The sequence below is a fragment of the Chiloscyllium plagiosum genome, unplaced genomic scaffold (genome assembly GCF_037043375.1).
Source record: "Chiloscyllium plagiosum isolate Xiang-an unplaced genomic scaffold, Cpla_swu_hap1 HiC_scaffold_13, whole genome shotgun sequence".
Classification (NCBI taxonomy): domain Eukaryota; kingdom Metazoa; phylum Chordata; class Chondrichthyes; order Orectolobiformes; family Hemiscylliidae; genus Chiloscyllium; species Chiloscyllium plagiosum.
In genome coordinates, this window is record NW_028270151.1 from 54045435 (window position 1) to 54509800 (window position 464366).

A 464366-nucleotide genomic window follows, 5' to 3' on the forward strand; every position below is an offset into this window, starting at 1 on the left:
CGAGAGAATGTTGTCTCAGGGCTCTGTCTTTCAGGATAGAGTGTTAAATTGAGTGTCTCTCTGCCATATTACATTGCTTCAAAAAGTAACTCGTTGTTGTAACATGTTTTGGGACAGCCTGAAGTCACAAAAGGCAAGAGATAAAAACAAGTATTTGCTTTAAGCACGTTTCACACCCAAATCATTAACTTATTCTGGTGGGTCTCCTGCACATCTTGTAGTGCACAATGATGTTAATGCGATACCAGTTAATTTAACTTTGTGAGAATGTCTTGAATGTATGGGGCTATGCTGCAGTTGTTTGAAATGTAGTCAAAATTAAAACATTCTTCTATTTGGTTTTGTAAACTGATGAATGTGACCAGACGGAATACAATCATAGGCCTAGATTTTCCAATAGCCAGATTACTGTTCCCACAGCAAAACTGGAAGTTACACAGAGACCTATCAGCCTAACCACTTGGCAGCTAATTCCCTCTATCCACTTAGAGTCCTAGCCACCTGGCATTCTACTTTCCTGGCATCGTCTCCCTATCCATCTGGATCTTTATCCACCTGGCATCCTATATGCCACCTACCTGGCATACTACCCACCTGGTACCTATCACACTGGCATCCTACCCTTTTGGAACCCTACCTAATAGGTACCCTACTTACCTGGCAAGCTATCCAATACCTATTTGGCACCTTATCTACCTGGCATCCTGCCCCTACTTACCTGGTATTCTTCTCTCCCAGCATCCAGATCTTATACTTTCCTATATGTACATAGTCTTTCACAGGAGCTGTCAAAGTGGCTGTATGTGATTGTCAAACTGATAAATCACAGAATGCAATAACTGGCTGCTATGAAAAAGGAGCAGTTTGCCTTCCCCTGACTGCTCTGCATTGTGAGGGAACTGTCAAAATGGAAATACAGCACTATGTTTCTGAAGGAACCCTATCAGAATCTCCTGTCAGAAATGCAGATGTTTTATGTTATGTAAATGAAAATGGTGTGGCAATCTATGCGAATATGCCACTTCTTGGAAAATCTGGCCCATAGATTGATTTTTAGCACTGATGAAGGCTACTCAGCCATTGTGTTCATACTGGTACACTGGAAGAGTAACTCATCTAGTCACATATATGGAATTGCTAGTGTAACAATATCAGATTTTTTTTCATTTATAGGCTATGGATATCAGTAGATAAGCCAGCATTTATTTCCCATCCCAAATTGGCCTTGATAAGATAATTTTGAAATGCCTTCTTGAACTGCTGTAGTTCTTGGGGTGTAGGGACATCCACAATGTTTTTAGGGAGGGAGCACCAAGATTCTAACCTAGCAACATTAAGGCCATGATGGTATTGTTTCAAGTCAAGTTGATGTGTGGTTTCAAGAGTTACTTGCAGGTGATGGTATTTCCATGCATCTGTTGCCCATGTCTATGTCTTAGGGGGTAGAGGTCACAGGTTTGGAAGGTGCTATCAAAGGAACTTTGGTGGGTTGCTTCAATGGTGTCTAGTAGATTGTACTCACTGCTGACAGAGTGCACTGATGATGGAGAAGGTGAATGTAGAAGATGGTGAATGGGATGTGAAACAAGCAGGCATTTTTGACTTGGATTGTATTGAGCTTCTTGAATGTTGTTGGAGCTGCACTCATCTAGGCAAGGGAGAAGTATTCCATCACAATCCTGACTTGTGTCTTGTAGATGGGTACACAGGAGGTGAGTTGAATTCCTAGACTCTGACCTACTCTTGGAGCTAAGTATTTATTTGGCTGGTCCAATTCTGGTTCTCATCAATGATAACCCCTAGCAAGTTGATAGTGGGGGAATTCAGTGATGGTAATTTCATTGGTTGTTAAGGGGCAACGGTTAGATTTTTTTTTTGTTTATGAAAGGGTTCAAAAAAGATTTACAAAGATGTTGCCAGGGTTGGAGGATTTGAGCTATTGGTAGAGGCTGAACAGGCTGGGGCTATTTTCCCTGGAGCGTCAGAGGCTAAGGGGTGACCTTATAGAGGTTCACAAAATTATGAGGGACATGGATCAGGTAAATAGACAAAGTCTTTTTCTCAGGGTCGAGGAGTCCAGAACTAGAAGGCACAGGTTTAGGGTGAGAGGGGAAAGATATAAAAGAGACCTATGGGGCAACTTTTCCACACTGAGGGTGGTACGAGTATGGAATGAGATACCAGAGGAAGTGGTGGAGGCTGATAGAATTGCAATATTTAAAAGGCATTTGGATGGGTACAGGAATAGGAAGGGTTTGGAGGCATATGGGCCGGGTGCTGGCAGGTGGGACTAGATTGGGTTGGGATATCTGGTCGGCATGGACGGGTTGGACCGAAGGGTCTGTTTCGATGCTGTACATCTCTATGACTCTATGGTCGTCGCCTGCCATTTGTGTGGCATGAATGTTATTTGCCGCTTTTCAGCCCTAAAGCTGGATGTTAGAATAGTTCTGTGTATAATAAAAATCTTGTGGAAAATGAAAACTCACATTTACAAATATTTACTTTTTATTTTGGAAAGCCACAAGTTAAATGATGCTTTTACAAATTACACATTTTCTTCACTCAAATCTGCTATATGTACAGAACCTGAGTAGGAATGAATTAAAATATGGACTTTATGGTTTAATCTCAAAACCAGTATTTGGAAGCCATAGTGTTAAATTATTTATCCTTCCTTAAATCATTTTCCAATTTCTCAATTATTAATCATATGCTGTCCAAAATCCAGCAAGTAAGTAATTTTAGATTACCTCTTGCTATCACTGCTACTTATAAAATATCAGGTAAATCATGATTAGGCATTTATGACCTGCATTTTGGAAAGTGAAATTGTTAAAGTCAATAGGACACATTAGATTCAAAAATAAAAACTGTATAACCAATAATAAAATATTAATGATGCAGAAATAACAGACTTGCCATTTGATCTCTAAGCTACTATAAGCTCCTAATGTAATTAATTGATCCAGTGAAGATATGACATGGAAGGAAAGGCCTTGCTAAATTATATAATATGAGACTCAAATCTTCCAGTTTGGAGCATTATAAATTTTATTAAGAAGAATTATGAAAAAAGACTTCAACATGTATTTTTAAATTTAAACTGTTGTAAGTCACTGACCTTTGTACATCGATTGTGATCTTAGCCCCAAGGGAAGAATGTAGGCTGACTTTTACAGTACTGTAGAATTGAAGAAATTTTTTAACAGTTTAGGCTTTTCCACATATTTTTGGGAGTGGTTGTCCCTCCAATGTAAAATGAATACTTACATAAATGATATATTATCAATGATGTGAAATTTGCTGCAAAGCTGATAATACATTTAATAGATGCATCTGTTCTATTTTTAAGTGAAAACAGCTTTCAAGTACTGAAGATAGAGGCCACTTTCCAATTTTTTTCATATATAACTAAAATTATGAAATGTTGCTGCCTATGTGTTTAGTTCTTTTGTATGCCATGTGTTGCTGGGATTCAGTTCTGTTTTATCAACAACATTTTTTGAATATGCTTGGCTCTTATATTGATTCATTTCCAGAAATTAAAATACTCTTGTACAAGTGTTTCTTTTTTCCAGCACTCCTGGTGAACACATTTTTCTTTCAGCATATCCTATGTTAAAGATGAGGTTTTACATTGTGTGACATGATCTTTAAATTGAATTAGTGATTACAATACCATTGCAGGTGGTTAAAGCAGTAGTCTTTCAGAATGGATGACAATGTAATTTGATGCTAAAATGTCCAGGGTGATTTGCTACTGGTAAACAATAATGTGCCCCTGTGACGACAGCCTGTACTTGTGGGTGATCATATCAACATAGCAATTTGCGCTGAACAATTTGGTCCAAAATATCAAATTCATGTTTCCAGTAACTGCACACAAAAGACATACAATGTGAAGTTATGGGATACTGACATCACTGTAACATTAATACAACTATTTTTGTAATGTACATTTCTTTGTAGACATTCCACATAGAACAGTTGTAATCTCAGCTCATGAAATGATGTTTTACACTTCCTTACAAAAAAAAAATCAGGAAAGTTATTTAAACATATTGCAGATATAGATATTAGTTAAATGGATTTAAGATTTTCTGCAACTGTACGCATCCTAAACTTCTTTGGATTAGAACATATCTTAAATATTTAACATTTAAAATTCTGTTTATGTTTCAAGACTAACACATTATCAACATTTTTGAAATGTCAAAAATGTGTCTGAATGTTAGAAAAGGAATTTAACTGGATATTTCAGATATTTATCATTAATACTGACCTTTAAGAAAAGTACAAAATGACTCAGCAGCTTTTGATAAGACGTGAAGAATTAAATCTGGTCACACCTCTAGCACAAACCAGTGTCAATATTCAGCATCCTATTTTCTAAAAATGGACTAGGTACTGTATGCTTGAAAAAGGTGGGTCCACATTCCCAATAAAGATTTATTTATCCTTCTTCATTATTTCTCTAACTGAACTAACTTCTGAACACTTCCCTTATCCTTTTTGTGTTAATGGTTCTTCCTTAAATAAACACCTTAACTTCAAACAGTACTCACAGAACCAGTCTGTAACAGAATTCGCTCTGAACTCCAATCCTAAGCTTGTGCATGACGTCAGCTAGACTGAGAACCTATACAGGGGAACTCTTTAAGATTAAGAGTACAACTTCAGTTCCAATCTGGTATGAGAAGCATCTAGTTCAGTTACCACAAACTGTAGTAAAAGGGATAGCTTCAGCAGAGTTGCTAATAGGGAGAAGACTCCGCATCAAGTTAAATCTGATTTTCCTGGATCTGGGGCAGATGGTGAAAAGGCATCAGGAACACTCATGTCTAAAGCAAAACTCCGGGTCAAGAGTGAGGCCCTGGAAAAGCACAGCAGGTCAGGTAGCATCCGGGTAGCAGGAGAATTGATGTTTCGGGTATAAGTCCTTCATCAGGAATGAGGTTTTTGGGCCGGGGCCTCAAGAGATAAATGGGAGGATGTGGGGCTGGGGGGAGGTAGCAGGGAATGTGATAGGTAGATGAAGGTTTGAGTGGAAGTGATAGGTCAGAGAGGAGGTTGGAATAGATAGGTGGGAAGGAAGATGGACAGGTAGGACCAGTCAAGTGAGTCGTGCCGAGTTGGAGGTTTGGGCCTGGGATAAGGTTGGGGAAGGGGAAATGAGGAAACTGGTGAAATCCACATTGATTCTTCGTGGTTGAGGCGTTCTTCCTCCAGGCGTCGGGTAGTAAGAGTTTGGTGATGGAGGAGGCCCAGGACTTGTATGTCCTTGGTGGAGTGGGAGGGGGAGTTAAAGTGTTCAGATGGTGGGGTTGGATGTTCTCTGAAATGGTCCACAACTCTTCCCAATGTAGAGGAGACTACATTGGATGCATTGGATCCAGGAGATCATCTTTTGGATGTGGAAGGATTCTTCAGGGTCTTGGATGGAGGTGAGGGTGGAATTCAGGTCTGAATTGTGCTGGTCTGAATGTAGTCCAGAGTCCATGCAGGATTAGTTGGTTCCGTCAGCAGGCACTGAGGAAGGAGATGTGGCTGTGGTAGTGAGTCTGCTTCAGGACGTGGCTGAAAAGCTTCAGACAGAAGAGATGCCTTGAGGGGGTTCAGTGAGAGAGAGAGACTCAGTGAGATCCCATAAACAGAGGAGGAGAACTTCTTCAAGGTAGGCATCCTTGCAGAGGTTTTGCAGTAGGTTTGAAATCAACTAGGAGAAAGTGAGGACTGCAGACGCTGGAGATCAGAGTCGAGAAAGTGGTGCTGGAAAAGCACAACAGGTCAAGCAGAATCCAAGGAGCAGGAGAATCAACATTTTGGGCATAAGACCTTCATCAGGAATGAGGCTTGTGGGCAGGGGGCTGAGAGATAAATGGAAGGGGTGTGGGGTTGGGAGGAAGGTAGTTAGCTCCAAATTGCGCTGGTGTGAATGTAGTCCAGAGTCCACACGGGATCAGTTGGTTCCATAGATAGGCACTGAGGATGGAGATGTGGCTCTGGTCGTGAATCTGCTTCAGCTCTGGTCCAAATTGTGCTAGTCTGAATGCCGTCCCGAATCCATGAGGGATCAGTTGGTTCCATAGGCACTCCACCCTCCCCTCTGACCTATCACTCCCCCCCCACCTTCATCTACCTGTCACAATCCCAGCTGCCTTACCTCCAGCCCCCCCCCCCCCCCCCCCCCCACCCACCCCCCTCCCATTTAATTCTCAAACTCCTGGCCCACAAACCTCATTCCTGATGAAGGGCTTATGCCCAAAACGTCGATTCTCCTGCTCCTCGGATACTGCCTGACCGGCTGTGCTTTTCCAGCACCTCACTCTTGACTCTAATCTCCAGCAACTGCAGTCCTCACTTTCTCCTCCTGACACAAAACCCTGCCAAATGAGTGAGACAGATTACATCAGGGGATGAAGTTTAGTGTCGGAACCACGGAAACGACACTACCTGGGTAAGAGGCATGGTTGACGTGTGGTCAGGTCCAGTGATGTATAAAGTTCGGGTGGGTGCAACAGTCCTGAACAAGCACGTGGACTATATGAAAGCTGCAAACTTGCAAATGGTGCAAGAACTACACAAGCCCAGCTCCTCGCTATTTTTCATACTGTTTTGAAACCTATGGGTTCTCCTTCCCTGTCAAGCATTGAAGATGCCTTGGAATCTGAGATGTATACTGAGAATGTCACCATCTCAACACCTTCACCACCTGAAGTTGAGAATGAATTTCTTCTGAAGTGCTCCGGGACCAGAGGTGAGCTGCTGTGGGTTACACGCCATCTGTATTAGAGGTAGAGTTGGAGGAACCTGACCCAGTGCTAAAATGCCCCAGGAGGGGCTAATATAAAAGTTCAAGCCAATGTCCTTGAACTCAGAGAAGGAGGGGTATCGTGTTTGTAATGAGGTCACCTGGGTGGTTTGGGGCTATTCATCAGGTCTAATCAGGAAGCCCTGGCTAACAGATATAAACAGGAGTGTCAGGCATCCTGTTCACTCTGAGAACTGGTTCTGATGGAGCCGGATCAATGTCAAGTACTCTTCACGTGTATGTAATGGGATGGTGCTGAGATGTCAATCTCTGCAGAGTTATTTCACTGACATCTCACATCCGCTGAATACCAGTAGTTGCCTGTAGCCAATATTTACTCAAATTGGCTGATTCATGCAATTGTAATCTAATGTAAACTCAAAAATCAGGCTTTGATTTCAGTGATCTACAGAACAAATTGCATTTACTGCTATTTTGCAAGGTTCTGGTATTTATAAATATTTATTTTTACAACTGGCCCTGCACTGGGCAACGTGTACTGCTGATTTATTCCCTGATAGAGAGAGAGTTAGGGTCAGCAAATAAAAGGGTCATAACGGACTGTTCATGATTTCTGTATTATTGCATGAAGGCAACTTGTATTAATTTAAATTAATTGAACATGATATCACTACATATTAATTTGCTGTGAAATAAAGCCACTTGTTTTTACTGTTCTTGCCTTGCTAAATTCTTTTCTGCTTTTGAAAAGTTTGAGGAGGTGGACATAGATGCAATTATGAAAGACACTGATATATAGTTACATTTACAAAGAGTTATCATTGTTTCACCAGGACAACACTATTATGCATTTATGGAGCAATATCGGAACATTCCCTCTGTAAGATGCTAAAACCACTAAAAGGAGTGACTAACAGCCCCGAAAGAATAGCTCAATTTTGACCCAAACATGCAACAATAATCGAGCTCTTCCTTAATGTTTCTTCAAAATCATGTGATCATTTGCATTTAAATTCTCCATGAGAAGAGAGATACTCTGTCCATATCATATTACTAATGCTGATTCTCACACGGGATTCATACATTAACCTAGTTTTCAACTGTTCTACTAATGTATACTGCAAACATCCGTTTTGACTGTAGACAAGAATCCTCATATTCTGTTTCTCTCTTTCTCTTAATTAATGATTCTCTTTTTCATTAATCCCTCTTACACCTGACCATTATAAATCACCATATCAATTACCTTCATGCTGATCTATGCAAAACAATCTTAGTTTGGAACGTTGCATTGACATTAAGCAACTAATTTCATTGTTTTAGTAGACTGCTTCATAATTTTGGCCAAATGTAAAACATACTGCCAAGTTTCCCATTGTATTACAAGATTACGTTCACCTAACATAGGGATAATTCTCACTCAATCCTACTTGGCTTTTCTCCTGCTAAGCTATTGGTAAGTTTTGTTCTTTCATCTGAACCTTTCCCTGAAACTAACTTTAGGTTCATCTTTTATAGTCCAACTTCATATTCTAGTCATAGAAATTTACAAGATTTACAGGTATTCAACCTAGCATATCTTGTACCAGCTCTCTGATGTCTTAGTCACTTTCCATTCCCGTTATCCTTTTGCCTAAAGTATTTATCAAACTTCCTTTTGGAATTCAGCTTTCACTATTGTCTCGGTAGGGCACCCAACAACCTCATAACATTCCCAGTACGAAGGAAATCCAGACAAATGCGAGGTGATGAATTTTGGAAAATGCAATTCCAGGGCAAACTATACAGTGAATTGAAAAGTCCTTGGGAAACTCGATGTACAGAGAGATCTGGGTGTTCAGGTCCATTGTTCCCTGAAGGTGGCAACGCAGGTCAGTAGAGTGGTCAAGACAGCATATGGCATGCTTTCCTTCATTAGATGGGGTATTGAGTACAAGAGTTGGCAGGTCATGTTTCAATTGTATAAGACTTTGGTTGAGCCACATTTGGAATTCTGCGTACAGTTCGGGTCACCACATTGCTAAAAGAATGTGGATGCTTTGGAGAGGGTGCAGAGGAGGTTCACCAGGATGTTGCCTGGAATGGAGGGTGTTAGCTATGAGGAGAGGTTACTAGATTAGGATTATTTTCAGTGGAAAGAAGGCGGTTGAGGGGAGAGCTGATTGAGGCCTACAAAATCGTGAGAGGTGTTGACAGGGTGGCTAGCAAGAAGCTTTTTCCCAGGGTGGATGCCTCAGTTACTAGGGGTCATAAGTTCATAGTGAGAGGGGAAAAGTTTAGGGAAGATATACGGGGCATGTTCTTTACGCAGAGGGTGGTGGGTGCCTGGAATGCGTTGCCAGCGGAGGTTGTAGGGGCAGGAATAATAGAGTCATTTAAGATGTATCTAGACAGATACATGAATGGGCAGGGAGCAAAGGGATACAGATCCTCCGAAAATATTCAGCAGGTTGAGATAGAGGATATGGATCAGTGCAGGCTTGGAGGGCTGAAGGGCCTGTTGCTTCACTGTAATGTTCTTTGTTCTTTACTCTTTCAATGATCTAACTTTAAGTCCTTGGAATTACCAACTGATCAACTTGGAAATAGTTTGTTTTCAGAAAAATTGTTTGTAACAATTCAAGAAGATTTTCATTAGAAGAAAGACATTAAAAAAAGATTAAAAAGAGACTCAGTTCCTCCAGCTTTGCCAAATTAAAGGCTCTCATGCCTGATATCTCTTCTGCATTCTTCCTCTGGCCTTATCATCATTCCTGAAGTAAGGTGCCAGAACTAAATGCAATACTTTAACTTGTCTCCCTAATGACTTACATCTGTTTCGTGTTAACCTTTTGCTATGTCCTTCATATCCAATTTATAAAACATAAGACTTTGTATCAAAAACAGAAGTTGTTGGAAAAGTTCAGCAGCTCTGGCAGCATCTGTGAAGGGAAATTAGAGTTAATGTTTCTGGCTTCTTCAGAACTGATGGTAGCTCGGAAAATGTTGGTTATATGCAGAAGATAGGGTTGCAGGGGCGGGGGTAAGGAGTAAACAATACGTGGGGCTAGAGCTCAAAGAGAGAGAAGAACAGTTGGACAGACAAAGGAGTGGATAGCGATCTGGCTAGGTGAGTGAATAGCTGTTAATGGAGACTGTTACTGGCTAGGAGACAGTGAGCACTTCAGATGTTGGAGAGTCAGAATAGATACAGTGTAGCGCTGGAAAAGCACTGCAGGTCAGGCAACATCTGAGGAGCACCACCCCACGCCATCACAGATCCAACCCTCCAACTCAGCACCGCCCTCTTGACCTGTCCATTTTCCTTTCCACCCATCCGCTCCACCCTTCCCACCGATCTATCACATCCACCTATTGCAATCCTATCCACCTTTCCCCCCATTCTCACTTCTCTCCCCCATTTATTTCTCAGCCCCTTTCCTCCTCCCTGATGAAGAGTCCTGTCTGTCAATTCTCCTGCTCCTCAGATGCTGTCTGACCAGCTGTGCTTTTTCCAGCACCATACTCTATCTTGACTGTCAGTGGCTAACAATAGGTAGTATGTAATAGTAGACTTTGTGATGACAAGGCCTGGTGTATGGGATAGGGAGCTAGGACAAGGGGGAGTACTGGCCCTAGAATTTATTGAACTCGATATTGGGTCCAGAGGGCTGCAGGGTCCCCAAGCAGAAAATGAGGTGTTGTTCTACCAGCTTCCCTGGAACACTGCCGCAAGCCTGAGACAGGGAATAGGGTGGTGTGTTAAAGTGGCATGCAACTGGAAACTCAGGGTCTTTTTTGAAACGCATAAAAGTGGATAAATCCCCAGGACCTGATCAGGTGTACCCTAGAACTCTGTGGAAAGCTAGAGAAGTGATTGCTGGGCCTCTTGCTGAGATATTTGTATCATCGATAGTCAAAGGTGAGGTGCCGGCAGACTGGAGGTTGGCTAATGTGGTGCCACTGTTTAAGAAGGGTGGTAAGGACAAACCAGGGAACTATAGACTAGTGAGTCTGACCTTGGTGGTGGGCAAGTTGTTGGAGGGAATCCTGAGGGACAGCATGTACATGTATTTGGAAAGGCAAGGACTGATTAGGGATAGTCAACATGGTTTTGTGAGTGGGAAATCATAGCTGAAAAATGTGTTGCTGGAAATGCGCAGCAGGTCAGGCAGCACCCAAGGAGAAGGAGAATCGATGTTTTGGACATAAGCCCTTCTTCAGGAATTGGGCTTATGCCCGAAACATCAATTCTCCTGCTCCTTGGATGCTGCCTGACCAGCTGTGCTTTTCCAGCAACACATTTTTCAGCTCTGATCTCCAGCATCTGCAGTCCTCACTTTCTCCGCGTGGGAAATCATGTTTCACAAACTTGATTGAGTTTTTTGAGGAAGTAACAAAGAGGATTGATAAGGGCAGAGCGGTAGATGTGATCTATATGGGCTTCAATAAGGCGTTCGACAAGGTTCCCCATGGGAAACTGATTAGCAAGGTTAGATCTTACGGAATACAGGGAATAGCCATTTGAATACAGAACTGGCTCAAAGGTAGAAGACAGAGGGTGGTGATGGAGGGTTGTTTTTCAGACTGGAGGCCTGTGACCAGTGGAGTGCCACAAGGATCGGTGCTGGGTCCTCTACTTTTTGTCATTTACATAAATGATTTGGATGCGAGCATAAGAGGTAAGTTAGTAAGTTTGCAGATGACACCAAAATTGGAGGTGTAGTGGACAGCGAAGAGGGTTACCTCAGATTACAACAGGATATTGATAAGATGGGCCAATGGGCTGAGAAGTGGCAGATGGAATTTAATTCAGATAAATGCGAGGTGCTGCATTTTGGGAAAGCAAATCTTAGCAGGACTTAAACACTTAATGGTAAGGTCCTAGGGAGTGTTGCTGAACAAAGAGACCTTGGAGTGCAGGTTCATAGCTCCTTGAAAGTGGAGTCACAGGTAGATAAGATAGTGAAGAAGATGTTTGGTATGCTTTCCTTTATTGGTCAGATTATTGAGTACAGGAGTTGGGAGGTCATGTTGCGGCTGTACAGGACACTGGTTAGGCCACTGTTGGAATATTGCATGCAATTCTAGTCTCCTTCCTATCAGAAAGATGTTATGAAACTTGAAAGGGTTCAGAAAAGATTTACAAGGACGTTGCCAGGGTTGGAGGATTTGAGCTATAGGGAGAGGCTGAACAAGCTGGGGCTGTTTTCCCTGGAGCGTCAGAGGCTGAGGGGTGACCTTATAGAGGTTTACAAAATTATGAGGGGCATGGATAGGATAAATAGACACGAAGTCTTTTCCCTGGGGTCAGGGAGTCCAGAACTAAAGGGCATAGGTTTAGGATGAGAGGGGAAAGTTATAAAAGAGACCTACGGGGCAACTTTTCACGCAGAGGGTGGTACGTGTATGGAATGAGCTGCCAGAGGAAGTGGTGGAGGCTAGTACAATTGCAACATTTAAGAGGCAATTGGATGGGTATTTGAATAGGAAGGGTTTGGAGGGGTATGGGCTCGGTGCTGGCAGGTGGGACAAAATTGGGTTGGGATATCTGGTTCGCATGGTCCCTGCAGAAGGTGGACAAAGGGAGGAGAATATGTGTCTGGTGAAGGCATTCGGCTGGAGGTGGTGGAAATAAACTTTTGGATGTGGATGGTAGGTAAGTACATGGGGAACTCTATCACTGCTGCGGGTGGGAAGAGAGGGTTGAGGGTAGAATTGTGGGAGATGGGTCAGTTCCAGTTGAGACGCCTGTCAACAATAGTTGAGGAAGGAGGTTCCCTTGTCGAAGTTTGCCCTATCAGAATATATGTGATGGAGACAGAGGAACTCGGAGAATGGAATTGAATCTTTTTAGGAAGCATGGTATGAAGATGTATAGTTCAGGTATCTGTGGGACTTGGTGGGTTTATAGTGGATATTAGTGGCCAGTTTATCCTTAGAAATGGAAACAGAGTTGTCAGAGTTGTCAAGGAAAGGAAGGGAAGAGTCAGAGATAGACCATGGTGGGATGGAAATTGGAAGCGAAATTGATTAACTTTTCAATTCCAGAAGAGAGAGGGAAACAGCACTGATAATATCATCAATTTATTGGAAAGAGAGTTGTAGGTGGGGCTCAGAATAGGGCTGGAACAAGGAATGCTCCACATACCCCAGGCAGGCCTACTTGGGGTCCATGCAGTTACCCATGGCCATCCCTCTGACCTACAGAAAATGATAGGAATTAAAAGAGAATTAAAAGTTCTTGAGGGTGAGAATGAGCTCGGCCAAGCAATGGCGGTGAGTGGAGATGGTTCAGACCTATGTTCCAGGAAGAAGTGAAGTCTCCTGAGACCATCCTGCTGAGGGATGGACATGTGAAAGGAGCTGGACCTGCAAATTAGAAATTCCAAAACTGACGTAAAGTGCCAGAGGAATTGCAGATGTAAGTGGCAGGGACTGGACCAGGGAGGAAAGACTGAGTCAAGGGTAGGAAGCGATGAATTCTGTGGGGCAGGAGCAGGGTCTGCCTGGGCAGTCCTGTTTGTGGATTTTCAGAAGAAAGTAGAAGTGAATTGTATGGGGGCTGGGGGACTGTCAGCTTGGAGGCAGTTGGGGGAGATCACCAGATGAAATGAGCTCAGTGACCATAGTTGATAGAATGCCCTAATATTCCATGATGGAGTCATTGTCCAGGGGGAGATAGGAGAGGTATCCGAGAGCTGGCAATGCAATGCACAGATCTGTACCTCAGACTTATTGGCAAGCTTAGTAACAAAGTCAAGGTCGGATCCAGGTGCACAGAGTGTAGTCAGTTCAAAGGGAGACAGGTTGCAGTAGATGAGGGAAGCAAATAAATTGAGGTGACCAATGTCACATTGACATTGTTTGTTTCTGATTTACAGCATCAGCAGTTCTTTCGGTGTTTATATAGGACTTTGTATGCCTTTTTACAGTTTTATCAACTTGTCTCCCCATTTTAAAGATTTATCTTTCTGAATCGCTAAGTCTGTATTGTGCTCCTCAACTCCTTTTCATGTTGTACCATTATTTGCTCTTTATTTGTTCTTCCTCTCAAAATGTATCACTTTATATTTGTCTGCATTAAATTTAGTCTTAAGTCTGTCTTCCCAAACTCATCTTCCTGCAAGAAGTTTGTTTACAATTCTCTTGCCAATTAATCACATTTTGAATCGTGTTACAGGTATTTACAAATTCTCAAATTTGCCATTTCAGACCTTTTATTCCTGCATTGGTTGAGGTCACATGCGGACCCAGCCTTTGCACCCATGTCCCTCACTTGAGGCGTGGTGACCCAGGTTAAACAACCACACTTGACTCTCTGTTAAGAGAGTTAAACCATATGGTCCCCTGGGACGATGGCAACTTTACCTTATATGCCATGAGTTAGTCTGGCATGCAACCTTTCACCTGAATGGTGATTTCACTTATTTTGAGTGTACAGCAACAAATCAGAGTTACTGGAGTTGATGGTCATCCTGTTTTTAAAGATGCCTTTGTTCTTACTTTCAACATGTGCCCACAGTAGTCGTTCCTTCCCTTCATCTTTGATACATGTGACATGCTAAAAATACCAATTCCTTTGCTTCATTTTTTACATTTCATCAAGAAATGTAAAATATATGAAAAATGCAGCCATATATGTTCCATTGCTACTGATAAAGTAAACTCACTTGCATTTGCTTCTCATATTCAGTATTTTATATATTTTTTTAAATCTGCAAAATAGATTGTAATAAAGTACAGTAGACATAAAATGATTACTTTGGTCGAAATTTACAGTAAAAAGGCAGATTAAGTTTAAACACATTCATTTTATTAGTTGGCCAATGGAAGTTTGTAAAGTGTGGCGTAGAGGTTAGCACTGCTACCTCACAGGGTACCTCACTGGGTTTGATTCCATACTCAGGTAACTGAATGTGTGGAGTTTGTACATTATCCCTGAGTCTGCATGGGTTTCTGCCAGTTTCCATCTACAGTCCAAACATGTGCAGGCTAGATTAGATTCCCTACAGTATGGAAACAGGCCATTTGGCCCAACAAGTCCACACCAACTCTCTAGAGACTAACCCACCCAGACTCCTTCCCCATATTTACCCCTGACTAATGCACCTAATACTATGGGCAATCTTGCACGGCCAATTCACCCTGACCCACACATCTTTGGAATGTGGGAGGAAACCAGAGCACCTGGAGGAAACCCATGCAAACACAGGGAGAACATACAAACTCCACACAGGTAGTTGCCCAAGGCAGGAATCGAATCCAGGGCCCAGGTGCTGTGAGGCAGCAGTGTAAACCACTAGTCCACCATGCCATCCATATGGTAGGTGGATTGGCTTTGCTAAATTGCCAATAGTATCCAAGGATATGCAAGCTAGATGGATTAGTTAATTAGAATTGCAGGATTACAGATACAGGGTGGGGGGAGGTGGGTCTGGGTGGGATGCTTTCTGGAGGTTCAGCGTGGACTCAATGGGCTAAATGGCCCGCTTCCAAACTGTAGGGATTCTAAGATTTATGTGGCCACAGTAACAGTGAGAAATTCTTTCAGCAGTTTCAAAGACCTGTAAAGATTGTGCATGTTTTTTTCCAATCAAGCCTTGTAAGGAAGTATCAAAAGCTGGAAATGCACTGTTATCGACCCTTAAAACAAATCAGGGTCATCGTCAAATCAACATTTCCACACAACTCGGAACACAGGGAGGCCTGTGTGAGAAATTCTTCCATGCACAAAAATGGCATTCTCTTTCTGAGCCTCAGTCAAATATTGAGCTTTCCATTCTGGATATTTACTTATCCTGGCATCATATCCTGGCCATTCACAGATGTTGATATATGAAGATTTCCAACAAGGTTGGAAAAATCAGCCCGAGAACTTGGCACTGGTGCTCTTTCAACTTCTCAACCTTGCAATGTAGCATATAATAGGAAGGAGAATTTCCGAGTTTGGACTTCGGCCTTTGTACGTTGGCAAATATATCTTTGGCCGGCTCCCTTCATCCTGACAACGTTTATTCAAAAATACTGCAGCAGTTATCACATTTCCGTGAAAGCAAAATCAATTTTAAACCGTCCTCTTACAAGAAAGACGAAATCAGAACACTATTGCTCCCACCAACATCAACAGTTTGACCTGGTTTGATCGCGACAAGACGTTGCAACACTGTCGTGATGATCAAGTCGCAGACGCCTTCCCTCTGCCTCTCTCCATACAGATGTTTGCAGACCAACTTGAAGTATTTCCATCATCTTCTGCTTTCTTTTTCATTAAAGCAGCATTAAGTCCTTTCGTTCTGCCCTCTTTAGGAATGAAAATTCTGTAACCTACGGCACTGCCAACACGGATTCTGTCCGTCAATAAGATCTATGGAACGAGTGGGTTTCGCCATCCTTGCAATCTTTCGCAAATTTTAGAAATAAATCTTATCTTCCAACTTTCCAAGTGTAAACCAGAAGGGAACTTTCCTTTTGCACACATATGGGATTACTTTCAGGTTCGACATGAAAATATAAGATGTTTTATGACAACTTCTGACGTTTTGGGATTTTTTTTATTGGGATCGAGCTTTCGACATCACACCACTGTCACTGTGAGATGGTCACTTGGTGCTAACTGTTTACCCAGGAGAGGGCTCCGATCCGGGAATCCTCCAATAGTAACGGTGAGGGTGGGAATGCTACCAATCGGTATGGGAGTGGGTGGGATTTCCTGTCTGATGGGAGGCTGTAGCGGAGTGGAGGTGACACGTAAGACGGGAGATTGGGGAAAAGGCCTGGAAGTTTTCATTGCTGTGAGGTTAAAAGACAAACAGTACTTTATTGTTGCAGAGCTGTCTTCCAGAATAGGGCTCGCTGCAACTTGACAGACCAGAAAGCGGTTCACGGTCTCTGCCTATTCCTAAAATTGGATCGGAGACTTTTAAAAAAAAAATTGAACTTTGTAACTTGTAACCTGGAAAGGATTTTGAGCGAGAAAAGCAGTTAAAGTTGCAGGCACGCCTGTGCCCAACTGAGTGCCGCAGGCTGTTGTGCCCCGATTCATTAAACATTGAATCGGGAAAGGGGGTACCTCCCTCCCCCCTCCCCCGAATTCTTCGCTTTGGAGCCGTCGAGAAGGCGTCCAGCTAGAAACGGGAGGAATATGGGGAACAGTATGTGTTCCAGGCGACAGAAAAAGATTTTTCAAACTTTGTTCTTCCTTACAATAGTTTTTGGGTTTCTTTATGGTTTGTTGTTATACTACGAGATGCATAATCAGTTAAGGAAGGCGGAAACACTGGCGTCGAAGTACCAACAGCATCAAGAGGCTTTATCTGCACAGTTGCAAGGTACACTTAAAAATTCCGGGGTCTCTCCTGTCTGTTGATGTCTGCATGCGATCAGACCTCTCGAGAGTTTCTTTGTTGCTTAATCACTTTAGCTCCGATTAATGCATATTAAAGCCCAAGCCCAGAGCGTCTATAAATTCTACAAACTTTATTTAAGAAGAGAATTAAAGAACATGTTGTGCAATCTGTGTTAACACTTTGTTAGGATTTGTGTGGGAGATCTCAAACTGGATGTGGGACTGGTATTCCTCAGATTCCGGCAGTTTTTTTTAAAAAATGTACTGCATGGGGAAGCCATTGTGTGAAATTTAATTGCAGTTTCATATGGATCGACGGAGTGACCCTGCACCTACTGTTTTATTAAAAGCTACGTTTATGAGCAGTAACTACAAAGGAGGGAGCACACAGCTTGAGTCGCTACAAGAGTAAATATTTGGCAGTGGCGAAAGGCGTGTCTCAGCAGATGGGTAAAAACTGTACATTTCTGTTTCCCAAATGTGATCCTGATTGTAAATAAGAGCCAGGTGGCATGACCAGCCGGGGATACAATCTCAGGAATTGTTTTCTCTGTTTCTGTCCCCCGCCACAAGTTGGTTCAGCTTTCGGCCCTCTGATCTCACTGTTTTGAAAATGATCGGGGCACATGGAGTTGCAGTCACTCTCAGAGTGAGCCAATCCCCAGCGGCGGCTGCCGCTTAAGAAAGGAAGATCAGGACCCTCTCCTTAAGCTCTCCTTCATGTCTTTCACTGTAATTGAAGCCCACAGCAGCCTGACTGTGCTATTTCCCCCCCTGCACCATCACAAACCGTTCCGGGACTGCTGCAGACTTTTCACATTCAGGTACATGAGGGGCTCCGACTTCAAAAGGATCATGTAACTCGCGGCCCTCCCTCTCCCCCGAATTGCGAGGCCCTCAACCGGGAGGCTGTTCCTCACTGGCTCGGATTGGTTTTAAATTTACCGTAATTTAAAAAAAAAATCTGTAGCCACGTGATTCATAAAATCCGTTCACATTGGAGATCTCCAAATTTAGTGTGGTTTACCGCAAGAGCCCCATGCTTCGAAGTAGGACTCTCTTTTGATGCTCCGCCCATTGAGAGGAAAATGTGTAATTCTCTTGATAATGAACTGTAATATCCTGTTTGGGCTCTGTTGGTTCACTTTATTGTCCCGCTTTCGCTTCTGGCTTTCCAAACTACAAAACGTATAGTGTATTTTCCATCTGTGACCGTGTTCGCCTTTTCACCCAGTGTTATTTCACACCCAGAAAAACATTTACAGAAAATAAAACGCATTTGCTTAAATCACTTAACTTGAAAATAGCCCAGCAGTGAAGGACCTGTACTAATACTCCAAAGACGTAACTTTAAATTCCGTCGTGAATATTTGGAATTGGAGTTAGTTGTTAAGAAAGTACAATTAAAATGTATCAGTTATAATGAAACTCTTGGAATGTCATAGAAAGCAACTGGTTCATTGTTATCCTTCGCGAAGGGAAACCCTTGATGGTCTGACCTAATGGTGACTGCAGGAGAAAGTGAGGACTGCAGATGGTGGAGATCAGAGTGGTGCTGGAAAAGCACACCCGGTCAGACAGCATCCGAGGAGCAGGAAAGTCGACGTTTCAGGCATAAACCCCATAACGTCGATTCTGCTGCTCCTCGGACGCTGCCTGCCCTGCTTTCCAGCACCACACTCTCTAATCGCGAATGCGGTCGCACACAAACGTGGGTGAATTTTAACTGTCCTCTCAGAGTTACGCTAGTTACTTGCAGCAAACCAGAAGATAAAAAGACAAAGTTTTAGGGCATTAATTTTAGGTTGTCAATAGAGTCTTGAGAATTTAAGTAATTTTTTTTCCTCTTGAAAGTGAGCATTAGACCTATTGAGTTTCAAATAGTTTATATTTCTTTGAGGGGACGGTGATGTGTTTCAATGCATATTTTAGTAGAGCTCATTGGTAACAGATTTCGCATGTTTTAAAAACAACAGATGAAAAGATTCTAGTTTTCACCGACAATTTACAAAACAATCTGCTTTTTTTAGCCGGTTCAAAAACATTTTACAAGTTCTGATACATTCTATCTTTTGATCTCAAAAATGAAAAGCTCGTCTACAAAAACAATACCTGGCTGGATGATGCCATTGACCTTTGCTCCTTCAAAAACGGAAGAACACCAGGTGATTGATATTTACAATTTAGTGAAAGTCAGTGATTGGTCATTGGAATTTGAATGCTGCTCGATTACAACTGGAAACGAAAACAATGTCATTTTATCTGGGGGAAATATAATTGATGATAACTAAGTAATATAACAAAGACTTTGAATAAATAGTTTGCAAATTATATCGTTGCCTTTGTTTAGATTAGATTAGATTACTTACAGTGTGGAAACAGGCCCTTCGGCCCAACAAGTCCACACCGACCCGCCGAAGCGTAACCTACCCATTCCCGTACATTTACCCCTTTACCTAACACTACAGGCAATTTAGCATGGCCAATTCACCTGACCTGCACATCTTTGGACTGTGGGAGGAAACCGGAGCACCCGGAGGAAACCCACGCAGACACGGGGAGAATGTGCAAACTCCACACAGTCAGTCGCCTGATTCGGGAATTGAACCCGGGTCTCTGGCGCTGTGAGGCAGCAGTGCTAACCACTGTGCCACCGTTTAATGAACATAGATCTCAAAATTGGGCTTTGAACTGATCGTAATGTTCAACAAATGTCTTCACTGATTTGCTGCATGACTTGCAAACTTGAACTTACAGATCAAGTGCTAACTATCCACAACTGAACAAACCTTCACCTGCATGAGGGATTCCTTCATCTGCAGCGATGCTGTTTAAAAGGCCAGCTATCCAACTTACAGATGACATGATTTTGAATTCTGCTAAATTTACAGAAGTAACATTGAGTAATTTTAGAAATATTGTAGTGAGTCACTTATTTTGCAGTGAATGTTGCTGCATTCGGCCTTGGAGAGGAGAGGGGGACTGAAGCTATGATGCTGGCCATCATAAGCTACATCATCGCTGGGTAAGTGCTAAATGTCATTGGCTTTCACTACTACAGTGTTCAGGCTGGGCTGCATGCAACATTAAGTTGAAGTTTGACAAGAGGGACAAGAGGCTAACTGACAGGTGTTAACGCACCAAAAATCTTGGTGTGAAACACTCATCAGCGATCGCCTGCATGTTGTTCCATCAAAATCCTCATCTGAGAACTTTGTCTAGAATTCTTCTAAAAACTTGCCCTTTGTGGATCTTTTACAGGAACTATCCTTTCTCCTGGTCTAGTAGCATTGCATTCCTTTTCTGTGATTCAACATGAGGAGATCCCCAACTCTGCCACTTTCTAAGCTTCGTACATTGATAGCATCTGCTCTGTTTACTTCTTGTATTTGAACACAGTACTGCTGCTTCATTGGATGTTCTCACTCCTCCTCTTGAAGCTGCTATTCATGTCCAAGCTGCAGTACTTGAGTAGCAGAAAATCAGAAGAGGAGGTCTTGGGTAAGTGAATGGAGGAGGAATGGAAAATAGGAGGCTCATGGTCACGTCATCTGGCGTTTGCACTTCATGTCCAATAGAAGGATGGAGGAGAGCTTGAATTTGAGAAGTGCCATAGCCTAGATACATCTCTCATCCTAACTGTTCTTCCTTGCTCTGTATGAACCACTTTTGACCAATGAGGTTCCATGGATGTGGAGCATCATATCCTCCACTGAGTTTTGGGCAATCTGTACTTTCTTATACTCTGTTCTTCTCTCTGTGGCTATTGGCCACCTTGTTCTGACAGAAAGAGGAAGAATGTCAGTGATTGTGTCGCACTATGCTTCTATGAAGTGACTGTCCACCTGAACAGCTGCAACTTTGTGGAAACAGTATGAGGCTGGTGTATTTGGAAAGTTTGTGAGGGTGAGATAAAGTATTTGAATACTACCCCTGAGGCCTGACTGATAAAGAATACTGATGAGTGATTATTGGGGAAGAATTTTATGTTGCATTGGGTAGACAATGTAATATGAAGAAACATTCACTGACTTTGATCACTCATTGACAATATTGTACTACTGACAGACCCTTGGGGTAAGACTCCATGAATTGACTTCTTTGATTACTGATCCATTTCCTTTGGAGAGTGTTCCTTTGAGGTTATTCTTGCCCTATTCAGAAAAATAACCTGTCTCTCTCTTGATCTCATGGACTATTGCCTCTTGTACCTGTTGTTCCATCTGGTATGCTTTACTTTCCATTCAGTTCCAGCTGAATACCAAAGCAACAGCTTTCTTCTAATGAATGGAGCACATCCTCAAGACAGGCACGCTACTTTTAAGGGAACATGTGTTAGTCATACTGCTGGACTCACTCTTGAGCATTCAACTGGACAACAGCACAGAGCACCTTTGTTTGAATGTCACAATGACACAAATGTCAAGGCAGCAACAAGTTTGTACGTTACCTATCTCTGTAGGACCAGGCATGAGATTTGCACTAGCAAATGAATTAAATTAATTTTTGGTTGGAAAGGCCTAGGTCAGATAATCCCTATTCATGACGTCTGAGACAGCAAACAGATTTAAATGCATTCGCTGACTATCCTTGTAATATATGGTTGTCATTGTTGTCACTTAATATAGACTGTAAAATTATTTTGAAAGTATTCCTTTATTGTTTAAAAGTTGGAAGCAAACATTGACAACTTCTTTCATTTTAATATGATAGGTTAACAGTGCCAAGTATTAGAAGCATTGAGGTTTTGGAATACCGTGAATTTGATGTGCTTTATTTTCCTCGGAGGTAGAGGTTAATACAATATCATCTCTGTTCTAAACAGTTGGAGAATTGTTCTTTGGCAATTCATTTTTTAAAAATTTGTGATAATTTAGATATATTAGTGTACCATTAAATATTACTGTTTCAGAAAGCTTTACATATCCCCTTACATCTACATCTGATTAATTTAACATCTGCTGTAGATTGTCTATACTTTGCCAGTTTTTAAAATAACTGTCAAATTGCAGTTGATTTTGCAAACTCATCATGCTGCCACAACAGACACATTGGCTTGACTGAAGGCCAAATGTATCTCATCTAATGAACTAAGCTATGGGAATGTGAAGACCTGTGTTTAGTTTGGATAAAGTTTGTTTACTCACTAGCTGAGACCAAGTAACTTGTGATTTTTGGGAGATGGAAACAAAGCGTCTCATTATATTGTCATTTACAATATTCTGCTTATCTCTGTCCTTTGGTGGATAAATAACTGTTTAATTTGCACCCTGTTATCAGTGTGTTAAACATCCCAGCTTGTGCCAAATAAGTGATACTCTGTGAATTGTGAATCACTACAAAGCCTTGGATGATTTGTGCTGCTCCATCACCATTGTCTCTCAAACTTGCTGCCAGTCATCCAGGAGTCACAAAGCATTCTTCGATTTGAGCATTAGGCTTAAACTAAACTGGCTGCAGAAATACAGAAGTGATATTGAACACTGTCAGAAGCCTTTTAAAGGTGAGATTTATAATTCTTCAGTGCCACTGAACCTCTCCATCCCAGAATGTAGCAGTTGAAATTGTGAGTGACATTCATGCAGCTAGTAAATTGTTTGTGAAGATATTTAAAACATTAATTTTAATTTTCTTATGTTTCTGGGTTTTTTCACACTCTTTTAATCCAATCATCCTTTCTGTCTTTCATACTCTATATCAATTTGACTTTAATTAATCTTACTTCTTTCTCAGCTCGGTTTCCTTCTCAATTCTTGTTGGTTCCATCCTTCACCAGATGTCCATTGCCCTCAACACACCATTATCAGCTCTTACTTCCAGCAGCTTGTGACTCGAAGATGTTGGTGCTTAAGTGTCGGGAAAATAAATCAATTGGGGCACACAATCTGGTTCCTCCATCAGCAAATTCTCGACAATGTTTTTCCAGCAGTTAGACTGTGATGTTGTGTTACTGTTTTCCAAATCCCCCTCACCCAGTGTGTGGAAATAAAAGATAGTGGCCTAAAGGTTTTACAGAAACTTACTTTGGGCGAATATTCATTCGAGTAATACTTTAACTTGTCACAAAGCGGTGTTTATAATTTCATTCTAACCTACAGTTTAGAGGCTCCCACCCCCCACCCATAGCAGTGAGTGCACTCGGAGTAAGGTTAGTGCTTAGTTCTGTTAATCTTTTTGTTGATGTTTGTCACATTGAGCTGCTAATAAAACTGGCAGGGTTTGTGTGACAATTTAAAACTGCCTCCTGTGGTTTCTAGCATCTACCACTCAAACACAGACTGTGTAAATACTTGTAATGATTAAAAATGAAAAGGGCATCCTCCACCTGCATTCCAGCCTGGGAAGCTTGGAACCATTGAGCATTAATTGGCATTCAGTTATTCTAAGATGCAAATGACAGAAAATTCAAATTTCAAACTTTGACCTGTTAAATAATTTTGACCAGGATAGAGTCATAGAGATATACAGCATGGAAACAGACCCTTCGGTCCAACTCGTCATTGCCCACCAGATATCCTACTCTAATCTAATATCCTAAATTACCATTTGCCAGCACTTGGCCCATATCCCACCAAACCCTTCCTATTCATATACCCATCCAGATGCTGCTTAAATGTTGTAATTGTACCAGCCTCCACCACTTCCTCTGGCAGCTCATTCCATGCACGCACTATCCTTTGTGTGAAAAACTTGTCCCTTAGGTCCCTTTTAAATCTTTTCCCTCTCACCCTAAATTTATGCCCTCTAGTTCTGGACTCCCCCAACCCAGGGAAAATACCTTATCTATTTACCCTATCCATGCCCCTCATAATTTTATAAACCTTTATAAGGTAACCCTCAGGCTCCAATGCTCCAGGGAGAACAGCTCCAGCCTATTCAGCCTCTCCCTATAGCTCAAACCCTCCAACCCTGGCAACATCCTTGTAAATCTTTTCTAAACCCATTGAAGTTTCACAACATCCTTTCTATAAGAAGGAGACGAGAATTGCACATAGTATTCCAAAAGTGGCCTAACCAATGTCCTGTACTGTTGCAACATGACCTCCCAACTGCTATACTCAATGCTCTGATGAATAAAAGAAAGCATACTAAATGCCTTCTTCACTATCAGATGTACCTGAGGCTCCACTTTCAAGGAACTATGAACCTGCACTCCAAGGTCTCTTTGTTCAGCAACCCACCCCAGGACATTACCATTAACTGCATAAGTCCTGCCCTGATTTACCTTCCCAAAATGTAGCACATCACATTTATCTAAATTAATTCCAGCAGTTTATCTAAGTTAATTCATTGCTACTGATGTAGCATTGGCATTAAGACACATTGCACATGTTCTTATTACATAAACCAGATTCAGATTATAGGCTCGAAGGCAGAATGGCCTACTCCTGCACCTATTGTCTATTGTCTAATCTTTTATAGTCATGTCCCAGAAGCTTGGTACAGGCTAAGGTCTTCAAGTATAACAATAATCAAAGCATTCTAAAATCTAAGGGATAATTCTATAAATATAACCACGAATGTTGATGAGCAAATGTGTATAAGGTAATTGTGGTTAGGCAAGATTATGAAGTAATCAGATCAGCTGCGATCTTATTGAATGGCGAAGGGCTGTTATGTTTGTATCTTTACATGTAATGCAATTGGGAAATGCATACTTCTTGTTTTTTTTAAACATTGTCTCTAAGCTCTGATTTTAGACATTTGAAATGTCAATTAGTAAGAAAAATCTTGGATACAAAAAAATGCCAAGAAAGCATGTTGAATGACTTGTCAGGACTTGGTAGTCATATGAGTCCTGGTCACTTGCAGAAAATCTGTACCAAGTCTATGTCTGAGAAGGACTTTAACACAGAGAAAATTGTGTATTGCATGAAGTGAGAGGAGTGCATGTGCAATGCTAACTTCCTTTATATTCCCTAAAAGAGAGGTAAGCAGTAAGAGAAATTTAAAAGAAAGTTTGTAGTGTCTTATATTCCCTCCTCACTTCAAATAAAATCAATCTGTACATTGGAATGTACGATAGTAAATGTACATAAGTTCCCAGATAAAATATGATTTTTGGTACTGGGCCTAGACTCAACGTTTATTCACTTACTACAGTTATCAAGCAGGACAAGGTACTCTTCCTGGGTAAAATCAATGACTGCAGATGCTGGAAACCAGATTCTGGATTAGTGGTGCTGGAAGAGCACAGCAGTTCAGGCAGCATCCGAGGAGCAGTGAAATCGACGTTTTGGGCAAAATCCCTTTATCAGGAATAAAGGCAGAGAGCCTGAAGCATGGAGAGATAAGCTAGAGGAGGGTGACTCTTCCTGTTTTATCTCAAAGTCATTTTTTGTGTCTGATAATACTGTAAGAAACATTGGTTTGATCATTTCTTACTTTGAGACGCACCCAATAACATTTCACCAACCATTCAATATTTCAGTCTAACTTTGGCTATCAAAAATAACTTGTTGTCACTGTTTTCATGCAGGGTATCCCTGTGTGCTTTTATTGAACCTCCTCTAACAAGCTCTCTCTACCTTTACTGGAATAATAACTGTCAAACCCCATAAGAGACTGCCTTGATTAACACACATTCCATTTCTGTGTGTGAAATACTCGCGCAATTTCTCAGTAGCACAATGTTTAAGCCAGTCATTCATTACATAACTGAACCTTTATTGAGCATTACATGCTTTTTCTTCACAAGTTTTACTGAGCACTGGTATGTCACTTGTGGATGTAAAGTAATTCACAGGTACCTTAGTGGGTGGAAATAATTTGTCTGTGCAGATAATTGGAAATGGATGTGTACATTGGTATGATCTGCTGATTTATATTTAATACTGTACTGATGGGCTATCCATACCAAAGCCCATCCCTGAAGCTTATAGCTACATGGGATAGTGCTTCCTTCTGTGAACCAAATATCATTATAAATGCTTGTTTGCCAGCTAACAAAATAAGCACCTGACTGTACAAATGCTTGTGGAACTTAGTAACATCACATATGATCATTAATGCTTCTTTCTCAAGATGTGAATAATTTTGCTCTGACTATATTAAAATATATGAAGCATATAATATAGTCCTGTAAATACCATCTTTCATTATGTGAAATAACACCACACCAAATCCCTGTCACAAGGCAGTGCAGACTAAAGCCACTTTTTTCACAAAGATCATAATGGATCAAGTAGCAGCAGTAGTCATTATTTTCGCATTTCATCAAATACTTTCTGATACTCCTCAGACCATTCAATTAATTCCATCTTTGAACAGTAGATACTGTGGACAGATGTATTAGCTAAGTCAGGATGATCTTACAACAGAACATAACAGTCTCTATGGATATTTTAAGTTTGTCTTTGTTCACTGGTCTCTTTCATTTCAAATTCCTCTCATTCTTCGCTTATATCCTTCTCCTACTTTCAACCATCTATTTGGTGAACTCGGTATGTTATACTCCAATCCATAAAAAAGCTTATTAGCTTTGATGCTATGCTCTTGGAGTCAATCTAGGTCTTTGTTATAGAGTCACTGCTAATCAGAATGTCACCAAAGAAACACAAAAAAACCTTTCATCCCATTTAGTACCTGATTCATGATGCCTTGCAACATTGCCGGAACAGTGGACACCCCAAATGGTAATCTTTCATATGAATAAAATCCTTTGTGTGCAAATAGTAAGCAAGTTCCTTGTCCTTGATAATTAATCCCAACTGCAAACATGAGGGACATGGATAGGGTAAATAGACAAGGACTTTTCCCTGGGGTGGGGAAGTCCAAAATTAGAGGGCATAGGTTTAAGGGGAAAGATTTAAGAGATCTGAGGGGCAGCTTTTTCATGCAGAGGATGGCGTGTGTATAAAATGAGTTGGCAGTGGAAAGCTGGTGCAATACAACATTTAGAAGGCATTTGGATGGCTATATGAATAGGAAAGGTTTAAAGGGATATGGACCAAATAATGGCAAATGGGGCTAAATTTATTCAGGATATCTGGTTGGCATGGACGAGTTGGACCAAATGGTATGTTTCCATGCTATACATCTCACGACTCTATGCATTTGACAAATCTATTTCACTGAGCATCTCACTGATTGCTAACTTAGAAAACAGATCTTCACTGGTATAGCCATAGAGATGTATAGGACAGAAACAGACCCTTTGGTCCAACTCATCCATGCTGACCAGATACCCTAACCTAATCTAGTCCCATTGTACCAGCCTCCGCTGGCAGCTCATTCCATTCACACACCACCCTCTGCACAAAAAAGTAGCTTCTGAGGTCCCTTTCAAATCTTTCCCCTCTCACCTTAAACCTACGCTCTCTGCCCCTGGGAAAAGACCTTGACTATTCACCCTATCCATGTCCCTTATGATTTTATAAACTTCAGTAAGGTCACTCCTCAGTCTCTGCTCCGGGTAGAATAGCTCCATCCTGTTCAGCCTCTCCCAGTAGCTCAAACCCTCCCACCCTGCCAACATTCGTGTAAATGTTTTCTGAACACTTTCAAGTTTAAACAACAGCTTTGTGGGTGGCATAGTGGTTAAGTAGTTAGCATTGCTGCCTCACAGTAACAGGGACCCGAGTTCGATTCCAGCCTCGGGTGACTGTGTGAAATTTGTACATTCTCCCTGTGCCTGCGTGGGCTTCTTCTGGGTGCTGCGGTTTTCTTCCACAGTCTAAGGATGTGCAGGTTAGGTGAATTGGCCATGCTAAATTGCCCATAGTGTTCAGGGATGTGTAGGTAAGGTACATTACTCAGGGGAAATGTAGGGTGATAGGGTAGAGGAATGGGTCTGGGTGGAATAGTTCGGGGGTGTCAGTGTGGATATGTTGGGCTAAATGGCCTGCTTCCACACTATAGGGATTCTGTGGTCTAAGATTCTATGGTCTTTCTTATAGCAGAGAAACCAGAATTGAATGCAGTATTCCAAAAGTAGCTTAACCAATATCCTGTACAGACACAACAAGACCACCCAACTCCTCTATTCAATATGTTGACCAATAAAGGCAAGTGAACCAAACGCTTCCTTCACTATCCTGTCTGCATGCCACTGTACTTTCAAGGAACTATGAAGCTGCACCCCGAGTCTCTTTGTTCAGCAACACTCCCTAGGTCCTTACCAGTAAATGTATAACTCCTGTCCTGATTTGCCCTAACACAATGTAGCACCTCACACTTATCTAGATAAACCTCCATATGCCACTCCTTGGCCCATCAGTCTATCTGATTGAGGTCCTGTTATACTTAGAGGTAATGTTCTTTGCTGTCCATTACATCTCCAATTTTGGTGTTATCTGCAAACTTACTAACCATACCTGCTATATTCATATCCAAATCGTTTATATAAATGACAAAACACAGTGTGCCCAGCACCAATCTTTGCGACACATCACTGGTCACAGGCCTCCAGTAAGCAATGGTTAAGTATCACTTTCAATTACCTATTTACCATTTGTTTATAGTCTTCAAAATCTAACCCCATGTGCTTTTTAAATGGCAGTAGTGGATGTGACCTATTTACTTTCTTCACCTTCTGAACTGCCCTTTGTCTTTCTAATTTATTATTATTGTTTTTAACTATGCATAAGACACTGACCCAGCTTTACAAAATGCTGGCTATACATTGTCCTTTATCTTGACTTCAGCCTTGTGATGCTTAATTTTATTTATTTGGTTCTCTTTGCTAAAAAGACCACTATGCTCACATTGGAATATTGTTACTGGAATTGAAATAAGTCAGTTTCAATCTACTTTTATGACAGTGAATGTCACTTAGAGATTTCTTGGAGTCTCCTCCAAGAAAGATAGATAGTAGACACTGCTGCAGCTGTATTGATGATTAAATTAAGGTGTAAATCTCTTAAGTTTTAGCATGGGCACTGAAATTATATCTTCGGCCCATTAATCTCATTTCCCATGTGCTATTTTTCTTGCTCTTTGAATACAACTTTCGATCTTTCAGCACAATAACATTAACTTCTATTTCCACATCTATCATTTGTGCATTTGAGGATTTCCAGTCCGGATCAACCATTTGATCTATTACAGTGTCAATCAGGTACGTGGTTGTGACTTGGAACTTTATCGTGATTGTTCCCTCTCCTCCTTTGTGCTATCTGGATTTGACTGCTTTTCTCATAGTCATGAAACTTTGACAATGAGGACATTGTAATTATTGGTTTCTACCATGGCAATGTAATTTCTAAACTTTTGGCTCAGAGACTGTGGCAGCTGTGGCTTGGATTTGTTGAAATCTGGTGGACCTTGGTACAATTTTCAACCATCCCTTTCTGCCATGTGTATGGTTCTGGCATAATTATAGGACTCCTTCCACATCAGCTTTTGCCTTTTCTCAAAAGTTTATCTGAGATTTTGATGGTTCTTTTGGCTCCTACGAAAGGTTGCTTCTGAGTTTGCATCATACCCACGTTGGCATGAGAATCCCTTCAATTTAAGAGTGTAATCTGTAACAGTTTCACTTTGGAAGTGCTCTGTTTTTGGCAGAACACAACACCAAGTGCAATTTCATTCTTAGCCATTCAGTTAAGAGTCCAGAATTTCATTAATTACAGCGTATTCTGTGGTACTATGGTCTTGTGGACAACATTGTTTTCACATAACATCAAAAGAATCTTGCCTTATCATGTTGAAGAAATCACTTACTTTGTCTTCACTTATTTTGATCAGTATGAACTAAATGTTTAATGTTTTATCCTAACTACATCGGTCCCATTTGTCCTCAGTTGTCCTCAAATATGTCTTTAGTGCTATTTTTGAGTAATTTACTTTGGTAACTCACTGTGTACATCAAACGAACTTACTTAAACTTTACACATTTCAAGATGGGTGTCACTATATTCTTCAATCATTACTTTCTCAGAAGAAATATAAAAAGAATTGCATCTCATTCCAGTTGCCATCTTTTCTTTGGTTTTGGACTGAGTTGGAAAAAGCTCAACTGCAATCAGTAATTGTTGAACTACCTTATTTCAACTTACAAGAAATAAGAGAACTTATTTCAATTCTGAGATTGAGGGTAGGGTAGAAGGCAACATAACTAAATGGTCAAATCTTGCAATATATGAGCATATGAATTAGGAGCAAAGATAGGCCATCCGACCTCTCAAACCTGCTTCACCAGTCGAACAAATCATAGCTGATGTCAACACCTTATCGTACCTACCCTCATGACTGCCTTCTTATTATCTAATATGGTTCCACTGACTGAAGTAGCAGCAATGTCTGGTTATTAAAAGTAATTTTCTGTGATACATGTGTCTGTGCATTGAATGTAAGAAATGTTCAACACTGCAGGAATGTAAGGTGTTTCCCTTCTCCTAATTCCAGACTGTCCTTCTCCCAAAAAATCAAGTTTTATTGGCAACTGGTCTGTTTTAGATATTCAAAATGAGTAACATCGACAAAATGACAATTGTGAGGATTGTTCATTGCTTATACATCATTAACAATCACACTCAAGCCTGGGCTATTTTTAACTTAAACTTCTTGCAAATGTCAATGAATGCAATTCTCGAACAAAGCACTGTCTAATCATTTTACAGAGTTGTGATTTATAGAAGCTGCATGTCTTTATATACCATCGGTTGCGGATCACAGCTGTTATCATCTTCTGCCAACAACCTAAAAGAAACAACTTGTGCTTCTGCAGTACCATCCATATTCTCAGAATGTCACAAATATTTTAAAGCTAATGAAGTACTTTTGTGATGTTGTCATGGTAACCTTCGAGGTCACTGCAAGTCTGTTTGCAAGATTGCATTAACAGCTATGAGATAAATGACCAGATAAATTTTTATTAGTTCCATTAGTTTCAGGACAAATGTTACCCAGAAGGACTCTTGCATGCTTTGAATAGTGCTATAGGCTAGCTTTCATTTCCATCTAAGAGGATGAGAGAACACAGTCGAAGTTGTCAACTGAACAATTACACTTTTGGTAGTACAGCACTTCCTTAGCCCAGCACTAAGGTTTAAATGAGATTATGAACTTGGATCTTTGAAGTAGGTTTCAGACTTAGACCTTTCTGATTTTGTGGAGAGTGATTTTGATGAGTCACAGCTGATACTTTATAACAGAAATTTATATCAATCTAATTACATACCTAGATGAGCAATGGTACATAGGCCTTAATTTGATTCTTGTATATTAAATCAATGGGGATCAGAGAAAAATTCTCTACTGGTTGGAGCAATACCTAACACAAAAGATGCTGACATTGTTAGAGATTAATTATTTTAGTTCCCGGATATTGTTTCAGGAGTTCCTTGGAGTATTGTCCAAAGTTAAGTCATTTAAGCTGATTTATTGAGGTTGACCCCTCCATCATAATATTAGAAGTTTGCCGATGACTTCACAGTGTTCAGTTCCACTAATAACACTGCAGATACTTACGCAGTTTGTGTTCATACTCAGCAAGACCAGGACCACATCCAGGCTTATATTGACAAGTGGCAAGTTGCACTCGCACCACACAAGGTGATGACCATCTGCAACAAGAGAGAATCTCACATATTGGCCAGTGATGTTCAATAGCATCACCATCGACATCTTGGGGGTTGCCATTGACCTAAACGTAACTGCACCAGTTGTATAAATATTGCGCCTACAAGAGCCAGTCAGAACCTGAGAATTCAGTGATGACTAACTTATCTTCTGACTTCTCAAAATCTGTCCACTATCTAAGGCAAAGTGGCAGCACTGTATTATTTACCAGAAACAGGCTGAGAGAACCAGTAAACCCCCCTGGATTTACATTCTCACAGGCACCTCTGTCATCCACACAAAGGTGTGGCTGCACACTCTCCTATGGAGAGGTTCTCCTCTACAACAATACTCTGGAGTTGTGGCCCCAAATAATTTTAAGTGACATGCAGTTTCTCAGAGTGTGTTTTCCTCTTATGATATCTCCTTCGTCTGCTTGCCATCCCGATTTCCAAATTCCCTCCACTGGGAGGCTCAGCATGTACTTCTCCCACCCATTAACCTTTAATGGATGTAGCTCCTGGAGTCAGTTGATTAGTTTTCCTCTTCTGTTAGGAAGTTGTAGGAAGTTGATCATACGTATCACCATCAGGGACAAGGCACACATATGATCCAAAACTCTGGAAATCTTCAAAAGCAAGAAACATCTGCCCCAGGTACCATTTGTGAAAATCTGTGTTGCAATCCCTTCATGACCCTTCTGAGGTCTGTACCGCACAGGGCTACTCAGCTCTTTACTACATCAGTATTTTGCCAAGAGACTTGGCGCTAAACCATAAGAAGGGTGTGAATTTGCTACATTTACCTCGTAGACACCCACTGAACATGTCAGATAATATTATAGCAAGTTCATTCATGTTAAGTAAATTTTTGTGGCATAACAGTGAACATTTGCTGTCAATTTGCAAAATTCAAAATTTATGAGTATGAATCCCATTTTTCAGAATTTAAAGGTTGTTGAAAATTTAAAGAAAAGAACATTTTGTTATTTTTGCAAAGGATATTGTGATTTAAGAAGTATGCTATAGTGTAATGTACTCATTAAAGATTGAACACATTGTAAAAATAATAGAATAAGAAAGAAAAGTGCTGGACAACTTAATAAAAAAAGTCATCAGCCTGAAACATTGAGCTTAATGTTACTTCTATTTGCCTCAGTGTCAGTTGTGTTAAGTCTCATGGAGGTTTTTTTTGCTGTGAGATTGAGTTAGATCGCTTGTTGTATCTTACCAAACCCATTGCTCTCACTGCCTGCTCCCCCTCCCCCTGCAACAAATTACCACTGCTGGGATATTCCAGAAATGACTGGCATTCCTGGTGCTTGTGCCATCTTTAACATACTGCTAGATGAGCACTGTTAGTCTGGAGCCGACCTGCTAAGTTTCTCACATTGGGCTGGACAAGGCAACAATGGGAAAATTGGTACTTCACTTCGCTTGGAGGGACCTGGAGCTCCTGCTAGATGGGGTGGTGCAGAGGAGTGACATCCTCTTTCCCCAGGGCAGGAGAGGAGGCCATCACACCAGACCTTGCCTGCTTGGCCTGAGGTTCCCACCCAGCTCAGAGCAGTCTCACCCACCTGGAAAAATGCACAACTATATAGGAAGGAGGACCTTTTCCAGCATAGGTGCCACCATACTGAACTCTCAACTGTATATTTGCTATACCAACGTCCCACCAAGACTCAAACTCCACCCCTCTCAATATTGCCTGTAATATCTTCCTTCACTTGCACCCACCCCAACTCATGCTACCAATAACTCTGCATGCCCACTGTGCTGTCAACTCACTTGCTCAGTACCCTCCCTGTTTGCCCTAAAACTCTTAGCTGTGCCACCCATTTTCAACTCCTTTAATATCTGCTTCTCTTACAGCCCAGAAGGAAAACAACCCAAATAGAGCAGAAAGAGTAAATTTAGATGGTGGGCGTCTTCTCATTCAATTCTTCATCTTTGATGTGGAGAGTATCTTGACAGAGTAAAACAATTGAGCACCAAAACAGTGGAGGGCAAGTTTCAGAAATGTCTTTGAGATGATTTTCTAGAGCAGCATGTTGAAGAGCCTCGTCAAGGATGTAGTCATTAACATTGATAAAGGGGAGTTGATGGCTGTCGTATATTTGGATATTCTGAAAAGGCTTTTGATAAGGTCTGCTATACGAAGCTGGTTGGCAAGTTGGTTAACATATGGTATAGAAGATACTGGTATGGATTAATGATTGACTAACAAACAATAAAATGGACAGTAGGAATAAATGAGTCATTTTTCCATTGGCCAGCATTAGTGGGATAGCACAAGGATCAGTACTTCCAGCTGTTCACAGTATATGTTAATGATTTGGAATTTGGGGACCAAATATATTATATCCAAATTTGTGAATGATAAAAATGTGTTGTGAGGAAGATATAAAACATTTTTAGGAGGATTTGGACAGGTTTAGTGATTGGACAAGAACATGGCAAATGTAAGGCTGTCCACTTTTGCAGAAAGAACAACTGTGAAGAGTATTTCTTAAATAGTGAGAAGTTGGAAAGTGTCAATGTACAAAGGAACTTTTGTTCTGTTGATAAGTTACTGAAGGTTAAAATGCAGATGTGGCAAGCTACCAGGAAGGATAACAATGTTAGCCTTTACCGAAAAAGACTTTGAGTACAGAAGTAGTGAAGCCATGTTTCATTTGTATGGGAGCTTGGTTAGATCAAATCCTGAATACTCCATGCAATTATTGTTTCCTTCTCTCAGGAAAGGCATTATTACTGAAGAGAGAATGTAATGAAGGTTCACCAGACTTGTTCCCAGGGTGGTGGGACTGTCCTATAAAGAGAAACTAGGTAAACTGGAGCTGTATTCTCTAGAATCTCAAAGAATGAGATGTGATCTTACAAAATAATTGCATGGAATGACAGGATACCTGCATGTAAGGTGTTCCCACTGACTCAGGAATCTTGAACCAGGGAGCACAATTTGGAATTGCGGTCAGGAGCAATATTTGTATTCAGAATTATTTGGAATTCTCTACTCCGGAGGGCTGTGGAAAATGTTGACAAATGTTTAATTATCATTATGGGTTTGAGTAAAAGTCGTTTAAATTTTCGATCAGCTGTGCTTGTGTTGAAAAGAGGCACCTAGAGTGAGTTAAAGGTCCTCTGTCCTCCTGTTGCTTTACTGTTTTGTACTGAGTATCAATGGCTCTAGCAATGGAGTGCAGGCCTGTGCCCATACCCAGCAGACTCTGATACTACTGGACTTGGCAATCCATGGTAGTCACCAACCCTGTGTTCTTAAGCTTACTGCATGTGAATTAGAAATGTGCAATAAGGGTTCTTAGAGGCTGGCTCTTGGCAGATGCCAGTTTCTGAACATGGAGTGTGTGTTGCCTGTACAATGGAATGTTCCCTTAGACATTGGTCCCTAGTGTTCAATATGGTGGTCCTTTGGAGCAAGTGGTGAGCTGAAGTCTCCAGGTACCCATTCTAACTTGCAAATTGTGAATTCTTGGCATCTAGTTTGCTATTTGGTAAAATAGATAAGATAATAAGATAAGATTTGATTTGCTTTATTGTCGTGTGTACCTAAATACAGTGAAAAGCTTTGTTCATGAGCAGTACAGGCAAATCATAGTAAGCAAGTACATAAAGATCATAGGGTGAAAAGAAACTTGGACAGAGTGAGGCATACAGGTTACATGACACAGGACATGCCCGAAGCAAAAACAACATCAACAAGATCAATATTATTTGAAGTTAGACAGACTGTTCAGCAGTCTAATAACGGCCGGGAACAAGTTGCTCCTGAACCTGCTGGTGCATGTGTTCAAGCTTCTGTATCTTCTGCCTGACGGAAGAGGTTGTAGGAGAGCATTACCGGGTGGGAGGGGTCTTTGATGATGTTGGCAGCCTTTCTGCGGCAACGAGAGATGAAAGTGGAGTCCATGGATAGGAAATTGGCTTCCATGATGGTCTTGGCTGTGGACACAAATTTCTGTAGTTTCTTATGGTCCTGGGCAGAGCAGTTGCTGCACCAGACTGTTATGCACTTGGATAGAATGCTTTTTATGGTACATCTGTAAAAGTTGGTGAGGGTCCTTATGGACATGCTAAATGTCCTTAACCTCCTGAGGAAGAAGATGCATTGTTGTACCTTCTTGACCATCACATGTACATGGGTTGTCAGTTTGTCAGTTTTCGTCACTCCTTGGAACTTGATGTTGCCAAGCCTTTCAGCTTCTGCTCCATTGATGTAGATGGTGCATGTTCTCATCCTTTCTTCCTGAAGTCAATGATCAGTTCTTTAGTTTTGTCAGTATTGAGAGGAAGACTGTTATCATTGCACCACATCACCAAGCTCTCTATATCCTTTCTGTATTCTGACTCATTGTTGTTTGATATCTGTCCCACCACAGTGGTGTCATCAGCAAACTTGTAGATGGCATTCGTTCGGAATTTGGCCACACAGTCATGGGTATACAGGGAATAGAGTAGGGGTTGAGGATACATTCTTGGGGAGCGCCAATGTTGAGGGTTATTGTAGAGGAGGTACAGTTGCCTGTCTTCACTGATTGCCGTCTGTGGGTCAGAAAACTGAGGATGCAGTTGCAGAGGGCAGAGCCAAGACCTCGGTCTTGAAATTTTGAGATCAGTCTGGACGAACTAATTGTGGTGAAGGCAGAGTTGTAGTTGACGAGCAGGAGTCTGATGATTTTAATAAGAAAGTTAACAAGTAGTAATCCACACTAATAGATACCTCACTACTGCTGAGTGAGAAACCTGCCACATTGCCTGACAAAAACATAAAAGATGGTGTGAGTTGTTTCGTGTTGTGATGGGCCTGACTTGACTTCTCCCAAATTCTGCCAATTCTTGCCATAGCCCATGTTGTTCAGGCTCCTATAAGATTCCGCACATTAACTCTGTTCCTCTTTACAGATACTGACTGAGCTATTGAATTTTTCCAACACTTTTGCTCTTATTGCAGATTTCCTGCTACTTTTGTTATGAAGTATATAGTTTGTTTCTTGTTCTCGTTCATGTCAGTTGTTTATTTGAGTAAAGTGAAAGTAATTGTAATAAAAACAAAAATATTCCAAGTTATCTGTACAGTGTACATGAATGATACACATTGCAAATCCTTTCTTTCAACTTGGGTCTTTTCAATGAATGACAATATTTACAGCTAACCCCAAATACTCTTGACAATATCATATAACATCAGGAATCAATCCCACTCATGCAGTGAATTGTGGCCTGAAAGATCGACCCACATTGCCAATGTGGCAATTGCCTTCCACGTTCCCATAACCTGCACATAGTGCAGGGGCTGCTCACTTCACACCCTGCCCCATAAAACAGCTTTTAGTACTAAGTATGGCTAGGCTGTGGTGGGGAGGCAGACATTCATCCAAATGTGCTGACGTTGGCAGCCAGAGGGAAGATAGGAAACCTAGCCACCTCTGAATTGTGCTGAGCAGAACCTTTGAGACTTGTGTTTGTGGTTTCTCCTCGGGTTGCTTCCTGCTACTGAGCTGTCTCTTTTTTGAGGTGAGGTGCCTAGAGTGAGCTTAAGGTCTTCTGTCCTCCTATCACCTTGCTGTGTGTACTGAGTATCAATGGCTGTAGCAATGGAGTGCAAGTCTGTACCCATATTCAGCAGACTGATGCTGCTGGACCTGGCAATCCATGGCAGACACCAATCTGTCCATGGTGACAGGCAAACAGAAGCGTCAGACTTATAAAGTTGTTGCTGCAGTCGTTCAGTGCTTGCGTCAAGTTGCCCAGTGCCCCTGACAAAACCAGCTTGCTGCTCTTGTGTCTGTTTGGGCATATCAATGATATTGAAAGCACCATGGGCTCCCCTCCTGCCTGGGGCTGAGCAGGTGACTGGTATCTGGCAATCCTCTGAGTGCAGGTGACCTGGGATTTTCTTCCTCAGCCAGCTGTGGAGATGTGGCAGTAACAGCAGCAGGTGCTCCTGGCTCTAGTCTGGCTAACGCAGCTACTAATGCATCGGTATCTGAGCTAGTGGAGGGTGCAAGAGGCAGCCTTGTGGTAGACCTATGCTCTCCTCCTCAGAAGTGGAGGAGGGAATGTTAAACAGACATTCTTGACTGTCAGGATTATGGTAATGCCGATGGTACCTGCATGGAGACACAAAAGGGAATGTGTCATGGACAAGGAGTAGGTACTGTGGCATGTTAATAAGACATTCACAGTAGATGTAGTGGAGGAGCAGTTCAGCAGTGGACAATGGTTCTTTCTTGGTTGCTGAAATATGATCTTTCTATCCCTGCACAAGACCAGTCATGGCTCCTTGCCAGCAAGGGCCAAGATCCTTGGTTCATAGTGGGCAAGAAACTGAATGTTGGGCAACACCACAACCACCCCACCCACCCACCCAAATGGCACTGCAGGTTTCAATTGCTCGATCTTGAGTGGTTACATGACAGCCTTTTAAATATGCCACCAGCACCAGGGCTCCTAGGATATCCCAGCAGCAGTAAGTACGTTCACCGACAGCAAATTTGCAACTTGGATTAGCATCAGATGGGCAGGGTCCCATATGGGTATGGAATCTAATTAATGAGGTGAGTGTGGTATGATAGTGCGAGAGAACTCACTTGGTCTCACAGAGAGAAACCCTCTATGGACTTTGACAAAAATGACACTTAAGCCGATTTCTGGTTAGATTAAAATGATTACCATTATAAAGATAAAAGTGAACATTGGATCAGATTCTGCATTAAGTACTTAGAAATCAGGAAACACTTAATGTGAAATATTTACAGTTAGGTTTTAAATTACTTATTTAAACATTGAAATCTGATTGCTTCAGAACTTCAGGTTTTTTTGTTCCTTAGGATGGCCAAGTTTGATTGAAGAGACCTTGTGTTGCTGTTGACTAGATTAGAGAGTCAATCTTTTTAGTGTTATAATCTTCACAGTAAAAAATGTCCTTCACATATTTACTTTACATTTTGGATGTTAGCCAGTCATTTGCAGCACTTTTTATAATGTGCTGGGTTAATGCATCACCTGAGCAAACGACTAAATGAATATTGATGTGTTCGGGTACATGTCAAACAGAAGCACAGTCAATAGAGAAGGATGATTAGTCAGCAACTTTTTGTTCGGTAGACAATCAGTTGATGCACATATGGCAGTAAGGTGATATTAGTGCAAGACCTGCACATAAAACCCTTTTAGGTATAAGCAATTACTGTGTCATCACAGCATTCGAGTGGAGGACAATCATTTAGATAGATGCATAGATATGGGATATTGGCTAAGAGAATAATTTTTACAACCTGGTTATTTTGTTGCTGAAGCTCTGGAGAGATGGTTTTATTATGACTGATGTCTTTGTATGTAATAGCACCCCAAAGATTGATGGCAAGGATTGATTAGCAATCCTGATTCAGCTCTATGTGGTAAATTTACTTAGATAAATCATGCAGTAGAGAGTAGTGGATGCAGGTGCAGGAAGGATGCCATATCCAGTGGGATTAAATTTAATCATTATGGTGATCTTCTCCAAAGGTTATTTAATCTGGGCTTGTTGACCTGCTGCATTGATTACAGCAACTTACACAAACTATACTATGCTGACACACATAAGTATGCTGTATAAATTTATTGTCATAGAAAATATAAAGCAAGTATAATTACTTCAGAATCCCTGTGAAGGAGATTACTTTGCTAATACTTATTATTGTGTACCCCATGAAATATTTTATAGACTAATGAGGTGGAAGGTCAGAAAAATGTCTCTCACTGTGAAAATCAAAGGAACATCCTGTTTATCATAATTTGCTACAAATGACAATAAACCCTCTCATGTCATTTTTGTGCTTGAGATAAGAGACCAAATGTGACTCTAGAATGCCACGTATTATAAGCTGTAGTCTACAAATTGGATTTAACAAAAATTTAAATTACCCAGTAGCAATTACAGCACATTAGATGCTAATACACTATTATGTTGAACTAAATTCTTTGCAAAGTAGTAATATGTGACTTTTCTAATTTTACCGATAATTCTGAACTTGGATCAGATTCTGTGATGTAAGTAATCAATGCATATTTTTTAACCTCTCAATGAGTCCTTGCATGTTCAGCCTCATACAGTCATGTAAGAGACCACATATTTTCATTTTTGGAACTATAAACTGAAATGGAAGTTAGACTGCTGTAAATTAAATATTCTGATAAAGAGTCATTGGCTTGCAAGAGAAAGTTTTTCACTGTGCCTGGATACACGTGACAATAAATTCAGTTCAATTCAATTCCGTTCATGTGCAGGTCAGGTGAATTGGCCAAGCTAAATTGCCCATAGTGTTAGGTGCATTAGTCAGAGGGAAATGGGTCTGGGTGGGTTACTCTTCGGAGGGTCAGTGTGGACTTGTGGGGCCGAAGAGCCTCCCACTGTAGGGAATCTAATCTAATCAATAAGTTCATAGTGAGACAGAATGCTATGGTTGTGAGCAGTCCCGATCAGCTTCACTCCGCAACTGGAAAATGCATTGAAATATCACCTGAGGTTATTCCAAAGCACTCCACAGATGATTGCTGTAGCAATGTAAACACAATTTGAACCTCAGCAATCTATCACATACAGCAGCAAAATTGATGTCTGGATATGTTGCTTTAGTTAGTTAACAAGAGGTATGGTTTGACAGTGAGAGAACTCAAGTGCTTTGGAAACACAGCCATTTTTCTTTCATATTTACCCGAGGGACAAAGGGATTTCAGTTTAATGTCGTGTTCCAAAGTTGGCCCCCCCCAACATTACATTGCAGCATCCTTACATTGTACTGAAATGACAGCTCTGTTTTGTTCTTAAGTTTCTGGAGTGGATCTTGACCCACAATTTCCTGCCTCACAGATACAAGTACTGCTAAGTAACTAAGACTGACACATCTTTGTTACAAAGTAGCGGCTAAGTAGGATGCTCCACCCAGAGCTCATCTGCTCTGCCCGTTCTTTTCTTTTTGTTCTCTTTTCCTTCCTCTCAGTGTTTTTCATTTCTTTTTTCCCGCTTGGCCTCTGCTCATGATTCCCAGCCTCTGGCTCAGCGGCCTAACATCGTGGCCTTCTGGCCTGGTGCAGTGGCCTCCCCGCATGGTGTGGTGACCTCCCGCAGTGGCCTCCCAGTGTTGGTATGGAGCTGCCTCCTCCCTTAGGGGCCTCCCAGCATGGTGTGGTGATTGGTAATGTCCTGCAACGGACTCCTCCCGTAGGGGGCCTCCCAGTGTTGGTGTAGCAACCTCCCAGCTTGGCGCAGCAGCCTCTGGGTCTGGCAAGTTGCCGGTACGTTGTGGAGCCAGACCCCAGTGTGGATTGGAAGCTAGATGCCAGCATGGTCTGTTATACTGAACTTTTATTTCTGTAATCCTGGACGTTTTATTCTCTGTATTGTCTAAATCCTGCATCAAAAGAATCTGTACCGAGCTACTTTTGTATCTAAGTTGGTGTAATTGGCAACGTATAACCTTTTCATGTTACTCATTAAGCATATATGGCAATAAGCGCTATTCTATTCTACTGTATTCTATTTGCTCAGTGGTATAATGTACACCATTGAGATTGAAAATCATAGGTTACAGCATGATGTACAATCTCATTCCTAAATGTTATATTCTCATCCCTTGCCTTTGTTTAAAAGGTGATCCTGTGAAAGTGCAGCTCTGGTATGGTGAGCAACCTTATTTGGTACTTTCAGGATTTTCCTATTGTGGCAGTTTTCATTGGGAACCAAAGTAGTGGAGAATCCAGCAAGTTCCTTTCTCAGGGAGGATAATCTATTTGTTTTTTCTTATTTTGTTTGAAATTGTTCAGGCCGGCAATCAATTGACAAGATATTTTTAAATTAGAGGGAAGCATGTACTGAGACATGCATCAAGCACTTGTAGCGAATACAACACAGTTTCAACTGAGGATTAAATTTCTTTAATATCCCAGCAACTGACCATTTCTGAGTTAACAGTCAGAATCCTGTGTCTGCCAATGAGGCAAAAATTCAATAGCCTTATGACCTCGATTTTGGAAGCAAAATATATAAAAGGTGCAAAATAACAAAAGTTCATTTAGACGGTTGTCTGCTTCTTCCCTTTAACAGACACAATTTGCCTGATCTTAACTCTGTCTCATACATTTCTGAGCAAGATTCTGTGTGTAAATACTTCCCAGATCTTAAAATTAGTTGATCAAAATGCCAGTGCATTAATTCATTCTCAGATTTCCTTCATCAGCCTCCTCTTCACATCAAGTCCCACATCACAAGATTTGATCATGCCAGCTGATAACTCTCAAAAACCTCTATTTTCATTCTTACTTGGGTATTTGTGCAGCTGTGTTTTGACTGAGTTAAGCAATTTATTCTGAACTGGTTTATATGAAGGTCTTTCCCTGCCTCCACCACATTATCATACAAAGGATTATGTTAACAGATAGGATATACACCACAAGAACAGATCTTTCAGTCCAACTAGTCCATGCTTGTGTTTATGTTCTGCTTTTTACCTTTCCTCATCTAAATCTACCATGTTGGCCCTTTATTCCTTTTCCCTTCACATGATTGTTCAGCTACCCTTTACATGTATCAGCATGGATCTCTTCAATGACTCCTGTCATGTAGGAGCTAGCTATGTGTCAGGAAAACACTTATTTTAAATCTCCAGTGCATTTAAGGATTATTAATGTAAAGTCTCTGCTCAAGTGAATCTATTTAAATCTGTATCATTTAAATCTCACAGAATTATTAATACTTTGGATATGGTACCCTACATTTTTTATATCTTTCTATTTTTAAAAGTTGTACAGTTTTATGAGTCTCTAATTAGCACCGAAAGCCCTGCTTTCAGCTACTTGATATCTTCAGTGTCGGGGCTGTCCCACTAATGGTGTCAGCACAGTGATATATATTCAGGATAGATTATCTTTCGGAGAGTATCTTTGTGACGTCAGGACAAATCATAAGCAGGGAGCCCTCCTGCTGACTGCCCTCCACACCTGATGAAGCAGGGGTCCTCCAGGGTGAACGCGAATGGGACGAAGCAAGGTGGCAAGTAAACGGAATGCTCAGTAGATGGGATTCAATATCAATCAGCACGAGTGGCTTGGTAGTACCACTACTGACAGAGCTGGCCTTCTCCTGAAGGTGGCAAATAGAATTAAGGAGAATCCAAAGGGTTTTTACAAATACATTAAGGATAAAAGGGTAACTGGGAGAGAATAGGGCCCCTCAAAGATCAGTAAAGCGGCCTTTGTGTGGAGCCGCAGAAAATGGGGGAGATACTAAATGAGTATTTTGCATCAGTATTTACTCTGAAAAAGGATATGGAAGATATAGACTGTAGGGAAATAGATGGTGACACCTTGCAAAATGTCCATATTACAGAGCTGGATGTTTTGAAACGCATAAAGGTGGATAAATCCTGATCAGGTGTACCCTAGAACTCTGTGGGAAGCTAGAGAAGTGATTGCTGGGACTCTTGCTGAGGTATTTGTATCATTGATAGTCACAGGTAAGATGCCGGAAGACTGGAGGTTGACTAACATGTGCCACTGTTTCAGAAGGGTGGTAAGGACAAGCCAGGGAACTATAGACCAGTGATCTTGACGTTGGTGATGGGCCAGTTTTGGGAAGGAATCCTGAGGGACAGGATGTACATGTATTTGGAAAGGCAAGGACTGATTAGGGATAGTCAACATGGCTTTGTGCGTGGGAAATCATGTCTCACAAACTTGATTGCGTTTTTTGAAGAAGTAACAAAGATCATTGATGCAGGCAGAGTGGTAGATGTGATCTATATGGATTTCTGTAAGGCATTCGACAAGGTTCCCCATGGGAGACTGGTGAGCAAGGTTAGATCTCATGGAATACAGGGAGAACTAGCCATTTGGATACAGAACTGGCTGAAAGGTAAAAGACAGAGGGTGGTGGTGGAAGGTTGTTTTTCAGACTGGGGCCTGTGACCAGTTGAGTGCCACAAGGATCGGTGCTGGGTCCTCTACTTTTTGACATTTATATAAATGATTTGGATGCGAGCATAAGAGGTACAGTAAGTTTACAGATGACACCAAAATTGGAGGTGGAGTGGACAGTGAAGAGGGTTACCTCAGATTACAACAGGATCTGGACCAGTTGGGCCAATGGGCTGAGAAGTGGCAGATGGAGTTCAATTCAGATAAATGCGAGGTGCTGCATTTTGGGATAACAGATCTTAGCAGAACTTATATACTTAATGGTAAGGTCCTAGGGAGTGTTGCTGAACAAAGAGACCTTGGAGTGCAGTTTCATAGCTCCTTGAAAGTGGAGTTGCAGGTAGATAGGATAGTGAAGAAGGCGTTTGGTATGCTTTCTTTTATTGGTCAGAGTATTGAGTACAGGAGTTGGGAGGTCATGTTGCGGCTGTACAGGGCATTGATTAGAACACTGTCTCCTTCCTATCGGAAATATGTTGTGAAACTTGAAAGGGTTCAGAAAAGATTTACAAGGATGTTGCCACGGTTGGAGGATTTGAGCTACAGGGAGAGGCTGAACAGGCTGGGGCTGTTTTCCCTGGTGCATCGGAGATAGAGAGGTGACCTTATAGAGGTTTACAAAATCATGAGGGGCATGGAGAAAATAAATAGACAAAGTCTCTTCCCTGGAGTGGGGGAGTCCAGAACTAGAGGACATAGGTTTAGTGTGAGAGGGGAAAGGTATAAAAAAGACCTTAAGGGCAACCTTTTCACTCAAAGGGTGGTACTTGTATGGAATGAGCTGCCAGAGGAAGTGTTGGAGGCTGGTATAATTGCAACATTTAAGAGGCATTTGGATGGGTATACGAATAGGAAGGATTTGGAGGGATATGGGCTGGGTGCTGGCAGGTGTGACTAGGTTGGGTTGGGATATTTGGTTGGCATGAACGGGGTGGACCGAAGGGTCTGTTTCCGCATTGTACATCTCTATGACTCTATGATATTTCTTCCAGACTGGACGTGTGGCTGGTGCGACAACAAACAACTTCCTATTCGTGTCCTTTCTAGTCTGTCTATTACAGATATACCTGTCCTTGATAGTATTAGTAGAATGACTAATTTCACGAATGGTACTCCTGAGCTCTTGCATCAGTCACAATGAAATTATAGCCCTAGTTTGGTATGGAGACTTTGAAAGGTCAATGTGATGCCTCAGTAAGGAACACTGATATCAGTGCCTTATCAAAATGCAATTGTATAACCCAAGCATTCATGCTTGAGAGCGTTATGACTTTTAGACATGGCCAATTGGTTGAGGTGCTTGCAGTGTGTTCACCATGTAAGCCGTTGCTGTAGATATGACATTGACATTGAAGGTTACCATACATTGACATGTCCAATCTAAATGCCCCCCCCACCCCACACACACACACACACACACCCTTTGACTGTTCAGTGCACTGAACTGTGACACACTGCCTTCTGTACTAGAAACTGGTGAAAGTCACAGAGACTGGCAGTCTCCACGTATGATCTAAGCGAGTGAGCGTTAAGAAATAAAGCTAAGACCAATAAAATATATCCAGAGGATGCAACGTGACCTGACAGAAGTATGTAAGTTGGTTGTGACCCTCCACTCCAAGTCAAGGGTTGAATACTGAAATGGTATGGAGTTGGGCCAAGAACAGAATTGATGATGTGGTGAGGCAGAATTGATGTCAGGGTTTGCCAATGATGAGTTGCATGGATGAAAGGAGGAGGAGGATGGTGGCCATGGAGCATGCAGGGACTTTCAATCAAGGTAGGATTGATTGAAGGTTGGATGAATGTTGGCTGCTACCTGGTAGCTTCTCTGACTTTCATATTTGGAATTTATTCTGTCAATTTCTCAGGGAAGGGGAGGAGAATTGGAAGTTGTTGATAGGAAATCAACATAATAATGAGATTCAAATGTATGGAAGTAAGGAACTTGCTGCTTATTAGTGAGTTTCTGAAACTACACTCAAAATCGAAGGGAAAAATGTAGAGGAGACCGCATCGGGAGCAACGGATACAATAAATGACATTGATGGATGTGCAGGTGAAACTTTGATGGATGTGGAAGGCTCCTTTGGGTCCTTGGATGGAGGTGAGGCGTGAGGTTTGGCCGCAGGTTTTGCACATCATGCAGTAGCAGGGGAAGGTGCCAGGAGGGGAGGGTGGGTTATTGGGGGGCATCGACCTGACCACGTAGTCACGGATGGAATGGAAAGTGGATGGGGGAGGGGAGAGAAATATATCCCTGGTGGTGAGGTCTGTTTGTAGGTGGCGGAAATGTCAACGGATGATGCAGTTTATGTGGAAGTTGGTAGAGTGGAAAGTGAGGACCAGGGGGTTCTGTCCTTGTTGTGGTTGGAGGGGTGGGGTTTGAGGGCGGTGGTGCGAGACATGGATGAGATGCTTTGGAGGTGCCCTTTTAAATGTTGTAATTGTACCAGCCTCCACCATTTCCTCTGGCAGCTCATTCCATACACATGCCACCCTCTGAGTGAAAATGTTGCCCCTTAGGTTGCTTTAATATTTTTCTCCTCTCACCCTAAACCTATGCCCTCTAGATTAGATTAGATTACTTTACAGTGTGGAAACAGGCCCTTCGGCCCAACAAGTCCACACCGACCCGCCGAAGCGCAAACCACCCATACCCCTACATTTACCCCTTACCTAACACCACGGACAATTTAGCATGGCCAGTTCACCTGACCTGCACAACTTTAGAATGTGGGAGGAAACCGGAGCACCCGGAGGAAACCCACGCAGACACGGGGAGAATGTGCAAACTCCACACAGTCAGTCGCCTGAGGTGGGGATTGAACCCGGTCTCTGGCGCTGTGAGGCAGCAGTGCTAACCACTGATAGTTCTGGACTCTCCCACCCCAGGAAAGAGACTTTGTCTATTTATCCTATCCATGCCCCTCTTGATTTTATGAACCTCTATAAGGTCACCCCTCAGCCTATTCAATCTCTCCCTATAGGTCAAATCCTCCAACCCTGGCAACATCCTTGTAAATCTTACTGAACCCTTTCAAGTTTCACAACATCTTTCCGATAGGAAGGAGACCAGAATTGCAGACAATATTCCAAAAGTGGCCTAACCAATGGCCGTACAGCTGCAACATGACCTCCCAACTCTTGTACTCAATACTCTGACCAATAAAGGATAGCTTACAAATCACCTTCTTCACTATCCTATTGGGATTCCGATTTTTGTTGTTACTATAATTTCTCAATTTTCTCACCAACTCCTGTGCTGCTCAAGGGAGTAGAAAATTCTGCCCTTCGATTTAATTAAACACTTTTATGTATTGTTTAATTGTTTGATTTTATGAGTGGCAGTTGCTTTTCAATAATCCCTTAATGTGGTTGCTTTAATTATTTGTATTAAGCTCTATGGCAGTTCAGTAGTTTTATTCAGAAATTGTTGCACCTGCAAAAATGCATTCTGGGAAGGAAAAACAGATACTTACTAAAATAACTGAGTTAAAAATCACACAACACCAGGTTATAGTCCAACAGGTTTAGTTAGAGGCATTAGCTTTCGGAGCGCTGCTCCTTCATTAGGTGGTTGTGGAGTATAAGATCAAAAGACACAGAATTTATAGCAAAGTTTCCAGTGTGATGGAACTGAAATTATATATTGAAGAAGACCTGGATTGTTTGTTCAGTCTCTCATCTTTTAGAATGAACATGTTGGTTTTAGTTCTTTCATATGTAAATCCCAGAACTATTATAAAGTTACATTCTCAAGCGAACTTTAACGATAGATGCCTGCTGAGATAATGCATTGAAGGAGTGAGGTGCCCTGTGTGACACTGTCTGTGCCACAATGTTCAGACTGATTCTAATCTAAAAAGTGGATTTACCGAATCTTATATGAATTCATGTAGTTTATGAGCAAAATAAAGTCTAATTCTGAAGTACAAATTCACTCCACAAACTTATATGTGTGTGTGCATGTGGGTGTGTGTGGGGGGATGTTATGAGTGTCTGTGAGAGTGTGTATGTGTGTAAGTATGAGTGTGAAGGAGTATGAGTCTGAGAGGGTGTGTGTGTGCGTGTAAGTGTGGGAGTGAATGTGTATGTATGAGAGAGAGTCTGTGTGAGTATATGTGGGAGTGTGTGTGTAGGCATGTGAGTGTAGATGTGTGTCTGTATGTGTGTGTGTGTGTAGGCGTGTGAGTGTAGAAGTGTGTGTGTCTGTGTGTGTGTGTGTGTGTGTGTGTGTGTATGTCTGTGAGTGTGCGTCTGTATGTGTGTACAGGTACGTATCTCTCTATCCAAAATGCTTGGGACCAGCTGCTTTGCGGAAATCGGAATTTTGCGATTTTCGGAACTAATGTAGTGTCCCTGTAGGGTGCAGGGCAGCAACCCATAATCAAATGTAAACACTGTACTGCAGCAAAAATGTATGAATACTGACACTAAGCAGGATAAATGAAGATTAGAAGTACTACCACACTTTATTTATAGAGTAGTGTACTGATAAATGAAATACATCGACCATAAATATTCAACAACATTTTATTTCCATAAAAAACACCACAAGAAAAACATTCTGGAAAACAAACGTACAAAGCTTATTTATACAGTAATATATACAAATCCATGAAATACAATGACTATAAATATTCAACAACATTTTATTTCCATAAAAAATATTCAGTAAAACTCAAACATACACAGCTTCAGCACTATGGTATGCAGTGGTTTTAAAGGCTTCTTCAAGTGTCATCTGTCTCATTAACATAGGTTTCTGTCTAAGCAAGCTCTCTTTAATTGAGTAAATTGCCATAATCTCTTGCTCGCTGATAAATGAACGTTGTTCAAGGCCAGCAGTTACCTGATCGCACATTTTCACCATATTGTCAGTGGGGACTTTTTCAACTGTGTTCACTAACTCATCATCACCATCCTCATCATCATCACTACTATCCTCACCATTTTTAGCAATGTTCCCATCGCTCAAGGAATGCATGACAGGCACATCATTGTCAATGTTCAGCATTTCTTCGATGTCAGCTTCACATAATTTATTTACAGTTTTGTACGATAAATTTTGTGCGTAAGTAACGAGGCTTGCTATCATCTTTTTCTCTTCAGTGACATGAAGTCCTTCAAATTCTTCATCTGCAGGTTCATTTACAAGAAACATCATTGTAGGCCAGAGTCTGTGCCAAGCATTTGTTAATGTTGCTTTATCAACATCATTCCAAGCATTCGCAACTGCGTAAGTGGCATCCTTAAGACTAAACCCTTTCAGGAAGTCTTGAATTCCTGCCTCTCTGTTGGCTGCAGCAAGCATACTGTTTAAAAAATATACTTGCTTTTCATGGAGCAAATATTTCTTGGTCATAAGGCTGTAATACCGATATCACATTCGGGGACAAGTAAATGCCAAAAACATTGCTTTCACAAGCTGTTCGGCAGGGGGATGTGCAGAGCAGTTTTCCAGGAACAATAAAATTTTACACTTTTTCTCTGGTCAGCTTGTCTACAATGAGCTCGTGCCACTGGTACAAAGTGTTATTGAACCAGTCAGAAAAAATTTCTCTGGTTACCCATGCTTTCTTGTTTGCATTATAATGCAGAGGCAAATTGCATACATCTTTAAGACTGTTTGGATGTTTGCTTTTCCCAATCACTGCCAATTTCACCTTGTGTGTGCCTGCAGCATTGACAAACCCAAGAATAGTTAATCTGTCCTTAGTTTCCTGCTGGTGCTCTCTCATTAGCCGTTGCTAATGTTTTTCTCGGAACATAGCGCCAGTAGAGAGCTGTTTCATCAGCATTGTAAATTTGTTCAGGACTAAGGCTTTCATCAGACATCAGCTTGGCAAATTCACCAACATAATTTTCAGCTGCTTCATGGTCAGCGGAAGCCTTTTCGCCACAGATTTTCAGGTATTTCACACCATTACGCGTCTTGAATTTCTGCAGCCAACCTTCTGAATATTGACACTCACTTTCAATGCTCAGTTCTTTATGATATTTTCTAGCTTGTTTCACGACCATCAAACCAGTCAGTGGCATACGTTCACTTCTTCATTGTCTAACCCACTCCGTCAACACACGGTTAAGATCTTCATTTTTTTGCCCTATGCAGTGTTTTCCTATTTTTCATTAGTTGATGGTCATCACTGTCACCATAAAACTTCAGTAACTTGTCTTTCTGTTTCTTCAAATAATAGACAGTGGTAGTTCTGACACCATATTCTTCAGTAAGGCGCCGCACAGCCACACCACAGCCAAGTTTCTGCAATAACTCCACTTTCTGCATTACTGATAATGACAGATGCTTCCTTTTCTTTATATTATTGTTAGCCATAGATGTACCTGCACCTCCTTTCGACATTTTCACTCTAAAATTAAACAATTTCGCACAGTCAATACAATACACAACAGACGCCTCTGAGTGCTGGGCCACGCCGCCATGTGGGTCGAGTGGGTGCGGCCTTTGCCCGCCAAAAAAAACCCCGTTATGTTACACAGACACGACTGATGCTGCACGCTCCAGTTTTCGACGCTTTTCGGTTTTTGGATGCTTGGATAAAGGGATACATACCTGTATAGTGCAGTGGGGTCACCAAGGTCCCGGTTGAGGCCATCCTCATGGGTACCAAACTTGGCTATCAGCCTTTGCTCGGCCGCGTTGCATTGTTGCCTGTCCTGAAGTCCGCCTTGCAGGACGGTCACCCAAAGGTCTGAGGTTAAATGTCCTGGACCGCTGAAGTGTTCTCCAACTGGGAGAGAACACTCCTGTCTGTTGATTGTTGTGTGGTGTCCATTCATCCATTGCCATAGCCTCTGCATCGTCTCGCCAATGTACCTTGCCTCAGGACATCCTTGCCTGCAGTGTATGAGTTAGAAAATGTTGGCTGAGTCGCATGAGTATCTGCCTTGTAAATGATGGGAGGTGGCCCCACGCATAATGGTGGTATCCGTGTCGACACTCTGATACGTCTTGCAGCGTCTACCGTGACAAGGTTGTATGGTGTTGTCCTGAAAGCCGGGTAGTTTGCTACAAATCGATCTGTTTGAGGTTTGGCAGTTGTTTAAAGGCAAGAAGTAGAGGTGTGGGAAAGTTCTTGGCGAGGTGCTCATCCTCATTGATAATGTGTTGCAGGCTGTGAAGAACATGATATTGTTTTTCGACCCCTGAGAAGTACTGGACAACGAATGGTACCCTGACTGTTGCAGCTCATGTCTGTCTCCTGAGGAGTTCATTATGGTTTCTCGCTGTGGCACGTTGGAACTGGTGGTCGATGAGTTGAGCATCGTACCCCATTCTTATGAAGGCATCCTTGAGTACTTCCAGGTCCCACACTCACATGTACCCACGCACCCTCTCACAGACTTATACCCCTTTACACTCACATTTACACACATATGCACACTTTATTTTGCTCAAAAACTGCATGAATCAATGTAAGACTATGTAAATCCATTTTTTAGAAGCTCACACACCTTCAATGCATTATTTGGGCCGACATGACACCTATTGTTAAAGTTCACTTGAGAATGTAACTTTAAAAAAAGTTCTGCGATTTACAAATGAAAGAACTGAAACCAGCAGGTTCATTCTAAAAGATGAGAAACTTAACAAACAATCCAGGTCTTTTTCAATATATAATTTCAGTTCCATCACACTGTAAACTTTTGCTGTAAGTTCTGTGTCTTATGATCTTATACTCCACAACCAAGTGGTGAAGGAGCAGCACTCCAAAAGCTAGTGCCTCCAAATAATGCTGTTGGACTATAACCTGGTGTTGTGTGATTTTTAACTTCTCGCCCCCCCTAGTCCAACACTGGCATCTCCAAATCATAAAATAACTGAGCATGACTGAAATGTGTGTTGCTTTTGACTTGTATAAAGTAGCCTTTGTTAATAAATCCATTAGTCACTTCAACAGTAAATACAGGGATTAGATTTCCTATAATTGCTGTACAGTTCCACTAAATGTAATTGCTATCAATAGTGAAATAAACAAACAGTTAACTTGAATTAAGTTCCCTTTAAAGTGCATAAATGGGCAGTTTAAAGTTGTCATGTTTCTAATATTTTGCATGTGCAAAGGAATATGATCTTTCAAAATATTTGAACATTGATAATTCACAATTTATGCTTATTTTCACCTTTTTGCATATTGAATGATTTGTTCCAGAGAGAGAACTTTTGATCAACAATAATGTCTGAAATTCAAGTAAGAAATGAAATGACTTTCAACTTCTTTTTGTTGCAGTTGTTTATGAACATAGATCAAGATTAGAAAAATCACTACAAAAAGAAAGAAGTGAACATAAAAAAGCAAAAGAAGGTAAAGAAATATTCAGTCACACCGTAATGTTATAAATGTGTTCATTCTTTTTCACTCATTTACTTACCCTTCATATATAAGTGCTCTGGGCCATTGCCATAAACAAGTTCTATCTTTATGGTGCAGTCTTGCAAACATGTAACTTTCCTACTCTGACCATGGCATTTTGTACATTCCTCCTCCTTTAATCATATCGTTGGTGGCAGAGAAATGTTTACGTTTTTCTTACTTTAAGGAGATTAAGGTCGAAATTTAATTATGTAGTGGCGAAAAGCAGGCAGTCATTCCAGCTGTCCATTATACATACAGCCAGATATTCAGTTTCATTGTAGTCTATAAGGGATAGTCTATGCTATAGTATTGTTTTGCATCATCAGTTAAGACAAATTCTTATCCAATTATAAAAATCTAAGCTCTGTCATGACTGCAAGAGGCCAAGAATCAGGCATGGGATTTTAGGATTCCGCAATTCTTAAAATACAATGCAAAATTAATATTTTACAGAAATTAATTCCTGATCAGTGTGATACTGATTTAATTATAGTGTAGGCAAGGGAGGACAGAGATGAGTATGGGAATCTTCTGATCACAGGATTGTTCATAGTGGCACTGACTAGATGTCTAATGGTTCAGATCCATGGTGATAGCAGAGGAGGAGAAGTAAACTTGAGAATAAGAATGCAGCAGATCTACAAAGTTAGAACAGCATGGAAAGGATTAAGAAGATTTGAGGTTATCAAAATGGTTCTAACTTCTTTTGCTTCATATTGTTCCTATAGGGACAATGAAGCATCCTCAAAGGAATCATTGCAGTAAAGTCCAGAGATGGACCAATAATCAGGGGGAATACTTGCAGACTGAGCAGCTTTGGCATGTAATGTTCTGGTAATGAGGCTACTAAAACCCCTGTGATGCAACTCACCCAACTGCATGCCAGGTCCTAAGAGCCAGGGGAAGAAGTTGCACTGGGTGGGGAAATTGAAGCAAAAAACTCACAGCACTCAGTTTTCCACTCGATTCTGTAATTATCACAGTTTTCTTTTTGGACAGTTATTACCAAACTGGTATTTGCCAATCATGTTTTTTTTTGCTGTTTGCTGCCTATGCAATTTTGTATTCTAGAATCCAATCCTTGATTTTTCTTCTGGAATTAAAAAATGGATAGATTGTCTGCTTGATTATGTGTAGCATCTATGTGTGGTGTAGGTGCTTAATGTATTTTCAGGTTTCACTTGTTCCTGTCTGCTTGAACTGCAGTTGTGGATATGTCCTACTATCAGACACAGCTCAACAGTTTCAGCCAATGCAGGCAGCATTCCATAAGCATTGGTGCCTAACAAAATGTTCAATTTGTTAGGCATTCAAAACCAGTTCTGGTGAAAATGCTCAAAATTCTGATGTAACCGATTTGTTTGATATTTCAAGACAAGAAAAAAAAGATTTTTAACTGTTCAACCTAACATGCTGTTTTGACCTCTGAGTGTTATCATTAAATTCTGCATCCTCATTGTAATCAAGAACCTGCTTTTGAGAGTCATTTAAAGTGCTATATTTTGGGATTGCAATAGTGGTGCTGAAACTGTATTTTGGTGCATCAGTTTATTTGCAGAAAAGTTTGAAGTTCATTGCAATTGCAACCTCTCTAATGATTGTCAGAATGAATTCCATTTGCAACATAATATCAATTTTTTTTAATGAATAATATGACATAAATCTTCGAACTAATCAGTTCTTGCTATTCCTACTTGTACTAGAACAAACTCTTTGTTTGGCTAGGAAAGCTGCTTAATGTCTTTTGAACATTTCCTTACAGTTGTATCTGTGTGGTAACAGTGATATTCCATGCCCACAGTGGCTTTGGTACCACTCTTACTTCAATTTATTCTTTAAGAAGAAGTTGAATTGTCCTGCAACAGGAATTAAGTAATTGTAATGAAACAGCATCCTAAAATAATTAAATATTGTAATAAAGCAGCAAAACAATTATATTGCATGCATTGACAACTTGAGCACTATCTATCTGTGTAACATGTGGTAAGTAATTTGTTGAAATACTTGTAGCATTATGGCTTGCTTCCTGCTGACAGTACATTAATTCACAACATTCTTGATGACATGCAAGGTAGAGCAACTCCATCAGCAATCACACAAATTTAGGTGCCACGACTATGCTAGGGCTGGTTCTTCCACTGTATATAGTTGTTGTCTCTTCTCATTCTCATTGGCAGCAATATTTTCCCATGCACCAGCAACAGTTTTTATGTTCTGAATCTTATATTCTTTTGGCAAAGTGTCACTTTTGTTGAGGTTCATGAAAGGCTTCTCACCATGGTACCTCTTGAGATCTCGTGTCATATCTTACTAAACTCGACTCATTAATATCCAACCGTGCTTCTATGGTGCCTTGCTCACTCGAATTTAGCCCCATTCTACCACTCGCCATAGCTAGGATATCCAGAATGGACCGGCATCCCTGTCTGTAAGAGCTGCTTGTGGGCCTGGATAGCAGTATTAATCCAGAGCTTCCTTGTGCAGGTTGTGATATTCGCCCAGGGCATGAGAGAGAAGGGATAATTGGTGCCCTGCTTTAAGCAAGGGACTTGTAGGTTCTGCTACATGGGGTGGTGCAGGGGTGTGGTGTGTGTCATCCCCAGGACTGGCAGTGGAGGCTACAACACCAGATCATGCCATCCTGATTCATGGTCAGTGGAATTGCAGCTATCTGGCGGAGTGCACAGCAATGTAGGAAGAAGGTCAGTGACATTCTCCATTTTGTCAGCATAGGTTCCATCATCTTTCCTGTAGTGCCTCACACACACTCCATATCTACTGTTGGACACACCTTCCACCAAGTTTCACCCTCTATCTCTTTCAATATTCCTTGCAACAACTTCCCTCATTCACTGTCACAAACCCCAGTGTAGAGATCCTTTGGAGCAAACAGCGAGCTGAATTCAATAAGTACCCACTCAGATTTCCATGTTGGTAGTTCTTAGCATTGTGTTTGCTCATGGCAGCTGATGCAATAGGGAGCTGCATGTTAATAAGGTGAGGTGTGCAGTTATTAATGTCACCAGTGCCTGTAATTCGCCTTAATAGGTGAATCATCACTGCCTAACGTGTATCTCGATGCTAGTTAGTTTGTTAAAAAATGCAGTGATTGCATTGATATTGAGATTGGCCTTGCTGGACTTCTCACAATATTCAGTCCCATTTCTCAAAGTAGTTTCAAGACATATGTCTATGGCATCGAGGAGCTCATGCGATCATGTAGGTTTTCTGCTTCAGTGTTGGCTGTCAAAAGTTTCTGTGGGTTATTGACAGTTGGATTCAGCTGCTCCCTCTGCTTCTGTGATGAATTATCCTGCTGAAAGCAGTCAGCAATAGATTCAGCTTTCAGCACATTTCATATGAATGGATCATGTGGATTCCATCAGAACGTCAGATGAAAATGTCAGTGCCAGCTTCATGTGCAGCAGTTATTTTTCACTTGAAGCATTTCCTATAGCGCTGTTTCCAAATAAAAATTACATCAGCATTCTTTAGCTGCTTCATAAGTGTAATGGTTGCCAGGTATGAAAATGACCTTCTTCACTTTTAGACACAGGCACTCCATGAGCCTAATAGTTATTCACTATGAAGATGAACTTTCATGGACATACTTCATTCAATGTGAAGGCATTACTCCTGAAAAAGAGCATCTGTCATTCATGCCTTTACAGATGAAGTAACAGGAAGACAAAAACATTGGGTCGCTTTGCAATTTCCAGTCACCTACTGCTTTTTTTGAACCTATTTTGGTAATGTTGCTACTTAGTTTTTTTTCCCTCCTGAACATTTCTTGTCAATGGAAGTTAGCATTTTGCTTGCAAAGCCTGATGAAGTGGCCAGTTTAAGTAACATTACAGGTTTCTAAATTTAAGTTAAAAATGTCAAAAATTTTCTTATGTAGCCAGTGGTCAACAATATCTCGAAAGATGTTGTGTTTTGATCTGAACTTAATTGTGTGATTGTTTTTGAAGTGTGGATATACGATTTAAAATTGGCCCTTGCCAATGTGAGTTGGAATGGTTCAGAGTGAAGGGTTAGAAATTGCTTTGTGTAATGCCCACTTCAGGGCATTGACTAAGCACAGATTATCAGTTTACTAACAGTAGGGCCTGTGCTCATCTACAAAGGTGACACATTGTTAAATTTCTTTTTGAAGTTTGCCAAATAAAATTCTAAAAGGGCATATCGTGCACCCATTCCAACCCCAATCCAACTGGGTGACTATATGTGATGGTGAGATGAAACCCTAAGTAGGTATAAGCATCCCCAGGCCTTCCTGCCATGGACTTCATCAGTTCAAACTGGAAGTAGTCAGAAGCACCATTTGTCTTCCTCGTGTCTAACTAAATGCCCCCTCGCTCTTACCTTGCTGCGCTGTAGGGCATTAAATACATTTGCATTGATATGTGATTTTGAACTGGTGGTCATCAACTGGTGGTCAGAAATCAGACCGCCTGTATCTGAAATAAAAGCTGCCCAATTTGACTGAAGCAACTTGCTTTAATTCGAAGTAAGAGCCTTATTCTAGTTACAGGTTCGATACTACAATGTACACATAGAATATGTATTGTACAAGTAATATTGGTGTCACATAAGTGTCAGTTGATGACCATCTCCAAAATGTGGTTAAACTATCTGCAAGGCACCAGTCAGGAGTGGAACATTTTCCATTTTACTGGGTGAGTGCAGCCCCAACAAGACTCAAGAGGCCTGACATTATCCAGGTCAAAGCAGCCCCTTTGCTCACCTGATCTTGTCAAGGGCAATTTAGGAATTGGAAATAAATACTCACTGAGCCATCAATGTCGGCATCCTTGAAAGAATAAATTAAAATCAAGGCTCAAAGATATACAGTAGTAGATACACATATACTTGAGAAAGCTTAGGAACATAGAATATAGTAGCAGGATCAGGCCATTCACTCCTTTGAGCATGATCTGTCATTCAATATGATTATGGCTGATCATCCAACTCAGCACCCTGCTCCTGCTTTCTTCCCAAATCCAATAATCCCCTTATCCCTAACAACTACATTTACATCTTTCTTGAAAGTCATTCATGGTTTGCTCTCACAAGTTTCCTTTAGCAGTGAATTCCACAGGTTCACCACTCACTGGGTGAAGAAATTTCTCCCCATCCCTGTCCTAAACCACCTACTCCTTATTCTTAGGCTGTGATTCTGGTTCTGAACTCCCTGGTTATCAACAACATGATTCCTGTGTTTACCATGTCTAATCCTTTTAGAATTTTATAGGTTCCTGTCAGATTCTCCCCTCATTCTTCGAAACCCTCGTGAATATAGTCTTAACCAATCCAATCTCTCTCTGTTTGTCAGTGCGGCCATCCCAAAAATTATTCTGGTAAACCTGTGCTGTACTCCCTCAACATCCAGAACATGATGTGGAGGAGCCAGTGTTGGACTGGGGTGGACAAAGTTAAAAATCACAAAACACCAGGTTATATTCCAACAGGTTTATTTGGAAGCACGAGCTTTCAGAGCGTTGCTCCTTCACCAGGTAATTGCCTCACAACTGCCTGACAAAGGAGCAGTGCTCCGAAAGCTAGTGCTTCCAAATGATCCTGGTGGACAATAGCCTGGTGTTTTGATTTTTAACAATATCCAGAACATCCTTCCTCAGATACAATATTGCAGGTATGGTCTTTCTGATACTGTGTCCAGTTACAGCAAGCCATCTCTACTTCTATACTTGAATCCTCTGGCTATGAAGGCCACCTACTGCATCTGTATTCTTAGTTTCAGCACGAAGACTCCAAAGTCTCATTGCGACTCTCTCTTTCCTAATCTCTTCCCATTCAGGTTATAATCTTCTTGCCTGTCTTTGCCTCACACAACCTTACTTTTATCCACATTGTACTGCATCTTACCTAACATGTCCAAATTGCACTGAAGATTCCTTGCATCCTCCTTAGAACATACTCTGCTGCACAGCTTTGTGTCCATTGCAAAGCTGGAGATATGGCACATAGTTTACTCATTTAATTTATTAACATATATTGTGACTAGCTGGCATCCAAGCACAGATCTCTGCAGTGACCCACTAGTCACTACCTGCCAATTGGATAAGAGCCATTTATTCCTATACCTTTTTCCTGTGTGCCAACCAGTTCTTGATCCATTCCAAAATGTGACCTCCAATTCCATGGGCTTTCATGTTGCACGCCAGCTCTGACATGGGACCAAATCGAAAGTCTTCTGAAAATCCAAATAAACTGAGTCTACTATTCCATCCCTCTTTATCCAAGCACCTGGTTATATCCTCAAAAAAATTCCAGCAGATTTGTTGAGCCTTTTTGTAAATCCATGCTGACTCTGTCCTATCTTGTCACTATCTTCCAAGCGCTATGTTATTACATCTTTTATATGGAGTTTAGCAGTTTTCCCACTACTGATATCAAGTCAACAAGTCTACAACTGCTATACTGCAACACGTATGAACTGTTCCAGAGTCTGTAGAATTTTGGAAGATGATCACGAGTGCATCTGTTGTTTCGAGGGGCACTTTGGGATGAAGGTTATCAGGCCCTGGGGATTTATCTGCCTTTGATCCTGCTAGTTTCCCCAATATTTTTCTCTAATAATAAGAATTTCTTTTTATTTCCCCTTCCCTTTAGACTCTTGAGTTCCCCATATTTTTGGTATGTTATTTGTGTCTTCCTTTGTGAAGAAAGAACTAAAGTATGCTTGATTGGTCTGCCATCTCTTTGTTCCCCATTATGAATTCCCCTGTTTCTGTTTTTTGGGGACTATATTTGTCTGTACTAATCTTTTGCCCCTTACATATCTGTGGTAGCTTTGACTATCAGTTTGTATATTCCTGGAAGCTTACTCTCAATCTCTTTTTCCCCTCTTAACCAGTCTCTTTGTCTTCCTTTCCAGGAATCTAAACGGTTCCCAATCCTCCGGTCTGTTGTTTATTTCCTTGGATTTAATGCAACCCCAAATTTCTCTTGTTAGCTATGGTCTATACACATTTCTTGTTCTGTGCCAGACAGGAATGAATGAATAGCTTTTGCAGTTCATCCATGCACTGTTTAAATGTTTGCCATTGCCTATCTAAATCATCTCTTTAAATAATGATCCCCAATCTAACATGACCAGTTTATCGTTCATAATGTCATAATTTCCTTCACTTGAATACAGGACCCTAGTCTCAGAAGCAATTACGTCACTTTCCGCCACATTCCGCACCACCCTGAGGACTTTTACAGTTTTGGGCCTTGCTTTTTATTACTTATTCTGGATTTTTTAATGAATGCCTCCATTTTGAACCATTCCTTGATTTTCCTATTCTTCAGCAATGCTCATCTTTCCCAGGTCAGCACTGCTGTTGGGGCCACTAATTAACCCTTCCATGTATGTATGCCACTCACCATCTCTAAATTGGACATAAAGACTGAGGTTATTTACTAATTGGCCTCTTTTCTTAAGCTTGTACAGGCAAGCTGACCACTGGCATCAGCTGGAAAAGGACCTGGGATTGATCCCCACTTTGATAAACTTTATAAGACTTGAAAGGGAGGCAGTGGCAGAATATTAATTTTACTGGATCTGTAATCTAGAGGGCTAGACTGAAGCTTTGTGGACACAAATTAGTATCCCATCATGGCAGCAGTAGAATTTAACTTCAATTAATAAATCTAGAATTTTGCTCAGTAATGGTGACCACAAAAGCAATTGTCAGAAAAGCCCCATCCAGTTCACAAATGCTCTTTAGAGAAGAAAATCTGCCATTCCTACCTGTCCTGGGCTACATTGGACTCCAAATCCACAGTAATGTGATTGACTCTGAACTGCTTTGTGAAACAGCCTAGCAAACCACTCAGTTCAACGGCAGTTAAGGATGGGTAACAAATGATGTCCTTGCTAATGACGCACGCATACCAAGAAAGCGTAAGACAAAATCTGGCCTTTGTCTCCTTTTTAGCCAGGCATATCTCTTTCAGTTTATATAAATTATTTGAGTGACCAAAATGTTTACTGTAAAAATTATTCATATTGAATAACATTCTTCACAACATTGCAAATAATATAGCATTCCACTGTCTTTGTTCGTGGAATACATTCTCTGATTTACAATTCCCTAAAGGTTTGGTGCTGAACCAAATGAGTTCTTCTCCTAGTTTATGATTTTTATCCTATTTGCAGATGTAGCTGATCAAGTAATGGATGGTTTGACTTACAATCTTTTGCCAGTTCTCCTCACCTTCAAATTGACTGATTGAGTTGCCAATAGTATCTGCTACAGTCCTTCTTGGGATGGACTCTTGGCAGCTAATGCATTGAGCTCACATAAATGAAATAATTCTAACATATTGATGTGAATGTTTCTTGAAACATTTCAATGAATTCCCATTGGTTCATGTTAGTATTCAGGAAGCATAATTTTGCAGAAGAGCTGGTGAAACATGTTCAGTCAAAACTTTCCTGTTTACAGCAAAAACATGTTTGAGAAATATCCATTTCTAAGCCTCCTTATGTTCTCTTTGCGACTTACTTTTTGACCTATCTTTATGATATTAGCAAATTTAGGACTGAATATATGGTTACTTAATTTACTGATGAGAATGGTAGGAAAGTCAGTTATGAAGAGAACATGAGGTTACAAAAAGATGTAAATAAATTAAAGTACGTCAACAAAATCTAGCAAATGCAATAGAATGTGGAAAAATGTAAAATTGACCCATTTGAAGAACACAAATGAAGCATAATATCTAAAAGGTGAGGGATTGCGGAGCTGTGAGATGCAGAGGGATCTGAGTATCCTAGCGTATGAATCACAGAAGGTCAGTATGTACAAAGAACAGTTGCAGCACAGGCAGAGACCTTTCAGCCCACATGATGCCTTTCTAAGATAAAAACCTTTTGCCTTCACGTGGTCTGTATCCCTGTATTCCCTGCCCATTCATGTATCTTTCAAGGTGCCTCTTAAACATTGTTCTTGTATCTGATTCTGCCATCTTCTCTGGCTGTGCATTCCAGGCATCTATCACCCTCTGTGTAGAAAATCCTGTCTCTCACATCTCCTTTAAGCTTATCCCCTTTTACCTTAAAACCAGTAATTGACTTTTCTACCCTGGGAAAAAGACTCCAACTATTCATTCTATTCATGCTTCTCACAAATTTGTAAACTTTTATCAGATCACCCCTCAGCCTTGCTACATTCAAATGTAAATGAACCAACTTTGTCCAATCTCTCCTCATAGTTCATATTCTCCTGGACAGGCAACCTTCTGGTAAACTGTTTCTATATCCTCTCAGTAACCTCCACATCCTTCTAGTACTGTGGCGACCAGAACGATGCACAATATTTCAAGTGTGACCTAACTAAAATTCTATACAGCTGCCCTGTGAATTGCCAATTTTTATACTTTATGCCCTAACTGATGAAGGATAGTGTGCCATATGCCTTCTTGACCATCTTATCCACCTGTGATGCCACTTTCAAGGAACTGTGACCAGGTACACCTATATTCCTCTGTATGTTGATGCTTCCAAGGGTTCTGCCATTTACTTTACATTTCCCTCCTGGATTAAATATTCAAAATTATCCCTTCACATTTGTCTGGATTAAACTCCATCTGCCATTCCTCCACCCAAGTCTCCAGCCTATCTATACCCTGCAGTATCCTCTGACAATCCTCCTCACTATCTGCAGCTTTCCCAATCTTTGTCTTGTCCGCAAACTTACTCATCAGACCATTGACATTCTCCTCCAAATATTTTATTATATATAAAATATATTCAACAGGAATCCCAGCAATGATCTTTGCGGAACACTGCTGGTCACAGATTTCCAAGTCACTGCTTTTACTCTGTCTTCTATGATTAAGCTATTTCTGTACCAATCTTGCCAGCTCACATGGATCCCATGTGGCTTCACTTTCTGTATCAGCCTGTCATGAGCAACTTTCTCAAAGGCCTTGCTAAAGTCCACGTTTACAATTTCCATTGTCCTGCCCTCATTAATCATTTTTTTCACTTACTCAAAAACTCCATCAAGCTTGTGAAATATAACGTTCCCCGCACAACACCATACTTTTTTATGGCTAATAGTCCATATTTTTCTAAATGTGAGTAAATCCAATTTCTAAGAATCTTTTTCAATAATTTCCCCACCACTGACATAAGACTAACTGGCCTGTAATTTTTCAGATTATCTCTGTAGCCCTTCCTCAGCAAAGGAATAACATTGCTATTCTTTAGTCCTCTGGAACCACGCTTGTGACTAAAGAAGATAAAAAAGGTTTCATACAAAACCTGAGCAATTTCATCCTTCCCCTCCTTCAGTATTCTGTGATAGATCCCATCAGGTTTTTATGGCTTTTTATATTGATATGCCCATAATATCCCATCCATCATGTCCTTCTCCACTGTGAATACCAATACGAAGAATTTGGTTATATTTACTTTAGCGATGGAAAGGAAAAGCTATATACCATAGAGCAAGAGTTATAGCTGGGGGAAAGGCAATTATGATGTGATTAGGCAAGATTTAGAATGCATAGGGTAGAAAAGGAAACTTCAGGAGACAGGCACAATTGAAATGTGGAGCTTATTTAGGGACTAAAGAATAGCAATGTTATCCCTTTGTTTAAGAAGGGCAACAGAGATATTCTGAAAAATTACCATGAATAAGTATATACCGCAGGGCAAACGTTATAAGTTGGGGAAAGGCTATTATGATGCAATTAAGCAAAATTTAGGATGCACAGGTTGGGGAAGGAAACTGCAGGAGATGGCCACAATAGAAATGTATGTCCTTGATAAGTATGTACCTGTCAGGCAGGGAGGAAGTGGTCTAGCGAGGGAGGCGTGGTTTACTAAAGAAGTTGAATCTGTTGTCAAGAGGAAGAAGGCTTATGTTAGGATGAGACATGAAGGCTCAGTTAGGGGTTTGAGAGTTACAAGTTATCCAGGAAAGACCTAAAGAGAGAGCTGAGAAGAGCCAGGAGGGAACGTGAGAAGTTGTTGGCAGATAGGATCAAGGAAAACTCTAATGCTTTCTACAGGTATATCAGGAATAAAAGAATGACTAGAGTAAGATTAGGGCCAATCAAGAATAGTAATGGAAGGTTGTGCGTGGAGTCTAAGGAGATAGCGGAAGCACTAAATGAATATTTTTGTCAGTATTCACACTGGAAAAAGACAATGTGACCGAGGTCAATACTGAGATGCAGGCAACTAGACTAGATGGGATTGAGGTTCACAAGGAGGAGGTGGTAGCAATTCTGGAAAGTGTGAAAATAGATAAGATCCCTGGGCCAGATTGGATTTATCCTAGAATTCTCTGGGAAGCCAGGGACGAGATTGCCAAGCCTTTGGCTTTGATCTTTATATCGTCATTGTCTACAGGAATAGTGTCAGATGACTGGAGCAAATTTTGTTCCCTTGTTCAAGAAGGGGAGTAGAGACTTCCCTGGAAATATAGGCCTGTGAGTCTTAGTTCGGTTTTGGGTAAAGTGTTGGAAAGGGTTATAAGAGATAGGATTTATAATTATCTAGAGATGAATAAGTTGATTAAAATTGTCAACATGGTTTTGTGAAGGGTAGGTCATGCCTCACAAACCTTATTGAGTTATTTTTGAGAAGGTGACCAAACAGATGGATGAGGGAAAAGCGGTTGATGTGGTGTATATGGACTTCAGTAAAGTGTTTGATAAGGTTCCCCATGGGTGGCTATTGCACAAAATGCGGAGGCATGGGATTGAGGGTGAATTAGCATTTTGGATCAGAAATTGGCTAGTTGAAAGAAGACAGAGCATGGTGGTTGATGGGAAATATTCATCCTGGAGTTCAGTTACTAGTAGGGTACCACAAGTATCCATTTTGGGTCCAATGTTTGTCATTTATATAAATGACCTGGATGAGGATGTAGAAGGATGGGTTAGTAAATTTGCGGATGACACTAAGATCAATAGATTTGTGGATCATAATGAAGGATGTTGTAGATTAAAAAGAGACATGGATAACCTGCAGAGCTGGTCCGAGAGGTGGGAAATGGTGTTTAATGCAGAAAAGTGTGAGGTAATTTACTTTAGAAGAAGCAATAGGAAGAAAGAGTACTGGGCTAATGCTAAGATTCTTGGTAGTGTAGATGAGCAGAGAGATATCGGTGTCCACGTATATACATGCCCAGGTTGAGAAGGTTGTTAAAAAGGCATACAGTGTGTTAGCTTTTATTGGTAGAGGGATTGAGTTTCAGAGCCAAGAGGTCATGCTGCAGCTGTACAAAACTCTGGTGTGGCCCCATTCGGAGTATTGCATACAGTTCTGGTCACTGCATTGTAGGAAGAATGTGGAAGATTTGGAAAGAGTTCAGAGGAGATTTACTAGGATGTTGCCTGGTATGGAGGGAAGCTCTTATGAAGAAAGGCTGAGGAACTTGAGGCTGTTTTCGTTAGAAGGAGGTTGAGAGGTGACTTAATTGAGGCATATAAGATAATCAGAGGGTTAGATAAGATGGACAGTGAGAGCCTTTCTCCTCAGATGGTGATGGCTAGCACGAGGGTACATAGCTATAAATTGAGGGGTGACAGATATAGGATAGATGTCAGAGGTAGGTTCTTTACTCAGAGAGTAGTAGAGGCATGGAATGCACTGTCTGCAACCATAGTAGACTCACCAACTTTAAGGGCATTTAACTGGTCATTGGATAAACATATAGAAATGGAATAGTGTAGGATAGATAGGTTTCAGATTGGTTCCACAGGCCGGCACAACATCCAGGCCGAAGAGCCTGTATTGCGTTGTAACGTTCTATGTTTTGTGTTCTAATTGGTTAAGGACTTCACCCACTTCCTCTAACTCCATGCATAAATTCTCTCCTTTGTCCTTGAGTTGACCTATCCTTTCCAGAGCTATTTTCTTCCCCCTTATACACATACACACCACCTTGAGATTTTTCTTAATCGTTTTTTCCAGGGACATTCTTTGATCACTTTTGGCCCTCCTAACTCCTTGCCAGTTTTCTTTATATTCAGAGAATCCCTACAGTGTGGAAAGAGGCCATTTGGCTCACTAGTTCACATCAACCCTCGGAAGAGTAACCTACCGAGATCCATTACTCTACATTTCCTCTGACTAATGCACCTAACCTACATATCCCTGAACACTATGGGCACTTTAGCATGGTCAATTCACCTAACCCGCACATCTTTGGACTGTGGAAGGAAACCAGAGCACCGAGAGGAAATCCATGCAGACACGGGGAGAATATGCAAACTCCATACAGTCGCCTGAAGCTGTATTCAAATCGAGGTCCTTGGCGTTGTGAGGCAGCAGTGCTAACCATTGAGCCACCATGCTGTCCATATTATTCAAGGGCTGTGTCTGTCTCCAGTTTCCTAAACCTTATGTATGCCTCCATTTTCTTTAGCTAAGCTCCCAATTTCTGTTGTCATCCAAGATTCCCAAACCTTCCCATCGTTATCCTTCATTTTTATAGGAACATGCTGATCCTGAACTCTAATCTACTCACCATGAAAAGTTTCCCACATGACAGATATAGATTTACCTTCAAACAGCTACCCCCAGCGTACATTCTGCAGTTACTGCCTTATATTGCGGTAGTTAGCCTCCTCCCCAATTTAGTACTTCCAGCTGAGGACTACTCTTACCATTATCCATAAGTAACTTCAAACTTATGGAATTATGGTCGCTATGTTCTCCTCCCGAAATTGCAATCACCGGGCTGGACTCATTCCCCAACACCAGATCTAATACCACCCCTTCCCTTCTTAGACTATTTACATCTTGCTTCAAGAAACCCTTTAGGATGTACCTCATAGACTGGCCCCCATCCAAGCCCTTGGCACTAATTGACTCTTGTCAATATAGGGAAAGTTAACATCATCTACCACAACTACCCTGTTGTTTTTACATTTTTCCATAATCTGTCCATATATCTTTCCCTCTATCAACTATTATCTGCTGGGAGCCTGTAGTGCAATCCCATCAAAGTGTTTGCACCCTCTCTATTTCTGAGTTGTAACCATTTAACTCGCTGGATGAGCTCTCCATGGTGTACTCCCTCAGCTATTCTCCCTTATCAGTATTGGAACTTCCCCACCTCTTTTCCACCCCTCTTTATTTCAGCTGAAATATCTAAATCCTGGAAAGTTAAGTGGCTAGTCTTGTCCCTCTCTCAGCCAAGTCTCTGTAATAGCTATAACATTGTAGTTACATGCTAATCCAAGCTCTAATTTCATTTGCCTTACCTGTCATACTCTTCATGTTAAAACAGATAGTATTCAGACCGCCAGTCCTGCTGTGTAACCTTTCCCTGTCTGTTTTTCCTCTTAGCCCTACTGACCTTATTCACTTGCTCACCCACTGCTCTGGATCCCAGCTCCTGCCGGACTCGTTTCAATCCTCCCGAATGACACAAGGAAACCTCCCTGCCAGGATATTGGTGCACTTTAGGTGCAATGTGTTTTCCTTGTACATGTCCCACCTGCCCCAGAAGACATCCAACGATACCTGAAGCCCTCCCTCCTACACCAATTCTTTAGTCACCTATTTAACTGTATTGTCTTCCTATTCCTAACCACATTGGCACATGGATTAATCCTGAGATAACAACCCTTGAGATCCTGCTTTTTAACTTATTACTTAACTCTCTGAACTCCCTTTGTAGGACCTCATCACTCTTTCTGCCTATGTCTACCATGACCTCTGGCTACTGCCCCCTCATTTGTGAATGCCCCATGCTTGCTCAGAGACATCCTTGACCCTAGCACTGGGGAAAAAACACACCACCTTGGAGTCTTTTTTGCCGCTGCAGGAAGGCCTACCTGTGCTTCTGACTATAGAGTGCCCTATTACCACTGCTCTCTTGCACTTTGATCCTCCTTGCTGTAAAACAGAGCCAACTGTGATGCCACTGTTCTGGCGGCTGCTGTCACCATCCCTAATAGGTCAACCCTCACCGCACCACCGCCCCCCCCAAAAAAAGCATCCAAAATGGTATATTTGTTAGAGAGGGGAATATGTCTACACAGTCTACGTGCCCATCTAGCAGTCACCCATCTATCTGCTTAAACTTGGATGTGACATTGTCTCTAAAACTTCTGTCTATGATGCTTCTTGCCTTCTTCATCCTCCTAAGTGTGTCCAACTGTCACTCCAACCTATCCATGTGGCCTGACAGGAGCTGCAATTGGGCACATTTCATGTAGATGCGGCCGTGAGGGACATTCGAACTGTCTCTGATTTCCCACATACCACAGGAGAAGCATACTATCCTGCTGACTGCCATTTTTACCCTCTCGCAACTATTTTACTAAAAATAAATTTCTTTTAAATTAATTTACAGCTAACCAGATGATCCCTAATATTAGATTTTCACTAAAAAAATACAAAATACACTACTCTGTAAACAACAGACTAGATACTACTCCAAATCGCGGTACTGCACTATGCTGTCATTAACCTGAATGAATGGAAATCGAAGGTAAAAAAATGAATCACCTAACCAATATGTACCAATGAAGAGCACTTCTGTCCAGCACATCACATTTGAACTTGTGAAGCCACAAAGATACAGCAAATAATTAGGAAAGCTTATAGAATGTTAATGTTTATTATGAGAAGAATTAAACATGTAAGTAGAGAGGCTGTCTTTCAGTTATACACAGTATTGGTGAAACTACATCTGGAATACTTTGTACAGTATTGATCTCCTTATTTAAGGAAAGATGTATATGTGTTGGAAGCAGTACAGAGAGTAATACTTGCCATAAGATCCTGAGGGGTATTGATGGAATGGATAAGGAAAGCACATTTCGTCTTGTGGCAGAATCTAGATTTAAGAGTCACTGCTTAAAAAAAAAGGTTTGCACATTTAAGACAGATGAGAAGAAATGTTTTCTCATAGAGGATTGTGAGTCTTTGGAACCCGCTTCCTCAAAAGGCAATGGAAACAGAGCCTTTACATTTTTTTAGGACAGAAGTTTTAAAATTTTTGATAAGCAAGAAGTGAAAGAATTATCCGGAGACACGTGGACTAATCAGATCAGCCCTGCTGTTATTGAATGAAGGAGCAGGCTCAGGAGACTGAGTGGCTTCCTCCTACTCCCATCTCATATGTTTGTGTGGTTGCATTTTAATGGCAAGGGGGCGAAAGATTTCATAAGTGGCCAAAGGCTTCTGAAAACTGAAAATTCCCCAGCACTGTAATGGAAACATTGCATGTCCAGCTGATGTTCTTAAATTGGTTTCCAGTGTAACTCTTAGCACAACCTGGATTATTTATTAAATGCTTTATAATAGCAGAATCACATCTAATGTGGATGTATCTTTCTGAGGATTGCAAGGAGAGGTCAAACATGGTGGATGTAGGTCCTTTCATGAGCGATTGCACTGTGTAACAAATGATGATGAATTGGCTGAATAACTTTTATGAGTTGCTGCAGCCAGTTCTAAATGTATTTTTCTCATATACAGTTTCTTTATTGTTGCTAAGACCATACAAGGTCTTTGTATTGAGAGCAATAGCATATCCATGTGCTTTTCTGCCATCAGCAGCTTATTTACCAGCGCACCAGATAAAGAAGCTATTGACTCCTGCACTATGTGACTATCTCATGGCAATCTAGATATACGACTTATGTATGAATTTGTGTTCATTGAATTCATGAACTTAACAATTCATGAAGTTCATCACATCGTGTATGTCCAAATCAATGGCATTGCTGTGGGATCCTACTTGGGCCTAGCTCTTGCTAGCACCTTTATTGGTTACAATGAGAAGTGCACCTTTGATGGAATGACCACTAACTTCCTGCTCCTTGCATACTTCTGAAATGTAGATGACATGTTTGCAGTATTTCAGTCTGCAGGCACATCAAATAATTCCTTCATACAGCTTAATAAACTTCATCCTATGCTCAAATTTATCATATAAATTTAGTAATTTAATGAGTTCTCCTTCCTTGACATGTTAGTTGAGAAATCAGAAAATGGATTTTTAACTCTTACCTAACAAAAGCCATCGTTCACTGGTCATTGTACACATTGAGATTCCTACAGTCCCATGAGCTACAAGATCAATATTGTAGACAACCTCATGAATAGGGCCCTAGCCAACCATTCACCCTGTAAGTTTGACACTGAGATAGGGAACGTCAAAACTATTCTGTATGATAATGTGTATCCTGATTAAATCATCAAAGTTTTTTTTCCCCCGTTGATATTAGAGGTTCCTTACTGAATCAGTACTTCAATGAAGGAGCAAATCTTTCAACCGTTATTCTGTGTTAGTGTGTGTTGATTTACTAATGCTGACGGTTAGAATGTTTTTGTTTCAGCTCAATCTGAATATTAACTATCCTTTTTTTAATTCTACTTTAGATTACTTGGTTTATAAGTTAGAAGCGCAGGAAGCCTTAAACAAAGAAAAAGTGAGTAATTTATTGTTAAGGAATGCCAAACTATTGTTTAAGGGTCCTTTTCATTGGAGCAAAGAGCATGTGCTGTGAACACTTGATGAACATTTCAGTAGATACCTTGAGCTGTGGTTAATTGAATAACACTTCTTGGTATTATTTAAGGAATAATACAGTCTTAATGATGTTTAGTTTGTTGAACTAAGGAGAACTGTGTTAGATTGTATTTTGCCAATGGTGAGGTTTTTTGTTTGTACTAATTTCAACTATGAACATGTAAGGATGATGGACGTTAATAGTATCTCCAATCCAGCTATCTTGTCCTACACAGTTATGAAGCTTTGTACATACTATATGTTTACTCTGTCCCCCACCTAAATGCATAAAATCTTTTTGAAGAGATAGGGGAAAATGTTTAAAATCCAAGGCAATTGTGTTATTGGTAGAGAATTTCGTGTCATAGAGTCAGAGAGATGTACAGCATGGGAACAGACCTTTTGGTCTAACCCCTCCATACCGACTAGATATCGCAACCCAATCTAGTCCCACCCTCCAAGTCCTTCCTATTCATATACCCATCCAAATGCCTCTTTGATTTTGCAATTGTACCAGCCTCCACCACTTCCTCTGGCAGCTCATTCCATACACGTACCACCCTCTGTGTGAAAAAGTTGCCCCTTAGGTCTCTTTCACCCTAAACCTATGCCCTCTAGTTCTGGACTCCCCGACCCCACGGAAAAGACTTTGTCTATTTCTCCTATCCATGCCCCTCATAATTTTGTAAACCTCTATAAGGTCTCCCCTCAGCTTCCGACGCTCCAGGGAAAACAGCCCCAGCCTGTTCAGCCTCTCCCTGTAGCTCAAATCCTCCAACCTTGGCAACATCCTTGTAAATCTTTTCTGAACCCTTTCATGTTTCACAACATCTTTCCGATAGGAAGGAGACCGGAATTGCACGCAATATTCCAACAGTGGCCTAACCAATGTCCCGTACAGCCACAACATGACCTCCCAACTCCTATACTCAATACTCTGATCAATAAAGGAAAGCATACCAAACACCTTCTTCACTATCCTATCTACCTGTGACTACCCTTGAAGGAGCTATGAACCTGCACACCAAGGTCTCTTTGTTCAGCAACACTCCCTAGGACCTTACCATTAAGTATATAAGTCCTGCTAATATTTGCTTTCCCAAAATGCAGCACCACACATTTATCTGAATTAAACTCCATCTGCCACTTCTCAGCCCATTGGCCCATCTGGTCCAGATCCTGTTGTAATCTGCGGTAACCCTCTTCAGTGTCCACTACACCTCCAATTTTGATGTCATCTGCAAACTTACTAACTGTACCTCTTATACTTTCATCCAAATCATTTATGTAAATTACAAAAAGTAGAGGACCCAGCGCCGATCCTTGTGGCACTCCACTAGTCACAAGCTTCCAGTCTGAAAAACAACCCTCCACCACCACCCTCTGTCTTCTACCTGTGAGCTAGTTCTGTATCCAAATGGCTAGTTCTCCTTGTAGTCCATGAGATCTAACCTTGCTAATCAGTCTCCCATGGGGAACCTTGTCGAATGCCTTATTGAAGTCCATAAAGATCACCTCCACTGCTCTGCCCTCATCAATCCTCTTTGTTACTTCTTCAAAAAACTCAATCAAGTTTGTGAGACATGATTTCCTATGCACAAAACCATGTTGACTATCCCTAATCAATCCTTGCCTTTCCAAATACATGTACATCCTGTCCCTCAGAATTCCTTCCAACAACTTGCCCACCACCAACATCAGGCTCACTGGTCTATAGTTCCCTGGCTTGTCCTTACCACCCTTCTTAAACAGTGGCACCACATTTGCCAACCTCCAGTCTTCCAGCACCTCACCTGCCGGAATGTACCACTGTATCAATAATTATCTGAATTTGACTCACTTATTATAAATAAGCCTTGATTTGGCTTTTACTTGTTATGTCCCTTTTATTTTGTTACTTTGTTTGGTTTTGATAGTAATCTCATCAATAATATTTGTGTTAAAAATGCCAACAGCATGTCAAGGTAGGTTTCTCAGTTTTAATTTCTGTTTTACAGCAAGATTCCAGTAACCGATACAGTGCACTTAGTATCCAACACAAAATGATGAAGGTAGGTGCATTGATATTTGGTATCAAATCTTAGTTACAATATCTTTGAGCAAATGTTGCCAAATTATTTCACTTTTGCCAGTGAAAGATTCTGACGTAACAGTATATTACGCGTATGTTCAACATAAATTTGGTGCCTTAAATGCACACTGTTACATTGAATACACAGATTTTAAGAGTTCCTTTTATATCCTTGTAGTTTCACTGCAGACTTGAAAAACTATTCAAGATTACAACTTGGAATCTTCTGAATTATTATTCTACATAATGTATAATTGTGGCTTTCCTTGTGAATAACTAACAACTTTATATATTCAGTGCCATAAATACAGTAGATGTCATGATTAATGTTAATAATGGAAAGTAGAATTTTTCATGAAGGGAAAGACTTTTTTATATTAAAAGTCAAAACACTTCAGACGTCTGAAATAAATCAGAAAATATTGCCAGTGCTTTGCATTGCCCTTTCTGAGCTCCACAACAAATGTGGACAGAGATAGAGTTAACACTCCAAGTCAGTTACCATGAAGTAACTCACCGCATGTGGTACATATTATACTGAGATATATCAGCTTTCCAGCTTTTGAGAATGATATTTGTTAAAAATGTTGCATGCCCAGATTTACATAAAAGTAAAATGTTGCTGATGCTGTAATTCTGGGCATAAAAATAGAAAATGCTGGAGAAACTCAGCAGGTCTGGGAGCATCTTTGGAGAGATAAACACAGTCACATTTCAAGTTTTTCACTATCTGATGAAGTGTGCATTCACTCTGAGCACACTATTTGAGTTCAGCTCTATGATCCATGTTTGGACCAAAGCTATCATTAGGTCAGTATTTGTGTGTTCCTGGCAGAACCCAAACTGAACATAATTGAGTAGGTTGTTCTTTTGAAAGTTCTGCTTAATAATACTGTCAAAGACCCTTCCATCATTTTGCTCATTGTTGAGGGTAGGCTGATAGGGTAGTAATGGCTGAGTTGGATTGGTTCTGTTTTTTACGTAAGGACAAATGTGATCAATTTTTTGCATTTTTGGGTAGGTGGCAGTGTTGTAGCTATACTGCAACAATTTGACCAGGGCATGGCGTATTATGAAGTGCAAATGTTTACTACTGTTGTCTACATTACTACATCAGGGGATATGTGAGTGAAGTAGACACAATCAGGTTATAATCTTTCTCATTTAAATCTGAACATTATTTTCTCTACTTATTACAAAATGGCTCCTCGATCAATAGAAAAAATAGATTTGATTTGCATGATTAAATATTTTAAAATGTCCTTTCTCTGTTTAGTATCTGAAAATTGCTTACGCATAATCAACCTTTTCAGTAAAGTATTCATTGTCTCAAGTCTGATAAAACTGAAATGGAAGCAGGCTCATCTGATGTTAAAATTGGTACCTATATTCAACTCATTTAAAATTCAGATGGTTTTACTGTAAGGCAGAGTCTTTAGCAGGTTGCATTTTCATAGTAATGTTGGATGAAAGTTTTGAAATCTATTTTTTAAATGTAAACAATTTCTGCATGTTATATAGGTTTGTTATTTTGATTTAATTAGATAGATGTGCCTGGGTTTGTAGACCCTTAAGAAAGTTTTGTTTCTACAACTGTATTACATAATTATACAATCTCATTGATGATATTTTTGACATCTTAATGTCAATCTCCTAGCCTCAGCTCAGAAAGCAAAATATTGAGAGACCACTCATATCGATGATGCTGTTTTCATTCCAAATTCGTGTTGTACAATAAGAGGTGTTGCCTTCTTGCAGAAAGATGGATAATGTGATTCCAACATGCCAATTTCTGGCAGAAGCTCAACAGATGCATTAGTGAGGAGTTTTTTTGCCAACATCTCTCGAAATCCTGCTGTGTTCACTATGCCTTATGAACAGGCAACAAGAAGACCCTTGCAGAATTTAGTGGAAAACTTAGTTAAATTATGTAACTCAATACTTGAATAAGCTGTCAGACTCCCAACAGTGATTTTAACTGTGACTCAATCAAACAAGTTGTTCGGGATTTTCAATGTCAGGGAAGTCGATCCAAGATTAGAGCCTGCTATTTAAGGTAAGTTTCATTCTTTATTGGGCAAGGAGGAAGAGAACTGCTGTTCAGGGATTTGCAATGAAAGTTGAGCTGAGCTTCGTCACATTCAGGGCTGCAAAACTTTCCTGAAAACCTCTCTTTTAGTACAGACTTCCTTTGAGCTGAAGGTTTGCTCCTTCTTGTGATAACCACTGCTTTCTGATAGCTTCAGGTAGATTACTAACCACAGTATAATTGCCCTGGGGGCATACTGTTGAGGTTAAAGTGGTGTGCCTCACTTTCTGTTCATGCTCACCTGGATCCCAGGCAACTCACAAAAGGGACTTTGTTTATTTGCATATCATCAAAAATGGCTCAAAGGAATGTTAGATGGAATCAACCATTTTTCATCATGTTATTCTTAAAAACTACAGGTGGAATTTTTCCATCCCTGAATGATAAGGAGAGTGGCAAATCAGTTGGTAAAATCTGGTGATACCAGAAAGTTGAGATTCTCAATATCAAGAATAAAAGTCCCATTTTGCTCCAAAGGTTTCAATGAGGAGATGTGAATCTTGCTTGTAACCTTAGCAAGGCCAACTTGAATTGACATCTCATTGTTACCTAATCTCACCTCATTTATATACATGATTTGGAGATGCTGGTGTTGGACTGGGGTGTACAAAGTTAAAAATCACACAACACCAGGTTATAGTCCAACAGGTTTAATTGGAAGCACACTAGCTTTCGGAGCGACGCTCCTTCATCAGGTGATTGTGGAGGGCTCGATCGTAACACAGAATTTATAGCAAAAATTTGCAGTGTGATGTAACTGAAATTATATATTGAAGAATTGATTGTCTGTTAAGCCTTTCATCTGTTAGAATACAGTGATAGTTTCACTTCTTTCATGTGTAAATCACAAAACCCTTTTTTTTAAAGTTGCATTCTCGGGTTGCACAATAACTTTGAAGAGGGTTAACTCACTCTTTAGGAGTAGGAGACAGTAGAGCATGGGAGAACAGGGGTTACTGCAGGAGGAGACTCATCAATGGTTACCACTACAATGACAAGGGTGAATAGTGCCTGTGGCTCAAGGGATAAAGTGGGAAGATGAGCAGTTAAGTAAAAGGATTGGGTGGGAACATGGGAATTTCAATCTTGAAAGGGTTGACATGGAAGGCAAAGCAGAAAGGAACATGAGGTTTGAGGGGGCACCAGGATTACCAGGCTGAGCTTGTAACTTTCTCTCCAAAGTGTGACTTGTGTTTCCTTCATTCTCATCCAGATTGCAAATGCACAATCAAAATATTAAATGCCTGTCACTAGACCAGGAGTGAGTGGAGTAAGATTTTTTTTATATCTCTCGGGGAGCTGGCTCTACTTGGAGTGATGCAATGTCCTTTAAAGGCCTAAAGCATGATGAACAGATACTAACACAGATTAAAGTCATCTGTTGTAACAGAATCCTGGAAAGAAAACATCATGCATTAACCAATTACATTGACTAAAACTCCTGCTCACACGCAGTCTTCACCGTTTCATTGATCATTTCAAATTAATCCAAGTAAAAGTTGTGAAGCACTAGTAATGTCAGGTGAGCTGTAAAGATTCACCTAAGTTCCACAATTTAGAAACACATTTCAAGGTCTTATGGTCTGCACAGGTCCAGGAGCTGCTAAGCTCTCACCTTTCTTGGGAAAAGATGGGTATTAGGGCTGAGGGGAGAAGATCACATCTTCCCTATGACATTTACAATTGCCTACGTTTTGTGAGCCAAACGACTTAAGAAGCATATATCTGAACAGGTCTATGGCATAAATGGTAGAGACATTCAGTTACCTTTCTTGTTCGGGTCCTCCATGTCCCAGTGTTTAGAGGATTATATTTAAATGTAATTTCTGTGTACTGTGACTGCTGAAAGATCAAATTCCCGAGAACCTGCCTTGTTTCTGATGTGGCTCACATAGACTGTTTGGAACTGACCCCAGTGTATCCAGTTAGAGAAGCTGCAATCTCAGTAGCCACTGCATAAAGAGTGTTTCCATGAATGGATGATGAACACATGCCTCTGGAGGTGCAGGACGAGTATCAACCTCTAGTTGATGTGGAGAAGCCTCCAAGTTCAGAGCTTCAAGCAGACGATGCCCCTGTAATGCAGCAAAAGTACAGCAGGCCCTCAGTCACTAATCTTCCATGGAATGCTGTTGAAAGAGGGCCAGTGGTACTATACTCTGTTTAGAGTTTGCGCTCAGCTCACCATGTCCTGCTGCTCAGGTTACCTACCGTGGTATAGTTTCTTCCACAGGGCCATGAGATATCTCCTCAATATGAGGTTTCCATGTGGGTAATAACTGGGGGTTCATTGCAGTGCAGCACAGATGGAGGACACCACTACATCCGTGGATGGTCTGCTCCAGACAACTGAAGAATGCAATAAGGCGATATGATGGATGATGAGGATTCGTGAGATCTCCAGCCTTGCACTGAGTAAGAAACAAGAACTTTTTTCAGAAGGAAGCGTATCTCCAGCATCCAACAGCACAGCAGTGTCAGCCAAAGTAATCCAGGCAAGATTTCTTTGTAAACCTTATTCAATGGAACTGAGTTGCATGAGGTCATCTCTCATGAATTGTCAATATTTTGATGCTAAGCACTACTGGCCTTACTGATGGAGTTTAGATTGGTGTGACTATCTGGCAGACAGTGTGGGTGTCTGACCTGGATTTACATAGCAGCTGCCAGTCTGTCCTTGGAGCATGCTAAATCCAGCATGGGACAGATGGCGTTAGCAGACTCCTCCAACCTTTGATCCAGTTTCTCAAGTGTCTTTAACAAAACAGCCTGTTGCTCCTATGTCAGCTTGTGCATTTTAATGAAGTTGTTGATGGCTGACACCATGGGGTCCTCTTCTGCTGGCGGATGAACAAGTGCCTAGTCTCCAGCGGTGCTCAGTCCACTGGCGACCTGAGCCTTGAATCCTTGGACAGGATACGGGAGACAGCCTTATTGGTGCTCCGTTTGAGGGAGCTGTAACTTCTTCCTCAAAGGTGGAGAAGGAGATGTTGGCCAGAGAGGCAGCTCTCTTCAGGGTAGAGACTGTGTGGGTGCTGCTGGTGTGTGTAGATTATTAGACAGTGACTCTGATGAAACAGGGGTAGAATTCTGGTCATGACTGGGGAAGCATGTCACATGAGAATGGTTTTTACTTGTTTGCCCGGACATGGAGGTCTCAACATCACTATCTGATCAGTCGTAGTCTTCTCCTCCCAAACTTCTCTCTTTGTAGAGGGTGAGCAGAGGAATGCTAGGTACTTCATCACCTAATCTATCTCTTTCAGGCCTGTTGTGCATCCTTTTCTCCTGCAAAAAGACAAAGCGAGGGACTGAGTGAGGTGATAGTGGCATAGTACAAGCAGAGGTTGGTGAATCTATGGAATTCTCTGCCCCAGAGGGCTATGGAAGTTGACTAAGTTCAAGATAGAGTTGGATGGATTTCTAAATACTAATGACATCAAGGTAACTTTGAAACTAATGAGAGTGTGGAAATATGACATTGAGGGAGATGAGTAGCCAAGATCTAGAATGCTGGAGCTAGCTCAAGGGCTGAATGGCCTATTTCTGTTCCTACATTCCTAATTATACAGTCAGAGGGTCATAGAGATGTACAGCATGGAAACAGACTTTTCAATCCAACTCATCCATGCCGACTAGATATCCCAACCTAATCTAGTTCCATTTGCCAGCACTTGGTCCATATCCCTCTAAACCATTCCTATTCATATACCCATCCAGATGCCTTTTAAATGTTGCAATTGTACCAGCGTCCACCACTTCCTCTGGCAGCTCATTCCATACATGTACCACCCTCTGCGTGAAAAAGTTGCCCCTTAGGTCCATTTTTAACTTTCCCTCTCACCCTAAACCTATGCCCTCTAGTTCTGGACTCCCCCACCCCAGGAAAAGACCTTGTCTATTTACCCTATCCTTGCCCCTCATGATTTTATAAACCTCTATGAGGTCATCCCTCAGCCTTCAACGCTTCAGGGAAAACAGCCCCAGCCTGTTCAGCCTCTCCCTATTGCTCAAATTCTCCAACCCTGGCAACATCCTTGTAAATTCAAGGGCTTGATTTATTATTTTAAACTGTGTTTTCCATCTGCTAAAGCCTACAGTGGTTCTTGGATAAGCAAGATTTCAATTTTAAAGTTCCTGTCCTTGATTTTAAATCCCTCTGTGACTTTTTCCACACTAGGTCTATAATACTCCCTTGCCCAACGATCCTCTAAGTGAATTGCACACACCTAATTCTGGCCACTTGAACAGCCCCAATTTTGATTCTCTAATCATAGACTTTTCTACTTTGAGCTACAAGCCCTATACTCTGGAATTCCTTCCCTACGCCTCTCTACCTTTTGTCCTATCTTTCCTCTTTTCAGAAACTCTTTGGAACCTACATCTTTGACCAAGCATCTGCTCTTTTACCACATCTCTTGCAAGTTCTGCATTTTGTTTTGTAATGCTTCTGTGCAGTGCCTTTGGACATCTTATTTAGTTGAAGCTGCTTAAATATTGCAAGTTATTGCTTTTGTCAATCAACATTTTTACTTGAACAAGTCAGCTTTTAATTTTTATTTCATAAGCAATTGGTTTAAACAAGATCATATTATTGTTATAGCTTCTGTCTACACACTTGTTTAATTGACTCCTGTTCATATCATCATTTAAAATAATATAAACTATAAATTCATTACACTTTATGTGTGGGTTTATAATCAGATATGGTCAGGATTAACAATAACATGAAATTGTATAAGTTTCCATAGTGAGCCTTGAACCCACGCCATTCTGATATACTGGCAAGTTTAATATCCGTGGCCTGAGGCTAACAACAGAAATAGTTATTAGATTTTAATTCTATGTTTACAACATCTATTATAAGGAGAATAGCCTGCAGACAGATTAAAATTGTAGAGAATTGATATGAAGTATCAGGAAAGACCATGAAAAACAGCTAACATACAATCTGCTGATATTTATAGCAATTAACACATGAAGTTTGATTGTGAGATTGTATATAAATAATTTTACGTGGACGTAAAACAGCAAATGGAAGATGTTTACCATTGTAAAATATGATTCCAAGTAGAGGATTTAATCTGTCAATGCGAGTATCAAAGAAGCATACAAAATAGAAAAGGCCTTTCAGCCCATGAAATCTAGACTGACAATAACTACACTGAATCTACACTCATCCTACTTTCCAGCACTTCGCCCATGGCCTTGAATGTTATGAGATAATATATAATAAAGGAAATCTTCTGATACGTGTTGTACATCTCTATGACTCTATGACATTCATACCAAACATTGACTTTTCCCTCTTCCACTTTATTTACAAAATGTGTCTACATTCCAGTGCCTCCTTTTCAGCCAATGCTGTACTACCTTTTCAGATCCTGGCTTCACCCTTTCCACTAGTTGACGTTTCTCGCATTGACTAGAAACTCTAGCTGATCTACCTGACATAAACCTTGTCATGTACCAAAACATCTCATGCATGACTACATTAGTAGACAACCTAGCAAAAAGCATCGGTAGAGCTGTTTGAGGAATTATATTACAATAATTAGGGTAGCTACAAACTGCACTTATCAGAGAGTTTAGAGAGGAAGTACCTGAGCATGTAGTGAAATGTAGGAAAGAAAGGAAATGTGACATTTATATCAACATTATAAAATATACAGGAGCATCTTATTGCCAACAGTAATAGAGCGGACCATATCTGATCTGCTCGAGAATAGAATAGTCCTTCCATATGAGATAGAAGTTCATCTGCCTCTCCTCCAATCTAGTTTATTGTATCCAGTGCTCCCAATGTGGTCTTCTCTACAATGGGGAGACTAAACGTAAACTTAGGAAATGGCTAACCAAGCATCTCAGTCAGACCTGCAGGGGCCAACTAGACCTCCCAATCACCGTCCAATTTGATTCTCCTTCCCACTCCCTTTCTGACATGACCATCCTTGGCCTGCTCCATTGCCACAATGAATCAAACTACAGATTAGCGGAACAACACCTCATCTTCCGACTGGGCAGCCTACAGCCCAGAGGACTCAACATTGAGTTCTCCAATTTAAAATAACCTCCCTCCCCATCTCCCGACTCCCTTCCCAGCCACTCCCCTCACTTCCATTCCTCTCATTGATCTTTCCTTCCAGCTACCAACCGGATTCGTTCCTCCAATCGACCTCAACCTGTCTTCACCTATCTCTACTTCACCACCCTGCCCCTCCACCCCCTTTATGTGCAGCTCCCCCCACACCCACCCCCAGTCCTGAAGAAAGGTCACACCCGAATTGTTGATTTGTCCACCTCCTGGTGCTACTTGGCTTGCTGAGTTCTTCCAGCCTCCTGCTTGTATCATAAACTTCTTACATGCCCTTCAGCCCAATAAGTCCACACCGACACCTCTGAAGAATAACCCACCCAGACCCATTCACCTCCCTATTATCCTACATTTATCCCTGACTAAAGCACTTAACCTACATATCCCTGAGCACCAATGGCAATTTAGCATAGTCAATTCACCTAACCTACAAATCTTTGGACTGTGGGAGGAAACTGGAGCGCCCATAGGAAACCCACACAGGCAAGGGGAGAATGTGAAAACTCCACACAGACAGGTGCCCGAGGATGGAATCGAACCTGGTCCCTGGCGCTGTGAGGCAGCAGTACTGACCAATGAGCCACTGTGCCACCCCAATCTTGGAATCCAGCATCGACTGTTTTTTTGTCTTTGAGAATGGGAGTTGGCAGTAGTTGTTGTAGCTCAATACTAATTATAGAATCAGCAGGTACTTCGACTGCACCCAGAGTGGATCAGCTAAAATGCCCAAAAGAAGACTCACACAGCCCTTCTCAAATCTCTGGCACATAATATGTACAAGACCCAGGTTATTAGTGGAGAAAGTGAGGTCTGCAGATGCTGGAGATCAAAGTTGAAACTTTATTGCTGGAACAGCACAGCAGGTCAGGCAGCATCCAGGGAACAGGAGATTCGACGTTTCGGGCACAGGCCCTTCTTCAGGAATGAGCAGAGAGTGTTCAGCAGGAGAAGATAAAAGGTAGGGAGGAGGGACTTGGAGGAGGGGAGTTGGAAATGTGATAGGTGGAAAGAGGTCAAGGTGAGGGTGATAGGTCGGAGTAGGATGGAGGCGGAGAGGTCAAGAAGAAGACTGCAGGTCAGGAAGGCGGTGCCGGGCTGGAGGGATCCGGCTGAGACAAGGTGGGGGGAGGGGGGATGAAGAAACTGGTGAAGTCCAAGTTCATCCCCTGCGGTTGGAGGGTTCCCAGTCGGAAGATAAGACGCTCCTCCTCCGACCGTCGGGTTGTTGTGGTTTGGCGGTGGATGAGTCCAATGACCTGCATATCCTCGGTGGAGTGGGAGGGGGAGTTGAAATGCTGTGCCACAGGTTGGTTGGGTTGGTTCGTCCGGGTGGCCCAGAGGTGCTCTCTGAATCGCTCCGCAAGTAGGCGGCCTGTCTCCCCAATATAGAGGAGGCCACACCGGCTGCAGCGGATGCAGTAGATGATGTGGGTGGAGGTGCAGGTGAATCTGTGGCGGATATGGAAGTTTCCCTTGGGGCCTTGGAGAGAAGTGAGGGGGGAGGTGTGGGCGCAAGTGTTGCACCTCCTGCGGTTGCAAGGGAAGGTGCCGGGAGTGGTGGTTGGGTCGGTGGGGGGTGTGGATCTGACAAGGGAGTCGCGGAGGGAGTGGTCTCTACGGAAAGCTGATAGGGGAGGGGAGGGAAATATATCCTTGGTGCTGGGGTCTGTTTGGAGGTGGCGGAAGTGACGGCGGATGATGCGCTGTACATGGAGATTGGTGGGGTGGTAGGTGAGGACCAGTGGGGTTCTGTCCTGGTGGCGGTTGGAGGGGCGGGGCTCAAGGGCGGAGGAGCGGGAAGTGGAGGAGATGCGGTGGAGGGCACCGTCGACCACGTCGGGGGGGAAATTGCGGTCCTTGAAGAAGGAGGCCATCTGTGTTGTACGTATTTTGAACTGGTCCTCCTGGGAGCAGATGCGGCGGAGACGAAGGAATTGGGAGAATGGGATGGCGTTTTTACAGGGGGCAGGATGGGAGGAGGTGTAGTCCAGGTAGCTGTGGGAGTCGGTTGGTTTGTAGTAGATGTCCGTGTTGATTCGGTCGCCTGAGATAGAAACAGAAAGGTCTAGGAAGGGGAGGGAGGAGTCCGAGACTGTCCAGGTGAATTTGAGGTCAGGGTGGAAGGTGTTAGTGTAGTGGATGAACTGTTCAACCTCCTCGTGGGAGCACGAGGTAGCGCCGATACAGTCATCAATGTAGCGAAGAACATCTTTTTCTTCGCTACATTGATGACTGTATCGGCGCTACCTCGTGCTCCCACGAGGAGGTTGAACAGTTCATCCACTACACTAACACCTTCCACCCTGACCTCAAATTCACCTGGACAGTCTCGGACTCCTCCCTCCCCTTCCTAGACCTTTCTGTTTCTATCTCAGGCGACCGAATCAACACGGACATCTACTACAAACCAACCGACTCCCACAGCTACCTGGACTACACCTCCTCCCATCCTGCCCCCTGTAAAAACGCCATCCCATTCTCCCAATTCCTTCGTCTCCGCCGCATCTGCTCCCAGGAGGACCAGTTCAAAATACGTACAACACAGATGGCCTCCTTCTTCAAGGACCGCAATTTCCCCCCCGACGTGGTCGACGGTGCCCTCCACCGCATCTCCTCCACTTCCCGCTCCTCCGCCCTTGAGCCCCGCCCCTCCAACCGCCACCAGGACAGAACCCCACTGGTCCTCACCTACCACCCCACCAATCTCCATGTACAGCGCATCATCCGCCGTCACTTCCGCCACCTCCAAACAGACCCCAGCACCAAGGATATATTTCCCTCCCCTCCCCTATCAGCTTTCCGTAGAGACCACTCCCTCCGCGACTCCCTTGTCAGATCCACACCCCCCACCGACCCAACCACCACTCCCGGCACCTTCCCTTGCAACCGCAGGAGGTGCAACACTTGCGCCCACACCTCCCCCCTCACTTCTCTCCAAGGCCCCAAGGGAAACTTCCATATCCGCCACAGATTCACCTGCACCTCCACCCACATCATCTACTGCATCCGCTGCAGCCGGTGTGGCCTCCTCTATATTGGGGAGACAGGCCGCCTACTTGCGGAGCGATTCAGAGAGCACCTCTGGGCCACCCGGACGAACCAACCCAACCAACCTGTGGCACAGCATTTCAACTCCCCCTCCCACTCCACCGAGGATATGCAGGTCATTGGACTCATCCACCGCCAAACCACAACAACCCGACGGTCGGAGGAGGAGCGTCTTATCTTCCGACTGGGAACCCTCCAACCGCAGGGGATGAACTTGGACTTCACCAGTTTCTTCATCCCCCCTCCCCCCACCTTGTCTCAGCCGGATCCCTCCAGCCCGGCACCGCCTTCCTGACCTGCAGTCTTCTTCTTGACCTCTCCGCCTCCATCCTACTCCGACATATCACCCTCACCTTGACCTCTTTCCACCTATCACATTTCCAACTCCCCTCCTCCAAGTCCCTCCTCCCTACCTTTTATCTTCTCCTGCTGAACACTCTCTGCTCATTCCTGAAGAAGGGCCTGTGCCCGAAACGTCGAATCTCCTGTTCCCTGGATGCTGCCTGACCTGCTGTGCTGTTCCAGCAATAAAGTTCCAGGTTATTAGTCAAAAGGCACACCAAAATAAACACCCAGGTTACCATTGATCAAATTAATAAATAACAGGAAAAGGGGAAAGCAATTTATGCAATTAATTTAGCTACCAGCTGTAATTTCATTAACATCTCTGTACTATCTATTTTCACTCAGAGAAGTTTCAGCAAACCATATCAAAATCTGAAAAGCAATTTGAACATTTTGAGCTTTCAATTTGAGTTGGGATGTTAAGTGAGTGAAATCAGGTTGGCTGCCTGATTTATCATCCTATTGAGGTGTACCATTGGAGTTTAATTTGCCAGGATTGGAAGGTCCCACATTGCTGTGGCCTAGGCAAGTCCAAGTGCATCTTGAGTATTCTGCCAGCTGTGGGGATTGTGTCTGGCGTCCAAATTCATAGCCACCTCCCTCTTGCTCCCTGTGTGAAAATTTCCTTTAGGGGTGCTTGCCTGACTTATAGTAAAGCTTTGGAGTAATTATAGGAGAATGACTACATTTGGACAACTGGAAATAAGCCAAAAATATGGATTAAACTGTAAATTAGATACAGCATGTGTCTAAGCATGCCTTTACAGAATAAATTGCTTTAATAAGATAAATGCAGCTTTACAGTCACTATTTATTGCATTTCTGTAGATAAGAAACTCTGAGATGAAAATTAGCTTTGGAGTTTGTAAATTTAAAACACCTAAGCAGACTTGACATGGTCACAAAAGTAGTAATGATGATGCAAACAGAGCAGAAACATACTCTTGAATGACATCAGTTGGAAAAGAAACAAACTCAGTTGAATAATAAGTAAAATAATTTTGTCAAGCATAGATATGCAACTGGTCCAGTTGCAGTTGTGGTTTCTCATGGTAACTAAGAGGTCTGCCTCTTGACATGGATTGTTCACCAGTAACATGATAATGAGACTATATTGATATAGGAGGATAGCAACTTGAACTTCACGCACCAGTTGTTTATCAACAGATTGGTTGTTGTATGTAGTGATTGTAACAAGGTCAGCCAGGTGGTCCTCATGGAATATGAGTTCCCTGACTGGGGCTGTTAACTGGTCTAATGAGGGAGCCCTGGCTGGCAGATATAAACAGGAGTGTCAGGGGTTCTGCTCCCTCTGAGAGCTGGCTCTGAGGGAGCTGGATCAGTGCCAAAGACTTTCCATGTGTAAATAAAGAGTGATTTAGTGATGGGATACTGGCTTCTGTGGAGTTATATCATTTTATGTTACTGTGTATGTGTCGGATTTGTGAGTTTACTGTCATTTATGTGATAATATAAGGTAGAGGAAAAGACAGAAAATGGCCTACTTTTATGTTTCTTAATAAAATACTCTTCAAGCTTATTAATTTAGTCAGACATGAGTCACTAGATTCTTACAGATCTCTCTTCTGGTACGTTATGAATATTACTTATTTCATTTGGTGTACACACCTTCATTACTATGACATGTGGTGACTGAGCAAATAAAATGGTAACCATTCACATAGTGACCTTGCCTTATAAGCAAATTGCAGAGGTTTTGCCTTTTGCTAGGAATTCAGAAAATTTGAGAAATAGTAGAGACTCAGTGCAACCAAACTGATACCATTTTTCAGTGACTGGACACTGACAGAAACCTTATAAATTTTCCAGAGTCTTTGTACTTGCCTTTCCCAACTAAGCCTCTGCTTTCTCTGTACAGAATCAACATGAAGATCTGCGAAAACAATATAGTGACCTACATGAGGAACATCTAAGACTTGGAGAGGACCACAATAGAGCAATGAGTGAGCACAACCGGCGATACCTCAGCCTTCAACAAACTAAGGAGCAGGAGATTTCTAAACTGAAAGGTAATATGAGAATTCAATTACAGTGAGAAGGCATTTTGCCTCACAGTTGGAGCAACCAGCTGGTGGAAAAGAATTGTTTGGTCCATTCTGGAAGATATCAGTTTCCATTCCAGTAATGGCCAAATGCTCTGCTCCACTTGATTTCCACCCACGCAGTGACAGTGATAATTTACCTTTGGTACTATTAGAGAATTGTTTTAATTCTCATTTCTTGCATTTTGAATGCAGATTTCATTGAAAACAAATTCAAATGTGTAATGAAACTGTGTTGTTTGCTCATGCTTTCCTTCTTTCACTTTCTCCAGCCCATTTCTTTCTGACTCCATCAAAATGCTCATTCATCATTTTGTCTTCAAATCTAAAGAATGACACTGTCTTCAATGTTAGTCTGGCCTGCCGTTTTTGCAGATGCTGACACGACTAATAGGCCTTCCTAAAATTTTCTGTTATTGTTTCTGATGTCCAGATTTCTCAGGTTTTTCATTTAATTGTATTCCTTTAAAAGTTTGCAAATAGCTTATATGGGTAACCAACTTGGTGCAAATTTTACTGTTTTCAGTGGCCTTGTAAATCTCTCCTTAGCTCTTTTGCACACTATTAGTTTACTGATAAACTATCTTCAAGAGATTGAGATTTTAATAGTTGTCATGTTAGGTATGTTGTTTATATAACTTGTATTGCCTCAATCACAGTATTACGTACGAGGTCATTTGGAACTCACATCATTGATTTGCAAATGCCAATGCAAAATTGAACTTCCAAGATTCAAGTCACTGTTCTTCTATATTTTATGTATATTACTGAATTTTATACTTGAGCAGTTTTCAAATAGTGTCACTTGTTAAATTATCAGATTAAGAAACACATTAGATGATACTGCTAATCCCAAAGGTATTAAGTATTTTGAACTACCTCACTCCTTACTTGGATCATTTGGCATCCTTAAATATTTGACCTGGAGAACAAAATTTTAAAATATCAAGAGAGCTGAAATGGATAGTTCTTAAAAAGGTTGTGACACGTGATTATTCTCCGTTTATCAAGCTCAAATGAGTAGTCAGGATCATTGATTAGATCTTCAAATATCACATTCCACCAACTGAAATGCTAGTCAGCTCATTAGAAGGCCATCACTCACCTACCAATTATCTCTTTTACTTGGGGCATTTGCCTAATATTCATATTCTTCACTACACCCTCACACAGTTAACACCATTGTAAGCCTCACACCCTTGTCTCACAACGTACACAAACTGCCATCTATTCAGCTATTCAGCCATCATGGTCACATAAGCAAGAAGATCGTACAACAGTCACTGCTATACATTTCTGTCTTGTGGGATAAGGAGGCACACCTCCAGAGCCAGCAGCAGAGGGAGAACTACATTTGCATCATCTTACCCCTAAGCAAGGAGACAGTATTGGCCATTATTAAGGCGCCCAATGCTGAGGCAGTGAAGATGGCAATTACCTTAATCTTCCTTCTCAGATGCACTTCCATCATATCTACAAGCTGTAGATGGTATATGCATCTCTTACTTTTTCTCATTGCCTGCACTATGACCTTATCTTTAGCGACTTTTTCTTTCAGAAACCTAAAACATCCAACATGCTTAGGCAGTGAATAAACAGCAAGAATCCAGTGATAGCGAAGATGCATCGTCATTCATTTTCATGCTGTCTCCCACCAGCTCAGTATGTAATTTAGAGGATAGATCAGAGGTAGAATCTGCATGTGATGAGTCACTGGGTATAAAGGGGCTGCGGCTAGGACTAGGGACAAGGATAGAGGCCAAGATCGCAAATGTTCTGCTGGAGAGAACTCAGATGAGCACTTGGATGGAATCGCCCATAGAAGAAATGGGTGTACATGCATAAATACTTACCACATTGGTAGACCTGCTTGAAGCTTGTGATAACAGTCAAGGAATGTAGAAGTCTTGCGCCAACTCACAGGTGTTTGTGTAAAACTTGCAGTCTGTCCTTTTCAGACAGAAATTATGTCAAAATCAATTATCACATTTGTGGACTCAACTATGTACTGATTGATATTACAGCACAATCAACAGTCATCCAACATCTGAGTACAAAAGTGGAACTTCAAACTTGTGAAAGCTTAGTCCACTGCTGTCACGGCTGTAGTTTTCAGTGTGGAAAGAGAGTCACATAGTGCATTAATATTTCTTGAACACATTATAGGGTTGCAAAGATACCTAGCAATGACTGCATGGTGCATTTACTTGTTGTCCTCTTGTGTAGAGATGGCATTTGCCCTTTTACTCCTTGAATCTCACCAATGTCCTTGCTCCTACCTGATAGCTGCTTTGCTCTGACTCCTTCCTTCCATGACATGTTGCAGTCCACAGCCAGTGCATCTGGATCCAGTTTTGCTTCGGATCTTCAAGGTTATCTGCAGTCACCTTCATTGAGAGACATCGGTCTTTTAGCCAACTATTGAAATTCACTCTGTAGGAGCACTAGGGCAGGCAAAGCACACAGAAGACAAGCATCAAAGGTGTGTGCTGAATTGATTTATTGATTTTTTAAAAAATGAATGGCATGAATTAATTAATACATTTGATTATTGAATTTCTCAAAAGATTCTTGTGCTTTTTGGTGTTCCAAGCAGGATGCTACCTTGTGTTTCCATTTAAGGGAGTTGCTGCTAATGCATGATCTGACACACCACCCCCTGTGTCCTTTCCAACTTGGAAGAAATTATGGCAAGTGCAAAATAAAAGATAGAACATAAAATGTTCTCACGCTGTAAAAGCTCAAAAAAATTAATCAACAACTGATCTGAAAGTAGGGTTAATCACTTTATGTAGGGTAAGTTGGGGGAAACTAAATGAGTGTGTTGGCTGGAGCAGCTCATTCATCTCTTTCTTGTTGTCAAGTCAACATTGTGCGATGAGTGATGTTAGGACTTTATGATTGCCCTGCTTTGCATAATTCGAAGTTAATACCAGTTCCCTCATCTGTACAGCACCCAATGCAATTGACTTAGAGGATGCATGTCTGTTAATATCACACAGAAAAAAGTGCAAATGAACTCAATTTCTAGTCCACATTGCTTAAGAAAACAGAAGTAAATTTTAATTTTATCATATCTTCAAAGTTAATTTAATAAAGTGGAGCTGCAACTTACCTGAAGCATCTGTGTCCACAGAGAATATTTACAATCTACTTGAAGAGAACAAAAAGTTGAGGAAAGCTCATCAGGATGTCCATGTTCAACTCCAGGACGTGAGGGTAAAGTCAAGTTTGTACTTATCAGCTTCACTTGTATGATACTCACTGTTTTTGACATGATGTAGACAACAACATAATAAGTGAACTTCTAGATGATTAATACAGAGGATTGCCATTGTCAATGTTTGAATTGTCTTGTCTTGTAAAAAACTAGATTTGGTGAGTATGTTGTCATTTACACTTGGTGTATAATTGCTAAGGAAGGACTGCAATGTGCTATGTCCACAAAAACAGAATTTTTGGAGTTTAAGGGATTGGTTTGTCCAGTGAAAAAACCACCATCATCTCTGAAACTTGAGTTTGAATGCAGCTTAGACCAATGTGATGAAACAGATGTCTCTGCATTGGTTGTAAGGATTGTGCATGAATTGAATTTGAGCAATTTTGGCCAAGTCTGTTTGTTCACAAGCTCATAAAACAATTGTATATCTACTTTGTGACTAAACTGTCAGTTTTCTTCCTCTATCAGTTAGTTTGGTGTGATTTTTCTGCATTTCTGTATCAGATGGGAACAAGGTAAAATGGTTCAGTGAGAATGTAGGCATAGCGAGCACTGTAATATTCCTGCCACTATCTGCTATCAGTATTTATATTTTATTACAAATTACAAACAAACAGTTTACAAAAAACATTTACAGCTGTACATAAGAGACAGCAATGTTACAAGGGAGAGGAGCAGCAAAGCTAGGCCCCAAACCCTACCATTCAACCATTTTACAGGGAGATGAGGACAAACCTCAAATCCCAGTTCCACGTATGACAAGACAGTGACAATGACATTTGTACATTAGACAATACCGTTACATACAAAAGTGCAGACAATACAGACCCAGCAAGCCCCCGCCCCTCCCACCTTCCGACCTGCTATCAGTTTTTTTTTCCTGGTTATATTTTATTAAACAAATTACAAAACAGTTTACAAAAAACATTGACAGCTGTACACAAAAGACAGCAGTTTTACAAGGGAGAGGAGCAGCAAAGCTAGGCCCCGAACCCTACCATTCAACCATTTTACAGGGAGAGGAGGACAAACCTCAAATCCCAGTTCCACATGTGACAAGACAGTGACAATGACATTTATACATTAGACAATACCGTTACATACAAAAGTGCAGACAATACAGACCCAGCAAGCCCCCGCCCCTCCCACCTTCCGACCTGCTATCAGTATTTTTTTTTTTTTTATTTTATTAAACAAATTACAAAACAGTTTACAAAAAAAACATTGACAGCTGTACACAAAAGACAGCAATTTTACAAGGGAGAGGAGCAGCAAAGCTAGGCCCTGAACCCTACCGTTCAACCAATTTACAGGGAGAGGAGGACAAACCTCAAATCCCAGTTCGACATATGACAAGACAGTGACAATGACATTTGTACATTAGACAATACCGTTACATACAAAAGTGCAGACAATACAGACCCAGCAAGCCCCCGCCCCTCCCACCTTCTGACCTGCTATCAGTATTCTGGGATGAGTGTGAAATGGGATTGGTGGGGTGATGTTTGTATCTGAACAGCTCATGCAAATTTGCTTCATATAATGAGATAGCATCTGATGCTAATTTGAAAAGCAATGGGCAAGGCATGCCACCACTTACAACACATGCTATATGTCCACTAGTACTACTTTAAAATTAACCAATCAGATGAGGGTGCTATTGGCTGGACCAGTGTTTATTGTGCATTCCTAGTTAGCCTTGAGAAGGCCCTGGTGAGCTGTATTCTTGAACTATAACAGTCCATTTGCTGTAGATAGATGCTTTGGATATTGGGGGAGTCTGTTCCAAGATCTTGACACCAGAACATGAAGGAATAACAATAAATGGCAAGTCAGGAAGGCGAGTGACTTGGGGGGGAAGTTGAATTCTTGATAACTTGACAATGTTTTACTTATTAGTCAATGTAACCAAAAGTGTAATATTCTTTCTTTTTTTTCTTAGCAATTGCATAAAAACTTATTGTTGCAACATGACCAGCTACAAGTGACTTTAGAAGACCACAAGAACTCATTATCAGCTGCACAGGTGAGAACGGTAATGAAAAATTATAATTTTGGACAGAACAAAAATCTGAAGTGATACTGTCACTAGGCTATTAATCCAGAGACACAGTTAATGTTCTGGGCACCTGGATTCATGACGGATGTTGAAATTTGAATTCAATAACAATCTGGAATAAAGTGTAATGCTGATCATGAAACAGTCATCGATTTTGGGAAACAACAATCTGTCCTTTAGGCAAGGAAACTGCCTTTCTTACCTGGTCTGTCCTACACGTGACTCCAGAAACCCAGCAATATGATTGACTCTTAACTGGCCTCTGGGCAAGTTATGGATGAGCAATAAGTGCTAACCAAAGATACTCACATCCTGAGAATGAATTTCTAAACTTTGCAACTGAAATGTTGAATTCTGTCTAACCTCTGTGTGCTTTCTTGGCATTCTGGACAAGGGCATTTTGCAAAAAAAACCTTCACATTTACTTCCCTGTGTATAAACTGCTGAAATTACATGTGTTGATCTAAAAACATTTTTTAAATTGTTGGATCTGTTGCATGTTCTTTTGTTTACAGTTGCTTCTCCAAATTCATGCATGTTGAAGAATTAGTGCCACCTTGCCATGGCATATTTGATATAGAGGATTCTTGTATTCTCATATAGGGGATTTCTATATATTTAATATTTTATGTGTAGATCAGGAGGTTATTTCTATTTTGTTTCAATATTTCTTTCTAAAGCCTTCTGCCCCTGCTTTTGAACTATTGATGTAGTTGGTTGTTTTTTGAACTCTGCATATGGCTGGCAGCTAGTACTGTGTATAATTAAACCATTGCTCCTGGCCAGAATGGAAATGATTCAATAAATTCCACTTGTGATAGACCAACAGCTTAATCTGCAACTACTCAATTTATTACATAAAACAAATACTGTAATAGAAGTCTGGGAAATTGCTCAAGTCATGAGGGCAGCATTTCAGATAGTACAGGTTCAAGAGTGTGGAGCTGCAAAAGCACAGCCAGTCAGGAAGGGCTTATGTTCAAAACGTTGATTCGTGGGCGGCACGGTGGCACAGTGGTTAGCACTGCTGCCTCGCAGCGCCAGAGACCCGGGTTCAATTCCCGACTCAGGCGACTGACTGTGTGGAGTTTGCACGTTCTCCCCGTGTCTGCGTGGGTTTCCTCCGGGTGCTCCGGTTTCCTCCCACAGTCCAAAGATGTGCAGGTTAGGTTAATTGGCCATACTAAATTGCCCGTAGTGTTAGGTAAGGGGTAAATGTAGGGGTATGGGTGGGTTTCGCTTCGGCGGGTCGGTGTGGACTTGTTGGGCCGAAGGGCCTGTTTCCACACTCTAATCTAATCTAATCTAATCCTGCTCTTCGGATGTTGCCTGACTGGCTGTGCTTTTTCAGCACCACTCTCTCGACTCTGATCTCCAGCATCTGCAGCCCTTACTTTCTCCTTTCAGATAATACAGTTGATCTCAAGTTGGGACTGCTTCACCAGAGGCAATGCTTTTTGTTTAGATACCCATAGATCATATGGTCGACACAGCTCCTGTCTCATGACCCCAGTAAATGTCTCTCTTTTTTCATTGATCAATTTTCATTTCCGTAATTATGACAAATGCTGTAGACAGCTGTCCAAATGAGTTGGGAGTGTCAGAAACCCTTAAAGAAACAGCCACTGTGTGATTGGTAGAAGGTAGACAGGTGTTTGTGGGAAGGAGAGCCACAAAATCAGTTATACAGCTTTTTATGACTTTTTCTTCAGTTGCATGGAGTAATTCTGTTTAGGACTGTTGGCTCAGCTGCTCAATGCTCAGTTCCACAGATTCTCAGTGGAGGCAAAAGGAATGTATAACCATTGACTTCAATACCCATTGGCTACTCCAGGCCATGGATATCAAAGTTTGTGCTACTGATCACGATCTAGTGCCCTTTGTGAAGGATAGTATGGCCATCGCTGTGATGTACTGTGCCCTTCCATTCAATCTTCTCATGCTGTGGTCAGAGAGTCTGCCAACATTCACTGCCTATGTTTCTAGGAGTGTTTCTTTTACAAAATTACTGACATGTGTTGAGGCAGCATAAACATTATGAGTGCAATAACCTCCTTTGGGACATGATTCTATGAATATACTTTGATGTAATGTCATGTTCTGTAGATAAGAGCTGAAAATGTCTTGCTGGTAAAGCACAGCAGGTCAGGCAGCATCCAAGGAACAGGAGAATCAACGTTTCGGGCATAAGCTCTTCCTGATGAACACATTTTCAGGTCTGATCTCCAGCATCTGCAGACCTCACTTTCTCCTCCATGTTCTGTAGATAACCCTTACACTTGTTTTGAATTTGTTGCCCATGACATACATGACTTTATGGTTTAAATTACAGGCTCAGGTTGAAGAATATAAGCAACTAAGAGAAACCTTGAACAAAATGCCCAGCCTAAGACAAACTGAACAAAAGCCACCTTCCAATGCAGAGAAATCTCAGCAAGGTGTTGCTGAGCCTTTGCAATATCACAACAAGCTGGGAGCACGAGACCAGATTGCATATAGAAGTGAAGATAACCAGCATAATGAGGTATGTCAAAGTGTGACTGAAATAGAGAGCAAAATTGAATTACATTTCTTTTTTGAGTGAAATAGCAAGGTCTACAATTGAACTATGAATTTATAATCCTTGTAAGTGGTACCTCCAGCAGCAGGTGGCGATGGTGAGGGAAGACACTGAGCAGGGGAGTTTGAGCAGTTGTGCCAGGACCTGTAGAGCCAAGTGGCAATGGTGAGGGAGGGAAGCTGGAGCAGTTGAATGGATCCTATCTGAAAAGTGGGTGACTTAGGGGAAAGCAAGGCTCATAGTATGATGGAACAGATAATAAGTTCTTCAACCCAATGTAAACCATAGGCCTCTTTCCATGTAAATATTGTAAATACATCCTTGTTTAACCCTAATTTCCCTTAATAGTTATAATGACCTGATGTTTCATGGTCTTTGGGCCATCTGTGTTTTCAAATCTCACCTCCCTGATGAAAAGTTGTAAAAAAAAATAGACAACACTAAAAACAACCTTTCGGCATTGAGAGAAAAAAAAATTGGGGGTGATAGACTGGTGTGAACTCCATATGTTGTGCCAGTGTGTTTGCAGCTGATGACTGCTTAAAGGATTGTATTCCTTTTGGAATAACATCCATTTGTGGACAAACCAATCATTGAAGCAACTGTATCCGAAATGTCTTTTTAAAAGTACAATCTTAATATTTAATAGACTTTTTTTAGGTCTTAAAGGAATGAAGAACTGTGGATGGGCCAAGGGAGCGGAATCAAGGCACTAAATAAAATTACATGTTTCTGTCTGTTTAAGAATAAAGGTGTGCAGCTACATGGTAATCTCATGAAGAATGATGACACTAAAATAAGAGGAGATAATGAAGAAGTAGAAGAGAGACAATATACTCAGCATGAAAACTGGCAAAGGAATGATCATCAAGCACATTCAGATTTGCATAATCAAGAGTATGAATCACAGGAGCACCATCATGAATGGGAACAGGAAGGAAAAGAAGATCCGACAGTGGACCACACAGAGCTCCATCGGCAACATCGTGAGGAAGAAGAAACTGAACATCATTTGATTCAAAATCAGGACAATGAAAATTACCACACAGAGGAACAAGACCCAGCCAGAGGCAGTCCATCCGAGGTAATACATAATAACTCTGTAACTAATTGCTTATAAAACTGCAAAGATTGGCTTCAATTCTATCCTTCACCAACTGGCTTTCTGGAAGAGAACAATACATCTATAAATGATACAATTTACACTGCCTAGCCTTTGTGACATTTACTGTTATACTTTATAACAATTATATTTGTTAAATTATTTGAATTGTTTAAGAACATAAGAAATAGGAGTGGGATAGGCCATCTGGCCCTTGTCGATCCTGCTCTGCCATTTGATAAGGTCATGGCTGATCTTTTCATAGCCTCAGGTCCACTTATCCACCCTCTCACCATAACCCTTAATTCATTTACTATTCAAATAATTATCTATCTTAGCTTTAAAATCATTTATGGAGGAAGCTTCAACTACTTCATTGGGCAGGAAATTCTATAGATTCACAACCCTTTAGGTGAAGAAGTTTCTTCTCAATTCAGTCCTAAACCTGCTCCCCCTAATTTTGAGGCTATGTCCTCTTGTCCTAGTTTCACCTGCCAGTGGAAACATCCTCCCTACTTCTATCCTATCAATGCCCTTGATAATTTTACATATTTCTATAAGATCCCCCCCTCATTCTTCTAAATTCCAGTGCATATAATCCTTGTCTACTCGGTCTCTCCTCACAAGCCAGCCCCCTCAACTCTGGAATCAACCTAGTGAACCTCCTCTGTACCCCCTCTAGTGCCAGTACATCCTTTCTCAAGTAAGGAGAACTTGTAGAAAATAATTTTTGGAGCAGGTGGGTGAGTACAGTCGAAGCCCAAGACTAACCAGGCTCATATTGAGGCTCCCCTTTCTTATATCACTTGGAGGGAAATTTGCAATTGGTGGTGTTCTTTGCAGCTGCTGCCCTTGTCCTGCTTGCAAGTCACAGATTTCAAAGGTGTCGCTGCAGGAGTTTTTGTTGTCCATGTTGTATATAGTACACAATTCTGTCAATATGCATCAATCATGGAGTGATCAATTCTTAAGGTACCGGATGAAGTACCAGTCAAGGGAACTGCTTTATTCTGATGGCATTGAGCCTTTTGATTGTTATTTGCGGTGCATTCATCTGGGTAAGTGGAGAGTATTCCATCACACTCCTGACTTCTACCTTCAGATGGTAGACAGACACGAGGGAGTAAGATAGATGAGCTACTTGCTGAAAAATTCCCATCCTTTGACCTGTAATCACAATATATGGCTGGTCCACTTTGGTTTCTAGTCAGTGGTAACCCCAGGATAGTAAAACCACTGATCGCCAAGGTAGGTGGTTAAAGTCACGTTTGTTTGATCATAGCCTGGCATTTGAAGTGCAGAATTGATACTTTCTGTTGATTGGTTCAAGCCTGAATAGTGTCCAGATCTTGCTGCATATGAACCCAGATTGTTTCAGTGTCTGAGGAAATGCAAATGATGGTGAACATTGTGCAATTGTCAGTTAACATTGTCTCTTTTGTTCTTGTAATGGAAGTGAGGTCATTGATGAAGTTGGTTGTGTGTGGGACACTACCCTGCAGAACTTTAGTAGTGATGTTCTGGGAATTTAACATTAGAATTTTAGAATTAGGCTTTTTTATGACATGTACTCAACTACAGTGATACAAGAGTACAGTGAAAAGTATATAAAGGTACCGAGGTACAAAATCTTAGGTATAGAATGGAAAATAAAGAAATGCTTGCAACAACTGTGACCATCTCCTATTTCGTGAGGTGTAACTCTCAAAGTATAGGGGGTTCCCCCCCGATTCTTATTGATTCCAGTTTTGCTAGGACTGCTCGATGTCTCACACAGTCAGCTGCTTTTTTGATGTCAGGGATAGTCACTCTGACCTCAGCCATCCATTAGATTATAATAGGTCCCTTGTTTGTAGACAGGCTTTACCAGACTGATCTCTTTCCTCACTATATCCCTGGGTCCACCCCCTCACCTTACTCGTTTACATTCTCCCAAGCAGCTCTAGTAAATCTCCCTGCCAGTATATCCTGGTACAATCTAATCCAGGTACAATTCATCCTTCTTATGCAGGTCATTTCTACCCCAGAAGAGATTCCAATGATCCAAAAATGTGAACCCTTCTCCACGCACCAGCTCCTCAGGAACACATTCATCTGCTCTATCCTCCTATTCTTCTATCCTCCCCTACCCTCACAAGCTCGTAGCATTGGAGTAATCCAGATACTACTACCCTCAAGGACCTCCTTTTTAAAATCCTGCCTAACTTCCTATACTCTCCTTTCAGAATCTTATTTTTTTCCCTTCCTATGTCATTAGTTCCAATGTGTACAACAACATCCTGCTGGTCCCTCTCCCCTTCTCAGAATATTCTGCACTCTCTGTATGATATCCTTGATCCTAACACCAGCGAGGCAACATACTATTCTGATTCCTCGCTATTGGCTGCAGAAACATCAGTCTGTGCTTCTGACTAGAGAGTCCTCTATCACAATCGATCGCTTGGAACGTGAGGTATTCCTTGTCCCATTAGGCCCAGTCTCGATACCAGAAACTTGGCAGTTCATGCTACATTCTCCTGAGAGTCCATCACCTCCTATATTTTACAAAATAGCAGACTTGTTTGAAATAGGGATAACCACAAAAGACCACTCCACTACCTGCCTCGCTCCCTCTCCTATCTATCCTGGAGGTAACCCATCTACCAGACTGTATCTCCGGTTTCTCTCCCTTCCTACAACTACCACCCAAGATACCCCATAGCTCCTGTAAATTCCTCATGACCTCTAACTACTGCTCCAACTGATCCATGCGATTTGATAGGATTCACAACCAAACAACTTATTTCAGACATAATCCCCCACATCCGACAGGAAGAGCACATCATTCTATCAAAGGCCATCTTTGCACCTTAATAAACTGCAGACCTACAAAATAGCACAGTCTTACTGCTGTTAAAAAGAACAACTCTACTTATGTTTTACATTTTTAAAATTTCATCCAAGAGACAGATCTCAATAAAACATATAACCAAAAAGAACCCAGTCTACTCGCTATTGTAGATTTACAAAGTAAAAGAACAACAGGGTTACACTTAAAAAGATTAATTAATAGATTTCACTGTGCCATCACAAAATGTTTAACCAGTCACACTGAAAAATGACTTCATGTTTCTTTATTCTGGATTGACCAAACCCAATTGCATTAGAGGAGAAAGTGAGGACTGCAGATGCTGGAGATCAGAATCGAAGAGTGTGCTGCTGGAAAAGCACAACAGGTCAGGCAGGGTCTGAGGAGCAGGAGAAAGCCAATTTGACTGTACATCAACTTGGTTCTATATTCACTTTAACATCTTTTTAATTTTTAGGTACATCAATGATACATTTAACTGGAATAAATGGACACACCATGATTTTCTTGAAAGATCGTATTAATTAGAATGTTTTATAAAACATTTCTGAATGCCCAAGCAGTTCAGTAATTTATCATCACTCTGTATCTCTGCTTTGCTTGTAAGTGGCAGAGGAGGGCAGCAGAGTAGTAACACATTGTTTTATAACACAGTCCTGTTCTGATAAATGAGTGGAAGTATTATCCTTATTTGCTTTCTACGTTTATTTAATTTTGTGCTGTATGCATCCCTAAATTAGTGCTCTTTCTATGTAGCATACATTATGTGTGGATTGCTGACTGTCCTTTCAAAAACATTATCTTTTAAAAATGAACAGCATGTCAGGCAAGATATTTTTGCTTTACAGGCTATCCTGTTTAAAAGATACCATTGCAGAAGATTTATGTTATGCCATTAGGATTTTACAATAATCATTTTGAAGGGCTGCAGACGTTATGGAGGCAAGCACAGCAGGACTTCGTATAGAAAACCATACCAAACAATGGGATGATTTGTACATCAATCTGTTTTTGTTATTTATTGAGGAATAGGTAATAACAGGAGGACACTGCTTTTTAAATTGAACCTTGGGATGTGTAAAATTTCCTGATCAGAAAGGGCCTTGTTATGATGTCTTCTCAAACGTTTGCTGCCCCTTGCTATGCACAACTCTTAGTGCTGCACGAGTGTGTCGAGGCTATCTTCTTAAACCTTAGAATGGAATTTGAGCCCACAGCACTCTGTTGGAGTTGAGAGGGTTGTAAATTAGGCTTAATTGTCACAGGTATGTACATTCTTAACTACAGCTCAGAATGAGCTACAATGTACAGGTTAGAGGAAAAGTTCTAATTGAGTAACACCAATTTGTTATTAACAAAGATATGTTAAGAATGCTGTATAGTTTAATGTCCTGAGGTATGCTTTCAGGTCTAAGTTCATTTTCATCACCATATAAGGATATTTCTTCCAGTACATGCAGTGTGGAACACTTGTGTGTACTGTAGCTACATATATTCAGCCACAAGACACTGTTCTTTGCAATCAGAACAAATATGCACATGCATTTTGCCTGCTACAACTCAACAAAATAGGTGACAGCCATTCATTGATTCATTTCTCAGAGAAAGGTTTTGTCCTACCAGAGTCACCTGCTTGGTTTAATTTTTTACAAAAAATTAGCAATTAACTGTCAATCATCATTAATTAGTGCATTCTCCAGGGCAACACCGGTACCAATCAGAGTCCACTTGCCAGCATTTATTCCCGTCCCAAAAGAAGGTGGTGGTGAGCTGCTTTCTTGATCCACTGCAGTTCTACATGCTGTAGGTTGACCCCCAATGTCACTGGGGAGGGAATTCCAGAATTTTGATCTAGCGGCAGTTGATTTACCTAATGCCAAGCATAAGTGCATTTAAAACACGTTTTTGGAAGCTCATTAATCTGAATCGGATTGCTTTCACATGCCTTTTTAACTAACTATTATTTTGGAATAGATAACCATGAAGCACAAATCCCCTTATGAGGAACAGTTGGAACAGCAACGTTTAGCAGAGCTACGGGCAGAAGAATCACGCAAACTGAAAGAAAGACAAGATGCACTGCACGAACAGAGACTGAGGGAATACATGGATCGACAGGAACGCCTCCAGCAAGAAGCAGAACGGAAAGAAGAGTTGTTGCGAGAAGAACAATTAAGGTTAACCTTTATTTGCTGATGTATTTTTCTTATGTCTTTATTCTCATTGAATGCAACATTTAGGTTTTTTAAATTCATTTGTGGGATATTCACTGGCTGGACCAGCATTTATTGTCTGTCCCTAATTGCCCTTGAGAAGGTGGTGGTGAGCTGCCTTCTTGAACCACTGCAGTCTACATGCTGTAGGTTGACCCACAATGCCTTTAGAGAGGGAATTCAAGGATTTTGACCCAGTGACAGTGAAGGCACAGCAGTATATTTGCAAGTCAGGATAGTGAGTGGCTTGGAAGGGAGCTTTCAGGTGGTGGTGCTCCCATATATCTGCTGTCCATGTCATTCTAGGTAGAAGTGATGGATTTGGCAGGTGCTCTGTGAGGATGTGCACTGAATTTCTGCAGTGCATCTTGTAGATGGTTCACACTGCTGCTACTGAGCGTTGGTAGTAGAGGGAGTGGATGCATGTCGATGTGGTGCCAATCAAGCAAGCTGCTTTGTCCTGGATAGTGTCTGGCTTCTTGAGTGTTGTTGGGGCTGCACTAATCCAGACAAATGCGGAATATTCCATCACACTCCTGACTTGTGCCTTGTAGAAGGTGGAGACGGGCTTTGAGGATTCAGGAAATGAGTTACTGACTGCAGCATTCTTAGCCTCTGACCTTCTGTTGTCGCCAATGTGTTGAGGATTCCGAGGGCAATTCCCCCCTGACTGTATACCACTGAGCAACCAGTGTTGGTCCATCTCTCCTGGGATTGTGATAGTGATGTCTAGGACATTTAGTGCCTCTCTATTTCAGCCCCACTTTAATAGATAACAGGAGACCAGTACCATTTTGGAATGAAAGTCAGGGTGGCTTCTGCTGTTGCTGAATGAGACAAAGGAAGGAGCTTAGTCAGATCATTGAACTCCAGTGTGACAGCAGTACTATCCAATTAGCATTACATGCTGTTGACCTTGTGAACTTCTTGCTCTACATGCTTTGTTAACGCTCTCACAAAAAGGCCATCTGGTGTGATTTTCTCTGTAAGGATATAGGCTCATTGCTCACGCTACGTTAGTGTTTTATAGGCACTAGTAGTATCTAAAGAGCAAAGTTTCCTATGCAGGATTTTCAAAAGCTATGACAGACATTATACAATTTAACTGATGAGAAGCCATCCTGTAATTGATATAATATTCCTTTTCAATTATTAGGTTAATTCCACCTTTGATTTACAAGATGTTTTCTGGTCATACATTTTGTTTTTTCCTTAGAAGTAACATGATTGAGTTGTTCATAGTGCACTGTGAATGTAAATTTTGCTTACTCTGGCTTTTTAACATCACAGGAAGCAGTCAGTTTTTAATAACGAAGATACTGCTGAAGGTGGTGATGAAAGAGATGTACATGAAGAGGAGGAAGAGGGTAAGATTGGATCAGAAGACATTTAGGATGATTAACCTGCTTAGCAGTTTGTAAAAATGCATTTTTGAACTGACATGTTTGATCTGAATTTATATATGATTCACAATGTTTTGCAAAAGTGAACATACCCAAATATTGACGAATAAAGATTAACATTCTAAATGCTTCTAAAAAATGCATATGCAGGATTTATATCTAGAGAATCCTGTCATTGACAGTTTTGCTGGAGCCACAATTGAAGTGTAATTTCAGTGCAAAATGACAATTTTGTTTTCTTTTGGAAAGCAATAGGAATGGTTGCAATATTCGTATCTTAATTATCTAGAGGAGTATCCAAGGCATCACATAGATTTTGCTATCCAAAAGTGAAAAATTAATTGTACTGCATACCAAAGCTAGTCAACAAGTCTTTAAAAGAGCAGATATGTTTATGTGTTTTTCTCTGAAACTGTCCTTTTCTAAAACCTTGCATCATATGCAAACAAACATGTCAGAAGCTTCCTCCTAGTTTCACCTTGCTAAATAAAAATGTAACTGGATTCATAGACATTCAGTCTATAATTTTACTTTTTTGTGTGTTAGTCGAAAGTGTAACTATTTCTATTACTGTATTTTTTTAAAACCTCAATGTACGTACAATCTATGCATATATCACACATCATGAAACATGCAAAATAATATTTCTTTATTGGCAGGGTTACAGAGAGAAGGCAGGAGAATGGGGTTGAGAAATACTTCAGACATGATCAAATGATTTGAGCAGATTTCATGAGCTGAATGGCCTAATCCTGCTCGTATATCTTAGTGTCATGGTCTAAGTACTATATCCCAGAGTGATGTGTGTTCAAACCCTGCCCACATCTGCATGGTCTAATGCAATAATTGGCTGAGGCTTCTTTGACAGTACATTCTGTAACTTTTGTAGCATCTAAAAGAACAAAGGCAGTTGGTGGAAGAAAGACCACCACTTCCAAGTCATGCACAATCCTGGCCTGCACATATATTACTCTACCTCCATCAAATAGAGTCATTGAGTCATAGAGATGTACAGCATGGAAACTGACCCTTCGGTCCAACCAGACCAGATATCCCAACTCAATCTAGTCGCACCCACCAGCACCTGGCCCATATCCCTCCAAACCCTTCCTATTTACATACCCATCCAGATGCCTTTTTAAATGTTGAAATTGTACTAGCCTCCATCACTTCCTCTGGCAACCAATTCCACACACTCATCACCCTCTGCATGAAGAAGTTGCCCCTTCTTTATCTTTTTCTTATCACCCTAAACCTCTGCCCTCTAGTTCTAGGCTGCCCCACCCCAGGGAAAATACCTTGTCTATTTACCCGATCCATACCCCTCAAGATTTGACAAACCTCTATAAGGTCACCCTTCAGCCTCCGACGCTCCAGGGAAAGCAGTGCTAGCCTATTCGACTCTCCGTATAGCTCAAATGCTCCAACACTGTCAACATCCTTGTAAATCTTTTCTGAGCCTTTTCAAGTTTCACAACATCCTTCCAATGGGAAGGAGACCAGAATTGCACACAATATTCCAAAAGTGGCCTAACCAATGTCCTGTACAGGCGCAACATGACCTCCCAACTCCTGTACTCAATACTCTGACCAATAAAGGGAAGCATACCAAATGCCTTCTTCACTATCCCATCTACCTGCGACTCTACTTTCAAGGAGCTATGAACCTGCACTCCAAGGTCTCCTTGTTCAGCAAGGTCCTTACCATTAAGTGTATAAGTCCTGCTAAGATTTGCTTTCCCAAAATGCAGCACCTCGCATTTATCTGAATTAAACTCCATCTGCCATTCCTCAGCACATTGGCCCACCTGATCAAGATCTTGTTGTAATCTGAGGTAGCCTTCTTCACTGTCGACTGCACCTCCAATGTTAGTGTCATCTGCAAATTTACTAGCTATATCTCTTATGCTGACATCTAAATCACTTAGATGAATGATGAAAAGTAGTGGACCCAGCACCAATCTTAGTGGTCTGAAAAACAACCCTCCACCACCACCCGCTGTCTTCTACCTTTGAGGCAGTTCTGTATCTAAATGGCTAGTTCTACCTGTATTCCATGAGATCTAACCTTGCGAATCAGTCTCCCATGGGGAACTTTGTTGAACGCCTAACTGAAGTCCATATAAATATATCTACAGCTCTGCCCTCATCAGTCAGATTTAGATTAGATTTAGATTAGATTAGATTAGATTAGATTATCACCCTAAACCTCTGCCCTCTAGTTCTGGGCTGCCCCACCCCAGGGAAAATACCCAGTCTTCTTTGTTATTTCTTCAAAAAACTCAATCAAATTTGTAAGACATGATTTCCCATGCACAAGGCCTTGTTTATTATCCCTAATCAGTCCTAGCCTTTCCAAATACATGTACATCCTGTACCTCAGGATTCCCTCCAATAACTTGCCCACCACCAACGTCATGCTCACTGGTCTATAGTTTCCTTGCTTGTCCTTACCATCTTTCTTAAATAGTGGCACCACGTTAGCCAACCACCAGTATTCCAGAACCTCACGTGTGACTAACGATGATACAACTATCTCAGCAAGAAGCTCAACAATCGCTTCCCTAGCTTCCCACAGAGTTTTAGGGTACATCTGCTCAAGTCCTGGGGATTTATCCACTTTTATGCATTTCAAGACATCCAGCACTTCCTCCTCTGTAATATGGTCATTTTTCAAGCTGTCACCATGTATTTCCCTACATTCTGTATCTTCCATGTCCTTTTGCACAGTAAACACTGAAGCAAAATACTCATTTATTATCTCCCTCATCTCCTGTGACTCCACACAAAGGCTGCTTTGCTGATCTTTGAGGAGCCCTATTCTCCCCCTCGTCACCCTTTTGTCCTTAATGTATTTGTATAAACCCTTTGGATTCTCCTTAACTTTATTTGTCAAAGCTATCTCATGTCCCATTTTTTTGCCCTCCTGATTTCCCTCTTAAGTATACGCCTACTTCCTTTATACTGTTCTAAGGATTCACTCGATCTATCCTGTCTATACCTGACATATGTTCCCTTCTTGTCCTTAACCAAACCCTCAATTTCTTTCATCATTCAGCATTCTCTATCGCTACCAGCCTTTCCTTTCACCCTAACAGGAATATACTTTCTCTGGACTCTCATCTAATTTCTGAAGGCTTCCCATCTTCCAGCTGTCCTTTTACCTGCAAACACCTGTCCCCAATCAGCTTTTGAAAGTTCTTGCCGAATACTGTCAAAATTGACCTTCCTCCAATTTAGAACTTCAACTTTTAGATCTAGTCTATCTTTTTCCATCACTATTTTAAATCTAATAGAATTATGGTTGCTGACCCCAAAATGCTCCCCCATTGACACCTTAGTCACCTGCCCTGCCTTATTTCCCAAGAGTAAGTTAAGTTTTGCACCTTCTGTAGTAAGTAGATCCCCATACTGAATCAGAAAAGTTTCCTGTCGGTGCTTAACAACTTCCTCTCCATCTTAATCCTTAACACTATGGCAGTCCCAGTTTTTGTTTGGAAAGTTAAAATCCCCTACCATAACCACTCTATTATTCTTACAGGGGTAACTGAGATCTCCTTACAAATTTGTTTCTCAATTTCCCTCTGCCTATTGGGGAGTCTGTAATACAATCCCAATAAGGTGATCATCCCTTTTTATTCCCAGTTCCACCCAAATAACTTCCCTGGATGGATTTCCAGGAATATCCTCCCTCCACACAGCTGTTATGCTATCCCTTATCAAAAAGGCCACTCCACTTCCTCTCTTGCCTCCCTTTCTATCATTCCGGTAGCATTTGTATCCTGGGACGTTAAGCTGCCAGTCCTGTCCATCCCTGAGCCAGGTTTCTCTAATTGTTATGATATCCCAGTCCCATGTTCTGAACCTTGACCTGAGTTCATCTGCCTTCCCTGATAGGCCACTTGCATTGAAATAAATGCAGTTTAATTTATCAGTCATAACTTGTTGTCTGTTTTGTCCCTGCCTGGCCTGACTGTTTGACCTACCTCTTTTCTTAACTGTACCAGTTTCAGATTGACCTCTTTCCTCACTAACCCCCTGGGTCCCACCTTCCTACCTTAAATCCTCCCGAGCAGCTCTAGCAAACCTCCCTGTCAGTATATTAGTCCCCTTCCAATTCAGGTTAAATCTGTCCTTCTTGTACAGGTCTCTTCTACCCCAAAAGAGATCCCAATGATCCAAAAATCGGAATCCTTCTCCCAAAGGCCAGGTCCTCAGCCATACATTCTATCCTCCTATTCCTGCCCTGACTAGCTCATAGCACTGGGGGTAATCCAGATATTACTACTCTCAAGGACCTCCTTTTTAAATTTCTGCCTAACTCTCAATATTCTCTCTTCAGAATCTCAACCTTTTCCCTTCCTATGTCATTGGTTCCAATGTGTACAATGACCTTCTGATGGGCCCTCTCCCCCTTGAGAACATTCTGCACACTCTCTGAGACATCCTTCATCCTGGCACCGGGGAGGCAACACACCATTCTGATTTTTCGCTGCTGGCCACAAAAACATCTGTCTGTGCCTTGGACTAAAGAGTCCCCTAACACAGTGGTCTCTTGGAACCCGATGTACCCTCATTGTATTCGAGCCAGTCTTGATACCAGAAACTTGGCTGTTCGTGCTACATTCCCCTGAGAGTCCATCACTTCCTATATTTTCCAAAACAGCATACTTGTTTGAAATGGGGATAGCCACTCTGGGTCAAAAACCTACAACTCTGTACCTCAGTGTATCAAACAAATTTTTACCGTTGTTGATGGTGGCTCTTACCATTTTCTGAACACACTTATTAGTGTGCATCAGAAGTTAGCCTTATTGGCAGAGCACACTTGCTATAAATGGTAAGTGGAAGCACACTGTGTTTCACCAGCCATCCAATGGCTCTACATCTGATAATATCAAAAACAGTGATGGCTAAAAGCATCAATAAAGTGCAGCAGGTGGGCCAACTGCAGGACATTGTGTAATTCAGACTTGTATGAATCCTCATGATGCAAATAGATTACAGTAAAAAGGCAAAACCAAATTCTTTGTTGCAATTTTTTGTATATTTTAGTCAAACTTTTATTCAAACCAATTCAAAGATAAATGTTTAACACATATATATTACTGTAGCCTAACGTGACAATTAGTAAATATTGACCGAAAATTCCATCTAGATGGGGTTTCTTCAATATGGTCTGGCTGTAAGTATGTTTGGATAATTATCAGTAGAAACTGCATTGAGTAACAAGATTTTAAAAATAATTTTATGTCTTATTTGAAGATGAGAACAATCCACATGAGGAACCTGAAGATGAGGACCCAGAAATAGAAAATGAGGAGCAGCACACAGAACATGAGACTATGAACGAACAGGTGAAGTTTACTACATTGCTATTTACAAAGACCGGTTTTAAGGAGTTTGCATAAGTAAACTTGGTAAGAAATTAATACTGTCACAAATCTTACAGTTTGAACCTCTTCTGTCGAACTGACCATTGCACTTATGTGTCCTTTAGTGATGCCTGATCAATAATCTGTAACTAAGTTCACAATCTGTCACTTACAAGGGCTTTTGTACAAAAGGAAGTGATACATTTGCTGTAACATTAATATAACATCGGGTTAGCTGTGTTTTTCAACACCAGAATACAGAAAATTACTGTGATAATTTGAATAAAAAATAGGACTTATTATCAATTTGATTTTCTATTCTGATTTCTACATGGATTAGCAATTCTCCCTTTACGGCTTTGAGTTCACTGCATTCATCTTGGCTATAGCAACTTGCATTTTTATGTTGACTTTAATATACTCTCAGATTATTCATAGCTGATTTAATGTTGTGCATTGGGAAATTGAGGGGAAATGACTGACTACAGGAAGATAGAGAGAGGTGACTGACAGAAGAATTTAGGCAGAGAATTCAAATAATTTGACTAAAGCAGCTGAAGCTTCATTCCTGAGTAGTGCAAAGAAGGGAATGAGGCTGGCAGGGAAAGTGTTAGAGAAATTGAGTTTAGAGCTAGCAAAGCAGTGATTTTCATTGGTGTTGTGGTAAGGGCAGAAAGAAGTTACTGTTGTTAGGGAGTAACTAAGTGTTCTTTATGATGTGAAAGTGGGGTCTGCAGATGCTGGAGATCAGAGATGGAAATGTGTTGCTGGAAAAGCGCAGCAGGTCAGGCAGCATCTAGGGAACAGGAGAATCGACGTTTCGGGCATTAGCCCTTCTTCAGGAATGAGGAAAGTTGGTCCAGCAGGCTAAGATAAAAGATAGGGAGGAGGGACTTGGGGGAGGGGCGTCGGAAATGTGATAGGTGGAAAGAGGTCAAGGTGAGGGTGATAGGTCAGACTGGGGTGGGGGCGGAGAGGTCGGGAAGAAGATTGCAGGTTAGGAAGGCGGTGCTGAATTTGATGGATTTGACTGAGACAGGCTGGGAGGAGGGGGAATGAGGAAACTGGTGAAATCCGAGTTCATCCCTTGTGGTTGGAGGGTTCCTAGCCGGAAGATGAGGCGTTCTTCCTCCAATCGTCGTTTCGCTGTGGTCTGACGATGGAGGAGTCCAAAGACCTGCATATCCTTGGTGGAGTGGGAGGGGGAATTGAAATGTTGAGCTACAGGGTGGTTGGGTTGGTTGGTCCGGGTGTCCCAGAGGTGTTCCCTGAAACGCTCCGCAAGTAGGCGGCCTGTCTCCCCAATATAGAGGAGGCCACATCGGGTGCAAAGGATGCAATAGATGATATGTGTGGAGGTACAGGTGAATCTGTGGCGGATATGGAAGTTTCCTTTGGGTTTCCCAGAGGTGTTCTCTGAAACGCTCCGCAAGTAGGCGGCCTGTTTCCCAGAGGTGTTCTCTGAAACGCTTTCCCAGAGGTGTTCTCTGAAACGCTTTCCCAGAGGTGTTCTCTGAAACGCTTTCCCAGAGGTGTTCTCTGAAACGCTTTCCCAGAGGTGTTCTCTGAAACGCTTTCCCAGAGGTGTTCTCTGAAACGCTTTCCCAGAGGTGTTCTCTGAAACGCTTTCCCAGAGGTGTTCTCTGAAACGTTTTCCCAGAGGTGTTTTCTGAAACGTTTTCCCAGAGGTGTTTTCTGAAACGTTTTCCCAGAGGTGTTTTCTGAAACGTTTTCCCAGAGGTGTTTTCTGAAACGCTTTCCCAGAGGTGTTTTCTGAAACGCTTTCCCAGAGGTGTTTTCTGAAACGCTTTCCCAGAGGTGTTTTCTGAAACGCTTTCCCAGAGGTGTTTTCTGAAACGCTTTCCCAGAGGTGTTTTCTGAAACGCTTTCCCAGAGGTGTTTTCTGAAACGCTTTCCCAGAGGTGTTTTCTGAAACGCTTTCCCAGAGGTGTTTTCTGAAACGCTTTCCCAGAGGTGTTTTCTGAAACGCTTTCCCAGAGGTGTTTTCTGAAACGCTTTCCCAGAGGTGTTTTCTGAAACGCTTTCCCAGAGGTGTTTTCTGAAACGCTTTCCCAGAGGTGTTTTCTGAAACGCTTTCCCAGAGGTGTTCTCTGAAACGCTTTCCCAGAGGTGTTCTCTGAAACGCCAAAGGAAACTTCCATATCCGCCACAGATTCACCTGTACCTCCACACATATCATCTATTGCATCTTTTGCACCCGATGTGGCCTCCTCTATATTGGGGAGACAGGCCGCCTACTTGCGGAGTGTTTCAGAGAACACCTCTGGGACACCCGGACCAACCAACCCAACCACCCTGTAGCTCAACATTTCAATTCCCCCTCCCACTCCACCAAGGATATGCAGGTCTTTGGACTCCTCCATCGTCAGACCACAGCGAAACGACGATTGGAGGAAGAACGCCTCATCTTCCGGCTAGGAACCCTCCAACCACAAGGGATGAACTCGGATTTCACCAGTTTCCTCATTCCCCCTCCCCCCAGCCTGTCTCAGTTCTTTATGATGTATCTGGTATTAGTTTTGAAGCAGAGCTGAGGTTTCAACTGGATGCTGAAATTGGGCATCACCGGCATAGTTTGAGGAAACAGCTCTAAAAAGTAATTAAGTCACAGGATGTTGAAATACTGACAGGAGATGAACAAGATAGTCTTATCTTTAACATTGTTAAATTATGGATAGATCTTTGAATGATTGTTAGAAGGAAAGCATAAAACTTAACCAGCTTAATTTATCCACTCTCTAGTTTCTGAATTGTGGGACAGTGGCTCATTGGTTCGCGTTACTGCCTTGCAGTACCAGGGACCCAGGTTTTGATTCCATCCTTCGGTGGCTGTCTGTGTGAAGTTAGCACATTTTCCCCATGTCTGCGTGGGTTTCTTCCAGGTGCTGTGGTTTACTTCCACGGTCCAAAGAAGTGCATGTTAAATGGATTGGCCGTGGGAAATGCAGGGTTACGGAGATAGAGTGGGTCTGGCTGGGATGTTCGGAGGGGCAGTGTGGACTCGATTGTCTGAATGGACTAATTCTACACTGTCGGGATTCTAGAAACAAAATATAAAGAATGTATGCTTTATTAAAAATATTAAGTGCTTCTGTACTGCTTTCTTTTTGTTTTAATTCTGAGCTGCAAAGCAGTGGGCAGAATTTTCTGCTCCCAGATGTGGTGAGCCTGTCAGTGGGAAAGGCATTTAATCAGGTCAGGTGGTGGCATTGCCAGAGTTCATTGCCTTCTCACCTTCAGCAGAACTAAATCCATGTTTGACCTTCCAGTCCTATTGGTACTTGAAGCCTTTAAGTTGGCAATTAAGGTTCTTAACCTGCAAAGTCTGTGATTGACCTGGTTGAGGTTTCCTAGATTAACACTATGTTTAGCTTTGCTGCAACCCTGTGGACAGCTCGCAGGAGTGTAGGGCTCTTGAGCAAAGACAATCAGTACATGTCGTGAGACTGAATAATGGGCAAAGGGTGCCTACTGCAACCACCGCCTGCTTTTGCCTCCAAACCCCCATGTTCCCCAAACACCCAACCCACAAATTACTCGCATTCCTTCTGGGTTTTCCCTGACTCTCAGACTCCGGGGGGTTTAGTATCTGTAGCTGCCACAGCCTCGTCCATGGCACTGCTGAGTACAAGAGGTGTTAGTGTCTGATGGTTTTAAAAATACAAACGTCTTATTGTGTAAGCGAGTTTTGAGAAGATTTGCAGCTCAGATTGAGGTTCTGGATGTAGGTTTTCTAGCTGAGCTGGAAGGTTCATTTTCAGACATTCCATCACCATACTAGGTAACATCTTCAGTATGCTTCCGAATGAGTCTTATAGTGTACCAACATCTTTACAAAACGGCAAAGTTCCAAAACATTTGGTTTGATGCATCATCACAAAAAGTGATGAATTGCTGCCACTATAAATGATGCAAACGTAGCAGAAGTTTGATCATGTAGTTTGCTTCTGACATCAATGAAGGATGTCTTGCCTAGCTCCATAAATCAAAATAAATCTGTTATGTCAACAGAACTGATTCTTTGTGAGCAATGTTTTCTCAAGTGTGTTGAATACTGGTGAACTACTTGTACCCTACTTTTCCTCTGTATTCAGTTTAGATATTTAGGGCAAGATTTTCAATCAAGTTTGCAGGAGAAGAGAGGGAGGTAGGCTGCTAATTTTGCATTACCAACCAGCAGCAGATTTATTGGCACCACCGAGCCACCTTGCAAACCACATTTAGCAAATGAGGTCAGAAGTCAGAAACCAATTGGAGGATTCATATTTGCTGGCTTGTGGGGGAGTAGGTCACAGCATGTCAGAGGGACTTCGGAAGGGTTTCCCTTAGCACTGACAGCTGTGAAGATGTTCAGTTTAAATATTTGAAGCTGCTGAGAAGGTGTTCAAGACCCACCTGCTCCAGAGATGTGTAATATCTGAGCTGGTTGATTAGAAAAAAATCTAGAACACCAACTAGTGCATTTAAAAGGTACTTCATTGATTCAAGAGCATTTTGGATGTCCTGAAGAAAGGAAAATATCAAATGTGTAAATACCGAATTGTTCTTGCTTTCAAAATATAGCCTTGAGTCAATAATTAGTTTATTGTCAACATTTATATTATTTTCCCAGTATTTGTGAGAAGAGGGGAAGGTTTGTGACTATGAATAGTTTTGTTGGGACGTAACTGTTGTTCCAAATTAGCTAAGTAAATGTAGAGTACTTAAGGTTGGGCTGTGGAGGGGCCATCTCTGCCAATTGTTTGCCTCTCTTCTGCGATTATATTTGTACCAGGTTGTCCTTGGACAGGGGCATGCAATGTCCATCAGTGCTGTCAATGTCTGCCATATCCCATTCCAAAGTTGAAAGGGTACTTTTGCATCTGTGTTATTACAGATCTGCATACCCTGCTATTAAATCAATTATTAAATTTGTGAAGGCAGCCCAGAAAAATGTGCTCTAAACTCCATTTCTTCTCCCCACTCTACTCACTTTACAGTGACACTTCTGTAGTCCCATCCCTCAATGGCAAACTAGGTATGATGCTTGCGTGAAGTGTATTTTATTCCTCTGGCAGCAAGTGATGATGTTTTTAAAGACTGAGCCACTGGAGTTTAATTATTGTGAGATCCCAACTGTAGTTTATGCTTGTAAAGTTGAAGTTAGTTGAGGTCAACAAGATTCATTCTGATTTAGCTTGTAACAGTGATTAAGTTCAACTCACGCATGAATTAAAATGCATTTTCTGACAGAAAATGGTTACTAGATTAGGACGTTATTTTGAACTGATGGATTCAGATATCTTGTATGTTTTATGAATATTTGAATGTAGGATTTTGTTCTGTTTGGTTGCGACATTTTAGATTCTTCCTACTCAGTTTGCTTCCTCTGTGGTACTTTTTTTACAAATTGTTCGTTTTGTGGAGTGTGTTGATATAATCACTATATGTTGATATTTTCAGCTTGGTGGAAATCCTGATCAACAGGAAGATAATCTAGATGAACAATACCAGGATGAGGGAGAGGACGAGGTAAGGAGATACACAATGGTAAACTGGTGGAATGGCACTTTAATTCTACCGACATCTTGGAATATAGCCAGCACCAATGTTGCCTTCAGTAATTGCTTTTTTCTCTCAAAAAGCTTTGAGACAAAAAATATGTGTTCATTTCTAAAATGTGCATTGAGAGTATCTGTTATGAGCACAGGAAAATGAAATTCACTTGTTCATATTTAAACACAGGCATTCATTGATCAAATTATCAGGTCAGGCAGCATCTGTGAATCAAGGAACATAGGTGAAGTAATTGCTATATGGACCATTTGTAACACCCTCCAGCTCTGACTAAAGTCTTAAACAATGACCCCACCTTCCTTACTGCACAAATTTTGCCTGAGTTGAATGTTTTCAGCATTTTCTATTTTCATTTCATATTTCCAATACCAGCAGTAATTGCTTTCAAAATAAATAGTGTCATTTTCTTGATTTAGAATGGTGGGGACAGGAATTTCATACTAAACTTCTATAGCATGACTTAACTTTTCGTATGATTATTGTATGGTTTAACTCCGCTGAATTGGATATTTATAATTTGGTAACATAAGCTGTTGGTATGATACCATATGAATTAAATTCTTGTGTGATGTAAATGTTTGATTGCATTATCTGAGTTTTTATTGATCATGAACTTGCTTTATCCATCTGTCTATTTTGATAGCAAAGGTTGTTGGGACACGATTAAATGTTAAAGGTACAGGTATAAATCAACATCCTACTTATAGGAACATAACTGTTCCTGTATTTCTGTGTGTAAGAATCTTGTTTGTGGAAGACAGAAATCTAGCATATAAATTATGAAAAATTTTCTAAGAAAATTCAAATGTCAGCCACTTGGGGGCCAGTAATTCCATATATTTGGGGTGCAACTGAGCATCGCGCTCTCCATTGCACTCTGCCCAGTTATAGCTGTGTAATCCTTTGTATTAAGATAGCATTAACGTCAGAGAAAAAAATTAAATGGCTTGGAATGTGGGAAGAGAGTGGGGCTATTTGTGAAGGAATTGGGCCATGCATGGATGGAATACTCTACCAATATCTGGAATTTTGCATGATAACCTGTGGAATAAGTTTGTTTCATTTGAGTAGAATTTCCCTCAAGATATTCATTAGAAAACTCAAGATCCACGGCTTAATGGAGAGAAAAAGCTTTTAATGTTATCATATGTTCCGAGACTTTTACAATCCAAAAAAAAAGTAAATTTTCAGTTAGTTATTATCTTTAAAATAATAAATCCTGCTCGGAATTTACATTAAGCAGTGTCTGTGTTTTTGTTATAATGTCAGATGTCAACTTAATAAAAGATCAGCGGTGATGTGGTATTGCTGGTATCCATATCCATAATGTATCAACATCATATCAGAACAGGTAAAAGGAATTAGAACTGCAGTTTAAAAAGTTCCATTCTCAATATAGGAAACCCTGCTAGTAATTATAATTAGTACTGTTTATCTTCACATGTAATTGCAACACAGCTTCTCCAATCCTAACACATGTTCATTATCTGATCATGATTTAAACATTTATTTCTATAACTTGTATGATTGAAAAACAGTGCATAACATGCTGCTATAAGTGCACTACTCTTTCTTTTAATCAGTTCTTATATTACATTAGCTTTTCTCACTCTAAATATTACTTCACAACTTTATTTCAGCTATCTTCTCTTCTTGTTTCTCTTTCTTATTTGAATGTGAATATCCCACACTTATCCATTTCACTCCTTTATTGTCTTTACCTGTTTTGAAATGCACAGGGAATGTTCCAAATAGCGCCAGGTAGCTCAGTTAATTAGTGGGTGGTGCTTAATAATGCTGACGCTTTAGGTCAGTCCCTGTATCAACTGAGATAGTTGTGATGGTCTCTTCTACCTGGTCCCATTGTGATACCATGACAATGTTAAGCCAGGATTAGCAGTCCTCAGATAATAGAGGCACCATACAAAGAAAGAGAGAGATGATCTGAACTGTCAGTTGAAGCCCATTTCATTAGGATGGGTTTGATCAGCACCCACCGCCAAAGCTCTGTCCAGTACTGTTGAAGACTGCAGTCCTGTTCTTCTGGGGAACAGGATTCCTTCACCCAAGGCCTCATCAGTTCCTGATTTCAGGGGAGGAACGGTAGTTTGAAGGGGTGCAGAGCTGATCTGGAATTTTTCAGAATTCTTTCCATTTATTAGAAGCAAGGTTCAATTCTAGTCCACTGACACTCTGTTGCAATCTGATATTCTAACAAGCTGATGCATCTCATCTCGCTGGATGATCCTTCAGTATAAGTGTCCATTGAAAGGGATGACCAGAGTCACTGACTCTTCAAAGGTTAAACAGCAAATTCCAATGAAGGTAAGAGTAATGGCAGGTGGTATGTGAAATGACCAAAATATTTGGCTATTTCGTTCTCATTCATCCAGCAGTTCAAGATTAAGTATTTACTGCTTCTTTCTGAATACAATCTTACACTTTCCTGGATTTATGATCTTCCCTGGGCTCCTGTTCTAATTCTTCCTTTGAGATCAATAATTAGCCCTGGCCACCTGTATTGTACTGAAATCTCAATAGTAATTGTATGGACACGCTCATATTGACTGTAGCTGGCTAGTGTAAGTCAATAGCACATTGTTGATGATGGTGTCAGTTTTGTCAATATGTCCTTGTTCTGTAACAGATGATGGCAGGAGCTGCCAATGGTTGTATTGGTCTTGTATAAAAAGGCATTTAGAGATATTTTTATCATAGAGTCTACAAGTTGTTCTGATCCTCATATTGGTTCTTCAATCCTTTATATGTGTTTTTAATTGAGCCACCACCACTTTAAATATGTTTCTGTGCCTTCTCAACTTTCTGCTTATCCCTTCACTCCTGGCTTCTGCATGTATTTGGAAGTGAATGTCCCAATCTTGTCCATTTCAAAAATCCCATTGCTCTCTAAATTTTACATTCTTCAAATTTATCCATTTCCTAAATGTATTAGAGTTTTGGCTTGCCTGTTTCCTGGTGTTGTTTTCCTCAAAGCTCTGTTTTATTCTATTTTAAAATTCCTTATCTTTTTATGTCAATGGTTTTGGCTGCATCATTTGTGTTGATATTCACAAAAGGAGAAAAGAGACACTGAATCAAATTTTGATTTTGATAACATTAGTTAATTTTGTCATCATCTTTTGCCAAAGGAATTGTTAACTAGCATTAGTTATAAATTCATCATTCATTCATTATTTTCCACTTTTCCCAATTCCATAAAATGTCTGTGTCCATCTTAATTTCATTGGGGTCACGTTTCATTGCCATGCAATAAATAGATTCTAAAATGTTCTCAGGTTCTGCTTCTGTCGATCTATTGCTGTTTTTCTTAAAGTTTACTGTCTTCCTGTCTCGTAATAGCACATTATTCTGTCAATGTGTCAAGTCAATGCTGCACATATTTAAATATAGCAATCATTTTGACTTCTAATGCAAAGTGAAAAGGTGATAGTGATTCAACCACAGCTGTTCTAAATTGTAGTTCTGTTAACTTCAGTGGGGATGAAAATAGACATAGATACATAATGGGATTTATTCTTGTAATGAAACCTGGAAAAAGCATTTTCAGATTACCATAATATTATTCTTTGTTCGCATATAGAACTATAGCTGGCCCTGATTTTACAGGTTGTAATTTGGTTAGGAGTTCTGTTGTCCATAATTGCGAAAGTAATGCTGAACTATTTTTGTAAACACTTTGAATTCTGCGGTTATATTACTGCTTTGTAAAACACTGCTGTATTCACCTGTCATGTTTTATTTATGGATCTAATATTTTGCCATTCAATTATGTTTTGCTGTTAATGCCATACTTTTGTCATTCCTTAACAGCTGTCGCAACTGTTTTGGCATAAGCATTCACAGTTGGGCAGCATCACCTAACAGAAGGGAAAGGTGAGCTAAGGTTTACTTTTCTGCATCTGAATCTGTGCATAATTATGATAATCAGATATCCAAATAAAACTGGTTGCAAATACTGCATTTACTGTACTTCAGTGTTACATCCAACTGCCTCTCAGCGTAGTCACACAAAGGTAAAGTTAGCAAATTAATTTTACACTATATCATTACTAACTTCACCTATTTTTCTGAGTTCTGACGCCTTTTAAAAAAACACCTTGTCTTACAGTAAATATTTAGGTTCAAGTTAAAAAGTGAGGTGCTGGAAAAGCACAGTTGATCAGGCAGCATCCGAGGAGCAAGAGTCCTGATGAAGAGCTTATACTAGAAGCTTTTCCAGCACCACATCTTTTGACTCTAATCTCCAGCGTCTGCAGTCCTCACTTTCTCCTCCTAAAACAGTCCAAGTCTTCTTGAAAGACACTGAACTAACATTCATTCATGGCATTCTCAAAAATCTTTTTTTTTTTAAGTGATAAGCCTCTTATTAAGTAATAGTATCTTACTCGTGGTCAATTTTTCAATTTCAAATTATTTTATTTGCTGTAATTTTTTTAATGCCTGGATGTAATCTCATCTGACATTTATTTTATTGCAAAATATCTTAAAGTTGTCTACCTTCATTAAAGACTCATGTCCAAGATAATTTTACAGCTGCTTGTACTTTTTGTGATTAAGCTTTGGAATGCTAATTGAAAGTTGATGAGAAAAAAGATGCTAGTTATTTCCTTTTCTTACAACTTAGTTCCATTCTTCTGTACATTCTAACATTGATTAACATATCAGTCATTTTTCACTGCTTCCAAAAGCATGTCCTCTCCTTGAAATTTGGAGACCTCTTAACAAGAAATGCTCAATACCCCTTTGTCTGCCTCAGTGGTGATCAAACATTGGAACAAGGCATGTTGTTCAAGGGTGTCTGTGTGTGCAGTGATAGAACATTCAGTAATTTTATAGCTAAAGTGATTAAACTTGCTGAATTTGCTTTTCAGTTTATTTGGTTCTGTTTCATATGCAAGTTAAAACATGTAGGGAAGGAGCTCCCAATTGTCCTGAAACACGTTTGCTGCCATCATGTATTGCTGTTTTTAAGATATGCTGGCCCAATCCAGTGAGCATCAAAGTGAGGTAGATACAGAAACTCTCATCAAATGTATCATGTTCTTTGATGTCAAATTCAAGAGATGTGACCTCCAGACCTATGGGTCAGTGTGGGAAGCTGGGATAAGGATGGGTATCTAGGGCATGATGGGCCAAAGTATGTGCCATAAATTTTCTTTGATTTTCCATTTGTAAATTCTAGTGAGGGGAAATGGAAGCCTTGCTATAAATTTAACTCTGGATGGATGGAAAATAGAGTGAGTTTCATGGCTAGACTTAACAGATTTAAGAGTATTTTAGCTCCCAGCCCTCATTACAATTGGATAAATAAATTTCCCATCCAGTAACGTATGACCAACTTCCAGAGTACTTCAGGTAGTCAGAGGTTTATCTAAAGTAGTTATCCATTTTGAAAAGCAAGGTTGCATTGCCTATCTAATGAATTGGCTGTAGAGTTGTGTGCGGAGGAAGCAACTTCAATTAACTCTTCAAAGTCTCCGTTGAGGTTGTGCTGGAAGAAGCCAGGGAGAAGAGAGGAAATTTCTTCTTACTAATATGAGGAGAAATGGAGGAACAAATGGAAACAGGTTTACAGGTTTGGAGACACACAACAGAAATTTATCAGTTCCAGAATTATCAACCCAGATCCTGGATGCATTATAGGAAACCCTTCGGTGACCTGAACAGTAGAAAAGGTAAGTAGGACTGTTAATTCTCACCATTTACAACAAAACTCTTCAACAGGGCTTTCAGCACTCTCAGCATGTGTTTCCCTCAATCACATTCCTCACAGCATAACACAAGGGGAGGTTATACCAGCTCTTATGCTCATTCCCAAAATCACTCAGTTTTTCCTTGTTCATTTCACAATGGCCACTAGCTGAATTCTTTTTCTAGTCTTTCCAGAGCATTTTTTTCTCATGACTAATGCTCACATATATTTAGCGTTCAACACTTTTTCACATCTTAAACCTTTCTTACTTTTTGTCCCACTCAGCATCTGCACAACAAGGAAAAGCTCCATATATCTGAACTGCCCTTGGTGGATGACGCTCACTACCTCTCACCACCTCTACCTCTCAGGTCAAGGCTGTGGCAGTGCACAGCACAGGGAAGAGAAGGCATGAGCTAGGGGGCATAGATAACATCATGAACCTCTCTGAACACAGAAGAACAATGGCCTCTCCGGAGCCATCAAGAGATTTTGAGCACTTAATTCTACTCTGTATAGGATCTATGACTCTTACTTGCACCTCTTCTTGAACCTCAAATGTAACATAGAGAATGAACCATGTAACACGTAAGTATCACAAAATCCACATTGATGGAGCACATAACTATAAAATACCTAATGTTAAAACTTAATTTGGGAATTCAGTGCAATGAAGGAAGTATTTTATTATTTTAAACACAAGGAAGTGTCAGAGATGGAGTGAGAGGCAGCAAGAATTGGGATCTAAGGGCATTAAACAGGCATTAAACAATTTTCCTTTGTCTAAATTAGGGCTATAGATTAATCTGGGACTGGGGAGATAAGCATATAACTCCCCTTTCAGAGCAAAAGCAGGGTCTGCAGGAAGGATGGGCAAATTATCCAGAGCACCATCATATACAGAGGGCATTAAAGTTGGAGAAGTAAAAAGGAATGTCATGATAGGGATTGGTGCAGTAGGTGGATAGATATGGTTCTCTGTGGCTGAAAGCTTTGGTTCCAAAGGCTATTATTTGCCTAGTTCTGGGGTTGAGGACATCACCTTTGGATCAGACATGAACTTGGAGGGGGAGGGGATCAATCCAGTTATCATGCTCCACATGGATTCCAACAATATAGGTAGCACTAGGAAAGAGTAAGTATAAGGGAATAATGGTAAATCGAGAAATAGAGGGCTATCTCCGCATGAATGCAACACTCTTAACAAGGTAGTTGAACTGTTGGCCAAAATAGAAATACATGAGGATCGTATGATAGCCACTTCAGGGACTTAGGGTGGAATTGTTCCTAACACAAAATAAGATTGGCATTGGTGTGGAAGTTAGAAGAAATGCATGAGATTGGCATTGAAGAGTTTAACACAAGAGCAAACCAATTGTTGAAAGGCAATATGTAATTCTTATTAGTGAGCAGGGGGCTGCATTAATGGCTTCATTATTGTCATCTTGTCTGTGAGATATGTAGTTTTCCATGTTCATTTTTAAAAGGGTAGGAAGAAAGGCAAAGAAGGTTGGGTATGGAAATGTGTTGCTGGAGAAGCGCAGCAGGTCAGGCAGCATCTAGGGAACAGGAGAATCGACGTTTCGGGCATTCCTGATAAATGGCTTATGCCCGAAAAAGTCAATTCTCTTGTCCTTGGATGCTGCCTGACGTGCTGTGCTTTTTCAGCACTACACTCTTGACTGAGTGAGGAAGGGAAGTGTTGAACGTGGTGAATCACACAGTACTAGTGAACAGCAGCTGGTACTGGTGGCAGTGAAAGCCAAGAGACAGCTCGCCGGAGGAAGAGGTCCTTTCCCAGTCCTGCTGAGGAGAACCACAGACACTTCATTGAGGAGATCAGTGCCGAGAAGAGTTTATTTCACAAAAGCATTTATTTCAAGTGTTGGAAGATGTGCCATGGAGATTCACCATTATAATTAAAAGTTCAGTAAAATCATTTTCTAGAATATGTGGTGTCATCCATCAAAGCATCATCACCCTGTAGTTTTGCCTGGAAGGTTGGATCACCTTCTGCGATTCGACAGCCAAACCCTCATAACTGAAATCTGTGCTCACAGAATTTGGGAGAAGGTTAATGGCTGCCATTCAGAGTGGGGCCTCTAATCTCTACCACGTCTTGGAGAGATAAATATTTGCTTTTCAGAAGCAGACTTGCAGTTTTTGAGAGGGTGATGGATTAAATAATTTGGGGATTTCTAAGCACCAAGACATCTACTGCAGTCTGGACTTCCATAAATTAGTGCAAGTGATAAGTCCCAGAGCATTGGAGGTAACAGCAATTTCCATTACATAGATGAGTTAATATTAGGGCCTATGAGCCACCTGGGAGACAGCTGGTAAGTTTTGACCATTTGTCACGAGGACAATATAATCTGTCTGCACTGTGGCATTTGCACTCTCAGTGACCGGACAATTTATTGTTGCACTCACATTTCTCAGCTCTGCCTTTGTTGGTCCAAACTAAGCATCTTCTGCATTGCCATCCAGAGAACAGATGACTGTTATGTTGTTCAAAATACCCGTTATTGCATCTTTTTTTTGTGGGAACCTAATAACTGAAATGTGACACAGCAATCAGTTAAACTTCAAAACTCAGTTTAAGGGTAGGCGGTTATGTAGTGGTAATGTTACAGGATTTGTAATCCAAAGCCCCAGGCTGATGTTCTGGGAAATACACACAAAATACTATGGATGCTGGAAATGTGGAATAAAAATCAAAAGTGCTGGTAAAACTCAGCTGGTCTGGCAATATCTGTGGGAAGAGAAATAAAGTTAACATTTCAAGTCTAACATAACCCTTCTTTGGAACACCGCAGACCTGCTGAGTTTCTCCAACACAGTTTTTACATCTTAATGTTCTGGGGACATGGTCTTTGGATGGCAGATGGTGAAATTTGAATTCCGTAAAAAAAAAATTTGAATGAGAAACCTAAGATATTGCCAACGTGTAACCTTTGTCAATTATCATGAAAATCCGGTTCACTAATATCTTTTAAGAAAGCTACCATTCTTACCTGGTCTGGCCTACATGTGACTCCAGAGGCACAGCAATGTGGTGACACTTAACTGGATGGGCAATGAGTGCAAAATACTTCCCTCAGTTACATCAGGCACAGTCAATGCTCCCTCTAAACTATGCAGTAACTCTGAAGTTCCCATGCAGGCTGTGCACAAGACTTCTCCTTAAAGTTACCAGGCGCATGCGGCCATGCAAGAAGTTTCACAAAATTAAGTTAAAACAATTGATTGCACAAACAAAAAGAAATTATAGACTGTGTTGAGTGCAATCTGGGACAAGAGCTTGTTGAAGTTTCTCAATGGAAGCTGATTCCAAAGGTTTCAGTTTAATGAGTCTGCTGCCAGTCAGTAAGTACAGATACCTTTGTCTTATGGGGTTTGCTGTATGATGTCTCTCAGCAAACAACCTATGGCACTTTCTGTGTATCAATATTGTACTATACAGACAGAAAAGCATAAAGTGTTGAAGCTACAATCCTAAAAAATAACATAGTCTTGATTTTTTGGCAAAATTGAAATAGTTCATGCACACTACTCACTAGATTAGTTAAGGATATGAAGATTAGTTCCATAGTTTTATACACCTATTGTGATATTGTGCTTGGAGGTAACATTGGTCATTGGGTCACAACGGCATTGTTGTAACCATGTCTCTATCCAAGTATGACTGGTAATGTGGAATCATCTGAATGGTGCTATCTTTCATCATTGGCCTCTGAATAATGGAATGTGTAATGACTGTCAAAGTGTCAGTGTTCGGATACACATCTGCTTGTCTTCCATCTGCAAGAAAGTACAAATGATACAAGACTGGCAAGGATTAAATATAGAGTCGAGAGTGTGGTGCTGGAAAAGTACAGCAGGCCAGGCAGAGTCTGAAGAGCAGGAGAGTCGATGTTTTGGACATGAGCTCTTCATCAGGAAAGTCCAACAGCTTAAATTTGAAACTGCCAAAGCTGTCAATAAAGGCTGCTTTATTCCGTCATATCTGCAGGATATCCGAATACAGTTTAAATCAATGTATTCCTTTTGAGTGAAATTATCATTATATGGGCAAACATGGCACCCTGTATAGTAGGACATAATAAAAGGTGATTTGCAATTGGAAACAAGCATGTTTACACTTGTATGGAATTGCTATGACTAAGGAATTTAGTTGGGTGTACTTAAAGAAGCTGGTTCACATTGGTACAGCCTGGACAACAACCTAATTTGGTGGTTTTTGTTCACCTGATCTTCAAAAGTTGTATTGCGCAAGTATTCATAAGAAGTCCATTTCAGTAAAGGAAGATCTCAGTTGGGATGAAATACTTCAACATCAGAATGGTTTAGCTTTATCAGACATAGATGTTCTGTTAGTTGTAAATTCCTGGTTATACCAAACATTTTTTTTTGATATTTGATCATAGGATGAGACATTGATAGTTAGACCAGTATTTATTGTCCATCCCTGACTACTGTAGACAAGGTGGTGATGAACTGCTTTCTTGAACTGAAGAATAGGGACACCCAAATGCAGTTAGGAAGCTGGCTCCAGGATTCTGACCCAGCGACAGTAAAGGGACAGTGATACAGTTGCACTTCAAGATGGTGTGTGACTTGGAGAGGAGGTTGTAAGTGGTAGGGGTATTTCCATATGTCTGTTGCCGTTGTCCTCCCAGATGGTAGAGGTCACGAGTTTGAAAGTGCTATTGAAAGAGTCTTAGTGAGTTACTGCAGTGCATCATTTGTGAAGGGTGTGAGTGTTGAGGGTCAATGTTATTCAAACAGGCTGATTTGTTTTGGATGGTGTCACTTGCCTTGAACAAGGTTGGACTTGCATCCATTCAGCCAAATGGAGAGTTTTGTATCACTCTCTTGACTTGTACCTTGTAGGTCATGAACTGAGGAAACAGAAGGTGCATTACTTGACACAGAATTATTCCTAGCCTCTGACCTGCAGTTGTAGCCACAGCATTTATATGGCTTTCAGTTCAGTTTCTGGTTAATGGTAAACCCCAGGATGTCAATAGTGGGATATTCAGCGGTGGTGATGCTATTGAAAGCCAATGGTTAGATTCTCTCTTGTTGGGGATGCTCCTTGCCTGCCACTTGTGTGGCTCAAATGTTACATGCCATGTAAGCCTGAATATTTTGCAGGTCTTGCTGCATTTGAACATGGACTTGTTCAGTATCTGAGGAGTCACAAATTGTGCAAGGCATTATGCAGTCATCTGTGAACATTCCCACTTCTGATCTTATCATGGGGTGAAGGTCATTGATGAAGCAGCTGAAAATGGTTGGCCCTAGGACAAATGGTTGATCCTGAGGAACTCCTGCTGAGATATCCTAGGATTGAAATGCTTGACCTCTAACTACCATTATCATCGTCTTTAGTGCTCTATTTGACACTTCCTTTTGATGTTTCCTTTTGATTCCCATTGATTCCAGTTCTGCTAGAGCTTCTTGACACCATGTTCAGTCAAATGATATCTTGATGTTAATGGCACCTCCTTTCATCTCACCTCTGGAGCTCAGAGTTTTGACCAAGCTGTAATCAAATCAGGAATGAGAGTACTAGAAGAAAGAGGTCTTGCTGCAGTTGTATAGAGCTTTGGTGAGTGCATATTGTGCAGAGTTTTGGGCTTTGTATTTAAGGAAGGATATACATGAATTGAAGGCTGTGTCGTGAAGCTTCACTCAACTCAGACTAGAATAAAAGTATTGCCCAATGATGAGAGATGCTGTATTGTCTGGATTTTAGTAGAATGAGAGGTGATCTCATTGACAGATGCAAGATCCTGCAGGGTTTTGACAGTAGATTTTGAGATGTTGTTTCCCCTGGCTGGGGAATCTAGAATACGACCGCACTATATCACCAGAGCACCAGATAAGGGGGTGATCATATAAGTCTGAAATGGGAAGAAATTTCTTCACTCAAATGGTTGCGGATTTTTTGGAGTTTTCTGTCTCAGTGGTTTGTAGATGAACCATCACTGAATATAGTTAAGGCTGAGATAGACACATTTTTGGTCTCAGCAAATCAAAGGAAATAGGATGTAGACAGGAAAGCAGAGTTGAAGCCTGATATCAGCCATAACCAACTTGACTGACACAGCAGACTTGAATGAAAGCAAAATACTGGAAATCTGAAAATTTCAAGTCTGGTATGATCTCTTCCGAACTGAAGAAGTCATACCACACTTGAAACATTAACTCTGTTTCTGTGTCCACAGACGCTGAAAGACCTGCTGAGTTGCTCTAGCATATCCTGTGTGTTTTTGTGATGGAGCAGACACAATGGGGGCTTGCTCAGGCTCCTATTTCTTATGTCTTAATTTTCTTTCAAGGGTTGAAAGTCCCTTTCTCACCTTTATCTTGGGAATAATAAGATTGGTAACTTTCATTTACAATCAGGGAATTTTTCTGACAAAGTAGATTCTTGAAAAAAACAAATGCAACTCTCATTCTAATAATCTTACAGGGTGCTACTGTTGCTTATTGCACCTCCAGAGGGAGCTTGCATATTGTGTGTGTTTCAGTTGTTTAGGTAGGAGCCAGGAGGAAAGTCTCTGCTCCTGTTTGCTCCACAGGTAAGTTCACTTGCTGTACTTTTCTGGTGATGACCTCAGTGGCTGTTGTAAAATCATGACTGATGCAGGTCTGAAACCTCCATTCACAAATTACTCATACAGTTTAAGAGTAGATATATTTAAGGAATGAATACCCATGCAAGCATGACAACAGCTAAACTGCTGGCATACATCATATAGCAGGCATTTTTCCCCCAAGTTGACACTCAGGCCCAGACACAGTCCACACAGAGGCCCAGTTTCAACCCACCTTCTCTTATTTGCTGCCTTGTGCACTTTTCAATGAGTTATCTTCAGGCCATTGGCAATCCTGAGTTTTGGGAAATTGTTGAAATGAAACCTTTAAATTCAGCCAATACATTTCAAATAAACTCTGTCCATTAATTCAATATTTGACAAAGAATACCTTACATGAAAACCCCAATGATTGTTGATGTGGCATGATCTGCTGTTTTTATTCCAAAATAGATCAACCTATGTTTTTGTTTAGGTCAAGTATAGGGAGACAACAACAACATGATTTGTATACAATATTGGTATCCTGTTATGAGGTATCTTAGTGTTTTACAATAGAGAGAAAATGGATTTAATAGACCAAGGGAAGGGGATTAGTAATTAGTTGAGATATTTTGTAATGAACCTGTTCAGGGATGCTCTTACACACTCGAGCAGGTTGAGACTTGAACCCACGCCTCTTGGCTCAGTGGCAGGGACACTATCACAGTACCCGAGCATCTTAGTAATGAGTTTATTATTTTCCAACAAACCCAGACCACCTAAATAACAGGGTGAGTGTTTGCCAACAATTTAAAAAAGAAAGGTTTGAATGTTACTACATCAGATAAATACATAGAAGTTGTGTACTTGGGCTGAAACATGCATGTTTCATTGTGAATGTATTTAATTAGGAAACCAGAGTCTTTAAAGTCGGCAATGTTGTCATTTCGCATGGTTATGTTTAGTCATGTCTGAGCTAGGTTTGTTTGTAGAAAAGAGAGTTAAGATTTTCAATGTGTCTGCATTAGGCATTCTGTCAAATTATATCATGTATTTAAAAAGTATGTTTTCTTAGTGGTTTGTCATTTTTACAATTTGTAGATCGATAAGAAAGAAGGGGATCCTAACAAACAAGAAGAAGAGGCAATAGCTGATGAAACCAATCAGGAAGGGGAGAAAGAAGATGAAAATTATGAAGAGGAGGAGGAGGAAGAAGAAGACAGAGAAGACCCTGCTGCAAGGACGAATCGGCGGGCAGAGATGTGACATTCTTACAGTTAGCTTTATAATGATTTTGTTTCATTATCCAATTTGATTTGTTTGACCCACAATATTTTAAAGGAACTTTCACATAAAGATATATAATGTATTTTTCAGGTTAATTTAAATTTGGACATATTTAAAGATAAAGTATTAAAACCCTTTAAATGCATCTGCTTCCTGATTGTAATTTGTAATATGTTCAACGTGAAAGAGTCCTCAAAAGTTCATAGAACACTTTTTTTGAATTGTAAAATGTTCAGTCATCTTTGTTTGAGGCATTTTGTAACTCCTATGAAAATATTTTTTCGATGCAAAGTCAATTATAACATAAGCAATTCTTGAACGTGTCTGAAGTTCATCAAAGCCTATTTTCAAATGAGTGATATTTATCATTATGATTAGATGTTAATTTGTAAACATAACTAATCATGTAAGAAGCACTGCTCTTAGGCACTGCACACAGCTCATGACTTTGTGCAATACTGTAAAATGTGTGAGAGCCAGTCACCGTACATTTTACACTCTTCCTGATTTTGGTTTCCATTAATTCAAATCATCCATTTTATACTTTTGCACAGTCAAAAATTAATTATCAAAGTTAGGTCAGAGCATTTAGCTTTGTTTTCAGCTTTGTAACGAAATGTACTTCATAGAGAACTGTACTTCATGCGGTAGTTTGTAATTCATCCAGTGTTACCAAACCCAACTTCATTGTGTTACTGAGTAATATTCTGTTCAAAGGATATTGATCAATTTTTTTTCTGTATAATAGGGAGACTCAATACAGATGTAATCCATTTATGCTCATGGATTTACTGTTGCTATTTTTGTCTGTTTTGTTTTCTGAAAGAAAATTATATTTAAAACTGCTTTAAAACATATTGCTTTGAAATGACAATCAAAGAAGTAAAAAAAACCATGAAGAGAGAAGCTGACAACAGTTTTTAGCTTGGTTATTCCATAAAGGTCCTTAACTTTCAATTTATTTCTGAGCAAGTAAATTGGTGCAATTTAAATGTAATCCTTCATTTGGAAGTTATGAGAATAAAAGGGTATGTGAAGAAGCATATAGTTCCTGATCCATGAGGCACACTAGTCTGCACAGTGCAGATATTTTAATAATTTTAATGCATAAAAATTTAAAGCTTAAAAATTTAATATGTAAGTCATTCTGTCTTCGTTAATGTCAAGGTGGCAGAAATTTCCACAAAAGTGAAAGGTTAGATTTTTCTGTCGGATTTTTAATTATGTGGTGCATATGATCAACTAATATTTGTTCAATTAAGCAAACAAGTGTTGATTTTTGGTATTGAATTTATACATAGAATGAAATAGTTATGAGTGCATTGTATTAATACACGTACAGAGCATTGGACCCAACATTTTCACATGTTTATGCCTCACACAAGTCTCCTCTCATTTTGATCTATTGCAATCAATAATAATTCCATTATTCTCCCTGACCTGTGTTTATCTAGTTGCTCTTAAATGCATCTATGCAATTCACCTCAACGACAGTTGTGACTACCACATTCTAATCACTCTCTCTGTAAAGAATTTCCTTGTGAATTCATACTGGACTTATTGTCTGTCATAAATTTATGGTTTCGATTTCTGGTTGGCCCCACAGTGGAGAAATCCATAAGTGTACCCTGTAAAATGAAAGACCTCTAACAGGTCTTAGGACTCCATTTTTTATAGAAAAAAATCTCCAACCTGTTCAACCTTTTCTTACTGGAATAAGCTCTGTCTTCTAATGTCTTCTAATAATTTGTTTTTTTTTTGAAATTGCTCCAGTGCCTTTGTTTTCCATATAATATTGAGACATGAGCAGCTTAGACTACCTTGTGTTATCTAATCGAGAATGTATGTAAGCATAACATAACTCGTGCTTTTAGTTCTGTTCTGCCAGAAAATTACCCAGGTGCTTGTTTAATTATTATGGCCTTGTTAACTGATATCGTTACACATAGTGATTTAAACATTCACACCCCAAACTCTTTGCTCTCCTTCCCCTTTAAACAGTTATTTATGAAATAGTATAAAACCTCTTTATTCTTCCTGTCAGAAAAAAAACCTTACATTTAGCTATATTGAAGTTCAATTGCCACTTGCACAGTGATTCATGGAGATTGTTAGTGCCTTTCTATATTTTGTTGTTGTCCCTCTTTGAATTTATTATGCATACCCATTTGATATCTTCCACTAGATTTTAAATTGGGTTTCCAATTTTCAAGCCCAGAGTAGTTCATTGCAAGTGTTGAATATCAGAGTCCCTGCACTGGTCCTCATGAAATACTATTTTCCACTTTTTGCTAGTCTGAATAATCATGTTGAACCCCTTTGCCTGCTTTGTCACCAGCATGCTATCCATTCTGATACTTGTCTTATGGCTTTATTTGTGAGCCAACTAAGTGGCATCTTATTGAAGGCCTTGTCTTCCTTTTTTGTTACTTTTTCAAAGAATTTTATGAAGTTGGTACTGTATGCTCATGCCTTAGGAAATCCAGGTTCCAGATGTCTTTCTGGTCCTTCTTTGAGTAAGGATTCCATCATCTTTCCTACCAATGAATTAAGCTAATATAGTCCTTTGGACATGTTTTATTGCCTTTTTTAAACAAAATTGATTTAAATCAATTCAAATTTGAAGTAAAATGGTACTGGCGTGTATTATAATCGATTTTCTTGGAGTTACTAAAGAGATTGGTTTTTTTGAGATGTTAATTTACTTTAAGAACACAATAGAGCAATTATTGTTCTGTTGTAGTATGCAGAAAGATTAAAATTTCTGACTGACTGGTATTCACATTTGTTTGGTTGGCTATATTATTTTTATAGTGCCTGAACACTTTTTAAATAATTGTAATACCAGCTTTTTAATACTTTACCAAAGTGAATAATGATGTTATATGAAACAACATGCAAAATTTTCTACTAAACACAAGCATAAATTACATTCATGTGTTCCTTTTACAGTTTTTATAATGGGGTCTAGGGTAATTATGCAAATACGCGGAATAGATTTTGCCTGGGTTTGTTGTCAGCAGTACTCATGTGGACAAGTATATTGTGAGAGTTTCTATTCACTTAGTGTAAAGTGTATATTATGTAAATAAAGTTGCTGATCAACAAAACTTAAACACTATATCACTAAGTACTATGATTTCCAAAGGACATTAAGTGATTATGTGAAATTATTGGCCATTATTAAACTGTGTGATTGTTCAATGCTTTGTATTATGTATATTTTGTTATTGACGCATAATGGCTTGAATTATCATTCTTTGTGGGATACATTTTCAGAAATGTTTTTCGACAGAAAATTTGAACAATAGGTATTTTTAGAAGATGATTATGAAATAGGCTTCTTTTTTCATATTATGAATATCCATACATTGAGTCACTTCCATTGCAGTACAGGTCACCCAAATCTGAGTCCTGCAGCTCAATCTCAGAATGGGGTCAAGAAATCTCAGTTTGTTGCTGTGCAAGTTCAGACTGTTGCCATTTTGGCTCAGAATGTCAGTTCTCAAAGGCGCTTTCAGGGTATCCCAGGACTTCCTTAATTTGTTCTCTATTCTGTACAAAGAAAGAAAATTTGACTAAGTGCCCTACTTTCCCTGCTGGATTAAACACCCAAAATCTCTGAAACTAATTTCTTTTAGTTAATGCAAAGCAAAATATCAACAGCCATAAATGTTCTTGTGTGAATGATTGAATGTAAAGTTTGTGGGAGTGCATCTTTTTGATATTCTGTTCTGTTTTGTGTGCAATTCACTTTTACCTTTAGTGAATTCAATTTAAATGCCAAGGAAATATTGTGATAAAGGTAGTTAAACTGGTGTGTCCTGTTAGTGACTGAAACGTTTCCCTAATACACAGAAACCATGGCAAGAAATTGGCCTGTGTGTTGTCAAAACAATTTGTCGCAGATAGTCTGTCCTCTAAGAACTAGTGTCAAAGCCACATTGTGCTGTGAGACCTATCGCCGAAATGATCAAAAAGAGAGTGTAAGGTAAGAAGATTAAACTTGTTTTTAGGCATAAAGTAACAAAATTATAATTAATGCTATAACAGTAGCTGTTACTAGAAATGCTCTTCCAGACTTTGTCACAGCTGGTGAATGGTATTATGTGTAAATACTGGCGTAAAGACTACTTATATTTGGAAAATAAAAATTAAATGTAAATGTTAAAACATACTATTCACTTAAAACAGTAAAAATATTATTTAAATATATGCTTAAAATTTTGGGGGAATAAGTAAGGAGAAACTAAATGGAACAATTTTAAAAATTATTTAGGAATAGTGAAACCTGGAGATTGTTAACTTTAAAAATTGAGGCAGAGAGTACAAAAACAAAGAAGTTTACTAAATCTTTATAAATCAATAGTTAGGCCTTACCTAGATTATTATTCCTGTTTTTGGCACTATACTTTAGAAATTTTTTATAAGTACTATTATTTGGAATGATGTCAAGACAATGGTGGGAATTCAGAAGAGATGTACCAGAGTGGCAGCATGAGTGAAGGACTTTGATTAGATTAGATTCCCTACAGCATGGAAACAGGCCCTTTGGCCCAACAAGTCCACACCGACCCTCCGAAGAGCAACCCACCCAGACCCATTCCCCTACATTTACCCCTGACTGATGCACCTCACACTACAGGCAATTTAGCATGGTCAATTCATCTAACCTGCACATCTTTGGATTGTGGGAGGAAACCCACGCAACCACGGGGAGAACGTGCAAACACCACACAGACAGTTGGGTGAGGCAGGAATTGAACCCGGGCCCCTGGTGCTGTGAGGCAGCAGTGCTAACCACTGAGCCACCGTGCTGCCCCGTATGGAAAACATAAAGAAGCTGGTGTTGTTCTCTTTAAATCACTGAAGGTTATGGAAGGGAAATTTAATCAAGGAGTTCAAAATTATGAGGGATATTGTTAGAGTAAATAAGGACAAAGTGTTTCCACTACAGGATTGTTGGTAACCAGAGGGCACAGACTTAAGATAATTCAAAAATGAATGAGAAAAATTACATTTTATGCAGTAGATTTTTATGATTTGGAAAGGGATGAATTAAACAGATTCAGCAGTAATTTCCGAAAGCAAATTTGATTTAGATTAGATTAGATTATGTTACAGTGTGGAAACAGGCCCTTCGGCCCAACAAGTCCACACTGACCTGCTGAAGCGCAACCCACCCATACCCTACATTTACCCCTTAACCTAACACTACAGGCAATTTAGCAAGGCCAATTCACCTGACCTGCACATCTTTGGACGGTGGGAGAAAACCGGAGCACCCGGAGGAAACCCACGCAGACACGGGGAGAACTTGCAAACTCCACACAGTCAGTCGCCTGAGGTGGGAATTGAACCCGGGTCTCAGGCACTGTGAGGCAGCAGTGCTAACCACTGTGCCACCGGGCCACCCACAAATTTATACTGGATTTGAAGGGCTGGAGGAAAGTACAAGGAGTGAAACTGATATTTGGGTTCAGGAATATTCTATCTGAAAAGCGAAATCCTCAACATTGACTTCAGACCCCATGAAGTCTGATAGCATCATGTGAAACATGGACAAGGAAAACATCTGCTTGTTGCAGCTCTTCCGCTGCAATTGAAGTAGTGTTTTTCCACATTAAATACCAGCATGGACTTGATGGGCAGAATGATCTCCTGTGCTATGATAGCTATGACTATAAACAAAAATACTGATGGTAGCAGTAGCTGCTTGGTCTTTTGGTGGGATATTTCAGCGTCCATCACAAGAAACGGCTCAGTAGCACCACTATTGACCAAACCGTTCGAATCTGAAATAACCAACAAGAAGGACAATTTTACTTGGCCTCACCTTCGCCAATCCACTTGTGACAAATGCATCTGCTCAAGACAGTATTAGTAGGAATATTCACTGCACAGTGGAGACAAAGTCCCATCTTCTCATTGACGATACCCTCCAAAATATGGTGTGGCACTGCAGCTTGCTACATTGGATAGATTTGGAAGAGATCGAGCAGCTCAAAAGTAGGCATCCATATGATACTGTGCACCATCAGCAACTACACAATTGTATTTCACATATCACTCAGTTTACTGTTACCATGATGTTTCGGGATCAGCCCAAGTTCAATGAGGAGTGTAGGAGAGCAAGCCAGAAACAGCACAAGTGTTATGATGATGTAGAGGGGTGAAACAACTCCCCTCTTTTTAAAGCTTTTTTTGGCTGCAACAAAGATGTTTACTTTGTTTTCCCATTAAATCACACTTCCATTAAAACATGGGACTGGTTAAAATTAAGTTCTAGTTAGAAGATTTTCTTGGATGACAGACAGAGGAATTTTTTTACTTAAACCCCAAGGTAAATTATGCAACATCAAACACACACTAACACAGATTTAAAGTTTAAAAAGGGAAATGCATGGTTTAATAAAAAGAAAGTCAAGAATATGTAATTTAAAGAAAAAGCCCTTAGAGTCTTCAGGGATTAGGTTTAAACCAGAAACACAGTTGATTAATTGATATCTTGTATCCTCAGCAGAGATAAGATTTGTAGATATCCTTGAGTCCTCAGTGAATGGGTGTTTCTTCAACTTGCATTACGACCAGATGCTGTTTTCCCAGTGACTGAGAGAAATATGAGCAAGAAAATGAGAACTCCAGCTCTGTATCACAAATTAATGTTCCTTCCTCTCTCTCTAAAAAACTATTGCCTGAAGTACAGCTCATTTATGTATTACTCTTTCTAGTTTTTTTGTTGTTCTTTTTCCAAGCTGGACAATCTGCAGGTGACTTTCATCTTAATATACAAAGCTTCCAGAAAGGTGGAAAACAAACAGGAAGTACAGACCTGAATGACTGATTTCAGACATCTTGCTGACATGTCAGTTACTGTTCAGACAAGTCTTGTTTCATGGTGGTTCAGTGAATTAGCTGAACTTGTGCTCCTGTGATCACTGGTCTTTCAAATCAGTGTTTTTCTTCATGAAAACAATGTTCCACAGTAATGAAGATGATGGAAATTGATTGTCCATTTGTACCATTATCATAACACCTCCCCACCACATGAAACAAAAACCCAGTAATATTTCTCCTTTTATTTACAGTGAGTGTTCTGTCATAAGATATGAGATAACAATATGAAATTTGGAATGCCAACACACACATTCTGCATTCTCTCTTTGTCATACTCTAGCTATAAACCTTGCTTTGGGAAAGTCAGATTTGTTTCCTCAATTGGGCCTAAATTTTAATCCTTCACCATCCAGTTCCATAATCCATGTACCAGAGTCAAACATTTTTATAAATTTGATTTCTATGATAGCGGTGGGTGGAGGTCTGATGTCTGCCTTCTGTAAGGTGTTGACTTGAATCCTGCATCATATTCTTATTGAACTTCACATCAATCCAGTTGAACTGGTTGAGGTTGAAACTTGGTTTTGTACGTTTGATGTCCAGTGGATAACTCTGTTTTTATCTCACTGTTGGGTGTGGAACAGGAATAAGGCCTTCAGCTTGTCAAGCCTGCTTTACCATTTAAGACGATCATGCTGATCAAATACTCTCAATGCCTTTTACCCACGTTATCCTCATAACCCACGTTATCCTCATAAAACAGTCAGAGGTGGGAATATAATTCCTGACCATTACCCTGGTCAGCACTCATGCCTGAACAGACATTGACCCCTTGTTTATTGATGGTTTTATGAACTAGCAAAACCTGTGGTCATGTAATTACATCAGCCATCTTCAGTCAGTGTTTTCCTTTTTAAAAAAACTATTTTAGTCCACATAGAGGCATAGGTTTAGGGTGAGAGGGGAAAGATTTAGAAGAGACCTACAGGGCTTCTTTTTCACACACAAGGTGATACGTGTATGGAATGAGCTGCCAGAGGAAGTGGTGGAGGTGGTCCAATTGCAACATTTAAGAGGCATTTGGATGGGTATATGAATAGGAAGAGTTTGGAGGGATATGGGCTGGGTGCTGGCAGGTGGGACTGGATTGGGTTGGGATAGCTGGTCGGCATGGACAGGTTGGACCGAAGGGTCTGTTTCCATGCTGTACATCTCTATGACTCTATTACTCTATAAGGTCCCAGGTATTAAAAATCAAATGATGGAAGTCAAAAATTGACAGCCGATTTCTATCACTATAATAACACAAGGTAACACACGACATATGTAAAAATTCAGTCTGAAGTTACAATGTGGAACTTCTCACTAAACAATGGATATAGCATACAATAAACAGTACAGAGCCCAAGTAGTTATGCAAATGCTATCATCCAAAAAATTCCAGATGTTAAGAATGGGACTAATCAGAGTAGCTTAAAGAACTTAAATTTACTCTTTGGATAAACTCAATTAAAATTTTCAAAATTAAAAATGAGATTAATCCAAACAATTTGAAAAGCATCATGTAAAAATTAATAGGTTCGGAGTATGGAGATTAGCTATTCTTATTAAATGAATGCAGCACAACTAATTTTCCATCTTCACTGAATTGTAATTTAAGGTATGCACTGACCTTCCTAATTACTAATTCTATGAGATTTTCAAGATGAACTTTGAATATTTAATTTCTAAAGCTGCCATCCTGTTGTAATCATCTTTTTTGAATATCCATACTAAAACACAAACATTCTACATTCACAATTTCAATATAAGTATAATTTGAATGAAGATATAGAGGTGGTTAATTCTTTCCTGGTTTTAACTGAAAACCGTGAATTCATCTAGTGAGTTAGAATTAATAAAAAGACCAAAATCAAATAGATTAATGTTCTGCACACAGAAAGGTATTCAAAGTTAAAAAAAATCATCCTGATTAAATGGTTGCGTGAGCATATTTTTCCACATTAAAATGGATTAAACCTTAAAATGAACCATTTAGTAATCTTAATGCAGAATACTTGATAATGCTGATAATTTGGGAGATTCAGAATAAGCATGAGCAAACTTTTTTTTAATTCTTAAAGCAAATGCTAACGTTTGTATTTTCATTTTAAAGGATTTCACTGTGACCTCGAACTGTCCAAATTATTTGACAAAGTCCACATGCATGTCACAATGGATATGAATGACACAACAAGGTAAATTGCGTAAATGCTTATAACTTGTCAAAAGTAATATTTCCTTTAAAATAGTGTTTCAGTGCTCTGTTAAACACAAAAGAAGCATAGAGTAGGATATGGGATAGAGAAGATCATTATGGGAGGTTAACTCTGAGTATGCAGTGTTCTGGGAAAAAAATGCACATTTTAATCGTCCTCAATTGGCTTTGCCTGTGAGAGCAGTGCTGCAGACCAAAAGCTTTTTTGTGCTATTGACATAATGGGACGTCGTTGCTGGTGTTGGTCAGTATTTCCAGCTGAGTTTGATGCATTTTTCTGAAATCCTGGACCACTCAGGTTCAGTGAATAGTCTGCTAATGACTCCAAACTGAATACGCATTCAACTGCACAAGGGACCCCCCATTGCTGCGATTTAAAGAATCAGTAAACCACTTTGCTGTTGGGTCACTTGTAATTTACTTTGCCTCTTTTTGCAGCAAAAGTGGTGTAAGGACTGGGGTTTTCGTTTGAAAGTCTGTTGGTGAGTTTTAAATCCATTCAGGGAGGTCAGAGAATTTGGCCACCCAAGTTGGAAAAATGTACAGGGGCTGTGCAAACTTCATCTGTGTCAGTAGCAGGATCAATAAATTGGAAACCTGCAGTGAAGGAAAGTTCTGCACAGAGGGAGGAAGGGGAGAACATTCCACAGAAGGCCCGATCCATCATGAGTTTCTGAAAGCACTTCTGATACCGCTGTCTGTATTATGAACAATACCAGGTTCAACTGGAAGCTGTTACAAAACTGTGCTACCTACCTCAGGCCACAACTTACAGCAGAGTGACAATGGTACTGTCAGTGACCAACAAGACCATAGAGGCTTAAACCTCTTATGATTGTTCTTTCTAGGCAGTAGCTAGCTACTTGGCCAACTTCTCAAGTATGCCATCCATTGATACATTAAGGTGGCGGTAGAAGTCCTATCTACTAAAAAAAAGTGATTACTTCATGCTGTCTTCAAAGAGGGAGAAGCAGGACTATATATATGATATATAGGGCATGTGGCTTTGCCAGGATTTATTAGATTTCTTGTCATTCCATCTACTTTTGGCATGTGATGTTATGAACTCTCAAAGTCAATAAATAGAGCTATAGAAGTCACAAGGCTATAATTCAAGCAACATTCAGTTTTTGTGCAACTATGCTTAATGCATCACATTTGTGAGTACAGGCCATCCAGCAACCATGATTATGTGGTGTGTTACTCCCAACATTTTCAGGCCTGCAAGAAGAACAAGAGGCTGCTGGGAGACAAGGCTATCCATTAAGCATGTTGCTGATTAACTATCCCAAGCCCTTACTGCCCTCCCAATCACCAGTCCCCAACTGCTATCATCAATGAGACACAAGACTATATATTGAAGATCCCAGAACCACAGAAAAGATTGAGGAGCAGAGCATCAGTTTGCCCAAGCAACACTTTCACTGACTGAGATATTTGGGATGTTAAGAAAACACATATATTTATGGATTATGACAAACTGTTATATGGGACTGTTTCACCTTTACTGGGTTGCAAATAAAACATTAAAATATCAAGGAGAAAATTGTTTATTAGTTGTTTACAAATATCAACTGACTTTGTAGAATGAGTGTCCAGCAGAGCCCTGTAAGAAGAAATTAGAGATGTTTTATGGCCTAATTGTTGGATAAATAGACTTGGGAAAAACTCTTGAAACTATTGTTCAGCAGCAAACTCTAAAGTTGCTTTATTAGTACACACCTAGGTCTGACAGTGCTACAGGGGCAGGGCCTTACAAGGAAAAGCCATGTTATCTCTCAGTCCATAAGAGGTAATTCTTTAAGGCAAAATCAACTAAAATGCTGTTTCTATCTCAGTGAAGAAGTTTGTAAAATTCTGATAAAGATTAAAAGTTTAGGACTCCTGACTATTTCCCATTTGAATGTGAAATCTGGTTTGAAGATCTTCCATCATTCCGTGACTGTCAGTAACAGATCTCAACAATGGATAAACAAAGAAACAATGAGAAATCAACCCATTATATTTTCTGCATTCGGGCCCTGCCTTCGAGAATGTTGTTCCTTTCAATGTCTATTATTTTCAAAACCACATTACGTTCACGGAGCTGTAACATTTCGTCTTCTCTGTATGAAAGTGTTTGTGAAGGACTATGGGTATGCAGTTTGTTTCTGCATCATATCTTAGTTAGTGACCTGTATTGCCAGTTGTTTAAAGAATAAATTCATTTCTAATAACCAAGTTGTTTGAATTTATTGAAGAAATCTGGCAAAGATCTCTTTTGTTCTGGATAACAGTAATAAAGAGAAACAATTTGACCATATTAATGATTAAGTAAAATGTTTAAACTTTTAATATGGCTCAGGGAGTAGTTGGGCTTACCAGCAGCTCCTCCTGTCAGAGTCGAAACAGAAAGAAGCTGCCCGTTCACTGTTTCTAAGTTTACATTGGCCTGCACCAAGTTGTATGCAATGCTTGATGTCACATTGGAGCCAGTTTCCTCTCTGCTCCTCTCTGTAAGTGACAAGGGGCTGTCTGGGATGCCTTCCAATTCATTTAGTAGCATGGTGCGTATCTTCAGCAGTGCTATCCTGGAAGTTGCCTGATCAAAGTCCTCGTCTAGGTGTCATAGTGGAATCTATTTCTGATATCACCCTGGTTGGCCTGGCCAGCTGCAGTCCACTTATACTCAGTAACTCGCCATATACATGATGAGGATGAAGAAGAAATGGTGACGTGCATAAGGGAATATCATACCATCCCCTTGCATGCTTTCAGTGATGCTGAATGTTATAGACTCTGTCACAGCCAGGCCCATGTTGCATACCACCATCAGGCTTGGGATGAGATGGTTTTATTTTGCCATCTTTTATAGTGGTCAAAGGGAGATGGCAGAATGTTGGTGATTCTATGGCTCTGTTCAGTTTTATGTTCCTGCCTTAGCTGAAGAGCTGGAAGCTGTGAGAGGTAGGTGCAGGGCTGTCATCAGGAGAACATGTACATGGCTGAAGTGAAGAATCTGAATGTTAGACATGAGTCTTTAGTCCTGAAGATTTCTGATATGTGAGTAATCTGGGCGGGGCATTCACTGGAGTGTAAGGTTGAAGGCACAGTGGATAGAAAATGTTCTTTGAATAAACATTCACTGATAATGCCCATCTTTATGAGGCAATTAAAATTTCTCAACATCATACTCCTGTCAAAACTCCTTGTTTTATTATGCCTGTCTTTTCCCTTAAAACTGTATACCTTGAGGGCTGCCTATCTCCCCACGACAATGTGACATCTCTCCTATGGTCCACCTCCATGATTGAGTCCTCCAGCAACACATCAGTGAATCTGGGAGCTTTCTCCCTGCCCTGTTGCTCTATTGAGAAGCAAGCCCCTTTTCATTAAATTCAGCATCTCTTTAAGAGGGCCAAATCATTTTTCAGAACAGCAGACTACATTCAACAAATTTCTTCTCATCCCCTTGATGAGGATTCAGGGTCTGTGCAGCTTCACGCTGAGACCATGGAAGTAAGAAGGCATCATAATGTTTTTTAGTGCTGCCTGCCTCACTGGAACTGGCCATAGACACATTGGGCCAGATTTTCTGCTCCCTGAAGTGGCATTGTCAATGGCAAAAAACATGTTGGGAAATATGGCACAATGGAAATCAGATTCTTGACCTCAAGGAAATAAGTTCAAATTTGTCTTTATGGTACCTCGTTTCCATGAAACTGCATTTTGTTATTTTTGTTCCTTCATTGGAATATGGGCATCGCTGGCTCCCTATCTCTGTTTGTCCTTCACAAAGTGTTGGTGATTTGCCTTCTTGAACTGTGTAAACCATTTGGTGTCGATACACCCAGAACATCATCGGGGGGAGTTCCCAGATATGACCCAGTGACATTGGACAAATGGCAATATGTTTCCAAGTCAGGATGGTGAATGATGGAGAGGGACTTGCAGGTGGTAGTGCTCCCATATATCTGCTGCCCTTGCCCTTATAGATGAAAATCATCTTGCATTGGAAGGTCCTATTTTAGGAGCTTTGGTGAGTTTCTACAGTGCATCCTGTAGATTGTACACACTGCTGCTAGTGGGTGTCAGTGGTGGAGGAAGTGAATGTTTGTGGATGTGGTGCCAATCAAGCAGGCTACTTTGCCCTGAATGGTGTCAAGATTCTTATGTGTTGTTGGAATCATATAGGCAAGTGGAGAGTATTCCATCATGCTCCTGGCTTACATGAAAGTCAGAGTTGGTATCTGGTGACTATAGCTCACCACTTTTTTCCCTGTGCCGTTATGTAATAACAGTGTCTTTACAAGGTCCCTGCATGCCCCATAGGCACATTTCTCTTCCATCCTTCAATCCCTGCAACTGGGCATGGCCAAACCGCCAGCTTTACCATATCGTCATGCCTACTTTCTGACCAACTTACACACCATATTTGGCACATCCAAAATGAAGTGAATACTAAATAAAGTGTCTGACAAGTATCAGTGGCAGTCATATAAAACATAAACCTGAACCCTGAGTTTAAACCGTTCTTACTCAGAAAGATCCTGTGGATGGAGCAGAACTGTAGATGAGTTGGAAATCAAGCACCCAATCTAAACCTGCCCAAAGTTATTGGGTTAGCTTAAAATTGGAAGCTATAACCCATCAGTTGGAAGAATTTAAAGAAGGTGTCTACCTTCAAGGAAGTGGAAAGTAAGCAAGGAGGATTGTCATCAATGATCACATGATACTTTCAATGATTTACATTCTAATCTGCCAAGAAATGGCGTGGGTGTGGACCTCAAATGAGTTATTTTATGGCTTTGGATTCATGGGCCATTGAGGATATCAAACTTCCCTGCAAGTGTGGAATGGTGAGTTAACCAGTTAAATCATTACACAAGGCATCACAAGCTAGTCTAGAGAGCCTGGCAGAATCTGCCACCACACCATGGTTTAAACATCACCATAGTGTTACCAGACTTTAGGGCTGTTCTCTCATGGGTGGTGGTTTAACCTGCGGGTCACCACACCTCAGGTATGGGTAGAGGTTGAAAAGGAGAGTCTTTCATGGTAACCTCAGTTGGTGCAGGAATTGAACCCATGTTGTTGGCATCACATTGCATTAGAAAACCAGCCCACTGAGCTAAACCAAACCCCAGCAGGCTGTCCTGCTCTTAAATTATCTATTGAACTTTTTCAATAGAGATAAGAATCAGAAATATTTAAGCCCTTCACATTCACCATCAGTCATTTTATACCATAATTTAAAGTCAAAATATGGCACATAATGTATAAATCCTGAATAATTTTAAATCTTTCAGCTGAAATAGTTATATCAAGCAAAAAAACATTAAAATGTGGTCAGTGTTCACCTGCACTACAGCTGTTGGACTTTTGACAGATAGTGGACAAATGGTGGTAGTTGCTCTGTTCGTGCTAACTAATAAAGTGATTATACCTTCAAATCAGTAACCAGTTCAAACATTCAGAGCAAACTAAACTAAAACCTTGATACCTGAGGGTTATCAGCACATTTTGATAAACGTGTGAGTAAAGTTTTAGTCAGATATTATCAGTTTTGAAATGTTGACCTTTGTCAGGCTAAAGTAAAACTTTTAAATCAGGTGGAAAGTATGAATATTTGAGTCACCCAGCGAGTCATGAATTTTATAGGTTTAAATGTTTGTTTTTCTTTGAATAAATGTAACAATGCTTTTTTTTTCTTCACAGACATGGCAGTGAGTTTTTTAAAGCAGCTCACACAAATGATACCATCAGTATGAAAGCCTTATTGACAAGTGAAGATTTTGACCCTTACGTTCGAGGTATGTCCTTTAGAATTAAAAGTTTATAAATTAAAAATTTACTCTTGACTTAGTAGCTTTTATTTTGCCTTTCTTTTCCTATAACTTACTAGTCAAGAAGCTGGTGACATATGCATTTGTAAATGTTGGCCAGTGACATTCCTTTGCTACCACTGAATAGATACATCAGTGTAGTCTAGATTAATGGATCTATGTATAGTCCTTCAATCCTGTCCTATATAAACTCATCTTGAATGATGTAGCTTGAAGTCTCAACTCAGATTACAATCTCACTTTATGGAGAATCATAGGAAATCTTTTTCATCACTTTGCCCCACAGGGTTTGACAGGGTCAGTTGTTGAGCTTTGGTCCTTATGTTTCCTTGCAACAATCACCAATCAAAGAGTGACCTCTTTCAGACAGATAATTCGATTTGTAGGCTACATTCTGCAGTTACACAATATATTTGCTTCTTTAGCATAAAATCCCGATTATCTGAGATATGTACCTCAAAAAATAAGATGAAAGATACACTTTTTGTTAATCTATTTTAAGCCTATAAAGTGGCAAATATCTAAATCTGTGACATTCTAAGAGGAAAAAACCATTAATGATGAAAATATACAGACAATACAATTTGTGGACATAGAATTAACTCACCTTGACTAATGCATCATAATTGAAAAGTGTGGTGCTGGAAAAGCACAGCAGGCCAGGCAGCATCAGAAGAGCAGGACAATCACCCTGATGCCTACCTTGAAGAAGCTCTCCTCCTCCCTCTACAAGGGATTTTCCTGCTCCTCGGATGCTGCCTGGCCTGCTGCGCTTTTCCAGCACCACATTTCAACTCTGGTCTCCAGCATCTGCAGTCCTCACTTTCTCCTAATGATTATAGAGAACCTTGCCCCTTTGCCATATGTTCTGTTTAGATCTGCACAGATCTCACCAACTATACTACAGAAGTTGGGATATCTATTTGGCAGTGACTGAGGTTTTCAGGTTAGGCTCAGCACAGTCACAGTGCTCTGCCATCTTCTGTAAGGAAACTTACAAACGGCAACATTAAAAACATTCAAACATTTGCAAATTTGTTCAGCAAGCTGATGTTTTCGGCCCTCTTCTTGATAAATAAATAAATCACTTCTCAACAGGAAAGACTCTAAAAATCCCCTGACAACCAATGGTGTTACTGTCATTGATACAGCCAGAATCCATTTCCTGGAGGTCAACATTGTCTAGAACTGAACAGTCACATTAATGCCACAGTAACGAGAAAAGGATAGAGACTGGGCATTTGGCAGTAAGTGGCTCACCTCCGGAGTCCTTAAAGCTCCTCTAACATCTGCAAAACAGTCAGGAATCTGAAAAAATATTCCTCACTTACTGAAATGAGTGCAGCTCCAACCATACACTCAGGAGGCTTGACACCATCCCTTAGGACAAATCAATCTGCTTGCTTAGCACCAATCCATCACCTTAAATACTCACTGTATCTACCGATGGTACGCTTTAGCTACAGCGGTTAACAAGACACGGTGCACTATATTAACATGCCAGGTCTTCTTTAAAGCACCTTCCAAAACCACAATGTTCATCACCTAGAAGGAGAAGAACTGCAGATGTAGGGAACATCTTCACCTCCAAGTTCCTCTCTAATCACCACTACCCACTTAGATATATATTGATATTGCTTGATCATTACTTGGTCAGAATACAGGAACAACATATTGATAGTCTCTTCACCACACTGCCACAGTTCCAAAAGAATGCTTGCCATCACTTTCTCAAGGGGTTGAGAGACAGATAATAATACATGCTGACCCTGTTAGAAGTACATAGTCCAAGAATTAATTTTTAAAATAAGTCTCAGTTGCTTAGCGCAACTGTGCAAATTTATTTCATTGCTGATTTCCCAAAACTCAAGGGATCTTTAAGTGCTTCTATGTATTTCTTCAGATTTAATTAAGTTTTAAATTCAGAAAGCTTTCCGTTAAGTGGATGCAGCCACATTGTTTTCCATAGTTGATGCATCAGTAATAGGAGATCATCAATTTGAAATTGACACTGAGAAGGAAAGAGATTAGGAAAAATATCTTTGCATCAAAAAGAGAGTTGTTAGAACACATTTATTTATGACATGGAGGAATTAAGGTGGAAGCTATTGTATCTTTAAAAGGACAAGAACTTAAATAAGGTGGAATGGAAGATGCAGTGCTATGGAGAAAATAGAACAGTGGAACAGTTAAGGATTACATCACCAAAAAGCTAGCAGAGACAGTGTGGGATGAATTATGTCCTGTGTGAAAAGTTCTTTAGCTCTAATTTTTTTTGATATTCTTATGCGCATTTGTTCAGAATCTAATTTTCAAATTTATCATTTAAAGGGAATTTAGAAGAAACAATACTGCATTCAGCTTTGTTCAATGGCAATAAGGAAATTGCAGAGTTAATTCTGGATAGGATCCCATCGCTCATCAATGAACCCATGACATCTGACATGTACAAAGGTAAAATATCTTGGATTTTAATACTTATTAGCATTAAGTGTAAGGAGCACAGAAATGTTAATTTCCTAATTCAAAAGTCCTGTAAGTACACTTACTTTATTTCAAAATTCATTTACAAAAAAATGTATGTTTATTATTAAATGTGCAAATAATTATCAGCATTGTGCAAACACCTTTATACAGAAATTGCTATCTGCCAATAAATTGCCCAAATTACAATGCTTGAAAGAACAAACAAGGGTTAATGGTAATGTGTAAATTTGCAACTTCAACTATTTTAAGCATAACAACAATTGGGACCAATGGGGAATATAGACTGGTCATTATAATCTGATCTTTAAATTCTCAACAAAAAAAAACACAATTTGTGTAACAGGTTCAGTAATAATTTCTTAGATTCACCTAGGAAGGAAACCAAGTGTTGATGAGCTGAGGAAAGGGAGGGGCTGTTGTTGCATTTCTATCCAGTAGAGACATGTTACTGATTTAGGGGAACTTGTCCAACACTGTTGTAAAATTACTGATAGATAATCCAAAAGGTAACATTAGCAATATCCAGTAAGTGATGTATGATGTAGATCTGAGCCACCTTTCTGAATGAGAAGATCATCGAGAAATACTACACAAAATAGAGGTCAGAAAATGTTCATGTAATATACAGAAGGCCCAGTTACTTTAATATATTGTACAGAGGTCTTTCTTATTCTGTTTGCATGAATGAACTATTTCTAGTATCACTTTTCAATTTTCCTTCACCCTCTAGGTGAGACCCCCATGCATATTGCTGTCCTGAAACAAGACGTGGAAATGGTTAAGGAACTGTTGAACCGAGGTGCAGATGTGGTAAATGCACGTGCAACCGGTTCCTGCTTTGTCCCTGGAGAGGAATGTCAGTGTTATTATGGTAAATTCACTTTTATTTTCTCAGAACTAAGATGAGATAAATTATTGAAGTATTATAGCAGATTTCTAGAGGGGTGCATAGTCTTACATAACTGTAACCTCTTCATCTGCCTATTAATGAGTGTAATGTTTCAGTGTATCCTCCGTAATTTGTTATTGTTCATTCTCACTCAAAGTTGTTTGAAAATGACATCTGCATTATGTATTCTAGTGAATTTCCCTAACCGGTTTAGAATTGCTGAATAAACAGGTAGTCATCTTCAATAACTTGTAGGGGAGTTACATTAGTTTTATGTAAGAACATAATCAACAGTGAATGCTTTTCTTTGAAATAATAGTAAAATCTAGGTGCCTTAACTTATCAAGAATGATGTGTGTAGTACATCTTAAACCAATGTTATCACTTTTGATTGGAAGCAATCTCAGGTCCATTAACAAAAAAGTGAACATGTGAGTCATAGAATCATTGTATAGCCACAGCATAATAGGATGCCATTTATCTTATTTTGCTCATGTTGCCTCTTTACAGGAGCAATGCCTCACACACTTTTGCAGTTTTCCGGCAATGCTTTTTTTTTCCATACAGGTGCTTATCCATTACCAATTTGAAAGCTCCATTGTATTTGTCACCAATGTACACTCGTACTGTGCATTCTATATCTTAAATGCAGACTGCATAAATAGTCCTCATGTCACCATTTATTCTTTTTCCAGTCATCTTAAATTGGTACCCAGATCACTAAGATATATTAAGAAAGCACTCATCCACATAATGGTCCCAGTTTACTTATCTCTAGTCCAAAATTGGTGTGATCCGTATTTTAGTCAATTAAGTTGGTAATTTGGGAGTATTGCTGAGGAAAAAACAAGAATACCAATGTAAAGGCAAAAACGTATTGATGAGAGGACAGTGTTGACTAGTTAGCAAGTGGACTCAGATTTATAGAAACATTGATGTGTAGATGCACCAGTTAATAAAAACTGACAGTTAACTGCCAAGAGTTTGTTTAAATTTTAAACCAAACAGGTTGGCGCTGATTGGTCAAGACATTGCCCTGGAAAATGAACCAGTGATTGGCTGTGACCTATTTTTAAACAGGCAGTGTATGTGTACATCTTTTTCCTAGGACATACAAGTGGCTGTACTGTGAGCCTGACTGACAAGCCTAAATTGATCGTCAGTGTAATTCGTTGCATACTTGGGATTATTTGGTGAATTTTGTCAAGTTGTGAATCATGTCTAATGTTGGATGCTGTGGTGTGAGATTTGCAAGGTCCTGGGTATGGATAAACCTTGCATTTGTGAACAGTGAAAGTGATTTTCTGTTTGATATGATCCAGTTATCTTGGGAAAAATGGGCTACATTCCTAGCTTCAGCCAAGTACTGAAATATCACACTGCCCATTTATGTGATAGAGAGTTTGCATGATATATAGTGACTAGGATAACTGATCTGATCAGAGTAAGCACCATCCCATAGGATGGCTTTGATATGCCCTATTTCAGCACTAAGTGAATAACTACCTCAGGTGCTATTTACAAGTTTGCTGATAAAGAAATCTTATAATACATGGAACTGTGGTGTTAGCCACTAACAGACCTGTTTCTAACATTAAGAATCAAACACCATGGGAGTGGACTCTGATATAAATGCATTAATTGGTACCTGACAACTCTCCGTGACATTGTAGATATATTGGTTTGAAGTCACTACATCTTATTTATCAATTGGCAACATTCTAGTTATGTTTATTAGTGTGTTCCCATTAGATATTATAAATGTATACTAACTTGTGTTAAATGCTTTATACACACTGCATAGAAATGTTCTTGATTTGCCATGGTTTTGATGACTAATATCTAGGAACATCCACAAGAAAAACAGAACAGCAGTAGAAACAATTTTACTGTCGAACCCTCCTCATATTGATGATAAGAGTTTTAATCACATTTTTTTTCTTGTCTACAGGTGAATATTTGTTGTCATTTGCAGCATGTATTGGCAATGAAGAAATTGTCAGAACTCTTATCAAGCATAGTGCGCCCTTAGAGGCACAGGATTCCTTAGGTAAGTATTCTACCATTCACAAACTACCAAACCTTTGAACTTCTTCATGTGTAATTATCATTGAGAACTTATATTGTTCCCCTCAACAGATCTGTAACCCTATGAATTACCATTGTGACTAATAAATAGATTTGAAGTATTTTGTTTGCTTAAAACCATTCTGAGCTCATCATAAAGACAACAACCTTGCACAAGTTTCATTTCATATAAAAGTTTGTACGTCTTTCACAACAATATTAGAAAGATTCGATTTGGTGAATGTCAACCTTTTATTACCTCTGGATTCATTGAAGGTTCCTCCCCAAAAATGGAATTTTGGGAATAATTACATACCACAATGTAAAGTTCACAGATGTGTTTTTAAAAATTGCTTTAAAAACAGAATGACTTTAGAAAAATCACATTTTATCAGAAGCTAACCACTATTCAGTCCTCATGCCAGACAGGTAAAAGAATTGAGAACCAAAAGAAACAGATTGAAAGGAATTTGCTAAACAAGCATATTTGAGGTGAGAAAAAATATTTTAACTTCGTGAGTAGTTAAGGTACAGAATGCATTGCTTGGAAGTGTGGTGGAGTTTGGTTCAACTGATGCATTGAACAGGGTATTGGATGATAAGTTGGATAGAAATAATGTGCAGAGGTATAGTGATAAAGCAGGAGGATTCAAAGTAGATATTGATGTTCATTTTAAGAGATGGTATGCTTACAATGGACTGTATGGCTTCCTTTGGTGCTGTAACACCTCTGTGATTCTGTGAAGTTAAAGGGAGCTAGACTATAACAGATAGCATGGTTTCCTGCCATGCCATTAAAAAATATAATGGGGCGCTCTCTGGACTGAAGCTTCTGCTCACTGATGATGACTTTTGAGGAGGATGGAATTCAATTAAGTGGATTGGTGACATATCTGAATCCCACTTCCTTCTGTTACATTATCAAGTGCATTGTTTAATGGAGTCATACACACATAACACTCCAAGTGGTTTGGATACCAAAGATTGGGCAATAGATTAAAGACTGATCTTTTACCTCTGGAATCTGCATTCAAATCTATTCCTAATTAACATGTTAAATTTATCCTTTTGAGCATAAGGAAATTCGCAGGTGTCATCTCAGTCCATTTCTTAGTAGATGTGGGTATCTCTACTCTTATAAAGCCAGCACTATTTGCCAATATGCCTTAACATAAGAGGTAACAGATTTATATAGGGAAAATTACAAAAAAGTACTACATGGCACTTGTATAAACTTGGGGTATGATTGTTAGAAGAAAGTGAGGACTGTGGATGCTGGAGATCAGAGTGGAGAGTATGGTGCTGGAAAAACACAGCCGGTCAGGCAGCATCCGGGAAGCAGGAGAATTGATGATTGTTAGAGCCTTATTTCCATTTTTTTCTTCATTTGTGGAATGTTTCTGGGCCAACATGTATTTCCTGTCCTTAGCTGCCCTTGAGAAGGTATTGTGAGCTGCCTTCTTGAACTGCTGCAGTCCATGTGGTGTAAGTTGACCCACAATGCTCTTGATGAGGGAATTCCAGGATTTTGATCAAACAACAGTGAAGCAAAAATGAAATATTTCCAAGTCAGGATGGTAGTAGCTTAGAGAGAATCTTGCAAGTGGTGTGGTTTCCATATATCTGCTGCCTTGTTTTTCTAGATGACAGTAATTGTAGTTTTGGAAGGTGCTGTCTAAGAAACCGTGGTGAACTTCATTAGTGCATCTTGTAGATAGTCTACATTGTTGCTAATGAGCGTATGTTGTGGAGGGATTGATGTGGATGTGGTGCTAATCAAGCAGACTGCTGTGTCCTGTATGGTGCTAAGTTTCTTGGGTGTTGTTGGAGCTGCACGCAATCAGGTCATTAGGGAATATTCCATCACATTCCTGACTTGTGCCTTTTGGATAGCGGACAAGCTTTGGGAAGTCAGCATTCCCAGCTCTTGAGCTACTCTTGTAAGCAGAAGTTTGAAACAGAACTTACAGAGTCATGGAAGCAGACACTACCATCCAACAAGTCTACATCGAACATGTTCCCAAACTAAACTAGTCCCACTTGCCTGCATTTGTCCTATATCGCTCCAAACCTTTCTTATTCATGTACTTATTCAAATGTCTTTTAAATGTTGTAACTGTGTCTGCATCTATCACTTGTTTTGGCAGTTCAGTGCACATTCTGTGTAAAAAACATTGCCCTTCATGTCCTTTTTAAATCTTTTCCTCCCACCATAAAAACATGCTCCCAAGTTTTGAACTCTACTACCTAAGGGAAAAGACTCTTGCTATTTACTTTATCTATGCCCCTCGTGATTTTATAAACCTCTATAAGGTCAACCCTCAACCTCCTACTCCTATAAAAATCTTCCAAGCCTATTTAGTAACTCAAATCCTCCATTCCTGGCAACATCAACTTGTGAGATTCTTTTTTACCTCTCAAAAAGGGACAGATACAAAATATTCTTCCCTCTATCCTGGTGAAAATATAATGATTACTATGCAGTACTTCCCTCTTTCTTTCTTTGGAACAGGAAATATTTCACTGCAACTTATCAAGTTGGAATGAAGAGTGATCATAATGTCCTATAATCTTATCCTCTTCTGATGTGTCAGAAATGGAAATTCAAAAATAGAAGCAGGATGAGGCATTTTTCCCTCTCAAGCCTGTTCCAACAGTAAATTAGATCATGTCTGAACTTCTAACTCATATGTATTTTTCCTAACTACCTGAGCTGTTTTCCTGAGCAGGTTTTGTGGTTTACCATTGTGTTCAGCTTTAGGGAAAGGGAAACCTCAGCCCAGACAGCAAGTGAACCCACCTGACATGACATTATTCCCAAACACACATTAGCCAACTGAGCTACCCAACTCATTACAATTCATTGAGTGAGGAAATTTCTCCTCACCTTAGCCCTTTTATGCTGACATAATGAACCCTAAATCTAGATTCCCTAGAAAGGAGTAAATCCCTGCCCTCTCAAGCGCTTAAGAATTTCAATGCAATCATGTTTCATCCTTCCAAACTCTGGGGAATGTGGGCCCTTATGTTCATTCATTCCTTACAGGACAGACAGCCATCTCATCCCAGCAGTCTCTTTGAAAAAAATGTAATGCTTTTTAAAGTTAAGCTTGACATCATTCGTGACAACATATTTATTTTATCTTTGTTTGTTCTTAATGGTATTCTAAACTATATGTTTTGCCCTTCATCTAAATTTTGCAGTCATTAATTATTTCAAGTAATTAGTTAATAAAAGCAAAAGTGACGTGAGATAAAACTCTTTCATTCATTGAGTAGTTAAGGCCTGAAATGTACAATGTGAAACTGGTAGAGGCAAGTTCAGTTGAAACATTCAAAAGTGACATAGGTTCCTTTCTGAAAATGAAAAATGTGCAGGGTCACAGTAGAGGAATGACACTGTGTGAATTACTTATTTGGAGGGCCACTGTAGACATGTTGGATTATAACAGTTCTGTGATTCCGTAAAAGCAAAATTTCATATCATGGTTTAAATTTAAATCTAAGTAAAATATCATCTGTGACAATAAACATAAACCTTCTTTGTATAATTGAAAGATCAGAATTCATATTTCTTTGCCTGTACACACATCGATTTCTAAAGTGAAAATCTAGCTACAATCCCACATGGGAATAATTGTGTCCGGTTAAACCATATTCAAGTTAACCTGAATTAACCATTAAACATATTAAGGTAGCTTTGGGTTTTCAGTTTGACAGAAGAGCTCACTAATTATCAAAAGTTCATATATACTGTGATAATTCAGATTATGCCCAACCTGTTTCAAAACGGAGGAAATGACTACATTTTAGTTTCTCAATTTCCCTTTCGAGAACAAACTACGTTTGTATAATAGAATTCTCTTGGACAGGTAATACAGTACTTCATGTGTTGGTTACACAATCAGAAAAAAAACAGAAGTATTCCATGTATGATCTCATCACATCGCTTGTGTCTGAGAAACAACAGCCAAGTCTTGAGAACATTGTGAATAATGATGGCTACACTCCATTAAAGCTTGCAGCAGCTGAGGGAGATTTGGAGGTCAGTACATTGTGACTTTTAAATGAAATATGAAGATATTATTTATTAAAGTGTACAAGAGGATGGACTATTTATTTAAAGAGTCAATAATTTTAAGTACAAATCATCTCAATGGATATTAGAGTTTCTTGTGAAGGTGGGCTAGTTCATAACACACACCTTTGTAAATATTCTAATATCCATGATTTGCCTCATTCATATGTGCCTTATCAGTAAAATTTCTATTTGTAGCTGCATTATTCAGCACAATTTGCCCTAAAATGTTTACAATAATTGTCTGCATTATCACAGCAGCTCTAGGTTTTACTTTTGTCCAACTTCTTCGTCATTAATATTAGTTTCATTACACCCCAGTCAATCACTTGGGAGATTTTAAAGACTAATTGTTTTGTTCATTCAGAAGATGTTTAATGGACTCTAATTGAAATCAAACCAGTTCAAACCTTTATTTAAAAATTGTATCAAATTTAATTGAATACTTTTTTTAATACTTTAATTTAACTTTATTTTGTAGATGTTCAACTTTTTGGTGCAGAAACAAAAGAAAATATATTGGACAATGGGGACAATTTCTTACTGTGTCTATGATCTCACCAACATTGATACATGGGGTGACCAAAAATCAGTTCTGGATATCATAACAACAAGCAGGAATAGAGAGGTAACCATATGGAATGAAGCTGCCTTTTTCCATTGTAATTATCAATTAAATTGCTCATTTTGCATGGGATTGTTTTCTATTATCTTTTCCACTGAAAAGTTACATAGATAAGTATTTATATTGTTAATGTATATGAATTTAATAGAGATTGTGGCTTTATATAATGCCCCTCCAATTGAAATCTGTATTCAGCATCTCAGCCAATTTAACATTGGTTGATTTTCTAAAAATATTTTCATCACAGAATTCACATGCAAATTTTATTTGTTTATTTTCGGTGCTCTGGCTGCCATTTCATCTCCAAAATGGCATGAAAATCACCCACACGTAATTCCAGTCAGTCCACACCAGATGTCTCCTTTGGTGGATGTTTTGTGGGTTGCTGGATGGGAACAAGCACCCAGCAAATCTTAATGTCAGTCAGTGTCAAGCTGATTAGACTCTGAAGGTGATATTTTTGACCTGAATGTTCCAGCAGATTCGTTGTTTCAGTCTTGCATATCTGAACATGCATTCAATAGCAGAAGAACCAACCCCCTTGCTATCTACATCCAGCACGACCATCAGAGGTATTGAGAGGACCATCAATAATTTACAGGCTTGTTCCAAGTTAAAATAAAGTGTATGGATGTTTGTCCTGTTCCCTAAAGTTGGTAAAGCCCACAAGAAGTAGTTTGACTCATCGGTGCAAACCTGGGTACTCACTTCAAGGGTTCTGCTCACACCACATGTGCCCAGTTATTGATATGATCATCTCTATCCCTCCAGCAATATCCATCCATGTTAGCTTCAATGAGAAATAAATTGTGCCTTGTTTCCGTTTCACTTGAAAATGCCCATTGAAATGTGCCACCCTTATTGAAGGCAGATGGGCAACCTCAGAGCCCAGTGAGGACTATCTGGCCGATTGTTGTCAAGATGACCATGTCCATTAACGTCCTTGTGTCAGGCTCTTTCCAGGCAACACCTCCAAGATCTTGTAGTTTGATAAGCAATGTTGTACATGGAGGTTGCTGATGCTCTGTAAGTGAAAAAGCAGGAATATTTTGCATTCCAGAGAAGCATATGGAGAAAGAATATGGCTTTACCAGGATACCATGTTTCTTCACATTTCAAGGTGCTATTGACTGTACAGCTTATGTTTTACACATGCCATATGTAAATGTATGGCAATCACAAAGATGGTGCAATGTCGAACTGTGTGTTTTCAGACTAACAATCACACAAATTAATACACATTACTTCTATTCTGCACCAGTTCTCTCTTATATCAGCATTTGAGCCACTACATGAATCTGTAGAGTGTCTAATATTCACCAGGTCCATGACACTGATACCCATTCCACACACAGATGAATAGAACCCAAGTAACCAGAGCCATGATATCATGCACAAAAATCACTGAGCTGACTCATGTGATGTTTAAATGATGGAAGCTGAGGCATTAGCATCATTAGATGCCACATCATGGATGGATCATGGTGATGTTTATTGATGAAGTTAAAAATCACACAGTACCAAGTTATAGCCCAACAGGTTTTACAAGCTTTCAGAGTGCTGCTAGTCAAGTAGCAAGTCAGGTGAAGGAGCAGCGCTTTTTAACTTTGTCCACCCCAATCCAACACCGGCACCTCCACAACATGTTTATTATGATGTTGGCAACCCATTTCATACTTGAAATGATGTGCTCCACATTTTGCAAAAACCGTGTGAAAAGTTAGTGCTAGGCATCATGACAATGAGGCATGGCAATACAAGAAATATTTCGGTATGTCCTGATTCTGATCATGCGCATGAATTTATTAAATTTTGTAGGGCAATGCATTCAGATCCTCAAAGGTAAACTGTTGGCATTGACCACATTTGTTACTTTCTTCTATCAACTTCATAGTGTCTGTTTGAAGGGTATACTGACACAATGTGAGCTGAGGACCCCTGTCTCTCTCTCTGTCTTTCTTTCCATGACCCCCCGCCCCGGCCGGCAACCCCCGGCCACCCCATGTGCCAAGGTTTTTAGTGCTGTGCCAGAGAAGATAGGGTATGTTTTCTCCTATGTTGTCCCATTCATGTCTCTCCCTGTTAAAACTCAATTATGGAATGACTTTTTAATATCTGGTCCAGTCAAATTCACCTTCCCTGTAGGAGATGGTGTTAAGTAATGCTGCTAGCATGAATTAATGTTAACCTCTCACAAATTTGCATCCCCTGCTGAGGTTTGGAGTCAGTCAAGAGATTGTTTGGAATTGCTTGTAGATTACACCCATGTTCATGGGAGATGGACTTCCTGCATTGGAAGCACTGGGCACAGGTTAATCACATATTACAATTCCCTGCCTGTTTTTCAACTTCATTGAATTTATTGACTTAAAAATTTAAATTGGTTTCCTGATACACAATGACTTGTGACAGTTCAAAAGTGGTTTTGCTGCTAGTTCTTTGTGCTCTGGGAATTTTTTAGAAAATGAGAAAAAAAAATCACCCCTGGAATGAGGTTACAGGCATTCAATATAATCCAATGCTGATTATGAAATGATCATTTTCTTGGTAATATTTATCCTGAAAGAAATGTACATAATAAATTCAACTTGATGTCCAAGAATGTGCCATAGCAGTTGAAACATGTGATTAAATCTTCGTTTATGTTGATTACACACTTATTTAATTGCTTTTGTCCATGACTCATGACTTTGAGTACACTGACAGGAAATCTTAAAATGTTTATCACTACTCTAAACTTAATTATGTAAGTTAGCTTGCTGAGCTTGAAGGTTTGTTTTCAGATGTTTCATCACCATACTAGGTCACATCATCACTGAGAGTCTCCGTAAAGCGCTGGTGGTGGTATGTCCCACCTCTCTATTTATAGGTCTTGGTTCCTTAAGGTGGGTGATGTCATTTCTGGTTCTCTTTTTCAAAGGGAGACAGATAGGATCTAAATTGATGTGTGCATTAATGGATTTCTGGTTAGAATGCCATGCCTCGTGCATGTCTTTGTTTCGCCTTTCCTAGGATGTGTGTGTTGCCCTAATCAATGTGGTGTTCTTGGGAACTATGTATTTTTCTCGCAAATATAATGAAGGGAACAGAGACCTTAAATTCCTTCAATCAGGATTAGTGACAAGAAAATTGATGGAGCATATATTCTGCTTGTTTTTTTGTAAGATCCTGCACAGCCAGTTGTATGTTGTAGGATTTAATCTGCAAATGAACCTGACTGGTTGATTGATAGGCAGTGGCAGTCCAAGTGGCTAGCTTGAGCTGTTTCCCATTTTTTAATGTAGCCTATCATTTGTTGCTGATCACAATGGCCTTTTGGTGCCTTCTGAAATTTTATGTTTTTGTATTCTCTGTAGAAATTATGAGATAGGAATTAAATTGTTTTCTTTGTAGGTTCATAAACTCATTGATGCTAAACCAGTGAAGGAATTATTGCATCAGAAGTGGATTTCATTTGCATACAAGTATTTTCTAATGTGGATGTTTTCCTATAGTATGTACATTACAATATTCACCATCTCAAGCTTGTACCGGCCCTTGAAACCAGTTCCACCTGGCCAATTTGGTGACTACATTGTTAAAACACAAAAGACTCTCGCAGTAAGTATAGTACAGCATGAAAATTTCAATGCTAGAGTTGTAAAGATAGTATTTCACAGTTTGTGAACTGGTAAACACTTTATCAAATACAGTAATAAATCACTTTTAATCTATATAGAAAGCTTGTATGGTTGCTGTATTAACTGCTAAACTGTTGAAATGTCCCAATCCAGTTTGGGAACGTCAGAATGAGACATTCCATCCCAGCTAAATATATTTGTTTTACACAATCCCTAATGTACTTTAAGATCAGGTAAGAAGGATTATCACTCAATAAATTTAATTCCAAGCAAATCAATTGATTTTAACAATAGACGCTGAGAGTTGTAGGTAGAAGCAGTTAACTGGGAAAGTAGATTGGAGGCTTACAGTATTCAATGACACCAGCAATGATGTACAGAACAACCTCGGTTATCCAAACATCAATTATCCAAATTTTGGATTGTCCGAACAAAATCTCAAGGTCCTGTAAAAACATTATCCATTATCCAAACAATCAGTAATCTGAACAATCAGTTATCCGAACAGAATACTCCCCGCTCGTCTTGGTCGGTTGTTTGAGATTGTTCTACATTCACATAGTTTTAGAAGATAATGACAGTCAAAGTTGTTAAAGGTATTGCATTGTGAATTAATTGTAGGATGTGGGTGCTAATAAATAAATATAACCCAAATTCAAACCAATGGTCATCCAGGTAAAATAAAATAAAAATAAAATTGAATGTAAAATCTTACATGTGTATTAGGGATTTATTGTAAACAGTGTAACAGTCAAACATTCAGTTAATTTTCTTCCTCATTGGCTAAATGTCAATTCTTTCTCTTTGGTTACTAGATCTCTTTTTATCTTTCCTGCTTGAACATTCTACTTTCATGTTGTCTGGAACAGTTCAACAACCAAATATGTAAATGGTGGGAACTTAAATGCAAAGAGATAAAGATTATTATCTACTGTTAATACCAAACCAAGAACAATTAAAGCCTGCTGGAATGAAGCTCAGAAGTTACAAACATAAATAGACTGAGTTAACTGACAAGAGGCAGATGCAGTTTAAAGCAGAATTGAAACATACATGAAATTTTTCAATGCAGTGTTGGAAACAAAGATACCTAGCATGTACATATATAAATCTTTAAACTTGAATGAGTAGGTTAAAACTCTCTGAATAAAATTAATTTTGAGTTGTACATTTTGCAATGAAGCTCTGGATATCCCATTTCCCAAATAATAAATGCAACCTTATGTCTCTTCAGTTGGATATAATAACTGTAGGAAAAGAGAAATGCAAGTTTAACAGGATGAAAACTCTGATATAAGCAAAGATTCAAACAAATAGGGCTGTATTCTCACAGGTAGTGATTGATGCCAAATCAATTTTCGCATTACATATTTTGAATTATTATAAAAAGTTATGAGACTAAGTAGGGAAATAGGAGGGGACATGCCTAATGTTGTGAGGGCCAGAAAAGTCAAATTAACTCCAGATTAGCTCTTAAGAAGTCTTAACAGTGTCAACCAAAAATGGAAGAGTTATGTAGTTAAATATTGTGCTAACTACATTGATTGTATTTCTAAATAATGTTCTTATACAATATTTTTACATAAAGCCAAACACTGTAGCTCCATTGCTAATTTGTCAATTAATAATTAGTCAATAAGTAGCAGTTTATATGACGCAAGTGAATTGTTACTTATAATGGACATTTTCACATAGTGTTTTTATAGTGCCTGTTTGTCACTTCCAGTAGCGGTTCATTGATATTTGTATATTATGCTATTAAGAATAATTATTTGCATATGCTACAATGATTTATTTAACAAAGTAAACATTTTAGGAATCCTATCAAACAAAGGAAGACTACTTGAGACTCCTGGGTGAGCTAATAACTATCGTAGGAGCACTGGTAATACTCATCAGTGAGGTAAGCTGAGAAACATTATTGAACTCAGTTATAAACCAGAAGTAGGAACTTGTGCATTACCTCCAGTAGTTACAAAAACATGTATATTGTATCATGTAACTATTACCTTTGTTTTAGATACTGTATTTATACAAGATTGGTCCAAAAAATTACTTTGGAAATACATCAATTGGAGGACCTTTCCCACTACTACTGTAAGTACATGATCATTCATTTTCACCCTTCTTGTTTGTAGCAATCTATTGGAATGCATGTCAAAAAATAATAATTGCTAATGTTCTGGTGTCCAACTGCCCAGACTACCTAACACAAATGTACGACACATTAAGCATGCAAATCAGGAGCTGAATGCTGATGTTTGGACCCCATTTAAGAATTTGGCAAAATTTAGACTTCAGTCAGTTTTACAAAATCTACACCTGTCTAATCAACGATCATTAAAGAGATTCAAATGAAGAACAGATGAAATTTTAATTTGTTGATTTGACTTAATGTGGTAACAAGAGAAGCAAGTATTTTTTATCTGGTAGTTCCACAGAAATTCTGTGAGAAGTTCTTCTCATTTTCCTCCATATCTTATTTGCTGTAGGTTGGATCAATGCTTGATTTTTGTACTGTAATACAGTGAAAAGTATTATTTTGCTTGCTATACAGGCAGATCGTACCATACAAAGTGCACCAGGGTAACAGAGCAGAGTGCAGAATACAGTATCACAGCCACAGAGAGAGACCAAAATTAACTTTTGAGAGGTCAATGTAAAAGTCTGATGACAGCACAGAAGAAGCTGTACTTGAATTTGTTCATACATTTACTCAAACCTTTGTATCTCCTGCCTGACGGAAGAGGGTAGAACAGAGTATAATTGGGGTGGGTGGGGTCTTTGATTTTGCTGGATGATCGATTATCTGAGAAAATTGAACTTGACCAGCTAGCTGCAACAGTGTACAGAATTGATTTATTAGCTTCTGTAACTGAGACCCAGGGCCTAATTTCTTTGTGTGCCTCAGCTCTTAATCATTGGGTGTGCATTGTTGTTGGTCAATTTTCCAGCCAGAAAATCCCAGTGTTGTCAGACTGGGTTCAGCAATTGATTAAAGTCTGACAAATCTTGTGTGCAGCTCTGTTTAGCATGCTATGGAATAGTGGTTGTTATGTATTGTAATTGTATATATTATGTTGGGACAGAATCCTTTTAAGAATTGAGTCATGTGAGCACTGGTGAGTCACACTGGATAGTCATTAGCCAGGTTTAGAGGTTTGTTCAGACTTTTATTGAACTTGTAAAGAGTGCACAGCTATGGAATAAAACCTCTCTGTTGCATTGCAATAAATGATGTGTTCCAATGTTCTTTAGTTCTGACTGAAGCCTAATAACTACTTAGTACAGAATACTTTGGAAGTTTGCAGAATAATTGGACAAGGATCATTCCAACTTTAGTAGCTTGAGCAAGGAGGAAAGCATTAAAACATTGCCATCACTTAAAAATGATTAATTATGCTTACAGCGTTATACATACTGTAACATAATAATAAATTGCCTTTGATAAATTTAATCAAGAATCCTACTTTACAATAAGGTAATATAGTAAGTTCAGAGGATCTGAGAACAAATTAGTGAAAAGGAAATCATTCTAAGATATTAGAGGGAATGTCTTCATTTAAAAGAAAGTAAATATTCAGAATAATCCATTAGGTAACACTGTGGGAAACTAACTTCAGGGATTTTGGAATTTAAAGGCTGAAAATATCAAGTACTCATGCTTTTTTGGGCCAAATGACTTTTTCTTGTTCTTTACTTTCATTATCTTCATATAATTTAAAAGTGTAGTGTATATTTTTCTTTACTATATTTTGTGCATAAATTGTTTGAGTCTTCCATGAAATTGATGGATGTTAGCAATTTGGATATTTGGAGATCAGATTTGGAGATCATTAATGGTGAACCCTTTACCCTGTCCTAACAAATCCCTTGATTCTAACTTTGCACATACATCGCTTTTTGTCCCAGCAGTGTGTTTCTACCTTCTTCAGAAGCCCCTCTGATTTGAGATATATTCCCAGTATAGGAACAGAAAAGAACGGTAAATTTTGATTACTGGCTCACAAGCTCAGGCCTTTTCAAAGCCATTCAAAGTCATTTGAAATACAGGCAGGTGTCACATATTTGTAATTGTATGGAATGTATACATTTCAAATTACAACTAAATTGAGATTGTCTATAACTCGACTGTCATAACTGGCTTTAAACCCAGAAACAACTAAATATCTTGTTAACCTAGTATACCACTTAATTCTTACCTTACATATGGCTTTAGTCAATTTTTAAATAGTGAAAGTTGAATTGTTAACAGATTAAAGTATTTTGCTGACTACTGCATGACTGATCAAGTTTTATTTGAATCCCCTATAGGTAGTCAGCGATTAGACATTAAATAAGTTTGAATAGCAAGAAAAAATAGCTTGCATTTATATAACAACTTTTTAGCTTCAACAAATCTCAAGGCATGTCACAGCTGGTTAATTATTTTAGAGGTGCAGAACTGGCCTTAAAACAGCATGTTATGGCAATAAACTTGGCAATCAGTCCACTTAATTGTGGAAAAGACCACTCATTAGTCTCTCGGCATGAATAAGCTTATGGCGGGTTGACATTTAGACTCCTTATTATCTCAGTTATGCCTGAGCCCACCAGAATTTGGTAGTGCCTTGTGATTTACATGAGAGACCCACAATTTCCCTCAACCTCGAAAAGACAGTAGGTCCATTTTGCAAGAAGCAATTAATGCCCAATTGGGGAACCTGGGTGAGCAGTGTTGTGGACATCGAAAACTATGCTCCTCACTTTATCTCCAAACTACCTAGATGCTACCCCTACAGCCATCTCACCCATGACTGTCATCCTGTCCTTACTCACCTTGTACCCTGTGTCCCTCAGTGATTCTAGGTCCCTCTCTGTGTGCGTTACCTGCAGTAACCACCATTTACTCAGGATCCTAACTCTTGGGGAAGGTTGGCCAGATAAGCACTTAATCTGGCTTAATTTGCCTTTCAGGTTTCCCACTGTTTGCTAATCAGTGGGCTTAAATCATGTCAATTACATTAGCTTTGTCTCAATTACATTAGCTTTGTCTCAATTACATTAGCTTTGCTGCAATGCAGGCAAGCACAGAAACCAATTTGCAAGAAAGGCACCATAAAGAGCAGAGCGACAAAATAGTTTAGTAATCAAATGAGCTATTTTAGTGTTGTTGATTCATGGGTAAGTGTTGGCAAGGACTTTAGAAATTACTTCCTCCTGGTTGTCCACTTGAGAGAGCAGATGGGATATAATTTTAATGTTTCACTGAAAGACGATGCCTCCACAGTGCAGGACTTCCTTCTACTGCACTGGGAGTGATGTTGTATCCATGACATGTATTCAGTGAAGAGCAACACTAATGAGCCAAGAGAGAATGCATATAATGTTGAATAGATATATATTTATATAATGTGTCATGATTTTTCATGATTTCTTTTGTTGCTCCAGCACATAAATGTTATATTTTTGGAAGAAGATATGGGAAGACTATAACTAATTTTTGCAAAATTATATCTATATAAAATATTAAAATTACTCACTCCAAGTTTAACTTTATGGTTGATCATGATGCACCTTTCTATTGCTCCAGGGTCTGTTACTCCCTTTTAATTGCTGTGGCAGTCATTATGAGAATCCATGCTGATGCTGGAGAAGCAGTTCCAATCTCCTTTGCTTTGATCATCGGGTGGTGCAACACCATCTATTTTGCCAGAGGTTTTAAAACATTTGGGAAATTTTCTATTATAATACAAAAGGTAAGAAAACAGGCTGAAGTCATTTAGTAAAGTCGGCCAAGAGCTATAACATAATAGGCCAGAGTTTGTGGTCAAAATTATGGTAACATTAACAACCCTCATCATTATTGATATTCAAAGCACATATCAACTTCAGGCGAGAGAAAGTAAATGTTTTAAAGGGTAAAAGCTGTCTAAGATGTGTCACTTTATTATTAGATTCTCAAAAACAGTATCTCCATGTTTAACATTCCATTAATACAAATTAAATAGTGTGTCATTCCGCCACCTCAGTAATAGTTATAAACTAAATTTGCCTGAAAGTAGGGGTTTGTCTATTTAAGCCTAAATACCCTTTAAATGGTGTAATAAATCTTAATTTTAGCTGACCAACCTCTTTGGCATTGCAACTTAATTATTACAAGTGTGGACTCTCATTCACTAAATTTTAATTACAGATGTTTATATTTACATATTATCTGTCATGTCTCCTTAATCCATTCTTTCTTTCTCTTCCATTGTTTTGTTCTTTACTTCATTTGATATTAAATTTAATGTTATTGTAACTTATTCTTACTGGTTCAAAGTCTACACTATCCAATAGTTAAAGATAGATACAGTTTTATAAAAAGAACTTGCATTTCTGTAACAATTTTCACAACTCCACTGTGTACTAAAACACTTGCCAGCAATCTTAATGTGGTTGAAGTGTGGTCACTGTTGTGATATAAGAAATATGGCAGCTAATTTATGCAGAAATCCTACAAACAGCAATGTAGTAAGGACCAGATAATCTGCTTTTTTAATCATTAAGGGACTAAAGTTGAATAGGACACCAGAGATAGCTTCTTTGCCCTTCTTTGAAATAGGGCTAGGGGATTTCTTTTACATTCACCTAAAAGCAGTTTAATAACAATTCATTCAAGTTAAGAGATAAATTGTCTTGGATTAATAACTGATCCAAAAGTCAGCACATTAGAGAATGTCACATGCCCTTATTAGCAAATACAGTAGTTTGGCTTGAATCCACAACCATGTAGTTCTTGAAAGATAAATTATATGAATGGAAGCAAGCTGACAGCGATTATTTAATACACTCTATTATTCCTTGAAATGAATTTTTCCTTTAATTTATCATGAAATCCCTCCTCTAAAAACGTTAACTAGAAAATTGATTGAAGCAATCATTTTTTATTTTCCTTGCAATTTTTCTCATGTCATGGGCCACTTGAAACATGGTACCAAGAGGTAGGAATCAATTTTTGGAAATTCATTCATTTAATCTTATCTAATGCAAATAAGAGACAATAAAAACTCAACTGACATCTTGTTCTGCAGAGGTCAGAGGCCATTTTGCATGATGTGACAAAATACCTAAAGATATTATGGTACTGAAATAAGTACATGGCAGCCTCTAATGAAGGAAACTGGAAAATGTCTTCAAAGGATATTTTCATTTAATTGGTTTTTTGAGTCCTCAAAATCATGCTTGACCACCATTTCTTTGGGGCAAGATGAGGAATGGGGGTCAATAAGAAACATGGAGACAGAAACATGTCTGTCAATTTGAAGCACAAATCACTGGTTGTGGAGTAATGTTCCTTTTATCACCAGTACTAAAATTAATTCCATAGATGTCATAAGATTTTGAAATGTTTCAAATTTAGGCAAAGATCAGATGTTATTTTTGTCTACTGGAAAAGTATCAAAAAACTACAATTAACAAACTTATTGTTGAAACAATATATTTCTAAGGGTATGTAGTGAAATCTAAGAATTCCATTCTGGATATTGCGTTGGTGTACTTTAATGTTCTTGTAGATTTGTTTACCTAATATTTTCATTGTTAATGAGAATAGGTAAATATGCCCTTTTTTGGTGATAAAGCAATTCATTTAGAATATCAAGTTACATATTTATCATTTATTTTTGCATTCTTTATCATTAATGATTTAAACTCATTCAGCTATCTTAGATGCTGAGAGAAATAGCAATTGTACCCAAATATCATACTTGTGTATCTCATTTCCTTACAGCTAATATTTGGAGATTTTATGCATTGGTGCTGTCTTGTATTTATCTGTATCATTGGATTTACCTTTGGTATGTGTTTCATCTGAATAAATATCCATTTGTAACTCTTTTTCTAACAAAAATAGAATGGCAGCTGGAAAATGTTTTGGTCTAATTTTATAAGTTAAACTCTTGCTGCTGATAAAGAAGTAATTTAGAATAGGAGAATGTGTGCTCCTCCCTACATCAAACCTCTGTTTTTAAAAAAGAACAGTAATTTTAATTGCAGGTCTAGATGTACATCACCAGTGCTTGCTCATTATAATGGTCTAACTGCCATATTGTTAGCTGGGAGAAATACTTGCTCTCCTCAACCAGTTTTGGTATCAAACCATTCTTCATTGTTTAATTTTAAGTTGCCACTTTTTTTTTCTCTATAATCTTTGCTCAAAATGTTAAAATGTAATGATGTGGTGTTAGTTACTAACATCAATACTTTGACTTTAGGTACATACGTAACTAGTTTTAAATATTGTTGATCTTGGTCTTACTGCAAATCAATAAATTGTAATAAAAGAATAAGTAAAATAACATTTAGGATACTGTAGTGATTGTGGAAGTTTTAATTGATAAAGTCTATGTTTTCTGAAATGACCTTGTATTTCATTTCTTTCCTCTAGCATTTTACCTTATGTTTCAGACTCTGAATTTGGCAGATTATCCGTATTTTAGGGATTTTTCAATGACATTGCGCACCACGTTTGAGTTGATGATGGGATTGATGGATATTCCTCTTCCTTATAACAAGCCAACTCCCAACAATATCTATATTGCTTATGTCATGTATATGCTGTTTGTATATCTCCTGCTGTTAAATTTGTTGATTGCAATGATGGATGACACATACTGGAGAATTGCACCAGAGACAGAGGAGCTATGGAAAGTACAGGTAAACTTTGCTTTCTTTTAATGTAGCTTGTTAGCCACAACAAATTAAATAAAGGACAGGCAGACATTATGATCAGGAGTGAGGCAATATAATTCATACTGAAACATGGCATCACTTATTTATGGAATATACTATTTTTGTATTTGGCACAATCATTTTGTGGCGATATAGCATGATATGATGAATCAATTTTCTTCAAGACTGCAGTAACTTGGCACACTCAATCCAATTATTTAAGCAGTAGGAGAAAAACTAGCTCATATTTTCTGCGAGGTTAATGATAAGTATATTTTTCCAGTCTCTGTGCCTGTGTATGTATAAATATCTTGACCAAACATTTGGATTAATTTACAACAGATTGTGCTTTCATGGTTACTACTTATTATTGTTCCTTCCCAGATTGCAGCCACCATACTGCTTCTAGAGCAACGAATGCCATCATTTCTGAAGATCCGCTCAGGAGTTCCAGGAAGATCTCTGGGTTTTGATGATGACAAGTGGTATATTGGGTATCTAGAAAATTATGTTTCATGATTTCTCATATTCATAACTAAGCCAAAAATGTGTTTTCCTTTATCTGAACTGTGTATTTTTATATAGGGTTGAGGAGATTCTCCCTGAGACAGAAGGAGGAGCTGGAATAAGCACACAGAGATATTCACAAAACATAAGATGGGACGTGGTTAGAAGAAATCTTGGAAAAATCATAAACATGAAAGATTCTTCTGAATCTACCATTTTATAAGAAGCAATAGTGAATTAATAATCTGTTTCTCAAATGAACTATGTTTAATTAAAATTGCTAAATTTTTGATGTTAGTTATTTCCCATATAAAGGCTGAAAAAAATCGAAAGCAGTTATTTCCCCTAAAAATATTATGTAGCTCCTATACTATGAATAACCTTAGTGGAGTTATTTTTCACGTTTTATTGTTCAAAGGTAAGGCCTGTTTTCCTGAAAATATTAAACTTTTTTAGCAAGCAATGTGTTGGAACCTTTGGTCCAGAAGACTCCATGCAGTTGGACCTCAAAGCTGTAAGTGGCCATTTACTTTGTTTTGGCATGAAGTTATTTTACACAGGAAGTGTTCTGAACATCTGGACAAGTAAGCCATTTGATAACTGGAATCTACACAGAAATGATCAGATGGCTGTAAAGAAAGCTTTTATTATAATATTAAGTAGTCTCTTGGGAAATCTAGGTCAAAAGGAGCAAAGGAGATAAGTTAAACTAGGAAATAGCGATTTCAAGTTGGACTTCCATGGAATCTCAATGATTTCCAAAGACAGACGGGACCGATTTCAGTATGCCAACCCCTATTCCCAGTGCACTCAATTTATGTCAAAATTGTATGAAGATGTGGTTATTGTAGATTGCAAATCAGTACCCCCATCCTGCCTGGCTCCACTTAAGAGTCCTAGTCCTCCACAGACCAGGTTTTCAAGGAGTTCTGAATCACTGAACCTTCAAGATATTGTGAACCATAGTCTGGATATTGAAACGGTTTGAAAGGTAAGTTCAAATGTTCTCACCTATACCCCCCCCCACCCAATCCCAATGTATGCCCCTTCATCCACTCATCATAGTCCCTCAGTAGCCCCCCGGTCTACCTATACCCCCTTATTCTTATGCCCATTGCACTTCATAAACTACAGACCAAACTGTGACCAAGCCCCCAATTGCCATGTACATTCTATGCAGAGCTATTAGTAATAATGTCATGCGTGAAAAAAGATCTTAAAATATTAGTCATTAATCCATTACTATCTGGAAATACTGTTTTTACCACTGGTTATAAAGATACCAATCACTCAGATTTTCAAAGTATAATGTGTGTGGTGGCAATCAGATGGGTTGCTTTGAGCTAGACGGTGTCATGCATTTTTGGTGCATTTGGAGCTGTACTCCTCCAGGCTAGTGGAGAATATTCCATCACACTCCTTATAGATTATAGGCTGTATGAATATGTTATTGCAAAATTTTCAGCCTTTAACCTGCTCTTGTCACCATACTTTGTCAAAGGCTGGTAAAGTTAAGTTTGTAGTCAATGGTAAGGCTCCTGTGAGGTTGATAATCGATATTCAGAGTTAGTAATGCCATTCAATATTAAGGGAGATGGTTAGATTCGTTGCTTAGCACTCTTGTGGTGTTAATATTACTTGTCACTTATCATATGAAGCCTGAATGTTGTCTAAGTCAATTGGCAAAAAGGTAACCGTTATCCATTCATAGTTATGCAGCAGAGCAATGTTATTATGAATACCAAATATCATATTTTTCTTTTCGGAAAGAAGTTTTGTGCCCTTTTCATTACTATTACAATCAACAAACAAAATTAGATAAATGTAATTTTGTTGTGGAAATGTTTCTTTAATTTAAATGATATTAATCATTATGGATCAAAATATGGACATAGTATGGCACATCATTTATTCTCTTGTACTGCAGTAAATTTCAGAGTATCTGTTGTTAGCAAGATAAGTTTAAGCTTGCTGTGTCAAGTAATGGACTATTTATAGAACAAACAGGATCAAAATAAAAGCAGTAATTAAATACATTTTCAGTTAATCTGTTTTTCTTTGCTTCTCACCTGCGTTCTTTGACTGAATGGATGCCTGATACTACTGAATCTGACTATGTATATTTGATCAAATATATCTGAAATTCAATGAAAGATCCTGGTCCCCGTCTCTCTGATATACCGAGTGTTGGTGTGTGTGTCTGTGGTGTGCGGGGTGGGGGGTTATGAGTGTCTATGAGACAGTGTGTACGCACACACATACACACACTTTCTCACAGACACTCATAATTCCCACACCCCCACACACATACACCCACATGCACCCATACACATATAAGTTTGTGGCGTGAATTTGTACTTGCAGAATTACATTTTATTTTGCTCAAAAACTGCATGAATCCTGTAAATCCATTTTTTAGATAAGAATCAGCCTGACCATTGTGACACAGACAGCCTCACAGGGAGTTAACACCTTCAATACCTTATCTGGGCCAAGATGACACCAATTGTTAAAGTGCACTTGAGAATGGTTTTGTGATTTACACATAAAAGAACTGAAACCAACATGGTCATTCTAAAAGATGAGAGACTTAACAAACAATCCAGGTCTTTTTCAACATATAATTTCAGTTACATCACACTGTTAACTTTTGCTATAAATTCTGTGTCTTACAATCTTATTCTCCATAATCACCTGATGAAGGAGCAGCGCTCCGAAAACTAGTGCTTCCAAATGAACCTGTTCTACTATAACCTGGTGTTGTGTGATTTTTAACTTTGTACACCCCAGTCCAACACTGGCATCTCCAAATCAGGTGTGCATTCAAGGTCCCCTTATTTAAGGAAGGAGATAAATGTTCAGCCAAATGGTTCAGAAAAGACGTATTGAATTATTTTCTGGAGTGAGTGGGTTTTCTAATGAGGATAGTTTAGGCAAACTAGACTTGTTTCCATTGGAATTTAGAAAAGTGATACATATACTTGATTGATGTATGGGGCCTTGACAAGGTGAATGTGGAAAGGATTTTTCCTCTTGTAGGTGCATCAGTACGAGGGGACACTTCTAAAATTAGGATTTTTCCTTTTAGGACAGAGATGAAGAGAATTTTTTTTCATAGGGCTGTGCATCTTTGAAACTATTCTTCAGAATGCAGTGAAAGTAGGGTCATTGAATGTTATTTAGGACAGGGATGAATAGATTCCTTTTATGCAAGAGAAGATTATCATGGGTAAATGGGAGTATAGAATTCAGAATACAAATATATCAACCATTGCCTTATTGAATGGTGAAGCAGGCTAAAGTGGTCAAATGGTCTACTTCTGCTCCTATTTCATATATTTATATCTGCTTGACGTACAACCATCAGCTGAGATTATAACAATATGTATTGCTCGTAAGTCAAACAGCAATACAGCATTATTCAAATTTTATTGCTTTTATATTAATGGAATCAGAAGAGAAAGCTCAAAAAGTACCAAACTTCGGGCAAATTATCTGGGGAGAAAATGGATTGATTTAATTTTGTATTAATACTGTACTGGTAAGTTTACATAAGAAACAGGAAAATTATGTCTCTTCAATAAATGTTGCTAAAAATGTTAGGACTCAAGTTGAGAGAAATGTGGAAGTCTAAATGGGCTTCACAATTCACTCTGAATTGCTGTCAAGGCTGGTACTATATTTATTTCCCATCCACAGGTGGCCAAAGAATAACATTGGAATTTTCAATTATTTTAACCCAAATTCAACATCTCAAATAGGTAGTGGATTTGGAATGACATTATTATGTTGTTGGTTGAGATATCAGGATGACTAGTCCAATAAAATATCTATTTCTATCACCTGTTTAATGATGCTACATATTTAATCAATGCAGAATACAATTAACAAAACAAGTAAATTATATGAACTGCACAACCTTCAGAGGAAGTCATGATTGGATTGAATGCTCTGGGCAGGTGCTGTATATAAATCTGATCACCAAGGACAGTTCCACAGTAGTTTAGATCAGAGTGGTGTTGGAAAAGCATAGCAGGTCAGGCAGCATCCAAGGAGTAGGAAAATTGACGTTTTGGGCAAAAACCTTTCATCAGGCAGGGCTTTCCAGCATCTGCAGTCCTCACTTTTGCCTAATTCCACAGTAGTGTCAAATGACCTGGAATCTCCTGAGAACCAATTTGACACTGTATTGGAGGGATTTGAGGTTCTTTCTGGATTATGATGCTTGGAATGTCACAACTATCTTGTAATCTGTGACAAGCATTTTCAAAGACTTTTTAGACAAAATCATATGTAAAATTGAATTGGATTTGTTTATTACACATCTGTAAAGCATTATTCTGTGAACATATTTATGCACCAATGTAATTCATCAGCACTTTTTAAACAATTTAAAACATTTTCAGAATAATTAAATTAAAAAGTAACATGTAATAAATATTCAACACTCATTACTTCTAAGTTATTTAACCATGATTAAAAATGGTTCAAAGTGATTTATGAAACTGTCTTGTAAAAGCAGCTCTTCATTAATAGTTAGGAAATAGTGCATGTTCTGGAGATTACAAGACGGTCCACTGGTGCACAGTCAACTAGCAACTTAGGAATTCCATCTAATATCTTCAGGTTTGGCAATGAAGAGAACACTCTGGAAATAATGAAACATTTATTCTTAAACTTTTAAAGTAAAATTATTTTTTTTCCTCATGGTTTAAATCAGTCAATCAGAAAACATCACAATTTTATTCCCTAAGTATTATGTTTTCTCAGTCTTGGATTTTGTAACAGTTAATTGGTTGTCATTATTGAAATGGAAAAAGAGTGAATATAAAATGATTAATTTCACTGCTTTAAGCCTGAGAAACTGACTCTAGCATGCCACAGCACTTGCTCAATTGCAGTCCAGTTACAAAATAGGTCCTCAATGGGTGTTAAACCTTCTAGCTTTATGTACAATTGACCTCACTCATTAAAGGGAGTACTGACAAAATGACAGTCATTATACTTCTGATATGTTTAATCATGTGCACTCTCTGACAAAAAAAAAGATAAATTATAGACATATCTTGTGCCCAAAAATAAAATCTAACTAAGTCCAATCCAGTTCCCTGCCTTTCTGTTCCTCTAAAAGCTGAACTGGAATAACATTATGCTGAACTGGAATAACATTATGTCAATACCAAATTTCAAATGTTTGGTGCCATTCCCAGTCAGCTTAATTTGCTTGGTCTTTTATCATTAGCAACTGGAGACTTCAGAGGAGAGCAGGGACCAGCAGGCCACTGTAGAATTTAAAGGGGGGGAAGCCACTTCTAAGTACTAACTCAGGTATAGATATTTTCTAAACAAACTGTTCTGTTAGTATACCCCTTTGGAGTAGGTGGGGCTTGGACTTGGGTCTATTGGCTCTTCCTTTGTACAAAGTACACTAACAATTTGATGTAGAGATTTCCAACTGTCTGCCCATTCACCTTTATTCCTGGCTTAAAAGATTACAGCCCCTGGCCAATCAAACTGGCTTTTCAAATTATTAACATACAAATATACAACAAATAAGTAGACAATCCACCCTGTTTTTTCAAGTGCTTAATTAATTTCTAATTTCAATTTGTAGCAGACTCAGAGCTGCTTCTTGTAATGACTAAATCCATGGGGGGAAGAAATTACTGCAAAATCTGAAAGTAGCAAAGTTGTGACTTAAAATAGGTGTTTAATTTGGAAAATATTGAGCAAACAGTTAAGCTCACATGAAGATATGAGAAGTGATTTCTGCTTGTCATTTCTGATGAAGAATGTAACATTTAGCCGAGAATCCAGGACTTTCCCATGGTTACCAGAACCTCCCTCTCCACTGTTCCTCAGATTCGGGAATTTACTCTGTGATGTCAGACACTGAAACTTACTTCAAAAAACTACAGTTCCTGTAGTATCATCACTGTACTGTCAGACCCCAGGCCACTTCCCCAAACTATGGATCCTGATGAAGGGCTTTTGCCCGAAATGTCAATTTTGCTGCTCATCGGATGCTGCCTGAATTGCTGTGCTCTTCCAGCACCACTGATCCAGAATCTGGTTTCCAGCATCTGCAGTCATTGTTTTTACCTATGGATCCCAGAGCACCACCCTCAATGATGATAATGCAGTGATCTAAAACCAAAGACCTTTCAGTGGAGCCTCTGGTGTCTCTGGTTGCTTTTGGGATGGTCCATGTGACACCCCATATTGGGAAGGAGACCTCATTTGTGTTTTCTATGCACCCCCTGAAAATATCCAAATTGATATCATTTTAACATCAAACTGCCATTTCATCTAATTTGAAGCACAATTCAGGCCCTCTCAATATACTCTCTTTTGTCACTCACCAAAGACTATACATTTCCTGCAAGATAGATCCATCGCCAATGTTAGTTAAAAGACAAGACATCCAACTTGCACGTAAGGTTATTTTGAATAATTTTCTTCTAGAGTTCATAGATTGTAGTTGGGGAAACTGTATTGAGTTGCTGAATTTGACAAAGTGTATGGCAGGAACATATCGTCATCGGCATCATTATCAGTGATGTCAGATGGCATGGGCTGTTACAGCCAATGCTTAGATTTGGAAAACCTTCTGTTAGGACTCAGGAGATGCAGCTGTCTGTGTTGCCTTTTATGCTGCCGTTGGTAGTTTAGGATTACCTTGACCTGGGAGCGAAATTACAGAATGCCTGTGATTATTTTGCAATGTTTGTCTGCATTGCCTACCACAGCTGAATAACTGCATTATGTGACAGTGTGTAAGCCTGGCATTCTTGGAAGGCATTTATGAGTGACATGTAATTATGTGCAAATCCTGAATGCCAGGAGCCACTAATGGCTGTGGAAGGAGGACTGATAAGAGTATCGGTAATTCTGCAGTGCTTGTTTCTCTGATATTGATGACAGCTATTTTCTCCATGTTGTACCAAAGGAGAACATTATTGGCATTCATTCATGTTTGTCCATCTCTGGATGCATTGTGAAGCATGAAATACTTGCACACTGTATCTGGATATGTTCATACAATAGATGATGCATATCATTGACTATTAATATAGTACATCCCAATGATCCATGCTGTGTTTTGATGACCATTGCATTCACAGAATTGTTTTCTCAATGAATTTCACCATCCACTGCTTATGTAAAAAGTCAGATGCATATTATATTGTTACCATACGTTGCCCATTCTTTTCCCTAATATTCATTGTCAGGCAAATAACACTCTGAATTATCAGTGGAGGTTGATATGCTAGCTTATAACGAATCAGTAATGACTGATTCATATCATTCTGATCAAAGCAAAGCACATGAAGAATAATTGCTTGGTAAAAGAAAAAAAAGTCGTTGCAGTTTCTGACAATTGTCAAAATTGCATTCAAATTGCAGAACTTTCTCCAAACATCCTCTCAGCTCCTCCTAGTGGCTAATCAAGGATCCTACTACTCCATCAAGTCAAAATTCTTGTAGAAAGATTACCCAGAAAGTGGTGTCATGATTCAGATGACAGTTCGGTTATCTGATTGTCAAAGCACTGGAAACCAAATGGTGAGAAATCACTTCCGTTAGGGATTTCACATCAGATGTGTGAGAAGTATAAGTTATATATGTTCAAGCTGAAATTCAAAAAGGTTCGGTCAGACAGTTCTCCATAGCTGTTTTCTGGAAGTGCTACAGAAAATCAGTGTCTGCTTGTAAAGGAGGTATCTCTCAACTTCTAACAAAATCATAATGATTGATAAAGAACAATTCCACAGATATTCCATTCTTAAATCTGAATATTTTATATATTGGTGGAGTGTAGATACCAATACCAAAATGTTAGCAACCTTCAAGTTTTCTGACAAAGACACAGAAATCTCTAATGGTGAGAAGTTGGGCAGCGCAGATGGTTGCGTAACTTGGATTTGCATCCTGACCGTTGGTAGCTAAAAATATTGACAATAAAATGATATCTGGTTTATATGGATCTGAAAGGGTTAATACTGAGAGTGCTGTTAACACTACCCACTGTGATAGTGTCGTATGAATTTATGGGAAGAATGGCTTTGGATCTTGAAGAAGTGAGACACAACATCTGGCATTCCTCAATGTCTAACATATAATAAATCATAACTTGTCAAACACAAGAGACTCTTGGAGACCAGGAACTGGTTCTCCTTTACCACACCTGACACAGTATCTCCTCTGATTTCCTAACTTAAAGAGAATGTTGGCAGCAACCCTCAGCATGAGTAGCAGTTCATAAAGCACAGATGATCTGCTACATCTTGCAATATGCTATGCAGTGTTTCGGATTTGATTTGACTGTTCACACAACACATGGTTAGCAGCGCTGTGAGATCTTCATCTCAGTTTAAAGTCACCTGCTCATACAGCACTTTGGCAAAAGTTACAGAAGTAATCCTCATAGCAATCCTCAACAAAGCAGAATACTCTAGGGAATGGCAAGATCATTTCACAGCTAGTGAGAGGTATGCTGCTGCAGGAGGATTAACTACTTTTCATAGAAGGAGGATTAATAAATCTGAGGAGGATACAGGCTCTGTCCTAATGCAAAGATCTGTGAGACCAGTCCTGAATTCGAGTTCAGCAGTGAGGCAACGGACAGTAGAGATTCCATCAGTAAAGCTTGAAAGCCCTGGTGGTCAGGGGAAGCTTTAAAATATGCATCAATTCAGACTACAAAAGTGAGAAGTAAAAACAATACTTAGAGCTCAGAATGAGCGTTGCTGTCATAGCAAGCAGGCATCACAAGGCACTTTGGCAAGAACAAGGCAGAGGAGGGCATGGTCAGTCATTCTCTAATCCCATTACTCCACTGGTCACAGCATAAATTTAATTGATTTAACCAGTTCTTGATATAGCAAATCATACATTTTCTCTGTATTAGACTTAAAATAAAAAGATCCATTACCCAGGTTCCTTTAATAAACACAAAATTGCTGAATTAGTTAACACACATTGGTTGTAATATGAAAGTAGAAATGGTTACACTTATAAATAATTCAAAACAAACATACAAACAACACACTAGGTTAGGTGGGGTGGGGGGTGAGGGGTTGGTGATGAGAGACAGATTTTTCACTTCCTTTGGAGAGATTCAATTAATATAAACCAAATGTTTTGCTTTGAAAATCTCAAGACATAATAGCCAGGAGGATAAGGTTTCAGGTCTTTATATTGCTCCCAGTAAATGATCTGCCACACAAAGATGAGTGCAGCTGAACACATACAGTCATTACTGGGGACCTATGAAATTGCAGTCAGTCGGGAAACAACAATGGACATAGTCAAAGGCTTCTCATATGGGAGTAGTTGGACCAGAGCTCCAGATATAACACTGAATCTACAAAGACTTTGCTGGAGACAAAACAGTTAAACTGTGCAGCTCCTTTCCTTCAAGGCTGGTCACCAACTATTCCATACAATATCCAAAGTAGATACTGCAACTTGACAAGCACATAGAGAGGACCTTCAGTGAAGAAGCAATTCCCACAAGGCAGGTGACTACCAAGTAATGCCTTGTTTAAAAATAAATGTTCCGATGTCTTTTCATTTGCCTCTTAAGAAATTTGAGCAATTGAGTTTTCATTAAGTAACACATCTTCATCATAAGGAAAGAACCACAAAACTGATATTAGTCAAAGGTTGCAGACCCAGGGATAGCGCAATACCAAGAATTAAAGTTATAAAATTGGTTAGATTAAAAGCCGAAGCAGAGTTGGTTTAAACAGGGAAAGAAAGGTTGAAAGACTTCATTCATGCCACAGAAAATCTGGGAGATCCTTCATAAGATCCACGGTGAAGGCAAGAATCGTTTAGTTAAAGTATACAGGTTAGGAATTATTCAATAAAACCACAAAAGGGTAACTAGGGAGAGAATAGGGCCCCTCAAAGATCAGCAAGGCAGCTTTTGTGTGGAGCCACAGAATAAATGAATATTTTGCATCAGTATTTACTGTGGAAAAGGATATGGAAGATATAGTCTGTAGGGAAATAGATGGTGACATCTTGCAAAATGTCCAGATTACAGAGGAGGAAGTGCGAGATGTCTGGAAACTCATAAAGGTGGATAAATCCCCAGGACCTGATCAGGTGTACACGAGAACTCTGTGGGAAGCTAGAGAAGTGGTTGCTGGGCCTCTTGCTGAGATATTTGTATCATCGATAGTCACAGCTGAGGTGCCAGAAGACTGGAGGTTGGCAAATGTGGTGCCACTGTTTAAGAAGGGCGGTAAAGACAAGCTAGGGATCTATAGACCAGTGAGCCTGACGCCGGTGGTGGGCAAGTTGTTGGAGGGAATCCTGAGGGACAGGATGTACATATATTTGGAAAGGCAAGGACTGATTCGGGATAGTCAACATGGCTTTGTGCGTGAGAAATCATGTCTCACAAACTTGACTGAGTTTTTTGAAGAAGTAATAAAGAATATTGATGAGGGCAGAGCATTATATGTGATCTATATGGACTTCAGTAAGGCGTTTGACAAGGTTCCCCATGGGAGACTGATTAGCAAGGTTAGATCTCATGGAATACAGGGAGAACATTTGGATACAGAACTGGCTCAAAGGTAGAAGACAGAGGGTGGTGGTGGAGGGTTGTTTTTCAGACTAGAGGTCTGTGACCAGTGGAGTACCACAAGGATCAGTGCTGGGCCCTCTACTTTTTATCATTTACATAAATGATTTGGATGCGAGCATAAGGGGTACAGTTCGTAAGTTTGCAGATGACACCAAAATTGGAGGTGTCGTGGAGAGCGAAGAGGGTTACCTCAGATTACAACAGGATCTGGACCAGATGAGCCAGTGGACTGAGAAGGGGCAGATGGAGTTTAATTCAGATAAATGCGAGGTGCTGCATTTTGGGAAAGTAAATCTTAGCAGGACTAATACACTTAATGGTAAGGTCCTAGGGAGTGTTGCTGAACAAAGAGACCTTGGAGTGCAGGTTCATAGCTCCTTGAAAGCATTTTAGTCATTAAAAGCATGTATCTTCCATCTTGGACATGAGAAAGTGACAATATATATTTTAGATGCAAAACATAAGAAACTCTTCAATACAGCAGCAGAATTGTAGTTACTCTGAAATAAAAGTCATCCGACATAGAACCACATTAGGAAGACATAGCACCAGACAAAATATCAGGAAGGTGTACTTTTAAAGGTGGGCCACATGTAAGTAGATATCTTGGAGAAAGAGAGACTCTGAGGCACAGAATAGCTTCCAAATTAGACAGTAAACCATGAATTATACAAGTCGATACACTTCTGGATCCAACTGACGATGTAGCTTGCCAAAAGGTGAAAGAAGCGACAGATTATTTTATAAGTCTTGAAAGCCTTTAACAATTATGCCAACCTCAGACTTCATAGAATCTTTGAAAGAGCTAGATTTAATCAGAGTTTAGCATCTAGATGAATCCATAGAAGATTTTATTAATGATAGCTACAGATTAATGGAGAAATGCGACTATATTGACTTCCAATCCGAATTCATGCAAGTCAGAAATGTTGTAGAGTTGCTGTTGAGTCAGAGTTTTATTACAGTCCAAAAGAGGCCTGACTATGTAGAGCAAGCTGAGTTAAACAGAAGTCCCAAAGACACAAAGATCAATTCTAAGAGGGGAATATCAACCTTACTATAGGAGATCAGCAGAGTCTATTCAATTCCAAAGGCACAAAATCACAAATGATGCATGTGAGAAATCAATATAGAGAGTAGGACAGGCACCAGACACCAAAAGTCCTTGTTCAACATTACGGAATCTTACAGGCACAGACATTGCTTGGCTATTAAAAGTGAATGCTTTAGCTGTCACCTCATGCAGTTGCAGTTAAAGAAAACGGTTCAAGCTTAGGACACAGTTTCAAGGGAGAAAAAAAAACCAAGAAATCAAAATCAAAAACCTGAACAGTCTTCAAAAGAAGAAAAAGCTAAAATCATAGAATCTCTACAGTGATTAAGGCATGGATTCAAACTTAGGAATGAGAATTCTTAATTGGGAAGTAGGCATAGGTTTTTCTACAATTCAGCATCCCCTTTATTAGAGAGGTTTTTTTTGTAGTATATCATTTATCTTAAGTATTTATGCCTCCAGCCCATGAAGTTCACATCAGTCTGCCAAAGAACATCCCACCAAGATTCCTGCTCCATACCCTATTCCTGTAATCTTGCAAGTCCCATGGCTAACCCACCTTTCCTGCATTTCCTTGGATGCTATGGGCAATTTAGCACGGCCAACCCAGCTAACCTGCCCAACTTTGAACTATGTCAGGAAGCTGGAGCAGCCAGAAGAAGCCCACACAGGTACAGGGAGAATTTGCAAACTCCACACAGGTGAAATCTAACCCAGGTTGCTGGTGCTGTGAGGCAGCGGTGCTAACCATTGAACCATTGTGCCTTCCTGCAAATTGTTCCTGGGAAAAATAAATGTTTCCAGACCATACATTTAGACACGCTAATATTTATGTCAATGGTCATCTCACAACTTTTAACTTAGGCAATGGGATAAGTGTCACAATATTATTATAAAGGTAACCATGGTTAAAGAAACGCTGTGCAGCTAACAGCATTGTAGCTACATGGTCTGGGAGGCATAAATACTTAAGATAAATGATATACTACAAAATAAACCTCTCTAATAAAGGGGATGCTGAATTGTAGAAAACCTATGCCTACTTCTCAATTAAGAATTCTCATTCCTGAGTTCGAATACATGCCTTAACCTCAAACTTATTCAAATTGTGGAAGAGGTTAAACAGCAAGAAATGTTTAAGAGTTTATTTAAAATGTTATGAAACCTGAATATGAATACAGCATTACTTTGAAGAAAGGCTCTAAATCCTTATTTTTTCAGTATACCCAGAAATATTCTGCATATCCTAATGAAGCAAGTTCAGAAATAGTTTGAAGAAATAACAAGAATGGGCATCATTTCCCTAGTCACAAGACCAAACTAATGGTGCTTGAGCATAGTTCCTGTTCCTAAGATCAATTGTACCATTTGAATTTGTGTTGTCCTTTCACAGCTCAACAAGATGATGATGAGAAAATCCACCCTATGTATATGGTTGATGAGAGTTTAGAAGATCTATCCAAAAGTAGAATTTTCACAAAGCTTCAAGAAAATAATTGATTCCACAAACGCCACTGGATGAGCAAACAAGTTGCTTACTATATTCTTAACTCCATTTGGGAGATTTTGTTGAACAGATTATGATGTGGGGTTGTCTTATTTCAGAGATTTATCAATGGACTTGGTAAAATATTTTTAAAAGATCTTTATGGAGCAATATGTCACATGGATGACATATTGATACATGGAGGTGCAGTTGAAGAGCATGATCTGAGAGTGTATGTTGTCTGAAATAGCTTCTAAAACAAAAGAAACTGCATTATAATCACACACCAACATTTTACTTGGCGTTTCAGAATACTTCAAATTCAAATGCAAACAAGTTTTCTGCTTTCTTTTTAACTTACTTCATAAGATGTGTAGATTTAGAAGACAGATTTATTGGTGATAATTTGTAATGTTTCCCCAGTCTTTGGCAATGATGTTGTTAAAGGTTTCTGTGCAATCATATTTAAAAATGATCCTCACATTTAAACAAGGAGTGATTTACATTTATAATTAATATTTTCCAAGAAAATTTACTTGGATCTGTACTTATCCTGGAATTCACAGGGGTTCCTTTTCAAAGTTAACGATTCGATTGGTGTTCCTCCCAGTTCATTAAGTCCTTTTAATGTCGCTATGTTGTTTTCATTTACTGATAAACGTTGAATTTGGGGAATTTTCGGCAGTTGTTCAAAAGTTGTTAAATGATTCTTATTGAGATTAAGTTCTTTACATCTGTAGAAACAGAATAAACATATTATTTCCAGTTTGAATCAAAAGACTACCAAACTGTAGATAAATTTGAGTAATCAAAGCAGTAAGTTGCTTACATTTCTCAATGATGAAAGATTGAGATAAATGCTGAAATAGAAAAATTATTAGTACAAGACACTAAGGTGAGGGAAGTTACACCTTTTGCTATTTTAACTGAAACCAGAATGTATAGAATTTCAGTAAAGAACATCAACACAATGAGTGACAGAAGTGAAATAAATAGGTTTGTAAAGAAGGTCTTCGAGGAGAAAGTGAGGACTGCAGATGCTGGAGATCAGAGCTGAAAATGTGTTGCTGGAAAAGCGCAGCAGGTCAGGCAGCATCCAAGGAACAGGAGAATCGACGTTTCGGGCATAAGCCCTTCTTCAGGAATGCCCGAAACGTCGATTCTCCTGTTCCTTGGATGCTGCCTGAACTGCTGCGCTTTTCCAGCAACACATTTTCAGTTGTAAAGAAGGTCTGTCCTGAATGTAGAAAAAGCAATTGGACTTACTTGAAATAATTGTGATAGAAGCTCATGTGGTTAACAATGCACACAATTTCTAAAGGATTAAGGATCACTGTCTAGTGGCCAGTAATATTCAAGATTTTTAAAAGTCAAAGCTAGTGATTAAAATGATTTAAATCCGAGGCCTGTACAAATTTATCCAGGCCAAGCCCAGGATAAACATAAACAATCCTCACCAGAAATAAACCACCACTTATAAATATCTGAAAGTGTATATAAGTTATGTTAAATTGCATTTTAGTTATCACTGCCAATTAGGCAGGGACGCACTGCCAAATAATCATTATCAGTGGACAGATGCAATCATGTTCCATGCTCACCCAGGGAACCACAAAGTATTACATCAATATTTTGTGGAGTAGTGATTGTTGGAGTTGGAATTGGAGATATCTAGCATATGATTCCATGCATTTGGAAATGGAGATGGTGGATTTCATCAAGTCAAGAAACAGACACCCTCAGCGCTCCTGTGACATTTCTGCCCTATAATTAAGTGATGAAAGGTAAACAACATAGCAAAAGGAAGGTGCCATACACAGAAAAAAAAGCCCTTCATATAATAATAACATGTAGAACAAGTAACAAAGACATTCAGATATTTCCATAAAATACTGGAGTTATTAGACAGGAAGGGTTTAAATCTGAATAAATGGAGTAGCTATGGATCAATAGTTAAATGAAGTATTCCCTACCTTGGCAACCTGACAGAACTAAGATCTGTCAGAAAATTGTCCACCAACTGTAGCTTTTCCACTCGAATCAACCTGCGAAGAATCTTATAAAAGTTCTCTAACTGATAGGAATCACCAAGACCTTGGTATGATAGGTTTACTTCCTGTAAGTTGGAAATGAACATTTTTGTGAATATTTGGCAAAAGATGCATATGTATATCACAAGCTTGGAAACTTGTAATTTTTACTTATAATTCATAAGGTTATACAGTGATCCTGGTCAATACTGAATAGGCTCATCTGAGATAGAATGCTAGAATTATTAACATTCAGTCCAGCAAAGCACAGGCCTGGAATTTTGTCTCCTGGATTGGGAGTGGAGCAACAGGGAATTTCCCAGTTCCAAAAGGCTGGCCCAGGTAAAAGAGGCCTGGAACTTTGGTGTCACTTTCCAAGGTGACAGGATTCCCTGAGAGTTGAGTCAGGTGACCTGGACAGAACCAGAGACTATTGGGTACGTATTCCAAATATCCCATCCAGATCAACTCAGGCCAACCTATATTCACTATCCGGACTTTATAAGCCTTCATACCCTTCAAGCCAACATTTGCCACTCTACCTAATCCTATAATCAACTAGGAGAAAGTGAGGACTGTAGATGCTGGAGATCAGAGTCAAAGGGTGTGGTGCCAGAAAAGCACAGCTGGTTAGGCAGCATCAGAGGAGCAGGAGAATCAATGTTTCATGCATAAGTTTTATGCAAAACCTCTTCCAAGGATGCCTACGTTGAAGATGTTCTCCTCCACCCTTTACACGGATCTCAGTGAGTCTCTCTCTCAGCAACTAACCTTATAAGCCTACTACCCTCCATGGCCTATGATTGTTCCCCCATAATCTTTTACAGCAGCTCTATCAACTTGTTTTCCCCACCTTACACCTAGAATGTCCACTCACCTAGTCCACTCACCTAGAGACCTCAAGATCTGTGCAAAGATGTAAAAACATAAGTTTCTACTGAATAAAACTCAGTGCATTTTTGACTTCACTAAATTGAAAATCCACTCTCATTCTTAAAACCCACGTATAACACTTATATCCTTTCATTTGAATAAACATTACGAAATATGCAGTTTACTCAAATGCAGTAAGCATTGTAATTCAAACTCCCACATCAAAGATTCCAAAATTATTTGTAGCTGTCAATAAAACTGCAAAATGGAAGGTACCTCACTGTGACAATGGATCCTTGTGAAATGAAACATGCTGCATTAGTCCAGTAATAAAACTCCTCAAACCAGTGCCAACAGATACACTGAACGAGAAAGCAATCTTGTATTTTTTTTTAACTCTCTTGGCTTTGTTTTCAAAGATTTAAAGGCCTAGAATTTTTAATGCCTGGCAGTCTTGATGTGGCAAAAATCTGGGCCATAGCAATGATCATAGAAGTTATTTATTGAAAAGATTTTAAAGTGTTGCATTATTGCCATCATATTTTCAAAATTTATAGGTACCAGTTTGGCTTTTGTTTCGAACCAATGTGAATCAAACAAGTGTATCGGCAGAAAGTAATAATAATTAAATAACTTTACAGCTTTGAAGACCATTTGGACCACTATGCCTGTGCTGGTGTTTTGAAAGTTATTGTCTCATACATTCTGATTAGGTTTCATAATCATTGTGTTTTAATGGTAAAGCTGTAAGATGCTGAGAGTATGAGTTGAGAGTGTGGTGGTTACAACAGGTTAGGCAGCATCCAAGGATCAGGCGAATCAATGTTTCGGGCAAGAGCACTTCATCAGGAAAAGTCGATTTTCCTGCACCTCGGATAATGCCTGATCTGCTGCGCTTTTCCACACCACATTCTCGACTCTGATCTCCAACATCTGCAGCCCTCAATTCCTCCCTAATGCTGAGAGTATGTTGAGTTTGGGGAGAAAGGGGGTTCGGGTTGGGTCCTGAGGAGTGTCAGGCCAGTGATCAGTGAGGAGAGGGAAGCTGGTGAGGGTGGGGGGTGGGGAGTCAGTCCAGTCTGGCACCAGAGGGATCAGGTTAGGTCTGGCAGCATGAAGGATCAGATCAGGTTGAGTCAGGTCTGGTGACAGGGATGATCTGGTTAGGACTAGTTTGGCCCAATAAAGATGGAAAGGGGGTTGGGTGCCGGGGTGTTGGGTCAGGGTCTGGAGAATGTAGGTCATCTGGGTGGATTTGGAGGTGTGTGAGGTAAATATTGGGACTGTTAAATAGTAACTCAGGAGTTAGAACATGTATTTTGTGCTCTGTCTTATCCTGAGGAAATATTTCCCTTAAGTTTATTGGAGCCCTCTGAAGTTTCTGATGCTTTTCCACAAACAAAAAAAAAGCTAACCCCTCACCAGGCAGTTCTCCCAGTTTTCCAATAATCTCTGATCCAGTGTAGCTTGGCTTTGGCTTTTCTTCCTCTCAGCTGAAATTCTTCTTCCATCTTTGAAAAACAGATGCTGTGATGGAGGGCCTTTCAACACACAAATTTCATGGAATTGACATGTTCTGTTGATCATTTTTAAAGGCTAACCTTTAAACCTCCCAAAAATATTTATTCATTTGCATAATTTATAGGGTAATTGTAGATGACTTATATCTTGGCATAAATACAATGATTTGGAATCCTCAAAAAATCCTTGATCTTTGCTCCATGCTGGGCTGATTCTGAGAACTGAATCAGTGGTGATTATGAAGCTAATTGCAGTGAGTACTTACATTTTATTAAAGAGAAGCTTAGAACTAGTTTTCTCTTAATTAGCATTCTAGTTCAGCAATGTTGACCTTCTTTAATTCATGTCCTTCTGAAATATCAAATATCCTCACATATTCAGATTCCAACCATTAACCATATCTCTATAACAGCAACTATATCATACTCAATTATTTATAGTTCTGCAATTAATTCTTCCATCATGTAATGAATATTGCATTAATTCAAATAAAGAGCTTTGAATTCTTCTCTTCTTGCCATTTTTCCTTCTCTGACCTTATCCACTGGCGTTTTCTTACAGTTGTATGCTCTGAGCCTTCTTGTCATACTCTGTATATTATCTAGATTATTGCCCATGTATTTAAAGTTCCTGAACCTATTGTAATTTGATAATATTATAATCAACTGAAGTTATTGGAGGTTAAGTTTGGAGCAGCCATTTCTGGGCATCTCCCAGGCACATCTTCATTTCTGCAGACAGAAATGGCGAGGTTTGAAGATGTCAAACTTTGAACTTCAATGTAATGAAGATGATGCTAAACAAGATGGAGATATTCCAATTTGGATTGCTGCGAGAGTGGAAGGGGACATGGGAAATGGCAAGATATCACTGGTAGAGCCTCATTTTGAAACTGGGGCCCAATAGGAGAGATCAGAGCCTCATAGAAGGAAACAAGGGATTGTGTTTGGGTATGTGGATGTAGCTTATGTTTGTCATTTCAGAGAGGAATAGGGGGCCTTGATCTTTGCTGGGAAGATTCTGAGACTTGAAGCAGTGGTGATTATGAAGCTAGTTGTAGTGGATACTTACATTTTATTAAGGAGAAGCTTCATACTAGTTTTCTCTGAGCCAATCCAGCACTGGAGCAAATACCTGATTCAGACATGGGTGAAGAATACCTCTTGCTTGTTCTTATCCAATGTAGCGAGTAATGCACTTCCAGTTGGTGCACATGCTTCCTAGCTACCGTTTGGGCTCTTAGGAAGCTGCATAGTGCCATAAAAACAGCTGCTACATGACCCAATGCAAGTCCATTGTCAATCTATATATTTTATGAAAGTAATTCATGGATTTTATACGGCCATACCAGCAGAAACTCATATGCCTCTTAAAATTTGTCTAATATAGTACAATTTGTTCTTTTTATCATCTTTAGAATTTGATTTTTATTATAATGGTGTTACCTGTTCTGATTCTTGGACAATGAAGTTGAGCACCTTTGATGTTATTTCCTTCCAGCTCATACCAAGTCCTGAACTTGAATTTATCAGATGGTAGCTTAGAAAAGAATGGCACACAAATTTAGAGATTTACATTTTATTGCATTTGAATATTAATCAACTACTCATTGAACTTTAGTAATTTGGCTCGAAAATCTACAGAATTAAAAAAAGATTCAAAGTGGATTCACAAAAAAGCTTTATTGACAATTAAAATGGAATATTACTTCAACTCAAAGTTTCTCATAGGTATAATTTTTCTGTAAAGAAAGTTGTAATTTATAAAATTGTAGCTGGTATGCTAATGATGAGATATTTCAAAAGAATTGCATTAGACTGAGATTAGAATCTCAAGATTAAACCTTTACTTTTGACTTTTGGAAAGAACTTTAATAAATTGGTTAATCAAGATTCCCCTTTCGCAAGACCATGTTGACTCTGTCTGATTGCATAAAGATTTTCTATCTGTTATGAAATAATCTCCTTCATAATAGATTTAAGCATTTTCTCTCTGCCACCTGTTACACTAATCAGCCTGCAGATTCTTGATCTCTTTCTCCTTTTTTAATAAATAAAGGAATCACCATTTCTATTTTTCCAATCTGACGAGACCTTTAAAGAACCTATGGAAATTTGGAAAATTAAAACCATTGCATTTCGTATGACAACAGCCACTCTTTTTTAACATCCAAGGATAAAGTCCATTAAGGTGAAGGGGATTGCCATATTTTAATTCTAAGTTTTTCTCAGTACCCTTTCTCTGGTGATTGTAATTGTTCTATGTCCCTTAAGGTCCTTTCACATTCTGATTCACAATTATTCCTGCGATATTATTTCTGTCCTTTAGCTTGAAGTCAGAGACAAAATTGAACTTTTTCCAAGGTGTCCATGAATTTTTAAAATCTGTGTCTCATCTCTTCCAGGAGATTACGTGCCAGTAGGTGGGAAGTATTTGGAGTCATGATGTTTAGTTGCAATGTACCTAAACAGGACAGACCTCTTTCTTTTCTTTTTCTTGTGTTTCTAAGTAGTTACATGTACATTTTTAAAACAAATCATCAACTAAATCTATGTGTAGCCATTATACCTAATTTAAACCTAAGTCATGTACTGCACAACTATGGCTGTGATTAATCATATAACATTTGAATGTCATGCATTTCGAAGTCTGTTATAGTTGAAGCTTGTCCAGGCATATTTAATTTGCATTCACCAGGAATTATTTAAAAGATTTAGACATGGTTTCCACTCAAAGCTTTGATTTTAATGAAAGATTCCCTGCATTAACATTATAAAAAGAAAGAAAAAAAATGGAATGGTGGGAAGTATGAAACAAACTAAAAGTTAAGGAAATTCTCTCCATTTCATGTCCCACTATGAAAGGTGCTTTTATTTAGCTTGACTTAAGTATGTATTCAAATAGTATTGGAACATACTTTGGAATTTGTTGCAAGTCAAAATGTTTCCAACACTAAGTTTAATTCCCTTTTGAGACAGTTAGATTACCATTTCTTGGGCTGTTCAGTACTGCATTTTCTGAAAAGTCACCTGATATGGTGAAACAAATAGAAAAAAAACTTCAGATGCTGGAACGATTTGGTACGTGGCAGAGAAAATGTTAACGTTTTCTTTTATAAGCTAAGTGTCGTTTGGACATTGTACAACACACCAAATGTAATTTCCAGTGATTTTGATAGGTATGATATGCAGGAAGATTTCACAACAAAACAGCAGTCTGCTCATGAAAGCGGCACTCTGAGACATGTTATAAGCTAAAAATATTTTGTTTACCTATATCTCCAATCTTTCTTTCACTGCAAATCTTTATGTCCTCTATTTTAATGATTCTAATGATCATTTTACATGGCCTTCTACTTGCTTACTTTTGCTTTGTTGAAATCAAGATCATTGCAATGGTCCCAGTTCTGAGTCAATCTTTCCTGTGAGAGGGAGGATATAAACTGTCACAATAATCTTGTTATTTCTATTGTACGCACATGGATGGCACAGAGATAAATCATGCTTCTAGATTTTTTCTGGATGTGCATGGGTACATGTGCCTTCATAGGTTGACAATATTTATCTAATAGGTCATCAAAGAGGTCAGTGCTGGAGCCCCAACTATTTAGTTCTGTACTGATGACTTGGATGAAGAGATGATGTGTATTGTAGCAAAATGTGCCGATGACATGAAGATAGATAGGAAAGCAAGTTGTGAGGTGGCACAAAGATACATGGACAGGTTAAGAGAGTCAGCAAAAATTTGAGAGATGGAGTATAATGTGGGAAAATGTGACCTTGTACACTTAGGTGGGAAGAATGGAAAACCTGAATATTATATAATTAGGGAGAGAGTACAGAATACTGCAGATGGTAGCATTTGGATTTCTTACTTCATGATACTTAAAAAGTTAGGAAACAGGTACAGCAAGAAATTTGGAAGGAAAATGGAATATTGCTTGTTATTGTAAGGGGATGAAATATAAAAGTAGCGGAGTGTTATTACAATGTTATAGGGCATTGGTGAACCAACACTTGAGTAAGTGGGCGGCACGGTGGCACAGTGGTTAGCACTGCTGCCTCCAGCGCCAGAGACCCGGGTTCAATTCCTGCCTCAGGCGACTCTCTGTGTGGAGTTTGCACATTCTCCCAGTGTCTGCGTGGGTTTCCTCCCAGTGCTCCGGTTTCCTCCCACAGTCCAAAAATGTGCAGGTTAGGTGAATTGTCCAAGTTAAATTGCCTGTAGTGTGTTAGGTGTAGAGGAATGGATCTGGGTGGGTTGCGCTTTGGCAGGTCAGTGTGGATTTGTTGGGCCGAAGGGCCGGTTTGCACATTGTAAGTAAGTAATCTAAGTATTCTAGTCTCCCAGTTTAAAAAAGTATATAATTACAGTGGAGGCAGTTTAGACAAGGAGTTGATTTCTGCAATGAAAGGATGGGAAACATTTGTGCAAGTTTGGATTTTAGAAGTTTGAGAGGTGATCTTATTGAAACATAAGATTCTGAGGGGGCTTGACATGGTAGATGCTGAGAGGCACAGTCTCAAAATAATAGATCTCCTATTTAAGATAGGAATAGATGGGATTTCTTCTCTCAGAGATTCATTAACCCAGACAGCAAAAAGATGAAGTGATTGAATATATTCCATGAAAGTCAAGGGTTAAAAGGACAGGCAGGAGGCTGATGTTAAGGCCACAATTAGATCAGTCGTGACCTCAGGAAATGATTGAGCAGGTTCAAGGGATCAAATGCCCTTCTCATGTTCTACTCCGTAAGTACTTATGCTCATCTATTTTAGCAAACCCAGAAACATTTATGATATTCATTTTAGGATGTTTATTGTTGCACTAAACGCCCCTGCTTCATTCCTCCAGATCTGCCTATAGAAGTTCCTGCTCAAGCTGGCAAATGTTACCAAATGAAATAAATTAGAGGAAACCTTCGAGACAATCAATAATCCCCTTACTGGCATAAAATTCACTAAAGAGGAGGAAAACAACAACAAACTGCCATTCCCAGATGTCACAGTGGAACGAACAGCCAATGGGGAACTTCAAACAACGTCTACAGGAGAACAACATATACGGATCAAATACTGAACTACAGAAACAATTGTCCCAACACCCACAAAAAAAGTTGCATTAGAACATTATTTCAATGAGCCACCACACACTGCAGCACAGAGGAACTACGCAGAGCAGAGGAAAATCACCTATACAGTTAATTCAAAAAGAACGGGTACCCAATGAATACAGTCCGCCGGTTTCTCAGCAACAAATCCAAACAAGCAGTCAAAACAAGTCCAGAAACCCTAGCCACTCTCCCCTATATCAAAGACATCTCAGAAATGACTGCCAGACTTCTCATACCTCTTGGCATCATGGGAATTCACAAACCGAACATCCCACTAAACCAGCAGCTAATGAACCTGAAAGACCCTATACAGACAACAAGCAAAACTAATGTCATTTACAATATACCTTGCAACAACTGTAACAAACACTACATTGGACAACAGGCAGAAAACTAGCCACCAGGAAACATGAACATCAACTAGCCACAAAAAGACATGACTCACTCTCACTAGTATCCTTATATATAGATGAGGAAGGACACCACTTCGACTGGGACAACACATCTATCCTAGGACAAGCCAAACAGAGATAACTGTGAGAATTCCTAGAAGCATGACATTCCAACCATAACTCTATCAACAAATACATTGACTTGGATCCCATTTACCACCCCCTGAGAAAAAGGACAGGAAATGACATCACCAACCCAAGGAAAACTAAACACATAAATAGAAAGTGGGCCATGCCACCAGTGCTGCATCTGGAGGCTCACTAAAGATGTTACCCAGTATGTGACAAAACGTCTGAAAACGAACCATCCAGCTCAGTGAGCAAACCTATACCCAGTTACTGAAATCATCAATTCCTAGAAACTCCTGAGAATCCTAGAACATTGACCACTGGAAATCCATCTACTAACTTTCTTCACAATGTATATCTTTTCTCTGGCTCTGTTTTTTTCACACTTCCAATGTTCTTTGACCCTTTAGGTTTCAGCGGCTTTATTGGTGCCTGCCACAGACAGATGGGATCTCATGTCTAAAATGTAAAAGTCAAATGATGTCATGCAAACACCACCTCAATTTTTACTGAGGATTCCTTAAAGACATGCATTCTTTCAAGCGTATAAGTACAGCTAGTACTGCTATAACGCGGTAGTTCCATTCTTGTGCAATGCCATGTTATACAAAAATTGCATAATAGCAGCACCATTTAAACTAATGCCACCCAAATCACATTATAACCAGTGCACACTTTAAAAGTTCATGCTTTAGAAACAGTCTCCCCAATTTGTCAATTTTGTTGGAGCAAATTCACATGAATGAAACCCGTGTTGTAGCAGTACCATCAGTAGTGGTGTGGCGAGAAGAAACCAAGATAAGCTGATGTTAAAATATGTTTTGAAGTCTGTCTTTTGGGTTAAGAGGAACAGGAGTGCTCCAAGATATAAAACAAGTCTTTCTGTGCTCTACCTTTATATAACACCCAGAAGGATTCCCTTATCCCACCATTCAACTTAATACCAGTACTGTTCTCTCGATTTTATGCAAGTTGTGCTGTGATGATGTATAACGATTCCAACTGGGTTTCAGCAGGAGTCTTTCTTACAGCATCATAATGAGGTCTAAGAAATAGAATTATCTGCCTCACATCATTATCATCATAAGTGAGTTCTCACTGGCTCCAGCCCCTGTGTATTGTAATTTATCATGAGCTAAAGTGGGGGCTCTAGGTGAAATCTTACCCTCATCATTCTCATTACAGGCATAGCCCTTCTTTTTGCTCTCCATTCTTTGTAGCAATATTCAATGTGACCTTATAATATAATTCCCTTTTTTTTAATGCAGTGCTAATTTCACCTGCATGTTTTATTATCAAATACAACCTTATTTCCGAAAGCAGATTTTAAAATCTCCGTAGGTAGCCTGTTTCCAAAATAAAGTCCAAGTCTTTAACGGAAAATACCATTTTGGTCTGACTTCCATATACAATATTATAATCACAACTATACTTTACTAATAAAATTGATAACCAGAAAATACAGCTGAAACTTCTTAAATATCCAAATGAAATTCAGAATCATGACAGAAAGCCTCAGTTAAGATGGGAACACCAAGTTTGGTTTCACAAGCTTTAAGTTTTCATAGGTTTTTCACGGTAAAATCTCATGAAAATGTTAGTAGGAGCATTGAGGAGATGAAGTCTCACCTTCATATTGAGGATTCCTCCATCAAGTTTTGCAGCATTACTGATGTGCTGAATGGGAAAGATTTTGAACAGATCTAGCAACTCCAGATTTAACATTCATGAGATGTTGTGCCATCAAAAGCAGAACTTTATTCAAGGATAATTTTTAACCTTGCTGTACCATTACCACTAAACCAGAAAGTCAACTCTAACCTACCATAACAGTAGGAGGACATGCCAGTAGCAGTATTATGCATATCTAAAAATGAGGTGTCAACATGATGAAGCTACAACATAGGACTAATTGCATTCTAAGGTTCATAAGCAGCCCGTGATTGATAGAGCTATCATTTCAACTAATATTTAAGATTTAAGCTCTACAGTTTTGCCTTATTGCCAACAAAGTCAATTAATATAACTCACCGATGGGAGAGATTTCACAAATATTTTCATCCTCAGTGAAAGATTTGCACAGTATTTCAGCGCAAAAGATGAGGCAAAAGCATTTTCAGATAACTTCACCAGATGTGCTGTGCAAATGATCCATCTTGGCCTCCTCTGGAGGTCCCCATCACTGCATGTGCCATTCTTCAACCAATTTGATCAACTCCACGTGATATCCAGAAATGGCTGAAGACACTGGATATTGAAAAGGCTAACTTGTCAACAGAACAGCAATATTACAGATGAATATGGTCCAGGACGAGCCATGCACTTAGTCAATTACAACACTAGAATCGATGTAACAATGTGGGAAAATGCCCAAGCGTGTCCTGTCCTCAAAAGCATGCCAAAAGCAGGTCGACCAATTACTCCAATCTCAATCACTAGCAAAGTAATTTAAAATGTTATTGACAGTGCTATTAAGCAACATTTACTCAACAATAACCTACTGATCAAAGCTCAATATGAATTCCTCTTCAATTACTGTACTTGTGATTGCAATACAGACTTGGTTCAAATATAGACAAAAGTATTAAATCAAGAAGGGAAGATTGACTGTCCTTAACATCAATGCAGTATTGACTGAGTGTAGAGGAACTGTAGGAAAATTGAAATCAATGAGAATGAGGAAAATCTCCACTGTTTGGAGTCATACCTAGCACTAAGAAAATGGTTGTGGTTATTGGAGGTCAAACATCTCAGTCAAAGGACATCACCTCAGGGTCATGACCTAAGCCCAGCTGTCTTCACCTGATTTATCAATGACTTTCCCTCCATCATAACGTCAGAGTTGGGGATATTCAATGATGATTGCACGATGTTCAGCATCATTCCTGACTCCTCATGCTGAAGCAGTCAATGTTCAATGCAGCAAGACCTGGACAAAGTTTTGGCTTGGGCTGATAAGTGGCAAGTAACATTGTGCTCCTCAAATGCTGGGCAAAGACAATCTCCAATAAGAGAGATCCCAATCATTGCCACATGAATCCCCCACTATTCACATGCTAGCAGTTACCACTGACCAGAAATTGAACTGGACCAACATATAAATACAATAGATACAAGAGCAGGTCAGGGTCTGGAAACTCTGTGGTGTATGTTTCATCTTCAGATTTCTCAAAGTGAGTCCACCATCTCCAAGGCACAAATTAAGATGGAATACACAATGCTTGCACGAATGCAGCTCCAACAACATTCAGGAAGCTTGACACCATCTAGGACAAAGCACTCCAACCATTCCCTTCAACATTCACTCACTCCACCAGCGTTACTTACTGGCAGCAGTGCGTACAATCTACAAGGGGCATTGCGCAACATCTTATAAATGCATACCTTCTACCTCCTTCAAGGACAAGGACAGTAGATACATGGGATCACATCATTTACAACTTCCCTTCCAGGACACACACCACCCTGAGTTGGAGCTATCACAATGTTACTTCATTGTTGCTTGGTCAAGATCCTGTGACTTCCTTCTTAACAGCATTATGGTTATTGTAATGTATCTTGTCAAGGGATTCAGCCTTTCAAGAAGGCAGCTTACCACTGCCATCTCGATTAGAATGCCTACATCACATCAATAAATAAAATATGATGTCCAGTGAATGAAATACTGCTATTAGAAAAAACAAATTTGCAACATGTTATTTGCCACGTAGTTTTTGAAAACAGCATTTCTTAAAGTATGGTGTCAATTGTATTTTTAAATCATGTTTGTGAACCAAGTTACCAATATCTGTTGAATATCTGATGTCCCAGTAGAAAGTGCACATTCCCATTCCTTAGAAGCCTGTTCTAAATAGGTTTAGGGAAATTCTTTGCGATCATTTGGAGAGCTGTTCAGAAACTGTTCAGAAACCAGGATAGTACATAAAGTGTATTGGCAGTTTGACCAGTTAGAAACATGCTGGATGCACCATTCTCTATATCCCAGCCATGTATGTGTACTACCACTGAATGGAAGTGAAGCATCTTGCTCAAGGAGAAAGGTAAATTTGGAGGAATTGTTATCGCTTCTATCTTGAATGGTCAGTTTCAATATGACATTGGCACAGGTCTAGAAACAGATTATTCATTCATTCCTTGGCTAAAAAATATGTGCAGCTTGAGAAAAAAACCTTAAAGAGAAACAATTGCCAACAAGAAATGCTAAACAGCTGATATGCATATTTTATTTCTATAAATTGTTTTAGAACATTATATTCTTTACTCTGTTCTATTACCCTAATGCATTTTGGATGGTATGATCTGCCTGTACTGTATATAAAACCAAACCTTTCACTGAAAATATGTGACAATAATAAATCAAATAAATTAAATTAAAAACAAATGTCGTTTTGGCCAGCCTATGATATTCAATCTGCCATTATATTAAATATACTTTTTGTATGATCACATTTACATTCAGATGTCAATCTTACATATAGAATATAGCTTGGCTGAGAACCCAGAACTCCATTCCATTGTTGAAACACCAGGGCCCCAACCTGATTAGAAGCTCCAGCTCCCTGATCTCTGCAGTCAGTTTCACTTTTTTATATCCACAAGATTAGGAGATTTTACCTTTAATTGGGCTGCATTAAATGAGTTTTTTTTAAAGAATGTAGAACACTGTCAAGGAATTATCTTTCTTTATAAGCTCTTTTGGTCATGTTCTACTTCAACAATGGAAGCTTGTCTGGTGAACAGGAGTGGGCATAAATGGGTCTTTTTCTGGCTGGTAGGATGAAGCAAGTGTTGTACCATACGGATAACACCTGAACTGTTCACAATTCACACAAATTACTCAGATGAAGGGACAGAAAGTATGGTTGCTAAATTTTGTTGAAGACACAAAGTTGGATAGGAAAGTTAGTTGTAAAAAGGACATAAAGAGGCTACAACAAGATATAAATAGTTTAAGCGAATGGCAAATGAAACATAAGATAGGAAATTGTAAAATTTTCTATGTTGGCTGGAAGAATAAAAAAGAAGCACATTATCTAATTGGTGATTGATTGCAGAGCTCTGAGATGCAGAGGGGTCCAGGTGTCCTTGTGAATGAATCTTATATGCAGGAAGCGTATTTGCAAGTACAGTGAGCAGATCCACTAGAATGTTATCACTATTGCAAAAGCAATAAATACAAAGGTGGGAATATTATGTTTCCATTATACAGACCACTGATGCAATTACATCTGGGAAACTGTGTTGACCATCTTATTAGAGGAAGGATGTAACTGCATTGGAAGTTGTCCAGAGAATATTTACCAAACTAATACCTGGAACGAACAGGTTATCTCATGAACAAAGGTTAAACAAGTTAATCTTGTATCTACTGGTTTAAAAGAGTAAGAGGTGACTTAATGAAACATATGAAGACCCTGAGAGATCTTGACAGAGAAGATGTGGAGACAATATCTCCTTTTCTAAGAGAATCCAGAACTTGCGTCACTGATTAAAATTCAGAGGTTGCCCATTTAAAAATACATGAGGCAAATTTATTTTTGGCAGTGGTCATGCATCTTTGGAACTGTCCCTGAAAAAGTGGTGGAAGCATATTCTTTGCATATTTTCAAGGCAGGGTAAAAGGTTATCAAGCAGAAGCAGAAGGTGAAAGTGAGGTTTCAATCAGATCAACCTTGATATTATTGGAAGTGGAATAGATTTGAGGGCTGAATGGGCTACTCCAACTCCTGTTTTATATGGTTACATATCATTCATCGCTTCTACACAGCGTATAGTGGTTGAATGAGCATGAGAGTGCCATAGCTTGTTATTGCAGGGTTCATATCATGGGATGGGGATGAGGAGGCATAAGGGTTGGGTGCAATTGACATGTGGGATATGAGAGGCCATAAGGACCATTTGTTAAGTCCATAGCCTGGCATAGAGCTATGAGGGAGGTATATATATTGGACATAAGGAGGATCTTTTGAACTTACATTGCAAAGGGTTTCCCCACATATGTATGGAATGAGCTGCCAGAGGAAGTGGTGGTGGCTGGTACAATTGCAGTATTTAAAAGGCATCTGGATGGATATATAAATTTGAAGGGTTTAGAGGGATATGGGCCAGGCGCTGGCAGATGGGACTAAGTTAAGTTGGGATATCTGGTCAGCATGGACATGCTGGACCGAAGGATCTGTTTCTGTACTGTACGTTTTCATGACTCTATCTGGACTATGGTTTCTGACACCTCTGAGATTCTGTGAACCATTCCGTTTTTTAAAAAAAGTAGTACAATCCCATGAAAATCATAGAGGACTAGTACATGCTTCTTCCTGCAGTTGAGCTATCCGGAACAGCATTGTCAGGTGTGGGCTTTAACCCACATCATCTTGCATCCTTAAAAAGGCAATTCCATAAATCGGAACTTCCAGGAATGGGATCAGGAATCCCAGATCTTTGATCTTGTCTGACATTTTTAAAGGGTTTCCAAGTCTTTCCAATTCTCTGAAAATCAAAGCCATTAATTAATATAGTCTTATTTGGAAGGAAATATTTTGCTGACCTGTAATACATAGGCCATTTATTCTTAGGCTGAAGAGGGAGAGTAAACCCCAAATTGTTCTTTGGTGACTAGTTAAACTGAGAGTCTGAGACTTTCACCTGTTCCCTTGTCATATATTTGTCAGGGCACCAAAAGCCAGTGTTCTTACATCAATATACAGCAATATCACTGCAGTGTTTACAAAGCAATACAGTATTTAGCCTTGATCATGTGCTGTTGCCTGAAATAAAGTGACTGTACAAAGTAACAACATTGGACTACTTGAAGTGAATCTCTGATCAACAGTACTTGCATTTCACTCAATTGACAGTTTTATGATCCATAGTGCTTTTAGTTGGCTTTTCCAAATTCAAAGAGTCAACTGTGCATTTACACTTAGTTACTACTTGCCTAATAATGTGGTCATATGGAATGCTGAACAGTTCTGCTTTGGGTTCAGATAGGACAAGCCCTGTTGCAAAGGCATTTCTAGAAGGTTACTTAATTTAGGCTGGGCATAAGATGCAACTCATCTGTTTGTTGTTAGCTTTGCCTTTAAAAACAAAGCAATGTTAGTGAAAATCCTCACTGGTATTCAATTACCCAATATGTGCTGCCTTAATTGACACGAGGAAGTTTCTTTTTTTCAGAAATTTGCCCTTCTCTATTTTCATAAATTGAAAACTAATTCGTACTACATTTGTCTTAATAAGTTCTAAGCTAAGTTGATCATGTAGAAAGAAGATTCATACATTTCCCTTGTGGAGAGAATTTATTGACTTGCTCAGTTTTAACCCTTTCATCTCATCACCAATGTCTGCTCCCTCTATATATGATAACTAATGTCCTCTGCCTGTTTACCTTAACCTTAACAAAGTTATTAAACACCTTTACAATATGATCAACCAGGCATTAACTATCTCAACTGAGCAATCTTTTCATGTGCTATCATTTCAATACGGTGGAATGACTGACATCAACCTTAAATTAGCTTTGTTTGTTTGTTTTCACTTGGAATATGACGTGTAAATGTTCAACAAAATTAGCAGTGCAAATTGTTAGCAGAAACTTTTTGAGAAAAGACTGTAATAGGTCAATTATTCTTTATAATTCTACCATTCTGTTAAGAAAGTTTCACAAAGCCTTATCTTCAGCAAACTGTTTCAATACTGGCATCATATGTTTCAAGATTTATGCTCGTTTGACCTTTCAACAGAAAAATACAACAATTGCACCACTAATTATAAACTACTGAATTCATGAGGTCAAGACATTTTTTTAAAAAGTCATTCACAGAATGAAGACACCTGACAAACATGTATTGCCCAGAGGGCAGTTAAAAGTCAACCACATTGCTGTGGGTCTGGAGTTACTTATAGGCCAGACCAGGTAAGGATGGCAGTTTTCTTCCCTGAAGGACATTAGTAAACCAGATGGGTTTTTCAGACAACTGGCAATGGATTCATAGTCATCATTAGATTATTTATTCCAGTTTTTTTTATTGATTTCAAATTCCAATGTTTGCTGTGGTGGGTTTTGAACCCAGGTCCTTAGAACATTATCTGGGTCTCTGGATTAACAGTTAAGTGGTTATACCACTAGATCATTAAACAAATTAACAAATTCCATTTATGTTTAGAATTCAGCAATGCCACTTGGATAAAAGTGCAAATTTCTTCAGTTTCAGACATCAAACTTCTTATATTACAGGTAGATCTTGCAAAGCATTGCTAATAATACTTGAAGAGTAGGGCTCAGATCAACATAATTATTCAAAACAAAATTAAAAGGGTGAAATGAAAGAAGGCAAAACTACATTTGAAAAATATTGTCATAAAATGTGTGGAGACAGTATCAATAATTCATCACTTACAGGAACTTTGAAAAGAAAAACAGCAGTAAAACTAAAGCACCTCACTGGCTGTTAGTAGTAAAACCTAACCTAAGCATTGGGATGTCAATTATGATGGCTCACTACAAACAAAAGGTAAATTTGGAATCCTGGTGTAAAAACTGAAATGCGGAATATGAAAATGTTATTTCAAATCTCTGAAAGTGGGTCGTTACATTCTTTGAGATAGGACTTATCAGGATTGTAATATAGACCCGCTAATAGCAGGAATTTGAGAAACAAATTTGTAAGAAGATTTCAATTACGTGTAAGAATAATAGGTTATAGTAGGGGATTTTAACTTTCCAAACAAAGACTGGGACTGCCATAGTGTTAAGGATTTAGAGAGGAATTTGTTGAGTGTGTACAAGAAAATTTTCTGATTCAGTATGTGGATGTACCTACTAGAGAAGGTGCAAAACTTGACCTACTCTTGGGAAATAAGGCAGGGCTGGTGACTGAGTAGTCGGGGGGGAGCACTTTGGGGCCAGCAACTATAATTCTATTAGTTTTAAAATAGTGCTGGAAAAGGATAGACCGGATCTAAAAGTTGAAGTTCTATATTGGAGGAAGGCTAATTTTGATGGCATTAGGCAAGAAATTTCAAAAGCTGATTGGAGGGCAGATGTTCACAGGTAAAGGGATGGCTGGAAAATGGGAAGTCTTCAGAAATGAGAGTCCAGAGAAAGTATATTCCTGAGGGTGAAAGGAAAGGCTGGTGGGTGTAGGGAATGCTGGATGACTCAAAAAATTGAGGGTTTGGTTAAGAAAAAGAAGGAAGCATATGTCAGGTATAGACAAGATCAAGTGAATCCTTGGAAGAGTATATAGGCAGTAAGTATACTGAAGACTTCCCATTTTCATCTGTCCCTTTACCTGTGAATATCTGCCCCCCCAATCAGCTTTTGAAATTTCTTGCCTAATGCCATCAAAATTAGCCTTCCTCCAATATAGAACTTCAACTTTTAGATCCGGTCTATCCTTGTCTGCCTGACCTGCTGCGCTTTTCCAGCAACACATTTTCAGCTCTGATCTCCAGCATCTGCAATCCTCACTTTCTCCTAGATGTATTTGGAAAAGCAAGGACTGATAAGTGATAGTCAGCATAGCTTTGTGTGTGGGAAATCATGTCTCACAAACTTGATTGAGTTTTTTGAAGAAGTATCAAAGAGGATTGATGAGGACAGAGCGGTAGATGTGATCTATTAACTTCAGTATGGTGTTCGACAAGGTTCCCCATGTAACTGGTTAGCAAGGTTAGATCACATGGAATATAGGGAGACTAGCCATTTGGATACAGAACTGGCTCGAAGGTAGAAGATGGAGGGTGGTGGTAGAGGGTTGCTTTTCAGACTGGAGGCCTGAGACCAGTAGAGTGCCACAAGGATCAGTACATTTTGTCATTTATCTAAATGATTTGGATGTGAACATAGGAGGTATAGTTAGTAAGTTTGCAGATGACACCAAAATTGGAGATGTAGTAGACAGTGAAGAAAGTTGCCTCAGATTACAACAGGATCGTGATCAGATGGGCCAATGTGCTAAGGAATGGCAATGGTGGTTAATTTAGATAAATGCGAGGTGCTGCATTTTGGGAAAGCAAATCAGAGCAAGACTTATACACTTAATGGTAAGGTCCTAGGGAGAGTTACTGTACAAAGAGACCTTGGAGTGCAGGTTCATAGCTCCTTGAAAGTGGAGTTGCTGGTAGATAGGATAGTGAAGAAGGCGTTTGGTATCCTTTCCTCTATCGGTCAGAGTACTGAGTATAAAAGTTGGGAGGTCATGTTGCAGGTGTACAGGACATTTGTTGGCCACTTTTGGAATATTGCGTGCAGTTCTGGTCTCCTTCCTATCAGAAGGTTATTGTGAAGCTTGAAAGGGTTTAGAAAAGATTCACAAAGATGTTGCCAGGGTTGGAGGATTTGAGCTATAGGGAGAGGCTTAATAGGCTGGGGCTGTTTTCCCTGGAGTGTTGGAGGCCGAGGGGTGATCTTGTAGAGGTTTATAAAATCAAGAGGGGCATGGTAAGGATAAAAAGTATTTTTCCTTGGGTGGGGGAGTCCAGAACTAGAGGACATAGGTTTAAGGTAAGAGGGGAAAGATATAAAAGGGACCTAAGGGTCAACTTTTTCAAGCAGAGGGTGGTGCATGTATGGGATGAGCTGCCAGAGGAAGTGGTAGAGGCTGCTACAATTATAGCACTGAAAAGGCATCTGGATGTGTATATGAATAGGAAGGGTTTGGAGGGATATAGGCCAAGTGCTGGCAAATGGGACTAGATTAGAGTCATAGAGATGTACAGCATGGAAACAGACCCTTTGGTCCAACCCGTCCATGCTGACCAGATATCCCAACCCAATCTAGTCCCACCTGCAAGCACCTGACCCATATCTGGTCTGCATGGATGAGTTGGACTGAAAGGTCTGCTTCTGTGCTGTATATCTCTATAACTCACTGATTAATGTGTATGTAAACTTTTATATACTAAAATATATTTACGTGTTTTGTTTTGAATGCATGCTAAAAGATATTTCAATCAAAACTTTTTTTTGCCTTTTTTAAGACTGAGAAGCAATTTGAATGTTAGATTTGAACAGTTTTCTGTTGTTTGGTCAGTAGAATGCATTTGTGCATGAGTTCTTGTGTGTCTGTGTGATACATATAAATTCATACATGGACGCCACTGTTACGGGTGTAGATGGACAGCAGATTTACCAAATATATTCCGGTAACATAGCAGTGGAGTAGAACGTCTGAGCCCAGATAGCGTCTGTTTTTCTTTTTTTTTCTCTCTTCTCTCATTTCCTTTTCTCTTTTATTTTATTTTACTTACCTCTTGGCGAAGAGCTCAATCATGGTGACAGCATCGATGGCTGTGGGTAGGCCCAGCAATGCAGACCTATGGAGGAGACATCAGAGCCAGTTTAGGTTCCTGGCATCGATGACTCACGACTGCTGCTGCGGCAGAGGCAGGTTTGGATTCCCAGCAGTGTCTGCATCCAGTATAGATTAATGGAGGCAGTGGCGGAGGCAGGTTTGGGCCCAGTATGAGACCTGGCCACATCAGCAGCTGCTGCATCGGTGAGGTGGGCCTGAAGCAGACCCGTGGCAACAATGGAGTTCTATTTGGGCCACTGGTGGCATTGGTGGCATCTGCATTGGCAAGGTCTATTGAAGACTCATAGTGGGAAGGGCAATGGGGTAGATGAGATGGTGCTGAAAAGTGGCTACTTTCATCCCAGTGGCTGTGACGCGGTGAAGGAGACTCACACCTGGCCACCAGGCCCATGGCCCATGGCCCATGGCAAAACACTTAACAAGAACTGTAAAGTTAAACACTTTTTCTTTATTTCTTCATTTTTCTGCCTTTGTATTCTATGTTTTGGTTTATTTTTCTGGTGTTTTAAGATGGTACTGGAAAATGACAACACTGTACAACAAATTTTACATTATTTGTTATTTTATGTTATATAAAATACAAGTGACAATAAATAAATAAAATAAATCAGCTTGCTCCAGTACATTAAGGATGATTCCTCGGAAGCTAGTCCTCCAGATGTACTCAGGATGCTCAGAGTTGTAAATCCGTGGGGAGAAAAAGGATTGGAAACTTGCATATAAGCCATTGACTTGGTTTGTTATGAATTTGGTGTTCATTAGGTCTTCAACCTATAATGCATGCCTTTAGTGCCCTCAGGATACTGTAAAACAAGTACTTGTAGCAATGATACAATTTGCCATAAAATCAAGCTCTCCTTATCAGCAAAGTCAGACAATTTTTTTAGGCAGACATGTGCAAGCTCTGCACCAGAGCAGGGATATGAGCTGCATGCCAGTATTTTTTTGCCTAATTTGAAATCCCAGCAATCTGAACTCTGTTTGCTTAAAGGATGCTTTAAAGAAAGTAGCCTTTTATTTTCTTTCACAAAAATAAGGTCTTAGTTATATTTTTATCCCCAAAGATTAGGCCATTTAGAACAACCAAAGTTTTATACTCATTCTCTTCACCTCCAGTAAGTGACTATATTTGTAAAACCATGACACCGTTCCTTACTTCCCTTAGCGTATGTATGTCTTCTTCATCATTTTCGTGCTGTCACTAACTCACCAAGACACATTCCCTAATCAATCCATTCTCCATTTAGACTTCTCAAATCTCCTTTACCCTGTTGTAATGATTTACAATGATTGGCCTCTCTAATTGTTACAATTCCTTTGCATGTTTTGGTTTGCATTAGCTTTACCTCCAATGTTTGCCAGATTTCATTAAAACAAACAAGGAAGGTAAGACTCAAATTGTTGAACCTCAATTTGCTGGCATATCTAACCCTCCCATGACTTCATGGAGATGCTGTATGATGGATAACTGATGTTTTTTCTTCTTAACCTGAAAGATCATACCAAACATCTGTTGCACTTTTACTGAAATATTTATCCTGGTACAGCACTAAATTTACACAAAATTTCATTTATGACATCTGGCTCTGATTAATTGTTTTGTAAAACAGCAAAATGAAACTCACAGATATAAGAAAGTGATTCAGCATCTTAGAGCTCATTTCTCAACCTTCATCATGGAACATCTCCCCTGACTGCCTACTGCAATGTTTGACTGATTCATAGATTTATTTTAGACATTTAGCTATCCATCACACAATTTTTTTTTAATTTAGCTAGGTTCGTGACCAGTGGAAGTACAATCAGTGAAACTTGAAGATCTGCAAAAGCTTGGATATCTGATTTCCTTGTTCACTATGATAATGATGCTTACATTAGATTCCTACAGTATGGAAATAGGCTCTTTGGCCCAACAAGTCCGCACCGACCCTCCGAAGTGTAACCCGCCCAGACCCATTCCCCTATCCTATATTTACCCCTGACCAATGCACCTAACAATATGGGCAATTTAGCATGTCCAATTCACCTGACCAGCACATCTTTGGACTGTGGGAGGAAACCGGAGCACCCGGACGAAACCCACGCAGACACAGGGAGAATGTGCAAACTCCACACAGACAGTCGCCCGAGGCTGGAATCAAACCCGGGTCTCTAGTGCTGTGAGGCAGCAGTGCTAACCACTGAGCCATCGTGCCACCCCTTTTTTTTGTCCCACTACCGATAGAATAGAATCCCTACAGTGTGGAAGCAGGCCCTTCAGCCCAACAAGTCCACACCAACCCTCTGAAGAGTAACCCCCCCCCCCTTCTACTCTACATTTACCCCAGACTAATGCAGCTAACTTACACATCCTTGAACACTATGGGCAATTTAGCATGGCCAATTCACCTAACCTGCACATCTTTGGATTGTGGGAGGAAACCGGAACTTCCAGAGGAAGCCCATGCTTACTTCTGACATTTGAATGTAGTTGTGAATCAATGGATTACAAAGCAGAATTTTAAGCAAGCAACTGTACAAAATGAATGAGTGATCATAAAACATAAATATACACATTAGATTAGATTACATTACATTACAGCATGGAAACAGTCCCTTCGGCCCAACAAGTCCACACCGACATGCCGAAGCACAACCCACCCATACCCTTACATTTACCCCTTACCTAACACTATGGGCCATTTAGCATGGCCAATTCACCTGACCTACACATCTTTGGACTGTGGGAGGAAACCCACGCAGACACGGGGAGAACATGCAAACTCCACACAGTCACCTGAGGCGGGAATTGAACCCGGGTCTCTGGCACTGTGAGGCAGCAGTGCTAACCACTGTGCCACCGTGCCACCCACATATATATCTATATATTTAATATTTACATATCTGTCCCATTTAGACTGAGTGGGCTCCATACAGAAGACTGAATGCACATTGAGTGTTTTTCTGGGTATCCTTTTATGCTACATTGATGATTGGAGTATTTAATGGGCAGAATTATAACTGGCAACAGGAGGGTGATGATCAGAAGTGTGGATCCACCCCAAACTATTGGTATGTCAGCCTTTATTGGGGTCTACACAGAGGCATGTAGGAACACTCTGAAGATATTGGAACTGAAATATAGAAGGAAGCAATCAATTCTGGCTTGAGTCCAGCATTCTAACTTTCACAGCTCGAGCTCAGATTTCCTAGGCTGACTTAAATTCATCAGCATCGATAAGGCAACAGCACAAGGATTCATTGCGATTTGAAACTGACAGGCTGGAAAGCCAGTAAGTTCTTAAAATGCACAGATGTTATTCTGAAATGCTTTTGGTTTTCAGGACTTGCTCTGAGTGTGTTTCCACTGCTCGACAGGAGTTTTCCAACATGTTGAAAATTACTTGTTAGCTTGTACAATATTTTGCTCACCATAAGCTGCAGCTCCCTGTTTTCAGCCTTTATTGCAGCATGGGAGTAGCTTATACAGAGCAACCTCGATTATCCGAAGGCTACGGGCGGAGAGTATTTCATTTGGTTAATCAAATTCCAGATAATCGAATGCCGGACAACAGTTTAGCCGAGCATCGGGACCTTGCGATCTTGCCAGATAATCTGATATGCAGATAATCGAATGCCAGATAATGAGTACAGCTCTACTCGCAACTTCTGAAGAGAAGCTACACTATCGGTGGCAAGAGCAAAACCATAAGTGCCAGCAGACTTGACCTGGCCACATTTGGCTGCACAGGACAGAAGGAATGGAAACCCAGCTCTACCTCAAAGGAAAACCTCAGTATAGTGCTACTAGGTGAAGGATCAACATTCTGAACAGAACTGAGCAACAGCACCTCATGAGACTCAGAATTTCATATCAGACCATGATGATGGTTGCTTCTCCTGGAACAAGACCTTCTTCCTTGTGGACCATGTGGGTTTTTTTTTAGATTAGATTTGATTCCCTATAGTGTGGAAGCAGGCCCTTCGGCCCAACAAGTCCACACCGACCATCCGAAGAGTAACCCACCCAGTTCCATTTCCCTGTGACTAATGCACCTAACACTATGGGCAATTTAGCACAGCCAATTCACCTGACCTGCACATCTTTGGACTGTGGGAGGAAACCGGAGTACTCGGAGGAAACCCACGCAGACACGGGGAGAAGGTGCAAACTCCACACAGACAGTTGCCCGAGGCTGGAATCGAACCTGGGACCCTGGTGCTGTGAGGCAGCAATGCTAACCACCGAGCCTTGACGTATTTTTAGTCCTATTTTTCATGGCAAAACCAATCAACAAATCTTACTTTTTACTATCATCATTTCCATTGTTGATCAAATAAACAGGAAGAAAGAACAACATATTTACATGAGAGGGCAGCTACTCACAGGTGACAATATTCCTGAATCTTGGCTCTGTTTGGAAGTTTCTTTGCTTCGACAGGCAACTGACAGTGAAATGCTTGTTTCATTCACATTTGACCACGGTGAAGATTCCTTTTTTGGAAAGCTACCAGAGCTTGTATTCACCCCTGAAGAACTTGAAATACAACAGCAATTTGTTAAACTGTTATAGTTGATAATTATTTTCTACGCATTTGATTTGACTTACATATCTGACAAAATTCAGAATTATTCAATTCACATTTCAAGAAACTGAATTCCAAGATAATCAGACTATAATAGGTGTGATTTTAACATTGTGTAAATGAATGATGAAACCTTAAGCTGTCTCATCCATTCACGTCAATGTTAAGAGAACTCACTGTACTAACATCTTGCCCTAAATATCCAAAGAGTTTGATATTGTGAACATTGTATTTTGTAAACTCATACAACAAAAGTTCACAATTTAGTTCAATTTAACTGTACTAAATATGATTTTGCAGATTTCATATATCCATTGTTCAGGAGTTTAAGCTTTGCACTTTAAGACCCAATTGCAGTGACATTGTTTTGTAATTCAAACACTAATGATCTCTGTTAAAAATGCTCATTATTTCTGAATCATCTTGGAATGCAAAAGAAATACTGTAAGCTTTGCTCAAATATCCCACAGCATCTTCAACCTCTCTTTCCCAGCCACTCCATCCCCATCTTCAGTGTATGTGAGGAGCTCATGGATTTCATTGTCATTCAGCTGGTTCTGCTGTATCCCACACATTTCTCTTGTTCGCTGAGCCAAACCTTCCCTGAGGATTCTCCCTACCATAGAATCCCTACAGTATGGAAACAGGCCCTTTGGCCCAACAAGTCCACAATGACTCTCCAAAGAGTAACCCACCCAGACCCATTCCCCTACATTTCCCCTGACTAATGCACTCAACCTACACATCCCTGAACACTATGGGAAATTTAGCATAGCCAGTTCACCTAACCTGCACATCTTTGGATTGTGGGAGGAAACCAGAGCACCCGGAAGAAACCCATGCAGACACGGGGAGAACGTACAGACTCCACACAGACAGTCGTCCGAGGCTGGAATCGATCCCAGGTCGCTGGTGCTAACCATTTCACTGTCAGTTGCCTCTTTTTTTAAAAATATAGAATCCCTACAATGCAGAAACAGGCTCTTTGGCCCAACAAGTCCACACTGGTCCTCCAAACAGTATCTGACCCAGACCCATTCCCCTACCCTATTACTCTACATTTACCCCTAATGAATTCACCTAACCTACACATTCCTCAACACTATGGGCAATTTGGAGGAAACCAGAGCACCTGAAGCAAACCCATGCCAACACGGGAGAATGTGCAAACTCCACGTAGACCAAGGTTGGAATCGAACCTGGGTCCTTGGCGCTATGAGGCAGCAGTGCTAACCACTGAGCCACCATGCCACCCCATCTTCTTCTAGTTTCTCTTCCCTCATCTCTTCTCAGCTTATTTTTCCATAAGACTCATTCTTTGCTCCCTCACTTCAATTCCCAGTAAACTCCCATCCCAGTATGCATGGTAGCAGACACTGTAAACATTCCCTTTTCTACTGGCACTATTTTTTAACCATTTCTGCCAACCTCCTTTTCTTCCTCACCAAACTTCTTTAGCATATTTTCTCTGAATGCCATGACAAAAAGAAATTTCCACAGCCTGAAATTAGCCTTAAGTAAAGCTACAAATGACACCGTATTTTAATGAGGTCATGATACACTACTCTTTTTATCTTTCTTGTCCTTCTTGATGTCTCTATACCCTGCTCTATTGCTTTTTTAAAAACTTGTTTTTGCCTTTCCATTGCACCTTGAAGAATAAAATAGATGCAGTAATGGCAAATTTGTAGGTACAAGATCTAAAATGATATTCCTGACATCACCATGGCAGTAGTTTGTGCACTGTAGGTTGGAAAAACATTTAGCAAAGTAGAAGTGTTAGTAAAGGGTAACATATCATCACTGGTGAGCATCAATGCGTTCAAGGAGCATTACTACAAACATACAGTCAACCTTCTTTAAAACAAATCTGCTTGACAAATATTTGTCCTCTAAAACTGGAAAAGTGTATTTAGGAAGAAAGTCATGGATATTATTTTTTAAAGATAAGGTTACAATTAATCCTCAATTCTGCTCTAGTGGCAACCTTAGTAACCAGATACATGAGCAGATGTAATTGAGCCATGAAGTAGTCATGCTTCTTTAATGAGAAACAAGTTCACATTTGTGAAACATAATGCCATTATAAACATAACTTACAAGCTGAATACAAGTTGACACTTCTACAAACTTACAACTTACAATTATTTCAACTAACTAATTAAGTGAAGTGTTAGTTTTACTTTTTTCAGTTTTATAGAAGGATATTTTTGTCTAACCCGATGTGGTCTGGCTGCAGGTTGTCTGTTAAACAAGCTATTTTAAAGTTCTTACCTTTCTGACATGTCGTGTCTGCCTTACTGTCTGCTTGTTAGCTGCATGTGCTTCAATACCTTGAGCAAAATCTTTAAATTGAGCTGAATCCATGAGAAAGATGAAGGGCTTGAGAACTGGCCAAACTGGTCCGTTACCTGGTAACATCCCAAAGCTAAAATGACAGACACGTGAGATAAGTATCAGGATGCGAGTTAGGTTGCATATCAGATGAAGGTGGTATTAAAAAAAAACTGCTAATGAAGAAAACCAGTACTTATAACAATAGATTGCTAAGGAGAGCATCAGTTTAAACATATGCACACTTTCAATCTTGTGAAAAAACTCACGTGAATGATATTCATAATTCATGTGTTCCTGTAATTCAATGAATGGACATCAATGGCAAGTCTGAAGGATTTCTGGTCCCCAGAATGATAATCCACATTCAAAGTAAGGTGGTATAGGTGATTGTGTATCGTGCACAAGGTAGATTAAAATGCCAAGCAATTAAATAGAAGATGCCTTCTAAAAGTTGCTCTTTCAGACAAATCAATAGTTTATATATTGATTGTGATTTTGTTTGATTAAAAAAGACCAAATTTCTTAAGTTTCCCAAAAATAGTACCAATAACTTTCGAGTTATAACATTGATGATTCAAATCTGCCATTTAAATTTTCAGTTCAATTTTGAGACAATTTACAAATGCTATTTCACTGGTGGGATGTGGATCTTATTGACAAGGCTGACATTTATTGCCTATCTCTAATGGCCCTGGAGAAGGTGACAGTGGACTGCCTTCATGAATTGCTGCATATACACTGGAAGTGTAATTGGGGAGTATCAGAATTTTGATCCAGTGAAGATGGAGAAACGGTGATATGGTTCCAGATCAGAATGAGGTGTGACGTGGGGCTGAATAGGATAATGGTTGAATCCCTATGTGCCTGCTGTCCTTGTTGTTTTAGGTGGCAGAACTCACAGGTCAGAAAAGTACCATTGATGAAGGCTTGGCAAGTTGCTGCAGTGCATCTACAGACTTTGCTGCCACTATTCGTTGATGGTGGAGAGAAATGGGCAAACAATTAACATGGCTGTTTCATCTTGGATGCTCGAATGGTGTTGGAGCTGTATTATTTAAGCAAGTAGAGGGTATTCCATCACTTTCCTGTCCCTTGTAGGTAGTGGAAAGACTATGGGGAATCAGGACGTGAGTTACTTGCCACAAAATGTAGACATGCTCATGTAGACATGGTATTTATGGTCCAGCTGAGTTCGATCTCTAATCAACATAACTGACCATTAAAAATAATTGCGCACACTTGTAAATTTGATGCAGGATGAGAACACCAGCCTAGATTGGAAATCAAGCAGATGTCGGCAACCTGAGAAAACATGAAGAGGATGTCAGGTACAGAGGTAGGTTAGTGAGAAAGCTTACTGCTGGGCTTTGTGACCATGCTTTAAACTTAAAAGTAAAAGACAATCACATAAAAAATCCTCCAGCACCATCCTCAACACCACACATTTTCCATGCCCATCCATGTCAACCAAATGCCTTATAACTGCCCCTAGAACCCCATACGTCATGTGCCAACCTATTCCCTAGTACCCACCGATCACCTTCATCAGAGTCTCCATGCAAAGCCATGCCTCTGTACTCAACTCCATACTTTTGATCAACTTCCATGCCAACCAAAGCCATGTACAAACCTTATGTCTCCCACATTCTCTGTGCTCCTGCACTCTCTTCCAATCCTTTATCACCCTGTGAAGACTTAATGCCAAATCAGGCCAAGCCATGTCAGATACTCATCATCCTTCACACTTTCACACATAATGCCACTTCTCAGAGTATCCATCAAGACTAGACCTCAGGATCCTTGCTATTGAGAAAAAAATCTTATTAAGTAATATAAGTCTCTTACTTATTTTCACTACCTTGTCTTATTACAGGATGTGCCAAGCTCTGTGTGAGTGCTACACCCCAGCGTTCCTCTGATAATACTCGTGCTGGCCCGATCTGTGAATGCCTCGCCATCTGGCAAAAACTACTGTGAGGATTTACATAATTTCTTGGGTGAAACACCATTGCCAAAATGGAGGTGGTCTGGGTGCTTCTCTAAATGTTAGCTCATCTAATGTATACCACAAGGGTTGAGTTCTTGTTGAGACACATGCCCTTAAGTTTAGTAACACTACATATAGTGAAATGATACCTCGGACTTACAAATAGTCAGGATTCTGTACTTAATGAGTATTACATGACATAAATAACTAACTGATTGAACATGATATACTGACTCCATTGCACTGATCAGGGGGTGATTGAAAGCAAGGATCTTTATACTAGAGCATCACATGTCTCATGACATCATGCATCTGATCTAACCATTTAAACCGCAATGACAAAAATAGAGTTTTCTTCCCTTGATGGTGAGAATCAGATTTGTTCCATTGTCACTGCATTTTCAAATTTATCACTATTGCCCTTGCTGTTCAAAAATTGTGAAAATTTCACACATGGTATCTTTTCACAAACCACGTGTTCAGACTTTAATATTTTGCCCTGGTTGAAGTTGGAATAACTGTCTGTACACTCATTGATCATGCACTTGTACCACTTTATCTTTCTTTTCAACATTGCAACACACATTGATGCTGTGCAAGGGAAGATCAGGATGGATCGGTCTTGTTGTTGAAGAGGATAACCATAGCCCTGAGAAGTAGCCTGTAGATTGAGTATAGCTACCTGAAATTCTTGGCAAGTTGCTTTATATTTGATTACTTTGGATTTTAATACATGAGCAGTGCATTTACAAGACTATTCAATAAAGGAGAGTTTAAATGCTCCTCAAACAAAAGGTCTATCTGACTCAATTAGATTAGATTAGATTAGATTACTTACAGCATTCAGTTTTGGATACTTCTTAATAAAGACCAACTGCACTTCCTTTGGGGAATTTGCTAAAACCATGGTTAGGCGCAGAGTTTTGTTAAGCTTTGCCCACAAACAACAAACAAAATTAGATTTTCTTTCCCAACAAACCATCCGGCTGAAGAGCATCCAAACCAGCCCTGCCCCCATTCTATCCCTGTAACCCTGTATTCCCATGGATAACCCACCTAGCCAGCACATCTCTGGACCCAATGGCAATGTAGCCTGGCCAATCCACCTAACCTGCACATCTTTTGACTGTGGGAGTAAACCAGAGCACCCAGAGAAAACCTGGACAGACACAGAGAATGTGCAAACTCCACACTCTCAGGTGACTATCTGTGTGGAGTTGGCCTTGGAGTACTTAACTTGAGACCCCAACCAAATTGAAACCAAGATGTATTACCCACTCAGCACATTTCAATGAAGAGAGTCACAAGAACTTCAGAAGTCATATTCACTAGTGTGTTATCTCATTAGTTATTCAATAGTTCACTGCTATTTATGACAGGATTTGGTAGGATTATAGAATTGAGATCTGATCTATTGTTAAGCGATCACTTAACTCTGTATGTAACAAGTCAGTTCCAAAGTTTAGCCTTCACATAGTCCTGTGTTGTACCTTCACTGAGTTTCACTCCATTTTTTGAGATGCCTGATGATAGTCCTGGAAGTCCCCAACTCTCCACGTTGAAGTAGGGATAGCCCCATGACTTGGTGTTAACACCAGCTTGAGGGAAACACTATTACATGAGGCTACAAGTGCATTCAAATACAGGATCAAATCGGGTTCAAGCTGCTGCTGATGGCCTACAGCCGACAGCATAACAGGTTGAGTTAGCAAATGTGTAGTATGGAAACAATATCAGACAACAAAGGTTTTCATCTTGCTAAAAGCAACACATGTGCAGGACCAAACATTCTTTATGAAAAAAAAAACTGTGCAAGCACAGCCTCATTGAAACGACTGTTGACATGTTTCCACGTTACCATTGACTTAAAATGAATATTTTTGGATTTTTTTTTAGTTACACCACTCATCTAAGTCTTAGATTCTAAGATGAGTATATGAGTTGATGAAACAAAGAATAAAAACCAAGAACTGCTCAGAGACACTATAATGAGAGCAATCTGGCCTTTGGATTACCTTGAACAGGAGATGCTATTTGTCCCTTTCCTGAATGCCTCATCTGCAGAGAGAAGTTGGCAAACACTACAATAGTACCAAGTGAGCTAAGACATCTAGCTCCATGAACAAACACATTCAGTACTTCAAGAGTTTGAGAGAACAAAATGTAAAATAGACTCTGATTCATCAGCTGAGACAGGGTAGTAGGTGGTAATCAGCAGAAGGTTTTCCTGCCAATGTTTGATCTGATGCAAGGGACCTCATCATCAATCTTGATAGCTACTAGAGGTATTCCTTCACTAATGTGTATAAACATTACTGTGCTAACATTTTTCATGGATCTGTTATGCTGACAGGACATACCCAGGAATGGCATAGGAGGAATTTGGAATGATTCTGTGAGTGGAACTTATCAGGCTGTTACTTGACCAGTCTGTGGAACAGATCTCCCTGTATTTACAAAGTTAATGGAATGTACTTTGCAGGGTTGTCTGAGCTGGGTATGCCTTTGTTGGATTTGGTGCATAGGGCAGTGGTGGAAGAGCCATCCAATTCCATTCTTTTCTAATTTAATTCTAGTAGCTTGATAGGACTGAGTGGCCTGCTTGACTTGATTTTAGAGGACAGCTGAAAATTAATAGGCCAAATTTAATAAGGATTAGAAGCTCAAAATCTTTATTCATCCATTCTTCCCTGCTCTTACCAGCCTTGTCTTTCATTCGAACAGGAACATCATGGCTCTGAACTCTTGTTATCACACTTTTGAAAGTCTCCCACTTGTCGGTCATGCCTTTACCTGTGAACAGTCTCTTCCAACCAACTTTTGAAAGTTCGTTTCTCATACCATTAAAATTTGCCTTACTCCAATTAAGAACTTTAACTTTTATGGAAGGTTTACCTTTTTCCATAACTATTTTAAAATGAATAGAATTATGATCACCAGTCCCAAAGTGTTGTCTCTACTACCACTTCAGTCACTTGCCCTGCCTTATTTCCCAAGACAGGAGATTTTCCGTATTTCCTCAAGTTTTGCTTCTTCTCTGGTGGGTACATTTACATATTGATAAAGAAAATTTTCTTGAACACATTTAATGAATTCCTCACCATCCAAACCTTTAACATTATGGCACTTCCAGTGAATGTTTGAAAAATTAAAATTCCCCACTACTACAGCCCTATTATTCTTACATATGTCTGAGATCGCTCCACATATTTGGTTCTCAGTTTCCCATTAATTATTGGGGGGCCTACAATGCAATCCCATCAAGGTGGGACTCCATCTGCTTTACCTATAAGAGGCCGTGCATTGAAATGAATGCAGTTTAATTCTTCAGAGTGACCTTATTCACTGACTTGCCCTTGTCTGCCTTTTCTAATTAACTATCTTTTTTCTGATTCAGATCCTCATCTGTCTTTCTATTTTACTCGCAGCATATTGTTCATATTAGATGCAAATCAGAGCAAAATATTTCATCATGATTAAAGGAAAGTGGAAAATTAGTAGTTCTGTTTCTCTAAGTCTTTGTTAGTGAAAACATTTCCAGGAACATAAGTATTTAAGGCTCGGATTAATTTGAATAAACATTCTAATATTTTCAAATGTTCTTCAGTTAGAATTCAATAAACTAGATGCTCTATATCAGAAATTATAGAATAATAAAATAGTTATAGCACAGAAGGATATGGTTTATTGTATCCATGGTAGCACTTCTAGCTCACTCCTCTGCATTTTCCTACAACATTGCATTTTTCCTATACATAATTATTCAATTTTCTTTTGAAAGACACAATTTAATCTGCCTTCACACATTCAGGCAATGCATTCCAAGTCAAAATAAATCACTGCAAAATAATATTTTTGTCACATTGTTCCTGTTCTTCTTGTTAATCATCTTAACTACTGCTTCTTGCTCTTCAACCAACAGGAAGAGTCTCTCCCTATCTACTCTATGAAACATCTCTATCAAAACTCCTCAATCTTTTCTTCTCCAGTGAGAAAAGCCTGTGCTTTTCCTATCAATCCATGTAACTGAAATTTCTGGAACATGAACACTTTCAGTACCTCTTCAACATCTTCATTTGTACCAATGTATCAATTGAGTCTGAGGCAGTGTTTCATCAAGATTTATCTTAACTTCCTTGGGCTTGTCTCTATGTCTCTATTTTGCAGCTAAACCCATCATAATACTAACATAATTTCTCCAACTACTGCATTTTTAAAAAAAATCTAGCTTAATAAAATTATCAAGAGTAAAGAGTTTTTCTTAACTATTTCTATCCTTTCATGGGACACAGCCATTATTGGCAAGACTATCATTTCCTGCCCATCTATAATTTATTCTTCAGAAGATAGTGCCAACTTATCCTCTTGAATTGTTGCAGTCAAACTGGTGCAGGTTCACCCATAGTGCTGTTAGTGAGGGAGTTCCAGAATCTAGACTAGTGACAATGAAAAATGGTGATACAGTTCTACGTCAGGACTTTGTACGATTTGGTTACGTAACATTATGCAAATGCTGTACTATATTAAAAATCTGTTTTTAAAGAGACATAGTATTTGGTCGCTGTCCTCATTTTGATAGCCATCAAGTTCTATCACATTTCCTCTGAATCATGATATGTTTTTGATTAAGATGTTCATTGGAAGTAAACTGAATAATTAGAAGTCTATTCAAGCATTCCTGCTGGAGATCATTCCTTCTGTTTATTGTTAGTTACTGAAACAATAAAATAGTCTTCCAAAATACAATGAAAACATGTCAAGAAGTTGGCCTGTGTATTTCCAAAACAATTAGCCAGGTAAAGTCACTCCTTTAAGGATTGTTTCTGTAGTCACACTGCACTGAAAGATTTTATACAAGCACGATTAAGAAGAGAATCCAAGGTAAGAATATTAAATCTGCCATTACACACTAAAACAACCTTTTCCAAATTCATAAACATAAGCACTTTTTAAGAAAAAATATTCTGAATTTGGTAGTTCTCAGGAAATTGTGCATTAAAGCTAGTGAAATTTTTGTTAAAAGTTCTATAAACATCTTAAGATAATATTTAAGATTTAGACATATGACTTAAGATGTGGTGCCTAATCCAGAATATTATTTTCATGTTAATTTGACAATAAATAATTCTCGGGAAGTTTTGATTCATATTGTAGTTCAGATATTGGCTTTTAATTGCGTTGAGGATAGACAAATAAATAACTTAAGTAAAATTGGAACTTTGTTTGCAGCTTCATTAGTCAGAAATGCTATGATGATTAAGCTCAGAATCTCAGGTTATAATTTTCAGTGATTCAAGTGGAGGCAGTTATTGATAAACTGAACACTCATCGCTGTAATTATATTTGATTCAAGGAGATATTTTTCTATATTAATCTAATGGGCACATTTGAATTATTATGCCACATTGTTCCGGCAACAATGTTTCAATTCTTAACACATTAACAAATATAATACCACTATTTAAATTTAAGGTGGCTTAGCCTAGCTCAAATTTATGTATGTACAATTTATAAGGATAAAACAAGTGACTCCTTGTAATTTTAATTGAATAAAATAGTAAAAGACAGTCTGTTGAAATAACTTGTAGATGAAGCTAATGCAAACTATAATCAATGGGTGATGCACAATAGTTGCATATAATTATTTTAAAATGATTTTAATTGTTTAAAAAGTAAAATTATAGCAATGTTATGTTTAGTATTTTTGAAGGAAGTTTTGAAGATACGCAGTTTGCATAAATTTCACAAGCTTACAAGTTGGTAAATTTTATTGAAACATTGAAAAAAGTAAAGTGAAGTTTGTTTAAAGCAGCTTGAATATTTTGCACTTCTCTTTTAAGTCATTTGTCTGAGACTGAGAAGATTTCAAAATTAAAAATGTTGACAGGAATATAATCTTTGCAATACATTTAAAGACAATATGGATTACAATGTTAAATGATTGTATAATTTTACTATATAATATTCAGCAATGAATATCACAATCACTTTTCTCCCATAGTATCTCACAGAAATCTGGAATATATTTAGTGAAGTATAGAATAATACGCAAAAAACATTAATGGACAAGGCTTTTGGAATGAAATTGCTGAAATGTGTATTCCTATTGTGGACTCTCACTCACTACTAATACCTCTATGGAATTATTAGTTTCAATTAATGTGATGGCTATTAATTTTGTAAGGATTATACCTGTAATTTCCAGTATTGAATTTGAAATTTTAAATCGAATGTTAGGTCCTTACCATAGGAGTCCACATTCAGAAAAGCAATTATAATATATATTTGTTCTTGAAGCAATGTTGATCAAATATAATCCCCTCTCTTTTTAAAGGATTCAATCAGGAGTTTAGCTGCTAGAAGTAACTTAAACAGTCGACATGTATATCACAGTGAACATGAACGATACGGCAAGGTAAGAAACAAAGAACATCTTAAGAGGAAATATGTAACAACACTGAGGGACAAAATAATCTGCAGAAGCATTAGTTTGAATTTTGGACAGCATATTATAGGGGAGGAATATTTGACTCAAAGAAATCAGCCGATTACAATGAAATCTCCAGCAAATGAAATAGTATTAATTTAAAGAATATGAATTTCCTTACTAACATTTTTGGTTATCCCATCTACATATGAAAAATTAATTTAAAATTTGGGCTATTTTTAATAGTGGGACAGGTTTTGTAAATCTGAGCTTCCAGCATGAACCTTGTTCATCAATTGAACCAAGCCATTATGTTTTATAGGAATAATTATGTTGAATATTGGAGATTTTATTGTTTTAATTTTGGTGGTGGGGGAGAAGACAAAATGGGAATACTCACTGATAAACCTGAGAAAGGAGTCACATTTAAATCTTTAAGCAAATTTGGACATTGAGTAAAATAAAAGTTCTGCTTATTGGCTACCATTTTGATACCACTTTTATTGTTATTTTTGGTCAGTCTTTCAAATTCCATCTGCTGCAAAGATCTGCAATGACATTGTTGAACAGGTTAATTAGAAAATACCTAAACTATAGCTCCGAAATTTACAAATCCTGGGTCTCATTCTTGAAATAAGTTACATATCAAAGAAGGGAAAATGGATCATTTTTATAACTACTTAAGATTATCTGATATCAAATAGATTTGGAATTACTTTAATCTTTCATTCTTTGAATAAATATGACAAAAGTGTGTTTTTTTTTCAGGCATGGAAGTGAGTTTTTTAAAGCAGCTCACATAAATGACACTGTCAGTATGAAGTCCTTATTGACAAGTAAAGATTTTGATCCTGCCATTCGAGGTGTGTTTATTATATCTTAATTAAATCTAGTCATTATTATCTGTAATTTAATTTTTCTTCACCCATTTTAATTGCCCTGTATTTCATCAGGTGGGAATGAAATTTCCTCTGCTAAAAGCAGTTGATAATTGAATGTTTGCACCAGTGTGAAAGGCATCTAGATTAATTTGTCCTTATTTTCCATCTGCCTTCTTGAACTGCCTCTGATTTGAACCTTTCAGTCAACTCCTGGCTGAAATCATGAACATTACCAAATGGAGACTGAGGGTTTTAAACCTCTGTTAATATGCTCTATCCATTAATCAGTTCTATTCTTAGAACATAGAACATAGAAACATAGAAAAATACAGCGCAGTACAGGCCCTATGGCCCTCGATGTTGCGCCGATCCAAGCCCACCTAACCTACACTAGCCCACTATCCTCCATATGCCTGTTTAAATGCCCATAAAGAGGGAGAGTCCACCACTGCTACTGGCAGGGCATTCCATGAACTCACGACTCGCTGAGTAAAGAACCTACCCCTAACATCTGTCCTATACCTACCACCCCTTAATTTAAAGCTATGCCCCCTCGTAATAGGTTCTCATGGTCAACCCTATTTAAATCCCTAATCATCTTGTACACCTCTATCAAGTCACCCCTAAACCTTCTTTTCTCCAGTGAAAACAGCCCCAAGTGCCTCAGCCTTTCCTCATACGATCTTCCTACCATACCAGGCAACATCCTGGTAAACCTCCTCTGCACCCGTTCCAGTGCCTCCAAATCCTTCCTATAGTATGGCAACCAAAACTGCACACAATACTCCAGATGCGGCTGCACCAGAGTCTTATACAACTGCAACATGACCTCAGGGCTCCGGAACTCAATTCCTCTACCAATAAAAGCCAGTACGCCATATGCCTTCTTCACCGCACTATTTACCTGGGTGACAACTTTCAGAGATCTGTGTACATGGACACCAAGATCCCTCTGCTCATCCATACTACTAAGTATCCAACCATTAGCCAGTACCCTGTCTTTTTGTTACTCTTACCAAAGTGAATCACCTCACACTTAGCTACATTGAACTCCATTTGCCACCTTTCTGCCCAGCTCTGCAACTTATCTATATCCCGCTGTAACCTGACACATCCTTCCTCACTGTCAACAACTCCACCGACTTTCGTATCATCCGCAAACTTGCTCACCCAACCTTCTGGCCCCTCCTCCAGGTCATTTATAAAAATGACAAACAGCAATGGTCCCAAAACAGATCCTTGCGGAACACCGCTAGTAACTGCACTCCAAGATGAACCTTTACCATCAACTACTACCCTCTGTCTTCTTCCAGCCAGCCAATTCCTAATCCAAACCTCCAACTCACCCTCAATGCCATACCTCCGTATTTTTTGCCTACCATGGGGAACCTTATCAAATGCCTTACTAAAATCCATATACACCACATCTACCGCTTTACCCTCGTCTACCTCCTTAGTCACCTTCTCAAAGAATTCAATAAGGTTTGTGCGGCACGATCTGCCCTTCACAAAACCATGCTGACTATCCTTGATCACATTATTCCTAGCCAGATGTTCATAAATCCTATCCCTTACAATTCTCTCTAAGACTTTGCCCACAACAGAAGTGAGACTCACCAGCCTATAGTTACTAGGGTTATCCCTACTCCCCTTCTTGAACAAGGGAACCACATTTGCTATCCTCCAGTCTACTGGCACTATTCCTGTAGACAACGAGGACATAAAAATCAAGGCCAATGGCTCTGCAATCTCCTCCCTTACTTTCCAGAGAATCCTAGGATAAATACCATCAGGCCCAGGGGACTTATCTATTTTCACCTTTTCCAGAATTTCCAACACCTCTTCCCTACATACCTCAAAGCCGTCCATTCTAATTAATTGTGACTCAATATTAACATCGGCAACAATGTCCTGTTTCTGAGTGAATACTGACGAAAAGTATTCATTCAGTGTCTCCCCAATCTCTTCAGCCTCCATACGCAAATTCCCACTACTATCCTTGACTGGACCTTAGCAGTAATTTATTGAAATCTAATGTCCTTCAACTGCAAAGACTTCTTCATTAGTGGCAAGCAGCTCAAACACTTGAATATATGAAAGTCAGTTTAGGACATTAATAGTCATCTATTGATAAGAGCCTACTAACAAAATATTTAGAAACCAAAATATCAGACATAGCATATCATGAGAAAAATTTCAAATTACAACTTACAAACATATCATAATACTTCAGTGTTGATACACTGATGTAGCTTAACATTCATATTATCGGGAACTCTAGGTACAAATTTTTTGGCGTACAAAACATATCTCATGAATAAGAGACTGCAAATTAAAGTTGCATAAAACCATAAAACACAAAAGTATTTGTCATTCAAATCTGCTCTGTCATTTGTGAGATTCACAGCTGATCATAGTTATAATTCATAATAACAAGATAATTCATAAGCACACCAGGAATTAGTTTTATCATTTAAGTAGCTTAATACTTAGCATTTTGAATTCCTGAAACAGTGATTTCAAGTCAAATATTTTTTAAAAAATTCTTACATTTAATTCTAAGCTGATGTTTTAAAAATCCTTCTTCTTTTCTGATTTCTTCCCATTTCCTGGAAGATACTGACTCGTATCACATATGGCTTGATGAACATCAACAACATGTTCAAGCGACAATCCACCAAGCTACCCGTCAATTGTTTTGGCTGAGCCATAAGGCATCACATTGTCATAAAATTGTCACCAGCTGCACATAAAACTACATACACTGTTTACTGCAGACCTCGCTACAGAAAATAGAATCAATAGCAGTCCTTCCCTTTTGTTGTCCTTTAAAATCTCAGCATGAGACTCTGGAATTTCCCCCTAAACCACCCTGCCTCTATCATTTAATTCACTTAAACACTTACCTTGATCTTATTCTGTCCTTTAGAGAGCAATTTTCTCAGCTCCTGAAAGATGTCTATCAATGATGATTCAATTGGAAAGATATGGTGAGATTGGGGAAACAAGGTTAGAACATAGAACATAGAACAGTACAGCACAGAACAGGCCCTTCAGCCCACGATGTTATGCCGACCACTGATCCTCATGTATGCACCCTCAAATTTCTGTGACCATATGCATGTCCAGTAGTCTGTTAAATGTCCCCAAGGACCTTGCTTCCACAACTGCTGCTGGCAATGCATTCCATGCTCTCACAACTCTCTGTGTAAAGAACCCGCCTCTGACATCCCCTCTATATTTTCCTCCAATCAGCTTAAAACCAAGACCTCTCGTGTTAGTCATTTCTGCCCTGGGAAATAGTCTCTAGCTATCGACTCTATCTATGCCTCTCATCATTTTGTATACCTCAATTAGGTCCCCTCTCCTCCTCCTTTTCTCCAATGAAAAAAGTCCGAGCTCAGTTAACCTCTCTTCACAAGATAAGCCCTCCAGTCCAGGCAGCATCCTGGTAAAGCTCCTCTGAACCCTCTCCAAAGCATCCACATCTTTCCTATAATAGGGTGACCAGAACTGGACGCAGTATTCCAAGTGCGATCTAACCAAAGTTTTATAGAGCTGCAACAAGATCTCACGACTCTTAAACTCAATCCCCCTGTTAATGAAAGCCAATACACCATATGCTTTCTTAACAACCCTATCCACTTGGGTGGCCATTTTAAGGGATCTATGTACCTGCACACCAAGATCCCTCTGTTCCTCCACACTGCCAAGAATCCTATCTTTAATCCTGCACTCAGCTTTCAAATTCGACCTTCCAAAATACATCACCTCACATTTATCCAGGTTGAACTCCATCTGCCACCTCTCAGCCCATCTCTGCATCTTGTCAATGTCCCACTGCAGCCTACAACAGCCCTCTATACTGTCAACAACACCTCCAACCTTTGTGTCGTCTGCAAACTTGCTGACCCATCCTTCAATCCCCTCATCCAAGTCATTAATAAAAATTACAAACAGTAGAGACCCAAGGACAGAGCCCTGTGGAACACCAATCATCACAGACTTCCAGGCAGAATATTGTCCTTCTACTACCACTCGCTGTCTTCTGTTGGCCAGCCAATTCTGTATCCAGACAGCTAAGTTCCCTGAATCCCATTCCTCCTGACCTTCTGAATGAGCTACCATGGGGAACCTTATCAAATGCCTTGATGAAGTCCATATACACCACATCCACAGCTCAACCCTCATCAACTTTTCTAGTCACATCCTCAAAGAACTCGATAAGGTTTGTGAGGCATGACCTGCCCCTCACAAAGCCATGTTGATTGCATTTAATCAAGCCATGCTCTTCCAGATGGTCATAAATCCTATCCCTCAAAATCCTTTCTAACACAATGCAGACGACAGACGTGAGACTTATTGGTCTGTAATTGCCGGGGATTTCCCTATTTCCTTTCTTGAAGAGAGGAATTACATTTGCCTCTCTCCAGTCCTAAGGTGCAACTCCAGTGGACAGCAAGGATGCAAAGATCCTCGCAAGTGGCGAAGCAATTGCATTTCTCATTTCCCAAAGCAGCCGAGGACAAATCTGGTCTGGGCCTGGCGACTTGTCAATCTTAATGTTTGACAAAATTTTCAGCACATCAGCTTCCATTCCATCCATTCCAGCATGCACACCTGCTCTTCAAAGGTTTCATTCACTACAAAGTTCGTTTCTTTCGTAAAGACAGAAGCAAAAAACTCATTTAGGGCTTTCCCTACCTCCTCAGACTCCACACACAAATTCCCTATGCTATCCCTGATCGGCCATACTCTTTCTTTGACCATTCTCTTATTCCTCACATAAGTGTAAAATGCCTTTGTGTTCTCCCTAATTCGTTCTGCCAAGCCTTTCTCGTGCCCCCTCCTGGCTCTCCTCAGACCATTTTAGAACTCCTTCCTCGCCTGCCTGTAATCCTCCAGAGCTGAGCTTGACCCTAGCTTCCTCCACCTTATGTAAGCTACCTTTTTCGTTTTGATGAGAAGCTCCACCGCTCTCGTCATCCAAGGCTCCTTTATCTTACCACTTCTTGCCTGTCTCAGAGGGACATATTTATTCATCACTTGCAACAACTGTTCCTTAAACAGTCTCCACATGTCTATAGTGCCTTTACCATGGAACAATTGCTCCCAATCCATGCTTCCTAACTCATGTCTAATCGCATCATAGTTTCCTCTTCCCCAATTAAATATCCTCCTATTTTGCCTAATCCTCTCCTTCTCCATAGCTATGTAGAAGGTGAGGCAGTTGTGACCACTATCACCAAAATGCTCTCCCACCACAAGATCTGATACCTGCTCCGGCTTGTTTCTGAGCACCAAGTCTAGAATGGCCTCTCCCCTCGTCAGCCTGTCAACGTACTGAGTTAGGAAACCCTCCTGAACACACCTTACAAAAATAGCTCCATTCAAATCTTCTGCTCGAAGGAGGTTCCAATCAATATTGGGAAAGTTAAAGTCACCAATTACAACAACCCTACTACGTCCAAACTTTTCCAAAATCTGCCGACCTATGCTTTCTTCCATCTCCCTGCTGCTATTGGGGGGCCTGTAGTAAACCCCTAATGAGGTGACTGCTCCCTTGCTGTTCCTGATTTCCACCCATACTGACTCGGTAGGCAGATCTTCCTCGACAATGGAAGCTTCTGTAGCTGTGATACCCTCTCTGATTAGCAGTGCTACACCCCCTCCTTTTTTCCCCCCTCCCTATTCTTTTTAAATGCTCTAAACCCTGGAACATCCAGCAACCATTCCTGCCCCTAAGAAACCTGTCTCTGTTATGGCCACAACATCATAGCACCAGGTACTGATCCATGCTCTAAGTTCATCACTTTTATTTCTGATACTCCTTAACTGATCCCTTGGTTCCTTCCCAGGAAAATCCTTTCCACTAGCTGGTCTACCTCTTGCTATTGCCTCATCTGCATCAACTCTCACCTCCGGTATATAGCTCAGGTTCCCACCCCCCTGCCATACTAGTTTAAACCCTCTCGAACTACTCGAGCAAACCTTCCACCCAGGACATTGGTCCCCTTCCAGTTCAGATGCAACCCGTCCTTTTTGTAACAGTCCCACCTTCCCCAGAAGGCATCCCAATTATCTACATATCTGAAGCCCTCCCTCCTACACCAGCTGCGCAGCTACGTGTTAAGCTGCACCTGCTCCGTGTTCCTCGCCTCACTATCTCATGGCACTGGTAGTAAACTAGAGAACACTACTCTGTTCGTCCTGCTTTGCAGCTTCCATCATGACTCCCTGAAATCACTTTTTATATCCTCGATCCTTTTCCTGGCTATATCATTAGTGCCAATATGTAACACGATTTCTGGCTGTTCGCCAAGGTTCTCAACGATGAAGGAAGAAGTCGGATTTACTGGCCAAGATTTTAATGGCACGATGAAAATCTCACTAGTAAGCAGCAAGGGGCCTATTTGCATGCATTAACATCTCATCATTACCTAATTGCACCTCTTTTATATGTAGTTAGCTATTTTTCCAGGTAGAGGAAATAAACTATGTGGTGACAGTTCCTGACATGAGTGGATATCTGGTGACTCCAGCTTGCCACTTGCTCCTTGGCTGACAGACCCAACATCTTACAGAACACTCCATGGAGACCAACCTTTACATCCTTCATCCACAGAGATTGACATCATCAAAGCAGCAGGTTCACCAGATCAGAGCACATCTTTGACTCACTTGGAAGAAAGTTCACCACTTTAATACTGCACTTGGAGTTCACTGACATGTTTCATTACAACGCTTTTGCCTCTTTGAATGCAGAAACAGACACCTATCACATGCATTGGAGCAGTTTGCATCTCAGAGCTCACATCTAATCTAATCTAATCTAATCTCAGAGTTCTTAGGTTGCTCTCTCAGCATGCACTGACTTTGCACATTCTTGCGTGCTCCCAACATCAATACCGCGCTTGCCTTTTAGTATATTGTCACATAATTTTGAACTTACAGTCTCACATTACTTCTGTCTTGCCTTTTAGCACAGACACAAAGCCAAGTAGCTTGAGGTAGTTGCCAGCAGTAATCAGTCAATGGGGTGGACATGTTGTTGCATGGCACCATGCTGTGTCATCACACTCACAAAGTGTGCCAGCAGCTTATGTGACAAACACACAGCACATATTTCCACTAAACGGCTGCATCTGAAAATGCCAGGAGATTAGTTCATGGTCAATTAAGGTAGATTGTATACAGTCAGGGATTGTTGCCACAGTCAGACAATGGCATTAACCAGTAGCAACAAAGAGAAATAAATAGGTGGTTAAAAAAAATAATTTTCCAGTGACTGACAGACTGAATCATATGATAAGATTTCACATTTTAACTGTTTTATTATAACAAACAAATTATATTCAACATTAACTCAACATTACTTCATAGTCAACTAGTACAGAAAACTATTGAAAAGACAATTTCACCAGGAATTAATTAATACAGTGGAAACTCCACTCAGTTTGCACATTGTGCCACACTTTTCACACATATGTAATGTTATAGATGAAGTTCCCAAGCTCCAAACAACTCGTCTTCCATCCCAACCAGAATGAGTCTTTCAGTGTCCACATAAAGTTCCTTTACTAAACCTCCTGAGCATCATGGAACTGACTTCCAGCAGCAAGGAACGTTCTCAACCCTGAGTTTCATCTCCTTGAACAGGGATTTTGTCCTCATCAGCAATCTCTTCTGTGGATACCACAAGGACAATTATTCCCTCTATTTGGCACAACAACAACCATTTCTCTCTCTCTCTGCTTTATCTATCTACCTGAGTTGAGAGTTAGTGTCTAGCAATACCTCCTGCCTGTCTTTTGAGTCAAGCTGTGAAAACTGGCTTTTAAATATCTATGATATTTTTATAGTTTTGACCTGGGCTTCTGTCTCTACATGATGAATTTTAGCTGTGGTCCCTACAGTCCCATCTTCCATTCAAAGGTTTTCTATTTTAACTTGAATTAAAAGAAACAATTTAAAATATAGCCACTTATAAAGTCTCACATTTGTCACATCACTAAACCCTTAATCTCATTATAGAGATAAAGTTATCTTTCACACAACACAGTGTCATGCAAGTGATACAATATATTAAACAAACTTAGATTGCTGCTAAATCTTTCATCTTTTAGAATGGACTGCAGGTATTAATTCATTAATATGTAAATCCCAGAATTTCTTACAAGTCACATTCCTGGGATAATTTAAGGTTTATTAAAAAAAGGTGACAACTCAGCTCAGACAATGCATTAAAAGTGTGAGGTTAGAGTCTGTCTGTATTCCAATCCTGCCCCCATTAGTTACCTGATAAAGGAGCAGTACTCTGAAAGCTAGTAGTTCCAAATAAACCTGTTGGATTATAACCTGGTGCTGTGTGATTTTTAACTTTGTCCACGCCAGTCCAACACCAGCACCTCCACATCATAGGTAGTTATAAACAGAGTGCTTAGCAAGAATATATGTGAAATAATCCTCAACTCTTGTGAATTTAACCTCAGACATAGAATTTATATTTAAAATAAAATTATCGGGCACTTCATTTACCTAAAATATTTTTTAAAAAGCCCGGTTAGTATCAGTAATACCAGGGAACTGACATAAGCTTATGGTGCCATGTTATTATTGGCATGTAAATGGTGGGTTAGATTTCATTGTAACAGCAATGATCCTGAGGATGGGAAAGAACGACTCGGACAATTGTGCCTCAGCTGTTATATGATCCCTGGTCCAATCGTCAGACTATCCGGCAGCTAATAAAGGACAGGGTCTTAAAGGCTACTTGAGAGTTGAGATCCTGCCTCTGGGAGTGTTGGTCAGTGCAGAGACTGTTTGACTGAACAATGATACCAAGTTTCAGAAAGTTAGATATAGTAATAAGAAACATTTGTTGTTATAAGTTAATATCATAAGTTTATTTGTTCAAATTACGAAATATTTTTTGTAAAATAATATCACCAGTGTTTTGACATTTCATTTTGATTTTGTTCTAAACTGAAATTCAACATTATTATTAAAAGGGAATTTGGAAGAAACAATCCTGCACACTGCCTTGTTAAATGGCAATAAGGAAATTGCAGAGTTTATTCTGGATATGATGCCATCTCTCATCAATGAACCAATGACATCTGATATGTACAGAGGTAAAAAATAATAGTAGTGTTCTCATCGTTTATCGAACCAGTTCTGACTATGTTAAAGACACTGTACAAAAGCAATCTGTTATTGTAGAACTTTAATCTCAGGCTCATTAAAAGAAGAACTAACTTTATATGCATTTGCCAAAATGAACATGTTTGGAAGACAAAATAAGTGCTCATTTTGATCTATTTAACTAATCATTATGTTTTGCAATATTAGCTCAATGTATTCCTCAGAAAATAGATTTTATTTAATTAAAAGACATGGTCTTGTACATTAATATTAATTGTTTCTGAACCTAATTTAAAGTCTAAATATTGATGCCTGAGGTAAAAGTGTCAGATATGTGACACTGAATCATGCGGTTGATCAAACTTTGGCCTTTCACCTTTAACATGTGGATCAAAACAAGTGGTGACTAGTGGGAGGAAATTCTCCTCTACCTATAATGGAGTTTGTGAGAGTGTTTGGACTGTTGCAATTTCTATCGAGAGCTTAATTCCAGCAGAGGTAGGGAGATGGCAGAGTTTGGGTATGCCATCACCCAGTGCCCTTCTTGCCACCAAGAGCAGGAGATTCAACCCAAAGAAACGCGGCGGCACGGTGGCACAGTGGTTAGCACTGCTGCCTCACAGCACCAAAGACCCGGGTTCAATTCCTGCCTCAGGCAACTGTCTGTGTGGAGTTTGCACATTCTCCCCGTGTCTGTGTGGGTTTCCTGTGGGTGCTCCGCTTTCCTCCCACAGTCCAAAAATGGGCAGGTTAGGTGAATTGGCTGTGCTAAATTGCCTGTAGTGTGTTGGTGAAGGGGTAAATGTAGGGGAATGGGTCTGGGTGGGTTGCTCTTCGGAGGGTTGGTGTGGACTTGTTGGGCCAAAAGGCCTGTTTCCACACTGTAAGTAATCTATTTTAATCAAACAATTACATACCAGTGTGCTGCTTGAATCCATGGTTCATGGAAGAATTTGCTTTCATTATTAACTTTAAATTAATTCAGTGCAATTGAATCTGTAACGCGACGAGCACAATTTCACAATCAAATCTGAAATTCTGCTCCTTAAGCTAATATGCAAGGCACAAAATAAACCATTGCTGACTAGCTATGCAGAGATAAAACTATTACTTAATAGTCACCAAGTCATCTTTCCTTTGTAACATTCAAAAACATTTAAACTCAGTAAAAAATCTGAACATTCTTTCCTGATTTGGTTGCCATTATCAGCCAATTGAGGAATGTTGGTCATCTAGAATTAAATATTTTTATTTCAGTTAGCCAATTTCAGCAGCAGATATTCTCAAGCTAAAATAAACCTTCCAGCTAACTGAAAAAAAAAACAAACTAGATTACTCACATCTTTAGTGTGATGCTATTTCTTATCCTGTTTCATTTCTGTTTCTTTTCATCCAATAGGTGAGACCCCCATGCACATTGCTGTTCTGAAACAAGATGTGGAAATGGTTAAGGAACTGTTGAAACGAGGTGCTGATGTGATGAATGCTCGTGCAACTGGCTCCTGTTTTGTCCCTGGGGAGGAATGTCAGTGTTACTATGGTAATCTCTCATTTATTCTCCAAATGTAGAATTGGTCTATTTTCTATTAAATTGACAGAGTAAGCAGAGTCAGAGTACATGTGAGCTTTATACCTATTGACTGTGTATCCTTCTTGGTCAGGTTTAACAATATGTACAATGTGTCAGTTGTTTATAAGGTAATGATTTTAAATGATTCTAATATTCAGATTACATTGGCTGTACATAATGTCAAACACAGCATGGATGAAGGCAAGGAATTCTACTCAAAATTTTGGAAGGAGCAGTTGTAGCTGTGCCAGTTCCTTAAGACCCTAATAATTATGTCCGAGTTGTATTAGTTGCTATCATGCAATAAACCTTCTTGTTATCTAAGTACAATCCCTCTTCTACAGACACTAATAGGTGGAGTATCCTCTATCACTGATTACTAGATAACCTGAAGACAAACAAGATTGGTGGCAGCAAACTATCTCAAACAACCTTTGCACAGCATCATATATTGGTAGAGGTGGCAAATACCAAGGTAAATGCCCAAGGTACCATCTGGGAAAATACCACATGAGGTTTGGGAGTGTGCCTTAGTGGGGGAGAAATGAGACAGCAGGACATATAGCACAAATACAGAAATATAACCATTACATTTGGTAATGCATTTTTGGAAGTGCTTCTATAAAGAAATGCAGCACAGGATGTTTCTCCAATGTATTATTGAAGTCATCATCCAAACAGGTGAGCTCTCACAGCAGAGAGAAGGAAGTGTAGGCCATCTCAATGTTATAGTTGTGAAGCAGAAATCTAGCTACAAATATTCTGAGGTAAGAGTACTCTTGTGAATCAATGAGACTGGCAAAATACATGCACCATCAATTTTTCTTCCTTTCTCAGACACTTTACTAACCCTTTGAATGTGTCCTTATAATTTTGTTCTATAACAGAGTACACTAATATATGTATAAATGTATATATGACATTTACAGCACTGATACCTTTAAGAGTCTTCATCTCAAACAAATTTCAAAAATCTAGCTACATAATGCATTTACCATCCTTCTCATTTTTGTTCTTCTCATTCTATTTGTTTACTCACTTCCCTCTATGCCAGCACTCAAACACCATAAAATGTGAAGTACTATAATTGTAGATTGAAGCATATTGGAGCCAGAAGTGAAATACATATTCCTTTTCTATTTCTATAGCTGTTAAAAATGAAGCAAAACCTCGTAGCATCATGCACCACTCAAATAACAAGTAACAGACCTGGATAAACTAACTTAGGCATTTAGATACTGATTTTCAAATAGAAGCATCAGGACAATCACAGGCTGTGGATCAAGAGGAGTGAGGGACAGAACCTACTCATTGAAGGATCAGATAAATTTTGTGATTTGGACATTCTTCCAGAAGAAAAGTGGATGATACCTCTGACCAAATATAAGGGATTCAGTAGGCCGACTGAAGGCATTTATTAGTATGGAGAATGTGTGTATGAATGGTAGTCAAATGATGTGGATACAGCAAACTCAAAAATAGTTAGGGAATTGCCAATTAGATTTACATTGGAATGGTTGTCATCCATTTTTCTGATCCTTTTGCTGTCCAAACAGTTAGTTGAATAAATATTTAATTACCAGAGAAGTGAGTGGATTGGTCCACTTTGACAAGTCTTGTGCTGATCAACAAAATTTGTGGAACACTTCATTTTGGTATAATAGTATATTTGATACATTGGCATTGGTAGAATGGTATATTTGATACATTGGCATTGGTATAATGGTATATTTGATTTTTTAAAAATAATTGTTCACTCATTTTCTTCTTACCTATTCATAACTCTGAAATGTTCAGAGTAATTTTTGTCAAAGCGTTTAGATGACATTGGACAATTGTTACAAATAATCTCAGAAAAATTACTGAATTACTTTCTTGTTATTTAAAAACAAGCTATCATTGAATGGTAAGTTTTACTAACATATCAAAATGTTTATGGATTTAATGGAACCCCAATAATTTCATGTCGGCTAAAGGATAAATAATATAATGAGCCAACTAAGAGAAACATACATTCAATAATATACAGGAAGTAACACAAAGTAATCTGAACTAGAATACAATGGGTCATAATTTTCTATAGCAGGTCACTCAACAAATTCCATCATTAGTTAGATTTTGGATTTATTGCCTGGCGAGTTAAAAACATCAGAACATAAGAAATAGGAGCAGGCAAAGACTGTATAGTCCATAGAGTCTGCTTTGCAATCGAGTATGATCAATACATAAGAAACAAACGAGAGGCAAAAGTAGAAATTGGGCTGCTCCAAATTGATGTAGGAAGACTAGTGATTGGCCATAAGGAAATAGCTGAAGAACTCAATAAATACTTTGTGTCAGTCTTCATACTGATTAGCAAGGTTAGATCTCATGGAATACAAGGAGAACTAGCCATTTGGTTACAGAACTGACTCAAAGGTAGAAGACAGAGGGTGGTGGTGGAGGGTTGTTTTTCAGACTGGAGGCCTGTGACCAGTGGAGTGCCCCAAGGATTGGTGCTGGGTCCTCTACTTTTTGTCATTTACATAAATGATTTGGATGCAAGCATAAGAGGTACAATTAGTAAGTTTGCAGATGACACCAAAGTTGGAGGTGTAGTGGACAGCGAAGAGGGTTATCTCAGATTACAACAGGATCTTGATCAGATGGGCCAATGGACTAAGAAGTGGAAAATGGATTTTAATTCAGATAAATGTGAGGTGCTGCATTTTGGGAAAGCAAATCTTAGCAGGACTTATACACTTAATGGTAAGGTCTGAGGGAGTGTTGCTGAACAAAGAGACCTTGGAGTGCAGGTTCATAGCTCCTTGAAAGTGGAGTCGCAGGTAGATAGAATAGTGAAGAAGGCTTTTGGGATGCGTTCCTTTATTGGTCAGAGTATTGATTACAGGAATTAGGAGGTCATGTTGTGGCTGTACAGGACATTGGTTGGGCCACTGTTGGAATATTGCGTGCAATTCTGGTCTCCTTCCTATTGGAAAGATGTTGTAAAACGTGAAAGGGTTCAGAAAAGATTTACAAGGATGTTGCCTGGGTTGGAGGATTTAGCTATAGGGAGAGGCTGAACAGACTGGGACTGTTTTCCCTGGAGTGTTGGAGGCTGAGGGGTGACCTTATAGAGGTTTACAAAATTATGAGGGGCATGGATACGGTAAATAGGCAAAGTCTTTTCCCTGGAGTCGGGGAGTTCAGAACTAGAGGGCATAGGTTTAGGGTGAGAGGAGAAACATGTAAAAGAGACCTAAGGGGCAACTTTTTCACACAGAGGGTGATACGTGTATGGAATGAGGTGCCAGAAGAAATGGTGGAGGCTGTTACAATTGCAACATTTAAGAGGCATTTGGATGGGTATATGAATAGGAAGAGTTTGGAGGGATATGGGCCGGGTTCTGGCAGGTGGGACTAGATTGGGTTGGGATATGTGGTCGGCATAGACAGGTTGGACCGAAGGGTCTGTTTCCATACTGTACATCTCTATGACTCTATGAGTAATATCCTAACAATTAAGGAGAGTCAAGGGGCAGAGTTGAGTATGGTAGCCATTACAAAAGAGAAAGTGCTAGAAAAGCTAAAATGTCTAAAAATTGATAAATTTCCTGGCCCCGATGGGTTACATCCTAGAGTTCTGAGGGAGGTGGCTGAAGAAATAGCAGAGACGTTTGTTGTGATCTTTCAAAAATCACTGGAGTCAAGGAAAGTCCCGGATGAATGGGAAATCACTGTTGTAACTCTCTTGTTCAGGAAAGGATCAAAACAAAAGATGGAAAATTATAGGTCAATTAGCCTAACCTCAGTTGTAGATAAAATTCTAGAGTCCATCGTTAAGGATGAGATTTCTAAAATCTTGGATGTGCAGGGTCGGATTTGAACAAGTCAGCATGGATTTAGTAAGGGGAAGTCATGCCTGACAAACCTGTTAGAATTCTTTGAAGAGGTGACAAGTAGGTTAGACCAGGGAAACCCAGTGGACGTTAGCTACCTATACTTCCAAAAGACATTTGATAAGGTGCCTCACAGGAGGCTGCTGAGTAAGGTGAGGGCCCATGGTGTTTGAGGTGAGCTACTGGCATGGATTGAGGATTGGCTGTCAGAAAGAAACCAGAGAGTTGGGATAAAAGGATCTTCTACGGAATGGCAGCTAGTGCAGGGTTCGGTGTTGGGACTGCAGCTGTTCACTTTATAATATAAATGATTTGGATGAAGGGACTGGGGGCATTCTGGTGAAATTTGCCAATGCTACAAAGTTAGGTGGACAGGCAGGTGGTTCTGAGGAGATGGGGAAGCTGCAGAAAGATTTAGACAGTTTAGGAGAGTGGTCCAAGAAATGGCTGAAGAAATTCAACATGAGGAAACGCGAGGTCTTGCACTTTGGAAAAAAGAATATAGATATGGACTATTTTCTAAATGGTGAGTGAATTCACAAAACCAAAGTACAAAAGGATCTGGGAGTGCTAGCCCAGGATTCTCTAAAGGTTGACTTGCAGGTTGAATCCGTGGTTAAGAAAGCAAATGTCATTTACCTCAAGAGGGTTGGAATATAAAGCCAGCAACGTGTTACTGAGACTTTATAAAGCTCTGGTTAGGCCCCATTTAAAATACTGTGTCCAGTTTTGGGCCCCACACCTTAGGAAGGACGTACTGGCACTGGAGCGTGTCCATTGGTAGGCTTAGCATACAATGAATGGCTAAGGATCCTGGGATTGTATTTGTTCGAGTTTAGAAGGTTGAGGGGAGATCTAATAGAAACTTACAAGATAATGCATGGTTTAGAAAGGGTGGACACTGGGAAAGTTGTTTCCATTAGCGGGGAGACTAGGACCCATGAGCACAGCCTTAGAGTTAGAGGGGGTCAATTTAGAATGGAAATGAGGAGATATATTTTCAGCCAGAGAGTGGTGGGCCTGTGGAATTCATTGCCACGGAGCGCAGTGGAGGCCGGGACTTTAAATGTCTTCAAGGCAGAGATTGATAAATTCTTAATCTCGCAAGGAATTAAGGGCTATGGGGAGAGTGCAGTAGGTGGCACTGAAATGCCAATCAGCCATCATTGAATGGTGGAGTGGACACAATGGGTCAAATGGCCTTACTTCCACTCTTGTGTCTTATGGTCTTATGGTCTTATGGCTGATCTTAGTCTTCACGTCCACTTTCCCACCTCTTCTTAGATCCCCTATTCCCTGAGAGCCCAAAAATTTGTCTACCTTTATCTTAAACATATCCTATCATGATGTATCCAAAGGAGGATTGTTGGACTGTATTCATAACAGGCTACTATTTGAAAATTAGTATTGCAACTGTCTGCTACTTGTCTGTTAAGCATTTCTGTTTCCATACTATCATATAATCTCAAAATCCTATTGGACTCCTTGTCTTACCCATTGCAGTCTGCAAACAGGAGGAAGATCTTACTTTGTGTTTGATTAAACCTGTCTCCAATGGGAACCTGACTGAGTCATCAAGTTTCCTGGGATACAGATATTTTCTTGCTTAATGAAAGATAAGGGCGACACAAATGGTTCAGACACCCAATGTGACTCTCACCAAGACAGCTGATGTCCTAAGTAAGTGTGTGAGAGAAATGGCACAGGGAAGATGGCATCTTGGCACCAATGAGGAAAGGGAAAGGAGGACCAAGGTTGGCATGAGGAAGCAACTTTATTGTGGAGCAGAGGCCTACATTTCTCAGGGCCATCTTCTGCTTAAGTACCTCTCAATAAAATTTACCCGTCCCAAGATCTGCTGAATCCCGACATTCAAGAACATTGCAGAAGTTGGACACAGAGTCAGGATGTCAGGCTCTGGAATGCCATCCCATTTTGCTTTTGTTGGTTAGCAATCCTTTCTAAACTAACAACATGGGAAAATTCTGGCCCAGGTTCTGGGTGAACATGGCAAATAATCGTGCGTCTTGTTGCGAAATCAAGACTGAAAAATTGTGAAATTGACAACGGAGGGACTAAGAAAAGATTGTAAATTTAATGTCAAAACAAGTACAGAAAGAGAAATGAAGCAAGGGAATGAAAGATTGCACCAAAAGAGAGTCATAGGGTCATACAGCACAGAAACAGACCTTTCGGTCCAACCAGTCCATGCCAACCATGTTCCCAAATTAAATAGTCCCACCTGCCTGCGCTTGGCCCATATCCCTCCAAACATTTCTTATTTATGTACTTGGAAAAAGTTACAGAAAGAAAAAATCAAATCTAAAGCTTCCCATTTTAAAATCTGCAACAATTGTAACTTGAAAGACTGTGATTTCATACTTTTGGTTACTCATTTTTAATGTCAGAGTGATGACTAGCAGTATTTCATACATATTACATGGTTAAAGGAGTATTTGGACTGAAATGGACAAGATTTTACTTTCTGTGGCGAGTTTGTTTTTTCGAGGGAGTCATAGAGACATACAGCATGGAAACAGACCCTTCGGTCCATCCCTTCCATGCCGACCAGATATCACAACCCAATCTAGTCCCACCTGCCAGCACCCGGCCCATATCTCTCCAAACCCTTCCTATTCATATATCCATCCAAATGCCTTTTAAATGTTGCAATTGTACTAGCCTCCACCACTTCCTCTGGCAGCTCATTCAATATACATATCACCTTCTGCATGAAAAAGTTGCCCTTTGGATCTCTTTTATATCTTTCCCCTCTCACCCTAAACCTATGGCCTCTAGTTCTGGACTCATCGACCCCAGGGAACTTTGTCTATTTATCCTATCCTTGCCCCTCATGATCTTATAAACCTCTTTAAAGTCACCCCTCATCCTCTGATGGTCCAGGGAAAACAGCCTGAGCCACCCAACCTCTCCCTATAGCTCAAATCCTCCAATGCTGGCAACATTCTTGTAAATCTTTATTGAACCCTTTCAAGTTTCATAATACTTTTGATAGGAAGGAGACCAGAATTGCACACAATATTCCAACAGTGGCCTAACCAATGTCCTGTACAACCGTAACATGACCTCCCAATCCTGTACTCAATACTCTGACTAATAAAGGAAAGCATACCAAACACTTTCGTCACTATCCTATCTACCTGTGACTCCACTTTCAACGAGATATGAACCTATACTCCAAGGTCTCTTTGTTCATGTGAAGTTGCTTTATTTGTGTATTATCTTTATTCAGATAATACACAAATAAAACAACTTCACATAGTTCAATTAATTTCCATGGCAGGGTGATGCTTTTGCAAAGCTAAAAGAGAACATAACAAGTTTTGGATATTTACAGCTTAACCATGCATCTGTCACCTTAAATTGCTGTAGAATTTGTGCATAAATGACAATGAATGCCATTAGGTGCAGCAAATTCTGACCCAATAAATACATGATGACAATTTATTTTAGAATTACTCATAAAAGGGAAATGGCTTTCTGCCATTTCAAATAGGTGGCCAGTTTATCACGAAAATATTAATGATTCTTAACAGCTGCAATGTCAAGAATTACTATAGAAGATAAAAGTGCGCAAACCTTCCCTAGCAACCACCGAAAAGCCATAAAGTGTTCTATTGTTGCTCATTAGGAAGATAGTAGGGCAACAACAAAAGTAATTAATCTTTAGAGGAATTGGAGCCTGGCTGCATAAATCCAGAATGGATATCATAAGATCAGAAAAGACACAGACTACAATAAATAAAATATCCCGTAATATATGCCCACTTAAGGAAACTGGACATAGACTATATTTATTATGGGAGTGAATTTCACATACTCAACAATCATAACTTTGGTATTGATTATATTGAGTACTTGGAGGATTTTCATTGAAGATATGTTAGCTGAACAGCAGAATTTCTGTGGAAAATCCCCACATATTTTGAAATTTTTATGTTGGATTAAATTGGGAATGCATTATATTGTAATATTGTGTTCTTAAAGTATACAGGAAGTGACCAATTATATTACCTGAACAAACTGTCTCGCTTGTCATTCTGACTCCTGATTTGTACTTCTCTTTGAAATTCTGATCTGAAATGTGGCCTTGCCTGATGGATTTCACAGCAATAGAGCACTATGCTTAAGTATAGACATTCAACATTCAAACAATATCAAGTGGGGAATAATCTTTTCACATATTTTTAAATTTCAAACCTTAACAGTAATCTATTCAAACTGTCTATCACAATGATTATCAATGGTAAACTGATGAACTAATATTGTTTATAGTTTTAATTCAATTTTACACATTGTAGAGTCTATTTTTGACCATATTGTCTTATCCACAGGTGAATATTTGTTGTCATTTGCAGCGTGCATTGGCAATGAAGAGATTGTCAGAACTCTTATTAAACACTGTGCTCCATTAGAGGCACAAGATTCCTTAGGTAAGTGTTCCATAATTGCTTCAAGAATTGTGCCTAAATTACCTAAGGAATGTATATTTTATTAGTTATACTGCATGGAAACAGACCTTGGCTCATCACGTCCTGATGTCTATACATCCCAATCTGACCTAATCCCATTTGCCAGCATTTGGACCATATCCCTCCAAACCCTTTCTATTTATGTACCCATCCAGATGACTTTTCAATGTTTTAATTGTACCTGCCACTACCACTTCCTCTAGCAAAATGACATCCCAATTCCCAATTTGTCTGACCTAAATGCAACATCTCGCATTTATTTAAATTAAACTCCATCTGGCGCTCCTTGGACAATTGGCCATCTGATCAAGGTCCCATTGTATTCTGAGATAACCTTCTTCACTGTCCACTACACCACCTACAGGTCGTTCTGGTATAGCATGCATTTCATCAGTGTGACTTGGCTATAATACAATTGTGATTGATGAATTGTGGACACTGTTTGAATAACACAAACCTTCTGCTGAATGGGTATAGCGATTTCCTATAGCAATCTTCTACAGTGTAATTTTGGTGTCATCTGCAAATTTACAAACCATACTTCCAAATTATTTATATAAGGGATGAAAAGCAGTAGACCCAGGACCGATCCTTACAGCACACCACTGGTCACAAGCCTCCAGTCCAAGAAGCAATCCTCTACCACCACCCTCAAGCCAATTTTATATTCAATTGGTTAGTCCCCCAGATCCCATGTGATCCAACCTTACTAACCAGTCTACAATGCAGAACCTTGTGAAACACTTTGCTGAAGTCCACATTGACAATTTCTACCAATCTGCTTTCATCAATCTTCTTTGTCATCTCTTCAAAATACTCAATCAAGTTAGTTAGAAATGATTTCCCACACACAAAGCTGCATTGACTATCCTTAATCAGACCTTGCCTTTCCAAATGCGTGTAAATCTTATCCCTCAGAATCACTTCCAACAACTTACCCATTACTAGATAAGGCTCACCAGTCTATGATTTCCATGCTTTTCCTTATAACTTTCGCTTACCTCTAATTGCACACATTTAGGAAAATCCATTCCTTTCACTGTTTGATGGTTTAGGCTGAATTTGAGTCTAGCTCAGCCAAGAACTGAACTTTGCAACCTGTATTGTTAGCAGCCTTGAAATGTTTCACTTCCAACTTTGTAGCATTAACAGCCTCTGTCTCTAGCTAGTCTTTATCTAGTCTTATCAGGGCTGATTGGGAATTATAATTTTCATATGTTTAATATGCAATCCTAAACAAGAGAAAAATATTTCACTATCAATAAAACAATAATACCAGTTTACAACATTAGCAAAATCAATCCCGGTCGTGAACAAACTGAAACAGAAATTACAGAAAACTTAGCAGGTCTTCAGGCATTCTGAAAAATAGTCCCAAGCATTAACTCTGCTTTCTTTTCATAGATGCTGAGTTTCTTCCCATCATTTTTTCCATTAGTTTCTATTTTTATTTCTGTTTTCCAGCATTCACGATTCTTTAACTTTTTTTTTGCCTGGTAGTTAAGATATTTGTATGCATTTGCTACTGACGGGTAGTGGAACACTTATCATGGTGAACTTGTTCTTGGTGCAAAATTACTGAATAGCTTCAGATAACTTTGCCAGAGACACAGTCCTCTAAGATGCCAGAAAAAGAAGTAAGTCTGAAGACTAGGAGCAACTGAAATCCTAACAAAGGACAACCAAGAAGCTGTTCAGGAAAGGAGGATATAAATGCAACTTATCGAGGAATGTAAAGACGGACAATGAAAGCTTCTTTACATGAGTGAAAAGGAAAAGCTTTACTGGGGTAGAAGTGGGCCCATTTAAGGTAGGGACAAGAGAATTTGTAGCAGAGATAGGAAATGATGCAGAATCTAAACAGTTAGTTGGTATCTGTCTTCACAAAAATCTCCCAGAAACATTCGGAAACCGAGTCACTTACAAAACTGAAAAACTAAAAAAATTTAATATCAATATATATACAAGTATAAGGTTAACTGGTTTGAAGATTGATAAACCATAAGACAAGTTATGCTTCATCCTAGGGTATTGAGGAGGTGGATAGTGTGATAATGGATGCATTAGTGGTTATCTTTCAAAATTCTATAGATTCCAGAGAGCTTCCTGCAGACTAGGAAGTAACAAATGTAACTTTGCTTTTTAAGAAGTGAGGAAAGGGAATCTGAAATACAGACCTATTAGGTTGACATCAGTAGAAGAGAAAATTTTAGATTCCATTATAAAGAACAAGGTAACTGGACATTTAGAAAATAATGGTAATATTGGGCAGAGTCCCATTGATTTATAAAAAAGAAAACATGCTTGCAAACTTGTTGGAGATTTAGAACATAGAACATTACACTGCAGTACTGCCTTTTGGCCCTCGATGTTGTGCCGACCTGCGGAACCAATCTGAAACCCATCTTACCTATACTATTCCATTCTCGTCTGTATGCCTATCCAATGATCATTTAAATGCCCTTAAAGTTGGCGATACTACTACCATTGAAGGGAGGGAGTTCCATGCCCGTACTACTCTCTGAGTAAAGAACCTACCTCTGACATCTGTCCTATATCTATCACCCCTTAATTTAAAGCTATGTCCACTAGTGCTATCCATTGCCATTCAAGGAAACCTGTCTAACCTTCTGATTATCTTATATGTCTCAAATAAGTCACCTCTCAACCTCCTTCTCTCTAATGAAAATAACCTCAAGTTCGTAAGCTTTTCCTCATAAGACCTTCCCTTCATACCAGGCAATATCCTAGTAAATTTCCTCTGAACCCTTTCCAAAGCTTCCATCCTTCCTACAATACAGTGACCAGAACGGTACGCAATACTCCAAATGTGACTGCATCAGAGTTTTGTACAGCTGCAACATGATCTCTTGGTTCTGAAACTCAATCCCTCTACCAATAAAAGCTAACATACCGTATACTTCTTAACAATCCAATAAACCTGGGTGGCATCTTTCAAGTATCTATGTACCTGGATACCGATATCTCTCTGCTCATCTACACTACCAAGAATCTTACCATTAGCCCAGTACTCAGCACTCCTGTTACTTCTTCGAAAATGAATCACCTCACACATTTCCACTCAGCCCAGCTCTGCAGCTTGTCTATGTCTCTCTGTAAGCTACAACATCCATCGTCACTATTCACAACTCTACTGACCTTAGTATCATCCACAAATTTACTTACCCATCCTTCTATGCTCACATTCAGGTCATTTATAAAAATGACAAACAACAGTGGACGCAAAACAGATCCTTGCGATACACCACTAATAATTGAACTCCACGATGAATATTTCCCATCAACTACCTCCCTCTGTCTTCTTTCATCTAGCCAATTTCTGATCCACACTGCTAAATCACCCTCATTCCCATGCCTCTGTATTTGTGTAATAGCCAACCGTGGGGAACCTTATCAATGCCTTATTGAAATCTCTATACACTACATCAACTATTTTACCCTCATCCACCTGTTTGGTCACCTTCTCAAAGAACTCAATAAGGTTTGTGAGGCACGACCTACCCTTCACAAAACCGTGTTGACTATCCCTAATCAACTTATTCCTTTCTAGATGATTATAAATCTTATCTCTTATGACCCTTTCCAACATTTTACCCACAACTGAAGTAAGGCCCACAGGTCTATAATTTCCAGGGTTGTCTCTACTCCCCTTCTTGAACAAGGGAACAATATTTGCTGTCCAGTCGTCTGTCACTATTCCTGTAGACAATAACGACATAAAGACATAAAGGCTCGGCAATCTCCTCTCCGGCTTCTCAGAGAATCCTAGGATAAATCCCATCAGTCCCAGGGTATTTATCTATTTTTACACTTTCCAGAATTGCTAAAACCTCCTCATTATGCACTTTAACCCCATCTAGTCTCATAGCCTGCATCGCAGTATTCTCCTCAACCACATTGTCTTTTTCTAGTGTGAAGACTGACGAAAAGTATTCATTTAGCACTTCCCCTATCTCCTCTGACTCCACACACAACTTCCCACTAGTATCCTTGATTGGCCCTAATCTTACTCTAGTCATTCTTTTATTCCTGATATACCTATTGAAAGCCTTAGGGTGAGTGTATTGCTTGTAGATTGATAAAGATGAATACGTGAATCTGATAAATCTTGATTTTTGGACAGCTTTTGGTAAGGTTTCACACAGAATGTTAGAAAATAAAATTAGGGCACATGAAATTGGAGGAAATAAGTAAAGTCACCAAAGTCACACTAGCCCATAGGGCTACTCTCTCATTAGAGGGAGATGATTGGTGGTGGTTTAACCTGAGGGTCACTACACCTAATGTAAGGGGAGAGGTTGAGAAGGAGAGTCCTTCATGGTAACCTCAGCCAGTGTGGGAGTTGAATTATGCTATTGGCATCATACTGCTTGCAAATCAATAGTCCAGCCAACTGAGCTAGGTGATCATTGGGGAGGCATGCAAATATGAATTGAGAATTGATTAATAAGTATAAAACAAAGAGTAGAAATAATCTTATCGTTCTCATGTTTTCAGCCATTCATAGTGGTGTCCTCCAAGGCCAGTTCTAGATCCACAACTGTTCACAACTTGTGCAAGTGTGGGCATATATTGCAATATTTCTAAATTTGCTAATGATACTGAAGTGGGTGAGAGTGTAACTTGTAAGGAGGATGCAAGGAGGCTTCAAGCAAACTTTGACAGGCCTACATGAATAAACTCAAACATTGCAGTTGGAAAATATGGGCATAGGTATGAAGTTAATCATCTTAGTTAGAAAAATAGAAAGGCAGAATGTTTCCTAAATGGTGAGAGGTTGGGAAGTGTCGGTGTCCAAAAAGACCTTAATGTTTTTGTTCAGGATTCACTGAACATTAAGTATACAGGTCCAGCAAACAATTATGAAGACATTAATCTCAATGAGATTTGAGAACAGGAGTTGGGATATCTTCCCTCAGTTAAAGAGAACCTTTGTAAGATCTCACCTGGAGTACTGTGTACAGTTTTGGTCCCTCCATCTCAGGAGGAATATATTTCTCATCAAGGGAATGCAACACAGATTAATCCTTGGAATGGCAGGATTGTGTTATAAGGCAAGATTGAGAAAACTTAGTCTGTACTCCTTAGACTTCTGAATAATGAGAGGCCATTTAAGACTGAGAGGAGGCAGTATTTCTTCACACAGAGGATGGTGTATTTTTAAAATTCTTTACCCCAGTGGGATGTGGAAGCTCAGTCATTGACCATGTTCAATACACAAATCAATAGGTTCCAGGAGACAACTTCCTTTAAGCGATTTTGAGGTAATGTGGGAAAATAGCATTGAGAAGATGATCAGCCAGGACCAAATCGATTAACAGAGCGGGCTCAAATATCTAAGTGGTCTATACCTCTTCCATTGAGTTAAGAATGTCAAAATTTTACACTGTCAGTTTTGGCTATGCTGTCAATTCCCTCATTTTTCAACCCACTCAAATCACTCTCTCTGTTAAGAATTTCCCTGCTGGCTATACATTTTATAAAAGTGCAAATAGATCATGCTTGAGAGATTCCACAAAACACAATTCTCCTGAACTTAATACAGATTTCAATAATTTACTTCTTATATTTTCAGACAACAGGCACTAATGCTAATTTTCCCATTGCTATTTACATATTCTTGAAGTTTATCTATTGTGACTTTTTTATTTCCTTCCACCAACATTTCTTTTGTTTCACTACTCCTGCCTTACCCCCATCACAGGTTTTGCCCTTTGATCTGTTATCACTACTTCCACTCTGTCTCTGTACTTGCTTAAAAGCTTTTGCATCTTTAATTCATTCCAGCTGTGATAAAAAGTCATTGAATCCCTTTTTCCAATACCTCCTGTGTTTATTTCAGAGTAAGAGTGTTGCTATATCGTTCTCCAAAATGTACTCTTCACTTTTTTTAATCTTGAATTTGAATTAGAATTAGCTTTATTGTCACGTACTGACATGAGTACAGTGATGAGTTTACAAGTCAGCAATTATAGTGCCATCTTAGATACAAAGGTAAAGTAGGCACAGATTCTGGAATACAAATTCTTAGAAAAAAAATAGAAAAATAAAGAAATAAAAAATCCAGCATTACAGATGTTCAAAAGTACAAAATCAGACATAAATTAGAAAAATAAAAAAATAAAAAGTTCAGAATAATAGTCCTTCCATGATAGTATAATAAAATAGGACAAGCCAAACAGAGACACAAGAAGCATTCCAACGGGAACTCTATCAACAAACACATTGATTTGGACCCCATCTCCCAACCCTCTGAGAAAAAAAATGGAAATGACATCACCAACCCAAGGAAACCCAAAACACATAAATAAAAAATAAGAAACGTATAAAAAAGAAAAATTAGGATTCAGTCCATCTTAATCCATTTTATAGCTCTGGGCTGTAATGCCACAAGGAGAGTCAAACCAATGCTAACAACAACAGCCACCAAATAAAAGAATACCAGGCCTAGACCCACCTCATCTTTAAAGCTGCCACCAAAGCAGCATAGTCAAAAGACACACCAGGATGCAGCCACAAGGAACCACCATTTGGCTGTCCACGTCATCATAGTCAGTATCACCTAAAATCTGCACATAAAATAATACCCATGACAATTACCATTTTTGTTTTCTGTATTAGTAGTGACAATATAAGGCTTCCTTGTACTAATTAAAAGAAATCATGTGAGAATTAATTCTAATACTGTACATGCAAATCACCTGTGAATTTATCCAGTTCATTTATTTTTAAGATTTTAGTTCGATTGACAAACTCACTGTAAGGAGAAAGTGAGGAACTGCAGATGCTGGAGAGTCAGAGTCAAAAAGTGTGGCATTGGAAAAGCACAGCAGGTCAGGCAGCATCTGAGGAGCAGGGGAATCGAAGTTTCGGGTATAAGCACTTTATCAGGAATGTCAAGGTGAAGGGCTTATGCCAGAAACGTTGACTCTACTGTTCATCAAATGCTGCCTGACCTGCTGTGCCTTTCCAGCACCGCACCTTTTGACTCTAAGCACAGGTATGCATACACATGTTTAAAATGCACATTCATACTGCTTAATCAGGCAGTTAAGCCATCAGAATCACTCTAAGCCAACTGAAATTATCTTCCTACACTTACTTCTGCATGTTGCCTTTATTCAGAAGACAAGCCGCTATGGTAGTGATTAATAATTTGCACCATTTTCTGTAGGTAATACAGTACTTCACGTGCTAGTTCTACAACCAGAAAAAGAGCAAGCATATTCCATGTATGATCTCATTACTTCACTTGTGTCTGAGAAACATCACCAGTTTGTTGAGAATATTGTGAACAATGATGGCTACACTCCATTGAAGCTTGCAGCAGCTGAGGGTGACTTTGTAGTAAGTAAGCTACTTTTCTGCAATAATATGAATCCAGCGTCTCAGCTTGGTATGGAAATAAAAGTAAGAGTTAAAGGTCCTTCTTCTTTTTCCCATAGACTGGTTTTGTCATGTCTCCATTGGCAGCAACCAGTCAGAAATTTTGGGGATTAGTCACATTTCAAGGACTTGAGCACAAAATCAAAGATGATACTGCAGTAGTGGTAGTAACTGGCAGTCTGTCAACTTTTGGATGAGACATTAAACTCCAGTTGTGCTTTCTGTTGGAGGTCAATGTCAAAGTTTTTGTGACACAACTTCAAAAAACTGAACAATAGCTACTAACATATTGTCTATGCCTTGTCACATTACTTTTCAGGAACTGTGCTATGCATAAGTTGGCTGCTGCAAGTGTGAAGAATTATGCAACAGTATCAGGGTGACCAATTCTTGGGGCTGCCAAACAGTTACTTCCACATAGGGATAGGGGTGCGATATTTGGTCATGGAAACTTTGGGGTGGAGTTGGATGCTGGATAGACCCTAGGAATGGGGGAAGAGGAGGCAGCTGAGAAGAGTGTGTGAGGGTATTAGGTGCTGTAAGTACCTTGTGTGCAGGGGGAGGAGTGGAGGTATTCTTGTTATTATTCCTCACTCCTCTCTTTCTCTATCCATCTCACTCTATCACCGTCTGCCTAACTATTATATTTCTATATTTCCATTTATGTTCCTTGCTGTATGTATGCAACATTGTGACTCTGCCTGGCAGTTATGTTGCTGTGTATCTACAAACTACAGGGCATAGAAATCATTTGGTTTGCCGTAATGTCTGCTTCATAACTTGTAATGTGTTTTACTGTTTTCAATAAACTAATTTGAGAAGTTAATCAATTCCTTATGAGTGGTTGATTATTCAGCCTTTATCATTAAGATAATGAGTTGGGGGTGAGTCAAGTAATCAGAGTCTGTAGTGTGGCCAGGGCTCTAGAGCCAAGACCAAGAAGAAGCCACATGTACGTACTGTGCCTGTGTGAAAATCAAACATCTTTGGACAGCTGAAAGAAGAGGATCATGAGCAGTCTCCAGTTCACTGTTTCAGAAATTCAGGACAAAGGGTGCCCCAGCTACAAACAATGAGGGAGATTGGACATCTGCTCCAATCGTGGGATGGCCCCATCATATTCAAGATGAGTCCCTTACCATAGTGTGCAATGTTTAATCAAACTATCAGTTAGGTTGAAAGATTACTTTAAGTATAAACCTTTCTTCTTTGAACAAAGTTTTAAAAATATCAGAGAGGTTAGGTTGAAACTGTGTGAAACACAGGTTTGAACACTAACAGAGTATTGTGTACAATTCTGGTCACCATTTTACATGAGGAATATGATCACACTCGAGAGACAAATAATATTACCAGAACTGAGGAATATTAGCTGTGAGAGAAGTTTGGATAGGCTGAGATTGTTTCCTTTGGAATAAAGGAGGCCTTCAAAGAGGTTTAGAAGAGCTACACACAATTATTATTGTGTTATTGTGTAAGAAAGAAACATTCCCCTTAACAAAGAGACTAATAAGCAGGAAAAAAAAATGAAACAATTAGGAAAAGGTTTTTCTTCCAGAGGATTGTGGCGATTTGAAACTTACTACCAAAAGGTGAGCAGTGGGGAAAACTTCTCATGCATTTTATAAATACTTTGATATCCAATGTGATGCTGTTATCTCCTGGTCTTTTGACCAAGATTTGGGGACTGCGCTTATAACTCTTTTTCAGCCAACACAAACAGAATGAATGGAATTAAACCCTTGCTGTGGCGAGAGAGCAAGCTAACATTTCGAGTCCAGATGACTCTTCATCAGAGTTGTGATCTCTAGCACTTGTTATTTTCAGTACAGATTCCAGCATCTGTCGCAATTTTCTCCTAATCTCCTACTGAATTGTAAATTCTCTAAATTTATAGTTTACTATGTTAAAAACATCTATAGTATTTGTATTTCATTAGTATTTGGATTATATTTTCCAAAACCTTCCATTACTAATCTGACTTGCAATCCTGGGGCAAGAGGCTGTTGTTTTGATTTTCAACTGGAGCAGATTGCAATATAATTTAGCCCATGAAAATGATTCGGGCCTCTTGCTGGTACTAATGGACTGACAACACAAGTCTAAACTTTTATTGATATGATTGTTCTGTTCATTGTTTGATGTGCATTAAAATTGAAAATTAGCACCAGAATATTTCATTCATGGATTGGTCTCTTAACTGAAAAAGCAAAATGGCAGGTTATGTCTGTTACATAGAATTGCATTTGTAGACTCAAATGGGGATGGGCATGGAGGTGGGTGGCTGCATAATTGCACACCACTGGTGATATGCTACCCCCCATGCTCCATGCTACTCTAAATCGCCAGAGGTAGAATGGAGAAGTTGAGTCCACAGGCTTCTGACAGCTAACTGAGCCTATTAAGGCCCCAGAGGTGGCAGGGAAGACAATTGCTCTGTGGAGTTGGCCTCCCAGCAGCAGTCTGAGTGTTTGTGCTCTAACTATACTCGGAGTCCCTCAGCACTTACCTAAATTGAGCAACAGCCTTAAGATGCTGTGTATAGAGGACCCCTGTTTGGGTGGCAAGCTAGCTACAACAGCATTTTTTGTAAACTTCACATTTCAGATATTTTATGAGATGGCATTCTTCACCAACCTGCCAAGTATTCTTTTTCTGCTTTCAAACTTTATCTTTAAATTTGATGCTATTGACGATGAACAATGCTCTGGCCAAGATTTATCTTGGCACTCCAATTTCAAGAACCTTCCTGCTCCTTGTATGCTGAGCCAACTCCCTGGCCGTTAATTAACCAGTTTGAGGAAAATCGTAAGTGAGTAGTCGTTTCCCACACAATGTGGGTTTCTGACCCACTATTGAACTGGACAGCAGGACCCTGAAGATTCCAGAAAACTATGCCTGTGATTTCTCTCTTTCTGTTCATTCCCACTTTCTTGCTCTCAGTTTGTGCTCTTCTGTATGCTCGCCTGCCTGCTCTTTTTCTCTTGCTTGTCATTTGTCTCCTTTCAGCTACTGATGCTATCCCCTTTACAACTTCCTCCTGGGATGATTCATGATGTCCTACGTGCAAACCAGCCTAACATGTATTAGTTATCAAAAACAGAGTTGCTGGAAAAGCTCAGCATATCTGGCAGCATCTGTGAAGAGAAATCAGAGTTAACTTTTCAGATCCAGTGACCCTTCCTCAGAAATGTATTCACTAAAACCACCCATCCTGCACTGCTGTCTTCCATAATATCCATAAGTCCTATCATTGTTTGAATTAAAAGATGGGTGCAGCTCTTGTTGCTTGTATGTAGTATTAAAATAAAAGAAACAATTACCTTTAACCTCTGAAATAAATTTGATGAGAGCTCTCAAAATGTTTCTTTCACTGTAGAAAAATAAAGAGTAGGTACAAAAAAAGTTTTTTTTAAAAATAATTAAATCTACAGGTAAGTCAACTAGGGAGAAAAGACATAATTTCAACTTCCAGAGTGTATTTTGTGACTTCAAAGTGTCCCAAAGTAGTACAGTTTTGAAATGCTTTTACTGCTTCATTGTAAGAAATGGGTCAGCACATTGTGCATTGCATTGAAATGACATAAAGGATCAGTTAATCTGTTTTATGCAACATTGATTCAGAGATAAATCTTGGCCAGAACATTGTTCATCTTCAATGGTATCAAATTTAAAGATAAGGTTTAATGAATATACAAATCAACCTCTGAGGTATGACGTAACGGAACTGCGACCTTAATATTATCAGTGAGAGAGACTCTGCTGGAATGATGGAACTGGATGAACGGAGGGCAGAGTTATCGGCTATATCTTCACAATGTATAAAATGTTGATAGATGCTGTTTGAGGTCAGGCCTGAAAATACCTGAACAAACTCACTAAAACACCAATGTACAACCATATCAGAGCACAGAAAGGGTCTCACTTTAAGCATCTATCCTCTAGTCTGCACTTGTGGTGTAGAGGCATGGGGTGTTAGCTGAAGTTATGTGCTCAAAACTCTGAACTGGGGTTTGAACAAATAAAACTTTGGCTCAATGGTAGTACTTTCACCTTTGAGACAGACAGATGGTCACTTTTACTGAAGACTGGACTTCTTTTGTGTTTAATATTTTTTCCAAAATCTGACTCATTGTTAAGTAAACAATTTTAATAACACTTGGTTTCTATATTCATGGAGACAATCAGATAGTGCTGTAGTAAGAAATAACAATCTCAGATTGATTTTAAATGTCTCTGTTTTCCCTCTGGGGAAATGAAATTTCTCCTCGCTTTTAAACGAACAATGGGCTGAAATGCTGAATTGATTCAAACTCAGCTTTGTAATCACAAAGTGAACAACATTAGGATATTCATAGCAATTTTCAGTGGATCAAGTGCTTTACAATTAAATTTGAAAAATATAAAATTGTTCTTTAAGTATGTACTTACATTTGATTAATACATTCATTATTTTTCTTTCTGTAGATGTTCAACTATTTGGTGCAGAAACAAAAGAAAATATATTGGACAATGGGGACAATTTCTTACTGTGTCTATGATCTCACCAACATTGATACATGGGGTGACCAAAAATCAGTTCTGGATATCATAACAACAAGCAGGAACAGTGAGGTAACCATGAGGAATGAGGTACTTTGTTGTAATTGTCCATTATACAATGCCTCTCCATGAGATGGCTCGACATATGTCATGAGTTTGAATTCTCTATTGTGAAAAGATACATTTACATTTTCAATGAGAAAAGAACTTAGTAACCATTGTGGCTTTGAACTCTTACACATAGCTTTGAACTCTTACATATAGCAGCTCAGGATCACAACTTCAAAGCCACAAACCACAAAGTTCAAACTTTGACTAATTTCTTAATTCTTTTAATTTCCATTCATGAAGCTAATTGAACTAGTTTCATTACATACAATAAAGTCTAACATTATATGCCTCTCCTTAGTGTTAATTTTGAACGACTCACCGCTCCTTAGAGCCACATTTTTAAAGGTAAACAAGAGCGAGGCTATTAAAATTATCCAATAATCAATATCAAAAGAATATATTTTCTTCATAATGATTACCAATAAAACTTTTAACAAAACTAAAATAATTTTAAACACTTAAGAGAGATATATCGTACAGCATACTATGGCAGGGGATTTCAATATTTCTGAAGGATCTTTATTTTATTCTTCATTCATGGGATGTGGGTGCTGTTGGCTGAGCCAGTATTTTTGTTCATCCCTATTAACCCTTGAGAAGGTTCTGGTGAGCTTCTTTCTTGAAGTGCAGCAGTCCATTTGGTTAGGGTAGATCCACAATGCCATTAGGGTGAGAGTTCCGGGATTTTGACCCAGCGACACTAGAAAAACAATGATATATTTCTAAGTCAGGTTACTGCGTGATTTGAATGGAAACCTGCAAGCGGTGTTGTTCTCATACCAGCTGTCCTTATCTTTCTAGAAAGTAGTAGTTATGGGTTTGGAAAGTGCTGCAGAAGGAACCTTGGGGGTATCTGTTAAGGCTATTTACATGTTTAAAGTGGCACCTTCCCATCTGTACTCATGTTTGGAAGTCTTACATTGTGGGGTTCAAGAAATGGTATCAAATATCTGCAGTACCCATAAAGGTAAAGGCCTCCATGCCAAAAATGTACTTACTGTTATCACCTCAGATCTATAAATACGATTTTGTAGATCGACAAGTTGCTCATCCCAGCTTGAATGTTCCGATTTGGTTTTAAAGTATTTCTTCCATTTCAGTTTTTAATGCTTTTCAAAACCTGTTGTGCACACATTTTCCTAAGGTTCGGTATTGCTGAACTGTTAATGGCAGATATTACGATCTATGGTCTTATCTCATTAGAAAGGGGGAGGTCAGGTGAAAATGAAGGAAGAAAACACTGAGCAAAAATTGAACAGACATTGATTGATCTTGTTTTTGTAGGTTCGCAAACTTGTTGATGCTAAACCAGTGAAGGAGTTATTACATCAAAAGTGGAATTCTTTTGGGTACAAGTATTTCCTGATATGGATGTTCTCCTATATTATGTACATTATTATATTCACTGTTTCTAGTCTTTATCGGCCCTTGAAACCAATTCCACCTGGATTATCTGACAACCTCACCATTAGGACACAGAAGACTCTGGCAGTAAGTGTGCACATTTTCTGATGGTGACTTTCTCAATTAGTTATGTTAGCAGTCTTTAAAACGAGTTCTTCTGGGGTGTCTAATACCTTACCTTTCAGAAGCATAACATTTTACTGCTGAAGTAATAAAATACTACTGATGCCACCAAAAATGTTGCACAATAGTTCACATTTGGGCAGAGCATCTAAAGAGTGAAAAGATGTGGGTGAAAAGGTGGTAAATGAGGTGGTAAATCAAACCTTAATAAATAATTCATCCCAATTTTCCCTATAAGTTTCAGGGTCAAGCAGAAGGACAAAGGGCCCTTATAAGCCACACACTGAGTCCTTTTAAGTTAATGATAATACAATTTTTATCTTATGCTCCGAAGTATAACATTATTTATTTAACACTGTAACACCGCATAGTAGAATGCTATTTATTGAAAAAGAAATTGGAGCAAGAGTAGGCCATTCAGTCCTTTGAGCCGACATGTTAGCTCTCTCCACCACTGTATAGGTAATCTGAGATATACCATGTTCTGAATTTATTGTTCAGAGACTACTACCAATTTGTAATTCTTTATTTAATCTAGTTAAATCCACCCACACTATGCTATTTATGCCATGTGGGAATAATTCCAAATCATCCCTGTCAGGTTGCTAAAGGATCCTAAAGCCTTTACACTAAAATGTTCAGCTGCAAAATAAATTTAAAGAAGCAAACACACAAATCATTCTGAACTCACAGTAAAAGAGGGAGCATTAATTCAGTGCCAAATGTACAATGTATTTGACCACTGATGAAAAATTCCATAACTAATCTTCAAATGACTTTATAGAATCTGATAAAGTTCTACAGTTCTAAAGACAATCTCTAACAGGCAAATAGTAAATCTGACCAGATTGTCTTCTCATGTCTTAGATAATATAGCTGTAGCATTCCCTTTTGTAAGACTGATGAATAATTCAATGCAGACATTTTTGATTAATATATTTTACTTAATGGTTGGATTTTCCTTCACTGATAGAAACAGAGAAAATAGAAACAGGATTATCATCCAAATCATTACTTTGTGCGCGCATTTGCCCCAAACCCTTTTGTTACTGTGTCAAATCAGCTGATGAGTATGAAGAGATATTTTGATAGAGAAGAAAGAGTTACCAGCTCTCTGTCCTAACTGTCTTCCGTCTATCCAAGTATATCAACTCAATAGTGGCAAGTACATCATCCCACCACATGCAATGCAAGAAGGCAGGGCTTGTGAACTTAGGTGCTTTCCTTCAACCATTGACCCACTAAGGCTAGGCAACATTAGGGGTGGGGCAGCTGCAAGCAGGAAGAGAGAAGGCTCCTCTGCTCCTCAAGCCAGCTCAACATTCAATGAGATTGTGGCTGATCGGATTACCTCATAACCCTGCCCACCCCAACAATCTTCCACTCCCATACATATCAATAATCTATCTACATCTGCATTAAAATATTCAAAGCCTCTGCTTCGATTACCTTTTGGAGAAGAGTTCTAAAGACTCAGTCCTCTGAGACAAAAAATTCTCCTCATCCCTCTGATAACTGGATAACCCCTCATTTTTACACAAGGACTCCTAGTTCTAGGATACTCCACAAGAAATAACAACCTTCCCACATCCACCTTATAAAGAAACTTAGATGTTTCAATCAAGTTGCCTCTTACTCTTCTAAACTCCAGTGGATGCCAGTCTAGACTTTCCAACCTTTCTTCACAAGGCAAACTGCATATTTCAGCTGTTTCACCTTTAGTCTAGGAAATCTGAACTGCTTTCAACACATTTATGTAATTCCTCAAAATAGGAGACCAATACTGCACACAAATCTCCAGATGTGGTCTCACATAATGCTGGGTTGGAAAAACACATTGAGAGGTTTGAGGATGGATAGGCAACAGTTAGTACACAGAACACAGAACAGTATAGCATAGGAACAAAAGCATTTGTTCACCATGTCTGTGCCAATCATAATGTCATTTTAAACTAACCCCATGTGGCCTTGCACAACTGAAGCATGACCGAAGCATCAGGTTACAGCCACGTACACTGCAAACTTCACCAATAATGGATGAAAACTTCGGCCCAGTCTGAAATAAGTGAAAAACTGAACTGCAGTGTGCTTCCTTCTCCTTTAAATGGTCTTATCATCTTCAGGTGCTGCATAAGGGGCCTCACCACAATCCTAGTTGCATTTTCTTCCACAGCCAATAGAAAGATCCCTCATTGTGGTGAAGATGTCAGTTGGATCCCTTGATTCCACTCTCATACCCCTGTATAGCCACGAACCTTAGTCCTGAAAAATGGGTCATGGGATCTGACCCTTCCCTGCATTAGCATTGGTTAAGAAGAATCCAGAATAAAATACTTCAAATGTTTCTTGATTATATTTGATGTTGTGTAACCATTTTTAAGAGCCTGTCAGATCATGTATAATTCAAGTATAAAAATATCATTGGCAAGCTGTCTGCATTGCAATCAATGGATTCAAGTTAATCATGCATTGCAATCCCTTTAGCTATTTTTGGCCCTTATATGTGATCCTAGATTACTTATTTTAGGAATAAGAATGGTATAGGCTATACACCTATACTTTTACATTTATTGACAGTCATGTTTCAAAACTCACTTTAGGAATCCTATCAAACAAAGGAAGACTATTTGAGACTTGTGGGTGAATTAATAACCATCATAGGAGCTTTGGTAATACTCATAAGTGAGGTAAGTCACAATCCTTTTTTCTGTACACCTTATAAGCTAAATGGTTCACTTACAGTTCACTTGGACAGCTGCAGTTGCTGAAAGAAATTATTTGACTATTCATCCTTGCCAGCTATCTGGCAAGAATAAATTTTAAGAAGACGAATCAGCAGAATTCGATATGATATCCAATTTCAGTCTTCAATACCAAGGTTGCTATTCAGCCAGAAAATGGTGTAATTTACAGAAGAGCTAATGGTGCTGTTGTTGCCATGACTTATGGTCGGATGTAGTATTCTCCTTCAAAAAGTGGCTTCTTCCAAGGTTTGTAGGAACAACAGTTCAGTTGTCCACAGATAAGATTTATTAAGCATTGGTGAAGAAGCAACTTGGAATTACAATGCACTATGCAATAAAGGCCAGAGGTTGATTTACAGTTGTGAATCCTTTCATAAGTTCTAGAACTCAAAACTATGATAAAGCTGGTTAACAATCATTAATCTGAATACTGGCAGAGTTTTGGATTCTGGGAATCCAGTACCAAGCATAATAATGACTAGAAATAATTCAGTTAGCTGCAGAGTTATGGGAGATGTAATGCATCTAACCACTAATATTCCCACAGTAAAATATACTGACTAAAGAGTTCTCATTTTATTTCATATCAAAACAGAACTTTATTGGTTTCTTGTGATGACCACAGCTTCTAATTAAAATGATCTTTGACTTTCACATTACAAGCAGTGTTGTCCAAATCCACTACAGATTTCACATTGTCATTACCTGGGAAAGTTGCTGATATCCACAACAACTATGTGACCTGATATTTTCATGCTAAACAGGGGTCATGCACAGAATTAGCCAATTTGCTCAACTCAAGAACATTTTGGTCAGTATTATGTAGATTGGTATTCGAAAAAGCTACTCAGCCACTTTCCCAAGAATAACTGCTGATGGTATGAGAGAAAAATATTCCTTTGCAGAATGGCAAGATTCTCAAGGCCTAAGGAACCATCACGAACACAGTTGATTGCAAGATCTGGGTAATCGTGCACATTGATAACAAATGATTCCACTCTGTAACTGTTCACCCCTTTTAATGACCAGCCACACCATCTCACTATGTTTGTAAACCTTTTCTTTCTGAGAAGCAGCCATGATGTATTTATTTTAAGGCTGTCTGACATCTTAGCATTCTTTTCACAAAACTAGGTCCTTTCAAAACAGTAATTTTTTGAGGTAAGTTTAAAAATGAAACTTACCTTCCACAATGGTGGCTAATGGCACTTGTGTCCAAACATCAACTGAGCACTTTTATAATGGATCCCATGTATCTACAGTCATTATAGCAAAGACAGAATGATCATGGAATACTGTGAATGACTGTGAAGGCTAATTAATATTCCTGCGGTGAAAGTACATTTAGGGAATAGTAACCATTGCGTGATAGAACTTTTTATTGAATTTGAAAAAGATGTAGTTCACCCTGAAACTGGTTTTAAATTGACACAAGGGACATTTTGAAGATATGTGGAGAAATTTGGCACGCTGGGTTGGAAAAACACATTGAGAGGTTTGATGATGGATAGGCAACAGTTAGTATACAGAACACAGAACAGTATAGCATAGGAACAGAAGCATTTGTTCACCATATCTGTGCCAATCATGATGTCATTTTAAACTAACCCCATCTGCCTGCATATGGTCCATATCCTCTATTCCCTGTCTGACTATGTTTCTGTCTAAATGCCCCTTAAATGTTGTTATTATATCTGCTTCTTCCACCTCCACGCAGAGAATTCCAGACACTTATCACCTTCTGCTTTAAAAAAAACTTGCCTCGCACAACTAAGTTAAACTTTCCTCCTTTATGAGGTTGCCCCTCAGATTCCGCTCTAGTGAAAACATGTTTATCCAACATCTCCTTATAACTTATACACTCCAATCCAGACAACATCCTGGTAAATTTCATTTGCACTCTCCACCTCCTTCCTATAGTATGGTGACCAGAAATGCACACAATATTTCAAATGTGGTCCAAGTCAAGTTTTATGTAGCTGCAATATGACTTGCCAACTTTTATACTCAGTGCCCCGATAAATGGAGGCAGGCATGCTGCATGTCTTTTTTACCACCTTATTGACCTGTGTTGCCACGTCCAGGGAGTTATGGACTTGTATCCAAAGACCTCTCTGTATATTAGAAACATAAAGAGATAAAAAGGAAGCATATGTAAAGTTGAGGAAACTGAAATTGAGAAATATAAAGCTTTCAAGAAAGAATTTTAACAAAGAATTAAGAGGGCTAAAGGAGACGATGAAAAGCCCTGGGCAAGTAGGATTAAAGAAAATCACAAGGCATTTTGTACAGATATTAGGAACAAGAGGACAACTTCAGAAAGAGTAGGTCCACTAAAGGATAAAGAAGGGGATTGTGTGGAGCCAGAGGAACTGGATGAGGTCCACAATGAATACTTCAAATCAGTATTCACTAAGGAGAAGGATATGGATGATGGCAAGATGAGGGAAGGTAATGTTGATATCCTAGGGTATGTCAGTGTTTAGAAGGAGGTAGTGCTGGGTGTCTTGAAAAATGTTAAAGTCAATAAGTCCCCAAAGTCTGATGGGATCAATCCCAGTACACTGAGGGAGGCAAGAAGAAGATTTCTGGGACCGTAACAGAAATCTTTGTATTCCCTCCAAAACCAGAAGACTGGAGAATAGCCAATGTTGTTCCTTGTTTAAGAAAGACAATAGGGATAACCTAGGAAATTATAGGCCAGTGAGCCTTACATCAGTGGTATGGAAATTATTGGAGAAGACTTTTAGGGACAGGATTTACTCACATTTGGAATCAAAATAGACTTATTTGGGATATTCAGTTTGATATGTGTTGGGGCAAGTCTTGTTTCACAAATTTGATTGAATTTTTTTGAGGAAGTGAAAAGATGATTGATGTGGAAAGAGGAGTGAATGTTGTCTTTGTAGACTTTACAAGGTCCTTCTGGTAAGCTGATTTGGAAGATTAAGTCACATGGGATCCATGATTTGTTGGTTAGTTGGATCTAAAATTGGCTTGGTCATAGAAGACAGAGTAGTTGTGGAGGGGTATTTTTCTGACTGGAGGTCAGTGACCACATGTTTCCACATGGATTAGTGCTGGAACCTTCTATGGTTGCAGTGCATGTAAATGATTCAGATGAAAATGTGGGTGGTCTGATTAGCAGGTTTAGAGACAACACAAAAATTGGTAGTGTTGTGAATATGAGGAAGGCTGTCAAAGGATATAGTTGGATATAGATCAGTTGGAAAGTTGGGCAGTGAAATGGCCGATGGTGTTTAATCCAGACAAGTGAGGTGACACATTTTGGGAGGTCAAATGTTAGTATTTAAAGGTATATGCCTCGTTTGCAAAAATATATACATTCCTTCAGGACAAGAGTACCCAACAGAATAACTGAGAGAGCCATAGCTAACAAGAAAAGTTAAAGGCAGTATTGTTGAAAAGACTTTTGCTAAATTCTCAGACAGCAGGTTAATAGCATAAAGAAGAGGAACATCATCATTTATAGGAGAGTTAATCTTTGGAGTTCCGCATCCCAGAGGGCTGTAGAAACTCAGTCATTAAGTAAATTCAAGAGATATAGATAACTTTCTATTTCTTTATAAAATTAAAGTATCATGGGAATAGCACAGGAAATAATGGATTGAAGTCGCTGATTTGGAGTAGTAATCTCCAGGTGCTAAATGGAGATTACTTCTGCTTCCATGGTCCTATGTATCTGTGAGAAGTAAAACACAAGTGATGTTTCTACAGGTTGATAGAATCAGATTTGTAAAATCTAAACAAGTTAGATGATGTAAATGGTAAGGAAAAGTCACCATAAGGCTGTTCTCTCATTTTAGAGAGAGAGAGATAGCTAACTGGGGATGGTTTAACCTGAGGGTCCCATGCCTCAGACAAGGGGTAAGACTGAGAGTGGAAGCCCTTCACAGTAACTGCAGCCAGTGTGGGAATTGAACCTGTGCTGTTGCAACAGTACAACACAAACCAGTCATCTAAGATAATAGACCTGCCCAGAGCTGATCAAGAATACATGTCAATAAGAATTAGCAAGACAAATTAAAGTAATATGATTACAAGCTGAAATACCCATGAGGTAGATTCATTTTCCACAACAGCTATTCTTTTTCTATTCAATTGCCTATGATGGACTCAATATTCATTTTCCTTTCCAGATTCCTTACTTGTACAGGATTGGTCCAAGAAATTATTTAGGAAATACATCTATTGGAGGGCCATTTCCATTGCTGTTGTAAGTATAGTTTTGTTCTTTTACCTTTTTGTTTTCTTAGTGAATCTAGACAGCATATTGGAATTTAATTAGAGAATGTGATTGCTACTAAAGGTTAATAATCACAACAAAAATGATCAGATTAGATGATGACAATTTAGACAAAGTTCTCAATGATGCAAGGGGTACGAATATGCAAACAAGAAACAAGAGTAGGCCATTCGGCCCTTCGAGCCTGCTCTGCTATTCAACAGATTTTATCTGTTTACTATTGCTAACCAAGTCATAGATATATAATGTGACAATCTCCTTGATTCGTATGCTAGCATTTATCATTCATTTAGCCATGACACAAAGCCTCTGCCTTACTGAGACCTCACACTAGTTGCATCTTTAGAATTATTTGGTGAAACTTCCTGTACTTGAAGAATGGTTGCACTAAGGCTTTAAAGTCATGTCAAGCATAATGCAGCCGTTAGGCACCCTGGCAACCATGCCCCAGCTTTTTCCCCTTACCGTTGTACATGATTTCTATCCAAATAATCAGTCAATACTCTTGTGAATGCCTCAATTGAACCTACATTCATCACGCTTCCAAACAATGTTATGGTTGTGTTATGTAGCCTCTAAATTTCCTTTGGGTCTGGCAAAGTTGTGCAGCAGCAGGGTATAGACTGTATAACCAGAGCTATGGATATGCCATTTGCACAGATGGGAGACTTCGCCACCTTTCAAATAGATGCAGACTTCCAGGAGCAGAGGGCAACAGATTTCACCATAGAGTCATAGAGATGTACAGCATGGAAATAGACCCTTCGGTCCAACCTGTCCACGCCGACCAGATATCCCAACCCAATCTAGTCCCACCTGCCAGCACCTAGCCCATATCCCTCCAAACCCTTCCTATTCATTTACCCATCCAAATGCCTCTTAAATGTTGCCATTGTACCAGCCTCCACCACTTCCTCTGGCAGCTTATTCCATACATGTACCATCCTCTGTGTGAAAAATTTGCCCCTTAGATCTCTTTTATATCTTTCCCCTCTCACCCTAAACCTATACCCTCTAGTTCTGGACTCCCCAACCCCAGAGAAAAGACTTTGTCTATTTACCCTATCCATGCCCCTCATAATTTTGTAAACCTCTATCAGGTCACCCCTCAGCCTCTGAAGCACCAGAGAAAACAGCCCCAGCCTGTTCAGCCTCTCCCTATAGCTCAAATCCTCCAACCCTGGCAACATCCTTGTAGCTCTTTTTTGAACCCTTTCAAGTTTCACAACATCTTTCTGATAGGGAGGAGACCAGAATTGCACGCAATATTCTAACAGTGGCCTAACCAATGTCCTGTATAGCCGCAACATGACCTCCCAACTCCTGTACTCAATACTCTGACCAATAAAGACAAATTCCCTCTGATGCAAGCAATCAATTGCACACATCTGACCATTCAGATACTCCTTACAGCTGGAGAGATGAATAAATCAGAAAGCATTCCATTCTATCAACATTCAGCTCATGTGTGACAATATGACGATATTCTACTAAGTGTGCACTTGATTCACCAGCAGTTAGCATGTTGCAATTAGTCTGCAAGAGTTGTACCCACTTCAGTTATTCCATTCCATTGCCCAGGTACATGCTGGCTATGTAGTGATAATGTTTATCATTTAAGGGGTTGGCTCCTCACCTCTGATAGCCCCTACTGACCCAATAGCTTTATAATGTGAGCTACTTTCAGATGTGGGTCATCACTGAATAGGGAATTGGGATATTGAAGTGCAATACTCTGGATTGCCCTGTAATATTCAGAAGCCGGATTCTCCAGAACAGTTGGTTGTCGGGATCATCCTGTATATTATGTTACAGGGATGAGATGGGATGTACCTACATGAGGCAGGCAAGGAAGGGTTATGGAGGATGGAGGAAGACAAAGAGGAAAAAGAGGGAGCCAAAATAAAGGGTGAGAATCAGAAACAGATGCTGAAGGATTGGCTGATGGCATGCCCAAGTGCCACATCCAAACACATGCCATTGTCACCAGAGGGCTCCTAATAAAGTGGTGATTCAACTGACAGAGCACAAAAAGTTCACACTGCAACAAATGCATGGTCATGAACAAAGTCTAAGCCTTCAGTTAGAGTGCAAGCAAACCACTATTCTTCATGTTCTTGCCATTAGGAAGAGATGGACTCTTGTCTACTGCTTCAATTGGCAAAAACATGATTTAGCTTCTCAAGACGTACTATCAACTATTAGAGGTGATAGTGCATACATTTATCGTATTTCTGAAAAATCACAGTTGCAGGGAATGTCAACTGTTCACAATGACAGGACTCCATTGTAAATGCATACACTTCTTCAAAATGTTCCTCTCATTGCCCCAGTGGAAGAGCAAATTGTTTACTTCTCTTGCTGTACAAATCATGTGAGGAACACGATAACTGGTCTTAGTCTGCAGGGTCCTGTCAATGGTTATGTTCCCTCCATCTCTGCGGGGCTAACGATGGCCACTGCAACCTATACCAAAGATGCAGCTCTGAAAGAAGGGCCACTGAAGCCATGGAAGTTGAGGAATCTGAAAACTACTCAAATATCTTGCCATCCTTGTCAACCCCAAGCACTAGGTATGTTTTCATGCAGCCTAGAGGAATCAGTTACTAGGGAGCAGCTACCAACGCCTGTAGCTATTGTGCCACCATTGCAAGAGTCTTGGCTTGGGATGTTGCTCTTTGTGTACTTTTGTTATGAGCAGATTGGTCCAGGTTACTGAGTGTGACTTGTACAGAATCTGACACTGTTCATGCATGCATTCCTGGTGTTGCCATATGTGGCTTTCCAATCAGCTTAACCAATCACTCCAGGCAAGAACTCATACACTTGAGCTAGAACCCAGAAACACAATGTCAAATAAGGAGAAGACAGAGATGAGGAAGAATTTCTTCACTCAAATGGTGGTGAATCTTTTGAATTCTCTACCCAAAGGACTGTGAAAGTTTAGTCATTATGTATAATCGACAGAAACAAATCAGTCTCTGGATAATAATGGCACCAAGTGATATGGGGATAGCATGGGAAACTGGCATTGAGATCAACAATTACAAATGGCCCACTCCTACTCCTGTGACCAAGCATTCCGTTAGACCAAGAGGTGCATGGAAGCAAGGTAGCTTGGTATGTCAGGACAATTCGTACATTTTGTTTGCACCTTCACAGAGTGCGTGGGATTTAGAGATCTTATGACTGAATGCCACATGTAGAGAACAAACCCTACTCTACAGCAATGGTCACAATTGCTAAAGACACTTGTGTATAAGTACCTGCACTGGGTCAGTTATGGGGTGCGGTAGTCTCCTGAAAAACAGAATCAGACAGCAAGAAATTTGCAGTTTATGTCAAATTAATTCACACTGGATTGACTTTACCACAGTTGAAAATCAACTGGCCATCACATACAAATCACAGAAAAGTTCACTGTTCATATGAAAAGGGTCAGAGTTGACTTCACGGTGCTGGGTCCACTGGATTTCATTAGTCCCACCTTCAAATTGCTGCATCAGAGGTGGTAGGCTTTCACATACAGAGCTTTCCCAGTTTCAGTATCTCAGCCCACTTCTGGCTGCTTCAGAGTCTGTTGTCAGTACCTTCAGAGCTGGCAGCACCATCTCCATCATAAACTCACATTCTTAGCAGAAATAAAATTGGGTGAGTGGGTACTCTGAAACAGCGATGGGATTGTGAATTGGGTAAAATATTGCCTCCCATGCCCATCCTGATGACAACATTTCAGCCGTAGTTTTGGATCTTGGAGATAGAACATAGAACATAGAAGAATACAGCGCAGTACAGGCCCTTTGGCCCTCGATGTTGCGCCGATCCAAGCCCACCTAACCTATACTAACCCACTATCCTCCATATACCTATCCAATGCCCGCTTAAATGCCCATAAAGAGGGAGAGTCCATCACTGCTACTGGCAGGGCATTCCATGAACTTACGACTCGCTGAGTGAAGAACCTACCCCTAACTTCAGTCCTATATCTACCCCCCCTTAATTTAAAGCTATGCCCCCTTGTAATACCCGACTCCATACGCGGGAAAAGGTTCACACTGTCAACCCTATCTAACCCCCTAATCATCTTGTACACCTCAATCAAGTCACCCCTAAACCTTCTTTTCTCTAATGAAAACAGCCCCAAGTGTCTCAGTCTTTCCTCATACGATCTTCCTTCCATACGGCAACATCCTGGTAAACCTCCTCTGCACCCGTTCCAGTGCCTCCACATCCTTCCTATAGTATGGCGACCAAAACTGCACACAATATTCCAGATGCGGCCGCACCAGAGTCTTATACAACTGCATCATGACCTCAGGACTCCGGAACTCAATTCCTCTACCAATAAAAGCCAGTACGCCATATGCCTTCCTCACCGCACTATTTACCTGGGTGGCAACTTTCAGAGATCTGTGTACATGGACACCAAGATCCCTCTGCTCATCCACACTACCAAGATCTTCAGCTTCTAAACATGACTATGTTTAAATAAAAAAGACCAGCTTCTCTTATGGAATTCTGTGAGGATAGTACTTTATCTTTCCAATGTGAGTCACCACAGCAAAGAATAGCCCTTATTTTTGCCAGATGCAGACAGTCAGACTTAAATACTACATTTATTGACAGTAAATGGTGCAAAACCATTGTATGTATAATTATATAAAACTATTAAACTACTCTCTTGCAGTCAGGTTCAAATTTTATAAATCATGAGTTTCCCATTTTTCCAGGGTTTGTTACTCCCTCTTGATTGCTGTGGCAGTTATCATGAGAATCCTCGGTAATGTTGAAGAAGCAGTTCCAATTTCTTTGGCTCTGATCATTGGTTGGTGCAACACCATCTATTTTGCAAGAGGTTTTAAAATGCTTGGACAGTTTTCCATTATGATCCAAAAGGTGGGAAAGCCATTTAAAATTATTTATCCAGGATGGAAACATTTTAGCACATGTTGAACACATTTATATTGTCCCTGGTTACCAACAAGTTGTATTGTCATAAAAGCAAATTACTGCAGATGCTGGAATCTGAAACCAAAAGAGAAAATGCTGGAAAATCTCAGCAGGTCAGGCAGCATCTGTAAAGAGAGCAAAGAGCTGACGTTTCGAGTCTAACTGACCCTTTGTCAAAGCTTGTCAAAGCTTGTATTTTCACTGTTTCCACTGATGGGTCTCCCTGAATATCTCATTCCCATCTCATTTTCAATTAGATCTCTCCCCACCAAAGATATTGTGATCAAACTCGAATATCTTGCTATGATCCTAGTGAGTTCTGACATTATTTTTTGCTTTCTCAATTAACACTGACAGTTTGAGGAGCTTGAACAGTAAATGTAATTTCCAAAAATTTTAAATAACAACAACTTGCAATTATATACCATCTTCAGTACAGAAAACAATGCCTCAGAGTAGATCAATAAATACAGCTATAATGAGTGAGTGATAGTTATCGTAAGTTAGGATGTAGTTTTAGATGAACTGAGGTCTCTGGAGCATGGAAGATGGGAGATCAGACAGGGGTGTATTGGAACAGTTGAACTGGAAGTGACAAAGGTGTGGATGAAAATTTCAGCAGCATGGCAAAGCCATGGCAAAGCCACAAATTGGCAAATGTTTCAGAGGAGCAAATGAGTAGACTTTGAGATGATCAGGAATTAGGCTGAAAGTTGAACTCAGGATTAAATAGAATATTGAGTGTGTGAACAATGTCTTCAACCTGAGGCCATGGCCAGAAGGGGAATGGAAGTAATAGCATGTGAACAGAGTTTGTGGTGGTGGCTTTAATGTTTAAACAGAGGCCATCTGTTCCAGACAGAAGTGGACATCAGAAAATCAGAGGAACAAAGAAGCAGTGAAGTAATTAATATAAAGAATGGAGGCGCAGAGCTAAGTGCCATATGTGTGGACTCTGACACAAAGATTTTTGGATAATGTCATCAGAGCAACTATAGCTAAGGAATAGGATATGAGCCAAGCATTCATGTTATCAGATTTTCAGCAGAGTTTCAATTGTGGGAAACACTCTCAATATCTTTGTGGAGCTGACTAATCAGTTGGTGAAAATATTTACGGCTTTTATGTGGAGTGTGTAGAGTGAGAAACAGCAAGGAGAGAAAGGAATAAAGTATAACAAAACCCTGGACAACATTTCATTTCCCTTGAAAAATTGAAGTAAAAAGTCAACTAAGTTCCAATGTACATCTTTTTCAAAATTCTGTTTCGGGTTTTCATTACTTAGTCACGATTTAAAAATAAACAGCGCTTAAACTGACGTGACTTCCTAAATATGACATTTGTGGATTTTTATTTCCTTACAGATAATTTTTGGTGATTTTATGCAATGGTGCTGCCTGGTACTCATTTGCATCACTGGATTTACATCTGGTATGTGCTTCATTTTAATAAAATAACGTTAGGGTGTAAAAATAAGTAAAACAGGAAGCTTTAAACCGAACATCTGTGTGATGTAAGTAAAAGAGGTCTCTTACCCCCATATCAATCTTCTGTACTATGATTTCATTCAAAAGGGGCCGAGGGAATAAAGAATGACTATGATATATCAGTGTGGAATGATTGAATTCCTGGGTATGAAATTAGTTAACAGAATTGGAAAAGGTTGTTATGCAATCATATTCTCTATAATGAAAAACATTATGAATCCTTTGTAGTTCCATTGGATGCTATAATATGAAGTTGGTTATCTTCCATTGTCAATGAATACATTTACAACATAATAGGCCTCAGCTTGATCACAACTTTATGTATAATTTTTCCCTTTTCTTTCATCCAACAGAACATTTTAAAATGTATTATGCTGCAGTATTCATTGTTGACATTTCAATTGAAAACAAATCTCACATAATGATGTTTTTTGTCTTTATCCTCCAGCTTTCTATGTCATGTTTCAGACTCTCGATTTGAGAAATTATCCATATTTCCGGGATTTTCCAATGACAATGTACACCACGGTTGAGCTAATGATGGGCTTAATTGACCTTCCCGTTCCATATGATAAGCCAACTCCCAGTATCCTATATGTTGCATATGTTCTATACATGATTTTTGTGTATCTTCTGCTATTAAATTTGTTGATCGCAATGATGGATGACACATATTGGAGAATTGCATATGAAAGAGAGGAACTTTGGAAAGTGCAGGTAAGTTATGTTTCATGAATCCAGTTCATGAATTTTATGATAAGCAGCTGTGTGGGAAGTAATCAAATTCATTGGCCTATTTCTAATAATACAGAGATGGGTGTAAAGAGTAGTATTGGAATCAGTTGTCTACAGGGACTAATTGATGAATTCTCCAAGTTAAATATCAGTACCATGATGTTTAATTTACCTGAGAAAGCATACATTGTCATGAAACAATTTTGATAAAATTTCAATCAGTATGATGAACGTCCTGTCAGAACTTAAAATAAGTTTTTTTTCAGTCTTCTCCCATGAGAGAATTTCTCATCTGCAATTAACGCCTATTGAAATTGCTAAGTTCAATGCCTGATTTACCATTATCCAGCTACAGAGATGAGATAGGTTGCCATATTGCAGAGAAAATAAGTATATCTGGAATAGTCCAGTTTGGTATAATTATAATTATAATTTTAAAAATATTATTTATATATTTTGAAAAAACACATTTGTTCTCCATGCGTAAATATTTGTAATTAACCTGTTCAGAAATGTTATGGCCCATCTCTGGAGCAAGAGGGACTTGATCTCTGGCCTCTTCGGTAGGGACACTACCACTGGACTGTAAACGCCCCGAGTACCAATTTAATTCTTATCCAGCTAAATAAATAATATTGTGCAGCGCTCATTTATAAAATGGCCATAATTACTTGGTAAATAGTGCTGAGCTGACAGACAAAATTGTGGCATATTCTTAATCAATTCTCTTCCAATGCACTCTAAGTTGCAGTGCTAATTTGCAGCAATCAGGAACTGGTGTGTTTAATTATTAATGTATACCAATATAGATGATCACAGGCAGAATGGAAGCAGGAGGTTCTACAACTGGATTTAGCATATGGTTCCAAGGCCTGGTAAATTATCTAATTTGCCATCATTCAACCATTGTTACAATATGTCTGCCTGCATATGAAGTATGGACCCCACTCATACTTGTTAGGATGAAAAATCAGCTGAGTTACTTAATCGTGTTTGTGAAGGGAAATTGGCTAAAATCCTGTTTTCACCATTTTAGGCAATAATGTTCATTGGATACATGTTATTATTGTTTACAAGCAGTACTGCCATTCTAAGAATGCAGAAAACTTTAACCAAATTGCATCAATTTATGATATATGGGTGTGTTCCTGTTTTCTTTAGCCTCTCTGTAGATATATATTGGTATAGGTTTTATAGCCAGCAGGAAATGAAAGGCACAAGCTCTTCATCGCATTTGCACTTATCCTCAGACTTTGGCAGCACTGGGACTTGCAGTTGTGCAAAAGGCAGAACCGTTACGATGCCTTCCACTGAGAAGTCGGAACCCAAACAAGCAATTATTTCCTTCCTTAATAAATCAGATTGAAGAATCCTTATTAAGGCATGCTGGAATGAAATTTAACCTTGAAACCTATGGTTAGGATCAGATGAGGCGTTGAAATTCTAAAAGTCTCAAATCTTACCATAATCTGCCTTGAATCAGCCAGGTTCCAGTTTGAACTGGGGCAGGATAATGAGTGGGTGACCAATTCCCTGGAGGCAGGTTAGCTTTTAAAAGATGTAACAGAGACTTGCAGTCTCTGATTAAGCTATTTTATAGCTTCAACCCTAGCTGCTCAGGTTTCTCTGCCTTTAAAGGAAACAAAACAGTAGCTGAAGGGAATTGGACGCAAATTCAGAAAGAAGGTGAGCTCCCTTACTTCTTTTTGAATGGCTAATACGAGACAGAAAATTTTCCCTCAGCGCTATACAAAATTACCCTCCTCCCATACAGATATTCACTCTTCCTCCTGGTAGGAGTTGCCAACTATTTACCTGATTCCACAGCCTGAATTCTCCTTCCTTGACTGGAGCCAATTTGTCATTCAGGCTGACTTCTTGATGAGGATCCTACAATAAAACAAAAACATGCTATGGAATCAGAAGCCCAAAATTGCAGGTTGGCCAAACCCCTGCACGCCCTCCCAGCTTCCCAAATCCCAGTCAAAATCAAAGTTAAAAAGTCTAAATCAGAAAGTGGAAGTTAGAATATTGAATACAACATAATCTCTTCTCCAGGAAGTGAATTAGAGGTGAAGAAAGAAATAAAGCAAACAAAAAGAGTAAATAATTATTTAAACACTCAACTTTTTTAAAATCATTTTTACCTTGAACAATAATCTAAATCAGAAATAATGAGTTTTGATACTTCTGAAAATTTAATTTTCAGTATCAAAGAAGTTGTTTGGCAGATATTAAGATTTAGTGAACACAGAACAGTACAGCACAATATGGCCCCTTTGGCCCTTGATATTGTGGCAGCCTTTTATCCTACTCTAAGATCAGACTAACCTACATACCCTTCATTGTATTATCTTCCATGTGCCTATCCAAGAGTCGCTTAAATATCCTTAAAGTATTGGACTCTATTACCACTGCTGGCAGTGTGTTCCACGCACCCACTACTCTGCTTAGAGAACCTACCTCTGACATCTCCCCTAAACCTTCCTGCAATTACCTTAAAATTATGCCTTCTCATGATAGACAATTCTACCAGGGAAAAAGATCTCTGGCTATCCACTCTATCTATGCCTCTCAGCAACTTGTAAACCTCAATCAAGTCAGCTCTCATCCTTCATCACTCCAGTGAGAAAAGCCCTAGTTCCCTCAACCTTCCTGCGTAACACATGTTCTCCAGTCCAGGCAGCAACCTGGTAAATCACATCTGCATCCTCTCTAAAGCTTCCACATGTTTCCTATAATGAGACGGCCATAACTGAACACAACATTTCAAGTGTGGTCTAACTAGGGCTCTATATAGGTGCAGCATAATCTCGTGGTTCTTAAACTCAATCCCCCTGCTAATAGAAGCCAACACACCATATACCTTCTTGACAACCTTAACAACTTGGGTCGAAACTTTGAGGGATTTATGGACGTGGACCCCAAGATCCCTCTGTTCCTCCACACTGCCAAGAATGCTACTTTTAACCCTGCATTCTGCATTCAAATTCGACCTTCCAAAGTGAAGCTGTTAAAAAGTTACTTACAACGGAATGCAACAGCTCTAATGTTATCTGGTACATTTGCTGGCTTCGACTGAGTAAATACTACAGCTTTAAATATATTTTTAAACTCATTATCTTTCAACAAAATGCTGTGTAATGAAACTCTTATCTGAGTAGGATAATTCAGCTATAAACCTCCTGAATCCACTGTTTAGTTGACATGTTTGGATGGCAGCAGTTGCTGTGCAAATTCCATTTTGACAACAGTGAATTTTGACAGATTTAGTTATTTCTGTTATGAAGGTAGCATCCTACTACCTTTAAAATGATTGACTACTGAGGAAAGATGTGTGTGTGGATGTGGATATGAGAAGGAGGACCAAAATTTGTGACCACATTCTCTAGTTTAAGATTTGCTTTTTATTAGAACTTAAAATGATAATAGTAGCAGCCCATGAAATAGAAATTAAATTGCCAAGTCATCTTTTTCAGATTGCAGCCACCATACTGCTTCTAGAGCGACGAGTGCCAGTATTTCTGAAAATCCACTCAGGAGTTCCAGGAAGGTCTCTGGGCTTTGATGATGACAAGTGGTATATTGGGTAATCCGAAAATGACATTTCAAGATTTTAATTATTCATGTTTCACTTCAAATACAAATTTCACTTATTTATATTAACTTCTATTTTATTACAGGGTTGAAGAAATTCTTACTGAGACAGTAGGAACAAAAGTGCAAGTTCCAGCATTGAACGCACAGAAGTACTCACACCATCTAGGTTGGGATGCAATTCGAAAAAATCTTGCAAAAATCATAAGCATGAGAGAGTCTTCCGAGTCTACCTCTTTTTAAGGAACACTTTCTTCATAATGATCACCATTCATAAGTCCGAAATATATTTTTCTCTGTTTTGTAATTTCTATTGTGCAATACTATTCAAATGATAATATACAAAAACCACACTTTATTGTGTGTGGTTAGACGAGTACTTGACATGCTAATTTTAAATTCTTCTTTCAGTCACTTAACAGAGTTCATTTGCTTTAAATACCTTTGTTAAAATAAGCGAAAGGGGACTTTGATTCAAACATTGGATTAGTGGTGCTGGAAGCTAAACCATTCATAAAATCATCCGATAAAAAAGTAGATTTCAGATTATAGCCTGCTCATTGCTTTTTCTTATATCAGGTTTAATACATTGTAATGAATTATTTGGGAATGTTCTACATTCCACTGAGTAGTTGAAGTTTTATTTCAAAACAATAACCATTTAAACAATCAGAAATTATTTTTGAACACAAATGACAACATTTCAGTAAAGATGTACCTAATCTCCCATCCTAACTTTAGTGGAAAGACTTCATTTGAATCTGGACAAATCTTCTAAAAGGAGGGAAAGGGATCTGTTAATACAAAAGTGTGGAGGATACAACACAGAAGGTACATTTGGAATCACACAGATGAGGGTAGTAGAGGGGTGCTATTCGGGCCAGAAGTCTACTTTTTGACGTTAGCCTACTGTTCAACAATAGATTCAAAGTATAGATGCAATTGCTGCTACAAACAGAAGTCCAGCTCACAGTGAGCTTGAAATAAGCTCACATCTAAGTAGGATTTCTTCCCCCCGGATTAAAGCTTGTGAGGAGTTATGAAGATCCATGTGTCATTGCACTAATTTGTAGCCTTGCTGTAGTCCATTTAAGTAATTATTTGTTTTTGCTTAGAGTTTCAGTAAAAATGAAAGTAAGGATATTTGATTTATATACAGAGAATTTCCTTATATTTGTCCTGCACATTGTTAGTGATAGTTGAACAACCGGAAGATCAAATTGCCTCTAAGTTCTCAAAAGTAAATGTAAAATCAAAATTAGCTACCTACTCTAATCAAGACAAACCCACTCAGGGCTATTTTTGACTTTGTGTGACAGTGTAAAGTGGGTGCAAGTATAAAATGCGATGGCAGTATAAAGTGAGGGTAGCAAAGTAGCAGCCATTAAAACAGGAGAGATGAGAAATGGCTGAGAATCTAACTGTTTTACACTTGGGAGGAGCCTGACAATATGGTATCTCCCAGTTTAGATTTAGCCTAGTTTCTTTTTAATATATATATCTGGACAATATTCCACATTGTCAAACGGATGCCCATGCCGTAGCTCCATGGTCTGCCTCATTCAAATAAACTGTGGTAATTACTGCATCTGCTTCTAAAATCAACACTTGTGTAATCTTTTACTGTTAAGAGTAAAACATTTGTTTTTGCTGTATTTTATAAAGATTAATGTTATAAAGTAAGAGATGTTTGTTTAGGCAAAAAATGTGCAGTTAAATTTGGTATTCTTAGAATTTGGGAATCAGTATACTTATATCATGGAATAAAGTTTAACATTAAATAATCTTACAAATTGATCTGTTTTTAATTTAAATCCTTCAACTCTAAACTTCCTTTAAATTGATACTATTTGGAAGCATATTACTCTGTCAAATATATTTTCTAGAAATTTCAAATGCTGAATGTATTTATGATGGGTGACCTCAAAGTGAAAGGTAGAGTCATGGAGATGTATAGCATGGAAACAGACTCTTCAGTCCAACTTGTCCATGCCAACCAGATATCCCAACCCAGTCTAGTCCCACCTGCCAGCACCCGGCCATATCCCTCCAAAGCCTTCCTATTCGTATACTCATCCAGATGCCTTTTAAATGTTGCAATTATACTAGCCTCCACCACTTCCTCTGGTAACTCATTCCACACACGTACCACCCTCTGCGCGAAAAAGTTGCCTTTTAGGTCTCTTTTACATTTTTCGCCTCTCACCCTAAACCTATGTCCTCTATGACTCCCCGACCCCAGAGAAAAGACTTTGTCTATTTATCTTATCCATGCCCTCATGATTTTATAAACTTCTATGAGGTCACCCTTCAACCTCCGATGCTCAGGGAAAACAGCCTTAGCCTATTCAACCTCTCCCTATAGCTCAAATCCTCCAACCCTGGCAGCATCCTTGTAAGTTTTTCTGAACCTTTCAAGTTTCACAACATCTTTCCAATAGGAAGGAGATTGGAATTCCATGCAATCTTCCAGATGTTGGAATATTTTCCATTTTGAGAACTTTGCATTGCTGTAAAGGTTCACAGGCCAACCACATCACAGTTTGGTGAAAAGTCACATTTCTTTTATTTTTCCTTGTTTGGTAACCCAAGAAGAATATATCTTATCACACTTTATCAATCAAATATCAGTTTTGATTTTCTGGAGGAACTATCTGTGGTTTCTCTGTGAATGATATCAAATTAAATGGCAATTAATATCAAATCAGGTGGTGATAAATACCCACTAGAAGTAGGATTGAGATGAACCAAATTTCTTTTATGTGAATTTTCTACAGTTAACAGATGTGTTTTTATCCTATCATTTCAGCCAGATTAGAAAACAGAGATAAAGAGACAGTCTATTAACTTCATTTAATCCATTGTGATGTTGTATTCTTCCTTTTTTGAAGAACATGAAATAAAGCTGGGTGAGCAATGAGGAGGATACGGGATGGTTCAGTGTGATTTGGTCAGGTTGTGTGTGGGAAAATGCATAGCAGCTAAAGAATAATGTAGATAAATATGGGACACTTGGGATAGTAGGACTGTTGCCTTTGAGATCGTAAGCTGTCTGCCTTTCCCCTCCCAAGTCCTTCTAATATCACCAGACTGGGTGTCATTTAATGCAGTCTTCAACATTAATCCTTCCAGAACTATTATTTTATGTATCATCTCCTCCCAGGTTTTACTCCCACTATTAATATTTCTACATTCATGTCTGTAAATACACAAGCACATCTCCCCCTCAAGTATCTGAAAAATCACATATTCAGGTCATCTGGAGTTTTCACATTTTTTCAGAATGTGCTCTGTTTGGCTCGAGGACCATGGGATTTGTTTTTGAATACTTGCAGTCTGTAAGTCATTGCAGTCAAGATGTTCCCAATTGTGTTTAATGATCCCAATCAGTCATTGATGGATGAGAAAAGGTTACTGCATTTCTTTTGTACAAGTCTCATAACAACTGTATCAACAATATATGATTGCTGCTAGTCTACTGACTTCAAATGACCATATCTATCCTGTTAAAGTTCCATATCCAGATCTATTACCCTGGCTCAAGTATATCAACCATTGTACATAGAAATGTATATTATAGTGGATAGCTTGCTGTTCACTGTATTGCTTATTGGAGGGTTTTCTTGTGTTTTTATGGCCAAATCTGTGGTTACCCTTCTGAAGATAAATGGAGGTTTCTCATTATTTTTCAAGAGAAAAATAGATGATTTCCCACCTCCTATGGCCCAATGAATAATTCCCATCCCTTTCTCTAACATTACCAAATAAATCTTTCTGCCTGCGGCATTAAAGGTGAATCCCATTTGCTTAACACCTTCCCTTGGACAACTCATTGTCCATGGTACTTCTAATTACATGCATTGTTTTACAATTTTAATAAAAATGTGGAGGTGCTGGTGATGGACTGGGGAGGACAAAGTTAAAAATCACACAACACCAGGTTATAGTCCAACAGGTTTAGTTGAAAGCACACTAGCTTTCGGAGTGTCGCTCCTTCATCAGGTGGACACCACTATCACCTGATGAAGGAGCGATGCTCTGAAAGCTAGTGTGCTTTCAATTAAACCTGTTGGACTATAACCTGGCATTGTGTGATTTTTAATTTTGTATACCCCAGTCCAACACCGGCATCTCCAAATCATGGTTCCTTTATCAGGTGATTGTGGGGCAGGATCATAAGACAAAGAATTTATAGCAAAAGATTACAGTGTCATGCAACTGAAATTATATATTGAACAAACCTCGATTGCTGTTAAGTCTTTCATCTTTTACAATGGGTTGCAGGTTTCGGTTCATTAATGTGTAAATCCCAGAACTTCTTTCAAGTCACATTCTCGAGATAACTTAAGGCTTTAGATTAAAAAAAAAGTGACAGCTCATGGTTAGCACTGCTGCCTCACAGCGCCAGGGACCCGGGTTCGATTCCCGCTTTGGGCAACTGTCTGTGTGGAATCGCACATTCTCCCCATGTCTGCATGGGTTTCCTCCGAGTGCTCTGGTTTCTTCCCACAATCCAAAGATATGCAAGTCAGGTGATTTGGCCATGCTAAATTGCCCATAGTGTTAGGTGCATTAGTCAGGGGTAAATATAGGGTAGGGGAATGGATCTGGGTGGGTTGATCTTCAGAGAGTTGGTGTGGACTTGTTGGACCAATTGGCCTATTTACATACTATAGGGAATCTAATCTAATCTAAAGCTCAGACAATACATTAACGGTGTGAGGTTAGAGTCTGTCTGTATTCCAATCTTGAGTCAGACTGGTTCTGTTTCCAAAGTGGAACTCATAAAATATTACATGGATTGACTGTTTACATTGTGCACTTTTTGAGCAAAATAGAATATATTAGCAAATATACTTCTGCAAATGTAAATTCACCCCATAGACTTATATGTGTGTTTTTGCATGCATGAGAGAGTGAGTGAGCGTTAGACAGCATGTGTTTGAGTGTTTGCATGCGTGGTAAAGTGTGCTTGTGAGTGTGACAGAGTAAAAGCCTGTGCGAGGGAGTGTGCGTGGGTGTGAGTGTGGGGAGTATATGTGTCTATGAGAGAGGGTCTGCATGCGTGTGTGAGTATGTAAGAGTATGTGTATGAGCGAGTGTATAGTGTAGTGGGGTTACCGGTAGTACAACATGAACCCAAGGTCCTGGTTGAGGCCATCCTCATGAGAGCTGAACTTGGCTATCAGTGTCTGCTTGGCCACTCTGTGTTGTTGTGTATCCTGAAGTCCACCTTGGAGGACGGCCACCCGAAGATCTGAGGCCGAATGTCCCTGACCGAGTGTTCTCCGACTGGGAAGGAACATCCCTGTCTGGCGATTGTTGCGTGGTGTCTATTCATCTGTTGCTATAGCCTCTGCTTTGTCTCGCCAATGCACCATGCCTCAGGGCATCCTTGCCTGCAGCATATGAGATAGACAACGTTGGCCGAGTCACATGAGTACGTGCCGTGTACATGGTGGGTGGTGTCCCCACGTGTAACGGTGTTACTGATGTCGACACTCTGACATGTCAGTGGTTGCCCTGACAGCGTTGTACAGTGTTGTGGTCGATGTTGTCCTGAAGGCTGGGCAGTTTGCTGCCTTGCCAAGCAGACAAGGCGACAGAAGCACACCATGTACATGCACACCAAGAACAAGAAACTGGAGAAACTTGGCATCACTACTAACAGTAGCCAAGCCTCCCCTGGCACCACAGTTGAAAGCGTTATTGCCATGGGGAAATCGATTATCAACTTATTGGACCACACCCTTCAACTGGAAGAGAGTGAAGTTCTCAGCCGAGGGCTCAATTTCTGCCCCACCACCAAAATGGACCCTACTGGTCTTCTGGCAGGCACAGAGGAATTCATCAAATGAATGAGACTCCTGGAATTCTTCCAGGAAGTAAGCAGTGATCCCAATGAACCAACCGATGAACCGAAACATCAGAGGGTTCCATAATGGAGCAACCAAAGAAGGAGTCGACTTGGACACCTCCGGAGGGCTGCTGTTCTGGCCTTAATATGTATATTCAAGCAATTAGGAAATGTGCAAACGTCAGATTCATCAGCTGCACCCACAAGGTAGAGCAAAACATCACCTGATCACAACATAATGTTATCCGTGTTCTCAAAACCAATCGCAACATTGTCATCAAACCAGCAGATAAAGGAGGAGCCATCGTCATTCAGAACAGAATGGACTACTGCAAGGAACTGTACTGACAACTGAACAACCAGGAACACTACAGGCAACTACTAGCTGATCCAACCAAAGAGCACACCTGTGAACTAAACACATTGATCAGGACTTTGGATCCAGTCCTTCAGAGTTCCCTACGCAGCCTCATCCCACGTACTTCTCACATACGAGACTTCTACTGCCTTCTGAAAATACACTCAGCCAACACACCTGGACGTCCTACCATATCAGGCAATGGGACCCTCTTTGAGAACCTCTCTGGCTATGTTGAGGGCATCTTGAAACCCATTGTACGGGGAATCCCCAGCTTCTGTTGAAACACCACAGATTTCTTACAGAAACTCAGCACCCAATAGACTAGTTGAACCGAGGACATTCCTTGTCACAATGGATGCGTTGGCACTCTACACCAGCATCCCCCATGATGATGGCATTGTTGCAACAGCCTCAGTACTCAACACCAACAACTGCCAATTTCTGAGCACCATCCTGCAACTCATCAGCTTCATCCTTGACCACAACATCTTCACTTTGACAACCAATTCCTCATCCAGACATATGGAACAGCTATGGGGACCAAATTTGCACCCCAATGTGCCAACATTTTTACGCATAAGTTTGAACAAGATTTCTTTGCTCCACAGGACCTCCAACCAACACTATACATCAGATATATTGATGACATTTTCTTCTTCTGGGCCCATGGTGAGAAGTCACTGAAATAACTGCACAGTGATATCAACAAGTTTCATCCCACCATCAGACTTACCATGGACTACTCTTTAGTATCTGTCTCATTCTTGGACACATGCATTTCCATCAAGGACAGGCACCTCAATACCTCACTCTATTGCAAACCCATGTATAATCTCACAATGCTGCACTTCTCTAGATTCCACCCTTAACATATTAAAACAGCCATCCCCTACGGACGAGCCCTTCGCAGACACAGGATCTGTTCAGATGAGGAGGAATGTGACAGACACCTGAAGGTGCTCAAGGATGCCCTCGTAAGAACAGGATACGATGCTCAACTCATTGATTGCCAGTTCTGACATGCCACATAAGAAACTGTAATGATCTCCTCAGGAGACAGTCATGGGATGCAACCGATAGGGTACCCTTCATTGTCCAGTACTTCCTATGAGCAGAGAAATTACACCATATTCTTCACAGCCTGCAACACATTATCAATGATGATGAGCACCTCACCAACTTCTTCCCTACACCTCCACTTTCCTCCTTTAAATAATCGCCAAATCTTAAACAGACAATTGTTCACAGCAAACTGCCCAGCCTTCAGGACAGCATTGACCACAACACCGTACAACCCTGTCACGGCAACCACTGTAAGACATGTCAGAGTGTCAACATGGATACCACCATTACATGTAGGGACACCACCCACCACGTACGCAGCAGGTACTCACATAACTCAGCCAACATTGTCTATCTCATACGCTGCAGGCAAGGATGCCCTGAAGCATGGTACATTGGTGAGACCAAGTAGACGCTATGACAATGGATGAATGGACACCAAGCAGCAATTGCCAGACAGGGATGTTCCCTCCCAGTCGGGGAATACTTCAGCGGTCAGGGACATACGGCCGCAGGTCTTCGGGTGACCATCCTCCAAAATGGACTTCAGGATAGATAACAATGCAGGAGAGGCCAAGGAGAGGCTGATAGCCACACTTGAAACCCATGATAATGGCCTCAAACAGGACCTTGGGTTCATGTCACATGACAGGTGGCCCATTCTCTCTCTCTCTCTCTCTGTCCCTCTCCCTCACACTCACACATACTTTTAAATACTCACGCACTCATGCAGACCCTCTCTCATACACATGGTCTCTCTTATACACACACACACACATACATACCCACACTCACACCCAAGCACACACTCTCTCACAGGCTTATATTCCATCACACTCTCACACATACTCACCAGCAATCACACGTACATGCACTCTCTCTCTCTCTCCCTCTCTCTCTCATGCACACACACACACATATACGTCTGTGGGGTAAATTTGCATTTGCAGAGTTATATTTGCAGATACATTCTATTTTGCTCAAAATGTGCACAACCTGCAGGCAGTCAATGAAAACAATCAATCCATGTAATATTTTATAAATTCCACTTTGGAAATAGAACCAGTCTGACTCAAGATCAGAATACAGGCAGACTCTAACCTCACACGTTTAATACATTGTCTGAGCGGACATGTCACCTTTTGTTATAAAGCCTTAAGTTATCTCAGAAAAGGGATTTTAAAAAAGTTCTAGGATTTGCATACTAATGAACCGAAACCTACAAGCCATTCTAAATGATGAAAGAGTTAATAGCCATCTAGGTTTAGATTGGTTAATATATCATTTCAGCTGCATGACACTGTAATCTTTTGTTATAAATTCTGTGTCTTAAGGTCCTGCTCCACAGCTACCTGATGAAGGAGCAGTGCTCCGAAAGCTAGTGCTTCCAAATAAACCTGTTGAACTATAACCTGGTTTTGAGTGATTTTGAAATTTAATCAAGATCGCCTCTTTGTTTTACTAGCTTTATTGCATGTTTCCCAGTTCCTTCCCATCTTAACTACAGCCTCAGTAATAGATCTCCTACTCTGATTGCAGCCTCGATGGTCTCATTATATTCTATGGTAGATTCTGTCTGATTAGATTTATAAATTGCCCGTTATTGCTTTAATTCTGGCTTTACAATATTCCCAATACTGTAATCTTGGATTAAATTACTTCTATGGCCCTTGATATTCCTTACTGTGGCCATGCCTTACTCATTGTGACAGCAATGTTCATTTTGAGCTGTTAAGTATTCATTTTCTATTTCTCACTTTTGCAACCTGTAACTGTGTCTTTTATTTATTACAGTTTTCACTTTGCAACCATTGCTGTATTCACTCTCTGTTGCCAACCTCTGACAGGGAGTGCTCCTACATTTCATAGTACAGGATGCAATCTGTAACTACCAGATGTGATTAGTGTATTAGCTCAACATAGCTTCTCGCTCAAACTTCCTACTGTGCTTCTCTTACTGCATTGGAAGTGCTTTCTTCTACTGTCAGTGCAGATTGTCCCCTGTAGAATCTTGTCACAGTTTGACTGTTTCAGGTATTTTGATTTGTTGAGTACCTTGTACAACTGACTGTCTGTCCAAGTCATTCTTAAAGCTCTAATTCGAATTTTTTTCTGGTTTCAATAGAATCTGCTCTTTGCAGCTAAGTCAATTTCCAATCCCTGTCACCATGCTGTACGAGCATGAGATACCTTACACTGCCAACATGCAATGGAATAAACTGTTGCTACTATTTCCTTTTCTGATTTGATGTAGCAGACGTATATAAAATTAACAGATAAATACAACTAAAAATTCTAACAAGAGTATCCTGTCTTAAACATGATGTTACATGATAGCAATCAGATACAAGTTAAGTAGCAAAATACATTGTCACTTAGACTATTGGGAGATCTAGGTGTGGGGTCGCATTCAAATAACGAACAAAATCAGCGAGTGGTGAAAACAGTCTCTTTTATTCATCAATCACAGCTCAACTTTGAGGCGACAATGAAATTCCGAAATATAGTTCTTACAAAAGCCCCTTTATACACAATTCTTACATATATTAAAATCTCATCGCTATGTGTTCTGTTTTTTATGCATAGCACACAAAGGTTTGAAGGGCTTCTGTCCTGGGAAACAGGAAATGGGTTAAAACATGTGCTAAGTGCTGGCTATTACTTCTGATAGGATTAAGGGTATCTGTCCGGTTTGTTGCATAATCAAGAGATGTCATTTCTTTTGGCTTTTAAATTAGTAAATGTTAGTAAAAAATACTAGGCCTATATTTTCTAAATAAGTTAGAAATTGTAATATAAGAATAAAAGATATTAAACTGATTACTGCAGCTGTGTGGTAGATTTATTTACTATTTGCTGGTATGAGTTTCATTCATTCATGCAATTTCATGCAAAGCGCTGTTTTGTCAAAAACACAGGTACAGGCAAATGTTAAGAGTTTGTGAGTCCATTCAGTAATTCTAACAGTAGGGTAGAAACTGTTTTGAAACTGGCTGGTCCATGTGTTCAGGCTTCTGTACCTTCTCTCTGATGGTAGAGGCTGCAAAAAAACATTGCCAGGTAGAATGGATCTTGGAGAATGCTGGTGGCCCTTCCTTGACAGCGGGCCTGGTCAATGGATTCTATAGATGGGAGGTTGGTCTTTGTGATTGTCCAGGCCAAGTTCACTCTCTGTAACCATCTCCGATCTTGAATGGTACAGTTGCCGTACCAGATAGTGATACATCCAGACAGAATGCTCTTGATGGCACATGTATAAATGTTGGCAACGGTATTTGCCGTCATGCCAAATTTCCTCAGCTGCCTGAGGAAGAAGAGATGTTGATGGGCCTTTGTAACCAGTGCATCCACATGAGAAGTTCAAGAGAGCTTGTTGTGGATGACCAATCCCAGGAGCTTGACACTCTCCACTCGTTCCACCTCTGTGCTGTTTATGTGTAGGGGGGCATGAGTAACATCCCACCGAAAGTCAATAATGAGTTCCTTGGTTTTGCCGGCATTGAGAGCTATGCTCACTAATCATTCTAGAAATTGTTAAAATTCATTCATGCGATGTGAACATACCTGGTAAGGTCAGATTTGTTGCCTGATTCCAATTGCCCTTGAACAGGTGGTAGTCTTTGTGAATCTCAGCAATCCATGTATAGGTATAGTATTAAAGAGAGCATTACAGATTTTTTTCCCAGTAACAATGAAGGGGAACTTGAAGACCATAATATTCCTGTTTGCAACCCTTGTCCTTCTAGGTGGTTGAGCATATGCATTCGAGGGAGCCATTAAAGAACTAGTCATTTGTCATCGAGAGTAATTACATAGCAGTGTTCTCATTGTGTTTTTGTCATTTTTATCCTATAAATGTTATTACAGAACATTTTATGATTATATGATTGGCTAAATCTGTCAGCATGACTCAGAGGCAGCATTTTTAACTTCAGATACTGAGCTCAAGGCTCCCTCCTTAAACTTAACTATCTGAGCTAATACTCCAGTGAAATGCTGCTGTCAAAGGTGCCTTTAATTGAGTCGCGAAACTAAAACAGAAGAACACATGGCCAGAAGCAATGAAAGAATAAATACAATGAAACTCAAATGAAGGTAAAATTTGTCCATAAGCATACACAATGCAACTTCTGAAATGTTACATTAAGAAAACATACCACACAATTAGAAATGCTGTGATTGATTGTTCTCTTTAACATCATGTTTGATTTTTGTTTCAAGATGGCGGTGGAGTAGTAGCGCAACAGGTGGGCTTCTCTTCAAGGCGCCTGGAGCTTGTCTTCTCTGTCTGCTTTCCTTTTTTCCCCCATTCTATGTTTTTTTAAAACATTTCAATTTATTAAGTTACCTTACCTTCTTTTAATGAACTCGGCAAAAGTTGTCTTCTCCTGGCCCAGGCCCAGCAAAGAGGCGGCTTCAAATGAGCCTGAATGGAGGTACAGTCTAGATTAGATTGGTGCTGGAAAAGCACAGCAGGTCGGGCAGCATCCGAGGAACAGGAAAATCGACAGAGAGGAGGGTAGTGGAAAATAGCTCCTCTTGACCTATCACCTCCAACCAGACTATTGTACTCTATGCTACTATCTCCCCACCCCCACCCCCTCTCATTTATCTCTCCACCCTGCAGGCACCCTGTCTCTATTCCTGATGAAGGGCTATTGCCCAAAACGTCGATTTTCCTGCTCCTCGGATGTTGCCCGACCTGCTGTGCTTTTCCAGCACCATTCTAATCTAGGTTCTGGTTTCCAGCATCTGCAGTCCTTGTTTTTACCTGAATGGAGGTATAGACCTACCGCGTGATGGGGCATCTCCCGGTCTGGCAGTCTCATCCAGGAGGGGCACTCTCCCAGTGTGGTGGTCTTGGCCTGGAGGTCTTCTTCAGCAGCTTCCGGGTATTCTGGAAACCCCAGCATGAAGGTGTCGTCTTGGTGTGAAGGTCTCATGCTTGCTTCGGAGGTGACTTACGGGTTTTCCAATGGCCCAGCATAGAGAACTAGTCCTGGTGTGGAATTGTTAATTGAGCTGTTGTGAACTTCTACTTTTTCTTCCTTACTCAAAACTTCTGTTATTAATTTAGGTCTCATGGTATGGTGACTATTAAAACTTTTCACTGAATTGAATTGAATTGAATTGAATTTATTGTCACCTGTACCGAGGCACAGTGAAAAGCTTTGTCTTGCGAGCAATACAGGCATATCACATAGTTAAGTAGCATAGATAGTAAATTATAGGTAAACAGCAGCAAAACTAAAAACACAGGTACAGGCGAATGTTAAGAGTTTGTGAGTCCATTCAGTATTCTAACAACAGTCAGATAGAAACTGTTACAAAACAGGCTGGTCCATGTGTTCAGGCTTCTGTACCTTCTCCCATTGGTCAAGGGTTGTAGAAAAACGTTGCCAGGGTGGGATGGATCTTTGAGAATACTGACAGCCTTTCCTTGACAGTAGGCCTCATAGATGGATTTTATAGATGGGAGGTTGGCATTTGTGATTGTCCGGGCTGAGTTCACCACTCTCTGTAACCATCTCTGATCTTGAATGGTACAGTTACTATATCAGGTATTGATACATCCAGACAGAATGCTCTCGATAGCACACCTATAGATATTGGCAAGGGTATTCACCATCATGCCAAATTTCCTCAGCTGCCTGAGGAAGAAAAGATGTTGTTGGGCCTTTGTAACCAGTGCATCCACATGAAGAGTTCAAGAAAGCTTATTGTGGATGACCACTCCCAGGAGCTTGACACTCTCCACTCGTTCCACCTCTGTGCTGTTAATGTGTGGGGGGGCATGAGTAACATCCCGCTGAAAGTCAATAATGAGTTATTTGGTTTTGCTGGCATTGACAGCTCGGTTGTTCTCAGTGCACCATTTTTCCAGGTCTTCCACCTTCCGTCTATAGTCTGTTTCGTCACCATCTGAGATTTGAACGACTATGGTGGTGTCATCAGCGAACTTGTAAATGGCATTAGTCTAGTATTTGACGACGCAGTCATGGATATATAGTGAGTACAGTAGGGGGCTGAGTACGCACTCCTGGGGGGCTCCAGTGTTGAGTGTTAGTGAAGATGATATATTGTCCCCAGTCTTCACTGGTTGTGGCCTGTGGGTCAGGAAACTGAGGATCCAGTTGCAGAGAGTGGGGCTTAGTTTGAGATCACTAAGTTTAGTAATCAGTCTCGAGGGGATAATAGTGTTGACGGCTGAGCTGTAGTCAATGTGTAGGATTCTTACGTAGCTGTTCTTTGTGTCAAGATGTTCTAGGGAGGAGTGAAGGGCAAGTGATATGGCACCTGACGTGGATCTGTTGGTCCGAAAGGCAAATTAGAGTGGATCAAGAGTAGTGGGGAGGCTGGAGTTGATTAATGCCATGACCAGCCTTTCAAAGCACTTGATGACCACTGAAGTTAGGCTACTGGGCGGTAGTCATTGAGACATGCTGCATGAGCCTTCTTAGGCATAGGGATGATATTGGCCTCTTGAAACAGGCAGGGACAGTGACCTGCTGCAGGGAGAAGTTGAAAGACCTTGCAGTTGATCTGCACATGCTCTGAGTGCACGGCCTGATACTCTATCTGATCCCATCGCTTTCCTTGGATTCACACAAAGGAAAACTGATCTGACCATTATAAAAATACATGTGACAATAAATTCCTATTCTATTCTAAAATGTTTAATGTTTGAATACTTTGAAATGCATTGATTTTCAGTCTGCAATGTTAATGATGGGAGTGCAAGGTCATGAAATTTACCCTTATCTATTCACTTCATATGAAAAAACATCTTGAAAAGGTAATATAATTGCTAAAACACTTTTATAATCTTTTCCATGGATATTGGGATGCAGCAACATAAATATCTGAGATTTGCAGAGATTGAAATCATCATCCAGGTCCAGTGGTGTTTGACTGCTCTCAATTCTCCACATGACCACATTCTTTGGTACAGTACTGATGGCGGGATGTTAGCTGCTTTAGCACAAGAAACATCTCTTGCACGTGACTCATGACTTTTCTCAGTTTTCTATGTTTGGTGTCTTAACTGCATTATAATCAGATCTATATTTTAAATGGAACCCTGTTAGATCAAATCACTGGAATCTTCAAGCAATCAATCTAATTCCTGCACAGGCTGTAGAGGTCCTTGCAATAAAACCTGCGAAGACTGTCTGATATGACCGATTTGCTGCCAGCTGGAGATCTCTACTTTATATTGGAAGGAACACACTGCACAAACGTCCTTCAACATGATGAAAGAAATGTTATGAAGCTAAAGATTATGACAACAAAGTGGGAGGGTTCCAGTGCTTGTCTCCATCTTGAGGTCTGCATTAATTACTCATGTAAGAGCACCTCAGCTTAAGAATCCCTGCTACCTCTGTTAACAATCATGCCCAAAATCTCTCAGTCCTTCCACTGAGGAAATTATTTTTCCTATTTATTCAAGTGATGTGAGTATCTCTGGAAAGGACAGCATTTATTTATCACCCCAGTTGTTTAGACTCCAGTTAAAAGTCAACCACATTGCTGTGGGTCTGGAGTCACATGTAGGTCAGACCAGATAAGGATGGCAGTTCTCCTCCCCTAAGGATATAGTAAAGCAGATGGGTTTTTAGGACAATCAGCAGAATTGAACTGCATCTGTTTGAAAACAAACATTGCTTCATGTCAACTAACAATGCAGGAAATTTGTCTGTCAACTCATTTCCCATTGGAAGGGAAAATATCTCATTCCTACTGCTGACTTTGGTATTTCACACCACCACTGCTACTGGTTGAGGTCACTCAGCCTCCTGCTCCAGAATATGGTAGTTTGTAGTCCACCAGTGAAAGACCCACTTCCCCTTTAAGATGCTGAAGAACATCTTTATGTACCACCTGTCAGGTTAGGTTTTTCCATTCTTCCAATCAATTAACAAACTATCAGCAACTGACTAATTCCAGGTAAATTCATTTAGTACCAAAATAGCATGGTCTCATACTTATCATATCAGGTGAGCAGAGCTCATGCCCCACTCACCACCTGTCCATGTAATATTACATATGAAACTCCCCGCACGTGGTTTTGGCATTCAACTGTTGTGTCACTTGTCAATGTTTTGATTGTAATAGCTAACATTAGTAGCCTTTCTCCTATCATAACAAAATCGCAATATGCCTTCCCAACCACAAAAAAAATTAGCCTTTATTGCATTTGATGCTAAATAATCTTCTTAATCCCAGAGCCATTTTTGAATCCTGCATTTAGTACCTGTTTGTAAATTCCCTGACAGTATTCATTTAATGCATGTGTTAATTAAATTCAGAGCAGAATTCATAAATTTTGATCATTAACACAATCATTTTGGACAGAAATAAATGCTTCAACAGAATAGTTATGACAAATACTGCACAACTCCTATATTTGTGTCATAATAGAAAGTCAGGAGAATAAAACACTGCAGTATTTACAGCACTATCTGTTGATAGTGAAAATTAGACCAGACAGATATTTCTGCAGGTGAAGTCACTTGAGTTCCTGCCTTCTGTTAACTGCTTTGTATTGCTTTCTGTAAAGAATAAGCTGTCTGACTTACTTTCATCTCTTTAATTTTACTTAAATATTCTGTGGCATATATATTTGCTGTCGACTTTTCAGTGATGAGATAACATCAAATACTTTTTACAAAAATTGTTTGGGGCTCTGAGTTTTATTTTATTCACTTTCAAGATTTCTTACTTTGCAAGTTAGTTGAAATATATGTAAGGTTTCTTAAAATTAATTATGCTGAAGAAACAATAGATTTTATGGTCAATTTTATGCAAATTAGTGTATAAAAGATGTTTATTGCCCTGTTCCAAAATTCAGGGAAAAAGGGTGCAAGTCCATCATTGTACTAGTATTTTCAGAGATTTCCCTATTGGAAGATCTAGGGCTGTTCCTACGAGCCCAGGATAGTCAATGGAACCTGTTTCTGAAGGATCTACCTAATTTAAATGTTGCAATCTTGAAAGAGCATCTTGTGCAGACGCTCCTGAATAAATCCTTGAGATCCCTATGAGCCAGGCAGTCAGGATCTAATAGCAAAAATCAAAAGTATCTCAAGGTCACTTTGTTGTTTGTATTTGCTCTATGCAAGACCTGCTCAAGCCAGTTTCAACTCCCTCTTTACTGCTACCAAGCCCTTATTTTGTTGATACAGGAATCTTCCAAATCTTTTTGACAGATCCAAATTAAGTCCCATTCATTGTGCTAGGTGGCAGTCTACTCCATAAGTCATCTGCATCAGTTACAATATACATAACATTAATTCTTGGTTTATTTTAAAATTATGTTTCTTTCTTGGATGGGTTCATTTAGGCAATGAAAAGTATTACTGCCAGAAGGTCGGCACATTAGTTCAGTGGTTAGCACTAGAACCGCACAGCGCCAGCAACCTAACTTCAATTCCAGCCTCAGGCAACTGTCAGTGTGGAGTTTACATGTTTTCCCTGAGTTTGTGTGGGCTTCCTCTGGGTGCTCTGGTTTCCTCCCACAACCCAAAGATGTGCTGGCCAGGTGAATTGGCCATGTTAAATTGTCCATAGTGTGAGGTGCATAGTCAGAGGAAAATGGGTGTGGTTGGGTTTCTCTTTGGAGGGCCAGTGTGGACTTGTTGGGCCAAATAGCCTGTTTCCACACTGTAGGGAATCTAAGAAAAAGGTTGTTAAATTGGCAAGAAAGGCTGTGGAGCAAAATAGTTCAAATCTCAGTCAACTTTATAAATGTGTTGTTAAGGAACTGATATGCTTGAATCTGGAATAAAGAATCAGGGTTACAAATCCTATATGATCTGAAGTGTCAGTATAATCTTATAGTGTGTGAGAGGAAAAGGAGAGCATAGCCCCGGGCTTGATAACAGATGAGCCTCACTGGTGTTTCTATGACTTGCGTCATCATGTTGTAACGGTAAGGATCCAACCTGTAAGATCACATTCATAGAGCTCTATTAACAACACCACCTCTCCCCCTATCTTTACCCATGCGAAAGAAATAAAATTGTAATTTTACCACTCATCCTCACCATTTGGTTCAATAAAAATCTCAATGTTCCACACCAAATCTGAAACATCCTGCCATTTACATAAGTGCTAATTGATATCTCTAAAATTTCATCAAAACTGTGGTCCTGAATTTTCTTAGATTGTTTTTTGCCCCATTGCTCCACCAGAAATGTACACAATGTAGTGGAACAATGTTCTTACATGTGTGAACAGGATTTCCATTAGATTTCCAGAGTTGCAGAATCAAAAAGTCCAGAGAAATCCAATCTTCTGTCTTTACTTTGCTGACAAAGACATGTATACATTGGGAATTTTTAAGACCGATCGCAGCGGTAATTCCTGCTCCCAACTGTACAACTGACATAGATATAGCTCAGAAATATTCACAAAATGCAATTTAGCATGGCATCAAACAAACACTCATTCTAGTCACTAAGATTGGTGAGATCTCTGTGCAAGTGTACCCATTAATGCAGAGAATACATTAATGAGAACAGTCGGACACCAAGTCAGATGGACGCTAAGTAATGTAAATAGGAATTGATCAAATGGGACTCCAACTGCAGCTATGGTCTGAGACTCATGGTATTAGCCTATCTTTAAAAATAGAATCCAGGTTTTGAAAAGCATGAAAAGAACTCATAACGGAGTGAAATCTCCGTTATGAGAAATAAGGACATGAATGCTTACAAAAAACAGGATTTTTTAAAAAATTGTTTTTGGGGTGTGGATGTTGCAGGTAAGGTCGACATTTATTGCCCATCCCTACTTGCCTTGGTAATGGGTCAAAGGCTTTGATGAAAATATATGGCTTGCTGAGACATTTGAGGAGGCAATTTAAAGTCCACCAAAATGCTGTGGGTCTGAAATCACAACTGGAGATCTGTCAAAGATGACAGATTTCCTTCTCCAAAGGACTTTAGTGAATCAGATGGGTTTTTAATGGAAACTGAGAATAGTCTAGTGTTTTTCTTTCTGATTTTTATTAAATTCAAATTTCACCATTCACCATGGTGGGATTCGGACCCCTGTCCCTCACACATTAGCCTGGGTCTCTGGATTACTACATTACCACTGCACCAAGGCCTCTCCATTAATTTTTTCCAAAAGCAAAATCTACTGTTATACTTCAAGTTTTGAGCTAAAGCAACTAATTTTCAATCCCACCAGATTTTCTCATGTTCATGCATGATTCTGTTGCTTTATATCTAGAACATAGAACAATACAGTGCAGAACAGGCCCTTCAGCCATTGATGTTGTGCCGACTTGTGAACTAATCTAAGCCCATCTCCCTACACTATCCTATTATTGTCCATATCCTTACCTTAGGACTGTTTAAATGCCCCAAATGTGGCTGAGTTAGGTACATTGGTAGGCAGGGCATTCCATGCCCTTACCACTCTCTGAATAAAGAACCTGCCTCTGACATCTGTCTTAAATCTATCACCCCTCAATTCGCAGTTATGCCCCCTCATACAAGCCAACGTCATATCTGCAATGGATTATTGCCTCACTGTAGTGGGAATTTCTGTGCAAGCTTTGTCACATTGAGGATTCTTATGCACATTAGTGAGTTGATTTCATGAGTAAAGCAGTGGATTCAAATAACTGTTCTAGGACGGCGATGTGAGAAAACTCTCTCTGTTAAAGAAGAATTTAAATATTCAGATTGTTTCTGTAGAAATGTTATGTTCAATTGAGACAAATCCAACTTTTAATTTTTTTCTTTCATTTTCAGTCAGCAACATGCATAAATCATGTATTAAAAAGTATTCTAAAATTAAGAAGACAATCCACTATTAACAAACATTTCAAATTATACTGGGGATAGCGTATTCCAAGACTCCAGGGTTGATCCCATCACTACCTTCCTGTTTGAAAACAGATAAATTGACAGTTAAAAATTAGAAGGTTAGTTATCTGTTCAGGATTCAACCCTATCTTGAAACTGCCAGTTACAAGGTTCTGCAGCTGGTTGAAATGCCCATAAAACTTGGAATCATATTGTGTCCAAATGACCTGGCCATAATTTAGTAGGAGCCTGACTGGAGACACCAAAGCTGAAGAGGGACTGCAACACTTCACAACATAAGAAGTTCTCCAAGGTAAGTGTTATTACTCACCAATCCTTCCCAATTCCAAGACCCTTCTGACACTCCTTCCCACATCTAGACCCTTCTGAGACTGCTTCCTATCACTCACCTGCAAACTGGCAGGCAAGTAAAATAATGGCTGACAGGACATAACCTTGCTACCATGGGCAATGACTCCATAAAAGTTGCACTAGAGGGTTGCTTCGACCAGAGTAATCTTTGATGGGACCCTAAGTGTTAAAAGGTGGATTCAATGCTATGAAGGGTCAGAGGGAGACTGCAATGATGCTTTAGCTTTAGTTAGGCATAGGAGCAAAACCACTACCAATGATATGTTCAATTCCTGTGGTGATACAAACACAAGAGTAACATATAGTAGATCTCACCCTTGGTTTGAACCCCTTGGAAATAACCTTGGAAAATGCAGACTGTGCACTTCTTATCAAGGATAACTGAAATAAGGCTAAGCCCAAATTACACTGGTCCCTCAACTAATTTCTGGCCTTCCATCATATTGATGACTGGAATAATCATAAACCTTTGGCCCCAAGTTATTTAAGGCAGGAATTAAAGAAAAATAGTTACTTGTATCTTTAAGTTTGAAAAAGTATTTCAAATATTATAATACTGAGACCTGTGTTATTTATTATGAATAATGGGAAATATGTTTACCTTGAATCAGTTATCTGGTATTGCTGCAAAAAATGTGATGTATAGATATTGCACATTGCTGAGGCAGTCAGGGTGCAATGACAGTCAGGGTAAACATCAGAAACTACAATCCCAACCCTGAATTGCTCATAAACAATGACAAAGAAAATCAAATAGTACATATTCACAAGTACATATTCACCAATAGTACATTTCACCATTAGTACATATTCACAAGTTTTAAACAATGCTGAAAATGTATGACCCATTTTTAAGGTAATATGGTTTTTAATGGAGTTTTCTGTTCTATTCAATAACTCTACTACAAAGCAGAACTATTACTGTGATATATGGAAAATATTACCGTTCAAATGACTTTTTCCATTAAAGACTCACAGTCTTTATTTTGGAAACAGACCATCTGCTGAAGTTTAAAATCTGCTTTCAGAAACAAAGTTGTATTTGGTGATGATACATACATACGAAACCAGCAACATGAGAAGAGAAATAGGTAAATAAGGTCACAGGGAATTACGCTTTAAAAACTATTACAGCAGAATTTTATTAATTAGGGTAAGTACCCATTGTTCAGAAAAATTGCCCCCTTCTACCTAATCTCAGGGCAAGCCAATAAATGTGACAGTAAATTTATTATGCCCGTAAGTGTATCATTTAGCCATTGGTAATGGATCAGAATGTACATGAGTAGGATATGGCACAGTCCACTTACCAAATTCAAAATGTTCACTCAAATACTCTGCTTGTAACTAATAAGCACTGTACTTTTAAAAAGTATTGAGTAAACTTTTGAGAAATGATAGAAGCCCAACACATGATGATAAAATCTTGAATATCAGAGTATGTTAGACCATAATAAATAGAAACAAGAGGTGGCTGTTTAGCTCCTCAAAGCCTGCTTTGTCATTTAACAGGATGATGGCTGATCCTACATTCCTCACGTCCTCTTTCCTGCTTTTGCCCCACAATGCTTTGATTTAAAGTGATAATGTTATTGTGTTTGTATTACAAAGGTTTGAACAATTGAATTAAGTATGGAATCATACAGGACAGAAGGCAGCCATTTTGACCCACTGAGCCAAGGTTTTCGAAAAAGCTACCCTTACCCATTTATTTCTACTCCCTTACCATCTATCCATTACACTTTTATTTTCCTCTTCAAATATGTGTACAATGCAATTTTGAATGCTATTGTTGAATCTGCTACCACACCTTTTCAGGCAGCATCTTCTAGGTCACAGAATAAACTCATGATCACATCTGTCATTCCCCTGTACCCTATGGTAGTGAAGAGGAAGATAATAGATACTGCATCTATTAAAAAAAACTGCTGTCCTCTTTCTGTTTTTGTTGCCAATCAGTTTTGTACCCTCTAGTTGTCAATTGTCCTGTCACTCAAAGTTTTATTCCCTGATCTATTCCATCAAAAACACAATGGGCAACTCAATCAATTGGAGTTTAATTTAGATAAATGTGAGGCACTGCGTTTTGGGAAAGCAAATCTTAGCAGGACTTATACACTTAATGGTAAGGTACGAGGGAGTGTTGCTGAATAAAGAGACCTTGGATTCCAGGTTCATAGTTCCTTGAAAGTAGAGTCACAGGTAGATAGGATAGTGAAGAAGGCTTTTGGTATGCTTTTCTTTATTGGTCAGAGTATTAGGTATAGGAGTTGGGAGGTGATGTTGCGACTGTAAGGATATTGGTTGGGCCACTTTTGGAAAACTGCATGCAATTCTGGTCTCCTTCCTATCAGAAGGACGTTGTGAAATTTGAAGGGGTTCAGAAAAGATTTACAAGGATCCTGCCAGGGTTGAAGGATTTGAGCTATAGGGAGAGGTTGAATAAGCTGGGGCTTTTTTTCCCTGGAGTGTCGGAGGCTGAGGAGTAACCTTATAGAGGTTTATAAAATCATAATGGGCGTGGATAGGAGAAATAGACAAAGTCTTTTCCCTGAGGTGGGGGAATCCAGAACTAGAGGGCATAGCTTTAGGGTGGGAGGGGAAAGATAAAAAAAGAGACCTAAGAGGCAACTTTTTCATACAGAGGGTGATACGTGTATGGACTGAGCTGCCAGAGGAAGTGGTGGATGCTAGTACAATTGTAACATTTAAAAGGTATCTGTATGGGTATATGAATAGGAAGGGTTTGGATGGATATGGTCTGGGTGCTGCCAGGTGGGATTATATTAGATTGGGATATCTGTTCAGCATGGATGAGTTGGACTGAAGGGTCTGTTTCCGTGCTGTACATCTCCATGACTCTATGACTCTATATCTCATTGTAAGTTCACTGCCTTAAGGAGAACAATCTAAATGTCCCTATTCTCTCCCCAGAACTGGAGGTCCTCATCCTTGGCACTATTCTGGTAAATTTCATCTGCATTCACTCCAAGATATTAACATCTTTTCAAAATGGTGCCCAGAATTGGATCCAATCTGCCAGCTAAGGTCTAACCACTGATTTTAATGTGTGAGTTTAGAAATATAGAAACATAGAAAGTAGGAGTAGTAGGCCATTCAGCCCTTAAAGCCCCCTCCACTATTCAATATATTCAGTACAGGTTGTTCTGCTATAATGCACATTTCATGAATGCAAATTAGCTATAATGCAACTGAAAAAAATGGGGGCACTGTTTCTAAAGTATGAACTTTCAAATCATGTATTGTTTATAATCTGATTCTGGCCCCATTAGTTTAAATGGTGCTGCTATTACATGATTTTCTTGTAACTCGGGATCGCATGAGAACGGAACTACCATGTTGTAGCAGAACTGACTGTGTCATGCTCCTGCTTTCTCCCATACCCTTTGATCTCTTTAACATAGACCTCCTCTCTTGTCACTGACCATGCATCATCCCCAACAAGATTCCACCCTCGTACCTGAGTATATAAAATAGGCAATGAGGATGTCTTGCACTCTTGGAGGTGTTGTTCTTTGAATGAGATGTTCAATGAAGTACTTCCTTCTTAGGTTGATGTAAATATTCCTATAGCACAAGTCTGATGAAGAACAGGGGTATTATCGCTGACATCTTGGCGAATATTCATCCATCAATCAACATCACAAAATAAAAGCTGTTCATTATCCCAGTGGCATTTGTAAACGTTTGCTGAGTGTAATTGACTGACATTACACATTCGAATAATGACTACAGTCCAAAAATAGTTTATTTGCTGTAAAACACTTCAGGACATCAGGTGGTCATAAACGGTCGTAGTGTGGGTTTCCTCCGGGTGCTCCGGTTTCCTCCCACAGTCCAAAGATGTGTAGGTCAGGTGAATTGGCCATGCCAAATTGCCCATAGTGTCAGGTACATTAGTCAGAGGGAAATGGGACTGGGTGGGTTACTCTTCGGAGGGTCGGTGTGGACTTGTTGGGCTGAAGTGGGCAGCACGGTGGCACAGTGGTTAGCGCTGCTGCCACACAGCGCCAGAGACCCGGGTTCAATTCCCATCTCAGGCGACTGACTGTGTGAAGTTTGCACATTCTCCTCATGTCTGCGTGGGTTTCCTCTGGGTGCTCCGGTTTCCTCCCACAGTCCAAAGACGTGCAGGTCAGGTGAATTGGCCATGCTAAATTGCCTGTAGTGTTATGTAAAGGGGTAAATGTAGTGGGTTGCACTTCGGTGGATCGGTGTGGACTTGTTGGGCTGAAGGGCCTGTTTCCACACTGTAAGTAATCTAAGTTTCCACACTGTAGGGAATCTAAATGTAAGTTTTTTTTTTCTTGAACGTCCTTTAAAATTACATCATTTCATTTATATGGCCTCTATACATTCTCTTTCCCAAAATAAATCACTTTATATTTCTCTGCATTAATTTTCATCTGGCATATATGTCTTCATATTTCACTGTTTGTGTTTCTTGCTGAAGGACACTGCTATCCTTCACATTGTTCACTATACTTCAAAGCTTGTATCAGCTGCTGTTTTGAAATTCGGCCTTTTATGACCAAATCCAGGCCATTAATATGAATTTAAGAAATAAATGGTCTTAGTACTAACACATAGGGGAATATCACAATATACTTACCGACAGTCAGAACTGCTATTTTTCTCTGCTCTGTGAATGTTAACAGATATTCCATTCCCATTGACCTTCTAATCACATTGTGTATAAGAACTGGCAAAGAGTATATGATAACAGACCACATGATAGACTTGTTAGGAAAATAAAAAAGCAATAGTCCTCTCTATTAGATTAGTTACAGTGTGGAAAGCGGCCCTTCGGCCCAACAAGTCCACACCAACCCACCTCTTACCCAAACCCATTCGCCTACATTTACCCCTTCACCTAACACTATGGGCAATTTAGCTTGGCCAGTTCACCTGGCCTGCACATTTTTGGACTATGGGAGGAAACCAGAGCACCCGGAGGAAACCCACACAGACACGGGGAGAATATGCAAACTCCACACAGTCAGTAGCCTGATGCGGGAATTGAACCTGGGTCTCGGGCACTGTGAGGCAGCAGTGCTGACCACTGTGCCACCGTGCTGCCCATGACACTGAATCCTCATTACTAATCATGATTCCATGATGCTATATTCGTAAAGACACAGGCCCCAAAAATCTACCAGTCAACCAGTATAGGCATTGAACCTAAACTGTTAGCATTACTACGTGCACACTCTAATCAATTATGTTGGCCATTCCCCTCACTCTTATTATTGCCTCCACAATACTTTGGTTACTAGTCCCAATATTAATTGGCAGTCTGGCAATTAATATTGAATTTGAAAAAGCTGGATATAAAAAGCCAGTTTTGGTGGCCAGGAAACTATGAGTTTGTTATAAAATCCCAACTAGGTGATTAACATCCATGGAGGAAAGAAACATATCGTCCTTAACCAGATTGGTCTATATGTGATTCCAGTTTGAACTTTATTGCTGGAACAGCACAGCAGGTCAGGCAGCATCCAGGGAACAGGAGATTCGACGTTTCGGGCACAGGCCCTTCTTCAGGATTCCTGAAGAAGGGCCTGTGCCCGAAACGTCGAATCTCCTGTTCCCTGGATGCTGCCTGACCTGCTGTGCTGTTCCAGCAATAAAGTTTCAACTTTGATCTCCAGCATCTGCAGACCTCACTTTCTCCTATATGTGATTCCAGTTCCACATCAATGTCACTGAATCTTGGTTGTTCTCCAAAGTAGTCAAGTCATCATATAGTTGTATCAAACTGCTGTACTAGTTCAAGAAAGTCCATTGTCACTTTTTCAGGTCAACTGTCTGCTTTTGTGGAGGTTACACTTACAGCAAGTTGGGTGCCCTACATTGTTAAGAAACGTTGCTGGAGGTTCTTCAAGGTAACTGTTAATTCACATTTTAACAATAATAAATGACATTTTAATTTAGAACAAGGTCTACGAGTTACTCCTTCCTTCAAAGTTTCTCCATCATGTGATCAATTACATCAGTACTGGCAGAGCTTTCTATTTTTTCAAATGTTAACCCATTATTCAACAAATTCGGACTGAGAAACAAATGCCAACTTTCCAAAAAATGTCAGCCTTAAGAATGAATTAACAAAAAATACAAAATGCACAACATTTACAATTGTGTCTGGAAATTGGAAATCCTATTTCATGTAGTACCAATGTAGCTGATTTTAACCAAGTGTTAGAAACAATAAATAAAACAAAAAAAAAGTAGAAATCAGAAATGAGATGGTAAAAGATACATTAGTAAGCTAACAAGAGACTAAGAGAGACAAGAGCTATGGCATTTTGAACCACAGACTCACTGGAGATACTGACCACAGACCACAGATACAAGCCACAGACCACAGATTCAAGCCACAGACCACAGAAGTGGGGTTTGCTACTCCTTCAGCCATTTTGTTAAGCACATGACACTCCAGTCAGCCTGTCGCGGTGAAAATCAAACGTTTGTGAACCCTCAAGTTGCGCAAGTCCAGGAAGCAAAGATTTTATTCAATTATGTGCAAGGTAGAAGGTCATCTTGGATACCTATTTTAAAAAAAACTTCTCAGAAACACAGTTTTCAGAACACATTTATAATTATCAACTTCCTATAATCCTCTGTTATCTCACATTCAGCTTTGGGTCAGTGAGTTGCCATGATAACGGAACCATCTTGTCTAGATTCTCAATTCACTTTATCTCATTGCTCTCTGTGTAACAATTAATTCTATGCCTAAACAGGTTGTTATGAAGAAATTGGGCATAACTACATGACTGATTTCAAGACTATCCCAGACTTTAATTTTAACCCCCTCATCAGTATTTCTTCTGGAACCCTGGTCAGGGGTCACCTGAGATTGATGTGCCTTGGATTTTCTCATTGACTGTTCTCTTACAGCTTCAGCGAAGACCTAATGACCTAGGATGGACCCAGGACTGTCAATTCCTTAGAAAGCAAAATCTTCATAAATGTTCCAAATTTCATATTCCTTGACCTTGGCAATGGTGGATATCTGAATGTAACCTTTCAATGTTAGCATAACCCTCTGCACCGCCTGGGATATCATCAGGCTTTGCTACACGGACTGACCAACAGAACAGCAATGGGTGCAACAGCTGTTGCCTCCATCCTTACTTCTCACTGTTACATTACATTCTTGCCATCTTGGTTCAATTAGCAATCAAGTCTTCCAAGACTTTAGCCAGACCTCAGCTTGGTTCCTTTGCAACCTATCTTTCATGATTGATTGACAGTTTTGTTTGATAAACCTCTTGATTATGGCTATGGCCTTTTCCAGGCCATTCCTCCAGGGAAAGTGTCAATATTTAATAAATAATTCCACCTTGGGCTGAATATATAAATAGTAAGGGTGCTGCTGTAAGATGAAAGTCCCCCTCAGTAAAGCACTTGATGATCTGTTTGCAGAAGGAGTGGTTGTTATCATACTCAAATCCTCTATAGTAGAACCTCACTCAGTCTGTCAATAAGCTCCTCTGTTAGGAAGAAATTAGGACTGTTTTCTCGGTCTTTTCAAGAGGAGCGAACTAATACCATTGTAGCAGAAATATTGATGGATACTCCCGGATACAGTTCCAAATCTTAAATCGTCAATATCTGAGCTGAAGTTACCCAAAATTTCCCAACAAATATGTCACACTACCTCTCCTTAAATTGTGAGTCAGTTGTCTTAATAATGATCTGGAAGAGCAGTTTTAATCCTTCTGTCATGCCTTCTGCATGTTGTGCTGAACATGACACCAAATTACACTAATCCCTTCTGCCTGCCCTTGGTCCATATCCCTCCATTCCTTACATATTCATGTACTTATCAAAAAATCCCTTAAAATACTCCTGTATAATCTGCCTCCACCACCAGCCCTGGCAGCGAGTTCCAGACTCCTAACATGCTTTGTGTAAAAAAAACTTGCCCCTCACATCTCCTTCGAACTTTCCCCCTCTCACCTTAAATACATATTCCCCTTGTATTAGACATTTCAACTCTGGGGCGAAGATTCAGACCGTCAATCCTGTCAATGCATCTCATAATTTTATAGATTTCTATCAAGTCGCCTCTCAGCCTCCAGAGGAAACAACCTGAGTTTTTCTAGCCTCTCCTTATAGCTCATACCTGACCATATAAAGGCTACAATTAACATAAGGGCTGCAGCTGCAGTGTCTCTGTGTTTCCAACACCTCAGGGAGATGGAGCAGAGGCTTGTGAGGATGAGGAACTGTGCACTCTGCCAAGTTGGAGCTGGATTTCTCCACTCTCTCTTTAACATGACAAGAGGTCAATTGAAACACCAGCAAAAACATCCAGCATCTCAGTGTGCATGGCCATCAGCCTTCTCCTGTTTGACATCCCAACAGCATCCTTATTTGAGCTTCACATAGAAGAACTTGTCACCTTGTCTGGTGCTGAGCTAGTCAATCAAACACCCCTTATCTAGGGCCAGGATGAAACCCAAACATGTCTAATTGGTCACTACATGCAGATCCCTACTTCACTCTAGCCTCCTCATGTGCTGCCTGTATCTGAGCTGGTGGCTCGAGTGTTGTACCATTGATCTCTCTTTTACTGGTCAGTGTGCTGTGACTGGGAAGGGAGCAATTTTTGGATCTGAAAGTGGGAGATCAGAAGGGGGAAGATTGAGGTAACGAAAAAGTGGGTGTGGTGGACAGTAAAGATCCATAGTTACACCATCTAAGCTTGTTCATGCCAGATGGCAAAGTACTAATGAGGCTGCAATTGAAAAGTGAAAGAAGGCACAAACAGCGTACCATCACAATTTTAGCAAAACAGATGTCACATACTCTATAAGAACTAGCCGAATGATTTAACTTCCAAAATGGTTTCTTCATCTGTGCTTAGTTATCTGATTTCAGATGGTGCAACATTTTGGGGAATTTCAATTGGCTTTAGTATGCTCTACTTTGGAAAGGCAGTTTCTAATCCTGATCATCAAATAACTTTTGTTAGACAGTTTATGTGATATGAAGATGATCAAACTTAACTATAAGTCCTTCAGTAATCAAACTCAACTCTAAGATTAATTCTGAGTATTTTGGTTTACATAATGACTGGCACAGTACTGATGCTCAACAAAGCATCTAATGTTGATACTAGGGGATATCATGTACATGACAACCTACAAAACAAATCAAAATTGAGCCCTCTTGATAATTAAACTTGAAGTATATTCTTGTAGTGACTTCCAACAGCATGGTAGCGTTCAATTAGTGAAAAATCACATGTTAACAGACAATATGGGCAATATACCAATGTCACATGCTTGATCAAACGGTTTGAATATGAATCACTACAGCAAAGGAGGGAGAAAAATAGTCTGATCATGTTCAAGAAAATATAGAATAGATCGGTGGAAATTGACAAAATTAAGTACTTGGTGCCCTCTGGTAATGACAAAACAGGAGGCAGGCATTCACACAAACTACAAAAAATGGTGGCTTCCAAGACAGTGCAATCCTTATTTTTATTCCTGTCACTATTCAAACTACACCAGGACATAGAAGGGATAATTTTATCCAATTCCAGTTAGCAGGAAAAGAGTGAAGAAATAATTAAAGGGACTGGCTGCATTTTCTGTTGACTGACAATATTGAAACCATTGGTTCTGGCAGTGGGTGATCTTCCCACCAGATTCCAGGAAAAGCCTCAACAAAAAATGTAAGCTTGGGTTGACATAGAGTCATAGAGATGTACAGCATAGAAACAGATGCTTCGGTCCCTCCCATCCATGCCGACCAGATATCCCAACCCAATCTAGTCCCACCTGCCAGCACCCAGCCCATATCCCTCCAAACCCTTCCTATTCATATGCCCATCCAAATGCCTTTTAAATGTTGCAATTATACCAGCCTCCACCCCTTCCTCTGGCACCTCATTCCAAACACGTACCACCCTCTGCGTGAAAAAGTTGCCCCTTAATTACTCAGAATTAATCTTTCCCCTCTCACCCTAAACCGATGCCTTCTAGTTCTGGACTCCCCGACATCAGGGAAAAGACTTTGTCTATTTCTCCTATCCAAGCCCCTCATGATTTTGTAAACTTCTATAAGGTCACCCCTCAGCCTCCGACACTCATGGGAAAACAGCCCCAGCCTGTTTAGCCTCTCCCTATAGCTCAAATCCTCTAACCCTGGCAACATCCTTGTAAGTCTTTTCTGAATCCTTTCAAGTTTCACAATATCTTTCCAATAGGAAGGAGACCAGAACTGCACACAATATTCCAACAGTGGCCTAACCAATGTCCTGTACAGCCGCAACACGACCTCCCAACTCCTGTACTCAATACTCTGACCAATAAAGGAAAGCATACCAAACACATTCTTCACTATCCTATCAACCTGCGACTCCACTTTCAAGGAGCTATGAATCTGCACTCCAAGGTCTCTTTGTTCAGCAACACTCCCTAGGACCTTACCATTAAGTGTATAAGTCCTGCTAAGATTTGCTTTCCCAAAATGCAGCAGCAGCTTGAGTTACACTCAGTTGCATTGGCTGACTGTTCCAGATCAAATTGTCAAGGCACCATTAGTCCACGGAAGGTTTGTTGAAGATTTTCCTTGCAAGGGTTAAGTATTTACCTTTCATCCCTATAAGGAGTATCTGGTGTTCTGCTCCCCCAGGTTTCATTTGACACCCATGCTCTTCTTATCCCTACCTACATCACTCCCAACCTCAGATTAATCTTGTTGCCAGCAGCCTTCTACTGACATTGAACTGTCTGGACTTCATCCTCCACCCCCAACCTATTCTGCATGAAATGACACAGAGTCTGACCAGCAGCATTCACAAGTTCAAGTGGTTAAAATTAGCTGGACTTCCAACTCAAACTCTTGAGTGGGAATTCCCATTGGTTTCAGACTAAGAGTTAAAAATGGTTCCAAATCAAAATGGAGTAGTTGGTGAAATAAGTTTTCATTCATGTTGAGAAAAGGAAGGCATAGAACCCTTAACTTCAGTTTTCATAATTTGTTTTATGGTCTTTTAATTTTATAGGAGAATGTTCACATACAGCAATTGAACAAGTGCTCTGAAAGACAAACTCAGTTCAAAACTGAAATGCACAACATTATTTGGTATGGTTACAAAAGCTAATGAAGTCTCTAACCCAATGATTGAGTACAAAGTAAATGTGCAAGTGCAGTGTTGATCATAATAGAGAAAAGCAATTTACATTTATCTATTCAGGAAGAAATTCTATCAGATTTTGATGGTGTTAAAGAAACTTCAAATGAGACACACTTGGCAAATTTTAGAAGCTACACTCTCATTACAGGTTCACATTTATAATCCTTCAATAGATACTTTAGACTTACTGATTCCAATGCTATTCTGGTCAATGTCCCAAACTAGGCCTTCTCTAAGCTTCAGCTCATCCAAAATCCTGCTGCTGGTTCTTAATTCTGCTTTCAGTTCCATTTACTCTATATCTGTCATAGATCATTGCGTGAAAATAGCAACCAAGAATTGTGATATGAACCTGAAAAGCAGAATGACTGAAAAGGAGCTTAAAATAAATCCTTTGAATGGTGGATTATTTAGAAAAAAAGCTCTCAAACCTAACCTCTAGGCTTGTTACTGGAAAATAAAACTCCTTGGTCATGGTTACTTAAATGCACAAAAAAGTGCTATTTTTTAAAAACCCCAAAAAATTATTATAGATTTAGATACACATTTCTTTCATTAATATGATGACTGTAAAGCAGCCCATGTATCTCTTTCAGGAACAAAAAAAAACTGAGGGATGAATCTTTCATTCTTTTGCCTTATTTCGAATTGTGTTCAGGATTTTGGAGGATTTGTCACTGTGAGGCCCAGTAAATTCACAGAACAGCATGCCACTCAGCAGACATGCGAAGAAAAACATCACCCTTACACGTGCACCATCTTTAAAATCATATTCTCCTGGAAAGAGAGCAGCGTGCAGTAACTGAGCAGACAGGCTAGGGAGAAGAGGCAGACGCTGGGGGAGCCGGGCTGCACCACTAAGCACACCAAAGCTACCAGACAAGAAATGGTAATCTGAAACTGTACTGGTCAGTTAAGGACAGAGTGTGAACATGTTGGAGGAAAGGAAAATGACATTATGGTTCTCCAACAGGAACCTGAAAGTCCAAATGTTGTGGCCCAGTGGAGAGATGTCCTCTTCCTGGAGGACCTAGAGTGGAAGTCTCACAACCAGACCCTGCCAGCTCAGTCTGAGATCACAACTTGGGTCAGTTGTATCTCCAGGGTGTAAAGGAACTGCCAGAAATGCAGAAACAAGGTCAATGACCTTTTTCACTCTGCCAGGGGGAATTTCACTCTTTTCTCTGCCACCTTATACTCTCTCCTTCTCTGCCATTGCACTCATCTCCCACAAAGGCCGATCTCACTCTCATTGCAGCATCCTCCCTCATTTGTTCTCTCCTCTACCTCCTGCTAGAACAACCCACACGACTCACCTTACATGCACTCTGTGCTGCCTCCTCAGCCTTCAGTATCTCTCACCATCTTTCTCTCATATGCAACGTACTAGCATCTGGGGCACACACTATCATCTCACCCATTCCCCACTATTCTTTCAATAGAGAGATGGGGGAGGCAAACAATCTGTATCCTCATCCCCTATAAGAAGAGAATCCTGAACCTCTCGTAGGGAAGACTGGGACCTCTCCCTTAGGAATATTGAAAACTCCATGTCCTGCCACCTGATTAAGTATTACTCTGCATTCCACAGCACTTCTCACATTAATAGAGAGGAAGTGAGGACTGCAGATGTTAGAGAGTCAGAGTGAAAAAGTGTGGCGTTGAAAAAGCACAATAGGTCAGGCATAATGAAGGGTTTATGTCCGAAACGTTGACTCTCCTGCTCCTCAGATGCTGCCTGAACTGCTGTGCTTTTCCAGTGCCACACTTTTCAACTCTGATTCTCACATTAATACACCATCAGTCTCAATCACTGCATACCACTTTTAACCACTAGCCATGATATCTTTGCTCTCTTTTATCTTCGCTGAGCATTTAGAAAACAGTGACTGGATTGGACAGAGTCAGCATGAATTTACAAAAGGGAAATTATGCTGGCCATATCTACTGGAATTTTCAAGGATGCAAGGCATTTGATGAGGGGGAGCCAATGAATTTGATTGAGTTGGACTTTTAGAAGGTTTTAGTAAATGGGTATTTTTCTAAATAGCAAGCAGTGACTAGCAGGTTATCACTAGGATCGGTGCTAGGATCCAAGCTGTTCACAATATGTATTAATTATTTGGATGTGAGAATTAAATGTAGTATCTTCAGATTTGTAAATGACAAATGCTGAGTGGGAGGGTGAGCTATGAGAAGGATGCATTGGTGTTTAAGTGTGATTTGGGCAAGTTGAGTGAGTGAACAAAAGCATGGCAGATGCAGCATATGTGAGGTTATCCATTTTGGGAGCAAAAACAATAAGTGGTTTATTATCTGAATACACACTCCCATTCCTCAATTTATTGCTAATGAGACCTGGGTGTCCTCATACACCAGTCACAGAAGGTAAGCATGCAGGAGCAGCAGGCAGTAAAAAAGGCAAAGGCTATGTTAGGCTTCATAGCGAGAGAATTTGAATACAGGAGCAGGGAGGTCTTGCTGCAATTATACAGGGCCCTGGTGAGACCACAGGAGGAATAATGCTTCCAGTTATGGTCTTTTTATGTGAAGAACGATACTCCTCCTATAGAGGAAGTGTGATGAAAGTTTATCTGAGCAGTTCCTGAGATGGTGGAACTGAGGTATGAGGAGAGATTGAATCTGTTAAAATTATATTCACTGGAGTTCAGAAGAATGAGGTGAACCTCTCATAGAAATCTATAAAGTTCTAACAAGACTAGACAGTGTAAATGCAAGAAGGACATTCCCAATGACAGGGGTGTCCAGAATCAAGGGGTCACAGTCTAAGGATATGGGGTAAACCATTTAGGTTTGGGATGGAGATACATTGCTTCACCTAGAGAATGCTGAACCTGTGGAATTCACTAAAGGAATCAAAGGATGAGGGAAAAGTGGGAACAGACTATTGAGTTGGATGATGAGCTATGATCATAATAAATGGTAGAGCAGCCCCCAGGGGCTGCTGTTATTTTCTATGTTTTTATGTACAGTATTGCAGGCTCTGGCAGCCTCCCCATAATCTCTGTGGAAAAATTTCTGACTCTCCCAGAAGTTCCTCCTGGACCTTTGAGGATGCATTAGCAAGGCTGTTCCCTGAACACTTCTCTATCTGGTCAGATGCTGACACCTGGGAGGTGAGGTGGGGATCTGTAGGCAAAGAGAATGGGGGACACAATCTGGTGAGGACTTCACTGCAACAGCTCCACAGTTGGCTAAGGAAGGTCTGCTGGAGACCAGGAACCTGCTCAGCCTCAGGCAGTGTTGGCAGTCAGGGTCGACATCCACATTCACAGGGAGGAACAACAGTGGGTGACAGGGACACAGAATGCAATGGTATTCATTGCCCAGGAGTTCCAGCAGAGCTGAGAGTCATATGTTCAACTGTCTGGCTCCTTGGGCAGATTGGTGGCTGCTGTGGAGAACTAGCCCCAGGAACTTATAGGGCTGTTGGAGAGTTACAGAGAGCTGTAATCTATGACCCCATGATTTAAACCTCAGGACTGAAGGTATAGTGACAGGGTGAGGCAGGGATCACAGTCCAAGGCCACCAACCCTCACCAGGAGACAGCACGGTTTCAAAAGGCACCCAGCTGAAGGTGGAACCACACACAGGTCCCTTGGCACTTCGCAGTCAGGACACTGCAGAGGTGTCCAAGAGCTCCACTGTTCCACTTTTAGAAATTCCAGCTGAGGAGGGCTGAAGAGGATTAGAAGACCCAGGGTCACCCATCCACAGTCGACGAGCCAAGCTACTCAACAGGTTTCTTCCACCCCAGCTTCGGAACCAGGAAATCCACTGAGACATAATGGGAGAGAGAGCAAGAGGAAACTTATTGAGGGCACTTTGGTGACATGGATGAAAACAGCTTGAACGCATTCTCAGTTGATGCATATATATTTCTGGTGTTAACTGTCATCTGGTTGTGACACTCTCTGTGTAGTCATTAAATACATGCTCACACCATCTGGCAGCACTTTATGGTCCCATGCAACCTTGCTCTGTGCTGTGAATCTACTGCACCATTTGGATGCAGGAGGAGCAATGCATACACATGGTGTTGGGTCATGGTGAATGTTTGTCCCTCCTTGTTCAAAAACCCAAACATTTGGCTCCTTCTGTGCACAAATGTGTAACTGTCAAATAGTTGTCTTTTAGTGGCTGCGCTAGGGAGATGCAAAATACCGAGACGGTCAATGTTGTCAGATGACCAGGGAATAGGCAATTTGCATGCCTGTGTGCTGTACATTACATGGACCTCAGACTAATGTTCTTTCCCTTTAAAAGTCTAATGATCTGTGTGTGCTGCAGTCCTTCAGAACTCATATCACTTACTGTGCCCTTTCTGAATGTGGTCACAACCACTTTCTTCCCCATCAATCACTTTCAATGTCCAACATGGTGGAAGTGACAGTGTGTGCTCCTCCACCGATAGCTCCCAGCTTCAGCCTCAGTAACAGAGAGCTTCCAAACACCTACATCCCTTTCTTAGTGGCCACCCATCTTGTTAACCTCATAGACTTCACAATTCCCCAAGTTCCCATCCAATACATCCATATACACCTCAACCTGCCTACCTATCCCGCCCAGCCTCTGGCAATATGAGGTGACCATGCTGAGTGTGGTCATTTACCTATTCACTTTGATACTGGTCAGGGTGCTCCTGACTGTGGACAAGTCCCCCTCTCACATTATGCTCTTGCCAGCAATACCAGCGTACCTGCACCACCTGTAAATCCTGCTGTCTCATTCACAGCGGAACTGCATTTCCTCCCATAGCCTGAAGGCCCAGTGTGAAAAACTAATCTGGCATCCTCAGCTAACGTTCAGTTCCACAAGCAACAGCTGTGCTTGTCCTCTCCTTGCCTTAGCTTCTGTGGATAGACCATATGGACTGACGTTACAGGACTGCCTTGGGCAAGACAAGGCTAGACCCTGACTGGTGTCTGTATCTCCCCACTATGTTAGCCCTCATCCCAGACCTATCACTACAGAGCCAACATACTGACTGTAACCCACTCCCTGCATTGCAGAGAGACAGACTCCCTGACTGAAAAAACTCTGACCAGATGCCTGACCAAGGTCAATTCTCCAGGTTGGTATGGGAGGCTGCCCTTGGTTGGAATGCCCTGACTGACAGCTGCCTCCATGGAGTTTACTGAGGACTACTCTCTTAACATTTGCTTGCAGTTAGGTGCTAAGTGAACAAGCACTAAGAGAGCACATGAGTATCCCTGAGATGCAGCCTGGTCCTATCTGTGAGCTGGGTGCCTACTGCAGCTTTTCAAGATTAGCTTCTGGTCCACTCTGCAATGCAAGTCAATGCTTCCTGAGCACAGAGCCAACACAATGGAGAAATGCCAGGATGGTTGTGATGAGTTGGCAGATGCCAATATCCATGCATGAGGATTGCCTGGAGCTGCTTGATCATGGCCTGTGTTGTACTCTGGTCGCAGGTTATACGGATATCATTTGGAGTAAACAGTAAGGAAAATCTGCCAGGTACTTGCTCTGATTTCTTTTGTAGGTTGTCCCAACGTTGACCTTACTTAGTGAGTTTGGCAAGATGGGAGCCTGAATAAGAGGAAAATTGTGCCATTACCAAGGTGATTAACAAGTATTAATTCCATCACTTGGCATTTCACCACTGTCTGGTGAGAAACTCGCAATGCTGCTTGTCGAAAGCATAGAGAATGAAATGATGTCTCTGCAACACATCTTGCCCCATCGTCCACGTCCCTCAGACTCCTATAATGTTCCACTGAAGGTTCTCTATTAGAGAAACCAATGTAAGCAACTGCTTTTTCAAAATATTTTTCCCATCATTAACTAGATATGTTTGTGTGAACATAAATTCAGATTATAGATATTGCAATTGCTTATAAACTTTTCCTCACTAATTGGAAACCAAACCCTTTAATATTTATCCACTAAGAATCAACATTTATGATGAAATTTCAGAAATACCATTTGCTTGTGAGATTGACTTTTATAAAGGCACTGCAGTTAACGAATGCCTTATTGCATGAGTTTTTCCAAGAATTGACAGTAGTTACATGTCATTATGCAGCTAGCTTTTAACGTTACTCACATCTTATTAAAGGACTTAGTGGGGGTGAGCGTAATGCCTATTTAATGCCAACTGTACCATTTTGCAGCTAAATCTGTCAGAGAATGCCCTCGCTTATCCTTATACCATTGAACAGGTGTTCAGCAGCAGGAAGAATATTCTACCAATGCTATTTAAAGGGATTATCAACTACTTCCAGTTTTTTAACAAATTTATCCATAGGAAGCAAGTGTCACTGGCTAAGCCAGCCTTAACTGCCCTTGAGAAAACAGTGGTTAGCTGACGTCTACAGCCACTGAAGTCCTTGGGCTGTAGAGTCACCACAGTGCTGTTACAGAGCAGTTCCTGTATTTTCACACAGCAACAATGAAGCAGACGCGATACACTTCCAAGTCAGGATGGTGTTGACTAGGAATGGTACTTGCAGGTTGTAGTGCTTTGATGAATCTGTTTTCCTTGTCCTTCCAGATTATAAAGGTCTCAGGTTTGACAGATACTGACAAAAGAGACTTGGTGAATTACTGCAGTGTAACTTGTCAGATAGGAACATAGGAACAGTAATAGGCCATTCAGTCCCTCAATAAGATTCAATAAGCCCATGGCTAATTTGAGGCCTAACTCCACATGCTTGTCTTGGTCTGTATCCCTTGGTATTTTTCTTTAATAAAAATTTGTCTCAGATTTAAATTTAATTGTATTAGCATTGATCACTATTTGAGGAAAAGATTTCCAAATCTCCACTACTCTTTCCATGTAGAAGTGCTTTCTAACATCTCTTCTGAACGGCCTGGCCCTAATTCTTAGATGATGCACTCTGGTTCTAGAACCTTCAACCAGCGGAAGTAAATTATCTATATCAACCTTATCTCTCCCTGTTAATATCCCGAAGACCTCAATTAGATTACCAATTAAACTTCTAAACTCTATAAAATAAATACCTAATTTGTCTAATTTCTCTTCATAATTTAACCCCTTAAGTCCAGGTATCATCCAGGTAAATCTGAATTGAACTTCCTTCAGGGCCAAAACATCCTGCCTAAGGTGTGGTGCCCAGATCTGCTCACAGAACCATAAGTGTGCTTTTACCAGGATTTTGTATAACTGCAGTATAATGTTGGCACCCCGACAAGATGTAAAGGCCAGTATTCCATTTGCCCTCCTGTTATTTTCTGCACTTGTTTGTGGCATTTTAAAGAGTTATGCAGTTAGACCTGCAAAACAGACTGGACATCAACTGTATTTAACTTTGTTCCTTCTAAAAAAAAAAGTCTGATCTATCCTTTCTCAGTCTGAAATGAATAAAATCACATTTTCTTTGCCTATTCACCTAATCTATCAATATCTTGTTTTAGTGTTATGCTGTCATCCAAACTGTCTACAATGCTGTCAGCAAATTTGGATATTTTACATTTTATGCAGTTATCTAAGTTGTTAATGAATATTATAAATAATTGATGCCGCGACACAAGTCTCTGCTTGTCATCACTTTGACATCCTGCCATTTTGAGCACTTTACACACTCTATTTCCTGCTCCTCAACCAACTTCCTAGCCATGTTAGTAATTGGCCCTCAATTCCCTGAGCTTCCACCTTAGCTAACAGCTTCTTATGTCGGACCTTATCAAGAGCCTTCTGGAAGTCCATGTAAACAGCATCCATCCACTTACCTCTGTCACCATCTTTATCACATCTTCAAAAAGATTAATGAGATTTATCAGGCATGACCTACCCTTCATGATCCATGTTGACTCTTGCTGACTAACTGAAAAATTTCAAAGTGATCAGTTAGCCTAAGCTTGATTATGACACAAATAATTTCCCCACCAGCGATGTTAGCCTCACTGGTCTATAATTCCCTGGTTTCTGTCTGTCACCCTTTTTGAGGAGTGGAGTGATATAAGCAAACTTCCAATCCAGGGGGCCAAATCCTGAATCCACGGAACTCTGACAAATTATGGTCAGGGCATCGAGCATTTTCATTTCAAGAGTACAAACTGCTTCTCAACAGTATTAAATGTTTCTATGAACATGCTCCACTATTCCTGCATTGATATACCTATTAGTTAAGCTTCCCAGTTTATTGATGACAGTCTCTGCCTCATCCAATTAAAGTCTGCTGCAGTTAAATCCTAACTTTTCTCATCTCTTACATTGCTACATGGAACTCAATCATGTTATGTTCATTATTTGATAAATGCTTACAAACAATTAAATCACTAATTAAATCAGACTCATTGCTCATTAGTAGATCCAATATTGCTTGTCTCCTTGTCACATCCAAGATATATTGCTGTAGGAAATAATCCCGGACACACTCTAGAAAGTCACAACCTTCCTGTCAGGTGCTTTTCTGTCTCTCCCAGTCTATGTTAATATTAAAGTTACTCATGAATACTATTCTGCCTTTGCTGCATAATTTAAGCACTTATATAATCTAGAGCTTCTGAGCTGCTAACAGATGGTCTTTACATGACACCTATTGTGGTTTTAGTTGCTTTCCACTGCCTCAGTTCCATCCATAAAATAATTTCCCTCCTTACATCCTCCCTCACCCCAGAAGGTTCCCATCAGCAATGTTGCTCGATCCCTCTGCCGTCATACTGCTGCTGATGACCAAGCGAATCTCATGAATGCCCAGTTTGTTTAGCTAGATCTGAAGTTTACGGCATTTAACACGATGATAGTGCCACACAAAATGAAGGAATGCATTTTCATTGTGGTGGTAGGTAGCTATTGGCAGGAGGTTTTTATGCATGACTTTGAATTGCTGCTAGAACAACATCTATTAATTATCATTCTTTTACTACACTGTAATTTGCGTGTTTTCCACTTCTTATGCACTTTAGGACTTGTATAACTGTATAGTTTGTGCTGGATTAGAGTGGTGCTGGAAAAGCACAGCAGGTCAGGCAGCATCCGAGGAGCAGGAAAATCAACGTTTCGGGCAAAAGCACTTCATCAGGAATAGAGGCAGAGTGCCTGCAGAGTGGAGGGATAAATGAGAGGGGGTGAGGTAGGGAGAAAGTAGCATAGAATACAATAGGTGAATGGGGATGGGGATGGGGATGGATATAGTTTGTGCGGTCCTTGTAACACCCTTGGTCCTGGAGGAACACTGTCACGTTTTTACTGTATCAGTTGTATATGGTAGAAATGACAAATCAAATCTATTCTCTCTCTCTCTCTCTCTTTCCCTCTCTCATCCATACTTGATCTAGTGCATCACATTTCCTGTGGTCTGGAGTCATTGTTGAGGGCTCACAGAGCAATTCCTTCCTGTATTTGATTTATTTATTTTTTGATTTATTTCTTTTCACATGTATTTGTTACAAAATACAATGAAAAGTATTGTATCATGCTGCCATCTTAAAACACAGAAAGATAAATCAAAACATACAGTATAAAGGCAGAAAAATTGAAGAAATAAGGAAAAAAGGGTTCAACCTTCCAATCTTTAGTGTCAATGATCATCATGTGCCATAGGCCTGATGGCTAGGCATGGTGGGATAGGACGTACTCAGAGATGCTGGTGTCTGGGACATGTCTATAAGGTATGATTCTGTGTTTATGAATATGTCAGCTTGTTGCTTGATTAGTCAGTGGAACAGCTCTCCCAATTTTGGCACTAGTGTCCAAATGTCACTATGGAGAATTTTGAAGGGCCAAATGGGGGTGGGCTTGCCGATGTCAAGTGGTCCATCTAGTTTCATTTATCTTGCAGTTTTGATACAATGGAGTAGCTTTCTCTCTGAGGGCCACTGCAGAGACATGTAGTAATCACTCACATTCCAGTGGATTTCGAATCACTTGTATCCCAGACCAGGTAAGTATTGCAGATTTCCTTCCCTAATGTATTAGTGAACATTTAGCTATCTTTCTGGGAAAGCAATTGAACTACAGGGATTCTGTGTAGGTGACTCAGAATGACATCCCAAGATTAGCTGTGCCTTTCTGTGCTCCATCTCTCTCCACCAAGATTTTCAGTCCCAGAAAAACTTTGTGCATTATTTCTTGCACAGCACTATTCTGAATGATGCTAGTACCTCCAGCAAATACAATGCCCTTCCCCTTGAAAACATTCAGGGTAACTTTCGGAAATGCCAGAAATTAGTAACATTAGACCACCTGCATATTTGTAGACTGTAAATGGCGTAGTGATAAATTTAGCATTCACCCCCAATCTAATAGCTGAAATAATTACATATTTACTATTTACAAAAAAAAGAATGGTTTAGTACCTTATTAGATAAACTTAAATCAATGGTTTCCTTTCAAAGTCTTAAGATGCTTGGCAGTTTCCATGCTATGTGATGTATGAATTTGGTCTGCTACAAATTATTATAGAATATAAATGATCTAGGAATAAAATACTTGTTGACTTAATTTTATTACCTCTAAGTACATAAAATTAACTGAACAAGCTAACCTTAAGAATAGAACTAATTGAAAGGTTTTGGGTTTACATGAAACTGAAGGTTGTTGCAAACAGCAAAAATTGACAGAGAAATGTGCTGACATTCCTCTGAAAATCTTGAAATGCTTTTGAGGTGAATAAACAGTAACTTAGTTATGACTGATTGAAACAGCCAAAATTTATTTAAAAAAGATAAAATGTGGAATACTAAGAAAGGTGTCTGTTGTGTCCTTTTTCCATTCATTCACGGGATGAGGTTATCACTGGTTAAGTCAGCATTTATTGCTCATCTCTAATTGCCCAGAGGGCAGTTAGGAATTAACAACATTGCTATTGGTCTGAAGCCACATGTAGGCCAGCCCAGGTAAGGATGGCAGGTTCCTTCCCTAAAGGGGGTTAGTAAACCAGATAGGCTTTTCTTACAATTGTCAATGAATTCTTGGTCATCATTAGACTCTGAACTCTTGATATTTATAGAATTCAAATTCCACCACCTGGCACGGCAGGATTCAAATCCAGGTCCCAAGATCTGAGTCTTTTGATTAATAGTCCAGCAATAATACCACTAGAACATCACTTCCCCTAAAATAAGGAACAGAGAATACTTCATATTTACCTCAGTATGGATCATCACTTTGGGAAAATCGAGTCTTTCATTTTCAGGTTAAGTTGGTTCCTGAAAAATGGGGCTCCATTTCCCATTTTGAGTGAAGCTTTGATATCCCAATTTCCTGATAAAGGACCCCAAACCTGCAGTAGGCTCAGTATAGTCACTGGGCAATGATTTTTGCAAAAATAGCCAATCACTGAGAGAGCTGGTCTTACTTAAGAATGGTGGGCAGGCCATTTGGACCACCTCATTTAACTAGTTACACGTCAATCCCAGACACAGCTTGTCTGCCAACTGGAAGATCCCAATCTGTGAGTGAGTAGGGCCAGCCTTTCTGAAAATGGTTTTGGGACTAGATTTTGCCCGAAAAGGTATACCAGGTGGCAGCATGAAATGCCAGCCTGCTCACCTGGAGTCCCACCCCGACTGGCCATCAGAAATCTTGCACACAGTGTAAAACTATTTAAATTGAAAATTCCTGGTGCAGGGTGCTAATGATCAAATCCCCTAATTGTTGAATCCTCGCATCAACAATCAAGTTTACAACCAACCTTGGAGCAATAAATCATACATCAGCAGGCCACTTAGTAAGTCTAAGTAGCAGTGGCATGAAAACTTGCTTACATGCAGTTAAATCATTTTATTGGAGGTGGAACAACAACAATTTATTTCTATTTTTCTTCCCTTATCCTGTTTGTTCCCACCGCTGTCTGTGATGCTTCCTGTGGCACTTTGTCAACGATCGGTTTCCTGGTTCACTTTTTCACCATGGGTGAAGCAGAGTTAACATTTCAAGTTGAGTGACCCTTCCTCAGAACTTGGATCACTCGACCCGAAACGTTAACTCTGATTTCTCTCCACAAATGCTGAGCTTTTCCAGCAACTTCTACGTTTGTTTCTGATTTACAGCATCCGCAGTTCTTTTGGTTTTTATTTAGTATTTCCCCATGAGTATCCTATCCATTTACACCTGTATCAGGATGGTCTGAGGGCCCATATCTTCTTCACTGAATGGAGGCCAAACCATACTCCATTCACTTCCACCCGCATCCAGCTGGTGAACTTGTTCTCACAACTTCTCTCTCAGCTCCACTTACTTCTTCCAAATAAAATATGTTATGGGAACCTGTATGTGCCTCTACTCTGCTTAACTTATCATGAGAAATGTGATGTATTCTCTGTTACAGTCATATCTTGGGGAGATGGCAGAGACATATATCACTAAACTCATATTCCATAGCCTCAAAGCTCACTACAGCCGCTAAGGAAATCTAATGAAAATGTAATCAATAAATCTTGAATATAAAGCCAGTCATTAACTATGAGGACTCTCATTGACTGTTATAAAAATCCATCTGCTTCATTCATATCCATCAGGAAAGGAAAACTGCCATGCTTATTTTGTCTGCCCACATGTGAAAGCAGACCCACAGAAATGTGGCTGGATCTTAACTATCCTCTGAGATGGCCTATTAAGACACTTGGTTTAGAGGTATTGGGCATAAAACACAGGGCTTGCTAGTGATGTCCACAACACATGAAATAACAAGAGGCTCAGATCCCCCTCCTCACCTCTGCATCTAGTACGTTGAGTCAGTGCCACTTCTTGTTCTTACTTCAAAGTGAAATATTTTGTATATTTTGATCTTTTGCCTTCATCTGCCCTCCTTCCTTTACTCAACACTTTTACTTTAGTTTCTGGGGAGACATGGAGGGCATCAGTCTCAGAGTAATGGGGTGCCAATTTAAGACTGAGATGAGGAAGAATTTCTTCTCTTAGAGGGTTATCTGTCTTTGGAACTCTTTGCCGCAGAGAACTCACAACCCAAGTTCGGTAAGGATCCAATTCTAACCCTCCCAGTTTCTCAGTCTCTGTCACCTATTCTGATGAAACAGTCTTCCCTATAACTGCTTCCTATATGTTCCTGTTTCCCCACTGAGGGTTCTCTATTGTGATGTTTCACAGGATCCTTGATTGGCTCCATCCCATTTCCTATACTTCTATTCTCAGCCTTGCTCAGTCTTGCTTCCAGATCCACAATCAGTTTCAGTTCAGCTGCTTCATCAATGAACTTATCCACTTCTCATCATAGGATGGGTGATAAGTTAATTGATTATTGCACAATGTTTAGCACCACTGATGAATCCTCAGATGCTGAAGCAATCATATCCATTTTCATAGCAAGACATGGACAATATCCAGGCTTGGGCTGATAAATGCAAAGTAATATTCACACCACACAAGTGTCAGGCAATTACCACTGCAAACAAGAAAGAATCTAACCATTATTGCTTACCATTCAATGGCATTACGCTCACTGAATTCCTCACAGATTCTAAAGGTGAGCATTAATCAGAAACTGTACTGCACCATTTATATAATATTGTAAATACAAGAGCAGGTCAAAGGCTGGGAATTCTGCAGTAATTCTGACGCACAAATGCCTGCCTGCTACTTAAGGCAAAATTCAGGAGTGTGGATGGGTGCAGCTCCAACAACACTTAATAAGCTTGACACCATCCAGGACAAAGCAGTACGCTTCATTAGCATCCTATCCACCACCTTCAACATTTACTCACATCACATTGACAAACAGTGGCAGCAGTGTATACATTTACATGATGCAGGAGCATCAAGGCTCCTTTGACAGCACCTTTCAAACCAAAAGAATGTCCTCAGTGTAGAAGGACAAGGGCAACAGATATATGGGAATATCACGCCCTGCAAGTTCCTCTCTAATTTGTACATTATGTTGACTCAGAAATATATCACCGTTCCTTCACTGTCATTGTTGTAAAATCCTGGAACTCTATCCTTACAGCATTGAGGGTACACCTACACCTCAAGGACTTTAGCAATTCTAGAAGGCAGCTCATTGCTATCTTCTCCAGGGCAATTAGGGATGAACGATAAAGCTGTCTGAGCCAGTTACCCCAAATCTCATGAACAAATAAAAATAAATTTGTCACCATATTACACTCCATCGGTCTCCATTCTGAATGGACAATCCTCTGCCATTTCCTACATGCCCAGTGTGATGTCACCACTAAACACAAAGAGTAATAGAGTTATATACAGCATGGAAACAGACCCTTCAGTCCAATTTCTCTGCACTGACCAGACATCCCCATCTTAGTCCTACATGCCAGCTGCTTTCCTCCCCTACAATGAAGGGCTGAGGGTGAGAATGGATATTTAAGTACCTTGTTGAGGCAAATGGGAGAGCAGGGTTACTTGCCATGAAGCCAGAACGCAAGGCATCTGACAGTGGACCTTATTATTGCCATGGCATACATCATACTACATCTTTACCATGGAGCATGTTTTCAGTAAATTCAGGTCCAGCACTGTTGTGTGGTGTGTTTGCTATCTCAGAATTCTGCAAATTTTAAAAGCATAATTAGTAGCTTTGGTCATATTTCTGTAGGGCTTCACTACAAAAGGTTAATTAATACCAGAGGCTCAACAGCTCCTTTTCTGTTATTTCCAATTCGGTGTGTATGCAACATTTTTGTTATTTCTATCAGATCAGCAAAATAGGAGGCAAATGGAATTTCCCCCAATTTCACCCTCTTTTAGTTAAAACGAAAGCATCTTCAGCAGTAATTTTATGCAGGTAACATCACTCTGGGCAAATTGTGTGTGTTAAATGAAAGTAAAAGTCCCGCAGTTTTGACACTCACCCCCAGGTTGTCTTTACCTGCCTCGAGCAGGCAGATAGAAACCTGACGTCAGGCTCGAAGTCTATAATACAACCTCTGAGAGTCAGTGGCGAGAGGCGCTGTGATGGAAGAGGGGAGACCTGAATGATTATGGCAATGGGACTCTGGATGTTTAGGTGTTTCCAGATTTCACTAAGAAACCTGTGGGATGGCGTTGCAGAGAATATGCGATAATGAATATTGAAACAAACTGATTAAGATGGCTGCATTCAGAAAAGCGATTGACTGTTTCCTCGGCAGATTGAAAAATCCAGTTTCACCCACTCAGTCAGCATCCAAGGACAGCGCATCTGACAAAGTTGGATTGGGAGGCCGGCAGAAGAATTTTAATAACGTGTTCGAAGTGAAAAATAGAGGGTAAGTGCGAGGTGGAGTGAAAGATTTGTAGAGGAAAACTGCTTGCTTTGAAATGAATGCACTTTTACCGATGTAAAGCCATCGTAGCCATTTGGTTTCAATAATATTTTGAAAAAGATTTCAAAACCATGAAATTGCATGGCCCTGGCAGTTATGTATTTAATTTGTACGTTAGTTTGATTTTGTCTCCCTGTTATTTCTTTCTCTTAATGTTTTATTCCACTTTCACTATCACAATCAATATCATACCCTATAAACAAATTCTCTTGGGAACAAGTTGCTATACTGTTTAGATATAACCTAATGCTTCTGCTAGTCTGAGTGTAGTATTAACAATGTTTTTTAAGTTATGCAAGTTATTGACATTTTGTATAAAAGCGTTCATACTAACTCTTCCATGGTAAAATATGGAAAACAAGGATTATAAATCTGACAGAGTGGAAAGAAAAGGCAACAATTTAATTTTTTTGTACGATGTGTAAAAGACCACGTATCCTTCATATTGCAAACAAAAGCAGAAACTTTGTGCAATCTGGTATTTGTCACACCTTTGTCCCTTAAGGAACAATTTGTATCTTTATTAGTTTTAGTTCTGTTAGAAAACAATGGTCCAGCTAATCTCACCTCTAATTCATAATTTGAAATCAAATATTTACAGCAAGACTTGCCATTTGAGGGAAAAATTGTCAGAAGTGTTACTGTTACTGACCATTTAAAATGGCAGTTCGAAATGGTTTTATGCAAGGATGGGGATCTCTTCACAGTAATTTATGACAGATAGTCCAGTCACAAATTGATTGCTAAGAAAATAATCTGGTCCAGGGCCTGTATATTATTTTTGTTCAATAATCAACTGGTAAGCAGACAACTACTAAAAACTAGTCACCACTCTTCAATTTTTGCCTCTCCTGTGATTCCTAAGGTGCACGGGTTTTTTTTTAGTGCATTTGGTGAAGCCTCTATTCATCTCTGCATTGTACTTCTTGAATAGATTAGCTGAGATGAGAATTCACCAAGTGAAGATTTTTAGAAACATTTCTACCTCCAATTTATACAGAACCTGATATGCAATTGGACTTTATGGCAAACTGCTTGGAAGAGGATTTTTTTCTTAAATACGACACAATAGTAATGAATGAAAAGTTGCTTGGTACATTAGATCAATGGTGTCTGGATTTACCTTCAGCATAAAAGTCTTAATGGTATTGTCATACACCTAATAAGTTCTGTTTGCAGTTGCTGCATTCCAGATTCTAACACATTGTGTGATTTGAATTAACTTGGTGAATTTCAAGACTCTCTTTCCTCGTATTACAAGGAAACCACAATTATAAAACTCAGATTGTTGTGCAAATTAATTAGTACAGTTTATTGGATGAGTGGAAGACTTCATTTAATGCATTATATTTGCTTCATGTTAAAATCAGAACGCTGCTGTATGACTGACTACTCAGAAATGGATCTGTACTGTGCTGTAAATTGTACAAGGAACTTAAAATTATAAATTGCCAAAGTATGCATCAGGAGATAAAGATGTTTGCACATTATACTCCACATTTATTTTGGCTACATTGAATGGTGGTTTTGAGATAATATCACCATGTGACCACAACAGAAAGGTGCATGAAACCCATCAGGAGGCCCACAAAATACAGAAATACCATACCCCCAGCATAGCTTTTTTGGTTAAATTACATCAACCCCACTTGCATGCTTAAGTGTACTTCAGTCCGAGAAAGAAATCTCCTCCAGTAGACTGCACTTCTTCCAGTGATCACTGTTATAATAGCATCAGCAAACTGAAAAACGGAGTCATTTTATCTGGAATCAAATGAGCAGAACCCACAGTGTGAGAGGCATTTTCATCCATGAGGTGCTGAAAACTCAGTTCTATCATTTAATTTTACAACATATTTTGATGTATTAGGTATTAATATTCATGGGTATTTCCATCACCATGCCATCATCTTAAATATGCACAGATACAGGATGCAGTGATCAGACTTTTAATGTCATGAAATTTATTTGGATGGAAAAGCAGTAGAACACTGATTGAAATAATTAGTTAGGATCAAATTGTTCCTCCAGCATAACTTCAAAAGCTCAAACACTGATAAGGCTAATCTTTAGTGAAAATGGTTCATGTTTCTAATTCTGACCTTAATTCAGCAGAATAAGCAATTCGACTTGAGCTGGGTTTAAAATTCTGATCTTGAAACCTTGATTGCTTTTCAGCAAATATGTCATTCCACAAACATTCCCTTGATATGATATGTGATCCTATCTTTCTCTGAAGCAAGTGACCATAAAGCTGATTTTGCTGCTGGGAATACAATGATCCATCATCCACCAGCCTTACAATATGCTTGGTAACCTTAAGTTAGGGACTAATTTTCAACAAAACTGAACTATTTTTCATAGTTAGTTTCAGTATTGATAATGAAGTGGTGAGCTTCTACTGAGGGTCCAATTGTCCACCATAATTGACAAAAGAATCTTGAAAATCCTGGAAAAATACTGTAAATGACATTTTGCTTTTTTTTCAAGGATTTCTGTATTGTCTTTATTGAAATTACAGGGCACAGTTGGGAGGCCAATCCATGTAAATTCATCCCCTATTTTCCATATGCTGGATGGTTACCTGATTTCTCCAGGCATCAAAACAATTAATTTTTTTTTCAAACCAATCTGCAGTAAGGACATTCATTAAACTAAGGCTGTAATGAGGGTGCTCATTAAACTAGGGCTGTGGAATAACACCACTCTTATTTGGATGGGATGTGTACTGTGTAAGAAAGCATTTGGACAAATTAATGTGTGAATGCTTCCACTGGGTGGGAATCAAGTTGAGTGAGCTTCTTGTCCATCTGATGGACGTGATCCAAAGCCTCACCAACTTTCATGTTTGGCCTTCATTTTCATTATATCACTCACTTGATTGGATATCAAAAGAGGATGAAAATCTGGTGGCTGCACGTTAGACCCCAGAGTTAGTCCAATCAAGTTCAGGGAGAATCAAAAGCTAGATGGGGGTGGATTGGATGATTTGGGGAAAGGGACATAGTTTTTGCTTGCCTTGGATCCATTAAAAATAATAATGATTTATTTTCCTCTTTTTCTGTGGAACTTGTGGTTTACGGATTACTGTCTTGGCAACTCAAAATCAAGTAGAAGTTACCCATTAGTATTTCAGATGGTCTGGCCGTTCTTTTTATGTCACGTAGTGAGCTTGTAAGGCTCTTAACTATTTCCAACAGGAAGCTGGGCTACCCACTTCATGGTCCCAGCTAAATTATTGGAAATTAAATCTGCAGGAAGCCAAACTTTGTCTTCTTGTCATGCAAATCGAGCCTCACCTTAAATCAGTCCAGTGAACTGTTGGACACGAGAAGCAACTTTCTCAGATGGTGTACACTTATTTATAGTTCTTGTATTGGTGTCCTCGTTCAGGACTCTCTTAGTCAAGTGTCCTCTATGTTGCTGTGATTTTCATCTGAATCAAAGATCTGCTGGAAATCATCAAAAGTGATTTGTTTCCTACACCAGCCCAACTAAGTTGCAGCTGAATCAATTTAATGGGATTTAGTCAGGGAAAAGAAGCAATTGATGGGTCATTTTCATTATTATCCTAGACCAAAACAATAAATGGATTAAGAGACATTGACAACCAAATGTGGACTTCCATGTTTTCTAAAGCTTCTATTAATTTAGCAATGGATTCGTGTTACCCAATTTTCCAGATTGTGAAATAAAGGAACTCTTATTCCTGGCCACAAGACAGTTCATAACTCAACAAGGTCAGTGGATTACATCCATATGTTTTACCCAACCTAGACTCTTCAACCAGAACAATATGTTTGTATTGTCAAATCAGTAACAATAAGTAGGAAGCGATGAAAAAAACCTGATCCTTTCCAAAGACTGTCTCCAAAATGCAACAATTAAATGACCATAACTGAAAATTGCAGAACTGATTTGATATAGTTTTGCAAGGTAGATGAGTATAGTTGTAATTTGCTTAGATTGATGATCACAAGTGGCTTGAAACCAATTCAAGATTAATTTCATTATATTCTCGACATAAACTGGCAGTGCTATATAATTTTTTTAGCACAGCAGCTAGCCATGAAGCCGATATAGCTCTTACAAAGTGCTATCCAAAATCAGTCCTATTGCATTAATCATTTACCATTTCTGTAATATTATTTTCCTTTATTTCTTCCTGAGATATTTTTTACCTATCCCTAACAGTCCTTGAAGTGAATGTTTTTAGGCCATTTCAGAGTCAATTACTATAGGTCTGATGTCACAGGTAAGGCAGACTGTGTAAAGACAGCAGATTTCCTTCCCTAAAGGAAGCTATGCTTTAATACTCATCGTTGTTGGTAATGTTGCTTTTCATTATAGATTTATTAAGTGAGTTTAAATTCCACCAGCTGCCATGGTGAGATTTGAACATTGACTTTGGCCTCTAGATTGGTGGTCCAGTGACAATGCCAGTGTGGCACCATTGCAAATGCTTCAACCAAGTAATCTCCGTCAGTGGATTGCCAGCATTAGGAAGCCAATAAGTAGGATATTACATATGTGTACTTAAATATTCTGTACCTAACTAGAGAAGACAGAGAATTATACATGTATATCATTTAACTTGATGCTTGGAGGAGCATTTTGGAAAGGTGACTTTTCTATGGTTAAATTTGGAAGACTGACTGACTTCTATTTGTATGGTTCCTCTCACAACCTCAAGAAATCTCACTGTACTTTTAAAACATTGAAGTACGTTTTAGAAGTGTTACTATTTGATGGTATAAAATCAAGCAATGTGAATGTGAAATATTTTGTATTCTTGAAAGTTAGAAGGCATATTCTGAGAAACATTTAAATAGAAAGCTAAAATGAAAGTAACACTTAGACTGAGAAGTGGAATTTCTCCAAAAGCACTTCAAAAGTGAATCTTGAGTAAGAATGGAAAAATATCAAAATTTATAGCTTAGTGGTTCAATAAGAAGTTTGGCACACATTGTGCCAAAGATAAAACTAATTTAAAAAACTATTAAAAGAACCAAAGCAAAATGATTCTTGATTGATAAATTCAGAGTAACTAGAATGGGTTTTGACAGAAATAACAGAACAATAGACAAACAATAAACAGTCCATGTTCAAATGCTCTAAGACCTGGACAATATCCACGCTTGGGCTGACAAATGGTAAGTAACATTCGTGCCACACAAACACTAAACAATGATCATCTACAATAAGAGATGATCTAATCACCAGCCCTTGACATTAAATGGTGTTACCATTCACTTACTCCTCCACTATCAACATCCTGGAGGTTACCATTGACCAGAAATATGATTGGACTCACCACATAAACATAGTGGCTACAAGAGCAGGTCAGAGGCTAGGAATACTGCAGCAAGTAACTCACTTCCTAACTCCCCCAAGACAGCCCACCATCTGCATGGCACAATTCAGGAGTGTGATAGAAAATTCCCAACTTTCCTGGATAAGTGCAGCCCCAACACCACTCAAGAAGCTGAGCACCATCCAGGACAAACCACCCGACTTCATTGGCATCACAACCACAAGCATCCACTGCCTCCACCACTGACACTTAGTAGCAGCAGTGTTTACTATCAACAAGATTCATTGCAGAAATTCACCAATGATCCTTTGACAGCACTTTCCAAAACCATGACCATTTTCATCTAGAAGGACAAGGGCAGCAGATACATGGGAACACCACCACCTGCAAATTCCCCTCCAAGCCATTCGCCATTCTGACTTGGAAATATATCGCTGTTCCTTCACTGTCACTGGGTCAAAATCCAGAAAGTCCCTCCCTAAGGGAATTGTGGGTCAACCTACAGCACATGGACTGCAGCAGTTCAAGAAGGCAGCTTCTCAAAGACAACTAGGGGTGAACAATAAATGTTGCCCAGCCAGTGATGCCTACATCCTGTGTGTGAATAATAATAAAAAAAATTGTATCCAGTATCAGAGTGGGGGACAGCTGGGTTTAATATTATTGACCATTCTAAGGCAATCTCATGTTTTAAGAGGGCTGACTTTACAAAATTCGCAGAAAATATGGCAAGTTTGCCTGGGCAACCTGACTAGACAGGAAACCTACTACTGATGATAAAGGGTTTATATTCTATCAAATGACTTTATTCTGTTTGAATTGTAATCTTCCACTGATTAGAATAAATCATAGTAAACAAGAAATAAGCAGAGACAAATCAGTTTGAAAAGGATGTTATTCTATATATTTAAGGGATTTAAGTTGCAGGAAAACAGGGGCAAGAATCTCAAAGAAATGAAGGAGATTAAAACATCTATAAAAGTCGACAAGAAACCTCTAGAAAATTAAATTACATGCAATTATCACAATAACGGAAAATACTTTTTTATCACTTTGAAGTCAGTAATAATTCAAAGCTGTTCAGGGCCAGTAAAGCATATTGCTGTCTCGATTCAAACAAATAGCTAAGTTATCTTTGAGATGCTAAGAAGTTGGGAAAGATTTTCGAAGGAGTGGTAATCTCATACAGATTGTGACTCTGTCCTTTCTTAACAAAAGAAGGGAGCTCTGCATTTCTGAGAGGAGGTTCCACTCATTGCTGAGTGGAAGACAAACCTTTATATAGCTACTAGCTGTGTAATCTACCAGTTAAGTAGGATGCCAACTGAGAAGGGATGGGGTGCCAGGATAGGATGCCAGATAGGTAGAGGGTAGGAGTGCCAGCTAGGGAGTGATAGGGTGCTGGAGTAGGATGCCAGATGAATAGGAGTTAGGATACCAGGAAAGTAGGAAATCACTTGTGTAGGATGTTGGCTGGATAGGATGCCAGGTGAGGAGGGTACAGTAGGGATGCCAGGTGGCAAGGTAAGTGATGTATTGTTTAGGCTAGGTCAGGGAGGGTGGGAGAAATTGGGACCTGCAGGGGTCTTGCCCGAGACAAGTAGGGTGGGTTGGGGTGACAGAGATTTGGGGGAAGACTGGGGAGCTGGGGCCTCTGGTGGGCAAAGTGGAGGATTGGGTCTGGTGGGATGTAGGGGGACAGGGGTTTGTCCAGTAGGAGTGAGGATGGTTCATTTCAGGCCCTTACTCTTGAGGATGTAGGGGGTCTGGGGAATTGTAATTAGGAGGTTAAGTGTCGGATCAGTTTAATAGTTACTCAGGATTTACTAGTCTAACTATTTTACTTAATTTCATTGGAATCCTCCAAATTTTATTTAAATGGAAACTTCTGGAGTGTTTTGAGCATAGGGGAATTGCCCAGTGGAATCTTTAGTTTCCTGGGAAATTCCTTCAGAGTGTGCTACAATGAGCATACTCTAGGGATCCAGTGCGTAACTCCCATCTACAGTATACTGGAATAACAACTGTCTGACAAGTGAAAAATCTAGACTTCCTGTCTCAGAAATATCCCTCTATTATCATCCTCCATTTCCTGCCTCCAAGTCAATTTTGGATCCAATGTGCTACTTTGCCTTGGACCCCATGGGTTCTTACTATCTTGACTAGTCTGTCATGTGTGACCTTTTGTCAGAGGCCTTGAAACGTTCATGTAGACAATATCAAATATCTTCATCATTAACCCTGAAAACAGTTGATCAAATTCACTAAACATAAATTTTCCTTAATATTTCAAACTGACTAATCCTGATTAATCCGTATCTCTCTAAATGCAAATATATTCTGTCCCTCAAAATTCTTTCCAATAACTTTCTCACTGTTCAGGCTAGACTGACTGGGACAATACGAGCAATCCTCCAGTCCTCCAGTACCTCATTTTATATACTGGATTAGGACTTAGAAACAAGCCTACAGCCAAGAAGTATGGTTAATGAATATGGTTCAGCCTGGAGGCAGTGGTACTAATCTTGTTTCCAGCGATAAGTTTTAGGCCTACTGTTATACTACTATTCATTGTCTTTTTTAATGGTATGAGCAAGATGTCAGAGATGCAGTCAGTAACTTTCAAGAAGCCACCAATGTCTGTGCCAAGGTAAATCAGTAGAGAATTACAATTAAACATAAAATGTTTTAATGTGCTAGGTGTGGAGTGGGTGACACAAGGGGAAATAGCTTTTTCACTTCATTAAATTTCATGTATTTAGGATGAACAGAAAACACATCAATTGTGGGGAGCAATATTGAGGTTTATTGAGAAAGCAAATGTTATAGCTTTTATGATACACAGACCTCTGAAGCTTTATAACCAATCTCAAGAATTTGAATTAAATTAAAAAGAGTAGTGAATTATACTAATAGAAGCAGTCAGTTTAGAAAAAAAACAAAGGATACCAGTTTCTTCATTGTACAAGTCACTGGTTGGACTGATTTTGTTACTGCAATTGAATTGTTTGGGGCTGTCCACATAAGGTGTGAGACAGTGGTTTTGCAGAGGCTCAAGAAACATTCTGAGAGTAAATGCTTTAGCTATTTAGACTAAACACCTCAAATGTTTCTGTTTATGTTAAAGCAATATTAACTTGGAATTATCTAAATAGAGACCATGTATGTAAGAGGAACATAGACAAGAAGCTGGGTGATTCTTTTCCCAGGGAGTAGTGAGCCTCCAGAATATATTGCTAGTTGGTGTGTTGAATGCTGACACTTCATTATTTAAAATCACAAGCTTTCTGAAAGTTTGTGATTTCAAATAAACCTGTTGGACTATAACCTGGTGTTGTGTGACTTCTGACATTGTCCATTCCAGTCCAATACCAGCACCTCCATATCAGAGAGAATAGGCCCATGATATTCCACCTTTAACACACATTTCACAACCAGAGCGGGGCCTGAAAAGTGTCCCATGTGGCAGCTGGGAGCACAGACTGATCACAAGTTCAATATGTGTCATCTGCCAAACAACTGAAACAGGTGTTAGATCATTGCGGAAAAAAATAAGTAATCAAACTCCTATATAAATCTCTGCTGCTAGAGTTTTCTCTTGAAGCAGCTGCCACTGGTTGTGCTAAGGAAAACCAGAATAATTTATGGCCTTACTTGTTGTCCTTAAAGTGATTGCCAGATTGGCTACAACATAGAGTCATAGAGATGTACAGCACAGAAACAGCCTCTTTGGTCCAACTTATCCATGCCGACCAGATATCCTAATCTAATGTAGTCCCATTTGCCAGTATTTGGCCCATATCCTTCAAAACCCTTCCAGATGCCTTTTAAATTGTACCAGCCTCCACCATTTCCTCTGGCAGCTCACTCCATACATGCCCCACCCTCTGTGTGAAAAAGTTGCCTTTTAAATCTTTCCCCTCTTAAGCTAAGAATTTAAAATATACTTAACTGGCTGTGAAGCCAACAGGAGTTGATGAGTTAGTGGGAGAAGCTTCTCTCAGTACAATGACATTAAAATGGTATGCCACTTAAGTTTGTTCTACACTTCTTTATGGTTCTAATTATTCGTAAATGGTATAGGCAAGATACTTTGTTGAGTCTAGGTTAGAGTGGTGCTAGAAAAGCACAGGCAGCATCCGAGGAGCAGGAAAATCAATGTTTCAGGCAAAAGCCCTTCATCTGGAATTAAGGGCTTTTTGCCCAAAATGTCGATTTTCCTGTTTCTTGGATGATGCCTGACCTGCTGTGCTTTTCCAGCGCCACTCTAATCTAGACTCTGATTTCCAGCATCTGCAGTCCTCACTTTTGCCAAGGTACTTTGTTGGCCAGCTGAGTGGAATTGCTCTGCCTGGTTCCATTCCTGTGTGTCAAGTTGCAGCTAGATACTCAGCTGACTTAGCTTCTCTTCCCACTCTCTGCATGCTTACCCCTGGAATCGCATGGGTTGTATTTTCGGGTCCTTTCAATTTCTTGTCGACATGCTACCTCTCCTTCCCTTTCAAATGCATAAACACTACCAGCCAGAAGGACAGTTCTCCTCCAGACCACTCGCCATCCTGACTTGGAAATGTATCCTTGTTCTTTCACTGTCTCTGGGTCAAAATCCTGCAACTCCCTCCATAACAACATTGTGGATTCACCTATACCAACTGAATAGCAGTCGTTCAAGAAGGCAGCTCATTCCTACCTTCCTGCCCAGCAGCTAAAGATGGGCAATAAATGCTGGTCCAGCTAGCAACACCTCCATTCCATGGGTGAATTTTTAAAATCTGAAAAGATTAATGTTCAGTTTTACAGGCTCTACTCACCTCGCCATCAACACTCTAGAGCGCTTCCCGTCTTAGATTTGTCTTGCTTCTTGTCCAGTTGCAGATGATAGAAATTTCCTCCAATTAAATATTTGGAACACCCAATATTAGTGGAAACAGAGGTGGGTTCTCGTGTGTGGTGGGCAATTTACAAAATTTGACATTAGATGAAGATCTTGACATCACAGTCTTCCACCTTTCCTAAGACTGACTTGAAGGAAATTAGGAAACCCCCTTGGATATGATTTGGAGGTTTCGGTGTTGAACTGGGCTGTTCAAATTTAAAACTCTCACAACACCAGGTGATAATCCAACAGGTTTGTTTGGAAGCAATAGCATTCGGACAACCACTTAATGAAAGAGCACACTAGTGCAAAAGCTAGTGCTTCCAAATAAACCCCTTGGATAGGTCAAGTAAGTAATTAGAAAGTGATTGAGGTTGTTAAGAATGTAATTAAGACATGTTTTAACAATGAATTCTGGATTTTTCTGCCGAGAACTTACTGAAATAAAAGCAAAGTGTAAAAGGGAAAGTTAAGTGATTGTTTTTGACCAGTATACACATAATGGGCTGAAGGGCCTTTTCCTGTGCTGTAGATCTGTGTGACACTGACTAAAATATGGTGGATGCTGGGAAACTGATCTAAGGACAGGAAGTGCTGGAAATACTCAGCAGCTTGGCAGCATCTTTAGAGATGCAAACGCCACTAACATTTTGAGATGAGTATGAATCTTCAGGACTTGTTTCCAGATCTTTCAGGCAACTCACTGGGATCAATGAGATTGGTGCACACAAGAGAGTTTCTTCAGTCCCCCGACAAACTGAACAAGCTCATACTGAATACACAATGACATTTCACAGTCGTGTTTCAGGCATGGGCATTGAGAGGCTTTTCTGAGGGTCTTCTTACTGTTTGACAAGTGTTTGTAACTATTTGAAAGGCATTTCACCTCACTAGCATTTCATTCCACTCCACCTGCATTTCCCCATTGCTATCCATCACAACGATACATGAGCAGCTTATGCAGCTCTGTCTTTCATTGTTGCTGAGGGTCACTCCATTATTAACAGTAGTGACAGAAGCAGCAAGAGTTTTCTTCTTCTCAACTCCATAGTGAAGATTAGATTACTTTACAGTGTGGAAACAGGCCCTTCAGCCCAACAAGTCCACACTGACCCGCCGAAGCGTAACCCACCCATACCCCTACATTTACCCCTTACCTAACACTACGGGCAATTTAGCATGGCCAATTCACCTGACCTGCACATCTTTGGACTGTGGGAGGAAACCGGAGCACCCGGAGGAAACCCACGCAGACACGGGGAGAACGTGCAAACTCCACACAGTCAGTCGCCTGAGTCGGGAATTGAACCCGGGTCTCTGGCGCTGCGAGGCAGCAGTGCTAACCACTGTGCCACCGTGCCGCCCACAAGATAGGAAGATAGGAAGACACTGAGAATAGCTGGAAGGTGGCGAGATTCCCAATTGCAGGATTTACAGCCAGAAGATCAACATGCCTAACATATCAGTGTGTTAGGAGCATCAGGCTGGCATAACTGGTTATAGATGAGATCTGCAGCTTTTTGGTACCAGATCTGTTTCCCAATGAAGAAGGCTTTCTTGTTTCTCCAGTGCCTCCTAAGGTGCCTGACATTGGAGGGTCACCTTTCTACTTCTTCTACTCAACCTCACCGTGTGCCTGGGTCTCTACCTTTTGCCATCTGGTTTGATTTCTTCTTCTGCAATAATTAAAGCAGAGCGGTGTGTGTATGTTTCCAGTGGCTTGAGTGCAGTTGAGGAAAGATCACCATTTGTAAAGAGTAAGGGGCATGAATACAAGAGGGTAATAAGTTAAAAGTGAGTATGAATATTGGCTGTTCTAATGGAGGTGTAAGTTTATTGGAGAGAGTGGAAATGAGTGGAACTAGAAGGGGTACTGGCCTGAGTATCTGCTTAGAACAGTGAGAGGAGAGACGTGGGGCTGAATGCCAAAAAGCGTTACTTGCCTATTGTGCCTTTGTGGGTGGTCCTAGTCTTCCAACAGGTCCTATCTTCAGGATGGCGACTGATGCTGCTGATTTCAACGGCTGCCTGGTTGAAGACACCATTCTCTTCATCCATTACTTGGGGGGAGCTGCTTTCAGTGCAGCCCCTCAGGTCCTTCAGCAGGACATTCAGGAAAAGGTGAGAGGTAACCTAATCAGGTTTTTTCTCCATCCCTGTGGTTACTGCAGCCACAAAATCTACGTATTGGTGAGGCTTTGCAGACAGTGCTGTGGTCCCTTCAAATTACAAATGTTTTATTACATGGCACTCCTTAAGTGAATGGGGAACCTGGAGGTTGGATGACAATTAATTTACTCTGGGAAAAGGCAATGGTAGAACCCTATCTTTCTAATCCCCTCCAACCCTATCAGCCTCTAAGAGAACTGCACTCATCCAATTCTGGGCCCCTGGGCATCCCTTTCTTTTACCCCATGATTTGTGGCCATGCTTTCAACTGCCAATGTTTTACATTCTCTTCCTTAAACCTTTTTGGTTTCCAAATTCATGTAATTGAAAGTTTCTTCATAAAACCCATCTCTTTGAACAAGTGTTTTGTCCAAATATGCCATAGTGTAGCCTGTTGTCAAATTGCCTGCTAATGTTGCTGTGAAGTGACTGGAAAGTTTTTATTACAATAAAGACACTTTACAAATGCTGGTCATTGTCAATGTTACAGAATTTGCTGACAAAACCAAACTTTGTTCCTTCTTTAAAAAACAAAGAACTGTGGTTGCTGTAAATTAGAAACAAAAATAGAAGTTGTTGGAAAAGCTCAGCAGATCTGGCAGCATCAGTGAAGAGAAGTCAGAGTTATTGTTTCGAGTTGGGTGATGAGTTCTGAGGAAGGGTCACCAGTCCCGAAACGTTAACTCTGATTTCTCTTCATTGATGCTGCCAGACTTGCTAAGCTTTTCCAGCAACTTCTGTTTTTGTTCCTTCTTTTTCAGCTTGTTCAGTAATCTTCCTCGTCATACGAAGAAGTATGATTTATTGGGCTTAATGAAAAACATGGGTAACTGATTTGTTCATGTCAAGCATCATTCTTTATTGGCCTAAACCAAACTGAGGAATCTGAGCGGTTGAGACAAGCTACTGCCAGATTACCACTTCCTTCTGCCCATTTGAACATTCACACCTCAGCACATTACAGTCATTGGCTGATTTCACTAAATGGTTGAAAGAGCTGAAAAATGCAAATTAATCAATTAAAAAAAAAGTAGAAACTCAGACAAACAGATGACATACATAAAATGGAAATGGAGAAGAAAGCAAAAGCCGAGAGGGGCAAAAAGGGAGAGAAGAGGGAGAGTTGGAAATAGGAGCACAGAGACATTGACAAAATAAACTCTGTGAAGGGGACATGGAGAGACCAAATGGAAAAGAAAAGGAGAATAGTGGGCAGCCAGAGTTATTGGGATTGGAAAAGAATGGGTATAACAGTGGAATGGGTGCAACAATGGAGAAAAAGAGAGGTAAATCATTGAGTTGTAATTTATGTCTAATACTGATATGTTTAAAGGTGGGACTCCATAAAATGCAATGTGTGGCTTGCCTGTCACCTTCCCTCCCATACCCAATCTGTCTTGCATTTTACGGCTTGATGGTGGAAGTGATGGGCAGCCTGCTCATCCTTTGGCCATGCCAAGCAGCTTTTCTGGGTGAGCTGGTGTCTGGGAAGAGGAGGGGGGCAATCTCCAATGGAAGTGCCACCTCCAAGGATCTAATCTGGCCTTTTAATCCTCTACCCCAGTTTCTCAAGCTGGTTCCTCAGGTCCATCTCCCTACATTGTTCTTGCTGGGGCCTATCAACTTGGCCCAACCAATACCCTCAGTCAAGTCTCCATTGGCTGCAATCCCAAACAATCTATAGGGATTTCCTCAGCAGAAAAAAAAACCTAAATCCTTGAAGCTATATCCTCTGAGTTAAAATGCATCACTTTAGATGGTTAAATTCTACATTTGTAAATTATATAATTGTTAAAATATAACTTAAAATATGAATGAAGAATGTAACATTTTGTAGCATTTACAGAATGTCTCGTAATGGACCTTCTGAGAGTGGAGCTTTGGGTGCTGCTGCTGCCTGGAGTCTGTGCCAGGCCCTTTGTCCACTGGGCTCCAGGTCACCTGCTGTGGCTGTCATTTCCTCATGATCTCATCTTGGCTGTTCCACCAGAATGTCAGTTTGGAGGTCCACAGCTCCCTTGGCTTGATGGCTGCTGCTGCCGCCACTGGCATTTGCTTAGATGTGCTGGCTATTCCTTCCTGATCCTCGCCCTCTCTGTCTCTTGCTCTCTCGCCCTCTCTCTCTTTGGGCTTCAGTGGCAACCCCGTGTTATTCTATTGCCTTAATGTGCTGTAGGGACCCCAAGTTCCCTTTTACATGAGGTTTTAAAGCAACACAGTTCATTCTGAAACCAGGGTCTCAAATCCGAGCAAAGTAAATTTTTACTTGGGTACGCTGGGAAAATACACTGAAAGATTTGACAGTGGATAGACAATGGTGAGTGCTGAAAGAACTATCTAATCTAACTGCAACAAGTTATACATTCCTCAAAGGCAGGAACACCCAGAAAAGAAAAGGAATCAACCATGGTTGACTAAACAAATGTTAAAGATTGCTTCAGATCAAATGAAGCGGTTTGTAAGAATACCAGCAATAGTGATAAATCTGAGGATTACGACTCGGCTATAAAGGGCCAAAAAATGTTAAGGCAAGGTAAAAAATAATATGAATGTTAAGCTACTGAGGACCATAACTATGGACGGTAAAAACCTATTAACATGTGACAAGAAAAATTATAGCAAGAATAAATATAGCCCTGTGACAGGTGGGGACAAGGGAATGATTTTCTTCGTTTTTGAATGGACGTGAGTGTCAATGGCAAGGCTGGCATTTGTTTCCCATCATTGATTGAACTGCCCTTTGAACTGATGAGGTGCTTAACTCACTTCAGAGATTGCTGTGGTTCTGTCAGTCAAATGGATGAAAGGCTCGGTTAGGATGGCAGATTTCCTTAACTGAAAGGACAGTCATCAGCCTTTTTTTTTCTCTGACAATCATTACATCGTCACTGTTAGACTAAATTTTAATTTTAGATTTTATTGAATTCAAATTTCATTAGTTCCCATTGGGTGGATTTGAATCCATGTCATCAGAGCTGGAGGTTCTGGATTATTTGTCTACTGACATTACTGTTACGCCACTGCCTTGCCTGAATTTACTGCAAAAAACATGGAATGGCAGAGAAGCTAAACAATTACTTTGTATTTGTCTTCACAGTCAGTGATAAAAATTCTCCCAGAAATATTCGGCAACCAACAATCTTCTGCAAAGAGCTCAAATAAATTAGTATAAGTAAGGAGGTAGTATTCAGAAAGATTAACAGAATTGAAGCTTGTTAATCTCCTCAATCATAGAATGTATGGAAGCAGGCCATTCAGCCCATCGAGTCCACACTGACCGTCTGCAGAATATCCCACTTGGACCTACCTTCCCCATCCTTGCATTTCCCATGGTTAATACACTTAACCCACACATCCCTGGACACTTCAGCATGGCCAATCCACCTAACCTTCATGTCTTTGGACTGTGGTAGCAAACTAAGGAATCCCAAACAGGCACAGTGGGGGGGGGGGGCGGGGGGCTGGGGGAATGTGTACACACAGATGGTCACAGGAGGCTGGATCGAACCCAGGTCCCTGGCAATGGGAGAAAGTAGTGCTAACCATTGAGCCACCATGCCCCCCTCAGGTGAACTTCATCCCATGGTGTTGAAGTGGCTGGAGAGCTGAGGGATGCATTGTGAAAGGTTTCTGCTGACTGGAAGGTAGTAATATCACCCCATAATTTAAGATGGGAGGAGAGGAGAAGGTGAGAACTATAGATTTGTTAGCTTAACGACTATAATAGGGAAATGTTAGAATGTATTATAAAGGTTCTGACAACTGATCATTTTAGAACAGAATGGCAAAATTGGGCAGAAAGGGAAATCATGTTCAACAAATGTTTAGAGCTACTTAAGGATGTTACTCATAACATAGACAAAGGAGAACCATGGATATTGTGTGTGTAGGTTTTCAGAAGGCTTTTAACAAAGTCCCACATGTGAAGTTGGTAAATAAAATCTGGGCATATGAGATTGGAGAGAACTGGTTAATAGACACAGAGGAAAGAGGTTAGCACTGCTGCCTCACAGTGCCAGGAACCCAGGTTCGATTCTAGCCTTGGCCGACTGTCTGTGTGGAGTTTGCACATTCTCCCCTTGTCTGTGTGGGTTTCCTCTGGGTGCTTCAGTTTCCTCCCACAGTCCAAAGATGCGCAAGTCAGGTGAGTTGGCCATTCTAATTTGCCTGTAGTGTTAGGTGGATTAGTCAGAGGGAAATGGGCTTGGGTGGGTTAATCTTCAGAGGGTTGGGCAGAAGGGCCTGTTTCCACACTGTAGGGAATCTAATCTAAATAAAGCATTCTCAGCATAGCTCTAATAGGCTATCATAAGGGTCAGAACTAGGTTCACAATTTTTCATAATCTATAGATAATTTGGATAGGGATCAATTGTAATATTTCCAAATTTGCAAGTAAGATGCAAGGAGACTTCAAGACAACTTGGACAGGCAACATGGTTGGACTACCACATGGCTAATGAACTTTAATAGAAAAGGCAGAAACATAGAACACTTCTCAAATAGTGAGATGTTACGAGTGGTTGTCTAAAGGAACCTGACTGCCCTTCCCCTATGTTACGAAAAGCCAACATACAGGTGCAGCAAGCAAGGAGAAAGGCAATGGTATATTAGCAATCGTTTCAATGCTATTTGAGCACAGAAATAAAAATGACTTTGTGCTGTTGTACCTGGATATTGAGTACAATTTTGGTCTCTTTATCTGAGGAGATTAAACTTACCACAGAGGGAGTACAGTGGAGGCTCATTAGATTAATCCCTGGAATGGCAGGATTGTTTTATGAGGAAAAATTGAGTAAATTGCATCTGTATTCTCTAGAGTTTTGAAGAATGAGAGGTGATCCAGTTGAGAGTTAGAAAGTTATACAGGGCATGACACAATAGATATTGATATGGCGGTTGTCAAGGCTGGTGACACTCTCAGAATAAAGAGCAGGTCATTTTAAGAGTGAGATGAGCAGGAATATCTTCCTTTGGAAGACCACCCAGAATATTTGGAATTCTCTACTCAGGTTGGCTTTGAAAGCTCAGTTGTATAGCATATACATGAAAGAAATTAATAGGTTTCCAGACTCTAGTGAGGGATATGGAGAAAGTGTGAGAAAGTGTGACATTGCAGAGATGATCAGTCATGGACTAGAATAGCAAGGCAGGCTTGATAGACAGAATGGCCTGCTCCTATTCCTGTTTTCCTACTGTCACCTCAGGAGGCGGACGTGGGTGTTGTCAAGCATAGTCATAGCTGTTTTGGGTAGTGGGGAAAGGTGGGGGTGTGGGGAGAAATAATATGGCTAGGAAGGAGGGCAGCTTCACCATTTCCAAGTGGTTCCTCCTGTAGAGCTGAGAGTATATGGCGTTGGCTCTAGTGAGTGGTCTGGGGCCAGTAGTGTTAGAGCTCCTTGGTGCAGACTTTGGGCAGTGATACAATAATATTGGCTACTACTTGCAGTGGTTGGCATTGGAAGTGGCCTCAAATCAGAGAGAGCAAGGTTACACCAAAGTTGTTTACTATAGTACTTACCCAGTTGATGATGTTAAAACAAATCTTGTGACACCCAATGAAATTCGAGACTCCAATAATATAACAGCAAAACAGTGCGAAAAAGGCAACAGGAAGCTTGGCTCCCTATATTTAAATGCAACTTTTTTTTTACAGAAGATTGTCTGAATCATTGAGAGCAATAAAAAAGTTCCAGCAGTTACAATAGCAGGTTAGTGAAAGCTGGCTGTTTTTCATAACCTATTATTGACACAGCAGGAGGTTGTAAATTCATTTTGATTGACTGCTTAAAGAGATTATTGAAGGATTGGTTGTCTCTGATACAGGGTTTATGAAGACAACTATGTTTTTGATATGGAATTAAATGCTTGAGCAGATTAAAATGTTTTAAATAGACTTTCATGAATGATTTTGTTTTATAGTGAAGTCGATAATTGATTGTTAGAATTTTGTTTTGTTTGATCTCAGTGTGGCTTTTGAGGTCATTCCATGGTGAATACTAGGTGAATTCTCATGGAAGGTGTAAGGCAAAAGGTGGTGCTTGTGTTAACATGGCATGAATTGGCATTAAGATGGCATTGGAACCATGAGACCGTGTGGGTAATAGGTGTCTTAGATTAGCATTAACATCTTTGGGACTACTAGGGTCTGTGGGGTCCTTTGGCTTGAAGTGTGTAAGTGGTTGTCAGGGAATGGTGTGGGAAAGGATTAGCAAGAGTCGGCATTGTGGCATGAGGTGGCATAAGGATTGTTGGGAAGGTTTGGGGGTCTGTGAAAGGTGGGGTTAGACGGCTGAATATTTAGCAATAGATTGACACATTTCAGAACATTCCCTGACTTCCATTACTCCGGAACAAAGACACCTATTGTTATCACCTGACTTGATAGTATGCAGTTCATACCCACAATCCGGAAGGGGTTTATTTATTCATTGTCATAAAATGGGCATTGCTGGCAAGGACAACATTAAACATCCATTAGAAATTTTGATTGGGAAGGTGGTGGTGAAACATCAGATTGAGCACTGCAATCTATATAATGAAGGAATTTTAACCGTTCTGATGTGTAGCGAGTTCCAGGGCTTTGACCCAATGAAAATGAAGAGATAGTAATATATTTACAATTCAGAATGATGGTTTGATATCACAGAAGTACAGAATGGTTACAGCACAAATGAAGCTATTCACCTTGTTGATTTTGAGCTGACTCTATCAAAATCATCTAGCTAATCCCATTCCACCACTTTCTCCCTGTATCCTGGCAAATATTTTTCCTTTCAAATACTTTTTCAGTTCCCTTTTTAAAGCTATGTTTAAATCTACCCACATTTCAGGTAGTCAGTTCCAAATTGTTTCTGTTTGCAAAAGATTCTTGTGATTTCACCTTTAGCTTTTTGGCCAGTCACTTTTAGTCTGTGTCTTCCTAGAATGGTAGGAAAAGTTTCTCTCTATTTCTAGATACCACAGAATTTTGAATGCGTTTATTCAGTCAATCATCTTAGAACATAAAATATTACAGCGCAGTACAGGCCCTTCGGCCCTCGATGTTGCACCGACCTGTGGAACCAATTTGAAGCCCATCTAACCTACACTATTCAATTTTTATCCAATGACCATTTAAATGCCCTTAAAATTGGCAAGTATACTACTGTTGCAGGCAGGGTGTTCCATACCCCTATTACTCTCTGAGTAAAGAAACTAGCTCTGACATCTGTTCTCTATCTATCACCCCTCAATTTAAAGCTATGTCCCCTCATGCTAGCCATTGCCATCCAAGGAAGAAGGCTGTCACTGTCCAACCTATCTAACCCTCTGATTATCTTATATGTTTCAATTAAGTCACTTCTCAACCTTTTTCTCTCTAACGGAAACAGCCTCAAGTCCCTCAGCCTTTCTTTGTAAGACCTTTCCTTCATACCAGGCAACATCCTAATAAATCTCCTCTGAACCCTTTCCAAAGCTTCCACATCCTTCCTATAGTGCGGCGACCAGAACTGTATGCAATATTCCAAGTGTGGCCAGACTAGAGTTTTGTACAGCTGCAGCATGATCACGTGGCTCCAGAACTCAATCCCTCTACCAATAAAAGCTAACACACCTTCTGCCTTCTTAACAGCCCTAGCAACCTAAGTGGCAACTTTCAGGGATCTATGTACATGGACACCGAGATCTCTCTGCTCATCTACACTACCAAGAATCTTACCGTTAGCCCAGTAAACTTTATTCCTGTTGCTCCTTCCAAAGTGAATCATCTCACACTTTTCTGTATTAAACTCTATTTGCCACCTCTCAGCCCAGCTTTGCAGCTAATCTATGCCCCTTTATAACCTGCAACATCCTTCAGCACCATCCACAACTCCACCACCCTTCGTCTCATTCGCAAATTTACTAACCCATCCTTCTACGCCCTCATCAAGGTCATTTATAAAAATGACAAACAGCAGTGGACCCAAAACAGATCCTTGCAGTATACCACTAGTAACTGAATTCCAGGATGAACATTTCCCATCAACCACCACCCTCTGTCTTTCAGCAAGTCAATTTCTGATCCAAATGGCTAAATCACCCTCAATCCCATGCCTCCGTATTTTGTGCAATAGACTACCACAGGGAAATTAATCAAATGTCTTACTGAAATCCATATACACCACATCAACCACTTTACCCTCATCCATCTGTTAGGTCACCTTCTCAAAGAACTCAATAAGGTTTGTGAGGCAGAAGAGATAGGAGAAGTGGTAAATGAATACTTTTCATTGGTATTCACACTGGAAAAAGATAATGTTGATACAGGCTATTAGACTAGATGGGATTGAGGTTCACAAGGAGGAGGTGTTAGCAATTCTGGAAAGTGTGAAAATCCATGAGTCCCCTGGGTTGGATAGGATTTATCCTAGGATTCTCTGGAAGCCCGTGAGGAGATGGCAGAGTCTTTGCCTTTGATCTTTATGTCATCATTACCTACAGGAATAGTGCCAGAAGACTGGAGGAAAGCAAATGTTGTCCCCTTGTTCAAGAACGGAAGTAGAGACAACCCTGGTAATTATAGACCAGTGAGCCTTACTTCCGTTGCGGGTAAAGTGTTGGAAAAGGTTACAAGAGATAAGATTTATAATAATCTAGAAAGGAATAAGTTGATTAGAGATAGTCAACATGGTTTTGTGAAGGGTAGGTCATGCCTCACAAACCTTTCTACTACTGTCCTTGATTGGCCCTAATTTTATTCCTGATATATCTATAGAAAGCTTGAGGGTTTTCCTTGATCCTATCCATCAATGACTTCTCATGTTTCCTCCTGGCTCTTCTTAGCTGTCTCTTTAGGTCTTTCCTGGCAAACTTGTAACTCTCAAGAGCCCTAACTGAGCCTTCATGTCTCATCCTAACATAAGTCTTCTTCTTCCTCTTGACAAGCGATTCAACTTTTTTCGTAAATCACAGCTCCCTCACTTGACAACTTCTTTTCTGCCTCATCAAGGACATGCAGTAGCTTTTTCTTGAATAAGCTCCACATTTCTATTGTGCCATGCCCTGCAGTTTCTTTCCCCAAGATTTAGGATGCATCCTAAGTCTTGCCTAATTACATCATAATTGCCTTTCCCCCAACTTTATAACTTTTGCCCTGGGATATATACCTATTCATTTCCATCACTAAAGTAAACATAACCGAATTGTGGTCACGATCACCAAAGTGTTCACTGACCTCTAAATCTAACACCTGGCCAGGTTCATTACCCACTACCAAATCCAATGTGGCCTCACCCCTCATTGGTCTGTTTACATACTGTGTCAGGAAACTCTCCTGTACACATTAGACAAAAAACAATCCATCTAAAGTACTTGAACTATAGTATTTCCAGTCGATATTTGGTAAGTTAAAGCCCCCCATAACAACTACCCTATTACTCTCGCTCCTATCCAGAATCATCTTTGCTAACCTTTCCTCTACATCTCTGGAACTATTCAGAGGCCTACAGAAACTGCCAACAAGGTGACCTCTCCTTTCCTGTTTCTAATCTCAGCCCATACTACCTCAGTAGATGAATCCTCAAATGTCTTTTCTGCCACCATAATACTGTCCTTGACTAACAATGTCACACCTCCCCCTTTTTTGCCATCTTCTCTGTTCTTACTGAAGTATCTAAATCCCAGAACCTGCAATAACCATTCCTTTCTCTGCTCTACCCATGTCTCTGAAATGGCGACAACATCATCTCTTCTGTAAGGACAACAACCTCAGTTTTGTTAATGTTATCCACGTAAGTGAAGTCCTACATCTCAGGAATCATTCCAGTAAATCTTTTCTAAGGCCTACAAATCATTCCTGTTTCAATTATAGCTGACCCAGTGTTTAGTTAAGATTTATCATAATCTTTTAAACTCTATATATGTATTTATAAAGCCCATGATCTTTCATTATTTATTGACCACTTTATCAATAAAACCATCAAGAATTTGTGCACATATATCTCCAGGTATCTGTGTTTCTCCAACTCCTCCAATGTTAGGCTTTTGATATAAATTACCTTTCCTTTTCCTTTCAAAATCTAACCCATTACAATTCTCTGATATATTTCATCGCCACATGTTTATCTCTGCTGCCAACTTGTCTGTACTGTTAGAGTCAACAGCCATCCTTTTCATGGTTCACTACACTTCCAGGTTTTGTTTCATTTGTACATTTTGAAATTGAGGCCTGAATCCCCAAGAGTAAGGCATTACTAGACGTGATGAGCAGTGATACTTGTACGATCTCCCAGGAAGCCCCCTTGTTTAATTTGCTCCAGTCTGAAAAACAAACATTCATCATGAGTCAAAAGTGTGTTGCTGGAAAAGCACAGCTGGTCAGGCAGCATCCAAGGAACAGGAGAATCGACATTTCGGGCAGGAGCCCTTCATCAGGAAATGTCAATTCACCTGCTCCACTGATGCTGCCTGACCTGCTGTGCTTTTCCAGCACCACACTCTCGACTCTGATCTCCAGCATCTGCAGTCCTCACTTTCTCTTAGTTGATTTTAAACATTCATCAAGACTCTATTTTCTGTCTCATCATCATCTCGCAACCATATTCATGTTGCCACTGTCTATTCAGTGCTTTTGAAATCTGACGGAGTCTATTATGTGGCGATGCATTTTTTTTTCTGTGAGTACTGTGGTAGAGAATAAATATGCAACTTGGTTCCAGTTAAACTGCGGACAGCATAATTTTGGCTGAGCTCAAGTTTAAGATAGTTGAAGTCCAAGTAGAAGAACATCAATGTAATTTAATCTAGAGTACACAAAAATATGGATGAGGCTTAAATTAATAGACTTACTAATGCCGGAGAGATGAATAACATGATGGCAGTGCTTGCTGGTGTGTTAGATCAGCTATATGACCAGAAGCTTATTGCAGAGTCAAGTGGAGATGTTCAGCCTCAGGAATTCTGCAGAATTGAGCCAATGGCTAGGAAGCAGAGAGTAGTGGTTACTAGTTGTTCTTTCGGCTGGAGGAACATTATGGTGTCTCTCAAGGGTCAGCATGTGAATCATTACTTTCCATAGACCCTGGTGAATAGAACACAATTTCAAAATTTGCAGATGATATAAAACTTGGAAGCTGTGAAGAAGATAGTATTGAACTTTAAAATGACAGACAAACTGATGGAATGGGCAGACAAATGACAGATAATGTTCAAAACAAACAGATAAAAGATTAGTCATTTTGGTAGGAAGAATGTGGGATGACAATATAAAATTATCATAAAATATTTATGCTGTAATAATGTGCAATTCTGCAATAGAAGAGCTATCAATAATGAAATGTTATTCTGAAGGTGCTCCTAACTACTGATTGAATTTGCTTCAAATATTTTGCCAGTTTTCCTATTGATGTTGATTCATCAATTTCAAATGTAACTTGGTGAAAATCTTTAACATTTATCCAATGGAATTCATGGGTCTTGCCAGCAATAAAGTTCAGATATACTAATCTCTAGAAAATATAATAAAAATATTTGCAGACTTCAGCAGGGCCAATAATGTAAAATTCTCCCTAAACAAATGAGCTAAAATGGCTGCAGTTTTCAAACCAGGTACAAGAGGTAATTGGGCAACAGCATGAAAGAGAACACAGAGCGCGAAACGTTTGGTACTTTATTATTTATTTACTTGAACCAGGTACCAAGACATCAACATAGCAAACTTTATGGTGCCATTCAAATGTTTTGTGTTGAAACATTTGAATGGCACCATAAGGTTAATGAATGTGTTAAAATCTGAGCAAAAACCGTAAAATTGTGAAAAATTGTTTGAATTCCTTGTGAACAATGCAAAGGTATTGCATGAAAAGATTTCATGTTTAACAACTTTTATAGAGCTGGCGCTAACATAGAGTTGATAGAACTTGAAGTGGGAGAAGAAAGCAACAAAATAGAGGGAATGTGCATGTATGTAAATACATGGAATATCGTAAATAAACTTTGTAGTTTAGTCATAGATTGCAATTTGGAATTATGATGTTATTGATAGTGATGGAAACCTGGTTCAAAGAATGGCAAGACTAGTGAAGTATTCTTGCCTATAGGGTGTTGAGGAAAGAAAAGAAAGGAAAGGAGATGGTTTAGGGAGGTCATTGCAGTGATAGAGAAGGAAGATGTCGCAGAGGGTTCAAGGACAGAGTCAATTTGGCTAGTGTATGGAACAATGCAGGTGCAATTCTATTGCCCAGTGTAGTCTGTAGACTGCCAACTAATGGAAAGGATACAGAGGAACAAATCTGCAGGGAACTTATAAAGAAATGCCAACATATCGGGTGGTCCTAATGTTCCAAAGCAATTCCCATTATACACTGGGTTATTGGTATTGTAAAGGGCTGTGAGAGATAATTGTTCCTAGGTTGTGTATGGGAGAGTTTCTGACAATAATATGTGTTTAATCCAACAAGGAATGATTCATTATTGGACCTGGTCCTTGGAAATTAGTAAGGCCAATTGTCAGTGTCAGTAGGGGATCATTTAATACACAGTGATCATCGTGTCATAAAGTTCAGGATGGATTTAGAGAATGAGAAACAACAAACCAGAGTAAGAAAAATGAATTGGCTGAGAACCAACTTTAATGGAGCAGGAACAGAGCTGAGGAGGGTTGAAAGGAATGAGAGGTTGGTGGGAAAATCAGTGACTGAACAGGGCCACCTTCAAAGAGCAGATGGTTTGGGTACAATCAAGGTATATTCCCTGTAATGGAAAAGGTAGGACAAGCAAATCCAGAATTCCCTGAATGAAAAAGGAGGTAGAATTTAATGAAAAGAAAAAATATTTTTATGAAGATGTAAGGCAGAAAACACAATTGAGAATCAATGAGAATATCGAGTGAATATCAATGGTTTAGGAGAGACCTGAAGAAAAAAGATGAACAATGAGAAAAGACTAGCAGCTAATATAAAGGGAAATTCCCAAGTTGGCTTCAGACATTTAAACTGTAAAAGAATGGTTAAAGGATGAGAAGGGCTGATCAGAGACCAAAAAATGGATTTACACATGGAGGCAGGGGGTATCGATGAGTAGAAATTGTAGGGAAACTGGCCACAATCGTTTAATCATCTCTGGACTTGGTAGACCTGTCAGAAAACTGAAGAACTTCAAACAATATGGAGTTGTTCAAGAAAGGTTGTAAAGGTAATCCCAGCAATTACTGACCATTCAGTTTAGCTTCGATGGTGGGGAGTCTTCTAAAAACAATTCTTTGTAATAGAATTAGTAATCACTTGGTAAAGGCAGGTTGGTTAGGAAGAGTCAGCACAGATTTATAAAAGGGAAAGTTGTCTGACTAACTTGCTGGAGTTTTTTTGACAAGGTAACAGAAAGGCTTAATGAGGGTAATGCTGTTGATGTGGTGTACTTGGATTTCCAGAAGATATTTAGTACAGTGCTACACAACAGACTTGAGGAAAACTTTAGGTTAAAAGGGATAGTAACAACATGGATAGAAAATTAGCTGTGTGATAGGAAACAGAGACTAATAGTTAATTGATATTTTTCGGACTGGAGTAAGCTCAGTCGTATAGTTCCCCAGGGGTCAGCAGTAGGCCTCCAGTTTTCCCTGATATATGTTAATTATCTGCATCTTGGTGTGTAGGGAACAATTGCAAAGCTTGCATTTGACATGAAACATAGAAGAATTGTAAACTGTGAAGAGGACACTGTGGAACTCCAAAAGGATACAGACAAGTTTGAGGACTGGGAGGATAGTTCACAAATGTTTTTAAAGTGTGAAGTGATGTACTTTGGCTGGAAGAACAATAAAAGCCAATCTAAATTAGAGGATACAATTCTGAAAGGGGATGCAGGAGCAGAAGGACCCGGATATATATGTGCAGAAATAGTTGAAGGTGGTATGGTGAAAGTAGTTAATAAAGCATACAGTATCCTTAGCTTTATTAATAGCAGTAGAGAGTACAAGAGCAGGGAGGTGATATTGAACTATAAAAGACATGTTACACCTCAATTCGGTTTTGTGTGGGTGCCATTTTATCTGGAAGATGTGAATACATTGGAGACAGTGCAGAAGTAAGTGACATGAATGGTTCCAAATATGAGAAGCTTCACTTACTGGGATAGCTCGAAGAAGTTGGAACTGTTCTGCTTGAAGACAAGCAGGCTGTGAAGACATTTGGCAGTAATTTCAAACATCATGAGTGGTCTGGACACAGTAGATAGGCAGAAGTTGTTGCCACCCATAAAAGAAAAAAGAATGAAAGGGCATAAATTTAAAGTGATGTAAACGAAGCAAGGGTCATGTGAGGGAAAACTTTTTCACAGAGCAAGTTGTTAAGGTGTGGAATATGCTGCATGGAAATGTGGTGGAGGCAGCTTCTGTTGAGGCATTCAAGAGGGTATTGTTTGGCCATTTGATGGAAACAATGTGAGGGGATTGTATTAGGTAGTAGAATTGATTCAGTCATAATGGGCCAAATGGACTCCTGCATTGTAACAATGCTATAATTCCCTTTGCAGACCATATGCAATTTCTGTTTCTTTGCTGGCAAAGTATCTAAGACAAGCAGTCTGCAATAACAAGGACATCTGCTTCTGTGTTTGTTTTCAGATAGTAAACTTGGCATGTGCATTTCAATAACATCTGATATGGGTTCTCTATTCCCAACTCCCAGTTCTGTTTCTGTCAACCATACAAGCTTACTGTTTGGCAGAATCATTAACAGATCACACAAAACTATTCATTACTCCATTTCACCTTCAATTAAATTGAATATTTAAGAAATTAGCCTTATATGAAGCTTCACATTTACAAGAAATTACATTTTATTGGTTGGTATTCTAATTGTTCTTTATACCTGATTTGCAACTTTCATAGATGTCCACATTTAAATAAATCCATATGGTTAATTATTAACTAAATCAGAAATATATGGTGGATTGCTTTGTGCTATATTGAAGACCTGTTTAAAGTCTGTCTTGCACAGATTTTTATATAAAAATTGGATACATAGGGGTTATTAACTCTTGGAATCCCAACAGTGTAGAGAAAGGTCATTTGGCCAGTCAAGTCTGTGCTGACCCCCCCAAAAGAGTATCCCACCCAAACCCAGTCCCCATGCATTTCCCATGGCTAATATACTTAGTCTGCATATCTCTGGTGGCTAATCCCACCGATCCTGCTCATCTTTGAACTACGGGAAGAGACCAGAGCGTCTGGGAGAAACTCAGACAGACACAGGGAGGTTGTGCAAATTTCACATAGACAGTCACCCAAGGTTGAGATTATATCCAGATCCCTGGAGCTGTGAGGCAGCAGTGCAAACCACAGAGGCACCATGCTACCCATGGTTTGAATGTGACACACTGCCATTTTTAAAATTGTATCGTGGGCATATTTGTTCTTTTATCCCATATGACTTGGAATGATCATCTCATTAATGGAATCTCTTGTAATACACATGTATACAATTAGCACATTATGAGAATTGCAACCAGTTGGGGATGTACAATTGCAGTGCAAGGACAGAGAGAAATCAGCAGTTATCATGGAGTCATAGAGTCATAGAGATGTACAGCATGGAAACAGACCATTCGGTCCAACCCCTCCATGCTGACCAGATATCCCAACCCAATCTAGTCCCACCTGCCAGCACCCGGCCCATATCCCTCCAAACCCTTCTTATTTATGTACCCATCCAAATGCCTTTTAAATGTTGCAATTGTACTAGTCTCCACCACTTCCTCTGACAGCTCATTCCATACATGTACCACCCTCTGTGTGAAAATGTTGCCCTTTAGGTTTCTTTTATATCTTTCCCCTCTCTCACCCTAAACCTATGCCCTCTAGCTCTGGACTCCCCACCCCAGGGAAAAGACTTTGTCTATTTATCCTGTCCATGCCCCTCATGATTTTGTAAAACTCTATAAGGTCACCCCTCAACCTCCGACGCTCCAGGGAAAACAGCCCCAGCCTATTCAATCTTTCCCTATAGCTCAAATCCTCCAACCCTGGCAACATCCTTGTAAATCTTTTCTGAACCCTTTCAAGTTTCACAACATCTTTCCGATAGGAAGGAGGCCAGAATTGCACACAATATTCCAACAATGGCCTAACCAATGTCCTGTACAGCCACAACATGGCCTCCCAACTCATGTACTCAATACTCTGACCAATAAAAGAAAGCATACCAAACATCTTCTTCACCATCCTATCTACTTGCGACTCCACTTTCAAGGAGCTATGAACCTGCACTTCAAGGTCTCTTTGTTTAGCAACACTCCTTAGGACCTTACCATTAAGTGTATAAGTCCTGCTAAGATTTTCTTTCCAAAAATGCAGGACCTCACGTTTATCTGAATTAAAATCCATCTGCCACTTCTCAGCCCATTGGTCAAGATCCTGTTGGTCAAGATCTGGTCAAGATCCTGTTGTAATCTGAGGTAACATTCTTCGCTGTCCACTACCCCTCCAATTTTGGTGTTTTCTGCAAACTTACTAACTGTACCTCTTATGCTCACATCCAAATCATTTATGTAAATGACAAAAAGTAGAGGACCCAGCACCGATCCTTGTGGCACTCCACTGGTCACAAGCCACTAGTCTGTAAAATAACCCTCCACTACCACCCTCTGTCTTCTACCTTTGAGCCAGTTCTGTATCCAAATGGCTAGTTCTCTTTGTATTCCGTGAGATCTAACCTTGCTAACCAGTCTTCCAGGGGGAACCTTGTCGAACGCCTTACTGAAGTCTATATAGATTACATCCACCATTCTGCCCTTATCAACCCTCTTTGTTACTTCTTCAATCAACTCAATCAAGTTTGTGAGGCATGATTTTCCATGCACAAAGCCATGTTAGCTATCCCTAATCAGTCCTTGCCTTTCCAAATACATGTACATCCTGTCCATCAGGATTCCCTCCAACAACTTGCCTACCACCGACATCAAGCTCACTGGTCTATAGTTCCCTGCTTGTCCTTACCACCCTTCTTAAGCAGTGGCACCATGTTTACCAACCTCAAGTAAATGCGGCACCTCACCTGTGACTATCGATGATACAAATATCTCAGCAAGAGGCCCAGCAATCACTTCTCTAGCTTCCCACAGAGTTCTAGGGTACACCTGATCAGGTCCTGGGGATTTATCCACCTTTTATGCATTTCAAGACATCCAGCACTTTGTCTTCTGTAATATGGACATTTTGCAAGGTGTCACTATCTATTTCCCTGCATTTTATATCTTCCATATCCTTTTCCACAGTAAATACTGATACAAAGTTGACCTTGATATAGGTGGCATTTCTCAATTTGTTGACTTACAGGACTCTATATAATTAAAAGTTTAGGAGGATATCTGTTTGAACTGAGACCCAAAATGCAGATCTGAAATTTACATCTGTTTACCATGGTTATTAACCTAATACAAAAGTAAAATACAATGGATGTTAGAAATATTCTGCAGGTCTGGTAGTATTTATGAATAAAGAAGCAAAGTTAATGTTCAAGTTGATGACCTTTTGTTAGACTCCAGATATAGTAGATTGTAAACAAATTAAGAGGCAGGGCAAGGGGAAGTGGAGACAGAACAAGAGAAAGTCTTCGATGAGGTGGAAGGAGTAGGGGCTAAATGTCAAGGATGAATGTTGCAAGTACAAGGCCAAAAGGTCCATGTAGAGAAGTTGTAAATAGAAACAGCAGATTTATTATCAAAAGCTGTTGTATGAGGGGATAAATATGGGATGGTTATGATCGCAAATAGTCAAACATGCAGCTGGAAAATGAAGCTAATACCTTTGGACAGAATGGAAGTGTTCTGCAAATGTTTACCCATCTGCCTTTGGTATCCACAGTTTAGGTTGCATTATTAGCAGTAGATTTTGTAAGTTATACTAAAAGAAGTGCAAGTAAATCACTGTTTCATCTGGAAGCTGTGTTTAGGCATTGTAGGAAGGGATACAATAAATCTGCAGTGTTTTACTTCTTGTGTTTGCATGGGATGCTATCTTGGGATGAAGAGTGGTTGATGGGGTGGTTGAAGAGTGGACTGCACTGTTGTGGACAGATGGTTTTTCTGGAATGCTTAATATGGAGAGGAGGGTGTTACATTGTGATATCAAACTGGAGTTAGTATAAATGACAGAGAATATCTGTCATTGTTTAATGTGGAGGCTGGTATTATGGAAGGTGACATCCCATAATAGCCAAGCTGTTTCAGTACAGTAACAACACTAGCTTCTACCCAATTATGTCCTGTACACATAAAGCAGGATGAATCCAACTCAGCCAATTACTGCCTCATCAGTCTACGCTCTATCATTAGTTATAGAAGGTGTCATTAATAGTGCTATTAAGCAGTTCGGCAATAACCTGCTCACTGATGCCCGTTTTGGGTTGTGCGAGGGCCACTCAGCTCCTGTCCTCATTACAGTCTTGATTAAACATGGACAAAAGAGCTAAGTTGCAGAAGTGAGGTGAGAGTGACATCAAAACCACATTTGACCGAGTGTAGCATCAAGGACCCCCAGCAGCACTGGAATCAAAGGGTGTCAAAGAGCAAATTCTCTGCTGGCTGGAGTCACACTGGGCACATAGATAGATATTGCCTTTGGGTGTCCATTATCTCAGCTCCAGAATATCACTGCAGAAGTTCCTCAGGGTAGTGTCCTAGGCTCAACCATCTTTAGTTGCTTCACCTTCCCTCCATCATAAGGTCAGAAGTGTTTGCTGCTGACTGCCCAATGTTCAGCACCATTCATGACTTGTCAGGTAGTGAAGCAGCCCATGTTCAAATGCAACAAGATATAGACAATATCGAGCTTGGGCTGACCAGTGGCAAGTAGCATTTGCACCACATGAATACTAAGCAATAACCATTTCCAGTAAGACATTTATCAAAATGTAACCACTACGTTGATATTCAATGGTGTTACCATCACTGAATCTCCCACTATCAACATCTCGGGAGTTATCATTGAGCAGAAACTCCTCTGGACTTGGCACATGAACATGGTGGCTATGAGTGCAGGCTAGGAGAATACTGCAGGGAGTAATTCACCTCCTGACTCCCTGAAGCCTGTCCACCATCTACAAGATGCAAGTCAGGAGTATGATGGAATACTCTCCATTTGCTTGGATGGGTGCAGCAACAACAACACTGAAGAAGCTCAACACCATCCAGGACAAAGAAATCCACTTGATTGACATTACCTGCACAAGCATCCACTCCCTTCATCACTGACACTCAGTGGCAGCAGTCTGTATACTGTCTACAAGATGCGCTGCAGAATTTCAACAAAGATCCTCAGACAGCATCTTCCAAACCCATGACCACTTGCATCTAGAAGGACAAGGGCAGCAGATACATGGGAACATCACCACCTGCAAGTTCCCCTCAAAGCCACTCACTATCCTGACTTGGCAATATATTGCCATTCCTTCACTGTCTCTGTGTCAAAATCCTGGAATTCCCTCCCTAATGATGCTGTGGGTCATTCCACAGCAGGTGGACTGCAGCAGTTCAAGAAGGTAGCTCAGCCCCACTTTCTCAAGGGCAACTAGGGATAGACAATAAATGTTGTCCAGCCAGTGATGCCCACACCCCATGAGTGAACAAAATAAAAACTCTCCTCTTTTCACTGTCTAACATTCACATATTCCCTCCAGGTGAAACAACAATTTTACTTGCTGTTCTTTCAGTTTATAGACAGTATCACATATTTGCTGCTCACAATGCTCTGTCCTTGTATTGAGAGATAGGGTGATTGCTTTGTGAATCATCTGTGTTCATTCCATAAGTATGCCCCTCAGTTTCGAATTGCCAATCATTTTAATTATTTTTTCTACCCCTTATTCTGATTTGTCTGTCTTTACCCTCCTACTGTTTGAGTGAGGACTAATGGAAGTGTAAGGAGCAGCGTCTGTTCATTCAATTAGCCTTCTGTATTTAACATTTAAGTTCTACACTTTCAGTACCACTGCACACATTTTCTTTTTGAGCAACAACCATTGGTAATTTTGCTATACCCATTTACATATCTAGAATCAACATTTATTTCTTCACTTGTCTGATCACCATCACTATTTCCTATACACCCTCATCCCTACTAAATTGTACTGAGCATTGTATATAATCATCAACAAGCATTCCCACTTCTGAGCTCGTGATGGGAGGAACATCATTGATAAAGCATCTGAAGATGTTTGGGCCTCGGACTCTACCCTGAGGAATTCTTGGGTCTGAGATTGACATTCACCAACCTCAACAGTTATCTTTTGTGCTAGGCATAACCCCAACGAGCAGAGAGTTTTCCTCCCATTGAGTTCAGATTTGCTCATTCAAATGCTGCCCTCATGTCAATGGCAATCACACTCGCCTTATCTCTGTAGTTGTGCTCTATTTAAATGTTTGCACCAAGGCTTTAATGAGGTCAGAAGCTCACTCAAATGCTGCCCTCATGTCAATGGCAATCACACTCGCCTTATCTCTGTCGTTGTGCTCTATTTAAATGTTTGCACCAAGGCTTTAATGAGGTCAGAAGCTGAGTAACCCTGACAGAACCTAAATTGTCATCATTATGGCTTTGAGCAAGAGCTGCTTCATATTGCTGTCGACAACTTCTTCCATCACTTTGATGATTGAGAGTAGACAGGTGGCGTGATAACTGACCAGGTTAGATTCGTCCTGCAGGACATCTCTGGGCAATTTTCCACATTGTTAGGTAGAATCCTGTATTACACCTACACTTGACTAAGGCTGTGGTTGGATTTGGCACAAGTCTTCAGTAATTTGCTAGAATGTTGTCAGAAAATAACCAGTGACTTCAACTGTTTCTTAATATTATGCAGATAAATCCATTTGGCTGAAGACTGGCACTTGTGATGTTGGCAACCTCAAGATGAGGCTGAGGTGGATCATCTACTTGTTCCTTGTGATGGAAGATTGTTGAAATTGTTTCACCTGCTCTTTGTCACTGATATACTGGGCTCCCCCATCATTGAGGATGGGGATTTTTGTGAACCCCCATCTACCTGTTAGTTTAATTGCCATTACCACTCATGATTTCAAATGGCAGGCTTGCAGAGCTCAGATCTGAATCGATTAGTATTTGAATCACTAAAATCTTGTCTGTCACAACTGCTGCTGCTGTTTGGCTTTCAAATAGTTCTATGTTATGGCTTCACCAGGTTGACACCTCATTTTTAGATATCCCTGGTACTGCTCCTGGCATGCCTCACTGTGCGCTTCATTGAGCTGTGGTTGATCGTCTGGCTTATTGATAATGCTGAGGAAGGGGATATACCAGGCCATTTGGTTGCAGATTGTGGGTAAGCAAAATCTGTTACTGCTGATGGCCCACAGTTTCTCTTGGATGGTTGGTTTTGAATGGAAGTGCCACACACATGACTGAGAGTATCCTGAACGTGAAGATAGAACTTTGTCTCCACAAGTAGTGAGCCAAGGTCACTCCTGTCAACAAATACTGCCATTGACAGAAGCATTTATGACAGGCAGATTGATGAAGACAATGTCAATTACATATTTTTCCCCTCTTATTGGTTCCTTTGCCACTTGCACCAGTGGCAACTACATCCTTTAGGACCCAGAAGATCAGTCATTAGCGATGCTACAGAACTACTTTTGATGATGGACATTTGAGCTCCCCCATCTAGAGTACATTCTTTGTTTTTGCGATCCTCTGTGTTTGCTCTATTTAGTGTTTTACATGTTGGAATTATAATTCATTGGCTGAGAGGGGATGATGGACTGTAATCAACATGAGGTTTCTTTGCCCATGTTTGATCTAACTGACACAAGCTTCCAAATTAGTGGGAAAGATTTTGTGTGTTTGAAAGAGCTGAGTTTCCTCTTTTTCTTCCACTGCCTTGGTCAATGCTGGTTTTCCTTTCGGTTTCATTCATTTTCTTACACCTTGTAGCAGTTAGATGCAGTCAAATGGTTCATAGCGCTTCAAAGGGCATTTAAAAGTTAACCAGATTCCAGACTCACAGCAAAAACATAAGTTGGCCAGACCAGATATGAATAACAGATTTCATTCCCTGAAAGACATCATGAGCCAGTTGAGTTTTTAATGACAATCCATAATGGCTTCAAGTTACCATTAAAACAGGTTTATTAATTGAATTTGAATTTCAGCACCTGCTACATGTCCCCACAGCACTGGCCTGTGACTCCTGATGAAGGACTTTTGCCCGAAATGTTGATTCTCCTGCTCCTAGGATGTGGCCTGACCCGCTGTGCCTTTCTGGCATGGTGGCTCAGTGGTTAACACTGCAGCCTCACAGCAGCAGGGTTCCAGGTTCAATTCCAGCCTTGGGTGACTGTCTGTGTGGAGTTTGCACATTCTCCCTGTGTCTGCGTGGGTTTCCTCTGGGTGCTCCGGTTTCCTCCCACAGTCCAAAGATGTGCAGGTCAGGTGAATTGGCCGTGCTAAATTGCCTGTAGTGTTAGGTGCATTAGTCAGAGGGAAGTGGGTCCGGATGGGTTACTCTTCAGAGGGTTGATGTGGACTTGTTGGGCCGAAGGACCTGTTTCCACACTGTAGGGAATCTAATCTAATCATTCTCGACTCTGATCTCCAACATCTGCTGTGCTCACTTTTTCCTCGGCATTACTAGTCCAGTGACATCACTCCACGACCACCACCGCCCCTAATAAACAGGGGCTTTTCCTATCTGTGTTTAGTGCAGGTGCCCAGTTCCTCATTATGTGCCTGTGAGATTGATGCTTTTGATATGTGTGACTAATACTGTTGGGTGGGTAATCTCTGAATTTGTTGACCATAGAAAGGTACATTCTTTTTCTAAACTAGAATATCTGCAACGTTATTTGAGGAATAAGTTACATGTGTATTTCTTGTTGAATATATTGTCTATATATAAATTTATAGACTAAAATTTGTGAAAATCTGAATTACTAGTAGCGCTTTGGTCTTTGCTATTCAGTTGTGTGGGCAGCTTATTGCAGACCCAATTCTTCAAGATACAGTTTGGAATGGGGCTATGGTGTCAGTGTGTGCAGCTTCATATCACCACTAAAATTCATTGTTGCCTTTCAACGACAAATTTTAGAAATTCAATTAAAGCTCAGTACAGAGCTGGGCAGAATACAAAACAAAAACCTCCAAATCTTATTTGCTGAAGCAAAAGAACTCCTTATGGGGAGAAAGTAAGATTTGTGAAGATGATAGTATTTGATGTTAACCATTTATGTGTAATAATTATTTTATTTTTGCATGTGTGATGCATTAGTGTTGGACAGATTTTTTTTATTCTTATGAATTTCTTACTTTTTCAATACTCAATTATTATGGAACACTGTTAGTTCTGAAGTCACACTTACCAAAGATTTCCTTTGAGGTATTCCAATGTACTGCATAGTTGAGATGAAGAAAAGCTGTTCATGGAAGGTGGAAATGTGATGACTGTTCAAGTACTTTGGTGACTTGCCTCTTCATCCCAGGATATGTACCTGAGCATATCAGAGGAGTGCAGCCTTTATCTTTTTAGCCTCCACTTCAAAACATCTGTCCTATATGAGTCAACAAATGTATGTAGCTTTGGTATAGAAATGTAGGTTACTGCAGAAGAAATTTATGTGTTACTGCATTCTTCCAAACCACTCCTGGAAACATGTGCTACATTCTTCATAAGAAAGGGGCAAACACTATTTATAAGGGCAATTCTTTTTGCATGGAGCAAGTATCAATTGCAAAAGACATGCAGCCTCCAATGGATGGCCAGGTTCACTCAAGTGTAAAAAAATGATGCATGCTACTAATGTTACTTCAAGATTATTCATAACTTCATGATATTCATGAAGAGAAAGTATTTTGAGGTTCATGTTTATTTTTCAATTCATTTGTGTAATGTGGGTGTAACTGGCTAGGTCAGTATTTATTCCACCCTTGACAAGGTGATGTTGAGCTGTATTCGCTGTTCTAGTCTATGTGGGAAGGGAGTTTCAGGGTTTTGGCTCTGCAACAGTGTAAAAATATAGTGATTTGTAGTTCCAAGTCAGATTGGAGTGTGGCTTGGAGAGAAACTTGCAATTGGTAGTGCTCACATGCATCTCCTACTTATGTTCTTCTAGGTAGTAGCACCTGTGGTTTTGGAGGTGCTGTTAAAGGAGCCTTGTTGAGTCGCTGATTTGCATCTTGTAGATGGTACACACTGCTGTCCCTGCAAATCAGTGATGGAGGGAATGAATTTCTGTGGTGCTGTGTGGTGCGCCAAATAATTGGGCTGCTTTGTCTTAGATGACGTTGAGCTTCTTGAGTTCTGTTAAAGCTGCAACACCCAGGCAAGTAGAGAGTATTCCATCCCACTCCTGACTTGTGCCTATAGATAGTAGTCAAGCTCTGGGGAATCAGGAGGTGAGCCACCTGCAGAGTTTCCAATCTCTGATCTGTTATTATAGCCACAGTATTTATACAAAGTATATCAGATCAAGTTCAACTTCTGGACAATGGTGACCCCAAGATTCTGTGATGATACTGCCCATTGACTGTCACAGGGAGAAGGTCATTGCATGGTAGTGCGGTAGTAAAAATGTAGTTTGCCATTTACCATCCCAAACCTGATTATTAACAGGTCTTGCTGCTTATAGACATGGACTATTTCGATATCTGAGAATTCTCAAATGTTGTTGAACATTGTACAATCATTGCTCTGACATCCCCACTTGTGACCTGATATTACAGGGTAGATCATTGAGGAAACAGCTGAAAATGGTTGTGCCAAGGACACTACCCTGAAGAACTCCTGTAGTGATGTCCTAGGACTGAGCTGATTGACCTTCCATAATCACAATAATCTTTCTTTGTGCTGGTTATAACTCCACTGTTGGAGATTGTGCACCCTGATTCCCGCTAATCTCAGTTGTACAAAGGCTCATTTGTGCCACATACACTGAACCCTGATGTGAAGGGATGTTATTCCCACCTCCACTCTTATGTTCAGCTGTTATGTCCATGGCTGGGTCAAGGCTAAACCTAGATCAGCGGTGAAGTGGCCCTGATGAAAATTGAATTAAGATTTAGTGCGCAAGTTATTGTTGATTTATTGTTAACAATCTCTCCCATCACTTTGCTGATGCGCGAGAACAGACTAAGAGTGCTGTTAATGACCAATTCAATTTGTCCTGCTTTTCAGAGCATAACCCAGCAACTTACCATATTGCTGGGTGGATATCAGTGTTGTAGTTTTACTGGAGAAGCTTGGCCAGGCATGGGTCTTGTTTGTCTTCAGAACTATTGCCGGAATGTTGTCAAGGCCCATAGACTTTATAGTGTCCATTGTCTTTAGTCACTTGGTGAATTGAATTGGCCAAAGGTTGGCATCGTTGATGCTGGGAACTCAGGAGGAAGCCAATATGGATCATCCACAGAGAACATCTGTCTGAAAATGATTGCAAATGCTTTAGTATTGTCTTTTGCAATGAGGTACTGGGCTCCTGCATCATTGAGGATGGGGACATTTGTCATGTCTGAGCATCAAAAACAGTCTAGACTTTATGTAGCCCATTGCAGCAGGAACCATTGTGCCTGTTTAGTTGTTGGGAATGCCACACATCACTCTTATGCAGTGGGAAAACCTCCCTCAATTATATCAGAGGAGGACTGGAGCTGTTGTGGAATTCATAGCCACAGGGGGTGGGATGTGAATTGGGTTCATCACTGAGCCACATGATCTTGGGTATCCCTGAGCTCCTTCCAATTTAGCAGTTGCTCAGGGATTAAATGGAAACAGTACAAAATTACAAAGATAAGGCATAGGAGTAGAAGTAGACTATTCAGACTCTTGAGCCTACTCTACCATTCAATGTGATCACATCTAATCTGTTTGTGTTTCAAATTGCACGTTACCATCCACCCTCAATAACCTTTAATTCCCTTGCCTAACAAGGCTATGCCCACTGGAAATCAAATGGTTCTCTACCGGTTCTCAGACCAGTGGATCAGTGTCTTGTCAGCCCAACAAGACATATAGCACATGTATCAACCATTATACGGGAAGCAGGTAATGTTATATACTCTAAGAAGAGGGTTATTCTTTGCATTTATAGATGGAGCTGCCCGAACAGCAGATCCTGATATATCAATATCCCCATTTGTTATTTCTCAGTTGCCATTCCTTCAAAACAAGTATGATATGTAACTCATGTTTATTGAAATAGTATATGTAGAAAGAAAGTGGCTGTATACAATCAAACAAATTTTAAATCCCAATATATATCTGAGAATCAAAATTGGTCAAAGACATAGTAAAACTGACAAGGGAAACTCTCATATCAGCCTCTTTAACCATCAACAAGCTTTCCAGGTCCTTGATCTATTTCTCCTCTTTTATTGGCAACCTTTGTTCATAGAATCCCTTCATTGTAGAAACAGGCCCTTCAACTCAACAAGTCCAAACCGACTCTCCGAAGAGTAACCCACCCAGACCCATTCCCCGACCACATCATCCTATATTTACTCCCGACTAATGCTCCTAGCCTACACATCCCTGAACAGTATGGGCAATTTAGCATAGCCAATCCACCGAACCTGCACATCTTTGAATTGTAGGAAGAAATTGGAGCACCCAGAGGAAACCCACGCAGACATGGGGAGAATGTGCAAACTCCACACAGACAGTAGCCTGAGGCTGGAATTGAACCAGGCTCCCTGGCGCTGTGAGACAGCACTGCTAACCACTGAGCCACCGTGCCACCGTGAAGTTGGTGTCTTACTTCAGATGCTGTCCTTGTTTGTCCATTGAACATAACTTTTTGCACTCAACATTTCACTTATTATAATATTTGCTATGTACCGTAAGATTCCAGTAATTTGAGGAACTAGGTTTCAGTCACCTTGTCTCCCCTAACAAGATATGTAAATTAGGTGGATTAGCCATGGTCAGTATGAGGTTACAAGAAGAGGGTGGGGAGCTCTTCAGAGGGGTGGTAGAGACTCAATGGGTTGAATGGCTTCTTTCTGCACTGTAAGGATTCTGTGATTCTATTTCTGGATTTTAGGTTTTAAATTGGAAATGCACCTGAAAGTTATGAAACATTATTTGCTGGTTCTGACGAGTGGAGCATTAATATAACACATACATTCTGTAAGCTTCAGCAATGCCAGTCTATTCCTTTTATGACAGCTGAAGATAGCAAGATGATAAAACGAGGATTTTTGAACAACAATAAACTGAAGAATCTCAAGTCATTCATTCAGTTTTCTTTTGTTTCTGTGTTGAAATTAAGATGTAAGACTTAAAGAAAATAAATAAAACTTAAATGAGAAGAAAGTGGCCTCATAGATTTCTTAAGGACTGTGACCAGTAAACATTGGGTGGAAATTAATACTGAGAGGGATGGGCATCTCTACTGTCTACAGAGTCGATAGCAAGCCTGCTGTGGCCATTCTGCACTGTCTCCAACCAGTGAACTGCTACTTAGACAGTAAGCCTGGTATAAGATAAGTGGGCGAGGTCTTCTGAGGCCAAATAGGAAAGCCTTGGAAATAGGAGAAAAGGTTTAATATTTAAAGGGAGGGTTGGGGGTGTTGGTATTCATGTAGCTGGGGCCTGTGCCTCCAGTAGGTTTTTCCATTGACTATGAGTGGTCCAAATAGAAGGAATTCTGCCACTCACCTTTCTGAAATCCGGCCTCAAGAAATGGCCATATGATTTGCCCTACCCACTTCTGTTTGAATACCACCGGTAACCTGTCCTGTAAGTGGACAGTTAAAGGGAATAAACAGTTCCTCGATGGGAAAGCTGTTCTTGTCGTGGTCTCTACCCACTCCTTCTCTTATGCTTTTACTTTTATTGCATCAGTATCACAGATAATGTTTTCATTTCATAACACAAACCCTGATTATACCCCTACCTCAGGGAGGGAATAAAATTCTATCCACTAATCTTATTGTTAATTGTGAATCTCAAACTTTGAATGCAGCAACAAAATGATCAACAGCATCTTAAGTTTATGCAGAAATAGAATGGTGTTTGGTGTACTCTACAGCAACCCAAACAATGAACATGTATTTATTGAAAATATTACATTAAACTTGTCACCTTGGAAGTGTGCTTAATAACATTTCAAATAGTTGCCTTATCATTATGAAACCACATATCTTTTTAATTACTTGTTATTTTATCAGTAATTACTATAAAAGACTAATAAACCATGAAGATATTGCGATTTAGATAAATGTTACATTGGTAAATGATCTCACATATTATTTTTGTTTGATTAATCTATAATTCAAATCACACGTGAACACTTAGAAATGAAGAAGCCAAAAACACACAACTTGCTTTTGTTTTTACATAAGATATTAAATTTTGCAGATCCAAGCTCTGTTGCTAACAGATTCAAGTCTAATTTATGAGTAGTATAGTTTACTCCTTATGGCATGAGAAGGTTTTACTGCTCAAGACCATATCAGAGCTTGGAACTGATGCTGCATGCAACAAAATGAGAAGGTATCTCTTGTTGAAGGATAAAAGTTATTTCACATTTTCTTGCGCTCATTGGGAACATAGACTGGTGTGTAGGTATAGTTTCATATCCCCATGACACTGCCTGAAGAACGTGCCTGTTTTCTCAGATACTGATGTGGCATGTCCTTTAATTTGCCTGTGGCAGTCACCACTTGAACAATCAATGTGGTACCAAATTTCATGCATTTGTTTCTGTGATAGACAGCTAAAACTCATAATTTTAATTGCAAAAGAAAGAGGAGTTACTTCTAATAATAACAGCAACAATTTGTATTTGCAATACCTTTATGTAATAGAATATCCTAAGGCGCTTCATTGAACATTTTGAAACAAAGTTTAAGGATATGTTGGAGTTGATGATTAAGTGTTTGGTCCAGAAGGTTAGTTTTGAGGAGTACTGTTAGTGAGCAAAGTTGGGAAAAAGTTGGCAAGGTCTAATAATGGAATCCCAGGCATAGGACATTGGCAGCTGAAGGCAAGGCTCTCTAAAAGCTGAATAATGAAGTTTTGAGATGCTGAAGAGATCAGAATTGGAGGAACACCAAGTCTTTGAAGCGTTGTGGGGCTGGAGGAGGTTACAGAGATGTGGAAGGTTGAGGTCATGGTGGGAAATAGAAACCAACTATGAGTAATTTATAACTGAGTTGTAACTGTGTTACTTAACTTGTAATGGAAGATGTTGAATGGAACTTTGACAATTAGAACAAGGGCAACAACATCTTAGAATACCTCCTGTTTATAGAGTATAGAAAATAGTGGAAGGTCAGTAAGGAGTGTTTTGGAATAATCAGTTCCAGCAATGTCAAAGGCATGGATAAGGGTTTGGGCAGAAGATTGGCTGAGGCAAATTAGCACGATTGCTTTCTAATTGCTGAAGGTAAAATCTTAACCATCTCATGTTTAGAACTCAAGAATTTGCTAAAAGATATTGAAATTTATTCTCAATCCGGTAACACATCCTTTTAATGTCTCATCTGTTCCTTGTTTAGTTGTTGCACAAAATGAATCCTCTCAGGTCAAATTTGGTGTGAAGAAGGATCAAGACAGGCCTGCTATCTTAACTCTGCTATGACACTGATTCATTTTCCTGGGTTGAGTATGCAGTGTTCTCTCCCATCAGGATTCCTGTAAGCAAGAAGGAGTCTTGTACTGCTAGAAGAAGCAAGTGTGTGCTGCACTGAAATATTTGCTGTATCGTTAGATGTTTGAAGTGACAATTCATCTATTTACGACCTTGAACTAGATCAAACATTAGGAAAAGTAAGGTTTTCAGAACAGCCCACTATTGGACACTGTTCTTTTGTGGCATTCTATCACATTACTTGGTTCTTCCTCTACCAATCATGTGACACCGGGATTGATGATAATGATGGCAAAAGAGATGCAAATTGGACTGTATACAGTCACAAATTAACATCAAATTACAAGTTCTAATGAACATCAATTATTTGCAATTTTCCCTAGCTACAAGGCAAGGTTCTACATTTTTAGAACCACAATACATTTTGTTTTGGAGAATTGATCTGTCTGCAACCAGCTCTCACTGTCTGGATTGAAGACTAGCATGCTGCCTTATTTTTGATACTGATCATAGATAGCATTTTGTCGTAACCACAAAAAGGAACTCAGATTCTCAAGTTCAAGAAAAATGCTGAATCTCTGTTTTACTAGTCTGTACAAGTTGAAATAAAGATATCAAATCCTCATTAAGTGAAATGGTGCCTATGTTACTGTGAGTTGACTTTAGGATGGGATTTTTCTTATTGAGAATGATTTCTTGAGTTATTAGTTGCTCATAGTGAAATAATATTGATTACTTGGCTTGCATTTTAGCATCAAGGAGGTGATACTTATCTGTATTTTGACTTGGATCTTAATTTTTTATACTCCTACTTACAGAAATAAATGGATTTTTTAATAACCACTTTGGTATGATGTTAACTTGATCTTTTAGAATTAAAGGGTCTCTGTATGTATGTTTAATGCTTATTTATATATGGTAAGAAAAGACATTTTATCAAAGCTTTTCATTTTTCATACGTCAGGACAATTCACAAGAATGCCAGTTTGAGAGGACAACAAAATTTATACTATATGAGAAGAGAATGCTGATTGGTTGGCAAGTGGACTCTGCTGGCTAGAGGCATTACCATGGAGATTACACAGATTAATGCTGATTGATAGAGAACTGCCAGGCTTTTTCAACGAATGGCTTTGTTGGTTCATTTCTCAGGGCAATGCCCTGACTAATCAGAGTCAACATGTCTGGTTTTAAATTTAAAGTTAACCTGGTATTCTCTGTGAATCATCCTGGTGAGTGCAAGATGAAAGTCTCTGACAAAATCTTTCTGCAGGAATACTTAAACTCTGTGCCATCAAATACTTAAATTCTGTGTAGCTAAATTACTAAATGCTTGTTTATATTTTTGGATCGAACAGGGGTTCATCATAGATTAATGATCTTAAGAAAATGTTTCACTCTAATCTCTAAAAGGCAATGCTGCGGTGTTCAAATGCACTATGGTATGGATGAGTAGGATAAAGATTGCACTCAATGATTTCTTTTTATGACAAGTTCCTGACCTTCAACGTAATATTGAGTGGAGAGGATTTAAAAATGAGCTATTTTCTCCACTGGAGGGTGAGAAAAATAAGCAGGCAAATTCTTTGTCGACACCTTACACTTCCTTGCTACAGTGCAAGATAATGCTGATAGGGCTCAATGGCAAACTTTATTTCCAATTTTTGTGTTGAAGGATAGTCTGTGAGATGTGAGAGCAAATTGGTTAAAAGAAAAATACCTTTACAATTGAGCCAAGTGGGAATTATGAATACTACATATGTTTGCCAGTGTGTTCATATAACTGTTAAGCTTTCAACTTGACCTCAAAGGTCATATTATCTTACAACAGAGGAGAACAAAATACTGTTTCATGTTTTTTGTTAAATTTCTGCTCCCATTTTGCTTCATTCTTCTCAGAATCTTACGTCCATTAAGCATATCTAATAGCAAGCCTAAATGTATAAACAGAAACATTTTTCTAAATGACATTCCCCCTCATTTTATTCTGATTCTTGAGCTGGGATTTTTTTCATTAGTTTCATTAACTAGTTCACATATCTGCTCCATATGACTTTGTAAATACATTTCTCACAGTCCATTAGTATCTTTGTACACAGACTGTGCTGACATCTTTTCTAGCCTTTGCTGAAATCTGGATATGGTAATCGTTTGTAGCACTTTAATGAAATTTTCTTTACCAGAAGAAATGGTCAACTTTTTTTTCCTGAGTTTTTTGTTCTGGTCAAATCTTTAACTGGTGAACAATGTATTCCTTTGAAACCAAAATCCATTCCCACTTGTCTTATTGAGATTGAATTTTCAACAGTTTCAGGGTGTTTTCAAACGGCATTAAAATTGTGGTTCAAAATGGATATCAGGAAAAAGTCAGTGTGTATTTAAGAGCAATTAGCATTTAATCTACTGGAATTATTCAGGAAGGTGAATAGATTAATAAACAAGATACATTCTAACTTTGAGATATAATTTGGCAAAGTTCTACTTGTGTGATTAATAAAGAAAAAGGAATTGAGAAAAAACATGATTTGGGTTTTTTAAATGCTGAGATGAATAGATGGTGTAGAGATATGTGTTTTCCTGTTTGTGAATACAGAACTAGAGGACTTATGTATCAACTTACCTCTGGTAATACAAGATATTAAGGAACTCCATCTCAATAGAGTCTTAAGTTAACTCCAGAAAAAAGTCGTTAATACTATGTCTATTATTGGCATTAAAAATAAATTGGGTAAAATTCTTCTTTTAGAATGGTGCAAAGGGTCATGATGATGAGTATCAAAAGAGAAGGTTGTATGTTTTGTGGAACCATGTGGTTCGTGGATCAGACCAAGGATGACAACAGAACAAACATGAATAAAATAGGATGTAAGTTTAGATATTATTGAATTCTTCTCAATATGATTCTTGAGGCAGAAGCGGGAGAATCTTGTTAAATCACTTTTCAGGAGATAAACTGGTAAAATCAATGACAATGAATTATCTCTGGTTTGTAGAAGGAAAGTGCTTGATGGGCCAAAGGATGTATTTTCATTCCATGTGTTCTTATATTGCTAGCAATGGTGAAACTAATTTCACCATTCTATCTAGAATCAGTTACAAGTTGTCAGTCTAATAGTAGCAATCTAACTATATGTTGTATTTCTATTTTAAATTGACATTAAAATTCAACTTAAACTTTTAACTGATGGATTACAAAAAGAAATGATTTCACTTTGCAGAACAGAAAGTCCTTTATTCAAAGCTGCAAGACAAAATGATGTTGAAACCTTGAAGAATTTAATACAGGAAAAAAATGTAGATCCTTATGAGAGAGGTAAGTAAAATGTAGCAGCAGGTAGCAATATATTGCATAAAATACTGCATGCCTCAAAACTGGCAAACATTTTTCACTGTAGCAAACTGCAAAATCTGAAAAGGGGCTAAAAGACAGCATTATTATAACTGATTTGGTATTCTATTCAGGGTTTATAACTACCCTGTGTGTAAAAAGCCTGATAACGATCTGGTATTCTCCACAAAATACTTCTGCAAATTTTAATTTGTCTCCATGCTCCTTTCAGGTTACGATTGAGACAGAATGATGGAATCACTGCAAAATTGTAGGAAACACTCAAACATTTAAATGGGTCATGATTACAGTTTCCTGTATCTGTAAAGACACAGGAGAGAATGTCTATTATGCATTTCTATATGAGTGTGTATGTATGCATGGAGATAGAGAGAGGCCCCAAAAACAAATCATAGCCATTGATAAGGTGCAGTTTTAAAACTGATACACTGCAGGCAGAATAATCGACCCATACATCTGCTTACCTGCCCACAACAAATTTACACAGTAATGTAACAACATAAGAACAAATCACCAAGACTCAATGTTCTAGACCCATTGCAGATCTTGAAATACTAATTTCAACCTATGTATTAGCAGCATCACTTTACAATTTAGAATTCGAATTGTTTCCATTTTCTATTTTCCTCATTCATTCACAGATATGGTGGAACAAAGGAAAGGTGCAGGAATAGCAAAATGGAAAGATTGCAGTTTGTAGCAAAATTTCTGATGAAGAACTTGTGCTCAAAGTGTTGGTTCTCCTGCTTCTCAGATGCTGCCTGACCTGCTGTGCTTTTCCAGCACCACACTCTTGAGTCTGTAGTAAAAGTCTGGTTCTGGTTATGATCTCGGGCATCACAATCCATAGTCACTGAGTGCAACCTTTCTCCATCTGGAAAGTATTTGCAGCCTTTTACCCAGAACCCTGGGAAAGACAATTGAATTAATTCATTTTTTAATATTCAAAATTTGGGGTGACTGGACAGTAGATATAGACTCATGCATACTTAATCAATGGAATGGACTACTAACAGGATGATATAAATTGGCTGTTCCAAAGATAGAATGAGACAGTGACAAACAATGACAGGTTTAATCAAGTTTCACTTGTGTTGGTAAGAGAATGCTGAATAATAGTAATGGTCATTCTGTTGACAAGACAAAATTATCTCTGGGATCATTGATTGGATATTAATATAACTCTTCTTTCAAATCGATAATTTTCTTGCCTCGTTGGTTCCACTTTTAATACATCTTGAAGCTATGTTGATCTATTTCTGATGGTTTTGAATTGCTCATCTCATTTAATTTTATCTGATTTGCTCTTAGTTGTTCTTGTGATGTTAGTTGCATTGATGTAAAGAAGGGGAGAGTGTAGCTTGTACATAACACATAGTCCCAAAGTTTGGAATGTTATTAGTCAGAATACATCATGGATACATTAATCAGAAAACTGTCTGCAACGTTATTCGAATAAAACTATCAAGAATTTTAAAAATGTGGCAGTAAGTCTGTTTTTGTTGAAATTGATTTGCACTAAGGTGCAAGTTTGTTTTCAGGAATGTGTAGTACAGTTATGTCAAACAAGTTTTCAGGCATTCTACTTAAGAATTGCATAGAATAACTTGCAACAACTGAGTGCAGGAAGTAGCAATTTTTATTAAAAATGACTCAACTGGAAAAATTTAATTGCAGAAAGCTAATAGATGCATTAGTCAGATTCAAAGTATTGAATGAAAGGGAAATGCTTCCTGTTTTTGAAGAAGATTGAAGAAATTCTAATTTGCCTATTGATGTTTGTAGATTTGCAAATCCGTAGAAGTATTTTATTCTCATTTATATTGGCAAAATGAGTCTGATAAACTGGTCAGACTATTGTGGGAAGAAGTCTTTTATGGTGTGTAAATTGTAATTTAACTGAGGAACGTTTCAGTACAATTCTATTTACTGCATTGTAAATGTGCTCAACCACATGATCAGATTACTTGTGACTGAATCGTTCTTGGCCTGTGAGATAGAAAACTCGCAAAAAATCCTAAACTCAAACCTAACTTTACATTTCGGAGACAAATAAAGCATTTAAGATAAGAGGAACTATTAAACACAATTTGTAGCCACCCAGATGGAAAATCAAATACAGAGCAAATCTCAGCAGTCAACAAGTATTCCAGCTAAAATTTAACAACAACAAATGGAGGAAGAAACTTTCTTGTAACAAGTGTGAATTTTTGCTAGACACATGTATGTTCAAGGAAGAAATGTTTCCACGCAATGCACAAAAAAATCACAAATTGTACAAGGAAGCCAATGTCATTATGTATCACAGAGTAAAATAAAACAGAAGCCTCTGGACAATCTGATTACTCCATAATAAGACCTCCATTGGTTTTGAAAAGGAGTGGACATGATGGTCAGTCCTGAGAGAAACTGGTAGTTGCTTTGTCACAATAAGGGTTGACCAAAGTCTTGAATGTTTAATCATTCCCTGATGTTCTACAGTAAATGTTGTTGAAAAAATACTTCAGTGAAAGGTAGTTGTAGTAGAGGAAAAAATTCATAATTTGAAAATTGCCAAAAAAAACCAGTGTACTATATGTTCCCTTGAAATGATGAAAAAATAAGAAGAAGAGAAACTCTTCATCGTCATCTGAGCAACTTTGCCAGAAAACCACATCAAAGGGAAGCCTAATACAAATCTTTGTTTCCATTGCTGTTCTCTTGCCTATCTGTATTTCAGTCATACTGAGCAAGAAAGAAAGAATTACCAAGGTAGAATTGAAAGATGTGATTTCTCAGGTGGAACCATCCATTGACTTATATGTTACTTGAGTTTCTTATTACTTCTTAATCTGAGAGATTTGAATGAGCCAAATACGATGATAAATATGCACCAGCATCAGCAAACCAGAAATCATTACAATTGGGAGAAGCTGAAATGGTTGGAAATGGGATGCTAATTCGGAAATTTGGCAAGTACAAGTTTCAAGACTGACAACTGTACTAATGATATTCATCATGTTGGATGGTTCGGCTTAAGGGCACTACTGTTCAAGATTTCCAAAACATTGTCTTATTTTCAGCTTTTAATGTTAGAGATGTTGGAAGGCATCCTATCAGAAGTGAAATCCTGCAATATGAGGAGATCCAATCAGAACATAATGAACCTTTAAAGGTGGAACTTTAATGTTTCTGACAATTGAGGGTCGTGAAAGATGACCATAAATTCTTAGAAGTAGGGGTTGATTTGTCAATGCAAGGTTTTTGAGAAGCAAGACCCCTAACAGTTGTTTTCTCAGAACATCAGTTATTGTTGTGATAAGTAGGGCAGGAAAGTTTATATCATATCTGACAGCAGACAAAACTACTTGATGATCCTGCATTTTAAAAAAAATTGAAATTTGAATAAGTACTGAACAGCAGATATTTTACAACTTGAAAAGTAAAATAGTGGCTACATTCACAAACATTTAATCATATAGCTCAGTGGCTACAAAAATTTCAGGAATAACATTGAAGCTAGAGGATTGTGGTCCAGTGTAGAAATATGCCATAACAGCGTTAGAAAGATTCATTATAATTAGGAAGTTATATCAGGTTAGTGTTCTAAAAATGAATTGCTAGTGGAGATTTTGCCTATTTATGAAATTCATATGTCTAACTTGGACCAAGTAAAAACTATTATTGTAGTGGCTTTATTTTTGGGCATAGCCAAGGCCTTTCAGAGTGCATAGAAAGATATCAATGTGAAAGATGTTTATTTTATTCCATTTATCTAAACCTGATCTTTATCAATGCAAAATAACAAGTCAGTTGAATTCTGAGACCAGACTGCCATATTTGCATTATGTTAGTTGCCAGAATGACTTTTCTAGATGTAGGAAAAGTTTGAGACTTAAGTTACCTACAAAGAAAATAAAGCTAAAATATCCCACAGTTTTAAATAAACCACAATAAACTTGAATACACAAAGTTAAAACAGTGAAATAATCTTATGTATACATACAATTTATACTCTATAGCAACCAGAATTAACATGAAGTAAGTATATGCGACAAACAGACGGTGGATCAACAACTGACAGAGCAAATCAAAAAGCAAATGTGATTAAGACTGATCCCATGAATTTCTCAGCAGCCCCCAAGCTGTTAGTGGGGCATCAAATCTCACAAAAACTTTCAGTCTGCACTTTCAAAGTCTGAGATTTGGAACGTATCAGCCTCAATGGCTGCTCATGACCTTGTAGTTCACCCTCATCACCTGCGACTTTGTTCCCCTGGATTCTGGATATTGCACTCGAGCAATTAATCCCAAGAAAATTTCTTACTTTTTTTGTTTGCAGACAGCTAACTTCACTAAGCTAACATTGCTTTTGGTTTTCTCCCGGCTCCAACCTTCCTCAGGTGCACTTAGCAAATGCTATATGTGGGATTTCTTCTTCACCACACTCAACTCTGCTGTATTACTGATAGTTCACAGACATCTTCTGAGCTCTTAGAACTTTGTTTTGAGCTCTAACCCCCAATATCTAGATGCACATATTGACTCCCAAGTCAAGATTAGAGTGGTGCTGGAAAAGCACAGCAGGTCAGGCAGCATCCAAGGAGCAGGAAAATCGATGTTTTGGGCGAAAACGCTTCATCAGGAATAAGGATTCTAGGTCTTGAATGATTGGAACTTGCTACAGCAGCACTTGATTTAAGACAGAAACACTTCTCCATGGCTGACTAACAAGCAGCCCAAATAGCCTTAAAATAGCTGATTAGAACTGAGGAGGCTCAGTAACCCTTAAACTACAGTTGACTGGCCCTTGAAACAAAAACAGAAATTGCTGGAGAAACGCAGCATGTCTGGCACCATCTGTGGCGAAAGAAATAGAATTGAGTCCAGAACTGCTTCTGCAAAACATTTGACCCTTGATTAGATAGGGGTGACCTATTGCAAATTTCCTACAAGACCATGTCTCTAGATGGGTTTGAATGCAGCAACCATTGCAATACCATGTTCCTTGAATGGTCCAGCTTACCTCCTCTCCATAGCTGTCAGCCAAGAACACACCCTGCAAAAATAGATACATTAGGAAAAAGTCACACCTATTAATTGAAAGAAAGAAGGCTTCACCACAGTGATGGTTCTTTTTTATAATAGCTTTGAAAATATAACCAAGTTATCATCACAAGTTTCTAACAACCTGCGTACTACAAATGGTAGCGAGAACCCTTCATTTATACATTTGCCTCCATTCTTCAATAAAGCTGTTAAAGCTCGCTCAAAAACAAAATTGAGTATACATAACAAGTAGGATCCACAGGATTTAAACATCATAGCGTCTACATAATTCAGGACATATTCTTTTTCATTGTGCAAAGAATATTTCAGTAAAGTCCACAACCCAATTGGCATTCATCTTTATGGCTTTAGGCACAATTCCGTCTGTTAGTTCATTTTCTGAACCTTAACATGGTATATTCTAATTTAGAGACAATAAGCAAAATAATTTCTCTGTGTACTAACAATTCATCTAACTTCAGGTCAAAATTACTTTAGTTTCTTAAGCATGTTAATGGAATGCTTTTGAAACAGAGGCGTGCTGTACTTCTGCTAGATTTGACCTTCTTGAGATCTTTTACTTTCTCTTGGTCCCATTCCAAATCTGCTTTATTTAATTTCTTGTGTGATGTCATGGCTTCCTTGGAACTTTTATTTTCATTTCCAACATATTTAGACTCCAATGCAATTCACAAATTATATCCTTTTGATCGTCTTTTTTTTTCTTACTATTCTCCTCTGCTGATGAAAACATGTTTGCTACAGACACCCTGCATATTTGATTGATAGTCCGCTTCAAAATGATTTGAATCATTACGGATTGTGTCACTACACTGTATTGATTCACAGCAGATGAAGATGTACCAAGAAAGTTCTGCTTTATTTGCTTATCATCTAGTTTATCTGAGGAATACACGGCAGCCTTCTCCACACTTACATTTTCTTCCCACTGAAGCTCGAAAGGTGGCACTCTCAATTTCACCAGTTAATTTAAATATCTGCTGTTGTCTCTCTTATTTTCTGTTTCATGTTCACATTTGTAGTTTTTTCATTCAGCTTGGCAATTGCTCTGGTCAGTTCAGTTGCCTTTGTTTCAAAGTCATCTAAGGAACTCTTATGTAAGCTTGAAAGCTTCACTTGGGCATTACATTCACTTTGGAACTTTTCTTCCATGCTTACTGATTGTTCTTTAAGATTTTCCTTTGCTCGTTTTGAAGTCTGAACCTATTCTTTCTTGTTATTTTCACAGTATTGGAGTTTACAGTTTTCATTGTCTTTTTCATGATGAAGTTCTAGTAGTTCATCAGTCTTATATTTTAATTCGATGTTCGACCAACTGTTCTGAGCTCTTAGTGATTCCTGTTTCTGTCCAAGGTGTTTTCATGACACTTCTTAAAGACTATTGAATAATTGGAAGTTCATCAAGGTTTAATTGAAGATCTATCTTTGTTGAATTTGCTTCTACAAGTTTATTATTGAGATGTTTCAAGTTTTCATTCAAATGTTTTACTTCTTGTGACCAATGCTCAAATGTTGTCATTTGTTCATACTTTTCATTAGCAAAGTATTCTTAATTCTTGTCTACATTGATCAGTTTTCCTTTCAATTGCTCATCTTTGGCAATAATTAAACTTTTCATGTTTGGCCATAACAGCTTATAGGAGTTTACCTAGATCAGCAAGATAAAAGCTGCACCATAGTCATTGCCAAATGCTGGCCAGACCATTACCCCAAATAAAACAACCCCTTCAAGAGGTAAATGAGGAACAATTCCTGTAGTAATACCTTCCCTTGCTAAGTTACTTCATACTTTAATTCTGGACAAGGTACAGGTCCATAAATTCCATGAATATACCCATTATAGTAAGTCCCCATTTAAAGTCTCCCCACTGTATATCGTTTGGCTTTAACCATCATTGGCACAATAGTGCCATTGTATCAACTTCCATATCCGCCACAGATTCACCTGCACCTCCACCCACATTATCTACTGCATCCGCTGCAGCCGGTGTGGCCTCCTCTATATTGGGGAGACAGGCCGCCTACTTGCGGAGCGATTCAGAGAGCACCTCTGGGCCACCCGGACGAACCAACCCAATCACCCTGTAGCACAGCATTTCAACTCCCCCTCCCACTCCACCGAGGATATGCAGGTCATTGGACTCATCCACCGCCAAACCACAACAACGCGACGGTCGGAGGAGGAGCGTCTTATCTTCCGACTGGGAACCCTCCAACCACAGGGGATGAACTTGGACTTCACCAGTTTCTTCATCCCCCTCCCCCCACCTTGTCTCAGCCGAATCCCTCCAGCCCGGCACCGCCTTCCTGACCTGCAGTCTTCTTCTTGACCTCTCCGCCTCCACCCTACTCCGACCTATCACCCTCACCTTGACCTCTTTCCAACTATCACATTTCCAACGCCCCTCCTCCAAGTCCCTCCTCCCTACCTTTTATCTTCTCCTGCTGAACACTCTCTGCTCATTCCTGAAGAAGGGCATGTGCCCGAAACGTCGAATCTCCTGTTCCCTGGATGCTGCCTGACCTGCTGTGCTGTTCCAGCAATAAAGTTTCAGCTTTGATCTCCAGCGTCTGCAGACCTCACTTTCTCCTTGTATCTATTTAACATTGTCTGTTTTAACTTTAGCATTCTTTACAGTGGAGTTCTCCTTCTGTGGATTTCATTCTCATGTGGTTCTTAATAGCAATTTTACCCTGGCTCTCAGTCCTTCCAAACTCACTAGCAGCTCCATTCCCTCTTCGGCTGCTGGCTAAATTTCTAAACTCAGACTGATGTCCTGTGCTCCATCTAATGACAAGTATTGGTCAGTGCAGGTCATCCCAGCATTTCACCGAATACCTGCACCAACCAACTCCTGCTATAGGGTGGAGTCTTGCCAATCTAAAAGTCCAGTACTATATAGTGAGTTATTTTCTCTTCCATTGTATACCTATTCCTTTAAGATTTATTGATGTATTTATTTGACAAGTTACTTTACCTATTAATGCACAGTGCTACACATGTATGGTAGTGTTTCACCTTGTGCATTGCTTTCTCTAAATAAGAACCCAATACTGATTTTAACATTGATTCCAATACGATCCTATGATTCACTTAAAGTTGTTTCATTTACATTTGGGATTCTCAGGAGTGTTACCACAACTTTACATAAAGGCTTACTGTAATACTTTTTTTCTACCTAATCAACCATCTGAGTTATCGTGGTATGTCTAAAAATAATAACTTGTTTTGTTGTACAAGTAAGAGAATACTTCTCTTTTAGAGATAAAACATCAATAAGCTCCAGTAACATTAATCATTTTGATAATATTCATGGAAGAATACACTTGACTGTCCAGCGCTGCATTCCCAGTTTTAGTAGTTTCTGATGGAGTTGCTTGTACCATTATCACTGTTTTACCATTACACTTCTAACAATCAGTGTAAATGTATCCTATTCTGTTACAGTGGAAGCACTGACTTTTGGGGATCACTCCCACTTTCAGAACCTTCCATTCTGGTCAGGGGCAGGGAACACTTTGCATTTCCAGCTTGCTCCTCTTGTCCCTGGCTTGTTGCCTTCCTTTCACCCATTCATCTTTTATCCTTCTCTGGTTGATGAGTGTGTTGGAAAAAGGGTTTATTTTCGGGTGCAGACTTCTGCTTGAGCTCATAATCACCAACTATCTTAGCTGCTTAGCTCCATGTCACCCTTTCTGACTATCGTTCCCCCATATATCCTCCATAGCCACTCACCCAATATTGCACTATATACACATTTCATGCAATCCTTTGCTTCTCTACGTGCCCTTATAGAGGTAGGGAATGAATTTAAAGACACTCTTCAAATAGAAATACCTGCATGAAGCTTTTGTTTGTGGTGCCTACTTTATGTTTCCACATCCCACAGTCAGAGGTAAATTGTTTTATCCTTTCAAAGTCTATATATACGGCTTCTGGAGAATTTAAACTTTATCCCTATATGCTTCAGTTACCAAATTGTAAGCACTGACGATAATCTTTTATGCCATTGCATAATTTGGATTTCTCCTGAGAAAGCATAGTGTACAAACTTCATGAGTTTTACCTGCTTGTCTGCTTCACATTAACAGAATTCAGCTTTCTGTGGACAATTTACATTCTTTTGCAGTTCTTTTTTCAAATGTGATTGCCTCTGCATTGTCATCTTCACATTTTGAAACTACATGGGGAAATTCAGACAGCTCCATTCTTGGCCCCGAGGTGGTTGCAAATACTTTCTTCTTAGTATCTTCACTGAGTTCAGGGGGATGTTCCACTCTTATTTCAAGCATTTCAAATTGTAATTCTCGTAATCTCTCTTCTCTCTTGCTTATTATTTCTTCCTATTTTCCTTTTTTGTTCCGCTCTCCCGTATTTCTCTTTTCTGACTCTTCTTTTACTCTTTGAAAACCTTTATCTGTTGAAGTGAAACTGAAAGGGTTGTAGCTGAAGCTTGAAGATTGTTTAGATATCATCTAAACAGTAGTGGCCCTGGGAGTTGAATGACAATGCCAAACTTGAAGATGTATTCATAGTCACTACTTATCTAATGGATCACCATGGAGACAAGCTGTTATCAGCAGCACGAGAACCAGCAAGCAATCATTTCTCTTCACCTTCACAATCCCTAGAAGCAGATAGTCATAGGATCTCACGTATCTATACTTTGGAATCATGATAATTCGCTTGTTAGTTACGTCTGAATATGAATAAAAGAACCCGCAATATTTTTGAGATGTTGATGTTATTATACAACAGGAAGAGGTCATATGAAAGGTATAAATTTTGCCTGAACTGAAGCAGCAGCAACAGTTTTTTTAGAAATGAAACATTGGGGATCATTTTGAAAGGGAATATGGGAAATGTTTAGATTTGAGACTAAGTCCAAATCTTCTTCTGGGACAGGAAAAAAAACCCAATGTGTACGTTTACAGGTTTAAAAACATGCATCAACATGTATGTGACTTCACACACAGTTTTTGCTTTTTCTCACTGGTGTTGGCTTTGCAGTCCATTTTGCAAGATCTGCTGGAGCGATTGAGGATTGCAGACATAGAGACAAGACCGTTAAAAGACTTGTTCTCTAGCAAGGTATCCCTATACCACCTTCTTCACATTCTTCAAACTTACCTACATCTCATGTCTCCTGAGATCATCCATGTCACCCTTTCTGACTATCGTTCCCCCATATATCCTCCATCGCCACTCACCCTATATTGCACTATATACACATTTCATGCAATATCAATGAAAAATGCTACAAATTCCTTAGAGGAAAATAAACCTAATTTCATCTATGGAAGACTCCATACCACTGATGCTGAGAGAAAGAGAAATTATTCTTCCATGTGAAAAACCTAATACTTGAAACACTATTAGGTAGGAACAAACCAAATCCATAACAAAGGGACACTCTGTTATCACAATATCTTGAAATGGTCATTTATTCTCAAAGGAATGAGATAACTACTTTGCTGAAAGCTAAATAAACCCTTGACACTCAGCCAAGCATTAGTAATGGCCACAGCTGTCCAAATGATGGACTTATTTTCAGCGAGACAAGGCCATGAGGTGCTAATTTGAACTTAAAGAAGAATATCTATCAATTAACTGTTTAAGGGAAACGGAGCCTGTTTCGATGGTGCATGTTTTAAGTGTCAAAGCCATTTTTAAAAAAATCAACCAGAGATGTTTACATCACAGCAGAAAAGAGGATAGCAAAGGTTGACAGGCCACTTTGTAACATTTGTCATTGCATTGTAATGCCTTCTCCATCGGAAAAACATTGTAATGCACAGAAATTATACACAAGGCTGATCAATGTAAGGAGCAACTTATCTTTAAAGGCCAGATTTCTATGATGAACCATTACAATAAAAATTCATTTACATTACGATACATCACCTAACAATGACATTTGAAATATGCAAACACTTAGATGTCAGAATATTCAAGACTCCTCAATAGACTTTACGTTTACTTTATGTAAATCTGGCATGTTTTTAATAGCCTTCCAAAATCTCATGCCATCAGGTGAAAAGCATATTTGGGAGGAAATATTTAAAATGGGTGACACAACCTCACTGAAGGGGCCTCTTCACTGAAGGGGTTTCTGCAAAAGAGACCAGAGAAAAATGGTGTCAGGCGAGAAATATGGAGGAAGGACTGATTTCCTCCAAAACGTATATCCATTTGGCTACATGAAACTGAGATGCAGTTTCATGCCCTGATAAAAAGTTGGCCCCAAGAGGGAAAGAAAACAAGTTAGTGAAATAAGAGGAGAAGGTTTAGTTGGAGTCCTATTCAAGCAAAAAGAAAAAAAAAGGTTTATAAAGAGTTAAACAGTAACAACATTGGAATTGAAGAAACATACAATGTGAGAAAAATGTGAATATGAGTACTGATGCATAGTTATGTAATAATTGTGTGATAAGAGGCTTCAATACAAATTTGTAGCACTAGAATCAATCATAATAATGGAAGAAAAAATCTAATAGCTGTAGTATTCATAATATTTTCAGGAGAGATAGAACATAAGAACATAATAACTAGGAGCAGAAGTAGGCCATCTGGCCCTTCGAGACTACTCCACCATTCAAGAAGATCATGGCTGATCTTTTCATGGCCGCAGTTCCACTTACCCTCTTTCTCACTGTAACCCTTAATCCCTTCATTGTTCAAAAGAATATCTATCTTAGCTTTAAAATCTTTACTGAAGTAGCGTCAACTACTTCACTGGGCAGGAAATTCCACAGATTCACAATGCTCTGGATGAAGAAGTTCCTTCTCAATTCAGTCCTAAGACTGCTCCCCCTAATTTTGAGGCTATACCCTCTTGTCCTAATTTCATCTGCCAGTGGAAACATCCTCTCTACATTTATCTATTCCCTTCAAAATTTTATATGTTTCTACAAGATCCCCCTCATTCTTCTAAATTCCAGTGAATATAATCACAGCCTATTCAGGAAGGGCAATGTGGATTTGATACTTTAAGTTGCTATGATCTGATCCAATAGTATGATGTGACAGCTATTAGAGAAATATGGTTTCAGAATGATATAGATTACCACTGGAATATTGAAAGTTTTATGACATTCAGGAAGAACAGAAAGCTAAGAAAAGATGGAGGATTGCTGTTAATTAAATAAATAAGCACAAGAGAGAGGGATGACCCAAATCTGGGAAACCAAAATGTTGAAGGACTTTGTGTCAAGATGAGAAATGATAAAAGCAAGAAATCTCCTGCATGAGTGATTTTCAGACTCCTAACAGTAACCACATGGTAGGATGGAGCATAAAAGAAGAATTGATAGGGGTGAGTCAGAAAGATACACAAATATATTTTATTTTATTCTTTCAGAAGAACAGAAAATCAGATGGGTAAAAATAGTCTAGATAAGGAGCTCATAGAATATTTCTGGATTGTCTAATAATCATTTAAGTATGAATAACAATATTAATAGTAAAAGATTAGTGAATGATACTGTGGGACCCATCAAGAACAAGCAGGAACAAAAACAAATTGCTGGAAAAGCTCAGCATGTCTTTCAGAATCTGTGGAGAGAAATCAGAGTTAACATTTCTGGTCGAGTGACCCTTCCTCAGAAACAAGCAGGATAAACTGCTCTTTGAAGCAAAGGGTATGTTAGCATTACTAAATGAGTACTTTGCTTCTGGATTTACCAAATTAAAAATGACCAAGTGGCTTAGTTGAAAATGTAGGTGTTGAGCACTCCGTGTTGAGAAGCTGGCAGGTCTGCATGCGATGCATCCTAGATTGTTGAGATAGGTAAGGGAGTAAATTGCAGAGCCATTGACAGAAATTTTCTAGGTCTCTCTGAACACAGGATTAATCCTGGGGGACTGGAGGATTGCAAATGTGATGCCATTATTTAAGAAAGAGGCAAAGGATAACACAGGAAGTTACAGATCTGTCAGCTTCACAGCTGGTGGAGGCCATAATATGGGATGAGATAAATATGCACCTTGAGAAAAATAACTTAATACTAAACAGTCAACATGAATTTGTCAAAGGTTGGTATTGTCTGACAAATTTGATTTGAGTTCTTTGAGGTGACACAGGCAGTGGATGAGGGCAGTGCTGGGGCATGTTGTATATTTGGACTTGCTAAAAGCATTTGACACAGTGCCACACAGCAGGCTGGTTCACAAATTAGAAATGATTGAGATTGATGGGTCCTTGACAGCATGAATTAGAAGTTGGCTAAAAAAACCCAGAAAGCAGAGTTGGGCATTTCTGAGATTGGAGACTAGTTGAATGTAATGTTCCCAAGGGATCTGAGTTGAGACTCTTGCTTTCACTCATTTATATAAATGATTTGGAAATGGGTGTTGAGGGGAATCTCTAAATCTCAGATAATACTTGGCTATGGAGAATAGTGAATTGTGTGAATGGTCCTGAGTGACTTCAAAGGGAGATTGACAAGTTGGCCAAATGGGCAGATGCCTGGCAGCTGAATTCCAATGCAGTGAAATGTAATTCATTTTTGTCAAAGAAATGTGGAGAGATAATATGGACTCAATGGTACAAATTTGAGGGGCGTACCAGAGCAGAGGGACCTCAGTTCACGTGCATGATTCTCTAAGAGATCAGGCAAGTTGAAAAGATTGTAGGACTTGAAAAGATCAAAAGACTTATAGGATCCTTGGGTTTATAAGTAGAGGCATAGAGTATAAAAGCAAGCAAGTGATGCACACCTCTACAAATCACTGGTCAGACCACATTTGGAGTATTGTGTTCAATTTTTGGCACCTTGTTCAAGGAAGAATATTAAAGCCCTGGAGAGAGGGCAAAGGAGATTTACTGGAATGAGAGATTTTAGATACAAGTAAAGATTAGAGAAATTTGGCTTATTATCATTGGTGCAGAGAAGATTAAAAGGTGACCTTATTAAGGTGTTCAAAATTATGACTCCATAACATTTTAATAAGATAAATAAGGATATTCTACTTCCACTGGCTATGTCAGTAACTAGGGGTCACGATTACAAGATTGCCAGCAACTGAGCTAGGAATGAGATGAGGAGGAACTTCTTTAGTCAAAGTATATTTAGTATTTGGAATCTACTGCCAGGGAAAGTAGTGGAGGCAATTCCAAATGAAGTTTCAAAAGAGACCTGAATATATATTTGAAAGTGAGATAGGGCTAGAGAATGGGATGAGCTAGGTAGCTTTCTCGGGAGCCGGTATAGACATGATGGGTCAAATGCCTTCCTTCTGTCTTTTAAAATTCTAGTGTTCTATGATTCATTGTAGAGTTTCTAGAACAGCATGTTTTAGAGTATAAGAGAAAGCTAGCTGGAAATATAAAAGCAAATAGTAAGAGTTTCTATAGATCTTAATTAAGAACAAGTGTTAACAATGTGAGTGTTGATCAACATAAAGTAAGTCTGGGGAATTAATATTGGAAAATAAGGAGATAGCAGATGAATTGAAGAGATATTCTGCAATGGTCTGCACGATGAAGTTATCACTATCGATGATTTGAGTAAATGCCAGAAATTTCTGTAAGTCAGCTAGGACTCTAGAAAATTACAATTATGAAGTACTGAGCAAATTGTTGGAGGTATGGAATGATAAGGCCCTGGCCCTGATGGACTTTATCTGAAGATCTTAATCAACATAGCTAGTAGCTTATGTAGAGCTTTCTATTTTCTGATGTTCCATAGATTCCATAGGAAGGTTGCATTGGACTAGAAAATCACAGATGCAATTCCTTTATTCAAAAATGATGAGAGTAAAAAGCAGGTAGTAACAGGACAGTTAGCTTAATATCTACCATAGAGATGTTAGAAGCTATTCATAATATGTTAAAGCAGGACACTTAAAAAAGAAATTCAAGGTCATCAGGCATGTTGTTCAGCAGAAGGGAAATCCTATTTCACCAACTTATTGGAGGTCTTTGTAGAAGTAATAAGCTGTGAATGAAAGGATGTTCTGTACTTAGATTTCCAGAAGGCATTTGATAAAGTGCCACATCAAGAAAAGTAAAAGCCCCAAATGTAGGGGGTAATCTATTGACAAGGATGGAACAGTGGGTAGTTAAAGGAAACAGAATAGGCATACATAGACCATTTTCTAGTTGGCAAGATCTAATGAGTGCTATGTCATGGGTCAGTGCTGGGGCTTCAATGATTTACAATTTATATAGACTCATAGAGTCACAGAGATGTACAGCATGGAAACAGACCCTTCGGTTCAACCTGTCCATGCCGACCAGATATCCCAACCCAATCTAGTCCCACCTGCCAGCACCCGGCCCATATCCCTCCAAACCCTTCCTATTCATATACCCATCCAAATGCCTCTTAAATGTTGCAATTGTACCAGCTTCCACTATATCATCTGGCAGCTCATTCCATACAAGTACCACCCTCTGCATGAAAAGGTTGCCCCTTAGGTCTCTTTTATATCTTTCCCCTCTCATCCTAAACCTATGCCCTCCAGCTCTGGACTCCCCGACCCCAGGGAAAAGACTTTGTCTATTTATCCTATCCATGTCCCTCATAATTTTGTAAGGTCACCCCTCTATAAGGTCACCCCTCAGCTTCCGACGCTCCAGGGAAAACAGCCCCAGCCTGTTCAGCCTCTCCTTGTAGCTCAGATCCTCCAAACCTGGCAATATCCTTGTAAATCTTTTCTGAACCCTTTCAAGTTTCACAACATCTTTCTGATAGGAAGGAGACCAGAATTGCATGCACTATTCCAACAGTGGCCTAACCAATGTCCTGTACAGCCGCAACATGACCTCCCAACTCCTGTACTCAATACTCTGACCAATAAAGGAAAGCATAACAAACGCCTTCTTCACTATCCTATCAACCTGCGACTCCACTTTCAAGGAGCTATGAACCTGCACTCCAAGGTCTCTTTGTTCAGCAACACTCCCTAGGACCTTACCATTAAGTGTATAAGTCCTGCTAAGATTTGCTTTCCCAAAATGCAGCACCTTGCATTTATCTGAATTAAACTCTATCTGCCACTTCTCAGCCCATTGGCCCATCTGTTCCAGATCCTGTTGTAATCTGAGGTAACCCTCTTCGCTGTCCACTACACCTCCAATTTTAGTGTCATCTTCAAACTTACTTACTGTACCTCTTATGCTCGCATCCAAATCATTTATGTAAATGACAAAAAGTATGGAACCAAAGTGATAGTTGCAAATGTGCAATATGTAAATGACAAAAAGTAAGAAACCAAAGTGATAGTTGCAAAATGTGCTATCCTCAAATTGGATGTAGAAAGGTGTGTGGAATTCTCTGCCACAGAAAATGATTGAAGGGATTAGATGTAGTTTGTCATGCTAGCGGGATCAAAGAGTATGAGGAGAAAGTGGGAACAAGGCACTGAGTTGGATGATCAGCCATGATCATATTGAATAGTGGAGTAGGTTCAAAGGGCTGACTGGCCTATTCCTGCTCCTGCATCCTATGTTTCTGGGATGTTTCCACACAAAGGTCACAATTTAAAAATAAAGAGTCACCTATTTGAGACAGCTGAGAAGTGTTTCTCATTGAGTGTTGAGAAACTTTGGAACTCTGTTCCTCAGAAGATATGGAAGCAGATTCTTTGAATATTTTTAAGGCAGAGCTGGGTAGATTCCTGACAGGCAATGAGATAAACGTTCATCAGTGATTGGTGGAAGTGTGCAGCAATCAGGTCAGCCATGATCTTATTGAATGGAGGAGCTGGCTCAAGTGGGCTGCTATTGCTCAGAATTTGGATGTTTGTTCATTGTCCATATGGATGAAGATGAGAAATTAAAAGGGAAAATCTGCAACTTTTGCTATGCTGGCAAGTACACTTCACTAGATTGTTTAATTTCCACTGAAGGATGAATTTGCAGGCAATTGACATGTATATTATTGCCCTGTATTTCTTACATGTGAACTTAACTAGCCAAAAAAAAGGAATAGCTACAGTGAGGAAAGTTTTTATTGTAAATGCACCCATGACTTCTTCACAGATCAGTATAACTCTAGTCCAGCAAGCAATGTAATTTATTTCCTGAAATATAGTATTGAAAAAAAATGAGAAAGAAAGGGCAAGAATTAAAGAGGCTTGATGCAAGGCTAGAAAAGGCTAATGAAGATTGAAAGGAAACATTGTTGAAATGGAGAAGTATATGGTCCTGAGACAGAAACAAACAAATCTCCCAAATTAACTCGAGAAAAAACATAGCAAACTGACAAATAAGCAGCAGGTATTTTTAATATGTCTCTAGAAGGTGAAAGGAGATTGCATCAAGATTTAGAATTCCATGGATGAATTGATTAAAACTAAACAGAATTTAAAATATCAAATAATTTTTGGAATATATCAAACATGGGGAAGGGAAGAAGAAAGTTGGAAAGTTTGAAAGAAAATAGGAGAAAGACAAACCAATAAAGCAGGTGATCTAAGACTATAGAACTCTTATAAGCAGATTAAATGTAAAGAGATGAAAGAGGATAGGACAAGGTGAAAGTCTATTTGTGAATGTTAAAAAATCTGATTTTGCATTGATTTTTACAGTTAATGTTTCACAACATTGGAGCATTTTGAGGAAGTGACAGATTAGCAAATCAAATGAAACATCTAGTGTGAATGGATTTTCAGAATAAGTAGGTGGCTTATAAACTTGTTATAAAAATATAGGTACATGTTATTGGATGAAATATAATGGAATAAATAGAAAACTGGTTGAAAGATAAGAAAGATAGATTTGGAGTTAAGTGGCTGTTGCTCATAGTTGAAGTTGAAAATAAACTTGGATGTGAAGATGGCAATCTTGACGTTTGCTGACAACACAAAGGTGGAGGATTTGGCATTAAGTGGATTAGTGGAATGGAATCACAGTGCTTTATATACATAAAATGTTGTCATATATTTTGTGGGAGGCAAAAACATGAAATGGAAATTTGGCTAAATAGAATGACATTGTATGGATGAAGTTAAAACTCACACAACACCAAGTTGTAGTCCAACAGGTTTATTTGAAAGTACTAGCTTTCAGACTGCTGCTGTTTCATCAGGGAGCTGAAGGAGCTACGAACAGCGCTCTGAAAGCCAATACTTCTAAATAAACCTGTTGGACCATAATTGGCGTTCTGTGATTTTTAACTTTGTCAACCCCAGTCCAACACCAGCACCTCCCCATCATTATATGGATGGCCAGACAGACCTAAAAGTTTAGGTGCACTATTCCCTGAAAATGTGAAAGCACATAAATAGCTCCATAGTCAAGGGCAATATAACTTGAGTGATTAAAGTGGCAATTATTGCAACTTCTAAAGTATTTACACGATTGAAGTAGAGGAAGATTCCAAGCTATGGTGAGAGAGCAAGACACTGATATTTGTTTTCGATCATTGTCATTAAAAATGAGCACAGGTACAATGAGTTGAATGCCCTCCTTCTGTAATGTAAGCTTTAGTGATTTAAACACCCCATTATCCATGCCCATGCAAACCTGATAGAACACTAGGAACAGACCGATGACACAAATTTTCTTAACAATTTTATATGTTCCTATATAATGGAGGAGCCTTGTAAATTTGTTATTGTTCCTAGTACTTACAGAAGAGAGGACTAACAGGAATAAATAGTTTTATTCAGGCAATAGGAAAGCAAAATCATACTTTTCCAAAGACTGTGCTAGTTATCTTTCCTGTTTTATACTGTGATGGATGCATATCTATGCTTTTAAATCTTACCTTGTTATATTATAGGTGCTGTTGGAGAAACTGTGTTACATGTTGCAGCATTATATAACAGTAAGGAAGCTGCAATTATATTGCTCAATGCCTTTCCATTCTTAATTGATGAACCAATTGACTGCGAGATGTACAAGGGTAAGTGGCTGTAATCTTTGATTAAAATATCAGAACAAGATATACCCATCTATCAGAAAGTCATTTGTAAAATGGACACTGTGGTTTTATTTAACTTCAAATACTTTTCCTTATTAGAAGTTCAGCTTAGTCAGTGTATACTCACCTACTATATGGTGCAGAAAAGTAACAGTGACCATATTGTATCAATGTTGTCAAGGGCGAAAAGCCAAATGTGCACAGCATCAGATTCTGTATGAAGTTTTAGTGATAATGGTCTAGGAGGAAAATGTTACTTTTACAAACAAAGGTCACTTTCTTTCTTCTTCCTCTGTCTTTGTCAACCACTCTGAATTCCTGTTCTTTTGTAAGTTTCTGTAATAGGTCATTATTATCCCACTTTGCGTCCTCCACTCTTTGCCCTATCCATCCCAGCCCTTCACCCAACTTGCTTTCCTCAGAGGTTCGACCAAAACTCTGGATGTACCTTGAAGTCTGGATCCATTACAGGTTGCTTCCCTCAGGATCATTCCAGGTGGCGCTGGTGAGTTAAATGGTCAACAGTTGCCGGAGAAAGGACTTCCTCCCCAGTCGGGCCGGAAAGTCACTTTAATTGAATTAACAGTCTGACAAGCATTAAGTGGCTGTGGGGGCCAAACACAACATCCCATATTTGGTTACAGCATTAGGACAATGGAATACTAATTATAAATGATGGTCAGTTGATTTGTGACTGTGTATTTCGTTTTCTTCATCTCTGTGTCATTGACATTACCAGTCAACCACTCTTGTTTCTCCTTTTAACTTTATCACCTTAGCATTTGATTCTTGCCTTCTTCCTGGGTGACTGTTCAATCTCTAACAGGAATCTTTGATGTCCTGTTTAATCTCCAGTTAAGCTTCAAATTCCATATCCAAAAGAGTGATATTGTAATTTCGCTCATTTGGATATGTTAACTTCTCCAATCTCCTCTTTATTGCCCTCCCAACTCCACTTCCACAACCAACACCCACTGCCACACCATAGTTTCCAGTGTAACTGGAATATTACCATCTTTGCTCGATCCAAAATAATGTCCTATTCATCTGTCATCCCTATCATTCCCAGCTTAAACAGGTTCCCCATCACTATGTGTACTGATTTCAAAATCTTCATCTCCAAATCCCTCCATGGCTTTGAACCTCCCTGCATATATCCTGTATCCTTCCATTTATTCATTGTTCATCTATTCCTGATCGACCATGTTTTTCCCTTACTGATTTGTCAGCTGTGTCATGACCCTCCACCACTCTGTTTGAAATCCCTTTATTTGATTTAATTCATCCTCATCTTCCAAAGCTCCTTAAAGTCTACTCCTTCAAATTTGCCTCAGTCATCTCCTGTAGTTTCCTCCATGTCTTGCTTGGGTCCTAAACCATGAAATACTTTGAGACAGTTTTCTGTACTGAAATAACTTTATTAGGAATAGGAAAGTGAATGATTTCTTACATAAACTTCAAGAACACCAAGATCAGGTATAGCCCAGCAATCAGGACGGTGACATTTCCTAAATTTTGTGCCCAAGTATAGAAGATGAGAGGAGTATAGGATATTTCAAATTCCAATCACAATAATCCTTGTGACGTTTCTGACTGACTTTGCCAATTCAGTTACAACTGGGGCAGCTTTATATTGTGTAACTAGTACTATCAGGAACTGGGTGCCCTATTCAATTCATTTTATGAAGACCCTAAGAGTGAATAATAATCAATTCCCTATCAGTTGGAGTTAAGTTTAACCCTAGAGAAATGCACTGTGAAGTATCATATTATCATCCAGGTTTTTTCAGAAATTATATCATGATAATGTGACCTTAGATAGAGTAATTATTCATGAGCAAGAAAATTGCTGTAAAATAAGAGCCTATCTTAAGGCCAAACTTGAATAAAAGATTTGTATTTCTTTGGTTGTTTCTCTAAAAATATTTGTATGTTCAGTAAATAAAGGACTTTTCAAGACATTTTATTGGGCTGTATATATTTATTTTGACATCTGAATTATGAATAATGTGTTATCAGTAATTAAAACCATTAATATTTTGAAACCAAATTAATGTGTGCATTTTCACAAGTTTTTAAATCTGTGCCATGAAGACTTCCAACTTTGCATTACTAGTTCAAAGTTCTTGTTACAGTGAATACACAGAAGTGCTTGTTGATATAGGGTAGGATTGTCATTCCTGGGTTTTGATTCTTCCTTCAGGATTAAATACAGGTCAGGGAACTGAGAAATGTGAGCAACAGAGAAATTTTTGGAGGATGTGATCAGTTACGTAGTTACCTTTGGGAGTCCTGTCCAGTGTTGATGTAGGGAAGGCTATAAAGTCTGGAAGGTTAGTCAGAGGGTAATCGACAGTGAAAGATTACCAACCCCACCATCAGACGTGATGTTGCTAAATTATGAAGGGGAGTACAAATGCATCTCTATTACTGTTTGCTGATCACAAAAGAGGTAAATGGTGAAGAGTGGAAGAGATTGGACATGGGGGGATAATCTACTACAGTATTGCAGACAGTTACAAATAGGGAGGAGGTGACATCATAGTAATGTCACTAGACAAGTAAATCCATGGGCTAAGACTAATGCTCGGGTTCAAATCCAACCACTGCAGCTGATGGAATTTAAATTCAATGAATAAATCCTGAATTAAAAGCTGGTCTTGCTAATATTGACCATCAATCATTGTAAAGTCCATCTGGTTCATTGATATCATTTAAGCAAGCAAAACTGCTGTCCTAACACGGTCTGGCCTACATGAGGTTCCAGAAACACAGCAATATAGATGAATCTTAACCGTCCTCTGAAATGGTTTTGCAAGCCAATTACTTCAAAGGTGATTAGGATAGGCATGATTGCTGGCATTGCCAGAGATACCTTCATGCCATGAAAGGAAAAGAAAAGTTATGTTAAGGCTGAAGTTTTTCCACATTGAATGAAGTCTCTGCCTCTAATACTACCTGATCTGCTGCTGGGAGGGTGTCAGTGCTTCTTAGAAGAGCAAATGTGATAGGTACCAATGGAAATTCAGTTAACAGAGTGCCCTCAAATAAGCACCGGGGGGTCCAACTTGTTACTGGTCTAGGGGATGCGAAGCATTTCCCCCCATTATTCAAACTCCTTTATAAAATCTTGGAGGCAGGAAGATATCATGGAGTTGGTCCAAAAGGGTGTCTTTCTGTCTTTTTTGGGCTTCTCCACCTTTGACCCATCTGTAGTCCTGTATTCATAGGCCATTGAAAATTCAGCCCATAATATTAGCTCAAATAATTTTCTATAGCAGAAAGGCATTCACATTATTTAATTGTTTTTTTTTTGCAAATTATTAATTCGTGTAGTGAAAATGATGGATCAAGTCATGAAGTTATACAGTACAGAAACAGGCCCTTTGGTCCAACTCATCTATGCCAACCATGTTTCCCAAACTAAACTAGTTTCATTTGCCTGCATGTGGCCTACATCCCTCTAAACCTTTCCTATTCATGTAACTATCCAAATATCTTTTAAATGTTGTAATTGTACCTGCATCTCCACTTCCTCTGGCAGTTCATTCCATATAGGAACCACCCTATGTGTGGGAAAAAATTGTATGTCAGGTCCCCTTAAATCATTCTTTGAAATTTTTCTCCTTTTTCCTTAAAATTGCGTCCTCTAGTTTTGAACTCTCCAACTCAAGGGAAAAGACCTCTGGTGTTCACCTTTTCTATGCCCCTCATGATTTTATGAACCTCTATAAGGTCACCAATCAACCTCCTATGCTCCAGTTTCTCCTTTGTAATTCAAACCTTCTAGCTCTGATAACATGCTTGCAAATCTCTTCTGCACCTTTTCCAATTTAATAATATCCTTCTTAATGCAGGGTAACAGGAACTGTACATAGTACACAGTGGCCTCACAACTCAATGACTTAGCATCTGCAGCCCTCTGCAGCAATGATACACCACCCTCCTCCTCCTCCTCAGTTTTAAAGGGTCAATCCTTCACTCTGAGGCTGTCCCTCGTGTCCTCGCCCTATTGATATTGCCATCTAGTTTACCTGTTACACAAATGCACTGCATCAGGACTGAAGCTTGAGAAGGAAGTGCTATGGTAATGATATAAGAACTGTCATCCACTAAGACAGAAGAAGAATTAATGGGTTAAGCAATTTGTTAAAAAAAAGTCTAAAAAAAAATCACATCTTAAAAGAGGTAAACAGTCTCAAAGTCGAGGGAGAAGAGGCAGAATATTGAATTCTAGGAATCTGACTTCAGGAAAGGACAGTAAGGACTGGGGAGGGGACAGAAACCATTAAATGGTTGTGGGAGTGACAGTCAGGATTAGGTCGTGGACCCTCAAAGTTCAACCTCGTAGAACATAGAACATGACAGCGCAGTCAAGGCCTTTTGGCCCTTGATGTTACGCCGACCTGTGAAACCAATCTGAAGCCCACCTTACATACACGATTAAATTTTATCCATATGTTAATCTAATGACCATTTAATTTCCCTTAAAGTTGACAAGTCTACTAATATTGCAGGCAGGGTGTTCCACACCCTGACTACTCTCTGAGTAAAGAAACTACCTCTGACATCTGTCCTATATCTATCACCCCTCAATTTAAAGCCATGCCCCCTCGTGCTAGCCATTACCATCCGAGGAAAAAGGCTCTCGCTGTCCAATCTATCTAATCCTCTGATTTCTTTTATGTCACAATTAAGTTGTCCCTCAGCCTTCTTCTCTCCAATTAAAACAGCCTCAAGTGCCTCAGCCTTTCCTCATAAGACCTTCCCTCCATACCAAGCAACACCCTAGTAAATCTCCTCCTGACTCTTTCCAAAACTTCCACATCCTTCCTATAATTGACGACCAGAACTATACATAATACTCTATGGGAGAAGGTCAGGTTTCTATTATTTTGTGGGATACAGGCATCACCACCTCTGCCCATTAAGTTGTCTGGGGGCAGTTAAGAATCAACCACATTTTATAGGGCTGGGATCATGTGTGGGCCAGGTAAGGTAGGTAGATTTCCTTCTCCAAAGGACATTGGTGAACCAGCTGGGTTTGAATTACAATCAACAATGTTTGAAACATAAAACATTATTTGGGAACTTGACATGATAGATACAGAAAGGTTGTTTCCCTTGGTGGGAAGAGTCCAGGACAAGAAGGTATAATATTGAAGTAAGATGTTGCCCATTTAAGCCTGAGATGAGCAGTGTTCCCTCTCATACTAATGAAAACATCTTCTCTACATCCACTCTATCCTGGCTTCTCAGTGTGCTGTAAGTTTCAGTCAAATCTCCCTTCATTGTTCTAAACTCCATTGACTAAAGACCCAGAGTCCTCAACCACTCCTCATATGACAAGCCTTTCATACCTGGAATCATTCTTGTAAAGCTCCTCTGGGCCCCCTCCAATGCCAGCACATCCTTCCTTAGATACAGGGCCCAAAACTGCTGACAATAGTCCAAATGTAATCTGACTTGAGCCTTATACAGCATAAGCAGTCCATCTCTGCTGTTGTACATCTCTAGCCCTCTCAACATTAGAAGAATACACTCTGCACTTGTTACTATATGGCATGCTTTAGTTTGCAATAACTGGAATAAATTATCTATCTTCAGGTGAAACAGCTCTGCATATTGCGGTGGTGAATCAGAATATTGACCTCATTAAGGAGCTGCTGGCTCTTAATGCAGATATCAAACATTCTCGTGCTGTAGGAACTTTTTTCACTCCAGGAAAAGATTGCCGATGTTATTATGGTACGGTAAGATTTCTCAACTGTATTAACAGTAAAACAGTATTCGGAAATGAGTTAGCTGTTTTGGATTATGTATATTAGCACTCTTAATTGATGCGGTGATGTTTCAGATTTGATTTGACCGATGGTGATGTTGGTGGGTGCTGCGATTAATCTTAATATTCCCAGTTTAAGGGAGGCAATAGAACAACAGGATATTAATTTATGTGCACTGATTCCTACTAGAAATGGAGGAAATGAAAACATGATTCAGCTTGCCTATTCTATCCCTCATGATCAGAAAACAAATGGATTGTAGCAGGTCAACTTCAGAACTGAATAGTTGTCACATCGGTGTGAGATTAAAGGAATGCAGATATTTATAACAATGTGTAATGTCAAGGTACTGCATTCAGGATAGCAGCAAAGAAAACTGAGAGTGAGGGGGAAGAACAAAAAGTTGTCTTTCCCACTTGGTTCATGCATTGGCCATCATCTTTTCTTGGTGGAAATTATTTGCCTCCATCGTTAATTTTGACTTTGTGTGATTTAATGTGGAAGTGATGACGTCAACTTTTCTATATTTTTATTTCCATTGACTTCGATGAAAATAATGAGTGAGATGTAAAGGTTTCTGATTTGAAATCAATCGTTTTTGAAATATTTGCTCATAAATTGTTCAGTCCTATCTATCTTTGAGTAGGTGGTGGTGAACCACTTGAACTTGTAGATTATGTGGGGTAGTGTTCTAAAGCTGTAAGGAAGGAAGTTCTAGGATTTTGTACCAGCAACAGCAGGAAGGTGATTTCGTTCCAAATAATGATTGTGGGTGACTTAGCGGCACAGTTGAAATCTGCACCAGTGTCTTAGCTGGAGTGTCTTATGTGGAAATACTTATTGTTATCCCTATTTTGGAGATTATATACTAGAAAAATAAATTCAAGAGTGAGAAGGACCGTTGGAATTCAACTGTACAGTGTCATAATGTTCTCAGTACAGCATCGGATTAGATTTGAATAAAATTGATGTTCTTATTTCTACAAATTGTCATACTATTCCGTTTATTGAGGAGTAAAATACTTTTTTCAATGTGTGTTAGAGGTGTACACTTAATTAACTTATTCTGTTTATTGAGGAGTAATTTAAAAAAAAGATTATAAATCCATATTTAAATAACCTTAATTCATATTTACTTATCACATTGACTGGTTTGACGTGAAGTATTACCCTAGGATTACCTTAACTATAAAATGTGATCTTCTATAAATTCGATGTGTTCCTGCTTTAACCATGAAATTCACTTTCTTTTTTTACAGATTTGTAAAGGAAGTTTCCTTTAAGTCTTACAGCAGGTCTTTTGATATCCTGTTTTGTCACCCCTGTTCCCAATAACCTTTTCCAATCAATTTTGGATGGAGTTAGGTACATTCAAATGGAAACAAAAACAGGTTGTTTAATTCGCAGTATGACCAACAAATCATGGAATTCCAATGAAACCACTAGTGGAGTCTTTATTTTGAACCTAACAATCTTGGAATGAAATGGGGCAGAACAGGATCATTGGGTCTATCAAGCCTGTGCCTGATCTTTGAAACAGCTATACAATTAGTCACAATTCCCTACTCTTTCTTCACAAGCTTGAATCTTTTTTTTCCTTTTTAGTGTTAGCTGATTTATTTTTGAAATATATTATTTGATCTACTTCCCTCAACTCCACAGACTATATTTTACAGCCTAAGACAACTTGTTGCATAAAATATTCTATCTGCCCTCTGGTTCATTTACTAATTACCTTTTTTTCTCTTTGGTTAACAATAACCTTTCCTTCCTTACTCTATCAATGCATCCAACATATATTTTACAAAGGTTAGGCATAACTTTTGTTTTTGCATTCCACGCCTCTGTTTATAAAACCAAGAATTCTGGATGTTTCTTCAGCTTGTCCCACCACTTTTAAAGAAAACGCACATGCATCCCCAGGTTTATGTGTTTCCACGGCCTCTTAAAGTTGTATTATCTGTTTCCTCCTTTACTGTGACATCAATAGCATCCTCTTCTACATTATTGGAACATGCAGAGAACTGAATTAGTGCCTCTACTTTTACAGCAAGACCTTTTTTGGTTCATAATCAATTATCCCTTGCTTTGATTGCCTTTTTGCTATTTATGTATTCATATAAGATTTTTGGGTTCCATTTTATATTTCCCTGCTAATCTATTCCCATGCTGTCTTTGTCCCTTGTGTTCTTCTGCAGTTCTTTGTAATTTTTGTATCCAGCTTTGTTCACTACCAAATTATGAACTCAACACTTACCATTAGCAGTCCAAGAATATGGTGCTGGAAAAGCACAGCCAGTCAGGCATCATCCGAGGAGCAGGAGAGTTGACATTTCGAGCATAAGCTCTTCATCAACCTGATGAAGAGCTTATGCTTGAAATGTCAACTCTCCTGCTCCTCGGATGCTGCATGACTGGCTGTGCTTTTCCAGCACCACACTCTTCGACTCTGACCTCCAGCATCTCCAGTCCTCACTTTCTCCTAGTTACCATTAGCATCCTATTCCTGTTTCATTTTCATTTCTATATCTTTAGTTATCCAAGAAGCTTGAGCATTGAATGTCCTTCTTACATTTGTGATAATGTGTCTAATGTTTATTGATGTTTTGAAAACAGCTCACATTACAGAAGAGGAAGTGCCGGAGGTCTTAGAAAATACAAAGGTGGATAAATCTCCTGGACCTGATTAACTGTATCCCAGGGCTTTGTGGAAAGTTAGGGAAGAAATTGTGGGGTCCCTAGCAGAAGTATTTATATCATTCATAACTATAGGTGAGGTGCCTGGGGATTGGAGGATGGCTAATGTTCTGTCTTTATTTAAGAAAGGCTGTAAGGAGAAATTTGGGGACAATAGATTGGTGAGTCTGACATCAGTGGTGGGTAAGTTGTTGGTGATTCTGAAAGATAGGACTTATATGCATTTGGAGTGGCAAAGAATGACTAGGGATAGTCAGCATGGTTTTGTGTGAGGGAAATCGTGTCTCACAAACTTGTTTGAATTTTTTGAGGAAGCAACCAAGACGACTGATGAGGGCAGAACCATAGGCATTGTTTACATGGACTTCAGTAAAGCCATTGACAAGGTTCTGCACGATAGACTAGTTAGTAAAGTTAGATCACATGAGATTCAGGATGAGCTTGCGATTTGGATTTAAAATTGGCTTGACAATACAAGACAGAGGATGGTGGTGGCGGGTTGTTTTTTTGGACTGGAGGCCTATGACCAGCAGTGTTCCACAGGGATCAGTGCTGAATCCACTTTTGTTTGGCATTTATATAAACAATTTTGATGAGAAGACAGGAGGCATGGTTAGTAAGATTGCGAATGACACCAGAATTGGTGGAATAGTGGACAGTGAGGAAGGTTATCTAAGATTACAAAGAGATCTTGAATAATTGGGTCATTGGGCCGAGGAGTGGCAGATAGAGTTTAATTTGGATAAATATAAAGCATTGTATTTTGGTAAAGCAAACAAGGGTTGGACTTATGGAATTAATAGTAGGGCCCTTTGAGTGTTGTAGAACAGAGAGCCCAAGGGTTCAGGTACAGAGGCCTTTGAAAATTGTGTCACGTGTAGACAGGGTGGTTAAGAAGGTGTTTTGCATGCTTGCCTTTATTACTCAATCCTTTGACCACAGGAGCCGAGACTCTGGTGCTGGAAAAGCACAGCAGGTCAGAGAGCATCTAGGGAGCAGGAGAGTCAACGTTTCGGGTATAAGCTATTTATCAGGAATGAGGCATTTGGGCCAGGGGGCATGAGAGATAAATGGGAGGAGGGTGGGGCTGGGGGAAAGATAGCTGGGAATGTGATAAGTAGATGAAGGTGGGGGTGGAAGTGATAGGTCAGAGGGGAGGGTAGAGCAGATAGGTGGGAAGGAAGATGGACAGGTAGGACTGGTCAAGGGGGCAGTGCCAAGTTGGAGGCCTGGGACTCGGATAAGGTTGGGGGAGGGGAAATGAGGAAACTGGTGAAATGCACATTAATTCCGTGTGGTTGCAGGGTCCCAAGGCGGAAGATGAGGCGTTCTTCTTCCAGGCATTGGATGGTTAGGGTTTGGTGATGGAGGAGGCCCAGGACCTGCATGTCCTTGGTGGAGTGGGAGGGAGAGTTAAAGAGTTCAGCTGTGAGACAGTGGGGTGCGTTGTGGGTATCCCAGAGATGTTTTCTGAAACAATCTGCAAATTGGCATCCTGTCTCCCTGGCGTAGAGGAGACCACATTGAGTGCAATGGATACAGTAGATATCATGTGTGAAGTACAGGTAAACCTCTGTAGGATGTGGAAAGATTCTTGGATGGAGGTGAGCGGTCGCAGGTTTTGCAATTACTTTGGTGGTAGACGAAGGTGCTAGGGGTTGGGGGTGGGTTGGTGGAGGCATGGATCTGACAAGGGAGTCATGGACAGAGTGGTTTCTCCAGAATGCCGATAGGGGTGGGGAGGGAAAGATATCCCTAGTGGTGGGATCTGTTTGTAGGTTGCAGGTTGCCGCTTAATAGTTCCTTCTAATGTTTCTCAATTCCAAATCTATCTTTAAACCCTCAAATACATCATTCTTTTCCTGTGATGTAACAGTAACTTAAAACAAAACCCCCTCTTTATTCTTCCATCTCTATCATTCCTGGAAGCATTGTTAAGAATGCCTATTTCTTCCCTTTGCTTGAGAAAAGTCTGGCTTTCAATCACACATTTTCTGCTTCTACATTCATTAGCAAGTAGAGATTACTGCATTTGAGATCCTGCTTGTTAATTTCCTTCATTGCTCCTGAAACAAACCAGGACTTCATCCTTGGCTGACTATATAATTACTTCCTAGATGTACATTAATGTCTGGATGTCCCATTCCTTTTGCAAAGTGAATCATCAAATTCAGATGGCGGGATACAATAAGGCATGGTGGCTCAGTGGTTAGCACTGTTGCCTCACAGTGCCAGGGACCTGGGTTAGATTCCGCCCTTGGGTGGCTGTGCAATTCCAGACAGACATTCTCCCTGTGTCTGCATGATTTTCCTCTGGGTGCTTCGGTTTCCTCCCACAATCCAAAGATGTGCAGGTTAGATGAATTGGCCATGCTTAATTGCCCATAGTGTTCAGGGATGCCTAGGTTAGGTGCATTAATCAGGGGTAAATATGGGGGGTGGGTTACTCTTTAGAGAATTGGTGTGGACTTGTTGGGCCGAAGGGCCTGTTTCCACACTGTATGGATTCTCTTAAAAAATGAGAGTTCTAATTAATATTTCATATTTAGTAAAATCAAAGACCATTCAAAGTCTGATTACTCTATCAAACGCTTGCATCACTGTAGCAATTATCACATGCTACGGTGCAAATGTTCTGCAATGTCCAATATGTCAGCTGTTCGGAAAACTATTACAATATAACTACTCAATTGCTACACAATTCACAACCACCTTTAGTTCAAATTTGTTTTGGATTTGTAATGTTATATTTTAATAATTGATTCAGATGCACCTTGAGTTGGTGGAAGCTCCTTCTGATCAACAGAGCAAGTTTTTGGTGAATATTGGTATTGTGTTCACTATAACCAACTCCTTTGTCAATTCCTCTAAGTTTGGATTGAATAAAGAATGCATTTGCAGTACAAACAAAAGCTGTTTATATGTACACACAGAAAACAGGCTATTCACCTGGTTTCAGAACCGGTCATATCTTGCTTTGTGTACATTTTAGGGCAATGAAATGGTGGATTCCACAATACTGATGGCAATAGACAGCTTCAATTGTGCACACATTCCTGTCTTTGAATTTGCGTTTAATTGTTATAATCTCACCTTATGCCACATTTAACAGATCCATGTGTGAAACTACAATTTCCATACAGTTTATGATTTGTATCAATATTTTTGTTATTTTTGCATTCTTATTCTACAATGGGCAGTCTTGAAGAATAATAATCTATGGTATTTTTCTGCAAAACTGGAGGTTTTTGAAAAATCGCTTCCATTCTTTCTTCAAAATTGTGATAACTAGTACTTGTTTTTTTTTTCTTTTTATATGTCAGGGGAATACGTTTTATCCTTTGCAGCCTGCATAGGAAATGAACAAATAGTTAAAATGATTGTGGCACATGGGGCACCTTTAAATGCACAAGATAAACAAGGTAGGATTTTTTTTTATCATTTCATTATCTTGTTCAAGCTGTTTTCCTATTTTATGTCATTCATTATTTCTGCATATTACAGTAAACATCTTATCTTAAATGCAATTGCAAACTTTCCTAACACAACAAAAATAACAGAGAAAAAGCAAGGCTTATGGCAAATACCCATCGATCAAAACAGCAGAAGTCCTAAAGGACAAAATGTGCAAGGGGAAACTTAAAATGGAAGTTAGGAGAGCAAAGAAGGGCCACAAAAGAATAATGGCAGATAAAGTAAAGAAAAATCCTCAACCATTTTACAAGTACATTAAAGTTAAAAGGATAACTAGGGAAAACGTAGGGCCCATTAAGTTACACAGGGATAATTTGTGTATGAAGCCAGGGAATATAGATAGAGTTTGAAATGAATACTTTGGTGTTCACTAATTTGAGGGGCAATGTGAATATAGAAATCAGGAAGAAGGCCTTTGTGATATACTTAAAGAAATTTGCATAGCAAGAGAAGGAGATTGGTTGGTCTGCAGGCTTTAAAGTAGGTAAATCTCCAGGGCTGGATGAAACATATCCCAGATTGTTGAGTGAGGCAAGAGAGGAAATAGCAGGTATGCTGGCAATAATTGTCAATTCTTCTCTAGCCACAGGAGAAGTGCCAGGGGACTGGAGAACAACCAATGTGGGCATCATTATTCAAGAAGAGCAGGGAATAAATCAAGCCAGTCAGTCTACGTTCAGCAGTAGGATAACTATTGGATACAATTCTGAGGAACAGAATTAATTTGGAATCCAAGGAAGTTTGTTTAATTGGATACAGAATTTGCTTAGTGGCAGGACGTAGAGAGTGATGTTTGAGGGTGTTTTGCAGCTGAATGTCTCTGTCCAGTGGGTTCCACTGGCATCAATGTTTGTGGTGTATATAAACAGTTTGGACTTGAATGTAAGAGGATTCAACTGTAATTTTGTGAATGATATGTAAATTGGTGGGCTGGTAGCTAATAAGGAGGATAGCCTTAAATTTCAGGGAGATGGAGACAGGTTGGTCAGAAGGGCTATCAGTGGTAAATAAAATTCAATCTGGATACGTGTGAGGTGATGCACTTGAGCAGGTCAAACAAGTCAAGAATGAATACATGATGAATGGTAGGACCATGGGAAGCACCAAGGATCAGAAGGACTTTGGTGTGGCATATTTACTGGTCTCTGGGACAGGTAGATAAAATGGCTAAGAAGGCATTGAATTTAATGGGAATGGGGTTATGCTGGAACTGTATAAAATGTTGGTTAGGCCAAAGCTAGAGTATTGTGCTCAGTTCTGAAATCCAAGTTGTGGGATGGATGTGATCATACTAGAGAGGATGCAGAGGAGGTTTTCTAGGATGTTGCCTGGGCTGGTGAGTCTTAGTCCAGAAGAGAAATTGGATAGACTGGAATTGTTTTCTTTGGAATAGAGGAGATTAAGGAGGGACATGATTAAGATGTATAAAATTGAGAGGGCATAGACAGGATAGGCAGAAAGGAAACTTTCCCCTTGTTCAAGGAATCAATTACTGGTGGCATAGATTTAAGATAAGGGACAGGCTGCTTAGAGGGTATAGAATCATAGAATCCCGACAGTGTGGAAAGAGACCATTTAGCCCGTCAAGTGTGTACCAGCCCTCCAAAGAGCATCCCACCCAGACCCAGCCCAACTCCACCCTACCCCCATAACCTCACATTTACCATGGCTAATCCACCTCGCGTAAACATCCATGGATACTATGGACAATTTAGCATGACCAATCCACCTAACTTGCACATGTTTGGACTGTGGGAGGAAACGTGCACCTGCAGAAACCCATGTAGACACGGGTAGAACATGCAAACCCCACACAGACAATCCCCAAGGGTGCAATCAATGTCAGGTTCCTGGCGCGGTAAGATAGCAGTGCTAACCACTAAGCCACTCTGTCATCCATTCTGAGAAAGGGATAGGAGAAAAGATTTTTTTTTAATTCAGAGGGGGTGGAAATCTGGAACTCTCTGCCTGTAAGGGTGGTAGAGGCAGAAACCCTCATAACATTTAAGAAGTATTTAGATGTACACTTGTGATGCCAAGACATAAAAGGTCAAGTGCTGGAAAATGGGTTTAGAATAGCTAGGTGTTTGTTTTTGACCAATAATGACCCAATGGCTTAAAGGGCCTTCTTCTGTGCTGTACACCTTTATGACTCTAAATAGTATAGTAAGGTTCTTTAATTTCATTTTGTACTTAGCCTTCCTCTTTCTGAATGAAGAAAATTAAAATTCATAGTTGTTTGTTGTTTTAAAGTATACCAAAATGCATTTATTTAGTTTCTACTTCCTTAGAAGCCATGGAGCAGGCTCTGACATGTTGGTGATTAGAGTTGCCAGCTCTGACTTCCATGCTGGAAATTGTTGCCATCTAGTTTCCATCCAGTGGGTGGTAGCAAAGAAAACTGCATATCATTGAGGCAAAATGGCATCATAATGAGGATGTTATTGAAGGTTAATATGTACAAATAAGTCTCTTGTCAGTCCATTAGCGAGAATATTTCACCACTCAACACATTGTTGGAAAACGGGACTTTCTGTGAACTCATGAGAATTTTCCTAACCATACAAGAATCAGCTCATTACCACTTCTGTGGTCTTCACCTAAGTCATCTTCATGGTGTGTCAATTATATAATATGAAATTAAAGCAAATGGTATTACCTTCTGGCTATGACATTTAGATGAGGTATGGAGGTTTAGTCATTGTGTTCATCCTTCAAAGTGAAGGTAGCTGAGACATCATCTGGGGTATTTAGCTGGGTTTCAGTACTGCAAATGCTCCTACAAATAGGGCAGAATTGGGTTGAGTTTTAGATGAGTTGCTGGCTCGGGGTTTTCTCTCTGCCTCTGATATTTGCTTGCTTTCAAAGGAGGCCGCACTGTTTTTTATTTGGTTGCGCTAGGCGCTGATCCTGGGTGAGATTGTTCCAGGACCGAAGTCGATTTCACAATTCCTAGGTGAAGCCATCAGTATGCCCTTGTGGTGCTTACATTGACTACCATGAGAGTGCACCTCAGACTCAAGCTCTCCATAGCAGATTCACTTTGGTAAGTGAATGTTAGACTTTCTGGCTGCATGACCAGCTCAGTTCAGTTGTAACTGTCTCAATAAGGTGTGTATACTTGGCACACCAGCTAGAATGAGCACATAGGCATCTGCTATTTTGTACTGCAATCTGATCTTAAGCTTCCAAAAGCAATTTAGTTATAGAGTCATAGAGTCATACAGCACAGAGACAGACCTTCGGTTCAACCAGTCCATGCTGACCATGTTCCCAAACTAAAATAAATCCCATTTTCCTGTGTTTTGCACAGATCCCTGTAAATCTTTCCTATTCATGTACCTACTAAAATGTATTGTAAATGTTGTAACTGTATCTGCATCTACCACTTCCTCTGGCAATTCATTCCAAATACAAACTACCTCCATGTGAAAAGATTGCCTCTCAGGTCCCTTTTAAATCTTTCTCCTCTCAGCTTAAAAATATGCCCCCTAATTTTGAATTCATCCATTATAGAGAAAAGACCTTTGCTATTCATCTTATCTATGCCACTCATGATTTTATAAACCTCTATAAGGTCACCTCTCAACATCAAATGTTCTGGGGAAAAGTCCCAGTCTATCTTTGTGATTCAAACCCTCCAGCATGATGCTGGTACACAAAGTTTAGTAAAATATTCCTGAAATGTACCTTTTGCAATACTTAAACTATAATGCTGAGACTTCTAATCTGGGTTAGAACATTTTTACATTTAATTTGACAGCCATCTTTTATGCTGCTAAAGATTGATGATTGCACGGATTAACTTCAAGATGGCAGATATCTTCATCCTATTCAGTTAAAACTGCCATATTTTACATGTTTATATATGTTGACATCTTGGTTAGTACCTGAAAATGTGTGGCTGAATGTGGCTTAATGCCATGTTATACTCAGACATGCAAGATATCATGAAATTATAGTGTTGTATATGGAAGAACATAAGGACAAAATAATATGAGCATGAACATGCAACTGAACAGAAACTGTCACAAATCAAAAGAAACAAAATTTAGTTGCTATAGAATCAGCACAAAATCATTGAACTATGTCATTCCTTCAATTGCATGTGTCTACCCTGAATATTAAGTTTGGTTGTTCTGGAGACAACCATAACCTTAAAACCAGAATATCCAATTATGACAGACCAAAGTGTGAACTACTTAAAGGTAGCAAAATATTCAGTACATTAAACTCTCTTCTAAGACCTAAACGTCTTGAAAAGCAGCCCAACAAAAATTATACAATTTGATACAAAAAAAATCCCAGACACAAAATCCTGATTTCTGTATGCTCTGAAGTATTGCCTTCCCAGTTCCAGCTCTATAATGGAATCACAATCCTCCACAGCTATTTGCTAAGTGTACCTAAAATTGTTGGTAAATGAACAAAATATTTTGAAAATTTATTTCATAAGTCATAATTGTTGAAATAAACATAATACAAAATTGAAGAGCGGTAGGTAGTCATGAAAAGAACATGATCCTTCCAGTGAAATATTGTTATGTTCCATACAGCATTGGTCCTGAATGTATATCAAATGTTCCTACAATTTTGGACCAGTAGATATACATGGTGATTCAATAAGTGTTTTAAATCTAAATCTGTTTAACATTTTGTTTTACAGGTAACACCGTTTTCCACATGCTTGTGCTGCATCCAAATAAGAGCATGGCCTGCAGAATGTACAATTTTATTTCATCACTTATATCCAAGGAAAAGATTGAGTATTTGGAGAATATCACCAACAAAGATGGACTCACTCCTATGAAACTGTCAGCATTTGAAGGAGATGTAGCAGTAAGATAACACAGCTCTACTTCCTTTAGTTTCAGACGGTGATAGTTTTTTGACATAATATTTAGAGTAATTAAGATGCCATAAAATGTAAGCTTTTGTCACGATTTTTATACAGAAGATATTGCAAAAATAATAGACCTTATCATTTAGTTTGGCAACGAGTCCTCATAAAGCTTCATAGCAGGTAGAAGCCATTTTTGAAATGGTAATCATTCAGTAACATAGGAAAAATACAAATAATACTCCAATACATCTATTCTACCTTGTACAATACTGTCCACATGTATGTAACCAGCTTGGATGTTTCTCCTGTGTTAGAGTTAAAGAAAATGCATTATTTTATGTCTATAAACATCATCCATCGAGTAAAATTATTTTTCTTCAACTTTATACATAGAGCAAAGGACAGTCCAGCTGGTGCCCAAATTTTGACATGTTCCATATCCAACGAGTTTAGATTTAGTTTTAGTTGGTGAATTGCATATTCCATACATTATTAGTTAATTCAGTATCAAATGAATTATTCTGAAGCTCAATATTTGATAGGTAATACAATCCTTCAGTTTCCTCTCAGTACATCAGATGCAACACTGTTTGGGCTAATTGAGAAAGGCAGAAACATTATGCATTTTATGTGATAATGTATTTTTACTGCTAAAGTGGATCTACGTCTTTTTAAGGCAACAAAATCAAGTTTCTGTTGAGCAAACAGAATGCAAGAACATAGGAACAAGAGTGGGCCATTCAGCCTCTTGAGTCTGTTCTACAGTTCAACCAGATCATGTTCGATCTGTATGTCAACTCCATTTATCCGCCTTTGTTCCATATCCCTTGATACCCTTAGTAAGCAAAAACAAATTTATCAATCTAAATCTTGAAAATTTCAATTGACTCAGAATCCACAGCCTATTGGAGGAACAAGTTCCAGATTTCCACTACCCTTTGCGTGAAAACATGCTTCCTCATTTCACGCCTGAATGGACTAGCTCTATGTTTAAGATTGAGTCCTTTTGTTCTGGATTTGGACGCAACCCACCTGATTGAAGTCTGAAAATTGAGCCGGAGTTGCTGCCAGCAAGGTAGGTTGCGGATGGGGTAACATTGTGATTGTGGAGGGAGGGGTCCAACATGTCAGTAGCCAGATATTGTTTATGGGACCCACTGAAGCGCTCTTGGACCACTGGCACTGACCACAATAAGTCAAGATATAACTGTAGCCGATTTTCACTTCCATCACCCATGGAGCCATAGACTATGCAAGGTTCAACCCATCTATGAATCTCAGACTCAGTTTTTCCAGATCTGTCAACCTTTAGATATTGTAACTGGAGCAATAGTAGTCATTCCAAAAACCAGGAATCTCAACACAAAAGATGCTGTCAACTTCCTTTAAAATATTTATTCCTTGTTGAATTCTGTTCATTTTGTGCTATTATATTTAAGTATAAACCAAGCAAGTCAATTTTATGTTACAAAATGGGAAGTAGCTGTAGATCGTGTCATAAGTAAGTAATACTGTTCACACCACATTAGTTGTCAGGCAATTCTGCATCTCAGTTAGCTGCCCAATTGTCAACCATCCCACATCACATGAAGAATTCCACTTCAATCACTCCGTGCAATACTTCATATATCAGGTGCACAATGCAGCTGGAAAGAGATAGTAGTGTGTGAAAGATTTAAAATGAATATGTCTGAATTTAGAACACAGAGTTGAGACAGATCTTGAATCTATTCAACACATGAAAAATCGAAATTGATATGTTTTGAGGAGGACTGTAAAAATGCACACTTAAGTTTTGATTTGACAAGTTGTGTTACTGTACAATGTAGATAACATTATTTCCTTTTTTAAAAACAATTGAATTCCATTAAATAAATCAGTGGTGATGATTTATGGCAAATTTAGTTAAATGGTATGAAATCTATTTGGAGATGGACATCACCTTGCCTGTATCTCTGATTTTCAATCCCCCACATACTTTTGAGGTTGGTCAGCTTGGTACTGTACTTGGCCATGTATGAGTGTTTGAATGCCAGTGAGGAAACCATAATCTGTCATATTTCCAAGTGGCTGCTGCGATTAAACGTTCAATTTAAAAGCTGCCTGTGTTGGTGTCCAATGACCTAAGCATACTAGGAAGGGAAGCTAGGAGCATAGGGGCAGGAGTAAGTTGCTTAGCTTACAATGCAGTTAATTGTAAATGAGCCTGAAGTAACTCTTCTCAGTATGTGCAATATGAAAGCTTGGAGTAGAATGCTATATGTACATTTTTAGGCAGCTCTATTGTTATCTTTCTCCATCTGTCTAAGACCTGTCACTGTGTGTCTCCATCCATCTCAACAGGAGAGATGTTAAAGTATGACAATTGGACGTGTAATCTAATGAACAAAGGAATTCTGCAGTGCTGGAAAAGGAAACTGGGTAGCTTCTTAGTATAAGCAAGGCAGTGTTGGAGACAGTTTGGAGAAAAACACAAGGCCATTGTAGATGTGACAGCTAGGGGTGAGAAAGTCATGGTATTCCAGATAATTGAGAATAGGGACATAAATGTATATTGAAATATAGCAACACTAGAAGTCCTGACATATAATGTGCTTGTCATGGGGCTGGGAGAGTGTGGGGAAGACCCATGTTATTAATATTTACAGTGATACCAGGGAAAGTAGGAGCATGACGTACATGGAGTAGGTGGGGGTGAGTGCAGGGAACAGAGACGAGGTGGTGTTGCAGCAGCTTTTTTTTTCCTTGATTGCTTAGTATAATAGAAAGATTGTCCCTCAGTGGTGAGCCTGGAAAATCTATAATATCTAAAACAGGCTAAATCTTTTCCATTTTCATGGCCATTGGAGGGTTTTTTGACTCTGGTGAAATAGAAGCTTTAAAATGGGTTCGACCACAATATGATTGTCTTCTGCAACTCCACTCTTGCCCAGCTCAAGCCCATAATTTTGGTAAAGCACACATATTAGGGTCACTGATCTTTGGATGTGTAATGACTTGCTGCATAAAGATTAATCAGTCTTCAACCACTAGGGAAAAAAAAAACAAAAATGAAAACCATTCCAGTAAACTAAAAAGTCTTCATGTTTCTGAAAAAAGACACAATGTTTTGAAACCTTATTGCTTTGTAGTTGACTGTCAGTGATCACCTAACTGGTGCATTCTCCCAGGCAATGCCTCCTACATATGCAAGTCAACTTTTCAAGCAATCAGCACTCTCTTCTCATACAGCATAAAATATTGTTTTCCCTTTACAGCCATATTTCTTGTGAATAGTTTTAATGAATGTTTGACAAAATGTGTCTGTTTTCAGCAATACTCAAGATCTATAGTACCAAACTAATTTACAAAGCTTTTATTTAAAAAGATCCTCAAATAAATTTGTGTAATCTTGCATGGGAAGCAATGTCTTGGTCATATTAGGCTGCAAACAGATACCAAACATGCATATACAACATGGATGTTTGCAAAAGGTTGGAAAAGAAAATGATTATGTATCACTCTCAAAATACCTGCACAAAGACTAATTTCAAACATTAACAAAATCATATCTGACTGCTCTTGTATGGCCTGTGCATATGTGATTGTGTCATGTATACAAAAACAGAAACTCAAACAAGAAAATTGATGCAATGAATTGAAATAAATAGAATTTTTCTCCAAAAATATAAATAAGTTTCAGAGGTAAAAAAAAAATCCCAAATCCATTTAGCTTAAGTATTGTGGAATGTATCATTTTAATGTATTACTTTTATTAGAAACTTGCTTTCAACAAAAATTTCTATAATGGCATAGAAATTTGGACAATTTTTTTTGTTTTATGAAAGGAGTATCGTTGTTTCATTGCATTTATATTTTGTTGTTAAAACTTCATTGTTATTTTCTAGCTAGATTACATAAGTTTGATAAATATGTTCAAAAACTCATTAGTTCTGATTTCTTGCTCCTTTCTATGAAGTCTGAGCTAATTAGCTGCAAGAAAGTTGCATCTCAACAGGAGTGATGCTGAAGTCTGATGAACAGACGTGCAACCTGATGGACAGAAGAGTGTTAGATGCAATGTACATTGCTGTATCTTTTATGGCATTGTTCAATTGATTAGATTGATAGTGTCCTTTTTGAAGACAATACTATTGTAATTACTCAAAATAGCTTCAAAAATCTCTGGGATTATGCACAACTGTAAATACTGAATTACACGTACCAATCTTCTTAAGACCCTACCAAACTGCCAGGGGTGTGTCATCTAGTTAAAAGAAAATAAGAAATTAGGAACACATCTTAAACAGCAAGTAATAGCAATGCGAACCAGAAAATTTGACCCTGTCCAACTGTTATTAGTAATAATATCCTATGGGTTCAGAAAAGATTTACAAGGATGTTGCCAGGGTTGGAGGATTTGAGCTTCAGGGAGATGCTGAACAGGCTGGGGCTGTTTTCCCTGGAGCATCGGAGGCTGAGGGGTGACCTTATAGAGGTTTACAAAATTATGAGGGACATGGATGCTTAAATAGACAAAGTCTTTTCTCTGGGGTCAGGGAGTCCAGGACTAGAGGGCATAGGTTTAGGGTGAGAGGGGAAAGATATAAAAGAGACCTAAGGGGCAACCTTTTCCCGCAGAGGGTGGTACATGCATGGAATGAGCTGTCAGAGGATGTGGTGGAGGCTGGTACAATGGCACCATTTAAGAGGCATTTGGATGGGTATATGAATAGGAAAGGTTTGGAGGGATATGGGCTGGGTGCTGGCAGGTGGGACTAGATTGGGTTGGGATATCTAGTCGGCATGGACAGGTTGGATCGAAGGGTCTGTTTCCATGCTGTACATCTCTATGACTCTATGACTAAGATTTGCCCTCACTGGCTCTCTCTACAAGAGGACTGGTCTACAGGTTTTGTAGCCTGAAAGCTGAGTGACACTTATGCCCTTCAGTGTAACACCCTTAGTTAATCATGGCTATAAACTAGCGTAAGCAGACTGGGGAAGAGAAGGATCTTAGTGTAAATAAACATTCCCTGGTTTAACTGGCCATTATTTGTGGTGTGCACTAGTTTGATCTCAAAGTGAATCTGTCAGAAATTGGCAGATCCAGATCCGAATTTATTTTCAGCTCTGTCTGCAAAATAGTCAGCAGACAAGCTAGAAATGCCATGAAGGATGCAGATTTTTAAAGTAAATATATTTTGAGGTTAAGATAGTGATTGTGTCTCTTTAAGGTTTCAAAATCCAATTGTGGTTAAGTGAACAGAAACTAATCAATTAATACTTAATTGTTTTTTAAAATGAGATTGTTAACATTACTTTTTGATTCCTAGGCTATTAAAATTTTGATTCTGCTGTTAATAAGGTATTTAATATTTATGAAGTGTTTGCCAGTACATTTCAGAATACTGGAATTTCCTCTTTTAAAGATTATTCAAACAAATATTTGTACATGAGCCAATATTTTGAAAGAAATGTATTTGCCTTGGTTAACTGAGACAAATATGTGTTTCCTGTACCAGTGTGATAGGAACTGGGTGTACATGTACTGATATATAAATTATAGGTTTTGTTGTGTTGTAGTCCAGTTGTACGGAGAGAAATTGAACACTTGCTGCACTGATTTATTTTTGGTGTAAATTGTCATTGTTCTAGGGACAGGTGGAGAATTTCTACCCCTGATGTTCCCTGTATATGTAACGCCTGCCAAATTGGAGTTGTAGGACCATGATTGTAATTGATCAGCAAATAGATGGAACTTGTGGAACACATATTTTTGAGTTATTCCAGATCTTCATCTTCCTGGCTATATCAAAATACCATAAGCATTCACCAGTCTGTGCTCAGCTCCCTTTACTTTGCCCCCTGCCACCCCAATCCTGTTTTGGCCATCTCAGCATCAGAGCTGGTAATATTTGCCCAGGGACCTGACTGCCAAGCTATGTCAGGTTTGAGGCTGGATACTCAACCTATTTCGTAGTGGAAACCTGTCAGATTGAATTGCACCCTCATAAGTTTTGAGTTATGCTTACAGAATTTAGGAAGTTTCCCTTGGAGTCAGAATGATGTTAACTTCTGTATTACAGATTGACTTCAGTGAGTGAGATGAGACCTGTCGAGAGAAAAAGCAAGTTGAAGTTTCAGGTTGATGGCATTTGATCAGATGTTCTGGTGAAAGGTTATCAACATGAAACAATAATACTGCTTCTCTCTCTCTAGAGATGTTATCACTCTGGTGAATGGTTCTTGCATCTTCTCGTCTTCTTTCAAATTTACAGCATCTACAGTGTTTTAAATTTTGTTTCATTGCAGGTAGTATTTATCAATTAAGTACTTCACAACAAATCTTGATCCCCTTCATTGTACAATAAACGTCCTATTTTTCCATGGATACAATAGCAATCTGTCTGCTATAGACGAGAAGGTTATGTTGATTGTTGACTGAATTTCAAAGATGTTGCTGAGTTACAGATTCCTGTACCTTGACACTTTTATTTCGACCAATTGAGGCAATCAAGAGAGCAATGGATGATTAGTTGGATAAAAATATTGTACAAAGGTTATGGGGAGAAAGCAGGAGATTGGCAAAAGGTAATGATGCTCATTCGATGAGCTGCTGCAAGGACAACAAGCTGACAGTCATACTCCTGCCCCATAACATTCTATGATTAACATTCTATTTGAACATTGAGATTAATTTTGAACTCTAGTTCACTTTCTAAGAGTCTGCGTTTACTCACCTGGACTAGTACAAATAGGTTGGCCTTGCGTTTAAAATGGTCTCTAAACACTGCTACTTTTAAGGGACCTGAGTCCAGCTGACTCAGCAGTAGCCATGCTAATTAATGTGAATCAGGCTTCCATGTTGTCACTTGCGTTCCATAGACCTAGTAACCATTGGCTTAAGCAGGACACAACAAGCAAAAGCTGGCCCACACCACCAGACCTGCCAAGAAAGAAGCAGACTCCCTGAAACATAAGTTTAAAACTGACCTTTGTAGGGCTAGGAGGAGTTGAAAAGTCTGAGCCTTTGCTGCCCCAAGCATAATTTCTTCTCAATCTTGAGAACTTAGTAAATATCCATAAAACTTTGCATCAAATTAAAGTATATGGGATCTTTAATGCCGACTCCACTCTTCTATCTACTCAAATCGAACTCCTGGTTAAAATTGACATCAATTTTCAAATTAGGAATGATTAGTAATTAAAACAAAATGCTAATTTGTCTGTTAATGTTAATTTGAATTAGTAATTTGTTCCAAGTTGAAGAATTCCTTTGTTTTTCTTTCTCTTTGTGCATTAGAACTGTAGCACATTTTATATTTACCTGACTCAAGATACATTTCGTATGCTTTTGTTGCAGATGTTCAGTCATTTCATGAAGAAGAGAAAACAGATCTATTGGGCCTTTGGACCTGTATCATCCACCTTGTATGATCTGACAGGAATTGATACGTGGGGTGATGAACTCTCCGTCCTTGACATTTTATGCTCTAGCAAGAAGAAGGAGGTCAGTTATTTCGAAATACTAACTTCCTGGTAGAAATAGCAATATGTACAACACAGCTAAATAGAAAGAATTGGCATCACATGAATCAACTAGATAACAATGTGCTTTTAGAGACAGAAGATATTGTAATAGGCAAGAAGAAATGAATTAGAAAGGAGGATGAAACAACATGAGTAGTACCAAAAAGAGAGAAAATAAAATGTGATTGACAGTTGCTTTTTTTAAAGTACAGAAACTTGATATTATGTTATAGAACAATGATTGGTGGTTTTGGTTCAAGTGTTAACATTGATACAACAAGTAAATATGTCAACTATAATAATATATACAGAGGAATAATGAAGTAAACAAAAAAAATGACTCCAGATTACAGGAGAAACCGATCTCTCTAACTTCTGTGTGTACATTATGACTTTCGAGAATAAATTATAAGATTTGAAGGTCCACACTGAAGCAGAAGGCCATGAGGGCTGATGCCCACACTTTGGGTGTAGAAACATTTCGATCTTAAGCAGAAAGAAAGAAAGGTCAAAAACTCATCATCATAAAAAAGCTGCTCAGAGCAATGCTCATGAATTCCAGGGTTGCCCCTAAGGTGTGTTGACTTTTTTGTCCAGAACCCAGGAGTGATTTCAGCAGGTCTCCCACCTTATTTTTACTTTGGTGGTGTGCAAATGCAGGGATACTTGTAAATAATATTCCCTCTAAACTGTGTGCCACCACTTTAAGTTACCGTACTAAAAAATCTGAAGGGCCTGCACTTAAGAACATAGCAGAACCACAAATAGAAATCTTGAGGGAATATTGCCTTTTATGTGTATAGAGAGTCCCTTTAGCTCAGATGATTGTTAAGGAACAGGCAGCCAAGCATTGCAGCTTGCTCAAGAGTAAGTCTCAATTCAATTTCATGGACATCATAACCGAGTACTTGAAACTATAAATCAGAACACTGGCTGAGCATTTAAAGCAATTTAAGTCTTTTTTTAAAAAAAATAAATCATTTAAAACCCAGGGAGCATAACCCAAGGAAACAGGAAATAATGAAGAGTTTTAATAAGGAGTATTTTTTTTCTAATAGCAGGCAGGTTGTTGAACAGTGGATTCAGATTTCTAGTAGTGGGCAAAATAAATTAGGATAAATATTTTTACAGAGCAAATTGTTAGGATCTGAAATGGTGTAGGAAGCAGATTCACCAGTAGTTTTATTCAGGCAATTGAGTGAAATGCATTGATAAAACATGTTGATAGTGAGAGTGGGTTAACATGGATTTATGCAGCATATATTGAAAGATCTTACCTAACAAATTTACTAAGCTCTTCAACTACAAAACAGACCTACTGACAATGGACATTTTGTGAAAAGTATAGTCCAGAAATTCCAGATGAGGTACATTGGGAAGTGAACTTTCATCTCACAATTCAATCTGCCATTGAGCTATTAGGGAGATTTTGACCTTTGGTAGCACTGGGACATGGGGATCTGAGGGTGGATTGGAAAACCATCAGACCTCTGCGCTGAGGCCAAGGTGACCTCAGCTCCATATTGTTTATTCAACTCCTGGCCATGATAGGATTGGTATGAAAAAGATATAGCCTTTAACATTAGAAATGAATGGATGATTCTCCCAGGCACCTGAATTTTAGAGTTGATACACTTAGGTTTCAGCAAGGGTATCACACAAAGTGCTGATCCATGAGACAGTAAAGTGAGCAAAAGCAGGCAGCCTTTCAGGTGGGTTGAACATTAATAAGTCATGGGTCAGATATTTTGACCAGGAAACAACATTTCTAAATTTTCAGATTAAAAATTACCCATTCACCTTTAGCAGGCTTCTGTGCTGGAGATTCCTGGAAGAGGTGTTCTGTTACAAATGTATTCAGGAATCCAGCAGCAAAGATAGGTAGGCACCTCAAAGCACTGGAGAAATACCACTACTGGTACCTTTGCAAGATCTTCCAAATCCGGCTGCATGAAAGTTTGTCAATAGCAGTATCCTCTGTCAAGCTAAATCACCCAGCACAAAAGCACTAACTAATCATGTCATTCGTATGCACGACACCAGATTCCAGAAGGAAAAACACTCATACATGGAACCCAGTCAGCACAGGAAACTTCTAAGAAGACAATGGAAGCACTTTAGGAATGTCATCAAAACCTCTCTGAAGAGATCAAACATCTCTGCCAACTCATGGGAGATTCTGGCTTGTGATAAACCAAAATAGAAATAATTCATTTGGGAAGGCACAGAACACATTGAGATGCTTTATTGAAATCATACATAGATGAGTTTAAGGTGTCAGAGAATGTACAAACCTCCAAACACCTCATCCATTCAAACCTGCCCCGCAAGTGGCAGGAACTGCAAATTGGATTGGACCTATCAGCCTTCTCACAACCTATCAAACCAGAGTGGAATTTTGTCTTCCTAGATCCAAAGCCTGTCTAACATAATGTAGTGATATGTGGTGCTATGCAGTTACCTGAGAATCATTGGTTTCTCCATTGTAGTCAATCTGAAAAGTTACATTTCAATGGCTTTGTAAGAGTGCAATATGCAAAAGTTGGTGACAACCTGAAAACTCCTGTCAGTGCTGTCCCCTACCATCCTCCAGTCCTTCCACTACCTCACTTCCATAATAATGTGTGTTTCGAAGGAAACTGTCAACAGAAGCTTCATACTGGTCGGTGCCAAAGTCCTGTTTATGTGACTGAATACTTGTTCCACACTGGTCAGAATAGTCTCTAAAGTCCTGGCTGAAGAGGAATGGATTACTCCATATTCTAACACATTGAGCACATACTTTCTGCTCTATGTAACTAACAGGTCTGTTAAGGTTTAACAACCTTCCTTGGTACCCGGACCTTTAATTTATGAATGTTAATTCATTACAACAGTGTTAATATGTGATATCCCCCCTCCAGTAAGCTGGCATTTGCAACATTGCATCCCCTTTCCTTCACCTACACATTGTGAAACACAGTAGAATGTTTTGTTACATTCTAAATCATATACAAAAGCAAAATTGTTATTGGATATTTTAATATTTCACGTGTTCAATATGAAACCAACCAGTGTATGGTGTAATGTTCCTTGTAAAGTTGCAAGTGGTAATAGTAACATTTTTTTATTATTGTAGGCTCGGAAACTATTAAAGATTACTCCAGTGAAAGAAGTGCTTCATCATAAGTGGACTAATTATGGCTTCAAGTATTTCTTGCTGTGGACTGCACTTTACTTTTTATACACAATCATTTTTACGGTTTGCTGTGTGTACCGTCCTCTTACACCAGCTGGCCCTGATGGGGACAACATCACTATCATGATTCCAAAACCACTAAATGTAAGCACACATATTAGAATTCATGTGTAAATGACATTTTTTTAACTTCCAAAATTAATAAAATTAAACAAGTCAACTGTTGATAATGTTAGAACAGTTGTTATAGACTACATTAACAAAGTTAAATTAAATATCGTACAATTCCGAAATTGGTGATGTCAAAGTAGTTAAACATTTGTATTGTTATAGAGTCACAGAGTCATAGAGATGTATAGCATGTAAACAGACCCTTTGGTCCAACCCGCCCATGCCGACCAGCTATCCCAACCCAATCTAGTCCCACCTGCCAGCACTCAGCCCATATCCCTCCAAACCCTTCCTATTCATATACCCATCCAAATGCCCCTTAAATGTTGCAATTGTACCAGCCTCCACCACTTCCTCCGGCAGCTCATTCCATACACGTACCACTGTCTGCGTGAAAATGTTGCCCCTTAGGTCTCTTTAATATCTTTCCCCTCTCACCCTAAACCTATGTCCTCTCATTCTGGACTCCCTGACCCCAGGGAAAAGACTTTGCCGATTTATCCTATCCATGCCCCTCATAATTTTGTAAACCTCTATAAGGTCACCCCTCTGCTTCCGATGCTCCAGGGAAAACAGCCCCAGCCTATTCAGCCTCTCCCTATAGCTCAAATCCTCCAATCCTGGCAACATCCTTGTAAATCTTTTCTGAACCCTTTCAAGTTTCACAACATCCTTCCGATAGGAAGGAGACCAGAATTGCATGCAATATTCCAACAGTGGCTTAACCAATGTCCCGTACAGCCACAACATGACCTCCCAACTCCTGCACTCAATACTCTGACCAATAAAGGAAAGCATACCAAACGCCTTCTTCACTATCGTATCTACCTGCGACTCCACTTTCAAGGAGCTATGAACCTGCACTGCAAGGTCTCTTTGTTCATCAACACTCCCTAGGACCTTACCATTAAGTGTATAAGTTCTGCTAAGATTTGCTTTCCCGAAATGCAGCACCTCGCATTTATCTGAATTAAACTCCATCTGCCACTTCTCAGCCCATTGGCCCATCTGGTCCAGATCCTGTTGTAATCTGAGGTAACCCTCTTAGATTCATTGACGATCTTGTAAAATTTAGATGGCAAGTTGGTTAATTTCACAAAATTGTGGTTCTAACTGTTTTTTTTCTGTGGACATGGTTTTATAAGATTACTGTTAGATATTTCATTCAGGGAATAGAAGATATTGAGTCTTCATTTGTGACAAAGCTCCTAAAATAACTTCTGTAGATGTTACTCATTTCAGGTTCCCAACTGATGTGTTCCATTTTGTATTTTCTTTTGTAATTGCATCTATCTAGAAACATTTCTCCAGCATTTCTGCTCTGGAGTCATGATTAGCCAGTCAGAGATTATGCCTGTCAAAAATACCTCTCCTTTCTGTCTCCTTTTGAATTTCCTAATTTCTTATTGTCTATCTGTCTTGATGTAGATTTTGACTGTGCAATGGGGAAAACAGATGGTAGTATACTGATCATTTGTTTTATATCTCTTCTGAAATAGAGATCAGGGAAGATATAAAAGAAGCTGCTGATTTGCAGTTGCCAATTTTATTCACGATCCTCCATCTGTCCTTTTGCTTCTTGGTCCTGTTTTTCTTTGCTCATTTGATAACATTTATTTCTATTTTTAATCATGACTTTAGATTTCTTTTTCTCAGGGCTCTTCTTCTCAGTTGACGTTTTGTGCCGTATTTGCCTTTCTGTCTTGTTTATAACATTTCATTCCTCATTGTTATAATGTATCCCTCTAAGTTTTGTTAACTGTGTTTCACCACAATCAGCTATTTGGGTCTGCATCTTCAGCTGAAAATATTTACTGGAATTCTGCTGCACTGGCCTATAATTCTGGTGATGTCCCATCAAGGGATGTTGATGGGCATGCAGCAAATAATCCATTTCAGAATAGAGTCTTCATATTGCGCACAGTTGCTGATGGCTGATGTTAATCCTTGAGGAGCAGGCCCAGGCTGCACATAAAGTTCCCAAATGCCACTGTGAGATGGTGCTTGTATCTGTTGCCAAAGCAGTGGCCTTTCACTTTACACCTTTCTCCTCAGCCATTGACTCGCAGGTTTGCTAAACAAAATTTAGGTCCTTGTGTCATATATGCAAAAAATCCTTAAAGCAGTGATTTGGTAATCCCACTGGTCATGTGACTCTGGCTTCTTTGCTATAGTGGAAATCTTATGTGTGTAACCTCTTGCATTCTGTGGATGTGCCCAAGCTAATAAAGCCTTGTCTGTTTGATGATTGGTCATAAATTTTGGAGCTCTGCCTTTGACATAACTGCCACATTTACCATTTTGTCCTGCTGGATTAACAACAAAGATGGAAACCCTTGAGTTTCTTCCTTTGACAATTGAGGTTTGTCTGTGTTTCACAGCCTGATGACAAGGCCCTGAAAGCACAGAAACCAAAACAGAAATTGCTGGAAAAGTTCAGCAGGTCTGGCAGCATCTGTGGAGAGAAATAAGAATTAATGTTTCGGGTCGAGTGACCCTTCTTCAGAAGGATCCTGTGGAGGTATCACTCTATCTGAAACGTTATCTCTGATTTCGGATACCAGTCCTGCTGAGCTTTTTCAGAAATTTCTGTTTTGGTTCCTGATTTACAAAATCCACAGTTTTTTTGCTGAGAACACAGGTCTTATAGAGAAGCAGCTCCATCCTAAGAGTCAGTTTGATGTTACTCCATGTGCATTTCTTGAGCTGGTCAAAGGTAATTGTTGATTTTTGTCAGTGTGTCAAGTTCTGTATCAAGGAAAAGTTGTCTGATGTTGTGGCACTGAGGTGGCAGAATTTGGTAATCTCCTCCAGCATGGTGTTATTTTATGAATCAGAGTGTAAATGCACCATAGAGTCATAGAGATGTACAGCATGAAAACAAACCCGTCGGTCCAACCCGTCCATGCCGACCAGATATCCCAACCCAATCTAGTCCCACCTGCCAGCACCCGGCCCATATCCCTCCAAACCCTTTCTATTCATATACCCATCCAAATGCCTTTTAAATGTTGTAATTCCTCTGGTAGCTCATTCCATACATGTACCACCCTCTGTGTGAAAAAGTTGCCCCTTTGGTCTCTTCTATATCTTTCCCCTCTCTCCCTAAACCTATGCCCTCTTGATCTGGACTGCCCCACCCCGAGGAAGACTTTGTCTATAATGGTATTAAACTTTGCATGCAGTTCATTGAACTTTTAATTTTTATTATTACTTATTTTCTCATCAACTTGTTCAGAGATGTTATTACACACCTCTGGAGTAGGTTGGGTTCGAATCCGGCTCTCCCAGTACAGAGGTGGGGACACTATTACTGCGCCACAACATTTATAATGTATTCTGAACTTGTAGCTCCAATTTGAAACCCCTGCTGTCATTTTCTTTCTTCATGGGATGTCCATGTCCCCAGTAAGCCAGCATTTCTTATCCAACTTAATTGCACATGAGAAAGTAGTGATGAGTTGCCTTCTCAAAAATAACTCAGTGAATTAAAAGGCAATTTCAGTGGACAGCTAACGCACTCAACCTGAGGCAAAATACTGCAGATGCTGGAAATCTGAAGTACAAACAGAAAATAGTGGAGAAACTCAGAAGGTTAGACAGCATCTGTGGAGTGAGAAACAGAATAACAGTTCAGGTATGGCTAATCTACATATTTAAAGAAGGACTTCAGTGGAGTCTGGGTGTTTTTGCCGTCTGCTCAGAATAACCGGTTAAAATTGATGATTGGTGGAAGGAGCAGGACATCAAAGGTAAGTCTTTCAGAGGATTATACTCTCACCCATCCATGCCTGGTCATCTTGTTCTCTGCTTTACTAGGGTGCTGCAGTGAAGCCACTGTCTGGTTAATACTTCTTGAAATGTCTTTCCGTATTTTAGTACTATCCTCTCCTGTTTCATTACGAGATTCTCACATTGACAGCTAATACCAGCTGTCAAGCATAATATACACTGTACTGTCTATTACTCATTATTATGACTAATCTTTCCCTCAAAAAGCTCACTAATTTTCATTGACTTCAATTATCTGTACATTTTTCTATTATCTACGGCAAACTGTTCATTAATGATCTTAACAGTCCAAAATGGCCTCCCTCCTGACATGTTGATAATGTCATTAATTGATTTTGAATGGAGGAGGTGGGTTTGATAGAATTACAGTTAGGAATTCACAAATTTAACTCCAACCAAAAATCAATGTTTTCAACCAAAATTATCAAAGATCAAGAAGTTAACTCCCCACCCCTGCATTCCCATCACCATTACGCCAAGCACTACAGAAATAAATTTTATGGGAAAAAGATGCTATTATTTTTTGATCTCATAAGAATGGAATTCTCCACATTTAAAATGTTACATTTAATTATTATTGTTCTTCCTTCTGCTTTTGGTTTTCAGCTTAATTAATTGCTTTGAAATCTCTACGTGGAAACTTGTAAACATGGGCTAGAAGAAGCAAAAATGGAATAAGGACAACTCTTACTTTGAATATTATTCAACTAAAGAAACAATGAACAATTACTTTTGGTGAAGCATTAAAGATAATAATTCTGACTGTGAACTCTTATTATTGCAGGAAGCCTATGCTTCTGCTGAAGACTTTGCTCGATTAGCAGGAGAAATTCTGACCGTTGTGGGTGCTGTTCTGATCCTAGTTACTGAGGTATGTAAATTACTGTGCTGGCTTCCAGACATAGTTTGATGATTATCCCCACGCTTCATTTTTTTGTGTTTAAATTCTACAGCAATGTAGTGCAGAGTGGATGAACCTGATGTACTTATTACGGAATTATCAGTGATTTCTTTGCTCAGACTGAGAGTTCGTTGGCTGGGATTCAGTTGTCTTCTTCACAGGATTAGATCACAAGTTTTCAGATTGGGAAAATTACTTAAAATGCAGGACTGCATGAAGGTTGCTGTCTCCCTTACTAGTGGTAGACAACTACTGGGAAGTCATGAGGGTTATTTCTGGGAAGTTGAGACAAATATGGCTCAAGTGGCTTTCTGTGCTAGCATCATATTGAACCATATGTGGACATACATTAGCTGTTAGACAGGAACGTCCTTTGAGGGTAATGAATCACCACCCATTAAGAGAGGAAATTAAACAAAACTCCATATACTACCTGAAATCCATGGACCCAACTATAACACACTGGATGAGCCACAAAAATGCATGCCTGTAAGAGCAGATTGGAAGCTAGGAATCCTGCAGTGAATAACTTACCTCCTAACTCCCAAAGCCTGCCCACTGTCTACAAAACACAAGTCATGGGTGTGATGGATTACTCCCCATTTAACTGGATGAATGCAGCTCCAACATCACTCAGTAAGCTTGGCACAATCCAGGACACAGCAGCCCGCTTGATTGCACCAAATCCATAAACATTCACTCTCTCCAGCACCAACACCCAGTGGCACCAGTATGTACCATCTACAAGGTGCACTGCAGAAATTCACTAAAGCATCATATGTGGCACCTTCCAAATTCATGACCACTACTAACTGGAAGGACAGGGATTTAAGATACATGGGAACACCATCTGCAGGTCTCCCTTCAAGCCACCCACCAATCTGACTTGGAAATATATTGCTGTTCATTCAGTGTTGCTGGGTCAAAATCCTGGAGCTCCCTCCCCAACATCATTGTGGATCCACCTATACCAAATGTGCTGCAGCAATTCAAGAAGCCAGTTCACCTTGTTGTCAGTTGAAGCCAGTTTCTCTTGGATAACTACATTTGGGTAAAAATGATGCCAAGCTAGCAACACCCACATAGTATGAATGATTTAAAAAAAACTCCAAACCCTAGAAACTGACAATAGCATTACCTTTTGATGGCATGCTTCTGGGTTAATTGCACCATCACCAACCACAGCCTGCTAAGTGGTGGATTCTGAGTGGTGAGTGGTGCATTCCCAAGTTTTAACATTCCCTATGGAAAGTCTGGATTGGCCTCAACTGTTTAAACGCAGGTCATGAGAAGATGTGGTCTTGGGACATGAGGAACAGCTCAAATTGTGACTGTGGTCATCCACGTCAGACTATTGCCCATATACTGAACCCTTGCTACTGAACCCATTACTGGTGGAACCAGAACACTTGCATTCCATCAGCTGAAGCTTTTTAATGGATTGTCCACCACTATGTTGAATTCTGACTGTTTCACAGATATACTAATAATAAAGCTCTGTCTGACACTGAGCTATCTATCTCTAACCACACACTATTTGAACTCTAAATTTGACTCCTGTGCAATACCTTAGGAGCTGTCTCATGTCATATTTAAAGAAGTCTTACATTGACTCCGTGTGCTAGTTATAAACATGAATCTGCTGTTGTTACATTTTTGTATTATCTTATTTTCATTCTAAATTTCTGTATCAGCATCTAAAGTGGAAGCTGAGCACAAATTTTATAACTGACTTGAACCATTGTGGAGTGATTTTTAGATAATCTTCTAACTCATACCTTGCTATTTTTCTTTGTCAACAATGTTTCTCCTGATTTAAGCAAACTGCAGATATAAGATTTTAGGGTCATTTAAAAAAAAAATTCATACCTATTCATCTATTGAATATAGACTTGCAGTTTAGTAAGTTTTTTGAACTTGGCTTTGTGCTGTCTCTCTTCTGGATAACCTTAAAGGTTATACAGGTCATTCTGTTATAACGCGACAGTTGTGTTCCTCTGCAACCTTGCGCTATATAAAATCGTTCTATTGGAAACTGCTATAGAAATTGCGCTATAGAAGCTAGCAGTATGGAAAACTCAATATACCCGTTCAGCAGAAAGTTTATGTCATGCAAACAATGTCCACAATTTATCAATCGTGTTATAGCCAATTCATGCTGATGAAATATGTGTTATAGAACTATGTGTACTATGAAGACTGCTGGATGTCCTCATTTGCCTTCTCTCCCCCAAATAAATTAAGGCTGCAAAAATTGGTCCTGTAGCACCCATACTTGTGGCACAATAGTTGCCAATTCGGATTCATACATTTCTGGTGAGAGCTTTATTGAAAACCATCCTGATTAGAGTGTTAGTATGGGCACACAATGTCTGTAGAGTATGCAGTGTAGACAGACAGTGATAACAATAATATGTAATGCCAATTTGATGCTAGTATTGAAGTTTTGGAGTTCTGCATTCCAACTGAAAGCATCCCTTAACCTTGCATAGCTAAATATGGAGTCAGTAGCGTGAAGAAATTAAACATGATCATGGCTGATTCTCCATCTCAATGCCACATTCTAACTCTCTTTGCAGATCGGATGTTGTTTTTGTTGTCTGGAAATTTATCTATTTCTTTCTTAAATATATTCCATGACTTGACATCCATCACCATCTGTGGTGGAGAACTCCACCATCTGACCGCAGGAGTCTCGACTCATCTCAGTCCTAAAGGCTGATCCTATATTTTGAGACAATGGCTATTTGTTCTAAATGTGCCTGACAGGGGAAACATTGTTCCTGCATCAGAATTTGATCTGGTTCCCTGAGATTTCCCTGCATTCTTCTAAACCTCATTGAATACAGACCTAGTCGGCTCAACCTTTCCACATATGACAACTCTGCTTTTTCAGGAATTACTCTGATGAATCTTTTCTGTACTGCGTCTATGGCACATATATCTGTTGTTAGGTAAGGTAACCAAAACTGGACTCGGGTGTAGCCTTAGCAAGGCACTGTAGAGTCACACTGTACTCAAATCCTCTTGTAATTAAGGTCAATGTACCGTTTGCCTTCCTAATTACTTGCTTTATGCTTCCTAACTATGTGGCTGCTTTCAATAACTGGTGTACAAGGACATCCAGGGCCCCTTGTAAATCAACTTATCTCCATTTAATTAATACTACCATGCATTTGCCTACTTAACTTATCTAAATTGACTTGAAGTTTCTTTAAATTCTATGTATAACTTACAGTCCTATCATGTGTCATCAGCGAACATGGAAATATACCATTTGATTCTGTCATCCAAATCATTGATGCATTTGTGAATAGCTGGAGCTAAAGCACTGATCGCTTCAGTACCCCACTAGTCAGTGCCTTTCAATCAAACTTGGCTTCTCTCTGTCTGCTAATCTATTCTCATTCCATATCAGCATCACAGGTAGATAGGATACTGAAGAAGGCATTTGATAAGCTTTCCTTTATTGGTCAGAGCATTGAGTATAGGAGTTGGGAGGTCATGTTGTGGCTGTACAGGATATTGGTTAGGCCACTTTTAGAGTATTGCATACAATTCTGGTCTCCTTCCTATCAGAAGGTTGTTGTGAAACTTGAAAAGGTTCAGAATAAATTTACAAGGATGTTGCTAGGGTTGGAGGGTTTGAGCTATAGGGAGAGGCTGAGGCTAAGGCTGTTTTCCCTGGAGCGTAGGGGCTGAGGGGTGACCATATAGAGGTTTGTAAAATCAAGAGGGGCATGGATAGGGTAAATAGATAGAGTTTTCTCTGTGGTGGGGAATCCAGAACTAGAGGACATAGGTTTAGGGTGAGAGGGGAAAGATTTAAAAGGGACCTGAGGGGCAACTTTTTCACACAGAGGATGGTGCATGTATGGAATGAGCTGCCAGAGGAAGGGTAGAGACTGGTACAATTGCAGCATTTAAAAAGGCATCTGGAGGGGGAGGGGCAAATGCTGACAAATGGGACTGGATTAGATTAGGATATCTGGTCGACCTGGACGAGTTAGACCGAAGTTTCCATGCTGTACATCTCAATGACTCTGACTTTATATTAACCACAGTCCCATGTGTTTTAATTTTGCACATTGACCACTTATGTGGGATCGTATCAAAAGATTTCTGAAAAACCAACAATAACTCATCCACTAGTTCTCCCTCATCTGTTCTACCAATTATATCCTCAAAAACTCTAGTAGGTTTGTCAGAATGAATGAGTGACATGCCTCATGCTGAAGGACTTTGTCATGATTTCAAGGATTCTACTCAGATGACATGCTGTCAGACATGGAGACTGTATCCTGGTGAAGTTGCCAGTCTTGTGTTACTGCAGACTGTCTGCATGGGCATGACAGCCTTGGACATCCACCCACCATCCTTAATAGGATGCCAGTATGGCAGTGGCAAGTTAAGAGGCTGCCTGCAGAAAAGTGCTGCTGGTGGGCACGTTGGTAACATGGGCAGATTCAGGGTTCTATTATGGCCTTGACATCAAAGCCCCGATTACCCTAGGAAAATCCACTACATTAACTCTGTTTCTCTTTCCACAGGTGCATCCAGACCTGCTGAATAGTTCCACAATTTCCTGCTTTAATTTCCAAATCTTTCTTGTTGCCGATTTAATAATTTAAACACAGCAATCTTTTTTCAGGTCCATTATTTAGGACAAACCTTTAACATTTTGGGCACAATGACCCAGTCCCGGACTTGGTGAATGTAGAGATGGGGTGGTAACATATTGATGAAGGGGCAACTCTGACACTGTCCCATTTCCACCTGAAATTCCAAATAGGAAGGTCCAAGCTCCACCTTCCTGCCCGGTCATGAATGAAGGCCCCTAAAAGGTTAATTAATGATCAATTAATTTGTTTGTGCATGATTGAGGAACTGGACTATGCAGTGAGAGAGGATGCTGAAAGCCCTCCATCCTCCCAACTTTCTCCCCCACTCTGTCTCCCTCAATCCCAGACCTTTGCATCCCACCCCTCCCCCTCCCCCAAGCCCAAAAGCAGAGAAATCACTTTTTTGTTGTAGTAGTATAATGGGAGGGTTCCAATCCACCTTAACAGGCAAAGATGATACCAGCTTAGATCACTTCTACAGAATATGCTTAAGGGTATATTCAAATTCACAACATGGAGGAAAAATATCAAGGTGAAGCTCCTGCTTTGGAGAATGATTGAGCCCTTTAACTAAAACATCACAGACAATCACCTGATGAAGGAGCGTCGCTCCGAAAGCTAGTGTGCTTCCAATTAAACCTGTTGGACTATAACCTGGTGTTGTGTGATTTTTAACTTTGTACACCCCAGTCCAACACCGGCATTTCCAAATCATCACAGATAAGAGTAATTATAACCATATTACTATGAAGTATGTATGATTTCTCTGTTTTAGTTTTGAACTCTATTTTGGATTTATAACATTTGTCAGTGCAAACACGTGGGACAATTTTTTCCCTCCCTCTATTCAATGTGCCTGTTTTGATGTTGGCTCCTCTTTAATCATAGTTTCTTCTTAAGTCTTTAGGAATTTCTTTTTGTCATACTTAGCCATTTTTATTGATTTTGATATATACCTTAACAACCAGTCAGTTCTGATTTCAACTATTTTACTTTCAGCTGATTAGAAAATGTGGTAACAAAACTGTCAAACAGGCTATGTGCACCACATGTTGGACTTATTGAATATATCTTAGACAGATGGATATGTAGACTTTGGGGAAAACTAACATAAAATTCACTTTCTTGCAATTAAGGTTTTGTTAAATACAAAAAGAAGTCATCTATACTATTTGCCCTGCATTGTCTAACCTGCAATTAAATACATAAAGGTGGTTCACAAAATTTACTAAGATATATCAACTCATTATCTTTTCAGATACCACGATTGATTCACATAGGGCCTGCAAAATATTTTGGGAACACCGTAACTGGAGGTCCTTTTCACATTACAATGTAAGACAATTAAATTTCATATTTATTCACATCCTTTCTGATTCAATTTACAAATTTTGTATTGCATTCTGATTACTATGATATTATAATAATTTATTCTATAATTTAACAGCAACTGTTAAGAATTTTATACAAGAAAGCAGTCCTACATCTGAGAATACTTTGTTTGTGCTAATCAAAGTCTGCTCTAATTCAATTAAGAAATTCCTATTCACAGTACCTTCCTCAAGGAACAAAGTGATTGCAAATGTCTGTTTCCATGTTATCTTAAAGTGGAGCCAGACCTGCATATATAAAAAATAAAGTTAAATCTTTTATTGTTAATTAAGTTATATTTAAAAAGGTAGAAAATATTGATTTACTTAAAAAAATCAAATTATGTTCTCAAAAAGAAGACTTAATATGTATCAATTGACTTGAGACTGAACAAATTCTATTCTTGTCAATTGCATCTGATCAATATAGAAAACATGGGAATTTTAATTTAGCAATAATTGAAATTCGTAATGGTTGTAGCATGTGTAGAGAATAGTCCACTTGGTAATGAATTGTTTATCGTTTTTTTTTAAAAGTTTTCAAGGGAAAACAAAAGATTTTCCCCTTTGAGAAAAGTCTGGATTTTCCCCTTTGAGGTGAGAATGAGAAGTCCAGAGAATTTCCTGATATCAGAATCTCACTTCCTTTCCAACAATGCTTATCCCATGCTACTTTCACAATGGGGTTAGCTGAAGTCAGGCCTGCTATTTCCTGAAGCAGATCCGAGACAGAATGAATGTTGTGGCAGTGAGTTTCCATTCACTAGGGCATTGGCTCAGTTTGTCAATGATTGTGAGGACCTTGATTCTTACTTCCCACCCATAATCCCATGCTCTCATTACCTATCCTCCCCAAATACCCCATTCCCTTGCCTCCTCCACCCCCATGCCCATTCAGCCAGTATCCACGAGGTGTAGAACTCATAAGCACAGGAACAACAATAGGAAGACTTTGGAAGTTGTTAAATAAAGAAAATATTTTTTTAAATCATTATGCTATTTAAAATCTATCGATACAATCAACAATTCAAAATCCACTTGCAAGCTCAGAGAACAGTTAAGATAAACAAATTTCAGTCTCTTTCACAATTACATTACATTTTTACATTACATTACATTACATTACAATGTGGAAACAGGCCCTTCGGCCCAACAAGTCCACACCGACCCGCCGAAGCGCAACCCACCCATACCCCTACATTTACCCCTTACCTAACACTACGGGCAATTTAGCATGGCCAGTTCACCTGACCCTGCACATCTTTGGACTGTGGGAGGAAACCGGAGCACCCGGAGGAAACCCACGCAGACACGGGGAGAACGTGCAAACTCCACACAGTCAGTCGCCTGAGTCGGGAATTGAACCCGGGTCTCTGGCGCTGTGAGGCAATAGTGCTAACCACTGTGCCACCGTGCCGCCCACCGTGCCGCCGTGTAGCAACAACCCATGTATAGCTGAATCAGTGGAGTTTGGGCTTCAGTCAAGCATTGATAATGAGATTCCATTGCCCACTATGTCATTAAAACCTTCAAGGACATTCAAAGAACTCAGCAAATTGTTCAAGTTTTGAAGTTTAGCTGAAGATGTCTGACCTCTTACTCAGAGAAAAAAAAACATGGTGTAACAATTGACATAGGCCAATCTGAATTTCATTACTGGTCTATATAGTCAAATACTTGCCATTGTCACTCATCAATTTAATGATAAATTTCCTTTTTAAGAACAAATAATATTTAATAAAATAATTGCCTTAAAGGCAAATTTAAATAATTAGTATTTAAATATGATGTGTGAAGCTGACAACAGCCTTTAAACCTGCTGTCAAAATATTCTTGACTCCAAAACAAAGATATGTATGGTTTATGAGATCTCTGAGCTAGTATGAACCACATTGCTTTCAAAAGCCAGCCTGACTCCATGAAAATTGTGGGGTGCCTGCAAGACTTACCTCAGCTGGTAATGTGGGACAGTTGGATGTGTGCACAGGACCTGCATGTTTATCCCACAATGTTGAAATTTGCTAATGATGGAATTGGACACTGAAATCCGAGAATTGAATTCATCTCCTTCCTTTTTAAGAGTCCGCCAGAATGGGGTTCACTCTGTGTCAGGACAGGAAGATGCAGCCCAAAGTATTTTTTAGGAATTCTGAGTTTCTTTCTAGTGTTGGAGGAAGGGAAAGTTGAATTCCTTTGGGTGAAGTTGAATCAGTATGGCTGAATTATTCATGTTCTTGTGGACTTTATAACCTAGGTTGACTGCATAGTGTAATATTGAAGGAGTTCTGCACTATTGGAGGGACCACTTGTTTAATTATTTATGGAATCAACTTCTCAATTGATTATACTCCGGATTCACATAACAATTAAAGATCCCTTTAAAGAAATGAAAGTGTTCTAGTCAACATTATTCAATTGGAAAATAGCACCAAAAAATATCCCAGAATGAGGTGGTATTCTATTTGACAATGACTGGTGAAGGGGTTCTTCATATTGAATGACTGTGATACATTCCTACAGGATGGCTTAGAATTTACAGCTTCCTTGAATCTGTTGAAAGTTCAGGATTTAGTGGATTTAGCAACAAAAATCCTGAACTTGCAGTCTATTGTTCATTGTTTCATTACAGGACGCACTGTGCAAGGGTAAGTAGTCAGCTCCAGTAAAAAGAAATAAACTGACCGTAAAGGGCATTTGATAAAGGATGGGAAGGAATTAATTCAGATATTATATGAATCTGTATGTTCCTTTCTCTCCCACAAATTGTGTGTGTGTGAGATCTGAGAGGTTTTAAAATGATCAGATTGGAAAATAGCAATAAAATTGCAGTTTTTAAATCTGCAATTGTAATAGTCCATTATATCCTTTAAGCATTATATTGGCTAATATATAATACTATGATGGTATGATGTTCACTGCTGATACAGTTGATACGTAATATACATGTTACGTAATGTTTTGAAGGGTGGTATTGATGTTTACAGAATAAAGGCTACAATAGTATAGTTATAATTATACCAATGTGTTTGTGCATAAAGAGCTAAATTCAAAAGAAAAAGAATTTCCCATTGCTTGTTTTCTGAACAAGGTTTCCCAAAATTTCTCAATTAGGCTATATGCACTTTCTCTTTACCATATAACACCATGTAATAAGAAAGATGAGGGGAGATTTTCTGCTCTGATGCGGCCAGCAGCTCAGGTGTGCCTAGGCCTTTGAGATATGGAAGATTTGATGCAGGAGTGTCAGGAGTGCAAATTCATTGAGAGGGCAAAGCTGGGCTCTCAGATATGTGCTTCTGGAGTGTAGATGCTCATTAATATGCTGAAAAGGATATAGGTTGTTTCATACACTGCATTTTTCAAATAGCTGCACACATAGTGTACTGTCCTTGTTGTGTGACTGTTGAGAACAGATGGACTTCCAACCCCCCAGCCTTTTCTATGCATTGTTTTTTGATATTTTGCAAATGACCACAAATTTGCTTGCTTTTTTTTCCACTTTCCTGCCATTTAAGGGAATTGGTCTCTGACAAAAATCGATGTTAAATGGGCTGGCTATTCCTATGGTAATTTCTCTTGGAAATCTGAAAGATAAAGAGAAATGCACAGAAAAAAAAACTGGAAGAAAGTCTGCTTCTATCTGATGCCATTTGCAGAGATATGCCTGGCAGAATTTAGTAATGTCAACTGGAGCTAGCAGAGGCAGTGCAGAAAACCCATGCAAGAGATCTCCAAATGGCTGTAGATGGTATGAAAACTGGCCATATTTAGTGACGGGCAGGAAGGGTCTGGATGCAAAATATCTGCTCACTACTGTGATTGTGTTAATTAATGAGCCATTTAAAACCCCATCATAGTGATTGCATCTTTCTTATTCTGAAACTATATCCATATAGGCTTGCTGGATGAGTTCTCCAAGGTGTCCTCTCTCAGTACAGCTGTGACTTTCTCCTTAATCAGTAATGCAACTCCCCCACCCCTTTTACATCCCTATCTATCACATTTGAAACATCTAAACTCTGGAACATTTCTGCCAGTCTTGCCCTTCTCTCAACTAAGTTTTGTAATGGCTGCCACATTGTAGTCTCACATGCTAGTCCAGGCTCTAAGCTCATCTGCTTTACTTGTTATATTCCTCGCGTTAAAGTAAATACATTTCAGACAGGCCTTGCCTGTTCCTCCTATTTGACATACTTGACTTAACATTGACCTTTTCCTCAATCACTCCACATATTAACCCGGTGTTCTGCTTCCCACCCTCTGCCACATCAGTTTAAAACCTCCCCTATGATACTGGTCAATATCCCTACAAGGATATTGGTGCCCCTCCAGTTTAGGTGCAACCTGTAACATGGGATTGCTTTCTAGGCCAGCATTTATTACCCAATCATAGTTGCCGAGAGAACATTTAAAATTGCTGTGGGTCTGAAGTCACATACAGGCCAGACTAGGTAAGGAAGGCGGGTTTCCTTTCCTAAAGAGCATTTGGGAACCAGTTGGGATTTTTAAATGTACAGTTGACAGTGGTTGCTATTAAGCTAACTTCATTATTCCAAGTGTTTAATGATTTCAAATTTCACTGTCTGCCATGATGGGGTTATATGCATATCTCCAAGAGAGAACCTGGGGTTTTAGTCTAGTCCAGTGACATCACCACTACCCCATCAGTTCTGAGAAAGGGTCACTCGACCTGAAAAGTTAACTCTGATTTCTCTCCACAGTTGCTGCCAGACATGCTGAGCTTTTCCAGCAATTACTGTTTTTGTTTCTGACATTACCACTATGCCATTTTCTCTCCAAAATAAGGGGATGTGATGCCCTTGAAAGACATGATTGTTGAGGCTTTGTATTGTATCTGTGTGAGGTGAAGACATATCCTTGAATTTAAAACTGCATGACATATGTTTATAATAGCAATAAAAATGTTTACTGAAAATAATTTGCGGCATATTTTATCCCCAATATATGTAATGACTGGGTAGACTTCCCTTATGAAATTCTATTCAAATCTATTGATGTCTGGTGTGTCTTTTCACATACCCTACATGTAATGCTCCCAGAGCTGAGGCTGTTCATCATATATATTCAAAATGTATTGTCTTCTGAGGAAGTTTATTCTGACGAAAAGCAGGACAACCACTTCATATAGCTCTAAGTTGAATTTTCTAGCCAACAAACAAGAACATCAGGTGCTGTATGCTCTATCACTTATGCAAATAACCTTTTTGCTGCTTACCTGTTGACATTCAATTCACTCAACAAATACTTATCATTTCTCCCCTACCTTGACTTTTAAAAGTCTGATAACATTGTAAAATTAATTTTGAACCTTCATAAAAGTAGAGGTAGTACTTGTCCTTGCCTTGAAGTGTCAACATAATGTTAATTTACAATTGCTGCCACATTTTCTGTAACTCCTATCAGGCATTTTCTGCTCTCTGTTCAAACCCAAAGCACAAGCCAGGTCTTTATTTTAAGTGAGCAGATCATGGAAATTTTGTTTTATGCAGTCAATCCACTGCACATCCACCTTACTTGACTCGGTATGTCTGGTTTTTAAAAAAATTAGCAAACTTTTCCTTCAAGTATCAACAACTTCACAACATAGGACTGTTTCTCTACCTCCTAACCTAAGAAACCTTTTTTCTAATTTTGATTTTTAGGATTGTTTATGCTTGCTTTGTTCTAATCACCATGATACTAAGAGTTTTGAACCATGAATGGGAAACCGTTATAATGGCGTATGCTTTGATAAGTGCCTGGTGTAATGTCCTTTACTTTGCACGTGGATTCAAGTTGCTTGGTCCCCTCTGTATCATGATACAAAAGGTTGGTAGTTTATTTTCTTAATATGTCATTCAGCCAAAAAATCATCTTGAAGATTCTAATTATAAGCATGGTGTCCCTTTTTAAGGGTCCTGTGTTTCTTTTTATTTGAAGATTGCATGAATATTCGTGTGGTTGATCATCTGTCACTCCAGAAGGAAACACTGACTTACTCATTTACAAGTTAGTTTTTTGGCTTTGACATTTGTTATCTGTGCCCAATTTTCTTAACTTTTTTCCAGCAATTTAATGATTTCATAATCTGTTTTTATAAATTTACACTGGACACCAATATTATTAGGGGTGGCGGGGTTTGGGGGTTGGGGAAGCTTTACATAGGGCCAAAAACTAATGTTTTGATCTAAACATTTTTATACTAAAACACTCCTACTTTCATCTTTGTTCCTCTACCTCCTTAAAATAATGCTGCATGAAGGAAATGTGTATTCTAAAGCAAAAGCTGGGGCTCCATTCGGAGCTAAGCTCAACCAAGACTCTCCTGATGAAATGAAAATTTCTCTCTGTTGGGCCTAAGGTTCCTGCATGAAATGAATTTGACTGGTTTCACCTAGTTTTTGAACACAAACTCAAGTTGTGGAGTTTGTAGATAACAGCCCTGCAGAATAGGAGGGACAGTCCAGTAGGTTTAACAATGCATGATACTTTAAATGCAAATGGCAAATAGTTGATATAAGTAAAATGGAGTCAAAATCACTAAAATAGTAAAATCTATGGTAAGATCAGTCTTTCCTTAAACAAAAAAATGGAGTTGATTTTCTCAGAGCTTCTTTGCAGTAGAATTGATTTAACTTTTGTACTACTTATGATAGTCAGCTCAGTGTTATCATAATCCAATTGCCTGCTATGTAACTAATAAATTATTTTTCCTTTTCTCTTTATTAGATGATTTTTGGTGATCTTATGAGGTTTTGTTACGTTCTGATAATTGTCATTATAGGATTTGGTGCAGGTAGGTAAAACATACAATGATAGAAATAGAACATGGCAAATTGAAATGAAAAGGAAATGCTGGGAATATACAGCAATGTTTATAAAGAGAAAAGTTATAGTAACATTTTGGAAGCCAATTCTCCTCAAAAATTGACAATGAGAAATAATGCCTATCAAAATAAAACCAGAATGGTGGGAGAGAAATCTTGGATTGAATATGTTTTATTATAACGCTGAAAACTAATGTCAGCAGAATGATCATTTTAGTGAGGCAAGGAAAAGACAGATTAAAAAGTCAGACAATAATTAATTTGTTGGCGATCTGAAGTATAAAAAAAATGAACTGGAATTGTCTCCACTTTATTTCCTCCCCACTCTGCAATCTATTCCTTGTAAGTCATTTTCACAATTCATGTCACTATGTTTGACCACCGCCCCCCCCACCGATTGACAAGATGAGCTATTCAATTCATTTCCTCTCCTTTATCTTAAAATTTTTGTCTAAGTGCTTAGACATTAATGGGAGTCAAACTCACTGCCCCCAGTACAGTTTAGAGGCAGGCATGAGCTGTAGCTTGTACAGGCAGACTGTGTGAAAGATTAACCTCAGTACCTTAGGACTTGTAACAACAGAAGAACAACACAATTCCCTATAGCCCTCATTCCCGCACAGTCCCCAATCCCATCCATGCCAACACATCACATGCCCTCCACTCAGCCCCCCACAACCCACTCAAACCATTATGGCAGCCTAAGGGATGTGTGATCTTGGAACTTAGGACATTGAATATTTTTAAGACAGAGACGTAAAAGGTTTTTGTTAGGTGGGGAAGCCAAATGTTATTGGGAGTGGATGGGATGGTGAAATTAAAACACCATGAGATCAGCTATATAGTGGCAGAGTAGGCTTAAGGATTCAAATTATTTGCTTCTGTATATTCACACAGGGAAACCAAAAGTTGTTCTTAAGGCAACTGCACTCATTAATATGGAAGTGTAGCTTCCATGAACCTTCAACCTACTGCTATTTACTCCCCAGTGAAAATGGTGTGTAACAAGTTTGAGGAGGATGACCTCTGATAATGGGTTTTGGTATCATTTTGGATCAGTTGAAAATCTTTTATGCATACACGTAAAGTCTGAAGTCGGTCAGACAAAACACACTAACAGTTTGAAATTTTAAAAATGGAGTATACTATGTAGCTACTAGAAATAATTTAACCTGGAAAGGTGTGGCTCCAAGCAAGAATAATGGCAGTAAAAATGGTAGTAATTGGAAACGCAGCACAATTTGCCTCCCATAACCCGTGGGTGGTGAAACCACCTGACAAAGCTCCTGAAGTCTCCTTGATTAGAAGGCCAAGAAAATGGTTTTCTAGCAACCTTCAAAGTGGCTTTCAGCCAGAAGTGTTCTGACCATTGGGTCAAATCAGTACCCGCTATAAAAGTACATGAGGAAATCTCTTCCCTTAACTTGGCAAGTCCAGCAGCAAAACTCCCCAATGGGCATATCACAGCACTCAGTGACAGATTCGTGGATTTTCTGCCCCACTGTGTATTTCTAGCAATTTTCTATATTTATTTCATTCATTCTATTGTTTTTACAATATCTTAATGATTTGTTTATTTTTGAAATATCACAGGTTTCGATGTTCACTTTCAAGCCTTGGATCCAAATACTTATTTGTACTTCAGGGATTTTACCATCACTATTTTCACATTGTTTCAGCTGATGATGGGTCTCACTGAACTCCCAGGTCCACCTGACATCAAGATCCCTGACATTATCATTGTCCTTTATATGGTGTACATGTGTTTTGGCTTTGTTCTTCTCCTGAACCTATTCATTGCTTTAATGGGCGATACTCATTATCGAGTCGTCAGTGAACGAAAGTCACTGTGGAAAGCTCAGGTAGTGAATACTTTCATCATCTTTTGTAAATAATGTTATTTTTGTTAGCTTTTCGTAAAGCAGATTGAAAAATTACGTTTGTAATCACATCCATTGAGAATAGGATTAACAATGGCAAATAAGTTTAGGATTACTGATGAAAAATTCTTCTTCTCAAAATGAATGATCAATATATGGAGTAGACTACAAGCAAGTTGGGGATCAATCTGCTATCTTTCAAGAAAGAACTGGATGCAGCATTGGAAGAAGTAAAACTTGGATCTGCTGAATGGATGCTCACCATTATTATTATATGAGCTTATCAATCCAATTACCTAAAAATTTGACAAATACATTTCAAAAAATCGTTAAAGGTTTCATGTAAATTACAATCAGAAATTCATCAAACCTCCCTATTAAGATAGAATTACAACCACGCTCATGTCGAATGAATACATTGCCTCTTTAGGCAAGATTGTTCAGATGGTGGGATATTCTGTCTAACCCCTGCCATGCCTCCTAAGAATCAATGGAATTATATTAGTCTCAAATATGTTTAATTTAACTAACTGGACAAGGGGATATGTTCTTGTTAGATGTGTGAATCAAAGGTTGTCAGGGGCAAATGAGAATGTGGGAATTGAAAAGCAAATAGATCAACCATGATCTTACTGAATGGCAGATTAGGTTCCAGGGGATGTATGGCCTACTTTGTTTTTATATTCATTCAAGGAATGAGAGCATTGCTGGTTAGGCAGCATTTATTAACCATCCCAAATTGCTCAGAGAACAGTTAAGAGTTCACGACATTGCTGTGGGTTAGGGGTTACATACGGCCAGACCAGGTCGGTATGGTAGTTTCCTTCCTGAAAGGACAGTAGTGAACTAGATGGGTTTTTCCTGACAATCATTATCGTCATTAGACTCTTAATTCCAGACATTTATTGAATTCACTCTGCCATGGTGGAATTTGAACATGGATCCCCAGAACATTACTTGAGTCTCTGGATTAACAGCTCAACAATAATACTACCAGGCCATCACCTCCCGTTCTCTGCTCCTATTCTGTCCCATCACTTGGATGAAAACCTCGCTGACCAAACAGATTGGTTGGCAGTTCTATTATCCCATCAACCTGTGGCAACAATGGCCAGGAGACCATCCAGAACTAAGTAACCTGCTTGATTGGCACCCTATCCCCACCTTCCACATTCACTTCCTTCACCACCAACACACGATAGCAGCAATCTACAAGATGCACTGTAGTAATTTACCAAAACTTCTTGGATAGCAACTTCTAAACTTTCAGCCTCAACTGCCTAGAAAGACAAGGGTAGCTGATGCATGGACACATTACCACATACTAGTTCCCCTAAGAGTGAAACAGCATTCTGACTTGGAATTTTACTGTCATTACTACTTTGTCACTAGGTCAAAATATTTGAATTTGCTTACTAACAGCACTATGGTAACCCTAAACCCAAGAACTGTAGTGATTAAAGAAGGCAGCTCACCACCACTCCCTTAAGGGTATTTAGGAATAGGTAATAAATGTTAGACTAGACACGCGATATGCACATGTCATGAGTTAATAATGGATGATTGAATGGCAGGGCACCCTCGACATTGCCTCCCAAATAATATTTTGGGCAATTCAGAGGCAGGTGGGCGGGCAGTGGGAAGGCCACCCAGGAAAGGTTATGGACTCCTCTTTGCAAATCCACTGGTGGGGATATAGCTCTGCCTTTAATAACATTTTCTAATACTTCGTGAAATAATGGCTGGACCCTATTAGTGTGTTACTTCTTATTTGAAGTTCCAAGCTGTAGTACAAATAATGAGATTCTTTTATGATTGATACGGTCACTTCAGTTCCAAATTCCTACGATAACTGCAGACAAATATTCATTTGCTTCATTGTTGCATTTCTGCTGAAATGTGTGGAGCAAAAGCGAAGCTTTCATGAAAAAATATGAAACAGCTGCCTTCAGCATTTCCCTGTCACACTGTTCCCTGAATCAGACATTCAAGGCACTAATCACCACAGCAATGATTACTCATACGCTATTTGTGTTGCCTGCTCCATAGAAAGATTTGTTTGTGGATCCATGCTATTAATGTCTGGTTCAATGTCTCTTAAATGTGTGGAAGCATTCTGGCTGCAGAGATGCAAAAAAAATTACTGACCAACTTGTCGAAGATCAGGAAGAATGAGCAGCAAGTCTTTCTGTGATGCTGCTCTGGACATACTGGAGCAAGCAGTGGAGAGCATGAAGACATCCTTCTTTCTCCATTGATTAGGAATCTCTTCAGATTTCTATTGAGGAGAACTAGGTAGATGTTATAGAAGCTTTGCCCAAGAAAAAGGCTGCAGTACAGCAAGAACTGATTTGAGTTGCTAAACTAGAATCTGATAAAATATTAACTGATCTGTCCAGTGTCACTCGCTGCCTTATGAAATGACAAAACTTGAGACACTGCATCCTCCTGCCCCCCCAACCCCACACACAATTCTACGTTATCTTGGATTCACTGCACCACATCTCACTGAGCATCATTTTCCATATACTGAATGTCTACACCCTAGTGGAGAAGAGTACAATTAGTATATGAATTTGCAATGCCACCAGTGTGCCTGTCTCATCCCTGAGTCATTTCCCTGGAGGCAGTGTGTGGATAGACAGCAGACAGTCAATTCAGCCTGTTAATGCCCCTTAAAGACCTGCATTCTGGAATTTTCCAGGAGACCTACAGGTCCCCAAATCTGGAGGTAGCCTTTCTGTGGCTGCAGGCTAGTCTGCAGTGGGGTTCTGTTGGCTGAACTTGCACAGAAATCTTTAAATTTAAGGTAAGAAATTTGAAAAGAAGGTACTTTCTTCTTGGGCCACCATCTCTCTTAGTTGAATGGCAACCTGCTGCTTCTGAGCTGGAGAGTCTTCTAACACCCTCTAGCTTCATCCCATCCATACTTAGAGTGTGAGCCTACCCCCGGTCATTAATGTGACAATTTGGAGAAACTCACAGTTGAATGGCTCTTTTCCACAAACTGTGTTCTTCTAATTTTCTCCCCCACCCCCTCGCCCCTCCCATTTGATCACGATAGCTGGTTGTAAACCCTGTGGGGAGAACTTACACTCCTACTATTATTGCTACCCACACTTACATATTACTGCATGCACATGTGTGCAAACACACAGACATATGGACAGCAATTCCACTGTGGCAACTGTATTCTCCAAACACCTCACAACCACCTCACTAGCTCCCTCTTCCTTCCAGAAGGAGGTCAAGCACAATTCAAGGCAACAAGCTGTCTCCAAAGCAGCACAGCCAATTTACTCACTCTTCCTAACGGATGGGTGTAATCTGGTCATGGAAGCAGCAGACCAGAGTTCATGGCCACTGGCGACACTGGAGGAGATATCATGTGTGAATTCTTTATACATAATCATTTTCATCTAGTTCTCCATCACATTATGCATGCTGTATGAAAAGCTGCAGATGATTTCGGCAGCGTCTCCTTTCCCTATGTTCTCTCACACCACAAGCAATCCTAGGCCCTTTCTTTCATTTTAGCTGCCAAGATTGTCCCCACCCCTCAGCCAGCAGAGCACAATGTTCCTATAAAGAGGCATGATCACTTTATCAGTCTCCCGCAAGCACCGGTTCTAACGTTGACACTCAACAGATTTTAGTGGCTCTGTTGGGAAAGAATCTGAAGGTGAAGAATTTCTGTGCATTAGTGCAGAAAGCTTCAGCACTGATACCACTTGTCAAACAACAGATCAAAACATTTCACTTGGCTTTGTGGTTTGTTTGTCCACTGTTAAATGAGATGGATAGCCTGACAGCTATTATCACTTCCTCATGGCCTTCAATGACAGTTGATATCTAGTACCTAAAATGGTGTCTCCTTTCTCTGCAATTGCCAACAGTGCAGCATTTATATATTCCCAAGAGAAACAGGTAGGTCCTGTTCCACTACACAGTGAGAGACCCTGATTTCAGCTTAATTATCCCACATGTTCTGCTAATATCTGATACGGAGACAATCCTCTATGTTTTCCAGATTCTTGAAAGCAATAGACAAGAATCTTGATTGCCCTGCTGCAGAATGTTCTTTAGACACAGATCACAGAGTTTTCATGAAGATATGTTGATCAGTTGAACATCCTTTTTGTGTGAATAGCTATTAGATCAGGATCTCATAGCTCTCGTAACCAGGAATAAAGTTCTCTACTGCTCCTGTTCTCATCCACCAGGAAATTGTCGACCATTTCATTGTATTAAATACTTCTGCCCATTCTTCCTGCACCTTACCTTTTGTATTACACAAGAACTGAAGCACAAAAGAATATTTGGATTAGTTGATGCTTGTTTCAAGGCAGGGTCGGTGTTGAGTGATTTGGATTATTATTGAAATAGTTTGAATTCTCTTTCTCATGTATTATCAGATTTAAATTCAAACTAATGTAATTACAGTACTGAAAAGATTAATACTTTTCAGATTGCTGCAACAACTCTTCTACTTGAGCGGAGACTACCAGCCTGGCTCTGGCCCAGAGCAGGAATACCAGGAGATCTGTTGGGTCTAAACGTAGAAAAGTGGTATCTAAGGTAAAAATGTACAGCTGTGTGAAGAAATGATTTCCAGATATTTGCTGCTTGTGAAGAATTATTCATTTAAATTCTTAAAATTTGAAATAAATGGATCAGCCTTCACGTGTTACAGTATGCTTTGGGAAGCTCTCATTTTGTTTTATTATCATTTCTCTGCCCAATGTTTAACAATTTGACATATTAAACCAGCAGTTACTAATCATGAATGTGCCTCTTTTATGGCAAATAGTTTTGCCACCATTAAACAATATAATGCAGTTGTGTCAATAGGTATAACTCATTTGATATCTTGAGATATTTAAACAAAGGATTTTTAAACAAAATAATACAGGTTCTTGTTATATTTTGGCAAAGGAATTTCAGAATTTGTAATGCATCATTATTAAATTAAGGAAATACAAATTACTATAAATTAAATGGTATTTTATCATTTACTTAACTACATTATTTTTAAATTTACTTTTATTGCTATTGCTTGCATAAAGAAACTTTCAGGTAATGCGTAATGCCCAGAAACACTTCATAGTTTATAGTGCTCGTAAAAACTTACCACAGTTCAAATTTGGAGGGCAGGTTAGTCACATTTATTAAAGGCAGCAATAGTTTGTGACTGGCAATTTAAACATTCCTTGTTATTACCTAGTAGGGTCTGGCAGGGATGCCTGAGGCCAAATGGATCGAGGGTATGGGGATGGTTATGCTGTAATTAAGGAAGAATGGGTTGGGTAAATATGGAGAACACATCATGAGGACATAGGAGCTTAATGATATGTAAGCTTGAATGAAACTCTGAAGAGAGAAGAATATTCATGGACACGAACTGACCCTTTAACCTCTAGTGTCTGTCAGTTGTGGCTATAGATACTCAGTTATTTGCAATTAGACTTAGCTGCAAATGCTTAAAATGCATTCATTAACCTACCCAGTCTCGGCTTTCAATTTCTAACTATTTCATGAGCTCATGATTTGATGTTTCCATTCATTCCTTCTAAATTTTCATATCTTTCTATTTATTTCTTTCACATTCCAAAATCTTTCCTGGGGAAGTAATTGAGTTATGTATTTGCTGAAAAAAAATACTATTTCCGATTGCTCGCTTGCTTTACAGGTTGAATTTGTTGCAGTGGTTAGCACTGCTGCCCTCACAGCACCACAGACCCAAGTTCAATCTCAGCTTTGGGTGACTGACTGGAGTTTGCACATTCTCCCCATGTCTGCATGGGTTTTTTCTGGGTGCTCCAGTTTCCTCCCACAATCCAAAGATGTGCAGGTTAGGTGAATTGGCCATGCTAGATTGTTCATAGTATTCAGGGATGTGTATGTTAGGTGCATTAGTCAGGAATATATGTAGAGTAATAGGGTAGGCGAATGGGCTGGGTGGGTCACTCTTTGGAGGTTCGGTGTGGACTTGTTGGGCCTAATGGCCTGTTTCCTGACTAGGGATTCTATGAATTTTAATTTACTCTGTAGTATTCTGAAACACAATAATCTATGACAAGTTATTATGATGATTAGAAAACTAGTTATAGTCATAGAGTCATGGAGCAATCCAGCACAGAAACAGACCCTTCAGTCCAACTCATTGTGTCAAACAGCTTTCCTAAATCAATCTAGTCTCACTTGCCAGCATTTGACCCAGACCCCTCTATTCCCTTCCTATTCATATACCCATTCAGATGCCTTGTAAATGTTGTACTTGTTCCAGATTCCACCACTTAACATGTCAATTCTTTCCATACATGCACCACCCTCAGCTTGAAAAAGTTACCCCTTAGGTCCCTTTTAAATCTTTCTCCTTTCACCTTAAAATTATGCTCTCTAGTTTTGGACTCGCCTACCCTGGGGAAAAGACCTTAACTGTTCACCCTATCCATGCCCTTCATGATTTTATAAACCTCTATAATGTCACCCCTCAGTCTCTGACATTCCAGGGAAAATAGCCCCAGCCTATTCAGCCTCTCCCTATAGTTTAAACCCTCTGGCAACATCCTTTTAAGTCTTTTCTAAACCATTTCAAATTTAACAACATCCTTCCGACAGAAAGGAGACCAGAATTGAATGCAGTATTTCAAAAGTGACTTAACCAATCCAGTACAGCTGCAACTTGATATCCCAACTCCGATACTCAATGCACTGACCATAAAGGCAAGTACCAAACACCTTCTTCACTATCTTGTCTACCTGCATTAGTTTCTGGATTAGTGGTGCTGGAAGAGCACAGCAGTTCAGGCAGCATCCAAGGAGCAGCGAAATCGACGTTTCAGGCAAAAGCCCTTCATTTTTACCTGCATTCGTTCTCTAGGCTAACTTTGTAATGCTTCATTCCTGCTATTAATTTTCAGACATTTCACTGTATAACCAAAAATACAAATAACATCTCTATATTGGCATCAGAGCTTAATCATAAACTATATAAGGAAATTTGTTTTGATCTTTTTTGCATGGCTTTCGATACCTTGTTCCAATTTAAATTGATCTGGATTAACTGTATTGTTTGAATGTCTAACTAAGGGACAGTAGGAAAGAGAATCAGAAAGGGTGTGCACATGTATCTGATCCAGGTCTCTGTCTCTCCCAAAAGTGAAAGTTTAAACCCCAAGGTGTCTATGGTGAAAGTGGACAGATTCTTTGAGATTATAAATCAGCCAGGATACAATAGTCTGGGAAAGTGTTTACACCACAATCAATCTTGTTGTAATAAAGCATAACATTTGCATTTCCCTTGGAGAACCAGAATAAGTGGAGCAAGCAATGTGAAATTTCGAAGATTGCTCAAGAAATCTCAGGCACACAATCAAAAGGGAACCAGTGAAAACACCACTGGCCCCCTCCTGTTGGCTTTTTATTCTTTCCTGGAGAAACAGAAACATAGTAGCTTCAAATTCCTTCCCAGTTTGCAATCTGTTCTCTTCAGCCCTCTGAGTATTTGGCTTCATGCAATTGCCATAGAAGGTAAATATGCCCAACTCCCTATCCCTGCTTCAATGAAAACTACAATTAGTTTTGATCCTCCATCTGCAATGACACGTAAGTTTGCTTACTAAGACATAACTTGTCTATTCTGCAACAAACTGAGAGGGAATGGAGATTAGATCAATGATCTCAAGTTAAAATACTTCAGATCTATAATTTGGTGGAGCAATGTGTTTCTAGCCCAGAGTTTATATCAGCCATGGTAGCCATGGCAACGTGTAATAGTATGCCTCTGGGTCAGAAAGTTATATGTTCAAGTCCCACTTCAGAGACTTCAAACACAAAAATTCAGGCTCATACCCCATCATATTAATGAAGGAATGCAGCATTGGCTGCCTTTCAGTTGATCTATTAGATAGATGCACAATCTGCATTCTTGTGGATATAAAGGATCTCATGGTGCTATTTCACAAAGGAACAGAAGATTTATCTATGGTGCAATGGCCAAAATCAATCCTTTAATCAACATTCCAAAAAGCAAATTATATGTTAACCATTATAATACTGTTTTGGGGAGCTTGCTATGTAGAAATTAATTGTTGTGTCCCACATTCAAGCTGTGTTTGCATCTGGTCAACCTTTTTATGATGTCTGAAGTAATGAAAAAGACAAAGAAGTCTGACTTTAATTAAAGCCCCTTCCAGAGACTAAGAGTTAAGAACAGTCTTACAGTGTAGCTGAAAGGCAGCAAGAGTAGTGTCCACCACTGCTAAGGAGAATATCATAGTGACAGAGGGGCTGTTGACTGCAGAGGCAGGCTGTGAGAGAAGACATCTTGGTGTTCTGGCAATGTATCCCAGGGACAAATCCTTTGCCCTTACACCCTGAATACTAACTCATCCACCTGGGAGAAGACCTCAGAACGCATGCTGAGATGAAATACAATGAAGTTCTAAATGTCTATTGAGGAATTTACCAGTTAAAAGTATGTTCCTTGATTTAAAAGTTCATTCACTTCAATTTATGTACTCCCACAACTTGATCCCTTACAAATCAAACACCTGACTTCACAGACCTACTTGAAAGCCTAAACAAGTGCTTGGTGGTTATCAAACAGTGAGCAGACATGCACTCTACAGAAATAAGGATAGGTTGTGTCTTAGTCATGCAGTAAATGTCATTTAACGATAGCCCTGAGATTTCTGTCAATAGTCAGGGTGAAGTAGCAAACAAATTGTTTTTATAGACTGCAAACAGCTCTTTCAAAACATGAAATGCTATGAAAGTTTGACAGATGCCTTGATAAACTGATGGATCGCTTGGCAAATTTTCAGATGCTTTTACAACTGGACAATTCCAAAGGATCTGAAAATGTGTTGCTGGAAAAGCACAGCAGGTCAGGCAGCATCCAAGGAACAGGAGAATCGACGTTTCGGGCATGAGCCCTTCTTCAGGAAGGATTCCTGAACAAGGACTCATGCCCGAAACGTCGATTCTCCTGTTCCTTGGATGCTGCCTGACCTGCTGTGCTTTTCCAGCAACACATTTTCAGCTCTGATCTCCAGCATCTGCAGTCCTCACTTTCTCCTCCAGTTCCAAAGGGTCTATCCACTTCGTACACACATTTATGCCTTCTCTTAACAAGAGTGGGTTGGGTATGACACTTCCACATTCATACCACTGGTGCCATTTTGATTATGTTGGGAATCTTCATTGTGATGAAAACATAGGCTTGAATACTTGATTTAGAACAGAGCGCAGGAGAAATTGAGTTGTCAAGCTGTGGAATTTATTTTGAGTTGGTGTCTAAGGCAGAATTATCTTAAATATTTAAGATTAGGCAAGAAAGGTGTGTGATCGGGACAGACTCATTAGGATATGGGAATGATGCGAATAAATATGAGTTGAACTATTTGCTTATGTGGTGGATAACCTATCACAATGAGCCTGTTGGCCCCTTTTTGTGTGCCAACATGCATATAATAGTTTGCGGAATCATATCAACTTTTCTAAATTCAACCAATGCGCACAGTAATATTCAGCACTGAACATAATTCACAGACCTGGCTCTTAAATAGTTGTCCACACTAGAAAAATGGTAATGAAGAAAATGAGGCCAGAGCAACATTGTTACTACCACAAATACAGACTTTCAGCATGTTGTTGCTTTCTGAGCAGAAAACAAGCTACAAGTGATATAGGCATTGTTTGGATGTTGAGAAATAAAGAACTCCTGCTGGTAACAGTCTGAGTGATCGGGGGGTGTGACTAGAAATGGAATATGATGGAGGAGGAGAGAGTGAGAAAAGGACAGAGAGACAATAAGAAAAATAGGGGAAAAGGAAATGAATGACAAAGGAGAAGAAAGGATAACTGATGTAAGAAGAAAAAAATCACGTGAGACAGCATCAACGTGAGAGTAAATGAAAGAAGAGGGCAGATGAAATGAGAGATGGATAGATGAAAGGAGAGTGAGAAATGAATGTGAGAGAAATGGAGTAAGACAATATTATGGGAGGTTCTGAGAAACATGTAGAGAGGGAAAAGGAGAGGAAGACGGTAAGAAAGAAAAGATGGAAATGGGGGAAATGAGAACATTTATTGAGTTATCCTGAAGTAGTTGGGAACTAAGCACTTATTTACCATAATGTTGTTTTTAACACAATGGCTTGACAGTATAGTTATCACTGTGTTTTGCTGTAGAAAGGAATGTCTCAAGTTTCCAGGGTGTTAGCTGCAGGGAGAAAGGGTCATTAGTAGTTTTGTAGTATGAAACCATAGAGCCAGAGAAGTGCTACAGCAGAGAATGAGGATGTGTGGCTCATTATGTCTGGGGTAGCTGAATGAATAGCTATCCATTCCAATTGCTCTTTTCAGTATCACTCCATAAACCTTAAAAGTAACAACACTTCCCCGATTTGAGATTTGGCAGTACCATTTTTACTCCTTGTGAGGACATGTTTACACAATCTCTTAGAATTTCACTTTTGAAGGTCTCCCACTGACTTTCATTCAGGTAACTGCAACCAGTCCATCTTTGTCAGATCATCTCTCAGCTTTGCAAAGTTTACCTTCCCACAATTTAAAACTTTTACTTCCTTTTCTATCTCTGTTCCTTTTCACAATAAGGCTAAACATAACTTTGTTATGATCATTATCTCAAAATGGTGATTGACTTTGACTTCATCCACCTGCCCAGCCTCATTGCCCAACACTATCTCCAGAGTTGCTCCCTCACTCACTGGGCTTATTACATGCTGGTTAAAAAAAAAATTATTCTGAATGTGGCTCAAGAATCAGTGCTTCTGTGCCCTTCACACTGTTTGTATCCCGGTTGATATTTGGACAGGAGACATTCCTAACTATGATTGCCTTATCGTTTTTGCACTCAGAAATTCACCTACTTACTTTTAATTTGAACTCAATCCAAGTTTCACACATTGATATCCATATGTTGAATTAGGCGGCAAAAGAATCTGAGATTCCAAAGCATTTGTTGTAAATTATAGTATAGTACAAACATCAGTTTCCACCTTTCCCTTCTGGATTCTTTTCCTATCCAGAAGCCAAACCCTTTTGGGGAACAGCTTGGCATTTTTTTTAATTAGAAGAAACAAACAATAAAAACTGCCCCTAAAACAATATCCAAAACTAAAAGGGAGAAACTAAGAGGGTACTAAATCCGGAAAATGTTGGAAGGAGGAAATGAATCACCCCAGCCCCTACAGCAGCCATCTATTCAAAAAAGCTTTCAGGCTTAGCAAGTAAGATAGACTCAGGGGAGTCTTGTACTACCTGGCTGACTTTAAAACATTTTTTAATAATACAAACGGTAGAATAACTGATCAACAATTAACTTTTTATCCTGTACTGTAGTAAGAGCCAACCACACAAGGCTAAAAACTATCGAGAAAGAAAGGAACACCTCCTCATGCCTCCCACATTACACTCTATACAATCAAAGGAAATGTTCACTGAAGATCTGATATGTTCCTGACTAATCTAAGGGTTCAAGTTTCAGTTTCTGGTCTGTTTCAGGATATTGCACATTTTGTTGTAAATTTGAGCTAACACCATTGGACCATAATCACATCAAAATAATACCCTTAATGTCTTAAATTGGTAAACTTTATAAATACAAAAGGAACATATGACAACTAAGAGCCCTAACATTTAGGACTTAGATCAGCAGAAATTCCTTCACTGAAAAGATTGTAAATTGTTTGAATTCTCTGCTCGAAGGAGATGTGAATATGCAATAAATATAGTTAAGCCTATGATACACAGATCTTTCATCTCTCAAAGAATCAAAGGATATGGGGATTTACCAGACAAGAGGGTGGGAAGGTGAAGTTGAATCCATAGGTCAACAATAAACGTGGTAAATGGTGCAGCAAGCTTAACAGGCTGTTCAATGTGTCAAACTGTTTTGCACCTATTGGAGATAACATTGAGGAAATTATCATCTTTTCCTCAAGTGTCACATGTCTATTCAAACAACTTTCTCAACTAGGTCTTAAATACTCAATATTTGTTATGAATGAAAAAGCTACTTGAGACAAAAGCATTCTAATAAAAAAGCTTAAGCCATCTCACACATTCTGAAGTGCTGACTTTCAAATGGAAAGGATCAGAAAAACTTTGGGTATTTTAGTAATAATAAAGCTGCATCATACATTTCTCTTTCACAATCTGTACCTTAATGTAGATTATTCAATTTTATTTTAAAGAGTTGAAGAAAGAAGTGACTATCAAAAGGCAAGGAAGAAGTCTGAAAATGAGGAGAAAGAAAATGTAACCCATCCGAGGAAAAACAGAAGTGCCTATCGTTGGAAACTTATCCATAAAAACATTTCAAAAAGTCTTAAAAAGAATGACGAAGCATGTGATATGACTACTTTGTAAATTTTGATCAGTGTAACACTACAGGTATTGGTTTTCAGGACCACATAATTACTTTTCTGAACATAATGAAGCCAGGCTTACAAGACCAATATCCTGTTAGGAAATGGGCAGTTCTTCCTCAGGTGTAATCACTCGCATTCAAAAAGATATTTAAAATTTTAGTGAAGCTGAATTTCAACAGATCCGTTAAAATTCTAAATGTTCTTGAATGTGATATAACCAATGCTACAACTTAGACACCTCAAGATGGATGTTGCTAGATATTATATTGTTTGTACATTAAGATTGGATAGCCGCTTTAATAGATATCCTAAATCAATATTAACAAATGTAACTAGAAAATCTATTGTCATTTGCAAAGTATAGTATTGCAAAGTGGGACTTGATATAAATTGACTGCAGTAGAAATATTTCAAAGAAATAAGACTACAATAATACAAAGAGTCAGATTTAAAATGAGACTATGTGGGCCTTTGTGCATTTATAAATTATAGCGGTTTTGTTGTAACAGTTTTTAGATCACATCTTTAAACTCATATGATAAAACAGCTTTCAGTATGAAGTTACTATCACACAGTTTCTAAATGATCTGTGAAATGTAATACAGGATGTTACTGAACACAGAACAAGAATGGAAGTTTTTTTTATATAAAATGTAAGTAAATGGAAAATTATAATCTTATACAGTATTTAACATAAGGTACAAATGCTACTGTATTCGAAGGGGTAACACTGCTGCTGACTATTGTAACACTATGTACCAAAATAAACCTCAAACAAGATTTTACTGAAAGAATTGACAAACATACAGTGACTCTGTATTAATAATAAGTTGCAGAAAGTCCAAACAGAAAATGTACATGCAGTTTGAAAGCTGCAAAGTAAAATGTTATGTTCAACCATTTAGAAGTTTGAATACAGTAAGCATTGACACGACTCACGAATAAGACAATTATTATACATCTGTTTCATTCTAAGTGCTAAAATGTTCTTCAATCTGATTAAACCTACAGTATGACTTGCACAACTGAGCAATGGGCATTGGGAGTAATTCAGGTAGGCTATGACCATTCTAAATATACTGAAATTCTGTGGCTGCTTTTCTGAACAGTGCATTCTTTTCCGAGGTCAGTAAAATGAAGCAGGGCAAATTTTGATGCCTTGCAGGAATTGCTACCACAATTGCAAACTCACAATTTTTAAAAATAAACTTAATTCAAGTTAGTTTGCTTCTCTCATCCAATGACTTTTTTTGTCACTTTGGTTGTCAAAGTATGGATATTAATTATGTAGCTCATGAAAATAAATGCCTGTGGAACTGCTCCATAAAGTTGCAACTGGTTTGTGAACTTCAAATACTCCTAACAGGCTCAATACTCCTCATATATGATACAGAATAAAGGCAACACCAGGCTTCAAATCCAGTCCTTAAAATAGCACTCTCCCCTTGCAATGTAACTTTTTTCCCTTTACATCCCCCAACTATCACTAGATCCTTAACTGACATTGCAAAAAGTGTGGTGCTGGGAAAGCACAGCCGGTCAGGCAGCATTCGAGGAGCGGAAGAGTCAATGTTTGAAACATAAGCTGTTTGTCAGGAATGAGGGGGTGGCCCAAGAGGGCTGAGACATAAATGGGAGAGGGGTGGGGGTGGGTCGAAGGGAGGTGGAAATGTGATAGATAGATGAAGGTGGGAGTGAAGGTGATAGGTCGCAGAGGAGGGTCGAGCGGATAAGTGGGAAGGAAGATGGACAGGGAGAACAGTTCAAGAGGGCAGTGCTGAGTTGGAAGTTGGAAAAGGTGGGGGGAGGGGAGATGAGGAAACTGGCGAAATCTGCATTGATCCAGTGCAGTTGAAGAGAGCATTGATGGAAGATGAGGCATTCTTTCTCCAGGCGTAAGATGGTTAGGATTTGGTGGTAGAGGAGACCCAGGACATGCATGCCCTTGGTGGTTTGGGAAGGGGTTAAAGTATTCGTCCACAGGGCGGTGAGGTTGTTTAGTGCATGTGTCCCAAAGATGTTCTCTGAAATGTTCCACAAGTTGGCTTCCATTCTCTCCAATGTAGTGGAGACCAAATCGAGAGCAATGGACACAGGAGATGATGTGTGTGGAGTAGAGGTAAATCTCTGTCATATGTGGAAGGCTTCTTTGGGACCTTGGATGAAGGTGAGGTAGGGAGTGTTGGTGCAGGTTTTGCACTTCTTGTGGTGGCAGGAGATGGTGCCAGGAGTGGAGGGTGGGTTGGTGGGGGTGGGGTTGTGGGCCTAACAAGGGAGTTACAGAGGGAATGGTGTCTCCAGAATGCAGATAAGGGTGGGGAGGGAAATATATCCCTGGTGGTGGGGTCTGATTGTGAATGGCGCAAATGGCAGAGGTGATGCAATTTATCAAGAGGTTGGTGGAGTGGAAGGTGAGGACCAGGGTGTTCTATCCTTGTTGTAATTGGAGGGGTGGGGTTCAAGGGCGGAGATGTGGGAAGTGGATGAGATGTGCTGGAGGGCATCATTGACTACATGGGAAGGAAAATTGTGGTCTTTGAAGAAGGAGGCCATCTGCGATATTCACTGGTGGAATTGGTCCTCCTGGGAGCAGATGTGATGGAGGTGGAGGAATTGGGAATAAGGGATGGCATTTTTACAGGAGGCAGGGTGGGAAGAGGTGTAGTCCAGGTAGCTGTGGGAGTTGATGGGTTTGTAGTAAATGTCCCTGTTGAGTCAGTTGCCGAAAATGGAGATAGAGAGGTCCAGGAAGGGGAGGGAGGTGACCGAGATGGCCCAGGTGAATTTGAGGTCGGGGGAAGGTGTTCATGAAGTTGATGAACTGTTCAACCTCCTCATTGGAGTACAAGGTGGCGCCAATACAGTCATCAATGTAGTGGAGGAAAAGGTGGGGAATGGTACCGGTGTAGCTGTGGAAGATGGACTATTCCACGTACCCGACTAAGAGGCAGTGACATCAAAGTTATCTTCAGCAGCTTCCTCCTCCATGCTTATTTTCCCACCAAGACCCCTGCCCACCCTCCGAGGACCCCTTCTCCCACCTCCAACACACTCATCCAACTGGACATTTCATGCTGGTCTGTTACCTGCCCTTGATCTCTTTATTTCCAACTGCCGCCGTGACAGTCACCACCTCAACCTGTCCAACCTCTCACCCTTGCAAATGCACAGCCCTCCATTCCCTCCACTTCAACCCCAACCTCACCAAACCAGCACACAAGGGGGGGGGGGGGGGGGGGGGGGGGGGGGGTGCAGTGGTAGTTTGGTGCACCCACCTCTACACCACTGAAGCCAGGTGCCAACTCGCAGACACCACCTCCTACTATCCCCTCAACTACGACCTCACCTGCCATCACCAAACCATCATCTCCAGACCATCCACAACCTCAGTGGATCTCCCACCAACAGCCTCCAATCTCATAGTCTGGGAATCTGTACCACCCGGTTCTACATCCTACCCAAATCCACAAACCTGACTGCCTCAGTCAACCCATTGTCTCAGCCTCTTCCTGGCCCACCGAACTGATCTCTGCATATCGTGACACCATCCTGTCCACCTTGGCCCAGAAACATACATTCAGGACACCACCCACACCCTCCATCTCCTCCATGACCTTTGTTTCCCTGGCCCCCAATGCATCATCTTCACTATGGGCATCCAGCCACTCTACACGCCCGTCCGCAATGATGAAGGTCTCCAAGCCCTCCATTTTTTCCTCTCCTGCTGACCCAACTGGTACCCTTCCAATGACCACTCATCCGACTGGCTGAACTGGACTTCACACTCAACAATGTTTCCTTCAAACCCTCCCACTTCCTCCAGACTAAAGGGGCAGCCATGGGCGCCTTCATGGTTCCCAGCTATGCCTGCTTCTTCATCAGATACGTGGAACAGTCTATTTTTCACAGCTACATCGGCACCATTCTACTCTTTTCCTCCGCTACTTCGATGACTGTATTAGTGCCACCTCGTGCTCCCAAGAAGAGGTTGCACAGTTTATCATCTTCACGAATACCTTCCACCCTGACCTCCAATTCACCTGGACCATCTCGGACACCTCCCTCCCATTCCTGGACCTCTCCATCTCCATATCTGGTGACCAACTAGACATGGACATTTACTACAAACCTCCCGACTCCACAGCTACCTGGACTACACTTCCTCCCAACCTGCCTCCTGTAAAACTGCTGTCCATTATTCCCACTACATCTGTGCCCAGGAGGACCAGTTCCACCATAGAACATCCCAGGTGACCACCTTCTTCAAAGACCGCATAATCCCCTCCCACATGGTCGACGATACCCTCCAGCGCATCTCATCCACTTCCTCCTCCTCCTACAGCAAAGAACAGGCCCTTCAGCCCACGATGTTGTGCCGAACATTTGTCCTAGCAACAAGGAGAGAAGTTCTTCCCCCCCCCCCTCCCAACCAGTCCTCACCTTCCACCCTACCAACCTCAGGATACATTGCATCATTCTCTGCCATTCCTACCACTTACAAACAGATCAGGGATATATTTCCCTCCACACCCCTACCTACATTCTGGAGAGACTATTCCCTCCCTTGTTAGGCCCACGCCCCTCCATCAACCCACCCTCCACTCCCGGCACTTTCCCCAGCCACTGCAAAGACTGCAAAATCTGCACCCAGACCTCCCACCTCACCTTCATCCAGGGCCCCAAAGGATCCTTCCATATCTGACAGAGATTCATCTGCACTTACACACACGTTATCCACTGTGTCCATTGCTCCTGATATGGACTCCTCTACACTGGGGAGACAGGACACCAACTTGCGGAACATTTCAGAGAACATCTCTGGGACACAAGCACTAAACAACCTCACCGCCCTGTGGCTGAATACCTTAACTCCCCTTCCCACTTCACCAAGGACATGCAAGTCCTGGGCCTCCTGCACCGCCAAACCCTAATCATCTGATGCCTGGAGGAAGAACACCTCATCTTCCACCTTGGGAAACTCCAACCACATGGGATCAATGTGGAATTTACCAGTTTCATCTCCCCTCCCCCACCTTATCCCAGATCCAACCCTCTAACAGACACCGCGCTCTTGAGCTGTCCTACCTGTCCATCTTCCTTCCTATCTATCTACTCGACCCTCCTCTTCAACCTATCATCTTCACCCCTACCTTCATCTAACCATCACATTCCCAGCTACCTTCCCCATAGCCCCAGCCCCCTCCCATTTAATCTCTCAGCCCCCTTGGACCACCCTCTCATTCCTAATAAAGAGCTTATGCTCAAAATACCGACTTTCAGATGCTGCCTGACTGGCTGTGCTTTTCCAGTACCACACTCTTCAGAATTTTTTTGTAATGTCCAGCTTAATTAGTAACTGCCGAGACTACCCTAAATTATATCATTAAACTATAGGCCAGTGAGCCTGACCTCAGTGGTGGGCAAGTTGTTGGAGGGAATCCTGAGGGACAGGATGTGCATGTATTTGGAAAGGCAAGGATTGATTAGGGATAGTCAACATGGCTTTGTGCGTGGGAAATCATGTCTCACAAATTTGATTGAACTTCTTGAAGAAGTAACAAAGAAGATTGATGAGGGCAGAGCAGTAGATGTGATTTATATGGACTTCAGTAAGGCATTCGACAAGTTTCCCCATGGGAGACTGATTAGCAAGGTTAGATCGCATGGAATTATGAGAGAACTAGCCATTTGGATACAGAACTGGCTCAAAGGTAGAAGACAGAGAGTGGTGGTGGAGGGTTGTTTTTCAGACTTGAGGTCTGTGACCAGTGGAGTGCCACAAGGATCGGTGCTGGGTCCTCTACTTTTTGTCATTTACATAAATGATTTGGATGCGAGCATAAGAGGTACAGTTAGTAAGTTTGCAGATGATACCAAAATTGGAGGTGTAGTAGACAGCGAAGAGGGTTACCTCAGATTACAACAGGATCTGGGCCAGATGGGCCAATGGGCTGAGAAGTGGCAGATGGAGTTTAATTCAGATAAATGCGAGGTTCTGGATTTTGGGAAAGCAAATCTTAGCAGGACTTATACACTTAATGGTAAGGTCCTAGGGAGTGTTGCTGAACAAAGAGGCCATGGAGTGCAGGTTCATAGCTCCTTAAAAGTGGAGTTGTAGGTAGATACGATAGTGAAGGAGGCGTTTGGTATGCTTTCATTTATTAGTCAGAGTATTGAGTACAGGTGTTGGGAGGTCATGTTGCGGCTGTACAGAACATTGGTTAGGCCACTGTTGGAATATTACGTGCAATTCTGGTCTCTTTCCTATCGGAAAGATGTTGTGGAACTTGAAAGGGTTCAGAAAAGATTTACAAGGATGTCGCCAGGGTTGGAGGATTTGAACTAAAGGGAGAGGCTGAATAGGCTGGGGCTGTTTTCCCTGGAGCGTTGGAGGCTGAGGGGTGACCTTATAGAGGTTTACAAAATTATGAGGGGCATGGATAGGATAAATAGACAGTCTTTTCCCTGGGGTCAGTGAGTCCAGAACTAGTGGGCATAGGTTTAGGGTGAGAGGAGAAAGATATAAAAGAGACCTAAGGGGCAACTTTTTCACGCAGAGGGTGGTACGTGTATGGAATGAGCTGCCAGAGGATGTGGTGGGAGCTGGTACAATTGCGACGTTTAAGAGGCATTTGGATGGGTATATGAATAGGAAGGGTTTGGAGGGATATGGGCTGGGTCCTGGCAGGTGGGATAGATTGGGTCGGGATATCTGGTCGGCATGGACAGGTTGGACCGAAGGGTCTGTTTCCATGCTGTACATCTCTATGACTATGAATCATCAGTAAGAAGATTTTAATCCTATCAATCTGGGTTGGATTTTCCCAGGTCCCAGAAATTAAAAGTGAATGCAGCACCTTGTTCCACCAGATTTAGCTTTTCTTTATCATTTTCCATCTTATGTTTTTTTTTGAGGCCTCTCTCAGGTGCCTTCTTTCAGCCTAATTAATTCCACCCGAGCCTTAGAGCTCAATCGCTTGGCAGCATGGATCAGCATACTCTGTACTGCATTTACATTACTGGGGACCACCATTTCTGCAGAGCATGTAGAATGCTCTATCTTAAAGAGACAGTCAACGCTGTAGTCCATTCCCCCCACCACCATACTACAAATTCAAAATAAAACCAGACGAATCATCTAGTCTTTCACCCTATGTCATTCCAGTAAAAATGTCTATTTTCTTGGATGTGTGAGAACTGATATTCTTTCCCCAAAGAATGTAAAATAGAAACAGTGTGGTACAGATCCAAGAGTATTGGGATTTCCTGTCCAGGTCTGTTACTGTGATATGGATGTACCCTACCTTCTAGCAGTATATAGGGAGAGTAAAACGATAGTGGAGGTGTTTTAAATACTGTTAGAGATATGAGAGTTTGGCAGGTCTCTGTAAACAGGACCTTCTGGAGTAAAAATGAACAAAAACACACTTTACAGATGCTGCCTATCACCTGGGGGTCTGGAAGCAATACACAAATATGCTGTTATGGACTTTCAATCCTCCATCCAAAAAGGGCAATGAGCTGAGGAGTTATGAATATCTTCAACCATTAACAAAACAACAAGGAAGTTGCATCCACTGCAATCGAAATTCCATTATCTGCCTAACTCCAACACACTCCTCAAATCACAGAAATTAAACATTGATGGAAAAGAAGCAGAGACATAGTAAAATAGTCTCCATACCTTTAATATTTACACCTGAGACATAACTATTTGCTGGGATCATCATCTCAGCAGCCTAGGATTGATGCTATTTACTCATCATTTAATTATAATGTCCACTTTTTATAGCTTTGAAACTAATTCTTTACTGGATCAACACTCCATTATTTTATTAGATGTATTAACCAACAGGACAAATCATCAACTCCTTTTGTTAGAAGTCTGTCCCACATTCTTCTGCTTCTGTGTATATTTAAATTTGTTCTCTTGAATGTAGAAGAACTTATGTAAAAGTAAATTCAAGATGAATAAATGTCAGAAATCTTAACCATATTGTTAAGTTGTTAATCAGGTTGGCCACATAGTCAAATGAGAAACACAATTGTTCTGGATATAATTTGCCAGAACAACATGTTAGAAATTTGCTTTGTGAATCTCAGTCCCATCAACCACTAGCTGCTGAATACAAATCTAATAACTATCCGCTTCCTTTCTATTAAAAATATTAACTACATGTACAGCAATTCAATGAGCGTGATAATCCCAAACACTGGGATGTATATTAAAGGACAACTGTGATAAATGAACTTAACGATTATAATGCTGCTTTGAATAGTGATTATCATCACAATCAAGAGACAAAAAAAACCTGAACTCTGGCAGGTGTTACAATGCTAATCAGCTCTCCATTTAAAGCAATTCACAGCTACCAACAACTAATGAATAACACATCACCTCACCCTCACCAAAATCAATCCCAGTACACAGCATGCATATCGGCTTCTTCATCACACTGGAGAAACATCTTACTAATATCATCACATTTGTGATGAGTGAGCCAAAGCCTTTGAGTGTGCTATTTCACTGTTTCTATGAAGTGTAACAAAAAAAAACTTGACTTTTATTAGCACCTTTGAGGTAGTATTATATTTTTAAGGTTTATATTTTAAAAAACATTATCAATCAAAATTTCACACAAGGAAATGGTGATCAAAAGCTTAGTCAAAGACCCCATTAAAGCTTCAGTTGTTAACAGCAAGCATATGTGAAAATTGCACATCTGCTCCATAATGGATAACACAGTAAAGTTTGAGTTCCACTCAATGGTGGAAGTAATATTTTTAAAATTACACTATCTCTGGCAGATTGAATATTTTGAGTTGTTCTTTTAAAGAAAAATGGCCAACCATGGAGAATAGTTGTCAACAAGATCTATATTTTCTTCACCAAGAACAACAGCTCACTGTGTACAGGTTAACTCCGATATAAAATCCAATAGCTTAAAATTTATCATAAAAGAAGGTAATAGGTTCCATAGGATACAGAGGTTTTAGCACGATCTCTAACTCTGTTGAATTTCTCACTTTGCTTGGTTAACATTAAGTAAGTTCACAATGCATCTGCAGAGCATTGAAAAATACTTAAGAGTCATAGAGACATACAGCACAGAAATAGTCCGTGCCAACCAGATTCCATAAATTAATCTAGTTCCATTTGCTAGCATTTGGCTCATATCACTCTAAACCCTTTCTAATCATAATCATCCAGATGTCTTTTAAATGTTGTAATTGTACCTGCCTCCACCACGTCCTCTAACAGCTCATTCCATACATGTACGAACCCCTGCGTGAAAAAGTTACCCCTTAGGTCCCCTCTAAATCTTTCCCTTCTCACCTTAAACCTATGCCGCCCAGTTTTGGACTTCCCCACTCCAGTGAAAAGAGCTTGTCTATTTAACCTATCCATGCCCCTCATGATTTTATAAACCTCAGCCTCCGACACTCCAGGGAAATTGGCCTATTCAGTCTCTCCGTATAGAGACAAACTCACTAACCCTGGCAACACCCTTGTAAATCTTTTCTAAACCTCATTCAAGTTTCACAACATTCTTTCTGTAGCAAGGAGATCAGAATTGCACACAGTATTCCAAATGTGGCCTAACCAGTGAGCGACAAATCTTCTCAAAACTTGCTAACATACTGTACAGTCGAAACATGACCTCCCAACTCCTATACTCAATGCACTGACTAATAAAGGCAAACATATCAAACGTTGTCTTCATGATCCTATCTGCATGTATGTCCACTTTCGAGGAACTATGAACCTGCACTCCAAGCTCTCTTTGTTCAGCAACATTCCTTAGGACCTTACGATTAAGTGTATAAGTCCCACCCTGATTTGCTTTTCCAAAATACAGCACCTTGCATTTATCTGAACTAAATTCCATCTGCCACTAGTAAATAATTTTCAAACACTATCACAGACTAAGTGTTATTACTTAACTGTAAAAATAGTAGAAAATACACAGGCACCAAGTTTTGCCTTGTATTTACAGTAATTATTACATATATAACAATACAAATTTAATACTTCGCATTTATTAAATGCTAAAATGCAGACATCATAATGCTGAAAGAGAATGAGGCATTCAATGTATTGTAAAACCTTCTCTTCCAAAAGGACTCTTTACTTGTAACCAAAAACACACAATGTGCTTTGTAAAGGTAACTATGAAACTGCAAGTTAAATCTCATGGACATCACCAAACCATTGATCTAAAACTAATTGAACATTTACAAGGGATTACATTGTTGGATTGTGTTGTGTTTGTTGCCAGTTCATCATCCAACAAAGGAAAGGAACAAACTATTGTTGATGGTCTGCCCTGTGACTAACCAAAATACAAAGATTTTTGTGATTAGCCAGCACAATGATTTTTTTTTATTTTGACATATTCCTTTACACATGACAATTGCTTATTAGATGAGATCCGAGCAATTATATTTAATTTTGTACACTCAATGCAACTTAACTTTTACTTTTGCAGTAACTCTCTATGAAAGGCCAATTGGATGTTGTCCAATATCTACAAAATGGTTCATTTTTAGTCCTGGCTTCTGGTGGCATTTCAATTAAAATTGCCAACACTCCCAGATTGACTGGGCATTCTATGCTGATATAGCAGCCAAGGAGAGAAATACACTGCATGGTATTGCATGCAACTGCATGCCTCCACTGTCTATCTTTGTATTGCCAGACTTCACCAGCCAACCTGCTTATCGTGTTAAAAAGCACTCTGAAATTCTCTCAGTGTATTCCACCCTATCACCGTAAAACTTATCTGAAATGCAGTTTGCTGCACTTTTTGTGAAATTAAGACATGAAACAGTAAAATTCCTCATTCTGTTTTCTGAAAATTTCAAAGCTCTGTCTTTCTGCCAGCAGTATGCGACTATCAGGTGAACATAAACAGTAAATTACACAGTGAGGTGATAGAAGTCTAAGGAATCCTCTTGGTAAGTGTTCTTTCGCATTGCAGAATTGCTAACAGCAACTTGCATTTATATGGCGTTTTTAGTATAGAAAAGCATTCCAATGCCCTTGAAAAGAATTAGAATTAAAATTTATTTATTGACATTGTATTTTTATTGTAAAAATACATATGAAAAGCATTCTAAGTCACTCTACCATGGCACCTATAATGTCAGAAGTCATGATAATATCACAAGCTACAAAATCAAGCAAATACAAGACAAAGTTCAACAAAGTCCATTTCAAGGCTCCTGGTCTCAAAGAAAGCAGATCCACGACGAGGACAACATGACAGGAATGCTGTTAAACAAAACAGTGCCATATAAGGAGAAATTAGGACAGGTGATGGACAGCTCCATCAAAAACGTAGGTTTTAAGGACCAGCTAAAAAGAGAACAAGAGGTTTAAGGACGGAATTCAAGAATCAGACATTGAGCGATTAAAATAAGGGCTGCTCAAGATACCACAGAATTGAAAGGGCATAGATAGTTATGTGATGGTGGATACATTGGAATATTTGAAGTTTTAAATTAAGCTTAACTGATGTAACCTTCTGCAATTCTCTGTTTATTTAGTCTGTAGATATTTTAAACATAATGAAGTAATACAAAAAATGTCAGCAATTTAGGAACAAAGCTACATTCATTATTGTTAAATCATGATGGATGATATTCCAAGGTGGCAATATCATTTAATCCCTCCTGCCTACCACATGACCATTGCCTCTTTCCCTGCCACTGTACCAGCTTAAAGCCAACCATCTGTCTAATATTTTCCACTTCTGATGGAAGTTCACCAATTGGAACATGAACTCTTTCTGTCTTCATGGGTTTGTCAGGCTGAATATTTCCAAAATTCTCAGCTTTTTGCATTTGTTTCAAATTTCCAGCATCCAGAGTATTTTGCTCATCAATGGAGATAATCTTTTTGGAGGAAAGAACAGTGGGGTGGAATTTGTAAGTCTGTCAGAAATTGTGATTTTCTCTCCACTAATAGTTATGGCTTCAGCTCAAACAGAATAGCCAGGAATAAGAGGAATTGAGGATTTGTACTGTTAATCAGGCAAGATAATTGCACTTAGTTCACATCTCTATCCTTTGACTTCTGTCCCATTCTCCCCATCACTTCCCTCTCTCCTCAATGCCCCAGCCACCTCATCTGCCTCCATGCTACCTAAAGCTTTACAGCAGTGTTTCCCAACCTTCTCCCACTGTGACCCCATTTCCACTTCGAAACTTGTCATGACCCCTCACAGAAATAAGTTGAAAGTGAGAGGAGAAAGATTTAAAAGGACTTAAGGGACAACATTTTCACGCAGAGGGTGATGCGTGTATGGAATGAACTGTCAGAAGAATTGGTGGAGGCCGGCACAATTACAACATTAAAAAGGCATCTGATGGGTATATGAATTGAAAGGGTTTAGAGGGATAGGCACCAAAAGCTGGCAAATGGAACTAGATTAATTTAAGATATCTGGTTGGCATAGACAAGTTGGATTGAAAGGTCTGTTTCTGTGCTATATATCTCTATGATTCTAAATATGAAACTGAGGGGGCAGGATGGGACGGTGTGGGAATGGACACAGAGTACAGGTGCCTGTTGGCAAAGGAGCAAGCTATTAGAAATTAGTTATAGTTCCTTGGTAGCCATTGCTGGCTCAGAGTTTGTGGCTCCAGAGTATCAGGGGGTCCTCATAGGGGTTCCAGTCCCTACTTTGGGATACCCTGCTATACAGTCGCCGTTGTCTTACTTTAATGACCACTGTCTGGGACCATCTAACAGCTGATTCCACCCCATCGGATGACTAGGAAATCTCTTTAGAGTAGGAATTCCAACTGTTTCCCACCAGCCTGTGTCATCCTGATAACAGATAAAACAGAATACTGACAATCCTGGAACAACAAACATGTGTAGAAAATACTAGAAACAATCAGCAAGTCAGCTGCCAGTTATAAAGAAAAGACAGCTACAATTGTAAGCGTTAGCTGGCTTTCTTCACAACATGAGGATATTACAGATTAACTGCTTATAGGACCAAAAAGCAGGGGCAAAACCACCAATATGAGTAAAGACAAAAAATAAACTGTTAAGTGTTCAGATGGAAATCAGGAAGTGGTTGATTATTAGAACTGGTATCTTTGTAACAATAGTGCCATGATGAGAGAAGTCAGAGAAAGAAGAGATGTATGCATGTTCCAGAAACAGGCTCTTAACATTGGATTGCAGGGATAGGGACAGGAAGGGTGATAACTTTGCAAAGGCAAGCAGCCTCAAGTAGCTCAGGATTATAATAGAAGTTAAAGATAAATCTATACTTTACACACCTCAGGGACTGAATTTTTAATAGGTTGGGAACTGGGCTAGAAGTAGATGGATGTGCAATTTGGTGTTGATATTGGGTCTGTGCTGTTTGCCCATGACAACCTCGACACAGACCTATTACAATGTTCCGATTCTGGTACTGACTGGGATTTTCATCAAGTCCAGGTCAGTATAATGGGCTCAGGACGGGAAGGGAGGGCATGGTAGATCAAATGAGTATGACTCCCTGCTTCATTTAGATCCATTGTGGGATTGATTCCAGAGCTCTGACCACTGACCTTGCCCTGGTGTGAGATCACTTGTCACAAGGGTCTCCTTGTCCCTCACTCGCTGTGGGGCTGCTTATCTCCAAGAATTGGAGGGTTTACCTTTGGCTGCTAAGTACTCAGAGTCCACGGATGGCTCACTGCTCTGTGGCTGAAGCCTTCACAGACGAAGGGTGTGTGTAAAATATACTAAGAAAAGTTGATACCCAAAACTAGCCCGCTATTCATAATCTCTTATGGAAAACCTTTTAGAAACCATAAAACTTGTCATGTAATGACCGTCATGTGTCCAAACAAGCAGGATACACTTAGCCAATGGCCATCAGCTAATAATAGCTGTAACCTACTGACTCCCGTAGCTACCTTGCCTACACTTGCTGATGCCCTATATCCTTGAAGGCATTCATTCCACATTTTCATTTCCACTGTTTCTATTGCATCTATTTATGTCAAATGAGGATTCCGCATTATCCCAATGCAGCCTCTGTCACATTATAACTGTGTCTGCTACATTTCCCATATTATTGCAGCCATCCCTTCCTCTTTCTCCCACAATCATGATCAGGTTTTCTGTTTCTCACCTTCCATCCCATGAGGCTCCACATTTAATGGGACATTTTCCGGCATCTCCCACACCTCCAGCATAATCCGACCACCAAATACATCTGCCTGTTGTCTCCCCTCTCACACTGGTTTACTCTTCTCTTACTTCCAACACCCCTTTCCCATTTTTCCATGCAAATGTAAGAGATTTAATTCTTGCTTTTTACCTCATCGCTGACCAAGACCCAAAACGCTCCTTCTAGGTGAAGCAGAAACGATTGTACTATTATCAATGTAGTAAAGTGGCCTAAACTGCACTGGGGAGACAAAACACAGACTGAGTCATTTGCAGAACACCTCTGTGCTGTCTAAAAACATGATCCCAAACTTCAGGGGGCCTTTTATTTTCATTTTGCATCTTGCACTCATATTGACATTCCCCTCCTCAGCTGACCACACTGTTCCAGTGAGGTGCAATTCAAGAAAGATTTGTGATTATGCAAATAAATTTTAGTGATCATTTGAAATGAGCCAGAATAATATCAAGAATCTGGTCAGGTCTCCTTTACATTCAGAAGACAGGATGCCAACTTGCGGAACGTTTCAGAGGACATTTCTGGGACACACGCATTAAACAACCCTACCATCCTGTGACTGACCACTTCAACTCCTCCTCTCACGCCACAAGGACATGCAAGTCCTGGGCTGCCTCCACCTCCAAATCCCAGCCACCTGATGACCGGAGGACGTACACCTCATCTTCTGCCTTGGGACCTCATGGAATCAATGTGGATTTCACCAGTTTCCTCATCTCCCCTCGCCTCACCTTATCCCAGATCCAACTCTCCAAATCAGCACCACCCCCTAGAACTGATCTCCCTGTCCATCTTCTTTCACACCTATCAGCTCCATCTTCTGCTCCAACCTATCACCATCACCCTCCCCATCTACATATCGCATTCCTAGCCACCTTATCACCAGCACAACCCCCCTCCCTTGGGCTCCCTCCATATTCCTGATGAAGAGCTTATACTCAAAACATCGACTTTCCTGCTTCTCAGATGCTGCCTGACCTGCTGTGCCTTTCCAGTGCCAAACATTTGACCATAATACCAAGAATGTTGGGTACAATTTTTGAATTGCGCCCCAATGAATATACGGCATTCTATCATATACAATATTTAAAAACTAATGGTTTAATAATTTACTGGATAACACACATACAGCAATAAGGTCAATACATGTAGGAAATAAAGGTAAAATAAATTGAAAAAAGATTGGACAAAGTAGAATACAAACAGGAGAGACCGCTAGAAAAGACAGAGATAAAATGTAAAATATCTGAAGGTAATGATCCAGGATTTCCCAAGTTGTACTTTCACAGAAATTATGCTGAACGTTGCATTGTTTATGCAACAGACTTGCTTAGAGGAGCTACATTTGCCATCACACATACTTGCTAAGAATGCAAAATTAGAGAAAAAAAGAAATCCAGCTCTAATGTGGACTCACCAATGTGAGTAATGGCAGGTGTGCATCTGTCCTCTGCTTGGGTGCCTGATTCGGAAAGCCTTTACCTCTGGAGTTAATCACAGCATGCTACACCACAGGAGAATTCAGCCCAATGTATATGCAGCAGTCTTATTCCATTGAGCAGTCAACGTGATCCTATTCCACCTTTCTTTCTCCATAGCCTGGCATTTCTTTCTTTCAAGTATGTTTTTAAATCCCTTTTGAACAAAGCTATTGAAACTGTATCCATCACATTATCAAGCAGTACATTCAAAATTCTAAATACTCAGAAAAAGCTTCTTTCCTCATGCACGCTCTTGCTTCATAAAACACTTTACATTTGTGTCCTCCAGTATATCAGCCTTAAGCCACTGGAAACAGTTTCTCTTTATATGCCTTATTTAAACTCTGCAAATCTCCATTTTTCCTGTTCTATACATAAGATCATTAGTTTATTCACTGTAATCCCTGAAACAGTTCTAATAAATCTACATTTAATTGAATCGTCTCTTAGAATCTAATAAGGTAAAACAGTTTTAAACCAGCTGTATTTCAATTAATTGTTTTTTCTCTTCATTTTAGTACAGAACTTTTTTTGCTTTTAAAAATGTGATGGGTTAGGTGAGTGAAAGTCTGAAGTTTTTTGAGTACACTAAGACTGACAAGCCATTGGATAAGAATAAGTACAACGCAGGTCTCAGCTTAAAAACAAAACAAAATGAATAAAAATAAACCTATCAAACTCTGGACATCTCAGTACACCAATATCGGCTCACCTCAGAAGCAAGTAGAGAATACTGGAGAAACCAACAAGTCTGGTAGCATCTGTTGAGAAAGAAACAGTTAACGTTTTGAATCTAGTACGACTCAAAACATTAACTCGGTTTCTCTTTCCATGGATGCAGTCAGAGCTGCCAAGTTTCTCTGGCATTCTCTGGTTGTTACAGATTTCCAAGATCCACAGTATGTTGTTTTCAGTTCACTTCAGGTTGTGCTGCACCTAAACTTTTGCGCATAAATTTGAATGACTACATCACCGGTATAAAGTAAGGAAATTTGCATAAGGTTAGCTTTTGAATGGAGTGTGAACCATTGTGAGTGAGCAGCAAAAAGTTTTTTTTTAGATTAGATTACCTACGGTGTGGAAACAGGCCCTTTGGCCCAACCAGTCCACACTGACCCTCCGAAGAGTAACCCACCCAGACCCATTTCCCTCTGACTAATGCACCTAACATTATGGGCAATTTAGTATGACCAACTCACCTGACCTCGCATCTTTGGACTGTGGGAGGAAACCAGAACATCCAGAGGAAACCCACACAGACACCAGGAAGAATATGCAAACTCCGCACAGCCAGTTGCCCGAGGCTGGAATCAAACCTGGGTCCCTGGTGCTGAGAGTCAGCAGTGCTAACCATTGAGCCACTGCATGCCCTATCACAAATGTAAAATGGTTTGTGAAGCAAGAGGGGACATGAGGAAAGAACATTTTTATGAGTATTTAGAATTTTGAATGTACAGCTCGATAATGTGATGGATACAGTTTCGATAACTGTGTTCAAAAGGGAGTTAAAAAGTTCCAGGAGATTTGTGCAAAATGTCACAAATGATAAAGAAATTTTGAGCGTCTCTTCTTCTGAGACCATCCTTCAGGACAGAGGATAACTTTCTTTTGCTGTAGAGTTGTGGGTCCTGACGTATTAAACAGTCCAACACTGGATCTACATACCCGGCTGTATTGTGGCTAGTGATGTTCGATGAGGTGAGATGCTCAGGCTTCTGCACATTGTTTGCACTTAACCTGGATCTGGACTTGTCAAAGACACTCAAAGTGGTTGGCATCTTTTGCACAGGCCTCTTCTCTGGTTTGGGAGCCCATGGGCAAGAGATTCCCATCAGTCAGTGATGATATTGTAATTTTCAGGGACACTTTGAGGAAATTCTCTATATGTTCCTTCTTCTCTCCTGGTAAATGCTTGCTGTGACAAAGCTTGGAGCAGACAACTTGTTCTATGAGTCTTGTATTACACATGCAAAAGATGTGGCCCACACAATGCAGCTGATTAACCATAAGCTTTGCCTCAAACCTGGGGACATCATCCTAAACGAGGTCACGGATATTGGCGCACCTACCCTGCCATTGAATTTGCAGGATTTTGCAGAAGCATCAGTGATGAAATTTCTGCAAGGATTTGAAGTGTCTATTGGATATTATCCATGTCTACGATGCATTCAGGAGAACAGCAGCAGACGAGTGCTGCTGTGCAGACTAAGAGCTTGTTTTTGGGTTTGAAATCTTTGTCACCCAACAATCATTTCTTCAGACAGTCAAAGGCTGTGCTGGCACATTGGAGGTGACATTGAATTTCATCATTATTGTTTGGCCTCACAATAGGAGGCATCCAAAGTTTGAGAATTTTCCATATTGACACTGTTGGCCTGCTGTGGATCTTGATAATTGTGAAGCAACATTGTGTGGAGGGAACATACTGATAGGAGGTCTTTGTTTTCCAGATTTTTAGCCTAAAGCCCATTCTTTTATAAGACTCCATGGATGCATTGGTGATAGTTAAGAGTCCAGCCTCAGTACACAGACAAAAGCAATGTCTGTATACTGAAACTCAATTTTGGAGGTTAGATGGTAAATCATAGGAGCATAAGTAGGCCATTCAGCCCAACAATTCAACAAGATCATGGTTAATCTGATAATCTTCAACTCTACTTTCCTGCCTTTTCCCCATCCCCCTGGATTTCCTTACTGAGTAGAAATCTGTCGATCTTAGTCTTGATTGTACTAAACGCCCCAGGCTCAACAGTCATTTATGGTAATGAGTTCACTACCCTTTCAAGGAAGAAATTTTTCTTTATCTTTTTCTTAAATGTGTAACCCCTTATTCTGAGATCACTGTAAACTGTAGTAACAACTGAATAACTACATAAAACTGACTACTTAGAACTAACTAGCTCCTGCCTGGGAGTTATTTGGTTATTGGGAAACAGAGCTATTCCAAAATTTCTGAGTTAACCCTTTGAGGCCTACATCTCCCAAAGCTATTACCCATGTTCAACTCATTACATTTGTTCAAATGAACATACCCCTTTATAACCTCTATCTCCTCTGCCACATCTCTGACTTTACAATTCAATTCAATCTGGAATTAGATGAGTTGGTAGTCATTTGCGTGAGGATGATGTACTCAAATGTTGCTTTTCTTCATTCTATTCTACTGGCAGACCTTTCAATTCTTGAATGTCTTTCACTAAAGATTTTGTTGGTGATGGTAGATTATTGTCCTGACTGGAGGACCTTACATTTCCTCAAAGTGTGTGAAAGTAGACAATGGATCGGTTGAAAGGAGTAACCTTTTGTTCTTTGTCATAAATTGGATTTAGTTGAAAGCCTTCACTATGATATGTGCTCTTTCGGTCAAGTTTATCATTTTGTTTGGTTTCATCATTGTCAGTGGCATTGCAGCTGTGCAATATTGTCAATCTCTGTTCTGAATAGTTGTACTGTCTGGACTAATTGTATTAAAGAGTATACCAATGGTTTCAGATGTTGGTTCAATCATAGTGTTCTGAAAGTCTTGAAGATTTTTCCATTAGTAAGATCAAGTAAACATGTTTTTAAGATGAGTGAAAATTGGTAATTTCTTCTATATTAGTATTTTTTGAGACACTAAAGGTGTCTTCTTTAACTTTTTGTCTGTCAGTAAAAAGTGTGTGTTAATAGTTTTATAGAATAAAAGAGTGTGTAATTTGTTCTGCTTGAGATTTGTTGTGGAGACCTGAAACAAATCAGGACCCTGCATAGTAATATATGTAGTTTCTAGTGTGTCACGCTAGAAGCCTGAATGACGTTGTAAATTGATTATCAGCATAATTCATAGCACACTTTGGACTGCTTTTGATAAATAATCCTGTCATGTTAACACATATAATATTGGACTCTGCTTTTTGAGTTTTGCAAATGTAGGTGTGTTGGGTATAGTCAGTACATGGCCTATTGCAAACAACTTGCAAACATGTTGTTTGATGCAATTCATCAGACTTGGGACTTATGGCCTACATGTCCAGAATCACACTGGCATGGAAATTCAAATATCTCATTACTCATTTGTGTGAAAGGCAGAGCATCTTTTTGGTTTGATGACAGCATCCTGTTATAAGCAATTCTTTTAAAAAATTATTCATTTGGTAGGATGTGAGCATCACTGGCTGGCCAGCATTTATTGCCTATCCATAGTTACCATTGACAAGGTAATGGTGAGCTGCCTTCTTGAACTGCTGCAGTCCACATGCTGTGGGTTGACCCAGAATGCCATTAGGGAGGAAATTCAACCAGTCAAGCGATACTGAACAAACAGCGATATATTTCCAAGTCAGGATGGTTGTTGGCTTGGAGGGAACTTGAAGGTAGTGGTGTTCCTGTTTATCTGCTGCCCTTGTCCTTCCAGATGGAAGTGGTTGTGGGATTGGAAGATACTGTCTGAGGATCTTTGCTGAATTTCTGCAGTGCATTTTGTGGATAGGACACACTGCTGCTACTGAGCGTTGGTGGTAGAAGGAGTGAATGCTTGTGGATGTAATGCCAATCAAGTAGGCTATTTTGTCCTGGATGATGTCAAGCTCCTTGAGTGTTATTGAGGCTGCACGCATCCAGGCAAGTGGGGAATATTCCATCACACTCCTGACTTGTGCCTGTAGATGGTGGACAGGCTTTGGGAAATCAAGAAGTGAGTTACTTACTGTAGTATTTCTAGCCTCTATCCAGCTTTTGTAGAACTGTGTTTATATGGTGAGTCCAGTTGAGTTTCTGATCAATGATAACTCCCAGGATGTTGATAGTGAGGATTCAGTGATGGTAACACCATTGAATGTCAAGGGACAATGGTTAGATTGCCTCATTGGTAATAGTCATAGACTGGCATTTGTGTGGTGTGAATGTTACTTGCCACTTGTCAGCCCAAGCCTGGATATTGTCCAGAAATGCTATTCATGTTGTTCGTGCACAGGAGCAGCATGAAGCAACAATCATTCCCTGGTGCTCAGACTTTTGAGATACCTTATCCTTTCAAGGTTATCTGAAGTAAATTGAGATATCTTTCAAGACCAAAATATTATTCATGAGTTTGCACAATGTCTGATTAGGTCAAGGTAACCATTATCCAGCAGGATGGCTTATTGTGCCCTATTTCAGCATCAAGCTTTCATGATGAACAAATGGTGCATACCCATTTACCAGGTTGTTAATAAAATGTCATGTGGAACTGTAGGAATCCCAGCACACACATTAACCAGTGAAGGTAGACTCACATAGTCAGAGGTAAAGAGACCCAGATAATTTCTCAGGTAGGATGTCCAGGAAAGGGAGTTCATTTGACTGCATTATTTCAAAGCTTATTTAACCACAGAATCAAGCTTATAATGGTGATTTCTAATGATAAAACATGTACATATTAAAAAGTATATTGATTTGATTTGTGTTTCAGCTTTCCAGCCCAGAACTTTGCCTAAATGCACTTTCATCTTTTCTTTATGGCAATGAACTTATTTTTGGTAGCTTCAGTGAGACTCTTCCTCATCTTTACAAGCGTTTTAATATTTCTTTTCTTCTCATTCTGATTTAAAATTTAAATATTGACTGTCTTTAAAGCTAGTCCAGTTGATTGTTGCTGTTAGCTGATACTGTTGCATGAGCTGACTGGATCTGTGCTCCTGTTTTTAAGCTGCCAAATTCTTAGAAGTGCCTACTTGTTTCACTAATTATTTTCTTCTCTCTGGATGTCTAGTAATGGTTTCTACAACTGCTAGAGGTTGGGCACACCATATAATAGATGCCTGCAAACTGGTAACTGGTTCTACCTTCCTCGACTAGATTTGTTGCAGCCAACTTTTGTTATAATAATAGTCTGTGGGATTTAAGAGTATTAACTGGTCATGGAATAACCACATTCAGTCTTTGGCAGAAAAGTCATGTTCTTGAGTTACATATTAAATAAATAGTGAGATAACAAGTTACATCAACTCAAAACTGTTTAACTACATTAACTCTAAGTAGGAGAAATTGTTCTATTCTCAGACATTGTAGTTACAACTATGTTAATTGGCTCTAGTCTGTAGAATTAACCACTGAAAAACCTAGAACCAACTACTTATAAGTAACTAGATCCTCCCAGAGACAGTGACTTATATAACAGTGGGTGGAGCTATTCCAAAGCAGGGGAAAGTGAGGACTGCAGATGCTGGAGATCAGAGCTTAAAAATATGTTGCTGGAAAAGTGCAGCAGGTCAGGCAGCATCAAAGGAGAAGGAGAATCGACGTTTCGGGCATAAGCCCTTCTTCAGGAAACCATTTCCTGAAGAAGGGCTTATGCCCGAAACGTCGATTCTCCTTCTCCTTTGATGCTGCCTGACCTGCTGCGCTTTTCCAGCAACACATTTTTAAGCTCTATTCCAAAGCAACCAAGTTAACCCTTTCAGTCCAAATGTCTTATACAGCTGCAATTCCTTCGCTTGCTGCATGTTCCAGTGAAGCTTAAGGAATAGCATGAGTTTAGCTTCTTTACTTCTGATTAGTCACATTAAGGTCATCTGGAGTCAACTTGAAGTTCACAAATTTCTGACCCTGAACTCTGTTTCCCAGTTTGATTCTGTCTGTTTGTCAGCATGTCAGTCTGAATCTTGTTAATATGTTTGATTTTTCAGCAAACAATAACTGATTATCCCAACACTTAATCTGATCAACCTGCCTGCATAAAAATAGAAGAAAGCCTTTAAACCCTCCAGTCTTAAATATCACATGAGGCTAGAATTCTTTTTATTAAGATGGTATGATGAGGCTGTATCCACTTTGCACTGAAAGACCTCATTGTGTATGGGCTGTGGTAAACTTAGTAACATGAAATCATAAATATAATGCAGAGGTCAACTGACATCCACACTATCTTCAGTGTTAACTGTTATACATTCCAGAATATGCAGTAGAAGTGAAAAGGTTAACTAACTATGGGCTATCCTCAGTCAACACCCCAAAATGAAGCAGCAGTGGTATGTATATTCTGCAACAGACACTTGTAAAAGCTGCCATAAAAGGAAAAACATGTGTATTAGTGGAAAGTGAGCAACAAGAAGAAATGATGAATCATAACAGGAGTAGACAATTTACTCGTATGCAGGGAGTTGGCAGCTGAAAACAATAGAAATCCAAGTAAAAATCTCCCCGTCAGGGAATTGAACTCCGGTCTCCCGCGTGACAGGCAGGGATACTAACCACTATACTAACAAGGGAAAGGCTGTGCTTTTCCAGTACCACTCTAAACCAGCAGAACACAATAGAGCAAACTGGACAAGGCTGAAAAGAGGAGAAACTGAATACTGCAGGTGCTAGAGATCAGAGTCGAGAATGTACTGGTGGTAAAGCACAGCAGGTCAGGCAGCATCCAAGGAGTATGAGAATTGACATTTCGGGCATAAACCCTTCGTCAGGCTGAAAAGAGGCAACGATAACAGCAAATGAGAATTGCTCATTTGTGTAGAACAGGTTTGATTTCTTTATGTATAGGGAATAAACATGTTGTGATCATTTGAGTCTCTATTTTTGTATAAATGACATGTTTCAACATTTAGGACATTAATCTAACCCCCTTCCACAATGCTAGAAATCCCCAGGATAGAATATACGTCTTCAATAGAATACTTGAGTCTTTAAAGTTTTGAAAGGCTGTGATTGGATGTTCTACTGTCGTGTAGTTTTTAATGCCCACATTCGAGAATGAGAGTTCAGTTCAGGACAGTCAAGTAGAAGCCAAGATCAAGAACAATCTTCAAGCTTCGGCTTCTTTAACACGACACGTTATGACAATAGATGGTAATCAGAAAGATATCAGGCTTACATTGTTGAAAGACCATTCCATAAACTCTCAAATAAAAGCAAACTACTGTGGAAGTGGAGATTTGAAATAAAAACAAAGTTCTGGAGAAACTCAGCAGGTCTGTCTACATCTGTAGGGATAGAAAAGGATTAACATTTTGAGTCCAATAGGACTCTTCTTCAGAACTCTCTTCTGTAGAATCATTTGACTTGAAACATTAACTCTGTTTCTCTCATCAGTTTTGCTACCAAGCCTGCTGAGTTTCTTTTGCACTTTGCTTTATACATAATGCCAGTTGGTCTATTCTACATCCTTCTCTGCTTACTCTTTTATTTCCAGTCACCCCACTCTCATGGTGCTAGTAAGGAACAGCTCCAGGACATTATCACATGATTGCCCCAGGATTCTAAAGTGCTTACACAACAAATGCTATTGAGATTACTGTGTGAACTTCACACCATGACACTTCAAAACACATTGGAAAGAAAATAAAGGCAAATTTAAAGGAATAAAGCATGCACAAAGTTTTAAAAAGCTTTCTAGTTCAACAACTGTGGTTGAAAAGAATTGCTTGAAGTATACAAAACACTAAACAGCAATTGGATAATCTGCTTAAAGGGATTATATGAGATGCTATATAATATTGCATAGACAGAGAAGGGCACTCTTCTTTGACACCTTTATGACACCCAACACAGCTCCTGGAAAAGAAACTGAAGGAACTGCATGTGCTGGAAATCAGAAATAAAACCAGAAAATGCTGGGAAACACTCAGAAGATCTGGCAGCATCTGTAGACAGAAATCAGAGTTAATGTTTTGGAACCAGTGACAAATTCTGAAGAAGGGGCACTTGATCCAAAACATTAATTGTGATTTCTCTCCACAGATGCTGCCAAACCTGCTGAGTTTCTCCAGAAATTTCTGTTTTTGTTTCTGGACAAGCTGGCTGTGTCTTAAGATGTTACTACCTTTCTGAATCAGTGTATTACAACAGACATTTTTCAACTGGATTTACAGAAGACATTTGCTAAAGTATATTACAATGGCTTACCCCAAGAGCTAGAATCCCAGTCTGATCAGTGGGAAGATACTGCAGTGGATTAAGAACTGGCTTCGTATTCATAGACAAAAATTTATTGACAGCTGTGAATCTCACAGAATGTATCATTGCTGTTTCTGAAGGATTGCTGTTTCCGAATGATTGCTCTTACTGACTTTATTCTACTCTTTATGTTAATTACCTGCTCTGAGATGTGAATGGCTTGATCTGCAGTACTACAGATGAGACGAAGATTTGAGCAAGTGTTTTGTACAACCACATGCAGATCTTGGGTGTATTGTGCAAATGGTATTTAACTTGGTGGAGTTCAAAGTAGGCATGTAGACAGGACCAATATTTAGCTCCTGTACACTTTTGAAGGAATAGAACTGGAGTACACAGAAAAAGAAAAAGATCTTGGGTATCGTACTTTATAATTCACTAAAGGACTTGATAAACTCAGGAAAGCTTTGGTAAAACAAATAGGCTACTGTTTACATTCATATTTCATGTACAAGGACAAAATGCTACAGGACAAGATTTTGATTGTCATCATGGAGGAGCAGTGAGTCTAGGTTTGGTTCCTGTGTTGATTATAATGAGGCTTGAGTAGGTAGTAACATCTATTGTTTAAAACATCACGGAGAGGATTAGGGGGCTGGATTTTACATACTTTAGAGAAGGAGATATTGGAACTTTGTGAAGGCAAGGACAGTCTTTGACTGGAAAACCTATAGGAGACTTCCTATAACCTCTTTTTAAGAAGGTCCAACAGCATATTTTGCCACTCAGACACTTGATAGCCTACTGAACCTATCTCCCAGTATCAAGAACTCGTATTCCTCAACACTCTATCTGCTGAGAGTTACAAACACTTTAATACCCAGTAACACCATTCAGGAGGCTGCAGCTTCTGCCAGTATGATACCCATCCAAAGTCTCAGATGGGGATAGGGTCCAGGAAAAGGCAAATGATCATGGTTAGGGAGTCGGCACCAAGTGGCACACCCCACCCCTTGATGCTAGGTCCCTTGCTATGATGAGACATCCCCTCACTCAGAGTCCACAAGTAAAAATGTGACAAGCTTTGCTTGTTTTGCATCTTGCTAGAGATGAACTGCTCAGGTAGGCATTCAGGGTCATGAATTATTCAGATTAGAGGCAGATGTCCCCACCCACCACTTTCATGCCCAATTCAATGCCCCTTGATACCAAACTAGCCATGTGGGATGTTACAAAGGTCTGCCCATGGACTAGGTGTGATATGTTTGAAGTTGTAAGGTAGATATGGCACTAGGCTTTGTGTATACTGACAAATTATTTCAATTAGATTTGGAGGAATGAGGTGTTATGGACATAAATTATGCAAAGAAAGAAGTTAGCTCCTAATCAGTTCTTTTCTCAAGATATTACACATAGATCCAAGTTGTCATTTATCCGATGAATGCTGTTTCTTTACCTTCAAGACAGCTGGACTAGAATTACATCACATGAGAGATCAAAATATATAGTGTATGTTATCATCAATTTGCCATTCCGGAATATGAGCATAGGAGTTAGCAACAAGAGTAGGCCATTTGGCCCATGAGACTTGCCCTGCTGGTTAATGAGATCATGACCGATCTGATTACCTGATTTGAGCTTGACATTCCAAACTACCCCCAAAACCATCATCTCATCCCCTTGCTTACTGAGAATCTATCCAGCACTATCATAAAAATATTCAAAGAATAATTTCAATCTCAGAGGAGAATCAGAGAGAAATTTACTCGATTTATTTTCCCTAATTAAGCAGTATTTCTGAACTGATTTCATTCTCTTTCTCAAGCTTCGTGGAATCAAGTAAGCAAAGAACCTCTTGACTTTATGGAACAGGTTAGATGGACAATCTTGTCTTTTCCTGTACCATACTTGTATACATTTATATTTAAGGGCGTTCACGATGGAGCTGGATGCTAGGTTGTACCGAGTTGAAGTGCTAGAGAGGGACATTTAACAGGCTGAACAAACCTTTATCATCTTTGGCTTTCTCTAATTTTTAAAACCACTACAGGGAAATCAGAATCATGTTTACAGAAAGAATGGATACGTGGCACAGCAGGTAGCCAACCTGATTTTGATTTTCCTGATAAAAACGACCATACTGTAAATGGTGTAAACACTAAATGGAACTGGAGAAAACATACGTAATTCAGCATCACTAGAAACATGTTTGCGTTCATGGATAACGGTTTGGGAAGAACTAAGTGAAATGATTGCATCTACTATGTTTCAAAGAAATTGGATAGAGACCATCAGCCAGAGCGATGGGTAAAATAAATTTGGGTGTCATACTAGGTAGTTATCCTCCCAGGAAACCAACAAGATGGTGGTGGTTAATGCAGAAATAGTGAAAAATTAATTTTTCAGATGCAAAGGCGAGTGAATGAAAGGCAAGAACAAGCATCATTTATCTAAGTGGAAACAAAGAGCCAAGAAATGTGGTGCAGGAAATGGGCCAATTTGTTGAACAAATTGATGACCAGATAAGAGAGATATGCTTGGCAAAGTATTAAAAAGGTCAATCCACAGGTGATTTGAGCAGTCAAGGTTCCTGCCTTCAGGCGCTGGCTACATCTTGTAAGAATCCGTATTGTAAAACAGGGTAAGGCTGTCAATACTTTACTCTGTATTTGTTTAAAAAGCATCCCCTTCAATCTGCAATTATATCTGTACTCCTTGGGACTACATGTTGTCTATGTTTAAAGATTTGCAATTAACCTGTATTTCCAATATCTTACTATACTGTATACTTTTCAGCCATATTAAATCCAGTAGAAACAGATACACATTTTAAAAATACCCAAACTCTAACCTTTAAGACAAATGAGGCTGCTCTAAACGGAATTACAAAATGGCTATTGCTCACGAGGCCATTTTGCATTTTGGATCTCTGCATTATTTCTGCGAGAACAATTTATCTAATCTCACTTTTTCTTCATAATCCTCCCCTCCCCAACCCCGCACCATCATCAAGTGAGGCGCTTATCCAATCCTCTTTTAAAAGCCAGGAATGAATCTCTGTGTCACTCTTTCAGCCAATGCATTTCAAATTTTCCAATTTGTCTCAGCTGGTTCTTGACCTTTCTGTCAATGCTGACATTTAAATTATCCTTTTCCCCTATAAGAACATTGAATTATTTTGGATCAACAGATCCAATTGGGATTTTTCCAAAGGGGAAATCAACCCTCTCTAGACCTCTCAGGGCTTTGAAAACTTCAATCAAACCTCATTTCATCCTCCTTCTCCCTAAGGAGAGCAACCCAGCTTCTCCAATCCAAAGATGGAACTTAAGTCCCTCATCCCCAGAACAAATATGAATCTTTGCATTGTCTCTAAAGCCTTCACTTCCTTTCTCACGTATAAGATAAGAATACAGTTGAAATTGAGCCAATGCTTTATAAAGGTTCATTATAACATGCTTGCTTTTGTAGTCTGACTCTACTTACAAATCTTTGGATTGTGTGTGCCTCTTTAATACTGTTTCAACCTGTCTTGCCAGCTTCAATGATTTACACTTTATATAATGATGTGGATGAAGGGGCAGAAGGTACCATTTCTAAATTTACTGATGAGAAAAAGAAAGATAGGAAAGTAAGTTGTGAAAAGGACATAAGCAGGTCACAAAAGGGATATAGAGAGGTTAAGTGAATGGGCAAATTGAGAAAAATATGAAATTGTCCATTTTGGCAGGGACAATAAATAAGCATTCTATAAGTTATGAGTGATTGCAAAACACTGAGAAGCAGAGGGTCTGTGCATGGCCGAGGAAGATTTGTATGCAAGTAGAGCAAGTAATTAATAGTGTTCAGAATTGTTATTGTTTATTGTAAGGGAAATCAAAAATGAAAAGAGGGCTGTTATGCCTCATTGTGTACAGGAGCACATGTGAAGTACTCTGAACAGTATTGATTCTCCTTCTTTAAGCAAGGTACAAATATTTTGGAAGTTGTTCAAAGAAGGTTTACTAGATTAATACTGGAATGAGGTGGATATCTTGAGGAAAGATTGGATAGGCTAGGCTTGTATCTGCTGGATTTGGAAAGGGAAAGTGGTAACTTGATTGAAATATATGAGATAATGAGGGGTCTTGACAGCGTAGATGTGGAGAGGATGTTTCCTTTTGTAGGAGAATCTACAATTGGAGACACAGTTTAAAAATAAGTGATTCCCTATTTAAGACAGAGCAGAAAAGAAGGAGGTGCACAATGGGTCAGGAGTAAGTCTTGGTGACCTGGGAAGAGGTTGCCCAATTCCTGAGGCAGACTGACCAGAAGTTTGCCTGGGGACTCTGAAACTTTTCAAAGTTTAAAAACAAAGATTAAAATAGTAAACTTCCCTTCTGCTCTCACTCCTTCACTCTTTATGCTCCATCTGAGCCAAACTATATCCAACCCCAGGCCCCTCGTGACCCCACACCAAACAATCCATGTACCAGGGTGCCCTCTGCTATCCAATGCCAATCAACCCATTTTACTGTCCCTTCCACCTTCGTTGTCCCAAATCATGTCCACGACCCTTCATAACCTTTAAACCATGCCAATTAAGATTCCACCAGTTGTTGAAACATTATTGCTGGAACAGCACAGCAGGTCAGGCAGCATCCAGTGAACAGGAGATTCGACGTTTCGGGCACAGGCCCTTCTTCAGGAATGAGCAGAGAGTGTTCAGCAGGAGAAGAAGGGCCTGTGCCCGAAACGTCGAATCTCCTGTTCCCTGGATGCTGCCTGACCTGCTGTGCTGTTCCAGCAATAAAGTTTCAACTTTGATCTCCAGCATCTGCAGACCTCACTTTCTCCTCGAAGATTTCAACCTACTGCGAATCCTCTTACAAGGATGCCTTCCTTGAAGAAGCTCTCTGCCTCTCTCTACAAAGATTTCAGTGAGTCCCTCTCTCACTGCACACCCCAGGTCCAAGTCCCTCCTCCCTACCTTTTATCTTCTCCTGCTGAACACTCTCTGCTCATTCCTGAAGAAGGGCCTGTGCCCGAAACGTCGAATCTCCTGTTCCCTGGATGCTGCCTGACCTGCTGTGCTGTTCCAGCAATAAAGTTTCAACTTTGATCTCCAGCATCTGCAGACCTAAGATTCCACCACCCCCATCACTCTTTCCTCTTTTCTGTACATGCCAACTCACCCATTCTCCAACATGAGCATTAACCAGAAAGCATCCTGTCAACGTTTCTGTTGATGAAGTCACTATGAAAAAAAAGGAAACTCTCATTAACTCAAAAAATTCAATATATCAAACAAATCCTTTACGTAAATAAAATACAACCTTCAGTCAACTAACATTTCCATTCAATAAGCAGATGCAGCTGTCCAGCAATACTCAATAGGGACCCTGTTGTTAAAATGATTGGGAAAACAGTCATGTAGCACAAATTCTTTAATGATTTTAAATAAATAGGTACTATCAAATACATACCATTGACTTTTTACTTAAAAAAGTAATCTTTTTTGGACAGTTTCTTGCCAATTTTTCAAGTTCAGATGAGGTTATTCACTTTTTAGGAACAAGTCTGTTTTTGCAATCTCAAAGAGTATCTTATCTCCACTGAAATGTCTTTGGACCAGATTCAAAAGGGTACATTATATCTCTTAAAGGAAGTTTATAAAACTTTCTTCCAACATTCTCCCAATGCCTAAACAATGCTCCCCACCCTTTATCCATCCCTCATAGCCTTTCACACCCTAATGTAAACTTGGTGCCTAAGTGCATCCAAATATTCACCAGTTTTGAAGAGATCATACCAGACTCAAAATGTTACCTTTATTTCTTGCTCCACAGATGCTGCCAGACCTGGTGAGTTTCTCCAGCATTCTGTGTTTGTTTCAGATTTCCAGAATCTGCAGTATTTTGCTTTTATTCACCAAGCCTCTTTGGATAGCAGCCTGTGACCTCTGCCATCTAGAAGAACAAAGGCAGCAGATACATGGTAATACCTAATAAAAATCTGCAAATTCTCCTCTAAACCACCCATTATCCTGAATTGGAACTGTGTTGTTTCTTCTTTTAGTGTTATTGGATCAAAATCTTGGAACAACGTTTCTGTGTTGTATGACTCTATAAGCACCATGGGTGTCCCTATATCC

At 39.6% G+C, this 464366-nt stretch overlaps 5 protein-coding genes and 2 long non-coding RNA genes across 9 annotated transcripts; 4 read left to right on the plus strand and 3 right to left on the minus strand.

Annotated features, from left to right (window-relative positions):
* The first annotated feature begins 16498 nt into the window (after positions 1–16498).
* On the plus strand, positions 16499–128325 carry golim4a (golgi integral membrane protein 4a). Its single transcript, XM_043702168.2, has 14 exons — positions 16499–17085; positions 51838–51912; positions 69335–69384; positions 71462–71515; positions 84991–85141; positions 88311–88393; positions 90337–90420; positions 92786–92977; positions 93759–94097; positions 98938–99140; positions 100467–100543; positions 105845–105936; positions 111418–111486; positions 124936–128325. Exons 1-14 carry the CDS (start codon positions 16899–16901, stop codon positions 125098–125100), a joined length of 1821 nt encoding a protein of 606 aa, XP_043558103.1. The 5' UTR covers positions 16499–16898; the 3' UTR covers positions 125101–128325.
* A 140-nt stretch (positions 128326–128465) lies between these two features.
* LOC122555902 (transient receptor potential cation channel subfamily V member 6-like) lies at positions 128466–165037 on the plus strand. Its single transcript, XM_043702167.2, has 16 exons — positions 128466–129112; positions 134114–134195; positions 139913–140007; positions 142372–142494; positions 143258–143398; positions 145368–145466; positions 149356–149528; positions 150043–150189; positions 153580–153786; positions 155623–155709; positions 155827–155903; positions 159379–159544; positions 161560–161626; positions 162217–162485; positions 162885–162994; positions 163086–165037. The coding sequence occupies exons 2-16, from the start codon at positions 134161–134163 to the stop codon at positions 163228–163230; spliced, it is 1941 nt and encodes a 646-aa protein (XP_043558102.1). The 5' UTR covers positions 128466–129112; positions 134114–134160; the 3' UTR covers positions 163231–165037.
* Positions 165038–167333: 2296 nt separating this feature from the next.
* LOC148148317 (uncharacterized) lies at positions 167334–204482 on the minus strand. The gene is made up of 7 exons (XM_087993251.1): positions 204364–204482; positions 201890–202040; positions 182020–182113; positions 180476–180594; positions 178124–178266; positions 176687–176884; positions 167334–167655 (listed from the first exon to the last, which is right to left on the minus strand). The coding sequence occupies exons 1-7, from the start codon at positions 204372–204374 to the stop codon at positions 167544–167546; spliced, it is 828 nt and encodes a 275-aa protein (XP_087849377.1). The 5' UTR covers positions 204375–204482; the 3' UTR covers positions 167334–167543.
* A 6681-nt stretch (positions 204483–211163) lies between these two features.
* LOC122555901 (transient receptor potential cation channel subfamily V member 6-like) lies at positions 211164–265962 on the plus strand. Its single transcript, XM_043702166.2, has 16 exons — positions 211164–211294; positions 212748–212828; positions 213609–213703; positions 222733–222855; positions 224265–224405; positions 232672–232770; positions 240005–240177; positions 244684–244830; positions 246154–246360; positions 248997–249083; positions 253301–253377; positions 258138–258303; positions 259722–259788; positions 260293–260561; positions 264059–264168; positions 264263–265962. The coding sequence occupies exons 2-16, from the start codon at positions 212794–212796 to the stop codon at positions 264417–264419; spliced, it is 1953 nt and encodes a 650-aa protein (XP_043558101.2). The 5' UTR covers positions 211164–211294; positions 212748–212793; the 3' UTR covers positions 264420–265962.
* LOC148148318 (uncharacterized) lies at positions 245190–309739 on the minus strand. 2 transcript variants are annotated; one of them, XR_015759195.1, is made up of 3 exons: positions 309606–309739; positions 262395–262469; positions 245190–245569 (listed from the first exon to the last, which is right to left on the minus strand). It is a non-coding gene; the product is annotated as an uncharacterized LOC148148318 (long non-coding RNA). The 2 variants fall into 2 exon arrangements; XR_015759194.1 differs by lacking the exon at positions 309606–309739 and adding an exon at positions 287129–287249.
* On the plus strand, positions 309734–434632 carry LOC122555904 (transient receptor potential cation channel subfamily V member 6-like). 2 transcript variants are annotated; one of them, XM_087993611.1, is made up of 15 exons: positions 309734–310001; positions 355196–355290; positions 374107–374229; positions 379855–379995; positions 386051–386149; positions 390868–391040; positions 398390–398536; positions 401675–401878; positions 406482–406568; positions 412479–412555; positions 418254–418419; positions 419320–419386; positions 421011–421279; positions 425766–425875; positions 433522–434632. In XM_087993611.1, exons 1-15 carry the CDS (start codon positions 309844–309846, stop codon positions 433694–433696), a joined length of 2091 nt encoding a protein of 696 aa, XP_087849737.1. In that variant the 5' UTR covers positions 309734–309843; the 3' UTR covers positions 433697–434632. The 2 variants fall into 2 exon arrangements, with proteins under 2 accessions (XP_087849737.1, XP_043558105.1); XM_043702170.2 differs by lacking the exon at positions 355196–355290 and having other exon boundaries at positions 309879–310001.
* LOC122555907 (uncharacterized) lies at positions 394051–464158 on the minus strand. The gene is made up of 6 exons (XR_015759193.1): positions 464042–464158; positions 463408–463469; positions 398354–398519; positions 397059–397138; positions 395249–395290; positions 394051–394073 (listed from the first exon to the last, which is right to left on the minus strand). It is a non-coding gene; the product is annotated as an uncharacterized LOC122555907 (long non-coding RNA).
* Between the last annotated feature and the right edge of the window lie 208 nt (positions 464159–464366).

Coding starts and splice junctions, on each gene's coding strand:
- golim4a (XM_043702168.2), top strand. CDS start 16,899: ATGGGGAACAGTATGTGTTCCAGGCGACAGAAAAAGATTTTTCAAACT. Junction 94,098..98,937: donor CCAGAGGCAGTCCATCCGAG/GTAATACATAAT, acceptor ATTTTGGAATAG/ATAACCATGAAGCACAAATC. Junction 99,141..100,466: donor TTGCGAGAAGAACAATTAAG/GTTAACCTTTAT, acceptor TTAACATCACAG/GAAGCAGTCAGTTTTTAATA.
- LOC122555902 (XM_043702167.2), top strand. CDS start 134,161: ATGCATGTCACAATGGATATGAATGACACAACAAG. Junction 149,529..150,042: donor CAGCTGAGGGAGATTTGGAG/GTCAGTACATTG, acceptor TTTATTTTGTAG/ATGTTCAACTTTTTGGTGCA. Junction 153,787..155,622: donor AAACACAAAAGACTCTCGCA/GTAAGTATAGTA, acceptor TAAACATTTTAG/GAATCCTATCAAACAAAGGA.
- LOC148148317 (XM_087993251.1), bottom strand. Junction 178,267..180,475: donor AAAACTGGGAGAACTGCCTG/GTGAGGGGTTAG, acceptor TCCAACTTACAG/GAAGTAAACCTATCATACCA. Junction 167,656..176,686: donor CAGGATAAGTACAGATCCAA/GTAAATTTTCTT, acceptor CATTATTTCCAG/AGTGTTCTCTTCATTGCCAA.
- LOC122555901 (XM_043702166.2), top strand. CDS start 212,794: ATGTATATCACAGTGAACATGAACGATACGGCAAG. Junction 232,771..240,004: donor AGAGGCACAAGATTCCTTAG/GTAAGTGTTCCA, acceptor CATTTTCTGTAG/GTAATACAGTACTTCACGTG. Junction 244,831..246,153: donor CAACAAGCAGGAACAGTGAG/GTAACCATGAGG, acceptor TTGTTTTTGTAG/GTTCGCAAACTTGTTGATGC.
- LOC122555904 (XM_087993611.1), top strand. CDS start 309,844: ATGGCTGCATTCAGAAAAGCGATTGACTGTTTCCTCGGCAGATTGAAA. Junction 398,537..401,674: donor GCTCTAGCAAGAAGAAGGAG/GTCAGTTATTTC, acceptor TTATTATTGTAG/GCTCGGAAACTATTAAAGAT. Junction 421,280..425,765: donor AGTCACTGTGGAAAGCTCAG/GTAGTGAATACT, acceptor AATACTTTTCAG/ATTGCTGCAACAACTCTTCT.